A 551,804-nucleotide genomic window follows, 5' to 3' on the forward strand; every position below is an offset into this window, starting at 1 on the left:
GATCACCTGAGCCAGGAGTTCAAAACCAGCCTGGCCAACATGGCGAAATTCCATCTCTGCTAAAAATACAAAAATTAGCTGGGTGTGGTGGCACACACCTGTAATCCCAGCTACTCAGGTGGCTGAAGCAGGAGAATCACTTGAACCTGGGAGGCAGAGATTGCAGTGAGCTGAGATCATGCCACCGCACTCCAGCCTGGGCAACAGAGTGAGACTCCATCTCAATTAAAAAAATAATAATAAAATAAAAGAAAGGTGAGGGGAGATTCTTGCCTTGGAAAGATAAAGGAGCAGGTAAAGGGAGGGCAGAAGAAGGTCAGAGAGAGAGAGTCTGGTTTCTGGGCCTATTTCTGAGGTCTATAGCACCCCAACATTATAATAAAACTATGGGAATTATGAGCCAGGAACCATGGACGAAAACCTATACACACACACATGCACATACACACACACCATGCATGTACACATACATATCATACCACACCCTCCCTAATGTGTATGGGCCTCATTCAATGAATTGAAAGCCTTAATAGAGCAAAAAGGCTAAGTAAGAAAGAACTCTAGTCTCACTGCTTGAGTTGGGACATTGGTCTTTTCTTGCCTCTGAAGTCAGACTGAAACCACTTAACACTGCAGGCTCTCCTGGTTCTCAGGCCTTCAAATTCAGACTGGAGCTACACCATCAGCTGTCCCACATCTCCAGCTCACTGACTGCTGATCTTGAGACTTCTCCGCCTTTATAATTGGATAAGCCAATTCATTACAATAAATCTCTTTACACACACACACACACACACACACACACACACATTCTATTTTTTTGGAGAACCCTGACTAATATAAGCTTCTACAGCAAAACACAGCAGACTTGGTGGCTTTAACAACAGAAATTTATTTCTCACAGTTCTGGAGTGTGGGAAGTCCAAGATCAAGGTGCCAGCCAATTTAGTTCCCAATGAGGGCTCCCTTCCTGGCATGGCAATTGCTATCTTCTTGCTCTGTCCTCAAGAGGTGGGGAGGAGAAGGCGAGAGACAGAGAACTCTTTAGTGTCTCTTCTTATAAAGACACTAATCCCAGGAGATCAGGGCCCCACCCTTAAAGACCCCTTTTAACCTTAATTACATCCTTACTCCAATACAGTCACATTGGGAATTAGAGATTCAAAATATGAATTTGGAGGGGACACATACTTTCAACCCACAGCCAATATTAACTCAGAAAAACTGCTTTTTTTTTTGAGACAAAGTCTTGCTCTGTCACCCAGGCTGGAGTATAACGGCACGATCTCAGCTAACTGCAACCTCCGCCTCCTGGGTTCAAGTTATTCTCCTGCCTCAGCCTTCTGAGTAGCTGGGATTACAGGTGCCTGCCACCACACCCAGCTAATTTTTGTGTTTTTAGTAGAGATGGGGTTTCACCATGTTGGTCAGGCTGGTCTCAAACTCCTGACCTCGTGATCCACCCTCCTCAGCCTCCCAAAGTGCTGGGATTACAGGTGTGAGCCACTGCGCCTGGCCAGGAAAAGTGTTTTTTAAAAGTGTTCTTATTCTACAGAATGTTTTTATTCCATTTTTACATGGGTCTTTAGCATCCAAGTCACTGGGGCCACTTTTTAAGCCACCAACCTAATTTGTCCTTGCCATCTGAATTGTTTCTATAGCTCTCCTTGAATCACTTATGATTCCATTACAAGAAATGTCATTGCAAGACCAAGTACTCATTTGCAAACGTTAAGGTCATCTTTTTTATACAAAAAAATAACAGATGGCTAGGATGCGGAAAAAAGAGAACTCTTACACACTGTTGGTGGGAATGAAAATTAGAATAGCCACTATGGAAAACAGTATGGAGGTGTCTCAAAAAACTAAAAATAGAACTTCCATATGATCCAGCAATCCCACTACTGGGTATCTACCCACAAGAAAAGAAATCAATATATCAACGGGATACCTGTCCTCACATGTTTATCACAGAGCTATTCGCAATAGCAAAGATATGGAATCAACCTAAATGTCCATCAACAGATGACTGGATTTTAAAATGTGTTATATACGCACAATAGGAAACTATTAGACCATAAAAAAGAATAAAGTCATGTCATTTGCAGCAACATGGATGGAATTGGAAGCCATTATCTTAAGTGAAATAAGCCAGGCACAAAAAGACAAATACCACACATTCTGGCTCATATGTGGGAGCTAAAATATTTGCTCACATGGAGGTAAGAGTGAAAATATAGATAACAGAGACTGGGAAGGGTGAGCTGTGGGGAGAGGAGGGGATGAATAGAAGTGGATTAAAGGGTACAACATATAGTAAGATAGAAGGAATAAATTTAAAGTGAACTTTAAAAATCTTGCTGACACCAACACTCACAATTGTGAAGTCACATCCTCAGAAATTATAACTAAATCTGTGTTAGATTTTTCATCTCCATTTTTACCAATTTTATAAGCCTTTCAGATGAACATTGATCGAGGTGGTTTCAGACAAATAACTCTTCCCCAAACAGAACTTTGTTGCAAAAAATAAAGTAATTGCAAGAGTGTGGCAGTGTATAAGTCTGTTTTCTCACTGCTATAAAGAACTACCTGAGACTGGGTAATTTATGAAGAAAAGAGGTTTAATTGACTCACAGTTCTGCAGGCTTAACAGGAAGCATGACTGGGAGGCCTTTGGAAACTTACAATCATGATGGGGAAGCAAGCACTTTCTTCACAGGGAGGCAGAAGACAAGTGGTGGGGGGAGATGTCACACTTTTAAACCATCAGATCTCGTGAGAACTCACTCACTATCATGAGAACAGCATGGGGGAAATCTGTCCCCATGATGCAATCACTTTCCACCAGGTCCTTCCCTGACACATGGGGATTACAGTTTGACATCAGATTTGGATGGGGACAGAGAGCCAAACTATATCAGTCATAATATAAATTTTTCTAAGGATTCAAAAGTAGGGAGACTCTTAAGTCTCCTATTCAAAGTCTCCTTTGAATGAAACATCTTATAAACTTCCAAACTTCTTTTTTTTTTTTTTATTGAGAGACAATGTATTTGGGGAAATTACATTTTGAGTCCTTAAAGATCTACTAGTTGAACTCGAAGCTTGTCTCTTCTCTGGACACTGGTACTCCCCAGGGACTTGTTGAGACACCCACCCTCCCTTGCCCACTTTGGAAAACCCAGTTTGATTGTTTGTTTAGAAGGGGACCTTATGTTACTCTTCTGAGCATCCACATGGCATCGATGCAGCAGGGAACATTTGTTGAGCCCTTATTATGTGCCAGGAACTCTGCTAAGGGCTTTTAAATCTTATCTTACTAAATCCACTCAACAACCCAGTGGTGGTACCAACAGGTATCTTGGAAGGTCTACACAAAGTCCACCAAATCTCCATCAGGGCCTCAAAATAAACAATCTAAATAAAGAGCCAAACCAGCTCTAAACAAATCTCCTCACATCTCTTTCCAACCACACTGCTGCTCCTAAGCCCTTGCTACATAGGAATTCTGGATCTAGTATGCAATAATTATCATCCACACAGATGAAGAAAGTGAGACTCTGAAAGGTTATGATTTGTGTAAGGGGTCACAGTGAAGAAGGGGCAGAGCTGGGGTACAAGCCCAGGCTGACTGACAATAGAGACCCTGATCTAACTAACATGCTTACTGAACAAAGTTGGTGAAGTCAGTGGACCGGGAAGGAAATTTCATTTGCTACTCTTATGCAGGAGCATTTCTTCTCTATGGACTGTTCAGGTTTTCAAGCCCAAACTGCATCATCATATGCAAGTCCTCACTTAACATCATTGACAAGTTCTTGGAAACGGTGACTTTAGGCTAAATGACATATAAAGAAACCAATTTGACCATAGGCTAATTTATATAAACAAGAGCTAAGTTCTTATGGCATATTTCTGGTCACAAAAACATCACCAAATTTCTTTTTTTTTGTTTTTTTTTGAGATGGAGTTTTGCTCTTGTTTCCCAGGCTGGAGTGCAATGGCACAATCTTGGCTTACCACAACCTCCACCTCCCGGGTTCAAGCGCTTCTCCTGCCTCAGCCTCCCAAGTAGCTGGGATTACAGTCATGTGCCACCACGCCTCACTAATTTTGTTTGTTTGTTTGTTTGTTTTTGTATTTTTAGTAGAGACGGGATTTCTGCATGTTGGTCAGGCTGGTCTCGAACTCCCGACCTCAGGTGATCCACCTGCCTCGGCCCCCCAAAGTGCTGGGATTACAGGTGTGAGCCACCACACCCAGCCAACATCACCAAATTTCTAAATAAAGATCAAAACACTTCTCATGTTAAACATTGAAACGAATGTAAGCTATACCTATGTTTAAGAAGAATTAATAAAAACAGGTAAGATAATGATTTACCCAATTATTTCAGTTCAGGGTCTCAGGAGGCTGGAGCCTGACTGAGGCACTCAAGGCACAAGGCAGGTACCATCCCTGAACAGGACACCATTTCACTGCAGGGCACACTCACAACCACACCCATACCCACTCCCACACCCACGCTTACTCACCCTGGGACCACTCAGTCGTGCCAGTTAACCTAACATGCACACATCTTTGGAATGTGGGAGGAAACCGAAGAACCTGAAGAACATCTATGCAGACATGGAGGGAACATGCAAATTTCAGACTGCAGCCCCAGCTAGGAAGCATTTTTTTTCCTCATCAACGTTATAAGGAAACGATGTTGAAAGAAAGGACATTTTGTGAGGACCTGGTGTACTGAGATTCTTCTATACGTCATACAGTCACACTCTCCTACTCTAGGGTCAAGAAAGAAACCATTCAGCCAGGCTGGGCATGGTAGCCCACGCCTGTAATCCCAGCACTTTGGGAGGCTGAGGCGGGTGGATTGCTTAAGGTTCGGAGTTTGACACCAGCTTGGCCAACATGGAGAAACCCCGCCTCTACTGAAAATACAAAAACTAGCCAGGTGTGGCAGTGTGTGCCTTTAGTCCCAGCTGCTTGGGAGGCTGAAGCAGGAGAATAGCTTGAACCCGGGAGGTGGAGGTTGCAGTGAGTCAAGACTGTGCTACGGCACTCCATCCAGGGTGACACAGCAAAATTCCAGCTCAAAAAAAAGAAAAAGAAAAAAAAAAAAGAAAAAGAAAGAGAAAAAAGGGAAAGAAAAGAAAAACCATTCAGCCTCTCACAGTGTGTGTGGGATGCTTAATTTTGTTAAAGACCTCCCCCCATACTCCTGCACTAATATTATATTAATAATTGGCACCAACAGAATTTCAATGAAACATTCCATAAACTGCCAAAAGAGATGAGGTCTCAGCATATTGCCCAGGTTGGTCTCGAACTCCTGACCTCAAGCAATCCTCCAGCCTCAGCCTTCCCAACGTGCTGGGATTACAGGTGTCACCCACCACAGCGGGCCCAAACTTCTTTATTAATTTAAATGAAAATTGCCCATTCATTTATTCAGCCAACATTTATTGAACCCCACTGAGCATTGCGAGGAACACAGGACAGATGAGGTCCCCGCTTTCATGGATCTCATTTTCTAGAATGGAAAGACAGATCATGACCAAATAAGTAGTTAAACAAAAATGTCCTAAGTGCCCTTCAGAGAATTCAAAGTGGAACATGGAATCAAGATGGTGGAGGGGGTCCATGTTACATCAGGTAGGCAGGGAAGGCCTCCCTAAAGAGATGATCTCTGCATTGAGACCTGAAGAATGAGCCAGTCATGTGAGAAGCTGGGGGCAGCATGCATGTGATGAGAGAAAGAATGAGATGAGACGAGCTGGAGGGCAGGCCTTGGAGGTCAGGGCTGGAGTGTGATTTGATCCTAAGGGCCATAAGAAGGATTTTAAGAACTTTGAAGGAAGCTAACAGGGGGAATAACATGGTCTCAATACTGAGGTCAGTTGCCTCCCCTGCCTGGTTATTTATTTTGTGTATTTTGCTATTATGTCTTTTCCCCTCCTGCCACCCTGAGTATCAATCCACTGATACCTGCCACTACTCAGGGATGCTTACGGCTTTTCATGTTAAATGATGATTTTCTTCTTTTGGAGAAAACTCAGCAAGCACAAATTCCTCCTTAAATTTTTCATGGTACTTTTTTTTTTTTTTTTGGACAGAGTCTTGCTGTGTTGCCAGGCTGGAGTGCAGTGGCTCAATCTTGGCTCACTGCAACCTCTGCCTCCCGGGTTCAAGTGATTCTCCTGCCTCAGCCTCCCAAGTAGCTGAGACTACAGGTGCACACCACCATGCCCAGCTAATTTTTGTATTTTTCATAGAGACGGGGTTTCACCATGTTGGCCAGTATGGTCATGGTCTCAATCTCTTGACCTCGTGATCCACCCACCTCAGCCTCCCAAAGTGCTGGGATTACAGGCTTGAGCCACTGCGCCCGGCTGGTACTTTTAATAATTGATCTAGCATCCTTTCTGCTATTAATGGGTAACAAAGTCTGCATCCTCAGCAAAGGTTTGGTTTGCTAGGAATAAATGACTTTACCATTTGTGACATCCTTCTAAGGATTTAGGTGGAGAATTGTTTCTGGGGAACCCAGATTTAGAAAGAGAACATGGAGACAATTTGTGGCTCTACTTGACCTTGGTCAAGCCCTTTACTTATGAGCTTTGGGGATGTCGCCCATAAATGAGGAAAACATGATAAGTCACCTTCAATACTTCTTGGTAGAATTAAACACACAAATATCATTAGAATATATTGCATTCTGTGTTAGTTTACTGAAGCAAAGTGTTGCAAACTGAGTGGCTTAATGACAATAATATATTATGTCACAGTTCTGGAGGCTAGAAGTTCAAAATCAAGGTGCCAGCAGGGTTGGCTCCTCCTGAGGGCAATGAGGGGAGGATCTGCTCCAGACCTCTCTCCTTGGCCTGCAGGTGATCACCTTCTCTCTGTGGATCTTCATGCATGGCAACACTCATGTGGATCTTCTCTCTGTGTCTTCCTTCTATGCATGTCTGTCTCTCTGTCCAGATTTCCCCTTTTTATAAGGATACCAGTCATATTTAATTAGGACTCACGCTATTCTAGTATGACCTCTTCTTAACTAATTACATCCCTATCGACTATGTTTCCAAATAAGGCCACATTCTGGCAGGGCATGGTGGCTCACGCCTGTAATCCCAGCACTCTGGGAGGCCGAGGTGGGTGGATTACCTGAGGTCAAGAGTTCGAGACCAGCCTGGCCAACATGGTGAAATCCCATCTCTACTAAAAATACAAAAATTAGCTGGGTGTGGTGGTGGGTGCCTGTAATCCCAGCTACAGGGAGGGTGGGGCAAGAGAATCACTTGAACCTAGTAGGCAGAGGTTGCAGTGAGCCGAGATCATGCCACTTCGCTCCAGCCTGGGCAACAAGAGCAAAACTCCATCTCAAAAAATTTTTTAAAAATAAAAATACAAAAATTAGCCGGGCGTGGTGGCGGGTGCCTGTAATCCCAGCTACTGGATTGCTAAGGCAGGAGAATTGCTTGAACTTGGGAGGTGGAAGTTGCAGTGAACCAAGATTGCTCCACTGCCCTCCAGCACAGGCGACAAGAGCAAAACTCTGTCTAAAAAGAAAAAAAAAAGAAAAGGAAAAGTCCACACTCTGAGATATTAGGGGTTAAGACTTCAATATATGAATTTTGCAGAAACATAATTCAATCCATAACACACCCACATAGAACTTTGTGCTCTGTATCATAATTGCATCATATTTAATATATTTCATATCTTCCAAACTGTTAATGAAAATGACAACACCTCTTTTAGGTTAAATATTTACTCAAAATATTATGCCATTTAAATGAATCAAGGTTTAGGAGAATATCTACTCAAGAAGAAAATTGAGAGTGAAAACCGTCTCTCTAAATTGGAGAGCTGAAGACTGAAGAGGACAGGTGAGTTCTGCGCTGTCACATGGTGAGGTGAACTTTCTATTTCCCCTATTCAATGTGTTCTTTTTCAACTCTCATAGTCACAGTGCTGGAAGCTCTTTGATGTCCTGCCTTGCAGACTTCATCTCTCCTCTCCCAGGGCTCTCTGCCTTTAGTAGATGTCTGTTAGCCCTACATAAATAGTTGTCTTGGCTCTGGCCAAAGCATTCAACGTTAATTAGTCCCTGTGCACTGACTGTAAACTTTTGGACATGATGCCTGATTAATTTTTACAGCTTCTTTTTACCTTCATTGACTTTTTAGATGTTGTTTGAATACAAATCTATACATCTAATCTGCAAATCACATCAAATCAACATTATATAAACAAATTGAGGACAATTTTAGAAACAGAACACTTTGTTTTATGAGAATAGCAGAAACAAAGCTTGAGCTAAGGATGTGGGTGCTTTCTTACCCAAACCTCACCCTAGAGGATTTCCCTTAATCGCTTGTCTTGGATCCCTTGATCACCGTATCTTTTCCTTAAAAATGGAAATTGCTTCATCTTTTATTTTCTGGTTATATCCACATAATCTATATTTATAAAAAGTTCATAGGCCAGACGCAGTGGCTCTTGCCTGTAATCCCAGCACTTTGGGAGGCCGAGGTAGGTGGATCACTTGAGACCAGTAGTTCAAGACCAGCCTAGTCAACATGATGAAACTCCATCTCTACTAAAAATACAAAAATTAGTTGGGCATGGTGGCACACGCCTGTAATCCCAGCTACTTGGGTGGCTGAGGCACGAGAATCGCTTGAACTCTGGAGGTGGAGGCTGCAGTGAGCCAAGATCGCACCACTGCACTCCAGCCTGTGTGACAGAGTGAGACTCAGTTTCAAAAAAAAGAAAAAAAAGTTTATCGACTAAATATAAAGACTCAATAACCACCATTTTAGGTCTCCTTTTTCTATACACATAAACACATGCAAATACTTTATAAAATGATGCCATAACTTACACTGTTTTGTAACCGTCTTTTTGCATGGAAAAATTTCATATGAATGTATTTCCTTGTTGACAAGCAACACTTCGTATCATCATTTTATAGCTGCATGGTGTTCATTTGTGTAGCCGTCTTATGATGGACTCAACAGATTGAATCTCCAGTCTTTATCTGTGACATTTGCCAGTAAGGTTTTCAAATTTCATATTAACTTTTACCTCTTTCCTAGGGGGCCGGCCCTTTTAGAGTTCAAATTGCAAGTTTAGCAATAAAAATAGAAACCCAGAGCACTGACACCTGAGCTGTAACTCATGTCAGGTCACATCCTGCTGCAGAGTGCCACCACTTTTCCACTGTGAAACATCGCTTGACCAGATTCTCAAAATAGCACTCCCTCTTTTTAGCATGCCGGCGTCTGGCTTGTGTTATCTGGCTCTCTTGAGCCACCAGCAAGAGTTCTCAGCTCCTAGGCCTTGGAGTCCCTCTGCCCCTGTGCCAGACCAGACTTAGCAATCAAGGCACGACGTCGGGGAACTGCAAGCGATTGGGCCTTTGGGACAGCGAGTGGGAATGCAGACACACAGAGCCGGCCAGCTCCCTGTCTCCACCCGTGGCAAGATATCCTGGTGTCAGGCATAGGAGTATTCTGAGTTGGGGATAAAAGGTCAGGGGTACAGGCTTATGGTGTGATCTAAACCCAGCCTAACCAGCTCCCATTTTGTACATGCCGTTATCTGTAAATTATGGAGCAGGTTTGGCAAGGTTATACATTTTTCTTTTCTTTTCTTCTCTCTCTCTCTCTCTTTTTTTTTTTTTAGAGGTGGGGGGTCTTGCTATGTTGCCCAGGCTGGTCTCAAACACCTGGGCTCAAGTGATCCTCTCGCCTCAGCCTCTGGCATACCTGGAACTACAGGTATCTGCCACCAGGCCCAGCAGAATTTTCAATTCTTTAATTATTACTAGAGGTAGTAAACCTAGTGAAAGTGCATGAGCTTCAAAATCAGACTGTCCTGGATTCAAAACTAGCTCTACCACTTATTATTCGTGGAACCCTGCACATAAGACACTGGATACACACTTACAGAGTAAGTGTATTGAGTATATATGTTTGTGAATTTGTTTTCCCAGCTGTAAAATGGGGATGATAATAGTACCCATTTCATAGGGTTGTTGTGAGGACAAATTGATGAATGTATAATTGGCTTACAAAAGGTACTCCGTAAATTAGAGCTGCCAGAAGAGAAGAGATCTTAGCACTCTTCTTACTGAGTCCATTTTAGAGTCCTCATGCTGGATTTATTTGTTCAACAAATAGTTATTAAATAGGCACTGTATTAAGTACTGAGGAGACATGTTGACTAAGACACTGTCCAGGGGTGGGATCTAGAACTATCTCATTCATTGAGTACATAGTTATTCACTGACCACCCCTCCTTTTTTTTGAGACAGGGTATTACTCTGTTGCCCAGGCTAGAGTGCAGGATGTGATCATAGCTCACTACAGCCTCAAACTCCTGGGCTCAAGCAATCCTCCTGCTTCAGCCTCTCTAATAGCTGGGACCCCAAGTGTGCACCACCACATCTGTCTCCACCGTCTATTAATCAGGTACTGAGTACACTATCATCTTCCTCCAAAATGTCTCTTGTGTTTATTTACTTACCTCCATCTCCATTGCCATCATCCAGTCAGCCTCCTAACTGATCTCCCTACTTCCACCCTTGACTCTTTTGTTGTCGTTGTTGGGGGGACAGGGTCTTGTTCTGTCACCCAGGCTGGAGTGCAGTGGCATGATTATAGCTCACTGCAGCCTCAACCCCCTGAGCTCAAGTGATCCTCCTGCCTCAGCCTCCCGAGTAACTGGGACCACAGGCACACACCACCATGCCTGGCTAATTTTTAATTTTTTCTAGACAAGGGGTGTCACTATGTTGCCCAGGCTCATCTTGAACTCCTGGAATCAAGTGATCCTCCTGCCTCAGCCTCCCAAAGTGGTGGGATTACGGGCATGAGCCACCGTGCTTAGCATCACTCTAGACTCAAACCATTTCACAGCCAGAGTGATCTTTCAAAACTGTAAAAGATTGTGATCAGATCGTGCTGCTCCTTTATTAAAGCACAAACCCTCATTCACAATAAAATGCAAATATTTTACCTTGGCCATGGGGCCTTGCATGACCTGGCCTCTGCCTACCTCTCCAGAATCAGTTCAGCCCACCTGTATCCATTGTCCTCTATGTCCCACAGCCTGTCAGCTCCTAGAACTGGCCAAGTTCTTTCCCACCTCAGGGCCTTTGTAAATGCCATTGTCCCTGTCTGAAATGCCATCTCCTAGGCTCTTCAGAAGACAGGCATCTTCTCATCCTTTATACATCAGCCTAAACATCACCTCTGCAGAGTGGTCTTCCCTAATGATCATCATTTACTCCCTAAGACAGCAGCCTTCTTACTGTGTTATACAATCTGCATTTATTGTTTTTACGTATTTGCTTATGTATTGTGTGTCTCTCCCACAAACAATATAAGAATATAGTTTCTTATAAGACACTAAGAATATAAGCCCTGTGAGGGGAGGAGCCTTGTCTTTTATTCATTGCTGCTTCTTTGTTGCCTAGGATTGTGTGTGTCACATAGTAGGTATTCGATAAAGATCTGTTACATGGAAGAATAAATGGAGGGATGTCTGCTGTTTGAAAACCTCCAGAAAGTATATGGCCATATCACCCAGAATGGGCCTGATCTTATCTGAAATCCTCCAATGATAGAAATTCTGAATCTTGGCCGGGCACAATGGCTCACACCTGTAATTCCAGCACTTTGGGAGGCCGAGGCGGGCCAATAACTTGAGGTCAGGAGTTCGAGAGCAGCCTGGCTAAGCCTGGTGAAGCCTCGTCTCTACTAAACATACAAAAATTAAACAGGCATGGTGGTGGTGGGCGCCTGTAATCCCAGCTACTTGGAAGGCTGAGGCAGGAGAACCACTTGAACCTGGGAGGCGGAGGTTGCAATGAGCTGAGATTGCGCCACTATACTCCAGCCTGGGCAGCAGAATGAGTGAGATTCTGCCTCAAAAGAAAGAAAAAAAAAAATTCTGAATCTCAGGTTGGCATGCTCCAGGATAGAAATCTTTTGAGGTGAAAAGTTATTATTCTGTTGGGCTAGTTATTTTTTAAAAATCGATAGAATGTTACCTGGAGGGGAAAAAGGGAGAGTCTGTTTCCTTTAGGAGAATAGAAGTGAGGACACTCCAAGCAGTAGATTAAAAAAGGAATTTGTATTTAGGGACAGGACGTGTTACTTCTTACTCAACAGGTCCACCAAATACTGTCCACTGTCCTGGTGGGGAAGAGGAGGGCCGGTGGAGTCTGGGTCCTGGCTTCCCATTCCTTAGCCCACCACATAGGAGCCGGGTGACCACGGGCAAATTAGATAATGGCTCTGAGTCTACTTCAGTGAAAAATGGACCCCCAACTCTTCTGTAGGGCAAGTGCTCAGTGCATGTTAATTAATAATTATTCTTTTTATTCTGTTAAAAAGATTCCTTGGACACATTATTTCCTGTTTAAAAGACTCCAATAGTCAAGGCTTAGCATTGCACTGGGCATGTCAGAGACGCTTAAAAAGTGGGATGCAACATAGAAAAGTGCCGTGGTCAAACCTGAGCTTGCATCAGTGTCGGCTGGGGGTGAGGGGGCTGGTTAAAACCTATGGCTGGACACCCCCACCATGAGTTTCTGATTCAGCAGTCTGGTGGGGCCTGATCATTTGAATTTCAAACAAGTTTCCAGGTGCTGCTACTGCTGCCTGGGGCACCACACTTGGAGAATGACTGACACAGTGGTTAAGTCACCCACTCTGGTGCTAGACTAACTGAATTCAAATCCCAACTATACCTCCTCACTAGACACGTGATCTTGAGCAAGTTGCTTAATCCTTCTGGCCTCAGTTCTTTCGTCTGAAAATGGAGATAATAATACAGCCTTCCTCGTGAGGTTGTTACGAAGTTTAAATGAAGTCTCACGTTAATAAGCATTGATTGTTATTTGTTAATACATGCCAATTAAAATGAATTAGTAGTAGTGCTAGCTTATAGAATTTTCTGGAATTATGGAAATGTTCTATTCTGTGCTGTTCAATCTGGTAGCCACTAGCTACAAGTGGCTATTGAGAATTTAAAATGTCGCTGGCACCACTGAAAACCTGAATATTTAATATTTTTTAATTAATTTCAATTTAAATATCCATATGTGGCTAGTGGCTGTCATTGGAGAGCACAGATGTCTGCTTGGAGTTCCTTCTCAATATGTGTGCAGAGCCTTCTTGTGGTAGTGCTTTGAAAAGCTGATAATGCTGGGTAAAGGCCGGCTAATGTGTGGGTCTACCACTTTCTTTCTTTTTTTTTTTTTTTTTTTTTTGAGGCGGAGTCTTGCTCTGTAGCCCTGGCTGGAGTGCAGTGGTGCGATCTCAGCTCACTGCAAATTCCGCCTCCCGGGTTCAAGCAATTCTCTACCTCAGCCTCTTGAGTAGCTGGGATTATAGGCACGCACCACCACGTCTGGCTAATTTTCGTATTTTTAGTAGAGACAGGTTCACCCTCTTGACCAGGCTGGTCTTGAACTCCTGACTTCGTGATCCACCCGTCTTGGCCATCCAAAGTGCTGGGATTACAGACGTGAGCCACCGCGCGTCTGGCCCGGATCTACCACTTTCTAACCATATGATCTTGAGCAAGTACCTCAGTTTCTTAGCAGCATAGCCTCATCTGTAAAATGGGAATAATAGCACTTGCCTGACTGACTTCTTCAAAAATGCTCTATGTATTTTAATGTGATGACTAAAGTAATATGGTAAACCCAATACAATTGCAAGGATTTTTTTAAAGCAATATTTCACTTCTTCAGATTTTCTTTTCCGTGATCTTCTTCAAGGACGAGAACTTTATCATTCAGCCTTCTATGTCCGTAGTGCTCATCTGCTCATCACACGGTAGGTCCTCATAAATGTTTGCTCAGTTAAAATGCAGCTTCCAGGTCAGGCGCAGTGGCTCACCCCTGTAATCCCAGCACTTTGGGAGGCCAAGGCAGGTGGATCACTTGAGGTCAGGAGTTCAAGACCAGCCTGGCCAACATGGTGAAACCCCCTCTCTACTAAAACTATAAAAATTAGCTGGGCATGGTGGTGGGTGCCTGTAATCCCATCTGCTCTGGAGGTTGAGGCAGGATAACCCGGATGCTTGAACCCAGGAGACGGAGGTTGCAGTTAGCCGAGATGGTGCCATTGCACTCCAGCCTGGGTGAGAGAAAAAGGCTCTGTCTCAAAAAAAAAAAAAAAAAAAAAAAAAAAAAAAAAAAAAAGTAGCTTCCATACCAAACGTCTTTTAATTTGGCCTGTTATATAAAGATGTTCTAAAATATGTGGTCAAAAGGAGGAACTATGTATGTTAATTAAACACACCAATATACTTTAAGAAGTTATTGTCTAAATGCCTTTCTAAAGTGATATCTATTTTGTCCCAATTACAAATTATTCATGGTTATTCCTAAAACTGGTAAATGCAGAATATTATAAAGAAAAAATACAATTCACTAACAATCATAACCCTCTTTGACATTTTGAGACATTTCTTTCTAATTATATGAGTGGGACTGGGCGTTCACTCATTATTTATTCAACAAACATCTTTTTAGTAGGTGCTACGGGCCAGACACTTTTCCAGGTGATGGTGATACAGCAGTGACCAAAACAAACAAATAACCTTTGCCATCATGGTGTTTACATTCTAGTAGATGATATTTAAAGACTCAGGAAAATATACAAATTTAACAACTAAATCAGGCTAATGATTTTGTTATTGTTCAGTAAGGTGTTTATTGTTTCTTCCCTTTCCTATATGCTGGGAGCATTTTCCTTTTCTTTTTGTTTTTTTTTAAGCAAGATTGTCATTACATTGCTTTGTGAGCCAACATAAAGGCCTTGCTGGGGTAAAAGGAAAACTCAATGTTTAAATTATGACTTCAGGAAGTTTATCCCACGGTGTGATGTTCTTAGCAGACCAATGACTGCCCAGTGGAGGCCTCAGAGTGAATTCTGGAGTATCCTGTCCTGAGAGCCAGACAATCCGAGTCCAGGACTCAATGTTCATGTCTCAGGTTTTACCAAGTTGTCAGGCATCACCGTTTCTTCTTATGACTCTGAAACATTTATTTTGGTCTTAAAAAGAAAGTTTCCTGGAGTTAACAGAACGCATATTGTTTGTAGTGCATCATCTTCTATTCCTGCAAGACTAACCTGGCTAATTACCCTGCCCCTTTGGTGGTTCTGATGAAAACAACTAAAACTTAAATCTTGAAAGAAGCTTCAGAGTAGTGAGAATCATGGAGGTGGTTGGAGGGTGGGGATGGAGCAAAGCTCATCCTGTGATGGGTATTGTCGCCCCTGGACAAAGAGCGAAAGGACAGTGGGTCCCCTTCTATGTCTGGGCCACGACCATCGTGGCCTCCTCCTTTTCACACTGAGTCTCTCACTTCTAATTCCTCCCATTTCTCCTCTCTCCCACAGCCCCACATCCTTTGTCCCATAGAATCTGCAAAAAGGAAGAGAAGACTGTATTCCTCAAAATATCAAGGACGAGGATACTGTCTGACTTGGGAATAAACCAATGGCATATACGAAGGTGCTTAACATCACTAATCACTGGGGAAATGCAAGTCAAAACCATAATGACATAGCTCCTCACACCTGTTAAAATGACTATTATCAGAAAGTCAAATGATAAGTGTTCATTGAGGGTGTGGAGAAAATGGAACTCTTGTACACTGTTGGTGGGATTGTAAATTGGTGTGGCCATTATGAAAAACAATGTGGAGGTTGCCCATAAAACTAAAAATAGAATTCCCATATGATCAGCAATTCTACTTCTGAGTGTTTATCCAAATAAATTGAAATCAGTATTTCGAATTGATATCCACACTCCCTGTTCATTAAGGCATTATTCACAATAGCCAAGACATGAAAACAACCTAAGTGTCCACTGATGAATGAAGAAATAAAGAAAAGGTGGAATGTATACATATACAATGGAATACTGTTCAGCCGTAAAAAATAAGAAAATCCTGTTATTTGAAGCAACATAGAAGAAACTGGAGGACATTTGCTAAGTGAAATAAGCCAGACACAGAAAGTCAAATACTGCATGATCTCACTTATATGTGGAAACTAAAGAGGTTGAACTCATAAAATCAGGAAGTACCAAAGGAGGTTCCCAAGGGCTGGGGGTGTTGGAGAAATGTGGGATTTTGGTCAAAGGATACAAATTTTCATTTATAGGATGAATAAGTTCTGGAGATCTAATGTACAGCATGGTAACTATAGTTCATAACAATGTATTGTATCCTTGAAATGTTCTGAGAGAGTAGATCTTAAGTGTTCTCATCACACATTAAAAAAGGTAGGTATATGAGGTAATGGATAGGTTACTTAGCTTCACTGTGATAATCACTTCACAATGTATATGTGTATCAAAGTATCTCATTGTACACTGTAAGTATACACAAGTTTTATCTGTTAATTCTACCTCAATAAAACTGGCAGGGAGAGAATAAATCCATGAATGAATACAACTGCTGGGTAGAGGGAGGTGTTATATTAATAGACACAAAGGTAAGTCATCAAGAGGCATGGTTTTTCTTCTGTTGTCTAGAAGGGAACAAAGAAGGTGTTGATTTGTTGTTGGTATCTGCCTATCAAAGCCCTAGCCAGGACAGAGTCTAGACATGAGGAGGCATTGCATACAATGAATAGCTCCACGGAGCTGTAGGTGATGAAGACAATAGCTAACTTGTCTCCCTGCTTTAGGATTTTAATGCTGATACTTTTGGATGACATCTCTGCTTCTCTTCTTGTTTTTCATTCCACATTCTTCAATGCATTATTCACCTTACCGACAGCCTTATGCAAAATGCAGCCATTAGCCACAAAGGGCTTTGCTACCAGATGGAGAGACAGTATAATGTAGTGTGAGATTGTGGATCGGCACTGTCCAACAGAAACAGAATGAAAGCCATGAATATCATTGCAAATTTTCTAGTAGCCATATTAAAAAAAGAAAAAGAATAGATTAAATTAATTTTAGTAATGTTGGTTGGGCATGGTGGCTCACACCTGTAATCCCAGCACTTTGGGAGGCCGAGGCCGGCAGCTTGCTTGAGCTCTAGAGTTCGAGACCTGCCTGGGCAACATAGCAAAATTTGTTCTCTACTAAAAACATAAACAAAAAAAAAAAAACAAAAATTAACAAGGCGTGGTGTTGCATGCCTGTGGTCCCAGGTACTGGGAAAGCTGAGGTGGAAGGATTGCTTGAGCCTAGGAGGTTGAGGCTGCAGTGAGCCCAGATCGCACCACTGTACTCCAGCCTGGGTGACAAAGTGAAACCCTGTCTCAAAAAAAAAAAAAAAAAAGGAAAGAAAGAAAGAAAAATTAATTTTAATAATGTCTTACCTAACCCTGTGTATTCAAAATATTATCATTTCAACACACAATCAATAGAAAAAATTATTGAGATTTTTATATAGCATTTCATACTAAGTCTTCAAAATCTAGTATGTATTTTATACTCAGAGCACATCTTAATTCTGGCTGGGCCACATTTCAAGTGCCCAACAGCCCCATGGGCTAGTATACACATAGAAGACCTAAGTGTATAATCTTGGGAAAATTACATAATCTCTCTGTGCTTCAGTTTCCTTGTCTATAAACTGGGAGAAGTTATAGTACAAACCTCATTTAGAATTGTTATGGAGATTAAAAGAGCACTTAAAACATTGCCTGGCACAGAGTTGGTGTCCAATAAATGTTAGCTCTTACTGTAATCAGATATAAGTTTAACCACCTCCTAATGATCAAAGCAATCTCTCAGTAAGGTCTGACTTTGGGGTTTCTAAATTAGAACCGTATGTCTGATATCTTAAGATGATGAAAATCATATGCCATTTCAAAACTCCTACCTCACTTCAAAGCTTAACACGGAAAGTTTGGTCTTGAGCTGTACTTTCACAGCTGGGCAACCTGTAATCTGACAAACTTCTTTACACCATTAAGTCTGCAAATAGACTCTTACTGAATTTTGAAAATAAGCAGTATCATATTTTTATTAGGATGTAAAATTAGGTTCACAGCTATAGAATTTTCCCAGCTTGTTTTTTGGTGATCTCTCAAGAGATTTAAACCCTACTTTACCAGGGTAAGAAGATAGTACTTGTCTTCTCAAAACTATGGCTTCCAGCCACAAATCCATATTAATATCACAGGATAACTTTGAGAGGCTGAGGTGAGTGGGTCACTTGAGGCCAGGAGTTCAAGACCAGCCTGACCAACATGGTGAAACCCTGTCTTTACAAAAAGTACAAAAATTAGCCGTGCTGGTGGCACGCGCCTCCCAGCTACTCAGGAGGTTGAGGTGGGAGAATCACTTGAACCTGGGAGGTGGAGGTTGCAGTGAGCCAAGATCGCGCCACTACACTCTAGCCTGGGTGAAAGAGTGGGACCCTGTCTCAAAAAATAAATAAGTGAATAAAAATAAAAATCACAGGATATATTTGAGGGCCTAAGCACCGTGATATGTAAATTGTGAGCTTACTGTCCAGTCGAGGAGAAAGACGTTAATTGAATAATCACACAAATAAACTTGCCAACTGGTATCATTGCTATTAAGAAGAGGAAAGGTTGCTCAGATTGTCTATGAGGAGGAAATTTGATTTGGTCAGTGATGTTTTCCCCTAAAGAAGTGCTGATGAGGCTGACAGCTGAAGGATAGGCAGAGTTAACCGGGTGGAGAGGGAGGGAAATGCATCCTAGGTGAGGAAACAGCATGAACAGAAATCCTGGTGTGGCAGGAGTGTGGTGAGATGGAAAGAGGGCAGTGGGCCTTACACAGAGAGTAAGGACAGAGCTGAGGTTTGACTGGAGAAACAGTAGGACCAGAGATAGCAGGCTCTTGACAGCTATTAAAGAATTTATATTTACATGGAGAACACTGGGAAGCTGTTACTGGGTCTCCAACACTTCAGGATGCTTTTCTTTGCTGGGTTAAACCACACTTTGATTCCTTATAATGGTGATTAAATAAAAATGTCAGTGCATCAAGAGATAGAGAGACTAGGCAAAGGGCTTCACGTGCCTTTTATTCCCTATCAAGTGCAACCTGACACTATAGCCATGTAACCCCTGTCTCTGGTCTTCCCTTCGGCTACCCTTCTCCAGTTATCCAACCAATTCTGAGCCTCTGTCTCAGGATTTCTGTCTTGACGTTTGGGAGGGCAGACAACAGATAAGTTGGACCGCAGCTTAGAGGTGAACTTCAGAAGAGACCAACTCTTCCAGACAAGGAAGTGAAGCTCTTACATGTTTAAGGCCGTGAGTCTCAGTTCTAGGTAGGAGGCAAAGGCAAAATACATAATTAGATTTGCCTTAGAAAAGACAACTGGCTGGGCACAGTGGCCCATACCTGTAATCCCAGCACTTTGGGAGGCCAAGGCAGGTGGATCACCTGAGGTTGGGAGTTCGAGACCAGCCTGGCCAATATGGCAAAATGCCCCCTCTACTGAAAATACAAAAATTAGCTGGGTGTGGTGGCACCCACCTGTAATCCCAGCTACTCAGGAGGCTGAGGCAGGAGAATTGCTTGAACCCAGGAGGCGGAAGTTGCAGTGAGCCGAGATTGCGTCACTGTGCTCCAGCCTGGTGATAGAGCAAGAGTCCGTCTAAAAAAAAAAAAAAAAAAAGACAACTAAATATAATGTGAAAAAAAATTGTTAGAGGAGCTAAAGAGAACATGCAGGGAGACAAGAATCCTATTTGCTATAGTCCAGGCAAGAGGTGATATTAAATATGAGGACAAGTAGACAAATTTGAAAGATACTTAGAAGGTCAGAACTGGACTTGGTAATGACTGGATATAGAAGGTAAGGGAGAGGGAGATGTCGAGAATAATTCCCAGAGTTTTCAGCTGTATAGCTGGATGGATGCCTGTGCCCTTCTTCAAGACACAGAGCACAGAGAAAACAAGATTTGAGAGAAAAGACTATGTGTTCAATTTTCGGCTTGTGGAATTTGAGATGCCTCAAAGATATCCAAGAAAAAATGTGGTGTAAGCAGTGATGTTAAGGTTCAGACCAGAGACACATATTCTCCACTAATACATGCACAATGTGACATCAACGATTTCTCTTTAGCTTTTGAATCACGTACAATATCTAGTTCAAACCCTTAAAGGTCTTGCTCAAAACGGCAACATGTGTGAAATCTCACTGGTTCATACTCATTCTAAGTGTAACAAAGGTCATATCAGAGACTCAAATCTAATCCAGATCAAGATTCTACCATGTGTCAGACGTGAGGGTTACAGACACGAGTCAACCATGGGCTTTGTCCTTGAGATCGCTGCTGAGAAAGAACATTCAGCCTCAAACTATAGGAGGCTCAATTGTGTCTACTTCTTGGCTCCTCCATTGTAATTCTTGCTACTGTCTTTTCCTTTCAGAGGAAGAGATCATAAACATTTTGAGAACAGAACTATGCCATTTTCAGTGATGTGCCCCTTAGGGCCAGCACAGTGCCTGGCCCATGGTATTTATTTAATAAGTATTTGAATGAATGAAGGGCATGCTTCCATCTTCCTTTTGGAATACAGTATTTCCCTATGAATATCAATCTGTTCTAGATAAAGATAGCAGATGAAATATATGCAATATTCTCCACGGTCTCCTAAATACCCCATTAAAAAGCCAGTAAAAGGGTTAAAGAACAGTTACAAACCCAAACAAGGACAAAGAGAACGGATGATAAGACTTCACCCACAACACTTTGGAAGTTTGAATGTACATTGGTAATTACTAACCGGCTTTAGCAGATCTGAGAAAACAGAAGCCCATGCCAGAAGCAGGGAAAGCCAAGAAGAATTGCATAACACTATCAGTTATCTGGGGAAGCATGAGGAGATGAGGCTGAAAATTGGAAGATCATTTAAAAGGCTGTTTTTAAGAAAGATTTTAATTCCTAGTGTTAATACCTGGAATGGTGCTTGGTACATAATAGAGGCTTGATAAATATTGTTATGTGGATGAAGAGGTAAATGAAATTCAGCTACACAAAACCTTGCATACTTAAAAACATTTTTATTTATTTATATTTTTTATTTTTGTAGAGACAGGGTTTCATTCTGTCACCCAGGCTACACTAGAATGGTGCTATCATAACTCACTGCAGCCTTAAACTCCTGGGCACAAGTGACCTTCCTGCCTCCCAAATAGCTAAGATTACAGGCTTCTGCCACCTCACCTGGCAATTTTTTTTTTTTTTTTTTTTTTTTTAGAAATAGGGCCTCACAATGTTGCCCAGCATGGTCTCAAACACCTGGCCTCAAGTGATCCTCCTGCCTCAGCCTCCCAAAGTGTTGGGATTACAGGTATGAGCCACCATGCCTGGCCCTAAACATTTTTATTCTGCTGGTGCACTTAATTGCTGATTTGGCTGGTGTATCAGTTATCTACTGCTGCATAACAAACTACCCCAAAACTTGGTAGCTTAAAACAGCAACCATTTATTTAGCACACATTTCTATGGGATGCCAATTTTGGCTGTTCTCTACTGAGTTCATTCACTAGTGTGTCTGAGGCCAGCTGCTAATCACCTAGGTTGTTTTGCTTCTTGGGATCAGCTATTTGTTGGCTAGGGTGACAAGGTTTACTGGGCCATACGTCTCTCATTATCCACCATCCTGGCCCAGGCTAGTTCACTTAGTAGTTGCAGTTTCTAAGAGCAGCAAGAGAAGAAGCTTCAAGGCTTCTTGAGGTCTTGGAACTTGCAGAACATCACTTACGCCACATTCTATTGTTCAAGCCCAGATTCAAGGGGCGGGATGGGGTTGGGGTGGGTGGTGACTCTACCTCTTTATGGGAAGAACTGCAAGTCTTGAGGTTATTTTTCCACACTTACACAGCTGGGCATAGAATTCTTGGATGGAGCTAATTTTCTTTCAGAATTTTGAAAACATGGCTTTTTGTTTGTTTGTTTTGCTTCCTAGTTCCTGGCATTGCTACTGAAAACTCTGATACAATCCTGTCTTATTATTATTTATATATAATCTGTTTTTGATTTTGTTTTTACCATCTCTGAAAGCTTTGTGGATTTTTTTTTAATTGAAAGAATGCTAAGATTTTATAATAATGTGACTTGGTATAGGTCCATTCTTATCCTTTGAGCAAGATGCCTGATGGATGCTTTCTATCTGGAAGCTCAGGTACTTCAAGCTGAAATATTTAATTGATGCTTTTCTTCCCTTCATTTCCTCTGTTCTTTCTATAACTCTTGTTATTCAGGTGTTGGAGCTCCTATGCTGGCCCTGTAATTTTATCTTTCTCTCTCCTTTTTTTTTTTTTTGAAACAGGGTCTCACTCTATTGCCCAGGCTGGAGTGCAGTGGCGCAATCTCGGCTCACTGCAGCCTCTGCCTCCTGGGTTTAAACGATTCTTGTGCCTCAGCCTCCCGAGTAGCTGGGACTATAGGCATGTGACACCATGCCCGGCTAATTTTTTGTATTTTTAATAGAGATGGGGTTTTGCCTGTTGTCCAGGCTTGTCTCTAACTCCTGAGCTCAGGCAATCCACCAGCTTCAGCCTCCCAAAGTGCTAGGATTACAAGCGTGAGCCACCATACCCAGTATCTCTCCTTATTTTCTTTTTCTTTTTCTTTCTTCTTTCAGCATCTCACTCTGTCACCCGGGCCAGAGTGCAGTGGCACAACCATGGCTCACTGGAGCCTTGACCTCTTGGGCTCAAGTGATCCTCCCACCTCAGCCTGCCAAGTAGTTGGGACTATAGGCATGTGCTACCATGCCCAGCTAATTTTTCTGTTTTTTTGTAGAGACAGGTTCTTACTGTGTTGCCCAGGCTGGTCTCGAACTCCTGGGCTCAAGCGATCCTCCTGCTTCAACCTCCTTAAGTGCTAGGATTACAGGTATGAGCTACCACTCTCCTATTTTTCTTTTTTTGAGACAGAGTCTTGCTCTGTCACCCAGGCTTGAGTGCAGTGGCGAGATCTCAGCTCACTGCAACCTCTGCCTCCTGGGTTCAAGTGATTCTCCTGTCTTAGCCTCCTGAGTAGCTGGGATTGCAGGCACATGCCCACCACACCCGGCTAATTTTTGTCTTTTTAATAGAGATGGGGTTTTGCCATGTTGGCCAGGCTGGTCTCAAACTCCAGACCTCAGACGATCTACTTGCCTCGGCCTCCCAAAATACTAAGATTGCAGGTTTGAGCCACCGTTGCCTAGGCAACTTCAGGTCCTATTTTTCATATCTTTCTTTTTGCCAGGTTTTCTGGATGATTTCCTCAAATTTGTCATACAGCATTTATATCAAGTGTCAGAGAAAAACTAATAAATGTAGGCCTGGCCTTACAGGGTGTTTTCTGAAAATCATCACACACCTGATTGGTGATCAACGTTCTTTAAAGTTTGGGAATTGTTGCCTTTCCTAATATGGTGAAGACCTTCAGTTTTTTTTTTCTTTTTTTAAATTATAGATTCGGGGGGTACAAGTGCAGGTTTGTTACATGAGTGTATTGTATATAATGCTGAGGTTTGAGCTTCTAGCAAACGCATCACTCCAACAGTGAACATGGCACCCAATAGGTCATTTTCAGACCTTGCCTCACTCCAATTCTCCCCACTTTTGGAATCCCCAGTGTGTATTATTTTCTTTCTTTTTTTTTTTTTTTGAGACAAGTTTTGCTCTGTCTCCCAGGCTGGAGTGCAGTTGTGCTATCTCAGCTCACTGCAAATTCCACCTTCCAGGTTCAAGTGATTTTCATGCCTCCGTCTCTTGAGTAGCTTGGATTACAGGTGTGCACCACCATGCCTGGCTAATTATTGTGTTTTTAGTAGAGATGGGTTTTTTCCATGGTGGCCAGGCTGGTCTTGAACTCCTGACCTCAACTGATCCCCCTGCCTCGGCCTCCCAAAGTGCTAGGATTACAGGTGTGAGCCACCGCGCCAAGCCTATTGTTTTCATCTTTATGACAAGGTGTACCTATTGTTTATCTCCCACTTATAAGTGAGAACATGTGGTATTTGATTTTCTGCTTCTGAGTTATTTCACTTAGAATAATGGCATCCAGCTCCCATCCATGTTGCTGCAAAGGACATGATTTCATTCGTGTTTATGGCTGTGTTGTATTCCATGGTATGAATTCCCTATATATGCCACATTTTCTTTATCCAGCCATCTCTTGATGGACACAGGTTGATTCTACACCTCTGCTATTGTGAACAGTGCTGCAATACACATGCAAGTGGAGGTTTCCTTTTGATATTAGGTTTGTACAAAAGTAGTTATGGCTTTTGCCATTAAAAGTAATGGCAAAAATTACTTTTAATGGCAAAAGCCGCCAATTACTTTTGCACCAACATAATATATTGATTTATTTTGCTTTGAGTAGATATGCAGTAGTGGGATTGCTGGATCGAATGGTAATTCTATGTTTAGTTTTTTGAGAAGTTTCCATACTGTTTTCTGCAGTGGCTGTACTAGCTTACATTCCCACCAGCTGTGTATAAGAGTTTCCTTTTCTCCTCATCCTTGCCAACATCTTTTATTTTTGTCTTTTTAATAAAAGGCATTCTGACTGGTATAAGATTCTTATCTTGTTGTTTTGATTTACATTTCTGATGATTAATGATGCTGAGCATCTTTTACAGATGTTTGTTGGCCACTTGTATCTTCTTTTGAGAAGTGTCTGTTCATATCTTTTGCCTACTTTCCTCCCCTCCCCTCCCCTCCTCTCTTTTCCTTTCCTTTCCTTTTTTGAGATGGAGTTTTGCTCTTGTTGTCCAGGCTGGAGTGCAATGGCACGATCTTGGCTCACTGCAACCTCTGCCTCCTGGGTTCAAGTGATTCTCCTGCCTCAGCCTCCTGAGTGGCTGGGATTACAGGTGCCTGCCACCATACCTGGCTAACTTTTTGTATTTTTAGTAGAGACAGGGTTTCACCATGTTGGCCAGGCTGGTCTCGAACTCCCAACCTCAGGTGATTCACCTGCCTTGGCCTCCCAAAGTGCTGGGACTACAGACATGAGCCACTGTGCCTGGCCCCATTTTTTTTTTTTTTAAATAGAGATGGTGTCTCCCTGTGTTGCCCAGGCTGGTCTCGAACTCCTGGGTTCAAGGGTTCCTCCCACCTTGGCCACCCAAAGTGCTAGGATAACAGGCATAAGCTTTCATGCCTGGCCATTTGCCTTTTTTTTTTTTTTTTCTTTTTGAGACAGAGTCTCGCTCTGTCACCCAGGCTGGAGTGCAATGGCACAATCTTGGCTCACTGCAAGCTCTGCCTCCCGGGTTCATGCCATTCTCCTGCCTCAGCCTCCTGAGTAGCTAGTACTACAGGCGCCTGCCACCACGCCCACCTAAATTTTTGTATTTCTAGTAGTGACGGGGTTTCACCGTGTTAGCCAGGATGGTCTCGATCTCCTGACCTCGTGATCCTCCCGCCTCAGCCTTCCAAAGTTCTGGGACTACAGGTGTGAGCTACTGCACCTGGTCCCATTTGCCCATTTTTTAATGGGATTATTTGTTTTTTTCTTGTTGATTTATTTAAGTTCCTTATAGATTCTCGATACTAACTAGTCTTTTGTTGGATGCATAGTTTGCAAATAAATTACTCCCACTCTGAAGATTGTCTGATTACTGTGCTGATTATTTCTTTTGCTGAGCAGAAGCTCTTTTCTATTCCTACACACTCATCTGGAAGGTTTTTTTCTACTCCTGCAAACTTATCCTGAAGGTTGAGTTTTGCTATGGGTCTAAGCAGTACCCATGGGTGCTACTGGAAAATCTTATGCTTGAGAAAGAAAGAGGCCAGGCATGGTGGCTCACACCTGTAATCCCAGCACTTTGGGAGGCCAAGGCGGATGGATGGCTTGAGCTCAGGAGTTCAAGACCAGCCTGAGCAACATATCGAAACCCCGTCTCTACAAAATAAACAAAAATCAGCCAGGCATGGTGGTGCGTGCCTGTAATCCCAGATACTTGGGAAACTGAGGCATAAGAATCTCTTGAACTCAGAAGGTGAAGGTTGCAGTGAGCTGAGTTCACGCCACTGCACTCCAGCCTGGGCAACAAAGCGAGATTCTGTCTCAAAAAAAAAAAAAAGTAAAAAAGAAAAGAAAGAAAGAAAGAATCTAACATAGATTCAGAAAATGGGAAGAAGGGGTGAAAAGGAGAGTAGGTTTAAAAAAAAAGATGAGTGCATGGGTCAAAACACTTTGGGTCTAAAATGACAGAAATTGTACTCACTGAGAGAAACAGAATTTTTTGCTTTTGTAATTGACAAATTCATCTATCCATTTATTTACCTGCTTAACAATACTTATCAAGTACCTAATCTTTTCCAGGCCCTGTTTTAGGCCCTTGAGGTACATTAGTGTACAAAACAAAACAAGATCCCTTCCTGTTGGAGCTAATAGTAGAAATACATTCTTTTATTTTACTTTTATGTTTCCTGAATATACATAGTGCAGTAATTGTAGATGCTTCTCCAACATCTACTCTCCATCTGTGTTTATAGTTTGAAATGTGAATTTGAAAATCTGCTAATTACCTCTGCATACCTTTGGTTATTTTTTCCAAAAAAAAATATTAATTATTCTGGAAGCTTGATTTGCATCCCATTGGAGGGAGAAAAGGGAGATTAATTCCATCTAAAACTCATGACTCTACTATCCTAAGGAAAAAGAGCAAAACTGGAGGAATCACATTACCTGGTTTCAAATGATACTACAGAGCTGTAGTAAACAAAACGGCGTGGTACTGGCATAAAAACAGACACATAGTCCAGTGGAACAGAATAGAGAACCCAGAAATAAATTCAAACATTTACAGTGGACTAGTTTTCAGCAAAGGTGCCAAGAACATACACAGGGAAAAGGACAGTCTCTTCAATAAATGGTGCTGGGAAAACTGCATAGCCATATGTAGAAGAATGAACCTAGACCCCATCTCTTGCCATATACAAAAATCAAATCAAAATGGATTAAAGACTTAAATCTATGACCTGAAACAATGAAACTACTAAAAGAAGATGTTGGAGAAACTCCCCAGGACATTGGAGTGGGCAAAGACTCCTCAAGCAATATCCCACAGGAATAGAAAACCAAAAGAAAAATGGACAAATGAGATCACATCAAATTAAAAAAAACTTTTGCACAGCAAAGGAAACAATTAAAAAAGTGAAGAGACAACCCACAGATTGGGAGAAAATATTTGCAAACTACTCATCTGACAAGGAATTAATAACCAGAATATACAAGGAGCTCAAATAACTCTATAGGAAGAAAATCTAATAATCCAATTAAAAATGGGCAAAAGATCTGAACTGATATTTCTCAAAAGAAGACATACAAATGGAAAACAGGTATATAAAAAGGTGTGCAACATCACTGATTATCAGAGAAATGCAAGTCAAAACTATAATAAGATACCATCTCACCCCAGTTAAAATGACTTTTATCCAAAAGACATGGAATTACAAATGCTAGCAATAACGTGGAGAAAAAAGAACCATTATACACTGTTGGTGGAAATGTAAATTAGTAAAACCATTACGGGGAACAGTTTGGAGGTTCTTCAAAAAACTAAAATATAGAGCTACCATATGATCTAGCACTCCCACTAATAGCTATATACCCAAAAGAAAGGAAATCAGTATACAGAAGAGATAGCTGCACTCCCATGTTTATTGTAGCACTATTCACAATAGCCAAGATTTGGAAGCAACCTAACTGTCCAACATCAGATGAATGGATAAAAAAAATGTGGTACTTATACACCATGAAGTACTATTCAGCCATAAAAAAAGAATGAGATCCTGTCATTGGCAACAACATGGATGGAACTGGAAGTCACTATGTTAAGTGAAATAAGCCAGGCACAGAAAGACAAACATCACATTGTTCTCACTTATCTATGGGAGCTAAAATGAAAACAATTCAACTTATGGAGACAGAGTAGAAGGATGGTTACCAGAAGCTGGGAAGTGTAGTTGGAGAGGATGGGGGAAGGGGGTTGGTTCATGGGTACAAAAATAATAGTTAAAACAACAAAGACATAGTATTTGCTAGCACAACAGAGTAACTATAGTAAAACATAATTGTTCTTTTTTTTTGTTTGTTTGACAGAGTCTTGCTCTGTCACCCAGGCTAGCAGGTAGTGGCATGATCTCCACTCACTGCAACCTCCATCTCGTGGGTTCAATCAATTCTTGTGCTTCAGCCTCCCGAGTATGTGGGATTACAGGCATGTACCACTACGCCTGGCTAAGTTTTGTATTTTTAATAGAGACGGGGTTAGGCCATGTTGGCCAGGCTGGTGTTAAACTCCTGACCTCAGGTGATCCACCTGCCTTGGCATCCCAAAGTGCTGGGATTACAGGCATGAACCACCATGCCCAGCCTTAACTGTACATTTAAAAATAACTAAAAGAGTAGAATTGGATTGTTTGAAACACAAAGGATAAAAGCTCGAAGTGACAGATACCCTGTTTACCCTGATGTGATTATTACTCATTGCATGCCTATATAAAAATATCTCATGTAACCCATAAATATATTCACCTACTATGTACCCACAAAATCAAAAGTTAAAAAATAAAAAATAAAAGTTTATGACTTTAAAGCAGCTCAGGCCAACAAAACTCAAAAAATGAGTATGAAGAAAGTGATTTCATGACTAAAAATTTGCAGCTATTTCTTCAATGTGAGATTCCAAGAGGGGCAATGTTAGATTGTGCCTTAGTTTGTGCTTTTTGAAAGAGAGGCTTGAGTTGACATTTGACACGTGCTTAGATTGATCTGAACCCTAATATGGAAAAGAATCCCTACCGAGAGCATCAACAATGCCAGGTGAGAAGTTTTGTTAACTTACTTCAGTATAATTTCCCCAAATCAGCCCTATGCTTTGAGTGGACTTTTTTTCAATATTTACTGTGTTAGTCCGTTTTCACCTGCTGATAAAGACATACCTGAGACTGGGCAATTTATAAAAGAAAGAGGTTTAATGGACTCACAGTTCCACATGACTGGGGAGGCCTCACAGTCATGGCTGAAGACGAAAGGCAGGTCTGACAAGACAAAATCATGAAATCACTTTCTTCAGACTCATTTTTTGAGTTTGATTGGCCTGAGCTGCCTTAAAGTCATAAACTATTATTATTATTTTTAAAATTTTTGTGGGTACATAGTAGGTGTATATATTTATGTGTTACCTGAGATTTTTTTTTTTTTTTTTTTTTTTTTGAGATAGAGTCTTGCTCTGTCACCAGGCTGGAGTGCAGTGGTGCCATCTCGGCTCACTTCAACCTCCGCCTCCTGGGTTCAAGCAATTCTCCTGCCTCAGCCTCCTGAGTAGCTGGGACTACAGGTGTGAACCACCACTCCCAGCTAATTTTTTTTTTTTGTATTTTTACTAGAGACGGGGTTTCACCATGTTGGCCAGGATGGTCTCGATCTCTTGACCTCATGATCTGCCTGCCTCGGCCTCCCAAAGTGCTGGGATTACAGATGTGAGCCACCATACCTGGCCAAGATATTTTTACATAGGCATGCAATGCATAGTAATGACACCAGGGTAAATAGGGTATCTACCACCTCAAGCATTTATCCTTTGTGTTTCAAACAATCCAACTCTAGTCTTTTAGTTATTTTTAAAAGTGCAATTAAGGCCAGGCTTGGTGGCTCATGCCTGTAATCCCATCACTTTGGGAGGCTGAGGCAGGTGGATCACCTGAGGTCAGGAGTTCGAGACCTGCCTGGCCAATATGGCCTAACCTCGTCTCTACTAAAAATACAAAAATTAGCCAGGCATGGTGGCACATGCCCATAATCCTAGATACTCGGGAGGCAGACAAGAGAAGAGAGCTTGTACAGGGAAACTTCCCTTTATAAAACTGTCAGATCTCATGAGACTTACTCACTATCACAAGACTAGCATGGGAAAGAACCACCCCCATGTTTCAATTACCTCCCAAAACACATGGGAATTATGGGAGCTACAATTCAGGATGAGATTTGGGTGGGGACACAGCCAAACTATATCTTTCTGCCCCGGCCCCTCCCAAATCTCATGTCCTCACATTTCAAAAGCAATCATGCCTTCCCAACAGTCCCCAAAGTCTTAACTCATTTCAGCATTAACTCAAAAGTCCACAGTCCAAAGTCTGATCTGAGATGAGGAAAGACCTTTCCACCTATGAGACAGTAAAATCAAAAGCAAGTTAGTTACTTCCTAGATAAAATGGGGGTGCAGATATTAGATAAATACACCCATTCCAAATGGGAGAAATTGGCCAAAATGAAGGGGCTAAAGGCCCCATGCAAGTTTGAACTCCAGCAGGGCAGTCAAATATTAAAGCTCCAAAATGATATCCTTTGACTCCATGTCTCATATCTAGATCACACTGATGCACGAGTTGAGTTCCCATGGTATTGGGCAGCTCTGCCCCTGTGGCTTTGCAGGGTACGGCCTCCCTCCCAGCTGTTTTCATGGGCTGGTGTTGAGTGTCTGCTGCTTTTCCAGGCACACAGTGCAAGCTGTAGGTGGATCTACCATTCTGGGGTCTGGAAGACAGTGGACTTCTTCTCACAGCTTCGCTAGGCAGTGCCCCAGTAGGGACTCTGTGTGGGGGCACCCACCCCACATTTCCCTTCTGCACTGCCTTAGCAGAGGTTCTGCATGAGAGCCCCGCCCCTGCAGCAAACTTCTGCCTGGACATCCAGGTGTTTCCGTATATCTTCTGAAATCTAGGTAGGGGTTCCCAAACCTCAATTCTTGACTTCTATGCACCTGCAGGCTCAACACCAGGTGGAAGCTGCCAAGGATTGGGACTTGCACCCTCTGAAGCCACAGCCTGAGCAGCACCTTGGCCCCTTTTAGTCATGGTTGGAGTGGCTGGGATGCAGGGAACAAAGTCCCTAGACTGTACATAGCATGAGAACCCTGGGCCCAACCCACAAAACCATTTTTTCTTGCTAGGCTTCTGGGCCTGTGATGGGAGGAGCTGCCCCAAAGGTCTCTGACATGCCTTGGAGACATTTACCCCATTGACTTGGTGATTAACATTTGGGTCCTCCTTACTTATGCAAATTTCTGCAGCCAGCTTGCATTTCTCCTCAGAAAATGGGATTTTCTTTTCTATTGCATTGTCAGGTTGCAAATTTCCCAAACTTTTATGCTCTGTTTCCCTTTTAAAACTGAACGTTTTTAACAGCACCCAAGTCACCCCTTGAATGCTTTGCTGCTTAGAAATTTCTTCCACCAGATACCCTAAATCATCTCTCTCAAGTTCAACATTCCACAAATCTCTACGGTAGGGGCAAAATGCCACCAGTCTCTTTGCTAAAACATAACGAGAGTCACCTTTGCTCCAGTTCACAAAAAGTTTCTCATCTCCATTTGAGACCACCTCAGCCTGGATGTCATTGTCCATATCATTATCAGCATTTTGGTCAAAGCCATTCAACAAGTCTCTAGGGAGTTCCAAACTTTTCCACACTTTTCTATCTTCTTCTGGGCCCTCCAAACTGTTCCAACCTCTGCCTGTTACTCAGTTCCAAAGCTACTTCCACATTTTCAGGTATCTGCAACAACACCTCACTGCTGGTATCAATTTACTGTATTAGTCTGTTTTCACGCTGCTGATAAAAACATACCCAAGACAGAGCAATTTAAAAAAGAAGAGGTTTAATGGACTCACATTTCCACGTGGCTGGGGAGGCCTCATAATCATGGCTGAAGGTAAAAGGCACATCTCACATGGCGGCAGACAAGAGATGAGAGCTCTTGCAGGGAAATTTCCTTTTATAAATCTATCAGATCTCATGAGACTTGTTCACTATCACAAGAATAGCATGGGAAAGACCTGCCCCCATAATTCAATTACGTCCCACCAGGTCTCTCCCACAACATGTGGGAACTGCAGGAGCTACAATTCAAGATGTGATTTGGGTGGGGACACAGCCCAACCATATCAGTGTATGTCCTTTTTAGATTTTTTAAACACTGTATTGATTTATTTCCTTCTATTATTTAAACCCCCATCCTTTAAGATCTCAGCATTTTCAGATCTCTTAAAAATATTTCTCAAGTCGTCTTTGCAAAATTCTACAACATAAACTCTTTAAAATGTCCTTAGGATAACCACTGTAGTCCCTTATCAAGATAGAGTGACCTTATATAACTCTCTGTACCTCAGTTTCCTCATCTGTCAAAGGGCAGTAACAATGGTACCTATATCAGAGGGTTGTCATAGGGAGAATATCAGTTAATGCATGTAAAGCGTTTGGAATAGTTTCTATCTATAGTAATCATTCAAAAAGTAATAGTGACTACTCTATTATGAAGTTCAGTACTATTAGTATACATGAGAGCTGAGTGATTGGAAGGAGATATTTCTGGCCCAGTGTTATCTTAGGATGATATCAGAGAGTGAATCGGTATTTGATCTTTTCAGGATGAATAAATATAACACAGTGTTTGTTCTTTTTTATTTTTTATTTTTGTCATTTGAGACAGAATCTCACTGTGTCACCCAGGCTGGAGTGCAGTGGCATGATCACAGCTCACTGCAGCCTCACCTCCCAAGCTCAAACAATCCTCCCACCTCCACCTCCCAGGTAGCTGGGACTATAGGTGTACCATCACGCCCAGCTAATTTTTATTTTTACTTCAGTAGAGACAGGGTCTTGTTATGTTGTGGAGACTACTCCTGAACTCCTGGCCTCAATTGATCCTCCCACCTTGGCCTCCCAAAGTGTTGTGATTATAGGTGTCAGCCACTGCACCCAGCTAATTTTTTGTATTTTTTGTAGAGGTGGGGTTTTGCCATGTTTCCCAGGCTGGTCTCAAACTCCTGAACTCAAGAAATCCACCTGCCTCAGCCTCCCAAAGTGCTGGGATTATAGGCATGAGCCACCACACCCAGCTATCACAGTGTTCTTTCTGTATCCATCAAAGACTTGAAGGGACATTAAACTCTGCCCTTGAGACCTTTCTAGGATACACAGAGTCACCAGGCAGACAGAGATTCCTTGCGATTCTAACCACGTGACATTTAAACCTGTAGATCCAAAACTACTGCCTTGCACCTTTATAAGGAACTGAAAACAGACAGGATTTGTTATTCACCCTGCCTCCTCATACTAAGAGTACAAACTAAAGCAGGGGTGGAGTGGTCATGATTGGGAAAGTGACATGGTTGATGTGGCACAGCATAATCTCACGAAGCAGTCCCTGCATCCCTGCCCAGCTTCTTATTTAAAGAATGATAGGCCATGCCAGTCTGAGGGCTGACCCATTTGCATAGCAACCCCTGCCCCTCGCCCCTCACCCTGGCTGTGATTTATGCATGGCCAAAAGCACATCAGCTAATTCTCTTGCAGCCTAAGTGTCTCCCCAGCATGCCATTTGAAGATGGCTTATGGGCAAAGAGCTCATGTCTGGAATGCTGAAAGAGCTAAATATTTGCTCAGTGGGCGCTGCACCAAAGGCAGCCCTAGCTTTTTCACTTTGATTGTTGCTTCAAGGTAGGATTTTACACCTCTATCTGCTGTATACTTAACCATCGAGACAGACTTGTCAGCCTCAGAAAAGCAGACCAATGTACACATTCCCTTTACCTAATCAGAATCAATTTTCCATTTCTGATTCCCAAGCCTAATCCTTTCATACTACTTCTCTAAGTTCAATATGACTGGAGAAGGCTCAAAGAGCTTCAGATAAAATTTAAATTAATATTAAAGTAAGGGATTATCTCAGCTGAATTTGAGGAGGTCCATTTTTTTTCAGCAGCTGGTGCTGTGTTTTCACATGCATGTGAAAGTATTCTGTAGAAAATGTCAATCCTACAAATCTGGGGGCAGGGCATAAGGTAGATTTAACCAATTGGGAGATATTTTTCATGCCTTCTTGAAGTAACTCGCAGATGCCTGACAGCAGCAGCTGTTTGGGCTCTTGCAACGGCATTGCTCTATGACTCAGAGGGATGTTTACGCCAGAGAATGTTGCCACTGCAATACTACCCTCAGATGCCCCAGGAGAAAATAATTTGGAGCAATGAGTGGGGAAGGCAGGTCCCTGGGAAGATTTAGTCAAACTCAGATCCATATCTGAATGTAATTAATTAGCGGAATATGGAGAGGTGGAAAATACATGGGCTTTGGAGTCAGACAGACCCATCCATGATTCTTTGCTCTGAGCACTTTATATTTAGTTAGTCCAGCATTTATCTACTCTCTCTCATTCAACTAATATTCATTAAGGATCTATGTGCCAGACACTGTGCTAGGTGCTTGAGATATAATGATAAGCAGGACCGGCTGTATAATTTGTGGGACCAGTGCAAAAGAAAAATGCAGGACCTCTTGTTCAAATATCATTACCAATTTCAAGATGGCAATGGCAGACCATGAAACCAAGCACGTGGCCCTTCTGAGTATAGGGCCCTGTGGGACTGCACTGTATGTCCATGAAGCTGGCCCTGATGATAAGCCTCAGGAAAGAAGAGACTTTGTCTTCATGGAGCTGAGTTTCTGTGAAGAAATTTATTAATCACACTAATTAATCTAAAATTGTGGCTGGGCGTGGTGGCTCACGCCTGTAATCCCAGCACTTTGGGATGCCAAGGCGGGCGGATCACGAGGTCAGGAGATCGAGACCATCCTGGCTAACACAGTGAAACCCCACCTCTACTAAAAATACGACAAATTAGCCAGGCATGGTGGCACGCACCTGTAGCCCCAGCTATTCGGGAGGCTGAGGCAGGAGAATCGCTTGAAACTGGGAGGCAGAGGTTGCAGAGAGCCGAGATTGCACCACTGCCCTCCAGTGTGGGCAACATAGTGAGACTCTGTCTCAAAAAAAAAAAAAAAAATGACCATGACAGGGGCTGTGAAGGAAAGGAGCCTGTGCTATGCATGCTTATGAGAGAGGTTTGACTAGTCAAGGAGACCAGGAAAGGCTTCCCCATAAGAGTAATGCTTGGGATGAGATTTGGAGGCTGGATAGGAGTTAACCAGGCAGAAATGAGAGCTGATCTTTGAGGGTCTTCATCACTCCAAAGCCCATGGACAGGGGTGAGCCTGCAAAGGAGAAAGAGGAGAAAATGTTTGCGTAGGAAGAAAACTAGGAGAGGGTCATGGAAGCCAAGAGAGGGTAGTGCTTCGAGAAGCAGAGGAGATCCACTCAGGTGACCCTGGCAAGTGAATCTCACATGCAACACAGAGATACACTCCCAAAGGCTTAGTGGAATTCCTGACACATAGGTCATTTTTGTTTTTATTTTCATTTATTTATTTTATTTTATATATTTTTTGACACAGGGTCTCACTCTGTCACCCAGACTGGAGTGCAGTGGCACAATCTTGGCTCACTGCAACCTCTGCCTCCTGGGCTCAAGTGGTCCTCCCACCTCAGCCTCCCAAGTAGCTGGGACTACAGGCATGCGTTATCGCACCCAGCTAATTTTTGTATTTTAAGTAGAGACGGGGTTTCACCGTGTTGCCCAGGCTGGTCTTGAACTCCTGATCTCAAGCAATCTGTCCCCCTTGGCCTCCGAAAATGCTGGGATTACAGGCGTGAGCCACCATGCCTGGCCCACATAGGTCATTTTTATTCCTTTGTAGTAACTGTCCTTACTTGAAAGCAAGTTCATCTTTTCCCAATCAGATGATCCAATTCTCAACCTTGGTGCATATTTCAGAGAGGGAAGTTGAGGCACAGAGAAGCCAAGTCGAAGGTGAAAAAGCCAGGGCTGCCTTTGATGCAGCACACACTGGGCATTCCCGAGATGAGCTTCCTAGGAGGTGGATAATGATCTTCAACAGGCATGTGAAGCCACCCAACTCGTGCCCATCACCACACTCTCTCTCATTCACTGCATATCCACCTCTCTATTCTTTCAGTCCCAGGATGTTGCAGTCTTTTCCACCCTGTGGCCTTGGCGTGCTGTTTCCTCTTCCTGGAGCATTCTTCTTCATGCCAACCCCACATGCTTGACCTTTCTTGATGTTTCCTCATTCTTCTGATTTACTTTAATACTTCCTTGCCCCGTCCAGCTCAAACCAAAGTAGATGCTCTGTTTTTCTCTTCAAGTTATCACAAATATAATACGTAAATAAATAACAAATATAAAATGTCATTATTCTTGGCCAGGCATGGTGGCTCACACCTGTAATCCCAGACTTTGGAAGGCCAAGGCGGGCAGATCACTTGAGGCCAGGAGTTTGAGACCAGCCTGGCCAACATGGTGAAATCCCATCTCTACTAAAAATACAAAAATTAGCCAGGCATGGTGGCACACGCCTGCAGTCCCAGCTACTTGGAAGGCTGAGGCATAAGAATCTTTTGAACCTGGGAGGTGGAGGTTGTAGTGAGTCAAGCTCATGCCACTGCACTCCAACCTGGGCAATAGAACCAGACTCTGTCGAAAAAAAAAGTTATTATTCTTACAGGTCCTTCCTTTTTCTTGATACCATTTATCCTCCTTATGCATCTACTTGCTAATAAAGGTGCATCGTTTCACTGTGGACTCCCGGCAGGCAGGTACTGTGTCTGTTTGTATTCCCACTGCACACCAATCATCTGGCACATTGAAATTACAAAATGAGTGAACACAGAGACATGTTCACCACAAAGTCAAGGAAGCCCCAACAATGTTCCAGTCTAAGCTTGACTCAGAGAGGAAAATGGTCGTGAAGATTAATTAAGCCTCTATTTATGATAACGTCTGCAGGTGCATGTCAATTCCACAGATCTCCTAGCAGCATAGCAACCCACATATCAAAAGGGAAGTTTTCTGTATCTTGTACGCAGTCTCTTCATTGAGGTAATGGGGTGCGGGGGTGAATGGGTGGATGCGGAGGGGTGTGTGTGTGTGTAGGAAGAAGTACTTACAATCTATCAAACAGGACACAGTGTCAAGACTAACATTGGGCTCTGAGATCCCCTGTGACTTAACAATTTACCTATCATTCAGGATGGATGCCTGATGAGAGGTGGGGATGGTGTAGCACTGGCATAGGGAATGTAAACACCTGAGACTTAGAAACATGTGGTTGTTCAAGAGTGGTCAGCTTACAGAAATTCATATCAAATTCCTTTTCTTTATTTTAAATGAATCAGGGTTTTGCTCTGTTGCCTAAGCTGGAGTGCAGTGGTACAATCGTAGCTCACTGCAGCCTCAAACTCCTGGGCTCAAGCAATCCTCCTGCCTCAGCTCCCAAGTAGCTGAGACTACAGATGCGCACCACCATGCCTGGCCAAGTTTTTAATTTTTTTATAGAGATAGGGTCTTGCCATGTTGCTCAGGCTGGTCTCGAATTCCTGGCCTTAAGCAGTCCTCCCATCTCAGCCTCTCAAAGCACTGGGATTACAGGTGTGAGCCACCACGCCCAGCCCATATCAGATTTCTAACAAAGAATAGGAAAAGGAGCAGATTCCGAGTTTTCCACCCCTCTGAATTCATGCTGATACTGTTTGAATGTTAGGCCTCTTTATGAATAATATTGGGTCTCTGCAGAAGCTGTTTTCCGCAACCTGCACTTGTTGATGCTCTTCAACAAATTTGGAAGGACAGGAATTGGAAATCATGTGGCTAAGATCATATGGTCAAGGACCTTGGGCATCTTCTTCATTGGTGTGGATTCAGCAGTTCACAAAGTGCCTGGCTAAAAGTAGAGGTTCAGTAATATTCCTGAGGAAGCATGAACAAGGAGATGGTGAAGTAATACAGAAAAAGGGGGGAAGCCAATACAGGGTGCGTTTCTGAGCAATTGAGACAATTTTACTGGGGGTTCTGGGAGGCCATATCACACACATCTCAAAACTATCTCTCTCCCCCAGCAGGGAGGAAGCTAGGGCATTTATACTTCATCTCCCATCCACCTGGCCTGTCCCTCAAGGGTCAAGAAATGACCATTGGGTGGAGAGTCAGTAAGATCCTGGAGGCACATACTGGCATGGTTGGTGCCAGGGGACAAGGGTAGGGCACCAACAGGGTCTGCTATAGAGGAAGAGAGAAGCAGAGCAAAGGGCAAGAACAAAGGAGAAGCTAGAGATGAGCTGAGTGTGTGTGTATGTGTGTTTGCTCATGTGTGTTCGTGTGTGTAGAGTAGTGAGATCCATTAACAAAACATTTTAAACAATAAATAGAAAATCTCCACGATTAACTCTATACAACTCTTATCTCCATCTGAAACACGCACTTTTAAATTTATAAATTTATAAAAATTGTTGTTTCTCTTACATGAATTTTCAAACAGAGCAACACATTATAAAGTGTTTATGAATAAAAATAGCTTCATAATAGAGAATGTTCTCCAAAGGGCTAACAAACATATTCAACCTCCTTGGTGATCAGGGAAGTCCCTATCAAAACAATGAGATATTGACTCTTGGGCGGGCGCGGTGGCTCACACTTCTAATCCCAGCATTTTGGGATGCCAAGGTGGGTGGATCATTTTAGGCCAGGAGTTTGAGACCAGCCTGGCCAAAATGGTGAAACCTGCATCTCTACTAAAAATTAAAAAATTAGCTGGGCAGAGTGGCATGCGCCTGTAATCCCAGCTACTCAGGATGCTGAGGCACAAAAATTACTTGAACCCAGGAGATGGAGGTTGCAGTCAGCCGAGATTGTGCCACTGCACTTCAGCCTGGGCAACAGAGCGAGACTCCATCTCAAAAAATAATAATAATAAGATACCATTTTGGGGGGAAAATATTGGGGGAAATATTTAAAATATTGGTAGCATTCAGTGCTGACAAAGATATTGTGCAATAGACATTGCGATATGTTGCTGTTAAGACTTTGAGTTACTACAAGTTTTGGGGAAGGAAACGTAGCAGTATGCACCAAAATAAAAAATATGATACCCCTTTACCCAGGAATTGTTCTTCCTGAAGTCTCTCCTAAATAAATGAAAGTACCAGAATATAAAGCTATTCATATAAGGATGTTTACTGAAGCATTATTTGGGCAAAAATTTTGGAAGCAACTCGAATGACCAATAAGATGGAAAAAATGAAAAATTTTTATATATTCACACTAATAAAAATAGTGAATTAGTGCTATATGTATTGCCTTAGTAATATTCGAGATATATTGAGGGAAATCAAAAATTTGTACTATAATGTGCATAGTTCAATCTATTCAACATTTTTTTTTCCCTCAGAGATGGGGTCTTGCTCTGTTGCCTGGGCTGGTGTGTTGTGGCATGATCAGAGCTCACTGCAGCCTTAAACTTCTGGGCTCAAGTCATCCTCCTGCCTCAGTCTCCCAAGTAGCTGAAATTATAGGTACAAGCCATGGCACCCAGCACATTCAAATATTTAAAAAGGAAAAAGGAAAAGGCTTACATATGCACAAATGTATTTGTCCAAAATAGAAAAATGTGTGGAAGGATACACATCAACTGTTACCATTAGTTACCTTGAGGTTGGAGGTATAAACTGTTGAGAAAAAGAATCCTCCGTGTTGGCGGTCCGTTGAGAAACTGGTATGTGGACAGATATTTGGGGACCTTGAAAATCAGTGGAATCATTATGGGGAGGATTAAATGAATTATACTCTCTTTGGGATATAGCCAAAGAAATAGCTACATCTCTTCTCTTTATGACTTCTTTCCTTAAAAAAAAAAATGGTATGACCATTCAGGACATAGGCATGGGCAAGGACTTCATGACTAAAACACCAAAAGCAATGGCAATAAAAGCCAAAATTGACAAATGGGATCTAATTAAACTAAAGAGCTTCTGCACAGCAAAAGAAACTACCATCAGAGTGAACAGACAACCTACAGAATGGGAGAAAATTTTTACAATCTACCCATCTGACAAAGGGCTAATATCCAGAATCTACAAAGGACTTAAACAAATTTACAAGAAAAAAACAAACAACCCCAACAAAAAGTGGGCAAAGGATATGAACAGACACTTCTCAAAAGAAGACATTTATGCAGCCAAAAGACACATGGAAAAAATGCTCATCATCACTGGTCATCAGAGAAATGCAAATCAAAACCACAATGAGATACCATCTCACACCAGTTAGAATGGCAATCATTAAAAAGTCAGGAAACAACAGGTGCTGGAGAGGGTGTGGAGAAATAGGAACACTTTTACACTGTTGGTGGGACGTAAACTAGTTCAGCCATTGTGGAAGACAGTGCGGCAATTCCTCAAGGATCTAGAACTAGAAATACCATTTGACCCAGTGATCCCATTACTGGGTATATACCCAAAGGATTATAAATCGTGCTGCTATAAAGACACATGCACATGTATGTTTACTGCAGCACTATTCACAGTAGCAAAGATTTGGAACCAACCCAAATGTCCATCAATGTATAGACTGGATTAAGAAAATGTGGCACATATACACCATGGAATACTATGCAGCCATAAAAATGGATGAGTTCATGTCCTTTTTAGGGACATGGATGAAGCTGGAAATCATCATTCTGAGCAAACTATCGCAAGGACAGAAAACCAAACATCGCATGTTCTTACTCATAGATGCGAATTGAACAATGAGAACACTTGGACTCAGGGTGGGGAACATCACACACCGGGGCCTGTCGTGGGGTGGGGGGAGCGGGGAGTGATAGCATTAGGAGATATACGTAATGTAAATGATGAGTTAATGGGTGCAGCACACCAACATGGCACATTTATACATGTGTAACAAATCTGCACGTTGTGCACATGTACCTTAGAACTTAAAGTATAATAAAAAATAAATAAATAAAAAAGGGTATGAATGTTTCTACGGCAGTGCTATAGAAAACCCACATGGCTGAAAAGCAGGCAGTAGTTAAGCAAACCACAAGGTACTAAGTCATAGAGCAATAGAATAGTAGAGGCCAGAAGTATGGTATCTGTTGGGCATGTGTTTGAGTTCTGGCTCTACTAGTTGCTGGCTGTGTGACCATAGGCACGTTGCTTATCTGTGAGCTTTGATGTCTTTATTTAGAAATGGCAATAGCAATAGTGTCTAGCTCATAGATTTGCTCTGAGGATTAAATGAGATATGCATATCATTATGATTACTACCACTTTATAACTTATGAAATGAATAAGTAAATGAATATGTGAATGGAAAACTCTGTAAGTTACTGTTACTTGAAAAGGCAGATTAGGATATGTTGCTCGATCTTAATTTTACAAAAATTACTTACACAATGATTAAAAGCAAAAGGTCTTAAAATTTTGTAAATGTCAGTAGTTGGTATTTTAACATTGAATTATTTGTCTCTTTAATTTTATTGATACTTTATTTTATTTATTTATTCTTTTAATTTAATTTTATTTTAAGTTCCAGGATACGTGTGCAGGACGTGCAGGTTTGTTACATAGGTAAACGTGTGCCATGGTGGTTTGCTGCATCTATCAACCCATCACCTAGGTATTAAGCCCTGCATGCACTGGTGATTTATTCTGATGCTCTCCCCACCTCCACTCCACCATCCCTACAGGCACTGGTGTGTGTTATTTGCCTTCCTGTGTCCATGTGTTCTCATTGTTCAGCTCCCACTTATGAGTGAGAACATGTGGTGTTTGGTTTTCTGTTCCTGTGTTAGTTTGCTGAGGACGATGGCTTCCAGCTTCATCCATGTCCCTGCAAAGGACATGATCTCATTCCTTTTCATGGCTGCATAGTATTCCATGGTGTATATGTACCATATATCCTTCCTTTTTTTTTCTTTTTTCTTTTCCTTTCCTTTCTTTTCTTTTTTTCTCCTTCCTTCCTTCCTTTCTTTCTCTCTCTCTCTTTCCTTCCTTCCTTCCTTCCTTTCTTTTTCTCTTTCTTTCTTTCTCTTTCTTTCTTTCTTTCTTTCTTTCTTTCTTTCTTTCTTTCTTTCTTTCTTTCTTTCTTTCTTTCTTTCTTTCTTTCCTTCTTGAGACGGAGTTTCGATCTTGTTGCCCAGGCTGGTGTGCAATGGCACGATCTCAGCTCACTGCAACCTCCGCTTCCCAGGTTCAAGTGATTGTCCTGCCTCAGCCTCCCAAGTAGCCGGGATTACAGGCACCTGCCACCATACCCGGCTAATTTTTTTTTTTTTTTGTATTTTTAGTAGAGATGGGGGTTTCACCATGTAGGCCAGGCTGGTCTCGATCTCCTGACCTCAGGTGATCCACCCGCCTCTGCCTCCCAAAATGTTAGGATTATAGGCGTGAACCACCGTGCCCGGCCCATTTTCTTCATCCAGTCTATAATTGATGGGCATTTGGGTTGATTCCATGTCTTTGCTATTGTGAATAGTGTTGCAATAAACATACATGTGCATGTATCTTTATAATAGAATGATTTATATTTCTTTGGGTACATACTCAGTAATGGGATTCCTGGGTCAAATGGTATTTCTGGTTCCAGATCCTTGAGGAATCACCACACTGTCTTCCACAGTGGTTGAACTAATTTGCATTCCCACCAACAGTGTAACAGCATTCCTATTTCCTCAAAGCCTCACCAGTATCTGTTGTTTCTTGACTTTTTAATAATTGCCATTTTAACTGGAGTGAGATGGTATCTCATTGTGATTTTGATTTGCATTTCTCTAATGATTAATGATGTTGATCTTTTTTTCATGTATTTGTTGGCCACATAAATGTCTTATTTTGAGAAGTGTCTGTCCATGTCCTTTGCCCACTTTTTGATGGGTTGTTTGTTTTTTTCTTGTAAATTTCTTTAAGATCCTTGTTAATTCTGAATATTAGACCTTTGTCAGTTGGGTAGATTGCAAAATTTTTCTCCCATTCTGTAGGTTGCCTGTTCACTCTGGTGATAGTTTCTTTTGCTGTGCAGAAGCTCTTTTTTTTTATTTTAAAATTTTTATTTAAACAAGACAGGGTCTCGCTATGTTGACCAGGCTGGTCTTGAACTTCTGGCCTCAAAAAATCCTCCCACCTCTGCCTTCCAGAGGGTTGGGATTACAGGTGGGATCCAGTGCACCCACCTGATACTTTACTTTAAAGGTGGTTAATTATTTAATTACATAATAGCTTAAGTAACTATATCATATTGAAAGCAAATCCAAGAAACAAAATTGTTTAGCCTACTCTTTGACAATAAAAAGTAATGATTTGTGGTAGGCTTTATACAAGTGTTTATTATGTCTCCCCCACATTCCCTACACACACACACACACACACACACACACACACACACACACACACACACCCTCCTCCCAGAATAGTACCACATTCCCTAGGCTGCTCATCAAGCTTGTGGCTGGCAGTTGCAGTCTTAGCAAAATACAGTCTTCTAGGATGTCTTGCCAGAAAGACCAAGGCCAGGGCTGGCTGAGGCAGTTGGAGCAGATTCACTCAAGTCAGAGATCCAAGAGCAGGGAACACACAGACACTGTGTACCTATGCAGGAAAACTATATCAGCCTGGTGACAAACAAACAAAAACCCTAGAAGCCCCTGGTCCTTAGTAGAGCAGACGAGTCCCCTCAGAACTGGCTCAGCTTCTTTGTTAGTCACCCAGGCCCCTACCCTTTGCTCTGGCCAAACCAGCCCTCTCACCAGTCCCTGCACACACCATGACATACACACCTGCTTGCCTTTGCCCTGGCTGCTTTCTCTCCTCCACATCCCTCCAGCCTCACCTGAAAAACTTGCTTGATCATTCTCTTCTCTCCTTCCCACAGAATGTGGAATCACTGTCCATTCTGCATGGGTACATTCTTCCTCCAGAGCACCTACCACCCTGTACTGGAACTATTGGGTTTTCTATGATGACCCTAACTAGACTATCACCCCTACTCATTTTTGTTTTTCTTTCACCCAGCACAATCATGGATAAATAGCAGGCATCCAACACCTATTCATTGGCAAGAACTGCAAAATACATGGAGAATGAAAACACAGGGGAAAAAAATCACTTAGTGACATCCAAGGATAATTGAATCCAGTATCTCAGTAGTGCACAACCAATTATAACACAGAATTAAGTATAAACCTAGGTCATGCTCAAATGTCACCCAGAGGGTTCTAGTTACAAGAAACATAAAAATAACTATGATAATAACTTCACCTAATTTAATCTCTGCTTTCCATGAGCTCAAACATAGTAATATATGCTACTCTGATATTTTCTTTTTTCTTCCCTTTTTATGCTTTCCTTTTTCTCCATGTTATTCATAAGTGAATTGACTGCATATTTAACTATACATTTTTTATTAAGCCCCTATTGTTTGATTAGCCCTGTTAATTACAGAAATTACATTGTAATTATAATAACTCTGCTGGTAAGTGATGGAGCCAAGATTCTAAATCTGAGCATTATAGAAATTGCATTGTAATTTGTAATTTATTTATTTCTTTTCTTTTTTGAGATGGAGTCTCGCTCTGCCCCCCCAGGCTGGAGTGCAGTGGCGCAATCTTGGCTCACTGCAACCTCCGCCTCCTGGGTTCAAGCAATTCTCCTCCTCAGCCTCCTGAGTAGCTGGGATTACAGGCACCTGCCACCATGCCCCGCTAATTTTTGGCCAGGCTGGTCTTGAACTCCTGATCTCAGATGATCTGCCCGCCTCGGCCTCCCAAAGTGCTGAGATTACAGGCATGAGCCATCATGCCCGGCTGACATTGCTATTTCTGTAATGCTCAGATTTAGAATCTTGGCTCCACCACTTAACAGCTGAACCAACTTTCAGGAAAATGCTTGACCTCTCTGGCCTACAGTTTCCTCATCTATAAAATGAGCATGCATTTAATAATACCTTCATCAGGAGTTTATTGTGAGGATTAAATAAAGCTGTTGATCATTGCCATCAGCATGAAAACATTCTCTAGAATCTTTCATGTAAAAGCAAAACAAAGCCTGTCTTGAGCATTGTCTTTGAGCTGCCTCTCCTTCACACATGACAGTGTCTTGAGTCATTGGAAGCTGATGCTTCCACTTCCTCACCTCCGTCTCAAGTCACTTCAATTTGGTTTCCTTTCCTCCTATCCACTAGGACTCACCAAAGTCACTGGTGACTTCCATCATGCCAAATTCAGCAGTCATTTCTCTAGTGTTATTTTCATCCCTCAACAGCATTTGGTACCTTTGGCTTTCTTTCTTTTAAAACTTTTCTTCTTTTCAGCTTCCCTGCTATCATACTCTACTTGTTTTCTTTTTAGCTCTCAAGCCTCTACTCCTCAGTCCCCTTTACTAACTCTGGTCTGCCTGTAAATTTGGAGTCTCAGAGTTTGTTCCTGGGCCCGCTGTCTTCTGTAGCAGCAGAATTTTAGGACATCTCATCTGGACCTGTGGTTCAATTGATATGCCAATGACTCTCAAATCAATACCTCCAGCCCTGAACTCTTCCCTGAATGAACTCTAGATTCAAACAGTCAACTGCCTACTTAATCTCTCCACGTGGATGTCTGTACCAGGCATCCCAAACAGCATGTCCAAAACAGAACTTTTTACTTTTTTTCCCCAAATCTGCTCCCTCTTCTGTCTCCCCCATCTCAATAAATGGCAATATCACACATCCAGAGACTCATGCTAAAAATTTATGAGGTCCTTGATTTCTTCTTTTTCCCCCACCTCCCTACATTAATTCATCAGCAAACCCTGTAAACTCTAATCTCCAAAGCATATCCCAAATATTACACATCTGTCCATCCCCTTGCCACCAGTATCATCCAAGCCAGCTAGACAGATGTAAAAACCTGTTAGCTGATCTCCCTGATTCTGCTGCCACCTGCCCCATAAATCCAATCTCATCACAGCAACAGCAACCAGAAAGTCTTTTTTTTTTTTTTTTTTTGAGACGGAGTTTTGCTCTTGATGCCCAGGTTGGAGTGCAATGGTGCGATCTTGGCTCACCGCAACCTTCACCTCCTGGGTTCAAGTGATTCTCCCACCTCAGCCTCTTTGTTAGTTAGGATTACAGGCATGTTATCTGGGATGTTTGTTATAGGCATGTTTGTTAGCTGGGATTACAGGCATGCACCACCACGTCCGGCTAATTTTTGTATTTTTAGTAGAGATGGGGTTACTCCATGTTGGTGAGGCTGGTCTTGAACTCCGGGCCTCAGGTGATCTGCCCACCTCGGCCTCCCAAAGTGCTGGTATTACAGGCGTGAGCTACCGTGCCCAAACCAAGTCTTATTTATTTACTTATTTTTTTAAAAGTCTTGCTCTTGCCTAGGCTGGAGTGCAGTGGCATAATCATGGCTCACTGCAGCCTCAACCTCCCAGGCTCAAGCAACACTTCCACCTCAGCCTCCCCAGTAGCTGGGGCCACAGGTGTGTGCCACCACGGCTGGCTAGTTTTTGTATTTTTTTTTTTTTGTAGAGACGGGGTTTCACCATGTTGCCCAGGCTGGTCTCAAACTCTTGAGCTCAAGCAGTGTTCCTACCTTGGCCTCCCAAAGTGCTGGAATTACAGACCTGAACTACTGCACCTGGCCCAGAAACTCTTAAAAAATAAAATAAATCATTCCATTTGTCTCAGTTTGTGCTGTTATGACAAATTTCCATAAACTGGTGGCTTACAAACAACATAAATTTATTTCTCACAGTTCTGAAGGCTGAGAAGTTCAAGATCAAGGTGCTTGGCCAATCCAGTATTTGGTGAGGATCCACTTCCTGGTTTTACAGATGGCCATCTTCTTGAATCTTCACATGCTGGAGTGCGGAAGGACGGCAAGCTCTCCTGTCTCTTGTCATAAGGGCACTAATCCCATTCATGAGGCTCTACCCTCATGACCTAATCACCCCTGAAAGACCCACCTCCTAACACCATCACATTGGAGGTTAGGATTTCAACATATGAATTTTGGGGAGACATACACATTTGGTTCATAACACTACTCCTCTTCTTAAAACCTTCCAATGGAAGGTTTTAAGTCATTTATTTTCCCCTACACTTAGAATAGACTCTGAAATCTTTCCTGAACTTCAGAGTGCTGCAGGATCTAACCTCTGCCCATCACTCCAACCTCATTTTGTAACTCCCTGCCTTCCCCTAAACTCCACTCACACCGACTTCCTCCAATAACTCAAACTTGTTCCCATTTAGGGACTTCGCGTTGTCTGTTCCCTCTGCCTCTTCCAGAAACAGTCTTCTCCTTGATCTTTGCCTAGGGATGTGAAGTGTGGACAAAGATGTAACAATAATAAATCTAGAAGGGGGAAGTTCCGTACATACCCATCTCTGCACAGAGTTGCATTTAAAGAAGCTAAAGTTGGCCGGGCGCGGTGGCTCACGCCTGTAATTCCAGCACTTTGGGAGGCTGAGGCGGACAGATCATTTGAGGCCAGGAGTTTGAGACTAGCCTGGCCAACATGGCGAAACCGCATGCCTACTGAAAATACAAAAAGTAGCCGGGTGTGGTGGTGCACACCTGCAGTCCCAGCTGCTTGGTAGGCTGGGGCAAGAATCGCTTGAACCTGGGAGGCGGAGGCTACAGGGAGCTGAGATTGCACCACTACACACCAGCCTGGGTGACAGAGTGAGACTCTGTCTCAAACACAAAACAAAACAAAAAAACAAGAAGCAAAAGTCAACAGAAAAAAAATTATAAAAGTCTTCCACTTTTGCTTGCATCTCTCAAAGAAATTTCAAAAAAAAAAACCCAAATGCATATTTCACTGCAGCACTTATTAAAATCCTCTCTCCTGTCTCATCTACCTCCTTTGCACTCTGCAGTTGCAAACCTTTCTCCAGCATCTCCAAACGTCTAACATCCATTCCCAGAATGTTTTCCTTTCACTCTAACTCCTACTACCTCCATCCCCAACTTTTTCTTTAGGCTCACCTAGCTTTCCTTCCATAAGCAAGAATCCTTCCTCTTTAGGAGTCTGGGTGCGGGGAGAATGCCCTTTGACAGGCCAGAGAGGAAAGGAAAGCTTTCTTTCCTTTTACGTGGCTTTTTCTTGAGTCCCATAACAAGGATGTTTGGCAACCTGTAGGAAAGAATGTGTCATAGTCAAATTAAGGGGAGACAACCAAATTAGGAGTGGAAAGGCACATGAAAGGAATAGCAGCAGGGGGGTTTGCCAGGGTGGAGGGGAGGAAGGGATGACTCAACAACCTGATTGTAACTTAAAATACCACCTCTACTCTATTGATATGTCTGTTGGATGTTACGCATGTGGTAGAATTTTCACAGTTGCAAAATTAATTCTATCCGTGAATATAAGGTGATTTGACATCTTTGGAGTAGATGTTATTGCTTAAATTTTTAAGGGTCACATGTGAAAGTGAGTTACTGAATAATCAAATTGAGAAGAAACACATTACCAGATTTTGCTCGAAATGCATGAACAAGCTTATTGTTGTGAGGAGCAGAGAAGATGAAAGACCAGGGTGTTAGCGAACTTATTTTCTCTGAGGTTTGGAATATAGGTTTGCAGCCTGACAATCTAGAGTCAAATCTCACCTCCACCTTACTTCCCAGCTCTGTGACCTTGGGCAAACTACTTAAACGTTTATTCCTGAATTTCCTCATCCGTAAAATGAGGACATTAATACCTACCACATAGGACTGCTGTACTTGATAAATCATTGTACCAGTGACATTATCACATTCACCTTGAGTTGGAGAGTTAAGAATGGTTTCTTTCTTCTATTAAACCTTCTGATGATATAGAGCTTGAGCATTGTAACTAAATCTAAAGGGAGTGAGAAAAAAAACAACAACAAAGGGGCTGGGAGAAATTTTCATTTGACTGAGCTGTTACTAGCTGGGATAATAGAATCATAATATATGACGAGCAAAGACAGCACTGCAGATTTTTGGCCAGGTATTCACTGAAACCATTAGCACTTCGTATGTCAGAAGTTAAAACCTAACCCCATGAGTGAGGCAGTTTGAGCCTATATTTATAACTGCTCTGGAAGTCTGGTGCTGAGATGAAAGATCCTTATTCATTTGGGATCTTAGTCAAGTTCATGTAAATGGAAGGAAAGGGAGGAAGACTCCAGTTAACTGGTGCTAATCTAAGACAGGACTTGGGATCGATGTCTTAACTTGCCACAGAGATATTTTCCAGAGTGGCTACCAAGTAATGTTGAACTTGGAGGGATGTAAATATTGTCCAACAAAGTATAGTGTGGCTTGTTTATTATTTTTTAAGGAGTGGCTTTCTCTTTATTAGTATTTTAAATTTATTCTACTGTCTCTGTCATAGGAAAGGCTTGAAGGCTTGAATATTCCTGAATTGCTTATCTGCAAGGAAAGCTGGCTTTGGGCATGTGTTCTTGGTAATGCTAGTTTTCCTTTTGCTCTGAGGACAAAGTTGGCTAAAACCAAGTGTAACTGGAGTTATTAAGATTTTCTTACTGTACCTGTCACCAGCTAATTCAGACGCCCACTCTGAACATGTCACCAGTCCTGTCTAATGTCTCCTTAGGCAGACCATTATAAATGCCGCAGAAAAACAGGGCGAAACATGAGTTTTGGAACAAAGAGGCTTTTAAAGAGGAAAGCAAAGCAAGAGAATGGAAGACCCCCCATTCACTTGCCTTTTGGTTGGGGTTTTGCAGTTGCATCAGACTCCGGGCACTTAAAACACTTCACTGTCATCTGTAATAGGATAAGGCAAGAGAGGTTCTTTGTTCAGGGTTCAAGTGCTCTCTCGTGACCATCTCAAAATAACCCTGAAGTGTAATACAGTAGGGCCTCACGTAACTAAACCCACAAGTCTCGGACCTGTCATCATTGTCAACCCAATTGTTCTCTCCTCCCCTCTTAGGCAAGCAAAGCACTTGGATAAATTTTTCTGTCAACACTCAAAGTTGCATAAACTCCTTATTTTTACTTTTCCAAATCCAGTAGGAGTTTCTCTGCCAGTTATAGGGAAATATATAGAAGGCGGACATATCAGGTGCTTCTCTTCCAAATAAGCTTTCCTTGTGGCTTACGCTGTTCTTCACTTGGATTTGAACCCGATCAGCGGCTTTCCTTTCACCAAAGGATCTTATTTTTGTAATTTGTCGGACTTTGCAAGAATTGTGATATTCTCAGCCAGCCCTTTCTTCATAAGGCAAGTGTGCCACTGTTCAGCGTGTATTTATTCCATTAGCCAAGTTATTGCACTGAGTTGAGCATTAAAGAAATCTGATCGTTTCCTTGGTCTCTATTTTGGAAGATGCTGGAGATTTATCCTTGGCGACATGTAAACAATATTTAAACAAGGCTAACAAAGAGAAAGTGTTGAGATAGGAAGGTAAAACTGCAAATGTTTTGTTTCAAGTGACATCAAGATGCAATAGAGGAGATGAAAGAGAGGACATTATAAAACGGGTCAGTCTCTAGAGTTAAAACAACACAGAAAACAGCACATGAAATACATGTGTATAGAACGGTGTGAGATTGACAGAAAGGAAGGAAATACACCAATGACATTGAATGCATGGGTAATGGAATTTCAGATGATTTATTTTTTCTTTTCTATATTGCATGGGATTTTAAAATTTCTATAGCTTTTCTATATCTTGTCTACATCTACGTGATTTTACATAATCTTTGCCATCTTTTGCAAGTGCTTTTTGTAGAATAAATTCCTAGAAGAGGAAGTGTTTGTACAAACTAAAGTTTTTAGAAGAGTATAGGCCATTTTTACTTTAGAAATACAGCAAATTTAAATAATAAAATGTTATATAGATAAAACTTCTAAAACTTTTCATTTTCTTTTTAAAATTACTTTTGTCAGTTTCTTTTTTATCCTGGTTACAAGTGGTACACGGTATAAAAAATAAAAACTGTTACCAAGTTAATAAGTAATCCTCCATATTATTATTAACTATAGTAATAACTTTATGGGTTCTATTATAATCCTGGACTCTATCATAATACTGTTATATTACAGGATGTTATTATAATGCTGTTTTGCAATTTGCTTGTTTCCCTCAATGTATCTCAAACACATTACTCCATGTCAATATGTATAATTCTTATCATTTTGATGGTTATATGCTCCTTTGTTTGGGAGAGGGAAGTTTTTTTTCTTTTTTTTAATTTAATTTAATTTTTTATTTTATTTATTTATTTATTTATTTATTTATTTTGAGAAAGGGGCTCACTTTGTTGCCCAGGCTGGAGTGCAGTGGTGCTATTGCAGCTCACTGCAGCCTCAAGCTTCCAGGCTCAAATGATCATCCTACCTCAACCTCCCAAGTAGCTGGGGCGACAGACACATGCCACCTCACCTGGCTAATTTTTTTTTTGTTGTTGTTGTTGTTGAAATGGGGTATCACCATGTTGCCCAGGCTGGTCTTAAATTCCTGAGCTCAAGCAGTCCTCCTGCTTTGGCCTCTCAAAGTGCTGGGATTACAGGCGTGAGCCACCATGCCCAGTGCATATGTTCCTTTGTATGTACCATTTTAATGTACAGCAAATATGTATAATATATTTAATCAAACTCTCATTACTGGACTTTGGGCTTTTTTTAGCAATTGCAAACAGTGCCACAGTGAACATCCTTTTACATAACTTTACCACTTTGTGCACAGAGATTTGTAAAGTAAATTTTTAGAAATGGAAAAATAAGTTTCCAAATCAGGCTGGCGAATGGGTTAAGCAGCCTTTCCAACTTATCATGACCACAGGATGATCATTTGCATATCCTATAAATATCCATATATCTTGCAGACTGCATTGTCTGAAGAGACTGAATTTTGTTGGAAAAATGCAAAGTATGTTTTATTTTCAGTTTCCTCACCAGTAGATGGCACCTAGTCTTCCTTTATGATGGACTAAAATCCCCTCTAACTTCATTGCATTCCCAACATGTCAGTGAGCCTGCACTAACACGGCAATGACCACATCACATACAAATGCTCCTCTCTCATTCCCCTTATCCCATGTTTGTATTGTTCTAGTTCCAGGATGCTGATACTTTAAGCCCGAGGCTCTAACTTGAGCAGGAAGAGTTTATTTTGGGATGAAGAATCTTCCCCCATAGGAGGGCCTCTCAACCAGTGTCTCTCTTTCTCTGTCTTTAGAAACCAGGAAATTCTAGAGGAGAAAATTGGTTTTCTGCATCTGCAGAATGACTTCTTTCTCTTAAAAATATCAGACTCATATTTTGGCTGAATTTACTCCGTTTATAGAGGGGACTGCAGAGTTGCAAGGACTTTAAGGTTTTGTGTTGAGAGTGGTTTTAGTCAATTATATTAAGAAAATTACTCTTGAATATGTGAAGTTGATGGGATGAATATATACATAATGTCCATTTCATTAAAACTATAAATATGTGCATTAAAATGGCCATGGAGGAAGGCAGGAACTGCAGACTCTAAGTGGGAAAAACGTGATAACACATCAGTTTGTTTTGTGTTGTTCTCTATGTGCAGGTGTTAGTTTTCTTTAAAAAAGAAAGGCTGAGTGTAAGAGTTTAATATTCTTTATTTTTTATTTTACTTGTGGATTAATTTTTGAGACAGGGTCTAGCTCTGTCACCCAGGCTGGATTGCAGTGGTTCAATCATAGCTCACTGCAGCCTCAACCTCCTGGGCTCAAGCAATCCCCCTGCCTCAGCTTCCCAAGAAGCTGGGACTGTAGGCACATGCCACCATGGCCAGCTAATTTTTTTTTTTTTTTAATGTAGAGATGTTACACGCTATGTTGCCCAGGCTGGTCTTGAATTCCCAGGCTCAAGTGATCCTCCCACCTTAGCCTCCCAAAGGGCTGGGATTACAGGCATGAGCCGTCACACCCAGCCTGCCCTTTCTATAAATATGGATATGTCCTGACAGAGTTCTTGTCTCAAAGAACATTTCAAGCATGTGAGGCTTTCTCGGAGTAGATAAGAAAGACGAGCTTTTGGGTATGTTTGGAAAGGAAAAAATAACAAATTTATTATACATTTGGCCAACTATGCCATGTGTGAAAATTCTTTGAGTCCTCTGGGGAAGATTTTGTACCACCACATATGGGATTTGCTTATCATCACCATAGCCTGCAAAAGTATAGTTCTTTTAAAAAAATCCAGATCTGGTCGGGTGCAGTGGCTCATGCCTGTAATCCCAGCACTTTGGGAGGCCAAGGAGGGGGGATTACTTGAGGTTAGGAGTTCGAGACCAGCTTGGCCAATGTGGTGAAACCCTGACTCTACAAAAATTATCCGGGCATGGTGGTGTGCACCTGTAATCCCAGCCACTAGGGAGGCTGAGGCAGGAGAATCTCTTGAACCCGGGAGGCGGAGGTTGCAGTGAGCTGAGATTGCCCCACTCCAGCCTGGGCAACAGAGAGAGACTCCATCTCAAAAAAAAAAAAAATCCAGATCTTCTTCCCCTCCTCTTCTTTCCCTTTCAACCCCAGATAGAGCATTTAAGGTTAGAGTCCATTATAGAAGAATATTTCATAAACAATTAGGTGATATGGCCCAATAAAACAACAAATATCTTTGTTTTTGTTCTCATTTAGGTTGACCCCTGTGCTCCAAGAACATCATGATATTGTTATTGGGAAAAAAATAAGTGGTGAATTTTCCATTTAAGAAATTAAATAATGTAGAATTATTTGCTCCCTTATTTATGCAAACACATTTTCTTTTTTTTTTATTTTATTGTTTTACAGGTGTTTTTCACATTTTCTTTTTTAGCTACAACTTTGGGTTTTAAAAAAATCTGCTTGTTCATTCTCTGTCTGATATAACACTAAAATTTCACCTTACTGTACCTTGAGATTTTAAACGAAAGATATATGGTAACTTTGGTAGGAAATGGGAGAGAAAACTGATTTTTAGTATGACTTATAAACAGAATATGATACAATGCTCAGCTTGGTATTAGGCTGTTAAAAGTAACCATAAAACTGTTCAGTGCAGAATTCCTTTTATATCAGCTTTCTTAGTGTATTTAATGTTGATGGTTTTAGATCATTAGCAACTTGACAAAAAAGCTGACGTGTCAATGAGCAGCCACAAATGAAGAATAGGCCTTTTGAAATTATAAAGTTATTGGGTTTGATGGTGTTATATTTACAGTGGCCTTTTCGAAATACCCCTATTGCATAAAGCGAGCTACATCTGTGGGAATCATTCCTCTGGACCAATCAGCTACAGCTATTCAGCCCTTAAAAGTCTAAAATGGGTAAAGGATTTAATAGACATTTCTCCAAAAGAGACATAAAAATGGGCGACAGGTATATGAAAATGTGCTCAACATCACTAATCGAAACCACTGTGTCGCCTCACACCAGCTAGGATGGGCTATCATAAAAAAGATAAGAGATAACAAATGTTGGTGAGGGTGTGTAGGAGAGGGAACCCTTTTACACTGCTGGTGGGAATACAGATTGGTGTAGCCATATAAAAAAAGCAGAATGAAGGTTCCTAAAGAAACTAAAAATAGTACTACCACATGACCTAGAAATCCTCCTTCTGGGTATATACCCCCCAAAAATGAAATCACCGCTTTGTAAAGATATGTGCACTACCATGTTCATTGTAGCATTAGTCACAATAGCAAGATATGGAAACAACCTAAGAGTCCATTGACAAATGAATAGATAAAGACACTGTGATAAATCTATACAGTGGAACATCATTCAGCCTTAAATAAAGAAGGATATCCTGCCATTTGCCATAACATGGATGAATCTGGAGAACGTTATGCTAAGCGAAATAAGCCAGACACAGGAAAAAAAATTTTTTAAAGAATATATGATGATAGAGAATAAAGCACTGGTTATCAGGTGGAAGGGGAGTGGTTACTGAGGGAGTAGGGGAAGAAATAGGGAGATGTAGGTCAAGGGGAAAAAGTTGCCAATGTGTAGGCTGAATAAGTCTAGAGATCTAATGTGCAATATGTGGAATAGAGTTAGTAATACTGTATTTAGGATTTTTGCTAAATGAGCAGATGTTAGCTGCTCTTGCCACACACACCAAAGGGGGTAATTATGTGAGATGATGGGTATGGTAATTTGCTCCCTATAGTAACCATTTTATTGTCTATATGTATCTCATGACGTCATGTTGTTTACCTTAAATATTTAGAATAAAATTTATTTTTTAAAAAAGTCTGACTGTTGAGAGCTGTGGTTGCAACTCTGGGCTGCACGTTTTCTCCCCTTTAGGAGAATATTAATTTAAAAATAGTTGTGCCAGAGCCCCGCCCCACTCCATGCCAATTAAATCAGAATATGGGCTTGGGCAAGGCAGTGAAGCTTCAACATGGGTGTTTAGTAAAAGTTGCCCTGGAGATTCTGACATGTAACAGGGTTGCAAATGACCTGTCTAATTTTCTAAAGAAATTTCCCATTTTATATTCCATGAGCAAATTCAAAGCATCTGGTTAAGATCTGAGGTATGTTTTCCTCTCTTCCTCAGAAGAGGGCAACTGGACTGTATTAATGATATAACCAAGACAGTTGAGGATAAAAGAGTCTGACATGTAAAAGTCTGAAGATACCCACACAAATTCATTAAAGAAAGTAAATTTTCTTGCTGAGAGTGCCTCACTGCTATTATTTATGACATCATCCTTGCAAGTGTTTTTTTCTCCTTCCAGAGTCAGTTTCCTAAGAAAAGATGAAGCAGGGGATTTGGCTTTCTCCAGTCTCTAGCCCCATCACCCATTTCATAAGCTCTAATGATGATCTGAGCCATTGAAACTTACACCTGGAGGACATTTGCCGTCAAATGGAGTTCTCCTAGTTTAGGTACTGGGCAGGCATCTTATTTCTTCCCAGCTTTCGTGGCTGAGCATAGGAAATGGTACAGCACAGGGGTAAGGAGTGGGCATTGGAAACAGACAACCCAGGTTCAAATTCTGGTTCCTCTACGTCTGAAACATGTACATATTTGGGCAAATTACCCAATTTCTCTGAAACGTGTTTTTACCATCTATGAAAAGATGATGTTAATTTTTCAAGGATATGGTAAGGATGAAATGGAATTATGCATGCAGAATATAAGCATTAAATAATATATGCAAAATGCTCAGGAGAGCACTCGACTCACAGTAAGTAGTCAAGAAATAATAGAAATAAACTACTATTTTAACTATCTTTAGCCTCCTCCACTTAACTGAATGACAAAATTAACCACCTCCCTTTACTCTCTCTAAAAAAACATAGTGACTGACTGACGCCACTAGCATTCTGGGCTACTCTTAAGTGTACTGGCTTTCTTCTCCTACCAGTTGAGTCAGTTATAGGCTTATCAAGAGTATTATTTGTTCCCAAACCTGTTTATGCCAGTTATTTTTGTTGTTGGAATTTAATTAAATATTAAGTAAACAGATGAAATATAAATGTGGAGAGTTATTTCTATAAAAACTAGGTTGAGGCCAAGAGCAGTGGCTCATGCCTGTAATCCCAGCAGTTTGGGAGGCCAAGGCGGGTGGATCACCTGAGGTCAGGAGTTTGAGACCAGCCTGGCCAACATGGTGAAACCCCATCTCTGCTAAAAATACAAGAATTAGCCAAGCGTGGTGGCGGGCACCTGTAATCCCAGCTACTCAGGAGGCTGAGACAGGAGAATTGCTTGAACCGGTGAGGTGGGATTTGCAGTGAGCCAAGATCACACCACTGCACTCCAGCCTGGGTGACAGGAGTGAAACTCTGTCTAAAAAAAACTCTAGGTCGGATGCATAAATACATTCAAATTGCAAAAATAAATGTCAAAGTAGGTGTGGTAAAACAATCAGGGTAACAGATGTTTTTGATTAGGGACTATCTTATATTGGATAAAAGGACATTTACTAAATTATGCTTTTCCAAAGGTTCACACTAAGAGAAAGAGGGAAAAGGTGATTTTCTTTCCTCAGGACGATCTCTTTCCAGTCATAATTAGCATGGGATGGAAAAGAAGGTTTTTCCCTTGCTTTGGTATTTTTAGTACCAAAAGTTTTAATATAAGAATAGTATAATGACACTTTTTTCTGTGAGTATAATGACCCATCATCCAGCTTTAATAACTGTCAACTCATAGCCAATATTGTTTAATTTATAGTCTGCCAAGTTCCCAGCTTCCCATATTATTTTGAAGAAAATATTATATTTTGAAAATTGCTTTTTTATATCTAAAATAGTTTGTTGTTCCAATTTAAAATGTTAGTAGAGAGTAACATACATGTGGAAAAGTGTGAGTATATAATACGCGTACAGTTCAATTAATTTTTACAAACACAATAATTGATATAACCAGCCTCTAGAGAGAGAAACAGAATATTATGACTTAAAATAGCTAAAGTTAACTTTTCCTGTTTTGTTCTTCATAAGATGGAATCATATAGTATGTTCCTTCTGTGTCTGGCAACTTTTGCTTAGCATTAGTTTTGTGAGATTCATCCATATCATTCATTCTCATTGCTATTTAATATTCTCTTACATGAATACACCATAGTTATCCACTATACATTGTGATAAAATTGAATTATTTTCAGTTTTTGATGTCGTGAGTAATGCTGTTATTTGTCTTCTCATGAGCATAAGAATGCATTTCTGTTGGGTATAAACCTGGAAGTAGAATTGCTGGGTCACACTGAGCTTTTTGTAAATGCTGTCAAGCATTTTTTCAAGTTGGTTGTCCTAGCTTCAGCTTAAAAATATTTGCTCTGTGTTGTTAGCCTGGAAGGTTCAGACAGCCGATCCACATAGCCCTTAGGATTAGAAGGATCTTTGTGGAAAAGTTCTTAATCCCATATAGGAAGGTATAAGAGGTATCATGATATCTTTGATACCATCTCTCAAACTTCTCCATCTTCAGGAGCTTTCTGGAAAAAAATTAGAATTCTCTTATTGAGATTATAGAGCAGACCCAAACTTCATGGGACATGGCCAAGGTCCTGTGTGGAGGGCTCAAGATGACATGCAAACTGTAGAATTTTTAACATGCTGTTGGAGATTTAGGACATTTACATAAAATTCATTTGGATGTGACTCTCTAGATCTTCTACTTGAGAAAGTATGCTTGGAAATATGTCCCAGGATGCAAATTGCATACAAGCAAAGATCTATGAATGTAACTGGAGACTTGATCTATATGTTGAATTATGATAATCTCCATTTGTCTCTGACAGGAAATGACCATGGTGTAATGGTGGAAATAGACTTAGTAGAGCTTGGAGGATGGTGGAGTTAATGAGGAGTCAAATCTCCTAATCTGCATGATTGGGGTGAAGGTGGGACTATTCACCTGATGAGAAAAATGGGAGAAACAACAGCCATTCTGTGTAGCGAATGCAACTTTGACCCTAAGAAATCCTTTATGCAGGTGGAGACACAGCTTCTTCAACCAATGAAAGAAATAATATCTGGCTTCTTGAATAGTTTCATGGTGCCACCAACAAAAACTATCATAGACCAACAATGGCAAGATGGCATCGGCAAGAATGAGCTGGTATGAAGAGGTGCTCAACCCATCCCACCACCATGGGAAATAATGTGGTAAACCGCCACTAGCATAACTGTTTACTTGCCTGTCTTCCCCGAAACTATAGGTTCTATGCAGGCAACACTCTGGATCTTCTTCTTTGTTGAATAGCCAGTGCTAACACTGTGCTGGGCCCAGAAAAGGTGCTCAATAAAGGGGTGTTGAGATGAATTGAATTGAAATCCCCTAAAGATTGGCCACAGAGTCTTAGTTATCTCAGGATGCTGGTGGAATCAAATCAGAAGCAAGAGATGCTCCCTATGCGTGGAAGGTTTAGGGTGCTGTGGAGGCTTTTGTATGCGGAAAACGTTGTTCAGAGGTTTACTTTGGAATACACAATAGGTATTAAATTTATTATAATTATACATTCATAAGCATAATTTTTAAAACTTTTAAATTCAGCTTAAACATCTAATTATTATTATTTTTTCTGGCAAAGTTTATCCATCACTTTTTTTTTTTTTTGAGACAGAGTTTCACTCTCGTTGCCCAGGCTGGAGTGCAATGGTGCAATCTCAGCTCACCGCAACCTCTGCCTCCTGGGTTCAAGCGATTCTCCTGCCTCAGCCTCCCGAGTAGCTGGGATTACAGACATGCGCCACCACGCCCCAGCTAATTTTGTATTTTTAGTAGAGATGGGGTTTCTCCGTGTTGGTCAGGCTGGTCTTGAACTCCCAACCTCAGGTGATCCGTCCTCCTTGACCTCCCAAAGCGCTGGGATTACAGATGTGAGCCACCATGCCCAGTCTATCCATCACTTTTGAGAAGATATAATAATATTGTTTCATTTACAAATCTAGTTAGCTAAAGCTAAATAATCTTTCTAAAACATCACATCACTTTAATAGGCTAGATTTTATAAGTTTAATATATTTGTTTTCTTTTTAAATATTTTGCTTTTATGAACTAAATGAGTTCTTAAATGCTTAACTGCTGTGCATGTACATGTGCATAAATGAAAACGCTCTGAAATATGTTAATGCTGCCCATAAATTTAGTGAGATTTCAACTTAAAATCAAAAGTATAAATTTTTTTTAATTTTTTATTTTTTGGAGGCAGGGTCTCACTCTGTCTCCCAGGCTGGAGTGCAGTGGCACAATCTCTGCTCATTGCAACCTCTGCCTCCCAGTTTCAAGAGATTCTAATGCCTCAGGCTCCTGAACACCTAGGATCACAGGTGTGCGACACCATGTCTGGCAATTTTTTTTTTAATTTTTAGTAGAGATGGGGTTTTGCTTCGTTGGCCGGGCTGGTTTCAAACTCCTGACCTCAAATGATCCGCCCACCTTGGCCTCGGAAAGTGCTGGGATTGCAGGTGATAGCCACCGTGCCTGGCCAAAAGTATAAATTATTTACACAATTACACATTTTAAATTAGAATTACAAGACTGTCTCTTAACTAGCACAGTACAAATGTCTAATATTAATGCATTAGTTTTGATTCTCTGAAAATTTTCTACACATAGTTCTAAATCTTTCTGGGGTTTTAAAAAATGAATATTCAATGAAGATGATTACTGTACTAGTTAACTGAGGTTGCCCTCTCACCCCAATTAATGAAAGTCATTTAGAACTAGAAATTTTGTCCAGACTTGAGACCTACAGCTCCGGAGATGCTTAGTGATTCTTCTCTCTACTCCACTGTCATCCTGAGCTTCTTTTTATAAACAGTGTGTTTTGGGCTTTGACACTTGAAAGAAGGTTGTCCTTTAATCTGTATCACCCAATTCTCTGTCTATTCTCAAGTAGCTGTAATTCGAAGCCAACTTCAAACCAGTTTGCTCATTTGCTTGCATTTTGTGTTTCTTCAGCTCTTAATATATGTGCATAGGTTTGTCATTTACAGCAAAGACTTTTAAACTTGACAGGATTTGTGTATACATAAATTATTTTCCATTAAACTTGAAATACCTTAAACTCAGTGGGGTCCTAAGATATGAAAATGCTTTTCTATTTTGCTTGATGAACACTAAGGACAATATAACTTTCAGGAATATCTTAAATGACACCTATGACTTCTTCATACTTGTGGTCCTAACTCATAAAATCATTCTATTGATACATCTTTGAAAATTAAAATTCTAAGACTCTTACTTGTGGTCCCTTCCCCTCCGTAATCAATAGATTTATACTCCGAAAGCCCACTGCAGCCTTTGCTAATTGATCACTACGTTTTCCTTAGCCCAAATATGATTCAGAATCCTTAAAGTATTGTTGCAGGCAGCCGCTACGGAGATCTAGGGGGAAACCTTTGTCACATTTTTCGTCGTGCTAAGAGAGCAATAAACAACTCAGGTGGGAAGAAATATGTTTTCAAAGGAAAGATGTTCACCTAGGTTTATTTGAGGAAGTATAGTTTAATTGTTAAGGCCATGGATTCAGGAAAACATACCTGTTTTCAAATACTGGCTCTATCTCTTACTGACTGTGTGAGCTTTGGAAAATTATTTAACCTCCTTGGACCTCAGTTTCCTCATCTTAAAATGAGGATAACAATGGTATCCATCTCACAGTGTTTTATGAATATTAAATAACGTAATACATGAAAAATGCTTAGCAGAATGTCGGGGACACTGTAAATGTTTACTAAATGATGGTGATCAGCCAAACATGGTGGCTAATGGCTGTAATCCCAGCACTTTGGGAGGCCGAGGCAGAGAGATCACTTGAGCCCAGGAGTTCAAAACCAGTCTGGGCAACATAGTGAGACCCCCCCCATCTCTATAAATAAATAAATAAAGTTATTTTTATTCTGTTAAAATCAATTTTATTTTATTTATTTATTTTTTTTGAGACAGAGTCTCACTCTGTTGCCCAGGCTGGAGTGCAATGGCGTGATCTTGGCTCCCCACAACCTCTGCCTCCCAGGTTCAAGCGATTTTCTTGCCTCAACTCCCAAGTAGCTGGAACTACAGGCATGTGCCACCACGCCAAGCTAATATTTTCGTATTTTTAGTAGAGACGGGGTTTCACTATGTTGGCCAGGCTCGTCTCGAACTCCTGACCTTGTGATCCGCCCGCCTTGGCCTCCTAAAGTGCTGCGATTACAGGCGTAAGCTACCGCGCCTGGCTAAAATCAATTTTTTTTTTAAATTTAAACTTTTATCTTAGGTTCAGCAGTACATGTGAAGGTTTGTTACATAGGTAAACTTGTGTCACAGGGGTTTGTTGTATACAGATTATTTCATCACCCAGGTATTAAGCCTGGTATCCAATAGTTATCTTTTTTACTCCTCTCCCTCCTCCCACCCCTACCCACAAGTCCACCCCAGTGTCTGTTGTTCACTTCTTTTTTTTTTTTTTTTTTTGAGATAGAGTCTTGCTCTGTTGCCCAGGGTGGGGTACAATGGTGTGATCTCAGCTCATTGCAACCCCTGCCTCCCAGGTTCAAGTGATTCTCTTGCCTCAGCCTCCCAGGTAGCCGGGATTACAGGCACCCACCACCACACCCAGCTAATTTTTTTGTATTTTCAGTAGAGACGGGCTTCACCATGTTGACCAGGCTGGTCTCAAACTCCTGACCTCAGGTGATCCTCCCACTTTGGCCTTCCAAAGTGCTGGGATTACAGGCATGAGCCACCATGCCTGGCCTGTTGTTCCCTTCTTTGTGTTCATAAGTTCTCATCATTTAGCTCTCACTTATAAGTGAGAACATGAGTATTTGGTTTTCTGTTTCTGTGTTAGTGTGCTAAGGATAATGGCCTTCAGCTCTATCCATGTTGCTGCAAAAGACATGATCTCTTCTTCTTTATGGCTGCATAGTATTCTATTCTATGGTATATATGTACCACATTTTCTTTATCCAGTTCATCACTGAATGGCATTTAGGTTGATTCCATGTTTTTGCTATTGTGAATAGTGCTGCAACAAACACTCATGTGTATGTGTCTTTATGGTAGAATGATTTATATTCCTCTGTGTATATACCCACTAATGGGATTGCTGGGTTGAATGGTAGTTCTGCTTTTAGCTCTTTGAGGAATCACCATACTGCTTTCCACAATAGCTGAATGAATTTACACTCCTAACAACAGTATGTAAGTGTTCTCTTTTCTCTACAACCTCGCCAGCATCTGTTATTTTTTGACTTTTTAGTGATAGCTCCTTTGACTGGTGTGAGATGGTATCTCACTGTGATATTAATTTGCATTTCTCTGATGATCAGTGATGCTAAGCTTTTTTCATATGCTTGTTGGCTGCATGTATGTCTTCTTTTGAAAAGTATCTGTTCATGTCCTTTGCCTACTTTTTAATGGGGATGTTTTTCTCTTGTAAATTTGTTTTAAGTTTCTTATAGATGCTGGATATTAGACCTTTGTCAGATGCACAGTTTGCAAATAATACATAAATAAAGATGATGATTTCCCTGAATATTCTGGAAGAGAGCTGAGGAGGAAGCACATCTTCAACTATGAGGCAAAATAAGAGCACTGTGGGACAGCAGCAACAGCCAGGGCAGCTGGGCAGGCCTAGGGTCTTTCAAACAAAGGCACAGGGCAGAAAATAAATCAGAGCCCCAGAATCTCATCGTGCAGGCTACAAATAGCAGCTGCAGCTGCAGACCAAGGGCTGGCCTTTACATGTCCATGGTGCAAAAGGACTCCTGGTGAGAAGCTGATCTTTTCCCTCACACCCACACAGAGCCAGCAATCACACATAGAGTAAACTCTGAATATTAAGGAGCCATTTTTAGTAGAGAATAGCAAACTGCTTGATAATACAGACTGGATGGAAGATGGAGCATGGTGAATTTTGTATACTGATTAGATGTTTCTGTATGTACCATACATAATTCTGGATCATTAGACTGCCAACAATATCTCCCCACATCTGTAGAACACTTACCATGTTCAGACACTGTACCAAGGACTTCACATATATAGTTCATTTAATCCTCCTATGCTTCTGTGGAGCAGATATGATTATTGTCCTAACCTAGATCTTAGAGGAGGACTAGCAAAAGTTGGAGAAACTAAGGCTCAGAGAGATTAAATAATTTACCCAACATCACAAGATTCTGGGTTTAGGGCTGCATTATAAACCAAGTCTGTCTGAATCCAGCATCTCATCTCTTAAAACTCTTTGCTGGGCTGCCTTGCAATTACAATGATATCTTGCTCACAAATTATTTTATGTGCTTATTTCTTATGGCCTCAAATAGTCCCCTGTGAGGAGGGGCAGGGTGCTGCACTTGCTTATTTTGTACCTCCAAACTTTCAACACATAGCAGAAGGTGAGCAGATACTTACTGATACATTTTGAACAAAGTTATGATGGAATAGGAGAGAGGGAGGAATTGGTCAGCTCCCAACGACACAACGTCAAGGCCACTTAAAAAACTCTCAACCCATTTACATTTTTTCAGCTACAAATTATGTTTACTATAAACTATGAACCATAAAGATGATTAAGACAAGATCCTGGCTCAAGAACATAATAGTTTAGATTAGGTATTGCAAATTCAACTGTTCACCTGGCTAGGCAGTTAACATGAACAAGTGAAGGGGCCCAAGAAGCAAACTAGGGTGTTCCCTATTGAGTTCCAGCTTATTGTTTCTATCCAAATTCATTATTGCCAGGAGAAACCAGAAGTTTATATTTTATATAATTTTCATATCTTTATGTGAAACAAGTGTGTGGTTCAGATAAAACTTATTTGCAAACTGGATTTAGCTCATAGGCTACCAAGTAGAGACCTCTGTTTTAAACAATAATATGTACACATAAAGACAATAGAAGGTAGACAAGACTAATTAATGTACAAGGAGGGTACATAAAGTTTTCAGGGAAGTCAGAGATTATTTTCAGCTAGAGCATCAGAGAAGACTTTGTGAAGAAAGTCACCTTTGAGTTTCTTCTACTAAAGTGAATCAGCTTTGCAATCACTATGATGCGAGGGAATGCTATTCAGCTGTAAGCAATGATAGGAGCAAAGACCCATAGGTGGAAAATCATGAGTCAAACTCAGGGACCTCTGAATTACACTGTACTTTGATTTTTGTGTTTTGTTTTGTTTTGCTTTTTGGTTTCTTACTGGAGACAAATGTGTTGTAATGTGATTTACATTCATCAGAATTAGGAAAATTTTTGTGTTTTTCCAGTAAGCACTATAAGCAAAGAGTAGAAGATGATGAAGGTCAAAACTTGTTAGGGTCTATCAATTAAAGGAGATTTTAAAGCAAAGGAAATGTCACTCCTTGTAGCCTACTGCATGGTGTGTGGTAGGACATAAAGCTTAAAAGAACATCCGAGTCTTGGAAGGGATCCAGCAAAGGCACCAGGACTAATTTGGGAGATGAAGGGTATGTCTTATGAGGAGAGGCTTAGAGGGCTTAGCATGCTTTAGCTTTAAAATAAGGGGGGTGAGCAGAGTTCTATTGATAGCCTGCAAGTCTTCCAGTATGAACTTGTACTTGATGTGAGATGAAACTCTAAGTTACACAAAGGAATTTCAAGAAGGCAGTTTTCTTTCTTTTTCATTTCAAGAATGATGAGCCCTAGAACTTTTCATGCAAAAAAGTTTTAAAGACAAAATGGCTTTTCATAAAGGATTTGGGGGAACAATTTCAGTTTTATTACCATGCATTCACTGAAGTGCTGAATTTAAGGATCAATTATCCATAATATCAATTTATATCACAGTAGATAGAAATACCATTGTCCTGGTAGCTCCAAATGAACATAAAACAACAAACAAACATGCACACTCCTGCACAGAGAGAGGGAGAGAACTCACTTAGCCATTACTTAGCACAAACATGCTGAAATTCACAAATTCACCAAATCTTTATTTCTGTTTTTTGTTTTGTTTTGTTTTTGAGATGGAGTCTCGCTCTGTCACCCAGGCCAGAGTGCAGTGGCACAATCTCGGCTCACTGCAATCTCCACCTCCTGGGTTCAAGTAATTCTTGTGCCTCAGCTTCCCAAGTAGCTGGGATTACAGGCGTGCACCACCATGCCTGGCTAATTTTTATATTTTTAGTGGAGACGGTGTTTCGCCTATGTTGGCCAGGCTGGTCTCCAACTCCTGACCTCAGGTGATCCGTCCACCTCAGCCTCCCAAAGTGCTGGGATTGTAAGCATGAGCCACCGTGCCCAGCCAAATTCACCAAATCTTTACCACCTGCACCACTTGATATTTCTTGTGTCATGAACAATGAGGCAATTCATGGGAGGGAGAACTGGTAGACCTAAGAACATGAGTAATAATCCTATGGAGTCATCCTTCAAATTTTAAATTACTTGACAATCTGCTTTGTTTTGGATTTTGACAAATTTTATTTTGGCTCCTAGATCTCTGCTTTTCATGACTTAGTTTAAACTCAAAAAGCCCCACAAAATATGCATAGGATAAAACTGAAAGGACATATAACAATTTTAGTGATTGTTAGTATTTCTAACTGATTAAGCTTTTAATATTTAATATATAGACTATTCAGGTTCAGAAGTTGAGGTTCAGGATCAAGGTCAGAGTTGGGTCCCAAGAGTCATTCACACAGTAATAGCTGAGAATGTGAGAGGGGATTAGCTCACTGAGGGAGAGGATGTACACAGACAGCAGAGAGCCAGGAGCTGAATCTTGGGGAAAGTCTCCTGCAAGGGCCCAGGCAAATGAAGAGAGGGACAGCAGGGGACAGGCAGGATCTGTTCACTGTTATTTAGATCCAGGAGCCCCTTCCTCCTGATCACCATCTTCTTCCAAATGGTCATTGGATTAGTCTCTTCTCATGCTGCTAAAGACATGCCCAAGACTGGGTAACTTATAAAGGAAAGAGATTTAATGCACTCACAGTTCCACATGGTTGGGGAGGCCTCACAATCATAGCTGAAAGAAAAGGAGAAACAAAGTCACATTTTACATGGCAGCAGGCATAGAGAGGGTTTGTAAGGGAACTCCCCTTTATAAAACCATCAGATCTCGTTAGACTTATTCACTGTCACGAGAACAGCACGGTAAGGATCCGTCCCCATGATTCAATTGCCTCCTACTGGGTCCCTCCCACAACATGTGGGGACTATGGGAACTACAATTCAGCTGAGATTGGAGTGGGACACAGCCATATCATATCAGTCATCTAAACAGAAGTCTTAAGCTATTTTGTTCACATATTTCCTGCTATGAACTGAACTATGTTCCCTCCCCAAATTAGTATGTTGAAGCCCTACCTTCCAATGTGATGGTATTTGGAGATGGGGCCTTTGGGAGGTAATTAGGTTTAAGAAGTTATGAGGGTCTGGCCCTCATGATGGGATTAATGCCCTTTTAGGAAGATACACCAGAGAGCTTGCTCCCTGTCTCCACTGTTGTGAGGACTTAGTGAGAAGGCAGTGGTCTACAAGCCAGGAAGTGGACCTTCACCAGAACCCGAACATGCTGGCACCCTGATCTCAGACTTCCAGCCTCCAGAACTATGAAAAATAAATTTGTGTTGTTTGAGCCTCCCAGTCTATGGTATTTTGTTATGGCATCCCAAACTGAATAATAACACCTTCTAAAATTTTGGGGGTAATTTTTCACACATTTCCAAATTAATATTCAAAATTTTCTATCATAAGTTTAAATAGTTGCAAAGACTGTAATTTCCAACATTCTGTAAGAGTTGATATTAAAAATCAAAATAAAACTGTATATATTTTAAATATCTCTTATGCAATAAAAATGTCATAGTGATATGACATTTTTAATGTCCCATCTTAATGTATTAAAGACATATAAATAAGCTCTTTGGCCACTGGAGATTTTGACATTATTTCCTTCTTTCCCTGAGCAAATATTTTCATTCCACTTAACTCACAGGATTCTACTTCTATTTAATATAATTTTTTGCCTTAAAAGTTAAAAAAGTTTTTCACCTTATATTTGTCTGTCTCAAAAGATAAATAAATTAAAATTTTAAAAAACTTTGTTCTGTGACTACAAGGATTTAAAGTAATTTTTAAATGTATTTGAAATTAAGTTATTGATATGAGTATTATTTGTACACAATTCATTAAAGCAACTTAAAAGATGAAACTGACCGATAAGTCATTATTAAGCACAAAATAATATTTTATTAGAAATGTATCCTTGAATTTTGTATAAGGTGTAAGGAAGGGATCCAGTTTCAGCTTTCTACATATGGCTAGCCAGTTTTCCCAGCACCATTTACTAAATAGGGAATCCTTTCCCCATTGCTTGTTTTTCTCAGGTTTGTCAAAGATCAGATAGTTGTAGGTATGCGGCGTTATTTCTGAGGGCTCTGTTCTGTTCCATTGATCTATATCTCTGTTAATCAATTCAAGATGGATTAAAGATTTAAACGTTAGACCTAAAACCATAAAAACCCTAGAAGAAAACCTAGGCATTACCATTCAGGACATAGGCGTGGGCAAGGACTTCATGTCCAAAACACCAAAAGCAATGGCAACCAAAGCCAAAATTGACAAATGGGATCTAATTAAACTAAAGAGCTTCTTCACAGCAAAAGAAACTACCATCAGAGTGAACAGGCAACCTACAGAATGGGAGAAAATTTTCGCAACCTACTCATCTGACAAAGGGCTAATATCCAGAATCTACAATGAACTCAAACAAATTTACAAGAAAAAAACAAACAACCCCATCAAAAAGTGGGCGAGGGACATGAACAGACACTTCTCAAAAGAAGACATTTATGCAGCCAAAAAACACATGAAAAAATGCTCATCATCACTGGCCATCAGAGAAATGCAAATCAAAACCACTATGAGATATCATCTCACACCAGTTAGAATGGCAATCATTAAAAAGTCAGGAAACAACAGGTGCTGGAGAGGATGTGGAGAAATAGGAACACTTTTACACTGTTGGTGGGACTGTAAACTAGTTCAACCATTGTGGAAGTCAGTGTGGCGATTTCTCAGGGATCTAGAACTAGAAATACCATTTGACCCAGCCATCCCATTACTGGGCATATACCCAAATGACTATAAATCATGCTGCTATAAAGACACATGCACACATATGTTTATTGCGGCATTATTCACAATAGCAAAGACTTGGAACCAACCCAAATGTCCAACAATGATAGACTGGATTAAGAAAATGTGGCACATATACACCATGGAATACTATGCAGCCATAAAAAATGATGAGTTCATGTCCTTTGTAGGGACATGGATGAAATTGGAAACCATCATTCTCAGTAAACTATCGCAAGAACAAAAAACCAAACACCGCATATTCTCACTCATAGGTGGGAATTGAACAATGAGATCACATGGACACAGGAAGGGGAATATCACACTCTGGGGACTGTGGTGGGGAGGGGGGAGGGGGGAGGGATAGCATTGGGAGATATACCTAATGCTAGATGACGAGTTAGTGGGTGCAGTGCACCAGCATGGCACATGTATACATATGTAACTAACCTGCACAATGTGCACATGTACCCTAAAACTTAAAGTATAATTTAAAAAATAAATTAATTAATTAATTAAAAAAAATAAAAATAAAATAAAATAAAATAAAAAATGTATCCTTGAGGCAGAAAATAATTTTTTCCAGTTTATTCATTCATGGTCGAATATTATTTATTGTCAGAAAGGTACAGCATTCACACCAATATCAGACAAAATAGATTTTAACTAAAAAATTATTTCGAGACAAAAATAACAATATATGTTAATAAAAGGCTCAATTAAAAATGTATAACAATTATAAACACATACACATCAAACAACAGTTCCCCAAAATACGTAAAGCAAACATTGACAGGATTGAAGGGAGAAATAGACCACTCTACAATAGTAGTTGGGGTCTTCAACACCCCACTTTCAATAATGTATAAAACATCTAGACAGAAGATCAGGAAGAAAACAGAGAACTTGAACAACATGATAAACCAACTAGACCTAACAGACATATATAGAATTCTCTACTCAACAACAGCAGAATACACATTCTTCTCAGTGCACATTGAACACTCTTCAGGGTAGATGATATGTTAGGTGAGAAAACAAGTCTCAGTAAATTTCTAAAAATGTAAATCATACATATCTTCTCTGACTACAATGGAATAAAGCTAGAAATGAATAACAGGAGGAAAACTAGAAAATTCACAAATATGTGGAAATCAAACCACATGCTTTCAAACAACCAAAAGGTCAAAGAAGAAATCATCAGGAAAATCAGAAAATACTAAGAAATAAATGAAAGCAAAAATACAACATACCAAAACTAAAAAACATACTATATGAGATGTGGTGAAGGCAGTGCTAAGGGGGAAATGTACAGCAATGAACACCTACATTAAAAAAGAATGATCTCAAATTAATAACTGTACATCTTAAGAAACTAAAAAAAAAAGCAAAATCAATCCAAATCTCACAGAAATAAATAATAAAGTTTAGTGCAGAGATAAATTAAATAGAGAATAGAAGAACAATAGTCAATAAAACTAAAAGTTGGTTCTTTGAAAAGATCAGCAAAATTGACAAACCTTTAGCTAAAATAACAAAGAATAAGACAGAAGATGAAAATAAGTAAAATCAGAAATGAAAGTGGGGACATTACTGACCTTATAGAAATAAAAAGGATTATAAGAGAATATTATGAACAAAAATATAACAAATAGGATACCCTAGAGGAAAGGTAAAAATTCCCAGAAATATTCAAATTACCAAAACAGACTCAAGAAGAAATAGAAATTTGAACAGCTATAACAAGTAAAGAGGTGGTATCAATAATCAAACACTTCCCAACAACAACAAAAAAATCAGAGAGCTTCACTGGTGAATTCTACTAAACACTTAAAGAAAAATTAACAGCAATCCTTCTCAAGCTTTTCCAAAAAATAGAAGAGGAGGGAATACTTCCTGATTAGTTTTATGAAGCCAGTATTATCCTGATACCAAAGCCAAACAAAGACATTACAAGAAAAAAAATTAGAGACCAATATCCCTTGTGAGTATCGATGCAAAAATCCTCAAGAAAATGCTAGAGAAGTGAATACAATAGCATATTAAAAGGATTATACCCCGTGATCAAGTAAGATTTATCCTAGAAACACAAGAGTATCTCAACATAAGAAAATCAAGCAATGTTACACCAAATTCATAGAATGAACGGGAAATTCATTCTATGTAGAAACGCATAATTGCAGAAAATGCATTTGACAAAATCTGACACCTTTTCATGATTTTTTAAAAAACCCCTCTGAAAACTAGGAATAGAAAATAACTTCCTCAACATGATAAAGGGCATTTATTAAAAAACTCATGGCTAACATCATACTCAATGATGAAAGGTGGAAATCCTTTTCCTTAAAATCTGGGAAATGAGAAGATACTTTCTTTCACAATTGCTATTCAACATTACACTGTGGGTCTTACCCAGAGCAGTTAGGCAAGAAAACAAAATAAAGGCATCCAAGCTGAAAATTATCTCTATTTGCAGACAACATAATCATGCACATAGAAAATTCCAAAGAACACACACACACTCAAGCATACACACACACACACTCATGCATACACACACACAACCCTGAGCCAAAAAGCAAATTCAGGAAAGTTTGGGGGTGCAAGGTAAACACACAAAAATCAGTTGCATTTTAATACAACAGCAAGGAACAACTCAATGAGGAAATTAAGAGAACAATTCCATTTACTATAGCATCCAAGAGAATACAAAGCCTAGGAATAAATTTAACCAAGGAGGTAAAAGACTTGGACGCTGAAAACTACAAAACATTGCTGAAAGGTATTAATAATCTTTGAAAAACTCAATAGAAAACTAATTTAAAAAAGAAAACAACGACAAGAAAATCTTAATTTCTTTTTTTAAATTTTTTTTTCAGGGCAGTTCCCTTAACCAGCATATGTTCGGAGTGACTCCCAAAAATCTTAATTCCTTAGCAATTAAGAAATGATCTTTTATTTTTTTAATTTTAATTTTTTTTTTTGAGACAGGGTCTCACTCTATCACCCAGCCTGGAATGCAATGGTGCCATCAAGGCTCACTGCAGCCTCCACCTCCCAGGCTTAAGCAATCCTCCCACCTCAGCCTCCTAAGTAACTGGGATCACAGGTGCTCACCACCATGCTCAGCTAATTTTTTTATTTTTTGCGGAGATGGGATTTCACTATATTGCCCAGGCTAGTCTTGAACTCCTGTTCTCAAGTGATCCACTTGTCTCTGTGTCCAAAAATGGGAATTGCAGGTGTGAGCCACTGCACCCAGCCAAAAAATGCCCTTTTAAATAACTCCTAGATCAATAAGAAAATGACAACCAAATTGCAGATTATTCAGAAATTATAAATATGATAACATTAAATCAAAATCTATGTGGTATAGCTAAAGCCCTAGGCTGAAAATAAGGTCTAATCTAAATCCTTAATATAGAAAAAAAAAAAACTTGACCAAAAGAAATCAGGAAGAGAAAACATAATTAAACCATAAACTAGTTCTTTCAAAGCACCAATAAAATTAGTTATACCTTGGAAAAACTTACCAACGGAAAGGGAGAAAATACAAATATTTATTAGGAATAAAAAGGAACCATAATCTTATATATGGATACTTTTAAATTAGTAGGATTGATTTTAAAAGTGAGAATCGATCCTACTAATTGGCTGGTGCATATACATAGTTTAAATTTTAATCAATTTTTGCTAGACCACTTTCCCAAAAGGTTACCTAGCCAACAGTTTGATCAGCAATGTATAAGATTGCCGGGTTTCTCATACCCTGAATGTTATCATTAAAAAAACAAAAAGTTGCCAACTTAATGGGTGAGAACTGATTACTCATTGTTTGTTTCCATTTTCCTGAAAGTTTAAGCAATATATCGTATGTATTCATGGTTTCTATTTCTTCTGTAAATTGCTTTTTGAAATCTTCTACTCTACTTTTAAATTAATAATATTAACTCTATGATGGGTTTAAAATAACTTTTTCTCCTTTCCTTTTTTACTTTTTGATTTTATGGTGTCTTTGCTAGAGATAAAGAATTTTAATATTTTATTTACTCAAATCTGTTACCTTCTCTATAGCTTCTAGATTTTCTTACTTTAACACGTGTCTCCACTTATGAGAGTATTATTCAAACACTGTCATAATTGTTCTTCAAATATTTTTATTGTTTAATTTTTTAACTTAAAACTTTATTTCTTCTATAATTTGCTCTTCTTTATTGTGTGAATTAGAGGTTTAAAGTTGTTTATTCCCCACCCATCCACACCCGCCATGTGCCTCCAACTTACCAGAGAGACATACCACCACCAGTTTCTGTTATTTTACCATGATGCTGATTGCAGTATTAGTTATGGTGGTCAAACACTGAAAACAACCTGAATGCCCATCAAAAGGTATGTGATTGAGAAAATATGGCATACTACAGCACATCCATACCATGAACAATTATTTAGCTATTAAAAAAGATTGAGTTAGGTCTATGTATATTAACATGAATGAATGTCTGTGAGAGGAGGTTACATGGAAAAAGAAAGTGGAAAATAATGTAAATAGTATAATCCCATTCATTAAAAAATAGATGAAGAACTCTCTACATATGAATATATACATTTATACACGTATGTATGAGCACAAAGGAAAATTAGACCCTAATTCACACACTGGAATGAGGATGAGGTTGGGGAGAGAGTGAAATTCTTGAGATTGCTTATTTACTATTTATACTTCTCCATATTCTTTGGTTAACGCGGAGAACACTATTGCTTTTATTTTGAAAGGTGAGAGATTGATACTTGCCTATCTGACATCCATTCTCCTTGGTCTCTTTAATAACAGAATTCCAATTTTACCTGAGAATAAGACTACATTTCCCAGCTCCTTTTGTAGTCAGATATAGCCATGTAACCAAGTTCTGGCCTGTGGGATGTAGTAGATGTGTGTGGGACTTCAAACAAGTCTCTTTAAAATGAAGAAAGTGACTTCTTCCTCTTCCTCTTCTCCTTCTCCTTCTCCTTCTCCTTCTCCTTCTCCTTCTCCTTCTCCTTCTCCTTCTCCTTCTCCTTCTCCTTCTTCTTCTTCTTCTTCTTCTTCTTCTTCTTCTTCTTCTTCTTCTTCTTCTTCTTTTCAGCTGCCTGGAATAGGAATGTAGTGTCTAGAAGATACACAGCTATTTTGGACCATGAGGTTACCAGGAGGATGGTAGAGCAAGAAGGAGGAGTCTGGTTTCCTGGATACACTGTGAAGCCACTGTATGACTCTAAGCCATTTGCTTTTAGACTTGCTTTATATGAGGGAGAAATACTTCTATCTTGATTCAACTGTTGGTATTTTGTAGTTTTGTGTTGTATTTGAACAAACTTCATCCTCAATAATACAAAAGGAAAAATCTAATACAGCATTTAGCAAAAGAAACAAAAGCCTGTTGACCATCCCCCTGTCTTTCCTGAGAGTACAGCTAAGGCATCTGCAACCTTCTAGATGAATGCATAAGATCTGAAATAGGAGTTATGTATTCCTAAAACAATATAGCCCTAGGAAAATTACACAAGTCTACTTGTTATCCTAATTTAAAATTTTACCTTAACCACCTGATACACTGTACAATAATTTGTCCTAGAATTTGTCCATACTTCCAATTCCTATAATAATGCTTTGCCTTTTTATAATTAATTCCTTTATTACCAAAAAGTTCCCCAGGTCATAAAATACTTTCTCTGTGGATTGCAATATTTCCTGGCATATGTTCACTTCAGTAAGACGATCAGTGTATTAAAAACCCAATGGGGTTTCTGCAGAAGCCAATGATGGCATGGCACCTCTTTTGTGGCATGTGTGAAATCTGCCCTTCGCTGTAAACATTCTTATGCAACATGACACTCTGCCCTATGTCCATTTCATATGTGGTGTTCAGTGTGCTGGGAATGCTGAAAAAAACAATTCTCTCTTAGAGATTTCCCAAGTAGAATCACAGTGTTAAACCTATCAGCAGCCTCCAAGATCATTTTTTTTAAGCCCCTCATTTTACACAAAAAGAAACTGAGGCCCAGAAAGCCCCCTGACTTTCTCAGAGTAACTAAGCTGGTTAATGATAGATCCAGAAATAGAACCCAAGGGACCAACTTCAGATTCTAGGTTCTTTCATATGTTTCATCTATTAATTGATATCCCCAGAGCGGACTCAGCAAAGGAACGTTTTTTTTTTTTAAAGTACAAAAATGTGTTCAGTAGTATAATGTGGTTAAGGAGGGGCTGTCTTTATAAAAGATGTTCATTACCATCTTGACTGGCTTCCTCCCCCTCCCCGCCACATAACTAAAGCATGATGCTATTGAGTTCTAAGTCTAGTTTCCACCCTTATATGAAAAGTCAGCTTGGCACAGAGTTTGGTAGAGCTAAGTCTGACCAGCTGCACTCTCAGCCACAAGGGAAATTAGACGAGACAGTGTGGCTGCTTCAGTACCAATCAATCAAAGTTTTTGAAAATTATCTTGAAAACACACACCAATAAAGGCATGTGTGTAGTTGTCTTTTCATATAAACTCAGGTTAGTCCTAGTGCATGTGAACAAAGAAAGTAAGGTGTCTTCTTCAGGTTGACTACTTGGTAGTTCCTATTTCTCTATCAGTTCCATGAGCGTTTTGGGAGAAAGTGACCACATCTACTACAGTCTTTCAACATCTTAAGTTAGATTTGTGTACCCTCCAATTGAATCACTTGAATCAAAACAATAGCTACTAGTCTATTTGACTTTCTTTGCCCAGGCCCCATATATATCTTTTTATTTTATTTTTATTTTTTGTAGAGACAGGGTCTTGGTTTGTTACCCAGGCTGGTCTCCAACTCCTGGCTTCAAGTGATCTTCCCACCTTGGCCTCCCAAAATGCTGGGATTATAGGCCCCAGCACTGCACCCAGCCTCCATATATATTTTTAAGTGTATAATCCAGTGGTTTTTAATATATTCACAAAGTTGTACAACCATCACCACTATCTAATGCCAGAACATTTTCATCATGACCAAAAGAAACCCCATATGCACTGGCAGTCACTCCCAATTCCACCTCCCTTAGGCCACTGGCAAACACTGATATACTTTCTCACCATATGGATTTGCCTGTCCTAGATATTTCATATAAGTGGAATTGTACAATGTGTGTTCTATTATTTTTTATTATTATTATTATTAATTTGAGATGGAGTTTCGCTCTTGTTGCATAGGCTGGAGTGCAATGGTACAATCTCGGCTCACCACAACCTCCGCCTCCTGGGTTCAAGTGATTCTCCTGTCTCAGCCTCCCGAGTAGCTGGGATTACAGGCATGCACCACCATGCCCAGCTAATTTTGTATTTTTAGTAGAGACGGGGTTTCTTTATGTTGTTCAGGCTGGTCTCGAACTCCTGACCTCAGGAGATCCACCCCCCTCAGCCTCCCAAAGTGCTGGGATTGCAGGCATGAGCCCAGCAGTGATCTATTATTTTATAGTCTACGTTTGTATGTCTGACTGACTTCTTTCACTTAGTGTAATGTTCTCAAGCTTCATCCACGTTGTAGCATGTGTCATTGCCTCATTCTTTTATATGTCCTATAATTTTGAAAAATGATGTTTTTGGAAAAAAATGCAAACGCAGAGTATCCCCTAATAGAAATCTTTGCTATTCTTAGAGAAGAACATGAGACAAGTTATTTAACCTAGAGATTTGGCTTGAAAAATTAATATTGACATATCAATGAGGAATAAGAAAAAATATAAATGCAATAATTAAGGACTGATGAAAATGAAAAGCTAATTGGAGCATAAAAGTGATCATCTGAATACAAAGACTTTTCTGCCTAATCTTAGTGAAAATTAAGGTATAGGTTGGATTGGCATATTATGATTTTTAATTTGTTTTTTTAATCATCCAGCAAACTTTTTGCACTCCTGAGTCAGCACATGCATCTGTCAGAGAGAGAAGAGCAAGACGGAGCACGAGGCTGCAGCTGAATTTAGAAAGTTAGAGGTGTTCTCATCAGCCACATGAGATGGGCAGGAGATTCCTTCCAGTAGGCGAGAGAGCAGAGTGCAGACAACAGATGTGAGAAAGGTCCCCATAGCTGTCAAGTTCCTGCATCCTTGTGCTGAAGAAAGGGAGGTGCCATCATGATTGATGTTCAGAGGCAGTATAAAAGCACTGGGTTTCTCCCCAACTGCTTGTCACACCGACCTGCACCATCTCTCGCCTGCCTGTGGGGTTTCTGTCAACTAGTCGTGGAGGGAAGGAGACTCTTTAAAGAATAACATCTTATTGTGGCCATGCCAGAACCCACTAAGAAAGAGGGTAAGACTTATCTAGAAATCTTTTTGTTGTACTCCTGAATAAAGTGTTTATTTTGGTATTTATCTTCAAACAAATAACAAATATCTTAACTAGATGAGAAAATAAAATCACTATGATTTAAGGAAACGATCTTTTAGATTAAACAGACCAGAGGAAAAATACAGCGAGAGTATATTGAATTGAAAAATTTCTGATAACGATAGTTTCTAAAGGGATATTGACTAAAATTATCAAATGATAATTCTATCATTCAATTGTAAAGAATCCTTAAAGTGTAATTTAAGGATGTTAATTGCTGATGGTAAACAGATTACGTTTTCAAGCATATTTTCTTAGATTTAATCACAAATTTTTTACCATGTATTTGCAATTTGCAGAGAGTAGGAGACTTAAAATATTTTCTCAAATGGTTAATACATTGGATCAAGATTTCAAAAAAGAATTTGTGACATTATTTCCATATTTGCTACTTTTTTTAATGGAAACATATTTAAAATATACAGACGAAGGGTTTTTTTTGTTCTTATCAGTGCCTTTGGAGGTTCGTTATTAAATTCTTGCATGGAAAGAAAACCAAACACCTGATAAAAAAGGATGTCCCTGAATATCATGAATAGATTGTTCTTTCATGAGTTTTATTGTAGAGAATTTCATAATATGTAGTAGGCTTTAAGAATAGTTAAGCTGAAAGTATAAAAATATTCTTCCTTAGAAGAAATGTTTTCCCTAACAAAGTTTCTCCTTTCTATAAAAAAATTAGTGTATTAAAGCTACCAATTGGTAACAGAAGTAAATTGGAATTAGTAGTTATGAAAATAAATAATAATAAGCACAAATTAATACTATGCATGCATTGAATTTAATTTTTAATTAAAATATCTTTTAAAAATATTATTTCATTTATATTCATCTTCATTAATGCTTACTGAATCTTTATTTTTCCCTTCTGCAAATAAAAGAAAAAGAAAGATTAGCAGGAAACATAAAAATAGTCATAGTTTTCAGTTTTTAATTCTTAAAAATGCTTTAGCTATTATTTTAAGGAACCTTGAAAAAGATGTTGAAATACTAACCAAATTATCAAAAGTCTTTTAAACATATTTTCTTTATATAATTAAGTAACCAGTGTTGACAGGCTGTGGTGATCAGTTTACAGGTTGGCCTTACTTAGTGGCAGAGGGCATTGATGGATGAAGTCTTTCACCCAAAATAACCACACCAAATGCATGTATTAATATGGGAACTTAATCCTGACTGTCAGGCAGGGAGTCCAACCCCTGCTAAAGTATCTTATTTGTAATGCAAATGATTTACGTGTGTACTAAGTGTCCTTTTTATCTGCTCTGTCACTTTAACCTCTCCGAAGTGTACCCAGAAGCAATACATTCTACCATGTTTCCAAACTGGAAACACAATATTGTTTTAATTATTCTGAATTTAGTGAATGATTTTGCATTTGTTTTTTTAAAGCCTAATTGAAAATGAGAAGAAAGCTGAAAAACCAATAAATAAGGTGACAGCCTGTAAGAGCCAATAAAGCTAATTAAATTATTCTGATCGCAAAGGCGATGAAGTTTACTTTTCATTTGACAACTCAGTCTGATTCACTCTTTTATGGGGAATGAAATTATAGAGCTGCAAAGAGGAAAATATATCTTTAACTTCAGCCCCCACCCCCCCAATATATATTTTTTTCTTTCTGAATAAAACAGCATGGATGCTAAAGACTCCATCATCTTCTTTTGCTATAAAAGCATGTTGCTATTCTGTGTAGGAGTTCCTCCACCCAGGACAGTAATTTTATACCCATAAATTCTTTGGTTAGTGTAAATTTGGATGATGGGGATTGGGGCAAGAAGAGTTACTGATATATTTAAAATCCATTGAGGAAGTACAGAGATTTTTTTGGTTCCCTTACCAGCAGAACTGATTCTTAAAGGAACTGTACCTTGAAAAGCTTTCCTTAGTGAAATAATTGCATTTTAATATTGTTTACATTAGAAGAGTAAGGAGTACGGCAATTCATGAACTATTCTGGTCCTTTCTTCTTCTCCTAACTGTGATTTCATTTTCACTGGGGTTAGTTTGATTGCATATAAGCCTCCCTCTGAAAAATAAAACATGGCCTAGAGCCAGTTCTTCAGAATCATTTCAAAATACCTGCAGAAACCCTCCCAAAGAACAGGCTCCTCCAGCCCATATGGGTCTTCTGAACTCTTCCCCACAGCTCGTAAAGCCATGCCCAGGAAGGCCATGACCACTTGCTGTGAATCTTAATAGGACACATGAGCTGGTTTGGCCCTCCTAGGATCCAGGAGGATCTGGCAACTCCTCAAAAGAGGCTGAGTTTTCAGCACCTGAAGGTACAAAAAATGTCTCACTCAACTACTTCCCAGCCTACCGTGGCCTAATTCTGGGAGTTTTCTTCTTAGATCTTGGGAGAGCTGGTTCTTCTAAGGAGAAGGAGGAAGGACAGATGTAACTTTGGATCTCGAAGAGGAAGTCTAATGGAAGTAATTAGTCAACGGTCCTTGTTTAGACTCTTGGAATATGCTGGGTGGCTCAGTGAGCCCTTTTGGAGAAAGCAAGTATTATTCTTAAGGAGTAACCACTTCCCATTGTTCTACTTTCTACCATCATCAATTGTATATTATGTATTCTTTGGAGAACTATGTTATTTGTACTGTCTATTCCAGATAAAACTTACCTTACACCACTTTGGATTCTTACAGAACCTAAGGCCTAGTACAATTAAGTTATTCCGATCAAATTGGGAGGATGTTGTAGGCAGTTTCAGATTTGTGGGGATCTCCCAGGATGCCTTTGATACATTCATTTATATATCAATTATTAATTGAGTACAAGTAAGTGCCCGAAAGTTAATTGCCCCCGGTTCCTACTGTGTAAAGAAATCACCTTTCTTTTTTTTTTTTTTTTTTTTTAAGACAGTATCTCACTCTGTGGCCCAGGCTGGAGTGCAGTGCCACAGTCTCCGCTCACTGCAGCCTTTGCCTCCCAGGTTCAAGTGATTCTTGTGCCTCAGTATCTCAAGTAGCTGGGATTACAGGTGCCCACCAACACGCCCAGCTAATTTTTGTATTTTTAGTAGAGACGAGGTTTCGCCATGTTGGCCAGGCTGGTCTCGAACCGCTGACCTCAGGTGGTCCACCTGCCTCTGCCTCCCAGAGTGCTGGGATTACAGGCATGAGCCACTGTGCCCGGCCAAGAAATCACCTTTCACTGGAAATTTCTCTTTTCCAGTCAAAAAGAAATTTTATCAACCTCAAACTAGACAATTGCAATAGCCTTTCTTCCGTGGCAGAATCTCTGTTCATTAAAGAATAGTATGAATGGCTGTTAAACCCATAAAAATGATTTCCTCAGAATTTTACCTCTGGAATATGTAATGATTAAAACCATAAAGCCTGATTCTTTAACATCCTGCGACAACTGTTAACTGGATTCCTTTAATTTTTTATTTATTTTTTATCTTTTTGAGAAAAGGTCTCATTCTGTCACCCAGGCTGGAATGCAGTGGTGCAATCATGGCTCACTGCAAACTCTGCCTCCCAGGCTCAAGCAATCCTCCCACCTCAGCCTCCCCGGTAGCTAGGACCACAGATGCATGCCATCATGCCCAGCTAATAGCTGATTTTGTTATTTTTAGTAGAGATGGGGGCCTCACAATATTGCCCAGGCTGTTCTCGAACTCCTGGGCTCAAGAGATCCACTTGTCTCTGTCTTCTAAAGTGCTGAGACTACAGGTGTGAGCCACTGTGCCTGGCCTATTAACTGTCAGATACTATAAAACCCAGAAAAATTCTCTTCTAAAACACTGAGTTGAGGCCTTAACATGAATTTCACTTTTTGTTTCTGATTTATCAGACCTTATTATATTTAATGTACTTAACTTGTCCGAAAAGGCAAAAGTTCCTCTTTGGTGCTTGTGTGTCATTCGAAAAATCTCAAGAGAGTCACTGTAGTTTTCTCATGTTCCGTGTAAGATCTCTTCTTGAAAACTCAAACGTATGGCCAATCACAGGTTCCTTTATGACCATAATTTTAAGGTGCCATTCTGATAACTTTAGGAAGCAAAGGCATGGCTTTGTTACTGCAGATTATTTTGCTGTGTCAACATACAATATTCATCTTATCCATCTTGGTCTACATTTCAATAGGAATAGATGGGACCATGGTAATAGAGAACAGTTTTGTTGTTGTTGTTGTTGTTGGGGTCCATAAGGGTTTTTCCATTTCTGTATCTTTTTTTTCTTGCTCTCTAGAGATTTCATCACATTTTAAAGTTTTGCCAAGCCAAAAAGCTACCTGAATGTAGAGCAGCATTCATCCCCTCTTGCCTATTTCTAAGCATTTCTCAGGGCTTAGTCATCCATCAGAAAAGGACCTCCCTTGATGGGAAAACTCCTTCTCATATCTCTTCTTTGACCTTCAGTTTCTACCTGCAAGAGAGTGAATGGCCTATTTCAAACACCGAAATCAATTTGTCTTTGGAAAGTCATCTTATATACAAATATTATCCTTACCTCAAATTGGGGAAAGGTTAATAATTTATGCAGAAAACTAAGAGAAAGGAATAGGGGAGGAGGAAAGATAGTTTATCAAGGGCAATTGTTTCCCTTTTGACTTCAAATGGTTCATCGAGGCCAAGCTGATGATTTCAATTGAAAATAAAGAAGTTGTATGAACGAATGCCATCATATTTTTTCCTCCTGAGAAAAACCACCATGCTGTGCTGGAGATTCATGGCATATATTTGAGCTCTGTGTTGTAAGAAGGAATACCCTAGGGCAAATGCGTGCTAGAGGGGCTTAATACTTGGCAGAATCCTTCTTTTTCAGTAGCCTGCTTTTATGACTGCTCCGACTGCACCTGTTAGGAAGATAAATAAAGGACTGGCCAATTCTTTCCTCTGAAGCGCCCTAAATATATCACTTTAAAAAGACTTTGGAAAAACAAGTTGTATCCTTACTTCTCACCCAGTAAATCTAAAGAAATTCCCTCTTGTTCCCAGGCCTTTCAAACAGTGAAGTCAGGAGTAAGGGAGACTGTGGACTGGTCAAAGGTGGAAGTTAGACTCACTAGCTGGTCTAAGGAATCCAGGAGGGTGGAAAACATGAAGAACTTACAATCCTTTATGCTCTCAATGACTCACTTTATTTTGGCCATGAGACACAGCCTTGAAACTTTTTTTTTTTTTTAGGCTCTGTATACACACACAATTCATAGAGTTTCCTTTTTAACAGCAATTTCAAAGTATCCCCGAATCAAACATGAATGTTGAAGTCAACTACCCAGACTGAAGTTGCTTTTAAAAAATGCTTGGACACAAAAACAAATAAATAAGTGGTCTCTTTAAAAACTTGAATAAATACAAAATGACATTTTTGCAATACTTTTGTAAACAAATACATTCTTCTTTTCAATTTTGTATGGTTGTGAGAGGAGATTGCTGTGTAATTATTGCTATTGTTTTTACAGTCCAAGGAAGCATTTTTGTTACTTTTATTTAAAATTATTGCAATTGTTTTATTTAAAAATTATTTTTAGGCTGTTTGTGGACACAGAGAAGAATTTTGATTATAATTAATAATGACTATTTTTATCTTCACTGCTCCTTAATTAGTCTATGAAAACTATATTAAGAGACACAAAATACTCTTGGCTGCCAGTATGTTCTGTGGTAATTCTAAACTTCATCTCTAGACATACTTAAGTGTGTTAGATGATAAAGAACAGGATTAAAGTTCTAGCAATCAAACATAAGTATGGAAATTTTAATTTCATGTGTGTACCTGAGAGCATGTGGCCACATCTTCTTTGTTATTATTCCATGTTAGTTCTTGATGGAAACAGATGTCTTTTCTGGAATCCATGGTTTGTTCAAAGTACTGCATCCTGGGGAAACTGAATAAATACACAGAAAGGTAGTAGCTGAATTAGTGTTCTGAGTTAGGTTAATCATGAAGTAGCTACTGTTTATTCATGAGGGGTTTCCTAAAATTTGAGAGCATACCAGTTAAGGAAAGCCAAACTGTGAAAAAGAAGAAAAGACTTTGTCACTTAATTTTCTACATGTATGCAAATTATCTCATAACTGGATAAGAAGAGGGCTTCTGTCCTTGCAGCTTTTTACAAAGACAGCCCCCCCAAAGTCAAAGTGATCATACTGTCTTGTCGTAATTCTGCTCTGTGTGGATAGGCTCAGTTTTAATTTACAAAGAGTATGTTTGTTTTAGACAGCCCAAAGATGGACCACAGGCCAAATTTCAAGATGTTCCCATTCATGGGACAGAGTATTTATGGGCTTTAACGTACATTTTCAGAGTAAACTTTTAGGTCCCATCAGATTGGGGCATGAATTGATTGATTTGGCAGAGGCGGAGACCAGAATCATTCAATCTCACACTTATTTCTCTTTCTATAATGAGTTCACAAAAAGCTAACTGTAATCTGACTTTCATTATGCCTTTCAAGTCTAAATCCACTTTGATAAGACTTGCCCTTTTATACTCCCTTAGGAATCCTTTTTAGGCCAATTTGGCACATCAGGGCAGCGTCTAAAATTACATTTAATAATATGTCAAATGTTAGATCTTATGATTTTGTTCTATTCTTTTTTTTTGATGTGTATTTAGCTATTTTGGTAAGTATTCTTCTTCTCTAAAATTGTCCAAATCTTTCCTAAATACTCTTTATAAATTGCTTTGCTTGCATCTGGTGATATCGTTTGCCTTCTAAAAATTTTAATGAATCTTGGAACAGAATGCTCTACTTAAAACTCAAAATGTGTCCTTTTTAATTCTACATTTTGTCATGTTTAGAGTTAGATGTCTTTAGGGTTGTTATGCACACAGTATGTGTCTTGGCTTTTTCTTTATGCATCTTAAATATTATGCATTATTAAACATGGTGACATAAAAAAAATTATACTATTTGTAGAACATTCTAGACAGCTCAAATTCCAGCTGCACCATAGACTGAATTACTTACACTTTGTATGCCTCTGTTTCCTCATCTGTATGTGAATAAAACAGTATCAACTCTTTGGGTCTCAGTAAGAATTAACTGAAATACACCAGGTAAAGTGCTTATTTTATCTTATTTTATTTTTTATTTGAGATGGAGTCTTGCTCTGTCGCCCAGGTCAGAGTGCAGTGGCATGATCTCGGCTCACTGCAACCTTCACCTCCCTGGTTCAAGCAATTCTCCTACCTCAGCCTCCTGAGTAGCTGGGGTTACAGGCATGCGCCACCACGCCCAGCTAATTTTTGTATTTTTTTGGTAGAGATAGGGTTTCAACATATTGGCCAGGCTGGTCTCAAACTCCTGACCTCAAGTGATCCACCTGCCTCGGCCTCCCAAAGTGCTGGGATTACAGGCATGAGCCACCATGCCCGGACAGGTAAAGTGCTTAGAACAGGGCCTAACATATGGAAAGATTTCAAGCATTTTCCTCCTAAAGCAGTAAACTCAGAAATCTTGTCTGGCACAAGGTATTAAATGCCTCATATTTCACATAAACTGATGGCATTTCCCTCAACATAAGGGATGTAACAACCACTGCTCACCTCCTCACTAGTGTAATATTTATAATACACGCCAAGAAAGCTGCTATGATAGTCATAACCATCATTCCCACCACTATATTTCCTTCTTTTACTTGTGGTGATACATCTTCGCTTTCACCCATAGAAGCTCAGATCAAATAAAAGGTCTATACTCCATGACCTCTGTTGTGTTCTTACTGAAATGAGCCATGTCCAATTCGGGGGTCTGTAGTTGTCAGCATAAGGTGATAACGGTTGGGTTGTTTCTTCACTGTTCTTGTGGGGACATGGCCTTTCCCACTTAGATGAAAGAGTTACCCTACAGAGTTGAACAATATCTATGTCTGTCTCCAAGGGTTATAAGTCTTGGGTTTGTGGGACTTTACAATTTCTCTCCCTGGCCAGGCGTGGTGGCTCATGCCTATAATCCCAGCACTTTGGGAGGCTGAGGTGGGAGGATCACCTGAGGTCGGGAGTTTGAGACCAGCCTGACCAACATGGAAAAACCCCATCTCTACTAAAAATACAAAATTAGCAGGGCATGGTGGCGCATGCCTGTAATCCCAGCTACTCAGGAGGCTGAGGCAGGAGAATCACTTGAACCTGGGAGAACGGAGGTTGTGGTGAGCCAAGATCGCGCCATTGCACTCCAACCTGGGCAACAAGAGTGAAACTCCGTCTCAAAAAAAAAAAAAAGAAGATTTCTCTCTCTTATCAGGGGTGCTTTTTGGTGGATAGGGTCTTCCTCAGTCTGCGCTTTCCTGAGATGACCACATAAAGAACTCTCCATGACCACATATGGATGTGGTGGGTGATTGATTGAGTGTCACTGTGTTTATTGCGGTGGAATTTTATTTTTATGACCCCACCTGGCGTCAGGACTCTTCTTCCTCTATTTTTAAAAAGTCACCCAATGTGAGGTCCAGCAACAGTTTGGAGCAAGGCCTTTAAGAAATTTATCCTATAACCCTATAGCCACATAAATAAGTGATACAAGATCAGGTACAATGGCTCATGCCTGTAATCCCAGCATTTTGGGAGGCCAAGGCCAGAGAATTGCTTAAGCCCAGGGGTTTGAGACCAGCCCAAGCAACATGGTGAAACAGCATGAAAAAATACAAAAATTATCTGGATGTGGTGGTGTACACCTGTAGTCCCAGCTACTTGGGAGGCTGAAGCAGGAGATTCACTTGAGCCCAGGAGGCTGCAATGAGCCATGATCATGCCACTGCACTCCTGCCTGGGTGGCAGAGTGAGACTCTGTCTCAAAATAATAATAACAATAATAACTGATTCAAGATCCCCAAAAAAGACACAGTAAAGGAGGAAACTGTTAACAATTCAAATTGCTTTTGCAATAATTTCTTTTTGACCTATGCTAAAATTTTAAGCTCCTTCAATCTGAGTAAATCTTCCCCTGCAAAACACACCCCATTTGATTCTTTAAAACATGGTAAGAGTAGTGAGGAAGGCAAGTCCTCAGATCTTAGCAATTTTCCCCCAGCCCCATGTTAACAATGAGAAGCTATTTGTTGCTATGTAATAAGGACCATATTTTAATCCTCTTCCTGTGTGAAATGACATCCTGAGATGAAACTTGCATAATTAGAAGGACAAAAGAATGAATTGACTAGGGGAGGAAAAAAAACCCTGTAGATTCAGGGAAATTCCAAAGGTTGAATAATGAGTCATTGAATATTTACATGATCAAGGTACAATTAGACTTCATCTATTCAGAACATTAGAGTACAGTACAGTCTTTGGCAACATTCGACCATAGTAAATAAATATGGATTAAATTGATTGAATCATTCTGAATAGCTGGATTCTCTGCACAGCTAAAGGTTAATTTTGTTATATAACCTCAGAGCCTTATTTTTTCCACCAGTTTGAATAGAAACATTCTTAAAATGTAATATATTACTCCTTGCTTTAAAAAATAAAGTACAGTGGATATAATTTGTCTTAAATTATAGATATCAGTTATTAGTAGCATGTGACACCCTGAGGGCCCAAATTATTTGCTCTTTTGAAAAATGGACTCATATTGATTTGTATTTTGAATTTCTTTCCAATTTTTCTTAGCTTTCCTACTTTATCCCTCCTAGAAGTGTGCTGTCTTCTTTAGTACTCTTGTCAGTCAGCATATGAAACTGTTCCCCTCACTCCCCTTTGTCCTTTATTATAGACGCCATTCCAGGTAATTAATCTGGCTGAGTAGAGTTTAGCACCACCTAAGGCACAACATTTAAGAAGGCACTGACTTTCTGGGTCACCAAAATGCAGGTTCAGCCCCTTAAGTGACCTCCTTAAATTTTGCTCCTCAGGCACCCTGCTTACCTTTCCCAAGTCCCAGGCCCTGGGTTTACTGAGGAGCTAGGGCCTTCTTCCATGAGGAAAACACAGAAACTCTTAGTGCCTGGAACGTAGGAGCTTGAGATAAATGCAGAGGCCCTTCAGAGGCCCTTTTATTTGGGTGGTCAGAAGCTGTTAGGTAAGTTGCTAGATAGCTGAATTCTGCATAGGGTAGGTGTTACTAGACACTATTGCCCTTTTGTCTCTATTATGGTGCACTTAGGAAAATGAGTTATTGCTTCAAAATCAATGTAAGGTTTTTATTTTGACTGATTCATTCATTTTATCAAAGCTGCAGATGTATATGATATATATGACCTGAGTTTGTTTTAAAAATAACATGCACAAAATCTTTTTCCAAAGAGATTTGCAATAAATTCAAAACCAGTGGTTCAAACCTTTTGGTCTCAGATCCCTTTGCACCCTTAACAATTATTGAATAAACTAAAGATCATTTGTTTATGTGCATAACTAGTGTATTATACACACTAACTTTAATTTGGAATACAGTAAATATTGTATTAGTGTGTCATATATTTACTGAATTAAAAATTAAAATTGGTTGGGCATGGTGGCTCATGCCTATAAACTCAGCACTCAGGGAAGCAGAGGCAGGTGGATCACCTGAGGTCAGGAGTTTGAGACCAGCCTGGCCAACATGGTGAAACCTTGTCTCTACTAAAAATACAAAAAATTAGCTGAGCGTGGTGGTGGACCCGTGTAATTCCAGCTACTCAGGAGGCTGAGGCAGGAGAATCTCTTGAACCTGGGAGGCAGAGGTTGTACTGAGCCGAGATCATGCCATTGCCCTCCAGCCTGGGCAACAAGAGCAAAACTGTGTCTCAAAATAAATAAATAAAAGTAAAATTGATAACGTTTAAAATACAAGAATACAGCCAAGTGTGGTGACTTATGCCTGTAATCCAAGCACTTTGGAAGGCTGAGGCGGGCAGATCACTTGAGCCCAGGAGTTCGAGACCAGCCTGAGAAACATGGCGAAACTTCGTCTCTACTAAAAATACAAAAATTAGTCAGGCATGGTACATGCCTGTAGACCCAGCTACTCAGGAGGCTGAGCTGGGAAGATCATCTGAGCCTGGGGAGATCGAGGCTGCAGTAAGCCGAGATCACGCCACTGCACTCCAGCCTGGGTGACAGAATGAGACCTTTCTTCTCAAAAAAGAAACACACACACACACACACACACACACACACACAAGAATGCACAAACAATTCTATTAGCTGTCAGAACATTGATATCATTACACATTATGTATCCTCTGGAAAACTTCACTGTCTATTTGTTAGAGAATATGAGTGAAAAAGGCAAATAATGTCTTAGCATTACTATTAGGAAAATCATTTTGACCTGGTAAACTCCCTACCTAGGCAGCTCCTGAAGATCCCAGACTGTACTTTGAGAACCACTAATATAAATCAATTTAGTATTTTTTTTTTTTTTTGGTATAGAGACAGGGTCTCACTACATTGCCCGGCCTGGTCTTGAACTCCTGAGCTCAAGCAAGCCACCCACCCCAGTCTCCTAAAGTGATGGGATTACAGGCTTGAGCCACCATGCCCAGCCTACTTCTTTTAAAAGTATGTAATTCTGTTAAATCCCAAAGTATAAAATATCCAGACCCATAATGCCTATAATGAATAGAGTGGGGAACAAAATAAGCAAGTAACTGTGAAAATGTTGAATTAAACATTGATTTTTGTCCAAATTCTTCATCTCTGCTACATAAGCAATTTGGCCAATAAAATACACTGTCATTTATATTTGCTGATTTTGGGGGGGTACACTGTTTTTTGTTTCTTTGTTTTGTTTTGTTTGAGTCTGTCACTCAGGCTGGAGTGCAGTGGTGCAATCTTGACTCACTGCAACCTTCGCCTACCCAGCTCAAGCAATCTTCCCACCTCAGCCTCCAAAGTAGCTGGGACCACAGGCACACATCACCATGCCCGACTAATTTCTTGTATTTTTGGTAGAGATGTGGTTTTGCCATGTTGCACAGGCTACTCGTGAACTCCTGAGCTCAAGCGATTCGATCTGCCCCCCAAAGTGCTGAGATCATAGGCGAGAGCCACTGCGCCCGGCCATGGGGTACACTTATGATTAACAGAATCAAACATCTCTAAGCATTATGAATGTCCCCATGAAAGCAATATTTTATGCTATGGGAGCTTCCATTGTGCTCGTGTCTGGGCATATGAGGTCCAGGTTGGAGTATGCATATTGTGTCAGACCCCACCATCAAGAGGGGAGACACCTGATAGTGTTTATTACATATTTAATCTAAAAAGAAAGATAATTTGCTATACCACCAAAAATGACAGTACAAGAGTTGGCCAGGTAGACCCTTCCTTATTCATCATGATGTTTACTAAACACAAAGCCTTCACATGTTCTATTTCAAAGCTAGAATTTTACTTTGAGAATAAGAAACGATAATCAGGAATAGCATACAATTTTCTCTTATGCCTCAAATTTCTAAAGAATATTTTTATTTTTAAAAAATTTTCCCCTAGAAAGTGACAGAAAGCCACAAAAACAGAACTAGAATCATAACATTTAATGATAACTGTTATTGTGTCTTCTTCTGTCTTTTTTATGCCTATATAATATATTCATATGATATAATTTTGCTCTCCATGCTATAAAAAAGCTAAATTAAATGGTATATAAGGGCCCATAAGATAGTTAAGTAGGTCAAATAATGTAATATTTGAGACAGCCCACGGGAAGAAGAGAACTGGGTGTTTTGTTGTGTTTTGTTTTGTTTTATGTGTATAGACGCAGACATATAAAAAGAGACAGGTTAATTAATTTTAAGACGTAAGATTTCTTTTTTTCCCCTTTAAGTTACTGGCCATGAAACCCTTGATCATTGAAAATAGAAATGGACTCCATTGGAGAGGGCCAAGCCATTTATGGAGTTACTGGGTCCCTAGTGTTTCTGCAGCAGCACAAAGGCCACATATGGGGCTGTCTATTTCATAGCTGCCACCAGTGCCCGTCAATTAGAATGCCTTGGCACAGGCTGTGCAGGCATGCCATTGGTGGCATACCTGTGCTTTTTACAGTAGGTGACCATAGGAAAAATCCACCATAAATAGATCTACCCCTTTGAAAGCATTTCAGTGCTGCAGAGGGAGAGAAAGTCTGTATATGTTCATTAGAAAGGATCAAAGAACAGCCGCCCTTGCCCAGGAAAGAGGGGGCTAGCTTTAGTTGTTGGTTCACAAACTAGTTCATTTTTAGGTTGTCCCTTAAAATATCCCCTTGGGCTTATTTTTTTCAAAAAGTATCCTTGTTTTTCCTTTTTATTCAAAAAGTTTTAAAATATGCTTCTTTAGTCCTGTTAGCATGTTTTCTAAAAAAGATATTGTGTGAGAGGACAAAGAAAGGAGAACAAAAAACCAACTGTATTTACCTAGCAAGAATGTTCCACAGAACTTTGCCCTTTGGCTTTTGAATAAGCAGAAGTACAGCAGGACCTCACCTCAATAAATATCGGTTTGCTTGTTTATGATTTAGAGAGCTTGCCAAAGGTGGGTGCCTCCCGACCATTGCAACACAGCTAACCTTGTTGACAACAGTTGGTGTGATTGACTGAGTGTTATTTGCTAAGAAACTGGTGGGACAGGTTCCTCGACACAAGTTGCTTTGCCGTTTTGGGGAGCCCCGATTTTAAAAGCGGGGGATTCCTTAGAAAGGTGAGGGGTGTAATATTCCTGAGAGTCAAAACTCTAGCCCTAATTGCTCTCCTGCCCTTGTTAAGAAATGGAAGACATGTGTTGACAGTAAGAAGAAATGTAAATGATGGAGCTGGGTGAATGCCCCTGGAGCCTTGGCCAGCGGGAGGGGAACCAATGAAAGACATAGTGTTCCTTGTGGGTAACACAGATGAAGAAAGCTGCCCACGGAATGCCAGGGGACGGTTATGGATTTCTTGGCAGCAAGGAGAAGCGGCTTTTGTGCAGGGAGGAACAGCCTGCCAGTCAACTATATTTATGGAGCACCTGCTGTGTGGAATCTGAAAAGGAGAAGGAGAAGGGCCTTGTCCTCAAGAAGCTTGTGATCAAAGGGAGAAGAAAAGTCCCCATCTACTGTAAACCCTTTAGGGTTCCCACTCACATTTGAAAAGGGAGTGGAACGGGTGATATTTAGGGGGTGTGCTGAGCCTTGTTACTCAAAGTGTGGGTTGTGGACCAGCAGCATCACCTGGGAGCCTTGTAAAAATGCAGAATCTTTTTAGTTTTAAAATTAAAAAAAAATTTTTTTCTGGAGATGGGGTCTTGCTCTGTCACCCCAGCTGGAGTATAGTGGTGCAATCTTGACTCACTGCAGCCTCCACCTCCTGGGCTTAAGTGATCCTCCCACCTCAGCCTCCCAAGTCGCTGGGACTTGGGAAGCACCAGCTAATGTAAAATGTTTTTTTATGAAGACAGGATTTCATTACGTTGCCCAGGTAGGTCTCAAACACCTGGGCTCAAGCGATCCTCCCACCTTGACCTCCCGAGCCACCATGCAGCCTTGAAATTCAGAATCATGAACCCTACTGCTGCAGACTCCAAGAGTCAGAATCTGCAGTTTGATCAGATCCCTAAGTGATTAATACGCATACTGCAGTTTGAGAAGTTCTAGAGGATTTCTGGAAGTAGTGAGTCTTGAATGTTTTAAGAGTGCAGAGTGAGTTGGTTCAATGACTCAATTGATACTAAAAGGCAATTCATTTACCTGTGAATTTCTTAAACACAAGTATCTTATCATATTGTAACCACTTTTATAACCTCTTTGACCTTGTTAAATTCATAATGGGAGTTCAATGAATTTAGGTTGCAAGGATGCTCCTGCCTATGGTCCCTATTCAGTGAGGTACAGTGGAAATTGCTGTTAATGAATGAATGTTACAGAGGCAGCCAATGAATTTTAGGAACATGTAAATTATTTTTAGAGAAGCGGGCAAAGCTAGCCATGACAGGACCTGTCAGAGACAAACATATGAATTAGAGCGAGAGAGATGCATGAGCAGTTCCTTCAAGGTAAATGGGGACACCTTGGGGGCTCTGAGACTTACCTGCAACACTTCATTTTCCATTTAAGTCATGTGCTGCTTGGCCTTTACCACTCCTTGGTTTCCCAGTTTCCAGGTTTAAGACAACTGGAATTCTCTGTTTCAAATGCTCTGAAAAGGACTAAGGTCCTATTTTCTCTGATCATTTCTGTCTCACCATGATTGATTAATTGAATCGTTGATTGATCTACTTATCTGCAGTGTAAAAACTATAATGCATAAAAATTGCATCGAGCTCAACTACTATTCCCACTTTACAGTAGGGGTATGAGGGACTCACCTCTTCTGTCCAGTCCCCAGATGCTTCCTCAGTCCCCATCCCAAATGCAAACACGTTTTAACACATGCAGCTCACAGACCTAGAAATAAGGCATATCCTTAGCAGGCAGCATGTGGAGGAAGACATAAGTGTCTTTTCGTAGGTGTGTCCGAGTAAAAATGATGATCATAATGATAAAAGCCATGAAAAGTTAAAGTCTATGTGACACTTGCCATGTTCTCTACCCCTGTTAATGCATTCATTCCTGCCAATAACCCCTGAGTTAGGCTGTGCTATTATTTCTCTCATACTTGAGGAAATCGATGTGCACCCCACTCCTACAAATAGGGAGGGCAACATCCATATGAGGTTATGTGGTCTTGAGAATAAGACCAAGCAATTCAGTGGGGAAAATGGTGTAATTGCGCTGAGAAGTCCACCAGTCCTCCTCTGCCTTGTCCAACATAGGTAGCAGGGAAAGGAAGTGCAGGCCCGGGCTGCAGAGCCCAGGCTCTGAGTCAAGCAAGCCTGGATCACAGCCTGGTTCCACACTCCCTAGGCTGTGGGATCTCAAAGAGTCTCAGTTCCCACTTGCAAAATGGAGATAATCATAGTACTGATTTCACAGAGTTGTAAGGATTATAAGGATTAATATGCACTAGGTCCTACATGCAGTGGGTTCTAATAAGGGGTTGCAATGTATTTACTCCTTCACTGGCTATAAAGTAAAGAGGTTTCTGTAATTTTGAGAAGAAAAAGTTCTGGATCTGCCTATTTACAGGCCGGTATACATTTTCCTATTTCTACTCCCTGCAACCATCCCACAACGGTCCTAGCAGTCCTAATATCCTATAATGTTTCTGCCATTCTCTCTGATAGAGTTGGCTATTCATGACCAATATTTTGTGGATTCAGTGGAAGTTGAATTAAGCCCTTTAAATTATCATTTTGATTTTTGGTCTGTTACATAGCCCATGGGGGCTACAGACAAAATGGAAATGGAGAATGTACATTTAGGGAACATTTACAGATTTAGTGCCCAAGATGATTCTCTTTTACGTATTTGATTAGAATTCACCATTGGCCTTAGTTGGATTTTAAGCAACTACAGTTACCCTTAAAAAATGGGAATTGGTCACATAGATGCTAAACAAGTATGATCAATTTAATAGATGTCCAACCACCAAAAGAAGCCCTCCTTAATTCTTTTGTATCAATTCTCTATGCATTTAATGTGTTTTCAGCAATAAAATGAGATACCAGGGAGATAAGAAAGGAAGGAAAGATCCCTGGCTTTGTTTAGATGGGGAGAAACAGAAACATAAATATACAGAGACTATTAGAAAATAATTAAGTCATAGTGAAAAGAGAATGTGTTATGATGTAGTCCAGAATGCAAAAGAATAAGGAAGAAGAACAGAATAGAATAATCAGCTCTGGCCGGGCACAGTGGCTCACGCCTGTAATCCCAGCATTTTGGGAGGCTGAGGCAGGTGGATCACAAGGTCAAGAGATCGAGACCATCCTGGCCAACATGGTGAAACCCTGTCTCTACTAAAAATACAAAAATTAGCTGGACATGGTGGCATGCACCTATAGTCCCAGCTACTCGGGAGGCTGAGGCAGGAGAATTGCTTGAACCCAGGAGGTGGACGTTGCAGTGAGCCAAGGTCACGCCACTGCACTCCAGCCTGGCGACAGAGCGAGACTCCATCTCAAAAAAAAAAGAAAAAAAAAAAAGAATAATCAGCTCTGAGAGCCTTGAGAAAAATATTGGCAATAAGGATAAAGATTGCCAAATGATAGTAATGGTAACAGTTCAATTATAGAGCTCTTTCTACATAGCAGGAACTACCCTATGCATCTTACATAGAATTGGCACCCTAAGAGGTTATTTATCTTGTTATTCTTATTTCACAGATGAAGAGCCCAAGGCTGTTAGAGATTAAGGAATTGCCCATGATTGCACAATGAATAAGGCAGAGTCAGGATTCAGACCTAAGTCTGACTCCATCACATGTTCAGAAAAAGCAGGAGGTCTGCTGGGAAGAACAGTGGCAGAAAGGTCAGAAGGGGAACAGAAATGGCTCTAGAACAGAGAGGCCACTGAGACGTAGTAAGAGAAGGGAGAGAAAGAAGTGCCCATGAACAACGGCTTTGAATGCGAACCTGGGGAGTGTAGACCTAACCAAATAATAATAGAAATACTTTCAAGTAGAATAATGGGATGAAACACAGTTGTAGGATAAATAACTTCTGCAGCTGTGGAGAAAGGAGACTGGAGGGATGAGAAACTTGTCTGTAGACAGAGCCAGGAAGAAGTCCTTGGGCATGGCATGGCAATGGCCCAGTCTGAAAGATAGCGTGTCAAAGAAATTGGCATCTCGCTCTCAGTATTCTGATATCCGTGTGCTGCAACAACTTATTCAAAGCCAAGAGGACAATATTAGATTTCCATTTCTGCACTCAGATCTCTGAAAATAAAATGCTTTGACTGACAGTTTCATGTTTTGGTTGACGATAACCCTAGTGATTCTTTCCATGATGTAGTGAAGAAACAAAAACATTTCTGACAATGCCATCCAAGGGACATTTGTGTTTTCACTGTATCTGCAAATTACATCACATCCTGCCACGTTTTCTTCTGTCCATCTATAAGTTTATGTTTTTTGTCTTTTGGTTATATATATCCTTCTCCCTCACTAGTAAATAGTAATAAACTTATTTATGGCCATCTGAATAAAAGTTTTTAAAAAACAATAAATTGGAGTTTATACTAGCCCCAAAATCAGTGATGGAAAAAGACATGATTGCATCCTGGCAGGCCTGCATTACTGTTTTCTTGATTTCTGTTACGGTGCAATCCATTCATTTTTCTATGCTCATTCCAGCCTTCCTAGACTAGAACGGGGCATTTGGCCTACACATAGTGGTGACTGTTCAGCCAAACTGCTTGTTATGGGGCATCGTCCGCCCTGCTTAACAAGAGTCACTTGTGGAAAAAAATGTGGAAAATCCCATATGCTGACAAAGGCTCCCAGGATTCCACAATGTGCCTATAATACAAAAACTTTGTTATCTTTATATTTTATTTAGTAATCAAGTAGAAGATAATTTTAGAAGCGATCACCTTCATTAACTGCCTCTTCTTGTCCTGGAGATGAAGCAGGTGGTTCATGAGTGAGTGATACTCACATGTCACTAATTCCCAATTCTGGGCATCCACAGGGATTTGGCACGGGAAATGCTATGCTCTTTGTTCATGTGGATGCCTTTACCTACTTGGAAATAGTATGTTCTTTAACAGAAGTTTCTTTGTCAGACTTCATAGCCAGACTGCTCTGTAATAACCAGACATCGAAAGCCAGGTAAACCAAAACCAAACCTCAAAACCAGAGCCTGGAAAATTTTGGATAGGTGTAGGTGGGAATCTACTCCAAGCACGTATGCTTCCAGAAACAACTCTGAGAGGGCTTAATTCTGTTTCCCAGTGAATTGCACCGTCCTTGTAAAACAACAACAACAAAGCACTGCAAAGCCAGAGGACTTTCATGTCATCTGCTTTCAGAAAGTGTCTCTCATGCAGGCAGAACAATGTTGGCGATGCAGTGGTGCTCTTGCTTTCTGGGAAAAAGGGGTCTCATTTCTGCACCGACCTTACCTTAGACTCTACGGGATATGCTCACCATATGCTTGCTACCCATTGTGTTTCACTTCATCCTAACAGCAGTCCTGCCCATATAAGATGCGGCCATTTCTCTAGAGGCAGGAAAACAGGCTCAGCACAAGTAAATGCCCGGCCTGCCTCTGGAGGGGATAACTAAGTGGCAAGGACACTCGGATCCCCATTCTACCTTTATCTTTCCATCACTACACCATGCCACCTCCTGGAAATCTATATACCACACATAAATGGCAGCATGTATGTCTTGGGCCTCTTGATGCAGTAGGGTGTGTGTGTGTGTGTGAGAGAGAGAGAGAGAGAGAGAAGAGAGAATGTGTTTCCCTCCTCCATCCCTCTTGTGAGTACACACAGGTGAGATGGCTGCCTGCAGCAGAAGCTGCCTGGGGCTGTAGAAAGCAGTTCTTCTCTGTGATAAATGAGCCTGACATTTCCATGACTCTTTCCATTTCTAGAAAATGAAGTGCCAGCCCCAGCCCCACCCCCGGAAGGTGAGTAAAAACACTCACTCACACACGTTTGGGCTGCAAATACAGAGGGTCCATCCCAGCATGATTTGGCCTCCACGGGTGCTGTGAGCTGTGAGCTTTAACCTAACTCCTACTGAGAAGTTGGATGGTGACCATTGTGATAAGTTGAGAATAATAAAAATAATACACTGTGTTTATATAATCCTCTTGTGTTAATCTAATTTGGATGGCACTTCATATATATTAGGGGGACAATTCTTATGAAACCTTTCAAATTATGTAAAAGTTATTATGTCCGCATTTTACAGTGTGGAGGCTGAGCCTCCATCCAAGGGGCTGAAGAATTTGTGAGGCTTTTTCCTATATAGTGAAGGTCAAACAAACCCACATCTTCTTTATGAGAGTGGGGAGTGGATCCATCTCTACCCTGGAAGATCAGCTGTCCCTTCTCAACTTGACATATGTCACTATTGAGCACCTCCAGAAACTCCCTAGCAGCTATCCAGAAAGGTTTGGTGACCTCTGAGGTTCAACGTGAGGACCAACTTCTTGAGTTCTTAGCACCATATTGTCCACCAGCTGGCAACAGGAAATGAGTACAGAGATCCAGTGAGACCCTTGGCAGGTAGGGCAGTCCCCTATGACACACAATATATGAAGCTTGTTTTTATGTCCACATACACCTAAAGAAGAAAAGAAAATTAAAAGATTAAAAGATTGAAAGCTCAATGTGGCTTAAACTCCCAACATGGCTCTTCAGAGTCATTTATCAGCCAAATAGCCCCAAGATGGAAGCAACCAAAATCATGTGCATTTTCCCATAAAGACTCCAAAGTGGCCTTCCTCATCCCTCTTCCTCCTTGAAAAGGATGAGAAACTGGCATCCCACTCAATAATTATTCACTAGGTATTTACCCTGTGCACAACTCTGACCTAACCCTTCAGAGGGATTCAGACATACCTATCATGTACGTATTGATAGCTAGGTGCAAGCATATTGTACCAGATGTAGTGGGGAACTCTACATAGAAAACATCTCCCTGTATTCAGTTTGTTTGCAGCCAAGTAGAAAATAGAATACAGCCTGGGAAACAATTAAATAAAATGCAGCCAAAACATTAAAACATTAGGCAATATTATAAGAACCCCCCGCCCCCCCCCCGCCCCCCCACACCAAGCAGTATGTGATTACTTGTGAGTTGCTTAAACTGGCAATGTGTTATGAAGCCAGCAGGTGACTGTAGACCTGGTCCAGCTTAGGTGAAAGCAGGAGTTTGGAGAAGGTCTCAGTTTCTAATCATCTTTTCACACAAAAACTTATGAGGCAATTATAAAGCTCTTCCTCTTCCTCCCTGGAGATCGTTTTTCTTTTTTCTTTGTTTTCTTTTTTCTTTTCTTTCTCTTTCTTGAGACAGGGTCTTGCTCTGTTATCCAAGCTGGAGCGCAGTGGCACCATCACAGCTCACCGCAGCCTCAAACTCTTGGGCGCAAGCAGAGATTGTTTTTCAGGAGGGCAGTTTGAGAAATCTAGCTGCTCACAAGAGGCCCTTTGTCCAGCTAAGAATACTAGATTCACACACTCAAACCCTAAACAGTATAGAGAAGTATTACTATGTGTCGAAATGAACGAAAACTGGCTCAGTGCCATATGAGTTCAAACGGGAAAGCTCAGATTTATTTTCTTTAGATCTTGATCTTGAAACTAGTGTAGATGTGTGACATTCTTCTTAGGATCTTCCTGTTCCTTGGTATGTTTTCTCCTTGCCCATAACAAATGTACTTTGACCAACATTGAGTACACTGAGAACCTACTGGCCATTATAAACAAACCTTTCCCTTCTGTTTTTCAGATCAGTTACTGCCACTGAGCCACTATCGTTTCCTTTGTATGTCATATTTCATATTCATTGCACAATATTGACTTCCTGTTGCTCAAATGTCTCCTCCCAAATTCTGCTAAAATTGTCCTTCTTAGTTAACTGAGATTTGAATCTCCATTCATCAGTCCGAAAAAAGAGAATGCATTCTTGAAACAATTCTTTTCTTACTGATTCCATAAGTCAGATACCATTTGCAGGTCTAAACTAATATGATCCCAAACACAGAGAAATGCAAACTAGATGGTCTCAACTGGTAGAATCTGATGTTACTGCTCTTGTTTTGCATTTATTGCCACTAAACCCAATCCAGAAGATTCACATGGACACTGAAACATTTTCTTTGAAGCAACATACACTGCACACAATTACATATTTTGTACTTTACTAGAAAATCTAGAAGTCCAAACTCTTGGAATCATTACATGGGGCAAACTGACTTTTCTTTAAAAAGTCAGTCCCTTGCTGAGGTCTAAAATAAAGTGGCTCACATTTGTTTTGCCTAATTCTACTCCAGCATGTTATATAACATGATCCAAGTATAGTTGAGTGCATTTTAACAAAATCTGTATTGAGTGTTCTTATGTGTACTTTTCCAAAAATGATCAGATTAATTGCTTTTCACTAAAAGTTTAGTGTGGCTCTAAGTTATAATTTCTAAATTCATAATTCATGTACAGCACGAGTATTCAGTATCATTTATGACCTGTTCTGCTGTCATTTATTTCTTCCCTCCCCCTCTCCACCCCGTTGCTCATCACACAATAAAATGCTTTAAGGCACTTTAAAAAATATGCTTGTACTTTCTACACAGAACCAAGTAAAGAGAAGGAGGCCGGAACTACACCAGCAAAAGGTGAGTTGGAGGGAGGGAGAGTGAGGCTGAAGTCAACAAAATTAGAAGCAGAAAGAAGTCAGTAATGATTGTCATGGTGGCTCCATAGAATTTCTCTGCATTATCTTTCGTTCTGCCTTTGCATCTTATCTGCAAGTCCCAATCAGTATAATGACAAATGGTGCATTGCTAAGTTTCCATTACATGTATTTCTAAAAGAAAAACAACAATGATAAAAATATCACAAGCACTTGTTGAGATGCCAGCAAATTAATTGGTAGTTTCCAAGTTTCGACATGCATGCTAAGAAAGAGAGGTGTTTGGTCTTCTTAGGATTATATCAATTGGGAAAATTATCTGAATTACCCGGTTTTTTTTTAAATTAAATGTTTTCATGTTATTGTGTGAACTGTTCCAGGGTTCACTAATAATTTTGAAGGCTAGCATCTCACTTTGTAACACTGACTATGTATTCATGTAGATTTATATAATGATTTCTACAGATACACAATATAACATTAAGAAGACATGTTGCCCCTTCTTGAACTGGAAACTATTCCTGTAATATTATCCTATTTTTACTTTATATGGAGATAGTCTCATTTTAGAAAATAATCTTAATCATATACTTCTGTTACTCCATGAAATGCTAATTCCTTTGTCTCACCATGGAAGAAATGATTATCATTACTGACCATCTGTCTTAAGCTAAGGAGCATTAGTCTTTCATAGAGGGAAGTTTCATGAAGGTGGATTAGACAGCTTTGCTGTATATGTTTGTATTGTCATTTTAAAAGTGAACCTTTTATTTGCATAATGAATAAAAAAGTTTAAATTTTGGAATAACTATTTCCTGACTGCAACAAGAAGTTTCTCTTTTTCCTGGACACTGCTCAAAACCATGTTAAGTATCTCTTTGTTCTTGATGTGTCATATTTCATTATCTAATTTCTATGATATTCTTGTGTCCTATACATTAGTAAAATACTTTTTTCTTTCTTTCAGTAGATTGGATTACTTTCCTTCAGCTAACTTGAACTTATGCTCTCATAATGAACGCATAACGTTAGTATACTCACTTTGTCCTTGACCTTCAGTGGCTCCCATGGAGAGTAACATGAATACTAATCCTGGCCACGTGGGCGCAGTTTGAAGGTTATTTGCTTATGGAATGCAGACAGTGCAAACTCCTAGAACTCCTTCCATGGGATGGTTTCAAGGAGGTTTGGGCATCCTGGCTGAAATTATTGTAATATTATTCTCTACAAGGCCAATGGGCATACACCTCTGTTTCCAAATTTGGAAAGGTGTTTGGGCCAGGCTGCAAGGCTCAACCAACAGAGCAGATGATGTAATCCCAGAGGGCAAGCTGTCAAAGTTTAAACAAAGCCTGTGCCTGACCCTTAATTTGAAAAGTCACCATATTATACTTGTATGCTTAAATGAGAAAATGTCTTTCCTTAAAGTCAACCAACCAACAAAAACTCTTTTATTTATGGAGAACACAGCGTGATGAAAGAGCAAGGCTAGATGACTAGGGCATTTTGAAATTAGTAGCATTTTTCTGACGTTTGCAGAAGATAAGCAAAACCATGACCACATGCAGTTGCATGCCCAGGTACAAAAACTGCCGTGTGTGTGTGTGTGTGTGTGTGTGTGTGTGTGTGTGTGTCTGTATATATATTATATAATGGCAAATACATGTATATATATATGTATTTGCCTTACATACCTAGGAAGCAAATCAATTTGGGATAGAAAGTGACATCCCTAAATAAAGAAGGTAAGTGAATGGAAGTTTATAATAAATATACAGTCCTCTTCATCAAGGACAGAGAAAATACCTATGCAAAAAGTAGACACAATAATTACTGCTACTTGGATATCCCCAGTTGAGAAAGGAGCCCTGCACGAGCATAAACAGGATTGATGGGTGCAACCTACCTTTTCTCCAGCATGAGCTAGAACTCTCCTGCTCTCCCTCCCTCCTCCAACTGTCAGTCTATTTTTTTTTTTTAACCATCCAACTCAGGTTTCACTTCTTTGAACAGCTTTCTCCTGACCATCCTGGCTTACTTTTATCTCCCCTTCTTTCTCCTGATTTCTCTTGGACCTGTTGCCTCCATCATTCAATCACTCTTGTCTCCACATAATCGCACATTAATGGTTGACTCCTTTTCCTAACAGGTTGTAAGCTTTTTGACATTGGCCCCCTCATCTTATTCCCTCCAGCATCTGGCAGAGAGCTGCACATAGCAATCATCTAATGAATACTTGCAAAATGAATGAGCAGTTGAATTTCCATGCTGGCTTAGCTGCTGACCATTCAATGGTAATCTGGATAGATTTTTATTTCCATTCAACATGTGTGCTGGGTAGGAGGATGAACATCCTATGTATGTTCTTAGTCACTGAGGGTTAGAATGAGACACTGCTGCAGAACAGAAGGATGATTTCCACTGTAAGACCAACTTGCCTAAAGCTACTGAAAATGGTCTTGCCTGGATTTTGGTACATTTTCAGCACTTTAACTGGTCTTCTATTTAATTGGTTGACATATATTCAATTAATTGCTCCAAATCTGTCACTATTAAGAATATTATTCATCGCAATCCAGCCTTAACATCATTCCCAGATTGATTGAATCATTCTGCAACAGCTCAGAAATGTTCTGAAAATGCTTTTTGAAGCCACAGAGAGTAGATTCTAGAAGATTTAATCTTAGAAGTAGTATTTGTGATTAGATTTGCCAACTTTTTCATATTTGCTAAAAGTCTCTGTCTGGAAAGCAGCCAATTTCCCAGCACGGGGTTTTATGATTGTTTGCTTGCTTGCTTGCTTGCATCTGGCTATCCATCCAGCTATCCTGTTCCTTAATACTGACCACTTTGTCCTGGGACCTGGGCAAAGTCTTCTGGAATTGAAACAAGAGAGATGACAATAAAGAAATGTGTTTAGCCCAACAGCAATAGCAGAAATTAGATGTGCAAATCTCCTTTAGAGGAATCATACCAGGAGGCAATGCCTTTATACAAATAACGCTGTCCTGGCTTAGAATTCTTTCATAATAATTATAGGTAGCAAATTGATGGAACACTAAATATAGATTCTTTTCTGTATGCTCAGTGGGGCCAAAGATTCGCCTTTTATTCTAGCACGTATTTATTCAGCAAGATTTGCTGAGTGTTGGCTACATGCCAGGCACAGATCTGGGCACTGGGTCCTGCCCTCCTGGAGCCAAGTTACACTTTATGGGGAAGAACAACCATCAACAGAGGAAGGTGGATTTCAGTTTTGAAAGCAGACAAGAGTCACAGAGGGCCATGTGTAGGGAATAACGTGGGTGATCAAGTGGGATCATACTTTTTTTTTGTCAACTAAGATCCAACATCCTATGTCTGAACATAGGGTAATTGGAGTAGGTTTCTGCTGTGCCTCAACAGCTGGCCCTGTGGAAAGTTCCGAAAATGGTTCTGTGGCTGGTCCAAAAAGTGACAGCAGCATTAGAATCAGAGGCCACTTTGAAGACCTGTACTCATTTCCATGCCTAAGTGCTGATATTTTATTTTTACATCTTATTAGCTTAGAGTCTGTATCTTTTCAATTGGTAAAGTTACTTCCTTTTTTTATTACTGCTTTTGGTAATCGTGAAAAGGGAAATAAAACCTTATTTTCTTTTCCCAGGCATTCACCACATAAACTATCGTGAATGAACCCTGTGTGTATTAAATATCTCACATAACCTGAGATGAAGTCTTTCTTTTTCATGAATGTGACTGGCAGATGAGGAAGTGAGTCAGCAGAAGTTCCAACCTGAATTATGTGATTTTGTTTTAAATTTAAAAAAATGATTTTTAAAAAAATTTAGGTTCTTTTACATCTGCAATAACATTACCCTGGTGCTTTTTACTAGCATGCTAAAATATTTTTGTACGATTTACCTTTAGGTGTCAATCAGCCATCTACTAAAATTTCTCCATGCTTAATCTATGTATTCTAATTACATTACTTCTTTGTAATGAACTTTGTTAAAAATTAATGTCACCACACTTTTCAATTCAAAGACACAGCCACTATTAGGCAAGATTGATTTAATAGATTTGAGGAAGAAAAATTCATTAAATGTACATACTTATTGTAGGATAAATCATGGTTTTATAAGCATCAAAGTGTGAAGGCATGTATCGTCTCATTAAGAAAATGCAATAAATTAACCGAATGCCTCAAAACATGATGAATTAATGTTAGCTATTGTTATTGTCTCCCATATTTTATTGCTGTTGTTATTTTGGTCACAAACACCAGTATGTACTACAACTGATTACTCTGCTTGAGGAATTCATGAATTTGTCTCAGTCAAACAAGGTATTGTATCAGTATTTCACTGTTTGTTTACAAGTCACATATATTTTAATTTTATAAGCTTTTGGTCTTTATTATTAAATCTCAACAATTGTCTCAAGTTTATATTGCTTAATTAATTTTAAAAGGCAATTTAAAATCAACCATAGGTAGGAGTTGCTTTATGCCCAAGAGAGTTTGGATAATTATAAGAATGTACACATTCTACTATCTCTGGAGCTTTTTATTCAGTTACAAGTCTCTCACTCATATTACGAAGTATTTATGTGTACTCCCCTAAAACCCCAGGCTTGTAATATAAGACTGGGTTCTTTCCCTACTTTCTAGAATTTCTTCTCTGGGAACTTCAGTTGTTTAAAGAATCATTTTTACAGTCTTACAAATGCTATTTTCCCATGACTTACAGATGAATAAAATTCTGCTTTAGTAAACTGCCCTTCTATGTAGCTAGGGGGAAGATAGCCCTGCTACGCTGAGTGTGTGGTTTCCCTGTATGTCATATTCCAACAAGCTAAAATCTGATGTTTATGTATTCATCATCACCACGTTTAGATAGAAAAAAATGAAATATGACTTACATATATTTTTTGTTTTGTTTGAAAATGTTGTAAGATGCTACGTCATTCATATATATGTTGTTGAACTGGACACAACCAGAAAGATTTGGATATTCAAATTACCTCCTAGCAATAGAACCTGGTTTCTATGAAAAATAAGAACCATTAAACATTTCAGTCTCATCGAACTCAACCAAATCAAGCCAGGCAATTTTTTGAGAATTTAAGGTCAGAATCCCAATATCTTAACTACATTTCCCAATCTAAAAAAAAGTGCCAGGACTGAAGCAACTTTTAAAAGAAAGGAAACTGGCTGGGTGAGATGGCTTGTGCCTGTAATCCTAGCACTTTGGGAGGCTGAGGCAGGAGGATCACTTGAGCTCAAGAGTTTGAGACCAGCCTAGCCAACATGGTGAAACCCCATCTCCAATAAAAATACAAAAATTAGCCAGGCATGGTGACAAACACCTGTATTTCCAGCTACTCAGGAGACCGAGGCAGAAGAATTGCTTGAACCTGGAAGGCGGAGGTTGCAGTGAGCTGAGATGGTGCCACTGCACTCCAGCCTGGGCGACAGAGTGAGACTCTGTCTAAAAAAAAATTAATTAATAAATAAAAATAAAAGAAAGGAAACAGTAAGCTTTGCTCATGTTGATTATGTTTTCTAGCACTTTCATAAATTTGAAAATTTATGTGCAATGAATCCAAGATTGCCAATTGAGAAGTAATTGCTATTTGACACTACTGTTGGGTGATCTAGACGAAGACTATTTCATGATACTCTGAAGCGCTGCATTCATATGTATTCCTTCATGGTCTAAAACAACTGTGCATGTCCTCCAAATAGTCTTAACATTTAGTAGACTTTGAAACTACTCACCTATCAAATTTTTGCTTAAAAAACAGATTGCCGGCCAGGTGCTGTGCCTCCTCATGCCTGTAATCCCAGCACTTTGGGAGGCCAAGGCAGGAGGATTGCCTGAGCCCAGGAGTTCAAGACCAGCCTGGCCAATATGGTGAAACCCTGTCTCTACTAAAAATACAAAAATTAGCTGGGTGTGGTGGCAGACGTCTGTAGTCTCAGCTACTCAGGAGGTTGAGGCACAAGAATTGCTTGAAACTGGGAGGTAGAGGTTGCAGTGAGCCGAGATTGTGCCACTGCACTCCAGCCTGGGCGATAGAGGGAGACTCTGTCTCAAAAAACAAACAAAAAAACCCAGACTGCCATCATTACATATTCTATGCATGTAACAAACCATCACATGTACCCCATAAATATGTGCAAATATTATGATGTATCAATCAATTTTTTAAAGACAAGATTATTTTTCTTCATTTTAGTTTCATGAAAGTAAGTGAATACTCTTCTCATTTTGTGTTCTAGGTAATTAACTCAATGTTTCATTATGCTCTGTGCACAAACAAAAAGTAAACCACCACAAAACCTTTATAAAGTATTCATTTGAATCAAAATGGTTCAAGCGTCCAGTTTATATTTAATAAAGAAAGCTCCTTTCTAGGACTTGATTGAATTTTAACTTCATTTCTGTTAATTTTTACAGGACTTTAAATCAACAATCTTATATATTTCAGTAAATAAAAACCTCTGAATAGGTAACAAGAATAAAGTACTAAATACTGAATTAAATCTATGGCAAGTAATATTATGGGAAAATTGTGAGTTATTTTCGTTTTGAACATGTAAAATTTTAATTATTTCACAGTCTTCTGAATAACGGAATTCTTCTAATAGCTCAGAAATACCTATACCGGGCAAATGCACAATGTTGTGGAATGTGAATGCATGCATATTAGTTCAGGAGAAAAAATTCAAAATGAACTAAGTTTGGGAGGTGCTAACGACCATATCATTTCTTGTCACCCCCACTTCCAGTACACATTATTTGCACACTGAGAGCTTTGAGATATCCTGCAGTAAACACATAAACACAAAACAATAAAATACAAGCATTTAATTCCAGCCTAGCATTTTTCAAGCTTCTTTGACCACAGAGAGCTTCCTGTTAAGAATCTCAAATCCCACATGACCCAGTAAATCACCTCTTGGATTCTGAAGTAATGATATTAATATATTATATTAGTAATTTTATTAAAAAGTAATAACACATATCCCTGTTTGACAGTTTGGGAAAAGAAATTTCAGGCCAGTGGGTAATACTTGTAGTAAATATTCTAATAGATTATATAAAAACATACTATTTTATGTCTTTTTGTCAGGAATTTTTAAAGCACTTTTTAATTAACATTCCTGGGCATGTATTTCCTGTATCCTGCTTGTACAGTCATATACATTTACATTTTGAAATCCACAGTTATTCTAGTTTGCTTTTGTTTTTGTTTTTAGAGTCAGGGTCTTGCTGTGTCATCCACGCTAGAGTACAGTGGCGTGATGATGGCTCACTACAGCCTCCAATTCCTGGACTCAAGTAACTCTCTAGCCTCAGCCTCCCAAGTGGTTAAGACTACAGCACACACTACCAAGTGCTCAGTGTGCAAATAATATACAAGCCCGGCTAATTAATTTTTTTTTTTTTTTTTTTTTTTTTTACGGAGAGAGTCTTGTTATGTTGCCCAGGCAAATTCACAAATATTCTAGTATTTTAAGTACGAAGATTTTATTATTCATAAAAACACTAGTTTATGCTTTGGGAAGAGCAGAGCAGAGGTTCAGATAACAACAAATGCTCTTTAAGGATGTAAAATATGAACTTTGTTCACAGACCTCAGTGATGTGAGCACTGTTGCTTAGGAGTAACAAGTTGCTAAAATGCAGAAGGGATGGGTAGTGTTTCTTGCTTCTCATGATGAATGTTTCTGTATGTTAGTGACTTGCTGGGTAACTAGTAAGGTACTAAATTGATAAATGTGTACAGGGTCCTTTGCAATAAAACTGGTTATGACTTGATCCAGGTGTTTAAAAATCGGGGCTGTTAAGTCTGACCATACATCACTGTGATAGAATGTGGGCTTTTTCAAGGATGAAGACACAAGTCTTAACCACACTGTAACTTATAGTTCCCTTAAAAAAAAAATAAATAAATAAACCTGGCAGCTATAGAATATACCAGGTGCATTCATAATAGCTGTTTTATGTATTGGAGTGTTAACATTTTTAAATTAAATGTTTTACATTCACAAGTGATGGGGAGTCTTATCATTAAGGTGTGTGTAATTTAGAGTTCAGTTGGTTTTATTCTAACTGGACTGCACTTGTTTTCATAGTGGTGAAATGCTATGCGCATTTATACCTTGCGTAAGTCCTCATTCTACCACACGATAAATAACCCGCTGGCTGATAATATAAACACTAACTGGAGAGATTTTATTTATAAGGGCTCTAGAATAAAATACAAGTTTTTCACACCAGCATCATCTGTTACTAATACTCTTAATTAGTTAGTGCAGCTTTTCATTTTGTTGTGGTTGGTCTCCTGACTAGGTTGAGTTTTCCTCCTCTGCTAACAGGAAACAATACCGACGTTCTTTTTCTTATAGCATTTGTATTATAAAAAGCACAAAGCTCCAGCCCACTGAACCTCTGCCAATTAAGATGGTGTTGGGTTAGGCTGCATCTGGTTACTGTCCTGGGAAAATCACTTTAATAGAGATGGTCTTCCAAGCAGTTTTAAAATTTATCCTTCTGCCAGGCGCGGTGGCTCACGCCTGTAATCCCAGCACTTTGGGAGGCCGAGGCGGGTGGATCACAAGGTCGAGAGATCGAGACCACCCTGGCCAACATGGTGAAACCCCGTCTCTACCAAAAATGCAAAAAAAAATTAGCCAGGCATGGTGGCAGGTGCCTGTAATCCCAGCTACTTGGGAGGCTGAGGCAGGAGAATCGCTTGAACCCGGGAGGCGGAGGTTGCGGTGAGCCAAGATCACGCCATTGCACTCCAGCCTGGGCAAAAAGAGTGAAACTCTGTCTCAAAAAAAAAAAAAAAAAAAAAAAATTTATCCTTCTACTGAAGTTTTTAGGTCAATTAGGTAGGCTGACTAAATTTACAAATGAACTTGTTTATCCAAAACAAATAAATAAAATGTGAACTTTGAAGTTCAGATGTTTTTTAAAAGGGAAATATTCTGCACATAAACACTAAAAGACATATTTTGAATTTCACAAATACATATGGGTAAATATTCAGAAATGATACAGCATTTTCCAACACCAATATAATGTTGGAAAAAATGCTTATAAAGTTTATATTAACTTATCTTGACTTTTGTTTCTTAAATACTGAGAGCAATTAATCATGAGGTTTTCTGGGTAGAAATGAGTTCTCAGATAGTACATATATAGGCTTTTATGTCTGTGTCCAAACGAATGTGATATATGAATAAGGTCTGCCATTCACTTTAGTTACAAAATCAGGACTTGAAAACCACTTCCATTATTGATTTCATCAAGGTTTGATTTTTAGCATTCATTTTTTCCTAACCTACAGTCACATAAAAAATTTGCAGTGTTCCATTTTTAAATCTGTGCTTCCATTTGGATTACCCTACTCTGTCAACTTTTTATTTATTATTTTTTCTTTCTTTGCCTGAAAAACTCAGGTTTCACTTTTCAGGTACCAAGTTTTCTAAGGCTTGCTCAGCAGTTGAAAGTGTATTGTGTGGTTTCTCATCTTCTTTTTCAGATTTCTCTTTTCTCAGGTTACTTGGGATGAAGTCTTTTCTCCTTGACTTTTTACTCCTATTTCTTGTTTCAGATGAAGAGGAAGTCTCCCCGCCTAGCGCCTTGCCTCCAGGTTGGGATAATTTCTACCCTTTTCCCTGCTTTTAAATATATTATTCATTGACGGTAGAGGAAAAGAAAAGGCAGTGAGCCTCCTTGCTGAGTCAGTGCACAGAGCAGGGGCAACAGTTTTCGCCTGTGCTGGCACCAAGAAGGAAATGTTGGCTTTAATGACAATTTTTTGTTTTACGTGAGAAACTTCTTAGAAAGAGGCATTCTTTGAGAAATAAATAAGATTGGTAAATCTTGGGTATAAATGTTAGGGGTCAACATATCTGTCTTCCATTTCTCACTATATATCCACCCTTTTCCCTGTTCTTTAAATTTAGATATTTGGATTTTAAAATTTTTCTTTTCTTTTTTGAGACTGAGTCTCTCTCTATTGCCCAGGCTGGAGTGCAGTGGTGCTATCTCGGCTCACTGCAACCTGTGCCTCCCAGGTTCAAGTGATTCTCGTGCCTCAGCCTCCTGAGTAGCTGGGATTACAGGTGTGTGCCACCAAGCTGGGCTAATTTTTGTATTTTTAGTAGAGACGGAGTTTCACCATGTTGGCCAGACTGGTCTCGAACACCTGACCTCAAGTGATCCACCCACTTTGGCCTCCCAAAGTGCTGGGATTACAGGCATGAACCACCGCCCCCAGCTGGGATTTTTTAATTTTTCTATCATTTTAAAATAAGACACACACTTTTATAGATGCTTTCATACTTGGAGCTCTACTGATTTTCCATCCAAGCCAACTTGTAGGGTTTTTTCCTTCCTATCACCAGAGGAGACAGGGTTTAGGGGAATCCAAGAAGGTTGAAGTCAGCACTCCATTTTCATCCCCTTTCCACCCCTCTGCATCACCCAAATCACACTTTCCTTTCAGGTTTGGGTAGTCGGGCCCTGGAGAGAAAAGATTCAGGTGAGCGCAAGCCCAGAGAAGGCATCCTGACCTCATCCTAATACAATCACTAATGAGCTCATTTCTTGAAGCTGTATTGATTCTAATCCTTGTCTTATTCAGATTGTAGTTTTTACGGCAATCTTTCATTACGTTTCCTCTTACAAGAAAACTAATGTATTGAGAAACAATTAATTTTGCATGATACACACGCATTCAAGGATCTAGCCAAAAATACCACAGGTTTGTTCTATCATTTTTAATATTTAGCAAATACACAGAGATCAATCTTCATTTTGGGGATGTACTAAAGTTAGATAATAATTCACATTTTTATAGAACTTTACATACAGATAATAAAACATTTTCAAATGCATCCTATCAGCTGTAGCTCCTGTTCTGTGAAGTCATTCATTCATTCATTCATTCGACAAATTTGTACTGAGGACCTAATATGATCCTATTATGGGCCTCTTATGGGCCAGCCACTCCTATAGGCACTGCAGGTATAGAAGTGAACAAAACAAGAGAAACACTTATCCTCATGTTCTAAATGTGCTCCTATTAATATCATAAACACAAACAACAAAATTTTAACATTAGCTTGGGTGTTTAAAAATATGTAATCACATGACTATGATTGTCACATAATTGTGAAAATGTTTAACCTCATTGTGAAAATGATGGCCTACTACTACAGATAGAAATATCAAGCATGATTGATACATGAAAACTAAAATAATTAAATGTGCATTTTCCTTCTTTTCAAGAAACATCAACAAGCAGAGAGTTGGCAACCTATGCATTTTTTTCCAGTTACTAAATGGCTGAACCTGAACTCTGCATTCGGCTCAGAGACAGGGGAAATATCTACAGTTCTCTCTACTATCCTAGAATTGGAATTGACTGCAGATTAACACTTATCACCAGAGTGCAAATGAGAAGATGCAAAAGAAACTCTATTTCCAGCTTGTCTCTCTTTATGGGAAAGCCTCAGTTTTTTTCTTTCCAGTTCTCTGTTTCGTTTTGCTTTTCCCCCTTGCAGCACAATCTCAGTATCCTTGTAATTTGTACCACAGGTCATGATCTGTTACTTCCTTGTCAAACTATGGCCACATCTGTACAACCCTAATAAAACTCTCTTACAAAAGCAAGGAATCTAGAAATACCAGGCCAGGCTTGGCTTTCTGACCCTTGTCAGACAGTTTACCCTCCAAATGACCTATCCGTTTAGTCTTTTTCAATGTAGTTGTATCGATGTGGCCTTATAGTCCATCACCTAGAAAAACACCAAGAGTACTGCTTGAATACACTGGCCACCATTGTTTACCTGTTAGGGGACAGGCAAGATGGGGAAGCAAAGGAATTATTGCCATCAAAGAGAGAATAACAGCTTACCTGGAAAGTTCCACTATTTCTAAGAATTACATAATGTTCATTTGCCCCATCATGGAAGAGATACCCCTGTAAGAATGGGAATCTGTTCCCCTCTACTGATGGCTGCTGGGGGCAGAAAGAATGATGTTGTATTTATCTAGGTTTATTAGACAAAGAAAAGCTACAGCGTTGGTGAGAACAACAAATCCAGGTAAGACTGCCTAAGAAGAGCCTGGCCCTGAAATAATCCTTTTCCTCCTTTCTGCTCATCAGACTGGACCCTTGTCGAAACTCCTCCTGGGGAGGAACAAGCCAAGCAGAATGCCAACTCCCAGCTGTCCATCTTGTTCATTGAAAAACCTCAAGGAGGAACAGTGAAAGTTGGTGAGTGCCTAGCATTCAATCCTTCCTTTTTTAAAAAATTAAGGTGAGCCGAGCACGGTGCCTCACGCCTGTAATCCCAGCACTCTGGGAGGTCCAGACAGGCAGATCATTTGAGCTCAGGAGTTCGAGACCAGCCTGGCCAACATGGTGAAACCCAGTCCCTACTAAAAATACAAAAATTAGCAGGGCATGGTGGCAGACACCTGTAATCTCAGCTACTCAGGAGGCAGAGGCAGGAGAATCGCTTGAACCCACGAGGCGGAGGTTGCAGTGAACCGAGATCGCGCCACTGCATTCCAGGTTGGGCAACAGAGCAAGCCTCTGTCTCCAAAAAAAAAAAAATTTTGAGGTGAAATTCACTTATAACATTAACCATTTTAAAGTGAACAATTCAGTGGCTATTAGTACGTTCGCAATGTTGTACAGCCACTACTTCTATCTATTTCTAAAACATTTTCATCACCCCAAAAAGACCCTATATTCCACTAAGCAGTTACTACTCATTGACCTCTCCTCCTAGGCCCTGGCAACCATTAATCTGCTTTGTCTCTCTGGATTTACCTATTTTGGATATTTCATATTAATGGGATCAGACAATGCAGGACCTTTTGTGTCTGGCTTCTTTCACTTAGCATAATGTTTCCAAAGTTCATCCACATTGTTGCATGTATCAGAACTTCATTCCTTTTTACGGCTGGATAATATTCCACTGTGTGTATACACTAAATCCTGCTTTTTACAACCTGAAAAGATGAGTGACAGCTATGATTTCAGTAACCTTCAGCACATAGGAGTCCAGTGCCTGGACCCTGGAACCTTGGGTTCTGATCTTGATTCTGCTTCCTGCTAGCTATTACCCTTGGAAAGACAGTTTAACTTCTTTATGCCTCAGTTTCCCCATCTGTAAAATGGTGACAAGAATAGGACCTAGCTGTGAAGTATTTTGAACAGTGCCTGACACACCATAATGCTGAGCCAGTGTCTGCTGACATTACCATAACTCACTCCATAAGATGATTCCAAATCTACACATGCGCTAGGTCATAATTCATAATATCTGAGACAGCTGATTGGGCAAATGGTTCAACTCTTCAAATATTCAAATTCAAAAATATTGATTATATACCTCCTGTTTTAGGCACTGAGTATAACATGTGAGCACTCAGAATTTATAGTCTGAGAGGAGCAGAGAAAAAAATAAACAAATAATCACAAATGCCAAGTGCTATGAAGGGATGGTGAGCTGGAGGAGGACCTGAGGGTTGAAGAATTTTAACCAAATAAATCTTTATAAGGGATATATTATGATCTGAACTAGTCTTTGACACTTATCAATATTATGCAAATGAGTACATAGCCAACTGTATTCCAGAATTACTTCTTTCCAGGCTAGAATGTCAAAATACACTGCATGTGAACAGAAATGTTGGTTCCCCTTATGTTCCTGTACGACATTGAAATGCTGGGCTGGAAGCTGGACTACAATGTCACGTCCTCAGGGTCTAAATCACTCAATACAAACAGATTGCAGGTTTACTTCAAGCAGATCAGTTTGATTTAGTCACATTCCTATAATTCCAGGCTTCTCATCACCTTGCCTAATAAAAAGAGTGAAAAAAATTCAATTTTTTCATTTTTATTTCATACATATCCATATATATGAAATAAAATTTTATACATATCCATATATGCAATAAAAGTTCACATATATCATACATATCCATATATGTCCATATATATGAAATAAAAAATTACCCAAATGTAAAATTATCCATATATAAAAATTACTTCCACTGGTTTCCCTATTACTTTTTCTGCTTCATAAACCCCCACAGCAGAACAAGCTGGGACAGCCTAAGGACCTCTAGAGCATTCATAAAAAAATCAGGACGAATTCATTTCACAATTCCGAGGGCACCAATCACACCATATTCTGTAGTGCAGTCCCATGTCAACTCCTTCCAGTTGAAAGCAAAACAAATGACGCTTGTTAAAGAGCAAGCTGAATCCCTTATGCTTCTTCTAGGTGAAGATATCACCTTCATAGCCAAAGTCAAGGCTGAAGATCTTCTGAGAAAACCCACTATCAAATGGTTCAAAGGAAAATGGATGGACCTGGCCAGCAAAGCCGGGAAGCACCTTCAGCTGAAGGAAACCTTTGAGAGGCACAGTCGGGTAAGGCCCTGAACTCCCAGGACAGGCGCTCAGCTAGCGCATTCCTTCTATGTGAATAAATGATTATTTTCAGGTTCAGCTTTGAGAGACTTCAGTTCCAGAAAATCCTCTGAAGTTACCATTGCAGTGTCTACACTCTATTGCGATTGCCCGGCTGTGTCCGGGGGCTACAGGACACATTTGCCCTCCTATAGTGAGAACATTGTACTGGAATTCCCACAGACAGACACAGCTTTAAGCCAATGCTGAGAAATTTGGAAAATAAACTGAAATGTGTGTGTCTGGATGCATTTCATTGCAGGTGTACACATTTGAGATGCAGATCATCAAGGCCAAAGATAACTTTGCAGGAAATTACAGATGCGAGGTCACCTATAAGGATAAGTTTGACAGCTGTTCATTTGATCTTGAAGTGCACGGTAAGAGAGCCTTCTTGCCTAGATAAATGTAATTTTTTAATGGGGTGTGAGGGGATGGAGAAGAAGTAGTTCATTTAATACTATGAGATTTCAGAGAAAGTTTTCCTTTAAAACTGTTTCTGATTGTGGTAGTCTCAGCAAGCTTGCTGAATTGAATTGTAATGAAATAATTTATAATAAAAGTAGAATTGGGGGGATTTTATCGCTAAATATCTCTTGTCCATGCTATCTATATTCTTTCAATCTCCCAGATAAAAGATGATGTCAGTTTTTGCTGCTACAGAATGTATGTTTCAAGGGGTCCACTTTCCCACTTAGGTTTGGGGATAGGGTAATATGCTATGAGAGTTCAGGATACCCAGATGGAAGGGAGAATTTCTCTTATAACGACTAATGTCAGGCATGGCAGTTCTTCATCCATATGTTCTGTGCACTACCCAGAGTAAACATAGAAGGCCTAAATGCATACGATGAGGTTGGAAAAAAACTCGCTTTTACAAGTATACAAAGGAAAAGTTGACTTGGCAGCAAATATTATAAACTTAAGGTGAATGTAAAGTGTGATGTAGTTGCAAAAGACAAAAAAGTGAATGTAATTTTATTTTATTTGAGACAGAGTCTCACTCTGTTGCCCAGGCTAGAATCTAGTGGCACTGTCTTGGTTCACCACAACTTCCAACTCCTGGGTTCAAGCAGTTCTCATGCCTCAGCCTCCCAAATAGCTGGGATTACAGGCGTGTGCCACCACACCTGGCTAATTTTGCTGGGGTATTTTTAGAAGAGACGGGATTTCGCCATATTAGCCAGCCTAGTCTCAAACTCCAGGCCTCAAGTGATCCACCTGCCTTGGCCTCCCAAAGGGCTGGGATTACAGGTGTGAGCCACTGTGCCCGGCCATGAATGTAATTTTAAACTGGGCTATTCCAAGTGCTATAGGATCTAAGTTTAGGAAGTGATACTTCTCTCTACAACATGCTACTTATTCTACATTTGGAGTGATGTCTTTAGCCGTGGTCACTATACCTCTGCCTGGACCTCTTCTCGAGTAGAGTAACCAGGAAGATGAAGAATCCAAAAACCACACCCTATCCAGCTTGAGTGTGTGGGTGAAGGAAGTCAGGCATACATGGCTTGTTGCAAAGAGGGGAAGGGGCTGTCACACAGAAAATGGAAAACAAATTTCCATGCATGAGAAGCATTTAGGCAGTTTAGAATCAAAAGGTGGAAATGATGAGGAGGTGAATTTTGTCTTAACGTTAGGATGAGCTGGCCAGGCACGGTGGTTCACGCCTGTAACCCTAGCACTTTGGGAGGCCGGGGCGGGCAGATCACGAGGACAGCAGTCCGAGACCAGCCTGGCCAACATGGTGAAACCCCGTCTCTACTAGAAATACAAAAATTAGCCAGGCGTGGTGGTGGGCACCTATAATCCCAGCTGCTTGGGAGGCTGAGGCAGGAGAATCGCTTGAACCGGGGAGGCGGAGGTTGCAGTGAGACAAGACCGCGCCATTGCACTCCAGCCTGGGCAACAGAGTGAGACTCCGTCTCAACAAAAAAAAAAAAGGACGAGCTCTTCGGTTAAAGCTATATAGACAGCCCAGGAAGGTTGTGAGAGTCCCACTGAGAGTGATGTCAAGCAGAGGCTGGATGGCCATGGGTCGGGTGCTGTCGATATTTCTGTATTAGGTGGGATCTGGGATCCTGGGCAGCACTGCTTCAACCTGGCTGGGCATCTCTGAGAAGATCACCTGGAGGGCTTTTTTTTTTTTTTTAGACGGAGTCTCGCTCCTCTCTGTCACCCAGGCTGGAGTGCAGTGGCGCGATCTCGGCTCACTGCGAGCTCCGCCTCCCGGGTTCACGCCATTCTCCTGCCTCAGCCTCCCGAGTAGCTGGGACTACAGGCGCCCGCCACCACGGCCGGCTAATTTTGTTCTTGTATTTTTAGTAGAGACGGGGTTTCACCGTGTTAGCCAGGCTGGTCGCGATCTCCTGATCTCGTGATCCGCCCGCCTCGGCCTCCCAAAGTGCTGGGATTACAGGCGTGAGCCACCGCGCCCGGCCCCTGGAGGGCTATTTAAGAATATTGATTTCTGGGTGCCCCTCCCTGATCTGGTGGATCAACATCTTTGGCAGAGAGGATCAAGAAACTGATATATTTCTAAGTCCCTCAGTGATTCTAGTGGGCAGACAAGTTGAATGACACCTGAACAAGGTGACCCCAAGGTCCCTTCATTGGTTCTTCATGAGGGAGGAGGAGGTATGATGAGGCCTTGGCAGCACAGCCATTCAGGAGAAAAGCCTCCCCCCTTCACCTGACATTCTTCCATCTAAAGAATCCCCACAGCCTATAAAGGAACTGAACACAAACTACCTCCTTAATGGGTATTTATGTTATTGTTTTCTTTCCTTTCAAAGAATCTACTGGGACTACTCCAAACATTGACATCAGATCTGCTTTCAAGAGAAGGTAACTCCAAAAGAAAAATCTAGATAGCTTTTGTATAACACAGAAGTGGAGGATTTTCAAACACATTTCCTTTCCCCTGTATTCCGTATTCCAAATACGAACAACACTTTTCACCGCAAAAACACCATATATTTAAACATTGGTGTTCTAGAAAAACCATGGGTTTAAGGCCCAGTCAAGCATATACTGACCATTTTTTAGAATGTTCTTGTTATAAAGAAGTTCCTGTTTTGGAGGTTTCACAGTTGCCTTAGAAAGACACTTTCAATTTATTCATATGTAGCTTCCTCCTTAAAGCATTACTTTCCACCAAATGGCCAAAAGAAATACGCAAAGAGACTCATTTCATTGGTTAAGTCACGGCAGAAAACTTTTATTTATATTGCCTTTCATCTAGAAATCACTCAGGGAGCTACTGAACCATGTGCCCAAGAAAACCACAACCAAGTAGCTACTTACTGAAGTTAGTGCCATATAATATTGGATTATCCTAAATGAAACTGGCATTAAGAATACTACAGAAAGGCAAAATTTAGATACCTATTTCATATATTTTTGCAATTACCAAGGCTGAAAAATGGAGGGGGGGCGGTCAAGGAAGAAATGTAAAAGATTTTTGGTCTCTGAGAAATATAACCAGCCCCTTCCTGTCATTATGTTATTCTCTGTACTTAATTATTCCATAATATAAATTCTTTAATGAGACCAAATGTTTTGTTCTTCCGAAGACTGAATCCACATACAGAATCCACATACAGTTTTGCTGAATAAGGAAAGTCACTCCAAACTATTATAAAACAATAATTTAGCCTGTTAATGAGGCATATTTTCCTCTGATATTATAAATAAATCAAAACTTTAATTACTTTGAAAAGTTATTTAATATTACTGGTATTAGGTATTTTTTAATTTTAAAAAATGTCATAACTTTCAAATTTTATTACTTTCCTTCCACTTTCCCTTCATCCCATGCTCAGCAAATGCACAGGTCTAAAACTATGCTCATACTGTATACAAGTATATCTTAGGAGAGGGAAACATGATCTACTAAGTTTTGAGCTTTAAAAGAACAGAAATGTATTTACTTCAAAAGGCCTGCAAACACCTGAAGAAATTTTGAAAACACATTACTGAGTTTAATTCTTATGACTTACATGTTATACACACTGTTTTTAAACCCACAGACTCTTTTCTTAGAAACCATAACTAACATTTGTAAAGAGCAGGAAACAAAACTTCCTTAAAAAATTAAACATGTAAGTAACTATGTAGTGCCATTTAAATGTTAGCTCTGTAGCTTCTGGTTAGAGTTTATATGAAATCACAGTGGTGGCTGCATGCCTAATTTAAGATGCATTTCTCTACAAGAAAGCACTTTTTTAAACTGCTAGTAAAAGTTTCATTAACAATTCAAGACAAATTTTTTTAAAACATATTTAAGAAGGTATAAATATTAATAAGAAAATTAGAATAATTATCACCCTTTAAGACAGAAAGGAATGCATCTTTTAAAAATTTCTGTGTTAGCTCCTTTTTTATTTTTGCCATGTTAGTATCACATTATCTGATTCATCTGTTCATGGACACAAAGAGGTTACCATTGAATATAAGGCTTTGTACTTATATATCTGACATTGGTACACTTCGTCCTCCAAGCCAATCTCTGTCTTACATGAATAACAGAGATCAGCAAAAGTTCTTTGCTTTTTACATAGGTATGTTTCTACAGCCCCCAACTTGCAAAAACAAAGTACTTTGTGTTGCTTGGCTTAAGTGCATTTGTGTTACCTGGTTTTAACACAAATCCAAGCAGTTTTATATATGCAATCTACAAAAATGTGTCTTCTGAAATCATAGCGTAACACAAGCTCCTCATATGTTTACTTTTCCACAAGTACATACTCCAAAAACTTAACATGTCACTTGTGTGAAAAGAAATAGTTTGTGTTGATTTAGTCCTTGTGTGGCACAAAATTGCATATACGTTACATGTAGAGTGTTTGGGGGAAATTGTTGTGTATGTCTCTGCATTAAACCCAGATTTGCTTTTCTTTTGTTAACGACAGTGGAGAAGGTCAAGAGGATGCAGGAGAACTTGACTTTAGTGGTCTCCTGAAACGTAGGTGAGAACAAAGTGATGGAGTGAGACATTGTGGCCTGGAAGTCTTTCAGACACCCACTCAGAGAAGTCAAGTTTAAAGTGGATGTTCTTCAGAGAATTTTTCATTTCTGAAAATGTGTTTTGCTTATAGAATATAACAGAGTTGACTAGAAAGAGAGAAACAACTGCATACTAATCTTTTAAAGCCTTTAACAGTTGCTTTTAAACTTTCTTTTTAAATGTTTCATGACTCTTCACCTATTTTTTTTTAAATGGGGACGAAGAGATATGAAAACTGAGACATAAGACAAATACCTAGAAACCTCTAAGACTGCACATATGATTTGGTAGAAGTCTGAAGGTATACACATTGTAAGAGGCAGACCTACTTTAATGTATTATTTATGATGTACTGTATTTCTGCAAGTCTAAGACACCACTGCTATTAAGATACACCAGCACTTTATAAATCACTAAGCAATGAAAAAATTGTTCCAAATGGTTTGACACACCATTGATTATAAGATGCATTGTCATTTCAGAGGTCTTTAAAATGCCTCAAAAATGTGTTTTAGAAGTGACAAAATGGAAATAAAAGTTTAGTATCATCACACACTGACACTTTTCATTGTTCTCTCCTGCAATAAAATTTATAGGATTTCATTATGGATACTTAGAACATAACCATTTTATAAGATTTCTCTCCATATATATTTCTATAACTGCTATACTCTTCACTAGGATTCCCTATATATATACTATATTATATGCCTGTTATAGATATCTAGATATTTACTATAGTGCAGAAGCAACAAAAAGAAACACTTTTTTTCTGAGATTATGTTTTATCTAGCAAATTTGTAAATAAACAGAGTAAAACTATAATTTTAAATTAATTGTATATAATATCAGTTTTCATTTAACTTTCCAGGCTTTTAAAATTACTTTTAGTGCTTTCTATGGTTATTAAAAGACTACAAGTACAAATATGCTTCATAACAAATTACAAACACTTGAAATATACTGGGATTGTGTTTATTCTCTGTTTAGTTAGATAGCTGTATTGAAGTCTCTGTAAATGAAAAATTTACCCCTATCCCTCAACATGTAGGTTGAGAACAGAAATATTAATGGGTGTGATTTATTAATTCCTGAGGGCTATTAGCCCATCAATAGACTACTTCAAATAACCATTAGTCTCAATAGTATTGATTAATTCCCCAAATGCATTTAAAGCAATAGTATATGAAGTGCCCTTAAGTGAGCCTCACGTTTCCTCATTCTACAGATAAGAAACCAAGGTACAGAGACAACAAGTGACTTATCCCAAGTCACACAGGAGTTAGAGGCAGGGCCAGGACCCAAACCCAAGTTTCCCTTTTATGAGTCAGCTCATTTCCTGTGACTCCATATTAAAGATACCACTCTGAATTTGCCTTGGAAGCTGGCGCTTCAGTTTATAACACAAATTGACACTTTAGGAAGACAAGAGAGCTTTGTATTCTCCCTGCAATCATTTACTCAGTCAGGAAAATACTAAACACTGTCTTTGCGTAGAATATAATGCTACTGATGTGAGGAAAAGAAATCCAGTGCCTGGCACATAGAAAAGGATAGATACACTTTTGTGGGAGGAAAAATAGTGGTAAAAACATGGACTGGAGTCTCAGCTCTACCATTTACTAATTATGTGACTTTGGTCAAATATTTGACCCCTCTGAGACTTGGATTTCACATCTGGAAATGTGAAGAATAAACACTACTTAATAGAATTATTGTGCAAATTAAATTAAGTGTAAAAAGCTTGGTTCACAGTAGGTGGCAAATAAATATGTACTTCCTCTAAGGAAATGTGTCATTTTCTCTAACATAGTTTATATTCATAAGGAGACAACACACAAACACATACACAATCAATCAACAAAAATGTGATACAGTAGATTATTAAGCACCTTGCTCTGATTAAAAAGGAAAAAAAGAAAGAAAAAAGAACAGACTTTTTCAACCAGTAATTCCAGAATAAAATAAATCTAATTACATAGTCAAAATGACAAAATTTAAAAATCACTTAATGGGCAGCCAACATGTCTCCAGTTCTCATTTTCTTTTATCCCCTGCTTAAGATTTGCATTCATAATTAGATTGTTGTTAATATAAGGCTATGTTATGTTCATTTAGTATACTATACTAATCCACTAATATAACTTTAGAAATCATTGTGTTTTCCTACTAGTGAGTTGCATGCGTTTTCATTGCGGTAATGACATATGGTTACCATTTCTACTCCTCCAAGTGTGTGTGCCAAAATCCCCACAAGAAAAAAAAATATGATTAAAACCAACATCTCTGTACAACGAAAGATCTTCCTGCTCTGAACAAAGCCAGCTTACTTCAAATAGACATTAGCTAAATCAGATTAAATCTTTTGGGCAGCATCCTGTTATAGGAATTGACCTGTATAAATACTTGTAAGTTGTACTCTACATAAAATTTCTATAACTGTTATACTCTTCACTAGGATCACCAAGTTATTGAAATTTTGATGTAGATGAAAATACAGTGAGTATTATACAGGTCTATCCCGAGGCTTGGAAAAGAATCAGAAGTGCCTACAGAAATTTGGCTTTTTCTCCTCACTGTAACTTAACATAGCCATGCAGACAGGGTCATGTGCAGCCACCATGGTAAGTAACTAAAGATATGTTCCAGGTGCATTAAGGAAATGCTGGAGGTGAGAGCCTTGACCTCACATTTCAGTACAAGATAGATGCTTCTCTTTACGATTTGAGATACAATTAAGTAATGGAGAGAAAAGGAAGGAATAGGCAAGAGGTCATTGGTGTTCTTATATGAAATTTGATATGACTAAGTATGTGATAAGAGTGGAGAGTATCTTGGCATTTTAATGAAAACTGGTGAGGATGATTGGTTTTATAAATCTACCAACAAAACTGACTCAGGAAATCACACTCAAAATTATCATCTTTATTACTGGTTTCCTTCATATAAATATTCACCTCATGGATCTATGTAGGACTCAGTGACTTGTGCCTCTTGTTAGCTATTTTAATTATATCTAGCTTGATAGCTTTAAATCCTCCGCCAATGTCAGGAGGATAGCTGAAATATGTAATGTATGTGTGCAATTCTTCATGGTTCAAATACAAATTTAACATAATCCAGTATGGCATAATTTTATAGTCTGGGGACTATATTTAGGCTGGAATGTGACAAAAATAGAGCACTAATAATCTAGATTGAGGGAACACCCCGCAGAAAATATATACATATGAACATACATATACATCTTTTTTGGGTTTTTCTTTGAGACAGGGCCTCACTTTGTCACCCAGGCTGGAGTACAATGGCGCAATCTTGGCTCATTGCAGCCTCGACCTCCTGGGCTCAAGCAATCCTTCCACTTCAGCCCAAGTAGCTGGGATGACAGGCATGCGCCACCATGCCCAGCTAATTTTTGTATTTTTTGTAGAGACGGGGTTTCACCATGTTGCCCAGGCTGGTCTCGAACTCCTGAGCCCAAGTAATCTTCCCACCTCAGCCTCCTAAAGTGCTGGGATTACAAGACTGAGCCACTTCACCCGGCCTATACATATACATCATAATTGTGACTCTCCTAGACTTCCTACTAAAATATTTAAAGGATGTATTTGAAGTGTTTACTGTTTCCAGGAAGTAGATTTAGTGGATCTGGCAAATTATTACCAATATTCCAATTTCAGGACAATTTTCTTAAGCTTTTCGATTTTCTCATGTTAATAAAGGATGTAGCTGTTATTTCAGTGAGATGAAGATAATGCTTGTGTCTTGAGTTTTTAAGAGGCACATTTTGCTAATGGTGTTGTCTAGTCCTTCCCATCAAGATTATTGGAGAGACCAGTGACCTTTCACTTCCTTCTATTTTCCAGGAGTTCTGCCTCAATGTCCCCCAAACCCACTGGGCAAAAAGACTTACATGGCAATGTAAAATGGAAGTTAGATATTCAGATGTCATCCTTGCCTAATGCCACCCTAAACTCTATATTAATATCTATAATCTCCTCCCCTCCCCTGCATATTTTATCCATGATTACAACCCAGTATTTCCTTCTCAAAGTACACATGAGTGTAAAGATGACACTCCAGGCTGGTGTGGTGGCCAGCACTTTGGGATGCCGAGGTGGACGGATCACTTGAGGTCAGGAGTTCAAGACCAGCCTGGCCAACATGGTGAAATCCCATCTCTACTAAAAATACAAAAATTAGCTGGGTGTGGCACACACCTGTAATCCCAGCTACTTGGGAGACTGAGGCAGGAGAATCGTTAGAACCCAAGAGGCAGAGATTGCAGTGAGCTGAGATCACACCACTTCACTCCAACCTGGGCAACAGAGTGAGACTCTGTCTCAAAGAAAAAAAAAAAAAAAAAAAGAAGGCACTCTGAAACAGGTGTAATGAATATGACAATGCAAACAGATGTAACCCATCATTCCCTAACATGATAGCATGAATTCATTTTCACACTGATATATAAGATGTTTGACCAGTTTTCCAGAAAATCATATCCAAATCAGCATTACGGTAAGCAGTCGTTGTAACATTTCTAAATTAACCTGATAAAAATAGTCATGTAAATGTAAACAAAATCAGGATTATTTATTCAATGAAGGAAACCAATTTGTTTATACTAAGCCTGTTTTCCAAAAGAGTGTTTATTTCTGAATTTTATTTTTATTTTATGCTTTTAAAAGAAAGGAAGACAAGTGTAAATCTTAAATCTTACTTAAATCTTAAATCTTATTTTTAACACATATATGTTCTTTATGTGTTCTGTAGTCAATGATCAAAAGTTGGGGTCATAATTTTGGTATGCACCCTAAGAAGTTACTTTCCCTTGTTCATGGTGCCCTAAACCATTTGCTTCACAGTTTAACATTTGTATTTTTATAACTCATACCCAATTTGCTTCCAAAAAACATTCAAGACAGTACTTTAAGATGAAATGTAAGAAAATTTTTAAAACCTAGTCTCCTTTCCCCCTGCCGATTTAGAAAAAAAATTTTAAAACCATCAGTATCCATAAAAACCATGTGAAAAACAAACAAAAAACTCATGGCAGTTTCAATTTTTTTTTTTTATTTTAAGAAAGGTAAAAAATGGTTCATGTACTTAGTTACTAATATGGTAGGGAAAATGCTATTTGCAAAATCCAAATGTTTGAAATAATGTATTTGTACTGTCTCCATATTTAGCTAGGGTGTGTACATCAAAGAAAATAGAGATCATTTTTATTTCATAGGCCAAATCTAAACCTTTTAGTTCTAGTCCAATTTTCAATAATTCAATATCCATATCCTAGATGAAAACTGTTAAGTTTCTCAAAATCCCATCTTCTAATTAGACTTTAAATTTGAAAATAAGTAAAATATATTTTTAGGCTATTTCCTGATGTCCTCTACTCCCCCTAAAATTGTTTTTATTAACTAGGAAAACGAAAGGTGTTACTATAAGGGCACACATTTGATCTTCTACTACCTGCAAGTTTCCCTAAGACTTCCATTCCAGCAAGCAAGACTTGACTTCTGGGCTTCAAGTACTCAGGCTTTAAACAGAGCTTTTTTACACTGAACTGAAAAAGCAGAATTATACCTCGACCTTCGTGGTCTCTAAGGGTCAGTGCAGCTACTAAACTAGACCATGGTTCTCCCCGGTTAGGGAGGTGAAGCAGCAGGAGGAAGAACCCCAGGTGGACGTATGGGAGTTGCTGAAGAACGCGAAACCCAGTGAGTACGAGAAGATCGCCTTCCAGTATGGAATCACCGACCTGCGCGGCATGCTCAAGCGACTCAAGCGCATGCGCAGAGAGGAGAAGAAGAGCGCAGGTGAGCGCTCCCGGGGGCGAGGCAGCGGCCGAGGGGCGTGGCAGCGTTCGAAAGCCTTGACCGTGAACCCCATCCCGAGCTCCTTCCAGTCTCCCGCGGGGTTGGGAGTGGGGCTGGGTAGGAGTGCAGGGGTTACGCTTGTCTAGACGGACAGCTCCTGAAGGTTCAAGGTAACAGGAGATTCATGGTCCACATACAACGTAGAATGGAATAGTACATTACCCCCGCGGTTACTGGGAATTTCTCAGCCGCCCCCTTTCTCCAGCCTCCACATCCCCACTCACTGTCAAATTATTGATTTTTACTTAAGCAGAGTGGACTCTTTCACCATCCTTTTCTTTCACCCACTTGATGGCGTGTGGAGAGTTCACTTTCTCACACCCAATATGGTTAGCAAAATGTTTTGTAAAACCAATAAGCAGCTCCGTGGGGGTCTGAAATGGGTCCAGTTTATTGTGGTCTGAAATACCTTTTTAAAGTGGAAAGAAAAAAAGGAGAGAAAGGAATACATTTTACGCTGACCATTAGCTCTTCGAAGCTTCCTATACTCGGTCATTATTGGTTATGGGTTTTATGACACATCAGGTTAGTAATATATCAATCCTATTATTGTTTATTATTTTGTTAATGTTCCAATAGAATTTAAAGATTTTTACCACCCTTTAAAAAAAATCTGACCTTTATTTCTGAACTTCCTGGAAACTGGTTGAGAAATGGCCCCAGAGAAATGTAGTAGGGTTTTTTTTAGTTTATGTAGTTCAGCCATTCCCACTATCCCAGAACTCCTGAAGTTATATTTTTGAGAGGTGTATTAATACTACAGGGGAGAGCCAGCTGACATCTCTTTTCCCCAAGCTGAACTTTGTTATTGTTATCACTTAGCTCTGAATTCATCTCCTAAGGTGTGTGGTAGATGGCTTTTTTAAAAGCTAGGGTTTATTTTATCTTGTTAAAATATGAGACAGTGAGCTTACCTAAACAATAGTATAATAAGGTTGGAATGATGGAAATACAAGCATGACAACATGAAGCATTTCACATTTGTATTTTCCAAACTGCTAAATGAGAATTATTATCTTTTAAAAAGCAGGAAAAAAACTTATTAAATTAAAAAAAGAAGTTAACTATCTTTATTTAGGACCCTTCAAAGACAACTTTTTTTTTAATTGCTGTGTTCTATGTTATTTAAAATATTTGGAAATCCTGAATTCCTAAACGTATGTGCAAGGGGTGTTTTTAAAATGCCACTGTTTGGGCAAGTTACCACAGTATAAAAACTTTAGTAAGCCTACTGTTTCAATTAGTCAAAGGCATTCGATTTAATATGAATCACTGAATTTATCTTATAAATTCTGTGGTTAAAAAACCATCTGTGACTTAGAAGGAGTGCAGAAATAAGGCCAATGACACTAACAGTAATTCTGCTGGAAGAATAAGCATGTTCTTTTATTTTTATTTTTATTTTTTGAAACAGGGTCCCATTCTGTCACCCAGGCTGGAGTGTGCAGTGGCATGATCTCAGCTCACTGCAACCTCTGCCTCCCAGGTTCAAGTGACTCTCATGCCTCAGCCTCCCGAGTAGCTGGGATTACAGGCATGCACCACCACACCCCACTAATTTTTGTATTTTTAGAAGAGACAGGGTTTCCCCATGTTGGCCAGGCCGGTTTCGATCTCCTGGCCTCAAGTGATCTGCCTGCCTCAGCCTCCCAAAGTGCTGGGATTACAGGAGTGAGCCACCGTGCCCAGCCCCAGCGTGTTTTTAAAGTTCACTTTCATCTGAACGCTTTATAGTGTACATTCCCTGAAGAATTAGGTCATTTTTAAAGCTTCTTCAATGATTCTTTTCTTACCTTTCTTCTAGAAACATGTGGATTCTCTTTTCAATTTAAACCATCTTATTGTATATAAGTCAACACAGTGTTCGAAATATAAAGGATAATTTGGAAGGTTTCTGATTTTTTTCTTGAGATTCATTTTTTCATTTGCTTTTAGGTTCTCCTACATGTATTGACTATTTAAATTCATAGCATATGTATACATATATTAACATACTTTTGCTTCTTCTATTCTATCAGCTTTTGCAAAAATTCTTGATCCTGCATATCAGGTTGACAAAGGAGGCAGAGTGAGGTTTGTTGTGGAGCTGGCAGATCCAAAGTTGGAGGTGAAATGGTATAAAAATGGTCAAGAAATTCGACCCAGTACCAAGTAAGTGGGCTTTGCAAAAATCAGTGATAGCTCTACAGTAAATTAATCAAATAGTAGTTCGACTGACTTTTCTGAGAATAAAAGGATATTTATATTTTCATAATACAAAATCATATGGAGAGAGAGTAAACATTTAAGTCACATTTTATTTATTAGGGAAACATGATAGTTCTATATAAACTAAACCTTTTTTTATGTTTAATTCTAAAAAACTATTTAAAGTGTTTTCCAATTATGGTTTTGTGTCGCTATAGGTTATATGTGATTATTTCAGAGTATTGCCAAATTTCTCCCAATTTTAAAAAATAAAATTGAAAAATAACTTGCAATCCATATTTGATATGCCACCTGGGAATCCCATCTTATAATTAGATGACTTTTGCTTTTCCAAAATAACGACTATATTTCATAATGGGTGAATACCTTCTATTTTCAATTCAGGTACTGTTTTGAGCACTTGCAATATTGCATATAAAAGGAACTCTTTAATGTTGAGATAAAACAAAATGTGGGTCAAAGCCTGTGTTTTATTATTTATTGGCCTTCTCACAGATGGAGACGGACTAAAGACAGACTAATCCCTGACGTCTGATGGTATCTCCAGTCTATTATAAAACTACTTTACAGAGATCCTCCTCAGCCTGAGAGATTTTCAACTCCAATATATTTTTTTAGGTTAACAGGAGCCATGTGTACATTTATAAAAGATGTTAATCCTGGAAAGCTGTTACTTGTGGAGTACAATTAGGTGGTTTCCAATTTCTTAATGTGGTCATGCCACTAGAGTGACTTTGTGATGATAACATTAATATCTGGTGTAAAAATCTCTTGAAGATGGCCTGAATTTACCAAAAACATAATTTTAATTGGTTATCTTTATGTAGAAAATATTTTTAAATATCTTGTTCTTGAAGGCTTCAATCTGAGAAATTCCCAAAACAGTGTTTTTAGTCTATTTTAATCCCATCATGTGCTCCTCCATAATACAGATCACAGATAATTATATTTTACAATCTTCTTGGCTTCTAGTTTTTCGTTTCTAAATACTCACATTCTTTCTTAGTACATGTAACTGTATGATAGCACCAGTTCTTGAGCTCATTTAAGAGAACATCACATTCTATAGAACTGCTGCGTGTGTTTGTGGTTATATCACATTATTTCTTAAATTGTATAATCATTTATTCACCCAAGGAAATCTACTATACCACTGGGATAGGTAATGAATAGATCTTATTCATACATCAATGGATAAGATCAAGTCTCTACCCACCTATAAAGTACATGAATTGGTTAGTTAAAGAATGTACAGAGTTAAAAATCTGACACCCTCAGCCAACTCTATCTTCCAACAGTGGGTTAAAAAAATTAAATAGCAAATATGTGAGTACTGATTTTTATTTGAAATAAAAACCTTATGTAAAAGAAAATTATAATGGAAATTAAATAGTATATATAAATATGCTTATACATTAAGTATTATAAAGATAAAAATTGGTTTTTTTTTTTGGTTTGACGTTAAACTGTGTAAGATATGATACCTAAAGAGCAGATCAAAATTATATCCCTGCTGGGCACGATGGCTCACGCCTGTAATCCCAACACTTTGGGAGGCTGAGGCAGGAACGCTTGAACCGAGGAGTCTGAGACAAACCTGGGCAAGATGGTGAGACTCAGTCTTACAAAAAATAAATTAGCTGGGCCTGATGCCCCACACCTGTGGTCCCGGCCACACGGGAGGCTGAGGCAGGAGGATCACTTGAGCCCAGGAGGTCGAGGCTCCAATTAGCTATGTTTGCACCACTGCACTCCTGCCTGTGCAACAGAGCAAGACCCTGTCTCAAAAAAAAACAACAGATCCTTGACTTTCAAACACTACCAAATTATAAGCCAAATTTGCTGGCAATAAAGAAAAGAATAAAATCACATTCACAGACTCTGTTTATTTTCATCCTATTCAAAACAGATACATCTTTGAACACAAAGGATGCCAGAGAATCCTGTTTATCAATAACTGTCAGATGACAGATGATTCAGAGTATTATGTGACAGCCGGTGATGAGAAATGTTCCACTGAGCTCTTCGTAAGAGGTAAAAATGAAATCTCTTATTGTGGTCACCAGGAGCTGTTGGCTTCTTCTCCCAGGGATAATGATCAAAGTGAAAGTAACTGAGGCTCCTCTACACTGGCAGCTATTATGGATCCTAATGAGTCTTCTGGTTTGTTGAAGACTAGAACAGCAGAGGGGAGAAAGAGAACCTGTTGAGTACAAATGCCTCATGTTTTGACTCAAGCCAAGCACTATCTTGCAAAAATAATTATTCTAGTTATAGCTTTGAAACCCAACAGATTTTACTGGATAATCCTTGTTTCACACACTCAATTGATCACAAATAGGTTTCTCTTGAAACCAGCTTCATTAATAAGTGGTTGGTACCAAGCACACTGAAAATTATCATTTACTAAGACATTGTGAAAAGAGCTGGAGGGTGTGAATACAGCCATGTCTTCCTTATTTTCTTTATGAGGGCTTCTGATGACAGACAACCCTGAGATCTCTGTCATCCATCTGGAACTAGGATCAAAGATTTGAGTTTTATATATTCTCCTTCATCAGAAATGTCTAGCATTTAGTATCTTCTTTGCTAAAAGAATAATATTTGATATATGTTTTGTTTGTTCTTGAGAACAATAATTGATTTGACTTGGAGAACTGTGAAAAAATTGGGAGAATTTACCCAGGGTTGCCTGCTATTTATTTTGCCAAGAACAGACATAGAAAACAAAACAAAACAAAACAAAACTCACAGACAGCCACAGTGGCTCATGTCTATAATACCAGCACTTTGGGAGGCCAAGGCACGTGATCACTTGAGATCAGGAGTTCAAGACCAGCCTGGCCAATGTGGTAAAATCTCGTCTCTACTGCAAATGCAAAAATTAGTTGGGTGTAGTGGCATGCACCTGTAATCCCAGCTACTCAGGAGGCTGAGGCAGGAGAATTGCTTGAACCTAGGGGGTGGAGGTTACATTAAGCCAAGATCACGCCACTACACCTCAGCCTGGACAGCAGAGTGAGACTCTGTCTCAAAACAAGAACAAAAACAAAAACCTCACTTACTGTTATCACCATGTCAACCATAGATGTTGCTTTCTCACTGTTGGTTTTTCATCTGTGAAGAAATCAGGGCTCATGGGATAGGCTTTGGATATTTAATGATTCTGATTTCCCCTTTTTGTATACTAGAGCCTCCAATTATGGTGACCAAACAGCTGGAAGATACAACTGCTTATTGTGGGGAGAGAGTGGAATTAGAATGTGAGGTGTCTGAAGATGATGCCAATGTAAAATGGTAAATAGCCTTAATGAAGTCTGTCCATGTTTAATAGACAAAAAAATTGGACCTTCATAGTTGATAGAACAGGAAGTACAAATAGCTTTTAAACCTTTGAAAACAATCTCCACCTCATTTGTGTTAGTAGAGATGATAAATAAAAGTATACTAATATACTGGGGTTTTTCCACTCATGAGACTGAAAAAAGAACCAGAGATCTATGTGGGTAAGCACGTAGGGAAGTGGGTACTTAATACTAAGTGGATGACTCAAGTTTACCCAAGTCTATTTGACCCCAAAGCCTATGGATGCTCTTAACCTTTATAGCAGGCTTCCTCTCACTATGCCATATTGGCAACTTACATGAAAAAACATATTTAGTGTTTAGTAAGTTTAGTAAGACTTCTTTAGATGTCTTCTAAGTGGGCTTACTAATGATAGTTGTGTTAATTCGGTTTTAGAAAAGTTTCTATTTGATTTCTATTTGCAATGATTTTTAAGTACATATTTACATGTGTTTTTCATGTAACCCCTAGTCACTTTATTTTCATAGTACCTCAGGGGAAAAAAATTTAGACTGAGAATCACCAATTGCTTTTAGAAATAAGAGTTTATTTGTTTTGCTCAGGTGGGGAATGTTTTCTCAGGTTCCTTGTGAGTAATCTTAAAATTAAAAACTAGAAATTTTAAATCTTAAAATGAAATGTTATGTTGAAAGGTACAGTAAATTACACAGCAGGATTTGTAGTAATTGGTACAGTGTAGATTGTTCATTCTAATAGAGAATCATAGTTATCTTTAAAATGCATTAAATGATATTCTTACTAATGTGCTTCAAGAGCCTACATGGGGGTAATATCCACTCTTAGCAGTTGCACCTGATTCATCTTGAGTGCGAGCAGGTGGCTCGTGTTCTTTTAACACAATTTTGTAGACAATATTTGTTACATTATGAATCTACTGATGGATACAGAGATTGATTCGTACATTTTTTAATTCAACAAATAGTTCTTGTGTGTCTCATATCCTCCAGAAATTCTTCAGGATATTGCAATAAGCAAGATGGACAAGGTATTTTTCCTGAAGGATCTTTTACAAACCTTTTTAATATTTTATCTTAATTCAGGTTTAAGAATGGTGAAGAGATTATCCCTGGTCCAAAATCAAGATACCGAATTAGAGTTGAGGGTAAAAAACACATCTTGATCATAGAGGGAGCAACAAAGGCTGATGCTGCAGAATATTCAGTAATGACAACAGGAGGACAATCATCTGCTAAACTTAGTGTTGACTGTAAGTGAGACTTCTTTAGATGTCTTCTCAGTGGGCTTATTAATGATGGTTGTGTTAATTCGGTTTCAGAAAAGTTTCTATTTGATTTCTATTTGCGATGATTTTTAAGTATGTAAAATGGATTTCATTCCAGCTAAGTGTCTATGTCAGATCAATCAGGATATTTAAGGAAGGAACCACGACTCAATTTAATAGTAGAGCGCCAATATTAGGAAGGAAGTATAAAAATCACCTGCCAGAAGAGTTATAATTCCAAGACCGTAAAAATAGGGGATAAATACTTAGATACGATGTCATATCCTGATAATGTTAGCTAGCTATTCATCAAATAACCATTCAACACTCTGCAATTACATTTGGCATGAGAAGAAAGTAATTCAAACCAAAAGGGCTCAATTGAGAAGATTGTAAGAGCTAATTTGCTAGTAGGCTTCAGAGGCATGAGAGAATTAATGTACTTCCCTCAATGCCCTCTACTTCTAGTCAGTTAGCAATGGCAGAATCTCTCCCAATTTGCCATAAAAATTAAAACAGCAAATATCTCAAGATGATGTCACAAAAAGAGCAGAAATCTTACTTCCACATTTATTGCTTAGTCCAGTTGCAGTTCATATAATCATTGAATTATTCAGGATCAATCCCAATACATTCCTTATGCTTTATGGATCTGTGGCCATTTTAGTTTAACATCAAGAAGTCTTTCAGCCATAGACAGATCCTTATCTGATATTTGTATCCATTTAAAGCAATTATAATCCATTCTGCTATGATGTAACATGTGCATTTCTAAAAATAATTATGCTATGCAAAGTCATGCAGTAAAAACCATAGGGTTTGTAGGGGAAATGGGATTATGGGTATGACACTCAAGAATTTTGCTGGTTTATTAGTCCGTTCTCATGCTGCTAATAAAGACATACCCAAGACTGGGTAATCTATAAAGGAAAAAGCTTCAGTTGACTCACAGTTCCGCATGGCTGGGGAGACCTCAGGAAACTTACAATCATGGCAGAAGGGAAAGCAAATATGTCCTTCTTCACATGGTGGCAGCAAGGAGAAGTACCAAGCAAAATGGCAAAAGTCCCTTATAAAACTGTCAGATCTCATGAGAACTCAGTCACTATCATGAGAACAGCAGCAGGGGGGTAACCGCCCCCATGATTCAATTACCTCCCACCACGTCCCTCCCATGACATGTGAGGATTATAGGAACTACAATTCAAGATGAGATTTAGGTGAGGGCACAGCCAAACCACATCAGTCAGCGACATATTTTTTAAAATATAAGAACCCAGTAAAAAGTAGTAGCACAGTTTTACACATGCTAAATGGTTAATAAATATAATAAATATGGCACTTAATGTTGAAAAAGACCTGAGATTTGCTTACAGAATTAATGCTGGAAGTGTTGTGGCTTGTGAACTGTTGTGAAGCAGTAGAAAGAGGATTATTCAAAATCTGATGAGTAGTTGTGACCTCAGATGTAAATGGGTGTGGCTTATATCACATGGATGAACTGAGGTAGCTGATAGATGTTTGAGGTGTGAGTCTGCAGATTTTGTGCATTCCTTGCTGGGTCATTTCAGCTGGATGCAATTTTCTGCATTCACCTAGTTTTTCTAAGGAATGAAATTGTACAGAATCAAATGTGAAATTATCCTCTAATATATTAATTGCATTGGTACAGCTTCTCACTTTCAAAACAAACATTGTAGTAGAGCTCACTATACCATTGTGAAATGCCACCATCTTGGCCTGTTGGGAGTTTGGGCTTGGCATTTGTGATGGTCTATCATTTCTACAGTGAAACCTCTGAAGATTTTGACACCTCTGACTGATCAGACTGTAAATCTTGGAAAAGAAATCTGCCTGAAGTGTGAAATCTCTGAAAACATACCAGGAAAATGGACTAAAAATGGCCTACCTGTTCAGGAGAGTGACCGTCTAAAGGTGGTTCACAAGGGAAGGTAAGCGAGCCAGGTGACCCGCAAGTGAGGTTTGGTCCCATTTCTACTTTCTCCATTTTCTAAATTACATATTTGGTGAGGATATTTGAAGGGTAGCCATAGGGAGATCATCTATTCCTGATTCTTCGCTTCCAACTAGCAAGAAGGTGTGATTTCTCTGTTGTATAGCATGTCCTACTCATAATCCTGTATCTGTACCTCACACTATGGTACTTTGTCTATTCAAAATCCATTGACTCTTTTTCCATTTAAACATGAAGTTAGAGGCCAGGCACCATGGCTCATGCCTGTAATCCCAACACTTTGGGACGCCAAGGCAGACGGATCAATTGAGCTCAGGAGTTCAAGAGCTCCTGGGCTACATGGCAAAACCTCATCTCTACAAAAAACACAAAAATTAGCCAGGCGTGGTGGCATGCACCTGTAATCCCAACTACTTGGGAGGTGGGAGGATGGCTTGAACCCAGTAGGGGGAGGTTGAAGTGAGCTGAGATCACACCACTGCATTTCAGCCTGGGAAACAGAATGAGAGACCTTGTCTCTAAAATAAATAATAAACATGAAGTTAGAGGAAAAATACTGAATTCTAATTGAGGACCTGATCAAATGGATTAACCGTCTCTAACCAATAAGTGTCACAATGCCTTCCCACAAATCTTTATTTGCGTAGGGGACATAATATCCTAGAATCTGGCAAAGATCTAAGGCAAGAGTTTAACTTTGAATTCATGGGCTTTTAGGGTATCATAAATGAACTTTAGGAAGCCCCATAACTCCTGTGAAATTGTGAGAAAATTCTATGTGTACAAAAATACATACTGTTTACACAGAAAGGATTCATAGTGTCCATCAGATATTCACTAGTTTGTGACCCCAATAAAGTTAAGAGCTATTGTTCTTAGGGTTTGGGATGTAAAGCCAAAATCAAGATTATTCTTGGCATCTCTTGAATCTTAAAGTATAGCATTATTGATATGTTCTATTTTAGCCTTTTTAAAGCTATGAGATGAAAAAAAAGAATAATAGACTCTGCATATACAATAAGCAGATTCTATTTGTGGAGATAATTCCATATAGTCCAAAATAAAGATTTAATTTGAATCAATAAGTAGGATAATTAAGGCTTCTCATCCTCTCTCTCTCTCTCTCTCTTTCTCTCTCTCTCTCCCTCTCTTTCCTGCACTAAAGAAGTTAATCAGATAAAGGTCAAGTGTCTTTTCAGCTTGGGTCATATATAAACTAGATCTTTGGAGTCTTAGAAATACATTTTCCTTGTTTCCTTAGGATCCACAAGTTAGTGATAGCCAATGCCCTCACTGAAGATGAAGGTGATTATGTATTTGCACCTGATGCCTACAATGTTACTCTGCCTGCCAAAGTTCATGTTATTGGTGAGTAGATAAAATAATTCATTGCATAGTTGTGTTCTTTTTTGTTTGCTTTTGCTTACCATGGAATTATAATATATTCAAAACTAAGTGACATTTAAGGAAAAATACATCAATTGGTATTAATCACCAATCAGAAAGATTGGTGACTTATACCAACACCTTACAATAAAATGGTTTTGCAAGGTGCCAGGCACCAACTATCTTGACTCCTCTTATATTCTTTTTGATTAGATAAAATATTGGTTACTACCATCATACTAGCCAAACATTAGTGCAGATATTTACACAGAAATGACTGTCTGATAACAAAGACTATGCTTAATATTCTAGATCCTCCTAAGATCATCCTGGATGGTCTTGATGCTGACAACACAGTGACAGTGATTGCAGGAAACAAGCTTCGTCTTGAGATCCCCATCAGCGGAGAACCACCTCCTAAAGCCATGTGGAGCCGGGGAGATAAGGTTTGTTTTATGCTTGCACACACTCACATGCACACACACATATGCAGACACACTGCCTACCCCACCCCTTGCCCTCCATTATTCAGATGAAGGTAGAAAACAAATAAATGTACAGCAGTACAGTAAAGATGTAATTCCTTTGAAAAAGAAAGATGACTGATTTTCAGGCAAATCTGATCATCATTAATTTACTTCTCATATTTCTGACTATTATGTAGCAAAGCATGTTTTGATGCACAGTGAAAAAGCCTCATTTTTATTCTAATGAAATTGGGGGGATGAAAAAGAAAATGAATTATTAAATAAATAAATGAACAAAGTCACTTTGGATAGTAATAAGTACAAGAAGATAATAAAAGAGAATGATACAATAGCAAGTAACTGCATAGTCAATGGCAGCCTCTGTGAAGAACAAGGAACCCATTATGTGAAGATCAAACGGAAGACATTTCCATACGGAGGCAATTACAAGTGCAAAGGCCAAGGGGAGAGAATAAGCCTGATGTGTTGGAGGAACAGAAGGAAAGCCAGCATGGCTGGGGCAAAGTGAATGATTGGGAGAAATGCAAGTGAGGGTGAAATGGTAGAGTAGTGCCAGCTCAAGTGTGACTCCGTGGCTTTCTACAAAAATAAAAGCAAAAAAAGAAAAATTACATTTAAAAAGAAGACATGAGGCTGGGCATGGTGGCTCATGCCTGTAATCCCAGCACTTTGGGAGCTGGGGCAGGCAGAACACCTGAAGCCAGGAGTTCCAGACCAGCCTGAGCCTGCATGGAGAAACCCCATCTCTACTAAAAATACAAAAAAATTAGCCAAATATGGTGGCAGCATGCCTCTAATTCCAGCTACTCAGGAGGCTGAGGCACAAGAATTGCTGGAACCCGGGAGGCAGAGGTTGCAGTGAGCCGAGATCACGCCACTGCACTCCAGCTGGGTGACAGAGTGAGACTCTATCTCAAAACAAATTTTTTTAATGTTAAAAATAAAATTAAATAATAAAAAGCAGAATGAGACTTCTACTTTCAACCAGAATTGAATAACAGGAACCAGATTTACCTACTCACTTGAAATAACCCCCAAAATAGACAAAATATGTGAACAATGGGTTTCAAGACATTGGACATCAGATCGTGAAAGACAATGACTATGAAATATGATAAACAAATGAAATAAGCCCTATAATTGCCTCAAGCTTATTGCCATAAAAGAGTATCCAGGCAGTGGCACAAGGAAGAAAAACCTGGACAGAACCCAGTGGACTCCCTAAGTTTAGGACTCCCATTGTACAAGGAGACCAAGGCAGCTAGAGTTCATAGGATACATACTATACATACTGGAGGAGAGAGCTGCACAGAGAGTCCCCCTGGAGCTCTGCAGAGGAACACGCTCAAGTATTCAGCAAAGATCAGTGCACATTTATGAGGAAACTACCCAAGATTCAAGAAAGGAACATATGAAAGGATTAAAGAGAAGTGGACTGGCACTCACACAAGGCCAATAGTAGTGCCTGTTCCCCCTAGCTAGACATGAAAACCTCATCATTCACAGTGCATTGAGTAGAGTACTCAGGAAAGCCTTGCCTTGGTTGCAGGAATAATTAACCCTAGACTGAGCACTGTCATGGACCCACCTAATAAGTCATAAAAACAAGTCTAAAAGATTCAATCAATTTCCAAATAATTTAATTGCATTTCAAAACAAAGCTCAAGATTTATATAGGAATACAAAAATATCAAGCACCCAACATGACAAAATTAGCAATATCCTGCCATCCAGTCAAACATTATGGTAGAGAAATAAGCAGGAAAACACAGCTCAAAATGAGGAGAAAAGTCAGTTACAGCCAATTCAGATCTCACATGTAAATTAGAATAGCAGTCGAGCATATGAAAATAGTTATTTTAAGTGTATTCCATATGTTCAAAAAGTTAGGTGGAGAAATGTTAAGCTCTCCATTTAAATTAAATTTAAGAGAAATTTAATAAAATAAAATAAAAATTAAGAGAAAGTTAAGTGAAAAAAGTGAACTGAAATGGAAAATATAAAAAGATCCAAATCTAATCACCTACAGATGAAAGCAATAAAATGTCTCAGATAAAAAATATGTAGATGGAATTAATAGCTAATTAGACATTGAAGGCAAATTTGAAGACATAGCAATAGAAATGATCCAAAATGAAACACAAGAGAAAAAGTCCAAAAAAATTTAAAGAATCAGTTAGACTTCAAATTTTCATTCGGGCATGTAATCAGCTTAGAAGTTGCCACTCTATCCTAACAAGTAAAAAGCTGGACAAACGGAAAAACTAGCAACTCCTCTTACATATGTCAGAGAAGTGAGGATACAGGGCAAACTGCCAAAATGTGAGAGTGGAGTGACACATTGAAAGTGTTCAGGGTGAAAACCCACCAACCTAGAATTCTGTACCCTCTGAAATTATCTTTCAAAAGTGAAGGAGAAATAAAGACTTTCTCAGACAAACAAAACTTTAGGGAATTTGTTGCCAATGGATCTGTCTTGCAAAAAAATATTAAAAGTTGTTCTTCAGAAAAAGGAAAATAATATAGGTCAGAAACTCAGATCTACATAAAGAAAGAAAGAGTATAAAATAAAGAATAAGTGAAGGTAAAATAAACTTTTTCATTTTTTCCTATTCTCAGTTGATCTAACAAATAATACTTTGTTCAAAATGATAAAAGCAACAATGTATTCAATTAGGTATGCTTATATAGTTATATTTATGTATTTTATATATAAGTGAAATGAATGACAGCAATAATACAAAAAATGGGAGAAAGGAATTAGGGACATTTCATTATTTTAAAGTACATGCACTACTTGTGAACCACTGTAGTGTTGTTTGAAAGTGGAGTTGGGTTAATTGTAAATATATATTGTAAACTAGGGAAACCACTTTAAAAAGTTTAAAAAAGAGGAAGTAAAATTAATATGCTAATAAAGGAGAGAAAATGAAATCACATAGAATGCTTAATTAAAACCACAAAAGGCAGAAAAAAATGTAGAAGACAATAATAGGAACAAAGAAGAAGGGCAACCAATAGAAAATAATAACAAATATGACAGATATTGATCGAGCTATACCAATATTTACTTTAAATGTCAATGGTCCAAATATACAAATTAGAAGCCCAAAATTGTCAGAGTAGAGCAAAAACATGACCCAAAGATATGTTGACTATAAGAAACCCAGTTTAAATATAAAGTTGCATCCATTAAAGTATAGGGAGAGAGAGAGACATGCTGTGCTAAGACTAAACAAAAGAAAGTATGAGTAACCATATTAGCTTCAGACAATGCAGACTACAAAGCGAAGAAATTTATCTGGAATAGAAATGAGCGTTACATAATGATGAATGGGTCAATACTCCAAGAAAGCCTAATAATCCTTAACATGTATACACCTAACAACAGAGCCTCAAAATATATGAGACAAAAACTGATAGAACGGCAATGAAAAATAGATGCATTCACTATTATAGTTGGAGATTTTGACATCCCTCTATCAGAAATGGGCAGATTCAGCAGACAGAAAATCAGTAAGGACACAGCTGAACTCAACAGCACTATCAATCAATTGTATATAAATAACATCTATAGATTACTTCATCCAATAGCAGCAGATTACACATTCTTTTCAAGCACACATAGCATATTCACCAAAATAGAACACATTCTAGGCCATAAAAACACCTTAACAAATTTTTAAAAATAGAAGTCATATAATATCTGCTCTCAGGGACAATGGAATTAAACTAAAAATAAATAAATTACAGAAGTGAAACTAAAAATCAATACATAACAGAAAAATAGCTGAAAATCCCTCAAATTCCTGAAGATTAAACAACACACTTCAAAGATGAAATCTTAAAAGAAAATTTAAAATATATTGAATTAAATGAAAATACAACATATCAAAATGTTTAAGTTGCAGCAAAAGCAGTGCTTAAAGGGAAATTAATGGCAATGATTGCATATATTTAAAAATAAGAAAGACCTAAAACCAGTAATCAAAGTTTACGTGTTAGAAAACAAGAGAAAGAAGAGTAAATTAAATTCAAAGTAAGCAGATAAAAGACATGATACAAATTAGTGCAGAAATAAATGAAATTGAAAACTGGAAATTAATAGAGAAATTAACAAAAGCTGGTTCTTTGTAAATATCAATAAAACGTATAACCCTCTAGCCGGGCTAAGTAGGATAAGAAGAGTCAAGGCTAATTAACAGAAATGAAAGAGGGACATTACTACAAATCCCATGGACATTAAAAGGATAGTTAAGGAATATTATGAACAACTCTATGCCCATAAATTTCACAACCTAGTTGAAATGGACCAACTCCTTGAAAGATACAATCTTCTAAAACTCACACAAGAAGAAATAGGCAATCAGAAAAGGATTATCTCTATTAAACAAATTGAATCAATAATTAATAACCTTACAAAACAGAAAGCAACAGGCCCCAATGGGTTTGTTGGTAAATTCTACCAAACATTTAAGAAAGAAATTGTGCCTTAATCTCTTTCAGAATGCTTCCTAATTCAATCTATGAGGTCAGTTTTATCCTAATATCAAAACCAGAAAATTTCAGACCAATATCTCTCATAAATGTAGATGCAAAAATTCTAATGAAACATTAGCCACGAGGTCAGGAGATCGAGACCATCCTGGCTAATACGGTGAAACCCCGTCTCTACTAAAAATACAAAAAAAATTAGCCGGGCGTGGTGGCTGCGCCTGTAGTCCCAGCTAGTCGGGAGGCTGAGGCAGGAGAATGGCGTGAACCCGGGAGGCGGAGCTTGCAGTGAGCCGAGATCGCGCCAACACACTCCAGCCTGGGCGACAGAGCGAGACTCCGTCTCAAAAAAAAAAAAAAAAAAAGAGCAAATCAAACCCAACAATGTATGAAAAGAATTATACACCAAGACCAAGTGAAACTCACTCTAGGTATGCAATGCTGGCTCAAAATTTGAAAATCAATTAATGTAATCCACTACATCAACAGGCTAAAGGAGAAAAGTAACATGATTATATCAACCGATGCAGAAAGAATCTTTGACAAAATGCATGAAGAAAACTCTCAGCAAAATAGAAATAGAGGGAAATGTATTCAATCTGATAAAAAAAAAAAAATCTACCGTAAAAAGAAAAACCCAACAGCTAAAGTTATACTTAACAGTGAGAAACTTGACGCTTTCCTACCAAGATCAGAAATAATGCAAGAGTATCCTCCTGTCACCACTGCTTTTTAACATTTTACTGGAAGGCTTAGCTAATGCAATAAAAGAAAAAAAGGGTATACAAATTGGGAAAGAAGAAATAAAATGGTCTTTGTTCACAGATGACATGGTTGTGTAGAAAATCTAAAAGAATTGATACAAAGGAGATGGATTAGCTTTGGGAGGGAGAAAAATAAAAAATAAATAAAAACAAAAGAGAACATCTATTAAAATCTTACATTAGAATTTGGCTGATATGAGGAAATTTTGTTCTATTACAAAATGGAAGAATTAGAGAATTATTTCAGGTATTCTTACTGTGATCACAATCTCAGGTTATTGAAGACTTATGAGTCCTGATACAGACACAAAAGAGTAGAGAGTTTACCTAGTATTTAGTGGCAAATAACCAGTTTCTAAATTACTTTGACCTTCTCTGTTTTTCCTCTTTGTATATTGGCTATTGATTGTCTTATAGAAGATACAACCTGGGAATCAGAAAAATGTAATCCTGCTTTAAATTTCAGGTTTAAGAAAGAAGAAAAAAAGTGAAAAAAAAGAAGAAGAAAATAAAAGAAAGAAAATATAATAGGAGGCTCAACCTCGCTCTGTCTTTACTTTGGGAATTAGATGTGCATTCTTTTATGTTTTTACTAGAAAAAGAAAATGGAAAATTGGCCTTGCAGCCTTCTTCAATCCTTTTCGGTATTTTAAAATTTTCCAAACATCTAAGAAAATGAACAAATCATTATTTAGTTTCTGATAGGAGTTTGAGGGTTTCTAATTTCATACACAGGGATTCCTCTCCTAGAATGACATGTCTGCACTTGTATTTTTAGTCCTCCAATTTTCTCTTGGGAAAGTTGGTGGCTAGTGGGCTTTGGGATCAAATCCCATTTCTGCTACTTCCTACCTGTGTGACCTTGAGCAAGATGAGTCTCAGTTTCTTTATGTGTAAGATGGTATAATAATACCTTGTCATTAGAGTTGGGGGAGAATTAAACTGAGAAAACATATAATAGGCATGAACACTATATAGTTACACTATATAGTCCACCAAATACACTATATAATCTATACACTATACACTCTATAGTCTGCTGAATTGCTCAATTTATAGGAGACTCTGAAGTAGCCCTGTTTATTGTGTAAATCATGCCACATTTTGTTTCTCCACTTCTTAGGCTATTATGGAAGGCAGTGGCCGGATAAGAACAGAATCTTACCCTGATAGCAGCACTCTGGTCATTGATATAGCTGAAAGAGATGACTCTGGTGTTTACCACATCAATCTGAAAAACGAAGCTGGAGAGGCACATGCAAGCATCAAGGTTAAAGTTGTGGGTAAGTCCTCCAGGTAAACGCACTTCTAGAATCAAGCTGACATGTCAAGATTCAGAGTAGACTTTCCTTCTTTGTCCTTTCCTTCCATTTCCTTCCTTTGTCTTTCCCTTATCTTCTTTTTTTTTCTTGCCTAGAGGACTTATCATTGGAGAAAGAAGAGCTAAGGTCAGCCATTTGGGGTTGCTGGTCATTAGCTCTCCAAAGTCATATTCCCTTTTGGTGCCCTTTAAACATCACTGAAACACAATTGCTAAATAACTTCCCACATCACAATCATTACAGAGGGATTAGATCTGCCTTGTCCTTAGACAACTATCGAAGTGCATTTTTCCTAAGCCCAAAGCTGAATAAAATGAGTCTAGCAGATTACTACTGTTCCAAGGTCTGATGCTCTCCTCTTCTTACTTTAGTTTCTCCTTAAATGACATATTTCAAATTGACCAAAAACTGAGGTCATTTTTATCAGACACTGAACTATACTTACAAGATATTGTGACTCGCCATTTTTGACTTGGATTTCTACCAGCCAACATCTTGAGTCTTGTAAAACTCTTTGATTCAGTTCTGCGGAAGTTCACTTTGTAGTTAAAAACAACAACCACAACAACCATATTCAACATTTAGACAATAATTTCTTGGTTAACATTTTCAAGGTAAGGAATGAGAGTCTTGGGTTTCATATGGGGCTTATTCTGTAATGTTGGGACACGGGTTTAAGGGATTTGGAGACATCATTATTTTTATTTCGGGCAAGGGGTGGGCTCATCTTCCCTTATCCCATATTGAGCACAAATTTTTGCCCAAATTAATTACTAACTTGTATGAGTCTGTTTTCACGTTGCTGATAAAGGCCTACTAGAGACTGGGTAATTTATAAAGAAAAAGAGGTTTAATGGACTCACAGTTCCTTGTAGCTGGGGAGGCCTCACAATCATGGTGGAAGGTGAAAGCCATGTCTTCCATGGCAGCAGACAAGAGAGAGAGAATGAGAACCAAGCCAGAGGGGTTTCCCCTTACAAAACCATCAGATCCCTTGAGACTTACTCACTACCACGAGAACAGTATGTGGGAAACTGCCCCTGTGATTCAATTCTCTCCCACCAGGTCCCTCCCACAACATGTGGGAATTATGGGAGCTACAGTTCAAGATGAGATTTGGATGGGGACACAGCCAAACCATATCATAAGCATAATTCAGTAAACATGGGAAAGTACTCAGAAATAACAGTTTCAATGATTATCACCAAGAAACATATTTTCCTATTAACTTTTTTTTTCTACTCCCTCTTCCTTATTTTACTTTATCCTATTTTTTGTCTGCCACAGACTTCCCTGATCCTCCAGTGGCACCGACTGTGACAGAGGTGGGAGATGACTGGTGTATCATGAACTGGGAGCCTCCTGCCTACGACGGAGGCTCTCCAATCCTAGGTAACTGCATGTTGGTTAGTCTGTGTAACTGCCAGTACAGTTGTGTCCTCTTTACGCATCTTAGTACAGAGCACATTTTAAAGTATTGCATTTAGAAGAAAACCTATTTTACTGTGACTTTATGCATTCAAAATGAAATATATATGTTGAGATGCTCTGTAATTACTCGAGATTTAAATAGCTCTGATGAATATCATCTGATTGCTGGTTTCTTTTTTTGTTTGACATTTATACACACTAATTTTGAAGCAACTATAAGCCCAACTTCCACCATCCTAGCCAGTGAACGTCTGATTCTACATGATTTTGTCTATGAAGAAATTTATTTTAGAATTAAATAATTAGGCTGAGCATTGTGGCTCATACCTGTAATCCCAGCACTTTGGGAGGCCTAGGTGGGTGGATCACTTGAAGCTAGGAATTCGAGACCAGTCTGGCCAACATGGTAAAACCCCACCTCTATTAAAAATACAAAAATTAGCCGGGCATGGTGGTGCGCACCTGTGGTCCCAGCTACTCGCTACTCAGGAGGCTGAGGTGGGAGGATCACTTGGGCCCTGGGGCGTGGAGGTTGCAGTGAGCCAAGATCACACCACTGCACTCCAGCCTGGGCAACAGAGTGAGACTCTGTCTCAAAAAAAAAAAAAAAAAAAGAAAGAAAAAATATTTAAATGCTTAGAAGCATTTGCTTCCCCTATGCCATGAGAATTTTTTCTCTTTGCTAATAATGAGACTCACAAAACTGGTCATTTCCCTCTTCTTATCTTCCTTGCTGGGACTCAGAGTCAACTACATTGCCTCTGATTATATTGTTCACCTACAGTGACTAAGTTGCTATGGCTGACTTAACTGTGATCCATTTTTCTTCTCTTTGTAGTATAATTTTAATTTCTTAGTCCCATTATTTTCATCTATATTTTATATTAATATTTCTATTCTCTTGGAATAAGATAGGTTAAAAATATTTACATACATATATGACTATTTCACATAGATTGATGACAAAATGCAAAATTTTAAGGACTTCTATTATCTGACAATGTTTAATTTCAGAGACCAAGGAAAAACCTTAGTTTTCATTTTGCATACCTGCAGGATATTTTATTGAGAGGAAGAAGAAACAAAGCTCCAGGTGGATGAGGCTGAATTTTGATCTCTGCAAAGAAACAACTTTTGAGCCCAAGAAGATGATTGAAGGTGTGGCCTATGAGGTCCGCATCTTTGCAGTCAATGCCATTGGCATCTCCAAGCCCAGTATGCCCTCCAGGCCTTTTGTTCCTTTGGGTAAGTCAAGAGAGATGAGTCTTTGTCATCAGAATCATTGCCCCAGAGTATGACTGCTTTCTCTCTGATCCCTAACTGGAACAGGCCTGGACACTTCTTAGAGTTGTAGGTGGGCAGGAGCTTGAAACAGTTAGGTACAATTTTATGTCTAAGAAATTAAAAAGTAGGTTTGGTCAAGTTGAATAACTTCATAACATAGGCCCTGGAATTCGTTACCATAATTCCAGTGCCAACTGTGGGTGGCTCTGATTGCCATTCCCCACTGAAAACATATTGCTGAGTCCATGGACATGTGAGTACTTTCCATTTGCCCTTCTGAAGGTATTAACCTGTTAATATAACCCAGCTTAGTGTAAACAACTATCACTGAAACAAATTGAGATCGGTTCAACAGGCTACACTTGGAAACTGGTTTCTTTGCTTTATGGTCACACCTTAAATGTTATCTATTAAATCAAAAAAGTTAGTTCAGTGAAGGCAAAAAAAAAAGATATCTCCATTATTTTATGGCAATGAGGTATTTTTTTCAATGGAAAAAAATGTAATACAAGTTTGCACTTGGAAATTAGAGAGCAATGGGAAAATTACTCTAGATCATTAGATCCCAAACCTTGCCTTCTTCAACTTCTTTGGGCCTCCCAGCTTCCCACACCGGCTTCTCAATTTGGAAAAAAATCCATGACAGCATTTCCAAAATTCTCACATTGATCAGCTCTTTGCCTTACACACATCCATGCTCAAGGTGTCTTAACTGAATTTCATTAAGATGTAGGGCTTTTGTGTCTATTTTTATTTGTATCCCCATTGGTTTTATCACAGTTCCTGCACTATAGCTGTGTAGTAAATAGTTTATTCTTTTCTGTCTCTTTTATCTTTAAGCTGTAACAAGCCCTCCTACTCTTCTGACTGTGGACTCTGTCACTGACACGACTGTCACGATGAGGTGGCGCCCCCCAGACCACATTGGTGCAGCAGGTTTAGATGGCTATGTGCTAGAGTATTGCTTTGAAGGAAGTAAGTACAACCAGTAGATAAAATGAATACTGTCATCAATAGGTGAGATATGTCCCTCCCCTTTCTTTTGTCTCTCTTTCTTGAGAACGCATCACCTTCCTACGAAAATAAGATCAAGCCAAACGTCATCCTTCTGAGATGTATATAAACTAAGCCCTTTTTTAGTACTTGGTGCTTATAAATTGATATCTCAAAAGTATCTTGGCTAGGCTGCCAGATTGGACACTATAATTGAACTAAGAGATGGGAGGAAGAGATTGTAACAAAACTTTGGGGACTTCCACTTCTTAAACTGGTGGAATTGAATTGCACCACAGCAATATAAAAGTCTAGTTATGATGAAGCCAGTTGGAAATTCTAAAACCTATAATGAGCTGAAGTTAACTATCAAAAGAGTGACCTATTTTGGGTAATAAAGGGAGACTACATATTTGGCTAGTAATCATCACCTGCCTTCATCTAAAAATAAGATGAATTAAGAACTGCTCTTAGTTTTAAAGGAAGCAGCATTAAATCCTCGAGTGTATAAGAAATAAGTTCAATATGTAGCAGTAACTTATCTCAGGAGTTGGGGATATAAAACTGTAATCAGTTTAATTTAGGAGGGGAAGAGAAACAAGGCCATAAATTTTTAAAATCACTGATAGAAATAATAGAAAAAGAAAAAATGACAGAAGAAAATATGGGCCAGAATTACCTGAAAACCAAAAGAATGTGAAACTTACCAAAATCCTGTTGTGTTTCTTGGTTTCTTATTTGCCATAACTAGAAAGGGATGACATTTGAAAATGGCTCTGGACTTGGGTTCCATTCTAGATGCTGGTAGGTAAACAATCTCCCAGGAAACTTGTTCAAATTCCACAAACAGTGGCCCAAGACTTCACCTCCAGGAAAACTCTTTGGACACCAAACTTTAACACAGATCCTCGAAGTGAAGGAAGGAGGTTACGAAGCACATTTGGGAAATCAGGAATGTGAACGCAAATGCACCTCCCCTGGAGGAAACTCACTATGGAGATGAAACTTCCTATGAAGAGAAAACTGCTGAAAAAGAAATCCCAGGTGCCTGGATTGGGGCACCTGTGGAAATGCTCACCTCTGTTCTGGAGGGAGGAAGAGGAGAGGGACAATGAAGTATCCTGATACCCCTCAATCCCTCTTGCACCTACTCCACACACAGAGTCCTATAATTGGTTTCTCCAGGATTTAAAAAGCCACTAACCAAAAGCAGTGGAAACGTCAGAAATTTCCCAGGGTTAACCCAGTAAGGGAAGGGGATAGTGTCACTAATGCAACAAGTAAATTCTTGAGCACTTCAGTTTATTCCTCTTCCATCCTCCTGCCCCCATTTAAAAAAGTCATGAGCACTCCATTCTGTTTTTTTGTATTGTCCAGCCAGCAGAATATCCCAGTCTTATGTGTGATGTGGCCTTTGAGCATAAACCTTTTGTGTATGTATGAATCGAGCAAATTCTTTACTCTTTTCTTTCTGATAGGTTTAAAAAGTAAGAAGATACAGCAAAATGATAGATGGCTGTCATTTTGATGTTACCCACCTTAGATAAAATACAATGAAGTGTATTTTACAAAATTTTGCGTGTGGTCTGTGTAGATACATATGTATATCCGTATATACATATGTATATGTACACAGTCATTATTATGTATATATTTTGCCGAGTAACGTTCTGGAATTAGCTTTCTATGGGAGTTCTCTCACAACGTGTATCTCTTTCTTCTTGCAGTCTTTTCTTATTTTCTTTATGTGGCTGCCGACTCTTCATTCTCTTTTAATGGCTGTTGTCCTCCAGACTAATTTTCTATAGTGTTTAATGCTTTTAGAGACATCAGGTTTTATTCTGTAAGAGAATTCTTTGTTTTGTAAGATCGTGTGTTGTTTTGGACTCTGCCTTTCTCTCGTTTTTGTTTTGTTATTATTTTTTTAATGCCTGCAGCATTTTACTCTTCTTTGTTTTCTTTCTGCACTCTAGTTTTTTCTTTCCTTTCTTAAAAATTCTCCTCACATGTTAAATAACTTACATGTTCCTTCCTCATCCCCTGGGACACCATCTTCTTTGTCTGTGTTTCCCCAATTAAAGTGGTTCCAATGTGAAGAGATGGGCTATTTTTGTTCCCCCTCTGGTCTTGTTTCGTCCTGTTTTCTCTTGAAATTGTCTCTTTTACTAGTTCTTCACTCTTTTGTACATGTTTTCTGAGTCTCTTATTTTCACTTTCTCATCCACTGTCTCTTGACTATGAAAATACCAACACAGAAGCTCCCAAGCAGACCATTTGTTTAAAGATGTATCTCTTTTTCAAAGACATAAGGAATTTTTATTCTCCACATGCCTTACTAGCTGCCAGGATATTCTAGTTGCCTGTCCCTTCTCCTTGATACTCCTGTTAGGGTTAGAACAAGAGAGAGGCAAAAGTTCCAAGGGACAGCCAGTCCAGTCCCCAATGCCTCCACTCCTCTCCTGATACTGAGAAAGTCATCATCCCAAACCAGTGGGTATGCCCAAGACCACCCTGTGAGCCACCCATGCGGAACCCTGAGCAGGCTCAATTTGTTTTCTTGACAGAGTTCATTGTCATGGGAACCAGAACTGCCTCCTGAGCTGCTGGGGCAGCCTCCAATTCTATTCAGAACTTGGACCCTGGTAAAACAGGGCTGGCCTTATCCCAAGGGCCTGCACTCCCAGTCTTGAATGAGGGAGCCCCACTGTGGGAGCACCGTGTTCCCTGGGGACCCAAGAGAATCCTCCCCTGCTGGGGTGGCAGAGACAGGCACAAGGATAGACTGTCTCACTGTGCGCTGCTCCCCCGCAGATTCCAGGACCTGCTCCTCTGTTTTCTTCAGGGTCTTGCTTTGTTCTTCTCTATCTCTTCTTCCCACCACTGGAGGTGTCCCAGCCTCCTTTCTCCTCTTCTCTATTCTTTTCTTTTTTCTCCTCTTCTCTGTGGCAGGTGCCTCAGGTCAGAAGCCACAGTCTGCACAGAGCAGGCTGTGCTCTCCTGAGGAACCCCCCTAACACCGTTTGGTCTCTTCCGTCACTGCTCTGAGGACAAATCTCTTTGCACACTTTGCATACTTTACTAACAGAGAATGCTGACTGCTGATACGATATTATTCTGGTGTGAAAGTGGGTGTCTTTAATTAATTTTAATGACGGATTCTCAAAGGTACATCAGCAAAACAGTCTGATGAAAATGGGGAGGCTGCCTATGATCTGCCAGGTAAAGTATTCCGTGAAGCTCTCAAATTTTCTTACTATATTATAATGTTTCTGGGAATATTGAATGACCAAGCATGAAGAATACTCATCACATACATACACACACACACACACACACACACACACACACACATACACACACACACATCCTTAGAGATGGGGGAGAGGGAGCAGTGAGTTAATAATGTGGGATCAAAGTCTTCTTTCTTTCTGTGGGCAAAATGCATACTAACTTTTAGATGCTGAAACATTTGTAAGCCCTGAATGCTGGGTTAAAATTCTCTCGATGTGATACACAAGCTGCCAAAAACTTTTTAAAATTAGATTTTGGTTGCAAGGATAGAATTCTACCAACTCCTTATGAGGAATCAGCCCATGAACTGTTTTCTCTTTGTGAAATAAGCTTTTTCTCTTCATCAATGTGAATAAATATGATCAAGTTCCCTCTACCCATGTTAGTGTCTTACAATAGTAAATCAGCCAAGATAAAAACATATATATGACTATAAAGGTCAATGTCTCATTCATAAAGATAGCCTTTTCCTGTTTTTCTGAACTTTAATGTGTATAGATGACTAGCTATCATGATTGCATGAATCATTATAAAACCAAATTGGAATAAAACTGCTACAGAATTCTTGTGGACAGTTACTATTATTCAGGATGCTTTCATGCTGAATAAAGATTTTTCAGAAACAGCAGAATCTTATAGTTTATTTTTCCTGTTATTTATGTTAGCTATTTTAGGCTGTTTTTTATTTAATATATGAAAAATGTCCACCCATGTAGTCGGAGTCCAGACCAAAGTCATAATGTCTCTAAATGATGTATTATTATGAGTAAAATACTAATTTGGAGTTGACTGTAATGGTTAAGATGATTTTTTTCACTAAACAGCATTCCTCCTTCTTTTCCTTTTCTTTTACGGACTTCAGCTGAGGACTGGATAGTTGCAAACAAAGATCTGATTGACAAGACGAAGTTCACCATCACAGGTCTGCCAACAGATGCAAAGATCTTTGTGCGTGTGAAGGCTGTTAATGCAGCTGGTGCCAGCGAGCCCAAGTACTATTCTCAGCCCATTCTCGTGAAGGAAATCATAGGTAGGAGACAAGGCTTTCAAAAGTTAGACTCCATTTTACATGGTTCACTTTTTTTTTCTTCAAACTACTTTCTTTCTCAAAACCTCCTATTTTGTTGTTACTCCTTTGATATTTTGTTAATGCTTTAATGCTTCCTAAGAGTTAGAACTTAATAAAGCAGCTCTCTTCAGGCAATGTGGGAGATCACCTTCAGGTTTATCTTGGTACTCTGAGGACCAGTTAGTTAACCTCTCCTGGTTCCAGGAGCCAACTCTGGCTGGGCTGCCTATTTACAGTGGAGAGAGAGTATGTTCATACAACCATGCAAACAATCCCTACGACAACCATATGCCTCCAATGAATCTGCAGGGTCAGAACTATTTTCATAATATTATGAAAATATTATGTGTACCTTTCAGTGTTTTGACATCTTCACTGATAGTATAAAAATGAAGGTGAGTAAAACTGTTGATACCTTAGTATGAAATCAAGTCAGTGCCACGGAGCCATACTAGCCAGCCTTGCCTTCCTCACCACCATGCACTCAACAGATGAAATAAAAGGGCCAGTTTTGCCTTAGAGTCTCTTTTTTTTATTTTTGAGATGGAGTTTTGCTCTTGTTGCCCAGGCTGGAGTGCAATGGCACAATCTTGGCCACTGCAACCTCTGCCTCCCGGGTTCAAGCAATTCTTCTGCCTCAGCCTCCCAAGTAGTTGGGATTATAGACATGCACCACTACGCCTGGCTAATTTTTTTGGTATTTTTTAGTAGAGACAGGGTTTCACCATGTTGGTCAGGCTGGTCTCGAACTCCTGACCTCAAGTGATCCACCTGCCTCAGCCTCCCAAAGTGCTGGGATTACAGGCGTGAGCCACCACGCCTGGCCCTTAGAGTGTTCTTAATGAAGCATAAAAATAATTAATTTTGGCTGAGCACAATGCCTCATGCCTGTAATTCCAGTATTTTGGGAGGCTGAGGCGGGCAGATCACTTAAGCCCAGGAGTTTGAGACCAGCCTGGGGAACATGGCAAAACCACGTCTTTACTAAAAATACAAAAATTTGCTGGGTGTGGTGGCACACGCCTGTGGTCCCAGCTACTCAGGAGGCTGAGGTGGGAGAATCACTTGAACCCAGGAGGCGGAGGCTGCAGTGAGCCAAGATCACGCCACTGCACTTCAGCCTGGGTGACAGAGCAAGACCTTGTCTCAAATAAAACAAAACAAGAATAAGAATAATAACTTTCATCAAATCTTGGCTCTTGAGTATGTTTTTTTTCTAGACTTGTGTGACAATGAAATGCAAAGTATGTCTGAAGTACTTAGGCTGCACACTGCAGTACAATGGTTGTCCCCAGGAAAAGCACCGTACAACTGAGTTGGAGGATGAATAGGTGACTTTTTTGCACAGAAGCTCCACTTTTACTTGGGGAAATAAGTAAGAAGAACTGCTTCATCCCTGTGAGCCTATGAGCCTTTGACTCCCTGCTCCTGATGGATTTGCAGTGACATGCTCTAGTATCTTCATGATGTTTAATTAATGAATATTAATACACAGTGGGCCAGGGTTGCCTATTATGTACTTCACCACAGTCACACAGGGAGAAAGTTACTGTCGAACTCCAACAGAGTCACCTAAATAGCAAGTGCTGGGTGCTAACATTTTGTTTTTTTCTGGTAAGGAAGAATGGACAGTCCTCCCAGCTAATGTGGTGCCTATAGATCTTTCGTGGAATGTTCCCTTGCAAATATACTCACTGTTAGAAACTATGAATAACTGGCCAGACGCGGTGGCTCATGCCGGTAATCCCAGCACTTTGGGAGACTAAGGCAGGTGGATCACCTGAGGTCACAAGTTTGAGACTAGCCTGGCCAACATGGCAAAATCCCATCTCTACTAAAAATACAAAAATTAGCCAGGCGTGGTGGCATGTGCCTGTAGTCTCAGCTACTTGGGAGGCTGAGACATGAGAATCGCTTGAACCCAGGAGGCGGAGGTTGCAGTGAGCAATGCCACTGCACTCCAGCCTGGGCGACAGAGAGAGACTCTCTGAAAAAAAAAAAGAAAAAAAAAAAGAAACTATGAAAAGTATGCATAGTATGTATAAGGCCCTAAGAGAAAATGTATTTTTCTATAAAGTTGCTTTAGGCTTATTACAACAATAAAAATACAAAGTTGCAATAAAGCCAAGGATGTCAGGGATAAATTTTGCTGAGTCAAACTGTTAAAACATCTCTGTGTGGAAACCACACACACACACACACACACACACACACACATTTTGAACCAGTTACTATATATCGTCTGTTAGTGGCACATCTCAGAGTTTATTGCAGAGATATGCCACAAGGGTACGCTGGTGAGCATCATGCCATTTTGCTTTTGTAAGGCTATTTTCAGACACCAGACTGATTGCAAAATTGTGCTATTTTACCCTCTCTCAGAACCTCCAAAGATTCGCATTCCAAGACACCTGAAGCAAACCTATATCCGCAGAGTTGGAGAAGCTGTCAATCTGGTTATACCTTTCCAGGTAAGAGTTCAAGGGTCGCTCTTTTTCTCTTTAGAGGGCTGGATTAGTTTAGGAAGTGGGAAGAGGTACTCTAGCATTTAAGTTCATCATGATTCAGGATTTCCTCAGAGGGAGAGGAGGTAAATAAAGAATGAAAGAGTATTGGAGAATGATTAAGCAATCTCCTGCTGTCAAAATAGAGAAATCTATAGAAACCATCACAGATTTTCTTTCTGCATGAGACAAATGAGATATAGTCTTGCCTGAAGCTCAGCGACTATGGTGGGCAGGGAAGAAACATCAAGGAGATACCAAATGAAGAAATGCTTGAAGACTCTTTTGGTCCTATACGTTTGTAAAACCCATCATTTTAAGTGAAGCTCTCAGTGTAACATTCAGGAAAACAGTGTGTGCTTAGTTCCCACAATGACCCCAAACCAAAATAATTTCAATAAGGGGGACAACTGAAATTTGAAATAACGATGACACTAACTGAAATATATGAACAATATTAAATCATTGTTCCAGCAAAAGAATCTGTTCTTCACAAAATTCACTAGTCTTTACTTACAATAGTCAATTTTGGTCTTATACAAATACACACACACACCCTGCACCTCCCAACCCTTACTCTCCAACTCCCTATTCATATGACACCTCCAGACAGTGCTGTTCAATAGAACTTTCTTCAATGTTAGAAATGTTCTATATCAATGCTGTCCAATATGGTAGCCACTAGCCACATGTGGCTGTTGAGCACTTGAAACGTGTAACTAGGAACTAGTGTGACTGGAGAAATAAATTTTTAATTTTCTTCAATTTTAATTAATTTTAATTTAAATAGCCACGTGTACCTTGTGGCTATCGTATCAGCCAGCCTGGCCTTAGAATGTAGGTCTCTACACACATTTGACACTCATATACACACACACACACACACACACACACACTCACACACACACACTCACACATGCACACATGCACACACAGAGAGAACTCTGTTCAAACCCAGGCTCCCATGAAACCAAACTAAAGGGATGGCCAATTCAGGCCATCCTCATTGCACTCCGGGTGCAAACCTAAGGAGAGACATTGTGTACTACATACCCCCGGCATGAAATCAGAATGAAAGCCAAGGAGGAAGTGAAGCAGAACACAGCCCAGGAGGAAGTGGGTGGCTTGGCAAGGTTCTTCTCACTTTCCTTCTCTTGCAGCATCAAATAAAACCAGAAGTGGCAACAAGGCAGGTATTGGGGACCCAGCCCCAACCCTGCACTGGGGCTGCTGAGTCAGCCCTCAAGCCTCCACATCGTTCCTGCCACCACAACTAATCCCAGTTCCCAGATCTGGGGGTCTGCGTGTTCAGCTTCTGTCACTGAGTCTGAGAGAGAAAAAATCATGAGAACAGGGACCGCATAGATCTGGCATCCCAGAGACTGTTCAGCCCCCAGGAAGGGAGATGAGACCAAAGTGTGATGTTTGTATATTTGTGTAATCTCTAGAGTTCGCAAACATTTTCTCATTTGATCCTCAGAAACACCCTGTGAGGCAGGAAGGCCAGATTTCCTTACCTTGCTTGAGAAGGGAAGAAACTGAAAGGGAAGTTAAGTGACTTGCCCAATGTCACACAGAAAGTCAATGGTAGGGCCAAGAACAGAGTCCATGGCCCGGTCACTTAATTCAGTGGTTTTTTCCACTCTGTATATTATTAGAGAACCCACATTTTTCCCTAGTGGCTAACAGCAAGTTGTACATTTAAGGAAATAAGCTTGAACTGTTTTTCCCTATCTTCAACAACGTCGTTCTCTGCTTCCCATGTGTGAGTCTGAGCATCCCCAACCACTCTTCAGGCTCTGAAGCAGGGGTTTGGTGTGTAGCTCTACATCTCTTATTATAACCTAGCCATGTTCAGAGCCCACAGGAAAGCTGTGCCTTACCTGACAGAATTCATGCTTGGTTCCTGTCTGCCAGGGTACGCCTGGATGCTTGGGGATTCTAGGAAATTCCTTTGTAATAGAAATGGAAACTCAGGTTCATGAATGGGATTATGATTTCTTAAATTCTGCTCTTAAAGAATAGTTTCAACAGCGAGAGGGAACAGAGAGAGAATTCTAGACAAGTCTAAAATGAGCAGCACAGGACAGTAGAATAGTAATCATTAACATTTAGATGATATTGGCCGGGCACGGTGGCTCACACCCATAATCCCAGCACTTTGGAAGGCTGAGGCGTGTGAATCACATGAGGTCAGGAGTTCAAGACCAGCCTGGCCAACTTGGTGAAACCCTGTTTCTACTAACAACTAAAAAAATTAGCCAAGCATGGTGGTGCGTGCCTGTAAACCCAAGTACTTGGGAGGGTGAGCAGGAGAATCCCTTGAACCCAGGAGGTGGAGGTTGCAGTGAGCCAAGATTGTGCCACTGCACTCCAGCCTGGGCGACAAGAGCCAAACTCTGTCAAAAAAAAAAATTTAGATGATATTAACTACAAAAACTTATGTATTGGGCAGAAGCTTTCTCAGCACTTTAATCTTTATAACCACTCTTTGAGATAGGTACTACCATTATTCCCGTTGAGGCACAGAAAGCTTAGTAACTTGCCCAGGGTCACACAGACGTTAAGTGGTCAGGAGCTAGACATAGATTCCAGGGCCCCAGAGCCCATGCTCTTAACAATTATCCTGTGTTGTGCAGGCTTTTGGAGACTAGGAGACCCAGCTGGGAGACCTGGTTCCAGTGCTTACCTAACTGCAGGACCTTGGACAAATTATTTAACTTCTCTATCCAAAAAATGAGGATAATGATAAGCTTGATGTGAAGATTAAGGAAAATAATCAATGTTATGTACCTAAGGTAGTGCCTTGCACATAAAATACAGATTACAGCTTTGCTGCTGTAATTGCTCACCACCAGACTAGAAGGGTGGTATTTTCCAGCCCTGCCTAGAATGGGTTAAGCCACTGTCCTTCTCATAATGCTGAAGAAACATCTTGAGACAATATGATTTACCCTCTCTACTTTTGCTGTCTTTCTTTTTAGGGAAAACCAAGACCAGAATTAACTTGGAAGAAGGATGGTGCAGAAATTGATAAGAATCAAATAAACATTCGCAACTCTGAGACTGATACAATCATATTTATTAGAAAAGCAGAGAGGAGCCACTCTGGGAAATATGATCTGCAAGTCAAAGTGGACAAATTCGTGGAGACCGCATCAATTGACATCCAGATCATTGGTAGGTTTAGATGAAGGAGCCAGAAAGTTCTGTCAAAGCAGTACAGGGATGAATTGTCCTTGTCCCTAAGGCAAGAGCAGGAGTTTTGTTAGGCTGGCTCTACATAAAACTCTTTTTTTAGATTTATTTTTTAAAAATAGATAAATTAGGCTGGGCGTGGTAGCTTACACCTGTAATCCCAGTACTTTGGGAGGCCAACGTAGGCGGATCACTTGGGGTCAGGAGTTCAAGACCAGCCTGGCCAACATTGTGAAGCCCCGTCTCTACTAAAAATACAAAAAGTAGCTGGGCATGGTGGCGTGCACCTGTAATCCCAGCTACTCAGGAAACTGAGGCAGGAGAATCGCTTGAACCTGGGAGGTGGAAGTTGCAGTGAGCTGAGATCATGCCACTGCACTCTAGCCTGGGTGACAGAGTGAGACTCTGTCTCCAAAAAAAGGACAGTAAGATTTGTTACCATTTCAAAATGAATTCTCACCAACTCAAAGGACTAATCACAGGAGATTTAAGGCATATATGTTCAAGAAAATTAATGGATGTGCTTTTTAGTGAAATCCTTCTGCACTATTCTATAACCCAGCTGTCTCTTTCTCTTAGTTTCTCATCTCCCTGATGATAAAATTATTTCTTATGTTGAATTCTTACATTCTAGACAGTATAGATTCTAGCTATAGTTTAACATGTTTCTTACTACACCTAAAATTTGCTAATGAAGTTTTCATGGAGAATGAAGAATTTTTTTTAATATTAATATAAGGAAGATGTACCTAAGCAAAATTGAACAGTTAAATACTGAATTCTTTGATCCTGCCAGAGTAGTTAGATACGTACCTGCCCAAAAAATAAATAAGGTTAGTTCTTACTTCTGTCCAGAGTCAGGGGAATAGAGGAAGGACCCCTTGTGGATAGACTCCTCTCACTTAAATTATACTGTAATTTTTGCAACGTCAAGAAATAAATTTAAGGCCGGGTGTGGTGGCTCACACCTGTAATACCAGCACTTTGGGAGGTGGGCAGATCACTTGGGGCCAGGAGTTTGAGACAAGCCTGGACAATATGGTAAAAACCTGTCTGTACTAAAAATGCAAAAATTAGCCAGACATTGTGGCACACACTTGTGGTCCCAGCTACTTGGGAGGCTGAGGCATGAAAATCGCTTGAACCTGGGAGGAGGAGACTGCTGTGAGCCAAGATTTCACCACTGCACTCAGCCTGGGTGACAGACCATGACTCTGTCTCCAAAAAAAAAAAAAAAAAAAAAAGGAAAGAAAGAAATTTAAGAGCAGAGCTAGAAAAACGTTGTTTCCAATCATTGTTATCATTGTATTTCAGTAAATTTGCTGAAAGTTGCTCTAACCAAAGGGGCAACTTCCTGTAACAGCCTCCCTTAAAGGGTCATTCCCTTTAAACTAAGCACTCTTTCCCCACTGGCTAATCCGTTTTGAGTTTTGTTAAGTTGCAGGGAGTGTTGAGGCTGCTCTGTGCCCTTTGATCTGGCCTGGCTCCATACTACTGGAAGGCAAAGGGTCTCAGAAGCCCCCATGGTAGGGTCTAGAAGAGTGATGCCTCCTGTAACAGAGGAAAGGGTCTTTTAAAATATCCTCATGAAACAAAATGTAGACTGGGAAAGAAAGTGACCTTGCAGTGACACCATGAATTCATCCTGTAGACCGTCCAGGTCCACCCCAAATTGTGAAGATTGAGGATGTCTGGGGAGAAAATGTCGCTCTCACATGGACTCCACCAAAGGATGATGGAAATGCTGCTATCACAGGCTATACCATTCAGAAGGCTGACAAGAAGAGCATGGTAAGGTCTGGCTTTCTCTGGTTCATCAGTAGCAAAAGGCACATTTCATCAGAGGTAAAGGAGATGGCACAAGGGCCTCACTGGTAAGGAGCCAACTGGGGCTATGGAGAAGTGATGTGGCAGAGCAGAAAGGAAAAGACCTGTGGAGCCACAGAGCTGGTCTTAAACCCCAGCATTGCTACTTAAGACCACATGTATAAGGACCACACGTGACCACAATCACTTGAGCTCTTTGATCTCTATTTTCCTCATCTATGTAATGGGGGCACAAATATCCCTTGCTTGATTATTACAAAGCTAAAATGATATAAAGCAACTGGTTCAATGTTCAGTAGAATTCAATAAACTCATTCATTCAACAAATATTTGCTCAAGACTTTGACTCAGATTTACACCCATGCAACTCTTTCTCCTTGTGAAATAAATGTTGGATACTGTGCACTTATGTCTACAAAAAAGTAAAAAGACAGACACCAGTTAGAACAGAAAGATTCTACAAGGTTACAGCATGTGCAAATGCGGAAAGGTCTGGAGAAAAAGAGCTTAATGCAAACTTGTCCAACCCGTGGCCCACAGGCCTCATGCAACCCAGGATGGCTTTGAATGCAGCCCAACACATATTTGTAAACTTTCTTAAAACGTTATGAGTTTTTTTATGATTTTTTTTCAGCTCATCAGCTATCGTTAGCGTTAGTCTATTTTATGTGTGGCCCAAGACAATTCTTTTTCCAGGGAAGCCAAAAGATTGAAAACCCCTGGCTTAATGTGTTTAAAAAGCAACCTAGTTGGAGTATGACTTATTATAAACTTATTTTATAGATGAGGAAACTGAGGCTTGCAGAGGATAAATGACTTGCTAAAGATCACCAGATTTTCTCACGCCTGAAATCCCAGCTACTTGGGAGGCTGAGGCAGGAGAATTGCTTGAACTCGGAAGGTGGAGGTTGTAGTGAGCTGAGATTGTGCCACTGTACTGTAGCCAGGATGACAGAACAAGACTCCATCTCAAAAAGAAAAAACAGAACCAAAGTTAATAATATCAGCTGGGAGCAGTGGCTCATACCTGTAGTCCCAGCACTTTGGAAGGCTGAGGCAGGAGGATTGCTTGAGCCCAGGAGTTTGAGACCAGCCTGGACAACATAGGGAGACCTCCTCTCTCTAAAAAATAAATTAGCTGGGTGTGGTAGCACGTGCCTGTAGTCCCAGTTACTCGGGAGGCTGAGGTGAAAGGGTCTATTGAGCCCGGGAGGTCAAGACTATAGTAAGCCAAGATTGCATCACTGCACTCCAGCCTGGGTGACAGAGTGAGATCCTGTCTCAAAAAGAAAAAAAAAATAATAATGTTAAATAAATGTACTGGATATTACTAATGTTTCTCTAGTGATTTAGCTTCAGGTCTTTCTCATAATAAGTTGGCACTAAAATTCTGTAGTTATACTTTATTCTACAAAAGATAGCTAGGAAGACAAATAGGTAGGTAGACAGGTAGATAAATAGATGACAGACACCTAAAGGTTATGAAAAAATATAAAGATAGTAGATGGCAACTAGGGTATATGAATCTAATGTGTAAATGAAGATTAAATTACATAGTCAATTGCAAATAAGTTGTGAAATATTAAACAAAATATACATTGTTTCAACACATTTTAACAACATATATTATTACTCTCCATATAAAAATGAGTGGTCTTTTTTTCTTTTTGTTAATAAAGCATCCTTGTTATTTATCCCAATCTACAGTTAGAAAAATTGTATACTTTTAGGTGATTTTCCTCCAGTTATTATTTTTTTTTCTTTTAGGAATGGTTTACTGTCATTGAGCATTATCATCGAACCAGTGCCACCATTACTGAATTGGTCATAGGGAATGAATATTACTTCCGGGTCTTTTCTGAAAACATGTGTGGCCTCAGTGAGGATGCCACCATGACTAAAGAGAGTGCAGTGATCGCCAGGGATGGTGAGTTGGGAATGGACTGACATTTGAAAACCTTGGTTGACAGTGACCAGACAGAGAAGACTGGAAAAAGAGATGTGGTGAAAGGGAACAAAAAAATGGTAAATGTACATTGTAAAATTATGATAATGGTGTTCAAGTAAAATTTTAATTTTACAGGTAAAATTTAAGTGAAATTGTATTATTATTGCATTTTTTACAAATATAGGCTTTAATTAATTCCAGGTTCTAGGCAGTGGATCTATAAATGGCTAATACCCCAGAGGCTGGAAGAAGTAGACATTTTCTTCTAGAGTTTCTACTTTTATTCTTGGACACCTTTATTGTAGCTACACATGGGACCCACTCTGTGATAAAAGGAGAAACTAAATTCTATCCTTATCTTTTCTTTTCATCATAAACCACTCTTCTTAAAACCTTCCTTGTGTATTTTCACATTAGAACAAATTTCTATTCAAAATACTCAGAAAGACACCAAAGTCTTCTCAATATCTGGTTCAGTTTCAGATGACCCCTCTGGCTTTCTATCCCACGTGTGATTGGCTATACGTTTATACCCCTCAGAATGTTTGCCACATGGCATTTGCTCATCTTTGTCCATGTTTTTCTAAGTTCAGGGAAGTTTTAATCATGTGTAAAGTATGCCACCAATAATATATTCTCAGGCCAATTTACATAATTTTAACATATTTGTAATGCTTGTTTTTAAGGTAAAATCTACAAAAATCCAGTGTATGAAGACTTTGATTTCTCAGAGGCACCCATGTTTACTCAGCCTTTGGTTAACACCTATGCCATAGCTGGTTACAATGCCACCCTAAACTGCAGTGTGAGAGGAAATCCTAAGGTACCATGTTCTTCTATCACATCAGTTAAAGTCCCTGTCTTGTATTTGTTGTGTTATAATGTAAGTAACAATGTAAACAAATCCAGCTGCTACTTGTGTCTTCCCAGGATGGGGGATTAGAAGGTGGTAGTGGTGGTAGATTATTAGGCACACTATTCAGATGTAGTAGTAAAAAATGCTTACATTTCTTTGCTAAGGGATTCCTTCTAAAGAAAAAGCAAACCACCTATTTAAAAAAGAACATCTCCTGTGTAAGGAGATGGAAGTATAATAATATTGTTTCACTTGGAAAATTAGGTGGTAATGTCAAGAATTCTGTGATAGGTTAAAGTAAACAACAATCACACTACACTGTCTGCGATAGGTTAAAGTAAACAACAATTACACTACACTGTAAGACAGAATATGAATGTGCTTTGATAAGGGTACAGTGTGCTAAGAAGGGAGCTATCATATCCAGTTGAAGAGATTAGAAAGGTTTCAAGGTTTCATGTTTGCATTTGAAAAGAACAACGAATTAATGAATATCGCCCATAGAGATGTACATATCCCTGGGTGCAAGACAGAAAGTACCCTAGAATTGGGAAAATTTATGAACTTCTTTTTTTCCTGTATATACCTTGATCAGAAATAGGGAAGTCGTCCGGGCGCAGTGGCTCATGCCTGTAATCCGAACACTTTGGAGGCTGAGGCAGGCGGATCACTTGGTCAGGAGTTCGAGACCAGCCTGGGCAACATGGTCTCTACTAAAAATAGAAAAATTAGCTGGGCATGGTGGCACATGCCTGTGATCCCAGCTACTTGGGAGGCTGAGGCAGGAGAATTGCATGAACCTGGGAGGTGGAGGTTGCAGTGAGCTGAGATAGCACCACTGCACTCTAGTCTGGGTAACAGAAGAAGACTCCGTCTCAAAAAAAAAAAAAAAAGGAAAATCAAAGGAAGAAGTCAGACTAAGGATGAGAGAAAGGTGCTGAACTAATGTTTACTTGGAAATGATGTTGGTACATCCAAATGGGAATGATGAGGAAGCAGATGGAGAGGTTCACCCGGAGCCTAGGAGAAAGGCCAGGGCTGTTGCTCTTGGTTTGGGAGTCCCATACATAAAGATGCTACATTCTACCCCTTGCCAAAGCTTTAGAAAGGTGTGAGGCTCAGTGATCGCTCCCATTTGACGGGTGGAAGGAAGAAGAAGACTGTGTGAAGGAGACAGAAAAGGTGCCATCTCTAGGTTCTGAGCAAGACAAAATAATAGAAGAGGTGGAAGAGAGAATGCAGAGGGTGCATATTTACAAAAGAAAGGAGAAGACAATATGAGAGTGAGGAGTCACTGATATCAAATGCAGTTCAGAAGTCAAGGAGAATGAAGTCATCTTCCTGGGCAATTGGGTCATTACTGATCTTGCATTATCTGATTGGAGTAGATCCATTGCCATGGGATGATGAATATAGACATCAGAGGACAGATTAAGTAATGAGGAGGCAGATGCAGTTCATAAAGAATTAAAAAACAGTATCAGGAAAAGGAAGTGAAGAAAATCAAATGATCGTGACACTTTATGGGGTTTCTCTGAAAAAAATGCTCAGCAAATATGCACTCTCTACAATGAGTTAACAACATGGACCTATGGATGACATTGTTTTTTAATTTGAAAGTATTTAATTGGCAAATAAAGGTCATATACATTCAAGCTGAACAATATGATGATTTGATATATGTACACATTGTGTAATGATTATCACAATCAAATTAATACATTCATCAGTACCGATGCTGTACATTCGATGCCCAGAACTTGTTCATCCTGTAACTGAAAGTTTGCACCCATGTAGATCAAATTGAAATGCAACTGAATCCATTTGAGAAGATTGCCCTAGAGTTACCTCTGAACACATCTGGCTTTCTTTGTTAGAACTGTTAGTTTGCTTATTTGCCAAGCACTAAGTAGAGTTTAATGTGAGAAATAGTGTCAAGTAAAAGTCTATCCTTCTCAGATGCACTTTCTTTTTAAGCCATGCTTTAAAATTCTGTCACTGGCTTTGATGGTCTATTAATATGCCAATTACAGATATGTTTTGACCTAAGTTTCTTCAATTTGAACTTCAGCCTAAAATAACCTGGATGAAAAACAAAGTTGCTATTGTGGATGATCCAAGATACAGGATGTTCAGCAACCAGGGAGTCTGTACCCTGGAAATTCGCAAGCCCAGCCCCTATGATGGAGGCACTTACTGCTGCAAAGCAGTCAATGACCTTGGGACAGTGGAGATTGAATGCAAACTGGAGGTGAAAGGTATGACATCCAATATCTCACGTATAGACTAAAGTTAAAGAAAATCATTGAATTATTGTTCTTAATGCTTATTGTTCTTAATCCAAATTGCTTGCCAAAATGCTGCAGCGAGGGTGGGAGAGGGTGGTGAGGGCAAGGGAAGCAGGGAGGGAATTAAGGGAGAGAAGACATTTTTACATCCTGCATTCACTTCACTTTATTTGTGGAAGGCTACTTGTTATTTAAGTCAACTTATTTTTATCTTATGTGATTTGTGCTAAGGGACTGTTAATTTCAGTGGAATGTTAGTGTGTGTACAGCATGGTAAGAATGAAAGGGGCTATCACTTTGGTGACATAACCCATCTATAAATAGAAGCCTAGTGTAAAAATCCATCTATTGAAATGACAGTTGAGTAATCTGCACTATTTTTAATTAGTTTACTATTTTGTAAAGTTTGTTATTTTCTGATATTTATAGAAATAGTTTTGCTAATTAAGTGTTTGATATTACACATATAGAATATAGCATATACATATTATAACAGGCTGCTTTTCAAATCTCTAACTGGAGAACTTCCATTTATAGGTATACATTTCATTTATACTAGTTTTCAAAGTGTAGCAACTAATGTAAACCAAGAAAACACATAAGGATTTATGCGGTTGAAAAGCATAACCTGCCATCTTAATCAATTTTCAAATTAATCAACTACCATTTTTATGCTGATATTTTTCTTTACAAGCAGAACCTACTTTGGGACACCATGAAAACCCCTTCAAAGAGTCACCATTATGAGATAATAGGTGACATGATCCTAATGTGTTTTCTCTCATTCTTAACTGTATTATATTGCCATTCTGTAATAACCAAAATCTTTCTTTTTCCAACCTCTCTATAATGAAGAAATTATAATCAAAAACTAGTAAATATCTATTTTAGAAAATCATAGTAAATGCTTGGGTATTTATGTTTTTTAAAAAGAGTCTTTTAGTCCTAAATCTAGTATAAATATGAGAGGGAAACTTCTTGAACAAAATAACTTTCATATATATATATATATATATATATATATATATATATATTTTTTTTTTTTTTTTTTTTTTTTTTTTTTTTTTGAGACAAGGTCTTGCTCTGTCACCCAGGCTGGAGTGGAAGGGTGCGATCTCAGCTCACTGCGACCTCTGCCTCCTGGGTTCAAGCAATTCTCGTGCCTCAGCCTCTTGAGTAGCTGGGATTACAGGCATGCAGCACCACACCCAGCTTATTTTTGTATCTTCAGTAAAGACGGGTTTTTGCCGTGTTGGCCAGGCTGGTCTCAAACTCCTGGCCTCAAGCAATCCATCTGCCTTGGCCTCTCAAAGTGCTGGGATTATAGGCGTGAGCCACTGCACCCAGCTGCTTTCCTCTTACAACTTTTTAAAGCTGTATTCTTTCTTTCACAATTCATAATTGAGTGAAAGGAAAAAGATTTGATTTTTTTTTCCTCACAAATATAAGGCATATAATATTCTTAGAAAATTTCAAGCCTTACTATTGAGATAACCCTTACAAATTTAAACATTTTTAGCTGCTTTATTGGCTTTAAATGATTAAGTTCATAATTGCAAGTCATCTGGTTTCTAAACTGCTAGCCTTATTAGTTCCAAAGTATTGTTGATGCTTTTGTTTCAATATCCCCCCAAAAAACAAAAACTAAAAAAAAAAGTACCACTTATTTATGCTTTGAAACTAGCTGAATGTTGTTAATGATATAAAATGATGCTTTAACAAATGGAACAATATTTGGGGCCCTCCTTAAAAGCGAATAGTATTATACATATACATGATATATTCTTTTTAGTGAAAATGTAGTAAATGGTACAGTAATTAAATTTGATAAAAAGAATAATGTATTCTAGTACATAAGTTCGTAATAAAGTATCAATTGTGATATATTGATAAAAGCTTTTGGTCCTAAAAGTAAAGCTGAAATTGTTTATCATCAGACTGTTACTCTGATAATAGGTAACTTGAATCAAGTTGAGTTGTGAAAAAAGGTAAGAATGTCAACTGAGAATAAATAAATACTGGTACAAATATTCTGATTCTGCAGTGATATATCAAGGAGTAAATACCCCTGGACAACCAGTCTTCCTGGAGGGGCAGCAACAGGTTTAAAAAGTTTATATCCCACTGGATATTCTACTTTCCGTTCCATTCCTCTTACATGAAAATGCACCTTGCATGTAAAGCTTGACTTTCTCATTTGCTTTTAATTGTACCCCTTAGCAGCTCATGGCATACAGTGCTTATGCCATGAACAAGGAAGGCCAAATTATTCAAGGATATTAAGTAATGTAGAAACTAAGTTTTGTCAGAAAGCTACATACCATACCACAAGTCTCCATGAATAAAGCCAGAAAGCTACATTTGAAGATGATCTCGTTTTATATAATAAGACTATCAAAACTTGGGTATCAATATTTCTTTAATATTTTCATTTTTTAAATGTAGAGAGACTTTTTTAAAGATAGTTGACAGCATAGTTTCCTTACATTCATGATGCAATTCAGAGAACTGAACATTTCAAACATTTTTTTTGATGTTCTGAGCATTTTTTATGGAAAGAGGATACAAAAATAGATCCAATATTTAGAGGCTGGGCGTGATGGTTCTCGCCTATAATCCCAGCACTTTGGGAGGCTGAGGTAGGTGGATCGCTTGATCCCAGGAGTCCAAGATCAGATTGGGCAACATGGCAAACTCCCATCTCTACAAAAAGTACAAAACTTAGCCAGGTGTGGTGGCACATGCCTATAGTCCTAGCTACTTGGAGAGCTGAGGCAGGAGGATCACTTGAATCTGGAAGGTCGAGGAGGCTTCAGTGAGCCAAGATCTCCAGCTTAGGTGACAAAGTGAGACTTTGTCTCAAAAAAATAAAAAATAAAAAAAATAAATTGGGAAACTTACATATTTAAAATATTCCCATTACAAATTCACAAGTAGAATATCTGTAACCCATCTATCTGTTGAAGATTTTGGACATTTTCATGGGGACTCAAATTATTTCACGTTTATGAACTTAAAAGGAAAGAAAATTCCAGGCTCTATTACAAAATGTATCAAGCAATAAATGAGTACTATCATATATATGTGATTCACCCCCATTTGGAATTGCAAATTAAGAGTTTTTTGCAGCTGGGTATGCAACCTGATAAAAACCCTGATAATGTAGATCTATGCCTGAGTTTACAATATTTGTTTTGTGAGTTTCCAGAGATAATAACAGCTTTCAAAAGAGGAAAAAAGTAAGGTTCTTTTTTGAAAGCTTTGTAGATTGTATATAGAATAGCTTTGTAACATAAGGTTTTGTGTCTATTTAGATCAGTCATATATATTCCATGCAGAATACAATATTATAGAATACACTAGTCTAATATTTGTACTTGATAATTTTGCCTTTTAGAATTTCAACATATATATATGTACACTAACACTTTGTCTATTGTCTATGTTTTTCTTTTGTTGAAAAACACGATATATATATGTTGTAGGGTTTTGGTTTTTGTATTTGTTTTAAGCTAATGGTTTGGAAGCTCTTACCATAGATATTCACTATACAATCAGAATGACTTTGCCACCTATTCAGGCAAAGTAGTTGTGCATATTAATAAATGTTTTACATATTAATGATCCTTTTGACGTGACTGGATCCCCACCCTTCATTTCATGTGCTTCTATTTTCCTACATCTTTTACATGACTAAGGATTAATGAAATCACCTCTTCATAATCATGACCATAATTTCATCCAACAAGTACTCAAGTTTGGTGTTAGCACTTTATTAATGCTTACGACTTCTCTCTCTCTCCCTCTTTCTCTTTTCCTTAGTCATTGCACAATAAGGATTTTTGAATGTATAATATCATCTAAGGTAAGCTTTCATATGGTTTTGGCATATGAAGCTTATGACTGTCATAAGCCATACCAAGCCTGTGGAGTATGGCATGATTTTCATTACATAATCCAATGAAAATAGACTTATTTTAAATCCCTAACTTTGTAGTTTTAATTTGTATTTCACTATCTTGAAATTAACAGCTAGTACTTATCCATCACAGCAGTCTCCTACTGACATGAAGCAAGTTGTTGAATGCAGTAGAGCATGAATGAAAGCATTTAATGTAGACAAAAATGGGTGATACCCAAGCATTCTGAATTATTTGCATCAAGGAATGGACATGTACATAAGTGGCATCATTTCTACCAATATGTGACTTGAGTTGTTTTTTTAAAAAAAGGAGAATGACTTTCTCAAATTTGCATTAAAGAAGTTTTTAAGAATGTTCAAATGGCATGCTGCTTTGTCTGGACGTGAATTTATTAGCAAGTAGTAAAGCACTTCACTAAAGGACCATGAATTTTTGTGGTTTCATGGATTCTCTCTTGAAGGGTACTTTTATTTTTTTAATATAATTCAGAAACTCAGAAGGTAGGTATGAAATATTGGTAGGTGTTTCTCGCACCTTCAGAAAGTATTGGACCGGTCTTATTATTATAATTTTAACAAAATATTTCCAATTTTTGTGCTTTTGACATGCATAAATGACCAAAGTTAAAGGGAGTAGTTTTTATCTTTTCTAATGTGCTTGAATCGAAACTCTCTGTGCCTAATTAAAAAGAACATTAACAAACTGGAAGCAGATCTTCCCACTGATCCATAATGTGGTATGCATTTATTCTGCTGTTCAGTCAGAACATTTAAATCATCTATGAGGAATCACAAAACCTCTCAAAGAGCAATAAATACTTTCCAACCACTTGGGAATTTAAATGAAGATTGAACAATAGTAGGGGAAAAACTGCTGTGGTTCTACTGGGAACTTGCTTTTCCTTCTAGATGCCAAGTGCTTTAAATTCTAAATGTACTAAATCCAGGAGAAGATTTTCCAAGTAGAGACTGAATGAATCTTTGTAACTAATGGGAACATGATTAGTCACATTTCCAGGCAGCTAGTCAAGAAGTATTGTTTCAGCGATTTTTCAGGTAGATGGTTTTGATTTGTCTGTTTTCCTTTTGGTCCTCTCTAGGTGGGCTCTCCTTCTGCAGACTCCTCTTGCAAGGCGTACCTCCAAACATAATTGATTCGTATCTGCGAGACTTACACTCAAGCAATCCTGAGGAATACTGAGGGAGGGCCTGGCTACTGTCTCTCTGCACTCTGCTGCTTTGAAATCTGGTTGAAATGAGAAAAAGCATTTTCTGTTTTCCCACCAGGCCCCCAAGTGTGGTCTTTTTCTTTCCTCCTAATGTTGAAGAGAAAAAAAAAAAAAAAAGTTTGCCCAGATTGCTTAATTAAAAATTGCAAACAAAATCTCATTTGAAGTCAGCACTTTGGTCATTATTATCTCTGCTCACTGTATTATACTTTACAAAAATGCAAGTCATAGAATAAGCAAAAGCAGTTATTTTTGTTTACATAGTAGGCTATAAATGCTTTTTTTTTCCTCTCAGAGTAAAAAACATAACACAATGCACCACGACTGGATCTTGAAAACCCATCTTTCTCTTGATCTAGTAGATTTTTCTAACCAAAGCGGAGTTGTTGATGTCATACAGGCCTGCTTCACACCAGGATCTGTGCCTTTTTCTTCTTATTTGAATGCAATAAAACATTTTTAAAAGTCTAACTTTCAAACAAATTTTCTCAGTAGAAGGGATGGTACAACAAATCTGAAGTGTTTGTGATGAAATGATACAATATGCATTCATGCATTTAGGGTTGTATGCCGAGACACAAAACTGAGGCTAAAGGCTGGGAGCCAGCATGCCCCTGAACCCAGGTCTGCCCTCCCTGTGTCTCTAGCAAGGCATCTTGGCCAAATCTGCCAGAGCTTCTGCCAAAACAGCTAGTCATAGTGACAGAGGGCTGTTACAGACAACAGACCTATTACAGAGTTAGGGTTTGCTGATGGTATCCATTCAATTTGATGGAAACCTTTATTAAAAAATCTAGCAGCTGAGAAACATTTATACTAACCCATAATATTTTCAGCAACTTCCTTTACTCTTCCTGATATAAAGTTTCAGTTAAGGGAGTAGAATCGAACTGTAAGGTACCACAGCATTACTGTTTATTCCCTCGCCTCCCCTCTGTTTTTCTTTTTGGTCTTTTGTTGCAGGAGCTAAATATATTGTGACTTGTTGGTGGGCCCATGGCTTCTTTGGATGACATTTTAAACATATCTGCTCTTTTTTCTTTCCAGATTTTAGCTGGGAAGTTCTATGGTGGTCATGGATCTGGGTTGATGTTGGGCTCGTAAAGGGAAGGGTGAATGATTCAGGTCGTTGCAGTACATTTGAGAACAAAAGAAAGTCTAGTTTATGTCCAAACTATGTTGGCTCTATATATCTCTGTTGAAATTGGTTGGTGATGTTGCCTTACTGGTTGTTAAGAACATTGGCTATCACCCCTGCTCCTATGCTCCCAAAAACTCCAGAATAATATTGTGTGCAATCCCTGTGTAAACACCAATTTTATTTTATTTTATTTTTATTGCTATAACCCATTGTTTTTATATATATATATATTTTTATTATACTCTAAGTTCTAGGGTACATGTGCGCAACGTGCAGGTTTGTTGCATACGTATACATGTGCCATGTTGGTGTGCTGCACCCATTAACTCATCATTTACATTAGGTATATCGCCTAATGCTATCCCTCCCCGCTCCCCCCACCCCACAACAGGCCCTGGTGTGTGATGTTCCCCTTCCTGTGTCCAAGTGTTCTCATTGTTCAGCTCCCACCTATGAGTGAGAACATGCGGTGTTTGTTTTTTTGTCCTTGCAATAGTTTGCTGAGAATGATGGTTTCCAGCTTCATCCATGTCCCTACAAATGACATGAACTCATCATTTTTTATGGCTGCATAGTATTCCATGGTGTATATGTGCCACATTTTCTTAATCCAGTCTATCATTGTTGGGCGTTCCAAGTCTTTGCTATTGTGAGTAGTGCCGCAATAAACATACGTGGTAAACTCCAATTTTAATCAAGAAAGCTACGTGCACAGTATTGGTTAAGGTATTTTAACATAAAGGAAGTCTGGCTCATCTATAAAGACATGAAAACCTTATGTCTATGTACAAACCAAAGAAATGACAATGTGGCAAACCCAGTCAACGTGGTCCCTGCAGCCCAGCTGCTGGGTCTTAGCCATAGTGCAGCAGCCGAGCTGGCTGCTTAACTCAAATACTCTGAGCACTTTGGCCAAGACATTGGCCAAGCTAGTTAGGCTGCTTATACGTGTATGGTTTTACATAGCCTAAAAGAGACTGTAAAACCTCCCTGCTGAATTTTGGTTCCCCACTTATGACTTAGGCTCTTTAATTATATTTTGTACTAGATAATGTTACTTTTCTACATATAATCTTTCCTTATATTAAGGGTACACATACACTGCAAAGTTCTAATAAGGAAGAAAAAGTCTATTGTGAAACTGCAAAGAGCAAAAAATATCAGAAGCTATCATTACTATTGGTTTTTCTATAATTTTGTTTAAATTTCACTCTATTAAAAAATTACGTATCACAGGAATTTACCAAAAATTCTTTTGGGGAACTAAACATTCATTAAAAATTTTAGGCTGGGCACGGTGGCTCATGCCTGTAATCCCAGCACTTTTAGAGGCCGAGGCGGGCAGATCACTTGAGGCCGGGAGTTCGAGAGCAGCTATGCAGCATGGTGAAGCCTTGTCTCTACTAAAAATATAAAAATTAGTTGGGCGTGGTGGCACACAACTGTAGTCTCAGCTACTTGGGAAGCTGAGGCACAAGAATAGCTTGAACCCGGGAGGTGGAGGTTGCAGTGAGCAAAGATTGCACCACTGTACTCCAGCCTGGGCAACAAAGTGAGACCCTGTCTCAAAAAAAAATTTTTTTTAAGGTTCACGTTTCTTTATTTACCTTAAAAGAAGGCTTAATGAATGTTCTCATCTAAATTAATATCAAAGTAGAAAAAAATTAATTCTAAGAGACATTGGAACAAGGTAATATGCCCTTAACCATTCATTTTTAGAATAATTCTGAAGCACTATTCAGCTCAACAAATGAGTTATTGAATGTCTGATATCTGCATGGCACTGTAATGGATTTAGCTTGCAACTTGATAAATAAAGGTACTTGAGGCTGGGTGTGGTGGCTGACGTCTGTAATCCCGGCACTTTGGGAGACCAAGGCAGGCAGATCACTTGAGTGCAGGAGTTCAAGGCTAGCCTGGGCAAGATAACAAAACCCCATCTCTACAAAAAATTATCCAGGTGTGGTAGCACGCACCTGTAGTCCCAGCTACTCAGAAGGCTGATATATGAGAATAGCTTAAACCCAGGAGGTGGAGATTGCAATGAGCTGAGATCGCACCACTGCACTCCCAGCCTGGACAACAGAGCCAGACCGTATCTCAAAAAAAAAAAAAAAGAAAAAGAAAAAAAAAGAGGTACTTCGTGCCTTCAAGTAATTTATAATGTATAAGACTAGTATACAGAGGGAACATATAAACAAGGCAGGATGCAGGTATAAGAGAGCACTATAACAATGCAGAAGCTGGATAGTGTGGTTTATGTATTCGTTATTGTCAATGTGTGTATCATGCTAGGATGGAGAACAGGACTTACCATATTACTTCACTTTTCTAAATCAGATTAAATGTAACTCTGAGCTCTCCACTAGCTAGGGAGATTGAGAAATTCTCTGTTCTGTTTGGGGATTCAGATTCCAGAGTCAACAGGAATCTTTCTTGGTGCCCAGAAAATGGAGAGAAGGAAAGGCCTCTGGTCTTCAATCTACACTGGTGACTGCAGAGATGCCTGTCATTGTATTACACTTTATAAAAAAGTCACCCATAGAACAAGCAAAAGCAGTTCTTTTAGTTTAATGGTCAAACCCAGTATGGTTCACTCAAGGACAGGTGACTCTGAAACATCCCTGACAAGCGTGGACCTGGGGTCTTTCAGTCTTCAAGGCTGTAACTTGACTGTTATATTAGGGTTCTTCAGAGGAACAGCGAGTAGGAGAGGAAGCAAAGAAGAGAGACGGAAGGAAGGAAAGGGGAGGGAATGGAAAGGGAAAAGAGGAAAGAAAAAGAACAAAAAATCTAGAAAGAGATTAATTATAAGGTATTCATCATGGAATTATGGAAGCTGAGACATCCCATGATTTGCTGCCCACAAAACCTAGGAAGGCTGGAGGTGTAGTTGAAGGCCTGAGAGCCAGAGAGCTCAGAGTGGTTCCTCCACCCAAGCCTCCTAAGACTGTGTGCAAGTCCCTCCTTACTCAGCTGACCACCTGGGACTCAGCTTACTCAGCTGACCACCTGGGAGCTTCTGAGAAATGAAAACTCTCTGCCGGGCGCGGTGGCTCACGCCTGTAATCCCAGCACTTTGGGAGGCCGAGGCAGGTGGATCACCTGAGGTCAGAAGTTGGAGACCAGCCTGGCCAACATGGCGAAAACCCGTCTCTACTAAAATTACAAAAATTAGCCAGGCGTGGTGGCGCGTGCCTGTAATCCCAGCTACTCGGGAGGCTGAGGCAGAAGAATCACTTGAACCCGGGAGGCGGAGTTTGCAGTGAGCCAAGATCGTGCCATTGCACTCCAGCTTGAGCAGCAAGAGTGAGACTCCATCTAAAAAAAAAAAGAAATGAAAACTTTCTAGCCCTGCCCCAGATCCTTAAGTTCGGAATCTGCATTTTAACAGGATCCCCAGTGATTTGTGTGCTCATTCATGTTGGAGAGGCCATGCTCCAGACTCTCTCTGTCTTGTTCCTTGCTTAGCTATTATTTGGAGGCATTCTCTCTTAGCTGTCCCAGAGGAAAAACATCCTGATAAATGTATCCCCTCCCAGATATTGCTGATAATGACCTAGCCTAATGTCTAAATATAACTTAACCTGTTACTCCTAAAAGCCCTAACTCAAAGACTAACTCAATGTGGGATGTCTGGGTTCCTGAAAAAGGAATTTTTGAGAAAGGATGTTCCCTCTAATGCTTCTCAAACAATACCATAGAAAGCATTTTAGAGCAGTAGAAGATAAACTCAGAAAAAGATTATAAATAAAAAATGATTAAAGGGTATAAACAAGACCCAATGCTAAGAACCGTGTCTCTGAAGGAAATCAGTTCTCTTAACCCTAAATTGCTTTTGCAATTTCAGATAAAGGGCACAATTATAACATCTTAGGGACTGTATTGCGAAATTTTGTTTTCTGATCTTGTCCAGGAAATTAAGCATTTTTAGAGAGGAGAGCAAAGGTTTTAGTCAATCTATTACTGAACACTGACTACCTACCCATGTATTTTGTAAAGTACCATAGTTCCATAAAATTTAGACTTTAGAGTCTCAAAGTACGAAACTATAAAAGTATAAAACCCAAGCAAGTAAAGCAAGTATTATACCATAAAACTATGCTTATCACAAATACCCCAGCCTGTGTAGCTAAAGCTCAGAATTCTCACACAGATAGCTTGACACCCTGATGATAAAACTCTACTGCAATGCAAGCCTAGCCAGGTGATTTATTTACTTATTTATTTATTTATTTTAGACAGGGTCTCACTCTGTTGCCCATGCTGGAGTGCAGTGGCATGATCTGGGCTCACTGTATCTTCCGCCTCCTGGGTTCAAGCAATTCTCCTGCCTCAGCCTCCTGAGTAGCTGGGATTGCAGGTGCATGCCACCATGCATGGCTAATTTTTGTATTTTTAGTAGCGACTGGGCTTCACCGTTTTGGCCAGGCTAGTCTCAAACTCCTGGCCTCAAGTGATCTGCCTGCCTCAGCCTCCGAAAGTGCTGGGATTACAGGTGTGAGCCACTGCACCCGGCCTCTAGCCAGGTGATTTCTTATTGCAACCCACTCTTTCTTCCAAACCAATGAAAGTCCATGGGCTTCCAACTGGTTATTTCACACACAACAGTGCCTAATCTGCCTATATGACATGATTTAATATTTTGTGGAAGGTTGGCCTAGAGATTGAGGATGTTAAGGAAGATTTGAAATATGAGTGAAAGTTACACAAAAGAACTAGTAGTAAAACTGAGAGCCTAAATCAAGATGTTCTTTCTCCTTTGGGAAAGGAATACAATTTAGTTAAACCATCAGATAAACATTTATGCATCCCTATTGTGCTATGGAAATGTAAGATGTTACCATAGGAGGAGGCTGTGTGAAGGGCATACAAGGGATTCTTTGTACTATTTTTGCAACTTCCTGTGTGTCTGTAATCATTTTAAAATACATATTTTTTAAATGATGGATGTCTACTGGATGCCAGGCATTGAGGAGCACACTCAGTGCAGGCTTGGTCTGACACTCTATGACCTGGGCAAGGAGGCTGATCAATACACAAATAACTGAACAAAGATAGTCTGCATTACAAGGTACAAAGTGCTCTGGTTGTGTGGGAGTAAGAGGGATCAAACTGGAAGAATCTGAGAGGTCATTTTAGAGAAGGCAGAATTTAAGTGTGGAATCTGAGTGATGGGCAGTGTGCTAGGAATAATAAGGGATCGAGGGTACTCCCCAACAGGGAACAAATGAGAGTGGGTTTGGGGACAGCCAATGGGCCCACACAGCTGGAGCATGAGACTTAGGGAGGAGAATTGGGGAAGAGATATTAGGGAGGTAAGACTAGGAAGGTAGACCGGGCCCTCAAATGCCAAGTGAGGGAAGTTGGACTTTATCAAAGGCTTCTGAACAAGGGAATATTTTATTAGTTTTAGTAAATTTAGTACAATAATTTTTTTCATAATATTTAGAATGGACTGGAATGGCACAAAACCAACATGATATATAGAAACTGGACTGTTCCATATTGACAAAAGTACCCACTAAAGTCCTATATTTAATACATGTAAGTTATTAGGTGGCATTTTGCAGTCGTTGGGAACATAAGCTCTGAAATCAGACTACACGGGCTTGAATCCTGGCTTTACCACTATACTAGCTGTGCAGCCATGGGTAAGTTTTTGAACCTCACTGTGCTTCAATTTCCTTATCCATAAAATGGGGATAACAATGGTCTACTTCATAGAGTGTTTGTGAGGAGTAAGTGAAATAACTCCTGATGTTTAGAACAGTGCTTGGCATAGGATAGAAACTCATAAATGTGAGCTACTATGTTAAGATAAGGGGGAAACATTGTATATATCAATCACTATGTAACAAACCATGAAAATGGAGGGGAGCCATGATTCAAGAAATAAAATAATAGGAAATCTCTAATATACTTTTTTGACATTAGAGTATGTTAGAGTGGGGTAAGGTAGAAGAAATAAACATGGCTTTAGTATGTCTTGAATTAATTTGAAATTTCCAAAAATTCAGCAAAGAAGCACATGGGAAAATCAATTTAGAGCATGATGAGTAGTTTAAAAATGGTTTCTATATTTATTACCTTCACTTTTTTTTTTTTTTTTTGAGACGGAGTCTTGCTCTGTCGCCCAGGCTAGAGTGCAGTGGCGCGATCTCAGCTCACTGCCACCTCCGCCTCCCAGGTTCACTCCATTCTCCTGCCTCAGCCTCCCGAGTAGCTGGGACTACAGGTGCCCACCACCACGCGCGGCTAATTTTTTGTATTTTTAGTAGAGACAGGGCTTCACCGTGTTAGCCAGGATGGTCTCGATCTCCTGACCTCGTGATCCACCCGCCTTGGCCTCCCAAGGTGCTGGGATTACAGGCGTGAGCCACCGCGCCCAGCCTACTTTCACTATTTTTAAATTATGACATTTCATATTTGCAAAATATACAAATATGCCATCTATATCTATGTAGATATATAGTTACATAGATTGCATAAATAATAGTAAAATGAACATGTTACTACTACTCAGTTAAAAAACTGTGATTGAGACAGCTTGATGGCCCCCCACAATACCCACTCTCTCACTTTTCAATAATAATAGAAATGTTTTGGCCGATTGTGGTGGCTCACACCTGTAGTCCCAGCATTTTAGGAGGTCAAAGCGGGAGGATCATTTGGGGTCAGGCATTTGAGACCAGCCTGGCCAACATGGCGAAACCCCATCTCTACTAAAAATACAAAAATTAGCTGGGTGTGGTGGCACATGCCTATAGTCTCAGCTACTCAGGATGCTGAGGCAGGTGAATCACTTGAACCTGGGAAGAGGTTGCAGTGAGTTCAGATTGCGCCACTGCACTCCAGCCTGGGTGACAGAGCAAGAATCTGTCTCTAAATAAATAAATAAATAAATAAACAAGTAAAAGAAATTTTAGCTGGGCAGGTGGCTGTCTGGCTAAAGATTGCATTTGCAGGCTCTTTTACAGTTAGGCATAGCAGCCATGTGGCCAGGCTCTGGCCAATGGGATGAGAGCAGAAGTGATGTGTGCAACCTTTGATCATGGCCTTCAGAAGAAAGGAGCATAGCAGCCCCTTCTCTTTTTCCCCTTCCTATTGGTTGGGAGTCATGGCCAGCCATTTTTGATCACAAGGACAAGGGCAACATCTGAAAGGCGGCAGACTAATAAAATGGAAGAAGTCTGTGTCTCTGACACCATCGAGCTGCCATGTAGCCCTACCATGCCTACCCAGACATCAATGTGGGAAAAATAAACCTCTATTCCATTTAGGTTGCTGTAGTTTGCCCAGCTGTAGTCTAAAAAATTACCAATACCTTTGAAACTTGCCATGTGCCCCTCTATAATTGCATTTACCTTCCTTTCTATCAGGAGTAACCACTATCAGGATTGTACTTATAATTCTTTTCCTTTTCTTCATAGCTTTGCCACATGGGAGCTGCAAAGTGCAGTCACATGTTTTTGAAGTTTATATAAGTAAAATAATACTGTGTGTATTTTGCCTATGGCCTGCTGTTATGGACAGAATGGTATCCTGCCCCTGCTCCACCCCCAATTCATATGTTGAAGCCGTAATCCTCCACAATGTGATGGTATTTGGAGATGGAGCCTTTAGGATATTGGATATCATGAGGGTGGGGCCTTCATGATGGGATTAGTGCCTTTATAAGGACTTTATAAGGAGACACCAGAGAGCTTCCTCTCTTTCTCTCTCTGTCTGTCATGTGAAGACATAGAAGGTGGCCATCTGCAAGCCAGGAAGAGAGTTCTCACTAAGAAACACACTTTGACTTTGGACTTCCCAGCCTCCAGAACTGTGAGAAATAAATTCCTGTTGTTTAAACTATTCAGTCTACGGTATTTTATTATGACAATCCAAGCTGACTAATACATCTGCTTTTTTTTTTCACTCAACATATGCTTGTGCAATTCATTCATGTTCATAAGTGTACCTATAGTTCATTAATTTTTTACTGCCATATTAAACTTGCTATATAATATTAAATTACTTGAAAATACCAGTTTATTTACCCATTCAATATTAGTGGACATATAAGTTATTTACAGCTTTTAGTTATTGTACAGACAAAGGTGTCATGAGTATTCTTATACTTATCTCCTAGGATACATGTGCAAGAATTTCTTTAGGATCTGTTTCTGGATCAGAATTGTGGTGTCAGAGTACACACATCTTCAACTTCACCAGATCATGCCAGGTTGTTTTTCAAGTGGTTGTAACCATCTACTCTTCCTAGCAAACACTTCCACTTGGGTACGCCACATAATTAAGTTCTGGCCAATGAGATACATAATACAACAGTCCCCTTATCTCCAGAGACATATTCCAAGACCCACAACTGTTGCCTGAAACTATGGATAATGCCGAACCCTATATGTACTATGTTGTTTCTAATAACCAAGATGGCTAATAAATGAATAAAGGACAGGTGGCTTATATAGCAGGGATACACTGGACAAAGAGATGATGTAAGTCCTGAGTGGAGAAGAGTGGGACTGGGTGAGATTTCATCACGCTACTCAGAATGGCATGCAATTTAAAACTCACACTTTATTTCTGGAATTTTCTATTTAATATTTTTGGACTGTGGTTGACTGTGGGTATCTAAAACTGCAGAAAAGTAAAACCAGGGACAAAGGGAGACTACTGTATGGAGAAGTGTTGTTTGGGAGTTTTGGAGAGGCACCCCAGTTTGCTCACCAGCCAGTGATATCTACTTTTTGTTTTTCCTGTCCTCTTACTCCTTCCTGCTGCTTGAAACACAAATAAGATGACTGGAGCTTCACCAGCCATTCTGAATCATGAGATGGCCTTATAGATACAAGTCAGAGAGGATATTGGAGCAGAGAGACAGAAAAGCCTGAGTTCCTGATGACCATGGAAACATCGTACCAGTCTTGGAGTGCCAATTCTGTACTTCTTTTATGTGAGAGAGAAATAAATTCCTGTTGTCTAAGCTATTCAGTCTGTGGTATTTTGTTATGACAATCCAAGCTGACTAATACACCTGCTTCTTTTTTTTTTTCAGTCAACATATGCTTGTGCAATTCACTCATGTTCATAAGTGCACCCTGGAACATTACCATGTTCCAGGGCTTCTCCTATAGAAACAGAACATAGCCCAGTTGATTATTTTTTATTCTGATTGATTTTTAGGAGTTCTTTACATAATCTGGGTTCTACTCATTGTGGGTTTTGAGGGAAATACCTTTTCCCAGTTTATGGCTTGTCTTTTCATTCTCTTGATGACGTCTTTTGATGTACATTAAAAATTATCTTTAATACAGTGAAATCGGCTAATCTAGAAAAGGATTTTTTCCTTGGACTGTTCATGGCATCGGTAAATTAAAAAGTAGTTACTGTCAAGTTCACTGCACATAAACCAGCATTGTTAAAAGTGGATCTCCATCATTCCATTTCCTTTCCTGCATTTGTCAGCATCGTTTTTCACACTAAAGATGAGGAGATCCATATTCCTAAGACATATACGCTTGGTCTGTAGAGACCCTCATTGCTCTAAGGCAGTGGTTGCCAGTTTTTTCCTTAAAGGGCCTAGTAGGACATAGTCCAGGCTTTGCCAGCCATACGGTCTGTCACAACTGAATTCTGCTGCCCTTGTAGCATGAAGGCAGCCAAACAATAGGTAAGGAATAAACATGGCTTTATTCGTGGCACTGAACTTTGAATTTCATATAATTTCACAACACAAAATTGTATTCTTTTGATTTTTTCCAATCATTTAAAAATGTCAAAACCATACTTAGCTGGAGGGCTGTAGGAAAACAGGTGGTGGGCTGGGTCTGGCACACAGGCAGCAGTTCGTGGACCCCTGTGCCAAGTGTTTGACGAAGCCCGTGAGGCAAACTGCACTTGCCGATAGAGGTTGCGCCACACAAGTGTCTTGGAAGCAATTTCTGGCTTGTCCTAGGCCTTAGAAAGTGCGTGCAGATCAGAGCCATGAAGTGAAGAGCAAAGCAAGTGACAGGCCTGTCTCAGGTTGTGCAACAGAACGTGTTTATGACAGATGTCCCCTGTCCAAGTGAGTGCACTGTGAGATAAGGGGCCGGTGACCTACCAATGCGTGTGGCAAGCCAGCCTGTTCCCCCTTGCAGGGGGAGGACACTCCTGCCCTTTATTCCAGGGAAGAGTATGTGTAAAAATATTCACCCTTGTTGGTATCAAATGCGCTGAAGAAAATAGGTATCGGGGTTTCAGCCATTCGGTCTCCTTGTTAGTGTTTCTAAGCCCTGATTTTCAGTTTCAAAACCTTGGTCTCTGAATCCGCAGTGATGGGTCTCTAGAGCGAATACATGGCAGGGCCGCCTTCCTCCGTACAGAAAGGGAGAATTGTGCTTGTGTGTTTTACCAAGCAGGACAGATGGGGCCGTCACCCCCGTGACCCGAGCCCTGCAAAACTGTGTTCTCACACGAAAACCCCCAGGCTCTGCGGGCAGCGTGGTCCTGCAGTGGCTAACACTGGGCGACCGGAGTCGTGTTCCGACCCCTAGGAGAGGAACCGGCTCGGTCGTGGTGCAGCCCGCGAGGAGACGACCTCAGGGCGTAATCCGACGCCGTGGGTTAAGACATCAGACCTCAGGCGCAGTGCAGCCGGCCCCTGGGGAGTCAAGGACCTTGATCGCCGATAACAAGTTGCCGTTGGCGGGCGCCGAGGGTGACCCGCGAGCGCGGCACCCGCCTCCCCGCCCCTAGCAGGACCCCCTCCGCCCCGCCCCCAGCCGGACCCCTCCCCGAGGCCCCGCCCCACCCGCGAGCCGCAGCCGCGGCCCCACAGCTTCTGGGGCTGGGGCCCCGGCAGCCGGGCAGGCCGGCCTGACCTCGACCTCCGCCGTGCGGGCCCGACCGGTGAGTCCAGCCCGGCAGTCGCAGGACCCGGCCGCCAGCCTCTCCCTCCACCTCTCCCTGCCCCCAGCGCCAGGCGCGGGCTGCGCTCGGTGGCGGCGGCGGGGCCCTCAGGCGGCCATGGCGGCAGGCGCCGGGGCCGGGTCCGCGCCGCGCTGGCTGAGGGCGCTGAGCGAGCCGCTGAGCGCGGCGCAGCTGCGGCGACTGGAGGAGCACCGCTACAGCGCGGCGGGCGTCTCGCTGCTCGAGCCGCCGCTGCAGCTCTACTGGACCTGGCTGCTCCAGTGGATCCCGCTCTGGATGGCCCCCAACTCCATCACCCTGCTGGGGCTCGCCGTCAACGTGGTCACCACGCTCGTGCTCATCTCCTACTGTCCCACGGCCACCGAAGAGGTAGGGCTGGCCGATCGCCCGAGCCGGGCCCCAGATGCGCTGCGGGCGGGTCGCTGGAGGCGCCGGGGGAAGGGCGGACCCACGCGCGGCTGAGCCTCTCCCGGGCCCCGGAGGGGCGGACTGGCCACTGCCCCGGGCGGTGTCCGCCCTGGGCCGCCTGGAGACTGTCACGCCACTATCCCAATCCCGTGACCATCCCAAGCCTCCCCTGGGCAGCGGAGGGGCTGTTAAGGTCACTGCCCCAGGTCCTATGTCCGCGCAGATCCTCCCCACGGCCGCGGACGGGCCGGAGGGCGCCTGCCCAGCCGCTATCCCATGCGGCGCCAACCTGTGAGACGGACCCGCGGTCGGGTGCTTTGCACACTGGGGACTGAACACCCCCATCTCCGTCCTGCCTGGCACAGGGACTTGTGCCAAGCCCGAGACGCCCTTTGAATACTTTCGTAACCGTTCGTTTCTGGAAGGTTGAGCTAGTGATCTTGAAATGACCGGTAGCACTGATCAAAGATGAGTTAAGAGGTAACTTCCTCTTTGCTTCATCGACTTTTTCAAGAAAAACAAACTGGAATGTTATCAAGGCAATAATTTTTTTGTCATCACAACCTAGGGATTAAAAAAACCCCAACATTTTATTAGCAATAATTACATTTGACCTTTGTACAAAATAAGGAGTAAATATAGGCTTTGGATAGCTGTTCATCAGAAGCACCCTTTGGGCTGAGTGTGGAGGGATAGGGGGCAGAGTGGAGTTCACTCCCATCTATAGTTTATACTACGTGGGATAAATATTACATTGCACATTCTGTGACATTACTTTCTATTCTCTGCTCCAAATAGTGAAGTCCCTTTATAATCATTTGAGTGTAGGCCTTGTGGAGGACTCATGGAGGTTGAGGTTGGATTAACAGAAATACAGTGGAAATATTTCATGCCCTCCATGCATGCATCCATTTTGTTGTTGTTTTTGAGACAGGGGTTTACTCTGTCACCCAGGCTGGAGTGCCGTGCCGTGGCTCGATCTCGGCTCACTGCAACCTCCGCCTTCAGGGTTCAAGCGATTCTTCTGCCTCAGCCTTCCAAGTAGCTGGGATTACAGGCGCGTGCCACCACGGCCGACTCACTTTTGTGTTTTTAGTAGATACAAGGTTTCACCATGTTGGCCAGGCTCATGCATCCTTTAAAAACAAAAATTTGATCGAGCCTACATTTTAAAATATCTTGTCAATGGATTGGTATGCTTATTATGTATTTCTTTTCTTTTTTTTTTTTTTGAGACAGAGTCTCGCTCTGTCACCCAGGCTGGAGGGCAATGTGGTGATCTCGGCTCACTGCAACCTCTGCCTCCTGGGTTCAAGCGATTCCCTTGCCTCAGCCTCCTGAATAGCTGGGACTACACGTGCCTGCCACCACGCCCGGCTAATTTTTGTATTTTTAGTAGAGACGGGGTTTCACCATATTGGCCAGGCTGGTCTCGAACTCCTGACCTCAAGTGATCCGCCTGCCTCGGCCTCCCAAAGTGCTGGTATTTACAGGAGTGAGCCACTGCGCCAGGCTTATTATATATTTCTTAATAGACATTCCCATTGTCATTTGCCATTGCTATTCATTTACATATTACATATGAAAAAGTAAGCTGCTTTAGTTTTTGGCTGTTTTGCTGCCTGTTTCTAGAATTTACCAGAGGGAGTGTGTTAGAATGAAAGGATAGCTGGGTTGGAAGTGGAGGTCTTGGTTTCTAACTGGCTCTTCCACCACAGACCTGCTGGGTCTGTGTTCCCACAGATACAATAGAAAATAATGCCTGCCAAAACAACTTGACAAGGATGCAGTGAGGACCAAATGATATATATGCAGATAAATGTAAAAGATTGCGATGTGCCTAACAAATTAAAAATATCACTCAACACATTAAAAATATTACTGTTATCAGACAACATCCTGAAAACACATAATAAAATTTAGTTTTGATTGGGTCCAGATTTAGCTAACAGCATTTGAATGTTTCTGATATTGGCCAGTTAAGTTGTGGACTCTTCAATGTTATTATTAATTTAAGAAGCATTTGTTGAACACTTAGAAAGAGCAGGGCTTACCAAAAAAGTCAAGAGCTTCTGCCTAGGGAAGTAAAGGGAGGCCTGATGGAAGAGGTACGTTTATGATTAATTAGTTTTTAGGATCAGCCTCATGTGAAAAAAAAAAAAAAAAGGGTGGAGGGTGGGGATTGGAGGCATTTAAAAATAAAGTGCAAAATCAAATGGCCCAAGAAGGGTAAATGAGAGTTAAAAACAAGAGTTTCTGAAATGTATGTCACTAGAACCTTCATATGCTTCTGAGTGACTGATGCAGGGAGGGGAAACGCCATTACAGGATCCACATTGCTTGTTTGGTGAAAGCCCAGCAACAGTGTGAAGAGTGTAGCAGTTTCTGGCTATTTTCTCTTAAGTTCATAGAACTAGCAAATGACTGGATCAGGTAGGATTCAGATCTAAGTTGGTATGACTTCAAAAATAAAAAGATCCTATGTTTTACATAATACAAATATGTAAAGTGCTTTCACATCCATGGTTGCATTTGTGTCTTGTTATCAGCCAAAGAGGTTAGCAAGTTTTCCGCTTCCTACAATGGCCCTCCTACCACCTCAGTATTTCTTCTATCCATCTATCCTGAAGTAACAGTAGTATATGTTTTCATAAGAGGAAATTGAAGCCCAGAGATGTCAAGTGACTTTCAACTGGCTTGGGACTTGTTTTCTGATTCTCAGACTTAAGAATTCTTAGTGTTTTTTTCAGACTTGACAGATTGCTTCCAGAAAGAGTCAGCAAAAACACATAAGGTTTTTCGATTTAGATGCTTGGGCTTATCTACTCATATAGGCTTTAATACTGAGTGCATGAATAATAACATTTGATACGTTTTTAAGCATGATGCTAATTTCTAGAACATGACTGGGGATAAAGGGAAACTAATAGAAAAAAGTTGTGATTTATATTTAGCTTCTGCAAACTGCTTTTCAAGCCATCATTTCCAATAAGGAACTTTGTACTCCAGCCAAATTGAACTTCTTACTATAACAAGGATTTCTCTCCTTCTTATCCCTCTCTTTTCCCCTTCCTCTTCCTTTCTTCTGTACCAGTTATCCAACTATGTACCCATCTTTCAATACCCAATTCTAACACTATATCCTTATGAAAGTTATCTTCCTTTTCCTAAGTCAAATCAACCACTCTGAATTCCCATGATAATGACAATAACTAACTTTTACTGGATTTTTACTGTGTATCAGGGATGATTTTAAGTCACTTTTATTCTTTCATTGACTCCTCTCAACAACCTTATGAATAAGGTACTATTAGTATCATCATTTTATAGATGAGGAAACTGAAGGAAAATTAACCTCTTCTAGAGTGACATACCTTTAAGTGGGGGCCAGGATTCCAAGCCAGAAGCTATGCTTCCTTTGTAGGGCTTTGTAGCTCTCCTGTGGATCTTTACCGTTTTATTTTGGTTGTCTGTGTCCTTATTGAGCAGGACAACTTACCAGATTTTAAGTTCAGACAGCAATTGCTCGTTCATTTGTATAATCTCTATAGCACAGTGCTTTACATCAAACAGATGCTTATAATTTTGCATCAAACAGATGCAATTATTTAGAAAACAAACATTTGTTTGTTTTCTAAATTATTGGCTGCAGGAATGAAATAACACAATGTGATGTCAAGAGATGATGTTTTTCAACCCTTATTCAGTTTTAGCTGTTCTTGGGTTAAATACCTAGCAATTGTTTGGCCTTGGTAGTTTTAAGTAGAGTAAGCAAGTGTTAGGGCAAATGGAGAAAACAAGAACTTTGTCTCCTCACTTTGATGAAGCAGTTCTATCTGAACATCACCCTAAGTAGGTAGTCCCTGGCCCCCATTCCTTGGCTACCTAATCTTAAAATAGAATCACAGATTCTTAGAGTTTGGAAGGACCTTAGAGATTATTTAATGTAACTCCTACATTTATATATGTGATAACCCAGTGATTTGAATCTAGTTCTTCTAACTCCAGCCTAGTAGCAGTCTCTCCTACTAACTCCATGCACTTGTGTTTGACTGGTATAAACTGTTACTCCATTCTCTATTACATATCTGATTAAATGTTTCTGCCCTGTCTTCGTGATCTGTGCATATAAATCCATGTCAGTGTCTTTATTAAGAATATGTTTATGGCAGGGACAAGTGCCTAGCTTAAGGTCAGGTCAAAGGGCATTAATTAATGCATTTCTTGTGTTTATGATGATAAAGAGTTGAACTGAAAAGTAAGTATACCTGAGCATGCCAGAAACACCTTAAGAAATGGTTTATTCTCTGTTTAAATAACTTATTTAAATAACTCATATTTTAAACACAGAATAAACCATTTCTTAAGGTTATCTTTGTACTACATATTGCCTTTGTATTACATATTATAGAGTTATTTTGGGGGGAATAATAGAAAGAAAAGGAAATAACCTTTAGATTCCTACTCAGACTTTTTTTTATAGGTTTGATTTCTTTGAGATCTAGTATATTTCCTTTTTAAGCACTCTTTTACTCCCACTTTTTTTAAACCAGCTCAGTAACTTTTCAAGCATCATTTATTAAGGCAGGACTCTTGTAAGGGCGTGACCTCTCTCATTAAAACAAAATGTGAACTCCAGATTTCCAGGAGATAGAAGCAGGGAGGGACTTAGGGTGAGGCAAGCCAGGACTCAAAATTTAAGGAGGCCTTTGCAGGACTGTGAGAATGAATGTCTCCTTAACTTCTGCAGCCATGGTGCCTCCCTGCCTCACCCTTAGTCCCCGGCCATCTAGAAGGAGACTCTTCAGATAATGTGGAGGTAGCTTCCCTTGATTCCTATGGCTTCACTATACTTAATTCCTAACGAATAAAACTGTTTCTCCTTTCAAATTCTGGTTCAAGTGTGGATAAAACGTGGCATCGTGGTATTTAGAAGAAGCTTTGAATTTTCCTCCTGGTGCATTTGATTGGGGTAGAAGGCTACAACCAGACCACTTGGGTTTTGCGAAGTTGAAGAACAGAACAGAAGCAACCCAGTACAGTTGATGTGGATGATAGATTTGGCCTCAGGGGAATTCTCTTCACACCCCTCTCTCTTTTTGTTCCCCTTAGCACAGTGACAGGCTGGCATTTTCAACAAGAACCCTAATAAGTATTAAAGAAGAAAGAAAACCAAAATGATTCACACTGAATATAAAAATAAAGGCCAGCTTTCAAAGTACAGATTTATCAGGTCATGAGAAAACCCCATTGGCCCTGAAGTGCTGGTTTAACTGCATTTATGTGCGATGTCTGTCTGGTTTCCTTTGCCGCAGCTTATAACCTGCCTAATTTCCTAAAAATGGATGTGCTCTTCTCAAATGCTGGTTCCTAAACTGAGCCAAGACCAAAGGTCTGGGTCGAAAGCAGTGAGCCCCTAGGGCCTTCCTCATTGGCTTGGCAGAGAGTGGTTTTACCTTTTCTGACCACCAAGGCTCCTCTGGAGCCTCCCCAGGCCTCAGGTGGGAACCCTCCCTCCGTAAACAAAGAAGCACCCTCCCCATCACAGGCTCCCAGTAAACAATGTCATAAGCACATCTTAGGCACTTATTGGGTTAGAGCAGTTGCAGGAATGGAGCAATCAGTCATTTCTACTTCTTATGTCTTCCAGAGTCAGGTTAGCAGTCTATTAGAAACTCCATAAATTCTCTTTTAAAAATCGTAGAATCTCTTGTGATCCCTGGAATAATGAAATGAAAAAAAAAATCTTAAGAGTCACCTGTCTGGGTAGAAAGTCTACCTTTAACAGCATACTCGCATTACATGTTTTTCACATATGCACAATATGTCTTCTAATGTCCTTTCTTCCTATGTCTTAGAAATGCAGTTTCTATTTTTATGAAGAAAGAAGTCAATGTTTGGATAATTGAAATCTTCTTGTTACCAGCTGACCTAATGGTTATTGGTTATCTAATTCCCTTCTGCATAGATGTCAATTCATCCAAGGCCATTTCAAGCAAAGAGGTTTTTTTGTTTTGTTTTTGTTTTTTTTCAGTATAAAAATTTACGTAATGAACATTGTATAGTTCTAGTATTTCCTAGTTTGGGAAGATTTTTTCTTTTATATATTATCTATACTTGCTTTTATTTACTATTTTTCTTTATGTCAACTTTAAATCAACTCTTTTAAAAACTTAGACTCTTACTCTGACTTAATATTTATAAAATCATAGATATGATATGCTATTTTTCTTTTTTTTTTTTTTGAGATGGAGTTTCGCTCTTGTTGCCCAGGCTGGAGTGCAGTGGTGCAACCTTGGCTCACTGCTACCTCCGCCTCCTGGGTTCAAGTGATTCTCCTGCCTCAGCCTCCCAAGCAGCTGGGATTACAGGTGTGCACCACCATGCCTGGCTAATTTTGTGTTTTTAGTAGAGATGGGGTTTCACTATGTTGGTCAGGCTGGGCTCGAACTCCTGACCTCGGGTGATCCACCCACCTCAGCCTCCCAAAGTGCTGGGATTACAGGCATGAGCCACCGCACCTGGCCCTGTTTTTCAAAATACATTAAATTTTTTCAAAATATATTAAAATAAACATAAACATTCAATTGAAAAGTTTACCTACAGATCACCTAAAATTATCTGATGGAGTATCAGTAATAACAGTAACAGTAACAAATACTGAGCTCCTTCCATATGCCCAGCACTTTTATAAACATTTTACATGTGATAAGTCATTTAATTTTCACAATGAGAGAGGAGCAATGATTATTACCATTTTCAAATGGAGAGACTAAGGCACTGTAAAGTGATTCATCCAACTCATTTAGCCAGTAAGTAGCAGAGCAAATGTGGGTGCAAGTAGAGTCTAGAGTCTATGCCCCTAACCACTCTGCAAGAAAAACCTGGGGCATGTATTCTTCCCATTGCTTTTTTGTTTTGTTTGTTTGTTTGTTTGTTTTTGAGATAGGGTCTCACTTGGCTCACTGCAACCTTGGCCTACTGTCCTCAAGTGATCCTCCCCCCTCAGCCTCCCAAGCAGCTGGGATTACAGGTGTGCACCACCATGCCTGGCTAATTTTGTGTTTTTAGTAGAGATGGGGTTTCACTATGTTGGTCAGGCTGGGCTCGAACTCCTGACCTCGGGTGATCCACCCACCTCAGCCTCCCAAAGTGCTGGGATTACAGGCATGAGCCACCGCACCTGGCCCTGTTTTTCAAAATACATTAAATTTTTTCAAAATATATTAAAATAAACATAAACATTCAATTGAAAAGTTTACCTACAGATCACCTAAAATTATCTGATGGAGTATCAGTAATAACAGTAACAGTAACAAATACTGAGCTCCTTCCATATGCCCAGCACTTTTATAAACATTTTACATGTGATAAGTCATTTAATTTTCACAATGAGAGAGGAGCAATGATTATTACCATTTTCAAATGGAGAGACTAAGGCACTGTAAAGTGATTCATCCAACTCATTTAGCCAGTAAGTAGCAGAGCAAATGTGGGTGCAAGTAGAGTCTAGAGTCTATGCCCCTAACCACTCTGCAAGAAAAACCTGGGGCATGTATTCTTCCCATTGCTTTTTTGTTTTGTTTGTTTGTTTGTTTGTTTTTGAGATAGGGTCTCACTTGGCTCACTGCAACCTTGGCCTACTGTCCTCAAGTGATCCTCCCCCCTCAGCCTCCCAAGTAGCTGGGATTACAGGCATGCACCCCCACGCCCGGCTAATTTTTGTATTTTTAGTAGAGACGGGGTTTCACTATGTTGGCCAGGCTGGTCTTGAACTCCTGGCCTCAAGTGATCTGCCCGCCTCAGCCTTCCAAAGTGGTGAGCTACCACACCCAGCCTGATTTTCATCATCTACGTATTTAGCTCCTACAGAAGATTTTTAAAAATAGAATACGTGGCTGGGTGCGGTGACTCATGCCTGTAATCCCAGGACTTTGGGAGGCCTAGGTGGGTGGATCTCAAGGTCAGGAGTTTGAGACCAGCCTGACCAACATGGTGAAACCCCATCTCTACTAAAAATACAAAAACTAGCCAGGTGTGGTGGTGCACATCTGTAATCCCAGCTACTCAGGAGGCTGAGGCAGGAGAATCACTTGAACCTGGGAGGCGGAGGTTGCAGTGAGCGAAGATTACACCACTGCACTCCAGCCTGGGCGACAGAGTGAGACTCTGTCTCAAGAAAAAAAAAAAAGAAAGAAAAATAGAATACGTGTCTCATGCCCATGAGAGGATCACATTCTAATATGAAAGATAGGGCCACATACAAATGACATCACATCGATCTAGAGCTGAAACATACCTCAGAAACTATCTAGTCTACCATTTTCATTTAGAGAAGACCTAAGAACATGTTCCAGAAAAATCAGTATTTTGAGGCTGTAAGTGAAATTTGTCCAGTGAGTTCAGTGGATCTCAGCATGCAGCTTTCACCTGATGCCAGTGCCATGCTCTTGGGCTTCCCAGGCTCCAGAACCATGAGCCAAATAAGTCTTTTCTTTATAAATTACCCAGTGTCTAGTATTCTGTTATAGCAACAGAAAATGGAATTACACAACTCTTATTTGAAAAAATGGGAGGCTATAATTATGAAACAATTAATGACTTATGTGGAATTACTTCCCTTGGTTAAATTAGATCTTTACTTTCATTAACTAAAGATGATAATTTCAAAGCTTTGCTTTTTAAATTTGTTCTGCTACCTGTGAAATCATTTAAAATCAAGGAAACTAGACAACAGAAACAGTGCATTGTTATAAAGTCATGAACATCATTGTCATGTAGTTCCTTATATTTGTATACCTGAGGTACTAACCATCTAATGAGCATATTTTGTACAACAGAAGGCCTATATATTTGCAAAGACTGCTTTAACCCTGAAAAATATTTGTAGAAGGTGTATTTTTAAGGGAGTAGGTAGGAATGGAATGACTGGAGATAGGTAGGTTTGTGTCCTTTGATTTCTCCCTAGATGAAGTTGTAGGTGGAGTAAGAGGTGTATCAGGCAGTCCTTGAAGGAGGGGGCATATGAGTGCTTTGCTGAATTGGGTGAGAAGAGTGTTTAGAAAGGAAAAAGCCATGAGACAGTATTAAGTCATAAATAAACAAGAGGACTTTGTGGGTGGAATGGAGCTGGAGTATGAAGGTGGGTGATTGAGAGTTATGCTGCAAAGAGACTCTTATCAGTGAGTAAAGAGCTTGTGGTAAGATTAGTTTAGGAGTGGCCAGAAGAGCTGTTCCTAAACTCATGTGCTCCTTGGTGTGCTCCTAAACTAAGCCCATGAAGGCTCTCCCCTAAATCTCCTGTAATACAAATAGAAAATTATTTTTGCACAAACACCTTTATTGTCACACTTGGTCCATTAATTGAGGGATATTGGTTAAACATATACTGTGTGCCAGAGTAATGTTCTAGAGTACTGGGAATGTAGGGGTGAGTGAGAAAGACACAATCCTTGCCCTCTCTGTGCTTTAATCAGTTCAGCCTTAGAAAATGAAATATTTAAGGTGAGAAGGCAAGGAAAAGGGAAGACTTAATTTTGGAGTTTTGGATTGGGTATGTGGGGGGCAGGTGGCTTTGATTAGGGAGACCAAGATGAAGGTACTAGTGCTGTTTCTCAGTGAGTTACAGGGTTGTGGGCAAGGAAGAAGAGAAGTAGATGCCTCCTCTCTCACCTCAATCTTTCTCCTTCAGTCACTGCGTAGTTCCGTCTCTTAATATGGAAACGTTAAGATTCTTATACTTATGGGCCTTTTTCCAGAGAATGCAGAGAGCATACAGGATTTTGTCAGAGGTGCAGTTCACCTCTGGATGTTTTCTGGAAGAGTAAATCATGTGTGAAAATTGAATAAATTAATGGACTATCAGACTTGCTGTTTGCTTTTTTCCAGTATAAGCTTTGTGTCTTTGAGACTATGGTAGGAGTGTATGACTTCCTGGCTAGGATGTCAGTTTAATTTGTTTGTGCTTCTATACGATAGTTACAGTGTTGTCAGAAAGCATTGAGGAAGTTTTAAAATCATAATTTAGTTTTATCTAATCCTGTAATGAATAGAATCCTATGAATAATTCAAATAACTAGAAAAGCTAAAATTTCCCAAATATGTATTTTATACAGCTCTTTTTCAGTGTATAATTGAAAAACAATTTAAATTTTAATCAGTGGGTTTTTTTTTAATGACAAGGGGTTATGATTGATTTTTAGTAGTTATTTTGTTTTCTAGAATAAATTTATATGAAATTTAATATATCAAGTAAAATTCATTGTTAGGGAAGCTATTACTTAAATTATGATATAGCCACATAATTGAATACCATGCAGTCATTAAAAAGAATGATGTGGATCTCTGTGTTTGACCTGGAAAGAGTTCTGTAACATTGTTAAATTTGGATACAGTAGATATTATGAAAACTATATAATTAAAAACGTATTTATTCATTTATTTAATTATTTAGAGACAGGGTCTCACTCTGTTGCCCCAGCTGGAGTGCAGTGGCTCACTTCAACCTCTGCCTCCTGGGTTCAAGCAATTCTCGTGCCTCAGCCTCCTGAGTAGCTGGGATTACAGGAGTATGCCACCACAGCTGGCTAATTTTTGGATTTTTAATAGAGACAGATTTTTACCATGCTGGCCAGGCTTGTCTCAAACTACTGACCTCAAGTGATCAGCCCACCTTGGCTTCCCAAAGTGCTGGGATTACAGGTGTGAACCACCACATCCAGCCATAAAAACTTTAAATGTTAGAATGGAATATTACCTAGAGAAGTTCTACTACTTGGAATAGATCTCTTCTAACAAACATTGCTTATGGCTTTATAATTCATAATCCAAGGGTGGCTTTTTCATCCTTACATTTAACTTTTTTGAAAATAAGTTAACATGAAAACTAGAATTGAGTTAGGGAGGCTCTGTAGCTCCCGTTTCCATGAAGAGTCTCTTCTGGCTAGGCACGGTGGCACTCGCCTATAATCCCAGCATTTTGGGAGGCTGAGGCAGAAGGATAGTTTGAGGCCAGGAGTTTGAGACCAGCCTGGGTAGCATAGCCAGATGCTGTCTCTACAAAAAATTTAAAAAATTAACCAGGCATGGTGGTGCACACCTGTAGTGTCCTAGCTACTGAGGAGGCTGAGGTGGGAGGATTGCATGAACCCAGGAGTCTGAGGTTACAACATGTGCCTCTGCACTCCAGCCTGGGCAACAGAGTGAGACCTGTGTCAAAAAAAAAAAAAAAAAAAAAAGTCTAATCTATAATTGTACCATTTTTGGAAAGGGATACCTGGAAGGAAGTTGTTCTGCTGTGCCTGGCCAAATAAATCCCAGCCTGTTTGCAGGGATAACAAGTTAGAAAAAAAGTGAGAAAATGCAACCTATTTAATCGCTTTCACCTAGGAATGGAGGTGGTGACCAAAGGAAAAAGAGAAGATAGGTCTGGCTCCTGAGGCCTTGGGAAGACTGGGAAAACTTGGAAGGATTTGGGAAGAATTGGAAAAGGAGTGAACCAAATATTGGCAGATCATTGTGCCTTTCTGGGTTTAAAGGAAAGACTCTTGTGGCTGGCACCATTTCCTGTGGCTCACTGCTACTTGAAAGTGTATTGTGTGAGGGGGAAAGTGCTTATCAGCAGGTTTGATGGAATAGGGAGTTTGTGAAGATTTCAGGTGAAAAGTTCCATTCAGTCTGTGTGGCCTGTGGTAGGATAAATCTCATCGAAGGGCAAGTCGGAAGACCCGATCTAGTTCCTGGACCCAGCCTAAGTGCTTGCCTTGATGTAAATTATCACTCCTCCGTATGTTTCACTTTCATCTTTAATAAAAAGAATATGATAATAACTGCCCTATCTCTGTGGATTTCTGTATTAATTGAAATAATACATTAGAAATGCTGTTTATCAGCTGGGTGTGGTGGCTCACGCCTGTAATCCCAGCACTTTGGGAGGCTGAGGCAGGTGGATCATTTAAGGTCAGGAGTTGGAGACCGGCCTGGGCAACATGGCAAAACCCTGTCTCTACCAAAAATACAAAAATTTAGCTGGGTGTGGTGGCGTGCGCCTGTAATCTCAGCTACTTTGGGAGGTTGAGGGGGAGGATCACTTGGGCCTGGGAGGCGGATGTTGCAGTGAGCCAAGATCCTTTACTGCACTCCAGCCTGGGCGACAGAGCGAGACCCTGTCTCAAGAACAAAAAAAGGAAAGAAAAGAAGTGCCCTTTGTTGTACTGTTGAAGATCACATTACCTTTGCAATATTATCTCTTGTAAATTACCTGTTCCAGGAACATGGATCTAGTCACTGACTCCAGTAAACCTTTCACTTTCAGTCAGAAACTTTGGTTTCTGCCTAGACTTCCTCTCTTCTCTGTTTACATTCCCAGTCTCTCCCTATTTAAACGCCTCTAGTATCCTAATGAAGCACTTTTAAACTGGTGAACAGTCTTCATTTCCCTTTTCTAAATTAAGAGCGGGATATAATTTGGGGTAGAGTCACCACCAGTTGTGGTGTAAGGGTTAATCAAATTTATTTCAGTATGAATTTCTGTTAATACCTGACCATGAGACCTGCCTGTAGCTAGTTTCTCAGATCAGAGGTCAGAATTAAGCTTTCAATGTTGACTTTTAGAGTTCTCCTTGAGAAGATCCAGATTTTCAGTATAAAGAGTTACATAGAGAAATGGAAGATCCCTCTGACATTTTGTCATTACAGAAATTTTAATAACTTCAATGTCCAATTTTACATATGTTTGACGTGTAACTTTGCTTTCCTTCAATCATCAAAATTAAAAACAATTTTTCATAGTAGAAAAAATGGGTAAGAATTTGCTAGTTTGATATGGTCAACTAATTTTTGATAAGGGCCCCAAGAGGACACAATGGGGAAAGGATAGTCTCTTCAATAAATAATGCTGGGAAAATGATTTCCATAGGCCAAAAGAATGAAATTGGACCTTATATTACACTGTATACAAAAATAAACTCAAAATGGATAAAATACCTAAATATAAGAACAAAAACTGTAAAACTATACCCAAAGGAAATGAAATCATCGCCGTAAAAAGATACTTGCACTCCCATGATCATTGTAGCATTATTCACAATAGCCAAAATACAGAAACAGCCTAAGTGTCTGTTAACATATGAATGGATAAAGAAACTGTAGTATGCACAATGGAATATTACTGAGCCCTAAAGAACAAAATCTTGCCATTTACCACAACATGGATGAGCCTGGGAGACATTATGCTAAGTGAAATAAGCCAGACACAGAAAGAGAAATATGGTATGATCTTGATCTCGCGTATACACAGAATCTGAAAAAAAAATTCAGAGATAGAGAATGAAACTGGTTATCAGGAGCAGAGGGGCATAAAGGGGAGGAAATGGGAAGAGGCAGGTCAAAGGATACATTACAGCTTTGCAAGATGAGCAGGTCTAGAGATCTTATGTACAACCTGAGGGGTATAGGTTAAAAAAATTGAACTGTAAAATGAATAGATTTTAGCTGCTCTTGCCACAAAAACAAAAAAATGGGTAACTATGTGAGATGATGGATATGTTAATTTGCTTCAGTTTAGTACCGTTTCCATCTATCTACATATCCCATAACATCATGTTGTATACATAATAAAATTTATCTTTAAAAAAGAATTTACTAGTTTGAAAAGAATTTACTAGGTTAACAGAATTGTTCTCTGTAAGACACTTTGGGATTCTTTCAAAAGATTCTGGGTGGGATGTGTTGTTTTTCATTTTTGTACTGTCGTGATGACTGCTTAGTTTTGTTTGCCCTTTCTTAAATTGTTTCACAGTTTCCAAGATAAACTTTTAAGAACGTGCTCACTGGAACTGAATATGATATTTTATTTATTTTATTTTTCAAGACAGGGTCTCGCTCTGTCACCCAGGCTGGAGTACAGTGGCACTCACTGCTCACTGCACCCTCGACTTCCCCAGGCTTGGGTGATCCTCCCACCTCAGCCTCCTGAGTAGCTGGGACTACAAGTGTACACCGCCGCACCAGGCTAATTTTTATATCTTTTGTAGAGATGGGGTTCACCATGTTGCCCAGGCTGGTCTTGAACCCCTGGGCTTAAGCAATCTGCCCACCTTGGCCTCCCAAAGTGCTAGGATTATAGGTGTGAGCCGCCGAACCTGGACTGTGATTTTCTGCTTACTACTAGTTTTCATTGATTTAATTACGATGTGCCTTGATGGGTGTTTAAAAAATATTTATTCTGTTTGGGGTTTGTTGAGCTTCTTGGACATGTAGGTTTATAGATTTCATCAACTTTGGACATTTTTCATCATTTATTTCTTCTTATATTTTTCGTGCCCCATCCGCTCTTTTCTCTTTCTAAGACTCTAGTTACATATGTGCTAGACTGCTTTCTGTTGTCCCACCACTCGCCGATGCACAGTTCAATTATTTTTAGTCGTTTTTCTTTCGTCATTTTGGATAGTTTCCATTGGTACATGCTTATTGATCTTTTCTTCTGTGGTGTTTAATATGCTGTTAATCTCACCCAGTTTATTTTACAATTCAAATATTGTAATTTTCATTTCTGGAGATTTCACTTGAGTCTTTTCTTCCATTTCTGTTTATAATTTTCCTGTTTTCCTCTACTTTCTTGAACATGTGGAGCATATTTATAATAACTATTTTGATATCCTCATCTGCTAATTCTATTACTTCTGTTCATATTGATTCTGATTGTATTCTGATTATATGGATTTTACTTCTAGTTGTCAATTATATTCTCCTGCTTCTTTGCATGACTGGTAATTTTTTACTGAATGCCAAACCTTGTGAATTTTACCTTTGGGATACTAGATTTTTTTCCCCTAAGATGTACTTTATGATGGCTGTAGTTAAGTTGCCAGGAATTACTTGGATCCTTTTGAGGCTGGATTTTAAGTTTTGTTAGGGCTGTCCAGAGAAGCCTTCAGTCTAGGGTTAATTTATGCCTGCTGGTAAGGCAGTACACTTCTGAGAACTTTACCCAATGCCCCAAGTATTAATGAGGCTTTCTGCTTTGCCTGGTGGGAACATGAATGTCCCAGCCATGTATGAGCTTTGAGAATTGTCTGACCTTCAACATTGCAGTGCTTCTCTCCCTGGCCTTTGTTAGTTTCATCTCATTCAGGCACAGATGAGTTCTCAGCCGAAGACGGAAAGATACCCTTCCGTAAGACGTCCACAACTTATGCTCCTCTCTCTGTGCAGCTCTGTCCTCTCAGGCACTCTGCCTCACAAATCCTAATTGCCTTGACCTTCCTGAACTTTGTGTTTCTCTTAAACACAGCATGATTGCTGGACTCTGTTCTGGTCATGGGACCTGCACTGTGGCCTGGAAACTGACTCTGGGAAGTTAGCTGGAGCAGTCGCAGGGCTCATCTCATTTGTTTCCCTTCTGTGAGGGATCACAAGCCTGCACTGCCTGTAATGTTTGAAAACTGTTTTTTGTTTTTTGTTTTTTTAAAAATATATTTTATTGCCTTTCTAGTTATATAAGGTGGGAGAGCAAATCTAGTCCCTGATACTCCATTGTGAATGGAAGCAGAGGTTGGCAGTTGGCCCCTAAGGTCTTTTTTCACAGCAAAAATTTAACTGAGTAATTTCAAATCTGTGGCATAATGCATAGTATTATATTAAAAGAGCCATGGATGTAAGAATCAAGATCAGGATCCTAATCCTTACTCAGTTGTTTAACTTTGTGTTTCTTACATTGTGGACTTCTGTGACCCTCTACCTAGATGACTTAAAGCAGTTAATTTGATTTCTCAATTTAATTCGCATCTGTAGAATGAGGGTTAGAAATGTTCTTTATAACACACGGGGTGCTACAAAGTGTGAAGCCTTAGGTTGAGCTATTTTCAGAAAGCTTATTATCACTTAACAATCTTTATTTTATTTACATTTTTTATAGGCACCATACTGGACATACCTTTTATGTGCACTGGGACTTTTTATTTACCAGTCACTGGATGCTATTGATGGGAAACAAGCCAGAAGAACAAACTCTTGTTCCCCTTTAGGGGAGCTCTTTGACCATGGCTGTGACTCTCTTTCCACAGGTAAATTAGTGGAGTTTTTTATTTTTTTATGATACCTTAAAAATAAAATGAACTGAGCTGTTTGGTCAGTTTTTTGGATGGATATACATTTGGGAGCAAATGTATGGAGTTGTTTAAAAAGTATGTCAAGAATTCATTTTGATAAGTGTACTTTATTTTAATGCCATGATTATTTCCTTAGAGCTCTGTATTTCTAAACAGCATAGGGCAATTATTTCATAAATTATTTTTAATTCTTAATGATTCTTAAACTTTGTTTCTTTCAGTATTTATGGCAGTGGGAGCTTCAATTGCCGCTCGCTTAGGAACTTATCCTGACTGGTTTTTTTTCTGCTCTTTTATTGGGATGTTTGTGTTTTATTGCGCTCATTGGCAGACTTATGTTTCAGGCATGTTGAGATTTGGAAAGTAAGTATGCTTTTTAAGTTGTACATTAAAAAATATAATTGAATTCATTTGCACAATCTGTTATGTCATTCATCGATAATAAGGAGAACAAATCTTCAATCAGTAACTTAAATTAATTCGTCGGAGTACTCATAAATGCTACACCTTAAGTCTTTTAGGTACTCTGCATGTTATAAATAGTTACATTATTTGATAATAATTTTATTTTTCTTCTCCTCTTCTCCAACTTAATCATTAGCCCAAGTTTACAATAGAGAGGATTAAAAGAAAATTAAGGGACCTGAATAATATAGAAAAGGGATATGCAGTACTTAAATAAGCATTTGATTCATATAATAAAATAATGCAGTGTGGAGTCTAAGGTCCTTTTTTGGTCGAATCTTCATGTGCACAGAAAGGGGACCCGCCTTGACAACAGTCACCAGCATCAGGTAATTGTGAGACTCTCAACTGTGGTAGGCAATTGGTGAGATAATGTAAAAGCACCTTGTAAATGCTAGTGCTAAACATTAGATAGTATTATCTGCCTCTGTTGCCTCTTTCTTAGAGACCAGGAAATAGTGCACAAAGCAGGAATACTATTCTCTGTTCCTCTTTTTCATATAGTTCCCTCTCGGTCTGATCCTTTTAAGAACTTTGTCATTTGCTCATTTTGGCTTTGGCTTCCCATGCCTACTGATTCTTTTTAGCCCCACTTTATTGCTGAAAAGGAGAAACAGTAGCTCTGAAAAAACTCTCTAATGATAAATGATAGGAGAAGCTTAAAACTATGGATCATTTAGCAGAGGGCAGGCTTCAGGCAGTTGATTCTCAATTATGGAATAATTGTATTTACCACCTATCGAGCACTTACATGTTTCAGGCATTGTACTAAGAGCTTCACAGGCATTATCTTATTTATTCCTTACATTTATCCCGTAAGGTGGGTATTACCTCCATCTAAAGACATTGGGGCATCCAGGCAGAGATGTAAAGTATGTAGACAGATATAAAAATCTACAGCTCAGGAAAAAATGTAGATTGGAGATAAGGATTTAGAAGTCATTAGCATATAGATGGTAGTTTTAAGTATAGATAAAATTGTTCATAGACTATAAGAATTCCAGATGGAATTCTGAAAGCATCATTTAAGATATGAATGAAGAGGCAGTCTAGGAAGGAGCGTGAGAAGAGCTCCAGCAAGGTAGGAAAATCAGGAGAGAACATGGAATAGATAAAAACACAGCAGAGCTTTTCAAGAAAGAGGGTATGATCAGCATCTTAAATATTGTAAAGAAGTTATGCAAGATAATTAATGAAATGTATCCCTTAGATTTGTATCCTTTAATTGGAATTGAAAATTGAAGGTCAATTTACCTTAAACAATTTTAGTAGAATAATGGGGCCAAAAGCCAGACTAGAGTGTGTTAAGCAACAAACGTGAAGAGAGGAGAAAATTACAAATGTTGACTAATTTTCAGTGAGCCTATTCGTGGAGCATAGGAGAGAGAGTGACAGCTTCAGGGGAATGCAGACTAGAGGGACTGATGCTGATTGGTTAGTGGTTTTTTGAGAAATTTAAGCATATTTACTAGGGGAAAAATGTCTATGGAAACTAAAAAAACTACAGTGACTATTAGTACCTCAATAAAGAAGACTATTGGAATTTTCCCTGCTTTTTAAGTGAAATTGACCTGGGAGTATTTAAATTTGCCTTAAATCATATGGTTGTTTTTATTATAATTTTTCCTTATGTACACAAGTAGTGGGTAATTATTGTGAAAAAACTTCAGACTTTACAGGAGTTCATAAATTAGAAAATAAAAGTCTTTATAACATCAGTGATAACTATTAGCAATTTGATATATGGTATATATTTTTTTCCCTCTGCATATACCGTTACCTATGTGTGAGCACATGTTGTTCTGTAACTTTTTTAACTTAACAGTGTAGTCAACTGATAATTCAATAATGGAAGTAAAGGTAAAAATAAACTAAGCCTACAGAGATTTTTACATCTTTGCTATTTAATATGTGATGAACCTCCATATTCAGGAATTTTATTTACAAACACCTTATCTATTCTTTGTCCTTCCTCTTTAGAGTGGATGTAACTGAAATTCAGATAGCTTTAGTGATTGTCTTTGTGTTGTCTGCATTTGGAGGAGCAACAATGTGGGACTATACGGTAAATCTGAATATTTAAATTTATATTTAAGTACTTTTCAAATATTTAGGAAAAAGTATTGCATTGTTAATTTTCTTCAAAAATCCTTGGCATTGTATTTAATTTTTTTTTTTTAATTGGTGTATTTAATATTTGTTCCATTTCTTAACATTTTTTTCTTCATTTTATAATGTGTATTATCCTATATACCTTATGGCATTTCCTCCTATGCTTGAGTATATTGCCACATAGAAGAAGACAACCTCATTTCCCTAATACTAAATAAAACAAAAACAACAACAAAAAACACACATTGGAATAACTTTTTCCAGGGTGAAATAAAATAAATATTTTAAAAATAAATCCAGTAAAATGTTTTACATTTAAAACTTGTCACTCAATATTAGGAAAGTAGTTAATTTGCATTTTTATAATCTACTTTGAGGTGAAGATTCCCATATTAAGGAATGTTTTTATTTTCTGCCTGCTTGGTGACCTCAGTAGTTTCATAAAAGTTGGCTCTTAGGAGGCCACTGTCATAAATTCAAGCTTTTTTGCAAAAGAAGAACATTTCTGAAGAAACAGTTGTCCTGTTACCACAACGTAAGTCCACCATACTGGCTAACTGACTCACACTTTCTGCTCATAGTGTTAAGAATAATAATAATAAGGATATCAATAGTCAACAACTAACAGTCATTCAATACTTATGTTCCTAAACATTCACCATCTGCCCCTCAGTTTTATCTGCCCCTCAGAACAATCCTATAAAATAGATATTATTAGTATTATGCTTTATAAATAAGTCTTAGGGTGATTAAGTAATTTGTCCAAGGACACATGAGAAGTGCTGGAGCTAGGAATTAAACAGACTGATTCCAGACTGTATGTAATCACTAAGCTATATATCTAGTAAAAATAGTAAGTGATACAAAACTAAACATAGTTTTGTGGTAAACATGATCAGCAGTCACACTCCTTGTTATTTACCTAAATGATTTGAAAACTTATGTCCACACAAAAACCTGTACACAAATGTTTACAGCAGCTTTATTCATAATTGCCAAAATTTGAAAGCAACTAAGATGTCCTTCATCTTAGCTGGATAAACTAATGCTAAAAAGAAATGAGCTATCAAGCCATGAAAAGAAGTTATGCGAGGAACTTATGGAGTTCCAAGAAGTTATGGAGGAACCTTAAATGTTTGTTACTAAGAGAAAGAAGCCAATCTGAAAAGTCTGCATATTGTGTGATTCCAACTATATGACATTCTTTAAAAAGGCAAAATTATGGAGACAGTAAAAGGATCAGAAGTTACCATGGGTTGGAGGAAGAAGGGATGAATAGGTGAAGCACAGAGAATTTTTAGGGCAGTAAAACTATTTTGTATGATACTAAATGGTGGCTACATGTCATTATACATTCGTCATAGCACACAGAATGTGTAACACCAAGATTGAACTCTAATGTAAACTATGAACTTTGGGTGATAATGACGTGTCAATGTAGGTTCACCAGTTGTAACAAACGTACCACGCTGGTGTAGGATGTTGTTGGCAGAGGGAGGGGTGGCTATATACTTTTCCACTCAAATTTTGTTGCAAACCTAAAACCACTCTAAAAAATTAAGTCCATTAAAAACACAGTATGAGGCCAGGAGTTCAAGACCAGCCTGGGTAACTTAGCAAGACCTTGCCTCTACAAAAATTCTGTAAAACTTTAGCCAGGCATGGTGGCATGCACCTGTAGTCCCAGCTACTCAGGAGGCTGAGGCAGGAGGGTCAACTGAACCCAGGAGTTCAAGGCTGCAATGAGCCATTATCATGCCACTGACTACACTCCTGCCTGAGTGACACAGCAAGACCCCATCTTTAAAAAAAAAAAAAAAAAAGATTTCCCTGTAGCATTTAGTATCAGAATTGCCAATTATCATTTGTCAGTAGGCTCCGAAATAGACTTTGGGCATGTTTTTAAGTAGTAGTGATAGATTCTTCAATACATTCATATTCCCTCTCATCATGTAAGAGTAAATAGAATCAAGGATATGCTACTATAGGCCCATACAAGATAACAGAGGGATGCTATGCGTTTTTTGTAGTAACTGTTCAGGTTGTGCCCGTAAGAAGGTAAATGTACGGGCAGATCACCTGAGGTCAAGAGTTAAAGACCAGCCTGGCCAACATGGCAAAACCCTGTCTCTGCTAAAAATACACAAATTAGCCGGGTGTGGTGATGGGCACCTGTAATCCCAGCTACTCGGGAGGCTGAGGCAGGAGAATCACTTGAACCTGGGAGGCAGAGGTTGCAGTGAGCCAAGATTGGGCCACTGCACTCCAGCCCTGGGCGACAAGAGACTCGTCTCAAGAAAAAAAAAAAAAAAAAAAAAGAAGGTAAATGTAGACCTAGAAGCAGTTAGACAACTCTAGTTATTAAGTCAGGTGTGGTTGTCTTAAATTTGGAATTGAATCTTAAAATTGTTTCACTCAATGTTTTGGCAATATCGTAGGAAGAAAACATACCTGCTTATTCTTACCAACAAGAATGCTTACTTTTGATTCAGGTTTTCTAAATTTAATTATTAACCTGTAGTTTCCACAAATTTTGGTACATTATTTCAGTCTATTTTCTAAACATAGTAGCCTCTAGCTTCTGGCAATTCATTGTTACTGTTTTTTAAATCCTTTGCTGCCTTTGGAAGTTTTCTTGAACAGCAGTTGACCAACAGGTAAATATATTGCTAGAGATTTAATCCTGGATATTAACTACACAGATGTTTTGCTTGCATACACATCATGATATTTGTTACATTTATGATGCAAATCATGGTGTCTCCCTTTCCTGTGATGCTACTTTTTAGAAGCTACTAAATTCAAATGAACTATCCTTTTTCATGTTTAAGTCAGATGAAATCTTATGAGATTAAACATTTAGTCATAGTTATATAAACAGACTAAGCTGGTTTGGTGGATTCATCTTTCACTTATGAAGAAAGCAGTTTCAAAAAAAAGTCACTTTAGGCTGGTCCAATGGTAGTCAGTTATCTCAATTGATTGCTCACAGTCAGTTACAGGTCAAACTCCTTGTTCTTCTCTTTTCCCCCCTCACTACTGTACTTGGCTAGTCTACAAAAAATAATAAAAATTTAAAAACTAAAAAAAAAAGTTAAAAAAAAGTTTTTAAGTTATCACTTTGGATTATATTCCAGAAGTTAAGGTTTGATCACAAGAAAAAGGATAGCTTATTGTACAGGGCTTATCATTATGTTTCTTTATTATTTAATAAAAAACCAAAATTCTGTTGTCTTAATTGTTTCTTTCTTCTACCCCTAAAGATTCCTATTCTAGAAATAAAATTGAAGATCCTTCCAGTTCTTGGATTTCTAGGTGGAGTAATATTTTCCTGTTCAAATTATTTCCATGTTATCCTCCATGGTGGTGTTGGCAAGAATGGATCCACTATAGCAGTAAGGCAATAATTTCATCATTCAGTGTCAATTTTATGATACATTTTCTTATCACCAGTTATAAAAAGATTAAAATATGCCAAAGTTCAAGAATGGGGAAGGAAACTAAGTATCTTAAAGAATTCATTTTAGGCACATAGTACAAAAGCATTTTAAAAACAGTTTAAACTGATATTTTCCTCTTTCTACAAGCTTGCTCTGCATAGACTTTTCTGACATCTAGTTTCATTACTGCACATAATTAAGAGTTGCCATTTGTTTTCCTGCATTTTGTGCCTTGAACTAATAGCAGAGAGGAGAAAGGGTAGGGAATGTATGAGTTCCTGATTGAAAGCAGGAAAGTGGCCAGAGGTCAATGGTTTCACATATGGGGGGATTTATTACTCATCAAGTAAATTTTATTGAAATTTCACTGAAATATATTTAAAAGAACTATTCTAATATTTCAAAAGGTAAAATTTTAACTTTAATTCTTAAGTGGGTATACTTTGTGCTTGTGTTCTTTACACCTTGCTCATGCAAGTATTAAATATAATGCTTTTGTATTTTTTCACATTTGTTTTTTAAAACTTCAGTACTTTTAAGTGGGCAAGAGTTGGGATTCCTGCAAACTTTTTAAACAAATATAACACCTATGTTTTTAAAAAGCCTATTGTCATTTTCAAGGTAGTTGAACAGAAGAAGACAAGTACTTATTCCAGTGATACCATCTTATACCAAACCATTGTTATAATGCCTTTTTCAGGGCCGGGCACAGTGGCTCATGCTTGTAATCCTAGCAATTTTGGAGGCCGAGGCAGGTGGATCACTTGAGGTCAAGAGTTCGAGACCAGCCTGGCCAACATGGTGAAACCCTGTCGCTACCAAAAATACAAAAAAATTAGCTGGGCATGGTGGCCATGCTTTTGTAAATCCAGCTAGCTACTTGGGAGGCTGAGGCAGGACAATTGCTTGAACCAGGAGGCGGCGGTTGCAGTAAGCTGAGACGGTGCCACTGCACTCCAGCCTGGGTGACAGAGCGAGACTCTGTTTCAAAAAAAAAAAGAATGCCTTTTTAGGATTGCTTTAAACTATAGCATATTCACTTTAATTTCTTTTGTTGTATAGTTCAAAATTTCTATCCTTTAAAGTCATTTGGAGCAAGGTCTAATAAGATATTAAACATTAGATATAGCATTTTTAGTAAAAAAAAGTCTCATTCTTTTAAAAGACGTGTAAGTAGACTTTCGAGACAATTTCAAAGGGATCCTCATAATTGACAAATTGTCAATATTTATGAATACACTTTATATACATAATTCAAAAGCAAAGTATACAATTCATCTAGAAATATAAGTTCTGATATATTTGGAAAAGTTGTCATTTTTTGAGGTGTTTTGTCAGTTGATCTCAGTATAGTACTGTGCTTAGGAATACATGTTGCTTGACTGTGGATGATAACATAGAACAATAGTTGGAACGTTAAGTTCCATTGAAGAAAACAAGATGTAGTAATGATCATTGTCTACTCTAAAGAATATTTTTGACCAGATGCGGTGGCTCACGCTTGTAATCCCAGCACTTTGGGAGGCCGAGGCGGGCAGATCATTAGGTCAGGAGTTCAAGACCAGTCTGGCCAACACAATGAAACCCTGTCTCTACTAAAAATACAAAAATTAGCTGGGCTTAGTGGCGGGCACCTGTAATCCCAGCTACTCAGGAGGCTGAGGCAGGAAAATCGATTGAACCTGGGAGGCGGAGGTTGCAGTAAGGCAAGATCATGCCACTGCACTTAAGCCTGGGTGACAGAGCTAGATTCCATCTCAAAAAAAAAAAAGAATATTTTCATTAAAAAAACTGTTAGATGTTTGAAGGATGACTTAAACACAAGTTAGGAAGTGGTTGGTTTCAAACTCTTAAACTGGTATTTTTCCAACTTTTTTAGGAGCAGATTTTTTTTCTTGAATGAGATTTAAGAATCATAATATAAAGCACTATTAGATTTTTATAATTTATTACTATACAGTGTCATGTATATAATTTTATAATATGGTATTACTGTAATTTTATAGTAAGTTCTAACTTAAAACATGTAAACTTAATAAACAAGAGTAAAGCTGTTCTTGTGAACCCATTTAAATTGGTTATAGATTTAATAACCTCAATACCAAATTTATTTCAATATTTTATTTAGGATAAGCAGTGCCGAGAGGATACTAATTCACATAGATAAAAATGTAATGGTCTGGATTTTACAATTTTACATAAAAGAACATTTGCAGTCTGAATGCAAAAAGAAAGGAGGTGGGGATGTTGGTGTAGAAAGAAACTAGGATAAGCTGGGTGTGGTGGCTCTCGCCTGTAATCCCAGCACTTTGAGAAGCTGAGGCTGGGAGGATCGCTTGAGCCCGGGAGTTTGAGACTGGCCTGGGCAACATGGGGAAACCCTGTCTCTACTAAAAACACAAAAAATTAAAAAAAAAAAAAAAAAAAGAAAATAGGAAAAAAGAAGGAAACCTGAATAGAACTAAACTATTCTTACTCTTCTTCATCAGTGATATTTTGTAGAATTGGCAGAATAAGCTCTATTTCAGTATCTCCACAAAATTATGTTAATTTGGCAATCCACATGTGGACTGCCTTCGATGTAGTAAAAGTTGATATAGAATAAACTGCATTAATTTTTAGCCAGTTTAAAACGTGTGTGAATATCAAACTGGAATCAGACATCTGTGGCACTGTATTATGTCTCTGTCACCCTCAGGTTCTATGAAACCTTGGAAAGCACAACTCAGGTTTGTATACTCCTGTAGGCCATACACTACATCACACTGTTCTTTAGGCCTCTTGCACAAAATAGATGGTCAGAAAATGTCTACATTGTAATAAATGCAGTGTTAAAATGTGATACTGATTTTCTGCTTTATCCCTTAGGGCACCAGTGTCTTGTCACCTGGACTCCACATAGGACTAATTATTATACTGGCAATAATGATCTATAAAAAGTCAGCAACTGATGTGTTTGAAAAGCATCCTTGTCTTTATATCCTAATGTTTGGATGTGTCTTTGCTAAAGTCTCACAAAAATTAGTGGTAAGAAATTTTTATTATTCATGATATAAATAATATACTTAGTCGTCAAACACAAAGCTGGAAATTATTTCATAAAATGTATAGGTTTTCTTTTGTAGTGTAAAATCATAATAATTAGCTATTTGTGCTCCAAGCAAAACTGTGATAAGAGTTATATTCAGTTAAATTGTTTAGCTGTAGTTATCATTTACAACTTTCTGATATCAAGAAATTTAAACACTGGAAACTTTAATAAGCTACCCAGTTGTGAATTTGAGAAGGTGTAGAAAAGTATTCTTAAATGTGAGATTAAATGGTCTGTTTTAATACTGAATTAAAGTTATAATTAATTCTGTCGTAAAAGCTAACACATTTAAAACTTAATAGTAAAATTATTTTGTTTAATTTTTTTATAGGTAGCTCACATGACCAAAAGTGAACTATATCTTCAAGACACTGTCTTTTTGGGGCCAGGTCTTTTGTTTTTAGACCAGTACTTTAATAACTTTATAGACGAATATGTTGTTCTATGGATGGCAATGGTAAGTATTTTTCTCCATTTTATTTATTTTTTAACAATGCTTAAGAGCTATTTCAGTGAGCTATCAGTAGCCTCAAGATCTAGTCTAGGCCAGGCGTGGTGACTCACGCCTGTAATCCCAGCACTTTGGGAGGCCAAGGTGGACGGATCATTTGAGGTCAAGAGTTTGAGACCAACCTGGCCAACATGGTAAAACTCTGTCTGTACCAAAAAATACAAAAAATTAGCCAGGCGTGGTGGTGCATCCCTGTAATCCCAGCTACTCAGGAGGCTGAGGCAGGCAAATCACTTGAACCTGGGAGGCAGAGGTTGCGGTGAGCCGAGATCATGCCACTGCACTCCAGCCTGGGTGACACAGCGAGACTGTGTCTCAAAAAAAAAAAAAAAAGATCTAGTCTATACAATATATACAATAAATGTTTCTGAGTATTTAAAATTACTTCTTCTAAGCTGTGAATAATATTATATTGTGTGTAGAAATGGCCACATATCTATAGGCCAGGTTTCCAACAACCTGGATTCTTGGAAACACAACTGTGTACCTAAAAATAGCTATATTTTTCTCCCCCAAAATACCAGTACAAAGATGCCAAAAACCACTTTACTCTGCCCAAAGACTTTATTCCCAGTTTACAGCAAGTAACAGGAAAATTAGATGGGGTTAGTACTAGCAAAGGTGGGCACTTTATTGCATCGAGAATTGTCAGCTAATATTGAGGAAACAAAACAGAATAGACAGTGCTACTAAATACAGGATTCTCAGACCATTTTATGCTAGATGTAAGGAACCCTTTTTATGTGTATGGCCCTTGAGGATAGTGTATAATTTGTATTAATGATGACTCAGTCATCAATTAAATTAAATTCGCTTTGATTATATCCTGCTTAAGGAAACGACGTGGATGACATAATTTCTATTCAAAATGATTATAAAATACAGAATATAGTGCTTGAGAGAGACACGTTAGCCATCTAAGGAAAAGAAAATCAATATTGGTAACACTTCAATTACAAAGTTGGATAAATGGAGCATTATTACATTTTTTTTCTATTGAGACATATCTTTATGGTTGGTCTCCAATTAATGGTGGCTTTGAATAGTTTTCTTGTATTTCTATCTCTGGACCCACTGGTTGTCACCAAATTCATAGTGATATATAAATATACCGAAGTACACCAAAACAAAACCCCCCAAAACCCTGCAGTGAATCTTTTGATAATTCAAATAATCTCACCGTATTTGTTAGAGTTGGATATTTAAAAAAATCTGTATCTATTCTGTGCATGGATTACAGGAGTACATCTAATGGTCCCTTACTAGGTTGTGTAGTATGCTTTTTCTGGAGTAACTTAATAACGTAATATTCATTCATAGTCCATTCAGAAGTCTTCATTCTTCCTATGGTGGCAGTGAGATATACTTAATTCTTTGAGGTGGACAATGAACGTTTTCAGGCAAAATTAAAAAAAAAAATGTTTAAAAATCAGAATAATGTCCTTTAATTTGGTATCCACTATAAATATTTTTAGGGCTCCCAAACAATCCAGTTTAAAAAATAGGGGATAATTAATCAAAATATCTAAAAACTCAATGTAAGTTTTCTTTTAGTGAACTTAGGTATGTATTACCAAGTGGAATTGCTGAATTAAAATACCAGGTGTTAAAAAAATCAATCATCTGTCGTAACGAGTAATTGGCCTGGTTTACACCTGTGATGGAGACTGGTAAACTGAGGAAGTCAAATTCAATTTTTATTTAAAACACTATGTGGATGACAAAAAAAAAAAAAAAAAGCCACACACACAATGTGGTACTTTTCAAGTAAGCTTTTAACATAAATGATAGAGATTTTCCCCTCATGGGTGAGAATTCCCTCTCCAAGGGCAGAGCTATGAGTCTCCTTTTTCTCCTGGGTTTCATTTTCTGAAGAGAAGCATTTGACTGTAGACTCTGGGCAAAGTTTCTAAATAGAGGCCATCTTTAAATTTGTAAACACAATTCTGTATATGCTTCAAGTATGGTATCTTTTCTAGACCTTTTACCTTCTTACAACTAACCTCAAAGAAACAGAAATGTATATGATGGAATTAATTCATTATAAGATGACTGATAACTTCTTCTAGAAGGAAATTTGCAGCTTCGTGGCACAGCAGGAAGTTGAAACAATGTGGAGTCAGGAGAGTTGGGTTCTGTTACTTTCTAGTTTCTGTATTTTAGTCGTCTTTTTTACCTCTGAGCCTCAGTGTCTATAACTGTGAAATAACCTGCATTTTCCAGAGGACTACAGTGAGGTCCAAATTTGAAATGTATTAAAGTGCTTTAAAATGTAGTATTTTTGGTGAAGAATTTTAGGTTAAGGTTTGATATTTGGGGGAGAAACAGAATAGTGCTACTTGAGAAAAGATAGATCATAATCGATTTTATATTTTCTTTTTTGCTTCTAAAGGTGATTTCTTCATTTGATATGGTGATATACTTTAGTGCTTTGTGCCTGCAAATTTCAAGACACCTTCATCTAAATATATTCAAGACTGCATGTCATCAAGCACCTGAACAGGTTCACAAGCATATTGACTGACTAATAGCCCAAGGAAAAGAGGAGATGAAGTTAGGGGAATCTATGAGTGAAGGAAATCCCCCTGTGCAGGAGGCTAGTATACCATCAATAAGGTTATATTTGAATATAAAACATAAACCCTGTAGATTTCATTGTGTCTTATTTCAGTTATGAAGCCCCCATTGTATCATCATTTTTTATCACAGATGTTCTCAGAATTGTCTACATATTAATTAGAAACAAGACTAAAGAAATGTCAATCCTGAGGACAACAGTGAACCCCTGTAATTCTAAGTAGCAGTTTGTCTCTGAGACTTATCAGACACAGGGTTTTCACTGCCAAAGGATTACATAAATATTCAGAACATAAAGGATTTTAGCCATCTTGAGGGTGCTTACTTTGACTGCTAAAAACTGAAAAGTGATTCAATACTGCTTAAGTGCATGGCTTATAATGTAATTATTGAATCAAGTTATGTTCTAAGAAATTTTTTATACTAATCATTTTTCAAGAGGCATATTAGTATGTTATAAAATACTTGCTTTTAGTATACTAGAATTTAAAAGGGCTACAGGAATTTTTTAAATAAAATTTGTATTTAATAAAAGGAATTTGTTGTACCAGTTCAGAAAAACATACGAATCTTTATACTGAAGGTAACTTGTTCCTTGATATTTTGAGTTAAAATTTCACTGTCACTGAAAAGTGGATGTTAAATATTCCCTTTCATGAAAAATGAAAACAGTAGCTAAGAGTCAGTTGACATGTAAGAAAATTAGTAACTTAGAAAAACTTACTTGGTAAAAAAAATCTTCCTTTTAGAATACAAAAGTTTACTTTAAGTACACACTGACTCATTTGAGGTGATAAGGGATAAAATAAGTAAAAGTTATTCAACCACTAAGTACATTAGGTACTGATACTTATCTTTCCACTCTAATTGAAATGTATTTAGATTACTCATTATGAATACTACTAGAACTATCACAAAGATCTCTGGGGATCCAAATCTTCAGATTCCCATCTGACCCTATTTATTTTTAATTTTATATAATAGTTCAACAGACCATATGTCATATGATGAAGTAATCAAAAAAAAAAAAAAGGAGTAATTTGTGTACTACATCTGTTTTAGGCAAGAAAAAGGTATATTGAAGAAAACAGTGAAAGATGATATTCCTTAAAAGCAAAAAAACATACTTATGGGAATTAAGTACACAGAAAACACTGGAGTACTTATTTTGCCTCTAACTAACTATTGGTAAAACTTCCCAAATAAGGACTTTCTTACAAGGATGAATAGTACTTATGATTTATATTCTAATAATATATACTTTGGCTTAAAAGGAAAATCCTTTACAAAGTTCAAAAATTTAGGAAATAATGTCAAATATTCGTTAATGGTGGAAGACTAATTTCTTCCTGTACAAGTAGGTTGTCACAATTAGAAAAAGTTTATCTGTAGGCACCTGTTTTTTTAAAACTTGGAAAACCTTATTATAACTAAGATAAGGGTGAGTTATACAGGCAAAAATTAGAATTTAAAACATAGAAAAGCAGGAGGCCAGGCATGGTGGCTCACACCTGTAATCCCAGCACTTTGGGAGGCCGAGGCGGGCAGATCATTTGAAGTCAGGAGTTCGAGACCAGCCTGGCCAACATGGCGAAACCCCGTCTCTACTAAAAATACAAAAATAAGCTGGGCGTGGTGGCAAGTGCCTGTAGTCCCAGCTACTTGGGAAGCTGAGGCAGGAAAATCGCTTGAACCTGGGAGGCGGAGGTTGCAGTGAGCTGAGATTACTCCACTGCACTCCAGCTGGGGTGACAGAGTGAGACTCCATCTCAAAAAATAAATAAACGCAGATGTGATATATATAAACCATAAGAAATTAGGTATGTTAATGATGTGCTCTTAATTTAATTGCAGACCAAGCCCAATGAAGTGACATTATGTCTTTGTGGCAATGACATATTCACAAATCCATGTCTTAAAACTGTTATTTATATATTGTTCTATTGCTAGTGATTTAATGTTCAGAGGTTAATGATTTTAGCAATTTATTCCAGAACACAAATTTAAATGCATCTTATTGTCATTAGAATCGGTTGTACAACTTAAGTATATAGAAAAGGATGTACATGTAAAATAGATTTTGTATTCCGTTTTTTCCTTAAAGAACATAACCTTCTATACTTGGTTTTCTACCTTTTGGGATTGATAGAGATACAATGAAGCCAAACCTAAAATTAAATCGTCTTTATTTAATTGACAGTGTTAGAGAGAAAAATTCACTATCATTACTAAAGAGCTGAAAGCTTAATACATATTCTTTAGGAATAGTTGCTAACTAACTCATAACTATTTAGATTTGACTTAACAGAAAGGGAGGTCTTACAATGAAACAGGTTTATGATTAAAGATGTTACAATTAAACTATTCTAAAGACTTACAATATGCTTCTTAGCTAACGTTATAATTGTATCATATTACTTAGGTTCAAGTTCTTTCTTCAAAGAGTCATCAGAATAACATGGATTGAAGAGACTTCCGAACACTTGCTATCTCTTGCTGCTGCTGTTTCATGGAAGGAGATATTAAACATTTGTTTAATTTTTATTTAAGTGTTATACCTATTTCAGCAAATAAAATATTTCATTGCTTATATTAATCCTTATTTTTTCAATTTCAATATGATCACTTACAGTTTCCATCATAATTTTTTTTTGCAACATAGCCATTTCTTTTTTAAATTCATTTTGTGCACCAGTAAGTAGATTATCATGATTCTTCTCCAACTCTTCCATACTCTAAAAACACAAAAGACAAGTTAAGTTACAAAGGACCACTTTTCATCTCAGGTTCTAAACTTGTACAATTAATTTTCAAAAGTAGTAATTTTTGAATATTCAAATGCTCATCTATTTGAAATAAAAATATTCTAAGTAATACATGAATACCAAAATACCTACTAAAAAAGAAAAAATATAAGACATGAATAAAATGTTATAGGAAGTACAATGTAGTATACTTTGCCCACAATGGGTTTCCTGAACTGTTAAGGTCAAGATAAAAAAGACTGGAAGTCCCACATCAGTAAAAACCATTTCTATTAAGCTTTCCAAATATCAAGCAATAATCTACTTATGACTAATAGTGTGCCATGAATTCACTAGAGGGAATAAAATAATCTATAGTACAACCTCTTTCACATTATGAAAAATAAAAATTATGTCTTACGTCTTTATTATTCATTCAACAAACAGTTAATCTGGTGCCTACTATGTAAAAGGTGTGTATTAAGTGCTGTAGAGAAATTAAAAAACAATAATACATGATTGCTTCCTGATGGCAATGAGAAAAAAACATAGGAACAAAACAAAAATTTTATAATAGGAATGGAAGCACAACTTGCTGTGGTGATATAGTGGAAAATGGGGATTAATTCCAATTTAGTGGGCAAAATACTAAGATTTCAATAGATAAAGAAAAAGGAGTTAAATATATTCTAGGGGAAGGGCATAAGCAGAAGCATGGAAGTACATAGTGAGCTGAGAGAAAGCAGTTATGTGGAGGGGTGGGGTAATGAACAAATGTAGTAAATGAAGCTTAAAAAGAGGGTCATGTCATAGGGGGATCTTCAATACCTAAGAATTTAGAACAGGAGGCTACTGACAGTTTTTCAAGAGGGAAGAGATATATTTTTAAAAGATAATATGGCAGATCTAGGAGGGATAGATTGGAGAACAGAGACATCAGTTAAGAATTTTAATGGTACAAGCAAATAATAATGAGGTCCTAAACTAGGGTAGTAGCAGTGGGCATTAAAAGAAAGAACCACTGCAGAAGTAAAAATTACAGGGCCTAGTAATAACTGGATGTGACAGAGAAAGGAGATGGAAGAGTCAAAGGTTATACTATAGTTCCTATCCTAAATAGTAACATTTAGTGATAACATTTAGAAGAAATCTTTATCTAGTACTTTATCAAAACTTCACACCAACTACCAAATGGTTCTCAGAGCATTGGAACAAGACAACAAGTTTTCCACTTGGAAATACTTTTTAAAATAACATGTGTGTGTATAATTTTTTTTTTTTTTTTTTTTTTGAGGCAGGGTCTCGCTGTCGCCCAGGCTGGAGTACAGTAGTACGATTTCAGCTCACTGCAACCTTTGCCTCCAGGGCTCAAGTGATCCTCCCACCTCAGCCTTCCCAGTAGCTGGGACTACAGGTGAGTGCCACCATGCCCAGCTATTTTTGTTTGTTTGTTTGTTCTTAATAGAGATGGGGTTTTGTCATGTTGCTCAGGCTGGTCTTGAAACCCTGGGCTCGAGTGATCTCGCCTTGGCATCCCAAAGTGTCAGCCACTGTGCTCGGCCATATATATTAAAGTTATTCTGAAATATTTATTTTAAAACAATTTTGCTAGTTTACTTAGAGCATCCCAATTCCTTTAATGTTATTTTAACATGTATTTGCACAAGACTATCTAAAGGAACCACCACTGAAAAAAAGTATATGCAAGATTCCATTGAGCTTCTATGAATAGTTACTAAAAAGTATATTTCTGCCTGAACAAGAGGGGTACAGACTACAATTTGCTAATATGTATGTGTCAGTAGATAATTATCAATCCACAGACTTTTAATCCTCAGATGTCTATTATATCTGTTATTTTATGTTGGATATAAATTCATTTTTGGTCACTGTAATAATTCTAAAAGCAAATGTGCCATAAAATACTTCTATAATACATTTGAAAACAAGAGAATTCAATAATTTGGGTACTTTCTATTTAACAAACACTGGGGATAAAAAAACAAGTAAAATACAACCTAAAAATGATTATTATAGAGTCTATTTTCACTTAAACAGAGAACTATGACTGAAGTGTTATTAAAGTATGGATTTTATGCATGATAAGTATATTTCTAAGTAAAATTCCCAATTTACCATTTCCTGTCTTGAATAATCCCAACAAAACCATTTGAATCCTCAAGTAAAAATATATTTATCACTTAAATCAGAAACAATGAATTCAAAATGGAAAAGTAGTTAAAGTCTAAAATGTTTTTTCCCATAAACTTAGAAAGAATTATCTTCTACTTCCATAAATATATTATGTTTTATAACGATGTATTGTGTTACCACATACAACAAACCTTTATGAACTGCTCATATAACTGTTTAATTGTTTTCAATCTCTGGCTCTGAACAATTCTAGATTGTTGAAGAATCTTTTGTTGCTGTCGAAACATATTCTACAAATATAAAAGAAAAAAAACTGTGTAATAACAATTTGGGTAAAATTTTAAATTTAGAAAAAATAATTCTACATTAAACTTAAAAGAAAGTGTTAAAAATCAATGCTTTTAAAATTTTAACAACTATTATGACCACATTTAGATAATTTATGTTCACCACTAATATGTAACAATATATTAATTCTACCAGTTGCTGAATGGGAAATTTTAACAATAATCAAGTCATGTCTTAATTCTTGGTGATTTCAATGTCCACACAGATGATCCTTCCAATAATAATGGTTTTCCGTTTCGTGACCTGTTTCTCAATGATTTTGGCCTCTACCCTACTTTAGCCATTGACTTACATACTCCCACCCTAGATTTTGTCATTACTAATAATTCTAACCACTACACAGTATTAGTAATGGTAAACTTTCTAAGAGATAGATACTCAGCATTCCCCTTTCATAGATGAGTAAACTGAGGCATAATCTGTCCATGGTTTCACAGCTACAATTGCTCAAACAAGAATTTGATCCAAAACAGTATTGTTGCTGGCATCCAGGCTCTAACCATTATACATACTGTTTCTCTGTCTATCCTAGTATTTAACCACTACTTCTTTACCATTCTAACTTACTCTTTTTAGTACTACAGCTCAATAATCTATCAGTGCCACAAATCCATCCTATCTATTTTACACTGTCATCCCTACCCCCAATATCCTCACTTGCAGGTAACACAAGTCTGGCCATTAAAAGTCAACAATGTTCTGACTACAGACATCCTTAGGTATCCTGGGGGGACCAGTTCCAGGACACCCAACCCCTCAGGAGACCAAAATGTGCAGATGCTCGAGTTCCTGTTACAAAATGGCATCATATTTGCATATAACCAATGCACATCCTTCCACATACTTTAAATCATTTCTAGATCTCTTATAATACCTAACACAATGTAAATGCTGTATAGTTGTAACACTGGATTATTTTTCCAATTTGCATTTTTTCTTTTTTCTTTTTTTTTTTTTTTCAAGAAAGGGTCTCCCTCTGTCACCCAGGCTGGAGTGCAGTGGCACAATCTCGGCTCACTGCAGCCTCCGCCTCCCAGGTTCAAGTGATTCTCCCGCCTCAGCCTCCTGAGTAACTTGGATTATAGGCACACGCCATCACAGCCCGGCTAATTTTTGTATTTCTAGTAGAGATGGGTTTTCACCATATTGGTCAGGCTGGTCTCAAACTCCCAACCTCAGGTGATCCACCCGCCTCGGCCTCCCAAAGTGCTGGGATTACAGGCATGAACCACCACCACGCCCAGCCTTTTCCAAATATTTTTCATCCACGATTGGTTGAATACACAGATGCGGAACCCTTATATACAGAGGGCTAACTATACAATGATTGGTTCAAGAATGGGCAAATGATCCAAACTCCCATCAGTCATATTTTCCCAGAGGAATTTTTTGCCAGAGCTATTGAGAAAGATTTTCTCAGTCCACTGGGGTTACTAAACTTGTAATAAGCCTAGGACTGTAAAAACTATCTTGCTTACTACATCAAGACACCTTACTAAGTACTGATGACAGAACCCAGATGACACTACATGAGCAACCCCCTCCCTGTTCCCATCTGGCTATGCCTGAAGCTAAACTGCCCCGACTTCTTTTACATAAACCAATGATCCTTCTTTTGTACTTTGACAAATTTCTGTCACTTGGAAATGCAGGAACCCCAAACAATATAAATGCCTTTTATGAGTATGGTATGTGCCTATACGTCTGTGGTTTACAGTTCAGTAGGTTTAAAACACATGGCCAGCAATGGTTAATGAAACCTGGCTCAGTTCCACTGGTCACAATAAAAGGCTAGGTTGTCCATTCCTACTTGAGACTTGGTTGATTATAAACCTAATCATGATACCAACAAGTATTTTTTCTTCTTGTTCCTCAGCTTTCTGCATATCTAAATCCCACTGCTGAAACAAAGTCAGAAACTGCTGAGAATATTCTTGGTTAAGCTTCTGCCTGTAAAACATAATGATGAATTATTGTCATATTTCATACCAATATAAAAAGAATTTAAAACAAAACTGAGTTGACACAGTTATACTATATAAGAAAAGGAAATACCTGCAGCTTAAGTCTTCTGATGGGAAACCAAAAAGTAAAATTATGATTTACACTGATTCCAGAAGTATTTTTTTTCTAACAAACTAATAGAAGAAAAGCCCTGTCACAAGCTTTAGCTCTTGAAAACTAAGGAAGTTTTATTGTATATATAAATTTTCAAAAAGAAATTCATCTGATCTCTAAGCAGTTTATTTTTCATTTTTTTCCTATTGAATATAGATTCTGATATAACAAATACATTAAATAAGGTGATTGTATTTATCCTATAAGATTTCTAAATAGAAATAGTTCGCTTAATTTTTTTCCCTATTTTGGCTTAACAAAAGATTTTATACAAAAGAAGAGTTAAGTCAGCTAAAACATACAAATTATATACGATACAAGATTGGTGTTCTTCTACATTGTTGAACATAATTCACCATCATAAGACTAACGGTTTTTATGACATTTACCTTTTATTCAACTAGTGTATTTCTAGAATGAACATAAATTACTTTTAGGCTGGGCATGGTGGTTCATGCCTATAATCCCAGCACTTGGGAGGCTGAGGTGAGAGGATCGCTTGAGCCTAGGAGTTCAAGACCAGCCTGGGCAACATAATGAGACCCCCATCTCATAAAACAACAACAAAAAACGAAATTACTTTTATAACCTCACTTGTTACCTAAAAGGAAAAAAGTGATCTTTATTGATTTTTTAGGAAATAATGTCAATTCTATGAAGGAGTGAGGTTATAGGGCTACAGGACTATCATACTTAGAGAAAAATCAAGCCAAATACATTTTCACTAGAAACCCCAGTAACTAGAATAGTATTTTTCTTTTCTTGTTTTTTTTGACAGAGTCTCACTCTGTTGCCCAGGCTAGAGTGCAGTGTCACGACCTTGGCTCACTGTAACCTCTGCCTCCTAGGTTCAAGCGAGCACGCCTGGTTAATTTTTGTATTTTTAGTAGAGATGGAGTTTCACCATGTTGGCCAGGCTGGTCTCTAACTCCTGACCTCAAGTGATCTGCCTGCCTTGGCCTCCCAAAGTGCTGGGATTACTGGCATGAGCCACCGTGCCGATCCTAGAATAGTATTTTTCATAAGTAATTTATACCAGTAAATACTAAGAAATGTGGCTCTAAAAAAAAAGCAACCACCTTACCTTTGATCTTGTTGTGTTTTCCAAACATGTTCAATTTTCTGGTTACTAGTTTTGAGAGAAGCCTTGGTATACATTTCTAGTCTCTTTCTCTTGGCAAGAAGAGCCTTGTTAATGTCAACTAGATTGAAAATAAAAATTCATTAAAATTTAATGTTGAAAAAAGTATTTTGTTCCCACATATTCAAGTAAATATGGGTAAGGTTGGTTCAACAATATTGGAAAGACATTTAAACTTAAATTTAGAAATAGGCATAATTTCAAAATGCAGAATTGTTTGCTTACTTTTTTTTTCTGAGAAAACTCTCAGCTACTAGCACCCAAATTCTGATTTTCCTAACTGGAGATAATTTTTTAACTTAGGAACAATAAAAAAGAGCTAATAAACAAAACAATGTGTCAAGGACAGACTTTAAATTTCCCCATGAGAAAACACTGTTAATAAAGGCTAAATGTAGGCCAGACGCGGTGGCTCACACCTGTAATCCCAGCACTTTGGGAGTCTGAGGCAGGCAGATCACAAGGTCAAAAGATCGAGACCATCCTGACCAACGTGGTGAAAGCCTGTCTCTACTAAAAATACAAAAATTAGCTGGGCGTGGTGGCGCACACCTGTAGTCACAACTACTTGGCAGACTGAGGCAGGAGAATCGCTTGAACCCGGGAGGCAGAGGTTGCAGTGAGCTGAGATTGCACCACTGCACTCCAGCCTGGGGACAGAGTGAGACTCCGTCTCAAAAATAAAAAAAAATTTTTAAAAAGGCTAAATTTATCTAAATTTATAAAATACACCCCAATTAAAAGGACACATTTCAATGAATTATTGTTAGAACTCATTATAGAAAATATGTAAAAGTACTCTATTAGAAAGAATCCAAAAAGGATAAAAATAGTTAAAGAAGAAAACTATTTTTAATATAATCAATTTTATATATATATATATATATATTTTTTTTTTTTTAAAGACACGGGGGTCTCACTATGTTGACCAAGCTGGTCTTGAACTCCTGGCCTCAAGCAATCCTCCTGCCTTGGCCTTCCAAAGTGCTGGAATTACAGGTGTGAGCCCCTGTGCCTGGCCATCAATGATACTTTTAAATACATTTTTTACTAAGAGACAAAGACCAAGGACAGAAAAAAATCTTAGTTTAAGTAAATTTCTAGATAAATTAAGATCACTTTATTTTTCAATGAGAAATAGGTGAATAAGATCAGTTTTAAATGCTTTTGTGGAGCTCTTTATTGGGCATTTTTACCCATAAGAACTGCATTTCATAAAATGTTTACTACTTCAAATAATGCTTTGCTAAACATAAGCCTTTATCTTATGGATCTACCATAAATAGGTATCTTTCAGTAATCATGCTGTAGCTGCACTATTACATAAATATTTTATACTTTCAGTATTATCTATAATAAATTTATAAAACAAGCACTGTTTCACCACCGGACAGAGCAAAGGTTTCAAAAAAGAGTTGACTGTATGAACAATCCATTTAGAGGAGCTAAATATTAACTCTTTTTTAAGATAACTAATCTCTAACAAAGCTCATATTATTGATACTTAATATATTATTTAAAACTTGAGAATTTTTGAACCTAATTATAAAACTCTATCTAGCAAAATTGTCTTTAGTATCAACTACATAGTTTATTAATGTAAAAAGAGTTATTTTAGAGGCTTAATTTACACTGTCCTCCCTAAAGAAAATAGCATAGGAAGTCAGAAAATAACTAAACTGAAAAAATGAAAAACTTATATACAAATATATGTATGTATGTATATGTGTGTGTGTGTGTGTGTGTGTGTGTGTGTGTATCACTTAGTCTGTGAATACAAAGAAGGGTAAAGACTTTTCCTGTGCATTTTTCTTCTAAAATTCCATAGTCCATTAAATTCACATATGTATAAAATACCATTCACTCTTAACATCATGGAAAAGATTAACTATGAAAATCTGTGATGCTAAATCACAAATACTTATGCAGAATCTTCTATGTGAGAACAAGGCATTAAATAACAGTCTTATAGTCCATTATTAACATTTGTTATTATACAAATTATATGGCTTAAAACAATTTTCTTTAAATACAAGTATCTCCTAAAACCTACCTCCAACTCCTTCCAGCATATTCTGCACTTCACCCCTGGAAAGAAATTACATTTTAAACACTTTAGAAGATCCACAACATACCATGCTTGTTTTGGAAGAAATACCAGATGCCAAGTATTTTACATATATTATTTGTTAGCAACTTTTCTTGAAGTGCTTTATCTAAGAAACAAAAATTATTTTGAACACGTTACCCCATATCTTCAACTACTCCTGCAGAAGACCTTTTCTTCCTACGTTTCTCAATGACTGCAGTCTTCCCTGTATTGACAATTAAAAAAAAAAAAAAAAAGCTTTTGAAACTGAATAGGTTATTTTGGTAAATTTTAATGAAACATCTTCATTTGGGGATTTTTAGGCTTTTTGCCAACATACAGTTTCAAAGCAGACATAAAAATGCAATATTCTCTGCAGGTTAGGTGAAATTAAATCAGGATTCAGGACCATTTTATAGGAATAATTTTTCAAGTCTCCCTGGGTTAATGTCACAGTAAGCCACATACTATATATCAGATATTTTGGAAATAACTGCAAAAGCAAGAGTTGCCGAATAAGCTTCTGTAACTCCGATACTGCAATATAAGGATCAAATGAGAAACACAAGTACAGCTGGCCATCCGTGTCAGCAGGTTCTGTAACCACAAATACCGGGGGAGGGAAGACCATACCTGAAAATGCTTTACAAACTAAGTTGTACGATAGTCTCAATGGGTTCAAAACAAATGAACTGAAGGACATCACTGCCCAACATGAGATGTACTGCACCTTCAATAACATCTTCCTCTGATCCACTCAGATCTTTCTTATCTTCAGTCTCAAAGTCATAGGCTCTCGTAAACTGATCTTCCACAGACGGCTTCCCAGATTTCCTGGAATACTTTTTTCCGGAGGACACCATATTTAGATGCTTCCTGACTTTAAAAAACAAATTTCTTTAACCTTCTGAATGCAAAGACATCATTTTAATACACTGGTAAAAGTTTAAATATCAAAGGAGATATCGAACAAGGATTGTTGAATACAATTTTAACAGTTTCCTCATTTATTTGGGGGGCCAAAAGTTAAGAAGATAATGACATTTGTTAAAAAATAATAAAATAAATAGGCCAAGCACGGTAGCTCACGCCTGAAATCCCAGCACTTTGGAAGGTTGAGGCAGGCAGATCACCTGAGGTCAGGAGTTCAAGACCAGCCTGGCCAACATGATGAAACCCCGTCTCTACTGAAAAAAAAAAACAAAATTAACCGGGCGTGGTGGCACGTGCCTGTAGTCCCAGCTGCTCAGGAGGCTGAGGCAGGAGAATCGCTTGAACCCGGGAGACAGAGGTCACAGTGAGCCAAGATCGCAGCCACTGCACTCCAGCCTGGGTGACAAGAGTGAAACTTCGTCTCAAAAAAAAAAAACAACAACAGAAATGGCCGGGCGCTGTGGCTCATGCCTGTAATCCCATCACTTTGGGAGGCCGAGGTGGGTGGATCACCTGAGGTCAGGAGTTTGAGACCAGCCTGGCCAACATGGTGAAACCCCGTCTCTACTAAAAATACAAAATTAGCCGGGCGCGGTGGCGGGTGCCTATGATCTCAGTTACTCAGGAGGCTGAGGCAGAAGAATCGCTTCAACCCGGGAGGCGGAGGTTGCAGTGAGCTGAGATGGCCCCACTGCACTCCAGCCTGGGCGACAGAGTGAGACTTCGTCTCAATCAATCAATCGATGAGAGAGAATGACAGTGTCCACCCCGACTCCAAGCGCGCAGTGCTGGAGAGGTGGCCCCTGAGGCCTGGGAGTTCCAAATTTTGGGGCCGCCTCTGCCAGATTCTGGCTAAATCTGGGCAACTCTAGCAGGGCGCTCAGTCACGCGGGGAAATTATAGTTGCTGGCGGGACACGACATGAGGATGCCAGAAATAAGCTCATAATAATCAAGACAAATAATAAAAACGTCCCGCAATTTAGGTCTCGGAAAATGAACACAGGCAGAAGATTTCGACAACAAATACATCGAGGAACCACGAAAGGCGCCCTCGGCGTGGAGCGGGCAGGAGGGAGACGCGCGGAGCGAGGTAGGGCCCTGCCCGGCCCCGCCGCGTCCCTCCTGTAAGTGGTCCCAGGGTGTAGCGATGGGGCCCAGCCCCAGCCCAGCCCGCCCGCTTTCCACTAGGCCCTATCCTGCTCAAGGCCCTGTCCTCAGGTTCGCGGCCTCCGTTTTCTCGTCAGAGGCCCCAGGCGACGCCAGGAGGTAAGATTTACCTCACTGGTCAAGGGCAGCCTCTGGCCTGGACACCTGCGATAGACAGACGCCTCCCCTGCTCACACCTGAAACACACCGCAATGGCCGAGGACCAGTTACTGGTCGTCGACAGGCGTCCTCCACAACTCCTCCACAAGCGCGCTTCACCTGAGGTGGCCCCTTCTCCGCGACGCTTCTGAGGCAAGCTGGGATTCGCACAGGAGAAAAGCCAGTCCCGCCTCATCCGGACACGTCGCTGATTGGCTGGACGCAGAGCGCAGGCGTGAACTGGGTGGCGAGGCTCCGCCCCCATGGGGCGATTGCGCGCCCAAATAGCTGGCCCAGGGTGCTTTGGCCGCCGGAGCGGGTTGCGAGTACACTTGAGGCCTGGTGCCTTCCAGTTTTTAAGTTTTAAATGTTTATAATCGAAAATTGCAGCTAGGCGCAGTGGCTCACACCTGTAATCCCAGCACTTTGGGAGGCCGAGGCAGACGGATCACTTGAGGTCAGGAGTTCCAGACCAGCCTGTCCAACATGGCGAAACCCATCTCTACTAAAAATACAAAAATTAGCCGGACGTGGTGGCGGGCGCCTGTAATCCCAGCTACTTGGGAAGCTGAGGCAGGAGAATCGCTTGAACCCGGGAGGCAGAGGTTGCAGTGAGCAAGACCATGCCATTGTACTCCAGCCTGGGCAACAGAGTGAGACTCCATGTCAAGAAAAAAAAAAAGAAAATTGCGGAATAATATGTAAATTATGAAACATGATGAACATACCACCTAATTTATGAAGTAGGGCTTTACCAACATTCACTGAATCTCCTCAGGCAGGCCTTTCCATCCGATCCTCACCAGGACCCCACCCTTCCCCATTCAGGGATATAAGAAAATTATCCTAAATTTATGTAAATCATTCACCCTTCCTTATTTTCTAAGTTTTATTACCACATGAAAATGTGTCGTTAAACAACACGGCTTAGTTTCGTTCGCGTTTGGCATTACAAAAAATTGTCCCATAGTCTATGTAGTGTTCTGACAGTCCACTAGAATGGCAAAACTACAAAATATGACTACACGGAGTGATGATGAATCTATGTAACAAAGGGAACCCATTCAGTGGGTGGGAGTATAATTGTAAAACAATTATTTGGTGTAACTGGAAATCACCTATCAATTGCAAAACAATTTTTGAAGATACAATTTATGAAGGAAATGAAACTCACCTATAATCCCACTACCCAGAAATAATATACAGTTTAAAATTGGGGGTATTATTGCCTTTCATCCTTTTTTCTGTGCTTATATGTATTTTCCCCCAAATAATTTTAAAATATATTTCAACCTTTGTACCTGCCTTAGTTTGCTCACAGCTCTGCAATCCTTTTTCTATTTGAAATCATACATTTTACTTTTTTTTTTTTTTTTTTTTTGAGACAGGGTTTTGCTCTCTTGCCAAGGCTGAAGTGCAGTGGCATGGCATGATCACGGCTCACTGCAGCCTTGATTTCCTGGGCCCAAATGATCCCCCTGTCTCTGCCTCCTGCGTAGCTGGGACTCATGCACGTGCCACCATGCCTGGCTAATTAAGAAAAAAAAAAAAAAAAAGTTTGCCGAGATGGGGTCTCACTATGTTGCCCAGGCTGTTCTCAAACTCCTAGGCTCAAATGATCCTCTCACCTCGGCCTTCCAAAGTGCTGGGATTACAGGCATGAGCCAACTTGCCTGGCCTATATTTTACTTCTTTAATATTTGGCAAAGGCTTCAGGATCTTATTGACGCCAATCACTTTTCAACTGCCTAGTTCAAGTAAGAGATTCAAAGGAACCCTCCTGTTTACTGTTTTGCTTTGAATCCTCTTCCTTATGATGCTCAGCATTCCACTGGCTCGTTTAAATACACCAGTGTATTGGGTAAGGAATGACGGATGACGACTCCCAGACTTGTTCCTGTAATTCCATTCACTACATCAAACCTGTTGATACAGGATACAGTGAACCTTGTAAATTTTTCATTACTGAAAGGATTCAAAAAAGTTTGTAAAGCGTTAGTACAGTACCTGCCACATAATAAATGTGCCATAAATGGTGGCTTTTATGATTGACAATTGGTCCCAATTGGAATCCTGCTTTTCCTCTCTTGCCAGCCTCATTCTTGGCCTCATACTGCATCAGCCACATTGCGTTTTCCCAAATGTGCTGTGCACTCTTATGCCTCCATACCCTTATAGATGCTGTTCTTATTAAGTAGTTCCATTCACTACATCATCATATTCAGTTGTTTTTCCTACAGTGACCCTTACAGAAGAGCATCTGTCATTTTTCTTCTTTATTCGTAATAAAAATTTCCCAAGATTATCTCCAGCACCTTGGCATTTCACTGCTGTAAAGAGCATGTCTGGAGATTTCACCATGTGCTTCAGCAGGTAATTTATAGATGATTTTTAACCCACACACCAATATTTCATGACCTGTCTCAGCATTCATTCTTAGATGACCACATTGTTAATACTTCCCCATATAGATCATCACCCATTTATTCCAATCATCTGGATTCCTAACAAAACATTTTCCCATTTTCTTTAGTAACCAATGGTGTAGAATCTTGTCATTATTGTTTGAAAACCTAAATATTACATCCCTTGTTTCCTTACTCAGTCTCAAAGAACTCAGGTAATATAGTCGAAATCTTAGAGGCCAGGAGCAGTGGCTCATGCCTGTAATCTCGGCACTTTTGGAGGCTGAGGTAGGAGGATCGTTTGAGCCCAGGAGTTTGAGACCAGTCTGGACAAAATGGTGAGACCCCATCTCTATTTATAATAATTTTTAAAAACTCATAGAAATGTCTCCATAGATAAACTACTCAGTAGGTAATAAGAACAGCATCTTTAAGGGTATGGAGGCATAAAAGTGCACAGCACATTTGGGAAAATGCAACGTGGCTGACACAATGAGGCCAAGAATGAGGCTGGCAAGAGAGGAAAATCAGGATTCCAACTGGCACCAATTGTGAATCATAAAAGCCACCATTTATGGCGCATTTATTATGTGGCAGGTACTGTACTAATGCTTTACATTTTTTTAAATCCTTTCAGTAATGAAAAATTTACAAGGTTCACTGTACTCTCTATCAACAGATTTGATTTTTCCAATTGCTTTCAAGTATGGCAGCTTGCCTTCACCTTGAGTACCTAATCCAGGAACTTGGTCTTCCACCTGCACCATCTCTAATCTGTGAAGCTGGAAGGTGATGTTTTGTAAGCCCAGCATCCCTCCCCTCCTTCCTTGGGTAAAAATCTCCATCCCTCTGGCTACAGAGGTGGGCACAGAGCCCAGAATGAGCCAATCACAGTAACTCATCTCCCACCAGGATTTTCTATATTGAAGCCAGAGAGGAAACTTCCTGCCTCTCTGGAGTATGTGAGCCAGGAACTGCCATGTCCTCACCAAGGAGAGAAAAGCTGATGTGCATAGAGAAGCACAGATAGACAGTGCTGAGCAATGGTTCAGGAAGAGTATCTTCCTCCTGTACCCCTCTTTGTTTTTCCTTAAGAAGCTTGAGTTAGATTTGTCCCTTGCAATCCAAGTTTATTTAGTGGCTAAAAATTAATTTTGTAGAGACTTGGGTGGAAAAGCTGTCTCTTAACTTAATAGACCTGAGGTGAGGCACTAAACCTAGTTAGGCCCCAGTTCCCTCACTGATAAGTGGGGATATGGTGTGGATGAAATGAGATTATGAACATAAAGCATTTAGCACATAGATTGTGTACAGTAAGATATAGCTGTTATTAGGGCAAGTGAGAGGAGAAAAGCAATTAGACTGACAAGAAGCCCCCTTCACATCCCTTTAACCACCATGGCTCTGTACTCCTGTCACAAGGAAGCCTGGGATTTCCCTTAAAACATATCACAAAGAAAAACGGAGCATGAATAAATGTGGCAAAGTCTTGATAACTGTTGAGCAGATGAGAATTCATCTATTGGTCTTTTTAAAATTTTTTATGATCTTTTTTAAAGAAAGATCTGTTGAGATTATCATCCAGTTTCTTTTGGTCCTGCTGATGTGGTGAATTGATTTTCAAGTGTTGGGCCAAATTTGCATTCCTGGAGTAGGCCCCACTTGACTGTGAAGTGTTGTTCTTCTGGGAATAACTGAATTTGGCCTGTTAGTATTTTGTTTGGGATTCTTTTGCAGTAGACTGCCCATGGTTTTTGTCTTGTGGTATCTGAGCCAAGTTTTACTGTTGGGGTTGTGTTTCAAGGGATGAGTTGGATGATACTGTATTTTGCTTTTTTCTGCTCTCTGGAAGAATTTGTGTGGGACTGGTGCTGTTTCTTCCTTAGATGTTTTGACGTAAGTAGTGATTACCCTTTAGTTTAAATGCTTAATCTGTTATTATTTGTATACTTCTTGGTATATGTAGAAATAATTTTCAAAATGAACACTTTTGCCAGGCACAGTGGCTCACACCTGTAATCCCAGCACCGTGGAAGGTCGAAGCAGGAGTATTGCTTGAGCCCAGGAGTTCAAGACAGCCTGGATAACAGTAAGACCCTGTCTCTACAAAAATATAAACAAAATTAGTCAGGTGTGGTGGAGCACATCTGTGGTCACAGCTGCTCAGGAAGCTGAGGTGAGAGGACTGCTTGAGCCTGTGAGGTTGACGCTGCAGTCAGCTGAGATCACGCCACTGCTCTCCAGCCTGGGGCAACAGAGTGAGATCGTCTCAAAAGAAACAAACAAACAAAAAACACTTTTGAAGACATAAGGTAGGTTAAAAAAATCCTTTGTAATTAGAAAATGTGTCACTTTTTTAGCTAAGAGCAATATAATCATCTCACCCTAATGACTAGACTAGGAGCCTCACCTCTGGCCTGGACAACAGTCTTTAACACGAATTTTCATCATTACCATCATCACCACTGACATTTAGCAGGCAGGACTATTTGCCAGGCACTGGGCTGCGTGTGTTGCACATGTCATTTCCTCTAATTATCACCATAAGCCTCTGTGGTAGCTACCAGTATTGCCTCCCACATTTTGGCAGAGAAAGCTAAATCACGGCAAGCAGTGTCCAGGATCCAGGACTTGAACTCCCGTAGTCTGACTGCAGAGTGTGCTCTTCACCCACATGTGCCACAGTCCTGGGGAGGCAGCATGGGCTGGTGGGGACAGGAAAGAGGGACAACCCGGGTTCCCACCCTACCTCTTCCTCTAACTGGTTGTAAGACCTTGAGCAAGTCATGTCATCCCCGTGGCCTTGGTGTCCTTGCCGATAAAAAGCAAGGGTTCGTCCAGACAGTTGTTTTGAAACTCTGCCCGAAGGGCCTGGGAGCTGGAGGGAACACCTTGAGAATCAGGCAGGAGAAGCAGCCTTCCTTCTTTTGTATCACAGAATTTTTATCTGTCCAAAATTCATGTTGAAACTTAACTGGCAATTTAAAAGTATTATGAGGTGGGGCTTTCAGAGGGTGATAAGTCATGGGAACAGAGCCCTCATCAATTCAATTAGATGTCTTTATTAAAGGGCTTGACAGAGGCAGTTTGTGCCTTCTTGCCCTTCTGCTCTGTGAGGACACGGCATTCAAGAAGCCATCTTAAAAGCAGAAAGCAGCCCTCACCAGACAACTAAACCTGCTAGCCCCTTGATCTTGGACTCTCGGCCTCCAGAACTGTAAGAAAATGAATTTCTGTTCTTTGTAAATTACCCAGTCTGAGGTATTTTGTTACAGCAGCACAAAAAAACTAAAACACAGAGTGACCTTTTCTATAGGATTTGAACAAATGGTTCTGACCATCTGACTGCTCATCAACTTCTGAGGTTCCTCTGTTCTAATGATTCTACTGAATCACAGAATCATTAGAATGAGTCTATGAATAGCCTATGATTGTATTATCCATCCCATTATCAAGCTCCTAATTAGGTATGGACTATATTCATCTAACCACAGAAATCGTCATTACAGACAAATGTTCATTTCTCTAACTTTTCTAGAATAAATCTCAGCTTTTATAATGATACCCAGATATCCTAAATTTTACCATATGATAAATTCCATTTAGAAACTATTTTCCCCCCATAAAGCAACATTCTTCTGTATAATACTAATCTTTCCTTACTTTCCACTTAATTTTAGTAATGTTCAGCACAGAACCTGATACACAGTAAAGGCACTCAAGTGACTGCTGAATCTGAGTAACAGTAAACTCAATCCTCAAAGATTTAAAAATCAAAGTGTCAGACAAAAATTTAACTTTTTATGAGATTTCAGTTTTTGAAATACACAACTCTTACAGCACAAACACAGTATTTACATTTCAAGTTCTTTGTACAAAAGATGTATGCCATTTTGGAAGAATATTGTTGAGATCATGATCTAAAATACCTGTCAGAGTTACTCATGGAATCTGCTCTTCACAAATCCATTGTATTATGACATAAAATATGGCTAGACGCCAAGGTTTAACCATACATAAAAATACTAATTCTCGGCTGGGTGCACTGGCTTATGCCTGTAATCTCAGCACTTTGGGAGGCAGAGGCAGGTGGATCACCTGAGGTCAGGAGTTCAAGATAAGCCTGACCAATATGGTGGAACCCCCGTCTCTACTAAAAATACAAAAATTAGCAGGGTGTGGTGGCATGCACCTGTAGTCCCAGCTACTCAGAAGGCTGAGACAGAACTGCTTGAACCCGGGAGGCGGAGGTTGCAGTGAGCTGAGATTGCGCCACTGCACTCCAGCCTGGGCAACAGAGAGAGACTCTGTCTCAAAAACAACAACAACAACAACAACAAAAACTAATTCTCAGTGATTGGCAAATGATGGCCTGAGGGTCACATCTGGCTGGTGGGCAGTTTTTGTACAGCTGCAAGCTAAACATGGTTTTTACATTTTTAGAGGGTTGTTTGAAAAAAAACAAACTAAACAACAGCAAGAAGAATGTATGACAAAGACACAGGTGGCCTGCAATAATTTACTAACCAGCCTTTTACAAAGAAAGTTTGCTGGCCTCTGTTCTATCAAAAACCAACTGAGAGAGATAGCTACTGGAATATACCAATGAGTATTAAACAAGACACCACTGTAATGTGCCAGTGCCATCAGCACTACTCATTTCTAAAATGAGGCACTTCTGTTTGAATATGTACATTTCCAAAACATAATTACATCTGGTAAGTAGTACTAACTCTAGCCCTTTGAAATTAGACCTGCACGTGAAATCATAGCATTCTTAGGGGCTGAAGTCAATAATTACAAAGCATTTCAGATGTCAATCATTGAGCTCTTCAGTAGTTAGTGGTTTAAGACCATTTACAGTCTTAAATATTAATAAAACTCATAATTTAGGTATTGTCAATAAGAGGTGATATTGCTGCATTATTTAAATAACATCTATAAAAATAGGTTTAGACATCCCAATTCGTTATACTCAGAAGCAAGAATAACTAGTTAACTTAGTAACTACTTAAAAATGGGAAATGAAAAAAAAAAAGTGCAAAACTTTAGCAAAAGGCTTTGGAATGCAAAGACTGGAGCCTCTTAGCAATCACTCCCAGCTGGCATAGGCTTCTCCTAATAAAGTTAGTCTGCAATGATTGCTGTGGGAAATTAACAGCTGTCTCTTGTCAGTGAGCCTTTTTATAAAAAGGATGACAGGTCCATGAGCAAATTCTTTAAAAGTAAAATCAGTTCAGAGCTGCTCAACACACAAGTTTTCAGTGGGTTGGTTAAATAATTCCTGGTCAGTGGGCTATATTCATGCCACAAAACAGCATGGTACTGGATATTTTCCTTCTTCGGGCCAAACTGCTAAGCATCACATCACAAAGACATCTCTGTGAAGCTGAGTTTTAAAATGCTCAGTAAATGCTGAGGTAGATGGTTTTCAAATGAAGATCTTCTATACTCTGATTCGATTGGGACTAGCTTCTTTGTGTATCCTCCTTCTGGGAAATATCTTCCGCTTAAGTGCAATTAACTAAATGATGAAAGACAGAAAATACATTTTAATTCTCACGTTGATGAAAGAATATAAGTGCATCAAACTTTCTAAGAGCCATATGACCTTAATCATTTCCACAATCTTATACATTAAAAAGACAACAAACAAATCTCCATCATTCCTCTTCCAAAACAAAAACAAATATTAGTTTTGTTTAGCTTTGTAGGGACAGTATGCCTAGATATGTGCCCACAAAGAGACCCAAGAGGATTAAAATTATTTCGGCCCATGCTTCATTTTTCTAAGACCTACAACTACAGATTTTTACACAGCTATTACCAAAGCATATTTATTTTCAAGATGTCCATTTGTCAAGTCTTTCTATTGAAGGAAACTGGCTCTATTTAGCCATAAGACACTGTCTCTGGGTTGATATGATGGCTTATTCCTTCATCTGTAGGAGGAGGCAGGGCTTTGCCCAAACATAAGACACCACGGTTTGAATGATGAGCTGGAATTTGGGAGGGGAGGAAGAGGCAGCATTGGCTGCTTTGTTTGTGAAGGTGGCAGGTATGGCAGGAGGAAGGAGTTTGACTCCAGTAGAGAGCAGAGTGTTGGGATTTAACCTGCCCTTCCCTTCCCTCTTCCTGCCTCTCTAGTTCCCTATTCTCTACTGGTATAGATAGACTGGTATAGATAGAGGAAAGACTGCCTCTCTAGTTCCCTATTCTCTACTGGTATAGATAGAGGAAAGACTGACACTCCTCTTCCTTTCCATTAATGGCTGCTCCTTTGAGTCAGGGCTCCTTTCCTTCCCCATCCTAGGTCAGCACAGCAGACTCAAAGGTTTCTCACTGGACCCTGTTCTAAAAGCAGGTACAGCCTTTCTGAGATTTTTCATAAGACTTTTACCTGCCAGGAACAATGGTAACAGACATCAAGAACAAGATGTACAATCCCTGGAAAGCAGATGAAGGTTAAGTTGCTGTCCTGTTCACCTGCCCAGTCTCTGTTTCCTGAATTTCCTTCCATTTACAGCAAGAAGCCCATTCATTTATCCTGAAGCTCTCAGTACTTAGGTGCTTGTCCTTCTTGGTATAAGTCAACTTGGTGTACGTTTCATTTGAGTGACAGCTAGAAAAGCTCCACTCAATAGTCACCTTGATTGGAGGCAGAGGCCAAGTCACTTGCCACACCCAAGTCAGGTTGGTAAAGATGCCCATTCCCCTCCTTCAATCCTTTTTCTTCAGAGTATTTGATATGTGAATAGCCTAATGAGGACTCTCTTATCCCTTTCTCTTTACCTCACAAATCTCCCTCCGACTTCTGGACACTCACCTCAAGGAGGCTGCGTGTGTACATGCATGCAGAGGAAAGCCCAGGTGTAGAGGGGCTGACAAGGAGAGGAGGAAGGAGGAGAGAGGAGGGAGAACTCCTAGCGATTGAAAGAAAGATAAATGGGAGCTACTGGTGTGAGTGGGACAACACAACGGAACCGTGGGATGTCTGAAGACACTGTGCTCACTCAAGGAAGCGTGAAAGAGAGGAAGAAAATTGGAGACCCATAGAAAATTAACATTAGATAAGGATTCTAGATGGTTTTTTGGTTATAAATACTTAGAGCTACTTGGTTTTAGCCTGATATCTACAAGTTAATCTGTTGAGTTCCAGATAAAAAGAATACTGGTAATGGATTTAGAAGAGAAATGAATAAAAGACTGTTATATTTGCTGCCTGAATATTGTGAAACATATTTAACATATTCACATATGAGCTATAAGACAATAAGAGAAGTTAAAATTTTGATTGTAAATGTGTATCATTTTCTAAAACATTCAGATGCTAGTATACCAAGAAATACCATTTAATACCCACATAAAATATATAAAACTTACCTGCTCAGCAAAAAATGAGAATATAGTAAACATAATCAATGTTGCTAGTACACAATGGGTCCAAAACTTCAATTTGTCTCGATAAGCCCTCCTGTGCAGAGAGAAGAAAGCAACTATGTACTTCTGTATATGGTTTCACTACCATTAGTTAAGCATTATTTATATACTAGTTCTATAAAAACAATGTTGGGAAACACAAAAACATTGTCTTGCAATTCTAAAATGCTCACACAATATACATTTCCAACACGAGTTCAGATTTTTTATTATGTCATAGTAAATATTATACTTGAATTAGTGAAGTTATCCAGGCAGGAGAGAGGACTTCAAAAGAAAATTACTTCTGGCACTTAAACAAAACCACTCTTTCATTCATTTTTATTCACTCATACTTATTTATTCACTCAGTTTCTTGATAAATACTTCCTGCGTATATGGAGAGATGAACAAGATGAAGTCCCTGCTTTTAAGTGTTTAGAAAACTGAGGCGTTGCTGACATGCTGACTGATGACTTGCCATCACATAAGACACAGAAATATGCATTATCAAAAGCAAAGTCATGTGAAAAACTTAGAGAAATGAGGACAGTGCCACAGAGATGGTGGCATTTCCTGTAAGCCTTGAAGGGGACAGGAAGCATATGGATGAGAAAGAGAAGGAGCAGTAGAGTGGCACGGTGGCCAGCTGGGCCCTACAGGACTGAGTGGAGTGAATCCATGCGGCAGCATGGGGGGAACTAAGCCAGGTGAAGGCGAGAGGGTATGAACTGCAGCTGCTTTGCAAAACCACACCGTGGGGTCTGGACAGAACACTCTAGTGGGAAAGTGGATGAAACAGACAGGTGGGGGTATGTGTGACATAATCAGGGTAAACATGTTGGCCATTTGAAGGATGGACAAACAAGGAAGGCAGGCAGTTTAGTTTTAGTCCAGGCATGAAAGGAAGCAGTGACAATGAAAAGAAATAAGCAACAGAAGAGACATTCCTGAGGTAGAATCAACTGGACCTGGAGCCAAGAGAATACTGAGGATAAAAAGAGGCAGTACAGCCATTTCCTCATCTGTAATTTGGAAATAATGAACAATTGGTTACGAAGATTAAATAAAAATGCTTACCATAGGTTTGGAAGATATGCTAGTAACTACCAAACTCTGGCCTCTGTGCTGAGTTACAGATTCTCATTTTCCACTGTTTGGGCGTCTCTACCTCAAGTCACACATCCAAAACGGCACTCGCCCACACACAGCTCTTCCCCCTGTATTTCCCACTTCTGTTAATAGGATCATAACCAGCTCTGTCAACTAATGTCTAGTGTCAGTGCAGTGAGAGACAATGCAGAACTAAGCAGGATGAGGAGCAAGCAACCTCCAGGGCAGGGGAATGACTGCAAGAGCACCCACACCTGATTCACACCATTTGTACAGCACAGAAATCAAGGTCCTCTCAAATTACTTTTAAGCCCACTTCTTTCTTATTCAAATGGACCCTTGAGGGTAAATTTAGTCACAAATTGAATTTGGGGAGTTAACACTTAGAACCACCTAAAGATCTTTTTCCTCTGAGTTAAGGGAAAGTGAAAACGGTGAGAAGCCATTCCTTGCCATTTCTGGGAGACAAGACCCATGATTCAGTAATAACTTCTCCTTATGAAAATAAAAACATAAAGATAGCAGCAATATTCATCCTAATTGTCTCATTTGCCCAACTCCAAGATACCGAGGAGTTCTAGTGCCAGGGTCTGCCAATTTCCCTTTTAAAGTGTCTCCCAGTTCGTCTATTGCTTTTTCTTTATTGCCTAGGCTGTATCCTTGGTTCACACCTGACTGACTGTTTCTAGGACTAGTGAAATGCTTATATACTTGTCTCCCTGCCTCCAGTTCCCAGGCAACCCTGCCCCACTCTAAGTAACTTCTTCACCACTCCAACCTCCCCACTAATACTAGTTATCATCTCAAATCATGAAGTCTGATCATGACAAACATCTAAAAAAAAAATCTCTCCTGGGGGTCCATTCTCAAAAGAAAAAAGTCTAATTCAAATACAGCCTTTCACAATCTTTTTTCTCGACACAGGACTCTCTTACACCTCTGTGCCTTTGCACATGCCATTTCTTCTACCAGGAATGCTCTTTCTTACATGGAAGTGTCATTTTCATAATTCAAAATCAAGTCCAAATGTCACCTTCCTGTAACAGAATCAGCTGGTCCTTCCTACGTACACCAGCTGCACTGAACTCTTATTGCCGCCCTCAATATACTGTATCACAATTTGCCTGGTATCTGTCTCCCTGGATAGACTGTGAGCATCTCAAGGCCTGGTACCACATGCCTTTCATCTTAGTATTCCTAGCACCTGGCACAGAGAGGCAAGCAAAGGGTCAAAAATCTTCCTAAACTGAAAGATAAAATTATCTTTATAATTAAATGTTGGCAATGGCAGTAGAATGAAAGATGAAGAAAACTTATAAAGCAGCTTTGGAATATAGTGGAATGTGCAGAGGACTGGGAGTCAGGCTGGATCAGCCACTTGCCAGCTACTTCAGCTGGAGCAAGTTACTCAACTCACATTACTATGTTCTCATCTGCAACATGGCAATAACAATACTTTTAATTGTAGAGAGTAAATATCTTGCCCAGTACAGTGTTTGGCGTACAACAGGTTCTCAAGAAAAAGGGTAGCTACTCTGACGGCAGTGATGATGATGAAGCACACTTAGTAGGTGTTGTAGGCCAGAATCTGGGGAATGGGCTGTCCAGGTTCATACGCGGGCTCCCCCATTCAGGAGCTGAGATGCCTTATGCAAGTTACTTCCTGTTGCTGTGCTGAGGATAAAATGGACCTACTACAGAGTTGTTAGAATAGTTAAATGAGAATGTGCATGAAAAGCTCTTAGTCAAGTACCATGTTACAGTTAAGTTAAAAAAAAAAAAAAGGCCTTAGTAAGGTATTGTTACTTAAACACGCAATATTGCTAGTGATTATTCCCACAGTAGATACTCAATAAATTAGCTGATTTAACAAATATAAGAATGAAAATTAGGGCCGGATACGGTGGCTCAGGCCTGTAATCCCAGTACTTTGGGAGCCTGAGGCGGGAGGATCGCTTGAGCCAAGGAGTTTGAGACCAGCCTGGCCAACCTGGCAAAACCCTGTCTCTACTAAAAATAACAAAAATTAGCTGGGCATGGTGGCATATGCCTGTAATTCCAGCTACTCGGGAGGCTGAGGCATGAGAATCGCTTGAACCCAGGAGGTGGAGGTTGCAGTGAGTAGACATCATGCCACTGCACTCCAGCCTGGGTGACAGAGCAAGACTGTCTCAAAACAAAACAAAACAAAACAAACTGCTTAACCTAATCCTTTACTCATTATAAAGTTTCCTGGTTGGTTATAAAGGCTAACCAGATAGTCTGGTTGTTGAAGTACTGAATGAAATGGCTCCTAATACCTTTCCAGGTTTACACTCCACTATTTCAGTATGAATTCTCCAACTAAGCTGGGCTAGCCCCCAAATTGCCCTGATCATTCCCACCTCCAAGCTTTTGCTCATTGTTCCCTTCTCACCACTTCTGAGATTCTGCCTTCAGGACTTAGTTTAATTCATTTTCCCCAAAGTCTTTCACTATCAGCTCAGCACATACCGACCTCATGTACCTCTCATTTTATACTAAACAATCCCTTCACTTACACATTGGTCAACAAACAGTTGAATAAATGAAGTTCCAACTAGACTGAAAGAACCCAGTTACACATTTTTTCAAATCCCTTAAAATGCAAATAAATGTCTTTCAAATATTAAACGCAATAAAAATTATAACTATACATTTTACAAAGAAATTAAAGAGCAAATAACACGTTAAAGAAATTTTGGCCGAGCATGGTGGCTCACACCTGTAATCCCAGCACTTTGGGAGGCTGAGGCGGGCGGATCACCTGAGGTCAGGAGTTCTAGACCAGCCTGGCTAACATGGTGAAACTCTGTTTCTACTAAAAATACAAAAAATTAGCTGGGCTTCGTGGCATATGCCTGTAATCCCAGCTACTCAGGAGGCTGAGGCAGAAGAATCATTGTACCCAGGAGGCGGAGGTTGCAGTGAGCTGAGGTTGCGCCATTGCACTCCAGCTTGGGCAACAAGAACAAAACTCCGTCTCAAAAAAAAAAAATAAAAAGAGAAATTTCATAAAAAAAACATTTCATCACTAACATATAGATACATATGCATGTATACACTCACCCACACACATGCATATATAAAACATGAGAATTTACCATTCCTGCAGCTCATGCATATGAAGGAAACGGTTTCGATACTCTCTTGGCAGTTCAAATTGGGAAGGTATGGGGAACATGGATTCATAGAAGTCCCTGAGAACAGCCTTCACTGTCTGAGCATCTTTATGATTGTGGTCAATGTTGTCATTCAGGCAAACAAACTTCCTGAAATAACAGAGAGCCAGGGTTATTAGTTACATATGGATAATCCTGACCTAACAAAACAAGGATGTGGATTCCAAATATATTTTAAATGGACTTATGTCCCAAGTTGGTATATTTGCTGATATGATTCTCTGGGGGAATGATATTCTATAAAATTTTTCTTTAGATATTCCTCACGTATAAAACAAGAGAACTAGGGTAGATGGCCTTTTAGCTATGGGAGTAAATTAATTTAATGACTTCCTTTTAGAGTGTCCTGAATTAATTGTTCAATAAATGTAGTTAACTGACTAGAATATTTTGTTGGCAGCTAGCAAAGACAATCAGTGGCCAGGCATGGCGGCTCACACCTGTAATCCCAGCACTTTGGGAGGCAGAGGTGGGCAGATCACCTGAGGTCAGGAGTTTGAGACCAGCTTGACCAACATGGCGAAACCTATCTCTACTACAAATATGAAAATTAGCCAGATGTGGTGGCACGTGCCTGTGGTCCCAGCTCTTCAGGAAGCTGAGGTAGGAGAATCGCTTGAACCTGGGAGGGAGAGGCTGCAGTGAGGAAAAAAAAGAAAGACAATCCGTAAGTACCTAAAACCAAGTTCTCTGAAGGCCATGCATGGTGGCTCATGCCTGTAATCCCAGCACTTTGGGAGATCAAGGTAGGCTGATTACTTGAGGTCAAAAATTTGAGACCAGCCTAGCCAACATGGTGAAACCCTGTCTTTACTAAAAATACAAAAAAATTAGCCGGGTGTGGTGGCATGCCTGTAATCCCAGCTACTCGAGAGGCTGAGGCACTAGAATTGCTGAACTCGGGAGGCAGAGGTTGCAGTCAGCAATCTTTAGATTGCACCACTGCACTCCAGCCTGGGTGATAAAGCGAGACTCTGTCTCAAAAAGATTAAAAAAAAAAAATCAAAACCAAGTTCTCTGAAATGATAGTTATATTACAAAGAAAAATCATGTAAATAATTGAGAGAGAGAGACAGTGCCTTATAGCTACAGATTATATGAATTTGATAATTTCTGCTTACTATGTCTCTAACCAAGCTGTAAGATGCTACAGTTCTGGCAAAAAAGCAGATTACAGTGGTGCTTCCTTGCTTGTTTCAAGTTCCTTTCAAGGCAAAGGTCACTAAACTAAGGGCCCATTAAAGTGGCTTGTAGGTAGGCCAATACTTTTGAAGTAGATTCGCCAAAATTAAAAAAAAAAAAAATCAAACAAACCTGATAAAGCCTTCAGATCCAACTACCAATTTATGGGAAATACAAGAGACATAGAAACTTGTTAACTAGGATTCAATCAGAGAGGGACAAAGTGTAAGATAGCTATAGAATCTATAATCAGATTTATTCATATACACATGCAAAAAATTATACGGTTAAAAAAAGAGAGATGGAGGGAAAACCCATAGATTTAACTTCAAACCAACAAACTTAAAAACCAAAAAAACACATAAGTCTTTATGAAAGTTAAGAGGAGTGAAAGGTGTACATTGACAAAGTAGTTGGTCATATTAAGGAATCATTATTGATTTTTTTAGGGTGATAATGGTATTGTGGTTATATTTTTAAGAATCTTTATATTTTGGAGATACATACAAAAAACGTGGAGCTAAAATGATACAATGTTTGAGATTCACTTAATATTAATCAGGTAGCAGTGGTGGAGTGGGTGTGTTTAGATGAAACAAGGTCAAATAGAAATGGAAGTAAATAAATATAAATCACTTGTCTTCCTTCTGAAGAAGGAAGTTTTAGTTGTAGCCTACACTTCTGAAGAAGACAAGTGAGGGGTATGTGAAAGCTCATTCATCTTTCTCTAAACCTGGAGACTGCTTTAAATTAAAGGATACTAAAGAGCTATGTCAACCTAATATATGAGCCTTGAGTGTATCTTGGATTAAAAACAAACAGAGGCAGAGAACAGCTATGAAGGGCATTTGGAGGCAACTGGGGAAATGCTGAAGACAGGCTATTAGATGGTATTATTTAACCAATGTTAAAGTTCTAGAATGTGTTAATGGTCTGTGGCCTGATGATGAAGCCATCACAAGCAGAGCTAAGAAATTCAGAGAAAAACAAAGCCTGGAGATTGTCTATCCCAGACTCCCTGTTAACGGGATAAACATGTCCTTAAAGCTGAAGTCAGTCTGAAGTCTAGTTTTCCATGCCTGACTTAAAATAAGCCTTCGTCGAAATAAAACAAAACAACATAAACAAGGGTTAATGATAAAATCTGTTCAGGTACACAAGAGGCAGCTGGGCCTGGCAAACTGTGGAAAAAGCCTGGCTTGCCATGTGTCTTTTTACTAAACCCCTGTCCCTTTAAGTACCATGAAAATGTCTATGAATACTCTAACCCAATAACTTTCAAATTGGCACAAAGACCTAAAAGTATAGGCTACAACTAAAAACTGCAAATTCTCACATTATTACTACACATGACGGAGAGAACTCATCAAGAAAATGGGGGAAGTCTGTACTCCCATCAAAATTGGTTCTTAAAAGCTAAAGTTATTTTAAGAAATTAAACAGTACACTTCAAGTGGAGGGAACAGCATATGCAAAGAGGGCTGTACGCTAGGTAATTATTATTGTAGCTTATGGTTTGCTTGGCTTGTGGGAAACATTTTGTAAAAAATCAAGTATTTTACTGGATTACTAAAGACACTAAATAGGTGTTAAAGGTATTTTTATTTTTTTTGAAAATTCCAATTTCTTTCTCCTCCAAACGAGAACAGGGTTTATAGAAAAAATATAATGGCTTTAAAATGTCTGTAAGGTTCACATCTTTGATTATTTATAATTAAAATCCTAATTTCAGTGAGGTAAAACTAAAGACCTCCAAATGCATTTAAAAGACCCAGAAATTAAAAATACTCCATTTTAGCTGGGTGCAGCAGCTCATGTCTGTGGTTCCACTAGTCAGGAGGCTGAGGTGGGAGGATTGCTTGAGCCCACGAGGTCGAGGCTACAGTGAGCCATGTTTGCATTACTGCATTCCAGCTTGGACAACAGAGTGAGATCCTGTCTCAAAAAAATATAGTTTATATGCCAGTGTCTTTATTTTCCAAAGAAGTTGATGAAACATCTACTTCCCACTAAAGTTAAAAACTCAAAAATGCATATTTTTAGCACATTTTATCAAACCTGCTAAAGTAACAGTTAAGGGGCTAGTAAAGAAATTGTTAAGACTTAGGTAAACCTGAAAATTTATTCATCCCCAAAGGATGGCTGGAGTATACTGGATTAAGGTTCACATTTACGGTAGCATTCCTTTTTCCTCAAAAGCTAATCTGAACTTTACTTTGAATTCCATCTAAACAACTGTTCTGGAAGTACCTTTTTAGAAATGCCATAATTCTAAAAAGGCATTTCTAGAATGTCCCAGCTGCCTGGCCTCACCTCCCCACAATGCGATCTGTCCCTGGGTCTCTCTGAACAGCTTGTTATTAATAGAACCCAGTTCTTCGAAGTTCAGGCTCATCCCTCTGCATGGGGGACCCTATCTCAACTTGCAACTCCTATCTCTCACTCAACCACCAGCTCCAACACTGCCTGCACTGTTAGGCCTTTTGGTCTGTTCCATACAGAAATAAGCTACTCCCTTCTTTCCAGTCCTTTTATTCAGGTTTATTTGCATAATTAAAAATTATATATAAAAATCAGTACCTAGGGTTTTTTCTTATGTCATCCAACTGGCCAACCACATGAGAAACGTTGGTACGAATCATTTTAAAAGCGATTTCTTCTTCTCCCATGATTTCAAACCTAATTATCAAAACATATTTGAAGAGTTTAAATAATTACATGGATATAAAAAATAAAACTTCAATAGAAAATACATTTTTTAAAACCGTAGTGGACTCAACATCCACAAAATAACTTAAACTTTTAATACTACTACAGCAAACAATCTCATATAAATTTTAGAACAGTGCTTAATAGACAAAATATTGTAGAATTATAAAAAAGCCAGACCTTTGTGATTACTCTTATACTAAACAAAGGGAGTATGCGTGTACTACTTACCTATATTTGTTTTTGTCCTTATATGCTTTGTGGATTTTGTCAGTTACTGGTTTACAGTTTGTTACTAGACTTTTAGTGACCGGTGGCTATGAGAAAATATAAGTAGATCAGATATCACATCAGAGCTGAAACTAGGGCAATTTAGTCCTAATCTTAGTTCTGATTTTTAACTTTGATTCTATGCTCTCTGGAGGTAAGAAAAACACCAACTGTGACTACATATACATCTTTTTCATCTTTAAGAACATACTGGCAAACAATTACTACCATTTATATAATAGAGTTTATAATGCATTTTTCACAAACCAAACCTGAAGTACTTTATCCTATTGGATCATGGCAAAAACCCCAAATAAACTGCTGAAGTACACAGACGAGCTGCTCTTCTGTTATCAGCCTGACTGCGTACCAGCTCTGTGTGAGGCGTCTGGTGAATTCCCGACCCACAAATAGTCTCATAGTCTCATTTTTTTTTTTTTTTTTTTGAGACGGAGTCTCACTCTATCGCCCAGGCTGGAGTGCAGTGGCGCGATCTCAGCTTACTGCAACTTCCACCTCTCGGGTTCAAGTGATTCTCCTGTCTCAGTTTCCCGAGTAGCTGGGATTACAGGAACCCGCCACCACACCCAACTCATTTTTGTATTTTTAGTAGATACAGGGTTTCACCATGTTAGCTAGGCTGGTCTCGAACTCCTGACCTCAAGTGATCCGCCCGCCTTGGCCTCCCAAAGTGCTGGGATTAAAGGCATGAGCCATCGCACCCGGCCAATTTTTGTATTTTTTAGTATAGAAGGGGTTTCACCATGTTGGCCAGGCTGGTCTTGAATTCCTGACCTCAGGTGATCCGCCCACCTTGGCCTCCCAAAGTGTTGAGACTATAGGCACGTGCCACCGTGCCCAGCCCTAGTCTCATTCTTGACCTGCTGATTCCTATCTGCTAATCCCACTAGAGCAAGTTCCTTTAAGGCTGATACCAGGTCTTACTCCTCTATTTATCTCAACTTTATTAATTTGGTAATGTTAAGTCTTAGCACATTTAGAGAATTGGCTTTTAAGTGGCACATATCCATATACTAACCCATGCCATATGCTAAACTAATCTACACGTGATAGGCAACACTCATACTATGTGCTCTGATGGCTGCTATGCTGACCTCTTTCACCAATGGCTGCCACTTGTCACACTGTGTCTCCTCATGAGGGAGGAGGTGTCCTATCTGCAGTCATTATTTATACATGGCTTGAAGATTTGCAAGATCGTAATTTTTTAAAAATACCACTTCATTCTGATTATGAAAGCAAAATCTACTCATTGTAGAAAATATGAAAAACTCTAGTGTACAAAAAGGATATTAAAAACTACCTGTGATTTAACCTACTGTCATTTCTGTTGTCTTTTGGGGTATGTGTGTTGTATATGTACTTGGAGGATTTTTATAGTTCAACTCATACTGTCTATATGGTAGTACCCATTATTTTCTCCACCTAATTTTATTATATAAGAATTTTTCGCTGGGTGCAGTGGCTCACGCCTGTAATCCCGGCACTTTGGGATGCTAAGGCAGGCGTATCACAAGGTCAGGAGATTGAGACCATCCTGGCTAACACGGTGAAACCCCGTCTCTACTAAAAATACAAAAAATTAGCCGGGCGTGGTGGCGGGCGCCTGTAGTCCCAGCTACTCAGGAGGCTGAGGCAGGAGAATGGCGTGAACCCGGAAGGCGGAGCTTGCAGTGAGCCAAGATAGCGCCACTGCACTCCGGCCTGGGTGAAAGAGCGAGACTCCGTCTCAAAAAAAAAAAAAAAAAAAAGATTACTTTGTGAAAAAGAGCCCTGAAAATAAAGCTTAAAAAAAAAAAAAAAGAATTTTTCCATTTATCAGTAAAAAATTAACAGAAAATAGCAGATTAATGGCTGTATTATATTCATTTCATCAATTCTATGATTTTCTTCACATTATAACCTCTCTGAAACTAAAATGTCTCTTATAATCTATACTCTTTCAATTATTTCAGCCAAATGACATTCCAATGCAGTCGTGTGTTAATCACCCACTGCCCCTACTGGTAAAATGGAGTAAGTGCCAGCATTAAAGCAATTCAGCTTTGATGAACGATGATATTCCATGTGATGAATATTTCCTTGATGGTTAAACCTCAGGATTGTTCTCTCTGGCCAATGAGAATACTCTGGGGCTATTTTCTGTCACCCTTAGTAAACAGGACATCCGCTTATGGAATATAAGCAACAAATCCAAATTACGCATCTATGGGGTGAACAGTAAGATTCCAAAGCAAGCTATGAATGATTCGGATTACCTGTGCTACTGTTTTGCAACAAAGACATATAAAACCATAGAGCCTGCTGCTAGTTCTGAAGTGCTATACAGAAATGCTGTAAGTAACACTTGATAAGGATGTACTTTCTGTTGTACATAAAAGTAACCCATTCCACTTACCAGGTTGGGATCATAGTAGGATTCCTGAGTTGGTGGAATATTATTTAGCTGCGTGATATCAGCAGGAAGCATTTTTGAGCAATTTATTAGCATGTGTTCCAGACCTGTCAAATCCTAACAAAGAAAAAGATGATAAATCTGTTATGCGCATTGTAAGTAATGACTGTGGTTTTAAAAATAAAAATTAAGTGAAAGCTTCCAAAAATGGTTTAAATGCTATCTTCAAAGAGAGTCTGACTATATGATTCTTAAGATAAAGGCACTCTAAGAAGAGCAGAATGAGACAATGCCAACAAAAATATTTCATCTTCATCTCAAAGAACATTCTGGCCTCTGAGATACCCATTTACACAAGGTGGTCCAGGGCTCAGGAGAAATCATGCCCTGCAGCTAGATTCATCTGGGCACCTCCATTAGTGAGTTTCCTACTCCTGGGACTAGAGGATGCCATGAAGGAGGGGCTAGCTGAGATCTCCAGCTAGCCACACCTGAAGTCCTAGAATGAATATACCACAAGAATCTCATATGCAGGTATGGTCTGGCTCTTTTCCAGACAATACAAGATCAATCCCTACTGAAAACCTGCAAAAAGTAATTTCATAAAATACAAACCCCAAATTTGGTTATAATTCTAGCACTAAAACAGACTAGCTATGAATACCCACAGTAAATATTAAGAATTATTTTTACTTGCAATAAATTAAAATACGTAGGGGAAAAAGAGACATGGTCAGAATTAAAATTTTCTTTTCTTTTTTTTTTTTTTTTGAGACAGAGTCTCACTCTGTTGCCCAGGCTGGAGTGCAGTGGCGCAATCTTGGCTCACTGCAACCTCCACCTCCCAGGGTGAAGCGTTTCTCCTGTCTCAGCCTCCCAAGTAGCTGGAATGACAGGCGCATGCCACCACATCCGGCTAATTTTTTGTATTTTTAGTAGAGACGGGGTTTCACCGTGTTGCCCAGGTTGGTCTCGAACTCCTGAGCTCAGCTGCCTCAGCATCCCAAAGTGCTGGGATTACAGGTGTGAGCCACTGCGCCTGACCAGAATTAAATTCTCATTTAAAACATCAAAAAGTTTAGAATAAGACAATACAACACCTGCAAACTTAACGGCAGTTCGTGAATTCTGGTAGCCAGTGTTCGGATTTCTCTGTCAGACAAGACACCAGATTGATCTGTATCAACTTCATCAAAGACTTGAGATATATTCAGTGGCTGCACTGCACTCATGAGATAATAAAAATAAGAGAAGGCAAACTGCATATCCTCAGAATGGCGCACTTTGTGAAATGACGTCTTGTCAAATTCTTCAGGGAACCTGTCCAAATATAACATATTACAAACTCTGGATATTCAAAGTATGTACCGTATCTAACATTTGCAGAGATGGACTTTTTTCTTTCTCACTTAGATAATACCTTTAACATATTAGTCATCAAATATTAGAGCTATAAATTTAGCATGGTAAATATGCACATTTCAAGTAGCCTTAGTTCTGAACACAAGCAAACAACTCAAACACGAGCAAGACTTACATATCTTGCAGTTCTTGCATAACAATCCGGTCAATCATGTGAGGCATGTGAGCAGGGACTTTCCGCGATGTGAATCCAAACTTGCTATTTAGAATTTTATTTACATATCTGAGGGAATCTGCAAATGTATCTTTTAGTTGCCTCCCAGTATTTTTGCTATCAGTGAAGTATGCCAATTGTGTCTTCAATGACTCTTCTTCCTGAAAAGAGAATTCTACATGTAACTCAGCATTATGTTTAGTGCACAAGTGTACTTTGTTACAAGACATTTTATATAATGTGGTAATAACTAGTCACGAACTCTTCATTAGGAGCAAATGAAATACATGTTAACGGGTCACTTTAAGGATCTAAACTGGACTTAGCAGGACTCAACTGGATTTCAGTGCAAGTATCACCAATGTTGGTTTGAGAACAACAGCTGTACGATGGAGATCTACATAACAACAGTCACATATGGAGGGTATTCTTCAAGGACTGGTCACTGACTGTGAGATGTCAAAGCTAATTCAATGCAACATTTAGAAAATTTATGTACATATACATTTGATAGTACTTTCAATATCAAGCTATTTCTGCAGGTGATATCAAATGTGCAAGTCCTTGAGTTTTAAGCGCAAGGACTAGAAACAAATTTGGTTTCATCTTATAATAGTTTTAATATTATAAAATCAAAACCAGTCAGTGGCAGAACTAAATAGGCAAAGAAAATTGGCAAAGCATTCAAACACTTTACAGAAATATTTTTGCTTCTCAAACTGATAAAAATAAAAATGTAAGGAGACTGATATTAACTGGTGTTGGTTAGACTGCAGTGAAACAAGCACTGTTGTATACTGTTTGTGGAAATATGAAGTGGTGCAACATTTCAGAAAGACATATTTAAAGTTTATACCTGCTAAGCTAGTAATTCTACCTGCAGAACTAAAACTCACTGAAATGTAAGATATATGTACAAGAGAATTCACTGCAACACTATTTGTAATCACAAAACATTGGAAATAACTAACCTGCAGCCATTAAAAAGAATAATGGCACTGGCATGGGTATAAATAAATAAATAAATAATGGCATTTGCCCACATCCTACTACATCAAAAGGCAACTGCAGGGAAATATATGTAAATTTACACTATACATATATTTCTCTATATATAACTATACATACATATAGGTATGTTTGCATAGCTATAGAAAAATACTGGAAGAATACCCATCAAACTATTAACAGCAATTATCTCCGGGAAGGAGACTGAAGAAGGAAGAACTTTCCTTTATTTACTGTATATTTTTGAATTGTTTGCAATTTTTACTACTAGCCTATAATGCTTTTGTAAATTTAAAAAAAAAAAAAAAAAAAAAGGAAAGAGGCCAGAGGCCAGGCACAGTGGCTCACGCCTGTAATCCCAGCACTTTGGGAGGCCGAGGCGGGCGGATCACCTTAAGTCAGGAGTTCGAGACCAGCCTGGCTAACATGGTGAAACCCCGTCTCCACTAAAAATACAAAAAATTGGCCAGGCATGCTGGCACATGCCTGTAATCCCAGCCACTCAGGAGGCTGAGACAGGAGAATCTCTTGAACCTGGGAGGCAAAGACTGCAGTGAGCCGAGATCACGCCATTGCACTCCAGCTTGGGAAAAAGAGCGAAACTCCATCTCAAAAAAAAAAAAAAAAGAAAGGAAAGGAAAGAAAATGGGGGAAACTGAGGAAATAAACATAGTCAAGAACACTGCAGTCCTTCACTAGACAATCTGTAAATGCCTCATGTGCAAGGCACAAGATACTTCCTAAAATGCTGAGGACATAGTTCCTCCTTCACTCTCTTTTCTCCCAGCCTAACACCCACTCGTGGCTGTGTGCCTTCACTATTCAGCCCAGACTGTATGATTTTTTTTTTTGGTCTGTCAACTCCCACCCCTTCGAAGGTCAGTCCACAGGGCACTTCCTTCTGTATGCCTTCCCTAGTACTTCTAGGCAGAGCTAAGGAGTCCTCCCTCTGAACTTCTTGCCCATATCTCAACACAGACACATCTCTTTGCTACAGTTTTCTCCCCACAAATTTGTCTTCTCTACTGGTCCCTGAGTTTCCACATGAGCAGTGGCTATGTTCCCGTCATCTTGCATTCCCCAGTGGTTAGCACCGTGAGAGCACTGAGGAGAGGTACAGATGACACCACAGCACAGTGAAGCCATGGTACAGGGCAACGAGCAGTCCAACTTTGAGGCTTGGCTCACACTGATTTGCTGTTATAATGTTGGGGAAGCGAATGAACTTAATTGAACTTCAGGGTTTTTCATCAGTAAAGCTGGAAAAATACCATATCTGAAATGTCAAGACAAGACAACATGCCACTTCCCACTCTCCTTCCTCCAAGTACGCCCCTGGCTAAATCCCTTACTCATTCACACTTGGGCTGTTTCCTAAACTACAAAATGGGGACAGCAATAATAAATACCTTCATATGACATTTTTTATTATTAGGGTTATTGGGTAAATTAAATGAAACCATGTAAGAAAAGCATTTAGTTCCATGGCCGGCACAGGGAAGTGCTGAATAAATGGTAGCTATAATGATATTATCATGAGATTATTTACTCTTCCTGAGCATGAGAAAGAATGAGGCTGGATGTTACTTACGTCGAGAAGATCTTGGAAATACTTTTTTTTCTCCCATGGCAAAAAGCCCAAGTAACTATCTGTGTAATGCTGCAGCTTTCTTCCAAGTAACACTTCAGTAACGCCTATGTGATTTTCAGCATTTTCCTCCATTCTACTGTTCTCTTTTTCTTTCCCTGTGATTTTCTTTTCTTTTGTCATCTGGCTTTCCAGTGGAACAATCAGAGATGGGGGCTTTTCTTTTGTCACATTTCCGCCTATGGTTTTTTGGGTGTGAGTTTCCACTCTAAATCTTGCTGTGGTCTCCAAGTCCAGGGGTGGATTCTGACCCTGGTCATGACCATTCACTTTTACACTCACTGCAGGAAAAGTCAACCTCTGCAATCTTTCAGACACTCCTAAGCTGTTTGGCAAGATGCTTTTATGAACCTGTTTTTCCTGTGGAGCCACCAAACTGTCATTTGTTTCATCTGTTATTATAGCTTGATTTTTTATTTTAGCATGCTGTGAGTTCATCAGAAATGATCTCAGCAAGGCTGACTTGGACAAATTGTATCCTTTCAAAGTGATGTCTCCATGTTCCAGTTGCAAATCCAAGGTATTGAGACTCAACTGGGCGTCTTTTGGAAGGAGTGAAATATTTACCAGGGGAATTTTCACCTCTTCCTGGGCTCTCCTTGTTGAGTTAACATCATGTCTCTTAAACTTCGGGAAGCGTTTTTCTTTGGGAATATCCTCAAAAAGGATTTCCGCCTCTGGAAGAAGTGTTATGGGACTAACTAAATTTTCGTAACCCTTCTGGGCTGTAGAATTCAGTTTTGGTCCCTCCCTTGTGTCCACCTCCACTGTTATCTGCATTTTGAACTCTTCATCGTTTGTATTTTGAAACGTGAGATTAAAATGTATTGTGGTGGCATTCATTCCACTGTGCATTATGAGGTGGATGGTTTTCCACTTGTTGGCAATAGAAGCATGTCGAATTATTGGATTGTCACTATAGGCACCTTCAACTCCTCTTTTGGCTACTTCTGCAAAGCTGAAATAAGGCAGGCATTCACCTTTTGGAATAATATAGTGAGTCTGGTTTGGGAGAAGGATCACTTTATACAATTCATGAAAATGATCTAGAGGAAAAAACAGAAACATGATTTTTTTTTTAACTGGGCATTTTTCCTCTGTTTTCCTTTAATTCTTTGAGTCTGAGTTTTCACTTTCTTTTAAAAAAAATAATAGGGAATGCATCATGAATTTGCATGTCGTCCTTGTGCAGGGGCCATGCTAATGCCTAAACTGTTCTAATTTTAGTATATGTGCTGCTGAAGTAGGCACTGAGTTTTCACTTTCTAAGAGTGACTTTAATTTCAAAATAATCAGATATCCTAATACAACAGTTACTGGTATAGGGCTTATTTCACTATCTGAGGCAGTCACAATAATTACCATGAAATAGTGATCCTGACTCACTATAGAGATATGGCATGGTTCTTAACAATAAATTACAATAATCAATTTCCATCTTTTTATCCATTTGAAAAAAACTTTCTGCCAAAACAAACTCCATTAATACGCTATCAACAAAATCCAGTGTTTGAACCATCTTTATTTAATGAATTATTGATATCCTTTTTTGTTTCCAAATTAAAACTTCACCACATATTTTCAGCTAAGGTAAATCTGCTTGGTCCAAACAAAACAAAACAAAACAAAACACCAGACTGCAACAATAACAGGAAAAGATCCTCTTCAGTGATTTATGTTGTTCTCTTACTTTCATAACTAGTTTGAATGCAAGGCTGGTAAAGGGATACACAGAGAATCATTATTTTAAATAACAAAAGCCATTCAAAACTCTCTCTACCTGTCAAGGATGTTTTATGCTCCCATTCTTATTTGTTTGGCAGTAAACATACCTTGCCCACAGTCGCCAGCATCAAACCCACAGGACAAGACATTGCATGCTTGGTCACAGAACTTATCAGCGAGCCAGGAATTCGCACATCCCTGATTACAGTAAGAGACACTGTTTATTCCTCCACCAAACTGCCAGGGCTGTCCAACTCCAATACTCCCAGTACCTCCACCTCCTGCAATATAGCGACTCCCTCCACTGTTTCCTGTAGATCGGAGGAAGAAGAGGGATTCTTGCTGTAATTACAATTTTGAAAGACAGTTCTGGACTGGGTGTGGTGGCTGACGCCTGTAATCTCAACACTTTGGGAGGCAGAGGAGGCTGGATCACCTGAGGTCAGGAGTTTGAGACCAGCCTGGCCAACATGGTAAAACCCCATCTCTGCTAAAAACACAAAAATTAGCTGGGCGTGGTGGTGGGCGCCTGTAATCCCAACTACTTGGGAGGCTGAGGCAGGAGAATTGCTTGAACCCGGGAGGCGGAGGTTGCACTGAGCCAAGATTACACCACTGCACTCCAGCCTGGGCAACAAGAGTGAAACTCCGTCTCAAAAAACAAAAAACGAAAAAGACAGTTCCTTATTTCATATTGATGTTTTCAAGGTTGATGTGTAAGTTTTAGTCAGAAAAGGTTCACCTCATTCTTTAGTAGAAGATCTCATATACCTTAAGAAGAAAATAAACGTAAAAGGGAGTCACTTGACAGAAGCGTGATGAACAGGCCCTGGCATTTTGTAGCTGTGCAACCTACAAGTACAGGGCTTACATTTGCTCAAGGGGCACGTGCTGACAGAAATGGAGGAGCACGAAAACAAGAAGAGATTATTCCAAAGACTGTGACTATCAGAACTGCCAAAAACATGTCCAAACGTGGGTAACATGTTTGATACCCCTTGTTATCAAATGCTAATGTTCCAGTAGAGACTGACTTCTCTGGTCTACACAGATCTACTTTGCACATCTGTATTCTCTCTCCTCAGCTAAAGCGCATCTGACATATCTGACTGAAATACAACTTGAAGCTTTGTTTTCTCCAATATTCAAACATTTCCAAATCCATTTCTTCATATGGAAATGGGGATGATAACATTTGTGTACATACTTACTCTCTCTCTCTCTCAGGTAACAAACACAATTCAAGTGAATATAATGAATAATGCTCTATAAATTTAATGCTTTATAAATTGAAAGGTAGTAAGTAAATGTAACAAATTGCTATTATCAACAAGTCAAAATATAACTATGTGAGGGAGAGGGAAGAGCTGCTGAGGAGAGAAAATACTTATTTCTTTTGCAACTCTTTAGTAATTCTGTGACCTATCACAATCTGCTGCTGAAAGCTACCAGCAGTGAGCTCCTATAAGAACCAGTTAGAGTGATTCTTGCTCTTGGATTTATATAAGTGTATTCCAGATTTTCATATTTTAAATAAGAAGACATTTTCAAGTGTATTTTCTCTTGTTCAATGCCCTCAACAATGAATAAACTGGGCCACATGAGGGCACTAATTACCACCTCCAAAGAGTCCATTGATTACTGATTTGTTTGTTTTGAGAGAGGCTGTCACTCTGCCGCCCAGGTTAGAGTACAATGGTGCAATCACAGCTCACAGCAGCCTCTAACTCCTAGGCTCAAATGATCCTCTTGCCTTAGCCTCCCAAGTAGCTAGGACTACAGGTTTGCACCACCACACTTGGCTAATTTTTTTTGATAGAGATGGGGTCTTACTATGTTGCCCAAGCTGGTCTTGAACTCCTGGCCTCAAGCACTCCTCCCAGCTCAGCTTTGCAAAGCACTGGATTATAAGCATGAGCCACCATGCCCAGCATTACTGATTCTTTATTAATACATAAAGAATGTTTGGTTAAGTCTATAGCACATGTTCAATAATGATTAAGAAGAAAATATTCCATAAAAATGAACGAATTACAGTTTAACACATCCTTACCAGAGCAATCCCCACCATCCCAATCGCAGGCTGAATTATTACAAGCCTTGTCACAATAGCCATCCTTAATCCAGGAACCTGGGCAGCCCTCGGCACAGTTTGGCACAGGCCATGTCAAATAAACCTACGATAAAACCAAAGAGAAAATAAAATGACTTCTGGCTTCTGATACATTTTATTCTTGAGTTAAGATTCCCTTTATAAAAAGAAATTAAGTCTCTAGAAAGATTAAAATTTTCAAAGGGCTCAGCGTTCACACTCACAAGTGCTTTAAGTTTGCCTGTACCTACAGTCATTGTTTAGATCCTGCTGCGTTGACCGTTCTTACTGAGCGTATTTACTTTTTTTCCATTACTCAAGGAAAGCAGACAAGGATTCAACTCATGGATTAGTCTCTCATAACATGCTTTGATAATCTACTATGAAATAAAGTAGCACCATGCCAGACTTGACTGCAAGTACCAAAGCATGTCAAAGCTGGTGGGAAGTATGCACAGTCACTGCTTTTCTGTAACTATCAGTAGCTCATTAGTGTATTTGTGCATAATCTTGTCTCAAGGCTGAGAGACAATATCCTCTCTCTTCAAGCTTAAGGCCCTGTGATAAATTAACTGGCATAGCATTCTGAGCTGTGCATTCACCTGCTCTCAGAATTAGTGATGGGGTACATGGTTTTTCAAATTTAAAATCATTGAAAAAAAATACACTCCTCTTTAAAAATCTCTGTGCCTTTGCATATTCTAATTGGAATGTCTTTTTTAACCTAAACTAATTCTTACTTGTTCTTCTCAGTACATGTCAATTCAGATGGGCTTTCTTCCCTATCCTATCTGATTTAAGCCTCCTTTGCTCACACTCCTCAGCACCAAGGCACACCTGTCAGCAGGAAAAGCACCACACAGTCATTGATCTTGTTTGTCCCCTTGTTAAGCCACAAGCTCAACTTTGAGCCCTACAGTCTGATACAGAGGAGACAACTCAATAGGGGAACAGGAGAATGGGCCTGGTTGGGTAGCATAAACAATTACAGACAAAGTAGTTTTGTGTTATTAGCACTTACAGTTGCAGAGTTTTATAACTTCTAAGTTTACGGTGATAAGTCTCTAACTTATCACTGAACCCTTCTAACAACGCTACAAGGGTATTTGTACTTTCCTCACTATGCCAGAAAACACAGAGGTAGAGCCACTGCCCAAGGTCATCCTGAAGAGTTGGCCCCTAAGTCTGTACTCTTAACCACTTCTCCATCCCACCTCTCACAAAGTTAGAGTGCAACAGGCTACCTTAAATGAAATTACATCTATAGCTTTAAGCACTAACTTGAGTTAACTTTCTATTTTGGCCATTTTGCTGATATTCTAACCATGATTGTCTGTTTCACAGTGATTTTGCTTTTTCTGCTATCGTAGTAGAAAATTGAGATGGTTGGGAAAAAGTGTGGGTCCTGGGTGTCTAAGAATGCAGGAAAGCAAATTTCTAACTGTAGTGTTCTTACTTCTTAATTGCTGATTTCTGAGCTTAGCACTCAAAAATGATTATTTGATCTCATATATCTATATATATTTTTTTATTTTTCAAGATCCGGTTCTCACTCTGTCACCCAAGCTGGGGTGCAGTGGCACAATCACAGCTCACTGCAGCCTCAACATTCAGGCTAAAGCAATCTTCCCATCTTGGCCAGTGACCCCCTACTCCCCCCACGGCCCCCCAACACCCAAGCAGCTGGGACTACATGAGTATTCCACCGGGCCCAGATAATTATTTTACTTTTTGTAAAGACAGGGGTCTCACTATGCTTCCCAAGCTGGTCTCAAACCCCTAGGTGGTCAAGTGATCCACCCACCTCCGCCTCCCAAAGTACTGGGATTACAGGTGTGAGCCACCATGTCTGGCCTGATATTTGACTACAGTAGTATGTGCACTCATTTTCTGATTTGCTAAGTGACTTCCACGCTAGACAACCCCCCTCCTCTTAGGCACTCACCTTCTGGCCTTTGGAGTGACTGTAAAAATCATCTGGCCAGACATCCTTCCCAAACATGACATCATCATTTAGGTAAATAAACTTCTGGGACAGCCCTTCGATGCGATGAATGTGACTTTCAATAGCAGGTGAACTAAAGGTAGGCAAGTGGCTCAAATTTCGAAAAACATCCTTTTAACAACAACAAACAAAAAAAGAGAGTGAATGAGAGCTGTTTGGGTTTGGTTTAGTTTTTGAAAGGAAGGAAGGGAAGGCAATGAAGAGCTAGAGAAAGGAAGAAATGGAGGTAGAAGGGTAAAGGGAATGAAATTATGGAAATCCCTGTACCACACTAAAAGAGCAGAATTAGAAATCACAGTCTTGTAATTTTTAGAAAGTCCTGTACCTGGTGTGTTACTATTGTCACTCGAGGATTGTCAAGGTTCAGCCAGGATGGAATCTGCCCGTTGGTGACAATGAAAATATTCCGAACCCATGGTGCATGCCTCTCGATAGATCGCAATGAGTACCTCAGTTCTTCGTTATCTTCAAAACGACTGGCAGAGATGTCTTCATCCTGCTTAGACTGAGAAAAACACTTGGCATATGAAGATGTGAAATACCCCTTAAGTCATACCTCCTCCTCTTTGTCCTTTCCTTCTGCCCGTCTGCTCTCAAGGTGCTCTGGCAGACTTTTAAAGATGGAGTCCTAATTTTAAACATTACAAAAAATGCAAAAGATTCAGTATATATATTTTTAAACCCAAAATTCAAAGAGACAGCATTTCTATAACACACTTTATGAAGAAGGTTCTTGGATCTGATTCTAGGTGACTTCAGTTAATACCAAACCAATGGCAGTGACTGAAAAATTAGAAAAATTCCAATCAACTCACCTCTCTGTAAGTCCCCTTCCCTCTTCTAATATAGTAACTTACACATTTTTAACATCTTAACCTTTGATTTGGGCTGTAAAAGCTTCTGTGCATCCCTTACCTGGCTGATGGCGCTCAGATCCCATAATAAATATGCAGGACTTATGGTCAGTTCTTTTCCATCAATGGTCATGTTCTTCTTAGTTTGCTTATTCAATTCTTGAAAATCCTTGGGGTTATTCAGTTTTAGAAGCGCTACACTGGCCTCTGAATACAACTGCAACTATCAAATAACAAGAGGATTACACATGAAAAGACTGAATCTCAAGGATGAAGCACCTTTAAATTCCCACTCTGCTCTTTAATCTTTCCTTTTTTTTTTTTTTTTGAGACACAGTCTCGCTCTGTCGCCAGGCTGGAGCGCAGTGGCACGATCTCTGCTCACCTCAACCTCCGCCTCCCGGGTTCAAGCGATTCTCCTGCCTCAGCCTCCTGAGTAGCTGGGACTACAGGACTGCATCATCACGCCCGGCAAACTTTTGTACTTTTAGTAGAGACAGGGTTTCACCATGTTGGCCACGCTGGTCTCCAACTCCTGACCTCAGGTGATCCACCTGCCTTGGCCTCCCAAAGTGCTGGGATTACAGGCGTGAGCCACTGCAACTGGCCTGATCTTTAATCTTGAAATGGTAAGACAATATCAAAACACAACAAAAAGACCTACACAGACCAGATGCATTTCCCAAATGAATGTTAAAAAAATAGGCGTCTAAAAACAAGAAGGAATGGTAAAGGCAGTGGCAAACTGGACACCTCAGAGCCATCTGAGAGCTGCAACCACTCAATGGCACCAAGTGCTGCCAGATCTCCTGAGAGGCAAGAATCCCCAACTGTTGTATGAAATCTCCCCAATTTTTCAATGTTGGCTCAAATGATTTTTGACTTCTTTGCAAGTACACCTGCTGGCCAACAGTTCTGTGACTTTTCTTCTAGAATATTACCAATCTGCTTATATTGGGCAAAAAATCTGCAATGTAATTAACCTTGCTGGAATTGGTGACAAGTACATCTGCTAGTGGGGTGTCTGAACAGCTTTTGTGCCACGTGCCTGGGAGGAGCACCTTCGGCAGGACTGCCTGAAGTGCTTCCATGGGAAAACTACCTTTTGGGGCAAAGCTTTTGGGGCAATCATAAATCTAAGCGTGAACATCACAAACATCAAGTTCCACAAACAGGCTTTGCCACCCCTACGAAAGTCCACACCACTCTTTATCTGTTTTCTGTTCTGACTCTGTATCACACAACTTCCTATGAAGAGGCTTTCATCACTCAGGAAAAGGGGAGAGGCCTGAAAACCACAAATGTAGGACAGTAAAATCCTTCTGCTGAACTAGTGCTTCTAAAAGAGCTTACGGTCTTCTTTCTCAATCTATAAAACAAAGCAAACACAAATTTTATTATGAGCTTATTCTGAGCTCTTCTATTTGCTGCATGACTATTCTTAGCTCATTTTCTAAGCAGTTTCCTGAGCGTATGTAGTCCAGAACACCAGAGGTGAGAGTTAGAAATTTCATTTATATCTTTTCCCCTTATGATGTAGGCCATTAACTCTTCTCACAGATTAGGTGCAGGTGCATGTGTGAGCACCTGCAGATGCATGTAACTGTCTTCCTGACTCACCACTTTCACCTCTTTTACTTAGTGAGTGCCTGGCACATATTTAGTACTCACTAAGTTGGTTCTCACTGAGTCACCAACTTGCCTCAGCATATGTGCCGGGTGCTGGGAGGCAGGCCACACAGGGGGATTAGTAGTCTGCCTGGGTCCCTGTCTACCCTCTGGCCTTTCCTGTCCCTTTCCTCCCTCTCACAGCACCCCCAAAGCATTTCTGAGGGCTCCCTGGAGAGAAAAAGTCACTATTCTAGAACAATTTATTTACTTATTTTTATTTCTATTTTTTGAGACGGAGTCTGACTCTGTCGTGCAGGCTGGAGTGCAGTGATGTGATCTCGGCTCACTGCAACCTCCATCTCCCGGGTTCAAGTGATTCTCCTGCCTCAGACTCCCGAGTAGCTGGGATTACAGGCAAGCACCACCATGCCCAGCTAATATTTTTTGTATTTTTAGTAGAGGCAGGATTTCATCACATTGGCCAGGCTGGTCTCCTGACATACAATCTGCCCGCCTCGGCCTCCCAAAGTGCTGGGATTACAGGCGTAAGCCACCAGGCCTGACCTCCATCTCCCATTTCTTGAGGGGAATCAGTGTCTGGTTCAATCACAGCTTCGTTATCAATTTCTAGATCACTTTCCTCACTTGATAGTTCGTCTGTGCTTATGTTTTCCTCCACCTTCTTACTACCTGTTTTTAATTCCTTGATATTTTCTTCTGATTTATAATAGCTTTCTGAGTAGCACATGGTACTTCACCCCCCATGCTCTCCACCTGCTCCCTCAGAAAGCACATTTCCTTGGTATGCAGAATGCTCGGATCCTGCTTATACATTTTCACGAAGTCCCGAAGCTCGTTCACTTTGCGAAGGTCCAGGGTCGGAAGGCAGTGGGCGAAGCTGAGGGGCTGCAGGCCAGTTTCAGGCCCAGGCACTGGCTTGGCGTAACCTCGAAGAAGGGGTGTGTCTAGTTTAATTTCATAACTTGTGTTGGCTCTTTGTTTGATAAGAAGGTATATCACTAAAACTATTCTTTTTAGTGCCTAGGGTTGGTTTCTAATTATATATGCATAAAAGAGCAAGAAGAGGTTTGTCTATAGTAACTATACAATAATTCGGAAAGAGATGAAGATTAATGAGGTTAAGGTAATATTTATATGTATGAGAAAGATTTTCTGCCACTGTAAAAAGGGTGGGGAAGTACCCTCTGACAGCCACTAGGTGGCACCCCAATCCTGGACATCATCATTACTTTTGTCAGAAGAGAGAAGGTAGTGTGGGAAGAGCAGCTGTAGTTTGTGCCTAAGGCTGGAGTTTGTGGCTTGGGCAATTGTGGGCAACTGCCTCCATATATGGCATCTTATTTTAAATTTTAAATTTACATAAATTATAAGTTTCTGCAAAAGGGAACAACTTCTATACCCACTCCCTACAGACCCACAGTGAACAACACGTAGCATGACTAAGAAATAAAGCTTTGTTGTTTTTAGCCATTGAGATTCCAGAATGTTTGTTCTAGCAGCATCATCTAGAACAACATGACTGATACACCTGGTACTTGTAGGAGTATGAGGCAAGGGAAGACAGACAGAGGGAGAACTAAATGGTGGCTGAGGCCAGGGCCTGGGTAGGCTACAACGACTGAGCAACTGGTGGATCAATTTGAGTCAAGGAAAGACAATATAGATGATGGTCAGGAGAAGCAGTGTTGTAGAACCCAAGAAAAAAATGTTAATTCAGAAAAATATGTTAATTCTGGTATATTTCTAAAGACAACAAGCATCAAAATTAAGGGACAAGAAACAAAATTAAGTGGAATGTGTAATTAGTAGGTCAATGGAGACCAATTTCAATGGCATGACAGATATGGAAACCAGATTTCAAGTGCTTGATACTTCACAAACTTCTAGATATAATATGAACATATGTAAGTATATATTGGAAGCAAATCTAACATTTTACATTTTGTACAGTGTATCACATAGGACAGGGATGATAAAACAATCCCAGGAGTATTAAATTCAGTATAATTCAGTATAACTGACCAAGTCACAAGATATAAGAATTGAAAAAGCAGTGTAAATAATCTTCACTTTTAAATTCTATAAATGATTATCAAGGCAAGATTAGAGCATATTAATATAAAATACATAGAGCCACTTTAAGATATTGCTTATTATAAGTGAGAATATTCAACAGTTCGTTCTACTGTTCTCAGCATTGTAGCCTATATTTAAAAATTGGCTTTAAAAACAATAGTAGCCAACAAATACAGGTAAGTTTGAATGCATGTTTTTAAGTCAAGCAAAAATAATGAGTGCAAAAGAGAAGGTATCCTTTTGAGGCAGACAAAATAGTATTTTAAGATAAGCCTTAGTTAAAAATCATGATATCAAACTGGTCATTTTTCAATGCCAAAAAGAAAGGCTGCGTCAAGTTGTCTAAACAATCACATATCTGCAAATACTCCCGAAGGACAGAGACCTGGGATGCTGCTAAACATCCTACAATACATAGGACAGTCCCCCAAGGATAGCGGCAACAGGTCTAAACTGTGAATGGTGCAAAGGTGGAGAAAATTTGGTCTAGAAGAACATGCAAATCCAAAATAACAAGGCTTTCCTATTAGAAGTTATTTTCCCAACAACTTTAAAGTGCTTACAAATTCAGAAGGTGTAATCTACTTTCATTTTGGATTCATTTGATTTAAAATCATTAAAAATCTGTTAGGAAAAAAACCCCACGTCTGCTAAGACCAACTGAAAACCAAATTAGTGCCTTTAAGTGATTCAACAATTCAAAGCTATTAGATCTTTTTTTTCTTTTTTTTTTTTTGAGACGGAGTCTCACTCTGTCGCCAGGCTGGAGTGCAGTAGCACCATCTCGGCTTGCTGCAACCTCTGCCTGCTGGGTTCAAGTGATTCTCGTGCCTTAGCCTCCCGAGTAGCTGGGATTACAGGCACACGCCACCACATCCAGCTAATTTTTGTATTTTTAGTAGAGATGGAGTTTCATTTCACCATGTTGGCCAGGATGGTCTCAATCTCCTGACCTCATGATCTGCCCGCCTCGGCCTCTCAAAGTGCTGGGATTACAGGCGTGAGCCACTATGCCCGGCCGCTACTAGATCTTAATACGTCCTGGTGGTTTTCTAAAACTTAATCAGTTTCAGAGTTGGTTGTTTCATCTTTATTTTAGAAATAAAACAAAAAAAGAAAAAGGTACCGTGCTTTAAAAGAACAAGTGCACATAGTGGTTTCAGAGAATTATCTAAAAGAAAGGGCATTAGTAGAAAATTATGACAATTTACTGTGACCTTAGGCCCTGACCAGAGCTTTGAGGGGGGCAGAGTCCATGCAGGACAATATGCTGTTCCCATCCTGCCTGCACAAACCACCTGTTCAGTCTTCAAGAACCCAGTGCAGCCTCTTTCTCTTTGAAAACTTCCCCCATGTCTCTGACCCACACAGACTTTTCCTGTTTCCAACTGCCAACTCTATACACACACGCTGCTTCCAAAATGTGACTATAAATGCTTGAGGGCAGGGTCTACATCTCCTCCACGTTTTGCACACTCACTCAACAACTACTATAATTGAAGGAAACTTAGCATGAGAATTCACTTGACAGCTTTGGGAAGATTTCCCACTTGCTCTAAAATATGTTTAAAAAAGAAGTGAACAAAAGCAAAAATCAAAAAATAAATGCAAAAACCCACCATGAATGAAAATGTTCTATGGATACAAAATGATTTAGAGGGATCTGAAAATAAGGACTGATGATCTGATTTATCAAAAGCTGAATTCTGTGTCCGTCATACACAAAAATTATACAGATAAATTAGAGAGTAATTAATCAGATTATTAAAGGACCCACCTCAAGGTATTTCAAATTAGAAAGTCTCTTACAGAAAAGACTGATTTATAAGACTACAGTCAAAAGATTTTATGAATTCAAATCCATTATCTTACAAATGAAACTATTTTCAAGTCCTACACTCCTGCCTCAGTTAATAAAACAAAAACAAAAAACTTCAGGTTTTGTTCTAAACAGGATGACAAAGGCCTAGTTGTGTATATACAACAATGTGCAAAGACACATTTCTGTGCCTAGAGTGACTCCTGTGAATAATCATACTGCTGAAAATGTTTCCCTATATATCCCAAGATATTGCCTCATATGGCTCATTCCTTAAGCAGCCCCCTAAGTGCCAAGTAATCACTAAGGGTAAAAAGGTGAATAGGGCAGTACCTGTCCTGAGATACCCGTGGCCTAGTGAGAATCTGTAGGGCAGAGCTGAGCTGAGCCCTAGGTGGCTCCAGGGCCACAGGCCATGGCAAAGGCCTCCTGGGGGAACCTGCGAGGGCAAAGTGGTTCAACAGTTCAAGTCTTGAAGTCCAATGTCTAACAGCCCTCTCCTCTGACATGCGACGTACACCCCTAATGCAACACATCCGAAACTGAGCTCTGGGTCTCCTTCCAAAAGACACTTGCTTCTGCCACTGAAGCTCTGAGTGTGGTTAATTCCATCACTTCTATCTTCACCAGAAAGGTCCACCTCCCCTTTCATTCTCCTCTTCCTCCTCCTGAATAGCTTGTAAGTCACCAAGTGATGTTGAGTGTTTCTCTCAGATGCTTCTGGAACCATTTCCATCGTTGGCATCCCACTGCCAAGCAACTTTTGCATGGGAACGTCTTACTGGGCTATGGCAGCAGCAGCTGAACTGGTTTTCCTACCACACCTTTCCCTAGTATGTTCCTTAGAAGCAGATCAGACTGTGTCCTTCCACGGCCTACAGGAAAAAATCTAGTATTCTTAACAGAGACGTTTCTCAACCTGGCCTCAACCTGTCTTTACAATCTCATCCTCACCAAAATCCCTGCCTGTGCTAGAAACCATTGCCTTGGTTCCCTGAAAACACCATTTATGTTCAGGCCTCCAGCCCTCTTGCTCAGGCTGTTCCCTCTACATAGAATGGTCTCTTCTGCTCCCTTCTCTGCTGGGAGAATGGCTGCTCTGTTTAGGGCCCAGCTAAAATGCTTCTATTATGCAAAGCCTGCCTTGACCCCAAGTACACCTAAAGCCCAGATGTTCTCATGGCACTCTGTATAAACTCTTATTTGGAGCTCATCATACACACAAAAGGTGTTTTGTTTGGTTGGGAACGCAGTGATAGGAAACTTCATTCTCAGAGTACTCATAATGTAATCAGGAAGCAAAGCCTAAGGAAAGCAAGTCACTCGAGGCCTGGACTCAAATGCTGACACTGCGTCTGTTCTTCCTCTTTCTCATTTTCTCTCTAGTCTCTAAAAATCTTAAGTCCTAGTCCCTGAAGTTGATCACAGGTGTTGGAATTATGAAAACAACCTTCAAAGAACATTATGTGTGATTAGCTTGATGCTCTGAGAGGTGTTGGCCTCCACAAAGACAACTCTGAAAATCCAAATAAATCTCTGACTGGGAGACTGAACTGTGGAAAGGAGTCTCACCACACCTGGAGCCTGCTGGTTTTCCTTGTTCAATTCAAATTGCTACCCCACTCCACCTCGACCTGCTTATACCACACATGCCACCCAAAAATAGTTTGCTGAATTGTCAACCATGACTCGGGACTGGCATTCTCTGGCAGCACACACCCATCCACCAGTAGACGCATGAGAGCAGTCCGCACTGGTGGGCAGCTGCAGCAGGCCAAGTGATGTGGGATATTCAAACAGAGTGGAGTATGGAGAAGTGGAATGAACCTTCTTTCTTTTCAGCATTTATTTTATTGAAATTATATAAATAGAATCAAGAATGCCATTCTGTCTACATAAGCAAGTTGAACTGGTGGTCAAAAGTACAGATATACATGTGTCTATAATTCTAGAACTAATAACCAGGAAGCCAAGAAGTCAAATAAACATTGGCTGAAATGAAAGTTAATCTATGGTTTTATCTGTCCAAATCAGTACTAAAAATAACTCAGAGGAAGGAGAGATGTATTATCTATTCTAAAATAACTGCATTTAAGAACAAATTCAACTCTAATATAGCCAGGCATTACAGTATTTCAAAGTACAATAAAGAAAGTCATGAAGGGCAAGGAGCAGTGGCTCACGCCTGTAATCCCAGCACTTTGGGAGGCCAAGGTGAGGGGATCACCTGAGGTCAGGAGTTGGAGACCAGCCTGGTCAACACGGCGAAACCCCCTCTCTACTTAAAATACAAAAATTAGCCAGGCATGGTGGCGCATGCCTGTAATCCCAGCTATTTGGAGGCTGAGGCAGGAGAATCATTTGAACCCGGGAGGCAGAGGTTGCAGTGTGCCCAGATCGCACCACTGCACTCCAGCCTGGGTGACAGAGCAAGACTCTCTCCAAAAAAAAAAAGCTATGAAGAAAAATATGAAAAAAGTAAAAAATTCATAAGTGGTTATTCACATTACCATTGTATTACAAGGATAATACAATGTATCATAAAACAGTAAAACACTTGGTCTGGGGTAGGGAGAAACAAGTTAAAAGGAATTTGGTTGGGGGGTGCATATAAAAACATGGTTAAGACAGGAACTAAGTAAAAACTGCTCTCTAGTCACCTCTAATCACAGCTCCCCCACCACTACTCCATCTTCATCCTTTCACCCTCAAAATTGTTAAATGACATACAACAGGAGGAAGTAAGAATCAGGTAAGCTAAACCCAGTGGCAGAACTCAAAGAACATTTCTTTATAAAATCAGGAAAACTAGAGCCTCACAAATTCTGAGACAAGGACTTTATGCTCTCTACTCTAAGAGATGGGACATTCACGATTTACAACCTGAAACACCTCTGACAGAATAGCAGGCATCTTGACGTAAGGTCAAATAGAGAGAACACCCACATGGACTATGTCCTAAGTCAATCAGATAAAGGATCTGAAAACAATACATGTTAAGGAAAAGGCACGTCCCAGGCCAGCCTCCAGAGTCCACCTTAACAAGTGGCATCAATGGTCAAGCCTGAAGAGCTAATAAGTATAAATTTTAAATACATTTGTCCCTCAATTAGTTACTAATGAATGGTTCTCATTAGCAGATGTTCCATGTATCTGAAGCACACTACCTTTATGAGTGAAAGCTTTGGGTAAACAACAGGCTGTGTGCATTGATGACATTTATGACTTCCCCTCATCTCCTCCTCCCATGCTTCCATTGTTCACACCCTAAGTTCCATCCGGGCCTTTGTCTGTTTTGTCCACTGCTGCATCCCCAGCAGCTGTAATGTCACCTAAGACATTGTAGGAGCTCGTCTACGGCCATACCACCCTGAACGCACCCGATCTTGTCTGATCTCGGAAGCTAAGCAGGGTTGGGCCTGGTTACTACTTGGATGGGAGACATTGTAGGAGCTCATCTGTTAAACAAATGAGTCCTTCTCTATCCAGGAAACAAGCAAACCAAATAAGACTCTTAGATTTTTGCCCAAATTAAAAGTAAGGAGTGAGGCTCTTCTGGCAGAACAGAATCCCTCTTTGCTTCTTATGTTTATCAGCTAAACTTTGGGGGAAAAAAATGGACCACAAGAAAAGAATCACACATTAAATGAGAATGTGCCAGGCTAATTGCTCTATTTTCTATGTTCTTACCAGTTTGACTTTAGAGGAAAGATTTTCTGGCAATTTTGTTTTTAGTTGATTTGTTTCCTTGAATGTTGGTGGAAATCCACTCAGGAAAGCCAAATCTTGCATTAGCACTAATCCAGGGACTTCTTTATCTGTTGTCTAAAATAAGGGGAAAAACATAACTCATTTTCCACATCATGAGGCTGGTGAAAACCTACAGCTGAGAAAACTGGTAAAGATCTATTGCATCACAACACAAGCTTCAAAATATGATTTTTAGGATTACTTGAATCAACAGTCATTAATATTAGTAAGCTACCCTTAGATAAAAAATAAACATTAAAAAGATTCTCAAAGAAAAACAGCTTTATTATTCATATTTTTATTCTAGTCTATTGTAAAAATGCAATTAAATTTAAAATAACATACCAAGTAGCCCCTCCATACTGTCTGTCTGCTATTTCCTTTAAGCAGTCCAGAGTGGGCATCTTCAACTACAACCAAGAATACAATAAACAAGCACATTTTTAATGAATACTCAACTATGGTGTCTGGCAGAACACTGTGAAAACATTCTGAGAGCTATTAAAGCAGCATAATATATGGTCCAAAAAAAGGAAGCTGAAGGAGACAAAATTAGCCCATTCAACAAAAGGGGAACAATGTAAATCAGTGTACGTTGAAATGTTAAATTTCACAATACCAAAGGTGATTGACATAAAGGGAATTCTTCATGGGAGCAGTCAAATTTAAGCTAGAATGCGAAGACAGAAATGATAGGATGATAGAAATCACAGATGTATATGCAAAGACAGGGGGAAAAAGAAAGAATTGTTTGACTAGAGTAAAATATTTGGGAGTGGTGAGTACTAGGAAACAAGGGTAACCAAAGGGGCCCTTGAACACCAGGCAGTGGCATGTATGTTAACAGCAGGGGGCTACTATGGATCTTGTGGTTCCTTAAGAGGCACAGTTTTCTCATAATGAATCCCCAGTTCATTGGGTGCTGCTGAATGGAGCATCATAAGTCACAGTAGGGATTGGGGGTGACACAGCCCAACTGGGAGAGAGTTAGTGATGGGGACAAGTGAGATCAACAAACTCACTGCTGACATTCAGGGATTGTGGAAAACAAAAGAGAGGTCAGAAAGCTCCAATTCTGATCTTCAAGATAAACAAAGAAGGCAGGTTCTCCAAATTATAGCCTGATGAGATGAGATGTCAATCCTGGGCATGAGTCTCAAGTGTACTATAGTTACAGGGCACAGTAGCTCATGCCTGTAATCCCAGCACTTTGGGAGGCTGAGGCAGGAGTATCACTTGAGCCCAGAAGTTCTATATCAGCCTGGGCAACATGGCAAAACCCTGTCTCTACAAAAAACAAACAAACAAACAAAAAACACAAAAACTAGCCGAGTGTGGTGGTGTGCACCTATAGTCCCAGCTACTCAGGAGGCTGAGATGGGAGGATCATCTGAGCCCCGGAGTTGGGGCTGTGGTGAGCCATGATCATGCCACTGCACTCTAGCCTGGGTGACAGAGTGAGGCCTGGTCTCAAAAACTGAAAAAAAACAATATAGTTGGTGAGCACTGAGAAAAGAAAGCCTTCATAATACACTGTTTATCTTTAAAGGAAGCACTGGCTGTTAAGAGTATGAATTCATTACAACTTTATCAGATAAACTTTTCTCTCTCTCTTTCCATTGATATGATGAATTCTACCTAACAGACCTGGTATATGTATTTGTAATCTCAGCAAAGTAGCTAAGGGCATCTCATGTCATCTTCATGGATATAACAAAGACATACAGGCTCGATGCTCAGGTGGGCTAGAACTTAACCAATTCTACCAAAGAGGTGTAGGTAACAAAGCCGCAATCAACCTAGAGGGAGGTTTAGGAGATTAGTCATAGGTCCGGTCTTGCTGAACCCTCTATCAATGTTTTGGAAGTTACAGAAGGCATGCTTGTGAAATGTGTAGATTCATAGGAAGATGGCAGAGAAGCTATTGTCCTGGATAAGAGACTATGGATTTCCCAAATTTGTGACTATTTGGAGCAATGAGTCAAATCTGGCAAAATAAAATCTCCTATGAAGTAAAACCTTTATATATGGTACCAAAACCAACTACACAAGCATACACTAAAATAGGTATTTGAGCATTAGAATATATAAGTTTTTTTTTTAAAAAGATAAGTTTTACTCAACAGTGAGTTCAGTATGAGTCAACAATGTGCTGTGGCCACACTGAATTTCCATCACATTTTTGTGCTTTTAAACAGAAGTAAAGTACGTCGAATAAAAAAGGTGATGATGTTCTCTAACACCGAGTCATTAGGAAACCCTGTTGGGTTGACCTTCAAAATGTCCAGAATCCAACCACTTCTTATCTTCACTGCACCTCCCTGGTCTAAGCAACCTTCCCTCTTGTCTGAATTATCACAACTTTTGCCCCTCCTCAGTCTATTTCCACCAAAGAAGCCAGATTGACTGCCTGGAATGTAAGTCAGATCACATTACATTTCTACTCAAAACCCTCTGGTGATTCCTCATCCTACTCCAAGTTAAAGCCAGGTCCTTGTTATGGTTACTAGGGCCTACACTATTTGGTCCCCTGCTTACTTCTTCAGGTTCATCTACTGCCTGCCTCTGTCTTGTTCACTCCATTCCAGCCACACTAGCCTCCTGGCTTTTCTTCAAACATGCCAGATACACTCCTGCCTCAGGGCCTTTGCAATGGCTATTCTACTTACCCAGATCAGTCTTTCCCCAGATATTCGCATTGCTGGCTACCTCACCTTCTTCACATTTCCACTCAAAAGTCACCTTCTGAGTGAGCAATGTCCCTACCATCCAAATTAGAATTGCAACCCCCTGCCCTGGCCGACACTTCCTCTGCTGCTGCCCCTGCTTGGTTTTTTTCTAAAGCATTATCTTCTATAAACTATGTAATCTACTTATTTATCGTGTTTACCGTCTGACTCTCTGACTCCCTCCACCAAGATGTAAACACAAGGTAAGGGTAGAGATTTTTGCCCATCTGTTCCCTGCTGTATCTTCAGTACAGGGAACAGTACCTGGCACACAGCAGGCACTTAATAAGCACTCATTAAACAGACAGTCCTGCTCTCCCTGCCAAGACAGAACCACACTAAAATAGAATGTTCACTTCCCATTGACACATTTTAAAAGTAATCTGAGAAGAGCAAACTGGGACACTGACAAGTCCCTGAGAGACAGCCAAAGAAAGGAAAATAAAATGTCCCAAGGGAGAGGGATTACGTGAGTTCTGTGTGACCATAGGAGGCACAGCTTTAACCTACGTGAGAAAGTTATAAGGAAGCAGTTTGTGGTTCCTTTTAAAAGTCAGTTTAGTCTAGAGGTAAAATGAATTGCCACTGGAGGAAATTTGTTTGCTATAAATCAAAAAGTATAAGCTTGACTGGAAAAACTACTTTGCTGAGTAGACCCAGCTCCAGGCTGCAGTTCGAATATGTGAGTGCTGAGGTACAAATCAGTTCAGGATCTATAGAGTGAAGGGGCAGACATTTATACTTGGAAAGGTTAACATTTCCTTTCATACTAAAAATAACTTTTTTTTTTTTTTCAGACAGGGTCTCACTCTTGCCCAGGCTGGAGATCAGTGGTGCAATCTCAGCTCACTGCAGCCTCAACCTCCCAGGCTCAAGCGATCCTACCATCTCAGCCTCCCAAGTAGCTGGGATTACAGGTGCATGCCATCATGCCAGACTAATTTTTGTTTTTTTTTTTGTAGAGACAGGGTTTTGCCATGTTACCAAGTCTGGTTTTGAACTCCTGAGCTCAAGCAATCTGCCCACCTTGGCCTCCCAAAGTGCTGGGATTATAGGCGTGAGCCACCACACCCAACCTCAAACTAAAAATAACTTGTTAAGTATCAGGGAGCGAGCACTGTTAGACACTGATCAGGATATAAACTGGTGAGTGGTAAGTTTTCTGTTCAATAAAAAAATTCCATGAGAAAAACCATAAACTCCTGTGCAATCAAAACCTAAAGTCATGAGTTAGATTATAAGTATTACAGAAATACAGAAAAGTAAAAATAAAATCATTGTGAATATATTAGTCCAGGAGCTTCATGAAGGAGAGAGGACTTGAAGTGGGGCTGGACGAAGCAGGGGATGTACTGAGAGGGAAGGGGAAGGGGACAGGCAGTGGGACACAAGGCCTAGCACCACATGTGTGAAGACACTGACAGCTGCAATGTGATGCAGGGAGGGCAGGGATGTGGGGATCAACTGACAAAATCAAGGCAATTAGAGCTGAATCCCAAACACCAGGAAGAGAAGTTTGTATCCATGTGAAAAGCAAACATGAACTGCTATATTATTCTTTTCATAAAGGCAGTGAACCCATAAAATCAGGGTTTTCAGATTTATGTGAGACCTGTGTGCCAGACAGACTGAGATGGACTTTACATAGACAGAGCAGGAGTCCGATTATTGGAGTCTGTGTGAGGGAATTCAGTCTGGTGTGGAGGAAATAAGTAAGGTAAGAACCTAAGAATCATGTGGAAAAAAAAAAAAAGCAAGTCATAGGATGAAGTTAATTATTAGTTATAGATGTAAAAAGTAAGGAGTCAAAGATGGTTCCAAAGATTTAAGCTGGGAGGTATGACACTGATAGAATGGGAGCTAGAGAACTAGACTTGGTGTTGGAAAGGGAACACGGCAGCTTTCATTTTACACATAAAAACCACGGACCTTCCAAATAGAGACAATCCATGCAGAGGAGGAATGAGACAGACAAGAGGCTAGAGCAGAAGACGCAGGTTATGGGCTCAGCAGTACACTGGTCAAGTGGGAGAATGGGATCTCTAAGGATGTGGGTGCAGTTTTATGCCAGGAATTACCATTTTAATTCCATTATCTGCCCAAATCATCTGTTGTCTTATAAATAACAGAAATCTGTTTTTCACAGTTCTGGTGGCCAAAGTCTGAGATCAGAGTGCCAGCACGCTTGGGTTTTGGTGAGGGTACTCTTCTAGGTTGCAGATGGCATCTTCTCATAACGTCACATGGTGGAGAGCAGAGGGAGCTCTCTGGAGTCTCTTTTGCTATTATTTATTATTTTGAGGCAAGGCCTCGTTCTACTGTCCAGGCTGGAGTACTGCTCAGCCTTGAATTCCTGGGCTCAAGTGATCCTCCTGCCTTAGCCTCCCAAGTAGCTAGGACTACAGGCACATACCACCATGTCCAGCTGTGTGTTTTTTTGGTTGCTGTTGTTGTTTTTTGGTAGAGACAGGTTCCCACTATGTTGCCCAGGCTGGTCTTGAACTCCTTAGGCTCAAGCAATCCTTCTTAGTCTCCCAAAATTGCTAGGATTACAGGCATGAGCCACTATGCCCAGCCTGGGATCTCTTTTATAAGGGTACTAATCCCATCAAAGGCTCCACCTCCCAATACCATCATGCTGGGTGTTATGATTTCAACATACAAATTTTGGAGGAAACACATTCAGTTCATATATTTCAGAATGTAAAGAATCAATACTCCAGGTATGTTCTGCCCAAACTGCAGAACGCTACCTAGTAGAGGAGTTATATAGTAGAAAAATTGCCTCTAGAATAATTCAGAGCCAAGAGAACAAGGTAATTGTGATATCAGATTGAAAGTCCTCATCACAGCACAGAAAGGTATGTGTATTACACAGAGTAAAATATATGCAGCAATCCCTTTTTGAGGTTAAGGCCAAAATACAATAGCAGCTGTTTTGCTTCTCTTTGTGCATTTTTAGAAAAGTTTATCAGACATTTAAGAATGAATCATTTCTATTCCACTCAGAATTTTGTTATTCAAACATCCAATGATAACATGATTTTAAAATATCCATAAAAAGATCTTACCATCCTTAGTACTGTCAAAAACAACAACTGAGACATTGGTAGAAGGGTTTTTTGGTTTTGCAACATTGAAAATGTCACTGGCAGAATGAAAAGAAGGATAAAGAGATGGCAGGTCCTTCAGGGTGATGTTGGCTGGCAGGGCTGGGTCCAGGACAAGCATTGGCACCTTAATGCAGTGTGTTAGCAAACACTCTAACTGCTTCTCACTGGAAAGAAACACCAACATGCTTACAATTACATTCTTGAAATTTAATCAGCAATGAGAAGCTTGTCATACTACTAAATTTTTCAGATTTTTTTATAGCCCATAAAAAATGATAATATTTTAACAAATGAAGACTTTTATCTCATGGATACAAAAATTAAGTTAGCAAGTATGATATAAAATTGTTAAACCCAACTCCAAAGATAGAGCTTTCAAACTCCCATTAATAAGATCCCCACCAATATTTACTAATTCCAAAATGCACATGAAATTAAGCACTTCATTACTATCATTTTTTAAAGATTATTCATAATTCCAATAAAGCCCATTATTGGACAGATTAGGAAGGAGGCAGATTCTGGTTAATAGAGTGTCATGTTACCAGATACAAGTTACCAATTCCAGTTAGAAAACAACTAAATACATTGGATGTGACACTACACTGATGTAAACAAAAGCAACTGTGACATGGTTCTAAAATAAATTTATATGAGATATTTCTATCTGATTATAAGAAATATCTACAATAAACATATTACCTGAATAAACAAATGGATGGGCAAAGGACACGGCTAGAAAATTCACAAAGTAGGACCTATAACCAGTTAAACAGTATAAAAAATTGTTCAACTTCCTTAATAAAGACATGTAAAAGAAAACAATGAGCTATCACCTTTACTAAATTAGCACCCCTCAAAAAATGATGACTCAATATTAGCACAAGTGCAGTAAATCTCCTTCTCTTAAATACTGCTGGTGTCACTCCAAACGACACCAAATCTTTTGGGAAAGCAAGTTGGTAATATATACATGTATGCTTGTCTAATACACATATGTATACATATATACTTATTCAGAACCATAAAAACATACATAAGCTTCGTCCTCAGTAATCTTACTTTTAGGAATCTAGTCCAGTCCAAGTAGGGAAGAGAAACAAAACAGGAAAAACAAACCCACACACAGAAAATGCCACAGACCTAAATATAAGTATCATGAAATATTGACAATAGTGAAATACAGAAATGCCCAACATTTAGTAAATTACAGTAGTCACTTTATGGAATATTATACAACTATTAAAACTGAAAGATATGAAGCATGAAGATAATGCATCAACATGATACATACATATAATTACATAAAGTTTAAAAAGGATACAAAACTGCCCACAGATTATAAACTACAACTATTCAAATATGCATGAAAAGGGAATAAAAATAACAGTTGTTAAATAAGATTTATAAAATTTTGTGAGTTTTTGCTTTTCACTTTCCTCTCAATCTTTCTTCATGTTGCACCATTGCTTTTATTTAAATAATTTAAAAACCATTTAAAAAACAGTATTAATGTTAATATAATTTATAAATAAAGCTATATAATTAACATAAAAGATAGCTTAGAAGGCACTTCTGAGGCCGGATGCGGTGACTCACGCCTGTAATCCAGTACTTTGGGAGGCCGAGGCGGGCGGATCACCTGAGGTCGGGAGTTTGAGACCAGCCTGATCAACATGGAGAAACCCCGTCTCTACTAAAAATACAAAATTAGTCAGGCGTGGTGGTGCATGCCTATAATCCTAGCTACTCGGGAGGCTGAGGCAGGAGAATTGCTTGAACCTGGGAGGCGGAGGTTGCGGTGAGCCGAGATCGCGCCACTGCACTCCAGCCTGGACAACAAGAGCAAAACTCCGTCTCAAAAAAAAAAAAAAAAAGGCACTTCTGGATCTTGAAATTCTCAGGATCTTCTCTATCAATAAGTGTTTTTAAAAGTCTGATGGTTAAGTGGGGAGGTGACAATTAACAGAGATTGCTTGTCAGTGAGACAGTCTTGTTTTAAGGACCTATCAGAGTCAGGAATGACTCAAGTCGAGATAGGTGTATTTGGTTCTTGTTGTTGGGCTAAATCTCCTTCCCAGGTTCTTAAACATAAAATATACAGCTTCACAGCTTTTAAAGATAAGGATGTATATATTGAACCTATAAGTAAATGATGGACATAAATTTTATAAATGAAAATACTGGGTAGAAGATACAGTGTAAGTGGACCAAGATAACAATGCACCAAGAGGGAACTAAAGAGAAGGAAATCTTGGGACTCTAACCCTCCCCAGTGCAGTGAAGCTTTGGTTAGCAAAATAACCAGAATTCTCAGTCAACTATGCACTCAGCACTGCAAAATTTCCTGTCTAATAGATGTACCTAATTTGGGGTCAAAAACTATATGGATAATAAACACAAAATCCTGTGTACCCAATAAAAACAAATGATAATCTGAAATTTCACTTCAATCCTTCACTTTTTACTCTTGAGAGGAAATCAAAATGCTTACCTCTTCTTAGTAGGTTCCGTTGTGTTTTTCCCAAGGATTTCTCTAATAAAAAGCAAATACAGTTTATTACATACATATGGGCTACTATACCTCCCACTGTAACCAAGACGGTTTGCTTAGAGCATAAACTTTCATATTTTATTAGTAAAACATGGTACCAGGCTGTCAGCCATTTTCATGCACTGGGAAAGTCATATAACCTCTAACAAAGAGAAAATGAATTTGCTCCAATATAAGGTGGCCAAAGACCTGCACTGGGGTGCACTCTTGACATTCACAAAGAAGTCAACAAGTAGGTACTAAGAAATACTCCTAACGAATCAAAGGGGAATTACATCAGCCAGGTTCCTACCTCTTATGGCTATCCAGAAGTCCGCTGTAACTTTCCCAGATAAAGTAAATAAAATGACCAATCTCATATATTAAATAAAAAGTACCAAAGTTTCTAATTCCATAGTCTGTAATTTATTCCTAAAAGGCATAAAGGGAGTATACTTTTTACTGCCGTTTTCAAATGGAAACAAGTCTGTGGGCCTATTATATTTTTCAAGGGAAGAATCTGTCTTACTGTGGAGATATTTTTCATAATAAACACTTATTTCAAGAAGATACCACACCTGGGGCTCAAAATGAGTGAGTAGGCAGCCAGCGGGTTGGGGGAGGGGGTCCTCTGTCTTTAGGTCCCTTGAAGAGCAAGCCGTTACTAGAGCACCATATTCATAAAATCATCATCTAACAAAGTGAGGCCAGTATCTGGCAAAAGTGGCTGAGTTCTCCTTGGGCACCAAGAAACACAGGCCAGATGGATGACTGCCAAGATCTCGTAATGGCATGAACTGAGGGGCAAGTTTGTTTGGATGGCACTGTGAAAATCAACTTACCCTTCTCTAATGCATGCTTACTTGTACCCACAGGACTATGTGTTTTGTTTTGTTCTCTTTTCTTTTTCTTTTTTGAGACAGGGTCTCACTCTGTCACCCAAGTTGGAGGGCAGTGATACAATCACGGCTCACTGCAGCCTCAACCTCCTGAGCTCAAATGATTCTCCCGCCTTAGCCTCCCAATTAGCTGGGATTGCAGGCGTGCACCATCACGCCCAACAAACTTTTTATTTTTTGTAGAGATGAAGTCTCACTATGTTGCCCAGGCTGGTCTTGAACTCCTGGCCTCAAGTGATCCTCCCACCTCCACCTCCCAAAGTTCTGGGATTACAGGTGTGAGCCACCATGCCTGGCCTGTTTTGTTTTTTAAAAATCAGTTTTACCAGATCCTTTTGTAGTTCATTAGCATGATGACTGGGTTTTCATGCTCATATGTGAGATGTGCCACCCTCAGACCTTATTACATCGCCACATTACCCATCTGATGTGAAAAAAAAAATCAGTTTTACCTCATTGCTTTCTGCTCCTCCTCCATCTGTTCTCTGACCTGCTGTAGTTCCTTCAGTAGTTCAAGATCTGTGCCATTCACCCAGGTGTAAACAACGTCAATCGGCATGGGCAGACAAAGCCTAGGGCAAACCAACAAATCCTCCAGCTTAAATGCATTTTTCCAATATATTTGGTAATAAGAATATCACAGGGTTTAAACCCAGAGATTATGAAAAAAATCTCTGAAGAAGTAATCCAACCATGACATATTATCACAGAACTGCATGTTTTCAAACTGTAGCTGGGGGGCTAATATTTGTCAAGTACCTCCTCTGTGAGTTGTATTATGCTAGACACTTAGGTAATTTGCATCACCTGATGCACACAGCCACTCTGTAAGAAGGCTAATATTAGATTTAAAGATTGTTCGTGGGTGAAGTAGAGTAGTCTTGGAAGTTCAGTTTACATTAAACTGCCTGTTCTCATAATTTAGCAAAGAAGGGAGCTGGGATGCAAATGCCGTCAAACATAGAAAATAAATTAGAAGTTTAAAGAACAAAATTACAGGCTCTGCACAGTGGCTCACGCCTATAACCACAGCACTTTGGGAGGCCAAGGTGGGAGGATCACTTGAGCCCAGGAGTTTGAGACCAGCCTGGGCAACATAGTGAGAACCTGTCTCTACAAAAAATTTTTAAAATTAGCTGGGTATGGTGGTGTGCATCTGTAGTCCCAGCTACTCAAAAGGCTGAGGTGGGACTACAGTGAGCTATGATCGTACCACTGCACTCCAGCCTGGGAGACAGATCAAGGCCTTGTCTCTAAAAAAAAAAAAAAAAGAACAAATTACAAAAAAAGTTATCAAAACCCACAATGAAGACCTAACCCTACTTAATGCTGTAGCCTTCTTGTGCCTTGCTCCCCCGCAAGCCTGCACCCTCCCCAGCCTCACCTCTGCTTTTCCTTTTTTTTTTCACAGCACTTACTACTTTTGTAACATATTAAATAATTAACTTGTAACCTATTCCGTTAATTATGTGTGGCCCTCTCCTAGAATGTAAGCTCCAAGAAAGCAGAAAACTTTCATGCTTTGTTCTCTAAAGTATCTGTGCAATGAGAAGAGTGCCTGGCACACAGGTGACCAATAAGTATATGCTGACATATGAGACACTAGTACAGAAGACCTTCCTGAACTTGCACCATTTCTTCCTGATCATCTTGTCCTCATAATAAAGAGTCAGGCAGGCTTTTAATTCTTGAGTATGTTGTTTAAGCCTCACCTTAGTGATTTTACCCAGATTTTATCCCTGCCAAAAGCACTCTTCCCTTTTCTCTCACTACCAAAAACCTACCCATCTTTCAGGGGCCTGCCCAGATGCATGCCACTTTGACTTATGACACAGGAGTTCATGTGTACATCTGGGTACTGATACTACTTTAGATCAGCAGTGTCCAATCTTTTGGCTTCCCTGGGCCACAGTGGGAGAAGAATTGTCTTGGGCCACACATAAAATACACTAACACTAAAGATAGTTGATGAGCCAAAAAAAAAAAAATAATAAACCACGCAAAAAAAAAAAAAATCTCATCATGTTTTAAGGAAGTTTACAAATTTGTGTTGGGCCGCATTCAAAGCCGTCCTTGGCCACATACGGCCCACAGGTTGGGCAAATTTTCTTTAGATAGTGCTATTTCAAGTTTAGTACTTTCCAAGAAACTGTATGGGTTTTGCAGTTTTATTTTTAGGCCAAGGACCAAAGCATACCCTCCTTTTGTCCTCCTCACAGCCCAGGCACAGCCTAGACTTTCAGTTGCTACCATATTATCTCGTGGGAAAATAAATGCTATTTGGTAGCTAAATCTTTTGAATTATGGAAAGAAAAAAATTAACAGAAATGAAACAACCTTTAGCTTACAAGAAGTAGGGGAGATAACTGGATGAGTTTCTCCATTCACTGAATAATTCTTATTGAGCGCTTAATATGTGCTAGGTACTGTTCTAGGTGCTAGGGTTTCAGCAGTAAATAAAACAAAGCCCAAATCTGTGCCTTCACGGAGCTTACATTCCAGAAGGGAGAAGACAGGAAGTAAATCAAATAAATAAAGTCAGATGATGTTAAATGTTGTGGAGAAAGTAAAGCAGCAAATGGGGATAGAAAGAGTGTCTATGGGGAGGCGGGGCGGTCAGTTTTAAATAGGGAGATCAGAGATGGCCTCAGTAAGAAGGTGACATTTCAGCAAAGATATGAAGGAAGTGAGGAAGCCAGCCAGGTGGGTAACTGAGAGAAGAATGTGCCAGAGAAAGGGAACACCAAAGGCAAATGCCCTGAGGCAGGCGCCTATCTTGCTTGTTCAAGGACCCAGAGGCGAGTTCCCTGAGCAGAGGGGAGAGAGGAAATGGAAGAGAATAGTTGAGATGAAGGTCAAAGAGATAACAGAGTTCCAGAGCTTCATCTGGAAAATAAGGAATCACCTTATTCTCTGGCATATGTGATAGCTGAGTACTTACCAAATGTCTTGTCAAGTTTCACCACTGCCTGCAGAATAAGGTCTAAAGTCTTTCATAATCTGCACCTTATGTTCTGGATGATCCAATTGTATACCCTTGTCCAAAGATGAAACGAACTTGCAGGACTTTGTACCTTTGAATATGCTTTTCCTTCTGCCTAGAACATTCTTTCTTTCATGCTTCCTTTAACCACCTCCTCCTTCCTCAATTCCCTCCCTTCCCTCACCTCTCACAAAGAGAATCTATAGCTTCATATGCAGCTTCCACACTACTTTGAACTGTAAGGAATCCTGATTGTACTGTGCTGTGCTATTTTCCATGCAGCCCTATCTTCCACTAGATGGAGTATCTCTAGGGCAGAAATGTTATCATGCATTCTGTGCCCTGCTTCATTAATTATTTCCTCTCTTTCCTACACCTTCGGGCTCTCTCTCCCTACTGTAATGATTTGCAAAGGTTTCCCTATCTAGGGTTTTTCTGAATTTATCAATAAATAAATTCTAATGTTTGTAGAATTTCCTTTTCTCACAAGCTCTCAGGTAATGCTGATGTTGCTGGTCCAGAAATTGCACTTTGGGAACCACTGATTTATATGTAGGTTACACACTTCGCTTTTTTTCCCCACTAAAATGCCAATTCTATATAAGGCCAATGAGTTCATTTTGTTCACCACTATATACCTAGGGCCTAGAATAGTTCCTCCTACATGGGTGGGGTTTAATACATATTTATTGCCTAACTATTAGTTCATTCCTTTATCATATATATCAGTCTTTCTCATTTAAAAAAAAATCCATCTGCCTCACACTGCCCACATGTAAATTATCCAAGGTCATCTCATTCCCAACCTCCCAGGTGATTTATGCTCAGTCTAAAAATAAATTTTAAAAAACTGCTTCAGTGATGTGTTTTTAAAAGAAAAGGTTAAAGGAGAGGAGAATTACATCTTAAGCTTTCCTGTAACTAAATATTTCCTGCTACTAAATATTTTTAATATATCATTTATATTATATTATTTAGCTGATTAAAACATAATATACTGCATGTATTACATGATCAATTTAACTTTGGCAAAACTGACAAATGGAAGGAGACTGTGTGATCTGCACGAGGTCAATGAGTCAGTTGTTTTCCTATTAGACATGGTCACACTCTGAATCTTTCATTCTAACCACTAGACCACTATCTTGGTTCACAGATGAGAAGGAATGCATTATCTTGGAGCTGAAAACTAAGACTAAGTCACTCATAACTCAGAACCAAAGCAGCAATGACACTGACATAACTTTCATTTTAATCACTGTTTAGTTTAAGTGAATATTAAAGCCACTTAACAGTCCCTTGGTTCTACATTCTATAAAGTAGGTGAGAAAACAGAGAACTTAAATAGTATTTTGTCTTACTTATTTATTTATTTATTTATTTACTTATTTAGAGATAGAGTCTTGCTCTGTCGCCCAGGCTGGAGTGCAGTGGTGCCATCTCAGCTCACTGCAACCTATGCCTCCCAGGTTCAACCAATTCTCCCTGCCTCAGCCTCCCAAGTAGCTGGGATTATAGGCAACCACCACCGCCCTGGCTAATTTTTGTATTTTTGGTAGAGACGGGGTTTCACTATGTTGGCCAGGCTGGTCTTGAACTCCTGACCTCATGTGATGTGCCCACCTTGGCCTCCCAAAATGCTAGGATTACAGGCGTGAGCCACCGTGCCTGGCCTTCAATAGTATTTTAGAACCAAAGAGTTGGAAGAGATTGTAGTCTTAATCTAATACAATAGCTCTTAATCTAATATCCACATTTTACAGATGACAAAATTGAGCCTCGGATTGACTTAATGCCTCACAATTAGTAGCAGTGAATAGTTTATATATTCACTTTTACTGACATATGGAATGGGATTTTTTTCATTCAGAGCAAACAACCTTAAAAAGATTTATACTGGCCAGGTATGGTGGCTCACACCTGTAATCTTAACACTTTGGGAGGCTGAGGTAAGAGGATCGCTTGAAGTCAGGAGTTCGAGACCAGCCTGGGCAATACAGCAAGACCCCATCTCTATTAAAATAAATAAATTTTAAAAATAAAAAATCTGTACAGAAACTAGCAAAATAATGAAAATATATCAATGTTATGGTATCTTAAAATATATTAGACCATGTGAAATGTTATATATGATCCATTTATTTGTCATCATCAAAATGAGGAAATTTTGAATATATGCCTACATAAAAATCAAACTATATTTTAATGCAACCTTCTAAACTTCTTTAGAAAGAGAACAAGAGTGTTTGATTAAAACTGCTGACCTCAAAATCTGCATTTTCTAATAAGCTAGTTTTCTTTCTAAAAGTTTAAAGCAGCTGGGCATGGTGACTCATCCCTTTAATCTCAGCACTTTGGGAGGTCAAGATGGGAGGATTGCTTGAGTCCAGGAGTTTGAGACCAGCCTGGGCAACACAGTAAGACCTCATCTCTAAAAATAAATAATTAATTAATTTTTAAAATCAATTTAAAAATTTTTAAAAACGTTTGAAGCTTCTTCGGGGCAGGGATCTATGCATCTGTGCACCATCTGCACGTGGCACAGCATAAGGCACAAATCAATAAATATCTGATTTTAAAATGTTAATCAATTTAGAACTTTCCTTAGGGAAATTAACTTGTTAAAGTGAAAATTATATTTCATTAAAAATCCTTTAATGCAGTAGTTTTCACAGTGGGGGCACCAGACCAGCAACTTTGGTATTACCAGGAAGTTTGGTAGAAGTGCAAATTCTCAGAACCCCTCTGAAACCTATACGCAGAAACTCTGGGCTGGGAAGTAACTGTTATTTTCTTAAGCCCTCCACTGCAAGCTAAAGTTTCAGAACTGCTATATTAAGGAATGGTCCTCAAACTTTTACTGTTTGGTCCCTTAAAATTAAAAAATTAGTATGGACCCCAAAGTGCTTTAGTTTATAAGGTTATAATTATCCACATTTGCCATATTTGAAAATAAAACTGAAACATTTTAAAAATACTTAATTCATTTTAAAATGAGAATAGGCCGAGAGCGGTGATTCATGCCTGTAACCTCAGCACTTTGGAAGGCCGAGGCGGGTGGATCACCTGAGGTCAGGAGTTTGAGACCAGCCTGGACAACATGACGAAATTCCGTCTCTACTAAAAATACAAAAATTAGCTGTGCGTGGTGGTGCATGCCTGTAATCCCAGCTACTTGGGAGGCTGAGGCAGGAGAATCGCTTGAATCCAGGAGGCAGAGGTTGCAGTGAGCCGAAATCGTGCCACTGCGCTCCAGCCTGGGCAAGAGTGCAACTCTGTCTCCAAAAAAAAATAAAAATAAAAATAAAATAAAATAAAATAAACACCTTTTATAATGAAATTACTACATTTTCTAAAATAAACCAAAAAAATAGTGAGAAGACAGAAACAAAAACCAGAAAGGACTTGTGTGATTCATTTTATCTGCAAAAAGGGAAGGAGGGTGTTGAAAAAAATTGTTTCCATTCTGAGGTCTGTCTTGTGAAGAGGAAAAAAAAAATCCCCAAAGACAAGAAATGGTGAAGACTGCGTTCCAGAATGGCGGCACTAAGAAGCTTGGCCTTCCAAGGGAAAGACCCACACTAATGAGGTATGAGGCTATTTGCTCCTCCCTCATAGGTAAGCAGCAAGAGTGACCAATGGAGTGGGGTTCAGCCCCAGTGGTTTACTGGGGAGTGGTCCCATTTCACAGGACGCTGTCAACAGAATTCCGGCCAGGGCTCAGAAACCGCTGTGTAGTAGCCACCTGGTTTCCTCATCCTACAGGGGGATGAAATTCCCTTTACCTCACAGACCTGGGGAGACAGAAAATGCAATCATGCAATTTAAGGTACCCAATAAACTACAAGGTGGGATTACTCTCTGTGAATCAGATTTTTCACCCACAAAATGTGGTGAACACACTTTTCTTCAGATGGACATATTTTCTTTCCTTATTTTAAAAAAATATCTTACGGAATACTTCATGAATTGGTGTGTCACCCTTGCACAGGGGCCACACTAATCTTCTCTGTATCGTTCCAGTTTTTTTTTCCTTTTTTTTAGTATATGTGCTGCTAAAGTGAACACATCAGATGGGCATACTCCTGAGTAAATTAAACCATATCTATAACTCAGAAAGACCCCTTAAACTGTCATATTTACAGGATGGCTATTTCATGACTTACGATTTAGGTCCAAATAATAGATTTCTCCAAAATAGATCTTACCGATTCTGAAAGGACTTTCCAGCAATATTGTCTCTATAGGAATCAAACAAAACATGGTATTGATCTCGGCTCCATTCCAGAACCACCTAGAACAAAGAAAAAGAAACGTTTTCTTCGCATCAAAGACTAAGAGTATATAACTTTCATTTCATTTTAATTTCATTAGAATTGCTAGAGAAATGGGTAAAGAAATCAAAATTCATGTATTCACTTACTGCCTACCACATACATCGTGTTAGATCCAGGTGAATAAGCTACAGTTCCTGAAAAGGACAAACTAAAAGACTTAGTGTCTCACCATGCTTGGAATGGGGTAGCGGAATCAAAGAGGTTTAAAAGGATGTGGTATTTGAAATGGGTCTTGAAGAATGAGTTCACCAGGTAGGGAAAAAAGGACAGGGCCAGCCAGTTGGAAGAGCATGCTTGTAGGCTGAGAAGCAGCAAGGGCAAATTGTTTCAGGGCAACTGTGTGGCTGGCTTTGTCCAGAAGACAGGTAGATAACTGTTGAGAAATGGGTCTAGGAAAGAAAGCTGGGCCCTAAGCGTGACGTGCCTTCTGTGCCTTGGAAGCACTGAAGGATTTTAAGGCAGTTACAGAATCCGTCTAAAGTTTAGGAAAGACTCTTCTCAGAGCATTTACAGACACAAGCAGAAACAGAAGGGACAGGCCGGGCACGGTGGCTCACGCCTGTAATCCTAGCACTTTGGGAGGCTGAGGAGGGTGGATTCCCTGAGCTCAGGAGTTCGAGACCAGCCTGGGCAACACGGTGAAACCCCGTCTCTACTAAAATACAAAAAATTAGCTGGGCATGGCGGCATGCGCCTGCAGTCCCAGCTACTCGGGAAGTGAGACAGGAGAATTGCTTGAACCTGGGAGGCATAGGTTGCAGTGAGCCAAGATCGCGCCACTGCACTCCAGCCTGGGCAACAGAGCGAGACTTCATCTCAAAAAACCAAAAAACCAAGAAACATAAGGGACTGACAAGATATGGGAGGATAAGGACCTTATTACCTGTGAGGTTTCAGCTAACGACCTTGTTAAACATTTCAGGAGAAAATGGAAAGCTTTAGATAGAAGTTCCCTCATGTTTGCACCCTAAATCTATAAACCTACCCACACATACATCCCATTTTCTTTTTCATTCCTCTTACCACAGAGGAAGTGTCCCCCCACCTTGCAGACATCCAATCTCTATTTGCTCTGGATCTCATCAACTTGTGTGTTCTCAAGACCTTGCCTCTCTTTTCCTTTCAGTAGGATTATTCCCATTGGCACGCAAACATGTTCCCGTACCTTGGGAACACCTTCCCTTCACTCCATATCCATTCCAGTGAGTCCCTCTACCCCACATTTTCTGTCCCTTTCAAGGTCATCTCCTGCTTTCCCACTCACCCTTCAGCTCACTCCAGTATCACTTATGTTTTCACCACTTTAGTGGCCTTACCAAGGCCCCCACATTGTCAAACTCAACGGCATTTTCCTCATCTCTTACTCAAGTATTCATAGCAGTTGCCCAGTTCCTCTTTGTGGAAATGTTTTCTTGGTTTTCCCTCCTGTCGCCCTGGTGGCTCCTTTTCCATCTCCTTTGCCAGCTCATTCCCTTCTATCTAATCTTTCTGTGTGTCCTTTCCTTCTACTCTACATGCCCTCCTTCCTGACCAGGCTTCCTCCAGCATCCTATTCCACTGCCCCTAAGAAGTGGCCCTGCTACATTCAGATGGGCTGTGGGGCCCAGGCATTTAGAATTCATTCCAACTGCAGAAAGGAAAGGGAAAGACATGCCCCACCTTTAAGGAGACATCATGGAAGCTGCACCTACCACTTCTGTTTTCATTATCCAGAACTTACACAAATCTATTATATTATAAAAAGTTAAAATGTATCAAAACTTATACAAACACAGACTGTACATGGTACCGTTTGCAATTGAGAGAGGTAAACAAACATAAAAATGCAGCAATAAATCATAACCGAATAAAATCAACTGTAGTATATACTGTACTAAAATAATTTTGTACCCATCTCCTGTTACTATTGCAGCGAGCTCACATGTTGCGAGTATCTGTAGTGACACTAATTATCTCCACGTGAGCAGTTTGTCTCTCTAGTAAACTGCATGTTGCGGTAAAAAGTGATCTCTCATGTTTCTTACGTATTTTTCATATTTAGTGCAATACCGTAAACTGCGAAGAACATCATGGGACTCTTAGAAAGTGCCACTAGTGCCGATGGAAGTGCTCCCAAGAAGCAGAGGAAAGTCATGTCATTACAAGAAAAAGTTGAATGGTTTGACACGTACCATAGATTGAGGTCTGCAGTGGTGGTTGCTGGCCATTTCAAGACAAAAGAATTTAGCTAAGAATCATTGTTTTTTAAAAAAAAAGGCAATGAAAAATTATGAAGCTGTCACTCCCAGCTAGAAAACTGCATTTTTTGCTAAATGCCTCTTTATCTTGTATTGAAAATGCGCTTTAACGTGGGTCCAGAATTGCTATAAGAAACACATACCTACAGACTAACATAATGCAAGAAAAAGCAAAGTTGTTAGATAACAACTTAAAGCAAAAGGACAATAAGGGTCTAAAGCAGGAGAATGTAATGCCAGCAAAGACTGGTTTGATCATTTTAAAAAGAGATTTGGCTTAAAAATGTCAAGATAACAGGAGATGCACCTGCAGACCAAAAGGCAGAAGATCAGTTCCCAAAGAAAATCATCGATGAGAAAGGATATCTGCCTGAACATGTTTTTAATACAGATGAAATTTAATCATGGGAAAAATGTGACAAAGAACATTTATTAGTAAGGAAGAGAAGCAAGCATCAGGATTTAAAGCAGGAAGGGAAGGGACAGGCTGACTCTACTGTTTTGTGCAAATGCTGTTGGGCTTTCCTTACCTGTAATGCTGCTAACCCCCAAGGCTTGATGGAAAAAAATTAACACCAACAGTCAGTGTTTTGGTTGTACAACAAGAAAACCTGAACAAGAGTTCTTTTACTGGACTGGTTCCTTGGATGCATTGTCTCTGAAGTCAGGAAGTACCTTGCCAGTAAGTACTTCTATTAAAGTTCTTTTGATTGGACAATGCCCATGGCCACCCAGAACCCCATGAGTTCAACACTGAAGGCACTGAAGTGGTCTACCTGCCGCAAAACACAGCATCTCTAATCAGCCTCTAGATTTGGGGTGGGGGTGGGAGGGAAGAGGAGGGGCATAAAGATCTTTAATGCTCATTACACATGGTACTCTATGGAAAGAATTGCCAACGTTGTAGAAGAGAACCCCAATAGAGAGAACTTTTGGTTTTGGTTTTGTTCTGACTTGTTTCCATACACTTGTACGTGTACTTGAGTTTGTTGGACACTGGTCCAAACCCCAAACATTCCCTGACAGGGCTTATAAGGTTCTTATTTTGCTCTTGGGAGATTAATGAGAAGCAGAATGGGATCCTAAAATGCTAAAGCATGCAATCATAGTCCCTCTCCTGGGACCTCTGCCAGCTAGCTACATGTTCAAAAATTATCTTTGGCCAGGTGTGGTGGCTCACACCTGTAGTCCTAGCACTTTGGGAGGATGAATTGGGAGGATCGCCTGAGCCCAGGAGCTCAAGACCAGCCTGAGCAACACAGTGAGACCTCGTCTCTATTTTTTCCCTATTATAAAAAATTTTTTAATTAAAAAAAAATTATGGTCTTCTCTTGCGAACAATTTTAAATCAATGGATAGAGAACATCAAAACTAATTTGGATGGCCATCCTGGAGATCTTTTGGGTCCGCAAACTTGTCTTAGAACAAAATTAGGGCTAGGTGCAATGGCTCATGCCTGTAATCCCAGCACTTTGGGAGGTCGTGGAGGGAGGATCACTTGAGGTCAGGAGTTCAAGATCAGCCTAGCCAACATGGTGAAACCCCATCACTACTAAAAATACAAAAAAAAAAAAAAAAAAAAAAAATCAGCCAGGCGTGGTGGCAGTTGCCCATAATCCCAGCTACTAGGGAGGCTAAGGCAGGAGAATCGCTTGAACCTGGGAGGCAGAAGTTGCAGTGAGCTGAGATCGCGCCACTGCACTCTAACCTGGGTGACAGAGTGAGACTCCATCTCAAAATAAAAAGAAAACAAAAAACAAATAGAAGACAGCAGCCCTATAATTAAAAATCTGAGTGGGAGGCATACTTTAATTGGTACCTTGAAGCTTCTAAGCACACTCAGGATCCTAAAATTGCCTCTCTACAAGACACGATCTCAAAATTAATTAAGATAAACAGTTAAGAAAAAACAAGGGCCAGGTGGCTGACGCCTGTAAAGCCAGCACTTTCGGAGGCTGAGGTGGGAGAATCACTTGAGGCCAGGAGTTCAAGACCAGCCTAGGTAACATAGTGAGACCTCATCTCTACAAAAAATAAAAAATTGGCCAGGCATGGTGGCACACACCTGTAGACCCAGCTACTCAGAGGCTGAGTCTGGAGTATTGTTTGAGCCCAAGAGGTGGAGGCTGCAGTGAGCCATGATTGCATCACTGCACTCCAGCCTAGGTGACAGAACGAGACCCTGTCTCAAAAAAAAAAAAAAAAAAAAAAAAAAAAGGCCAGGCATAGTTGCTCATACCTTTAATCCTAGCACTTTGGGAGGCAGAGGTGGGTGGATCACTTGAGCCCAGGAGTTCGAGACCAGCATAGGCAACACGGCAAAACCCTGTCTCTACAACTCCAAAAAATTAGCCGGGTGTGGTGGGATGTGCCTGTAGTCTCAGCTACCTGGGAGGCTGAAGCGGCAGAATCGCTTGAGCCTAGGAGGTGGAAGTTGCAGTGAGCATTTACTGTGCCACTGCACTCTAGCCTGGGTGACAGAAAGAGACCCTGTCTCAAAAAAAAAAAAAAAAAAAAAAAAAAAACTGGAAAAAAATTTAAAAAAGAGCAAGGCCTTAAGGACCCAAACTCCTTCCTCTCTGGAACAGATGAGACTTCCCCTTCCTTCTTTCTTCTCTATTCTCCTCTCTTTCTCTGGCCCGCCAAAATCTGTCCCTTTAAAGTTAAAGGAGGCTGTATGAAGGAAAAAAATAAAAATAAAACAATTTGGTTAAACTAGCCTGAGTGTGGTGGCTCATGTCTGTAATTCCAGCACTTTGCAAGGCCAAGAAGGGAGGATCGATTGAAGTCGGGCATTCGAGACCAGCTGGGGCAACATAGTAAGACCTTGTCTCTTCAAAAAAAAGAAAAAATTTTTTTTAATTAGCCAGGCATGGTGGCGCACACCTGGAGTCCAGCTACTCAGGAGGCCAAGGCTGGAGGATGGCTTGAAGTCAGGAGTTCATGGCCAGCCTGGGCAACAAACTGAGATCCTGTCTCAGAACAACCAAACAAACAAAAACAAATCAATTCGCCGGGCATGGTGCATGCCTGTAGTCCCAGCTACTTGAGAGGGTAAGGTGGGAGGATCACTTTAGCCCAAGAGTTGGAGGCTGAAGTGAGCCATGATTGTACCAGTACACTCAAGCCTGGATGACAGAGCAAGACCCTGTCTCTTAAAAAAAAAAAAAAAAAAGAAAAGAAAAGAAAAAAAGAAAAAGGAAAGAAGAAAGAAAGAAATGAAAATTAAACTTATTGACAATTCCTCTAGACCCCAAATTTCTTTTGTTCTTTGGAGCAAGGCTGAACTTCGTGCCATTGCCAGGGAACTTCCAGAGGTTACTGGGGACCCTCACCAATTTGCTGATTAATTGGACATAGTAACTTAGGGTTATCAGCCAGGTTTTTCTGACCCACAGTAGGTGGTTCACATTCTTGTCAGTGAAGGTCAGGCACAACACTGGATGGTCAAGGCTCACTGCCATGATCCTGAGGGGGATTTAGACAAAAACACCCCTAAAGACTATGGATAGAGTCAAAGGCATAGAAGGAAAAAAAAACACTCCACAAGTCTGTTCTCGAGGCTCTTCCTAAAGCCTTAGACTGGAAAAACCTCCAGGCCTGTGCCCAAGAAAGAACCTAATGTACAACTATTACAGTAGGCTCCAGGCTGTATTTAAAGAAAATGTTGAATCTACTCAAGTAGCCTTTTATTCCATGTTAGTGAACAGCCTTTCTCAAGAACTCTCCCAGCTGGTCAAAAGGGCCCGAACAGAATGGGAAACTGTGCCTACCTCTGATCTAGTTAATTTGGCAAATCAGCTTGCCAGCACCCTTGAGGACAATACTAAAAAGAAAACCACTAAAATCCTTAATCTCCAGTTACGGCAGATGGAGACTCCCGGACATAACACCATGAGGAGACCTCCTGGGCTATGCCACTTCTGTAAGAAGCCAGGACTCGAAAAGAGTGCTGAAAAAGATGGAATCTCTCATCAACTTTAATGAATCTCCAGGGAATTAGGCTGAGTTTAAAAAAAAAAGTCTCAAAAGTCCAGAAAGTAGACTCAGAAAGTGATACCCCAAAGACTGGCACTTTAACATGCCAAGAGGCCTTAGAAGCTGCCTCAGAATCAAGGTCCCTCTAACCTTGTCTTCCCTCCAACAAGGGAAAAAGAAAAGATAAATGTACCATGTTCCTAGATTACAAAAAGTCTTCTTAGTTTCTGAAAACAAAATTTGTTTTGCATGGAGGCACTAAAAGAAAGACTAAGATATATTAAAGATATTTTAAGCTTTATCTTTTCTACTAAACCTCCTCCTCCTATGATATTAACCAGGAAGTAAAATCTGCTGATTGCCAGCAGCATTTCTAATCACATTCGATTAAAGACACCCATTTTCCTGATGCAAAGTGGCTTAATGCAATAAAGCACAACTTTAAAAAATTAGGAGTTCAATGGTTATTAACACAGGAATGATTTCTTCTCTTCACATAAATTAAAGGAAATGATTCAAACCGAAGATGGATGACCACTATTTAGTCAAACACTAATTAAACTCAGACATTTTTCTAGACCATGGCTACCCTCTTTGGATTCTCTACCGCAATAGACACACAACATAACAGATTTTTTAAGGAAGACAAAATGGAAATCAGGGCTCTGTCCTCAAGGAGCTGACATTCCTGTTAAGGATTAAACATTTATTTGCATGAAATGATGTAGGACTACTGTGTAGCTTTTAAATGAGTACAGATTAAAATATAATAAACACTGTTAGACAAAAGGAATAATCATGACATATTTTTCCACGGAGAGAGAGCTGAGATTTTTATGGAAATAAAGGAGTAGAGAAAAAAGAAAGATTTGTTTGCCAGTTGGGGAGTAGGGAAGAAAATTGTATTAGAAGTCAGAATTAAGAATACTGTCTAGGCATGGTGGCTCGTGCCTGTAATCCCAGTACTTTGGGAGGCCGAGGTGGGAGGATCGCTTGAGCCTGGAAGTTCAAGACCAGTCTGGGCAATATAGTAAGACCTTGTCTCTATTTAAAAAAAAAAAATTTTTAAAGTTAGCCAAGCCTGGTAGCACTCACTGGCAGGAGAATTGCTTGAGCCCAGGAGCCGGAGGTTGCGGTGAACCAAGATCAGCATCACTGCACTACAGCCTGGGTGACAGAGTGAGACTGTCTCAAAAAAACAAAACAAAAAAAGTATTGCTTTGTGCTTTGACAATGCACTCTACTATATAAAAGTCATATCTAAAAGAAAACAAAAAGAACCCTTAGCAATCACACTTGGCTAAAAGGAAAAGAGAGAAAGAGAAAAAAAAAAAGAACCAACGAACTACCAAAAATACTTTCAAAAAGTATTCAAACCGACTTTCTGAATATATCTATGTTGTTTGTTTTATTGCTCAGAGTTTTCAGAATCACCGAATTCTACAGGAAGAACTTTGAATCCAGTGCCCTACTCTGCAGCCAATGTTTGAGTTCTTGTTATAATGTCCTGGCAAATAGTTATTCTACCTATGAGGGTAGACCTGCACTGTCCAATATGGTATGTGGCCACAAGTCATTATTTAAAACGTAAACTAAGTAATATAAGAAATTCACTACCTTAATCACCTAGCCACATTTCAAGCACTCAGTAGCCACATGCAGTTAGTGGTCACCATAATGGGCCAAATAGAAATACAGATTTTGGTCACGGCACTAAGTTTGTTTAGTGCTGCAGCTATTCAAACCTTAAAGACTGTCACAAAAATACACAAGGTGGCAAGTCAGAACAACTGGACCTAAGCTCCAGTTTTGTGATTTTAGACAAGTCAACTTAACCCTAAATTTCAACTGTAAAATTTAAATAATACTATCTTATCCCCTAAGGGGTTGTTAGAAAATTCAAGTGAGCTGATAAAATATTCTGACAACTACAAAGTACTATAGGATGTATAAGGTATTAAAATTATGATACAACACTGAACTTATTACAACCCACAAGGGGCTCACAGACTACTGGGGAGACAAATATGATGCAAATAATTAAAATATATCATGTGAAAAAAAAATTACCAACATATGAACAAAAAATGGTTTAACTTGGTATATACTTTTAGTATAATTAGTAAACCAGAAGCCAAACTAGTCAAATTAAGATTTTCAAATTTTATTTTTGCAAAATTGTCATAAAAAAGTTTACTGAAATGAAGTTTTGCACAATATCTGTTTGTGAAACTTAATGTATTTACCTCCACTAACAAGTGAATTTTATTTCACACTGTTACCTAAAAATATTTTTAAAATACACCAAGAAGAGGACTTTTAAAAAATGAATTTGAAATGCTAAAAAGTCATAAAAGGTGAAAAGAATGTTTTTGTTTTTGTTTTGAGACAGGGTCTTGCTTTGTCACCCAGGCTGGAGTGCAGTGGCGTCATCAAGGTTCACTGCAGCCTTGATGTACTGAGCCTAGGGCTCAGGCAATCCTCCCATCTCAGCCTCCTGCGTAGCTGCGACTACAGGTGCACATCACTACGTCTGGCTAATTTTTGGATTTTTTTGTCAAGATGGGGTTTCACCACATTGCCCAGGTTAGTCTCAAACTCCTGGGCTCATGCGATCTGCCTGCTTCTGCCTCCCAAAATGCTGGGATTCAGGCCTGAGCCAGGTCAAGAATGTTATTTTTTTAAAAAATAGCTGCTAGGCCATTTAAAAAAATTGCTCCTTTCTTGAGGAGCAATTGGCAGTGTGTACCAAAGAAACAAACAAATAAATGTTCATGCCTTTTGATCTGGTTAATTCCACTACAAGAAACATATGCCGAGGAAATTATCATAGATCCACCCAAAGGCTTCTGTACGATAATCACCATTATTACCGATAAAAACGAAATATCTAATGTTTAGATCATTAAACATGATTTAAAAATTAAACAGGAAATTGAGTAATTATGGTACATTCATATAAATATGATAAAGCTATTAAAAAATCACATTTTCAAACAATCGTTTAAAACATAGTAACTTAATTTTCTCAGTCAATAAATATTATGTGGCATCATTCTAGATTCTGAGGACATAGCAATGACCAAAACAAAGTTTCTTCCTTTGTGGAGCATTACAAAGTAGTCAAGGGATAAAGTGTTTGATAAAACATTATATAAAAAAAGCAACAATCAAAACTATTAGTCTGGAGCTAGACATCAGCAAAATGGTGGAACAGGCTGCTACAATTTTTCTTTCCCCATGTAAACACAGACAAACAAGCCAAAACTGCCAAAATAACAACAAGAAACAAAAACACAAATATTGTATGATTCCATTATATAAAATATCTAGAACAGGCAAATCCATAGAAACAGAAAGTAGATTAGAGGCAACCAGGAGCTAAAGGAAGAGATGACTGAGGAATTTAATGGTTACAAAGTTCCTGTTTGGGGCGATGAAAAAGTTTGGGAAATAGTCAGTGGTGATGATTGCACAACTTTGTATATGTAACTAATGCCACTGAGTTATATAATTAAAAATAGCTAAAATGGCAAATTTTATGTTATATATGTTTAACCACAATAATTTAAAAGAAAAGTAAATCACTACAATACCTTCCCCCCTAAAAAATTAAGGAGCATTATGAACAACTCTGTCTCCACAGACTTTATAATTTGGATGAAATGGACCAACTCCTTGAAACACATGATCCAAAAACTCAAAAAACGAGAGAGGTCATCTGAATAGGGCTATATCTATAAAAAAATTTGAATCAATAATTAATAACCTTCCAAAATAGAAAGCCCCAGACCCAGATGGCTTCACTGGTGAATTTTACCAAACACTTAAGGAAAAAAAAAATGATACCACTTCTCTACAATCTCTTTCAGAAAATGGAAGCAGAGAGAACATTTCCTAATTCATTCTATGAGGCCAAAACTACCCTAATACCAAAACAAGGCAAAGACATTACAAGAAAGGAAACTTATAAACCACTATCTCTCATGAACACAGATGCGAAAACCCTCAGTAAAATATTATCAAATCAAATCCAACAATATATAAAAAGAATTATTTACCACAACCAACTGGGATTCATCCCAGGTATACAAGCCTGGTTTAACAACCAAAAATCAATTCATAAAATCCTTCACATCAACAAGCTAAAGAAGAAAAATTGTATGACGATACCAATAGATGCAGAAAAAGCATTTGACAATCCAACATTAATTTATGATAAAAATGTTCAGCAAACTAGGAATACAGGAGAACTTCCTCAGTTTGATAGAGCATCCACAAAAACAGTTTCACCTAATATCATACTTAGTGATGAGAAACTACATGCTTTCCTCCTAAAACCAGGAACAAGACAAGTGTGGACTCCTCCTCCCATCACCATTCTTATTCAAAATTGTACCTGAAGTCCTAGCTGATGCAGTAAGACAAAAAAAGGAAATAAAAGGTAAACAGATTGAGAAGGATGAAATAAAACTATCTTGGTTTGAATAGAAGAAAAAAAAAACTGTCTTTGTTCACCGATGACATGACTGTCTATGTAGAAAATCCCAAAGAATCAACAACAACAACAAAATCTGAAACAAATAAGCAAATATAGTAAGACTGCAGGATACAAAGTTAACATACAAGGCCAGCACAGTGGCTCACACCTGTAATCCCAGCACTTCTGGAGGCCCAGACTGGTGGATCACCTGAGGACAAGAGTTCGAGACCAGCCTGGCCAACACGGTGAAACTCCACCTCTACCAAAAATACAAAAATTAGCCAGGTGTGGCGGCGCACACTTGTAGTCCCAGCTACTCAGTGGACTGAGGCACAATAGCACCACTGTACTCCAGCCTGTGCAACGGTAAGACTCTCTCAAAAAACAAACAAATAAAAACAAAGTTAACATACAAAAGTCAAAAGTCAAGTGCTCTCCTATATAACAACAATGAACAATTGGAATTTGAAACTAAAATACACAATACAATTTAGGTTAGCACCCCCTGCTAAAAAAGAAAAATAAGAAATGCGTAGGCATAACTCTAACAAAATATGTATGAATATGTATGAAATCTTTGTGAAGAAAACTACAGAAAGCCAATGGAAACAATCAAAGAAGATCCAAATGAAATTCCATGTTCACAGACAGGAAGGCTCAATATTGTTAAGATGTCAGTTCTTCCCAACTTCATCTACAGATTCAATGCAAACTCAACTAAAATTTCAGCAAGTTATTTTGGGGATATAGACAAACTGACTCTAAAGTTACATGGCTGGGCATGGTGGCTTATGCCTGTAATCCCATCACTTTAGGAGGCCAAGGTGGGAGGACTGCTCGAGCCCAGGAGTTCAAGACCAGCCCGGGCAATTAAAAAAAAAAAAAAAAAAAAGCTGGGCATAGCGGCATGCACCTGTGGACCCAGCTACTCAGGAAGCTGAGGTGAGAGGATCACTTGAACTCAGGAGGTGGAGGCTATAGTGAGTCGTGTTCACGCCACTGCACTCCAGCCTGGATGACAGAGCAAGACTCCGTCTCCAAAAAAAAAGAAAGAAAATCTAGGTGACCTTGGATTTGATGGTAACTTTTTGGATACAACACCAAAAGTAACAATCCATAGGTGAGAAAAAGACTGATCAGTTGTACTAATTAAAAACTTCTGGCCAGGTGTGGTGGCTCATGCCTGTAATCCCAGCACTTTGGGAGGCTGAGGCGAGTGGATCACCTGAGGTCGGGAGTTCGAGACCAGCCTGGCCAACATGGAGAAACCCCATCTTTCTACTAAAAATACAAAATTAGCTGGGCGTGGTGGTGCATGCCTGTAATCCCAGCTACTTGGGAGGCCAAGGCAGGAGAATTGCCTGAACCCGGGAGGCGGAGGCTACGGTAAGCCAAGATTGCATCATTGCACTTCAGCCTGGGCAACAAAAGCGAAACTCGGTCTCAAAAAAACTTCTGCTCTGCTCTGGGAGACACTGTTAAAAGAATAAAAAGATAACTATTGACTGAGAAAAAATATTTGTAAGACACATATCTGATAAGGAACTGGTATCCAAAATATACAAAGAACTCTTAAAATTCAACAATAAGGAAACAAACAACCCAATTAAAAACTGGGTAAAAAAATCTGAAGATACCCAACCAAAGAAAACATACAGATGGTAAACAAGTATATAAAATGATGCTCAACATCACATGTCATTAGGGAATAACAAATTAAAACAGCAATAAGATACCACTGCACACCTAATGGAATGGCTAAAATCCAAAACACTGACAACACCAAGCCGGGAAAGATGTGAAGCAACAGGAATTCTCATTGATTGCTGGTGGGAATTCAAATGGTGCAGCCACTTTGGAAGACAGTTTGTCAGTGTCTCACACAGCTAAACATAGGCTTATCACAGTCATGCTCCTAAGTATTTACCTGAGTTGAAAAATTGTGTCCATATAAAAACCTGCACATAAACGTATATAGCAGCTTTATTCATAATTGCCCCAAACTGGAAGCAATCAAGATGTCTTTCAAAAGGTGAATGGCACCAGACAATGGAATATTATTCAGTGCTACAAAGAAAAGAGCCATCAAGTCATGAAGAGACATAGAGGAAACTTAAATGAATATTACTAAAGGAAAGAAGCAAACTGAAAAGGTTACATATTATGTGATTCCAAGAAATGACATTCTGGAAAAGGCCCAACTACAGACACAGCAAAAAGATCAGTGGTTGCCAGTGGGGAGGAAGGAGAAGATGGGAATGAATAGGTGAAGCACAGAGCAAGAACAACTGCAGGGCAGTGAAACTATTCTGTACAATACTGTAGTGGTAGACACAGGACATTATGCGTTTGTCAAAACCCACAGAACTGTATAAAACAAAGAATGAATCCTAGTGTAATCTATGTACATTAGTTAATAAAAAATCTATCAATATTGATTTGCCAACTATAACAAATGTACCACACTGACCCAAGGTGTTTTTAGGGGAAACAGGCCAGGTATGGTGATTCACACCTGTAATCCCACTGCTTTGGGAGGCCAATGCAGGAGAATCCCTTCAGACCAGGAGTTCAATATAGTGAGACCCAGTCTCTACAAAAAAAGGTGTAGTGTGTGCCTGTACACCCAGCTACTTGGGAGGCTGAGGGAAGGAAGATCTCTTCAGGCCACGAGTTCAAGGCTGCAGTGAGCTGACTGTACAACTACACTCCAGCCTGGGCAACAGAGCAAGACCCGGTCTCTAAAAATAATAATAAGTAAATAAAACAAGCCTATTAAAAATGTATGGAGAACTATTTAGGGGAGAGGGAGTATACAGGAATTTCCTGTACCTTCCATATAATTTTTCTGTAAACCTAAACTGCTCTAAAATATAAAGTCTACTCCAATTTCATATATATATATATATATATATATATACACACACATACACACACACACACACACACACACACACACACACACATATATATAAACTAAATCCACATTCTTTCTTTTAAGGTCAAATTTAGCAACTGCTCACCATGGGTGACCTTTCCATATTTAGACAGTAGAAAAAAATATTTCTGTGCTCAGCTTACTTCCAGGTGCCAGGCTTCCAGGGGCCGAAAATACAGTGGTGAATAAGACAGAAAGGCCCCTGCTCCCACAGAGCCTACATTTTAAAGGAGAGAGGTAAGAAATCATATATATCAACATACAATTTCAGACTGACACTAAAAGTATTATTTAAAAAAAAAAAAGGAAAAATAGGGGAATGTGATAAAGAAGGACTTGGGGAAAGAGGCTGCTTTGGGACAGGTGGTGGGGAAGGCCCAAGTGAAGTGTTACAGCTGAGACCTATGTTGACAAGAAAGCCTGTCACCAGATGATCTGGGGGGAGTGCTCTCCTGCTCATGGAACAGCCAGTACAAAGCTCCTAAGGCAAGAAAAGTTGAATGCCTTCAAAGAACAAAAAGACGGTGACTGCAGCAGTTCTGAGCCTACACCTCAGAAGGGTTTGCGAGTATCTAGAGGATCTCTCAGCCTCTACCTTTGCCTTGAGAAGAACACAACCAGGTTCGCTGGCTGGTCCCTGGAGGATGAGAGACCCGTGGAGCAGAGCCAACCAAGTCCAACCCCAATCAGTTAACCAATGACCTGCACATCCAGAGAGCAAGTAATTGCCACTGTAAATCAAGGACTGGAAATCTTTCTCCGTAAAAGACGAAATAGTAACATCTTAGACTTTGCAGGCCATATAGTTTCTGTCTCAGCTATTTAATTCTGCCACTGTAATGTGAAAATAGCCACGGACAGCATGTAAATAAATGGACATGGCTGTGTTCCAATGAAACTCAAATTACAGAAACTGACATTTAAATTTCACATAATTTTTTCTTTTTTTTTTTTTCTTTTTTACTCTATCTCTGTGGATTAGTCTGTTCTCGCATTGCTATAAAGAACTACCTAAGACTGAGTAATTTATAAATAAAAGAGGTTTAACTGACTCACAGTTCTGCAGGATGTACAGGAAGCGTTTCTGGGAGACCTCAGAAAACTTACAATCATGGCAGAAGGCGAAGGTGAAATTGGCACATCCTCTTACGTGGCCGGAGAAGGAGGAAGAGAGCAAAGGAGGAGGGTGCTACACACTTTTTTTTTTTTTTTTTTGAGATGGAGTCTCACTGTGTCACCCAGGCTGGAGTGCAGTGGTGAGATCTCAGCTCACTGCAACCTCTGCCTCCCGGGTTCAAGTGATTCTCTTGCCTCAGCTTCCCAAGGAGCTGGGATTACAGGTGCCTGCCACCACACCCAACTAATTTTTGTATTTTTAGTAGAGATGGGGTTTCACCATGTTGGCCAGGCTGGCCTCGAACTCCCGACCTCAGGTGATCTAACTGCCTCGGCCTCCCAAAGTGCTGGGATTACAGGCTGAGCCGCTGCGTCCGGCCGGTGCTACACACTTTTAAACAACCAGATCTCAGGCAGGGCGTGGTGGCTCACACCTGTAATCCCAGCACTTTGGGAGGCCGAGGTGGGCAGATCACTTGAGGCCAGGAGTTCGAGACCAGCCTGGCCAACATGATGAAACCCCATCTCTACTAAAAAAAATGCTGGGCGTGGTGGCATGTGCCTGTAATTCTAGCTACTTGGGAGGCTGAGGCAGAAGAACTATTTGAACCCAGAAGGCAGAGAGAGGTTGCAGTGATCTGACATTACACCATTGCCCTCTGGCCTGGGCGACAGAGTGAGACCCTGTCTCAAAACAAAATTAAATTAAAATAAACAACCAGATCTGAGAACTCACTCACTAACACGAGAAGAGCAAGGGGGAAGTCCCCCACTATGATCCAATCACTTCCCACCATGCCTCTTCTCCAACACGGAGGATGACAATTCAACATGAGATTTGGTCAGGGACACAAATCCAAACCATATCACCTTGCCAAAGCAAGGCCTCAAAAAATTAGCAAAAACCTCAAAGTTGGGCTGGGCACAGTGGCTCATACATGTAATCCCAGCACTTTCGGAAGCTGAGGTGGGAGGACTGCTTGAGTCCACGAGTTCAAGACCAGCTTGGGCAACATGGTGAGAACCCCCCCATCTCTACAAAAAAATGTAAAAATCAGCTGGGCTTGGTGGCACACACCTGTGGTCTCAGCTACTAAGGAGGCTGAGGCAGGAGGATCTTGAGACCAGGAGGCTGAGGCTGCAGTGAGCTGTGTTCATGCCACTGAACTCCAACCTGGGTGACAGAGTAAGACCCTGTCTCAAAAATAAAACAAAAAGTCAGAGTTGTTCCTCTCCATGAAAATATTTATTTATTTTTGATTGTAGAGATGGGGTCTTACTATGTTGCTCAGGCAGGAGCACAGTAGCACAATCTTGGCTTACTGCAGTGTCAACCTCCCAGACTTAAGCAATCCTCCCACCTCAGCCTCTGAGTAGCTGGGACTACAAACATGTGCCACCATGCCCAGCTAAGTGTTTTTTGTGTGTGTTTTTTTTTTTTTTGGTTTCTTTTTTGGTAGAGATGGGGTTTCACTATGTTGCCCAGGCTGGTCTTGAACTCCTGGACTCAAGTGATCCTCCCGCCTCAGCCTCCCAAATTGCTGGGATTACAGGCATGAGCCACCACACCCAGCCCCATGGAAATCTTAGTAAAAGGCAAAAGATTTATGCAATCCGAAGGGAAACTAGAGTATGAATTTCATATAATTTTCATGTTGTTGTGAAACATTAATTTTTAAAAACCACTTGAAAACGTAAAAGCCATTATTAAATTACAGCCCACACAAAAAACAGGTGGAGTTTGCTGCTCCATTTTAAGCCAGCAAATTTGGGGATAGTTTGTTACAAGACATTTTTGTAGAAATAGTTACATGATACACACTGGTAACCTGATACAGGCTCTTCAGAGAAGTGGGTAGGGTGCTACATTTAGGGACATATATAAAACATTGAAAGGAGTCCAGATTTTCTATTATGTGCAATGAACATGATATAATCTGATTCACATTTTTAAAAATGTACTCTGGTTGCAGTCTGGAGAATGGATTATAATGGAGCAAGAGTGTTAAGAGATGACAGTGGCTTATATTTGTATTTGCGTGATAGAGATACAATATATTTCTTTTTTCTAACGTATGTTTCTTGTTAAATACTAGGAACAGCAGTTCTCAAACTTTTTGGTCTCAGGACCCCCTTAACCTCTAAAAATTATTGAGGACTGGCTGGGTATGGTAGCTAACACCTGTAAACTCAGCACTTTGGGAGGCCAAGGCAGGAGGATCACTTGAGCTCAAGAGTTCAGGCCGGGCATGGTGGCTCACGCCTGTAATCCCAGCACTTTGGGAGGTTGAGACGGGCAGATCACAAGGTCAGGAGTTTGAGACCAGCCTGGCCAATATGGTGAAACCCCGTCTCTACTAAAAACACAAAAATTAGCCAGGTGTGGTGGCATGCACCTGTAGTCCCAGCTACTTGGGAGGCTGAGGCAGAAGAATCGCTTGAACCCGGGAGGCGGAGGTTGCAGTGAGCCGAGATCGCACCACTGCACTCCAGTCTGGGCAACAGAGCGAGACTCCATCTCAAAAAAAAAAAAAGAGTTCAAGACCAGCTGGGCAACATGATGAAACACCATCTCTACAAAAACTACAAAAATTAGCCAGGTATGGTGGCATGAGCCTGTAGTCCCAGCTACCGGTGAGGCTCGGGCAGGAGAATCACTTGAACACAGGAGGCAGAGGCTGCAGTGAGCTGACATTGAGCCATTGCACTCCAGCCTGGGCAACGAGACTAAAACCCTGTCTTGAAAAAAAAAAATTATTGAGAACTCCAAACAGCTTTGAAAAATGTATGTGGATTATGTTTATTCATATCTACTGTATTAAAATTAAAACTGAGGAAAAATTTAGGTGCTCATTTAGGCTGGACGCAGTGGCTCACGTCTGTTAATTCCCGCACTTTGGAAGCCGAGGCAGGCAGATCACTTGAGGTCAGAGGTTCGAGACCAGCCTGGCCAACATGGTGAAACCCTGTCTCTACTGAAAATACAAAAATTAGCCGGGTGTGGTGGCAGGTGCCTGTAATCCCAGCTACTCGTGAGGCTGAGCCAGGAGAATTGCTTGAACCTGGGAGGCGGAGGTTCTAGTGAGCCGGGACCATGTCACTGCACTCCAGCCTGGGCAACAGAGCAAGACTCCATCTCATAAATAAATAAATACTCATTTAAAAATAAATAAAGCCATTACAGATTAACATATTTCTCATAAATAATAACTATATTTTCAAAAATAAAAAAAGTGAGAAACGGTACTTTGTAATTTTTAAAAATCTCTTTAATGTCTATTTAATAGAAGACAATATCTGTTCTACATCAGTCTGTTGCAATGTCACATGTCCTGTAGGCCTCGAGAAAACTCCACTGTGCTCTCATGAGAGAATGTGAGTAAAAGGCAAATAATGTCCTAATATTATTACGAAACTAGGTTTGAACTTAAGGATAACTGAAAAATATCTTGGGGTCCCAGGAGTCCCCAAACTATACTTTGAAAACTGCTGGCAGCATCATAGCTTACTTATTTTTATTTTTTATTGAGACAGGGTCTCATTTCATTGACCAGGCTGGAATGCAGTGGCATGATCTCAGGCTCACTGCAACTTTTGCCTCCCAGGCTCAAGCAGTCCTCCCACCTCAGCCTCCCAAGTAGTTGTGACTACAGGGGCATGCCACTATGCTGGCTAATTTTGGATTTTGTAGAGATGGGGTTTCACCATGTTGCCTAGGCTGGTCTCCCACCTTGGCCTCCCAAAGTGCTGGGATTACAGGCATGAGCCACCATGCCCGGCCCATAACAGCTCACTGTTAAATGCTAGACTGTAAGTGATTTTGAAGAATTCTGATGTACCTTCTATATTATAAAGAAATAAAGAGACTTGTCCAAAGCCAAACAATAAGGCAGCAATAAACAATGTTAGCTGGGCATGGTGGTGTACACCCATAGTCCCAGCTACTCAGGGGGCTGATGTCAGAGCATTGCTTATGCCCAGGAATTTGAGGCTGCAGTCTGCTATGATCATGTCTGTGAATAGCCATTGCACTCCAGCCTGGACAACATAGCAAGACCCTGTTCCAAAAAAAAAAAAAAAGCCTCTCTCTAAAAACAAAGACACTTTACTTTCAGGTCTTTGTACAATTATAAAAATCAATATTCAGTGCTCACTGATTCTGCTCCCAAATAGGCAAAGCAATCCTGAAAGACTGCAAAAAGAACTAAGCTTGAGGCATCACACTACCTGACTTCAAAATATACCACAGAGCTATAGAAACTAAAACGGCATGGTGCTGGTATAAAACAGTCACAAAGATCAATGGAAGAGAATAGAGAATTCAGAAATAAATCCACAGATTTACAGCCAACTAATTTCTGACAAAAGTGCCAAGAACATACGATGGGGAAAGGACAGTCTCTTTAATACATGGTGCTGGGAAAAAGGATTTCCATATGCAGAAGAATGAAACTGGACCCCTACCTCTCACCACATACAAAACTCAATCAAAATGGATTAAAGACTTAAATCTAAGACCTGAAACTTGAAACTACTAGAAGAAAATAACTGGGGAAATTCAGGAAAATCATCTGGGCAGAGACTTACGGAGTAAGACCTAAAGAGAATACACAGCCAAAGATAAATGGACAAATGGGATTACATCAATCTAAAAAGCTTCTGCACAGCAAAGGAAACAATCAACAAAATGAAGAGACTACCTACAGAATGAGAAAAATTATTTGTAAACTATTCATTTGACAAGGGTTTAATAATCAGAATATATAAGGAACTCAAACAACTCAATGGCATAAAAAAACCCAAATAATCTGATTTTAATATTGGCAAAATATCAGAATAGACATTTCTCAAAAGAAGACACATGTAAGTGGCCATAGGTATATTTAAAAATGCTCAACATTACAAGTTATCAGGGAAATGTAATTAAAACCACAGTGAGACATCTCACCTTAGTCAAAGTGGCTATTATCAAAAAGACAGAAAATAAGAAATGCTAGCAAGGACTTGGCAAAAAGGCAATGCTTGTACTCTGTTAGTGGGAATGTAAATTAGTATAGCCACTATGGAAAACACTTTGAAGATTCCTCAAAAAACTAAAAATAGAACGACTATATGATCTAGCAATCCCACTACTGGGTATAAACCCAAAAGAAAGGAAATCCGTATAATGAAGAGCTATCTACACTCCCATGTTTATTTCAGCACTATTCACAATGGCCAAGATTTGGAGGCAAGCTAAGTGTCCATCAATGGATGAATGGATAAAGAAAATGGTTTATACACACAATGGGATATTATTCAGCCATAAATAAGAATAAAATCCTGTAATTTGCAGCGCATGGATGGAACCAGAGGACATGATGTGAAGTAAAATAAGCCAGGCACAGAAAAACAAATTGCATTCACATTTCTCACTCATATGTGGGAGCTAAAAAACTGATCTCATGGAGGTAGAGAATAGAATGGTGGTTGCCAGAGGATGGAAAGGGTAGTGGGGGCAGTGGGGATGAAGAGTGATTGGCTAATAGGTACAAAAATAGTTAGATAGTCCTGGTGTTCGACAGCACAAGAGGGCAACTGTAATTAACAATAATTTATTGTATATTTCAAAATAGCTAAAAGTGAAGATCTAGAATGTTCCCAACACAAAGAAATGATACATGGTTGAGATGATGGATATCCCCATTACCCAGATTTTATCATTCCACTTTTTTTTTTTTTTTTTTTTTTGAGACAGGGTCTCACTCTGTCACCCAGGGTGGAGCAGTGGCACAATCATGGCTCAATGTAGCCTCAATCTCCTGGGCTCCAGTGATCCTCCTACCTCAGCCTCCAGAGTAGCTGGGACTACAGGCACGTGCTACCACACCTAGCTAAGTTTTGTATTTTTTTGTAGAGATGGGGTTTTGTCATGTTGCCCAGGCTGGTCTTGAACACCTGAGTTCAAGCAACCCACCCACCTAAGCCTCTCAAAGTGCTGGGATTCAGGTGTGAGCCATTGCACCCAGCCTGATCATTACAGATTGTATGCATGTATAAAAATATCACATGTACTCCATAAATGTGCATAACTATTATATAGCCATAATAATTAAAAATTAAAGTAATTAATTTTTTAAATAGCTAGCCAAGGTGACACATGCCTACAATCCCAGCTATGGGGAGGCTGAGGTGGGAGGATCACTTGAGCCCAGGAGTTCAAGACCAGTCTGGGGAACATAGCGAGATCCTGTCTCAAAAAATAAAAATATCAAAAAAGCTTGTGGATTCTGAAGCATTATACTTGATGTGGGATTTTCACCCCGTCTCCTGTTGCCCGTTTTCCCCCACCTGCAATTCATCTTCCACATTACCTCCAGAGCAACTGTTCTAAGCACAGATTTTATTTCATCACTCTCTTCCTTAAAATCCTTTGATGGTCCCCATTTTCTTCAGGATGAATTCACATTCCTTAGTACCACCCAGCAGGCAAGTCCTAAACTGGCCCCTGCCTGCCTCTTCGGCTTCATTCCCCTGTCACTCCAAAGATGCTGCAGCCCTTTAGAACTACTTTTGTTCTTAGAAGTTAATAATGTCTCATATCCATACCTTTACACCAATGGCATCTTTTCCTTAAGAAACAAAACAAACAAAAACACTCCCCTTCCTTTACTCAGCCATCTCCTTCCAGACCAAGCTCAGGTATCACACCATCTGAGAAAGTGTGCTTGGCACTGCATTCATCACAACACATTTCAAGTTTGCCTACTTGCCTGTCCACCTCCCTGCCTGGACTATGAGTTCCTCCAGAGCAGAAAGCAACTTAAATATATTTGTGTCTTTTTTTTTTTTTTTTTTGGAGACAGAGTCTTACTCTGTTGCCCAGGCTGGAGTCCAGTAGCACGATCTCGGCTCACCACAACCTCCATCTCCCAGATTCAAGTGATTCTCCTGCCTCAGCCTCCCAAGTAGCTGGGATTACGGGCACCTGACACCACACCCGACTAATTTTTGTATTTTTAGTAGAGATGAGGTTTCACCATGTTGCCAGGCTGGTCTCAAACTCCTGACTTCAGGTGATCCACCCACCTCAGACTCCCAAAGTGTTGGGATTATAGGCCTGAGCCACCGTGCCCAGCCCTTTGTGTCTTTAGTCAACAGTAGACAACCTGGCTAATATAGTTTGCCTGTGTCCCCACCCAAATCTCATTTTGAATTGTAGCTCCCATAATCCCCATGTGTCATGGGAGGGACCTGATGGGAGGTAACCGAATCATGGGAGTAGGCTTTTCCCATGCTGTTCCTGTGATAGTGAGTAAGTCTCACAAGATCTGATGGTTTTATAAAGGGCAGTTCCTCTGCACATGCTCTCTTGCCTGCTGCCATGTAAGATGTGCCTTTGCTCCTCTTTCCCCTTTCACCATGATTGTAAGGCATCCCCAGCCATGTGGAACTGCAAGTACATTAAAACTCTTTTTCCTTTTTTTTTTTTGAGACAGAGTCTCGCTCTTGTCGCCCAGGCTGGAGTGCAATGACACGATCTTGGCTTACTGCAACCTCCACCTCCCAGGTTCAAGCAATTCTCCTGCCTCAGCCTCCCAAGTATCTGGGATTACAGGTGCCCGCCACCACACTTGGCAAATTTTTGTATTTTTGGTAGAGACAGGGTTTCACCATGTTCGCCAGGCTCGTCTTGAACTCCTGACCTGAGGTGATCCACCTGCCCCGGCCTCCCAAAGTGCTGGGATTACAGGCATGAGCCACCATGTCTGGCCTAAACCTCTTTTTCTTTATAAACTACCCAGTCTCGCGTATGTCTTCACAGCAGTATGAAAATGGACTAATACACTGGCCCAAAGTGAACACCTCCATAAGCCTGTCACATGAACAACTTCTGAAAATTTGCTTTAGAAGCTTTATCTAATTGGGAATTAATGAGAGACAGAAATGAAGTGAGAAAATGAAGGGGGGGAAAAAGGTTTATCAAAGGAAAAAGAAAAACTAGAATCCTAAAAAAATGAAGCAATTTTGAGAAGTAATCTTAAAGTGGGCAATATGGTTTTTAGTCTGATCATAGAATGAGTTTCACTCCCTGAATGAGTGTGACCTGACCTGGTCTTTCTGAAAGATCACTTTTTCCTGTGTAATTTAGTATGCATACGAATCACACATAGGCTGACTAATCAACTGCTGAAGATTCTGCATCTGTATCGCAAGATGAGAACAATCTAAAGAACAGCAGAAATTTTAAAAAGATATATCATGAATATATATAATCTATTATAGTTACACCTGTTATATTTTAGAAGGAACTATAGGAAGCCTACATATATTAGTATACAGTACAAGCTATATTAAATAAAGGACTTGCTCCCTCTGATTTCATAGCAATCATAACACAGCACACCAAGGTCAAGAAATCACTGTGAGTTCTCCTGTTCTGTATTTAAGGAAAGATTAAGAGGCATAAGCTCACAGGGTGGTCTCCTGTCCTTTCTTCATGAGCACTCTGGCCACATGGAAAACAATCCTGAGATGGGACAGTTGGCACTTAATTAGCTGAACGCCTAGGACCAGCCTCTACGCAAGATGTCTTACATACATTAGGCACCTCACTTAAACTACTCTTCCTAAGTTCAGTCACAATCAGCAACAAAAATAAATTTTGATGCTTATAAGTATTCATTCAACAAATATTCACTTAAGAACTACAAGTAGGGTCTGCGAGAGCAAATGAACTTGTCTATCTCGCTTACTTTTGTATCCCAAGATGTTGGTGGAGTGCCTAGCACATAATGGAACATAAGGACTGGAGGATTTTGCCTCTTAAGCCTCTTGAATCTGTCCATTTCTCTTCCTATGTCCTTCCACTGACCTAGTCCCAGGCCAGTCCTGTAGACTAACTGCCCTGCAGCCATTCTTGCCCCTTCTAATTCCGGATTTCTCAACTTCAGCACTATCGACATTTTGGGCTGGATGATTCTTTGTTGTAGGGGCTGTCCTGTGCACTATAGGATGTTTGGCAGGATCCCTGGCTTCTACCCACTAAATGCCAGTAGCATCAACCCCATGCCATGCCCCAGCTGTATCAACCAAAAATGTTTCTAGACATTTGGCAAAATCACACCTAGCTAAGAACCACTGTCCTAGAGCTGACTTGACCTCCTCTGTCCTCAGCCTCAGCAATTCTTACCCTCTACGGTTGAACTCAAACAGCATCAAGCAAGAAAGCATCTCCCAGCTGGGCACAGTGGCTCACACCTGTAATCCCAGCACTTTGGGAGGCCGAGGTGGGTGGATCACCTGAGGTCAGGAGTTCAAGACCAGCCTGGCCAACCAGTGAAACCCCATCTCTATTAAAAATTTAAAAAGTTGCTGGGCGTGGCAGTGCAAGCCTGTAATCCCAGCTACTCAGGAGGCCGAGGCAGGAGAATCACTTGAACCCAGGAGGTGGAGGTTGCAGTGAGCCAAGATAGTGGCCACTGCACTCCAGACTGGGCGGCAGAGTGAGACTCCGTCTCAAAAAAAAAAAAAAAAAAAAAAGCAAGCATCTCCTGATCCCCTGCCACCAGACCAAACTGATTCTCACTGCTGGTCTCTTCCACAACGATGCTCTATTTCTTTACAGCATTTCTCACAATAGTAATGAAGTGGCAGTTAATGTCTGACTGCACCACCAGAATATAAGCTCCTTGTCAGCAGGAGCCAAGTCTGCTTTGTTCACTGCTGGATCCCCAGGGGCCTGGTACAGTGCTCAAAAATTAAGTAGTCACTGAATGAATGAGGCAGGCACTCTGCCAGGGCACAGGGATTTGAAGATAAGGAAGATTCCATCTTTGTGACCAGGATGCTGAGCACAGAAATAGCAAATAAGTTTCATCTCCCAGGCAAGCTCAATTAACTGGTAACCAAATTGAGAAGCTGTGCATGTAAAAATAAGTTTCTTCTGAGGCAGCAAAATACAAGATACCACATTCCAAAGTGAAGTGTTGGGCCAAGATGCAAAGTTTCTTAAGGAACAGTTGCAGACTCATCCAAATCATGGTAGAAAGGTCCAGGAGGTGGCGATCAGAGGAGGTTTTCAGAGGTAGCTGGCATTCTGTGACGCCTGCTCCACCTCATTCAAGGGGGAGCAGTGGAAGTCTGTTTCCCACTTCCTTACGCCCAAGAAAAGGGCTCAACAAAATTACCAAGAGAACTCACTATGGGTCCATGAAGTTGGGTGGGTACCATGTCTGTGTAACACCTGAAAAATATAAAGTGCTGGCTGGCTAATTGCTCTGAGGACAAGAGAGAAGTTGTCACTCCGCTGGAATCAGCCCACCCTCCCCTAGTCTGAGCAAAGGACGTGGGCCACATACAACAAAGAACCAGCAGAAGGTCACCCTGGGCCTACTCACTGGGCAAAAGAGGCTGAAATGAGAAGCTCCCATTATTATCAGATTCTTAGGATCTATGGAAGGAATAAGCAACCAAACGGAATGAAGAGGCATTTGGTCTCATCAGGGGAAAAGCAGGTGACCACTCCTGAGCACGGCGGTGGCTGTGGTCTCTGAAGGATGCCCCTTGAAAACACTCAAGAAAGAATAAGCTCTGGCCGGGCGCGGTGGCTCACGCCTGTAATCCCAGCACTTTGGGAGGCCGAGGCGGGCGGATCACGAGGTCAGGAGATCAAGACCATCCTGGCTAACACGGTGAAACCCCGTCTCTACTAAAAATACAAAAAATTAGCCGGGTGAGGTGGCGGGAGCCTGTAGTCCCAGCTACTCGGGAGGCTGAGGCAGGAGAATGGCGTGAACCCCGGGGGGCGGAGCCTGCAGTGAGCCGAGATCGCGCCACTGCACTCCAACCTGGGCGACAGCGAGACTCCGTCTCAAAAAAAAGAAAGAAAGAAAGAAAGAATAAGCTCTAACACCTGCACAACATCCCAGAGAGCTCCTGCACTCATTCAGGAAGAAGTTTCCTGTCCTCATTTCCTTCCTTTCTTTCATGTGCTCCAACACAGGAGGGATCAGAAACAGGTTACAGAGCAGAAAGAGAATCATCAAGTGATGAAAAGTGAGAAGATGCCCACTGTGGCCACCCTCCCTTCCTCCACTGCAGGCTTTCTCCCTGCAGCAGGCCTGTACTGGGAGAAGGAACTTAGGCTTTAAGTTCTGTTATGCTTTAGGACTGAAGACTCTAATTGCTGAATTCACATTCTGTTCTGTAGTGTGAAGTGACCACAGAAATATCAGGCCCACCTGAATTTTCATCCAGGGGCAGGGGTGCAAGACAATACAAAGAGCCAGTGGAAGATAAAGAATAAAGGGATTGGCTACACATCCCACAAGGTGTGCTTATTCAACATGACAATTACAGCCAGCTGCCTACCCAGCATCACTTATCTATTCTTCTTCCATAAAGGAACCTACCCCTACATAACAAATATTTGGGAGACCAGTCCCGAGATTCAGAGGTAGGTCAGATTGGTCTAAAAGTAACCCCTTTCTCCTTTCAAGAGATTTGCTTAAGAATGGCTCTATAAGCATAACTGGGACCAATGCCAGGAAAGGACTGCTGAGGTCCTGGGTCAAGTTCTTCCTCCATCTTCTGACAGTCCTCTCAAAAGTTGGAGGAACACCAAACTGTTAGAGAAATTATTCTGAAACTATATCTGGGCTTAGGAACGGAAAAGTGCCATGATGAACAAGGCCGAGTCTTAGGAAGGCAGGGTGCCAGGTATGCGGTGTAGGCAGCTGGTAGGAAGTGTGGATCTAGAGCTTGTTGGAGAGGCAGCAGGCATGGTTAAGGCCAGGCGCAGTGGCTTATGTCTGTAATCCCAGCACTTTGGGAGGCCAAGACAGGCAAATTGCTTGAGGTCAGGAGTTTGAGACCAGCCTGGCTAACATGGTGTAACCCCGTCTCTACTAAAAATACAAAAATTAGCCAGGTGTTGTGGTGGGTGCCTGTAATCCCAGCTACTCGGGAGGCTGACACAAGAGAATCGCTTGAACCCAGGAGGTGCAGGTTGCAGTGAGCTGAGATTGCGCCACTGCACTCCAGCCTGGGAGACAGAACGAGACTCCGTCTCAAAAAAAAAAAAAAAAAAAAAGTCAGGTTAAGTTTTTCTCTCACAATGTGATAACATTCATTAACAAAATGAACAATATTTAGATCTCAAGAGAAAGACCAAATGCAATTATCAAATCACCATATAAGTTAAAGGTATATATTTGATCATCACTGAAAGATTTATAACGGCACACTTGAGCTGTGTTTAACAAAGCTCCATATTAATATATCCATGCAAGAAAACAAGTTTCCCAGATAGATTAATTAACCAGATATTAAAAATAGAAACAATCTACTTTACAACTTCTAGAGCAAGGTAAAGGGCTAACAGCTATCACAGACACAATGTCACCAGTAAAGCCAGGGAGAGGAAATGGGTTTTGACTGAAGCCAGTGTCTTCAAGACATCTGTTGTTCCGGCCCTTCTTTGGGTAACAGCCTTGTGATTATCTTCTGAAGCTCTCCTCTCAGTTCACGTGGTTCAGTTGAGACTGACAGCCCCACCCACTCCCCTATTTCTGGAGACGATCCCAGTGGTTAACAAGGGTATAACAAGGGCACTCATTCCTCTGGCTAGGCAGGCAGCCCTGGGTCTAGTTGGCACTAATGAGAAAGAAAAGCTATCTTTCTGCTGCAGTTACTGAACTGGTAGAACAGAAGGTGGGGTTGCCAGCAGCAATCCTTGTTCTCATATGAGGAGAGCTTGCTGAGAAGTAAACTAAAGAGGGGAAGGCAGAGGTGAGAAACAGGGACAAAAAGAGATTCCTGATGACATCATTTGAGCACCTCGATCCACTCCTGCCAGAAATTTCACCATATATATATATATATATATATATATATTTTCTTTTTTTTTTTTTTTTTTTTGGTTAACCTTTTTGTTTTGTTTTGTTTGAGACAGAGCCTCACTCTGTCGCCCAAGCTGGAGTGCAGTGGCACAATCTTGGCTCACTGCAACATCTGCCTCCAGGGTTCAAGCGATTCTCCTGCCTCAGCCTACCAAGTAGCTGGGACTACAGGCATGCACCACCACGCCCAGTTAATTTTTGTATTTTTTGTAGAGACAGGGTTTCACCATGTTGGCCAGGCTGCTTTCGAACTCGCCTTGGCCTCCCAAAGTGCTGGGATTACACACATGAGCCACCACACCTGGCCTCATCCTATATTTTTCAATTATCCCAGTTAACAAACTGGTTAATAATAAACTAGTTAATAAGCTAGGTCTGAGTTGGGAGTCTGTCACTTGCAACCTAGTGCTGTTAACTAATTCTAGCTGCAATGTTAAACCACTAGTAATTCAAAAAGAAAAAGCGATCACAAACTTCTCTGACATTACCAACTTTATGCTAAAATTACTCCCACCACTTCCTAAAATAATCTTTCCTTGTCTCTCTTCTGTTTAAACTCCTACTTGTCCATGAAGCCTCCCTAAAGCTCATGCCTCCTTGAAAAGGTGTCAGAACTGCCTCGAGGATGTTTCAACCCACAACATTCTTCTGTCTTCTGACTTTCTAAGCAATTGTTGTGTACTAACTCAGGCATTCAATTGCTTATTCCCCTGTGTTGTTATTCAGTCCTCATACATACATCTTGGCCTCATCTCAACTAAACAATAGCCAAAGGCATGAGCTATAATTATTTGTATCTCTGACAGCATTTTCCACTGTATATTCTGACGACAGCATCTTCCACTGTACAGTCTAACAACAGGTCTCAGATTTTTAGAGAAAGTTACCAGAGCAGGAATGACTCTCAGAGCATGAAAATGTTCAAGTTATATCAGATCAATCACATTTGAGAAATAAAAGGGAACTATAAACGCTACATCAGAGCAAAAAATTTACCTTTACTTGAAATAAATTTGAAAGGATGTCAGTTAAGATCAACCCAATTAATCAATCCATTCATTCATGCATCCATCAAGTATTTATTCAGCATCTACTGGGTACCAATCACTTTCTAGTGGCTAAGAATACAGCAGAGAATAAGACAAGGTCCCTACTTTGATAGTTAGCTGGACTATGTACCTCTCACAAACCCCCCAAAACAAAGAGACCCTTTAAAAAGGCTCTGTGTGGCCATTGGCATCTCTAGTATAAAATCCATTACAAGTCATGCTTCTCATGTGAAGTATCCAATAAATGTATATTCACAAAACATTAAAGCTAAAATGAGGCTCTTAGAAATATAGTCTCATAGTTTGTAAACATTTTTTAAACAATGAAACCTTTCCCAGAAAACAAGTCCACACGAAATAGATAAGAGGGGCTACTCCCAACCCACAAGGCAGCTGGGAGTAACTCAGTTTGGGAACCACTGAGGATCACAATTTGTGCTGCACCTAGGAGCAGGCCAGACGGTCCCCACTCTCAGGCCAGGCCTCTTTCTAACTCATCTGTTTGTTGCCTTTGGCCAAGAACACACTCAAATATATCTGTTTAATGAGTGAACTAATCAAATACAAAAATGATAACTAATTTCTTGAAATAAGGCCAGTATAAGACACTGGTCACCACTGAGGCTGAACATAACTTGAGCTAGACCCAGTTTTCAATTCTCCTTTTCACAGAAAATAACTCATTGATTCAAAATGGCAACAGAAAAGCAGGAAAGCAAAAGGGAGCAGAGAGGTCACGGAAAAATTACCATTCATTACGAGTAGATTCTATGTGAACCTATTTTGCTTCCTTATGCAAGTTAATTCTTGGATATTTGTTTCCATACTTAGTGCACAAAGGAAGTGATACGTTATACATACACCATACCCCCACACACAGATACACATACACATATACACACTGATCTACAACCCTCTATTAGTAATCCTGAAATCCAAAATGCTCTGAATACTGGAGGGGCTTTCAACTTTTTGTTTCTAATTTTTAATTTTTTTAATTTTATTTTTCTGATTTTTAATTTTTTTTTTTTTTCAAAACAGACCAGCCCTACCTAGAGATCTTTTTGTACCTTATTTGGCAACTAAACTTGACCTGCCCTGTACTTATTTGGTGGCAAAATGACTAAACTGACTTGAGGCTAGGTATAGTCTGTATTTTCCTGAGTGTGAAGAATTGTGGACTTGTATATAAATGGTTCGATTAAATAATGATGGCCCTGAAATAATAAATTTTAACTCAAAAACACGTTTTAAAATCTATACAGTAGCAACTAACAGAGAACAAATTATTTAAAAACCAGAAGTTTCTAAGCTAAAAAGGATCTTAAGAGCAGTCAATCTAGTAACACCATTTGTGGAGCTAACTAATTTACAATAGACTGATTACCTGCTACCTACAGTCCAAGGCAATGCATTTTTGTGACCACTAGTCCCCATTCTGAAGGCTCTCCCTGTGGGAGTTGTTTTTTTTTTTTTTTTTTTTTTTTTTTTGAGACCAGGTCTACCAGGCTGGAGTGCATGGCACAATCACAGGCACTGCACCTCAAACTCCTGGGCTCAAGCAACACTCCTGCCACAGCCTCCTGCCTCCTGAGCAGCTGGGACTACAGGCATGTGCCACCACACCTAGCTAACTTTTTTTATTTATGTATTTATTTTTGAGACAAGGTTTCACTCTGTCACCCAGGCTTAAGTGCAGTGGTGCAATCACGGCTCATGCAGCCTCAACCACCAGGGCTCAAGTGATCCTCCCACCCCAGTCTCCCAAGCAACTGGGACTACTCTACTTTTTTTGCAGAGATAGGGTTTCGCCATGTTGCCCAGGCTGGTCTCAAACTCCTGAGCTCAAGCAATTCTCCTGCCTCGGCCTGCCAAAGTGCTGGGATTACAGGTGTGAGCCACCACGCCCAGCCTTTATTTTTATTTTTTTTTGTAGAGACAGGGTCTCCTTTGTTTCCCAGGCTTGTCCAACTCCTGACTTCAAGCAATCCTCCAGCCTTAGTCTCCCAAAGTCCTGGGATTACAGGCATGAGCCACCTCACCCAGCTTGTTTTGTTTGATACTTCCTTCCCTCAATTCTACTTCTCGAAGTTTGGATGAATATAGAAAAGGCTTATCAAAATACAGCATCAAATACCTGTTATATTGAGAGGAGGAGACGATAACAAATTTACAGTTAACAATGATCTTCTGAGGGCCAGGCACAGTGGCTCGCACCTATAATCCCAGCATTTTGGGAGGCCAAGGCAGGCGGATCACCTAAGGTCCAGAGTTTGAGACCAGCCTGGCCAACATGGTGAAACCCTGTCTCTACTAAAAATACAAAAACTTAGTCTAGCGTGATGGCGGGTGCCTATAATCCCAGCTACTCCGGAGGGTGGGGCAGGGAAAATTACTTGAACCTGGAAGGTGGAGGTTGCAGTGAGCTGAGATCACCCCACTGCACTCCAGCGTGGGCAAGAGTGAGACTCTATCTCAAAACAAAACAAAAAAAACAATGATCTTCTTAGTCCAAAAGGACTTACAATTAGTGAGCTTACAATCCATTACAATTAGTGAGATTATTAACAAGTTGGTAATATTAACTATATGATCAAAGTATTCTGATTCAAGGATATATTTCAAAATAAGGTTTAAGGACATAAAAGAGTTGATAATATAATAGCAGCAGTAGCCATGACCATTTAATGAGGGTCTGTTATGTAGTAGGAACTGTGTGAGGTGCTTTACATACCCATCTTATTTAATCCTCATCAACCCTGCAAGGAAGGTAATCTGGCCTCCATTTCAAAGATAAGGAAGCTCAGAGAGGTTAAATATCCTTCCCAAGATCAGACAAGGAACAGCCTGGGCTGTTTGAGAAACCATAAAAAGGGGTGCTCAAGAGCACAGCTTAGGCTGGTCGTGGTGGCTCACGCCTGTAATCCCATGGGAGACCAAAGCAAGCGAATCATGAGGTCAGGAGTTCGAGACCAGTCTGGCCAACATAGTGAAACCCCATCTCTACTAAAAATACAAAAAATTAGCCAGGTGTGGTGGCACGCACCTGTAATCCCAGCTACTTGGGAGGCTGAGACATGAGAATCACGTGAACCCAGGAGGCGAGACATGAGAATCACGTGAACCCAGGAGGCAGAGGTTGCAGTGAGCCGAGATTGCGCCATTGCACTCCAGCTTGGGTGACAGTGTGAGACTCCATCTCAAAAAACAAACAAAAAAAAAAGCACAGCTCTGAGCCAGCCTGGCTTGGTTTGAAGCCCAGCTCTGCCACAAATTAGCTGGATTCTAATGCAAATGCATCCATTTCATCACCTATAAAATGGTTATAATAATAGCACCTATCCCACAGGGGTGATGTTGTGAGGATTAAATCAGTTAACATATGTAAAGCAATTAAGAGAGTGCCTGATACCTGTTAAGACCAATATAAGTATTAGCTATTATTATGATCATTATCAACTGGAGTCAGCAATCAAGGCCAAATCTGCCTAATCATGCAGCTCCTCTTTTCCATTATGCCTTACAAGTTAACCACAGGCCAGCTGCCTTCACCTCTCATGACACCTGTTGGCACTGTCTGCCTCTCATTTCTCTTGTCTGTTCCAAACCTTATGATCTGTGGCCATTTCAGGACTGCAACAAAATGTCTCTCTTTTGGTAAACAGCCAAGCATGGAATGAAAGCAAAAAGAAAAGGATATAAAATGAAAAATTCGGGCCAGGTGCGGTGGCTTACACCTGTAATCCCAACACTTTGGGAGGCCAAGGCAGGCAGATCACTTGAGGTCAGAAGTTTGAGACCAGCCTGGCCAACATAGTGAAACTCCATCTCTACTAAAAATACAAAAATTAGCTGTGCATGGTGGTACGCGCCTGTAGTCCCAGCTACTCAGGAGGCTGAGGTAGGAGAATTTCTTGAACCTGAGAGGTAGAGGTTGCAATGAGCCGAGATGGAGCCACTGCATTCCAGCCTGGGCAACAGAGCAAGACTCTGTCTCAAAAAAATAAAATAAAATGAAGAATTCTAACACCTGATGCCTTTAAGTCATCTTCACACTGCATGGGACTTAATAAACAGTTAACTCAAAATTAATCAAGGCCAAAAAAATCACACAAAAGCAATAAGGCACCTAACTACACACAGATACATTAAGTTGCAACACATGAAACAAAGACGAGCAAGTACTATAATATTAAGTACATATTTCACACTTACAAATCTGGAGCTTTCTCACCCTTATGGTAAGACATTTTTTCCCAGCCTCTAGAACCAAGAACTACTAAAAAAGTACATGCTCAGAATTCATGCCATATAATTTAGCCATTAAACAAACACTTGCACTGCATTCTCTGGCAGTACCTGGCACTGTGCTTGGGCCAGGGTTACAGTATTTACAGACAGCACCTTCTCTTACGGAGCTTACAATCCAGCATGGGTAAAGACTTCAAGCAAATGTATACTGTGGCATTTCTAAAAACTACTCTGTTAAATTTTAAAACCTTTTGTAACCTCCTACCAAAAAAAAAAAAAAAAAAGAAAAAGAAAAAAACTAAAACTAAGGAACAGATTTCAAACCACTTAAAAATACAGCTTTCCTCCCCGTTGCTAAAAGTGGCTTTCTTGGGCCAGGTGCGGTAGCTCATGCCTGTAACCCCAGCACTTTAGAAAGCCAAGAAGGGAGGATCACTTGAGCCCAGGACTTCCAGACCAACCTGGGCAACATAGGGAGACCTCCGTCTCTATTTTTAAAAAACGGTGGGCGAGGGAGCAATATCTAAAATCACATACATGCCTTTTTCCAGTTCTGACTTGCTCATAGTCTCTGCACACGTTTATGATAAAGAATACTGTATTTGGCCGGGAGCGGTGGCTCACGCCTGTAATCCCAGCACTCGGGGACGCCGAGACAGGGCGATCGCCTGAGCTCAGGAGTTCGAGACCAGCCTGGGCAACATGGCAAAACCCCGTCTCTAATAATGAAAAAATACATACTGTATCGGGGCATCGCGGGGCACGGCGAGGGCAGTGCAGGGTCGAGGCGCCCGGTCCAGGCTGCGGCGCCGCTACTCACCTCTCCGAACTGGAAGGCGGAGACGATGGTGACAACGACGCCCAAGAAGCACACGTAGAGCCCATACCTGTGGGACAGGCAGGTATAGGTCTGTCTCTGCAGGAGCTTGAACAGCATCACCCCTTCACCGCCACGCCACGCCCCGAGGAGCCTGAGCCGCCGCCGCCGCCGCCGCCGCCTCAGCGAGCCGCCATTCAGGGGCCCCGGTCGGGCCGCCGCGCGCAGGTCACAGCCTCCGGGCGCCGCTCATTGCAGCTCCGGCGACGGACGCCCGCTCGGCTCCGCGCCGCGGCCGCCGCTTCCGGGAGCCGGGAGCCCACGCCCTCGGCGCGGCGGAGGCGGACCTGCGGCCGGCGAGGCGGCCGGCGCCGCCCGGGTCTGGCCGGGCGAGAGGCGGCTGCGGCGGCGGCGGGGTCTCCAGCGCCACCTGGAGGACGGAGGGGCATAGGGAAGGTGCGCGCCCTCCCCACCTGCGCTTGCGCAGCGGGCCCTGAGGGCTGGGCTGGGAGGGGCGGAGCTGAGCTGGGATCCACTTACCCGGTTGGGCAGGCGACCAAGAGAAAACTGCCCCCTGCGTCGAGACTGTGCCATAGACGGTACTATAATGCCATGAATATTTTTGTGCATAAAACCTTCTCTGCACTTAGCATTCTCTGCAGAGTGCTAAAAGGAGATGCTGTATGTGGCTCCTTTCCTCCAACCCCCAACTATATTGTTTGAAAGAGGAAACCTTTGGGTTAAATCTGCCAAAACCGAATTTCGTTCATTCATTTAGTCGTTAAATATGTAATTTGTGCCTGTTAGGTGGCATAGTGCTTGGTGTCAGGTATTCAAAAATGAACTAGACCTGGCTACTGTTCTCAGAGAGTCTAGTGGGGGAGATAAACATGTAAACCACTAAATACAAGAGTTGTTATGATAGAAATCATGCGATGAACTGGAGGGGAACCAGCTCAGGGGTGGCCAGGTAATCCGACTTTGACAGCAGGTTTTTCCCACGAGATCCTTTCCTTGGTGCCTCTGATTTACGAAAGGGAGATCTTTTTCTTAATCCCAATGCACCCTAGTCAATAAGATTTTTTTCCTAGTCACCCTGGGAAACAATACACTTATCTAATGTTGCCATCATTCAAAGCATTTTTAAAAATATCTTGGGAACCAGCTTCAGGAAATACTCAAATTCGCACCCTCAGTTTGATGGTCAGGTGGAATTAACAGACTTGCAAAAGGGGTTAGCTTCACTCCAATCCAAGGCAAGATTTTTTACACTTTGCAGTCACTTCTTTTAATCCTTCTTTTAAAAAAGATGATTGATATATGCTATATGTACATGGCAAAAGATTATTGCAGTTGTACAAGACACATATAGTTCTGAGGTCTTTTCAAGCATGATAACAGATCTGAGGACTTAATCAGAAGGGGTAAAAAAGCATGGTAACAGATATAAAAACATCTGCCACTCAACAGGACTCTCAGGATAATGGCCAACATTTATGTAGCATCTGCCATGTGCCCAGCTCATCTAATCCTCACAATAATCTTATAATGGAGATACCATTATTATCCCCATTCTACAGATCAAGAAACTGTGATGAAAAAAAGTAACTATCTAACATCACACAAATAGTAAATGACAGAATTGAGATTTGAACCAGGTACTTAGGCTGTAGAACAGGGCCAAGATTAGGGGAAGGTACTGTGAAATGAGTCATGCAAGTTTGGAGTGAGATTCTGTCTTTGTTTATAGTTTTGATATCGGGGCTGGGTGTGGTGGCTCATGCATGTAATCCCAATACTTTGGGAGGTCAATGTGGGAGGATAGCTTGAGCCCAGGAGTCTGGGAGCCCAGAAGTTTGAGACCAGCCTGGGTAACAGACCCTGTTCCTATTAAAATAAAAAAAAAATTTAAAACGTAAAATAAAACATAAAGTTTGGGTGTTTTGCTTTTCATGGATATTCTTCAGTAATGTTTTTTGTTTTTTTTGTTTTTTGGGTTTTTTTTTTTTTTTTGAGACAGAGTCTTGCTCTGTTGCCCAGGCTGGGTTGCAGTGGCGTGATCTCAGCTCACTGCAACATCCGCCTCCTGGCTTCAAGCAATTCTCCTGACTCAGCCTCCTGAGTAGCTGGGATTACAGGCACATGCCACCACCCCCGGCTAATTTTTGCATTTTTAGTAGAGATGGGGTTTCAGCATCTTGGTCAGGCTGGTCTTGAACTCCTGACCTCAAGTGATTCACCTGCCTTGACCTCCCAAAGTGCTAGGATTACAAGCATGAGCCACTGCGCCCAACCATTAATTTTGATTTTTTAAAAATATTGCATTAGGCTGGGCACGGTGGCTCACGCCTATAATCCCAGCACTTTGGGAGGCTGAGGCGAGTGGATCACCTGAGGTCAGGAGTCTGAGACCAGCCTGACCAACATGGAGAAACCCCATCTCTACTAAAAATACAAAATTAGCAGGGCATGGTGGCACATGCCTGTAATCCCAGCTACTCAGGAAGCTGAGGCAGGAGAATCACTTGAACCCGGGAGGCAGAGGTTGCGGTCAGCCGAGATCGTGCCATTGCACTCCAGCCTGGGCAACAAGAGTGAAACTCCATCTAATAAAAAAAAAAAAAAAAATATATATATATAGCATTAAAATATTATTCCTCTTGATTAGTGAGTTTTTTGGAGTTCCCTCGGATTTTCCACCCAAGACAAGTGCTTCACTGTCCTCACTTTAGTCCTAGCCTTGCCTAGAACCTGTCCTTCTTAAAAAGTATGCTTTGTTGTAGTATGAATTACCCTTAAATTTTTCCTTTATCTTTAGGCTCCAACTAGACAGCCTCAAGGGAGGTCAGGAGCATTGTCTAAGTCCTTTCTTCTAGAGAACTTGCTCTTGTTCACTCCCTTTTCCCCCTCCTCAGGCAGTATGGTTGAACTTAAATAAAATAAATGTGGGTGCAATATGATATACCTGTAGTAGCTACCTTATACAGTTAGGAGGGTTATGTAAAATAACACATGAAAATGCTCAAGTGCCTGCGACATTTTTAGTGTTGGAAAAATTTAAGAAAATTAACATTTAGCCTTGTTCTGAAAGCAATGAGGTTTTCAGCAGGAGAATTAACTGATTAAATATGCACTTCAAGAACATTAGTAGTATGTAAATGCATAAGTTGTGGAAATTATTTTTTTAAATTTTTTGTAGAGACAGGGTCTCACTATGTTGCCCAGGCTGGTGTTGAACTTCTGGGCTCAAGCAATCCTCCCACTTTGGCCTCCCAACATGCTGGGAGCCACCTCACCTGGCCTGGAAATGATTTTAAACTCTCCACATCTGAACAGTGGAAAAAATATGCAGTAGCATCCCATTTATCTGGAAATATTTTATCTGGCAACCTAAAAGAGCCAGAAAAGCCAAAAGATCAAAAAGGATTCCCAGGAACCCAGTGAAACCCCTGAGTTTTGCTTTTAGAAGAACCCCACAGTCCCTCTCAAAATCTGATAAATATAATTCCGAGAAACTGTCATCTGGGTTCTCAGTCTATAGCAGATAAATAAATAAATAAAGAGGTCCCTTTCCTGCCTTTCTCCCAAACATGAAGTAACTAGAGAAAAAAATGATGTAGAAAATATTTTTTAAAAAAGTCAAATGAATTCCAAAAATGTAATCATCTTCACATCAATGATGTAGATATCTGTAAGAGCAGAGAGATAGAGTGAAGGCAACAGTACCTCCAAGTACAGTCAGTAGGCTAATATGGCATATAGTGGTGAGCTCAATCTATGAGAAAAGTTTAAGTAATGGTTAGTGTTTATTCAGCATTTGTGAATGAATGCTTTGTGCTGGGCATTTTATTGGACATTGAGTCTATCTCGTAATGACTTAGGTACCCCAATACTTGGGTACCAAGAAAGACATGGTCCCTGCTTTTGTGGGATTTACACTCTGGAGGGGCATATATATATTGGATTAGTATTGTGAGGGGCACTAACCTAGCCTGGGAGGTCAGGGATGGCTTCCTGGAGGAGGTGATACTAAAGATTGAGCTGGAGGACTCAAGATGTGGGGTGGGAAGGGAACTATGTTCCAGGCAAGGCTGGCCACATGGAAGGCCTAATCTAAGGCAAGAAGGGCTGGAGATGCAATGAAATGGAACTAGAGAGTCTGGCAGGATCTTAAAGGCCATAGCAAGAATGAAAGACCTTATCCTAAAGACAATGAAGAATTTTAATAAAGTCTAACAAATGACACAATCAGATAATGAATTTCAAGAGTTATCATAACTGTGGCGTGGAAAATGTATTGGAGGGGGCCTGAGGAGTTGAAATGAGACCAGTGATAGTAGAGTTGCCAGATAAAATACCCAGTTAAATGTGAATTTCAGATAAGCAGCCACATACATTTAGCATAAGCAAATCCCATGCAATACTTAAAAAGCTTTATTTACTTGAAATTCACATATAACTGTGTGTCCTGTATTTTTTATTTTATTTTATTTTTTTGAGATGGAGTTTCGCTCTTACTGCCCAGGCCAGATTGCAATGACGTGATCTTGGCTCACTGTAACCTCTGCCTTTTGGGTTCAAGTGATTCTCATGCCTCAGCCTCCTGAGTAGCTCGTATTACAGGTGCCCACCACCACACTCAGCTAATTTTTTGTATTTTTAGTAGAGACAGGGTTTCACCATGTTGGCCAGGCTGGTCTTGAACTCCTGACCTCAGGTGATCCACCCGCCTCAGCCTCCTAAAGTGTTGGGATTACAGACGTGAGCCACCGTGCCCAGCTGTGTCCTGTATTTTTATTTGCTGCAGATGTTCTGAGCCACTCTTGACCAGGCATGGGAATTCCTGTCCCTTGGCCCAAGCCAGTGCCTAGAAAGTGTATCTGAGTCAGGGATGAAGTATTAGCCTATATATCCCCTTGTCCATAGATGTAAAACAACATTCTGCAGTTAATTTCATTAATATTAAAGCTGATCCTCATCTGCCTGTATCTTGCATGATCTTCTCAATTGGTTCAAAACTCAGGAGACAATGAGAATGTTTTTATGTATTGGACCCTAAAACATTTACCATCTTTGAGTCTCCCTTTGCTTAGCCAGGGTGAAAACTGAACATCCAAAGAAAACAATCTTGCTCAATCAGGGACCTCTTGTCCCAGGCCTACACATATTTTGTGTATAGAAATAGTGTGCTTCAAAAGCCTCACTGTGAGGTCATAAGAAAATTAAAGAGCTTTCAGTAGCTGATTAAAGTTAAAATACCTCCTGTTAAGTGTATATTTAATTAAGTCCTTCCTTTATTAATGATAAGAAGATAAAATGTTCATGTTGTAAATGCTTTCCTTTTAAGCTCTAGGCTTGAAAATCTTGCTTGTTCCCAGGAAACACATTTTGATTTTATTCCCTCCCTTAGTGTATATTCATAGACATGTAAGTTGTAAGTCATCCTATTCCTTTCTTTAGTCTAAGAAAGCCAGACAGCCATAAAAAAGAATGAAATTATGTCCTTTGCAGCAACATGAATGGAGCTGGGTGCTATTATCCTAAGTGAACTAACTCAGAAACAGAAAATCAAATGCTGCATGTTCTCATTTATAAGTGGGAGCTAAACAACGGGTACACATGGGCATAAAAATGGCAATATTAATAATTAAAACCAGGGACTCCAAAAAAGGTGACAGTTGGGGGGTGATGAGATTTGAAAAATTACCTGTCAGGTACAGTGTTCACTATTTGGGTAATGGGTACACTAGAAGCTCAATCTTTACTAGTATTCAGTATACCCATTTAACAAACATGCATGTGTATCCCTTCAATCTGGAATAAAATTAAATACATTTTAAAAAGAAAGTGAGGATGGCTTTTAATTTTTGCAAACTAGTGCAAACAAAATTATTAAGTAATTTAACTGTTTCTGATAGAATTTCCTTTTCTTTTTTTTTTTTTTCTTTTTTTTTTTGAGATGGAGTCTCACTCTGATGCCCAGGCAGGAGTGCTTTGGCATGGTCTCTGCTCATTGCAACCTCCGCCTCCTTGGTTCAAGTGACTCTCCTGCCTCAGCTTCCCAAGTGTCTGGGATTACAAGCACCTGCCACCATGCCTGGCTAATTTTTGTATTTTTAGTAGAAATGGGGTTTCACCATGTTGGCCAGGCTGGTCTCAAACTTCTGGCTTCAGGTAATCCGCCTGCCTCGGCCTCCCAAAGTGCTGGGATTACAGGCATGAGCCACCGCAGCCAGCCTCTGACAGAATTTCAAGAGCCAAATCTATGGCCATACCACCCTGAAGGCGCCCAATTTCATCTGATCTCCTTAAAGCTAAGCAGGTTTGGGCCTGGTTAGTACTTGGATGGAAGAATTTCAAGAGCCAAAACATAACATGGCTCACTGTTAACTTTTTTGTGAGTTCAAACACATCACATATATATAAAATACCTAATTTTCACATAAATGTAACCATACTTTGTCCTTTTTTTTTTTTTTTTTTTTTTTTTGAGATGAAGCCTCGCCCTGTTACCCAGGCTGGAGTGCAATGGCACAATCTTGGCTCACTGCAACCTCTACCTCCCACGTTCAAGCAATTCTCCTGCCTCAGCCTCCCAAGTAGCTGAGATTACAGGAATGTGCCACCACGCCCAGTTAATTTAGTATTTTTAGTAGAAATGGGGTTTTACCATGTTAGCCAGGCTGGTCTCAAACTCTCGACCTCAGATGATCCGCCCACCTTGGCCTCCCAAAATCCTAGGATTACAGGCATAAGCCACCGCACCAGGCCCAACCATACTTTATTCTGTTTATGTGATATTTACTTGTGGGTTTTTTTGTACATTTCATCCACTGGAATATAAGCAACATAAAGGCAAGAGACTTACCCATCTTATCCAGAAATGTATCCCTAATCTTAGCATTGTGTCTTGCCAATAGAAACTAATTGATAAAAATTTATTACATGAATTAATATATTTTGCACTGATAAAAGTACCAACCATTGGCTGAGGTGGCTCACACCTGTAATGCCTGCACTTTGGTAGGCCAAGGAGGGTGGATCACTTGAGCCCAGGAGTTCGAAACCAGCCTGGCCAACATGGCGAAACCACATTTCTACTAAAAATACAAAAATTAGCCAGGTGTGATGGTGTATGCTTGTAATCTCAGCTATGTGGGAGACTGAAGCAGGAGAATTGCTTGAGCCTGGGAGGCAGAGATTGCAGCGAGCCGAGATTGCGCCACTGCACTCCAGCCTGGGCGACAGAGAGGGACTCTGTTTCAAAAAAAAAAAAGTTCCAATCACAGAGTTGTATAAAGTTTTGATGAATTGAATTACAGTGTGTTATTAAAGGATATAGAGAATAACCCTATGTTTTGAGGTAGAGCTCATTTGGAAAACTTTCTAGCTTGGGATCATTTTTATATAGTGGAATATACTAATGTCAACTTGGTTTTAAAACCTCTGTTATTTCTATCATTATTGACTCTGGTTGTTTGTTTGCTTCATTTTGTCTACTACTTCTTTGTATCTTTTCTCCCTTTGCCTAAATAACCTTTTCTTTTTTTAGAGACAGGGTCTCTCTGTCACCCTGGCTGGAGTGCAGTGATACCATCTTGGCTTACTGCAGCCTCGACCTCCTGGGCTCAAGCGATCCTCCCACTGCAGCCCCTGGAGTAGCTGGGATTACAGGTGTGCACCAATATGCCTGGCTAATTTTTGTATTTTTTGTAGAGATGGGTTTTCGCCATGTTGTCCAGGCTGGTCTTGAACTCCTGAGCTCAGGCAATCCACCCATCTCGGCCTCCCAGAGTGCTGGGATTACAGGCATGAGCCATTGTGCCCAGCCTAAATAATCTTTTCAAAAACCAGCTTCTGCCAGGCACGGTGGCTCACAATGGAATCTGGAAAAGAAGGCTGGCCCAGTAGTCCCAGAACCTTGGGACACCAAGGCAGGAGGATTGCTTGAGGTCATGAGTTCAAGACCAGCCTGGGAAATATATCGAGATGCCCTGTCTCTACTAAAAATACAAAAAATGTGCTGGGCATGGTGGTGTGCGCCTGTAGTCCCAGCTACTCAGGAGGCTGAGGCGGAAGAATCACCTGAACCTGGGAGGCAGAGGTTGCAGTGAGCTGAGATTGCACCACTGCATTCCAGCCTGGGCAACAGAGTGAGACTCCGTCTCCAAAAAAAAAAAAAAAAAAGACAAAAAAAAAAAAAAAACACACCAAACAGACAAAAAAAAAACCCAGCTTCCTGTTTGGGTCATTCTCTCTAATGTTCTGTGGTTTTCTATTCATTGATTTGTGTCTCTGTCTTGGTAATTTTCCCCCCTTATTCTGTTTGCTCTGTTGCTCTGTTGCTCTTGAACTCATTTTTCAAATTTAATATTTAGCTCAATTTTTTCAATTTTATGGTTTTTTAATAAATGTTTTCCAAAGCATAAATGTCCCTCTAATTACTAATTTTATTGCATCCCATCAATATTGGCACAGAATGCAGGTGCACAATTGGGAGTTGGGGCACTGCAGTGGGTGTCAGGCCTGGGCACACAATGTACCCATCAGGAGGACCAAGGCAAGGAGGTCACCAGGCCTAGGCCAGGGTGGCAAGGTTCTGAGATACTGTGATCTCTGGATACGCATGGCTGCTGCAGAGCACAGCTGATGTCCTCCCATACTGGTACCCTAACCCACCATGTGGCAGGAAGAAGAAAACACAAAAACCAAACAATGAAATCTAGAAAAGAAGAGTGGCCCAGTGGCTCATGCCAGTAGTCCCAGAACCTTGGAACACCAAGGCAGGAGGATTGCTTGAGGTCATGAGTTCAAGACCAGCCTGGGAAACATATTGAGATCCCCATCTCTACAAAAACTTTTTAAAGAAAGAAATTAGCCAGGCATTGTGGCCCGTGCCTGTAGTACCAGCTACTCAGTACTCAGGAGGCTGAGGCAGGAGAGTTTCCTGAGCCCAAGAGTTTGAGGCTGCAGTGAGCTGTGATTGTACCACTGCTCTCCAGCCTGGGTGACAGAGCAAGATCCTGTGGAAAAAAAAAACAAACAAACAAACAATAACAACAACAAAACAAACAAACAAAAAACCCAGGAACAATGCCTCATGCCTGTAATCCCAGCACACTTTGGGAGGCCAAGGTGGGAGGATCACTTGAGCCCAGGAGTTTGAGATCAGCCTGGGCAGCATAGTGAGACCCTGTCTCTAAAAAAATAAATAAATAAAAAATAAATGGGCACACCATGGGGTAGCCCTGCTCCACAAAGAGCAGTAAAAAAATTTTATGCCAAATAAATAAATATTTTTAAAAGGACGGAGGAAGGGAGGGGAGCAAATATGGAAAGAGTTGGGGCGGGGGGTGATGCCACCTTCTTCCTGCAACATTCCTTCATCGCCCTCTACTGGCAAAGCTTCACATCACACTCACTGCAAAAGAAACGCTTCAAAAGAAGTCCAATTCATTAATACACAGCAAGTTCTGAAGGAGTGAATTTGGAACTGAGAGGCAACAATTGATTATTGGCATATCCTTGAAGCCAGGGTTCTAGGTGTGGTTGAAGTTCTCCTAATCAGGTGAATTCACAGAAGATTTCAACCTGGAAGTAAGCTACATGGAGAGAGAGAGGCAGTGCAAAGGGCGCCTGTTTTGGCTGGAGTGAGTGAGTCAAGGCAGGTGTGGTGCAGTTGGAAGCAGCTTCCTGCCTCTGTAGAAAGCATCCTGATCCTGCTCTTTCTGATCCCGGCAGCGTCAGTAGCTCCCTTGACAGCTTAGTTCAGTGGAGTATTAGGACCTGATCTTACAAATTCAACCTAGTAGTCTCTATCTAGAATACTGTCATAGGTAAAGGCTCTTTGTTCAGACCTCCTGAGGGCTTATGGGTAGGCCAACTTAATCCCTTTCTGTTTAAATCAGTGAATAGATTCCTTAATCTACAAATAATTACCCTGACCAAAATAAGGTAAGAGAACATAGCTTGTATAATAGTAAAACTCCTTGGAATTCATTGACTCTTCCTTCGTTGCCTAGCACATTGTCCATTTTTGTAAAGTTTCAGGTTTGCTCAAAAAGAAAATATTCTCACCAATGGCTTTGGCTCATGCCTGTAATCCCAGTGCTTTGGGAGGCCAAGGTTGGAGGGTCGCTTGAGCCCAGGAGTTTAAGACTGGCCTGGGCACATCGTGAGACCCATCTCTATGAAAAGAAAAAAAATTAGCCGCGTGCAGTGGCTCACGCCTGTAATCCCAGCACTTTGGGAGGCCAAGGCGGGTGGATCACCTGAGATCAGGAGTTCAAGACGGACCAGCCTGGCCAACATGGCGAAACCTCGTCTCTACTAAAAATAAAAAAATTAGCCAGGCCTGGTGGCGCATGCCTGTAATCCGAGCTACTCAGGAGGCTGAGGCTTGAGAATCGCTTGAACCCGGGAGGGGGAGGTTGCAGTGAGTCGAGATTGTGCCATTGTACTCTAGCCTGGGTGATAAGAGTGAGACTCCATCTCAAAAAAAAAAAAAATTAAATTAGCTAGGTGTGGTGGTACAGACTTGTAGTTCTAGCTACTTGGGAGGCTGAGGAGGGAGGATCACTTGAGCTGAGAAGTTTGAGGTTACAATGAGTTGTGATAGCACCACTGCACTCCATCCTGGGCAAAAGAGTAAGACAAAAGAAAAGAAAAGAAGGAAAGGAGGAAGAAAGGAAGGAAGGGAGAGAGAGGGGGAAAGAAAGAAAAAGAAAGAAAGAAAGAAAAGAAAGAAAGAAGAAAGAAAGAAAGAAAAAGAAAAAGAGAGAGCGAGAGAGAGAGAAAGAAAGAAAGAGAGAGAGAAAGAAACAAAGAGGCTGGGCTCAGTGTTTCACGCCTATAATCCCAGCACTTTGGGAGGCCAAGGTGGGCGGATCACGAGGTCAGGAGATGGAGACCATCCTGGCTAACATGGTGAAACCCCGTCTCTACTAAAAATACAAAAAATTAGCCGGGTGTGGTGGCAGGCGCCTGTAGTCCCAGCTACTCGGGAGGCTGAGGCAGGAGAATGGCGTGAACCCCAGGAGGCAGAGCTTGCAGTGAGCCGAGATCAGGCCACTGCACTCCAGCCTGGGCAACAGAGTGAGACTTTGTCTCAAAAAAAAAGAAAGAAAGAGAGAAAGAAAGAAAGAAAGAAAATTCCCTCTGTGTATTTTTCTGTCTGTCTTGTCTCTCCTGTCTCCCCCTTAGTTCCTAATTTCTTCCCTGTTTAAGTTCTCACAAACCTCAGGATCAATATGAAGTCCACTGTGATGTACTTTGCAGAATCTACCTATTTGCAAAAGCTAACTCCTACCCTCATCTTTGTACCTGGTGTTTGAAAACTGGATCAATTTTCTGATCTCCAAGCATTTGGAACTTTCTTTAGTTTTCATCTCCTTAAAACCAAAGCTTCCAACCCCACCGGAAACAAACAAACAAGCAAACAAAACACCCAAAGCAGTGAGCACTCAATATATATATTTGATTATCCATAAATGCTGATTCTCTAATTCATTGCAATGTCAAGTTCATAATTAAATAGGGAGACTTTTGCATTTTGCATAGTCTGCTTTCCAGAATACTGTCAGGGATACTCTGATATTTTGCTATAATGCTTTGGCAGTGCTCTAGATGTATTAAACTCACTGTAACCAATCCCAGGAGCACAGTAAAAGTCCAAGTGATGCCAACCAACAAGGAAATTTCAGAGTTAATTTATCCAAAGTATAAATATCACAGTGAAAGAGTAATAACTGGTGCTTCTGACATTTTAGGCTAAAGGAACGAATAAATGAATGTGGCAAGAACCCCTAGATTATACCAAAAGAAGGGTGAATAATTATTAGGGTTAGTGTGAATAGAGAGAAGCTTATGAAAAGGAAAAAGATTTTCTGTTGTCTTTTCTTCTGTCATCAAGTTCGAACCAGCTGCAGGTTTATCTCAATTGCTCTGCTATGAGGTGCACGTAAAACAAAAAGATTCTAAAAGCTACATTATAAGTCCCTTCCAATGTGGACAGCCCTATTCCTTTCCAAGGCCTATATATTCTTTGGATTCTTAGTTTAAAGCAGCAACATTAAAATTGTAAATGAGATAAGGCAGGACTGGTTTTACCATTTTCACATCTTACATCATATTAACCTAGATTCAAAGTAAAGTCATTCTTGTTGGATTTATTTTCGTGTCACACAATATGCAGATTCACCACTAATTAATTTTGAGAATTCTCCTCTAGAAACGTGCTTTTTTATTAAGATAAATTTCTCTCAAATAAGGTTAAATAAACAAAAAATCATGGGTCAAAGCCTCATTGTCTGCTGAGCAATCATGTATATTGCTTTAATTATTCTTCCTCAATTTCCTTGAAAATTCTCTATTTAACTTTATTGAGATTATAATTAAGATCCTATAAAATTAGGCCAGGCGCGGTGGCTCATGCCTGTAATCCCAGCACTTTGGGAGGCCAAGGCGGGTGGATCACAAAGTCATGAGTTTGAGACCTAGGCCAACATGGTGAAACCCCATCTCTGTAAAAAAAAATACAAAAAATTAGCCAGGCATTGTGGCGTGGGCCTGTAATTCCAGCTTCTCAGAAGGCTGAGGCAGGAGAATAGCTTAAACCCAAGAGGCAGAGTTTGCAGTGAGCCAAGATCGTGCCACCGTACTCCAGCCTGGGCTACAGAGCAAGACTTTGTCTCAAAAAACAAACAAAGAAACACACACACACACACACATATACACACACAAAACAAGATTCTATAAAATTGACCCATTAGCTGGGTACAGTAACTCACATCTGTAATCCCAGTATTTTGGGAGGCCAAGGAGAGAGGATCATTTGAGCTCAGGAGTTCCAGACTAGCCTGGGCAACATAGTGAGACCCATTTCTACAAAAAAAAAATTTTTTTTAATTAGCTAGGCATGTTGGCACACACCTGTAGTCCCAGCTACTTGGGAGGCTGAGGTGGGAGGATTGCTTAAGCCCAGCAGGTCGAGGCTGCAGTGAGCTGTGATCATGACACTAGATTGTAATCCAGCCTGGGCAACAGAGTGAGACCCTGTCTCAAAATAAATAAAATAAAATAAACTCATTATAGGTGAACAGTGCCACTATATGTGCATGCCATTTGTGTGCTTTCTTTGCTGAAAAGTCTTCTTCAAACCCTCTGCCCACTTTTTAAATTTGGTTAACCTTCAACAACCTGGCATCTACTCCTGCTTCTATTAAAACTAACGTCTGAAATAATGAAATGCAGTGGATATAGTGAATCCTAACTAACAAGTCCAGTAGTATATTTTGGTTTATCTTCTCCTTGACCCTCCTGCAGTATTGGATGTCTTCAATAATCTTTTCTTGAAATGTTGTCTTACTTTGGTGTCCAGGACAGAATACGTTTCTGATTTTTCTGGAAGATCTTTGATGACTTCCTTTTCTGGGTTGTAGTCTACCTCCTGCCGTTTCTAGGTGGTGGTTCAGTTCACATAGACTAGACCTCTGCCCTCTGCTTTACTTCTACATTTTATTTCATGGCAACTATAATGTCTTCAAGAAAATTTCTAGATTAGCCAGGTGTGGTGGTGGGTGCTTGTAGTCCCAGCTACTCAGGAGGCTGAGGCATGAGAATCTACTGAACCTGGGAGGCACAGGCTGGAGTGAGCCAAGATTGCGCCACTGCACTCCAGCCTGGGGGACACAGTGAGACTCCATCTCTAAAAAAAAAAAAAAGAAGGAGGGAAAAAAAGAAATTTTATAGAAGGCAGTGAGATATCTGATGATGTCATCAAGAAACTGGTGTTATGTAAGCATGGTGAGAGCTGGAGCCGTGGGAAGGAAACTAAATGACAGGCCCTACCATAGTGGAGGGATGCAGCACTGTGAGAAGGGATGCAGCTAGGCAGGAGAGAAACACCCCTTTGATCTCTTCCTGGTGCCTCCCATTGGTTGAAACCAGAGGTTAGGAGAGTCTGTGTAAAACCGTCCATGTGGTCAGCAAAGGGTATGGGAATGAATCTGGGAGCAAATGAAAACTAGCCAATACATTCGGGGTCTAAAGCAAACATCTCACCATCTCACCGTGTTTTTTTTTTTTTGAGTCAGAGTCTTTCTCTGTCATCCAGGCTGGAGTTCAGTGGTGTGATCTCGGCTCACTGCAGCCTCCTGCCTCCCAGGTTGAAGCAATTCTCCTGCCTCAGCAACCCGAGTAGCTGGGATTACAGGCACACACCACCACACCCGACTAATTTTTGTATTTTTAGTAGAGATGGGGTTTCATCATGTTGGCTAGGCTGGTCTTGAACTCCTGACTGCAAGTGATCTGCCTGCCTCGGCCTCCCAGTGTTGGGATTATAGGCGTGAGCCACCACGTCCGGCCCTCACCATCTTTTGTGCCTAAATCATCTCCCTGTTTTAACTTCTGTGCCTCCATCAATGGCACCATTACTCTCCCAGCCTCTTAAGCTGGAACCTCAGAAATCACTCCAACTCCCTTCATGGATTTTTTTTTTTCCTGTTAGTAAATTCTTATCCCTTATTTGGCATTACCCATCTCATAGGATTGGACTGTTGAATCCTCTATAAATGTGAGACTTCACAATTTCATGGTACTTAACATCACGGTTTAATTAAAATCCTCATGTGTGTACTTATCTCTTGAATGAGCATTTTCAGGGCAGGGTCTGTGCTTCATACTTCAAATCCTCATTGTGCCCCTCAGCATTCTGTCAGGGTAGGGACTCAGCAACGCTTGTAAAATAAATAAATGAATGATCTGTTCACGGTGGACATGGGCCTACAACTTGCCTGAATTCCTTGTCCAAATGACAGAATATGGCAACAGAGTCAACACATTTCACTAGTAAGTGGCAGCATCCACAATGATAACTTCCAAAGATGTTCAACACCAGCAAGCACATCACTGCGACTTCAGTAACCATAGTAACAAGACTACAATAAGATCATAACCAGCTAGTCAGACTAATCTCTTTCTAGTGGAAATGACCAGTGAATTACTTTCTGTGTGGACTGGGTTACTCTAAAGAAGATTCTTTCTTTCTTGCTTGCTTTCTCTCTCTCTCTCTCTTTCTTTCTTTTCAGGATCTCACTCTGTCACTCGGGCTGGAGTGCAGTGGTGTAATCATAGCTCACTGCAGCCTTGAGGTCTGGGCTCAAGTGATCCTCCCACCTCAGCCTCCTGAGTAGCTGGGATGACAGGCAAGCACAACCATGCCCAGCTAATTAAATTTATTTATTTTTTTTGAGAGATGGGATCTCAGTATGTTGCCCAGGCTGGTCTCAAATCCTGGCCTCAAGTGATCCCCCATCTCAGCTTCCCAAAGTGCTGGGAATACAGGTGTGAGCCACTGCACTTAATAATTTCTTTTTTTTTTTTAATTTTAGGGTAAATAGAGATGGGGTTTTGCTGTGTTGCCCAGGTTGGTCTCAAACCCCTGAGTTCACCTCAGCCTCCCAAAACACTGGGATTACAAGTGTGAACTGCTGCACCCAGCCCAGCCGCAGGGTCTCACTCACTCTGTCACCTAGGCTGGAGTGCAGTGGCACGATCTCGGCTCACGGCAACCTCTGCCTCCCGGGCTCAAGTGATTCTCCTGCCTCAGCCTCCTGAGTAGCTGGGATTACAGGCACATGCCACCATGCCCAGCTAATTTTTGTATTTTTAGTAGAGACAGGGTTTCATCATGCTGGTCAGGTTGGTCTTGAACTCCTGACCTCAAGTGATCCACCTGCCTCGGACTCCCAAAGTGTTGAGATTACAGGCGTGAGCCGCAGAACCTGGCTAAAAATTTTACATAAATATAGTTGAGAATCAAAAAAACCTACTGCTAATAGTAAATATTTGCTTTCATGTATGATTGAAATGCATTTTAATATTCTTTTTGTTTTTAAAGTTTAGTTTTATTTTCTTAAACTATTATATTCTTAGTACAAAACATGTAAAAGAAGACAAAATCTCCTATAGCTCTCCCTGCTGCTTGTTTTCTCTGTAAATGTTTCACCTTTGTTTTGTCTTTTGTAAACTGACCTCAATGTTATATTGTTCTGGCTGGGCATGGTGGCTCATGTCTGTAATCCTAGTACTTTGAGGCCGGGCGCGGTGGCTCACGCCTGTAATCCTAGCACTTTGGGAGGCCAAGGCGGGTGGATCACAAGGTCAGGAGATTGAGACCATCCTGGCTAACACAGTGAAACCCCATCTCTACTAAAAATACAAAAAATTAACCGGGCGTGGTGGCAGGTGCCTGTAGTCCCAGCTACTTGGGAGGCTGAGGCAGGAGAATGGCGTGAACCCAGGAGGCGGAGCTTGCAGTGAGCCGAGATGGTGCCACTGCACTCCAGCCTGGGCCACAGAGCGTGACTCCGTCTCAAAAAGAAAACAAAAAAAAACCCTAGTACTTTGGGAGTGCTAGGCTGAGGTGGGAGGATTGCTTGAGGCCAGGAGTTTGAGACCACCCTAGCCAACATAGCGAGACCCCATCCCTAGAAAAAAAAATTATATTATTCTAAAACAATTCATACTCATAAAAATAAAAGCAATTAAAAGTGCATAGAGTAAAAAGTTAAAGACTTCCTTCTCTCCAAGGCCTTGTTCTCCCTCCTAAGGAGTTAGCTATTGTATTGTTCCAGACAATTATTTTCTGTAATGTAGTTGCTTTTTTAAAAAAAGTGTAAGCATTTGTTTTATTACAAGTACAACACGAGTAATATTCTCTTTTTCTACTTCCTTCCCTTACCCCTAGATCCCTCAAATGAAACTGCATAGAAGTAATCATAGTCACCAGTTTCATGTGGATTATGGTTCTTAACACTTGGGCATTTGGAAATGTGGAAGAGCATTTTTGGTTGTCACAGTGAGTAGCTCTACTACTCGTTGAGGGCATAGTGCTCAGGGATGTTAACAACTGTGGTATGTCCAGTAGGCTCCCAAGCAACAGAGCAATGTTCCAGAACGTGGAATGCTGCTAGCACCCCCTGCTGAGAAACCCTGTACGATCAATCTCTTCCATGCTAACTAAACGTATGCACGTGCAGGTGAACACACACACACACACATACACATACCACACACACACACAGTCTCATACACAAAAGTTGAAAGCCTTGTACACTGAAACTCTCATGTACCCACCACTTAGATTCTACTATTAACATTTTGTCTTATTTGCTTTATCACATATCTATCCAGCCATCTATGCGAATTCCCATTCATCAATAATTCATCTTTTGAAAAATGTATTTCGGAGTAAGTTGCAGAGGTGAATATACTTCATCTCTAAACACTTTAGCATTAAATTACTCTTTTTCGGCTGGGCGCAGTGGCTCACGCCTGTACTCCCAGCACTTTGGGAGGCCAAGGTGGGTGGATCACCTGAGGTCAGGAGTTTGAGACCAGCCTGACTAACACGGAGAAACCCCACTTCTACTAAAAATACAAAATTAGCTGGGTGTGGTGGTGCATGCCTGTAATCCCAGCTACTCAGGAAGGCTGAGGCAGAAGAATCACTTGAACCCGGCGGAGGGGTTGAAGCGGAGGAGTTGAGGCGGAGGTTGGAGGTTGTGGTGAGCCGAGATCACACCATTGCCCTCCAGCCTGGGCAACAAGAGTGAAACTCTGTCTCAAAAAATAAAAATAAGTTACTCTTTTTTTTTTTTGAGACGGAGTCTTGCTCTGTTGCCCAGGCTGGAGTACAGTGGCACAATCTTAGCTCACTGCAACCTGTGCCTCCTGGGTACAAGTGATTCTCCTGCCTCAGCCTTCCGATTAGCTGGGATTACAGGCATGCACCACCACACTCAGCTAGTGTTTTGTATTTTTGGTAGAGATGGGATTTCGCCATGTTGGCCAGGCTGGTTTCAAACTCCTGATCTCAAACGATCTGCTTGCCGTGGCCTCCCAAAGTGATGGAATTACAGGCGTGAGCCACTGTACCCTGCCAAATTACCTTTTAAAGGGCATATTATACATATTGTTCTACAGCTTGTGGTATAAATATATTATCATTCAATAAGTCAATATTTATTAACGGTTTACTATGTGCCAAATACTTGGCTAGGCTCTGGGGTTACAATGACAAGCAAAACAAACACACTTCGTAACTCATCCTAGAAAAGCTTACTCTAATGCAGCGTTTGAAACTATTTCTATAATAGTAGTAATAATAACAATTAGTAGTAAAACATATAAAAATTATTATTATAACAGCATAATAATAAAGTTATTTATTGTGTGCCTACCATATTCCTGACACTGTTCTAAGTACTTTCAATTATTAATAAATTTAACTCTATAAGGTGAGAACAACTGCAGTCCTTGTGTGGCAGAAGATGAGACTGAGACACAGAGAAATTAAGTAACTTGCCCAAGAACACAGTGCTAGTAAATGGCAAAGCTGGGGTATAAACCCAGACAGCTCAGCTCCAGAGCCCAAAAACTGCACTATTACTCTGTACGGTCCTCTAGTGCATTGTCTCCGTGTTAATAACATGTAATCTACCCTATTCTTTCTTTACAGGTGCAAAATATTCCACTGAATTAGCTTAAATGTAATAATAATTCCTTTACTTTTTTTTTTTTTTTTCCAAGCTGGTGTCATGCTCTGTCACCCAGGCTGGAGTGCAGTGGTACGATCTCGGCTCACTGCAACCTCCGCCTCCCAAGTTCAAGTGATTCTCCTGCCTCAGCCTCCCAAGTAGCTGGGATTTCAGGAACCCAACACCATGCCCGGCTAATATTTATATTTTTAGTAGAGACAGGGTTTTGCCACGTTGTCCGGGCTGGTCTCGAACTCCTGACCTCAGGTGATCCACCAGCCTCGGCCTCCCGAAATGCTGAGATTACAGGCGTAAGCCACCACACCTGGCCTAATTCCCTTACTTTTTAACTAATTCTTCACTGTTACATTTAATGATACAGTGAAGATCCTTGTTTGTATATCTCTGTACATATTTCTAAATATTTCTGTCAAATAGACTCTAGAAATAGACTTACTGAATCAAAAAAGTACACACATTTTAATGTTGATAGATATCGGTTAACTGCCCTCCAAAAACACTGTGCCAGTCTCCGTTCCTCTATGGAATATAATAGTACTAAATTTCTGGCAAGGCATGATGGCTCAGGCACATAATCCCAGCACTTTGGGAGGCCAATGGGGGCAGATCGCTTGAGCTCAGGAGTTCAAGACCAGCCTGGACAATGTGGTGAAATTCCATCTCTACAAAAAATGCAAAAATTAGCTGGGCCTGGTGACATGCGTCTGTAGTCTCAGCTACTCAAGAGGCTGAGATGGAAGGATTGCTTGAACCCCAGAGGCTGAGACCGCAGTGAGCTGTGATCTCATCACTGTAGTCCAGGCTGGGTAACAGAATGAGACCATGTCCCAAAAAAAAAAAAAAAAAAAAAAAAGGACCCAATTTTTTGTATCTCCCAGAACATTCTAAGTTTTACACATCCAGTGAAAGAAAACTACCTATATAAAATCATTTCTCATTCATACATTTATTCATTTAATTATTTAACAAATATTCATTGAGTACCAATTATGTTACAAGCATTGTGCTAGGCCAAAGACACAATTGATGAACAATAAAAAAAATTCCTTCCCCTGTAGATATTGTATACAATCTGCTAAGTGTATAATCTACTAAGGATAGACAGTCAATAAAGAAATCGGTAAATTACTATACAATATAGTGTTAGGTGATGATGAGTGTGATGAAGAAAAATAAAGCAGAATAAGGAAGTAGAGAGTGATGAAATGAAGGGTTAGATAGTGTCATCAGGAAGGGTCTCAGAGGAAGTGACTTTTTAGCACATGTGAATGAAGTGAGGGAGAGCCATGTGAAACTCTGGGGAATGATCATTTCAGGCAGGATATGCAAAGGCCCTGAGATGGAGACTTGATGAAACTGAGAAACCTCCATTTGTGTTCTAAGTTGTCTTTCCCTAATTACTACTGAGATGAAACAGCTTTTTTTTCCCTCCACCTTTTCATCTATTAAATGTATGAGCATAGCAGTTTCATAGACTTCCAACCCCTTCCATCACTAAATGTTAATCAGTCTGTGATTTCAATACATTTAATGATTTTGAGTTAGGCCAATAGTAAGGATATATTTTCATACTTGTTTAAAAGTCAGATTTATTGAGGTATTATTTACATGCAGTAAAATTCATCCTTTTAAAATGCAATGACTTCTGACAAAGGTGTACAGTTGTGTAACCACCCCCACAATCAAGATAAGAAAACTATTCTACCAGCAACCTCCCCCAAAAAACATCACTTGTGCCCTTTGAGATCAATCTCCTTTTTTCACTCTGAGTCTCTGGAAATCGATTTCTTGTACCTGTAGTCTTATATTCTCTAGAATGTCACATAAATGGAATCATACAGTGAATAGCGTTTGTGCCTGGCTTAGCGTAATGCTTTTATGATACATCCATGTTGTTTCATGTATCGGTAGTTATTTAATCTTTACTGCTGAGTAGTTTCCAGGGTCTGTTTGTACTGATGCAGGGCAGGCGAGCCCAAAAATTGGGTCATAGCCTGGGAGGATTCTTGGCCTCACCCAGGAAAGAATTCAAGGGTGAGCTGGTGGTGTTAAATAGCAACTTTTCTTGAACTGGCAGTGTACAGCAGCAGCAAAGGGACTGCTTGTCGTAGAGCAGGGCCACCCCATAGGCAGTGTGCCCAGAGTAGCAGCTCAGAGGCAGTTCCACAGTCATATTTATATCCACCTTTAATTACTTGCAAATTAAGGGGCAGATTACACAGAAACTTCTCTTTTTTTTCTTCCTCGAGACTGAGTCTAGCTCTGTTGCCCAGGCTGAAGTGCAGTGGCGCTGGCTGGTCCCAGCTACTCAGGAGACTGAGGCAGGAGAATGGCATGAACCCGGGAGGCGGAGCTTGCAGTGAGCGGAGATCCTACCACTGCACTCCAGCCTGGGTGACAGAGCCAGACTCCGTCTCAAAAAAAAAAAAAAAAGAGATTATTCTGAACTTTGGATTGATCTTTTATACATTTCTGAAAATGCAAACAAATAATTAGTTATGTGAAAAAAATTTCCAATTAAGATGTCAGTATTTTATGAAAAACCAGAAGTTATTAGATAAAGGCAGTAAGTGAATCTTTACAACATACTGGATCATGCACAATGTCTTTTTGTCTTAAACTGGAAATAAATCTATATCTGCTAGAAATAATGTAGCCTAAAAAATGCAAATTTGGCCAGGCATGGAGGCTCACACCTGTAATCCCAGCACTTTGTGAGGCCAAGGCAGGTGGATCACCTGAGGTCAGGCGTTCGAGACTAGCCTGGCCAACGCAGTGAAACCCCGTTTCTACTAAAAATACAAAAATTAGCTGGGCGTGGTGGCGTGCTCCTGTAATCCCAGCTACTAGGGAGGCTGAGGCAGGAGAATTGCTTGAACATGGGAGGCAGAGGTTGCAGTGAGCTGAGATCGTACCACTGCACTGCAACCTGGGTTACAGAGCAAGACTCCATCTCAAAAAACAAAAAAAAAGAAAAAAAAGAAAATCTAAAACCAATTAAAACCTTATTTTGAAGAATGACAAATCTAGATCTATTTTTAAAATTTGTGTTTTTGTTTTTGTGGCTTGTTTTGAGACAGGGTCTCACTCTGTCCCCCAGGCTGGGGTGCAGTGGTGTGATCTCAGCTCACTGGAACCTCCGCCTCATAAGCTCCAGTGATCCTCCCATCTCAGCCTCCTAAATAGCTCCTAAATAGCCGTGCTTGGCTAATTTCTTGGTTTGTGTGTGTGTGTGTGTGTGTGTGTGTGTTTGTTTGTTTGTTTTTCTAGAGATGGGGTCTCACCATGTCACCCAGGCTGGTCTGGAACTCTTGGGCTCAAGTGATCTGCCCACCTGGACTTCCCAAAGTGCTGGGTTTATAGGCATGAGCCACCACACCCAGCCCTGAAAAAATGTTTGAAACTCATATATGTTAAGTGTGTGATGTACCTATTATTAACTTAAACACTAAAAGACAAAGACAAACAACACATGATAATGCTTCAGGACTCCAAATCTCAGTGTCAGCTCAGTCCGTGTTGAATAGTCCTTGAATGCCTCTGGGTATTCCTCTTTCCCCAGTGCACAGCTACCTCAGTAAATGACCACTGGTCTTTTTGATAAAGGACTGAAAATCATTACAGAATATACTCAAGATGATGTTTCAGGGTTCTTTATTCTGGGGACCTGGCCACCTCTTCAGTCCACCAGTACCAGGTCTGAAAACTGACTTAGGTTCAACATCAGGGCAAGAGATCCTGATTTCCTTTTGGGTGACCACCCCGATTTTGTCAAATGCAGTTTATTAACCATTATACACCTATTGCTAAGCCCAGGGACTGACACATAGTAAGTACTCAAAAATATTTGTTGAATGAATGAATGACACTTGGAATTTCAGAGACATAAAAGTTTAGGGTGGTATATAAAACCTCAATCAATCAGTGATGATTGAAGTGTTTATTCTTTCATTAAGTATCCTACTTGACCTACAGGGAAAACATAGAGACCTACAGGGAAACATCAAAAACATAGCCTCTGGAATCAATCAGTGTGACTTGATACCAGGTCTCCTCTTATCATTTCTAAGTCTCAGTTTCCTCATGTGTAAAATGGGTATAATAATAACTTACAAGGCTGCTGTGTGGATCAAATGAGATAATGCACATAAAGATCTCAGCATGGTGCCTGATACATAGCAAGTGTTATAAGGTTAAAATTTTATTTATTCATTTTGTTATTTTATTATTATTAGTTTTTGAGACAGTGTTCCTCTGTCACCCAGGCTGAAGTGCAGTGGCGTGATCTCAGCTCACTGCAACCTCTGCCTCCCAGGTTCAAGTGATTCTCCTGCCTCAGCCTCCTGAGTAGCTGGGATCACAGGCCTGCACCCCTACGCCCAGCTCATTTTTTTTTTTTTTTTTTGTTTAGACAGAGTTTCGCTCTTTGTTGCCCAGGCTGGAGTGCAGTGGTGCGATCTCTGCTCACTGCAACCTCTGTCTCCCGGGTTCAGGCAATTCTCCTCTCTCAGCCTCCCAAGTAGCTGGGATTACAGGCTCCCCACCACCACGCCCAGCTCATTTTTGTATTTTTAGTAGAGGCGGGGTTTCGCCATGCTGGCCAGGCTGGTCTCGAACTCCTGACCTCAGGTGATCCGCCCGCCTTGGCCTCCCAAAGTGCTAGGATTACAGGTAGGAGCCATCACGTCCAGCCAATTTTTTTTGTATTTTTAGTAGAGACAGGTTTTGCCATGTTGGCCCAGCTGGTCTCGAACTCCTGGCCTCAAGTGATCCACCTGCCTCAGCTTCCCAAAATACTGGGATTATAGGTGTGAGCCACCATGCTCAGCATAAGGTTAAAAATTTAAATACCGCAACTCCCATAGGCCACAACTGTTACTCCTTTGTCTCTGTTTATAATTGATCTAAACATTCTCAGTAAACTCCATTTGGTTTGAGGGAGGAGGAAGGCAGAGAAGTAGGATGCCGCAGGAGTTAAACTTGTCAAATAAAGGTCCGTTAGTCTCTGCAAGATGGTTAAGATTATCTCTTGCTGAGTAAATATTAAATAATCTAATATTTAACTCCACATCAGAGCCATTTCATCCTTCTTTCTCTTACTTTTCAAGGTGTCAGGGTTCCATGGGCAAGCCATGTGCACTCTTGGCACATTTACCCATAAATGAGTCTCTCCATAGGCTTTGGAATCCTTGTAGGCTTCAAGGTTTTTGCTCAACTTAGTATTGATACCCTGGTTATGCTCAGCCACTGGGACACTGGGGACATTTGCTGCTAGAGTGTGCAGTATGACTATTGGTCTGTCCTCTTGGTTGGCGTATATTAGTCTGTTCTCGCACTGCTAGTAAAGACATACCTGAGACTGGGTAATTTATAAAGAAAAGAGGTTTAGTTGACTCAGTTCCGCATGGCTGGGAGGCCTCACTATCATGGCGGTAGACGAGTGAGGAGCAAAGGCATGTCTTTCACAGTGGCAGGCAAGAGAGCTTGTGCAGGGAAACTGCCCTTTATAAAACCATCAGATCTTGAGAGACTTATTCACTACCACAGGAATAGTATGGGTGAAAATGCCCTATGATTCAATTATCTCCACCTGTCCCTGCCCTTGACACCTGGGGATTATTACAATTCAAGGTGAGATTTGGGTGAGGACACAGCCAAACCATATCAGTTGTGGTAGGGCCCATTGATCTACAAATGTGACTTGACCTCACTTTTGCATCCCTTCAAGGCTCAGCCACTGCCTCCCTCAGACATGTGGTAGAGGTTATCAGGTCCCTGTCTACCCACTTCCTCATGGTGACCCAATGGCAGGTCACACTCAATTACCTTTCACTTCCCCAAAAAGGATGCTGAAAAGGGGTCTTTTGACTCTCTTCCAAGTCATCAAGGGAGGTCTGCACTGTTGAATTAGGCTAATTAGGCTACCATTACATCACCGTAAGCCTAGGTGCACTCTGCAGTGGTGTTCTCTCCATTTCAAAACAAGAAGTCAGGTTAAATCTGTCTTTACATATATTTTCTCTCTTCAACATAAACTGGGTTTTCACTTTTCTAATCAGCTACTGATGCAGGATTTTTTATTCCTTACCACCACTAGGTCTGGGTTCTCATCTCACAACCAGGAAGAATTAGGCATGCAGACACTTGAAGAGTGAGTGGAGCAGAATTTATTAAGTGAAAGGAAAGCTCTCAGCAAAAAGAGGGGACCTGAAAGCAGTTTACTGGTTGCCCCCTTCACAGTTGAATACCAGGGCTTAAGGCATGAATTTCTGGTGGCTCCACCCTGTCCTTCCAGTGCTGATGCAGGCCCTTGGACTGAGCAGCTCCATATTGATTTATTTCCCTTACTGTGTATGTGTTAAGGAATGGAATTTTCCACTGCAGGCATGTTTAGGCAAGCTCCCCGTGCAAGTTCCCTTATCTGCACAAAACATCTGGTGTAAGCACTTGTAGGGTGGGTGGGAGGTTCTCCGGGGACCCTTCCCTTACTGTCTGCCTAAAGCAAGCTGGCTAACACTTATCACTACAACCCCTTGAGTTTCAACAGGGAGAAGGAGCTATGTGTAAAGCAAGGGTCTTGGTGTCTAATCTCTTCCTGCACATCTTCTACACCCTGCACCACTAGACCAGAGGAAGGCTTCCCTCTGGGTAGACGTCCCTTTTAGAATTTTTGTTTTTCTTCCTTGACCTAAAGCTAGTTCTTCTCTTTCTTTTCCCTGAGGCAATAAACATCTCCTAGTCCCAAAGTGAGGAATGTTTGCAAGAACGGGAAAAAGTTTATAGAGAAAAAACTATTTGGGGAGGTACAACATTTATATCACCCTTTAACTATCAAATTTGAGTGTCTTCTGCTCCTCTTCTCTTTTTAGATTAATTATACAAAATCAAGAGTACATGTTTTTACATAGCTAAGATATATGATATGGTCTGGCTGTGTCCCCACTCAAATCTCATTTTGAACTAGAGTTCCCATAATCCCCACGTGTCATGGGAGAGACCTAGTAGAAGGTAATTGAATCATGGAGGCAGTTACCCCCATGCTGTTCTCGTGATAGTGAGTGAGTTTCCCCAGATCTGATGGTTTTAAAGAGCGTCCCCCCTACACCACCTTCACTCTGCACTTCCTGCTGCCACCATGTGAAGAAGGACATGTTTACTTCCCCTTCTGCCATGATTATAAGTTTCCTGAGGCCTCCCAAGCCCTGTGGAACTGTGATCCAGTTAAACCTCTTTCCTTTATAAATTACACAGGCTCAGATATGTCCTTACAGCAGCATGAGAACAGGCTAACACATAATATTTAAATTTTGATATTGAAACATTGGAGCTCAATACATATTAATGATGACATAATAACGACAGAATTGAGCAAAAGCACTGAAAACTGCACTTGATAGGAATTGGAATGCATTCTGCCACAAAGACCTGTTTATAAAAAATAAACATAAAAAAGTAATCAGAATACTTAATGCTTCAGATTTTGGTCTGCTGATGAGTAATTTGAGCCAATCTTAAATAAGACTTTTCTTATTTTAATTCTTTTTTTTTTTTCAAAGATGATGTCTTGCTCTGTCACCCAGGCTAGAGTGTAGTAGCGTGATCTCAGCTCACTGCAACCTCCACCTCCCGGGCTCAAGTGATTCTCCTGCCACAGCCTCCTGAAAGCTGGGACTACAGGTGCACAACACCACGCATGGCTAATTTGTGTATTTTTAGTAGAGATGGGGTTTCACCCTGTTGGCCAGGCTGGTCTCGAACTCCTGACCTCAAGTGATACTGCCTCTTCAGTCTCCCAAAGTGCTGGGATTACAGGTGTGAGCCACTGCCCCCGGCCTCTTATTTTAATTCTTTAACCAAAGAAATGTGAGGACAAAGGTCCTGGATGAGACCATAAAACCTGGATTATGATCATTATGAAGGAGACTGCCACTAAATAATATGTGAGTATGCACACATTACCTCTCTGGTTTTACAGTTTCCTCTTGCACAAATCCAAGGCATTAGACTAGATGACCTCTAAGGAACCTTTCTGTAGATCTATAATTTTTTCTGAAATGCTCAGATGGCTCATTGTCCATAAATGTGTCAGCAAGCTGAGTTATTCATTGAGTCACATGTTAACCTCTCACTGGAACTGCAATGCATTACAGTGCTATTATGTAACTCTCCAGCCCCTTAGGATTTGGGGTCATTATAATTAGCCAGAATGGAAAGAACTCCTGAATGATATATCCGGTCTAAGCACAGGCACATGAATTACATGGCTGAGATGGGTAAACCTGAAAATTTTCTGAGAAGTAAACACATTTTTGTTACTATTAATTCCTTCCTCCTCCTCCTGCTCTTGCTTCATCACTTACTTCTGCTATGTCTTCATATTCTCTCTCAGAAAGCATTCTGTTCTAACCCCCAAATGTATCTCTCCATTTTGTCTTCTTGTGCTTCTCCACCTATCTTCTTGGAATAGAAGTCTGAACCTACTGCTTTACTTTTCAGTTCCATGCAATCCAGCTTCTATCTGTACCACTCTCCTGAAATTCCTACAAAGATTGCCAGTGACTGCTTATCTGCCCAAACCGACCTCTTCTTTTCCCCTTTGTGCTGATTCCACTGCAGCATTTGCTCTTTGGTAATCTCATATATACCAACCCCTTTCCACTGATGTTTCCCAAGTCAATTTCCAACTATCTAGCAGTTGTCTTCACCTAGGTGTCCTACAGACATCTCAAACTGTTGGATGTCTAAAACCAAATTCATAATCCTCCAGACTTCTTCTATTCCCTGGCTCAATTAATGATTAATATTCACTGATCCTTTTTTTTTTTTTTTTTGAGACAGTCTCACTCTGTCACCTAGGCTGGAGTGCAGTGTCACCATCTTGGCCCACTGCAACCTCCACCTCCCAAATTCAAGCAATTCTCATGTCTCAGCCTCCCAAGTATCTGGGATTACAGATGTGCACCACCATGCTGGCCTACATGTTGTATTATTTTTAGTAGAGATGGGGTTTCACAACGTTAGCCAGGCTGGTCTGGAACTCTTGGCCTCAAGTGATCTGCCCGCCTCAGACTCCCAGAGTGTTGGGCATACAGGCACTAGACACCATGCCCAGTTCATTGAGCCTTTCAAACTAGAACCAACTTCTCCTCTTCTTCAACTCTTCTATCTCTTACTCTGCTCATCCAATTGGCCAGCAAATCCTTTTTCTCCATCCACAATCTACTGCCTTAAATTAGGTTTTTAGCATTTCTTAAAACGACCCTCCTGATGTTAATCGCTAATGCTATCTCTAGTCCAATCTATCTAAGGGTTGCCGGAGTTATCACCACAAAAAATAAACTTGGTGATGACACCACCCTACTCATGAGCTCTCCTTGTTGCTCTCAGGGCAAAATCCAATCTCCTTAGCATGTTACACAAGGTCCTTTATAATGTCATCACCACCAGTCTCCCCAGCCTTATCCTCATGTGTTCCAGTCACACTGGACCACTTATCCCCTAGATGAATCAAGTTCATTTGAACACCATGACCTTGAATTCAGGCACTGAGTGTTTCCTTTCCATATTCTTGATCACAAAGCACAATGACAAATTGTACATCCTCAATCAACTTTTGAATGAATTAATCATGGATCCTGGATAGTGGTTTCTGAATAAGACATTAATTAATATTATTATTATTACATATTTTTTGAGACAAAGTCTCTTTCTGTCTCCCAGGCTGGAGTGCAGTGGCTTGATCTGGGCTCACCGCAACCTCTGCCTCCAGGGTTCAAGTGATTCTTTTCCCTCAGCCTCCTGAGTAGCTGGGACTGCAGGTGCATGCCACCACGCCCGACTTATTTTTGTATTTTTAGTAGAGATGGGGTTTCACCATTTTGGCCAGGCTGGTCTCAAACTCCTAACCTCAAGTGATCCTCCTGCCTTGGTCTCCCAAAGTGCTGGGATTACAGGCATGAGCCACTGTGCCCAGCAAGATATTAATTTTTAAGTAAAAGAATTATGAAAGAAACCCCTCTCTCAAAAGAATCCTCCTCTCTTTGTCCTTGAGCAGGGAAGCAAACAATTACCTTCTGAACTTTTTGTCATTATCATAGCCACTTTCAATTCTTGTCCAATTCATATCAGATATAAAAAGAAAAACAACTGTGGCCAGGAGTGGTGGCTCATGCCTGTAATTGCAGCACTTTGGGAGGCCGAGGCGGGTGGATCATCTGAGGTCAGGATTTTGAGACCAGCCCAGGCAACACAGAGAAACCCCGATTCTACTGAAAATACAAAAATTAGCCAGGCATGGTGGTGGGCGCCTATAGTCCCAGCTACTCGGGAAGCTGAAGGGGGAGAATCGCTTGAACCTGGGAGGCAGAGTTTGCAGTGAGCCAAGATCACGCCACTGCACTCCAACCTGGACAACAGAAGGAGACTCTGTATCAAAAAACAAACAAACAAACAAAAAAACAAACAAAAAAACCTGACAAAATCTTTTCCTCCTTTTGTAATGTATTCACTGTGTGGAGAGATAAATCAATGAGATCTTTGTGAATGGGAGTATCATACTCAGTTTGTCTGCAGATAATGACAACTAAAACATGAACTGCACCTTGTAGGAATACCCTATGTAGAATTGTTGAAGTAAATAGAGATTTATGATTAGCTAAACTGAGAAAGTCAGATCATATGAGTTCCTATATTCATGAGGTAATTTAGAAACTATTCATAAGGGGAAGGGAGAAAAAAAACCTGACCTCTTAAAACTTACAAGAATTTCTCACATTGTCATAATGGAAATTCCCAAATTTCTCAAATGTGCTTTTTTTCTTCATCTCTGGTAGCATGAAAGCATCTGCCAAAAAATATGAAACTTAAGATGTATTTAATGCCATTGCCCAAACTTGTAATAACTTGTAATAATCAGATTATCCTTAAAACAGTCAAGTGTCATTCCCACAAAGGGCACTGGTGCTCTCTCCCTTTGAGTAATGAAAAATTTTAAACCTTTGCTTCTTCCTTCTGATGTCTGTACTCACAGGGTTTACAGTACCTTTTATGAGGTGCTACTATGCTGCTGGTATGTACAAATGTATAGCATCAGATTCTATAGGTAATAGTGTCAAACTACTATCAAGCATGCATCTATCTGTACACATGTTTTCAATAAACATGTATTAACCACTTATTTTGTGCTGGTGCTTGGCACTGGAAATAGAAATATGTAAGATTCAATTCCTGCTCACAACATTTAGAGTCTAGAGTCTATCCACTAGGTTGACAAGTTAACATTGTGAAATCTGTAATATAAAGAGCCTGAGGATACAGAGAAGTGACACAGAGGTCACACTTTGGGGCTGTTAGGAAGGGCTTCCTGAAGAAGGCCATTGCTGAGGAGAATACAATCCACAAGCATTTATTAAGTGCCTATGTCAAGCCCAGCTCCAAGCCTGGGTATACAGTAGTGAATAAAGGAGAAAGATATTCCTACCTGCATGAAGCTTACATTCTAGGAGAATAACGTGAAGAAAGAACAGAAGCTTGCCAGATGAATGATCCACAAAGAAATGAACAGTGTATCTTTGGAGGTTAGTTATATATAAGTAAGTATAGCTCAGAAAAGTCTCCAGCTCGCTGTGTAATCTCTGTCTTATCCAAAACTCACTGAGAACATGTTGAAGTGTCCCCAGTTTCTATAAAGGAGTGCTTCCCTCCACACCAGCGAACAGGGCCTAGAATCCATTCACAGGTGAGGGGCCTCTGCCATGAAAAAGACATGTGCAGGCGCATATGTGCACTCAATCACAGAGACACACATGCACATGCACACACACAGGGTGAGCCATTCACATGGTGACCACTGACACTGCACTGGCTAGTCCCAGTCTTGACATCCCCATTGTAACAATGCTCAATGCCAGAAGCAGGAATAGAAGGAAGAGATTCTACCTGGTCCCTACCCACAAGAGCTCGTTTTAAGTTTCTTCCTGATCACAAAAGGGAGAGTAGATGTTGTAATATTCATGGTGCTTTTTAAAGAGAGAGTACACACTAGTATGTGTGCCCCTTTTGTTCAGAGCAATGGTTATGCACTCTCACTCAAATAAACTTAAGTGTTTCAAAGGACTCTTGGATGGAGGATGTAACATCTACTTGGGTGTAATGATCCCTATGATCTTGCAATGTAAAAATACAGTATCTTGATTTTTTTCAAAAGATATAAAGATGTGGGCGGGCTGTGGTGGTTCACACCCATAATCCCACAAGTTTGAGAGGACAAGGTAAGAGGATTGCTTGAGCTCATAAGGTCAAGGCCAGCCTGAGAAACACAGTGAGATGCTGTCTCTATTTAAAAAAAAAAAATATATATATATAAAGGTGTGGGTGTGAATGCATTCCCTCCCTCCCTCCCTCCCTCCTTCCCTCCCTCCCCCCCTTTCTTCCTTCCTATTTCTTTATTGAACACATGCTATATATCCAGTGTAAAAAAATTAGACATACAGATATTTTTATAAATGAAAATAAAAGGAGAATCATATGGTTCCAGATGACATTGCTAATAATTTGGTATATCATTTTACAGATTCATTCTTCATGCTTATTTTTCATAAATTAATACACATGCATTTTATTTTACAAAGTAAGAATAATACTATACATTGGGGTCCCCAACCCCTGAACCATGGACCAGTACCACCTGTGGCCCATTAGGAACCAGGCTGCACAGCAGGAGGTGAGCAGCAGGTGAGCAAGCAAAGCTTCATCTGCATTTACAGCCACTCCCCATTGCTCATATTACCACCTGAGCCACGCCTCCTGTCAGATCAGTGGCAGCATTAGATTCTCATAGGAGCATGAACCCTATTGTGAACTGTGCATACCAGGGATCTAGGTTGTGGGCTCCTTATGAGAATCTAATGTCTGATGATCTGTCACTATCTCCCATCGCCTCCAGATGGGACTGTCTAGTTGCAGGTGACCAAGCTCAGGGTTCCCACTGATTTTACATTATGGTGAGTTATATAATCATTTTATTATATATTACAATATAATAATAATAGAAATAAAGTACACAATAACTAATGTGCTTGTCTCATCCCAAAACTACCCCCCAGCCCCCAGCCAAGTAGGTTTTTAAGAAAAAGAAAAGGTAATTCCTAACTTGCTTCCCAAGAATTTATATTCAAATAACATAAGCTATTGATTGGCCGTACATTGTTCTTTGCATCACAAATTCCAGGAATTCAATGATAATGGGTAAGGCAGCTAGTCAGGAACAAAATATCTTTAAACAATTGTCCTCAGGCATGGGCATGGCAGGGCATGGCTGAAGTCCTCTACTCATGTCTTTCTGGCCTGCTGAATTTTACATACTTCCCATACCACAGGGTGCTCTGAGTTATTTTTCTTTTCTCAGAGGCCTAGGAAATGAAGTCCCTGCCTGAGAAGCCTCTTCCCAGCAAGAACTACACAGTAGAAAAGTAGCATAAATCTCTTATCCCAGGTGAACATCTCATCATTTCTGCCTCGACATATGTTTTCTGCTTCTACAATACAACTTAGAAAAGTAGTATGGTTGTCAGACCGGGCACAGTGGCTCATGCCTGTAATCCCAGCATTTTGGGAGGCCGAGATGGTCGAATCACCAGGTCAGGAGTTTCAGACCAGCCTGACCAACATGGTGAAACTCGGTCTCTACTAAAAATACAAAAATTAGCCAGGCATGGTGGCATATGACTGTAATCCCAGCTACTCAGGAGGCTGAGGCGGCATAATCGCTTGAACCCAGGAGGCAGAGGTTGCAGTGAGCCGAGATCACACCATTGCACTCCAGCCTGGGCGACAGAGCCAGACTCCATCTCAAAAAAAAAAAAAAAAAAGGAGTATGGTTGTCATAGTGAAATGGGATTGTTCCCTTGACCTTGACCCCCGTCATGAGTGGGAACAGGAATGGCTCTTTTTACTCAGCCCACCGCTGGCCACTCCTCACGAGAGGTAGCATGTGAGCAAGTGAATGTGGGAACCGGAGGGAATGAATGCTGGAACCACCCAGTCACTCCTCTCTGGTGGGAGCAGGCTCTGTGCAGTGTTCAAGAACCCAGGTTCTTGTTCGGCATCCAGGAAGAATCAGGTCACATGAATAGATTGAAGGGTAGTGTATGCAGAGGATTTTATTGGGTGATGGATGTGGCTCTCAGTGGGATGGGAGTTGGAAAGGGGATGGTGTGGGAAGAAGGGATCTTTCCTTGAAGCCGCACCATCTGAAGTTAGCTGTGTCTATCCGTAGTTTCCAATGCTCAGTTGCTGCTTCTCTGCTTGCCATTCAGCCGCTTGTATCCCCCACGCTTAGCTATTTTTTTTTTTTTTTTTTTTTTTTTGCTTTGCCGGCTGATGTTCTTTGTGGGCACAGCATAGGGGCAGGGCAGACCAAAAAGGCAGCGTTTGGGTGGAAAAATGGAGTCAGCTGTTTTCACTTAGGGCCAGGCTTAGAGTGGGTTTAGCTGGGACCCCAGGCATTCTGTATCAATAAGGTGACTCAGTGTTATGAGCTACATATTTGTGTCCCCTTCAAAGTCATTTGTTGAAAGCTTAAACCCCAACAGGGTCAGTTGCAGTGGCTCATGCCTGTAATCCCAGCACTTTGGGAGGCCGAGGCAGGTGGATCACTTGATGTCAGGAGTTTGAGACCAGCCTGGCCAACATAGTGAAACCCCATCTATACTAAAAACACAAAAATTAGCTGGGCTTCGTGGCATGCACCTGCAGTCTCAGTTACTTGGGAGGCTGAGGCAGGAGAATTGCTTGAACCCAGGAGGCAGAGATTGCAATGAGCTGAGATCACTCCATTGCACTCCAGCCTGGGTGACAGAGAAAGACTCCATCTCAAAAAAAAAAAAAAAAAGAAAGAAAAAAGAAAAAAAAAAAAAGAAAAGAGAAAAAGAAAACCACAATGGGATGCTAATAGAATGTGGAGGCTTTGGGAGGTAATTAGATCATAAGGGTGGAGCCCTCATGATGGGATTGATGCCCTTATTAGAAGTCATGAAATGTGCTGGCTTCCTCTCTCTTTATACTCTCCACCCTGGGAGGACACAGCAAGATGATGCAAATCAGGAAGCTGGGGTTCACCAGACATGGGATCTGCAAGCACCTTGATCTTGGACTTCCCAGCATCCACAACTGTGAGAAATATATGATTGTAATTGGAGCCACTCTATCTATGGTAATTTGTTATAGCTGCCCAAACTAAGACACTAATGAAGTGTGAAATTATATGAGATTGTATTTTTGGTTTTTGAGACAAGGTCTTACTCTGTTGCCCAGGCTGCAGTGCAGTTGGCGAGATCATGGCTAACTGCAGCTTCATCCCCCTGGGTTCAAGCAATCCTCCTACCTCAGGTCCAGCTATTACACTTGGCTAAATTTTTAAATTTTTTTGTAGATACAGGGGTCTCCCTATGTTGCCCAGGATGGGCTTGAACTTCTGAGCTCCAGTGATGCTCCCACCTTAGCCTTCCAAATTGTGAGAATTAGCCAGGCGCAGTGGCTCATGTCTGTAATCCTAGCACTTTGGGAAGCTGAGGTGGGCAGATGACTTGAGGTTGGGAGTTCGAGAACAGCCTGGCTAACATGGCAAAACCCTGAGGTCAGGAGTTGAAGACCAGCCTGACTAGCATGACGAAACCCCATCTCTAATAAAAATACAAAAATTAGCCAGGTGTGGTGGCACATGCCTGTAGCTTCAGCTACTCGAGAGGCTGAGGATTGCTTAAACCCAGGCAGCAGGGGTTGTTGTTAGCTGAGATCATGCCACTGCACTCCAGCCTGGGTGACAGAGTGAGACCCTGTGTGACACACACACACACACACACACACACACACACACACACACACACACACATTATGAGAATTACACCCCGAGACAGGCCTATTGAACTTTCTTCAGGGCTCACCAAATGTCACCGGACAAATAAGAAGGGTTCTCTGAGTTAGGCATGCTGGACTTCCATCAGCAATTCCTTCTGAGATCCCTTCCACATATACAAACACACACAAAGATATGACAGACAGAAGGCCTTCCAAATCAGATCCCTAACCAAGAATTCCAAGAGTATCCCTTCCAAACTATCCTATTCTCCATCTGAGAAATCTCCCTGAAATCTTCCTCATCAAGGAGAAGTCTCCAGAATCAGGAATCTTCCTATTAGTTAGGGAGAGCCAAGTGAGACCTCCCAGGAGCCAAACAAAACAGACAACCTATGATGGAGCTACAAACAGACACCCTGCCAAATTCATCTCTTTGGGTCAACCGTGTCCCACCAGTAGAGAGTACCAGAGTCAGCCCCCAGTCCAAGAGAACTAGGTGGCTGCTTGGGCTGGCCTCTGGATCCATTGCTGGAGGGGGGCTACTGAACCACAGGCAGGTAATTACAGGGCAATCCCAGACGAGCCCCAAATTTGTAACCGCCCAATGGGTTTGCCTTGTCCACTGCCTAGACAGAGCCAATTTATCAAGACAGGGGAATTGCAATAGAGAAAGAGTAATTCATGCAGAGCCAGCTGTGTGGGAGATGGAGTTGTATTATTACTCAGATCAGTCTCCCTGAGCATTCAGGGATCAGAGTTGTTTGTTGGTTTTTTTCTTTTTTTTGAGACAGAGTTTCGCTCTTATTGCCCAGGCTAGAGTGCAATGGTGCGATCTCAGCTTCCTCCAACCTCCGCCTCCCCGGTTGAAGCGATTCTCCTGCCTCAGCCTCCCAAGTAGCTGGGATTACAGGTGCCTGCCACCACACCCAGCTAATTTTTGTATTTTTAATAGAGACGGGGTTTCACCATGTTGGTCAGGCTGGTCTAGAGTTCCTGACCTTGTGATCCACCCGCCTTGGCCTCCCAAAGTGCTGGGATTACAGGCATGAGCCTCTGCGCCTGGCAAGGGATCAGAGTTTTTAAGAATAATTTGGTGAGTGGGGAAGGTCAGTGAGTCAAGAGTGCTGATTGGTTGGGTCAGAGATAAAATCACGGGAAGTTGAAATTGTCATCTTGTGCTGAGTCAGTTCCTGGATGGGGGCCGCGAGATCAGATGAGCCAATTTATCCATCTAGGGTGGTTCCAGCTGATCCATCAAGTGCAGGGTCTGCAAAATATCTCAAGCACTGATCTTAGTGATACAATGAAAGAGGCAGGAGGCAGAGAAATTCTAGGCAGACAGGGGCAGGTCTCTGGTGAAGCCCCACCCTCAAGCTGAAAAGCCTGAGACCACGGCTCAAAGTCAGAACTCATATCCCCGTTTTCCCGCTTGAATGTTGCCTTTTCCTGAATCACCTATGACCCCGCCCTACCCTAGCCTGTGCCTATAAATACCCCAGACTCACCTTCAGAAAGGAGAAGCAGCTGGACACTGGGGACTATGGCTGGACGTTGGAGAGAAGTGACTTGACTTCAGAGGGACAGTTTGATGGCATAACTTCAGAGAACAATCCGGCCAGAGACAGCTGACTTCAGGGGAAGATTACCTACCCACTCTATCTTTTTTTTCAGCTCCCCTTCCCGCTATAAGCCACTTTAATCCGTCATAAAATCCCCTGCATGACCATCCTTCAATTCGTTTATGTGACCTCGTTTCTCCTGGACTCTGGACAAGAGCTCAGGAGCCACAAGTGCGGATTCAAAAGGCTGTCTATTGGCCCTTAGCCTTTGCTGGCAGAGGGCAGCTGCCTACACGAAAGGGCAGCGGGCCCACTGAGCTGTTAACAAAGTTGCTGATGGATGGCAGAGCTAAAAGAGCACTGTAACACGCCCCCTGGGGCTTTGGAAGTTGCAGGTACCTCTGCCTGGACACTGCTGAGGGGCCTGCACAAACTTCACTGCTGCTGGTGCCCAAAAGCACTCACTCTGGCTCCTGCACCCATTCACCTGTGTGCTCCCTCCCGCAAGGGGTGGAACACAATGGGCCTGCGTGAGTGGAGTTTGATCCCACTGGTGCTGAAGCAGCCAGCCAATTCCAGCGCTTGTGCACTCCAATTCCTGCCTTGCTTGCTTGCGTGCTTCCTCCTGCAAGGAGTTGAGAGTGGTGGGCTAAGTAAACAAGGCACCCCTGTTGCAAGTCCCGTGAAGGGGTCAGGGAAATATCCTGCTTCATTAGGAACAGTGTAGGTAGGGTCAGAATCTTGGAGCCTCCAGCTGCATGATTCCTAAACCATAATTTCTAATCTTGTGGCTAATTTGTTAGTCCTACAAAGGCAGTCTAGTCCCCAGGCAAGAAGGGGGTTTGTTTTGGGAAAGGGCTGTTATCATTGTTATCATCTTTGTTTTTTTTTGTGATTGTTTTGTTTTTTGTTTGTTTGTTTGTTTTGAGACAGAGTCTCTCTCTGTCACCCAGGCTGGAGTGCAATGGCACAATCTCAGCTCACTGCAACCTCCACCTCCCGGGTTCAAGCAATTCTTCTGCCTCAGCCTCCTGAGTAGTTGGGATTACAGGCATCCATCACCATGCCTGACTAATTTTTGTATTTTTAGTAGAGACAGGGTTTTGCCATGTTGGTCAGGCTGGTCTCAAACTCCTGACCTCAGGTGATCCGCCTGCCTTGGCCTCCCAAAGTGCTAGGATTATAGGCGTGAGCCACCATGCCTGGCTTATCTTTGTTTTAAACCATAACTATAAGTAAGTTCCTCCCAAAGGTAGTTCAGCCTATGCCCAGGAATGAACAAGGACAGTTCGGAGGTTGGAAGCAAAATGGAGTTGGTTAGGTCAGCTCAGTTATAATTTTGCAATGGTGGTTTCAATGTTAACTTTAATCAGCTTGTTAAATTGGTGTCTACCATATTTCTCCTGCAAAGATCTTTTTTTCTCTTTCCATACTCAAGTCTTCAGAAGCAAATCACTTAGTCCACACTCCTTTTTATTATTTTTTTACATTTTATTTATTTATTTCAGACAGAGTTTCACTCTGTCACTTAGGCTGGAGTGCAGTGGTGTGAGCACAGCTCATTGCAACCTCTGCCTCTGGGCTCAGGTAATCCTCCCAGCTCAGCCTCCTGAGTAGCTGGAACTACAGGTGTGTATCACCATGCCTAGCCAATTTGTTGTATTTTTTGTAGAGGTGGGTTTTCACTATATTGTCCAGGTTGGTCTTGAACTCCTGGCATGAGCCACCATCTCCAGCTTTAGTCCACACTCTAAGAGAGGGGATTGGCCAGGCATGGTGGCTCACGGCTGTAATCCCAGCACTTTGGGAGGCTGAGGCAGGCGGGTCACCTGAGGTCAGGAGTTTGAGACTAGCCTGGCCAACATGGTAAAACTCCATCTCTACTAAAAATACAAACATTAGCCGAGTGTGATGGCAGGCGACTGTAACCCCAGCTACTCGGGAGGCTGAGGCAGGAGAATCTCTTGAACCTGGGAGGCGGAGGTTGCAGTGAGGTGAGATCATGCCACTGCACCCCAGCCTGGGCGACAGAGTGAGACTCCGTCTCAAAAAAAAAAAAAAAAAAAGAGAGAGAGAGGAGATATTCCAACTTTTTGAATGGAGAGATAATTGAGGTTTTTACTGCCTGTGAATAAAAACATATAGAAGTAAAGACATGAGGCTGGGCATGGTGGCTTATGCCTGTAATCCCAGTACTTTGGGAGGTCGAGGCCAGCGGATCACCTGCGGTCAGGAGTTCAAGACCAGCCTGGCTAACATGGCGAAACCCAGTCTCTACTAAAAATAAAAATTAGATGGGTGTAGTGGTGTGTGCCTGTAATCCCAGCTACTCAGGAGACTGAGGCCGGAGAATCACTTGAACCTGGGAGGCAAAGTTTGCAGTGAGCCGAGATCATGCCAGTGCACTCTAGTTTGGGCAATAGAGCGAGACTCTGTCTCAAATTAAAAAAAAAAAAAAAGGCCAGGCATGGTGGCTCATGCCTGTAATACCAGCACTTTGGGAGGCCGAGGTAGGGGGGATCACGAGGTCAGGAGTTCAAGACCAGCCTGGCCAACATGGTGAAACCCCGTCCCCACTAAAAATACAAAATTAGCTGGGCGTGGTGGCGCGTGCCTGTAATCCCAGCTACTTGGGAGGCTGAGGCAGGAGAATTGCTTGAACCCAGGAGGCGGAGGTTGCAGTGAGCCGAGGTCCCATCACTGCACTCCAGCCTGGGTGACAGAGTGAGACTCCGTCTCAAAAAAAAAAAAAAGAATTACATTAAATCTGCACTGTCTGTGTTCTATAAACGAATAACAACATGTGGATGACAGCACATCTGTTTACAGCATGATTTACTGAATATTTTAAGCCCACGTTTGAGACCTACTGCTCAGAAGATTTATTTCAAAATATTACTGCTCATTGACAATGCACCTAGTCACACAAGAGCTCTGGTGGAGATGTACAAGGAGATTAATGTTTTTATGCCTGCCAACACAACCATTCTGCAGCCCATGGATCAAGGAGTAATTTCAACTTTCTTTTTTTTTTTTTTTTTAAGAAAGGGTCTTGTTCTGACACTCAGGCTGGAGTGCAGTGGTGTGATTGTGGCTCACTGCAACTTCTGCCTACCAGGCTCAAGCTATCCTCCCAACTCAGCTTCCTAAGTAGCTAGGACTACAGGCACATGCCACCATGCCCAACTAATTTTTAAAAATTTTTTGTAGATATGGGGTTTCTCCATGTTGCCCAGGCTGGCCTTGAACTCCTGAGCTCAAGCAATCTTCCTGCCTCAAAGTGCTGGGATTACACGTGTGATCCACCATGCCCAGCCCCTAACTTTCAAGTCGTATTGTAGAAATACATTTCATGAGGCTATACCTTCCATAGATAGTGATTCCTCTGATGGATCTGGGCAAAGGATTCACCTTCTGGAAAGGATTCATCATTCTAGACTCCATTAAGAACATTCATGATTCATGGGAGGAGGTCAAAATATTAACATTAATGGGTGTTTAAAAGAACTTGATTCCAACCCTCATGGATGGCTTTTAGGGGTTCAAGACTTCAGTGGAGGAAGTAACTCCTCCATTGTGGAAATAGCAAAATAACTAAAATTAAAAGTAGAGCCTGAAGATGTGACTGAATTGCAGCAATCTCACGATAAAAGGTAAACAGACAAGGAGTTACTTTTTTTTTTTTTTTTTTGAGATGGAGTCTCACTCTGTCACCCAGGCTGGAGTGCAGTAGTGTGATCTCAGCTCACCACAATCTCTGCCTCCCTGGTTCAAGCAATTCTCCTGCCTCAGCCTCCCGAACAGCTGGGATTACAGGCGCACGCCACTGCACCCAGCTAATTTTTGTGTTTTTAGTAGAGATGGGGTTTCTCCATGTTGGCCAGGCTAGTCTTGAACTCCTGACCTCAGGTGATCTGCTTGCCCCGGCCTCCCAAAATGCTGGGATTACAGGTGTGAGCCACTGCACCCAGCCATACTTACTTCTTAAGGATGAACAGAGAAAATGATTTCTTGAGGTGGAGTCTACTCCTTTTGAAGATGTTGTTAACATTGTTGAAATGACAACAAAGGATTTAGAATATTCCATAAACTTGGCCGGGCGCAGTGGCTCACGCCTGTAATCCCAGCACTTTGGGAGGCCGAGGCGGGCGGATCACGACGTCAGGAGATCGAGACCATCCTGGTTAACATGATGAAACCCAGTCTCTACTAAAAATACAAAAAATTAGCCGGGCGTGGTGGCGGGCACCTGTAGTCCCAGCTACTTGGGAGACTGAGGCAGGAGAATGGCGTGAACCCGGGAGGCGGAGCTTGCAGTGAGCCGAGATGGGGTCACTGCACTCCAGCCTGGGCGACAGAGCGAGACTCTGTCTCAAAAAAAAAAAAAAAAAGAATATTCCATAAACTTAATTGATAAAGAAACAGTAGAGCTTGAGAGAATTAACTCCAATTTTTAAAGAAGTTGTGCTGTGGGTAAAATGCTGTCAGAGTTGCATGCTACAGAGAAATCTTTTGTAAAAGGAAGAGTCAATTTTCCCTGTCTTATTTTAAGAAATTGCCACAGCCACCCCACCCTTCAGCAACCACCACCCTAAGTCAGCAGCTATCAACATCAAGGAAAACACTCCAACAGCAAAAAGGTTATGACTTGCTGAAGGCTCAGATGATGATTAGCAATGTTTTGCAATAAAGTATTTTTAAAAATACATATTTATCTTTTTTTTTTTTTCCCCGTAGAGATGAAGACCTCACTATGTTGCCCAGGCTGGTCTTGAACTCCTGGCCTCAAGCCATACTTCTGCCTCAGCCTCCCAAAGTGCTGGGATTACAGGCATGAGCCACCATGCCCTGCCACCAATAAAAGTTTTTTTTTTTTTTTTTTTTGAGACAGAGTCTTGCTCTGTCGCCCAGGCTAGAGTGCAGTGGTGCAATCTTGGCTTACTGCAACCTCTGCCTCCTGGGTTCAAGCAATTCTCCTGCCTCAGCCTCCTGAGTAGCTGGGACTATAGGCGCCCGCCACCATGCCTGGCTAATTTTTGTATTTTTAGTAGAGACAGGGTTTTATCATATTGGCCAGGCTGGTCTCGAACTCCTGACCTTGTGATCTGCCCGCCTTGGGCTCCCAAAGTGCTAGGATTACAGGTGTTAGCCACTGAGCCCAGTCAATAAAGTTTTTTAAAAAATTATTTTGTAATATATTTTTAAAGCAGCCATGCTAATCTTCTCTGTATTGTTCCAATTTTAGTTTATGTGCTGCCAAAGCAAGCACTATTTTGTTTTTTTGTTTGTTTGTTTTTTTTTTTTTTTTTTGAGTCAGGGTCTCTCTGTCACCCAGGCTGGAATGCAGTGGTACAACTATGGCTCCCTACAGCCTTGACCTCATGGGCTCAAGCAGTCCTCCCACCTCAGCCTCCCAAGTAGCTGGGACCACAGGTGTGCATGACCACACCTAGCTAATTTTTTGATTTTTTTGTAGAGATGAGGTTTCACTATGTTGTCCAAGCTGGTCTCAAACTCCTGAGTTCAAGTGATCCTTCTTCCTTGGCCTCCCAAAGTGCTGGAATTACAGCCATGAGCCACTGTGCCTGGCCATATTTTTAAATTAAGGTCTGTACATGGTTTTTAAATACATAATGCTATTGTGCACGTAATAGATTATAGTATAATGTAAATATAAATTCTATATGCACTGGAGAACAAAAAAAAAATCGTGTGACTCTGAAACTGCCATTGCAAAATTATAACAGACAGTGAAAGAGATCTGACCTTACCAATTCCATCTTGCTTCTAACCTCCAAGCTGTCCTTGTTCATTCCTGGGCATAGGCCGAACTAACTTTGGGAGGAACTTAGTTTATAGACTATAGTTTGAAACAAAGACAATAACAGCCCTTTCCTGAAATAAACCCCCTTCTTGCCTGGGGCCTAGACTGCCTTTGTAGGACTAACAAATTACTCAAAAGATTAAAAATTATGGTTTAGGAGTCATGCCGCTGGAGGCTACAAGATTGACCATCCCTAAACTACTCCTAAGATCAATGGCTTGGCTGGGCACGGGTGGCTCAAGCCTGTAATCCCAGCACTTTGGGAGGCGGAGGCGGGTGGATCACCTGAGGTCAGGAGTTCAAGACCAGCCTGACCGATATGGCGAAAACCCTATCTCTACTAAAAATCCAAAATTAACTGGGGGTGGTGGCACATGCCTGTAATCACAGCTGCTTGGGAGGCTGAGGCAGGAAAATCGCTTGGACCCAGGAGGTGGAGGTTGCAGCGAGCAGAGATCGTGCCACTGCACTCCAGCCTGCATGATGGGAGCGAGACTCCACCTCAAAACAACAACAACAACAACAACAATAACAACAAATTAGCTGGGCATGGTGGTGCATGCCTGTAGTCCCAGCTACTTGGCAGGCTGAGGAACAAGAATTGCTTGAACCCGGGAGGCAGAGGTTGCAGTGAGCCAAGATCGCACTACTGCACTCCAGCATGGGTGACACAGTGAGACTCTCTAAAAAAAAAAAAAAAGTAAAAAAGAAGCCAGAACTTTTACATTTATAGTGTATTTATTTTAAATATATATGTATACATACTCTTTTTTTTACACTCATTTACATATTTTTATTTGGAAATGTTTATATCAGTACAAGGAAACAATTTTGGAGACACTGGATGTCATTAGTTTATTATAAAAGAAAAATATGGAAATTATTTACATGATGAAAGATTTCAGAACTTCAGTAGAATGGGCAGCTTCACGTTGATGCCATTTCAATAGTGACTTATTTCAGTCTACGTACTTTCTAAGAATGTCACCATCTCTAAATAGGAAATAATCCTTGTCATCTAGAACTACTTTGGTGCCTCCATATTCTGGGAGAAGAACTTTATCTCCAACTTTCACGCTAACTGGTTGAATCTCTCTACCCTTTCCATAGAACCCCATCCAACAGCGACTACTCTTGCTTGCAATAATTTTCCTTGAGATTTTTCTGGAAGCATAATGCCTCCTTTGGTTACAGTTTCAGCAGCACGCCTTTCAACCAAAACTCGGTCAAGGAGTGGAAGAAACTTTCTAAACGCTTGGCTTGCCATGATTCCCTCCACCTCAGACTCGTACTCTGCTCGCGTGTATACATACTCATCTTAAGTGACAAATTCTTGTTAGCTCTATAGTCAGACAACTCTTTTTTTATTTGAGACTGAGTTTTGCTCTTTGTTGCCCAGGCTGGAGTGCAGTGGTATGATCTCGGCTCACTGCAACCTCCGCCTCCCGGGCTCAAGCGATTCTCCTGCCTCAGCCTCCCGAGTAGCTGGGATTACAGGGGCCCACCACTACACCCGGCTGATTTTTGTATTTTTAGTAGAGATGAGGTTTCACCATGTTGGCTGGGCTGGTCTCGAACTCCTGACCTCAGGTGATCCGCCCGCCTTGGCCTCCCAAAGTGCTGGGATTACAGGCGTGAGCCACCATGCCCGGCCTCAGATTTTTTTTTTTTTTTTTTTTTTTTTTTTTTTTTTTTTGAGACAGAGTCTTGCTCTGTCGTCCAGTCTGGAGTGCAGTTGCGCGATCTCGGCTCACTGCAAGCTCCGCCTCCCGGGTTCACGCCATTTTCCTGCCTCAGCCTCCTGAGTAGCTGGGACTATATGCGCCCGCCACCACGCCCGGCCAATTTTGTTTTTGTATTTTTAGTAGAGACGCGGTTTCACCGTGTTAGCCAGGATGGTCTTGATCTCCAGACCTCGTGATCCGCCAGCCTCGGCCTTCCAAAGTGCTGGGATTAGAGGTGTGAGCCACCGCGCCAGGCCAGACAATTCTTATATCTGTGTTAAAAGTGATTAGCCAATTGAATTGCTTAATTAAGGAAATTACATAAGCAGCAGAAGGGTAAGATGATCAGGTGAATTCCCTTTGATATTATAATTTCTTTGCTTAGGGAGAGTTTTTTTTTTTAGTCTGATGAATCAGTAGTAGGGCACGAAAGGAAAAAAGGGAAGGAATAGAGTGATTTTCAGAACACAGAAACCTAGGTAGAGATTACAATGAAACCATGGTTGCTAACTTTTGTGATTTTTATTTTTTATTTTTAAAATTTATTTATTTATTTAGAGACATAGTCTCTATCTGTTGACCAGGCTGGAGTGCAATGTCACCGTCTCTGCTCACTGCAACCTCTGCCTCCTGGGTTCAAGCAGTTCTCCTGCCTCAGCCTCCTGAGTAGCTGGGATTACAGGTGCCCGCCACCATGCCTGGCTAATTTTTGTATTTTTTAGCATTGACGGGGTTTCACCATGTTGGCCAGGCTGGTCTTAAACTCCTGACCTCATGGTCCACTGGCCTCCACCTCTCAAAGTGCTGGAATTACAGGCGTGAGCCACTGTGCCTGGCCATTTTTTTTTTTTTAAGACAGGGTCTCGCTCTATTACCCAGGCTGGAGTGCAGTGGCTGCAATCTCAGCTCAACTGCAATCTCTGCCTCCCAGGTTCAAGCGATTCTCATGCCTTAGCTTCACGAGTAGCTGGGATTACAGGCGCGCACCACCATGCCCAGCTAATTTTTGTATTTTCAGTAGAGACAGGGCTTCATCATATTGGCCAGGCTGGTCTCGAACTCCTGACCTCAGGTCATGTGCCTGCCTCAACCTCCTAAAGTGCTGGGATTACATTGCACCTGACCATTTTTAAATTTTTATTTGTTTTTGAAATAGAGTCTCGATCTGTGATCCAGGCTGGAGTTCAGTGGTGTGATCATAGCTCACTGCAGCCTCAAACTCCGGGCTCAAGTGAGCCTCCCACGTAAGCCTCTCATGTAGCTGGAACCACAGGTTATGCAACACCACACCCAGCTAATTTTTAAATTTTTTGTAGATATGGTTGCGGGTCTCACTATATTGTCCAGGCTTCGGCCTCCCAAAGCGCCGGGATTACAGAACTGTGAGCTACCATGCCTGGCCAGCTTTTGTGGTTTTTAAAAAGCCTTATTTTAAATTTTCTATTTTGTTTTGTATGGCGGGCACTCACTCCACGGCCACAGTGATCTCTTGAAATACTAGTCTGCCCATGTTCTTACTTTCTCCTTAATACCAAAAATAATCCAAGATTCTCAGCAGGACTCTGGTGACTTTGCCTCTTTGTTTCTCTCTCCATTTGCTGCCTCACACTTATTTAAGTGCTTTCATAGTCCCAGGGAAGCAAGCTCTGTGTATGCATTTCCTCCAGTTGTTTTCTGGGCCTGGAATGCTAATCTTATTTTTCTTTGCCTGGTTAGTAATTACTTCCTTTTGAAAACTCTGATGTCATCTGTCAGAAAACCTCCGTGGTCCTTCCTCTGAGCCCAGGCCCCTGGCCCTCAGCTCTGGGCATGTCTCTACTTTTTAAAATCCTCTCCTTTCCATTTAATAAACCACATAACATAATTTTGTTTTTATTTATTTATATTTTTGAGACAGAGTCTCGTTCTCTCACCCAGGCTGAAATGCAGTGGTGTGATCTCAGCTCACTGAGAAAACCTCCATTTCCCAGGTTCAAGCGATTCTCCTGCCTCAGCCTCCTGAGTAGCTGGGATTACAGGCGTGAGCCATGATGCCTGACTAATTTTTTGTATTTTTAGTAGAGATGGGGTTTCACCATGTTGGCCAGGCTGGTCTCGAACTCCTGACCTCAGGTGATCCACCCACCTTGGCCTCCCAAAGTGCTAGGATTACAGGCATGAGCCACCACGCCTGGCCTAATTTTGTTATTTTGATCTATGAGTGTCCTCGTCCTGAGGGTACTATTACTATTTCATCTTTGTAGCCTAGCATGGCGCCCATGAAATGTGTTTGTGGCTGAAAGGAACCTATCTTTGGTCACCAATGACCCAACAATTTTGGCCACATATGTTGGGCTCAGACTCCCTAAACTATCAAAATCATGTGCTTATATTATAAGTGCCTCCAGAACACAAATCCCTTTCACAGGGCTTGAAATGTATCAAGTCACTATTAATCATCTTAGGCCAAGGCTCCGAGTCTGGGCTACTCCAGAACCTGGAGGGGAGTTTTTTTTGTTTTTTTTTTGTTTGTTTGTTTTTTGAGACAAGGTCTTGCTCTGTCACCCAGGCCGAGTGAAGTGGTGTGATAAAGGCTCACTGCAGCCTCGACCCCCAAGGCTCAAGTGATCATCCCAACTCAGTCTCCCGAGTAACTGGAACCGGCTTTTTTTCTTTTTCATTTTTTTTTTTTTTTTTTGTAGAAGAGGGGTTTCGCTATGTTACCCAGGCTGATCTCTAGTTCTTGGGTTCAAGCGATCCTCCCAACTCGGCCTCCCAAAGTGGTGGCATTCCAGGGGTGATGGCTTTTGGATGCCTCCCAAAGTGATGGCTATTCACGGCGCCCGGCCTGGGAAATCTTATTTCCAGGAAATATTCTCCAGTTGCGCTCTCCTGGAAAGCAGCACAATGGGCCTCCCGGCTCCGTGGGCGCGCAGTCCCACCCGCCTGCCCCGCACCCCACCCGCGTACTCTCCACCCCACCCGTTCCCACCCTGTCTGGGTTTTCGGGTGTTCACCATTGAGGTGGGAGCCACATCTGCGCCCCGTGACCTGGCGAACCTCATTGAACACTTCTGCCCGACCCCCGCAGCAGCAGCGCGACCGGATGGCATGGGTGTCACCACGCGGTGGCCACTCTCACTGCTGCGAAGCGCCGGCGGCGGGACCTCGGAGGGGGCGCCCTCGGGGTGCGAGGCCCGGCACTCCGGAAATCCCCCGGGAGGGAGGGGTTGGGAGAAATAAATCCTTTTCTCCAGAGTTGCGCAAGAGCCAGCGCGGTAGGGCCAGAGTGGGAAGGCCAGAGCGGGCGTCCCCGCCAGTGACCCCACGCCGCCCGTCCGCGCCCAACCCGGCCTCCGCCGAGTGTCCAAACCAAAAGCGAAAGGAACCCGACCCCGCGTCCCCTCCGGCGGCTCCGTAGTCGCGTCCGCTTGGAGCTCGCCGGGCGCCTCCGACCCTGCCGGGCCGCTTTGTGACTTCACTCGTTTCGCAACAAGCCCGGGCAGCCCGCGCCCCACCCACTCTGGCCCGGCAGCCTCGCCGCCCGCAGCCTCGCTCCGCTCCTCGCGCTTCCCCTCCCTCCGGGGCTGGGCCTGCCCCGGCCGTCGCGGAGCCTCCCCTCCCACCGTCCGTGAGTGTACGCGCCCGGCCGCCGCCTCCAGGCAGCCCGGAGCAACCCGGCGCCCGGCCCCGCTGGGCGCAGCACTCCGTCGGCGGCGGCGGCGGCGCGATGCTGTGCTTCCTGAGGGGAATGGCTTTCGTCCCCTTCCTCTTGGTGACCTGGTCGTCAGCCGCCTTCATTATCTCCTACGTGGTCGCCGTGCTCTCCGGGCACGTCAACCCCTTCCTCCCGTATATCAGGTGAGTGGCAGGGTGGGCGTCAGGGCCCCAGGAGCAGGCACAGGGACCACAGGGAGCGCTGCCGACGGGGAGGGAAGGCGTCCGGACCCAGCTTGGGGCGTCGTGTGGTCAGGCAGAGGTGGGAGCAGGAGGAGAGGTGCTCCCGATAGCCTGGGATGTTTAGGGAGGCAGCGGGTGCGGCGCTGAGCACTTCTGCCTGTACCCGGAGCATGGAACAGGGTGGCAGCAAGGAGAGGTTCAGGATAGATGGTAGAGCTTTCATTCTGGGTATGGGACAGAATCTCAGCAGGACGTTCTTAGGCGATATTGAAACAAGATGGGTTCTGATAGATGACATATATTATACAAGAGGTAGATCCAGGTATATGCTAAACAGCCACTATTTTCACTTCTGCATCCCAACATCCCTTGAAGTGGATGTTTGGGCTTATTATTCCCGCAAGCGAGCGGTGGTGTAAAGTTGATGAAATATCATCAACGTGACACTGATGTCACACTAGTTAATGGTAGGAGCAGAATTCACACCCGGCCATGCAGAAAGCAACACTGTGCTGCCCCCAGGTCTCTGGGAGTCTGGCTTAAATTCTCTGGAGCTGCACCAGACACCTCTGGGCACTGTGACCCCAAAGTCCTCAACTTGTCAACAACTTGTGACATCTTTTGTGTTATTTTACCCATTCACTTTTCCTGTGCTTTGGCCTCTACCTTCCTGAGGGGCACTTCAGTGCCAGGGACAGTGGTCTGATCCTCCTATGTGGGTTCCAGCTCAGTGCCTTTCTCATAGTGGCAGGATTCTTTAAACGTTAGAACCATCCATCCTTATCTAAGTAGTGTGACCCCTCTGGACAGGCATTGGTTGGTGAACGGATGATAAGGTTGGTGACACCCAAGGTTTGTTACTGCTATGATAGAAAATGTAGGGCGTCTTCTTCCCTGCAGCCATTCTGTCTGGTGAGCAATGTTCTGTGTTTTTTTGTTTGTTTGTTTGTTTTTTTCCTTTTTTTGGGGGTGGGGGTGAGGAGTGTGGAGAAAGGGGAAACAAAGATCGAGCAAGAGGGGACTAGCATTTTTTAAAATTTTTTTTATTTTTTTGAGACAGAGTCTTGTTCTGTCGCCCAGGCTGGAGTGCAGTGACACAATCTCGGCTCACCGCAACCTCTGCCTCCCGGGTTCAAGCGATTCTCCTGCCTCAGCCTCCCAAGTAGCTGAGATTACAGGCGTGCACCACCACACCTGGCTTAATTTTTTTGTATTTTTAGTAGAGACAGGGTTTCACTATGTTGGTCAGGCTGGTCTCAAATTCCTGACCTCAAGTGATCCTCTTGCCTTGGCCTCCCAAAATGCTAGGATTACAGGTGTGAGCCAGTGTTCCCAGGGAACCAGCATTTACAAGATGCAGGGAATACAGCAATAGGTAGAATAGTGCAAATTTGCAGTAATGATGGTGGTTTTTGCCTATGAAAGGAGATGTTATGTATATCAAGATGTTCTCATCTGGCCTTTCGGTTTTTTCCATTTATTGTTATTATTTTTTATTTTCAGTAGAGACAAAGTCTCACTATATTGCCCAGGCTGGTCTTAAACTCCTGGGCTCAAGCATTCCCCTTGCTTTGGCCTCCCAGAGTGTTGGGATTACAGGCGTGAGCCACCACGCCTGGCCCTCCCATCTGGTATTATGCTTGGAAGAAACCTAGGCTTGGTTTCTCATGGCACATCTCAGGCCCAAGTGCCATCATCTTGCTTCTGAAGCAGGATAGATCCTTCTAGACTTGTGTAAAAGTAAAGACCTGCTCAGCTGGGCACAGTGGCTCACGCCTGTAATCCCAGCACTTTGGGAGGCCGAGGCTGGCGGATCATGAGGTCAAGAGATCGAGACCATCCTGGCCAACATGGTAAAACCTCATCTCTACTAAAAATACAGAAATTAGCTGGGCGTGGTGGTGCACGCCTGTAGTCCCAGCTACTCGGGAGGCTGAGGCAGAATTGCTTGAACCCGGGAGGCAGAGGTTGCAGTGAGCCGAGACAGAGCTACTGCACTCCAGCCTGGTGACAGAGCGAGACTCCATCTCAGAAAAAAAAAAAAAAGGTAAAGAGCTGCTCTACCTGCAGTGCTGCTTCTTTTGTTTGTTTGTTTGTTTGTTTTTTCAGACAAAGTCTCGCTCTGTTGCCCAGTCTGTGGTGTGGTGGTGGGATCACAGCTCACTGCAGCCTCGACCTCCTGGGCTCCATTGATCCTCCCACCTCAGCCTCCTGAATAGCTGGGGACTGTAGATAGGCATGCACAACCATGCCCAGCTAATTTTTAATTTTTTTTTGTATTTGTAGAGATGGCATCTTGCTGTGTCCTGCAATGCTTCCTTTTTTTTTTTTTTTTTTTTTTTTTTTAAGACAGAGTCTTGCTCTGTCGCCCAGGCTGGAGTGCAATGGTGCAATCTCGGCTCAGTGCAACCTCCACCTCCTGGTTCAAGCAATTCTCCTGACTCAGCCTCCCAAGTAGCTGGGATTACAGGCACCTGCCACCACGCCCAGCTAATATTTTTGTATTTTTAGTAGAGACGGGGTTTCACCATGTTGGCCAGGCTGGTCTCAAGCTCCTGACCTCAGATGATCCACCTGCCTCAGCCTCCTAAAGTGTTGGGATTACAGGCGTGAGCCACCACACCCAGCCTGCAGTGCTTCTTATTGAGAAAACAGTAGTCATGTTTGTCCCAGATCTGAAGGTTGAGGACAGATAATACGTGATATTCATTGGCCAGGCTGTCAAAGGCAGGTTTTGAATGTTCATAGAGGTGTCTGATGTAGTTGTGATTAATATCACTCTAAGGTGAACTTGAAATGGGAGACATTCAGAAATGGGAAAATAAGCTGACAAGGTGAACCACTTATGAGATGCTCAAATCACAGACCCTACAAGGAAGGGGTTTAAAATTTAACAAGGAAGCCTTCAGGAAAAGCAGAATTACAGGAGAAAAAGGCATGCCCCCTTGTTGCCAGGAGTTCTCAGCCAACACACAACAAACATTTGTACTGATTGCCCATGTGTGCCTGGGTCTTTTAGGTTGTTTGCTCTCTGCTTACCTGAGCAGCCGGAGCACTGGATTGCCCCTGCCCGCTCCTAGAAAACAAGTCCTTGGTGCAGCAACAAGATGTGGATAAGAACCACACATAGAGAAGAAGGCTGGGTGCAGTCTCTACTAAAAATATATAAAATTAGCTGAGCGTGGTGGCACATTCCTGTGATCCCAGCTACTCAGGAGGCTGAGGCATGAGAATCGCTTGAACCAGGGAGGCAGAGGTTGCCGTGAACCGAGACTGTGCCACTGCACTCCAGTCTGGGTGACTGAGTGAGACTCTTTCTCAAAAAAATGAAAGAACCAGACATAGAGAAGTGATAACTCTACATTTATCTACTGGCCTTGAAATATTCAACCTTATCCCTTTTTGTTGTGTTTTTTTTGGAGGTGGGGTCTTGCTATGTTGCCCAGGCTGGTCTCGAACTCCATGGCTCAAGCAATCCCCTGACCTCAGCCTACTGAGTACTTGAGATTAAAAGTGTGCACCCCCATGCCAGGCTGAAGGTATCTCTTAGCTCATCACCTCCTCCTCTCCTCTACCCCTACTCTTTGTACTTCCCTTCAACCACGCTGGCCTTGTGTCTTAAACACATCAAGCACCCGTCCTTCTCAAGACCTTTGCAGTGGCTGTTCCCTCTGCCAGGTGTTCTCCCTGCAGCTATTTTTCACTTACCTCTTTTGTTCAAACGTTACCTTCCTGCAGAGTTTTTCACTTACCTCCTTTGTTCAAATGTTATCATCTTGATGAGACCTGCCCTGATCACCCTTTTTAAAAATTGCACCTGACCACTACTGGTCTCCATATCCAGTCTTATTATTCACCACAGCACGTATCACCTTCTAACAAATCATGTGATTTAACTTATTTATTATGTTTATTTTCTGTCTCCCTTCACTGGATTGTAAGGTCCATGAAAGCTCTCAATATTTGCTGAATGAATATTTCTGAATGACTATTTCTTGGGTACTCACTCTTTACCCCAGGACAGGGCAGATCCCTTAAGGAAAAGCTTGACATGGCCATTCTGTTTGGTGGCTAGTCAGTGATTTGAAAGTCCTTAGGATGAGTTTCCTTTTACATTCTAACATTGTTCAGTCATTCTGATGGTCTAATTTTTTTTTTTTTTTTTTTTTTTTTTTTTGAGACGGAGTTTCCCAGGCTGGAGTGCAGTGGCGCGATCTCGGCTCACTGCAAGCTCCGCCTCCCGGGTTCACGCCATTTTCCTGCCTCAGCCTCCCGAGTAGCTGGGACTACAGGCGCCCGCCACCCCTCCCGGCTAATTTTTTGTATTTTTTTAGTAGAGACGGGGTTTCACCATGTTAGTCAGGATGGTCTCGATCTCCTGACCTTGTGATCCGCCCGCCTCAGCCTCCCAAAGTGCTGGGATTACAGGCGTGAGCCACCGCGCCCGGCCCCTGATGGTCTAATGTTTTTAGCACAGTTGAACACTTTAAATAAGAGCCACAACCATAAGGAGGACCTCTCCCCAGTATGGCATTTAGAATCAGCTTCCTTATCAGATACTTTCTCCTTGTAACATTGTTATTCTTCAGCATATTGGATAAATTGGCAAATGGCTCTTATACACATGAAAAGATACTCAACTTTATGAATAGGAATAAATATTCAAATTAAAACTCACTGATGCCAGTTGTGATCTAGTGGGTTAGCAGAAACCCAAATGTTTGATACTAGTACTGGTGAGAATATGGGGAAACAGTCTCTCTCATACATTGCTTACAGGAACGTGAATTGATTTCAGTCTCCATGGTGGGACTTGGGCAATATCTATGGAAATGACAGATACACACACACCCCCCCATCATTTGATGCAACAGCCTTTTTTTTTTTTTTTTTTTTTGAAATTTATCCTATAGGTGTACATGCCCATGTGAAGAATGGCATTTCTGCAGAGTTACTCAGGGCATTGCTTTGAATAACAAAAGATTGGAAACTACAAATGACTATCAGTAGAGAATTGCCTAAATAAATATGGTTTATTTATTAAAGGATACTTCAAGTGAAAGCTCTCTGTACCTAGCAGATTTTTACGTCAATACACTTATATGGAAAAATCTCCAAGATACATTGTTACATGGGAAAAAGCAAGATGCAGAACAACCTATGCTCTCGTTAGTTAAGAAAAAAGAGGAGAAAAATAATATATATTTGCATTAGCTTGCATAAAGAAACTAATGAAAGTGGTTTATCTGTGTGTGATGGAGGGAGGAGTAGGTCAAGGTCAGTGAGACATTGGCAGATGGGGAAAAAGGATAATTATAAGGCATACTTTTTTGTTTTATTTTTTACCCAAATAGGTTTTTTTTTTTTTTTTTGAGATGGAGTTTCACTCTTGTTGCCCAGGCTGGAGTACAATGGCACGATCTCGGCTCACCACAACCTCCGCCTCCCGGGTTCAAGCGATTCTCCTGCCTCAGCCTCCTGATAGCTGGGATTACAGGCACGTGCCACCACACCTGGCTAATTTTTTTGTATTTTTAGTAGAGACGGGGTTTCACCATGTTAGCCAGGGTGGTCTCGATCTCCTGACTTCATGATCCGCCCACCTCGGCCTCCCAAAGTGCTGGGATTACAGGCGTGAGCCACTGCGCCCCGCATGAATGTTTCCTATCAGAAAATTAAATTAAAAACATGAGGCCGGGCGCAGTGGCTCACTCACGCCTGTAATCCCAGCACTTTGGGAGGCCAAAGCAGGCGGATCACGAGGTCAAGAGATCGCAACCATTCTGGCCAACATTGTGAAACCCTATCTCTACTAAAAATACAAAAATTAGCTGGGCATGGTGGCATGTGCCTGTAGTCCCAGCTACTCAGGAGGCTGAGGCAGAAGAATCGCTTGAACCCGGAGGTGGAGGTTGCAGTGGACCGAGATTGTGCCACTGCACTCCAGCCTGGTGATAGAGCGAGACTCTTTCTCAAAAAAAAAAAAAATAAATAAATACAAAATAAAAACATGGGACCAACCACCGTGAGATATAACAAGTTAGAATAGCATAAAGTGATATTTCTTATTCTGAAACCATTAACAAAAGCATATCAAAAGGAAGGACAAATAAAAGCTAATCTCAAAAAATTAGTTTAGATTTGCACTCGGGTGTGGTGCCTTATGCCTGTAATCCCAGCACTTTGGGAGGCTGAAGTGGGCTGATCACTTGAGTCCGGGTGTTTGAGACCAGCCATGGGCAATATGGTGCAACCCTGTCTCTACAATACATACAAAAAATTAGCTGAGCGTGGTAGGATGCACCTACAGTCCCACTTACTCAGGAGCCTGAGTGGGAGGATCACTTGAGCCTGCAGTCTGAGGCTGCAGTGATCACTCCAGCTTGGGTGACAGAGTGATACCCTGTCTCAAAAAAAAAAAAAAAAAAAAAAGATTTGCACACGGCCACACCCACATTCTCAAGCCAAATCATGCTTAACTTGTTATAGTTTCTTATCAAATTATTAACTTTTTCCAGCTGATAGATCACTGTCTTCCATCTTCTTTTTGGCATGTGTCTCCTGCCATGATATCTTGCTCATGATATTCTGTGATCCTTTACTCTTCAGTGTTGCCGATTCTAGATCCTGGCTTTTCTCTTTATTAGCACGTCTCACTTTCCATGTGAATACAGTTTTGTGGGATAGATTGTGGCCTTTGGCCACCCATATTGTCCTACCTCATGACCCCATAATCTCTGCTCAGTAGTTGATGACAGAAAACTGGGTCACCTAGAATCAAGCCACTTTAAAAGGAGGAACAAAATTGCAGAGTAAATGAAGTAAAAGAAGTTTGGTCAGGTCTTTAACTTCAAAAATGATACTAAAAATTAGGAAAATAACGATTTTAACTTGCATTTATGTAACAATCACAAATTTTGGGTTATGACAAGTGTGTGTTAAATCTTCAGATGCTGATCTTTATAGAGAAAATGTTTTTTTTTTTTTTTTTGAGATGGAGTTTCACTTTTGTTGCCCAGGCTGGAGTGCAATGGCGCAATCTTGGCCCACTGCAACCTCCTGCCACCTGGTTCAAGCGATTCTCCCACCTCATCCTCCCGAGTAGCTGTGATTAGAGGCATGTGCCACCACGCCCGGCTAATTTTGTATTTTTAGTAGACACGGGGTTTCTCTATGTTGGTCAGGCTGGTCTTGAACTCCCGCCTTGGCCTCCCAAAGTGCTGGGATAACAGGCGTGAGCCACCACACCCAGCCTTGCATTCTTTTTCCAATACAATTTTATGATTATATTATAGTAAGTCTTTCATTTCACATTTAACTTTAAAGAAAGTTTCCTTCTTCTCTTTTTGTTTGTTTTTGATAAACCCTTGTGTCAAGCGCTGACTTTCAGTAGCTCAAATCGAGGGAGGGAGCTGCTCTGCTACTACGAAACCCTGCCCCAGAAGCAGGTTGTCTGTGAATGGTTTAACACCAGGTTTCCCATGAACCACATTAAGCTTTTGAAGGGGGATAGGAAGAGGTTCATTTTTGCAAAAATGTCTGAAGACTCCAATTTTCCCACTGGACTTTTTTTTTTTTTTTTTTTTTTGACAGAGTTTTGCTCTGTCACCCAGGCTGGAGAGCAGTGGCATGATCTCAGCTCACTGCAGCCTCTGCCTCCCAGTTCAAGTGATTCTCCTGTCTCAGCCTCCTGAGTAGCCAGGACTACAGGTGCCCGCCACCATGCCCACCTAATTTTTTTTATTTTTAGTAGAGACAGGGTTTCACTATGTTGGCCAGGCTGGTCTCGAACTCCTGGCCTCAAGTGATCTGCCCACCTCGGCCTCAAAAAGTGCTGGGATTACAGGTGTGAGCCACCGCGTCCGGCCTCCCAGTGGCCATTCTTAATCTATATGTAAGGATATTGATCTTGTTTATTACCTGTCTCACACAAAATATATGCTCCATGAGGATAGAGATTTGGGGTTTGTCCACAGCATTTGTGATAGAGCCTGACACATTGCAGGCACTTGGTAAATATTGGTTGAATGTTGAACAAGATAATTTGTGTCATATGGTCCTGTTTCATTAACCTTGTTAGTTTCCTCCTCTTTAATTGTTAACTGATTCTGCCAGCACCTCATTGTTCATTGACTTTGGTTGCAGTTCTGTTTTCCAGCACAGTTAGAGATGAAATCCTTGTGTTTCAGAAGATTTGCGGTCCCAGTTTGTGGTCGATTTGACTTGCATTGTTGACTATTTACAATATTTAATAATAATACTGAGAGGGAACATAGCATGATTAAGAGCAACAGCTTTGGAACAGACAGCCTGGATTAGGGTATGGCTCCATTATGTGTTCCAGCTGTAGAACTTTGGACAGGTTACTTGACTTCTCTCTGCTTCTCTATTGGTTAATAATTGCACGTACTTCATTATTAACATGAACTCACAGAAAACTCATTAACACCCTGGTGGAGGAACATAGTATGTAGAAGCACTTGCTATTAGTATTATCAAGGGGCCAGTCCACATTGGGCTGGATAGGAAAGGATGTTTGGTTGGGAGCTAATTTTAGAAGTGATCGCTTTATATGTGAATGTAATATCAGAAGCTCTTTTATTCAGTAGCCTCAACTTAATCAACTTGCTGGGTTAACTGATGAATTTGTTCTTTGAAAAATGCACTGACTGAAGCCAATGGCCTCTGAAAACTCCCTCCTGTGAGGGCCACTCTGTAGGTACTTGCTTCTCTTACCCATGTCTTTGTATTCTCATCAAATGCCAATTGTGTTTATTCCCAAATTGTATTTATGTTCATGCCAGTTGTATTTTGTATTGTAACTGTGTGACTTAATGCAATACATATTAACTGTTGATCTGTGTAGGCAAAAAGAGAATTGTAATTTCTAAAAAAATTTGGTTGGGCCGGATGCAGTGGCTCATGCCTGGAATCCCAGTGCTTTGGGAGGCTGAGGTGGGCGGATCACTTGAGGTCAGGAGTTCAATACCAGCCTGGCCAACATGGTGAAACCCCTTCTCTATTAAAAATACAAAATTAGCCGGGCATGGTGGCACACACTTGTAATCCCAGCTACTCGGGAGGCTGAGGCAGGAGAGTCACTCGAACCTGGGAGGCAGATGTTGCTGTGAGCTGAGATTGTGCCATTGCACTCCAGCCTGGGCGACAAGAGTGAAACTCCGTTTCAAAAAAAAAAAAAAAATTGGTTAAATGCTTTGGAAAGATTAAAAAGAGACAAATTGTCCGAAAAAAATTTGTAGCCTTTTTGGTAATTATCTGACAGCTGTAAAGATTTAGGAAACTGGTATAAGGAAAACTGGAAGGAGTCTGAATTCAAATTGCTTCAAAAGTGTTTTTAAGACTTCCCTCCACTTTAAAGAAACCAAAATTGGAAATGAGATGATTCAGAGTAGATGCGATTTATATGCCAAGAAGACATAGTGGACCCATACTCTTGTAACGGCTTTGGTCTACATCCACAGGTGGGCAAATGAATACACATTGATACACTTTAAGTTAAAATAAAATGTTTGTGGTATGTATTCATTCATACAAGTTCTGAAGACTTTTTTCTTTTTCTTTTTTTTTTGAGACGAAGTCTCACTCTGTCACCCAGGCTGGAGTGCAGTGTTGCAATCTCGGTTCGCTGCAACCTCTGCCTCCTGGGCTCAAGTGATTCTCTGGCCTCAACCCCCTGAGTAGCTGGGACTACAGGCACGTGCCACCATGCACAGCTAATTTTTTGTTTTTGTTTTTTTAGTAGAGACGGGGGTTTCACCATGTTGGCCAGGCTGGTCTCGAACTCCTGACCTCAAGTGATCTGCCTGCCTTGGCCTCCCAAAGTCCTGAGATTACAGGCATGAGCCACTGTGCCTGGCCCTAATTTTTGATGACTTTTGCTTAAACCAACTTTTTTGATTACTGAGACTACACAGAATTTCAGGCAGTGGTGATGTTGGCTTTCCTGTTCAGCCGTAACAATGAGTACCAGGATAAAAAATACTCAGTTAATGAGGGCTGTGTGCATAAAATCACGTATTCTGACATGATGTTAATGACATATCAGTTTTTACAGTGCAGTGATTATAACCTCGTAGTATTTCTAATCTACAGTGTCACAAAGATGAAAAGGTAGGCATGCCATTTAAAACCTTTAGCTAGAAAAGTATTATTATTATTATTGTTTTGAGACAGAGTTTTTGCTCTGTTGCCCAGGCTGGTGTGCAATGGTGTGATCTCAGCTCACTGCAGCCTCCTCCTCCTGGGTTCAAGTGATTCTCCTGACTCAGCCTCCCGAGTAGCTGGGATTACAGGCGTCCGCCACCATGCCTGGCTAATTTTTGTATTTTTTAGTAGAGACGGGGTTTTACCATGTTGGTTAGGCTGGTCTCGAACTCTTGACCTCAGGCGATCCACCCACCTCAGCCTCCCGAAGTGCTAGGATTACAGGCATGAGCCACTGTGCCTGGCCGAAAAGTATTATTTTTGAGATGATCATTTATAATTGAATATTGATTTCACAAACACATGAAATTAGTTAATTCTAAGAAAAGCATAGTAAGAAAAGTGAAGATCCCAAACTTTTGCAGCCCCAAAATTAACTGAGGGTGATGGATGGAGTGTTGTTCAGCCTGAGTCTACTGTAAATATATAATTTCTCCTCTGATTTGAATTTTCCCTGTCATTTGGGTACAACAAATTCTTTTGTTCTCAGTGAATTAAGTAAAATTATGAATATTTTTCTTCTATTTTTCCTTTTAAAAGGGCATTAGAGTATTGCTCAAAAGTCTTGACTGATGCAGGGCTGATGACTTTCAAACATCTCAATTTTTTTTTTTTTTTTTTTTTTTTTTTTTTGGTCAGGGGACAGGGTCTCACTCTGTTGCCCAGACTGGATTGCAGTGGCATGATCTCAGCTCACTGCAGCGTCTGCCTTCCGGGCTCAAGTGATCCTCCTACCTCAGCCTCCCAAGTAGCTAGGACTACAGGAACATGTCACCATGCTTGGCTAATTTTGTGTTTTTGTAGAGACGGGATCTCACTGTATTGCCTGGGCTGGTCTTGAACTCCTGGGCTCAAGAGATCCTCCCACCTCAGCCTCACATAATGCTGGGATTACAAGTGTGAGCCACTGTGCCTGGCCTCAATCTCAATTAAAAAAAAGTTTCATAGTCCTCTTTACGTCACAGTAATTGCCTTTCATTCCATCAAGAACATGCATTGAAGAGTTGTTGTGAGCCAAGGACACCATAGCTGGCTCCAGAAGAAATAGCTGATATACCCCTGATTGAAATGTACAACATGTAAACTCACATGAAAATGATAACAACTTTAAAGAAATGTAATATAGCACAGCAGAGAAGAGTTCCTAAATTGTTTCCATTGAAATTAGAGAGTTCTAGGGTTCTTTCCTCTTGGAAGTCCCCTCTCGTGAGAGAGCTGTTTTCCTTTCTCTTTCTTTTCCCTATTAAACCTCCACTCAGACAAGAAAAGAGACGAGATGAGACGAGATGAGAAGAGAAGAAGGAAGGAAGTAAGGAAGGAAAGGAAGGAAGGAAAGGAAGGAAGGAAGGAAGGAAAAGAAGGCAGGAAAAAAGGAAATTGGAGAGTTCTAGATGCACAGCTTGGCTTCCTTGTTTACTCTGTGATCAAGTTAGTTTTCTAAGACCGTTTCCTCATCTTTAAGATGGCAATAGTGAGCAGGACGTGGTGGCTTACGCCTGTAATCCCCACATTTTGGGAAGCCAAGGCAGGTGGATCACTTGAGGTCAGGAGTTTGAGACCAGCCTGGCCAACATGATGAAACCCCATCTCTACTAAAAATACAAAAATTAGCCATGCATGGTGGTGGGTGCCTGTAATCCCAGCTACTTGGGAGGCTGAGGCACGAGAATTGCTTAAACCTGTGAGGCAGAGGTTGCAGTGAGCCGAGATCGTGCCACTACACTCCAGCCTGGATGACAAGAGTTAGACTCTGTCTCAAAAAAAAAAAAAAAAAAAAAAGATGCCAGTAATGAGTACTTTCTAATGTTGTGAAGATCAAGTAAGATGTGCCTGGCGGAATGTAGTTGCCAAGGAAGTGTTCATTTCTAATTTTTTCTTTTTCTTTTTTCTTTTTTGATTTTTATTTATTTTTTGAGATGAAGCCTCACTCTGTCGGCCAGGCTGGAGTGCAGTGGCACGATCTTGGCTCACTGTAACCTCTGCCTCCTGGGTTCAAGCGATTCTCCTGCCTCAGCCACCCGAGTAGCTGGGATTACAGGTATGTGCCACCACGCCTGGCTAATTTTTGTATTTTTTAGTAGAGACAGGGTTTCACCATGTTGCCCAGGCTGCTATCAAACTCCTGACCTCAGGTGATCTGCCTGCCTTGGCCTCCCAAAGTGCTGGGATGACAGGTGAGAACCACCGAGCCCGGCCCTATTTTTTTTGGTCCTTGTAGCCACTGGAGTCCATGTGGGGATGGTTTCTAGAGATTCCCCTCAAATAACTTTCCAAATCAAACCACGTTCATCTCCCTCTTTATCACCATACTGGGCTAAGCACTCTGGACAAACTGCTAAAATAGCTTCCTTACGGTCTCCCTGGTCCACAATTGCCTCTCTACAGTCTTTTCAAAACATCCTTTAAAAACATGTTGTATGTGTGAACAAGAGGGAACTCTGATGGAGAGAGGGCAAAATTGCTTGTGGGTAGTGAGAAAAGAGCAAGGTATTTGTATTTGTCAGTAGGAAATTCTTTTTAAGTTTCAGAATAGTTGATATAGCTGAAGGGTGCCCCCGCCATTCTATTTTTTTTTTTTTTTTTTTGAGTCGGCGTCTTGCTCTGTCACCCAGGCTGGAGTGCAATGGCGTGATCTCAGCTCACTGCAACCTCCACTTCCCGGGTTCAAGCGATTCTCCTGCCTCAGCCTTCCGAGTAGCTGGGACTACAGGCGCCCGCCACCACGCCCAGCTAATTTTTATACTTTTAATAGAGACGGGGTTTCACCATGTTGGCCAGGATGGTCTCGATCTCTTGACCTTGTGATCCGCCCGCCTCGGCCTCCCAAAGTGCTGGGATTACAGGCGTGAGCCACCGCGCCCGGCCTGCCCCCCACATTCTAAAACAGTCATCACCAAGTGAAGCTGCCAGAAAGTTAGCTCTCGTAACTAAAAGTAGCTAATAAAATGTAGTATGACTTTTTATTCCGTACTTATCCCTTTTAAATAATATATTTAAATATTATAAAGATAAAGGAAATGATGTTCTCTTTATACTGGGGAATTATGTTTTTTTTAGATTCTAAGTCCCTATCAATCATCCAAGCAATTAGTGTATGAGTTTGGAACAATCTAATAAATTTCAGGCTGGAGACACACATGATGTTGCATTTTGTTAGCATCTAAGTTCCTCCAATAAACCATAATTCTAGGCTTTGGAATATTTAAATCCTGTGTATCCAGTAACTTAAAGAACAAAGTTTGACCAAGCTTCAGAAAGTCTTCTATTATCCAGCATGTTTTCTTTGTATCGTTTTCATTCCTTTCAGTATCAAGTGATTATTCACTAGCTTAACATCATAAATTAGTTTGAAGTAGGATGTTACACAAACGACTTGGAATTTTCCACAGTCTGCTTAACTTGCAGAAATGTAAATACAGGAAATGTGGACATAAACGGATTTCCTAGGCACAACCTACCCCTAAAATAACTGTGTATACATAACAGCCTCAACAGCTTCTGAACCACAGGCAAATGAACAATTTGCTGGCCTTGTCCTCTTTACAGTTTCCAGAAAGTGCCTTATTAGCAAGGAGGCAAATCAGGTGGTGGGTGGAGCTGGGCAGGGCCCACTGCACTGCAGAAACTGTGTGGTGCAGAATGATGTGGTAGGAGCTGGGTAGAGAGACTACTGCTGCCAGGCTGGGAAGCAACTGGTTTTGCCTCTCACTCATTCTCCAGTGTACTGAATCAGGCACCCAGGCACAGTTAGGCCACCCAAATACTACTACCTCTGCCCTTGCATGATGGAATCATTTAGCTTGAGCTTAAAAAAAATAAATAAATAAAAAGAGGTTACCCACAGGGTCTCTTGGTTACCTCTTAGTGTTTACTTATCTGGATTCCAGTATCACCAGAATATGTGACTTAATATTTACTTATGTATGCTGTCCAAAAAAGCAAAAAACAAACCAACAAAAGTAAAAAATATTTACTTAATATATAAAATCAGACGTGGAAAGACATAAGAACATTTTTCATTGAGAGGTAAGAGCTATTTCATTTTTATTTTATTTTTTATTTTTTTTTTTGAGACAGAGTCTTGCTGTGTCGCCCAGGCTGGTATGCAGTGGTGCGATCTCGGCTCACTGCAACCTCCACCTCCTGGGTTCAAGAGATTCTTATGCCTCAGCCTCCTGAGTAGCTGGGATTACAGGCACCCACCACCATGCCAGGCTAATTTTTTTTTTTTTTTTTTTTTTTGTATTTTTAGTAGAGATAGGGTTTCACCATGTTGGCCAGGCTGGTCTCGAGCCCCTAACCTCAAGTGATCCACCTGCCTCGGCCTCTCAGAGTGCTGGGATTACTACAGGTGTGAGCTAATGTGCGCCCAGCCTTCTTTCATCTTTAAAATGGTAATGGGCAAACACTATTGTTCTTAAAAGTTTTGAAACGTTCACATTTTCATTTGCCTCTTGGAAAGTTTTCATGAACTATTCTTGAGCAAAATTTCAGCTAATGTAAATTGGTACTGCTTTGTCACTTAGTGGAATTTTTTTAAAATTATTTTTATGTATTTTTTATTTCCTCACCTCTTTGAATTCTACACTTAGTGTAAATAAATCACAAATTGATAATTGTTATCTGATAGATTTGGGAATTTGTGACTCAGATTGTATCTAACAAATATTTTGCTGATGAATGAGTAAATTCTATAGCTATCTGTGGAGTTAAAAGAAAAAAACTTTGAAAAGATGGGTGTTTAATCAAACAACTGGTTATGAATTTTTGTTGTGTCAACACTGTTGTATTGTACTGTTGCAGTGCAAAGGTGTAGGAATGTGGGCCATTGATATTCAGGCATTGATGGTGGGTGTTATAGCCTCAGTCATCCTGAAAAATAATCAGATTTACCATGGCAGTATTTGGCAGAAAGGTTTTACAATTATAGCATTTGAGGAGTTTCTAAGATCTTGCCTAGTTTACATCTTTCTGGTCTACAACAAAGGCATAATGATGTCTTCTCATCACCATGCTGGTTCATTCCCGTGGTGTGCTGGAGCTAGCTGGTGTCTGCTCCTGAGCAGGGACTGTGTGCCTCTCTTCCAACTCCACGTTCAGTGACCTGCCGTTTGGTAGCCCAAATTTTGTTTTTATTTATTTATTTCGTTTTTTTGTTTTGGTTCTTTTGGTAGCCTGAATTTTAACGTGTTGAGAGTATTTTCACCATGGAAGTTGGCAAATGCCACAAACCAGGCACCCTCCAGAGCTGGCTGTTAAACACTGACCAGCATCTATATTAGTGTTTGCTCCCCGCCCCCAATCATTCTCCTAATGGCTTAGTTCCTTGTCTGCTGTTAAAGCAGAGGAGAGGCTGGGAAGTCAGGGAGTTAAACATCTGTATTGGGATAGGGAATCCTCTGTGTAGCTCTGTGATCTTGAACAAGTTATATAGCCTCTCTAATACCCAATTTCCTACTTTGTAAAATGGGGTTGATATAGACCCCCCTCAGGGTTGTAAAGATGAAATGAACTGATATATGGTAAGCACCTAATGGTGCCTGGTGGGTACATAGTCAATGCTCAGTAAGTGGTGTTGATTAGGTCAATTTTTTTTTTTTTTTGGCCAGTACTGATATTCATTCAATGGCTATTTGCAAAGTGCTTTTGGTTCCACCTGTATAGTTTTATTTATTTACTTATTTATTTTAATCTTAGTCCCAAATATTCTGAGCTTCCCTTCACCTGTATGTTTTTTTTTAAAATTAATTAATTAATTTATTTTTGAGACAAGGTCTCACTCTGTCACCCAGGCTGGAGGGCAGTGGCATGATCTTGGCTCACTGCAACCTCTGCCTACTGGGCTCAAGTGATCTTTCCACCTTAGCCTCCCAAGTAGCTGGGACTACAGGTAGGTGCCGCCATGCCTGGCTTTTTGTATTTATTTTATTTTTTATTTATTTTTTAATTTTTGAGACAGAGTCTCATGCTATTGCCTAGGCTGGAGTGCAATGGCATGATCTCGGCTCACTGCAACCTCCACCTCCCAGGTTCAAATGATTCTCCTGCCTCAGCCTCCTGAGTAGCTGGGATTACAGGCATGCACCACTATGCCTGGCTAATTTTTATATTTTAGTAGAGATGGGGTTTCACCATGTTGGCCAGGCTGGTCTTGAACTCCTAACCCGAAGTGATCCACCCGTCTCAGCCTCCCAAAGTGCTGGGATTACAGGCATGAGCTACCACACCCGGCCAATTTTTGTATTTTTTGTAGAGACAGGGTTTCACCATGTTGCCCAGACTGGTTTCGAACTCCTGAGCTCAAGTGATCCATCCTCCTCGGCCTCCCAAAATGCTGGGATTACAGGTGTGAGCTACCGTGCCTGGCCTCCACCTGTATGGTTTTAAATGTACAGATAAGCAAGAATAGAACACGACCCTGGAATTCCAAGTTTTCAGATCACGTGTTTGATGTCATGTGGACTCCACACCTGGGCCTTTGACATAGTCTCAATTTGCCATCAATAGACAGAGTCCCCAGGTCTGGTCTTCTCTTCAGTCAGAGCACCTAGAGCACCTTCATATCGCCACCTCCCTATCTTCCTAAATATCCTCCTCATTCTTTCATTGCCTTCCCTTTCTCCACAGACAGGCAAACAACCTTCTTCCCAGCGCTTCTCCTCTGTGTTTGCTCCGATGCCTGGCATGTGGCTGTCTGAGGTTCAGAATTATTCTCAGACCTGTGTAACAAGAACTCTAGGATGAGTCACCTGGTGCCTGCTTTTTTATACCCTCAGGCCAAGGCAGGGAGGCCTGATTTCCCTGGCAGAGTTAATTGTGTGGCAAAAGTGCTGCCCAAGGTTATGAGCTGTCTCTGCTTTTTTCCCCATTACTGGTTCCCATTCCTGTCTCTCTGCCCATTCAGCATTGTGCTCAGAAGGGCATCCTCCACCTCAACATTCCTGTAGTGTGAAAAATGGTTATTGTAGGAAAAGTGGTAATGCTAAATTCGAAACCCTTCAGGTTTTTTTTTTTTTTTTTTTTTTTTTTTTTTACCCAGGCTGGAGTGCAGTGGCGTGATCTCAGCTCACTGCAAACTCTACCTCCTGGGTTCAAGTGATTCTCCTGCCTCAGTCTCCCGAGTAGCTTGGATTACAGGCACGCTGTACCATGCCCAGTTAATTTTTGTATTTTTAGTAGAAACAGGGTTTCACCATGTTGGCCAGGCTGGTCTCGAACTCCTGAGCTCAAGTGATCTTCCCGCCTCGGCCCACAGAAGTCCTGGAATTACAGGCATGAGCCACTATACCCAGCCTAAATCCTAAACCCTTCAGGTTCTTGCAATACCAGTGACATTGAAATTGAATTAATTTGGAATAAAGGCATTTGCTGTAAGGGAGGCTATTTTTTTTTTTTTTTTTTTTTTGAGAAGGAGTCTCACTCTGTCACCCAGACTGGAGTACAGTGGCACGATCTCGGCTCACTGCAACCTCCGCCCTCTGAGTTCAAGCGATTCTCCTGCCTCAGCCTCCGGATTAGCTGGGATTACCGGCGTCTGCCACCGCGCCTGGCTAATTTTTTATATGTTTAGTAGAGACAGGGTTTCACCATGTTGGCCAGGCTGGTCTTGAACTCCTGACCTCGTGATCCACCTGCCTCGGGCTCCCGTAGTGCTGGGATTACAGGTGTGAACCACCGCGCCTGGTCGTAAGGGAGGCTATTAACTTCTTTTTCTTTTTTTTGAGACGGAGTCTTGCTCTGTTGCCCAGGCTGGAGTGCAATGGCGCAATCTTGGCTCACTGCAACCTCTGCCTCCTGGGTTCAAGCGATTCTCCTGCCTCAGCCTCCTGAGTAGCTGGGATTACAGGCACCCACCACCATGCTTAGCTAATTTTTGTATTTTTTAGTAGAGATGGGATTTCATCATGTTGGTCAGGCTGGTCTCGAACTCCTGACCACAGGTGATCCACCTGCCTCGACCTCCGAAAGTGCTGGGATTACAGGCGTGGGCCACTGTGCCCGGCCCTATTAACTTCTTTATACTCCAGTTTAAATACTAAGTGTTCGCAAAACTTAAAAAATTCCTGTTTTCTGCACACACAGGCTCCTTGTGGAATTCTTCAAACACTTACAAGTGCATCATTTTCAACGTGATCGGTTTTTTAATACTTAAATTTCAGAGCTGTTTACAAATGTAGAAACACTCAAAATGAGTTCAAGTTGTTTCATGTTGGGAGCTCTTTTGCCATCAGTTTTAAAGTGAGCAGCCTGAAAATGAAAAAAATTAAAGCTTGGCACTAATAGAAAATAGAACATGTTGGCCAGACATGGTGGCTTACACCTGTAATCCCAGCACTTTCGGAGGTTGAGGCAAGAGGATTGCTTGAGCTCAGGACTTCAAAACCAGCCTGGGTAACATAGCAAAACCCTGTCTCTAAAAAATAAAAAAAAAGAACATGTCAAACAGTATTTTCCAACTCATTTAATTAATTGAAAGACTGTACCTGAAAAATGTTTTACAGAAACCCTTTTTTGTTAAAATAATTTACCACAATTAATATACCCTAGATACCCTATTATTTCCATAAAGTATTCCTAGAGATCAATAATATTGTTCAGTTTTCTTTTTCTTTTTTTTTTTTGAGACAGAGTTTCACTGTTGTTGCTTAGGCTGGAGTGCAATGGTGTGATCTCGGCTCACCGCAACCTCCGCCTCCTGGGTTCAAGTGATTCTCCTGCCTCAGCCTCCTGAGTAGCTGGGGTTACAGGCATGTGCCACCATGGCCGGCTAATTTTGTATTTTTAGTAGAGATGAGGCTTCTCCATGTTGGTCAGGCTGGTCTCGAACTTCTGACCTCAGGTGATCCGCCCGCCTCAGCCTCCCAAAGTGCTGGGATTACAGGCGTGAGCCACCGTGACCGGCCTCAGATTTTTATCATAATATTTTCAGCAGATAATAAAATCTCAATTATTAGAAAATAAAGTGATGTGTTTATGTGTATTTAACATGCCAATATTAGAATTTTCAAACGCGATTTATTTTTATTTTTTTTTTGAGACCGAGTCTTGCTCTGTTGCCCAGGCTCGAATGCAGTGGCATGATCTCGGCTCACCATAACCTCCGCCTCCCTGGTTCAAGAGATTTTCCTGCTTCAGCCTCCCAAGTAGTTGGGACTACAGGCACCTGCCACCATGCTAGGCTAATTTTTGTATTTTTAGTAGAGATGGGGGTTTTACCATGTTGGCCAGGCTGGTCTTGAACTCCTGACCTCAGGTGATCCTCCCACCTCCACCTCCCAAAGTGCTGGGATTACAGGTGTGAGCCGCTGCACCCGGCCTCAAACATGATTTTAGATCTTTTTTTTTTGTTTTTGTTTTTCTTTTTCAAAGTAGTCATTCTTCACTGAGAAGGAACACATACCAAGGTTAGTGGGTTCGATCATTTGAAAAATGGCAGCACCATTCATTTTAAACATTTTCTGGCTTTTTACTATGGAATCTCTCATGGTATAAAAATAAATTTTAGATTTTTCAGAGCCAAAATGAAAATACTTTAGAACAAAATCAGGCCAAATCTTTGGAATTCAAAGTGGCTGAACACCTAAAAGAAACAGAATATAAAACTCGCCAATTACGTGTCTTCCCAGAGGTCTGGACAGAATTTCTTTCTAATAATTTGGACATTTCTTCCCTTTGCCAGTGATACGGGAACAACACCTCCAGAGAGTGGTATTTTTGGATTTATGATAAACTTCTCTGCATTTCTTGGTAAGTACACAATAATTATTATAAATAATTGAAAAGCTCACAATTCCAAGTGAAGTTGATGTGTCATTTGTAGTTTTCATATAATTTTTATTTTATTTTATTTATTTTTTCTGAGACAGGGTCTCTGTCATCCAGGCTGGAGTGCAGTGGCGTGATCACGGCTCACTGCAGCCTCAACCTGCCAGGCTCAAGCAGTCCTCCCACCTCAGCCTCCGGAGTAGCTGGTACTACAGGTGCACACCACCACGCCCAGCTAATTTTTTGTAGTTTTTTGTAGAGATGGGGTTTCACCATGTTGCCAGGCTGGCCTTGAGCTCCCGGGCTTCAGTGATCCACCTGCCTTGGCCTCTCAAAGTGCTGAACTTATAGGTGTGAGCCACTGCACACGGCCTTGTGTATAATTTTTTTAAAAGCACAATCTTTGCAGCTAGATTTTTGTCCTATTTTGAGAAACTGAAGTTAAAAGATATAAAAAATTATGGCTTTATTAGAGAACTATACTTTAATTAGTAATTTGTAACAGGATTTGCTGTAGGTGGTTTTAAATACCAAACTTCTGGAACGGATTTTAAGTGCAATTTAGTTTTTAAAAGTGTTGATTTATGGTCAAGACACTTATGTAAGCCAAAGACACCCAATGCGTAAGCTAAGTTTCTCAAAGTGTATTCTGAAGGCAAGCTGATGAAAAGTCACCTGGAGTTCTCGTAAAATGCAGGTTCCTGGGCCATGCTACTCAACCAGAACCTTTGGGAGTGTGGGTTCCTGAAGATGTGTTGTAAACAAGCACTCTAGGGGACTTGGTTTCTCACTAAAGTTTGAGGACCATTGACAAAGGCATTATCTTACCTGTTAGAGAAAGGGGACAGGTGGAGCAAGGAATAGTATGATTTTTCTTTTCAGTTCCTCAGATGTACCTAAGATGCAGATGATAGGGTGCAACCTTGTCATAAGCCAATTAATGTAATGCATATTAATTACAACTATTGTATAATTAATGTAAAGCTCAGTCTTCTATAAGGTGATTCAAGTATATAGATATCAGATGTGGGGCATTTTCTCTTAGTCCTTCTATAATCTCCCCCCAAACAATCAAGTGTTTGCCAAGGGCCTATCTTGTAACCAACGCTTTCTGTTCCTCTCTACTGGTACAGTGTGAGAAGGGACAGTGATGCTGACCCTACTTAGTGACTTGGCATTTTGGAATTTGTTCATCCTACTTGGTAGCAGGAAAGTTTCACCGCATCACCATTTGTAGTCCTCCTAAAGTTTTGGAGGTGAGCAAGGGGAAGTAGCAATATGGAGTCAGTCAATCCCAGTGCCCTCTTACACCATCCTTGCCAAGAATCCAGACTTGGAAAACAGAGAGATTATTTTATCACAGCAAGTGATAAATACGGCTTTTGCTTCTGAATAAAGCAGAAACTGACAAATATATTCATTTGAAATAGTCTATGTGAGCTCATGCCTGTAATTCTAGCATTTTGGGAGGCTGAAGCAGGAGGATCTGTTGAGCCCAGGAGTTCAAGACCAGCCTGGGCAATGTAGTGAGATCTCATCTCTACAAAAAGTTAAAAAAGAAAGAAAGAAAGAAAAAAGAAGTTAGCTGGGTGTGGTGATGTGTGCCTGTAGTTCCAGCTACTTGGAAGGATAAAGTGGAAGAATTGCCTGAGCCCAGGAGGTCAAGGCTGCAGTGAACCATGACTGTGCCGCTGCACTCCCACCCAGGTGACAGAGCAAGTCCCTGTCTCCACAAAAAAAAAAAAAAAAAAAGATTTATGATAAGTTATTAGTTTTTAGCCTGCTTTTTAAAAATTCAGGAATAGATTATGGCCGTCATACTATGTAAATATATACACATCTACTTTATCCTTTCCACACATGCATGATATCTTTCACAAGGATGTATTATCATTTATTTAATCAGTTCCCTATTGTCCAACATTTAGGCTATTTCTGGTATTTTGTAATTCTAATGTTGAAGTGAACATCTTTTAAATATATCTTTGCATATTTGTGTGAGTTTTTCTATAAGATAAATTTGCTGAGTTAAAGGGAATATGTATCTAAAATTATGGTAGCTATTTATTTATTCAACATTTACTAAGTATGTACTATATGATAGGGTTTGTGCTTGTTTATGACTTAGTGTTGAGTTTACAACAGCCAACAAAACAGACAAGAGCCCTGCTCTCATGGAGGCTACATTTTATTGCCAAATTACAACAAATGGTATTTGGTTAATTGACTAGCTATTTGGAAAAACATACCTTTACTATCCTCCTCACATCATACACAAAAACCAATTGCAATTTAATAGACATGAAAAGCAAAACTATGCAATAATTAAATTACAGGAGAATATTTTTTAAACCTTGGAATAGAAACACAAAACGCAGAAGAATTGATAGATATGAGTAGATTAAAAATTAAAACTTTCAAATGATGTAAGATACAAGATACAATGTTAAAAGACAAATAGCAGAGCAGAAGAAAATTTGTAATATTTATAGCAGATAATAGACTAATGGACATAATGTGTAAAAAGTAACTACAAATTAGATATCGACAAGCCCAAGAGAAGAATAAAAAGAAAATTGTAAACATGCATTTCTCAGAAGAAGAAATGCAAATGACCAGTAGATATACTGAAAGTTGCTAAATCTTGCTAATGATCAGAGAAATGCAAACTAACCCAACAGGTTGAATTTTCATTTATTAGACTGACAGAATTAAAAAGGCAAGGGCATACACAATTGCTCGCAAATTCTGCTGGTGGGAGTCTAAATCGTCAACGGGCTGGAGCAATTTGGAGGTGTTTCTAATTGTGCATGGTTTTTTGACCCAGTAATATTACTTCTAGGAACTGGTCTTTCAGAAACCCAAAGATTTATATACAAGGATATTCATGGCGTGTTGTTTGTAGCAGGAAAAACATGGAAACAATGTAGAAATTCATTCTTAGGAGAATGAGGAATAAATATAGTATCTCATACCACAGACCATGATAAGATCCCTGAAAACAATGAAGTAGATCTGTTTGTACTTGCTTGAAAAGATCTCCATGGTACACTGTTAAATGGAAAAAGCAAGTCACAGAGTAATACATGTACTATAATAGCATTTACATGAAAAGGACAACAGCCAAGGGGTGTGTGTGTGTGTGTGTGTGTGTGTGTGTGTGTGTGTGTGTGTGTCTGTACATGCTGGGGAGAGAGTAAGATGGAGTCAGGAGGGACAGGGGTGGGAAAGTGGGGAGACTTGCAATCAGTACATTTTTAAAAAGTGATACAAAGCTGCTCCTGTTTTTCATCCTAAAGACATCAAATTATGAACATTCATCAAAGTTCTCTTCTTTTTCAGGTGCAGCCACGATGTATACAAGATACAAAATAGTACAGAAGCAAAATCAAACCTGCTATTTCAGCACTCCTGTTTTTAACTTGGTGTCTTTAGTGCTTGGATTGGTGGGATGTTTCGGAATGGGCATTGTCGCCAATTTTCAGGTATAATCTGGAGCTTTTTCAGTTATGAGGAGTGGTGGAGTGTATGTGTCTGAAGAGAGCAGCAGAAATGCAAGAGGCACACTTATGCCATTATAGCCATTAAATGCTTGATGAGTTTACAATAAGTGGGTTAGTTTGCTTTTTAGAAACCTTTAACATTTGGAAATCAGGGCCAGGTGTGGTGGCTCACACCTGTAATCCCAGCACTTTGGGAAACTGAGGTGGATCATGAGACCAGGAGTTCAAGACCAGTCTGGCCAACATGGTGAAGCCTCATTTCTACTAAAAATACAAAATTAGCCAGGTGTGGCGTCACATGCCTGTAATCCCAGCTACTCAGGAAGCTGAGGCAGGAGAATTGTTTGAACCTGGAAGGTGGAGGTTGCAGTGAGCCGAGATTGTGCCACTGCACTTGACAGAGCGAGACTCTATCTCAAAAAAAAAAAAAAAAAGCATTTGAAAGTGAGTTCTGATACTTGGGAGAAATGGGGTGCACATTTGCATGATTATGAGAGTGTGTGATTCAGAGGAGGCCTTGGGCTTTGCATTGCTCCATGTTGTCATTGATGTGGTTTGATGTGTTGGGAGAGCTACTTCAGCTACTGTGATGATTTTGTTAAGAGTGTGAAAATATTTGTATGTGTTTACCAATTCTACCATTTAAACCTCTGGTATTCAAAGAGGAGGCTCCCGGTGACATTTCTTTATATTTTTATGACAGTATGCATTTTGTTTTTCATAACAACAAACATTTATTGAAATTTTCCTGTGACACATGTTTAAGAAAATATTCCATATTTTAACCATACAATTATAATAAAAGCCTTGTAAGATAGGCACTATTATTTTCCCCATTTATCAATGGTAAAATGGAGGCCTAGAGAGGTTAATACTTGCCTAAGATCAGTTGAATAATGCATGGCAGAGGCGAGCTTTGAATTGAAGTCATCTTCCTAGAGCCTGTGAGAGCTATCCTCAATGCTAACATGAAGATATATCTGTGACAAAAAAACCAAGTACACGATGCATAGTTCTACCATCAGGATGCACACACACACAAAATTTAAAAAGGAAGACCTAGAGTGGTATAATTTGTCTAGTACAGTGTGGTTATGGTTTAATGGGGGCTAGTATAGATATATCACTTTATCCTCTGACTAACCACATCATGAGAGATACAGATGTCAGTTTTTAAACCATTTAAGGGCTGACTTTAAGAAGAAAACTTAGATGGTTAAATAATTTCAACTTTTGGTTCCCCTTAAGTCTTCAATGATGTGATTAAATCCACAAAAACCAGAAATAGAATCTTAACTTCCCAAGGAGCAAAGTGTTTGACTTGTCATTGTTCCGATAACTGTATCTTTACAACTTCCTTGTTTGGTATCCTGTAATTCATTTTCGTCATATCAGGAGCAAACCAACTTGAGCTAACTCAAGATGATTTTGAGATGTGTGGGCAAGAGAGAGTGTGACTGCCTCTTTTTTTTTTTTCTTTTTTTGTAGAGACAGAGTCTTGCTCTGTCGCCCAGGCTAGAGTGTAGTGGCGCGATCTCGGTTCACTGCAACCTCCGCCCCGGGTTCAAGTGATTCTCATGCCTCAGCCTCCCGAGTAGCTGGGATTACAAGCACCCACCACCATGTCCAGCTAATTTTTGTATTTTTAGTAGAGATAGGGTTTCCCCATGTTGGCCAGGCTGGTCTTGAACTCAAGTGATCTGCCTGCCTTGGCCTCCCAAAGTGCTGGGATTACAGGCATGAGCCACCGTGCCCAGCCATGGTGATTTTTCTTGAGTTGCAATAAATCACATTTTTGAGAATTTCACAGATAATCTTTTTCCCAAATGGGTGGGTGAGATGGCTACTTTTTGGTGTGTCCTCACTAACTTCTGTCAATACTTTATTTTCCCTCAGAAAGTTTTCTTTTTGAAATTCTGTCATTTGTGGCAACATGGATGAACCTGGAGGACCTTATGCTAAGTGAAATAAGCCAGTCACAGAGGGACAAATACCGAATGCTGTCACTTATATGTGGAATCTAAGAAAATCAAACTTACAGGAGAGAGTAGAATGGTGTTACAGGAGTGAAGAGGAAGATGAGGAGCGGGGAGGTATTGGTCAAAGGGTACCAAGTTTCAGTTAGACTGAATTAATAATTCTGGAGATCTATTACTGCACAGTATGGTGACTATAGTTAATAATAGTGTATTGTATATTTCAAAATTGCTAAAACAGTAGATTTTAAATGTTCTCATCACAAAAAAAATGAATAAGTATGTGAGGTGATTGATATGTTAATTACCTTGATTTAATCATTCCACAGTGTAAACATACATCAAAACATCTACAGCCAGGTGTGGTGGCTCATACCTGTAATCCCAGCACTTAGGGAAGCCAAGGCAGGAGGAATGCTTTAGCCCAGGAGTTTGAGACTAGTCTGGGCAACATAGGGCAACACAGGGAGACCGTGCCTCTGGAAACACACACACACATACACACACACACACACACACACACACACACACACACCCCTATAAGCCTCATAAATATGAACAATTATTATTATTTTTTGAGACAGAGTCTCTCTCTGTTGCCCAGGCTGCAGTGCAGTGGCGCGATCTTGGCTCACTGCAACCTCCGCCTCTCAGGTTCAAGCAATTATCCCTGCTTCAGCCTCCCGAGCAGATGGTATTACAGGCACCTGGCACCATGCCCAGCTGATTTTTGTATTTTTTTTTAGTAGAGATGGCGTTTCGCCATGTTGGCCAGGCATGTCTTGAACTCCTGACCTCAGGTGATCCTCCCACCTCGGCCTCCTGAAGTGCTGAGAGGTGTGAGCCATCGTGCCCAGCCTATAAACAATTATTATTTGTCAATTAAAAATAAAAACTTTTAAAGTTTCCTTTTTAGAAAAGAAACTTTCCAAGGTTTAACTCTGTCAGTATTCACATATTCTTTTTTTTTTTTTGAAGCTGAGTGATAGAGCTTTAGGGGTTTTTTTTTTTTTTTTTTTTTTTTTTTTTTTTGAGACAGAGTCTTGCTCTGTCACCCAGGCTGGAGTGCAGTGGCGCAATCTCGGCTCACTACAAGCTCTGCCTCCCGAGTTCACGCCATTCTCCTGCCTCAGCCTCCCAAGTAGCTGGGACTACAGGCGCCCGCCACCACGCCCGGCTAATTTTTTGTATTTTTAGTAGAGATGGGGTTTCACCACATTAGCCAGGATGGTCTTGATCTCCTGACCTCGTGATCCACCTGCCTCGGCCTCCCAAAGTGCTGGGATTACAGGCGTGAGCCACCGCGCCTGGCTGATAGAGCTTTATTAAACTATTCTCTCTCTCTCTCCCTCTCTGTTGTTATTACCTTTTAAATTACCAAGAGAGTTTCTAAAAAGCAATCCAGAAAGAGTGCCGGGTTTTAACTTTATCGAAAATTCATGTCTGATCTAAACATCATTTCCCTGCTTTTTTGATTGATTGGTTGAGAAAGGGTCTCGCTCCTTCACCTAAGCTGGAATGCAATAGCACAATCATAGCTCACTGTAACCTTGAACGCTTAGACTAAGCCTTGAACTCCTCCTGTCTCAGTCTCTTGAGTAGCTGAGACTATGGGTGCATCACCATGCCCAGCTAATTCTTATTTTCACTTTTGTAGAGATGGGGTCTTGCTATGTTTCTGAGGCTGTTCTTCAACTCCTGGCCTCATGTGATCCTCCCATCTCCACCTCCCAAAATGTTGGGATTACAAACACAAGCCACCATACCCTGTCGTATTTTATTTTTCATATATAACTTCCCTGAATCTATATGCCTATGTTAGGAATCTTATTTATTTATTTATTTGTATTTGTATTTTTACCTTTATTTTTTGAGACAGGGTCTTGATCTGTTGCTCAGGCTGGAGTGCAGTGGTGTGATCATGGCTCACTGCAATCTCTGCCTTGTGAGCTCAAGCAGTCCTCCCACCTCAGCCTCCTGAGTAGCTAAAACTACAGGTTCATGCCATCATGCCCAGCAAATTTTTGTAGTTTTTGCAGAGACAGTGTTTCACCACATTGCCCAGGTTGGTCTTGAACTCCTGAGCTCAAGTGATACACCTGCCTTGGCCTCCCAAAGTGATGAGTTTACAGACATAAGCCACTGTGCCCAGTCTTTTATTTATTTTTATTTTATTTTTTGAGACAAGGTCTCACTCTGTTGCCCAGACTAGAGTGCAGTGGTGCTATCATAGCTCACTGCAGCCTTGGTCTCCCAAGCTCAAGTGATTCTCCCACCTCAGCCTCCGAAGTAGCTGGGACTACAGGCACACACCATCATGCCCATCTGATTTTATTTATTTATTTATTTATTTATTTATGTATTTATTTATTTTTTGAGATGGAGTCTCGCTCTGTCTCCCAGACTGTATGTAGTTCAGTGGCACAATCTCGGCTTACTGCAGTCTCCACCTCCTGGGGTCCAGTAATTCTCCTGCCTCAGTCTCCCTGGTAGCTGGGATTACAGGCACGCGCCACCACGCCTGGCTAGTTTTTGTATTTTTAGTAGATACGCGGTTTCACCACGTTGGCGAGGCTGGTCTCAAAGTCCTGACCTTGTAATCCACCTGCCTCAGCCTCCCAAAGTGCTGGGATTACAGGCGTGAGCCACAGTACCTGGCCCATGCAAGGTATCTTAGGTATACAGAAACTATATGATGTATTGCAGAGTCAGTGCAGTCATATTTGAATATAACACCAATCATGTAATCAATTTCTCCCCTTATTTCTAGGTTTGATACTAGGAAATACATTTCCTTAGAAATAAGTTAAAAGGTCTTTTTTTTTTTCTGCACCTCCCTTTCTTATGTGGTGAATGAAAATTTAATATCAATTCATTTGTGCTCCAGCTTGAGGTTGAACTGTCTGGATGGCAAATATTGTGGTGCTGGGGAAGCCCAGGTCAGAGGGAAGCTGGGGGAAGAGTGTGTTCACCGTGAGCTGAGGCCAAGGGGTGGCCTGTGGCCAAAACCAGGCTCTCCTGGACAACACTTTAACTTGCCCTTTGCAAAGCTTGCATGTTCAAGCTTAAGTCAAGACCCAGTGGTTCCATCTAAATGTTCCTCGACTGGAAGGTTGTGCCCAGTGCACATTTGAAAGGAGCTGAGGCTGGGTGTGGTGGCTCATGCCTATAATCTGAGCACTTTGGAAGGCTGAGGTGGGTGGATCACCTGAGGTCATAAGTTCGAGACCAGCCTGGCCAACATGGAGAAACCCCCGTCTCTACTGAAAACAGAAAAATTAGCTCAGCGTGGTGGTGCATGCCTGTAATCCCAACTACTCGGGAGGCTGGGGCATGAGAATCGCTTGAACCCGGCAGGTGGAGGTTGCAATGAGCTGAGATCTCATCACTGCACTCCAGCCTGGGTGACAGAGCAAGACTCTGCCTCAAAAAAAAAAAAAAAAAAAGAAAAGAAAAGAAAAGAAGGGAGCCAAAGGTGAGGTGCATTTTGAGTGTGTAGTATGTACAGGGTCTGCACCAACTTTCTGCCTAGACTGGCACAGGGGCTGCCTTCTGGTTGAAATGGCTGGTTACAGGATGGCAGGGACAGGGAACTTGTTTAGAAGCTGCCTTTCAAAAAAAATTAGCCAGAACTGGGTGTGGTGGCATGTGCCTGTAGTCCCAGCTACTTGCTGGGCTGGGAGGATCTCTTGAGCCTGGGAATTCAAGGCTGCAGTGAGCTATGATCATGCCACTGCACTCCCACCTAAGCGACGGAGTGAGACCCTGTCTCAAAAAAAAAAAAAAAAAAAGAAGAAAAAAGAAGCTGCATTTGCATAACAAAAGCAGTGGTTTTACTTAGATGGTGTGTTCATTTGAGGTGCCTTGGGAGGGATGAGTAGAGATTATCAGGGAGCAGGGAGCCTAAAAACCCCAAACCACCCTTGGCACCATCATGGAACGAGTCACGTACTTTGGTTTTTTTTTTCAATCATATCATACCGAAGTTTATTGATGACATCAAACAAAAATTTCTGTAACAAAAAAGGCAGGGTTGGGTGCGGTGGCTCACGCCTGTAATCCCAGCACTTTGGGAGGCCGAGGTGGACGGATCACGAGATCAGGAGTTCGAGACCAGCCTGGCCAACATGGCGAAACCCCGTCTCTACTAAAAATACAAAAATTAGCCGGGCGTGGTGGCACGTGCCTGTAATCCCAACTACTTGGGAAGCTGAGACAGGAGAATTGCTTGAACCTGGGTGGCGGAGGTTGCAGTGAGCCGAGTTCATGTCACTGCACTCCAGCCTGGGCAGCAAGAGTGAAACTCTGTCTCAAAAACAACAACAACAAAAAAAGAAAATTGTATATGATATGTATCCTATAATCTTCACTGCAAACATGCAAGACTGAGATGATTATGCCCATTTTTAGATACAGAAATCGAGGCTTTGCAGTAAGGTCACAGAGCCTCATGGTGGAGTCAGGACTTTTAATCCAGGTGTACCAGACTCTGAAGCCCACCATACTCAACCCTCCCACCTGTAAGGCAGACCTCCTTTCCTTGTCCCATGAGCCCAGGTTCGCTGTGGAACAACCAACTTTTTGGCATTAATTTCAGCACCTGGAGGGCTTTTCTTTTGGTAGTCAAACAGCCACATTTTCCAAGAAGTGGTGCATCTGTGATGACCAATGGCTCAAAGCAGCCCAGAGTGAGAGTGCTTGCGGTTCGATGTTGACAAACCCACCCAGAGTAACACACATTTATGACTTTTTCTCCAGGAGTTAGCTGTGCCAGTGGTTCATGACGGGGGCGCTCTTTTGGCCTTTGTCTGTGGTGTCGTGTACACGCTCCTACAGTCCATCATCTCTTACAAATCATGTCCCCAGTGGAACAGTCTCTCGACATGCCACATACGGATGGTCATCTCTGCCGTTTCTTGCGCAGCTGTCATCCCCAGTATCCTTTTTCACATTTGTGCCTTGTTAAAGGAATAAAACATTCAGTGACACTTGTTAAAGAAGGGTAATGAAGACTTTATAGGGACCGCTGCAATGAGTTCTGACAGCAGGGCGGAGAGATTGGGCTCAACTCTGAATACAGCATTGGCAAGTGCGAATCTATAGCCAAGGAGTAGGATGAGGTCAGTGAATGGAAAAGTACTAAAAGGAAACCTCAAGGATGAGGGGGAATTCTGGCCAAACCAACCTAACAGGATTCTTATTGAGTACTGGCCATGTGATCAGACATCACCTGGGAAGGGTGGAGGAGGAGGAGGAACCCAATCAGATATTGAGTGTGATCAGATATGAGGGTGGGGGGTCCTTGCTAAACTGACTTAGCCAGGGTTCTTTGCTAAAACTGGATCTTACAAGGAAGTGCACAGATGGACCTAGGAGAAGTTTCAGGGGCTTGACTAAAGTTCAGCCAAGCAAAGGATCTTTGTCACCGTGTCTTAGCAAAGCTTGACACTTCCCTTCCCCACAACCAAAAAAAAAAAAAAAAAAAAAGCAAAGGATAACAACCAAGTTTCCACATTTTTTCAGAAAAACAATTCGGATAAAAGTGTAGATCAAGCTGGGCGTAGTGGCTCACGCCTGTAATCCCAGCACTTTGGGAGGCTCAGGTGGGTGGATCACCTGAGGTTGAGAGTTCAAGACCAGCCTGACCAACATGGAGAAACCCTGTCTTTACTAAAAATACAAAATTAGTCAGGCATAGTGGCACATGCCTGTAATCCCAGCTACTTGGGAGGCTGAGGCAGGAGAATCGCTTGAACCCGGGAGATGGAGGTTGCAGTGAGCCGAGATCACACCATTGCACTCCAGCCTGGGCAACAAGAGTGAAACTCCGTCTCAAAAAAAAAAGTGTAGATCATTAAGAAAATGTCTCAACATTGTCTAATTAGATCAAAAGTCTCTTTGCGGGGAAGAATGGTATGAAAGAAGGGTGGAAAATGTAGGAACACTTTAGTCTCTGTTTACTTTCCTTCTCACAGGGCCAGTTTCATGAGCCATATGAAAATATTTATTTTTCTTTGTAGTGCTTGGCTAAAGACACCAAATATTGATATTGTACTCAAAGTAATAGCCCCACGAAGTCCCTCAAGGCTAAACTCTCCCCCTCCCTGCACGTCGTAGGTGGCAAGACAGTTTGATTTACTCATTCATGTGAAGAAATTTCTAAAAAGCTCTAGATCACTTATTACTGAGTAAATTAAAATATGTTTAGCCTTTTCTTTTTATAGTCACTGATTTCATTTTCAAAATGAAATCCATTTTATTTTCTAACTCAGCAATCTGAAAGGAAATGAAAATATAAATTTAGCGTGCTTGTAGATTCTGATTTAGAGGAAACGAAAGCTTTTTCTTTCCCTTTTTCTTTTCTTTAATGAAGTATTTAACAAAGAAAAAAAGCCGTGGTCTTAAAGAGTTGCAGAGTTCCCCATCTTTCAAAATACCATCTGTAGTCATATCAGAGAAAGCTTCAGGGTCATTAAACATTGATGACTAATGTCAGATTGTAGGAAAATCGGAACTATGTTATCGGCGGCAATTTTGTTAGTCTGGGTTGAGTTACGGTATAAAGTGGGCAAGATGGAGTGAAAACACATCACTTGCTTCTAAATATTAAGCTTTGTGTTTCTTTTCTAAAATAGAAACTACAAAATGTGAAGTCTAAGTATGATTTTGGGTTTTCTTCCATCTTGGGGAAGGACATTTTTAATTACAAAATTTCCAGGCACAGAGTAGCCAAATCCTAGTACCGAGAAATTTACCAACAAAATATATACCCTTGTTCCTAAGATAGTTGCTTCTCAAATCCCTTGTCTTACTTATAGGTTAAAGGAACACTTTCTCTTTGAATATATCTCCTTCAACATTTTATCTTGTGTTAGTTGTAAAATTCATAATAGTGGTTGTAGTGTTACAAGCAAAGTTTCTTGATGCAGGAAACCTTCCCTTGCTTCCAACTTCGGAAACAGATCCCTAGATATCAAAGTCAGAGAGTTTTCACAAAATAAGCATTTCAGGCCTCAGAGTTTCACTTACTAATAATTCTCATTTCTAGAAAGTTTTTTTTTTTTTTTTGAGACAGAGTCTCACTCTGTCACCCAGGCTGGAGTGCAATGGTGCGATCTCCGCTCACTGCAACCTCCGCCTCCCGGGTTCAAGCAATTCTCCTGCCTCAGCCTCCCTAGTAGCTGGTATTACAGGTGCCCACCACCACGCCCGGCTACTTTTCATATTTTTAGTAGAGACGGGGGTTTCACCATGTTGGCCAGGCTGGTGTCAAACTCCTGAACTCAGGTGATCCACCCGCCTCAGCCTCCCAAAGTGCTGGGATTACAGGTGTGAGCCACTGTGCCTGGCCTCTAGGAAGTTCTTATTATAAGTCATGCCAACAGGAAGCAGCCCCATACAGAAAGGGGTTATAACCCTATGTCAGATTAACTTGAATGAATTCATCCACACGAAAAGATCTTCTGTCTTAAACATTAGTGTGGTATTTATATTTCCTTACAAAGAATTGACAGCATCTTTAAATAGGCTAGGTGCGGTGACTCACACCTGTAATCCCAGCACGTTGGGAGGCCGAGGCAGGTGGATCACTTGAGGTCAGGAGTTCGGGACCAACCTGGCCAACATGGTGAAATCTCATCTCTACTAAAGTTACAAAAATTAGCCAAGCGTGGTGGCGTATGCCTTTAGTCCCAGCTACTTGGGAGGCTGAAGGAGGAGAATCGCTTGAACCAGGAGTGGGAGGTTACAGTGAGCCAAGATTGTGCCACTGCACTCCAGCCCAGATGACAGAGTGAGACTCCGTCTCAAAAAAAAGAGTTGAAAGCATCTTTAAAATGCCCTGGTTTCTTCTTACTGCAGTATTTCTGTATAATAGCCTCATTTGACTACCGAAGAAACCGAGGCACCTAGTGAGGCAGACGTTAGAATCCTGCTTCTAAACCTTTCCTGATGAATTATCTGTCTTGCACCGGGCTTCTAAAGCTTCTGAAAGCCTTCGCAGAACTCACCAACAGCATAAAGTCCAGGTTCCTCTGCATCAGACCCATGATCTGAGACCTCCTAGTTCTTCATCCTTGTTTTTAGGGCTTCTCCCTCAGGCTTGGTTGTTTGTTGTCCTCTGTTTTTAACTGATCTCTACTTGGCTGGATTATCCTCCTCCACTTTGTCTTGCTAGAGCTGTTGGTTCAACATGGTACCCACATGTGGCTTTTGCATACTTGAAATGTGGCTAGTCCAGATTGAGATGTGTCCTAAATGTAAAACATATACCTGATTTCAAGGATTTGATAAGAAACAGAAGTAAAATATCTCAATAATTTTTTATATTATTACACATTGAAATGATATCATCAGCAATATTATTTGATATATTGAGTTAAATAAGATGTATGTTGTTTATCAATACATAAGATATGTTTTGCATATTATGTATATCTTATATTGACAATATTTTTATGTGTTGGGTTAGATAAGATATATTATTAAAATTAAGTTAGGGGTCAGGCACGCCTGTAATCCCAGCATTTTGGGAGGCCGAGGTGGGCAGATCATTTGAGGTCAGGAGTTCGAGACCAGCCTGGCTAACGTGGTGAAACCCCATCTCTACTAAAAATAGAAAAACTAGCCAGGTGTGGTGGTGGGCACCTGTAATCCCAGCTGCTGAGGAGGCTGAGGCAGGAGAATCGCTTGAACCCAGGAGGTGGAGGTTGCAGGTGAGCTGAGATCACACCACTGCACTCCAGCCTGAGTGAAAGAGCGAGACTCCATCTCAAATACATAAATAAATAAATAAATTTGGATATTAGAAAATTAAAAATTACACATATTTCTGTGGGATGGTGCTGCTCTAGAGAGCTCCTTAAACTTCACAACTTACATTAAGTTTCACTGAATGAAGCTTTCTCCCATTCCATTCTGAATTAATAATTTTCCCTTACAGTCATTGCTGTACCCAGTTCTTTTCTGTCTACTATGGTACATTCTCTGGGTCTGGTCCAACAAAGTTGTGATATTTCTGAGAGCTGAGACCAAGTTTTCCCTTCTCCCACCCCCAGACCAGAATGGTACCTGGTGCACTGAAGATGGAGCTAAGAATAAATAAACGAAATAATTAAGAGGCTTTTAAACTATTAGAAACAGATGTGAGGTGATGAAATGATCAGAGAATCTTCTGTGCTCTCTACTTCTTTTATTTTGAGAATCAGAAGCATTAAACTCTGCACAATTTGCGGGGGGTTGGAGTTAAGAGAGATGACGCTGACTCTGAATTCAGAGGAGGCTCTAAACTTTCCTTGGCTCAACATTTTTTTTTTTTTTTTTTTTGAGACAGAGTCTCACCCTGTTGCCCAGGTTGGAGTGCAGTGGTGCAAATTCAGCTCACTGCCACCTCCCAGGTTCAAGCGATTCTCCTGCTTCAGCCTCCCAGGTAGCTGGGATTACAGGTGCACGCCACCATGCCCAGCTAATTTTTGTGTTTTTAGTAGAGACTGGGTTTCACCATGTTGGTCAGACTAGTCTCGAACTCCTGACCTCAGGTGATTCGCCTGCCTCAGCCTCCCAAAGTGCTGGGATTACAGGTGTGAGCCACTGCGCCCGGCCTAACATTTTGAATTTCTAATATTTTGCAGACTTTTTAGAGCATCCCATTTCTCTCTAGCTTTCTTTTTTGCATTCTAAGTTCAATCAAAATGGTTATCACTGCCTTCATGCAGAAAGTATTGCTGGTGGAAGATAGGAGCCTCAGCCCCTGGCATTATTAGGCTGGACTGTAGGCATGTGTCAGTCATCCCTGAAGTCTGATATGGGGCGAATCTCTTTGATTTGCCAGATCTTTGGTCCAGGAAGGAAGGGCTCACCTTATACCCAATTACCCAACAGAAGTCTGTTTTTTAAAGATAATAGTTTGAGTTTCTGTAGCTTGTTTTTGTATATGAGCCTTGGCACTTTGGAATTTAAAATTTTCCTTAAAGCTGTTACCTTGGAAATAGTATTTTAGGCCGGGCACGGTGGCTCATGCCTGTAATCCCAGCACTTTGGGAGGCCGAGGTGGGCAGATCACCTGAGGTCAGGAGTTCAAGACCAGCCTGACCAACATGGAGAAACACCGTCTCTACTAAAAATACAAAAAATTAGCCAGGCATGGTGGTGGGTGCTTGTAATCCCAACTATTCAGGAGGCTGAGGCAGGAGAATGCTTGAACCCAGGAGGTGGAGGTTGCAGTGAGCTGAGATCGCGCCATTGCACTCCAGCCTGGGTGACAGAGCGAGAGTACGTCTCAAAAAAAAAAAAAAAAAAAAAAAGGAAAGGAAAATAGTATTTTAGGGAAAAAGTATTTTTATTCAGTGGGAAGTATTCAAAAAGAACCATCCTGGACTGCTGCGTCAGTCATTTTGACCGAATTTAAACAGCTAGTTTAAATGGGAAGATCCAGAAACATGTAGGGTTGTGCAAAATGTAGTGACAAGTTTTAATAAATTTTACTATACACACTGGAAAACTATTGCGAAGGTATTTCCGTGTTGTGATTTAACTCTCATCATTGAATTTGAAGTTTGAGTTTATAAGAAGCTAATATAACTGGTTTGATTGTAGAAATGTTGGTATTAACATTTTAATTGATGATAGAAATGTTGGTATTAACATTTTAACACCTTATAATGATTATGTTATTAGGAGAATAATGTAGTCTTAACATTAAAGGAACTGTTGTGTGCTGTAGTTTCCTTAACTGTTTACTTCTTTCAGTGATTGTCTGTGCTTCACTAATTTCCATAACCAAGCTGGAGTGGAATCCAAGAGAAAAGGTAACATTTAAGTTGTTGTGAATGTGGTTGTCGGACGTGGTTATGTGAGCTTGTGGCCAGGCTAGGCATAGGGAAGATCACTGCCGTTCCTTAGAACAAGTTGCAAAATGTCAAATAAACATGGCATGTAATCAATTTACTGTCCAATCATTTGGCAGTATGTAGTAATTAGCTATCAGGGTAATTCCAAATGCTTCCTGGAAGTATTTTCAAAATTTTGAGTTCCTAATTTCTTTCTTTCTTCTTCTTCTTCTTTTTTTTTTTTTTTGAGACAGAGTCTTGCTGTGTTGCCCAGGCTGGAATGCAGTGGTGCAATCTCAGCTTACTGCAACCTCTGTGTCCCAGGCTCAAGCGATTCTCCTGCCTCAGTCTCCCAAGTAGCTGGGACTACAGGCACCTGCCACAAGGCCCAGCTAATTTTTGATTTTGTTTTGTTCTTTTCTGAGACAGAGTCTCGCTCTGTCACCCAGGCTGGAGTGAAGTGGCGTGATCTCAGCTCACTGCAACCTTTGCCTCCTGGGTTCAAGTGATTCTTGTGCCTCAGCCTCCCGAGTAGCTGGGACCACAGGCGTGCGCCACATGCCTGGCTAATTTTTGTATTTTTAGTAGAGACAGGGTTTTTCCCATGTTGACCAGGCTGGTTTGGAGCTCCTGGCCTCAAGTGATCCCCCCGTCTCGGCCTCCCAAAGTGCTGGGATTATAGGCGTGACCCACCGCACCCGTCCCTCTAATTTCTTCCTTTTCTTTCTTTCTTTTTTTTTTTTTGAGACAGAGTCTCGTTCTGCCGCCCAGGCTGGAGTGCAGTGGCACAATCTTGACTCAGTGCAAGCTCTGCCTCCCGGGTTCATGCCATTCTCCTGCCTCAGCCTCCTGAGTAGCTGGGACTATAGGCGCCTGCCACCACCCCCGGCTACTTTTTTGTATTTTTAGTAGAGATGGGGTTTCACCGTATTAGCCAGGATGGTCTCGATCTCCTGACCTCGTGATCTGCCCACCTCGGCCTCCCAAAATGCTGGGATTACAGGTGTGAGCCACCGCACCTGGCCTTTAATTTCTTTCTTAAACACTTCAACTATCTATCTTTAGTAAAAGAGGGTAGAGGGACAGTGTGAATGAAGGTGTTTGGTGGTGAAAGGGAGCGTGGAATGTTAAGTAGAGAGGATGATACCAGCTCCAGTGTGGTGGATAGTTCATTTCAGGATAGAGTGAGAAATCACTGCAGCCGGGGATAACTGTGCAAGGGTGTAGTGGCTGTAAGAGGCAGGCAGAGAGGCTTGTACTTGGCCTAGGTGACCAGAGTAAGACTTTGAAGACTTTTTTTTTTTTTGAGACGGAGTTTCGCCCTTGTTGCCTAGGCTGGAGTGCAATGGCGCGATCTCGGCTCACTGCAACCTCTGCCTCTCAGGTTCAAGCAGTTCTCCTGTCTCAGCCTCCCAAATAGCTGGGATTACAGGCACTAGCTGGGATTACAGGCGTGCACCACCATGCCCAGCTAGTTTTTGTATTTTTAGTAGAGACGGGATTTCACCGTGTTAGCCAGGATGGTCTTGATCTCTGCACCTCGTGATCTGCCCTCCTTGGCCTCCTAAAGTGCTGGGATTACAGGCGTGAACCACCACGCCCAACCTGCAGACTTTCGAACGGTAAAGCAAATAGAAAGAGTATTATTAGATGAGTGTTAGACAGAAGCAATGCCTGGGATGGCTTGGAGAGCTTGGCATTAGGAGGGCAAGGAGAAGGCAGTTCTACTAGTTCACGTTTCAAATAGGGGAAATCTGATGGGTGTTGGCAAATGATTAACACAAGAATGAAGTGGCATGATGAATCAAAGATGACTTCTAAGTTTTTATCTTAGGTGAACCAAAGAATTTATTCCCTTGACCAGAAATAAGGCCCCTAACAGGGATAAATAATTTAGTAGGTGGAAGTGGATGAGTTTGGTTAGAGTTGATGATTCTGAGGATATGATGAGATATCGAGGTTAGAAACATGGGCCTAGGCCAGGTGCTGTGGTTCATGCCTGTAATCCCAGCACTTTGGGAGGCTGAGGCAGGAGGATTGCTTGAGTCCAGGAGATGAAGACCAGTCAGGGTAACACAGTAAGATCCTGCCTCTACAAAAATTAGCCAGACGTTGTGGCATGCGCCTGTAGTCCCAGCTACTTGGGAAGCTGAGGTGGAAGGATCACTTGCACTCCGGTGGGCCTAGACTTCTGGTGGGACTGGGAGTCGTCAGAGTGTAGGGTAGAGTTGTTAGAGTATGGGGTAGACCAGGACATTTTGGACCAAGCATCAGAACACATGGAACCAAATGTTTGACATTGAGATCAACCCATCCTGTTAGATACCTGTAGTAGTGGTTCATCTAGACGCCTTATAGGAGAATCAAGGATGCCCCAGGAAAGAAGAGAGTTAGTGAGAGACAGAGGATTCTTTCCCCCAAGGATCAGGTGGAAGAATACCTCCAGCAAAGGAGAAGTAAAGGGATCATGGACCAGAGAGAAGAACTAGACTTGTGCTGTATGGTAGACCTCATTGATGAGTCCCTACCACATGCAAGACTGTGAAAGATTATAGAGGGCAGGGTGGCCATGGGATAGAGGATCCTGAGGGATTTTATAGTTCAGAGGGGCAAACAGCCAGTTGTCAATGGCTAAATGTAATACTTTGAAGAATAAAAAAATGCTGAACTGGACTTCAGACAACACATTGTGGAAATGCAGAAGCAATAGCAATTAATCCTAACGATGGAATGAGAGGAGATACGATCCCAGAGACTAAAGGACATTTTTCAAAGGCAAGGGAAATGGCTAACTATGGCATATGCAGCTGAATAGCCTTTAGGAATGAAGTCCCTCAATTTGGGCAATAAGGGAGTCAGTGATGTTTGTCAAAAAGTAGTTTCAGTAAAACGCCGAGGTTAGAAGCCAATGGCAAGAAGTTAAATAGTGAGAGGGATGGTTCTTTCATTCAGCTATCAACCAAATGTTTATTGAGTCCTGTTCTGGACTGGAGGTAAGAGGTAAAGGAGGAACACCAGGGTGGCTAGAGGAGACAGCAGGATTTCCCAATATGGAGAACTCTGGCAGGTAATGGAAGCCTGCCAAGACAAGAGAGAGACAGAAGATGGTGAGGAAGAGAATGATCCAGACAGGAGATCAAAAAGTGCTTCTTGGCCGGGTGCGGTGGCTCAGGCCTGTAATTCCAACACTTTGGGAGGCCAAGGCGGGTGGATCACTTGAGGCTAGAGTTCAAAACTAGCCTGGCCAATATGGCGAAACCCTGTCTGTACTAAAAAAAAAAAAAATTTTTGGTGTAGTGGCACACACCTGTAGTCCCAGCTACTTGGGAGGCTGAGGCAGGAGAATTGCTTGTACCCAGGAGTTGGAGAGCTGGAGGCTGCAATGAGCCGAGATCATGCCAATGCACTCCAGCCTGTGCAACAAGAGTGAGACTCCATCTCAAAAAAAAAAAAAAAAGCCTTCTTTAAAATCTAACCTTAAAATGGTCAAATTCGTCAATAGGTTAGACCTAGGCAAAAGGCAGGTTTTTTTCTTTCTTATATATGGGGAATTAGCCCCATCATGCGAAGGGGGTTCAGTTCCTCTTTCCGTTGGAGAGAACCTCTTTCTGAAAGTGAGACCGCATAGCGGAGCAGTTCAGGTGTACTTTACTTTTCAGCCACTCGGGGGAGACCTTCTATCACAAACCCGCTGCTGGGAAGGGCTTATCGAAGTATATTCCCAGGCAGTTAAAAATCTGTTATATTCCACTTTCTATCTTAAAAATGTGAAAAGCACATGGTTTTCTATTCACTCCATAAATGACTGCGCCACTCTTGCATTTCCTTCTGTTCCTAATATCAAAGGATGTAAAAAAATTTCCCTTTACATTAATTCACTGAATAATCATTTAGGTACTGCCTCAAACTTCTGTGTAGTGCTTTACAGCTTTCACAGCACATTTATATGCAGTGACTTACTTGGTAGGGGGAGGTGAGAATTATAATGTCACTGTCTCATTTCACATAGCAAGGATATTAGGGCTTTGCCTGCATTCAGGACTCTTGGTTCCATGTACTTTCACTAATATCATGCTTAAGAAATTCCCCCCAAAGTTCTGCCTTTATTTTTAGAAGCCATCTTCCTTGTTCAGGGATGATACGGGATGTGGCAGGTCCCCTGGTACTGGTACCAGAAGGAGGAAGCCTCTGTTCTGTATCTCCTACTGTAGGCTGGTCAGGTCCTCCTCGGTGTGACCTAGCATGAAAACAGTGGGTGAGTGTGACCATGACAAGGAGAGTGAAGAGTGACGCTCGGAGGGCTTGGTGTGCCTCCACTCGATCTGTCTGGATGAAAACAGGATCAAAGAAAACAACTGTCACCATGGAGCTGCCCTGTGATCCAGCACATTTACTTACCCTTGTAGCCTACAGCAGTTTGGGGTAGAAGAGCAGTGGGCTCAGCCCTCAACAGCACATGCCAAGGGCAGAGCAGCCCATGTATGCAGCTTCAGAAGGCATGGGGGTGTAGGGAGTTAGGGGTAGTTGCTCATTTCAGCAGAGCAGAAAGTGACGTAGGAAATCAGAGGGGGCACACTGACAGTCCCCAGGCCTCATTTGGCATGTGAGCTAACATCAGAATGCAGACATGCATATTTGACTCAGAGTTTTATTTATTTTTATTTTATTATTATTATTATTATTTTTGAGACAGAGTCTTGCTCTGTCACCCAGGTTGGAGTAGAGTGACGCAATCATGGTTCACTGCAACCTCTATCCCCCAGGCTCAAGTGATCCTCCCAGTTCAGCCTCCCAAGTAGCTGGGACTGCAGGCGCAGGCCACCCCACCCAGCTAATTTTTTTTTGTCTCGTTATGTTGCCCAGGCTGGTCTCAAACTCCTGGGCTCAAGTGATCCTCCTGCCTCAGCCTTCCAAAGTGCTGAGATTACAGGTGTGAGCCATTGCAACAGAGTTTTAAAATTAGTTTCCAGCACTGAAAAATCAGGAGATATCACACACAGACACATCCACAGACACACAGACACACACACGCACACACACACACACACACACGGTTTTGTTTTTTTAAACCCCTTTGAAAGCAACACTAGTGTATTATTTTCCCATGGAATTGAGCTGATGAGGCGTGGGCTCCCTAACTTCCCTCTCTTTTCACAACCATCAGTTTTATTTATTATTGTTAATTTTCTGGCCTCCATAGGCAACTGAGTTTGGAACATCTGATTGAAGCCATTCTCCTTGGCTTCCATTCTCCCATTCTTGCCTCCAAGAAGATATACAGTTAACATGTGGATGTCCATTATTAGCATTTTCTTTGTAGCTGTATTTACCTTGGGATGTTAAGCAGAACTATTTCCTGAATGATCATTTCTATATAAACAGGGAAACACGAAACCTAGGGGACTAGTTGGCCAAGTTCATCTAGATGTGTACACACTTTCTTTGGAACAACTGCGAGAGTGCTTGTTAAGCATAGCCTTACACTTAGGGATTCTCAGCAGAGCGAGACCAAGTCATGCCTTGTATGGAAATTTCTTTCTTCTGTTGAGTCCAAATTTGCTTCCCAGTCTCAGCCATTTTGCAGTCCTTAGTCTACCTTTTGAAGTGACAAACTAAATCTTAAAACAAGAGTTTGTGCGAGCCAGAAAGAACTTTGGAATACCTGCCTTCGCATTCTCAGTGGGCAGGTGCCCTGACACTTAGTAACGTGGTTGTGCTTACCGTATATCCTCAAAGTTCTGACTTATGCTCACTGGACAGCTTTTTCCTTTGGTTGAAACTCCTCATTGTATTTCAGTATGTACATTAAAGTGAGTCTTTTTCGGCTAAATTCTGTTTCTTTATTATTGCATTAGGATTATGTATATCACGTAGTGAGTGCGATCTGTGAATGGACAGTGGCCTTTGGTTTTATTTTCTACTTCCTAACTTTCATCCAAGATTTCCAGGTAGGTGTTTATCAATTCAAATGTTTTAAATTGCGGACAATTAGGATTAGTAAAAATTTGCAGAAGACATTTTGCATTTTTAAAAAGAGCACTTTCTTTTTTTTTTTTTTTTTTTGAGACGGAGTCTCGCTCTGTCGCCCAGGCCGGACTGCGGACTGCAGTGGCGCAATCTCGGCTCACTGCAAAAAGAGCACTTTCTTTTTATCCTTAATGTGTTTGAGAAAAATCTGTAAGGATTGTGCAACTTCATGTGTTAGCTTATTCCCAATGGGAGGCATCTTTAATAGCTCTCCCACCAATGAGATTTTCATATGTCCTCTGCTGTTTGATGTTAATAGTCATGTATCCTGGTTGTTTTCTTTTAGGAGGTCTCACTTACTAGTTCCAAATAATACAAAGTAAATATATCTTTTTTAAAAATAAAAGTATGCCAGGTGTGGTGGTTCACATCTGTAATCCCAGCACTTTGGGAGGCCGAGGCGGGCAGATCACCTGAGGTCAGGAGTTCGAGACCAGCCTGACCAACATGGAGAAACCCCGTCTCTACTAAAAATACAAAATTAGCTGGGGGTGGTGGCACATGCCTGTATTCCCAGCTACTCAGGAGGCTGAGGCAGGAGAATCACTTGAACCCGGGAGGCGGAGGTTGTCGTGAGCTGAGATCATGCCATTGCACTCCAGCTTGGGCAACAAGAGCGAGACTCTATCTCAAAATAAATAAATAAATGAATAAATAAAAAATAAAAGTGTGTTGTTCAAAAAACATTCCCAAAGCAGATAGAAGATGGGACTATATCAGATTTGTCCACAGGAAAAATCTTACATTTTGAAACAAGTGAATTATTAGCTCAAAGGATATAGAAAGCCAAGAAAATTCTTTAGGACCTGACTCAAGCATAGCACAAACCATAGTGAGATCATTCCTTAGGTGGTGCAGAGCTGTTGGAAATGTCATTGTCAACGCTGGGATTGTTTAACTTCTTTTAAACCTTTCTCTTTCATTTTTAAAAATAGAGTGTCACCCTAAGGATATCCACAGAAATCAATGGTGATATTTGAAGAAAGAAGAATTCAGTCTCACTCAGTGAATGTCGCAGGCCATTTCTAAAAGTGCTACAGAGGACAGACAGGGTTTTGAGGCCACCCTGATTATTGGGATGCATCTGCAGCACATCCAGGACTTGAATTTCATTACGAGTTCCTAATAGTTGTATTTCTAAAGATGTGTTTCCTAGAGAATGTACAGCCTTATGACACTGTAGTGATGTTTTTATAATTTTCTAAGTAGATTTTTTTATATTAACAAATTCATATACAGAAAAAATAAGGTGTTACAAAAAATGGAGAGCTCTTATTTTTGTACAGATTCTGTCGTTTTTGTTTTATTTGTGTGAGATTTATGGAAATACACTAAATGAGTAATTCAGGTTCAGTACATTTATTACAAAGTGAAATCAGGGGATATTCATTTGTAAATTTTATTCTTAGTGAATGAACTGTATAATTTTTTTTATCAGGAGAGCACTTATAAAATTCAATTTATAAAGATCATATACCCAAATCATAAAGATTTAGTTGATACATTAACACTAAGATACTCTGATTTTTAGCCGAACTAAACAAAGTGCTTCTACTGAGAGGCCTTTATACCACCATGTACAGTAACTCTAAGTGAATACGGAAGACCTTGGTTTTGAAATTCTGCCACCTTGTTTCTCCCTGCTCATGAGGTCGCACCTTTTGCTCTTGCTGCTAATTGCCCATTCGTAGTGGGTGTAATGCCAGGTGGAATGGTTTCAACAAGTCAGGTGAAAACCATCCTTTATTGTTGCTGGCACAACTTGATATATAGTCTGACTCAGAACTGAAGCTCACATCTCAAATTCATTTCATGCCAGTAAATGTGGCAAAGAGAAGAAAGGCCCAAGAGCGAGACAAGAAGAATGGAGAAGGGGGCAGCCAAGAAGAACTTCTGGGTTCAGGGTACTGTTTATTTGCTCCTTCTCTTCATGCCTGTGGCTGGATGTCCCACAACACTATAAGAAATATAAGTCAAGCCCTTTGTGTTAAGCAAGAACTACAGACTCCATCTTTTCACCCAAATCATGAATGACCAATAAAAAGCAAGTTATTCCAGAGGAAGAAGCAGCCCTTGAAATGTTAAGGCTTAGGCTTGAAAGGTGAAGAGCAGGAATTCTCTCTTTCAAATCCTAGAGCATAAACCCATGTGTGGCCAAGTGAGATCAGCCCTCAAGGGCACATGCCAAGGGCAGAGCAGCCCATGTAGACAGCTTCGGAGGGCATGGGGGTGTAGGGAGTTCGGGGTAGCTCCTCATTAACTATTTGTTGGGTGAGTAAAGGGGTGAGGCTCAGTGGCAGGTACCTCTGCAATGACAAGCTGCCTCCCCTCTATGTGTTTAGCATATGTTATTAGAACATGTCCGACACCCCTACCGCTGCCATTTGGGCCCTTTAATAAAGCCAAGTAGAGAAATCTGGCAATAAAAGGCAAATGTAAGCATGCTTTCTTTAAGACGCATCATAAATGGTTTTCTTTAAGTGAATGGAAGAGTTTGACAGAGATACACCTTTGTAAGAAAACATTAAGAATGCTGGCTGGCTGTGGTGGCTCACACCTGTATTCCCAGCACTTTGGGAGGCCTAGGCAGGAGGATTGCTTGAGCCTGGGACTTCGAGACCAGACTGGGAAACATGGCAAAATCCCATCTCTACAACAAAAATACAAAAATTAGCCAAGTGCGGTGGTGTGCCTGTAGTCCTAGTTACTTGGGAGGCTGAGGTGGGAGAATCACCTGAGCCCAGGAGGTGGAGGCTGCAGTGAGCCATGCCAATGCACTCCAGTCTGGGCAACAGAGTGAGACCCTGTCTCAAAAATAAATAAATAAATAAATGAATAAAGAGAATGCTAATCATTTCTGGGTTCACTGCGACTCACTGTAGTGCTGGGGATCCCCCTTGTAACACTGGAACTGAAAGACAGTGATGAAAGCTATGTCAAGCATTCATTATTCTGAAGAGGAGGAGAAATGCCACATACCTTTCCCATGGGACCTGTGGTGGAATGAATCCATACTTCTGCCTCACTTCGAGCAGACTTTTGTTCTCGGCGCTCCTCACGATGGAGTTTCATGCTTCATTTTCACATCTCTCTGCACAATTAGATTGGGAGCTCCTTGAGGGCAGAGTACGTGCCTTAATCTTTATCTTTGTAATGCCACAATGAACAGAGTGCCTCCTGGTACACTGTAGGAGCTTAAGAAATACTCACTGAATGCATGAATGAATGAATGAACAAATGAAGGAATGACTAAGGATGTTTGTAGTGCTATAATATAGAATGGGATTTACTCTGCTTTACCAGTTAGTTTCATAATAAACAAATAGTCTGTATCGCCTGGTAATGTTGACTGTTTTTCTTTGTGTACTGTAAACATTTCAGTTGTTTCGGCATCACCATTCTATGACAACAATCTTCAACCTGGACAGTTACCACAGAAAATTGTTACACGGGCTAGACCAAATGGTACACCTACCTGTCTTGGCAAACTGAGAAGGCCAAAAAAATCACTCCAGACAACCATATTCAGCAGATTCCATGCGACCTCTAAACCCGGTCTTATTCGGATTTTGGTATTATTTCTAATATCCATGAACTTGCATTTCCTTGTACCTTATGGCTGAAATAGTTAAATGAAATGAAATATTTATTTTAAAATTTGTTTTTCTGTTTTTGAGATGGAGTCTCTTTCTGTTGCCCAGGCTGGAGTGCAGTGGCGCGATCTCGGCTCACTGCAACCTCTGCCTCCTGGGTTCAAGGGATTCTCCTGCCTCAGCCTCCCGAGTAGCTGGGACTACAGGCGCCCACCACCACGCCCAGCTAATTTTTTGTATTTTAGTAGAGATGGGGTTTCACTGTGTTAGCCAGGATGGTCTCAATCTCCTGACCTCATGATCTGCCTGCCTCGACCTCCCAAAGTGCTGGGACTACAGGCGTGAGCCACTGCGCCTGGCCCAGTAATTTGTTTTGCTGTTAAATTAGAAAATATCACTTGGCTACTACTATGAAGTAGATTTATCTGGGAGATGATTCCAGATCCATTTGGACTTTATAAAGGTATGATTACGATTTAAACCTTATGCTTTCTTAATTCATGTAGTTTTCCACGTGGGCACGATTGGTTCATCTTCGTAGATTCTCAAACGTTAGCATCAGAAGTTTATGTCACTCAAGATTCAGAGATGAAGAGATCAGAAATCCAACAAGAAGGAGAAAAGGGAATCAGAAATCCAACAAGAAGGAGAAAAGGGAATCAGAAATCCAACAAGAAGGGGAAAAGGGAATCTATATTGCCTCAAGTAACTGAGACATTTAGGAGTGGAACTGGCTTTATGGGGGCTGGATCTAAAAGTGCCATTAGGACTCCAACTTCTCTTTCCTCCTCTCAGCTGGCTTCATTCTCAGGCAGGCTTTCCCCTGATAGAAGTGACAGGGCATCTAGAACCCCCAGACCCACAACCTATCCACAAAAAGAGGTGGAAAGAAAGGACTTCTCAACAGTTCCAACCACAAGCCCATGAATTGTCTCCCATTGGCTGGCTTGGATCACATGCCATTGGGAGGTCTGAGGCTCTGATTGGTCAGACGTGAGTCACATGTTCACCTCTGGAGCAGGGAGGGGTCAACACCGCCGAAACTAGTGGGCTGATGGTGGCTGAAGGTTGTTTCTCAGAAGAAAAGGGTGGAAATGGGTCTCTAACAGACAAAAAGCAGCAGATTCCACTGTAGAATTAAAACCCCCTTTCCCTTCATACCCTCCCCGCCCAAAAGGCAACCTAACTCGCTTCACAGTAAACCAAAATATACTTGCTAATAACCTTTTCGAATTTGAAAGTAAATAAGCCATTTAGATAATACAAAAACCTTGTGTTAACTCCAAAGTTATGTTTATATTTTTAAAAAGTTCTTGTTTTCTTATTTAGTGTCTCTTATTTAGAATCAGTTTTCCTGATTTCTAATCAAGTGGGTCTTTTTTTTTTTCTTTTTTAACATTAACACTGAGGATTCCACAGAAATTGCATTTTATAAACCAAATTAAGTGCATCAGTGTTGTGCTGTGTTTGGGTTTCCTAACATTCCTTACATGTGGCATTGTCCCATGTTCCCATTTTTACTCAGTTGGAGACACACTAGTCTGGTGTTTGAGCCTGGAATGAGGAAAGGGGAGTGGGAGGAAGATAAGTGGTATCCCATTCTCTCCCACTGCCTGATTCTGGCAAGCCAGTAAGCCCAGCCGTCTCCCCACACACATACTCTTGGTCTGGCTCTGAATGCCCCACATTCTCCAGTCCAGAATGTCATGCATCTGCATCATGTCTGTTGCACAAGAGAGCAACCACAGCCTCAAGCCCTGGAGGAGAAGCCTCTGACTCTCCTTGGTCACTCCCAGCAGATTCATCTTCATTTTTTTTTTTTTTTTTTTTTTTTTTTTTAGACAGAGTCTCGCTCTTGTCGCCCAGGCTGGAGTGCAATGGCGTGATCTCGGCTCACAGCAACCTCTGCCTCCCGGGTTCAAGCGATTCTCCTGCCTCAGCCTCCCAAGTAGCTGGAATTACAGGCGCATGCCACCACGCCCAGCTAATTTTTGTATTTGTAGTAGAGACAGGGTTTCACCATGTTGGCCAGGCTGGTCTCAAACTCCTGACCCCAGGTGATGCACCCATCTTGGCTCCCCAAAGTGCTGGGATTACAGGCGTGAGCCACTGCGCCCGGCCCCAGATTCATCTTCTAAAATGAAGGGTAGCAGTTTTCCAGACCCATGTTGGAGGTGGCAGTGACCTCCAGAGTCCATGCTTGGAAAATGCTGAGGAAGATGTCAACAATCTGCCTTGTGGTTTAAGACGGGGTGGCGTGGGGTGCCTGGAAAGCCTGTGGTTTAGGTAGTTCCTCAGCAAGGAGCACTGCTCTGTGCCCCACCATCCTCAAGGCCAGTTCCACCTCTGGACGACTCAGTTACATGAGCTGATAAAGTCTCTAACTTCAATAAACTGGAGTTAGACTTCAGATGATTTTACCTGTAAGAGTCCTGACTGATAATGGATACACAAGAGTTCCCCTAATATGAAAATACAGTAAACAACTATCATCTAGAGTCATTTTTATTTCATTTTTTTCTTTTGCATTTTTTTTTCAGTACAGACTTGCCTTCACAGGAAAGATCATTTTTATATAAGTGGATTCAGCTGCCCCCACTCACAACCCTCACCCCCTGAACCATTTATTTCAAAAAATTTGAGTAATATTTTCACAATTCAAAACTCAAAACAATATGAAAAGGTATACTGTGAAAAGCCTTTTTGCTTTTCCCTACCTGCATTTACTCAATTCACTCTCTCCTTGCAGATATCCACTTTTTTTTTTTTTTTTTTTTTTTTAACGACAGAGCCTTGCTCTGTCGCCCAGGCTGAAGTGGAGTAGCATGATCTCAGCTCACTGCAACCTATGCCTCCTGGGTTCAAGCAGTTCTCCCTGCCTCAGCTTCCCAAGTAGCTGGTATTACAGGTGCCCACCACCACACCCAGCTAACTTTTGTATTTTAGTTGAGACAGGGTTTCACCATGTTGGTCAACTCCTGACCTCAAGTGATCCGCCTGCCTTGGCCTCCCAAAGTGCTGAGATTACAGGTGTGAGCCACTGTGCTCAGCCTAGGTATCCACTTTTTATCAGATTTTTATGAAAATACAAGCCAAAACAAATATTTTAACGTTTTCCTTTTCATTTTCACCCCAAATTAGTATACTGTAAGAACAGTTTTGAGCCTTACTTTTTTGACATAGCAATGTATCTTGGAGATGTTTCCTTTATCAATACATAGAGATCTCCCTCATTTTTAAGGTTAATTTGCTTTGTTTTATACCTTACAGTATTCCATTGTATGGCTGTGCCATCATTTATTTAGCAAGTTCCCTATCTGATGAGCAATTATGTGGTTTCCAAATTTTTGCAATTACAAGTAGATGACCTTGTACATACATCATATCACACATGTGCAAGGAAATCTCTAGGACAAATTCCAGTGAGTGGGATGTTGGAAACTTCATCTGTTATTTTGCAAATGTTATCTTGCCTTTAGAACTTTTTTACTTGAATATTTTTGTTAGGAACCTCTTTTTCTTTTTTGTTTCTTTCTTTTTTTTTTTTTTTAAAGGCTGGTCAAGTGCAGCAGTGAGAGTGGAGAAGGAAGAAAAAAATCTGTAACTGGGCTGGGCATGGTGGCTCACGCGTGTGATCCCAACATTTTGGGAGGCTGAGGCGGGTAGATCATTTGAGTCTAGGAGTTCAAGACCAGCCTAAGTAACATAGCAAGACCCCATCTCTACAAAAAAATTTAAAAAATTAGCCAAGAATGGTGGTGCAAGCTGTGGTCTCAGCTACTCAGGAGGCAAGAGGGGGGTATCGCTTGAGCCTGGGGAGGCAGAGGTTGCAGTGAGCAGAGATCGTGCCACTGCACTCCAATCTAGGCTATAGAACGAGACTTTGTCTCAAAGAAAACTAAACTAAAATAAATAAATCTGTAACTGGTTGCGATCAATTAGTTGTAAACACCACTGCACTCGGACAAGCCAGGAATCTTTGTGATTACACACATTTTCTTCTAACCTGAGGATGCTGAATATAAGTTCATGTTTCCTTGGTGACTCAGTCATCCATGACTGTAGATCAGGTGCAAATGTGGATTTTGCAGTAGATGGTGTGGGACAGAGGCCTGCCAACTTGGTCACGGGTCTTCTACACACACCTCTTCTGTTCCCTCTTTTATGTAACCACCTACTGCAGGGAATGCAAGGCTGTGTGCTCCTCTTTCTGCTGACAGCAGAACTCACCTATCTTCTGCCTCCTACCCCAACCCGGACATGTCTTCTTTTTATGGGCAAGAGTGTCTCCAGTTCACTTGGGTTTTTCATTATGATCTTGCAAACTTTTGCAATTAGTTGCAAAAGTTTTGTCAATGCCTCTTCCAGTTTGTACTCACTTCCTTTTTGGTATCTCGCTGAAGTCCTGTTACTTGTCTTACACTTCTTCCCTATCTTTTGAGAGGATGTATTTTTGTTGTTGTTGTTGTTGTTTTGTTTGTTTGTTTTAAATTTTGAGATGGAGTCTCGCTCTGTCACCAGGCTAAAGTGCAGTGGTGCGAGCTTGGCTCACTGCAACTTCGCCTCTCGGGTTCAAGTGATTCTCCTGCCTGAGCCTCCCGAGTAGCTGGGACGACAGGCGTGTGCCACCACGCCCAGCTAAGCTTTATATTTTTAGTAGAGACGGGGTTTCATCATGTTGGCTAGGATGGTCTTGATCTCTTGACCTCATGGTCCGCCCACTTCGGCCTCCCAAAGTGCTAGGATTACAGGCGTGAGCGACCATGCCCAGCTGGAGACGATTGTATTTTTACAGACATCAACAATCAAGCACAATATTCTCTCCTCTCTGGCAAAGTGATCCAGGACAGAACACCAGGGGCAACCCACAGACCTTTTGATCCTCCCTGACCTTGTAGCTTGGTGGTTACTGCAGAATGACTCAATGAGTGGGGGACACCAGCAATTCAGTAGTCAGAGAGAGAGAGAGAGAGAGAGAGGAAAGAAACTTTACCTTTGAGAAACTTAAAAATTGACTTGGAAATAATCAGCTTTATGTTTGCCTAAATGTATCCTTTATGTCATTTGGAAAAAGAAAATATTATTTGGAATTACCTATGGGGAGGCATCATAATTTTTTCAGTACCAGGTATTCAGGGACTTTCACCTAAAAACTAAGGATATTTCTTCATCTGCTTACATGATCACTTATGTTCTGTTAATACTGATTATTTCCTATATCACAGACACTGTAAGGAGGGCGTTTCCTCATAGTTAACCCTATTTTATTCATGAGGAAATTAAGATGTAGCGAGGTTGTCACCAGATACCAAATGATGGGGCTAGAACCAAACCCAGGACTGTGACTCCTACGGTTAACCTTTGCCATGCTGACAGTGTGATTCCCAGTCACTGCCTTAGGAGTATGAATTAATTTGTCAGCTTTTCTAGGGTTATATAATATAAGGCCTTGAGAAATGAAACCCTTAAGCTGGCAAGTTTAGAAAAATGGGTGAAATGTTTGGATTGCCACTTCAAAACGGCAGGTCCTGGTTGAAGTCTGGGCATCTAAGAATTGTGGGGGTGGGAGCAGGTGATAGGAATCAGGAGTAGAAACAGTAAGAGAGGGTTTGTATGATACACCTGGTCTTTGGTGGGAATGGGGATCAGTTCTTGTATGAGTCAGTTCTCACGCTGCTAATAAAGACGTACCAGAGACTGGGTAATTTATAAAGAAAAGAGCTTTAATTGGCTTACAGTTTCACATGGCTAGGGAGGCCTCAGGAAACTTATAATCACGGCGAAAGGGGAAGCAAACACATCCTTCTTCACATGGTGGCAGGAGAGAGAATGAGAGCCGAGCAAAGGGGGGGATGCCCCTTATAAAACCCCCACATCTCGTGTGAACTCAGTATCACAAGAACAGTATGGGGGAAACCGCCCTCATGATTCAATTATCTCCACCTGGGCCCCCCTTGACACGTGGGGATTATTACAATTCAAGATGAGATTTTAGGTGGGGACATAGCCAAGCCATATCAGTTCTCCTGCAACCACCACAGCCTGAGGAGGAGCACTGAAGAGGCCAAGGATTCCACTGCGCAGTGAGACAGGGTGCAGCAGGCTTTCAGTACGATTCAGGCTCTGGTGGCTGTGAGGTGTGGGTTCTTATGACTCTCAACTCCTGGTATCTTTTGCTTCTGGATGGTGCGGTAAGAGGGACTGGGGGTTGTCGTCCGTCTGTCTGGACTTCCCAAAGGAGAAGTCATGGTGAGGCCCAGGGAAAGGACCATCTAGGCTATCACAGGGCTGGGTAAAAGAAGTCCTCAGTGCTCACTTTTTAAAAAAGTTATTTTAATTTATTACTATTATCATTTTATTATTATGTTTGAACACTCTTGGTGACCATTATTATTACTTTACTGTGGTAAAATATAACATAAATTTTATCATCTTGGTGATTTTTTTTTTTTGAGACAGATCTCACTCTGCCACCCAGACTGGAGTGCAGTGGTGTGATCTTGGCTCACTGCAGCCTCAACCTCTGGGCTCAAGTGATCCTCCCACCTCAGCCTCCCAAGTAGCTGGGACTACAGGTGTGCACCACCGTGCTTGGCTAATTTTTGTATTTTTTGTAGCGATAGGGTCTCACTATGTTGCCTAGGCTGGCCTCAAACTCCTGGACTCAAGAGATCCTTTTGTCTGGGCCTCCCAAAGTGTTAGGATTATAGGCGTGAGCCACCACCACGCACGCCTGGCCGTCGTAGCCATTTTTAAGTGTGCAGTTCAGTGGTTTTGAATACATTCATAATGTTGTGCAACCATCACCACCATCCATCTCCAGAACCCTCTTCATCTTGTAAAACTGAAACTCTGTGCCCATTGAACAATAACTCCTGATTCCCTCTTGCCCCAGCCCCTGGCAACCATTATTCTACTTTCTGGCTCTATGATTTTGACTATTCTAGATACCTCATATAAGTGGAATCATACAGCATTTCTCTTTTTGTGACTGGCTTATTTCATTTAGCGTAATGTCTCAGCACCATCCATGTTGTAGCATGTGTTGGAATTTTTTCCATATTAAGGCTTAGTAAGATTCCATTGTACATTTATACCCACTTTGTTTACCAATCATCTGTTGATGGACACTTCAGTTGCTTCCACATTGTGAATAATGCTGCTACAAACATGTGTGTACAAATATTTCTTTGAGACCCTGCTTTAAATTCTTCTGGGTATATACCAAGAAGTGGGATTGCTGGATCATATGGAAATTCTATTTTTAATTTTTTGAGGAACCACCATACTGTTTTCCATAGCAGCTGTACCATTTTACAGTCCCACCAACAGTGCACAAGGATTCTAATTTCTTCACATCCTCGCCAACATTTGTTTTTTCCTATTTATTTATTTATTTGAGATTTGAGGGTCTTGGTATGTTACCCACGCTGGCCTCCAATTCCTTGGCTCAAGAGATCCTCATGCCTCAGCCTCTAAAGTAGCTGGGATTACAGGCACAAACCATAGCACCTGACATATTTTCCATTTTTTTGGTTAGTAGCCTTCCTAATGGGTGTGAGGTGATATCTCATAGTATTTTGGTTTGCATTTCCCTAAGAATTAATGATGTTGGTCATTTTTTCATGTGCTTATTGGTCACCTATATATCTTCTTTGGAGAAACATCTGTTCAGTTCGTTTTTGAATTGGGTTGTTTTCCTCAGTCCTCAGTCTTGTCACATGTATGGATGTGATATCAGATCAGCAGCATGTAAGTTAGTCTTCTTGGAGCTGAAGCAGCAGCAGGAAGTGGTGAGGACTCTGGCTCCTGGGTTCCAGCTCTCTTGCTCTCCCTTGCTCATCAGGCTAATATCAGCATGAGTGACAGGAAAGCCTGGAAGACTAACTTCACCTTCTTTAACAATCCTTTTACTCAGGGTCAGCCCAGAGTAGCAGGTTCTGGGTGCCACCTAAGACATCTGATTTAAGGTGAAGAGTGATGTATTTAGAATTGGCCAGTGCTTTGACAGCTGCAAACATAACCTTTAACACGCATATTAAAATGAATACTGAGCTTAGTTCAGTCTTTCATTTCCTTTTAATACTTGAAAAGCTACAGTTTTGTTTTAAAGTTCTCTTAAAAGGCTCTAGCAGGTGAATTTATTCTTCTGCTTGATTGCATTTGGACCCTTAAATAACAGCCACCTTGAAACTGAAACCGGGAAAACCCCAGGTCTCTGGCCAGAAGAAGCAAAGGTATGTTCTGAGATTTATTAAATAATTACCTACTTGTTGAAATGTTGTAGGCAGGAGAAAAAAGCTGAGATGTTGGCAAATATGAGTAGAGATTAGGAAGGATCTTGAGTCATGAGGCTTTTAAATGTGGTGGAACATTTTGGTGTTACTGACCTTTGACTCAGGACAGTTGAACCAAGCGATGTGGTCTTCAGACTCAACCTGGCCGTGGCTTGGTATATCTTTATATTGACTGTCTCAATGACCGCAGTCAACTGTGATCCAGTTGTTTGGAGCATTCACAGCAATGACTTGAAGGGAAGAGAATAAGGAGTGAGAAACAAAACTCGGAATTCGTTGGCCTTTGTGACAGCCCGTCTGCAGTTGGTCTGAATAGCACATAGGGAAGGTTTCCTAATGTAGTACATTGCTCTGAAACTAATTTGATTCAGAGCGCCAGGGAGGGAGGATGTTTTCACTTGGTGATACCTTCCATCAGTGTTCCAAACTTCAGCCATCTGTGCTTCTTTTGAAATTTCTTGTCATGCTGTGTACCAAAATTTACTTAATACTTTGCAATGGCTCCTTAACTTAAATATTTTTATTTTAAAGAGAAACTTCTCCTACTGCTTTGTCTCCTGGATTGCCTAGGTTGGTCAATGATATTACCATCTGTTGGGTCACCCAGGGCAGAAACATGAGCATTATCCTAGACATCTCACTTTGCTCAAAGCCCACACCCCATGTTCTATTAACATTGTCTCCTGGCCGGGTGTGGTGGCTCACACTTGTAATCCCAGCACTTTTGGAGGCCCACTCCGGTGGATCATTTGAGGTCAGGAGTTCAAGACCAGCCTGGCCAACATAGTGAAACCCTGTCTCTACTAAAAATACAAAAATTAGCCGTCGTGGTGGCACACACCTCTAATCCCAACTACTCGGGAGGCTGAGGCAGGAAAATCACTTGAACCCTGGAGGCGGAGGTTGCATTGAGCGGAGATTGCACCACTGCACTCCAGCCTGGGCGACAGAGTGAGGGAGACTCCGTCTCAAAGAAAAAAAAGAAAAGGCTCCTATGTACAGTATGAATAGATAATTATCATCCAAATTAGGGCATTTTGGGGGGCAAATGGGACACTACTAATAATCATACCCAGGGTAAACTGTCTGAAGCAAATGGGGATGTATGGTCAACCCGTCCATATGGTCTTGAATCCTCTTCCCATTACATTCTCCCTGCTATTACTGCCTTAGTTCAGGCCTTCAAAATTATTTGCTTAGACTAGTGTAGTAGCTTGCTACGGTTTCCTTGACTTCAATCTTGGTCCTTTCCAACGTATCTTACACACTGCACATAAACATTTGATCTATCACCCTTTTCAGACCTTTCAGTATCTGCCTGTAATGTCATGATACATTTCAAATTTCTTAGTGTGGCTTATGAGGTTCCTCACAGATCTGGTTCCTTCTAGCCTTCCAGGCTGTTTGCTCGTTTATCTATTGCTCTATTCACATTTATTGTCACTGTGGGTAGTACAATGTTAGGCTCCAGGAATATAATAATAAGATGAGTTTTTGCCCTCAAGATATTTATAGTGCAGTAGAGAAACAGTCAAGGGGATGCTGTAGCAATATGTACCATGGCAAAGCACCACAACCTATGGCTTCACTATTCAGGGTGTTGTTCAGGGACCAGCAGCATGACTATCACTTGGGAGCTCTGTAGAAATGCAGAATCTAAGTCCTAGGGCAGTAGCTCAAATCTCTAATCTCAGCTTTGGGAGGCTGAGGTGGGAGTATCACTTCAGGCCAAGAAATTGAGGACTGCCTGGGCAACACACCAAGACCCCATCTCTCAAAAAAAAAAAAAAAATTAGCTGGTGCGGTGGCACACATCTGTAGTCCTAGTTACTTGAGAGTTAAGGCAGCAGAATGGATGGCTTGAGCCCAGGAGTTTGAGGCTTCAGTGAGCTATGATTGCACCACTGTGCTCCAGCCTGGGCAACAAAGTGAGACGCTGTGTCTGAAGAAAGAAAGAAATGCAGAATCTTAGTGCCCCGAGCCAGACTCAGTAAATGCGAATCTGCATTTTAACAAGATCCCTAGGTGATTGGAATGAATGTCAGCTTTTGAAGTCCTGGTCTATGGGACCACACTAGTTGAAGCACTTGATTCAGATCCCCAGGAGAGGTCATGCCTGGCAAGAGACTTAGAGAAGAAGATGGAGTTTGCTAAATGAAGGCGAGGAGGGAAGAGGCACATGTCCTGGACAAATTGGCATGTGCTTTGGCACACAGGCAAAAGAGGATGTGCTGTTTGGGGGAAGTTACAAGTTGTTCCATATTTTGGGAACAAATTGCTGATGGTGGCCTCACTTAGCTCAGACATGCCATCAATTCAAGGAAAAAGTTTGATCAAATTTGATACCTCCATCTCATATTTGAGCCAATCCTGAAACATAGTGATTAAGAATGAGTACTTTGATTCATAAAGAAAAAGCAGAATAGAAGTTACTAGGGGCTGGGGACAGGGGGAGATGGGGAATTATTGCTTAATGGACAAGAGTTTCTGTTTGGGATGGTGAAAAATTCCTGGAAATGGATAGTTGTACAACATTGTGAATACCATGAAATTGTAAATACTTTAAAATGATTAAAGTGGTACATTTTATGTTATGTATATTTTATCATAATTTTTTTAAAGAATAAGTACTTTGGAATCAAGACCTAATTTTCAAGACCTACCATTTCCTTTCTGTCACGCCTCAGTCAAGTCAGATAACGTCTTGGTGTCTCAGTACCCTTATCTGTAAAGTGGGAATAATGCTAGCACCTGCCTTGTAGGCTTGTCACGAGGATTCCTTGAAGCAATGCCTGTAAAGCACCTGGGAACTTGTTGGTGATCCTTATGCCTGCCCATTGAAGCTTGAAATGCCCAGCCTTAGCAGTTTGCCTGGCACAGCCAGAGCTGTGCATGGCAGATGCTGTTATAGCCCTTCCACCTCCCTCTCGACTGCATACCCTCAACTGTCTTCTCCCTGTACAGCAGCAGTTTTCAACTCTGGCTGCACATGAGAATCACCTGGAGAGTTTTTTTTTAAAACCCTGTTGCCTGGAGCAATTAAATCAGAATTTCAGGAAGTCAGATGGAAGCATTATTATTTCAGGTGATTTCAGTGTGCAGCCAAGGCTGAGAAACACGGTTCTGCTGTAGCGGTTTGCTAACTTTAGTGTGCATCAGAATCACCTGGAGGGTTTGTTAAAACACAGTTTCTGGGACCTGCCCCAGAGTTTTCCATTTAGTGGATACAAAACAACTCACCTGCTTTATTCCACCATCTATGTGGCTGCTCTTTGCTTTTGTTTGCCATCTATATCGTTTTACCCTCTTCCTAATAACCTCTTCCAGACCCATTACTGAAATCTTTGTTGAAAAGATTTGCCAATAGGCATCTTCATGCCAATGGTGTCTATATTCTCAAACCTGTTCCAGCTTTAGACGCAGTTGACTATGTCTCAAAATTCTCCTCCTTTGAATTCAGAGCTGCCACTCTTGGAGTTTTCCTCATTTCTCTTTCCTTCTCCCTCCTCTGCTTGGAACTCGGGACTCCCATGACCATTCTTTAGGTCCCTATTTTATCCCTTAAAAAGAGCACAGTCTTAAGTGTGAGAAAGATGTGGGTTTATGTCTTGTACCTGGGCAATTCAATCAAACTCTGAGCCTCATTTTTCTCACTGGTAAGTCATGGGTGATGATAATAGCACCCCTATAAATAATACATCCCTGACACATAACACTCAACTGTAGCTATTACACTGTTTCACCTTTAAAAACATTGCAAAATCTTGACCTCAGAGAGAATTCCAGGGGTGGTGGGACTAGCCCAAGGGATGCAAAGGGGAGAGCTGGGAATACAGAAAACACAGCGTGGAGGAATGAAGCCAGGATTTACCAAAAGCAAGGAGATAGTCCCAGGAATTTTCCAGGAGACCTAGGCAGACAGGGAAGTGACTAATGGGATCAGATAATAGGAACTGACCAAGAGACTCCCTATGACGGCATTAAAAGGTGGGCCTGACGAACACAGGGAGGGTGTTATTAACGGCACTAGGATGGGCTATGGAATGGCCCCAGAGGAAACCCACAAGGGGATTTCAACCCCATCAGTGTGGAACTCAGTCACTTTGGCAGGAAACAAAGTGAGAAGGAACCTGTTACAGTTTGCACCATCTATTATAGTCGATGCAAAACATGACTGTGGGGTGTTACACAGAGCTCTCATTACAAGATAAGGTCTCTGCGTGTCATTTCCCGTCAATGATGTTATTCAGCAGGATGGCTCACATGTTGAAACTTGAAACTCCTTGGGTGAAAAAAAAAATCCCTCTGCAGGCTATACCAGATGTTGCTTGTTGTAGCTCCTCAGGCCCAAAAAGATGAGTTAATCCTTGAAGGAAATTATTTTGAACTTGCATCAAACTCAGAGGCTTTGATCCAACAGGCCATGGCAATTGAAAACAAGGCTATCAGAAGAGCTGTGGGTGGTAGTCCTGTCTCTGAGAAAGGAACAGGGCCACTGGCTGACGGCTGCATTCCAGAACGCCTCCAGATGCAGAGGGCCTCACTTAGTGTGATGTTGTGAAAATACTGCACTTTAAACACATGTAGTCATAAACAAAGCTTCCTCACCCTTTAAAGACCTCACAGAAGTATCTCTCCAAGACGCTTCTCCTCTCCTGAATGCTCCAGGCCTTGCTGACCTCAGTTACCTTGAAGTTTCTCTTACCCTCATCACCCATGGCACACAGTTTAACACTTATTATTCTCCAAATACATAGTCTCCTTTCTCCAGTTATATGGTGAGTTCCTAGACATCCTAAACCCATAATATTTGATATTCCTCTGTCTCTCTGAATGCCTAGCATTCTAAGAGGAACATAACTTAAAAAGCGTCATGTTCCCCTTTGCATCCCTGAAATCTAGCACAGCACCTGGCATGTAACAGACACTCAATAAGCAAATAGGTGCTTATTAAATGAGTGGAATTGTTGATTGATAGCTAAGTTGAGTTGGCATGAAAAGGTAGATAAGGGAAGTTTTAGCAGGCATCTCTTATATTGTTTACCAAGTACCTCCCTCCTCTCCTTCCAGAAGTTTCCCTTACCCAATCCCATCTTTGTAGCTGCCACAGGAGTTGATGCAACCTGCTTCAGTGAGTTATTTTTTGAGACGTTTTGACTTGGAACCAGAGACAATGTTAAGATAGTGTCTTCCTAGGGACCAGATCTATGTGGATGTACTGGTAAATTTAGGTGCTATTGGCGCCCTTGTTTTTCACTGCACAGAGAAGGCTCATCTCTAGCTGGAGTGAAGAATGAAGCTAATGAAGAGATTAAGTGGAACCACAGAAACAAGAAGAATCAAACAGAACCTTGCTAGTGTTCACGGCAGTCACATTATCTCTTAATACCCTTCCCACTCCTTTTGCCTAAATGAATTAGAATTAGGTCTCTGTCACTTGTAACCACACAAGTCCTAACTACTATAGAAGACTGTCTACTATTATTGCATGGTAGATAATAAAAAAGACGGGATGAATAAAATCTCATGATACCAAGCAATGAAGTCTTGCAAACAGGAATTTTTCAAAACTTCTCATGCTCATTTGTGGCTTTAATAAGCACCTTTTCACCACCCCTCCCAGAGCTGGTGTAGTACCAGATATAGAGGAAGCACACAGCATACCTGATGCTACAGTTTCTGGTAGCTTGGGTCTTCACTTTTCATTTTCAACAACTTTTTTCCTTGTGTGCATTTGTTGAGACGTTCAGATGCCTGGGGCTGCAATACCATCTATGCATAATGAAAAACATTCATAAAGACTTTCTAAAGTACACAAAGGGTGATGGGCTTTCTGAACAGCAGCCATGGACTTACACCAAAATATAGTCTCCATGAGCAAAGGCAGTGGGAAAGAGCCTTTGCACAGTTCCATGGTAGAGAAGATGGTTATAAAGACTGAGTGGTGTTCACATTATCTGAACCTCAAACTCAGGCACATAGCATATGAGGGAACTTATGGAAACAACGGGACAGCTTGTCTGATGTTGGGAAACCATCTTGGCATCGCTGGTTACCATATTTATAGAGCTAATCTTTAGCATCAAGACCTACTCTAGACAGGCTAATTTACTTACTGCCACCCAAGTGGCCCATGTTGGTTTTATCCTTGGCATATGCCACAAGTTCTGAGTGTCAAATATTTCTTCCTCCCTTTATCTGTTTTCCATTCACATCCTACCCATTCTCCAGGTCCAACTTTCTTACCTCCTCCAGAAACCACTGTTCTGTCTAATCTGCCACACCTGGCATTTCGTTATTCATTCTAAGAATGGCAAATACATGTCATATAAGCACGTACCCACTCTCCACACATCCGTGACAGACATCACTAATTGATGGTGGTGCTTTTTCCTTGTGTAGCTGGCAAAACCCTCAGAATTCTTCCCAACACAGCACTGGAGGCAGCCACTAAAGGCTGATTGGAGTTCTGTGAAGCCTAGTTGCTGTCTCTGATCTATCTATTCCCTTATATCGCTATTTAAAGTTTCTGAGCGTGCTTGTCTTCTTTCTCCAGCTGAGCTAAGTCCCTGAGGGCAGGGACCATGCCTCAATAATCCTAACAATAACAATCCTAACAACAATAACAGCAGTGGCAAATATTCATTGAGTACTTATATGTGCTGGCACTGTGCTGGCCATTTAACATGTATTATCTAATGGAATCCTCAACAATTCCTCTGGAGGGGGTATTATTACCCCCACTTTATAGATGGGGAGTCTGGGTCTTAGAAGATGATAAGCAACTTGTCCAATTATACAGTCAGGATGTAGCAGAACCAGAACTTGACCCCCAAATATTTTCTTTTATCCAAAGTAGTGCATTATCTTGACCTCCTCTGTATCTGTGCATAGTAGGTGCTTAATGCAAATTTGTTGAATAGGAGCTTTTTAGAAAGCAATGAAGTTCTTCACAAGAGACAGAAAGAAATTGAATTGAAAATACCGGAAGCAAATTCTCTTCCCCAAGAAGTTAGAACATTCTTGAAAAAAGGTTTACTAAACTTTTCCAACATCCTTGGCTAAAGGCAACACCATTCCCCATTCCACAAGTAAACACGCTTTATGGATACAGAAATACTAAAGGCCAACTCCAATGAATGGGAGGGATCCTGGTGAGGAAGTGGCCTGGGAGCCTCCTGACAGGGGCCTTGCAGTGTCTACTACCACCCAGTCACTGGCACCTCCCTGGGCCTCAGTTTCCAGACTTCTAGAACGATTCATTTGGACTTGATTAGCACTTCCCAAGTGTGTTCCCTGGAATATTGGCCCTGCAAGAAATTCATATAAAAAGCGGTTCTGTTGTCAAAAGCACGATTGGGAAATTGCCTTTCCCTTGGGAGAGACACAGTCCATATTAAATGCTCTGAGAAGGCCAGCAGGAAAGAAGCTCCTTATTTAATGTTACTTAATTCTTATTTAACCCAGCATTTCCTAACCCTCTTTGGTTTCACATAATAACAGCAAATATCTCTCATAACTAATCCCATACTTGGTAAAACAAAACAAAACAGAACAGAACAAAACACACAATTGGCTGAATAGATTCTAAGGACCTTCCCTCACATTCTGTAAGTTTATGAAATAATAATATAAGTTGACTATAAACTTCCCCTCAGTGAATTAAAGGTGGAGTCACAATTTTGGATTTTTGAGATGCATCCAAAAGGTTTAAAGCGTTTTAAGATAAGGAACCAAAAGTTTAGTAGTTCATGCTGCCTGGTTATTTTCGCAATATGAACAACAGGGGGCACCAGGGGACTGTAGTATGGCCACCCCTCCACAAACTCAGCAAGAAAGGGCAAACCAAAGTTGTAGCAAACGGAGGGAGGGATTTCAGCAATTCCTTTTCTAGCTGAATGGAAAGCTACTGAGAGCAATTTGGGTTTCTCTCTGGCTTTCTGTTGGAGGAATACAATGAGATAGAATCAGGATAGGTTAACATCTTTCTTTTGCTCATTCCCTTTATAGATAGAAAATCACATAAAGCAACTCTTTTCAACAACTGCTTGTCAATGGTTTGTTTCCACCTTGGGGCAACTACATTCCACTGTGGAAGTTCTTATTGAAGAAACATAGCGCCTATGAGTTGAGAAATGAGTGGTTCTTTCCTTCACCAGCTTTCTCATTTTAAAGGGGGAATAAATTGCACATGTGAGGAAAAGAACAAACTTCTTTAGGACATAAGTTCTTTGTAATTTAAATTTTTTCTCTAGACTTTGGGCTCAAGACTTATACAATAAGACTCTTTTTAATGATGTGGCAGGCTATAAAAGGATTGGAGGCAATTGAGAGAGAAGAGGAGAGGAGGGAAGGGGAGAGGAGGGGAAGGGAGGGGAGAGGAGGGAAGGGAAAGGGAGGGAAAGGGAGGGGAAGGGAGGGGAGGGGAGAGGAGGGGAGAGGAGGTTATTACCAGCGAATACTGCCCCTACACAGAGCCTCCCACGTATGTGGATATATCACATAGCTTTTTCTCACTTATCATGTCTTTATTGTTCTCTTGTGAAGTAGAACAAGACAGACAGGTCTCCCTATCCAAGCCAAACACAAGAGACTTACAGAGCCAAACACAAGAGACTTAAGGTAATTGTCAGCAGCAAATGCTCAGGTTGGTTATTTTTTTCTCTGTATCTTCCCTTATTACCCGCCAACACAGCCCCTACGCAGAGCCTCCCACGTAGGAGAAGACTTTACATATACTTTTAAAATGTTTTCCTCAAGAGAAAGAGAAAACAAGATCCAGGAATATAGCCCACAGAAACCAGCAAAGGACAGAGGAATCACTCTCCACCCATAGCAATCACCAGCTCAGAGAAACTCTGAGTTTGGAGAGTCTTTTGCATTCACCTAATTTCATCCTTGCATTATGTACAGGAGAGGACCAGGGAGTCATGCAGAGAGGTACCAGCCCGGCCAGTCCGGGAGCTTCTAGACAATTGTTCCCCAAAGCAATGCCCTTCCCACCGCCCTGTGCTGGACCCCAGTCTCAAGCCCTTAAGAGACTTCAGGTGCTTATCTCTGCAGGCAGCAAAGTGCAGGAGCAATAGCCACATCCCATCCTAATTCTACACACTGCAGTGTGCGACTTGTTTTTGACAATCCCATTCTTGTCCCAGTGAGAACAATGGAGAAAATAGCATGTAAGGGGATATTGCTAGACCAGCAAACAAAATGCATTTGTCTGTCTGATTTGTGATCCATTTCTACTATTCACCTCTCAAAGAAATGCTGGGAAGAGCTTGGAAGCTAGCAATTAAGCAGTTCAAACTCTTTGGAAAGTTTCTAGTGCCTTAGAATTCCAGGAAGTGCTGAATCATAGAGTCGCAGAATAGGAAAAGATTTGTAAGACAAGAATAAAATGAATATTTATTGAACACCTCCCATATTATTGGATATATTTTGTCTCAACCTCACAGTCACTCTCAGAGGCGGGTGTACTGTGATCTCCTGTTAGAGGAGGAAACTGAGGGTCAGAGTGGTTAATTGGAACTGGTAAGCTAGGATTTGAACTTAGGTCTATTTGGACTGAAGAAACAACTACTCAGAAGTATTATGCTATTACTTTCTTTGTTCTCACTTCCTCTTTCTTACTGGAGGATGCTCAGTTCATAACCTCTATCTGTGAAAGATACTTCCCCCTCTACTATCTTCAGATTATCTTCTTAGAGATAGAAACATTCTACAACCACATTTGTATCTGCCTTTCACAACTATTATAGTAAACAAGTTCTTCCTAGCATCTAACTTAAATCCCCCCAATACACTGAGAGCCACCAGCTCTGCCCTCAGGGAACATGAAACATGGCTAGAACATTCCAGTTAGCAGCAGCTTCCCAGTCTTGGTTCCAAACTGCTTCTGTTAAAAGAATCACCAATTCAAAACACATGCACTGTCATGAACCCTCGCCCCAATCCAGATGCTCCACTCCTTGGGCCCCTTTAAGGGTGAACATGAATATCACTCAGGCTCAGGCCCTGTTATCCAGATGCCATCAAGAGGGATCAAGGCTTTCCTTCTATCTCCATTTCCGAGCTAAGCCTAGATTGGACCTCCTTTTTCAAAGTACATTCTAGGACTACCATTTTATGTGATCAAATAAAGGGCCTATTTATATCTGAGCTGTGTCAGGGATGAGTAAACAAAATTCTTCCACTGGGAATTTGGGCACCTTCTATATTCTATGACTCTTTTTTTGTTTTTTGAAACAGAGTCCTGCTTTGTCACCCAGCTTGGAGTGCAGTGGTGTGATCTTAGCTTACTGCAACCTCCGCCTCCCAGGTTCAAATGATTCTCATGCTTCAGCTGCCCAAGTAGCTTGGATTACAGGAATGTGCCAACACACCCAGCTAATTGTTTTGTATTTTTAGTAGAGATGGGGTTTCACCATGTTGGCCAAGCTGGTCTTGAACTCCTGGCCTCAAGTGATCCGCCTGTCTCAGCCTCCCAATAAGATTACAGGTATGAGCCACACTGCCCAGCCCACCTTCTGTGTTTCTTTACTAACAGAAAAATGTAGCCCTTTGCAAAAGTGCATGCATGCAGCATGATAGAGAATATCTTTCAGTCTTGCTCCTTTAGGGGTATATCTTTATTCTTTATGTATTTAATAGCTGATTTCAATAATAGCTCATGTTCAATGAGTGCGTACTATGTGCTGGGCTTTCCATGTTTTAAGCTTTACATGTTTTAGCTCATTCTTAGCAATTCCAGGAAGTAGATGCTGTCTTTAGCATTTTGGTTTTTTTTTTTTTTTTTGGGAAGCAGGGTCTCACTCTGTCTTCCAGGCTGGAGTGCAGTGGCGCAATCTTGGCTCATTGCAACCTCCATCTCCCAGGTTCAAGCTGCTCACCTCAGCCTCCCAAGTACCTGGGACTGTAGGTGTGTGCCACCATGCCTGCCTAATTTTTGTGCTTTTTTGGTAGAGATGGGGTTTCACCATGTTGGCCAGGCTGGAGCATTTTGATTTTACAATTGAGGCAAAGAAGGGAAGCAAATTGCGTAAGGCTGCCAGGTAATAAGTGACTGAACCTGGCCAATCTAATTCCAGAATACATGCTCCTGAGCACTCTGTTAGTTAGTATTCATTTTGGCTGTGATAGCAGAACCCAAAACAACAGTGGTTTAAATTAAATGGAAGTTTATTTCTCTTAGGTAGAAGTCCAGAGGTTAGTCCAAACTAGATAGTCCAAAACTAGACTAGAAGCTCAACTCCACACAGTGCTCAGGGCTCCAGGCTCCTTCTCTATTCCAGTACTCCTAATGTGTAGTTTCATCCCCAACATCCAAAATAGATGCTAGAACTTCAGCCATCTCATCAGTATTCCAAGCAGCAGGATGAAAGAAGAGACAGGATAGAAAAGGGATGAAACACATGCCAGTTGTTTACTATGGACTGTTCCTGGATGCAGCCATGTGACATTTCTGCTTACATCCCACTGATCATAGTAGCAAGAGGGCTGGGGGTAGTTGTTATTCTAGGTGGCTTTGTGACTGGTTATAAAGTAGAGGATTTTATTACTGAAAGAAGGAGAGGAGTAATCAGAGGCTAGATGGGTATATGGAGGGGTAGAGGGAGATGTAGCTGGAGAAAGGGGCAGGGCCTGGGTGATGAGAACTTACCAAGACCCTACATTTCCCCACTCTAATCTTTGGGTTCATTTTCCATTCCAGCAGGTACCAAGGGAAGGCAGGGCCATCCCTTGAAAACCATCAGTTTTGACTGCTGCCTGACCCCCTGAAGCTCTGTAATCAGCACTCCTAGAACACAACTCAGGTGTCCACCTTGGTGGTAAACTTTAGGCAGGTTCCAGCCTGGGACCATCAGTTCATTGGGTTCAAATGGAGGTGGGTGGCTTCTGATTGGTGTCTCCAGAAAGCCCCAAAAGGGAAGGTGGTGTGGGGGAGGAGGACACTGTGATGGGCCACAGCCTCAGAGTGGCTTTTGCCTCTGAACCTCCAGAGCGAGCCTGGAAACCAGCCACGAGAGAGTAACTTCATGGTTTCCAAAGCTCCTTTGCATATGCTATTTCCCTTGAAACATACAAGATTGTGATAGGGCTTGCTCTGCTCCCTGTTTTGCCAGTGAGGAAAAAGGAGTCAGAATCCTCCTGTAATTTTCAGTAGGATAAGGTGAGGTCTCAGAATCTGTCTTTTCACAGGGGTGCCAGGAGATTCTTATGTTTAAAAAACTTTGGGAAACACCAAGCTCAGGGTGGCAAGTGATATAGGAGGGCCACATCTTAGGGGACAGATAAATCACAAGACTGTAGACTCTGTGATGAATAAATGCCCTAATTTATTTTTGTTCTGTTTTGTTTTGTTTTGCGACAGTCTCACACTGTCGCCCAGGCTGGAGTGCAATGGCGTGATCTCGGCTCACTGCAACCTCTGCCTCCTGGGTTCGAACAATTCTCCTGTCTCAGCCTCCCGAGTAGCTGGGATTACAGGCACCCACCACCATGCCCAGCTAATTTTTATATTTTTTAGTAGAGACGGAGTTTCACCGTGTTGGCCAGGCTGGTCTCGAACTCCTGACTTCGTGATCTGCCCGCCTCGGCCTCCCAAACTGCTGGGATTACAAGTGTGAGCCACCATGCCCAGCCAAAATGCTCTAATTTATAACCAGTCACAAAGCCATCTAGAATAACAGCTAACCCAGCCCTCTTGCTACTATGATCAGTGGGATGTAAGCAGAAATGCCACATGGCTGCATCCAGGAACAGTCCACAGTAAACAACAGGGACGTGTTTCATCCCTTTTCTATCCTGTCCCTTTGAGTTATACCTGTCGTCGTCACTGCTCTGTCTCTGTACCTGGCACACTGTAGATACTCAATACATATTTGTTGAAAGGATGAATAAAGACAAGCTTAGATATTCAGACTTTTAGATCCTACTTCCTCTAGTGCCATGGAAGAATCCTAGAAGGAGCTCACATTTTATTATGCTTGCCACCGCAAGATGAGAGATAAGTACTACTAAAACTCATTTTACAGATGTTAAACACTGGGGTTAAATGACTTGCCCAGGGTCACACAAACCCTAAGTGGTAGAACCAGGATTTAAACTCATGTTCTTCAACATGATGCTCTTTTGTTTCTTTAATATGGATCAACTATTTATTCCATTGCAATAGATTTACCATAGCTCAAATCATTCCCTGGGAAACAGAAAGTCTATTCTATAGCTTTTTCATATAACAAGTAACCTAATACACAGATGTGAGCCCTGTCACTTGACACCGCCCATGTTATAGAAAAGTTCCACTCTGCCTCACAGACTATTTGCTCGCATTGAGGTGCCAAACTGGATTGGCGGAGAGGAGCGTATATTGAACTTGAATGTTTACTTTACTCGTGAGCACACACATCTGTTTTTGTTTATGGGGATGGCGGCAATCAGAGCGAGCTCTCCTCAGCAGACATTCTTGACAGTGGATTTCTCTCCCAGTCTGAGAAGTTTTATTATCTCTGAGGCTGGCAAGCAGGCTGTCAGTTTAGACCGTGCCCTTTTGAACCCAGAGGCTTCTGGGCTCTTCTGTTCTTTCCAAAGAGGCATTATTACTTCAGGGCTGAACTGAATCTTAAGGAGATGTGAGATTTTGTGGTGGAGTAACTACATCCACGGGACCTCACATAGACCTGGAAGAGTGAAACAGTTCTAAAAGCCCCTCTCTTATCCATTGACAAATTCAAAGTACAAGAGCTGAGCCCTTATCTGTTCTACTTTCTTAGGGGCCCTCATTCCTCTGCCCTCTTTTGCATCCATTGCCCCAGCTCTTGCACGTGCGGCAGAGGGGAGGTTGCCCGCATGGGGAATAGTTTCTGTTTCCTTCCTTTGTTGACATACCTTTAGGGAAGGCATAATGCACACAGATTGCACTGGCACGTGTTGTCTCGTAACGTGTTTGGTATTAGTAGCCTTCAGGTGGTTTCTGGCTAGTTCTTCCTCTGTCTTAGATGCAGACTGGCCCCTGCACTGTCTTAACACAGAGGCAGGTTTGGATAGTTGGTGGTGGGTTGCATGAGGACTTGGCTTTTTCACTCAGCTACTTTCCTTGAAAGAAGAGTTAAAAGCAGCACTTTATGTTCCTTGGATACAAGCAACTATGACTGGGTTTTTCCATCTGTCCTGTCACCCCAAGTGATGAGACCAGTAGTCAATTCATTGGCTGGCAGAAGGTACATCCTGTGGCACTTTATGTAAGTGAAGCTTTTTCAAAGAGCAGGATATGAAAAATTAGTGGCTATGGGAGGCGTGAATACAGAGGGCCTTGGTAGTAAGTGTGTCCATGAAGTGCTGTTCAGTCTGACTTTGTATTTATAGTCTAGCTCAATAAAAATGATGTGATTTTTTTTCTTGGTTACAAAGGAAATAGGATGGCTCATAGGTCAATAATTCCATATCTGATTTCTTAGACCTGTGACATTTATATCACACTTCCAACAGTTAAAACTTTTGTCTTCTGAAATATCTGCTCATTCCACTGGGAAAAGCATTTTGGAATACACATAACCTTCTGTGACCCCAGCCATTCGTTTCCCTTAACCTCCCCACACCCTGCATGCCATACTTACTTATTTAATTTTTTTTTTTCTTTGAGCCAGAGTTTCACTCTTGTTGCCCAGGCTGGAGTACAACGGTATGATCTCGGCTCACTGCAACCTCCACCTCCTGGGTTCAAGCGACTGTCCTGCCTCTCAGCCTCCCAAGTAGCCAAGATTACAGGCACCCACCACCATGCCCGGCTATTTATTTATTTTTGTCTTTTTAGTAGACACGGGGTTTCACCATGTTGGCCAGGCTGGTCTCGAACTCCTGACCTCAGGTGATCCACCCGCCTTGGCCTCCCAAAGTGCTGGGATTACAGGCGTGAGCCACCGGACCCAGACTATTTGTTTAATTTTACAACCAGCAACAAGCCTAGCATGCCACACTTAAGTGTTCCCAAATTATAACTCTTCCAAGTAACGGGAACTAGAGGTTTCTTCCTGTGGTGCTGACAGAGGTGACAGTGGGTAAGCAACAGGTGGTTAAAGGTTTGAGCAGGAAGGGGCCCTGTACCCACTCCAGTGTCTTTAAGGTAGATATAAGGCATGTGGAAGTGTGAGAACCGGACACTGCCTTCAGTGCTGTGGGAACCCAGGTGAAGTTTCCCCTTTATAAAGTTTTCCCTATGCCTCCCTTAGAGGGATGAGGCAGCAGAACAGAGCTCCCTGCCTTTACACAGCCATGCAGGGTCCAGGATCCCCACCATCTAAGAGAGACAAAGAAAACTGGGAAAGAGATCTGTTATTGAGCTTCCTGCCAATTTTGTCCTGTGGGACACTCAAACTGGATTTAATTTGATATAGCAAAATAAAGAAATACTCACCATACACTCTATGAGTGTTGTGTAAAAATTCTTAACTGTTAACAATATATAAAAAATCAATCTCAATTTGCAAGGATATTAATATTTAAATCAGAAAATTTTCTCCATTAGATTAACACATATATGCCTGGGTACAGTGGCTCACGCCTGTAATCCCAGCACTTTGGGAGGCCGAGGCAGGCCGATCATTTAAGGTCAGGAGTTCGAGATCAGCCTGGCCAACATGGCGAAATCCTGTCTCTACTAAAAATACAAAAATTAGATGGAGGTTGCAGTGAGCCGAGATCTTGCCACTGCACTCCAGCCCCAGCAACAGAGTGAGACTTCATCTCAAAAAAAAAAAAATATATATATATATATATAATATTTCAGTCTCAGGGGCAACAAAGATATTTTTAAAAGCTCACAGCCAATGATGGTGAGTGAGGGTATGGAGAAATGGTCATGCTTACACACTTTCATTAGATACATAAATTGGTACAATCCTTCTGGCACATAATTTGATAAATAATAACAGCCTTAAATTTCGACCTAGTAATTCTTTTTCCACCAGTCTATTATTTAGTGGAAGTTGTTATTATTATGAAATAATCAGAAACTTGGATAAAAATTTATAAACAAAGCTGTTTATGGGAGCATTATTTATAGTTCTAATAAATGTGATGTTAAAAGTATGATTTGAATAATGAAAAATGGTTAAATAAATGATGGCACATCCATAAAATTTAATATTGAGGTAGACGTTAAGGTCCTTCAAAACTATTATGGCTTCCTCCCAGATTAAGTTAGAAATAAACACATGTATAAGCCAGCTCTTGCCGCATAACAAACCACCCCAAAATTCAGTGGCTTAAGACACTGTCAAAATTCATGGACTGGCTGGATGAATCTTTTGGTCTGAGCTGGCTCAGCTGGAACTGGTTGCATGTATGGGACAGCTGGGATGGCTCATCCTCTCTCTCCATGTGGTCTTTCATCCCCTAGGTCAATCTTAGGCTATTCTAAAAGCATGAAGAGAGAAAAGCCCCAATGCACAAGCATGTGTCAAGCTTCTGCGCATGTTACATTTGCTAATGTCCCATCAGCCAAAGTAAGTCACATGGCCAAGCCCAGAGTCAACAAGTGGAGAAATAGACTCAATCTCTTGATTGGAGGATCCGCAAAATATTGTAGCCATTATACACACACACACACACACACACACACACACACACACACACACATTGGCTGGGCTGACGCCTGTAATCCCAGCACTTGGCAGATCACTTGAGGCCAGGAGTTTGAGAGCAGCCTGGCCAACATGGTGAAACCCTGTCTCTACTAAAAATACAAAAATTAGCTGGGTGTGTGTGCATGCCTGTGATCCCAGCTACTTGGGAGGCTGAGGCATGAGAATTATTTTAACCTGGGAAGTGAAGGTTGCAGTGAGCCAAGATTGCACCACTGCACTCTAGCCTGGGCGACAGAGAAAGACTCTGTATCAAAAAAAAAAGAAAAAAATTAAAATTAAATATATATATTTATTTCACACCATGTAACTTGCTTTGGCTAATAAAATATGTATACTTTTCTATATTCTCCTTTCCTCTTGCTCGATGATCAGATACATTTGAAATAGCAGCTGCTCAGTCGGGCTCTGTTTCAAAGTGATCAAAATGCTGTCCTGCACCAGACATGAGGCTTGAATCAGAAACAAACCTTTGCTGTATTAAGTCACATAGAGAATTTTTGTTATTGCTACATAACCTACTTTGTCTAAAGTAATACAAAAATTATGGAGGGACTGAAATGATGTTTTTAGAAAATAATTATGTGAGAAAGAATTCAATAATAAAACTCTTTGTAAATGAGCAGCCTATGAAGCAGATGCATACTTGTATATGTTGTATAATCCCAAATTTGCATTTGTATTTGCAAACACATACACACATATATACTGAAAGGAAATATATCAAAATTTTAACAGTGGGTTACAGGTAATTATTACTTTTTTCTTCTCCGTATTTTCTGAATTTTTGATAATGAGTTTGTATTATCATGGGTAAATGATATATATATTTTTTCAATTTCTCCCTAGCCCGTCCCTATAAGAGTATTACTCAGCTGAGCGTGGTGGCTTACGCCTGTAATCCCAGCAGTTTGGAAGGCCGAGGCAGGTAGATCACTTGAGGTCAGGAGTTCGAGACCAGCCTGGCCAACATGGTAAAACCCCATCTCTACTAAAAGTACAAAAATTAGCCAGGCATGATGGTGCATGCCCGTAATCCCAGCTACTCAAGAGGCTGAGACAGGAGAATTGCTTGAACCCGGGAGGCAGCAATTGCACTGAGCTGAGATTGCGCCACTGCACTCCAGCCTGGGTGACAGAGTGAGACTCTGTCTCAAGAAAAAAAAAAAAGAGTATTACTCATCCCTGTCCATCAGCAGGTGGTTTACTATCCTTCTTGTGGGGGAATTTTATGTCTCCATCTCACTGGACTTGGGCTTGGCCACGTGACACACTTTGGCCAATGAAATGTGAGTAAATATGGTGTCTGCTATGTTGGGTGTTTAAGATGCATTGTGAGTTTTGGCCAGTTTTCTTGCTCTTTCCCAGGTACGTCTCATGAAGGAGTTACTCTCTTAGCCTGGTTCCTGGAATGAGACAGAAATACAGAGAGCGAGAAAAAAATGTTTGTTCTGAGTTGTTGAGATTTGGAGGGGTTTTGTTAACACAGCTAACCTCACTAAGAAAATGTATTTTTTACTTTAAAAAACACACCTAAGAATATGACCATCAGTGACTCATAAGCCACCAAATTCTAAGTCCTGTCTGTAAAGGACACTGCTTCCTTCTTTATCCCACACCATTTTCTCTCTCTCTCCCTTTCAACTTCAAGGTGGTATACTACAAAATCAGGTTGTCCTGAAATAAACCAGTTCACAGATACAAGGTCTACTCTCGTCCTCTTGTAAAGTAGTAGGTCACATTCCCGTTTTCTGGAGATGTACCAGGAGCTGTCACTTCTTTGGACCTCAGGACAGGTTAAAAAAAAAAAAGGAGCTCATCTCTTTTTCTACTGAATATTACAGAGCAGGGGTGTCCAATCTTTTGTCTTCCCTGGGTCACATTGGAAGAAGAAGAATTGGTGGTCTTGGGCCACCAATTTTTTTATGTGTAGTCTTGGGCCACACATAAAATATACTAACACTAACGATAGCTGATGAGCTAAAAAAAAAAAAAATCTCATAATGTTTTAGGAAAGTTTACAAATTTGTGTTGGGCCGCATTCAAAGCCATCCTGGGCCGCATGCAGCCCATGGGCCGCGGGTTGGACAGGCTTATTCTAGAGAATATTTTAACACTGGCAGGGAGTATGGCATCATTCAGAAGTCATTAACCAGCATAGAACCCTTATTCTGAATTAAAGTGGACTTGTTTCTTTCAAAACCTCGCCAGGGATTTCTTAAAATGTACAGAAGATTGATCATTTATACACAAAATGCTCATTTATTCAAAGAAAATGAAACTTCTTATCTTTCTACAAATTACCTAATCCTCCTATAAGCTCCACCCTGCTGAGTAACAAGGAAACTTAGATTTAAGTATTTCAGTGTCCCCTCTGTCTTCTGCTCCAAGTGGCTTGTTAGGGTTTGCTGATTGTGTCGCTGTGGTGGTGGGTGGGTGGAACTCCAATCTTTGTGTTGGTCTCATGCCAGATCTTCACCCGTTTTGAAGAAATGATTTCCCTGTCTACCCTGTCACTCCTCACTCTACCGGCACCTTCTGCAAACATCTGTGGCTACAGTAATACTCTTGGTCTGCTGTCTCTCAGCTCAGCCAGGGTTTGGGGGCCTCCTGGTTAACTTGCATCATCTCAGCTCTCTGAGATTGTGTATTTCTTTAAAGGTGTGGGGATTCCCATTCGATCACCAGCCCAGGTGGTCTGCCCGCAAGCTCCCACTTTGGTAACCCTCTGCTGAGCTTGCCAGCACACCATCTACTTTCTTTATCTTTCAATGGGCCCTTGAAGGACTTCAGGGCACTCTTCACACCACATGAGAGCCAAGGACAGCTGGGCTTAGCAGCCCAGATTGGTAGAGGGTGCACTCTGTTTTGTTCCAATTGCTGCCCTTATACAGGAGAAGAATTTTCTGCCTTGCTGGAAAGATGTGAGCTAGACTTCCTGTCCTTGGCTTTGGGTGAAGGTCACAGAAGGAAGTTGGGCCCTATTATCCCAGTGGTTGCAGTGAGGTCTCTGCAGGCTCTTCAGATCTGAATGAGATTCTCTTCTGCTTCTCTGAGAGTCATTCTCTAGTCATGTTTGGGAGCATAATTCCCATCTGCTTATCATTTCCCCGGCATAGAACATAGGAGGTCAGGATCGCACAACATTCCCTTGTTGTTCTCAGGATGCCTCTGAACTCCGATCCTTGAATGTTTTGCTCCAATTCATGCTGAATTTCTTGAATGGCCCCCAGCACACCGGTGCCATGTTACTTCCTACTTCTGAGCCTTGGCCCATGCTGTTTTCTCTGCCCAGACTGCCCTTCCAACATCCACTGCTCTTGGAAAACTTCTGCTCATCCCCTAAGACACTGCGCAGGACTCTTTCTCTGAGATGTTCACTTCACTCTGGGCACTTTGCATGATGAACTTCATCAAAAAACCTTCTGTGTCTGTCTTCATCATGAGAATGAAGGTCCTAAGGGGCCAGGGTTTCATCTAAAACATTTTTGTTTTCCTAATGTCTGGTACAGAAAAATGCTCAACAAATGTTGGTTTGCAAAAATAAACCTTGGGCTAGTCGCGGTGGCTCAAGTCTGTAATCCCAGCACTTTGGGAAGCCAAGATGGGCAGATCACGAGGTCAGGAGATCAAGACCATCCTGGCTAATACGGTGAAACCCTGTCTGTACTGAAAATACAAAAAATTAGCTGAGCGTGGTGGCATGCACCTGTGGTCCCAGCTACTCAGGAGACTGAGGCAGGAGAATCGCCTGAACCCGGGAGGCAGAGGTTGCACTGAGCTGAGATCATGCCACTGCACCCCAGCCTGGGCAACAGAGCGAGACTCTGTCTCAAAAAATAAATGAATAAATAAATAAATAAATAAATAAAATAAATCTTGGGTAAAGTATGCATGGGATCTCACTGTATTACTTCTTACAACTGCAAATGAATTTACAGTGATGTGACAATAAAAAGTTTAATAATAATTTTTTTTAAATCCCTAAATGAACAGAGCCCATCATTTTTGAAAGCTCCCTGGTTACCCCCTGGTAGAAGACCAGAGTCCAAAGTAAGTCTGAGGCCTTGAAGAAGATGCCATTTTCAAGTGAAGGGTGGATGCTTCAAATTATTAATAGTTGGATCCCCCACTTGCCCTCAGAACCATCAAGTTCAGAAAGCTTTGAAGGAAGTTGGAGCACCTGTTAGCACATACAAATTACAGCAATTATAAAAAGGAAAGCCTCTGGGCAGATGAATTAGAAAAAAATGGGCTTCTCTAGGCTTGGTGGGTGGTAGTGTCTTTGTGTGAAATAAAAGCATGGTATTCCTTCCACTGGATGCTTCAGCCACACAAGCTAAGAGAGGAGTCAATTGCAGCCTCTTTCTTCCCCTCAGTCCGTCTCTGTTGTGTAAGGCATAACCTGAACGCAGCAGCCCAGGCCTGAGTATTTTCCTAGGTTTGCCATCTCATTTCAAAGGGCCAACTACCATGTTTTCATCCCCACTGGAGTGTCTGCTCATGTGGAAACATTATCTTTGGTTTGTAGCAAAAACTTAGTATTTTCTGTTAAATTTCTTAAATGGGTCAGTGTAAATAAAGAGTTAAGGTCGTGCACAGTGGCTCACGCCTGTAATCCCAGCACTTTGGGAGGCCGAGGCAGGCAGATCACTTGAGGTCAGGAGTTTGAGACCAGCCTGCCCAATATGGCAAAACCCCATCTCTACTAAAAATACGAAAATTAGCCAGGCGTGGGGGCACGTGCCTGTAATCCTAGCTACTTGGGAGGCTGAGGCAGGAGAATTGCTTGAACCCAGGAGGCAGAGGTTGCAGTGAGCCAAGATCGCGCCACTGCACTCCAGCCTGGACAATAGAGCGAGACTCCATCTCAAAAAAAAAAAAAAAAAAAAGAGTTAGTATACTTGAGTTAGTGGTCCATTCTCCATCAAAATTGGTTCCCTTTTAGTGAAGATCCCCTCTGTCTTAGTCCATTCAAGCTCTAATGATAGTATACCATAAGCTGGGTGGCTTAGAAACAGCATAAACTTATTTCCTACAGTTCTAGAGGCTGGGAAGTTCAAGAGCAAGTCTGGCAGATTTGGTGTCTAGTGAAAGCCTACTTCCTGATTCACAAGTGGTGCCTTCTGCTGTAATTCACATGTTGGAAAGGACAAGGGAACTCTTTCAGTTCTCTTTTATGAAGGCACTAATCCCATCCCTGTGACTTCATCGCCTCCCAGAGGCCCCACCACCATCACCTTGGGGGTTAGGATTTCAATATATGAATTCAGGGGGGACATAAACATTCAGACCATAGCGTCCTCCTTTGGAGTTTCTTCCTAGTGGAAGTTCTTGTTAGGATAAAGTTTTCTGTAGCGGATCTTTTGTTTGCTTGTTTGTTTTAATACCTGGAGAGTGAAAGTGAGGATCCAGGAACCAATTCTGGTCTCTTTATGTTTCTCAAAGGAGTGGTCCTACAGGACTTTGCTAAGCAGGCAGAAATATGCATCTTAGTTAAGATTACAATCACTGCACATAGTATATTTGTTGCATGGAGTGAGGGTGGAGTAACAGCTTGTTAAAGTCATTTTTTAAATTAAGAAATGTCTATAAATGTATTTGCATCTATTATTGTCTTTGATTTCTTTTCCACAAGACTATGAATTCTTTATGCATGAGGACCTTGAGTTCACACTTGTATGGCTAATCTGCTGGGGTCTGATGTTGTCCTGCCAAGGTGGCACAGATACACACCTGACAAGTGACATGTAGCAGAGAGTGAAATATGGCTTACTGGGGATGCTTCGATGTGGAGTGGCAGCAGAATGCATAGTACCCTGGCTGTAATCATTGACAAAAACTGTGTGCTTGATCAGCCAGAGCTGGATGCTAGCTTCCCGGGAGTGGCTCCTGGGAAAGGACCCTGCCCCTTACTGCTCTATGTATTTTGGGGAAATGATGGCAGAGGACATCTAGCACACTGCAGATATTGGGAACTTCTTGGTTGAAGAAGCAGCCTTGTTAGAAGAGAGACCTTTTAGAATTTAGCCTCAGGCATCAGCCTGCTTTTCCTTTGAACTAACACAGACCTGCTCAGCCAGCTTCTTGCTAAACTACCAGGAAGGCTGCTGGGATTTATCTGTCCTCTAGCACTGAGTAGGTAATTGGGAACTCAGTAAGTGTTGAATGAATGGAACTATTATTGTTAGGAGGAAATTCATATTTATTTCATTTAAATTTGCTCTCCTCTTGCAATCTGGCTATGGGAAGGTCCCTTAGGAATGGATGGGCTAGGCAGGGCCAGGGGGATTTTCTCTGCCTGCCCATTTCATAGAGAAGGGAGGGGGCAGATTAGCTACCATGAGGTTTTTTGTTTGTTTGTTTGTTTATTTGTTTTCTGAACCTGGATCCTAAGAATAAAAACCAAGAGAGCTTCTCTGTCCTGCTGAGTAGAAGAGGTAGCCACTGGAGAGACCTTGGTACAGAGGAACCAGAGAAGGCATAGCTATATGCCCCAAATCACAGTTTGGGCAGAGTAGCCCAAGGAGAGTACACAGATTGGGCAGAGTAGCCCATCGTACCCCACTGTGCGAAGGAGAACCTAGAGACCATTCTTGGGAGGACTCTGGGAAGGTATGACGGTCATGTTGTTTCAGCCCAAACCTCAGGGCAGCCACGTGGCAGCTGTTAAGTGCTCTTTTGGAGGTAAATGTGTGAAACCAGGACTGTTCCAAGGGCAAAGAAAGTCCAGGATTCATCATTAAGATGGGTTTCCTGTGGTCCCTGAAGGCCTCAGCATCACAGGAGATTCCAGATCTGCTGCTCTGGGGATCCACATGAGGCGGGATGATGTGCCTGCTGAAATTAAAGGGACAGGGTGGTGGGAAAAGTCTCCATCCCAGGATGGCAGGCTTCCACAGCCACAGCAACTCATGACAGGCCTCACTGGGGGATGAGCAGAGCTGCGTCCTTTGGAGCCAGAGACATCAGGTCTCAGGTAGTGTGAAGGATCCTAGCCATGGAGTGGCCAGCCAGTAAACTGTGTTGGGCAGCAGAGGAGTAAGAAGCTGCATGTCCTTCCATGGGCAAGAAGAGGCACTGCAAGAGAAGGCAGAAAATGTGTTTCTGGGCATTGGGCAAGCCTTTTTTTATCTCTCCCTCAAATGGAACAGAATCCCAGGGTAGGATGGATCTGTGACCTCATGGTAACAGGTGGACCTAATAACTTGAAATACCAAGGATAAGGAAAGAGCCTGTTCTACTGAAGGTTCATATGGCCCAGTGGTCCCCAAGCATTTTGGCGCCCAGGGCCCAGTTTCATGGAAGACAATTTTTCCATGGACCAATGTGGGGGGAGGGGTGATTTCAGGATGATTCAAGCACGTTATATTTATTGTGCACTTTATTTCCATTATTATTACATTGCAATATATAATGAAATAATTATACAACTTACCATAATGTAGAATCAGTTGGAGCCCTGAGCTTGTTTTCCTACAACTAGATGGTCACCTCTGGGGCTGATGGGAGACAGTGACAGATCATCAAGCATTAGATTCTCATAAGGAGTTCGCAACCTAGAACCCTCACACGTACAGTTTGCAATAGGGTTTGCGGTCCTATGAGAATGTAATGCTGCTGCTAGTCTGACAGGAGGCAGAGCTCAGGCGGTAATGTGAGTGATGGAGAGTGGCTACAAACACAGATGAAGCCTCTGTCACTCACCTGCCACTCACCTTCTGCTGTGTGGCACAGTTCCTAACAGGCCACGGACCAGTACTGGTCCGTGACCTGGGGCTTGGGGACCCCAGATATGGCCCATCTCATACTATTACTATTACTAGTGCTACTACTATTACTGGCTAACGAGGCACTTTGCTAAAAGCTGTACAAGCATTTTTCCACTTAATCCTAGAAATAACCTTATGAAGTAAGTACCGCAATTTAGGAATCTGAAGCTGAGCAAGGCTGCAAAATTGTTCAAAATAAAATAGCTTGGAGTGGTCTAGCCTGGAACAGAACACAGTTACATTGGACTCCAGAGTCCACAAGCCTCAGCATTACTCTGTGTGCGTCTCAAATGTCTTAAGTAATTGATGCGGCCAAGATAGCTTCCCTCTGTGAGTGCCATGTGGCAGGAATTGTGTTTATTCTCTTCACCACTGTGGTCCCAATGCCGAGTACGGTGCTTTGTTCCCAATAGGTATTAGATATGTATTTGTGGAATAAAAACAGGGATGTGTGTGTAGCAGAAAACCATCAGTTTATACTGAGCTTCTTTCCTGAAGACAGTTATGAATCATATTCCCATACCAGGTCAAGGGATGGAAAACGTGATCATCAGGCTGTTTGTGCTTTTAACATTTCAGATTCAAAACAAGCATTGTTTTATGATGAAAATGAATTATCCTGACATTCTATCACATCTTATCAGACTCTTTTTTATTCAAAATGCTGTTGGTACTCTTACTTAATAAACTGGAGCAAGCAATAAATTCCACTGGTCTACAGAGACTGTGGTTGGGTTCCCAGTACCAAAATGATTTTGATTATTGAGTTGGCATATACCTCTAAACATTCCTAAATCAGTGGTTGGCAGCAGCAATATTCTGAAAGAAAGAGAAAAAGAAAAAACAGCGCGTGCGCATGCATACACATACACACACGCGCACACACACACGTGATAGCTTCAAAGCCTCTTACACATTAATGGATTCCTTATGGATTACATGGCTGTAATTGTGAAAGAGCACAAAGAACTAAAGGGAACCTTATTTCTTTAAACAAAAACATTTTTTAAAAGATGTTCCTTTTGAAAAGTCATTTGTTTTTTCTGAAGAGAGTAGGAAAAAAAAAGCTCCAACATAATGGAACTCTTAAAAATGTGTCAGGAACACAATAGAAAACCAGAATAAATGTAGGCAAGGCAACCACAGGAAGCCAGTCGCAGACTGAGTTCATTTGTACTCTAACAGCAGACATGGATGAAGAAAACAACCAGCAGGAGAGAGAGTAGTGAGAAGTGCCAGCTCATAGTAAGGGGGCCAGTAGGAAGGGAGACGGTGTGTGGTAGGGGGAGGGACATTCTAGAATTCAAAACAACAGACTATTCATATCATATTCTTAAAATCGGTGTAATGAAACCTGTTTATATTATCCTCAAATTAATTGTTCAATGTTCGAATGTCAGTGTCCCAGCCAATGACCCACCAACAATTTCCTTGGTCATTGCATTTTCTTTCCTTGGTCTTTCGAAAAAATAACGAATGAGTTTCTCTATTTATAAAGTTTCTCTGAAATGTCTTCTTATGTCATGGAGGCTGGGAGTTCATCTTGGGACACTGGATGTGATGGGGGGCCCTTGGCTGGGATCAGGAGGTTTTTGTGATTGTGAGGCAACTTCTGATCCCATTAGCTGACGGTTGACTGACATTTTGGAACAAGATTTTGCAAGATACGGGAAAGGAAAAAAAGGAGCATGGGAAGGAGGCACTTAAAAGATTGAGAAGGCAGGAATAAGCTGAGTGCTCCCAGATTTGAGGAGGATTTTATTGTTGGACACAGATCTCTGGTGAGCTTGCAGCCAGGATGTCGGAGGCCTGGTATGGGGGACCTAGTTTGGGTTTTCTTGTCAGCTTTGTACTGACCTTACCAAGCAAACTGGCTCTATGAGAAATGGGAGCCAGTTAATTTACCTTCCCATTTATAAGTTAGGTAGCAATGTATACACACATGAGGGGGCAGCCTTTCCTGGAGGGTTTAAGGTAATATTTGAGAGAAAATAAAAGGAAATACCACTTTAGATGCCTGGAAATTGCTTCCCAGAGAAGTGGCATAGGCTGAAAGTAACCATGAAAAGTTCCATGAAAGATTTATCTAGATTCTTTGTTACTAGATTTGCAAATACTTTTCTTAGTGGGAGTGAAATGCTTTAGGGAATGTTTTTAAGTTTTCCTTAATATTCATGTCAGAAGCAGAATATTGGTTGGGTTGCATAGGATCTGACTGATTATGTAATTTCTCACTGAAAATATTTATTACACTCTGGAAGATTTCAGGAAGGCCCTCTATCCAAAGTGTGTGGAAAGGTAGAAAAAAGGAATGGGCTTTGCAGTCAGACAGCCAGGGGTTTGAAGCCTACTTGCACTACCTGCTAGCTGTAAGATCTTGGGGAAACCACTTCACCTCTTTGAATCTCAGCTCAATGCTAAGGACAAAAATATATGCCTAACAAGGTTTTCGTGAAGAGCAAGAGAGATCATGTGTGTGAAAATGTAGCATAGGACCTGGCACATAGTAGTAGTACTAGTAGGATTAGGTTGGTGCAAAGGTAACTGTGGTTTTTGCCATTTGAAAGTAATGATAGGTCAGGCCTGGTGGCTCATGCCTGTAATCCCAGCACTTTGGGAGGCCGAGGCAGGTGGATCACATAAGGTCAGGAGTTCAAGACCAGCCTGGCCAACATGGTGAAACCCTGTCTTTACTAAAAATACAAAAATTTGCTGGGCTCAGTGGCAGGTGCTTGTAATCTCTGCTACTCGGGAGCCAGAGGCAGGAGAATCACTTGAACCCAGGAGGTCGAGGTTGCGGTGAGCCAAGATTGTACCACTGCACTCTAGCTTGGGCTACAGAGTGAGACTCTGTCTCAAAAAAAAAAAAAAAGATTAAAAAAAAAAGTAACGGCAAAAACTACAATTACTTTTGCACCAACCTACTTGCTGTCCAATAAATGTTAGCTCCACTCATTTTCTCCCTTATATAAATAAGTAACATACTAGCCCTAAGCACTTACCATACATATAACTTCATTTATCCTCAAAACAATTCTATGAGAGAGGTACCATTATTGACCCAATTTTACAAATCTTAGTGAGTTTAAATACTGTTTAAGATGGAAATTATCTATTCTGCATAACAACCCCCAGAACATAGTGGCTTGAAACAACCACCATTTTAATGTATCTCATGATTCTGTGAGTTGACTGGGCTCGGCTGGGTGGTTCTTCTGCCCCACATGCTGTTGTCTGGGGCTGCATTTATCTGAAGGCTCAACTGGGCTGGAACATGCAAGATGGCTCCCTTGTATGGCTGGCAGTTGATGCTGGTTTTCAGCTGGGAGCACAGCTGTGACCGTCCATAAGGGCACAAACCCATGCTTCTCCATGTACCTCTCATAGGATGGCAGCTGTGTTCCAAAAGGGGGCATTCCAAGAGAGAAGACATGTAAGCTTCTAGTTCTCTTAACGCTTGGGCTCAGAAATCTCAGAATGTCACTTCTGCCACTATCTAGTGATCAAAGCAGTCACAGGCCCACCAAGATTTAAGAGAAGGGGATAGAAATTTTACCTTTCAGTGGAGAAGTGGTGTGAATATATAGGAGGGAAGGAGTTGATGACAGCCATGATTGGAGACTATCTACCACAAATGCTTTGCCAAAATCACAGAACAAGTCAGGTGTCAGAGTTAAGATTCAAACCACACAAATCAAACTTCAGAATACATATTCTCAGCCACTAGGCCATACACATACACAAGACAATATACAATTACATGCCCATATGTATGGAAAACACAACAAGTAAAATATAATTTCAGAGAAAAGATCAGAACAAAATTAAGAGCTCTAAAAGCCAGAAACTAAAAAACATACACTTTTTGTGTGCTTTCTCCCCATATAATGCAGAATAAATGTTACTTCTTGAACACATACTTATTCACCCTATTGAGTAACCCATGCTTGTATGGAAGATGTCAGAGAGACCTATAATTGTTAAAGAAAGCTTCCAGGGAGAAGCAGAATTTAGCCTGACTCTGAAGTCTGATTAGGATTTGAATAAGACAGAGAGACAAAGAAAGGGGAGGAAGATAAAATATGAACAAGAATGAGCAGGAAGTAGTAGCTAGGGGATGGAAGAAGGACAAGGCTGAAGTGATTTGGAAACAGTAGGACTGATTAATAACTCAATTGGTTTCCCATCTTTTTTTTTTTTTTTTTTTTTGAGACGGCGTCTCACTCTGTCACTCAGGCTGGAGTATAGTGACTCGATCTCGGCTCACTGCAACCTCTGCCTCCTTGGCTCAAGCAATTCTCTTATCTCCTACTTCTGCCTCCCGAGTAGCTGGGACCACAGATGCATGCCACTGCACCCAGCTGTTTTTTGTATTTTTTGTAGAGACGGTGTTTCACCATGTTTCCCAGATTGGTCTCAAACTCCTGAGCTCAAGTGATCCACCCACCTGGGCCTCCCAAAGTTTTGGGATTACAAGTGTGAGCCATGGCACCCCGCTGGTTCCCCATCTTTATAAATATCCCATTGTAGCACTGGGAACCTGATTACAAAGAATGAAGATCCTCATGACACCAGCCCATCTATGCAAACTCTGTTTCAAGACTTGGCCTTGCTGAAGGTGGATGTTGGAGAGCCTTTTCAGGGGCTGGGTGGGGAGGATGCTGCTTGAAGTTCACCCTGATGGCAGGTCTAGGAAGGGCCAGGTTCACACCACTGTCTTTCTAGTTTAATTTGGAAATGGATTGCTAAGCATATGACAAACCCAGTCATTATAACTCTTATTGTAGAATGCTCTAGAGAGTTCATTAACCTAAATCTCTCTTATATTACCACTCTACCAGTACTGCCTGATGAAGGCAAGGACTTGAGCCATTCTGAGCAAACACCATCTTCAGAATATTTTCCCATGAAGGTGGCTTCTATCATTCTCATTTGAAAAATCTTTGCTCTTTCTTCACATTTGAAAGAAACCCAGTATGACTGTTGTAATTTTTTTCACGTAAATTACAAATATTTAGAATCCTTGTCAAAGCAGTGAAAAAAAAGCAGATGTTTTCCTTTATGTTGGCCCCAAGTAATACCACATTAGAAAATAGAGAGTATTTTCAAGAGTTGTTAAAAGATATTTCAAGAAAATAAACATTTGTTGAATGCAAACAAGAACAGAGTATGGCATTTAAAAATACTAATTTAGAGCTAAGGAGTCTGAGGCTCAGAGATGATGAGTGATGTGTATAAGGTCACAGAGTGAGTTTTTGCAGCCATGTCAGAATCTGACCTCAGTTCTCTCAAGTCCCAGTCTGGTGTACTTTTTGTACTCCAGAATGCACTACTCCAGATAAATGCAAAGATGGCCATCCCCATATCCTTTGGGCCTCCCCATATCCACGTCCTTTGCAATATGACTTTGCAATTCCTTTCATCTCAAGGTAGACTATTTCCCCACTTCTTGAATCTGGGATGGCCTTGTGATTTGCTTTGGCCAGTGAAATGTGGTAGAAATGATGGTACACTTCTGAGCACAGGCACCAAGAGACCTGTGAGCTTCTGCTTGCAGTAAACTTACTACCACTGTATGGTCAAGTCTAGGTGTCTTAGTCTGTTCCTCCTGCTATGGAAAATGGCTGACACTGGATAAGTTATAAATAATAGAAACTTATTTCTCACAGTTCTGGGGGTTGGGAAGTCTAAGACCAAGGTGCCAGCTGGTTTGGTGCCTGGTGATGGCCCAGTCTCTGCTTCCAGGATGGTGCCTTGAACACTGCTTCCTCCAAATGGGATGAATGCTGTGTCCCTACATGGTGAAATAGAGACACAGAGGGGAAAAGGGACAAACAGCTCCCTTGCACTTCTTTTATAAGGTAATTAATCCCATTCATGAGGGCTCTGCCTTTATGACTTAATCACCTCCTAAAGGCTCCACCTCTTAATATTATCACAGTGGTGATTAAGTTTCAACATATGGGTTGTTGGAGGACACATTCAGGACATAGCACTAGGCTATACTTAGAAGATAAAAAGTCATGGAGAAGATCCCAGTGATTCCAGTCAAAGCCATACTAAGCTATCCAACAACCAGTCAACCACCACAGATGAGAGAGCTTACCCCACATTGCCAGAGCTTACAGCTGATCATGAGTGAGGCTTGAGTGAGCACAGCTGAGACCAGAAAAACTGCCCAGCTGACTCATGAGCAGTCACAAATACTCATTGTTTTAAGCAGAATTCAGCAAACCTTTACTTTTAAAGGACCCTATAGTACATAATATAGGTTCGTGCAGCATACCCTGTGTTGTAACTCTCCTCTGCTACTGTAGTGCAAAAAAATAGCCATAGATCATGTGTAAATGAACAGACATGGTGGTGTCTAAATAAACTGTGTTCACAAAAACTGGCATCTGGACCACAGGCTATGGTTTTCTGACCCCTGATTTTAAGGCGTTGAGTTTTGGGTGATTTGTTATACAACAAGAACTAACTGATACACTACATGATTCTGAATTGATATCCCAAATAAAGAAAAACATCAAAGTTAATACCAAGCAATGTATTTGCAAAGATAAAAGGAAGTAGCAAGAGGAAAATATCTCCATTTGCTTGAAGTTTACACCTTAGCTGCCTTTAAAGTTTACACCTTAGCTGCCTTTACAACACTTTGTTTGCAGACTGGGTATATTGTCATAGAACTGCTATTTCAGTCTTTACAAATAAGATTTTAATGAGGCTAGCCACACTTCTAGTGGAAAAAAACTTATTTTGGTTGCAAATTCAGTTTGCAAGCTTCTGAATTCAGATTTCAACCCCATTGAAACAGATTTCAAAGATTTCTGGAGAGCTTTTAAAGCCAAATTCATCAGCCTTTGCTTAGTTCTCCTCATCCTCACTGTCTCCATCATAGTTAGTGCTTCTGACCTCAGCCTCCTTGAAATTCTCTTCTCCTTTGGCTTGCATACTGCTTCTAGTTCATTTCTTTCCTCTCTGGTCTACAGTAGGAGCTCCATATTCAAAGCTGCTCCCCTCCTTACACATGTCAGTCCTGAGCCACTTTTTCTAGTGGGTCTTGGTCAGGCATATGTGTCAGAAGCCTCTATGTAATTTATTTAAAACTTGGAAGCATAATTGCTATAATTTGCAAAAGCTCCTCAGGTGACTTTGGTGAACACTTCTATGACAGACAGTATTTTACAAATATGGCTCCAAAATATCTCCTATCCCACATGTCCTTCTGCAATGTGTGCCACTCCCACATCAAGAGAATCAAGAGAGAGATAAAGTCTAGGCTGGCCAGGCTGCCTTTGCTCTGCACCACGTGTTCACTGTGGTGGGCCCCATGCCAGGGCAGTGGCTGCAGCAGCTGGCAGTGCTAGTCCTGATTCTGGTGCTAGCCTGGGGGGCTGGTCTACTATGGCAGGAGAAGGATCAGCCCATCTATTTGGCAGTGAAGGGAGTGGGGCTTGATGTCACCTCTGGAAAGGGGTTTTATGGACAAAGAGCCCCCTACAATGCCTTGACCAGGAAGGACTCTGCTAGAGGGGTAGCCAAGGTGTCCTTGGATCATGTAGACCTTACCTGTGACACACCACAGGTCTCATAGCCAAGAAGTTGTAGTCCATGGATGATGTCTTCACCAGTGTGTACAAAGCCAAACACCCAATTGTCAGCTACAGGGCTCAGACAATTCTCAATGAGTTTGGCAGCCCCAACCTGGACTTCAAGGCTGAAGACCAGCCCCTTTTTGACAAGAAGGAGGGGTTCTGAGGTTTCATCTGCAGGAGCAGGTTCTTGGGAGAGTGAGGTAGGAAGACATTCCAGCACTAAATTTCCTGCAAAACAGGCTGCCTAAAGCTTCTGACTTACCCAGGTTTGAATAAAACAGATGCTTAACCTGGAAAAAAAAAAAAAAGAGATAAAGTCTATTTATCAACCTCTTGAATATAGTGGGGCCCTGTGATATCTTTGGCCAATAGAATGTGATAGCAGTAATTGTGCTAGTTCTAGACATAGCCCTTTATTGGTCTGGTAGCTTTCACCTCCTACCTCTTGTAAGAAGTGTGATTATCTTGAGACAACCATGGTATGAGAAAGCTAGGCCATGTGAAGCAGCTGCAAAGGATGAGATCCCATGTGTGAGTGGAGAATCCATCTGGGAAGTGGATCCTTCAGGCCCAGCCAATATCATGTGGAACAAAACTACCTAGCTATACCCTTTCCAAATGCCTGACCCACAAAATCATAAACAAAATAAATGGTTGTGTTATGTCATTAAGCTCTAGGGTAGTTTGTTACTCAACAATAGGTGAACTAGACCAACCCTCTTTACCTATACACACATACCATCCTGTTAAGAATCACTGATGAAGCTGGCCAGGTGCAGTGGCTCAGGCCTATAATCCCAGCACTTTGGGAGGCTGAGGAGGGCAGATCACCTGAGGTCAGGAGTTCGAGACCACCCTGGTCAACATGGTGAAACCCCATCTCTACTAAAAATACAAATTTAGCTAGGCGTGGTGGCATGTGCCTGTAATCCCAGCTACTCTGGAGGTTGATGCAGGAGAATCTCTTGAACCTGGGAGGCAGAGGTTGCAGTGAGCCAAGATTGTGCCACTGCACTCCAGCCTGGGCAACAGAGCAAGACTCCATCTAAAAAAAAAAAAATAGAACCACTGAAGAACCTATATTGTCTCCCTGGCCTTAACCCTGTTAAGAACCAGTAACATCCTATACTGCTGCCCACCTGGCCTATATGGATTAAGCCACCCTCCATGAGCTGATACTTCAGAAATCTTAATCTTAACTCTTTTCTGAGCTCTACACCAGTTAGTTATGTAGACGTCCTGCTGGTACCTCAAATGCAATACATTTGTTGCTAAACTGAACGCATCAGCTCCCTTTTTAAAAGTCCTGTGCCCTTTTGCAATTAATTGTACCATTGTTTACCAAGTCACCCGTGGAATAATTTTTTATTCCTCTCTTTCACCTGGAGCAGCCATTAAGTCACAACATTCTTTTTGTCTTCTTCTTTCTATCCTTTTTGTCATTAACCTAATAATAACTTTATCATCTCTCAGCTGCATTACCGCAATGGTCTCTCTGCCTTTTATTCTTTAGTCCATCTTCCACAAAATGGCCAGAGTGAGCTTTCTAAAACATGAGTAGGTTCACATTATTTCTCTCCTTCAAAAGCAGCAATAGTTCCTGAATGCTCACCAGGAAAATCTCACTCTTAGTATAGCAGGCAATGTCCGCCACTATTGAGTGGCAAAGTAACTTCTCTACCTGTCATCCATTACCTCCTTATCACAACATAACTCTCAGCTACCTGGTCTACTAGCTGCCTTTCCCTGACTCTGAGCTTCTGTACAGACTTTTTCCTCAGTATGGAATGACTCTGCACTCTTTCTCCACATGTAGAATTTTTTTGAGTATCTCAAAGCCCAGTTCAATTTTCATGTTTTCCTGGATGTGTTTTCTGATTGCTCTTTTCCCTAGGGCTGCCACATATACCTGTGCAGTGTGTACCACACAACTCTAAGGAGAGCCATTCATAATTACAATGTAAGTTGCACTTCCTAGAGTTGTACAATGTACAACTTATAACAAGCTCCAGTCATAAGTAATTATTTTGTTCTCTGTACTCCTTCAATACAGTTCTTTATTTTGTTCCCTAAGCATACGTTTATAACACTGACTATATGCCAGGCACTGATAAAAGATCACAGACACAAATATGAATATTATTAGGTCTTGGCCTCAAGAAGGTTAAAGTTAGAGCAGATAGACATATAATCTGTATGTTACATATATACATACACATGTATGTTACATATATACACACATATAATGTATATTACAAAAATCTTTCACCTTTATTTTGTCCTTACTTTCATCTTCTCTATATCAGTATTGGTTGAGAGCTCTATTTTAGTGCAAAATTCTTAAAGGCAGAAGTAATGTTTTATTTATCATAGCCCACAACTAACACTAGAATGTGCACCATACAGGGCTGAGATAATGGTTATTGGATTTAGTCAGATGTACAAATAGTAACAAGAGTAATCATTTGTTGACTTTTTACATAGAACATTGTGAACTCTGACATGCTGGGTGAGAAGTACACATTTAGAGCTGTGGCAGAGGCTGCTGTATGTTCACCTAACCCCATTCGATTTTCTTACTGGCCATTCAGCTAGACTATATTTCCCAGCCTTCCTTGCTGTTAGGTGTGATCATGTAACTAAGTTCTGGCCAATGGAATGTGGACAGGAAGTGATTATATATATAAATATATAATATATAATATATATAATGTAATACATATTATATATTATGACATATATTATACATTATATATATATATATATATATATATCTGGCCTATAAAAACCTTCTGCTTAATCTATATTTTTTTCTACATCCGATAGCTTAATGGAGAGGACCCTGAAGATCTATAAGAGGTAGAATTACAAGACAGAAGGAGCCTAGGCCCCTGAGTTGCTATTAGGGGGATTAATAGCTGACTGAGAACACCTGCATGATACTAATGCATGAGTTAGAAATAAACTTTTATTGTGTACAGTCTCTGAATTTGGGACTGCTTGTTACAAATGTTAGCTTATCTTGACTAATCTAAGTACTAAGTTTAATATAACCTTCCTAGATTGATCATAATTACCTACTTTTCAAAAAAGTACCCCATAAAAAAGATTCCAAAACTGTATTTATTAATCCATTTAAGTATAAACTCTCTCATTTCTGTGATTAGAAATAATAGCTTTGTTCAATCGCTTACATTTATAGTCTTCAAAATATGTGAGTGGTAATAATACCCCAAAAATATCAATTTCTCTTAAGAGATACTTTAATGAACCTAGAGAAAACTATTAGGCATAGGGTATGAAAAGATCTCAGGGATCCCCGTCACTGGTAAGGACAGTGCTCGAGCCTTCCACAGCAGGCTGCTGTTTACAGAGGCTGTCATAAGATGGGGATACTGAGGTTCAGGCCTGCTGAATGTTGCAAAAGAGGGACCAAGCTTTGAGTTCCTTGATGCCTTAGAAGCAGTATGGCACTTGTCACTACTCTGTGATTTGTATTTATGTCACAACCTTACCACTTCCTGTTTTCATCCCCAAAAAGAGCTTTTGGGAGAAAAACAAGACCACAAAGTGTAGAAGGCCGACTGTGCCCCTTTCTTCTTGTACTTTCTCAACGTACATTCACTAGGCACCCACTACGTATACTTCTCTGTGTGTGCATGGTGTGTGTGGTGGAATAGTTCAAATAAACATGATAAGCAGAGCTGCTTCCAGGGAAGTTTTTAGGCTGTTGAGATTTGACAATGCAAACAGCTGTTTAAAACACAGTACGGTGTAGAAAGGACATTGACTTTCGTGAGACAGACCTGGGTTCAAATTCTGGCTCCATTAATGACTATGGTTTAAACATGGGCACCTACTTAAGCACTTAAATTCAGTTTTCCTAACTGCAATTTTTCAGGATGGTTATAAGAATTAGAAAATTTTCCAGCATGGTGCCTGGAAAATAGTGGCTGCTTAATTAGTGATAGCTATTCTTATATAGGGAGACAGCACACACATATGCACACATGCATGCACACACACACGATCAGTTAAATATATGAGAAATGGCAATAGACAAGTCTGGAGGAGGGGAATAACATTGGGCTGATATAGATGAAAAAAGAACAAGGCTTCCTTTTAGAACATTTATCATTTCTAATATAATAAGGAAGCCAGATCTAAATGGGCGACTCTCCTGCAGGTATCACCAACAAAGAATAAAAGGAGAAAGGAATTCACTGTTTCAGAAGAAACATTTTTATATCATATGAAAAAATTTTGAGCAGGCACTGTTGACTCATACAGACACATTTGTGTGTGTGTATGCATGTGTGTGTGTGTATGAAGGATAGATCATAAAAATTGTTCATATGTTCGGGAACAAAATTAGGACATATTTTCTAAAATTGTAGAGATCCAGAGTTAGAAGAGGATCTTTCAACCCAAATAAATCATTTCACAATCAAAGTGACAGACTCAAAGAGGTGAAATGACTTGTCTAAGGCAAACAACTAGGAAATAGTTGAGCCAGGACTTGAATCTTGATCTGGATTTCCAGTCCAATGCTTTCTAGTCAAGAAAGGAGTTATTCCATGATGCCACTGAATAGACCTTTTTGGAGGGTCTTAGTTCCATTTTATAGGTGATAAAAATGAGGCCAACAGAATGATAATGATGGTTACCATCTATCAACCACCTACCTTGTGCCAGGCACTGTTCCAAGCACTCTCTTTGATAATCTTCACCACAACCCTATGAGATTGGAAATGAGGCACAGGAAGCTAAGTGACTCACATAAGTAGTAAGCAGTAGAGCAAGAATTGACACCAAGGCTGTCTGGCACCAATGCACATGATCTTAACCACTACTTTATACTAACAGATTGGATTCCTGCTCTTAATCTTTTTGATAAAATATGATGCACATTGGCTGGGCACAGTGGCTCATGCCTGTAATCCCAGCACTTCGGGAGGCCAAGGTAGATGGATCACTTGATGTCAGGAGTTGGAGACCAGCCTGGCCAACATGATGAAACCCCATCTCTACTAAAAATACAAAAATTAACCGGGCGTGTTGGCACATGCTTGTAATTCCAGCTACTTGGGAGGCTGAGGCAGGAGAATAGCTTGAACTCAGGAGGCAGAGGTTTCAGTGAGCTGAGATCGTGCCACTGCACCCCAGCCTGGGTGACAGAGTGAAACTCTGTCTCAAAAAAAAAAAAAAAAAATAGATGATGCACATTATGTCAAAACTCTGCTGGTAAGAAGCATAAATTACTTTGTCTACAGGCACATCTGCTGAGAGTACAAGTATTATTTTATAGATAAGAACATTTGCTTGAGTGCTTACCATGTGTCAGAGTTCTGCACCTGTACATATGATCTCAGGTAAAGCATGCAGCATAATGCTGGCCCACAAAAGATCAATGAAACAAAAGTTGGTCATTTGAAAAGATAAAGTTGACAAACCTTCAGTCAGACTAAGAAAAAAAGGGAAAAGACCCAAATAAACAAAATCAGCGATGAAAAATAGACATTATAACTGATACCACAGAAATTCAAAGGATCATTAGAGACTATTATGAGCAACTATATGCCAATAAATTGGAAAACCTAGAATAAGTGAATAAATCCCTGGATACATACAACCTACCAATATTGAACCATGAAGAAATGGAAGACCTGAAAAAAGCAATAACATGTAATGAGATAAAAGCAGTAATAAAAATTATCCTATCAAAGAAATGCCCAGGACCTCATGGTTTCACTGCTGAATTCCATCAAACATTTTAAGAACTAATACTAATCCTACTCAAACTATTCCAAAAAATTAAGGATGAAGGAATACTTCCAAACTCGTTCTACAAGGCCAGTATTGCCCTGATACCAAAACCAAACAAAGACACAACAAAAGAGAGAAAAACTACAGGTCAATATCTCTGATAAACATAGAGGCAAAAATCCTCAACAGAATATTAGAAAACTAATTTCAACAACACATTTAAAAGATCATTCATCATGATCAAGTGGGATTCATCCCAGGAATCCAAGGGTGGTTCAACATATACAAATCAGTTAATGTGATACATCATATCAACAGAATAAAGGACAAAAACCAGATAATCATTTCAATTGATGCCAAAAACACATTCAATAAAATCCAACATCTCTTTATGATAAAAACTCTGTCAAAAAATAGAAAGAGCATACCTCAACATGATAAAAGACATATGCAAAAAACCGATAGCTAGTATCATACTGAATGGGCAAAAGCTGAAAAAGCCTTTCCTCTACGATCTAGAACAAGACAAGGATACCCACTTTTACCACTGTTATTCAACATAGTACTGGAAGTCCTAGTGGGAGCAATTAGACAAAATAAAGAAATAAAGGACATTTAAATTGAAAAGGAAAAAGTTAAATTATCATTGTTTGCAGATGACATAATCTTAGATTTAGAAAAACCTAAAGACTCCACTAAATAAATCTATTAGAAATGATAAACAGTTTCAGTGAAGTTGCAGGATACAAAATCAACATACAAAAATCAGTAGCATTTCAATATGCCAAAAGGTAACAATCTGAACAAGAAACAAAGAAAGTAATCTCATTTACAATAGCTACAAATAAAGTAAAATACCTAGTATTAGGCCTGGGGCAGTGGCTCATGCCTGTAATCCCATACTCTGGAAGGCTGAGGCAGGCAGATCACCTGAGGTCAGGAGTTCAAGGCCAACCTGGCCAACATGGTGAAACCCCATCTCTACTAAAAAGTATAAAAATTAGTTGGGCATGGTGGTGTGTGCCTGTAGTCCCTGTAGTCTCAGCTAGGGAGACTAAGGCAGGAGAGTCACTTGAACTTGGGAGGTGGATGTTGCAGTGAGCCAAGATCACACCACTGCACTCCAGCCTGGACAACAGAGAGAGACTCCATCTCAAACAACAGCAGCAACAACAACAACAACAACAACAGAACAAAACCAAAAAACTAGTATTAAATACCTAGTAGTAAAATATCTTTTTAATCAAACAAGTTAAAAATCTCTACAATAAAAACAATAAAATATTGACAAAAGAAATTGAAGAGGACACAGACAAATGGAAAAGATATTCCATGTTCATGATTTGGAAGAATCAATATTGTTAAAATGTCCATACTACCCAAAGCAATCTATAGATTCAATGCAATCCCTATCAAAATACCAAGGACATACATCACAGAAACAACAACAAAAAAATCCTAAAATTTATATGGAACAACAAAAGACCCAGAATAGCCAAAGCCATCCTGAGCAAAAAGAAGAAAATTGGAGGAATCACATTACCTGACTGTAAATTATAATACAAAGCTATAGTAACCAAAAGAGTGTGGTATTGGCATAAAAACAGACAAATAGACCAATGGAGCTGAATAGAGAACACAGAAAGAAATCCATACATCTACAGTGAACTCATTTGCAATGAAAGTGTCAAGAACATACACTGGGGAAAGTACGGCCTCTTCAAAAAATGGTGCTTGAAAAACTGGATATCCATATGCAGAAGAATGAAACTAGACTCCTATTTCTTACCATGTACAAAAATCAAATCACATGGATTAAAGCCTTAAATCTAAGACCTGAAACTATGAAAATACTAGAAGAAAACATTGGGAAAACACTTTAGGACATTGGTCTGGGCAAAGATTTATTGAGTAAGACCTTAAAAGCACAGTTAACCAAAGCAAGAAAAAAAAAAAAAAAAGGACAAATGGAATCACATCACACTAAAAAGCTTGTGCACATCAAGGGAAACAATCAACAAAGTGAAGAGATAACCCACAGAATGTGAGAAAATAGTTGCACACTATCTGTCTGACTAGGGATTAATAACCAGAATATATGAAGAGCTCAAACAACTCAATAGGAAAAAAAAAACAACCAATAATTCTTTTTTTTTTTCCCAAGACGGAGTTTCGCTCTTTTACCTGGGCTGGAGTGAAGTGGTACCATCTCGGCTCACTGCAACCTCCACCTCCTGAGTTCAACCGATTCTCCTGCGTCAGGCTCCTGAGTAGCTGGGACTATAGGTCCATGCCACCACACCTGGCTAAATTTTGTATTTTTAGTAGAGACAGGGTTTTACCATGTTGGCCAGGTTGGTCTCGAACTCCTGACCTCAGGTGATCCACCCGCCTCAGCCTCCTAAAGTGCTAGGATTATGGGCATGAGCCACTGTACCTGGCCATAATTGATTTTTAAAAAGGCGAAAGATCTGAATAAACATTTCTCAAGACATACGCATGGCCAATAGGTAAATAAAAAATGCTCAACATCACTAGTTATCAGAGAAATCCAAATCAAAACTATAATGTGATATCATCTCTCCATAAATGGCTTTTATCCAAAAGACAAACTATAAAAAATGCTGGTGAAGTTGTGGAGAAAGGCGAACTCTTGTATACTGTTGGTGTAAATGTAAATTAGTACAGCTACTATGGAGAACAGTATAACATTAAAAAAAATAAAAATAGTACTACCATATGACCCAGAAATCCCACTACTCTGTATATATCCAAAAGAAAGAAAATCAGTATATCAAAGAGATATCTGTACTCTCAGCAATATTCACAACAGCCAAGATATGGAATCAACCTAAGTGTACATCAGTGAATGAAAGGATAAAGAAAATGTGATCCTTATACACAATGGAATATTACTCAACCATAAAAAGTAAGATCCTGTCATTTGCAACAACATGGATGGAACTAGAGGACATTACGTTAAGTGAAATAAGCCAGGCACAGAAAAATAAATATTGCATTTCCTCACTCATGTGGGAGCTAAAAAAAAAAGACAACTCACGGAGACAGAGAGTAGAAGGATGGTTACCAGAGGCTGGGAAAGGTAACAGGCAGGGGTGGATAAAATGGGACTTGTTAATAAATACAAAAATACACTTAGATAAAGTGAATAAGAGCTAGTATTCAGTAGCATAATAGGGTGACTATAGTTAACAATAATTTATTGTATATTTAAAAATAACTAAAAAAAGTGGAACTAGAATGTTCCTAACACAAATAAGTGATAAATAGCTGAGGTGATGGATGCCCTAATTACCTGATTTGATCATTACACATTATATGCTGGTATCAAAACATCTCATGTATCCCATAAATATATATAACAATTATGAACTCATGAAAATAAATAAGTTAGCTTAAAAATGCTAGCTTTTTATAGGTCCTCAATATAGTGGAAAAAATGGTAAGCAGTAGGAATAAATATGTAATGCTAGAAAGAACCGAGAAATTTTTAAGGAGTGGGGCTGCTGGTAGCAATATTCCTTGTCTGTATTTGGACAAAAATGTTTGTGTTTTTGCAAGGCTGGGTTTGCTTTATTTAAATATAAACAAAAACAAAACAAAACAATTAAAAAAATAATAAATAAATATAAACAGCAACTATCTACATAAACTTTCACATACCTGTTGGAAAGAGGACAATTTCTCTAGAATTATACATCAGTCAAAAAAATTATTGTGTAATATAATTTACCTGTCTGTTTAAGCCATCCCATTGCAAAGCAGGGACACAGTCCTTGTGAATAAAAAGCAGACTAAAACAATTTTCACTTTCAAGTCAGTTCTTTCATAAAGGAATAAAACAGTGAAATCACAAAATTTCTTCATTCTCTTCCACCATATGGGTTTCTTTGAGGTTTAATAATATTATAAATAAAGCAGCACTGAGATGAAATACAAAACAGTGAACAACAATTTAGAAACATTTTGAAGGAGCAAGTATTATATTCTAGCGTTGCCAGGCTTTCAGCATAAGTAAGATAGAAAACAGAGCGCGAACTCTCATTTGTTCTATCAAGAAAGCATAAATATTGGGTTCTTATTAAGACATCCTCTTGCAGCTGTACACCAGCTCTCAACTATTAAAAAAGATTCTTAAATTCCCAGGGAAACAAAAGTCAATTTCAGTCATATAAGTTTGCATATAAACTTTGCTTTATTCCAAACATTTTTTCATCAAGGAATTTGGAACAACAATTTTTTGAAAGAGAGTCTTCAGTTCACCTATTACACCATTATAAATATTTGAATGACCTCCAGCAACTTTGCTTAGAAAATTTCAATGTCTGTATAACATGCCAATGACAGCGCAGCACTAGGGTCAATACATTTCATTATTTGGCAAGATAACCACTCATAGCAATAGATTGAAATTCAGATTGTCATTTTCATGTGTTTCACTTTCATCACAGCACACTGGATGGTTGCTCTTGACTTTTCTTGCCCTCTTGGCAAGATACTCATTTGTCAGATTATATTAAAATTTTGTTTTATCTGTTAAAGCTTAGAGAGTGAGCTAAGTGATACTGTTTTAATCCCAAATCAATATGTGTAGTCAGGTCTTGAAAGAATTCCAATCATTGTAGCCCTTGTTCATATTTTAGGTGGTTAATAATGCTATCGTGTCATTTTCCTTGGAGCTCATTTTATATATTCTGTTTGTAGGAATTATAGTGACAATTGATCACATAGCCTAAACAAGGAAATGGATGTGATATGCATTTTCTGGGTTTTGTAAGAATCTTCACTGGCAAAGTGAAATATTATATATATTTTCTTAAGCTTGGAGAAATAGAGTAGAGGTGTACTTCTCACACTTTAGTGAGCTTTAGAATCTCCTGGAGAGGTGGTTAAAACAAACTTGTAGGTCTCATAGCCAGAGATTCTGATTCAGTAGACCTGGGTAGAATTTGAGACTTTGGGATAGATTCTCAGTTGTTGCTGATGTTGCCAATTCAACTACCATCCTTTGAGAAACAATAAAATAATATGGAGTGGTCAATAGCAAAGGCTTTGCCATTAAACAATCTTGGGCTTAAATCCTGCTTTCTTGTTTAAAGATTTGTTGATTTGAGGTAATTTATTTCCACTATTTTTAAGCCTTTGTTTCTCATCTGCTCATTAGGGGTTTTGTATGTATTAAATAAAATGATGACTGTCCAGCACTTGATATAGTGCTGATAATAAATGACAGCCACAGTTATTAGAAATGTGGTCATCTCTTTTGCTGGGATCTGTCTGGTTAACCACGCAGTGCTTCTGCTTCATATCTTGGTGTATTTGGCAAATTATTTGTCAGTTATGTCTAGATTAGGAGTTATCTGATTAGTGAGCTAGCAGCTATTCAAGACTTGAATTGCTCAGGTGGGCCCCAAAACACTTAAATATCTTTATCTTTGGGCTCTCCTTAAACAGGAACTCCAACTAAACACTGTACTAACATTTTGTTTGGTTCTGTCCTTTAAATTATTTTCCATGTAAATAACTTTATAGTTCCACAGTTATGTCTTCTTATGAATGATTTTTAAAAAATGAACATCAGCTTATTTTCAAAATCAAACTCAAGTCTTTGGAGACTAATATCCTTTCTCTCCATATTTTGCTATTAAGAGGGCTGGTGTTCTGCCAAGGCAACGTATTAATAAATTTAAGCTTGAGATTTTCATTGTCATGCGAACGTTGAAATTGGCCCTCAATTACACAAAGCAGCCAATTCAGCAGGATACGTGAATTGGATTTATAACGAACACGTTTGTGAAGAATTACTTTTAAATCCCTGATTTTGTGGTTTATTTCTAATTCGTTCAAAAAGCATGATCCAGCAGTCACAAAAGTCTCAGCCAATTCAGACCAAGTTTATTTTGAGAAATACATGATTTTACTTTAGTCAAGTGTTAACAAATAAATTGGTTTTACATTTAATCATTTTTTCAGTTGTTCACGTAATACTAAATCCCATCTTGCTGGTAGGCACTGGGCTAGACACTAGGGAAAACACTTCATCCTCCCACAGCCTATAGTCTAGTGAAAAAGGTAAAAGTACAGCTGTTAGAACCTCATTTTAACAGGCTGATAAGTCTCCAGTCCTTATTAGTTGATAAGTGTTAGAAAAATATTTGTGTTCATACCCAATTACCCATGAATCTATTAACCATCACCCAAAACTTCACACACTTCACTAGGTGGTGTCTTCTAGATGTGGTATCCTCCAGGGTGTCTAGCCAAAGGAGAACTTTACATTTCCTATGGTTGTATTCGTAAAATGAACATAGAGACGGCAAATCAAGGCAGCTCTGTAGTTTGCAATTAGCTGTCACTTAAACTCTCTAGCAAAATGATGTGATTGAAGACAATAACAGTCTATACATTAAACTTGATTGGGGGGATTTTCATACAATGCAGAAATTTACATTCACATGATCTGTTATGAAATGAATGTTTGTGTTCTCTAAAAATGCATATGTTGAGGCCCTAATCCCTAATGTGATGCTATTTGGCAATGGGGCCTTTGCTAGGTAATTAGGGCTAGACAAAATCATGAGGGTTGGGGCCCTTATGATGGGATTAGTGCCTTTATAAGAAGAAACACCAGAGAGCTTGCTCTGTCTCTCTCAACCATGTGAGGACATAGTGAGAAGGCTGCCATCTGCAAACCAGGAATAGAGATCTCACCAGAAGCTGAATTGGTTGGCATCTTGATCTTGGACTTCCCAGCCTCCAGAATGGTGAGAAATAAATGTCTGTGGTTTAAGCCACCAAGTCTATGGATTTTGTTATGGCAGCCCTAGCCAACTAAGACATGATCTTAGAAAGATCACAGGGATTTGTACAAAATTACGGAAACGCTCTAAACTTATCTCTTATTATATCCAAATGGGGCCCCTCAACCCCAGTCTGCCAGGCCGGCTCTTTACCATTGCCTGAACACAATTTGCTCTTTCTTGCCTCTACTACATACTCCTCCTTGTGCTGTTTTCTTTACCCAAAATGCCCTCCCCCAATCTTCCACTTCTAGCTGAGAGGCTCATCTTTAAGAAATCTTGCCTGATTAGCCCTAGTCCTTTCCTAAATGATCCTTCATTACAAACTTCATGTTTCACCATGCACTCACATCTATCTCACTCTATTGTGTCCTTATGTTGGTTCAAGGCTGTAGGTCTTATCTCTTCAACTAGACCCTGAGCATTCCCAAGACAAGCCTAGGGTCTAGATGTTAAAAATCTTTTGTGTCCTCCACTGGCTCTCTTAGAGTATTGTGCACATCAAATGGGAATAAAACTTACTGAATGAAAATTGGACTGGATGCCAAGAGCCAACAAATGTTCTAAGGCAAATGAATCAAGTAGTACGGGGAAGCACAATAAAACCCTGAATCCAGAGGCTGTGGGTGCAGGGTGGGGTGAGAGTTGTTCTGGATAAGTGAGTTTAATGGATGGCTGAGGATTTATCTTTTTGAACATCAAAAGTTTTACTTTTAATTATCTTGGATGGAAACATTTCCAGTATAGCAAACTTAACTGCGTTCTCAAATAGTGCATTATGAACATGATCCAGCCAGAGGACTCGGGGTTGTCATTAAAGCCTATAACGCTGAGAAGCCCTCAGGCCCCTCTGAGGTTTGCAGAACTGTTTGTCCCTATTCTAAATGGCTGCAGATTTCTGTGTTTTTATTGTTGTTTTGTTTTTTTGGCTCTTCTGAGTCCTCCCTTGCCGCTGTCCATCTCACTGATGTCCATGTGAGTGTGCCATTTCTATTCCCTGATCCTAATTTGCTGCTTCTCATCTAAAATGAGTTGGAAATCAGATGCCCAAGCTCACTGTGGTTGTTGTCATGATTATTATTGTTAGAAATGTGTGTAAACGAAGAGAAAAGGGCTCTCTGTGTGAGGGCTTGCCGGAGTCTCCATGGCCAAACTGGGCAAGAGTCAAACACATCTATGTTGTGAACGCCGAGTTTGGCTGCTCCGAAGACTTTTAAATTTATCCTCTATTCTTACTTTTCTGTTCTGAAAATAAAACTTTCTGGATATATATGTTTCAGATAAATTCAGTCGGGTATTCAACAAATAACATTGTTTGCAAAGTGCAAGATGCATGCTAGGCACTGTATGATGACCCTCTAAAATGAACATTCTATATCTGTCTGGCTCACCATTTTCTATATTGCATTAGCACAGCACAAATACTCAATAAAAATATTAGTTGAACAAATGAAATGAATCTTATAATTTGGGCAGTGATGAGATACTCACATACTACACACACAAACAAGCTTACAATGTAAACTACAGAGCAAGTCATCATAGAGATACAACTAAAGTCTACACAAAGACCAAAAGATTATTTTCTGCTGAAAAAAATCCAGAAGGACTGCCTGGAAGAGATAGTAGCTTTGACTGGGACTTGAAGGATGGTGTCATATTTCAATCAGCGAGAAGTTAGGGAAGTAAGAAAGGACAAGAACACTGCAGACAAGACCCAGATGCTAGAATGGGTAGGGTGTATTTGGGAGTTGATGAGTACATTTTGGCTGGAGAGCCTGTAGGGGAGTAGGAGGAGATCACATTATAATGTTATATTGGGGTCAGAGCATGGGTGGGCCTTGACTATCAGGCTAAAGAATTTGGACTGTGTTTATTAGGTGAAGGGAAGGAGCTGAGGGTTTTTGAGCTGGGAGGCAACATGCTTAGACCTGGGCCTTAGAAACATCACCTTGATAGAAGTTGAAATTTAGGAGTTGAAGGGAAACAGGGCTAGAGGTGATTCCAAGGGTATAGGTGAGAAGTGATGTGGGCCTGAACTAGAATGTTGGCAATGGAAACAGCAAGGCGGAATAATTGCCAACGATGCTGCAGAGGTAGAATAAGAAAACTTGGCAATGTATTTGTTGTCAGGAGTGACACAGAGGGACACATTGAGTGTAATTCCAAGTAATGTCCTTTTGATAACTTAGAGAGTCCACAAGAACAGGTTTTAGAGAGATGGTGATGAGTTTGATCTGGAATATGCTTAGGTATGAGAGTGAACTGTTGATACCTCTGCTGTAAAAACATGAATAAATGCTGGGCCTGGTGGCACATGCCTGTAATCCCAGCTACTCAGGAGGCTGAGGCACGAGAATCACTTGAACCCGGGAGGTGGAGGTTGCAGTTAGCTGAGATCACACCATTGCACTCCAGCCTGGGTGACAAGAGTGAGACTCTGTCTTAAAAAATAAAATAAAATAAAATAGGCCAGGTGCGGTGGGCCACGCCTGGAATCCCAGCACTTTGGGAGGCCAAGGCGGGTGGATCCAGAGGGCAGGAGACTGAGACCATCCTGGCTAACACAGTGAAACCCCGTCTCTACTAAAAATACAAAAAATTAGCTGGGCGTGGTGGTAGACGCCTGTAGTCCCAGCTAATTGGGAGGCTGAGGCAGGAGAATGGCATGAACCCGGGAGGCAGAGCTTGCAGTGAGCCGAGATTGCGCCACTGCACTCCAGTCTGGGTGACAGAGCGAGACTCCGTCTCAAAAAAAAAAAAAAATAAATAAATAAAAATAAAATAAATGAAATAGGCCAGGCCTGGTGGCTCACACCTGTAATCCCAGCACTTTGGGAGGCCAACGCAGGTGGATCATTTAAGTTCAGGAGTTCGAGACCCGCCTGGCCAACATGGTGAAACCCCATCTCTACTAAAATTACAAAAATTAGCTGGGCTGGTGGTGGGCACCTATAATCCCAGTTACAAAGAAGGCTGAGGCAGGAGAATTGCTTGAGCCCAGGAGGTGGAGGTTGCAGTGAGTCGAGATTGTGCCATTGCACTCCAGCCTGGGTGACAGAGTGAGACTCCATCTCAAAAATAAAATAAATAAAAATAAAATAATAAAAACATGAACGGAAACGACACTGAAAAATACTAAAGAGAGAATTAATACTCACAAAATGAGTGCTTATGTGGATTCAGGCCACAAAAAGGCATTAGAAGGTCCATGTCTCATTTTTAGTCCCTTCTTGATAGGACTATGGTAAAAAGTATTAATTCTTCTTTTCAAATGCTTCCAAGTGAACCTTTAAAATAAAGCTTTTACTTCTTTTTCTAAGAGACTAGTCTTGATAAGACGGAAGCATTAATGCTCTTCAAAGTGTGAGCATTTTTGGACTAGCTCATGGAAGTAGCTGTAGATCCTCTCATCAGAAACAAAGGTGTTTTTGGATTAGCAGGGCAACTCACCAGGAATAAGTAGGGAAGCTAAGACACTGCACTGGATTTCATAGAATGGATGTGTAGGATTTTGACCTGTAAATAAGAGGGAAAAGTTCATTCTAGACAAAGGAAACTGCGTATATAAACCTGGTGTGATAAGAATGATAAGGCATGGTCAAGAACTGGCAAGAAGCGATTTCCATGTGGCTGGAGCACCTGCAGAGAGAGCATGGGGAGATGCTGTACAATTAGGGAACTAGATGGACACTACGCTACTGATGTGCTGCTGGAAGCAAATGAGGATCTGAGCAAATGAGGTTATGAATGAAGCTACTGACCAGCCTACAGTGGCACTCAATGTGTGCTCGCTAATAGGCTGTTCATGTTGACAACAGCTTTTGGCCCATCAGAATTGGATGAGCCTCCTCTTAGGTTCAAATCAGCTTCAGCAGTAGGTTGTGGGAACAGAGGCCTTGAAGTGGGAAAGATTCCAGAAGATTAATATTACAGCCAGCAACCAAGATTCACTTTTGGCTTGGGGCACAATTTTAATATAGAAGACAAAGGGAAGCAAAATGCCATCTTGTAACATGCATAGCACCCTAATCATTCTGGACAGGAACATATCAGGTCCTTGGGGGTCAGTGAGGGGGATAATATAGTTTCTAAACAAGTCCAAGGGGAAAACTGCAAGGGCTATACACCAAAGAGACTCTATTCCTTTTTTAAATGCAGTAGATATGTCAAGCAATTCTATCCTGTAGAATTGCTCTCTCCAACATGGTAGCACTAGCCACATGTGGCTATTGAGCATTTGAATGTGACTAGTCTGAATTCAGATTTGCCGTTGAGTGTCAAATACAGTTTACCATATTTCAAAGACTTAATATGAGAAAAAAGTATAAAATGTTTCATTACTGCTTTTTGTACCAGCTACGTGTTGAATACAATTTCAGATATATTGGGTTAAATAACATATATTATAAAAATAAATGTTTCTTTTTACTTTGAAAAATATAGCTTTTAGACAAAATTAAAATAACTTCTATGGCCTATTATACTATTGGTCAGAACTTCTATAGAAAGTTCATATTGCAATCATAAAATTGCTCTATTTCCTCTGATTTTTCTGAACTTTTTTCCTCTTAGGGAACTTGCCAATATGTGTACTAGGAAGAAATTCAAACTGTAATAAACAGGTTAATGCATTCTTATCTATTGTCTAGGATTGTTTATCTGCATTTTAATGTTTCCATGGAGATCAGTGCAACTGCAGGCTCGTTTTGATAGCCATGGTGTTCAGTACAGTTTGCATATTATAAAAATTATTTAAACAAGAAATTTGAGATGGTTTATTATTTGGGGACATTAAAAAGCAAAAAAGTCAAGGAGGGGAAAAGGTCTCATAATAATAACTTTCATGTCAGGCAAGTTGTAGTCTGACATGTTCACATCGAGTCAACCTTTTTAAAGAAGAGGTTATTGCAAAATACTCTTGCAAAGAGCTTGGAGCCAATATCTCTATTAGAAGATCACATAACAATAGCAAATTCTCAAGAAACAGTACTTGAAGGATCATTTTGCTTTCACATTGGTAAACAGCAAGCAACTTCAGAAAGGGCATTCCTGGATTCAACTGCAGGGCTTCCAATTATTATTACTTTCCTGTGGACTAGTGGAAATTGTCATGTTTGGTCATAACACTGACATTCAGCTTAATTTGTCTTAATTTTGCAAACCTTCCTGCTTCATACCAACAATCTCCCATGATTCTACAAATTTGGTACGTGTTAGCATTGAACAGAATGTGAAATAGCCCCAAGGAGTCTCCACCAATGAAAATAAACTTAAGCAAGGGTCTGAGACATCCTGTAAAGTATTTAACTACATTTTGCAAGGCTCTTTGCATTTAGGAAGTAAGTTTGCTTTTAAATAGAAGTGGTCTCTTTAAAAAAGCAAAGCATTATTCACTGTTTCTGAAGTGTAAGCAAGCAAAAAAAAAATTCAAAAGTTAAATAATGACTATCCAATTCAAAGGGAAGAGTTACAACCTGAGGCGTGCCTACCACATGGAAGGTCTGCGGTGCTTTAAAAAAGTTGGGAGCAGTTTAACTATGTATATGGACAGTCTGATAGTACTTGGTAGACAGTGAACATTTTGGAAGAACGGGCAGTTCCTAAATACCTGTCACCAGGGTTATATTGCAGAGCGAGATGGGACTGAAAGATTCTCATGTCAAGCCTTTAATATCAGCACAACAAAAATGACTTCATCTGTGCAATTAATGAACAAGCTGTTCCCACTCGTGTAATAGTTCCAGGAGAAACTTATTTTGACTTTGATTTGTCCCGGTTTTCCTCTGCACTGAATGTTGTAACCTTGTCGACTAAAATCTCTTGGCCTAATAATTACAGTCAACATTGAAAAGCTCTGCCCTCAAATTATTAGTACAAATAAAAGGAGGGAAAAATAAATTAAACTTGGCCCTTCCACCCCCATGTGATGGATGACATCCACCTGCACCTTGGAAGTTTTGTGCTCGAAATGTTTCAGCACTTTTTCATCTGGAAAATCAAACTAAGTTTCTGCTAATAAATTAAATTTACAGAGTTGTGTTTTGCTACTACTATCATTGCTTTACTAGCCTGTTTGGGCAGTGTAGTTCCTAAAGTTGAAAAATAATTGCATTCTTTTACTTAAACATAAGAAACTCTAAGAGATCCTTTTCATTTCCATTCGGTTTCAACTGTTTAAAGTGAGATCGCTTCCAGAAATGTATGGTTACTGTGAGGGCAATGTATAATAAGAGCTAAATTGTGACTTGAGCATCTCACCTAGAAGAAAACTTTCAGTTATTAACATGCTATGTCTCAGAAAAAAAAAAAAAAAAAGGCTGTGTGTTTTAACTTTGACTCAACAGTAAGCCCAAATAAGCAAACTTATTGCTCTTCTTCATTGAAAACTGAAAAGAAATATCCAAAAACCTCTCTAAACAAATCATACTTCCAGTCCTGATCTATCTTGCTAGTGATAAGCCCTCGGAGTCTAGGGACTACAATTCAAGTTGTTAAGTGAAGCCAATTCCTTCTAGGACTTAAGGATCTAGATTTATTATTCTAAAGTAAAAAATAAATGTAGAGCAAAAGCAATACATCAGGAAATGCTCCCTTTAAAAGCAGCGGTGATAAGTCGTTTATGCTGTGGCTGTCTGCTGGTACTCTCACTAAATTCCACTTTAAGTTGAGGAGAATATGTTAAGAGAATATATTTAAGTGAAATTATTTTCACTTAAAATTCATTTTCATTTAATTCACATCTGATTCTTTTAATCCAAATAAAGTGTTATTTTTTCTTTTAATGCTGGAATGATGTATGCAATTCAACTCTTGTCATTTCAAATTACAAACATGCCAGTAGGGATAAAAGAAGACCAGCTGTAGTGAGGATGGAGGGAGCCTAAATGCCTACTATGTGCTAACACAGTTAATAACTTTGAACTGAATTTACTTTATTCTTCTGATTTAAGAGACAATTTTACCCAAGACATTTTTTTTTTAAGCAGGTAGCCTGGTAGCGTGTAAGAGACAGAGGCAATATGCCAATACTAGCCATTCTCTAGCACTTTCTAGTGTTCAGAGCATAAATTATAATGTGAGACCAGGGCCACGCTAAATTATTTTGGCAGATCAGATGTACGAATCATTTCCTCTGAGGAAAATTTAGGCCACTGGATTAGACTACTGTTTGATGGGTACACAACTGATGAGAGATTCTGCTCACAAAGATATCAGCAGATTAAGTCAAACAGAGGAATCTACAGTTTATTTAGGTCCTCTCTTGGAAATTTTTTTCTAAACATTTTAAAAGTTCTATGGAAGGCCGGTTGCATTGGCTCATGCCTGTAATCCCAAAACATCGGAAGGCCAACGTGGGAGGATCACTTGAGCCCAGGAGTTCAAGACCAGCCTGGGCAACATAATGAGACCCGTTTCTGAAAAAAAAATTAAAAAAATAAATTTTATGGAAGTATGTTAACCACACCAAGATGGATATAGGAGAGTCAATATTTCAGGAGAGTAAATGGAACTGATAATGTTTACTTCCTAAATGCAAATGGTTAGAGAAATGGTTAGAAGTAAAAGAAAAAAAGTTTATTGAGGACAATACTGAAGGAAGCAGACCTCATTCATTCAAAAAATATTTAATGAATGTCTACTATGTGCCAAGTTCTATTCTAGGTGCTAGCTTAATTTCAATAAGCTCACATTCTAACTAAATTTAAGACTCTAATTGAAGTTAAAACATTGAAGTTTCACTTATGGCCATAATAGAGTAGCCAGAACAAAATTTGCCCTCCTTTCTTAAAAAATTAAAAATTGGTCAAAAATCTATGAGACAATGATTTTCAGACATTAGAAAAAAGGCATTCCCCCGAAAGGGAAAAAAAAGCCAGGATGAACCTGAAGAATGACCCAGATTACTGGCTAAAGAATTTCCAGGTCACTGCACAGGAATGGGAACTAGCCTAGTTTGGTGATCTCCCTGAGCTGAAGAGACAGAATTCAGAGTTCAGAGAGGCCAAGGCAGCTAGACTTCATAGAGGGGCGAAGTACAGGATAGAAGGAAGCTGCAATGAGAGAGAGAGAGAGAGAGAGAGAGCTCCAGATATCTGCAGAGGGTCCCTTTGAGTCTTTAGGTGAGTAATAATTAGTGCATAAATTTGAGGAAATTATCAAGCTCGAGAAGAAACCACTGAAAAGGAGCAGGTAGAGCAATACTTGGAGCACACACAGGGCTGGGAATATTTTACGTTCCCATGAGCTACAGTAGAAAGACTTCTTAACACAAAAGAAACTGAGTGGAGCCTTCCAAAGGATATTGCCTCAATAGTAGTGTCAAATTATCCCGAGACTAAAGGCTGTTCTGCACCCACCAAACAAAGCTAAAGAGCAAGCCTTGAAAACATCACACCGTTTTCAAGTAATTTTTTTTTTTTTTCAGATGGAGTCTCACTCTGTTGCCCAGGCTGGAATGCAGTGGTGTGATCTCAGCTTACTGCAACCTCTGCCTCCTGGGTTCAAGTGATTCTCGTGCCTCAGCCTCCTGAGTAGCTGGGATTACAGGCATGTGCCACCATGCCCAGTGGCTAATTTTTGTATTTTTAATAGAGAAAGGGTTTCGCCATGTTGGCCAGGCTGGTCTCAAACTTCTGACTTCAAGTGATCCACCTGCCTCAGCCTCCCAAAGTGCTGGGGTTACCCGCTAAATTACTTGCCTGTTTGCAAGTAATTTAACTGCATTCTTGTGCAAAGACCAAAAATATTGAAAGGATTACAAACATATCCAGCATCTCTCAAAAAATAAGTTTACAATATCTGACATTAAATAAAAAATTACCAGACATGCATGGAAGCAGGAACATAAGATCCATGATGGGAAGAAAATCAATAGGAGCAGACTCAGTGACATAGGTGATGGAATTAGTAGACAACAACATTAAAACAGCTAGTATAAATTTATCCCATATGTTTAAAGTGTATGAGGAAAGCATGAGCGTGACAAGAAGAGAAATGGAAGCTATGAAAAGAGACCCAAGTCAAACCTCTAGAGTTGAAAAGTGCACTGAATGTAGCTGAAATTAACAGCAGATCAGACATCACAAGAAGAAAAGAGCAACGGACTAGAAGTTCATAATAGAAACTACCTAAAATGAAGTCTGGGTGTGGTGGCTCATGCCTGGAATCCCAGTACTTTGGGAGGTTGAGTCAGGCGGATCATCTGAGGTCAGGAGTTCGAGACTAGCCTGGCCAACATGGTGAAAGCCTGTCTCTACTAAAAATACAAAAATTAGCCAGATGTGGTGGTGCATGCCTATAATCCCAGCTACTTGGGAGGCTGAGGCAGGAGAATTGCTTGACCCTGGGAGGCAGAGGCAACAGCGAGCCAAGATCACAGCCACTGCACTCCAGCCTGAGTGACAGAGTGAGACTATCTAAAAAAAAAAAAAAGAAAGAAAAGAAACTACCTAAAACGAAACACAGAGACTAAAACATTGGGGGAAAGCCTGTGCAACATTGCCAAACCCTGTCTGTACAAAAAATAAAAATGTTGGCTGGGCATGGTGGTGTGTACCTGTAGTCCCAGCTACTTGGGAGGCTGATGTGGGAGGATTGCTTAAGCCCTGGAGCTGAGGCTCCGGTGAGCTACGATCATGCCACTGTACTCCAGCCTGGGTGACACACTGAGATCCTATCTTAAAAACAAAGAAAGAAGCAAAACCAACCAAACAATAAAACAGTTGGGGGAAAAAATGAATAGACCATCAGTGAGCAAGCTATGGGCAACATCAAGTAGCATAACAAGTATAATTGGAGTTCCAAAGGGTGAAGAAAGGAAGATGGGGACAGAAAAAAATATTTAAAGAAACAATGGCTGAAATTTTCCACATTTGATAAATTCGGAGCATGGCTTAAAAGATACAGGGCCTTTTTCTCATCATAAACCACTACTTCTGTTGTCCTTTCACCTCGAATGCTCTTGCTCTGTTTCTTCACCTTCACCTAACACACTTTCAGAGTAATCCTCTAAAAGAACATTCCTAGACCCGTCCAAATGATTTAGTCTTTTTCTGAACACTGAAACTTTTTGGCCAGATGCAATGAATACTTGTTTCAATGAATACCTGAATTCTTGTTTGCAATGAATACTTGTTTCTATAGTTGACTTTTTAATTTGTATGCATTTTTAAATTTGCCATGTTTGTATCTTTCCTCCACTCAAGCTTTGGATTCTGTCTTCTTCCCAATTCACAAGATACTTTCTCCCTCAATTCTCTTCTTTTCCTGTTCAGATCTCTACGAGCTTTTGAAGTATAAAAGGTTTAATGGTCAAAAAGCCTACCATGACCCTTCTACCCCACTTGACTTCTGGCTGTTTTATCTTTTCCCCTCACACCAAGGCACTGAAAAGATTTCTGTATTTTTTTCATACCCCATTTATACCACAACATGCTACCATATGGCTTCCATCTTCATCATTGCCCCGAAATTTTTCTCATCAAGGTTACCAGTGACCTATTTGCTACCAAATCCAGTGTATTCTTTTAGCTTAATCTTTGTATTTTTTCTCCTCTTTTTTATTTTTAATTTTTGTCAGTACAAAGTAGGTGTATATATTTATAGACTACATGAGATATTTTGATACAGGCATGCAATGCATAATAATCACATCAGGGTGAATGGGGTATCCATCCCCTCAAGCATTTATCCTCTGTGTTATAAACAATCCAAGTATACTTTTAGTTAGTTTAAAATGTACAATTAAATTACTTCAGACTTACCCTGTGGTGCTATCAAATACTAGGTCTTATTCTTTCTAACTATTTTTTGGTACCCTTTAACCATCCCCACTCCCATCCCCTGACCCCTACTACCCTTCCCGTCTTTTGGTAATCATCATTCGACTCTCAACCTCCATGAGTTCAATTATTTTAATTTTTAGCTTCTACAAATAAGTAAGAACAGGTAAAGTTTGTCTTTTTGTCCTTGGCTTATTTCACTTAACATAGTGACCGCCAGTTCCATCCATGTTGTTGCAAATGACAGGATCTCATTTCTTTTTTAATGAGAATGTAAGTACCCCATTTTCTTTATCCATTCACCTATTAATGGACACTGAGGTTGCTTCCAAATCTTGGCTATTGTGAATAGTGCTGCAACGAACATGAGAGTGCAGATACCTCTTTGATATACTGATTTCCTTTCTTTTTGGTATATATTACACCTAGCAATGAGGATTGCTGGATCACATGATACCTCTATTTTTCTTTTTTCAGGAACTTCCAAACTGTTCTCCATAGTGGTTGCACTAATTTACATTCCCACCAAAAGTGTATGAGCGTTTCTTTTTCTCCATGTCCTCACCAGCATTTGTTATTGCCTGTCTTTGGACAAAAGTCATTTTAACTCGGGTGAGATGATATCTCATTGTAGTTTTGATTTGCATTTCTCTGATCATCAATGATGTTGAGCACTTTTTCACACACCTGTTTGCCATTTGTTTGCCTTCTTCTGAGAAATATCTACTCAGGTCATTTGTCCATTTTAAAATCAGATTATTAGATGTTTTCCTATAGAGTTGTTTGAGCTCTTTATATATTCTGGTTATTAATCTCTTGTCAGATGGGCATTTTGCAAATATTTTTTCCCATTCTTTCCATTCTGTGAGTTGTCTCTTCACTTTGTTGATTGTTTCCTTTGCTGTGCAAAAGGTTCTTTGTTTGTTTGTGCTTTATTTTTTGAGACAGGGTCTCACTCTGTCGCCCAGGCTGGGGTGCAAAAGCTTTTTAACTCGATGTTATCACATTTATCCATTTTCAATTTGGTTGCCTATGCTCGTAGGGTATTATTCAAGAATTCTTTGCCCAGTCCAATGTCCTGGAGTTTCCCCAATGTTTTCTTACAGTAGTTTCATAGTTTCAGGTATCAGATTCTAAGTCTTTAATGTATTTATATTTGATTTTTGTATGTGGTGAGAGATAAGGGTTTAGTTTCATTTTTTTTTTTTTTTTTGGCGTATATATCCACTTTCCCCAGTACCACTTATTGAAGAGATTATCCTTCTCTAATATGTGTTCTTGGCACTTTTGTCAAAAATAAATTCACTGTAGATTTATGGATTTATTTCTGGGTTCTCTATTATGTTCCATTGATTTTTGTGTTTCTTTTTATGCCAGTACCATGCCATTTCGTTTACTATAGGTAGCTCTGTAGTATAATTTAAAATCAGGTAATGGTGATTCCTCCAGTTTTGTTCTTTTTGCTTGGAATAGCTTTGGATATTCTGAGTCTTTTGTGTTTCCATATAAATTTTAGGATTGTTATTTCTATTTTTTGTAGAATGTCATTGGTATTTTGACAGGAATTGATTGCATTAAATCTGTAGATTGATTTGGATAATACAGACATTTTAACAATATTGATTTCTTTCAATCCATGAACATGGAATATCATTCCATTTTTTGTGTCTTCTTCAATTTCTTGCATCAATTATAGTTTTCATTGTAAAGATTTTTCACTTCTTTGGCTAAGTTAAAACCCTGGTATTTTATTTTATTTTATTTTATTTTAGCTATTGCAAATGGGATTACAATGCTTTTTCAGATTGTTCATTGTTGGCATATAGAAATGTTACTCTTTTTTGTATGTTGATTTGTATCCTGAAACTTCACTGTATTTGTTTATCAGTTCTAATAGAGATTTGGTGGAGTCTTTAGGTTTTTCTAAATATAAGATCATATTATCTGCAAATGTTAATAATTTTACTTCTTTCTTTCAAATTTGGATGCCCTTTATTTCTATTCTTTCTTTTGTCTAATTGCTCCTGCTAGGACTTCTAGTACTAAGCTGAATAACTGGTAAAAGTGGGCATCCTTGTCTTGTTCCAGATTTTAGAGGAAAGGCTTTCAGGTTTGCCCCATTCAGTATGATACTAGCTGTGGGTTTGTTGCTTATGTCGTTTATCATGTTGAGATATGTTCTTTCTATTTCTTTGAGAGTTATCATGAAGAGATGTTGAATTTTATCAAATGTTTTTTCAGCATCAATTGAAATGATCATATGGTTTTTGTTCTTTATTCTGTTGCTTAATGTATCATATCAACATCCTTGTATCCCTGGGATATATTACACTTGGTCATAATTACTGATATTTTTAATATATTGTTGAATTTGATTTGCTAGTATTTTGTTGAGGGTTTTGCATTAATATTCATCAGTGATATTGGCCTATATATTTTTTTTGATATGTCTTTGTCTGATTTTGGTATCAGAGTGAGACTGGCCTCATAGAAGGAGTTTGGAAGTATTGCCTCCTCTATTTTTCAGAATAGTTTTAAGTAGGATTGGTATCTTTCTTTACATGTTTGGCAGAGATCAGCAGTGAAACCATCAAGTCTTGAGCTTTTCTTTGCTGGGAGACTTTTTATTATGGCTTTGATCTTATCAGTTGTTATTGGTCTGTTCAGGTTTTGGATTTCTTCATGGTTCAATCTTGGTAGGTTGCATGTGTCTAGGAATTTATCCATTTCTTCTAGGTATTCTAATTTATTGACATATAGTTGCCCGGCCGGGCGCGGTGGCTCACGCCTGTAATCCCAGCACTTTGGGAGGCTTAGGCGGGCGGATCACGAGGTCAGGAGATCGAGATCATCCTGGCTAACACAGTGAAACCCCGTCTCTACTAAAAATACAAAAAATTAGCCGGGTGTGGTGGCAGACGCCTGTAGTCGCAGCTACTCGGGAGGCTGAGGCAGGAGAATGGCGTGAACCCGGGAGGCGGAGCTCGCAGTGAGCCGAAATCACGCCACTGCACTCCAGCCTGGGCGACAGAGCGAGACTCCCTCTCAAAATAAATAAATAAATAAAATAAATAAGACATATAGTTGCTCATAATAGACACTAAAGATCCTTTGAATTTCTGTGGTATCAGTTGTAATGTCTCCTTTTTCATCTCTGATTTTATTTGCTTGGGTCTTCTTTCTTTTTTTCTTAGTTTGGCTAAAGTCTTGTCAATTTTGTTTATCTTTTGAAAAAACCCACGTTTTTGTTTCATTGATCTTTTGTATTGTTTTCTTCATTTCAAATACATTTATTTCTGTTCTTATCTTTATTATTTCTTTTCTTCTACTAATTTTGGGTTTGGTTTGCTTTTGTCTAGTTTAATTATGTTTAAGATGCATCATTAAGTTGTTTATTTAAAGTTTTTCTTCTTTTTTCATATAAGCACTTATAGCTATAAAATTCCCACTTAGTACTGCTTTCACTGTTTCCTATAGGTTTTGTTCTACTGTATTTCCATTATCATTTGTTTAAAGAAGTTTTTGATTCCCTTTTTAATTTCTTCATTGATTCATTGGTCATTCAGGATTATATTGTTTAATTTCCACGTGTATACTTTCCAAAATTCCTCTTGATGTTGATTTCTAGTTTTATTCCGCTGTGGTCAGAGAAGATGCTTGATATTATTTCAATTTTATGAATGTTTTAAGACTTGTTTTGTGGTAACATATGGCCTATCCTTGAGACTGATTCATGTACTGAAGAAAAGAATGTATATTCTGCAGCAGTTGGATGGAATGTTCTGTAAATATCTATTAGATCCACTTGGTTTATGGTGCAGACAAAGTCTGATGTTTCTTTGTTGATTTTCTGTCTCAAAGATCTGTCCAGTGCTAAAAGTGGGATCATGAAATCTCCAGCTATTATTGTATTGGGATTTGTCTCTTTCTTTAGCTCTAGTAATAGTTGCTTTATATATCTGGGTGCTCCAGTATTGGGTGCATATATATTTAAAATTGTTGTATCCTCCTACTGAATTGACCCCTTTATTATTATACAGTGACCTTTTTTTGTCTCTTCTTATAGTTTTTGTCTTGAAATCTATTTTGTCTGATATAAATGTAGTGACTCTGGCACTTTTTTGGCTTGCATTGGCATGGAATATCTTTTTCCATCACTTAATTGTCAGTCTCTATGTGTCTTTACAGGTGAAGTATGTTTTCTATAGGCAACAGATCACTGGGTTTTGTTTTTTTAATCCATTCAGCCACTCTATGTCTTTTGATTGGAGAGTTAGTCCATTTACATTCAATGTTATTATTGATAAGTAGGGACTTACTCTTGCCATTTTGTGATTTGTTTTCGAGTTGTTTTGTGGTCTTTTTTCCTGTCTTCCTTTTAGTAAAGTGATTTTCTCTGGTGGTATTATTTAATTTCTTGCTGTTTACTTTTTTGTGTATCTGTTCTATGTTTTTTGATTTGAGATTACCATGAGGCTTGCAAATACTATCTTATAACTCATCATTTTAAGCTGATAACATTGTATGTTATTTGCTTCTTTTCTCTTGCTGTTTTTAGGAGCCTTTCCTTATCCTTGACCTATGGGAGTTTGATTATTAAATGCCTTGAGGTGGTCTTATTTGGTTTAAATCTGCTTGGTGTTGAAAAAAGAAAAATTTCAGCCGAATTAAATTTAAAGGAGTTTAATTGAGCAATAAATGATTCACGAATCAGGCAGCCTTCCCAGCCAGAGTTGGCTTGGAGATTCCAGAACAGCCACATGGTGGATGAAAAAGGAAAGTGATGTACAGAAAATGTAAGTGAGGCACAGAAACAGCTGGATTGGTTACAGCTTGGCTTTTGCCTTATTTGAACACAGTTCAAACAGTTGGTTACATTTGATTGACCAAAACTCAGTGACTGGCACAAGTGTAGGCTACAGTCTGGTTACACCTCCACTTATAGCTCATGATGTACAGAAAAACCTTTAGGTCCAACTTAAAAAACGTTGGACCTAATTCTATAACCTTCTTGTACTTGGATATTAATATCTTTCTCAAGGTTTGGGAAGATCTCTGATATTACCTCTTTGAATAAACTTTCTACCCCTATCTCTGTCTCTACCTCCTCTTTAGAGCCAATAACTCTTAGATTTGCCCTTCTGAGGCTACTTTCTAATCTTGTAGGCATGCTTCATTCTTTTATCTTTTGTCTTGACTGTGTATTTTCAAATAGCCTGTCTTGAAGCTCACTAATTCTTTCTTCTGTTTGATCAATTCTGCTATTAAAAGACTCTGATGCATTCTTCAGTATGTCAATAGCATTTTTCAACTGCAGAATTTCTGCTTGATTCTTTTTAATTATTTCAATCTCTTTATTAAATTTATCTGATAGAATTCTGAATTCCTTCTCTGTGTTATCTTGGATTTGTTTGAGTTTCCTCAAAACAGCTATTTGAATTATCTGTCTGAAAGGTCACATATCTCTGTTTCTCCAGGATTGGTTCCTGGTGGCTTGTTTAGTTCATTTGGTAAGGTCATGTTTCCCTTGATGGTCTTGATGCTTGTGGATGTTTTTCTGTGTCTGGGCATTAAAGAGTTAGGTATTGGCCAGGCACGGTGGCTCACGCCTGTAATCCCAGGAGGATCACGATGTCAGGAGATCGAGACCATCCTGGCTAACATGGTGAAACCCCATCTCCACTAAAAATACAAAAAAATTAGCCAGGCACAGTGACGGGCGCCTGTAGTCCCAGCTACTCGGGAGCCTGAGGCAGGAGAATGGCATGAACCTGGGAGGCGGAGCTTGCAGTGAGCCGAGATCGCGCCACTGCACTCCAGCCTGGGTGACAGAGCGAGACTCCGTCTCAAAAAAAAAAAAGAAAAAAAAAAAAAGTTAGATACTTATTATAGTCTTCACAGTCTGGGCTTGTACCCATCCTTCTTGGGTACAGCTATTTTCAGGTATTTGAAAGGACTTGGGAATATTTTTATCTAAGCCTTATCTGCATTAGGGGACACCCCCAGCCCAGTAATGCTGTGGTTCTTGCAGACTCATGAAGGGACCATTAGTGGTCTTGGATAAGATCTGGAAGAATTATCTGGATTACCAGACAGATATTCTTGTTCTCTTCTTTTACTTTCTCCCAAACAGAGTCTCTCTCTCTCTCTCTCTCTCTCTCTCTCTCTGTTCTAAGGTTCCTGGAGCTGGGTGTAGGGCAACAAAAGCACCCCTGTGGGCACCACCACTGGCATTGTGCTTGGTCAGGCCTGAAGCCAGCACATCACTGAGACTTGCCCAAGGCCTGCTGTAACCATTACCTGGCTATCACCTTTGTTGGCTCAAGGCCCTGGGGCTCTACAATTAGCAGGTGGTGAAGCCAGTCAGGTTTGTGTCCTTCCCTTCAGGGTAGCAAGCTCCCCCGGTCCCTGGGCAGGTCCAGAGGTACAGTCTGCGAGCCAGGGACTGGAGTCAAAAACCTTAGAAGTGTACCTGGTGTTCTATTGTAGTGCAGCTGAACTGGCACTCAAACAACAAGACACAGTCCTTCCCATTTTCCCCTCCCATTTCTACAGGCAGAGGAGCCTCACTCCATGACCACCACCACCATAGGCCCACAGGGTATACTGCCAGGCTACCACTGATGTTCCCTTAAGACCCAAGGGGTTTTCAGTCAGCTTGTGGCAAATGCAGCCTGGCCTGGAACTCACCCTTCAGAACAGTGAGCTCCCTCTGGCCCACAGCAGGTCCAGAAATGCCATCCAAGAGCCAAGTCTTAGAAGTGGGGACCTCAAAAACCTGCTTGGTGCTCTACCCCCAAATGGCTGAGCTGATACTTAAGGGCAAAACAAATCTCCTTTACTTTTCTCTCCACTTTTCTCAAGCAGAAGGAGTCTATCCCCATAACTACAACAGATGGGAATGTACTGAGTCTCACCTGAAGCCATCAGTCTTAGAGTCTCACCCAAGGCTCATGGCTCACTACTTGGGTGTCTCTGCTGGTTATTCCTGGCAGGTCCATCCTTTCTCCTCTTCCCACTTTATATCTTACGTTTTCCTTCATGATTTCATCCATGTCCATGGTTTTATCTGTCCATTTTAGGCTGATACTTCCAAATATATATGCCAGGTTGAGATTTTTCTCCTAAGTTCCAGAATTGCTATATCTCCTGGACAGCTTCACTGGGATATCCACAAGTGCTCCAAAGTAAACAAGTCTCAAATGGAATTATTCTTTCCCTTAAATTTGTTCACCTCTGAGCTCTTTAATCTAGTAAATGGGACCTACTCACCATAGCCTTAAGTCTTGGCATTATCCTTGATTTCTCTCTCCTTCAAACCCCACATACCATTGGCCACCAAATCTTGTTTATTTGCTTTTAAGCATTTCTCAAATGGGTCTCCTTTCTACCCCTACAGCCAGTGACTTACTTCAGACCTTATCATTTCTTTAGGACTTATTAGTCTTATCTCCCTGCTTCTGACCTTGGTTTCTTTCAATTAGTCCCATAGAGCAAACAAACAAACAAACAAACAAAAAATGACCTTTCTGAAATATTAGGTCGATGCAAAAGTAATTGTGATTTTTGTGTGTGCCATTTTTAAGGCAAAAAACACAATTACTTTTGTACCACCAACCTAATACAATCTAATTATTATTGTTTCCACACAATTTAAAAATAAATAATTCTCTGTAGGCTTCCAGATAAAACTTATGTTCGCCACCATGGCCCATAGTACCCTAACCTGCCACCTTCATCTCTTACCACATTCTGAATTACTCAGTTCCCTAGATGCCCCATGCTATCTCATAGATCCCAGTATTTCCACATGCTGTTCCTTCTGCTGGGTCTTGCTCCCTGCTACTAATACCTCTTCATGGCATTCTTCAAGACTCAGGTCAGACACTTCCACGTCTGAAGTTTCCCTGACGTTCCCCTTTTCCAAGCTGAGATTGGGCGCCCCTCCTGGTATATGTAGAAAATAGTCCATATATATTATCTGTGAAGACTTGACTTTGATTTTTAAAAAGTATCTGTTCATGGTTTTCCCATCACTAGATTGTGAGTCCCTCCCTGCCCTCTCTACTATCTATCCTCTGCCCTGGCTTAGTTTTTCTTCAAGTACTTATCACCATCTGGCATGCTAGGTTTGTCTCTATCCCTCAAAAAGAATATGAGATACATGGAGGTGGAGATGTTTTACCTGTTATGTTCACTGCAATATCCTTGACATCTAGACTAGAACAGTATCTGGCACGTAGTAAGCACTCAGTAGTCATTTGTGAAGTAAACAAATAAATCTTCGCCCTGAGCACTTACTGCAGTATCTAACACATAATATGGGTTGTTACACTCTACTGCAACCTCGTTTACTCATCTGTCACCACTACAAGACTGTAACTCCTCAAGGTGACTGTATTTTGTTTATCTCAGTATCTCCAGTGCTTAGCATATTTTTTTTGGCATATACTATACCGAATAAATAAATCTCTTCAATACTGCAAATTCATCAGGGCAGGTGTAAGGTCCCACAACACCTGGAATATTGCCTTCCACATAAAAGATATTTGATGAATGTGTGTTTATTGCCAGCTGAACATAAGCCACAAACAAAATGCTTTATAAAAGTGAGGCATAATACCAGGGTGTGTGAATAGCATTACACATACTCAAAATCATTTTTTGAAACTCAACCTTGGGGGTCTTATCATTTCAAGTTAAGAATTAGATGTTTACACTGTTAAAAAATAAAATTTATGAGAGGAGTGTAATAAATTGGGATTATTTCATAAATTGTTTTCTTTATCTGAATAATGCAAAGATTTACTAATTTATTAGAGGTAACAAAATGGTGATATTTTATTTTGATTATTTTTTCTAAGCTGGAATGTTTCTAAAAAGACACATTTTCGCTCACTGACTATTTGATTACCCTAAAGAACAATTTGTATAGAAAATATAACATTCTTTTTTTGTTTGTTTCAAAGTAATGAGTTAGTTCACTTGCATTCTTCAAAGAAAAATAGTATATTTTTATTTTTAACTTTTTGTACCTTTGTGATCTAATGGATTTAAACATACTTAAAGTGTTTTCAAGTCATTGCAGTTATTATCTTTATTGATCCTCAATTATCTTATTTGGCCAGTGGAAATCTATGCAAGCCAGTTCTTGGATAGTTGTTTTATTTTGAGACAGGGTCTCCCTCTGTCGCCAAGGCTGGAGTGCATGGTGCAATCTTGGCTCACTGCAGCCTCTGCCTCCTGAGTTCAAACGATTCTCATCTTCAGCCTCCCAAGTAGCCTTCCAAGTATTCTCTTGCTTCAGCCTCCCAAGTAGCTGGGATTACAGGCATGCACCACCATGCCTGGCTAATTTTTGTATTTTTTTTGAGACGGAGTTTCACTCTTGTTGCCCAGGCTGGAGTGCAATGGTGCAATCTCGGCTCACCGTAATCTCCACCACCCAGGTTCAAGCAATTCTCCTGCCTCAGCCTCCCAAGTAGCTGGGATTACAGGCATGTGCCACCACACCCGGCTTATTTTGTATTTTCAGTAGAGACAGGGTTTCTTCATGTTGGTCAGGCTGTTCTCAAACTCCTCACCTCAGGTGATCCACACGCCTCAGCCTCCCAAAGTGCTGGGATTACAGGCACGAGCCACTGTGCCTGTCCTATTTTTGTATTTTTAGTAGAGACGGTGTTTCACCATGTTGGCCTGACTGGTCTCGAATTCCTGACCTCAACTGATCTACCCACCTCAGCCTCCCAAAGTGCTAGGATTACATGCATGACCCACCACACCCAGCCAAGCCTGGCTTCTAATAGCTTTCACGCTTGCTGAGGATGACAACATCTTGTCCAGGTTCATTTTGTATATTTTCTACCCTGGGCTTAGAATCAACTATTTTTCCCAGGAGACTTGATTCCTCTTATGAGAAATGGTAAAAAGTCAAAAGTCATAACCTAAGGATGCTCACTGATATTAAATTGATCATGATTTTTAGGTCTTTCAGCACAAAGGGCAACAGTTCTTTCTTTTTTAAACTTTTAAAAAGTTTATATGGAGACACAGTCTCGCCATGTTGTCCAGGCTGGTCTTAAACTCCTGGCAGGGCACAAATGATACTACATTTTGGCTTCATAAAGTATTGGGATTACAGGCGTGAGCCACCATACCCGGCCAGGGCAACTTCTTTGTGTCATGTTTCTCCAGTTATTTTGGTGGCCTGAAGCTCATTCTCTATTGGATTCCTAAGAAAAATCTTACGGGAAAAATATTCTGTAATTAGGTTCTTGCATGCTCTTATAAGTATTTTATTGTGGTAAAATATACATAAAATAAAAGTTAACATCTTAATTTCTTTTTGTTATTGTTGTGGTTGTTTTGTTTTGGTTTTGGTTTTTCTCTTTTTTTTGAGATGAGGTCCACTATGTTGCCCAGGCTGGTCTCAAACTCCTGAGCTCAAGCAGTCCTCCTGCTTCAGCCTCCCAAGTAGCTAGGATCATAGGTGCACACCACCCTACCTAGATCATTAATCATTATTAAGTCTGCTGTTCAGTGGCATTAGCTACATTCACATTGTTGTGCACCATTGCCACCATCCATCTCTAGAATTTTTTCATCTTCTTTAACTGAAATGCTGTACCCATTAAACTCTAATGCCCTACTCCTCTCTTTCCTCAGTCCCCGGCAGCCACCATTCTACTTTCTGTCCGCATGAATTTGGCTACTCTAGGTACCCCAGACAAGTCGAGTAATAAAACATTTGTCCTTGACTGGGCGCAGTGGCTCACGTCTGTAATCCTAGCACTTTGGGAAGCTGAGGCGGGTGGATCACTTGAGGTCAAGAGTTCAAGATCAGCCTAACCAACATGGTGAAACCCCATCTCTACTAAAAACACAAAAAATTAGCCAGGCGTGGTGGTGCACACCTGCAATCCCAGCTACTTGGGAGGCTGAGGCATGAGAATCACTTGAACCCGGGAGGTGGAGGTTGCAGTAAGCTGAGATCATGCCACTGCACTTCAGCCTAGGCAATAGAGCAAGACTCTGTGTCAAAAAAAAAATTGTCCTTTTTGAGTCTGGCTGACTTTATTTTTCACAATGTCTTAGGGTTCACTCATGTTGTAGCATATACCAGAAAGCCTTCCTTTTGAAGACTGAACAATATTCCAATGTGTGTATATACCAGATTTTGTTTATCCACTCATCCATCAATGGGCATTTAGGATGGCTCCAATTAGAGCTATTGTGAATATTGCTGCTATGAACATGGGTAGATGAATATTTGTTTAGGCCTTTGCTTTCACTCCTTTTGGGTATATACCCAGAAGTGAAATTGCTGGATCATATAGTAACTCTATGTTTATTTTTTTGAGGCACTGATCTACTGCTTTCCACAGTGGCAGCACAATTTTACATTCCCACCTACAATGCACAAAGGTTTTAATTTATCTGCATCCTTGCCAGCTTTTGCTGTCTTTTGTTTTATTTTTTGATAATAGTCATCCTAATGGGTGGGTGGTGGTATCTCATTGTGGTTTTGATTTGTATTTTCATAATGGTTAATGATACTGAGCATCCTTTCATGTGCTTCTTGGCCATTTGTATATATATACATCTTTGATTTTTTTTTTTTTTGAGAGATGGCTATTCAAGTGCTTTGTCCATTTTTAAATTGGGTTGTTTGTTTGTTTTTGCTGAGTTGGAGTGTTGTTTGTATGTTTATATTTGAAGTTCCATTTGGTTGGATATGAAATATTTAGCTCATTTTTTTTTCCTTGGGGTGTCTTAAATATGTTACTCCATTATCTTTCAGCATAAACTATTACTACCAAAAAGTTTGATGATGATCTAATGTTATTTCAATTAGAAATGACTTGGTCTTTTTGCCTGGATGCCTATAAGATTTTTTTTTCTTACTGTTTAATAGGTTTAGTAAAATATGTCTTGATGTTAGCTGTTCTGGGTCTACTTTCCCAGATACATAGTGTGCCTTCTCAATATGTAATCATTTTTGTTTTAGAAAAGTTTTATTGAATTGTACTTTTTAACATTGTGTTACATCGTATGGCTTTCTTTTTCTTCTTCATGAACTCCTATAACATGTATGTAGAATCTTCTTTGATATATACATATATATAATAAATATATATCTAAAGTTTGTATATATATAAACTTTATCTCAAATTCTCCACATTCTTGCCAAGAGTTGGTATGTTCAGTCATTTAAATTTTAGCCATTCCAATAGGTGTACATTAACATCTCATTATAGTTTTAATCTGCATTTTCCTCATGACTAATGATGTTGAGCATCTTTTCATATGTTTGTCATCTGTATATCTTCTTTGGTAAAGTATCTGTTGAAATCTTTTGTCCTTTTGTTTGAGACAGAGTCCTGCTCTATCACCCAGGCCATAGTGCAGTGGCACAAGCTTGGCTGACTGCAGCCGAAACCTCCTGGGCTCAAGTGATCTTCCCACTTCAGCCTCCTGAGTAGCTGGGACCACAGGGGCATGCCACCATGCCCAGCTAATTTTTGTATTTTTTGTAGAGACGGGGTCCCACTATGTTGCCCAAGCTGGTCTCAAACTCCTGGGCTCAAGCGATCCACTCACATTGGCCTCCCAAAGTGCTGGGATTACAGGTGTCACCCACCACACCTGGCCCTTTGCCCATTTTTTAAATGGTGTCTTCCAAAGAGAAGTTTTTAATTTTTGTGTTCCAATTTACCAACTTGGTTTTTATGGATCATGTTTCTGGTCAAGATCAATACATAAAAATATATCTAAACTTACCTATTAGTTCTAGTAGCTTTTTAATAGATTACAATAGATTTTAGATATAGATGACAATGTCATCTATGAGTAGTTTTATTTCCTCCTCTGTCTGTATGCTGTTTATTTCACTTCTTGCTTATTTTACTAGCTAGAATCTCCAATGTAGTGTCGAACAGAAGTAGTAGGCGCAGACATTGTTGTCTTGTTCCTGATCTTAGGGGAAAAGCATTTGGCCTTTCACTATTAAGTATGATGTCAAGTCTACGATTTTTGTAGACACTCTTTATCAGGTTGAGGGAGTTCATTTCTGTTTTCAGTTTGTTGTGAATTAAAAAAAAATCGGCAGTGGATGTTGGATTTTGTCAGATGTATTTTCTGTGCCTATTGAGACTGCCATATGTTTTTTTGTTGTTGTTGTTAGTTTGTTAATATAACAAATTACATTGATTGATTTTCAAGTGCCAATCCATTCTTGCATTGCTGGGATAAACCCCACTGGGACATGATGTATTATTTTTTAAAAAATTATAGATTCTCTTTTTAGTACAGTTGTAAATTTACAGAATAATTAAGCAGATAGTATATGTAGTTTCATAAATCTACCTCAGGCTATTCCTCCCCAGTTTCTCCTACTATTAAAATCTTGCTTTCATGATACATTTGTTACAAATAATGAACAACTGATACATTATTATGAATTAGTCTGTAGTTTACATTAAGAGTCATTCTTTGTGTTTTACAGTTCTACTGGTTTCAACAACTGTATAATGGGGTGTGTCCATAATTATAATTTCATACAGGATAGTTTCACTTTCCTAAGAATCTTCTATGCTTCACCTATTCAATCCTCTTTTTCCTCCTTTCACATCCACTTATCTTTTACTGCCTCTATAGTTTTGTCTTTTCCAAAATGTCATATAGTTGGAATCATAAAATATGTAACTTTTTCAGACTGGCTTCTTTCAGTTAGCAATATTCATTTAAGGTTTTTCTGTGTCTATTGCTTGATAATTCATTTCTTCTTATTGCTGAGTAATATTCCATTGTGTAAATCTATCAGTTTGTTTATCCATTTACCTATTAAAAGACATCTTGGACTGGGTGCGGTGGCTCACGCCTGTAATCCAAGCACTTTGGGAGGCCAAGGTGGGCGGATCACCTGAGCTCAGGAGTTCGAGACCACCCTGGGCAACATAGTGAAACCCTGTCTCTACTAAAATACAAAAAATTAGTGGGGCATGGTGGCGCATGTCTGTAGTCCCAGCTACTCAGGAGGTTGAGGCACAAGAATTGCTTGAGCCCAGGAGGTGGAGGTTACGGTAAGCGGAGATCACACCACTGCACTTCAGCTTGGGCTACAGAGTGAGACTCCATCTCAAAATAAATCAATCAATAAAAAATAAAATAAAATGAAAGACATTTTGGTTGCCCCAAGGTTTGGCAAAGCTATAAGCAAATAAAGTTTATAAAACTTATAAATAATGCTGCTGTAAACATTCATGTGCAGGTTCTTATGAAGACAAAAGTTTTGGTCAAATATCTAGAAGTGTGATTGCAACATGGCAAAATTATGCTTAGATTTGTAAAAAAAACTGCCAAAATATTTTTCCAAGTAGTTGTACTATTTTTCATTTCTACCACAATGATTGAGGGTTCCTATTTCTCTGCACACTCATCAGCATTTGGTGGTGTCAGTGTTTTGGATTTTAACCTTTCTAGTAGATATGTAATGGTATCTCATTGTTGTTTTACTTTATAATTCCCTAATGCTATATGACAATGAGCCTTTTTTCATATGTTTGTTGATATCTATATATCTTCTATAATATTGGATTTGATTTACTAAAATGTTTTAAAGAATATTTACCCCGTTTTCATGAGGAATATTAGTTTGTAATTTTCTTTTCTTGTAATGTCTTTGTCTGCTTTCATATGTTGGCCTCATAAAATGTCTTAGGAAGTAGTTTCCTTTTTTCAATTTTTTGCAAGAGGTTATGTGGAAGTGGCTTTATTTATTTCTTAAATGTTTGGTAGGATTCACTCCTGAAACCATGTGCGTTTCTAGTTTTCTTTATGGGAATGTTTTAAACTCTGCATTCAATTTCTTTTGTAGACATAAGGCTGTTCAAATTATTTAATCTTGAGTAATTTTTGATAGTTTGTGTTCTTTAAGAAATTTTTTCATAGATTTTAGCCATGGAGTTGTTTTTTATTTTTCTATCTAGGTATTCTGTGTTTATTCTGGCCATTTTAAGCATCCTCACTACACACATACACACAAAAGAAGGGCGATGATGGATGTGTTAATTAATTTGACTGTAGTAATCAGTACACAATGTATACTCATACCAAATCATCACACTGTTCACCTTGAATATACACAATTTTGTCAATGAAATATTTTAAAATACAAAATAAAAATTATTCTTCCAGCTTCTCAGAATTTTCTAAGGTTTTATTTCTAAAACTAGAATGACAGTATAGCAAAGTATAAACCAATATAATTAAGAGGTCCCTAAGAAAATGTAGAAGTAGCTTTACTGGATTGCCACAGTGTCACATCCTTTAATGCAGGTGAAAAATTGAGAGATCAATATTAAAATGTACTTAAGAGACACATAAAAAACATTTCACAACTTCACTTTGCAGATTACAATGTGAAATTTTAATAAGATTACCAAAATTTTAAGTATTTGGTCTTGTATAGATAACTAAAATTATTAATATTTATTATAAGAATATTACTGGTATATTAAACATTTTTGTTTATATAATAAAACTCTTTTCTTTCTCACATTTCTTGGGGGAATCATTCAACTTCTCTGGGCCTCAATTTATTCATTGGTAAAAATGGGTCAATTAGATTAGATTTTTGCTAAGACTTCTTCTAGACCTCAACTTTAAAAAAAAGTTTCCAGTGTTAACTGTAAAACAAAGTGTTTACCTCTAAATTGTTTTAAAATAATTATATCAATTGGAACATAAGTATATACAGATGCCTAGCAAATAATTTATAGATACTGTAAAATGAGTTTTTTCCACATTTATTTACTTGTAAGCTGCTAATCTAAAGTAATATTGTTTTGGGAAGAGAGGAAATGGAGTCACAAATTAATCTTTATACTTCATGTTCCAAAGGAAGAGAGATGTCTCTTGTTTAAGTAATCTGCCCAAAATCCAAGTCAGAGTGAGACTTGCTTTGGTGTCAGTCCTCTCATTTATTAATCTTACCAACAAAAAAGGTAAAAGCGAGTGTTTTTGAAAAGACACCTTGGCACTGTTGCAGCAGCTATTAAAGTAGAGGATTAAATTGTGTGAATCTAAGCTCCTCATAAGCCCTGGAAATCAAGATTGTTTTTGTGAGGAACTTGTTCAGAAACAAAAGAGTTTTACTGAACATTATGCTGTCTGGACAGTCTTCAAGAGCACATGGACACAATTTATTCTTTAACAGGAGCCATGTTCTGGTTCAGATATAAAAGTTTCACAGAAAAACACTGTGGGGTATGTGTAAAAGGAAACATTTAAAAATTGTATTATAATTACAGCAGACTATAAAGATACAGATTTAGTCATTGTTTATATTTTGCTCATTCTTGGAAGATTTTTAAAATTAAAAATTTTTAATAAAAAGTTCTGGAAATCTTGAATGTGGCTTACTATCCAACTTGTCTTTATATCCAACAAGAAAAGTGTGCATTTTAAATAAAGGTAATCTCAGGCCCATTTGGTGTTTTGGAAGCAGAACTGTCTGTAGCTGATACTTCTGGTGGTATTCTGAAATATATCCCCAGGCCCACCTTGGATTTCAGCCACAGCTATAGTGGAGAGTTCCACTCAATTTTTGATTCACTTTTTGGTGACAGCAACCAACCTTAAATGATTGCCCCATTTCTCTAGTTTCTGATCTTGTATCCTTTCCAAGGTCATGGGAGCACCCTAGGCCTATGTAAACCAATAATAAAATTCCAAGGCCCCCCAGCCACCTGAATGGACATCTCCTCTCAGTCAAGGGCATTCCAACATTATCCTGAGAAACTAGTTTAGGGGATGATGGAAAGGGGAAGCCAGACATGCCCTTCTCCTTTTTGGAATTACTGATAGACCAGACTCTTTAAGTCTGATAAGAAACATTTACAATCTAGTCTCTCTGAAGTCTGCTACCTGGAGGCTTCATCTGCATGATAAAACTTCACTACCCCTTATCATAACCCAGACATTCCTTTCTATTGATTCCAGGTCTTTAGATAATAACTCTTTCAACCAATTGCCAATCAGAAAAGCTTTGAATCCACCTGTGACTTGAAAGCACCTGCTTCCAGTTGTCCTACCTTTCCAGCCTGAACCAATGTACATCTTACATTGGTTGATGTCTTCTGTCACCGTAAAATGTATAAAACCAAGTTGTGGCCCAACCGTGATGGGTACATGGTCTCAGGATCTCCTGAAGTCTGTGTCACAGGACACTGGTCACTTGTATTTGGTTCATAATAAATCTTTTCAAATATTTTATAGATTTTGACTCTTTTCCTTGATACCTGTGTGCAGGTAATCCCATGAGTATAGAGGAGTAATGCCCCCCACCAGTGGGTCCAGGTTAGTGGACAAATGCTGCAGCCATCAGGCCTTCCAGTGGACAATTCTAAAAGCACTGCTCATTTCTAAGGAGCTGCTGGTCCTGGAATCAAATCCCACATGCCCATAATGGCAATCACAGTAATATACATCTTATTAGGTTGTCTTCTCTCTCATTCTTCCTGCTCTCTCACTCTTCCTGCTCTCTCACTCTTCCTGCTCTCTCACTCTTGCTTCCTGGGATTACCAAATAAATTCCTTGCACCCAAGTGTTTGTCCCAGGTTCTGCTTTAGGAGAAATGTAAAACTTTGATATGAGGCATGACCCTTGAGGGCAAATCTTAGGATGGGATTCTGGAACTGGATCACTTACCCTTTTTGCTGGGATAAGTGAGATGGTGATAACCCCTGGTGCGCATCCTAATTTGTATGAATCTTACCTGTGGTAGATTGGCGTGAGAAGAAGTGGGTTATCTGGTAGCTCTGTCACTACAATGGTATGGAGACAAAGGATTGTGGAATTGGCTCACATTTGTCAACTGCCTTGGAAGCCTTGAAAAAAACCTGGCAGGCCCGGATCAGCCAATTATCAACTTAGGGCACTCTGTGAAAGCCAGAAGTCCTCCTTGGCAGTGTTTAAAAAGGCTATTATCCCTTCAGCCATAGGGAAGCTGTGCTGAAAGTCAGATATACAATGTAACTGTAAGGAAGGCCGAGTGGCAAAGAGATAAAAGATGCCGCCTCAACAAGCCTCCTTTGCTAAAGTCAGGGCCCTCATGTCAAAGGAGTGAGACTCTGAGACCTGGGATGAGACAATTCGAGTGCATGTGCTTGAGGATCTTGAGTCACTGATTTCTTCTGAACCCTCCATGCCAACCAAAGGAGCTATTTCTCCCACCCTAGAGGAGAGCAACCTCCCCTTACCTGGAGACCATGTGAAGTGTTTGTCTGAGGTGGATGGCTTGTAAAATGACTCCTGTCTCTTCAAGATCTAATTCTGCCTTCCCCGACTGCTTTTAGATTAACTAATCTCAGAATTCAGCTGAGAAGAAAAATATAGTCCTTGAGCTGGGAAGAAATAGCTTATTTACTGAAAGAATTTTAGGTACTGGCTAATAAGTACTGGCAGTAAGTTGGAGAATATGAGTGAAGATAAGTCTTGTGTGGGCTGGACCAGAGAGGCAGAATATAAGGCTGGATAGAGGAGAGTTTACTGACACAGGAGCACTCTCTTATGACTAAAGATATAGTATCTCATCTTTATGACACATGAGCTGGTCTTAACAGGCTGTTGGGGTGGCTTCTTGAGACTTCGTCATGATGGCCTACACTAAATGAGGCAGGAATGCTGGAAATGCCTTATCAAAGTGAAGAAGAGGTCAGAGGCAGAGAGAGGTGGATATGTTGATTGCATTTATTTAATGACAAGAGAGCAAATGTACCATTTTTCCCAGGAAGGGCCCAGAGAACACTCTCTTGATTAAGATAATAAAGGATGTCACTGAGGGTGACATCAACATCTTTGATAAAATCATCAGAAGCTGTACCCAACAGGCCAGGATTCACAGTAGGATATGATGCTGTAGAACTGGGCTCTTTAGTACTAATTGAGATGATAGGATTCCTTAATGGCAGGAGGCAGGTAGTGGCATTCAACCATCGGCAGCAAAGTGACAGCAAGCCTGAAGTAAATGCTACCTATGTTACCAGGAGTATATATGGTGAACGTTCACCCAATCTTTCTTCAAAGGACTTTAAACCACTTAGCAAAGTGAAACAAGTGGAATACCCAATCCTCTCAAAGGTTGTTGTATAAGGGCTCAGTTAACTTGATATCAAGTGATCTAAAATGTCCTCATTGTCCCTCAAATAGAGTGGAGGCTATGGATACCAGGTAATAGATGGAGTTTGGGCTCCAGTCCATTTCACAGTATTTTCAATTGCTCCAGTGGGGTCCCTCTGATTGTTTCCCTGGTCTCTAGTGCATACCTGGGATAAATATTCTTAAAAGCTTCTCGTGAGCTTCCTGACCTATGGGAAAAAAAAAATCCATTGTGGTAGGGAGGATCAAGTGAAAAATCCCTAAAATTGTACCTTCCTTATCCCAGCCAAGATAGCAAACCAGAAACAATATTGCATTCTGAGTGGAATTTTTGAGATTAGCACCACTTCCAAAGACTTAAAGGATGCAGAGGTAGCATCCTCTGCATTTACCAGTATGGCATCTGCCATGGTGGAAGACAAGGGAATATTATCAACTTAATAAAGTGATAGTGCCAATCATGTCTACCATGTCAAGCATGGTACCTTTCCTGGAACATATCAACACAGCCTCTGCATGATATGTGGCTGTTGTTCTGACAAACATTTTTTCAATCATTAGGAATATCAAGTGTTTATATGGAAAGGATAGCAATACGTATTAACTTGATTGCCCCAGAACTATGTTAGCTCTCCTGCTCTCTCTCATAGTGTAGTCTTTTTTTTTTTTAATTTTTATTTATTTATTTTTTTTTTGAGACAGAGTCCTTGTCACCCAGGCTGGAGTGCAGTGGTGCCATCTCGGCTCACTGCAACCTCCACCTCCCGGGTTCATGCGATTCTCCTGCCTTAGCCTCCTGAGTAGCTGGGACTACAGGCACACATCACCATGCCTGGCTAATTTTTGTATTTATAGTACAGACAGGTTTTCACCATGTTGCCCAGGGTGGTCTCGAACTCCTAACCTCAAGTGATCCACCTGCCTTGGCCTCCCAAAGTGCTGGGATTACAGGTGTGAGTCACCGTGCCTGGCCCACGGTGTAGTCTTCAGGGATTTTGTTCATTCTCACATTACACAGAACCTTGTGTTGATCCTCTATACTGATAACATCAGCTGCATCTATCTGGTAAACAGAAAGCAGAAAGAACTCTTGGTGTTCTATAAGATGCACACCAGCCAGAGGATGGAAGATTCAGATCCCTACAGCTTTTAGAGATCCAGTAGTCTGGAAGGTGCTGGGACATCCCTTCCAAAGTAAAGGACAGATTAGTGAACTTTCACCCTTTACCGGTAAGAAAGAGACACAGCATGTTGGGGACTTCTGCTTTTGAAAGCATCATACACTTTCTCAGGAATACAGCTCTGAATTGGAAGACTACATGCTTTATGTGGGGCCCAGAACAAGAGAGGGCTCTGCTGCAGGATCAGGCTATGATATAAGTTGCCCTCCTCCTTGAACTATATGGCTCAGATTACCCATTGATGATAGAGATGTCTATGGTAGATATGAAGATTGTGTGGCATGTCTAGTCAGCCCTAATAGAAGATTAATAGCACAGACCCTTTGCTTCTGGAGCAAAGGTCTTGCCTTCTTGTTGTTTGAAAAGCAACACCTAGCATGTGCCCAGTAGAAGCTGAGAATCTGACTATATATGATATCAAGTGATTAACTGAGCTGCCCATCATAAGCTGGGTTTTATCAGATACACCATAAAGCCACCTAGTCACAGTAGCAATCCATTATTCAATGGAATTATATGTTTGGGATGAAGCCTATAAAAGTCAATAAGGCACATGTAAGTTACATGGACAAGTGACCTATCATTTATTTCCCATATCATTTACATCTCTTAACACTAATGCCTATTCTTCAACCTACTTGTATGATCTCATGCAGAATCTTCAATGGTCAACTGTATCAGTTATTTATTGCTACAATTATGTGGTAACAACCAAGAACAATAAAAAACTGTAAGATAATCAACAGTGAGCATTTATTATTCACATCCACAGCCAGCTGAGAATTGGCTAGGTAGGTCTTCCAATCTTGGCTGGTCTTGCTCATGTCTTGGGTTGGCTGATATATGAATGGAACAACTCATCTCTGCTCCATGCATCTTTCATCGTCATTAGACTATCCAAGTCAAGTTCTTATGTCAATAACAGAGCCACAAGAGAAGGCAAGACCAACCAAGTATTTGTCAAGCCTCTGCTTGGATCACATTTGTTAATATTCCATTGGCTAAGTTCAGAATCCAAAGTTAAGGCCAAATGCTCTACTCAGAGGGGGAGGGCAATGCAAATATATAGCAAAAGGCATGCAATAGGGAGAAAGTGAATAATTGAAGCTACTTTTGCAATATTATCTCACTAGCTGACAGCAAACAGTGGACCTTGTTGATGCATGGACAAGCTTGATATATATTGGTGTAGGCAAAAATGGCTTGCTGCCACACTGCTGCCTCTGACAGAGGTGGCTCTAACAATTAGTGGTGAGGAAAATAATCTTCCTGATGGACAGAGCTTCAAACAGTACACTTTGTCATGATGTTGCTGAAGAAGCACATGGCCTGAGTTAAATACTACAGACTTTTGATCTTGGTAACTGGTTTGGCTGGTCAGGGATAAGAAGGGAGCAATATTGGAAGATTAGAGAAAGTGAGATTTAAGGATGAAGAATGTGGACAAAACTATGGGAATGTGTCCAAAGTGTGGAGATTTTTGTAGGATGAAATGCCAGAAAGAAAACACTCACCTGAGGAGGCAAAAATTAGGTGGACAAGATGATTTCTCCAGTAGATGTCAGCCAGCCTTGTCCTTGATTGCCCCAGGTTATACAATGAGCCCACAAATGGAGTAATCGTGGCAGCAGAGATGCCGGCTATGCTTGGGCCCAACAGCTTGGGCTTCCACACTAATGCTCATCTAGTGATGAGCTAGATGAGCTAGGATTCAGCTACTGCTGAATACCCTATTTGTCGGCAGCAGAGACCAATGATTTGGTACTATTCCTTGAAGAGGTTAACCAGTCACTTGGGAGCAATTTATTTGCATTAAATTCCTTCCACCCTGGAAGAGGAGTAATTCTTTCTTATTGTAATTAATTACTACTCTTAATAGGGGCTTTCCTTTCCTTCCAGCAGCACCTCTGCCAGCATTACCCTCTGATAGCCTACAGGATGTCTATTACCAACATGGTATCTCGCATTACACTGCCTCAGATCTTGGGATTATTTTGTAGTAAATGACTAACAACAGGCGCATGAATTGTTGGATCCACTTGTCTTACCGCATACAGCATCATCCAGAAGAAATCAATCAAATAGAACAATGAAATGGTCTATTATAGGCTCATTGTAGTCACCATCTCAGAGATGACATTCTGCAAGGTTGAAGTGCTAATCTCTAGGATGTGGTAAAAGCACTACAAAAATGGCTAGCATATGATGCCATGTCCTCAGCTGCCAGGATTCACAGATCCAGGAACCAAGAGAAAAGAAATAGGAATGATCCTTCTCCACCATTCTCAGTGACATTCTTTTGTAATTGTGCTTCCCATCCCTGCCGCCTCAGACTTTCCTGGAAGTCCCAGTTCCCAGATGGGGTAGGGGGAAGGAACTAGCACACTTCCATGGGGGAGCACAGTAAGGATTCCACTAAGCTGAATCTACTGCTGCCAATCGGTCCCTTGGGACTGCTCATGTCTGTGGGACAAAAATAGGAAGTAATATGTTAACATGAGGAGCTAGGGTTGTGATTACAAAATGAAACAGGAAGAATGTGTCTAGAACGCAGGTGGTTCACTGGGGCATGTCGTGGTGCTTCAGTGCCTGGTAAGAAACAGCAAACAGATGACTGTGATAATCATAGCCTAAACAGGGCAAAGCAATCAAAGCCCTAGAAAACTTAAAGGATGAAGGTCTGGGTCACTATGCTTGACAACCAGCCTAGACCAGCGGAATTTCTGATATAGAGCAGGAGAAATGTAAAATGGGTGGTGGAAGAAGATGATAAGTACCAGTTTTGGCCTTGCGTTCAGTCATAGTGACAGTAATTGTGGCTTGTCTCACTAATCTTCATGTGTAGATTTTAGAAAGACTGTGGCTGGCCATCACCTTGTGTTATCCCACAGACAAAAGACAAAGTAGACTTAACATGGGACTCAATCAGTTCTGAATTGACTGCATTTGGGTAGACTGCAGCAAATATCTCTTTTGCACATTCCCTCGTCCACTTCCGGTATCAGTCACAGCTACATGGATAGTTCTAGGTGAGTAAGCTTGGACTTGTCCTTTCTGCTTGTGAAATCCCACTGCAAGCCGAAGCCATGTATCTTTCTGCTTCCTGTTCCAAGTCTTTCTTCAACACTGGGGTGCTGCTTTTCCACACAGAAGCACAGCCCAGAAGTGCAGGGATAATTAATGCCCCTGGAGGCAACTCAACTAACGGGGGATGGAAATTGCTTAATTAATGTTCCCAGTTTTATTAGGTGGAAAATTTTGGGAGGCATTCTGAAAGCTTCTCAGAGGGTCTTGGAGCACTCAAACCCCAACTGGCAATCTTGATAACATACTTCTTAAATTTTTTATTATTTTTGAGAGAGTCTCACTCTATCACCCAGGCTGGAGTGCAGTGGTTCCATCTGGGCTCACTGCAATCTCCACCTCCTGGGTTCAAGTGAGTCTCCTGCCTCAGCCTCCCAGTAGCTGGGAGTACAGGTGCATGCCACCACGCCCGGCTAAATTTTGTATTTTTAGTAGACACAGGGTTTCACCATGTTGGCCAGGCTGGTCTCAAACTCCTGACCTCAAGTGATCCACCTACCTCAGCATCCCGAAGTGCTGGGATTACAGGTATGAGCTACCTCACCTGGCCGATAATAAACTTTTAAGTGGTTTTCTCCCTTTTCCTCTCCCTGTTTTTTTACTTCTGTTTTCTGGGATCACCTTGTGAATGACCTGTATACACCCAAGTCCTTTTCTCAGGCTCTACTTGCAGGTGAACTAAACTAAAATGGGCACAATTAGTTAAATGCATTTATATATTTTTCACATAAGTACTTTAGGAATTTTCTAGACTGTGTGTAAATAACTATGAATAATAATTATTTATTTGCAAGGTGAGGTGAGAACATTTTAATCCTGCACACATTTTTTTTTGTTTAGGTAATACAGGAGTTGATGGCAACGATGGTTACTCATTATGAACCACACTGAAACGACCTTCAATTCAATTTCCATCTGCTAATAAATATAGTCAAGTGCTGCATAATGTTTTGGTCAACATCCCCTAAGATTATAAAACCATATTTGACTGCACCTTTTCTACATTTAGATACACAAATACCACTGTGTTACAACTGCCTACAGTATTCAGTACAGTGACATGCTGTGCAGGTTTGTAGCCTAGAAGCAATAGGTTTGTGTAAGTACACTTGTTATGAAATCCACAATGTTTGTACAATAAAACCGCCTAATGACGCATTTCTCAGAACATATCCCTGTTGTTAATCAATGCATGACTGCATAAGAATATCTGACTTAAAAAACACATGAACTAATGGCCAAGTGGTGAAAGGCTGCATATGCTAAAAAATACTACCAAAAAGTTCCATACCCATAACATATGTGATATGTAAGTTTTAAGTTGTCAAAGAAATTTCAACCCAGTATTACTTTCTACCAGAAATGTCTTTAACAACTCATGATATGAATCCATATACTTTTCATGCTAAAATATTCACAAAAATTGAATAATTCACTTAGCCAAATTCACTGTTTTTTTTTTTTTTTTGCATTGGGTCTACTATTGATCACTAAACTCACACTGACTTCATTTAAAATTGCTCATTGCATCTCTTTTTATTTTTAAGACAGAGTTTCACTCTTGTCGCCATGGCTGGAGTGCAATGACGCAATCTCAGCTCACTGAAACCTTTACCTTCTGGGTTCAAGTGATTCTCCTGCCTCAGCTTCCCGAGTAGCTGGGATTACAGGCACCTGCCACTACGCCCAGCTAATTTTTGTCACCACGCCCAGCTACTTTTTGTATTTTTAGTAGAGATGGAGGTTTCACCATGTTGGCCAGGCTGGTCTTGAACTCCTGACCTCAGGTTATCCACTCGCCTCGGCCTCCCAAAGTGCTGGGATTACAGGCGTGAGCCACCGTGCCTGACTGTAATTGCTCATTGCATCTCTAAAATATTCTATCTTAGTATTTGTAGCACTAATTGTACTTTATTTAGGTTATCCTATTTTTCATTTTGAGGCCCTTTATTTTAGCAACAAGACATACTGGCAGGTTAAAACTGCTTTATTATTATTTTTTTAACATAGAAGAAGCTTGGTAGTGGACATGTGGCCATTTGATGTTTTTATGACTAAGAGAGTTCAGGCTCAATCTCTTACAGAATGTAAATGTACCCCTATGCATGCATATGTAATTCTTATCAAAATTAAGCTTAATCACTAAAAGAAGATTCGCTATCTGAACTTTCTTCTACAGTTTTCTCACTTTCGCCATCAGGCACTGGAGCATCTGGCCTCCTAAAAGAAAAGAAAAAAAAATTTCAAAGGTCTTTTCCAATTGAAAAGAGCACTTACAAACTCTTAAATTTGGTTCATCTTAGAATATTGCTGCTAATAAATCTGCCAAGTCCGTGTCCTCAGTCTCCTGCTCTACACCACAGCGTGCTTCTCTCGGGCTTCTTGGGCACCATGGGGATTCAATGCTATGCCTGTAGAGGCCGCGACAGTATTTTCTCTTGCCAGTCCTTACATAGTGCGCTACTTCAGCACTTTCTGCTTCTCATTACCATGGAGACCCAATTATAGACAGAGATGTGATCTGTAGAGGCTGGCATGACCAGTGCTAAGTCCCTGAAGCTTCCAAGTGTACATGAGGTACAGAGAAAGGAAAGCTAGAAATGAAAAGAAAAGGAAATGCTTCATGTTCAGGAAAGCTGCAGGGAGAAACTTAGAAATGGAAGAGAGTTCAAAAATGGCTAATAAAAAAATAGGTAATGTGGAAATTTTGTAGCGAAGGAGAGTGCCTGGTCGAAGAAGGTTCTTAATGTTTGTTAAACGTTTTCACTTACATGTTTTATCTTTACAGAATGAAAATAGAAAGTATGAGTTGGCAAAAATACTGTTTCAAAGATCCCCTAGGCATTATAAGGAGACATGAGAATGGTTAGATTCCAACTTTGCATGGATGTGCTCTAATAAACCAAAATGAAATTTTAATGATGTTATTAAAACAGTCAACTAGTTAAGCCTCAATAGTTTTGTGCCAGTAAGTCATTTAATCAGTGTAGTGGCATTATCACTTAGCCTCTATTCACTCTTACCAAGAAAGTAAATTAAGCAAGAAAAGTATTTTTGGGGGGGAAACCAAGAGGAAAAGGAGTAACAATATAACTGCTACATCTTTTTTTTTTTTTTTTTTTTTTTTTGAGATGGAGTCTCGCTCTTGTCACCAGGCTGAAGTGCAATGGTGTGATCTCGGCTCACTGCAACCTCTGTCTCCCAGGTTCAAGCCATCCTCTTGCCTCAGCCTCCCGAGTAGAGGTGTGTGCCACCACGCCCAGCTAATTTTTGTATTTTCAGTAGAGACGGGATTTCACCATGTTGGCCAGGATGGTCTTGATCTCCTGACCCTGTGATCCACCCGCTCTGGCCTCCCAAAGTGCTGGGATTATAGATGCGAGCCCGTGCCTGGCCTATAACTGCTGTATCTTAATAATTACAAACTACCAGACTGATTTCTCCCTCAGGCTTGACTCTTATTAAACATTTAGGACACTTAAAAATAAAACTCATATTCACCACAAACAGAAATTACTATTACTAAAATAAGAAAATGCACAGTCTAACAGTTACTTTAGGTATTAAAATTATGGCTTATATTTTTAAATATATTTGGCATACTACAAAAGAGAAAATAATGCTGGCATTGCTCCCTAGTTGTCAAATATAAACCCATTTGCTCTGCTGAACAATTTTAGATTATATCTACAAGGAAGCATTATGTAGTCAATACAGTGAAACTTTAAAGCTGGGTACAGCAGTTCCAGGATTTGACTGATGCTCCATCTGCCTAAAATACTAACATGGGACCATCATCTTCCTCCCTTTTCATTAGAAGCAACAACTCTAGAATTAGTGGGTATGAATACTAGGCACATTTTACCCAGTAAATTTCTCTTTGCTATATATTTGATTTCTTACTGTCTATACTTTGTTAAGTAGGAAAACATTACCAGTGGGAATTATTTTAATACCACATCAAAATTGTATTAGTACCTATGACAACTCAAACAAATACAACAATGTACATAACTTCCTAAAATAAATGCTACTTTAGAAAAGGGTAGGCCAGGGATGTCGATTCATGCCTGTAATCCCAGCACTTTGGGAGGCCGAAGAGGGCGTTTTGCTTGAGCCCAGCAGTTCAAGACCAGCCTGGGCAACAGGGCAAAACACCATCCTTTGCAAAAAAATAGAGAAATTAGCCAGTAGTGGCCTACTGTGCCAGCTACTTTGGAGGCTGAGGTGTATCACTTGAGCCTGGGGGCAGAGGCTGCAGTAAGCTGTGACCATGCCTGGGCACTCCAATCTGGGCAACAGAGTGAAACCCTGTCTCAAAAAAAAAAGGAAAAGGGTAAAAGCAGCTTAGGACCAGAAGAAACTGAAACTATAAAATTCATTAATTTATGTGTGTAACCATTTATTGATACATGTGATGCTATATTACATAGTAACTAAGAATATAGGCTCTGGGTACAGACTGTGCTAAAATCCCATCCTTGTTTCTTACTTGTTGGCCAACTTTGGGGAAGCTATTTAACTACTTTGTGTCTGACTGATTGATTGGATTTTGTGATGATTAAATTAATTAATAAATGTAAAGTGTGTTCGATAATATCTGGCACATAGTATCAGATAAATATTATCTGCTGTTATTATGATGATTTATTTTCATCATCATGCATCTACTATTTGCTAGAAAATGTGTTAGGTACTGGAGATACAGAGATGAATAACAAGTAGTTCCTTCCCTGAAGCAGCTAAAATTTTTGTGAGGGAGACAGAAATGCAAACAAATTGTTACAGAATGTGAGACAGCCATGTGCCACATAATGATGTTTCAATCAGTGATGAACTGCATAGGACGGTGGTCCCATTAGATTATAATGGAGCTGAGAAACCTCTATCGCCTAGTATTTACTATACTGTACTTTCTGTTATTTTATTTTATTTGACCAGAAGTCTCATTCTGTTGCCCAGTCTGGAGAGTAGTAGTGTGATCTCGGCTCACTGAAACCTCTGCCTTCTGGGTTCAAGAGATTCTCCTGTCTCAGTCTCCTGAGTAGCTGAGACTACAGGCATGCGCCACCACCCCTGGCTAATTTTTTTACTTTTGGTAGAGAGCGGGTTTCACCATGTTGGCCAGGCTGGTCTTGAACTCCTGACCTCAAGTGATCCATCTGCCTCAGCCTCCCAAAGTGCTGGGATTACAGGCGTGAGCCACAGCGTCCAGCCTCTGTTGTTATTTCATTTTATTTTATATTTTTTTCAACAGAGTCTTGCTCTGTCACCCAGGCTAGGGTGCAGTGGTGCAATCTTGGCTCACTGCAATCTCTACCTCCAGGGTTCAAGCCATCCTCCTGCCTCAGCCTCCTGAGTAGCTGGGATTACAGGCATGCACCACCATGCCCAGCTAATTTTTGTATTTTTAGTAGTGATGGGGTTTCTCCATGTTGGCCAGGCTGGTCTCGAACTCCTGACCTCAGGTGATGCACCTGCCTCAGCCTCCTAAAGTGTTGGGATTACAGGTGTAAGCCACTGTGCCTGGCCTCTGTTGTTATTTTAGAGGGTACTCCTACTTACTTTTTGAAAAAAAAGTTAACGTTAAACAGCCTCAGGGAGGTCCTTCAGGAGATATTCCAGAAGAAGGCATTGTTACAATAGAAAATAGCAGATTCATGCCTGTTATTGCCCCTGAAGACCTTTTAGTCAGACAGGATATGGAGAACAGTCATATTGATGATCCTGACATGACTAGGCCTTGTATGTGTTTTAGTTTTTGGCAAAGAAGTTTAAGAAGTCAAAATAAAAAGTTCATAGAATAAAGATATAAAGAAAGAAAATATTTTTGTATAGCTGTAAAATTTATGACTTGTCTTTTAAGCTAAGTAGTATTACAAAATAGTTAAAAAGGTAAAAAGTTGATAAAGTTATAGTAAGCTAAGGTTAATTTATTATTGAAAAAATTTTTAAAAATAAATTTAGTGTAGTCTAAGTGTACAGTGTTTATGAAATTTACAGTGGTGTATAATAACATCCTAGGCCTTCATATTCACTCCCTATTCACTCACTAGGTGACCAGAGCAACTCCAGTCCTGAAAGCTCCATTCATGGTAACTGCCCTATGCAGGTACCATTTTTCACTTTTTATACAGCATTTTTACTGTACTTTTTCTATGTTTAGATATGCTTAGATACACAAATACTTGTCATTGTGTTACAATTGCCTACAGTATTTGGTATAGTAATATGCTGTACAGGTTTATAGCCTAAGTGTGTAGTACGCTATACCATTTAGGCTTGTGTAAGTACACTCTATGACGTTTGCACAATGACAAAATCACCTACAATGCATTTCTTGTAACATATCCCTGTCCTTAAGCGATGCACGGCTGTATATATACAAATAAGGCTGAACTGTTTGTGTGAAAAGAAAAAATAGTCTGCTGAAGTCGGTCAGAGAAGACTCCAAATAGTTGGAAACACTTGCGAAGAGTTTTGTGATTCGAGTAAGACTTTGCCAGAAACAGAGAAGGCGGAAATAAAAGAGAATGACAGCATTCTGGGTAAAGAATAAAATGGGATGGTGTAGCAGGCTGCATTCAGAAACTGTAAGTCATTTGTTAGTTAGAGTGTAAAGTACACTGGGGTGCAACAGTAGATGAGATTAGAACATCTAGCAGGAGCAATAGGTGGAAACTCTCTTTAACCTTCCGAGGAACTGCCAAACTTTTCCACAGCAGCTGTACCATTTTACATTTGTACCTGCAATGTATGAGGGTTCCAATTTCTCCACACCGTCAGCAACACTTGTTATTGTCTGTCTTCATTTTTTTCTTTTTTTAATTTTTCTTATTGTAAAATACAGATAACATAAAATTTAATATTGTAACCATTTTTAAGTATACGGTAGTGTTTAGTACATTCACATTGTTGTACAACCATCATCACCATCCATCTCCTGAACTCTCTTCATCTTGCAAAACTGAATCTCTGTACTCATTTAATAACATTCCCTTATCCGTCCAGCTGCTGACAACCACTATTCTTTCTGTCTCTATGAATTTGACTACTCTAGATGCCTCATACAAGTGGAATCATAAAATATTTGTCCTTCTGTGATAGGCTTATTTCATTTAGTACAATGTCCTAAAAGTCCATCTATGTTGTAGCATGTGTCAGAATTTCCTTCCTTTTTAAGGCTGAGTAATATTCCACCGTATGTATATACCATAATTGTTCCTATTCATCCACTGATGGATACTTACTTCCATTGCTTCTATCTTTTGGCTATTGTGAAAAATGCTGCTATGAACATGCGTATACAAATATCTCTTTGAGACTCTGCTTTCAATTCTTTTGGGTACATCCCCAAAAGTGGAAGTGCTGAATAATTCTATTTTTAATTTTTTAAGGGATCACAATACTCTTTTCTGTAGCAGCTGCATCATTTTATATTCCCACCAACAATGCACAGGGGCTCCAATTTCTTCATATCCTTACCAGTACTTATTGTCTTTGTTTGTTTATTTATTGGAGACAAGGTCTCATTCTGTTGCCCAGGCTGGAGTGCAGTGGCACGGTCAGAGCTCACTATAGCCTCAGCCTCCTGGGCTCAAGTGATCCTCCTGCCTTAGCCTCCCAAGTACTTGGGACTGCAGATACACTCTATCGCGCCTGGCTAATTTAACTTTTTGTAAAGATGAGGTCTCACTTTGTTGCCCAATCTGGTTTAGAACTCCTGGCTTCAAGTGATTCTCCACCCTTGGCCTCCCAAAGTGTTGAGATTACAGGCACGAGCCACTGCACCTGGCTCCTCATTCATTTTATTATTTATTTATTTATTTAGAGATGAAGTCTTATTTATTTATTTATTTATTTAGTGAGGCTGGAGTGCAGTGGCACCATCTTGGCTCACTCCAACCTCCACCTCCCAGGTTCAAGCAATTCTCCCTGCCTTAGCCTCCTGAGTAGCTGGTATTACAGGCGAGTGCCACCACACCCAGATAATTTTTGTATTTTTTAGTAGAGACAGGGTTTCGCCATGTTGGCCAGGCTGGTCTCGAATTCCTGACCTCAGGTGATCTGCTCGCCTCAGCCTCCCAAAGTGCTGGGATTACAGGCATGAGCCACCGCGGCTGGCCCCCTCATTCATGTTCAAAAAATTGGAATTGCCAGGAGAACAAAAGAAAAAGTGCATACTAGTTCTCTTTGGGTACAAAAAAGAAAAGCAAGCCACAAGAATCAAATGAGGTAATTTATAGGAAAGCATTTTATAAGTTGTAAAGCCTTATAAATATTACTAGTAATAATAAAACTCACAGCAATACCATCATTTCCAGGCGGGATATTCATATTTTCAAGGGGAACAGAAATTTGGCTCTGCATATTATGATCATAAATGTTCTTACTTCACCCTACAAGTTGTTTTTCATGGAAAGAAATTTTAAGACATATTTGAAAAAGTTGCTACCTTAAACTACTAAAGTTTAGCTTCTCCCAATTCAAAGAAAACACACTTTACTACTAAAATTTGGAAATTAGGACTTTATAATAGTCTCTTGTTATTTTAAATACATAAGTGAATTTCCAAAAAAGATTACATCAACAAAATACAGAAAAATATACATCATGAATATCATGTATATTTTTTAAAAATTTCAATCTTTGGTGGTTACAATAAAAACACTAGCTTGGTGGCTACATTTTAATAAGCATATTTATATTTGTGACACCAAAATTATCAGTAAAATTCTTAACAAAAGCAAATTTTTAAAAAGTTTAAGTTTAAGCTAATTACTAAGTCTAAACTATCTTAAAAATATATATCTTTTCAAAGAAGTTACTAGGTTGACCTCAACTAAAAATGAGCCAAAATATACAAAGGCGCAGCAGGAAGGACGAAGTATATACAAATCTGCCCTTTTTAGCATACCAGATGCTGTGCACATTCTAATTTTGACACCCGTTCTTCTCCCATTGATGTGAATCAATGAAGGTTGTCAACTAGAATCCTTGCTGTCCTCATCTTTTCCCTATCCACTTCCTTGTTTCAGTCACACAGTCTAGGCCTGGCCAATCACAGGAATCTATTCCCTTGGAGAGAGAGAGAGATGGATTCGAGGAAAGGCACACAATTCAAGCAGGGCTAGTCAGAATGTTTCCTTTTAAATGAACTATGGGTTATGGAGAAGAGGGAACTCTCTCTCTGTTCAACTGGAAAAACAGCAATATTAAAGCCTTGCTGGGGAGCTATGTTCCCAGGCTTCAGAGAGGAAACCCATTAGCACTAGGAGAGACACGGTTTATTACACCAAGGAAGTAAAGGTAGAATGAGGTGGGGAGAGGAGAATGCCAGTCAGCCAGCCCTGATGACACTGAGTCCCTAGATCCTGTCCTTACCTAGATTTTTCAGCTATGAGAGTCCATAACTTCCCTTCTTATATAAGCTAGTTTGAGTTGGTTTCTGCCATCCTAAATATGAAGAGAGTCCTAAAATACCATTATTGTTGGTTTAATTTGTTTTCATTAGAGGAAGATTTATATTTGTGTTTAAAACTAGCTACTTTAAGGACAGAAAAACCAAACATTCTTTGGAAAAACATGTATGATAAAGAGTTTAAAAACATTTTTCATTTTCTAGACACTTAAAGACACTGAATTTAAAGCAGATTAAGTAGCAAAAACATTGTCAGTAAAAATATTGCTGAATAGGAGATGATGAGGTAGTTATTATTCAAATCACTGATGGAAACTACACACACATAAAGTTATAAAGTCACATGGTACTGTTGTCAATTAATGGTCTGTCAGAGCTATGCGATGGCAATAGGTGGTCTTAAGAGAGTCAGGCGTGGTGGCTCACACCTGTAATCCCAGCACTTTGGGAGGCCGAGGTGGGTGGATCACCTGAGGTGAGGAGTTCGAGACCAGTCTGGCCAACATGGTGAAACCCTGTCTCTACTAAAAATATAAAAATTAGCCAGGCATGGTGGCATGTGCCTGTAATCCCAGCTACTTGGGAGGCTGAGGCAGGAGAATCGCTTGAACCCGGGAGGCAGAGGTTGCAGTGAGGTGAGATTGCACCACTGCACTCCAGCCTGGGCGACAAGAGCAAAATTCCATCTCAAAAAACAAAAACAAAAACAAAAACAAAAAACAAACAAAACACCAAAACACTAAGATTCTTGAACTGAGATTGTATTGACTTAATAAGAACCTCTGGGTAATTAAAAATGTAACAATTTTGATTTTGAATTATAGCAGCTAGTGAGATCAATTTGGTCTTTTCTCTTTTGAATTCTCATCAAGACAGGTATATTCTGTTCTTTGTCTTAGTAGGTAGACTCCTGCAACCAGGAAAACAATTTAATGCCTAATATCATGAAGAAAAAGAAAAGCAGCTGTTCTAGGTAGGATGGACTTTTGCTCTTGATCTTGGGATCCTTTATTTCCCAGCAGCAACTCTGTCACTTGCTTGCTAGCCACTCACAGACCACAACTGCTTTTTAACATCTCCTCTTTGATATATCTATTATCTCTCTCATTCTTATGATCAAGTTCTCTAAAAGCAGACCAATTACAATTTTTTGATATGGTTTTTATTTGTCCTATACTTTCTAGCTAGTGTCTGCCAGCTAATGAATGAGGACTGGTAATTACATTAAATGGAGAACCTAGCTCAGCAAAAACTAACAAAACGGAAACAGTAAAAACCCTATTTTTGGATGTCCAGTTGTGCAACTGAGATCTAATCTATCCTCAACCGGCCAAAACTCAACCTTTAATCCACTATGTTGTTGTATAGCAGGAGGTAAAGATCCTCCTGGCAGATAAGGAATGATCTTAGAGGGCAGGAAAATCTGCTGGGCATGCCATGTAAAAAAAGTTTTTTGCTTTCCAGTATCCTTTTGTTTAACAATAATAAATCCCCTCTTGTCTCAGTGATAAGTAGGCTAAGGTGGCTACTTTTATTTCTGGCAACTATAAGAGTGGTCATTCCACCATCTGGGAGGATGGTATAAATGTCTTTTGGATAGATATATCCAGGAGAAATGCCAACTGAGCTGGTTCTGTTCAAAGTCTGCAGAGTAACTTGAACTCAATTATATGCTTTCTTTAGCCAAATCAATAAGCTGCACACTGCACCCTCCCACTAAGGTTAGGAGTATGTTCAATTGAATTTCAATTTCAGAAATCTGTTCTTTACAGGAAAGTTAACAATATAGGTTCTCAGTTTGAGAAAACAATATAATTTAAAAAGATAACTACTCTGTATATGTTAAATATGTCTTTGTTGAGAACATAATAGTATATAGGCAACTACAGGATTATAAACAAGTTATGATCCAAAAGCCTGATAAATCCATTGCCTAGAATTTGCTACATATTCCTCCATTAAAACATTCATAAATCACAACTAATATTTATTAAACATTTACTGCTTATCCAGAGCTGTGCTGAGTGCTTACAACATTGTTTATCTTAGTCTGAACAACTCTGTAAGGGAGTGAACTCTTCTATTTCCCATTTTACTGATGAGAAAACTGATGCACAGAGAGGTTAGGTAATCAAACCAGGGTTACACAACTAGAAAGTGGCAAGTAATACAAGTAGGTAGACCATCTGAATACAAGTAAGTAGACCATCTCTAAAGCCGGCCTTATCCTGAGCCTTAACTATCATGAATTTCATGGCTTGCTGATGGGCAAGTCCAGAAGCTAGTCTGTTTATCCTAGAATTGTAAAAGTAGCAATTACTAGGTAACAACAGTAATGTTAGTTCAGGGACATAAATGTAAGTGTACAGACCAGGATGGGGTGAAACTTTTTTCTTTTTTTCTAAGCAAGAAAACCTAGGCAATGATTGAAAGAATATTTAAGGCGCGATATACCCATTCTATATTTCTGAATGTATTAACCTTTGGCCAAAGACCAATTAAAATTTTCCATTTTCCCCTTAACTCTTTTGAGTATTTTGGTGACAAATATTCTTTCACATATCTTTTTATCTCGGTGGTACTGAAATTAATTTTTAGAAGCTAAACAGGACTAATTCTTGGTTATATATAAATGATTATTTTCAAAAACTTGAATTTTTAAAAACAAACAATCACTTAGAAGAATCAAATCCAATATTTATTTAGTAATTATCAGGCATTTTCTACAGTTTTATAGAATTCCTAAAATTCTGTAATAGTCATTTTTCTAGGAAAATTGCCAGGATCTCTTCTCCCTTATCATGTAAATATTTTTGATTTAAAATTATGTACTCTCAGCTTCCAATTTTATACACATAAGCCAATCAACTATAAATATTTTTCTGATCAGTATTTATTTCTATATTAACCTCAGTTTTGCCCTTTGCTCAGTGCAGATAGAGGTAGGCCATTTCTTCCAACAGTTATATGAGTTTGTCTTACTACCTAAAGCTAATAAAAAATAAAGTGTATGTTTATACTTTAAAAGAAAAAAGAACACAGAACAATCTTTACTGAAAGTTCTTGGCTGAGGCTTAAAATGTACCTAAGATTCTAAATAAAAGTGTACTCTTCCCTTGGATGGCACATTTTCTTCTCTTTCATCATCTCATACTTTTCTCCTGAAGTGAGGCTCCGTAACTTTTATGTAAACATGATTCCAAAAGCATCATAATTCCTCTGTTAACACGGTAGTTGACTGCACTTATCACATCTAGCTAAATGCAGTTGAAACTGGGTTGCTAGTAGTGGTGATAGGTTACATTGAGTCACCCCCACTCCAACCAGTGCCCCTGGTGACCAATGGCATGTGCATATGAGGTAATGGGGCAGAATTCAGGCTCTAGGCTGTGGTTGAGGAGCAGCTTTTCTGTAAGACAATGTTAATTGTTACTGGAATTCTACCCTTAAACTTGGCACTACCTCACAACTGAATGTTTCTCAACATTCATAGACAACGAAATACCCTCAAACTGGCCAAGTGAGACACAAGGAAATGTTGAAGGGCCTGGGATCTTCCTCCGTGGTAGTTACCTATGGACTCTATCAGGTGGTGATACCTGATGGAGTCTTAAAGAATAATAGGTTAGCCAGGCCAGTAAGATGAGGGAAGGGAGTTCCACAGAGAGAAAGGAAAACATTTAACGACACCAAAAGGGAATAGGAAAATGTTACATTCAGGGAACTGCAAGTAGTTTGCTATGGCTATATGAAATAGGCATATGTGAAAGAATCACAAGAGAGGAAGCTAGTGAGAGAATCTGAATCTTGATGATAAAACCATTTCTATGCAATACTAAGATGTTAGACTACACGTTGAAGGCAGTGGAGAGTCACAGGAAGATGTGAAGCAAGAATGAAGTATGAAGAGATCCACTCAGGCTTTAGTGGATGGCTTGAAAGAGAACAGGAAAACCAATCAGTAGCTACTATAGTAATTCAGATTACAAACGATGAGGGCGTGAACTAAACGGCAATGGATATGGAGGCATATGGTGAGATGTGAGAGATATTAAAAATGAGAACATCATAGTGATTGACACTGTAGTGGGTAAGGAAGAAGACAGAATCAAGGATGATTATCAAGTTGCTAGTGCAGGTAGCTGGCTGAAGTAAAGGATTATGAAGTAGGTTTAGGCTGGACAGGGGATGAAATGAAGCCAGTAGCAGGTAAAAGGCTTGGATATCCAGCATATGCTGATGCTTATAGGGTGCTAGTTTTCCATTTATTATATTTTCTCTAGAAAAAGATAATCATTTTAAAGGTAATTTTAGCTCTCTGTTATTATAGGAGGTCTAACTGTGTATTTCCAGAAGCAAAAGGAGGTCACAGTTAATGTTAAATATATTTACAACCTATATATTGCAATGAATACCAAAATGGATTGAACCTATATGTCTGATTCACATTAAAATACATATCACAAGCCGTCTGGCTTTTAAAGTCTGTGTCAGGAACAATTTCCACAACAAATGCCAAATATCTCGGAGATGCTTCAGTTCAAGCTGCCAAGCTATGCCATTGTACTTGAACTGTTTGCTACTTGGATGTATGCCAAATGTAGATATATGTTTGAAATTTGTTCTTGTAGACTTTAAAAGAATTCATAAATTTCATATTTTGGCAGATAAAATATGAGAAAAAGACTACTTCATAATGTTTTACCTCCAAAGTGTACACATTTTCTTGGAGGACTGAGAGCCAAGAAAAATTCCAAAGTATACTGCTAGTACAGTAATGAATGCTTAGAGTGCACAGCTAAATACATTGGGGTGAACTACAGCCCCAAATTGGAAAGATTCTTTACAAGTACCTAGATACTTGCAAAACAGAATTCTTCTGAAGAATGCATTACGATATATTTTATCCAAGATGAACTATACAGCCAGATTTGCTTGGATGAAATAAACTGTTGTCAAATTTCTGAGCCACAATTTTTTTTTATCATTTCTCAAAAATATTTTATAAAATTCACACAATAAGGGATTAAATACTTTAAGGTTAAAAAAAACTCACATAAATTAGTATCTAGTTTCTTAATAACCATTAACATAGACCCAGAACAGCTTTAGCCTATTTATTTCTCAATCTGGCTTAACCTAGATTATAGCAGACTAAATTTCCTACAAACTAAGATCTTACATGAAATCATCTACCCCCTGGTACATAATAATCACCCCCCCACCAAAAAAGCACAAACCAACAAATAAACAAAAAAACAATCAAGCCAAGAAAGAGGTAGCACAAAAAGGAAAAAAAAAAAAAAAGCAAAAAAAATTGTCATTAAATTCCAGCTCCTTTGGATATCTAGAATAATTACTAATCTATTGAAACTGTTCCTAAAATGTGTAAAGGCTGGTCTTAGTAGAATATGATATTTTTCTGTTTGGTAACATAACAGACACACTATTTACAAAGATGATATCCTCAACCATAAAACACTGTAGGAATAAAAATACAGAGAATTTGAAATATTTTTATTATAACTGACAAATTCAATGTCCTGGCAATAATATCATTATATTAGAAGAATTACTTACTCAAGAAGATCTGGGTCTAGTCCTTCTGATATCATTTTGTTTCTTATTGCCATCACTGGTACACCCTAAGCAAAGGATATAAGATAATTTCATCATTAAAAATGTCTCCTTTATATGTCGACACATACCATCTAAAACAAGACCTTCAGATGCCTCATTATTTAAAAGTTCTTATTCTACTTTAAAATTAGCATGTGCCTAGCACTAGAATAATCTAGTAAAGTACCCATTTTACATTGACCTAACAGAATTAGTCTTATCCAATACCACATAAGCCCAAATTACATCATTTGAGCTTATTCATTACTAATTCTGCTGTATACAGAACAGAGATCATATTCTCACTCTTCTTATATCACCAAAAGAAAGAAAACATTACTCAAATGACTAAAATACCAGTGGAAGCCATACAATGAATAGTTAACAATATGAATAGGTATCTTTTCAAAGATTTCAGAGAGTTCCATTCTTAAGTATAGCTATATTAATGTTCTTTTAATAAGCAAAGAGTCCAATTCCATTTGAACACTTTAGACACAAAAATCAAATCTAATTCAAGAACCTCCCTGGGACTATATTACACATCTTCCCAACACTGGTACAAACACTAATGACAATTTTAGAAGTGTATACGTTGCAAAAATAGTAAAAACACGTGAATCTCAGAGTTCAGGTTAAGAATATGAAAACACTAAGAAAAGAATATGACAGAAATAAAGACACATTTACTTGAAAAGGAAAGAGACTTGATGTATAACTAAACATTTATTCCAAGTTCACTTGGTGAAGCTCTAAGGGGAGAAGATGTAATCAAATCTCTGTCAACTCCCCTCTCTTCACACCATCCCCAAGGATAAGAAACACTAAACTGATGTGTTCAATTTGAGGGCCTTGATTCTATCTCCTTAAAGGAGGCAGGGTCATGGCATGGGACCCTCCCTCTCACCCCGTGTGGCATAAGAAGGAAAGTACACCCAGATACACTCAGGAAAAAGCCCAATCACCTCTCTATTGCTGTTGCACACACTTCTTTTATCATTAGCCAGTTGTGATGTTCATTTTTTAACTTTTATTTTTAATTGACAAATAATAATTGCACATGTTTATGTGTATAATGTGCTGTTTTGAAACATGTACACATTGAGGAATAATCAAATTAGGCTATTTAGCATATCTGTCACCTCAATTATTTATTATTTGCGGTAAGAACTTTTAAAATTCTCTCCCATAGCTATTTTGAAATATACATCTTGAAGATGGGATAAGAGTTTGTCTAAAATGAAAAGTACAAATACTTAGAAATATACACAAATCTTTATATAACCTATCATATGTACACTTGTCTCAAACTTTTAAGTATATGCTTGTCCAGATATACTCCTCCCCCTCCAAAATGCTGATTTTGTATTTCCCAGTAAAATCTGAGTTTAAGTCCAGGCATGCATATGTACAAACGTGACAGCTAAATTTATTACAAATTTAATATGAAAAGTCTTCAAAGTTAAGGACACTATATATAACAGAGTATCTTGCATCTCACAGATCTTGCCAAATTAAGTTAAATCATTAAATTTAATCCTCATTTTTTTAATAAGAAAATTTTATGTAAAAAAATTTAATTTTTATTTACTTCAAAAAAACTGTCCAGAAAAGATAGCTATGGAAAGAGTCATAATCACTTATTTTGGCTATGGCGGAGAAAATACCCACATCCCCTTTCACAGCCTGCTAGGTTAAATAAGGTTAGGAATGCAAAGGCTTTCTTTTGAGTTTACAGGTTACTTAGAAGACTCTCATGAGAGGTAGCAAAGGCAATGTGGTCATTTGCAGGCCCATTTATATACTTATCTTGGTAACTGTTGTTTTGTCTTATAAATTAGTAAAATTTAGCTTATTAAGACTCAGGTAAAAATGAATACTTAAATGCATTCTAAATAATACATGAATCAATATAAATAGTACCATCTTTGAATTCTCTTCAAAACCATACCTCTGAAAGCAATATTGTTCCATGAGGCAATTTTAAAGATATTCTGAAAAGTGCATTATAATAGGTTTGGAAGTCAAAGAAGGTAGAAGATAAGTTTAATGACCAAAAAGAGAAAAACAGAAAAAAGCCCACTTGCTAGGGGCATCCGATGTGAACAGATTCAAGTTTGGAATAAAGAAAGCAAGAAATTAAAACTAACACCACTTTTGAAATATATATCTAAAACTAAGACTTGAATGAAATATATTTAAAAGCAAAACATACTTAATAACAAAATTAATTTTAATAATAGAGGAGAAAGCTGATTACTTGAATGACACAGCTGGGAATTTAACTTGATAATTAAATCTCATTCAATTATTTAGGATAACAGGGGGTAAGTTAGGAGTTTGAAACATTCCACAAAAAAATATGAGTGCCAGGAAAAAAGAGAAGAAGAGCAGAGTTAATGTCATAGTTCTTTAAAAAGACCTCTTGGCTTCTACTAACTATGGTTTGATGGTATAAGGTCTTTCTATAAACTCAAGCATGTGATTTATTTATTATACTTTAGCATAATCCACAGGACGTCATTGGAAAGGTTACACAAATAAGTTACAAAGCCAAGAAAAGAGAAGCAAGGAGAATGAGGTTGAAAAAAAAATTTCCTAAAATATAGCAAAGAAAGTGTATGTTGGGTGGAGGTGAGGGGAAGCAATGCGTGGGAAGGGAGGAATGGGGAACAAGGAAGTTGGTAGAATTAGATAAGCCCTCTATTTGAACATCAGCTTCATGGAATTGATTATAAGAATAATAAGAATTATAAGAATAATAAGAATTATATAATAAGAATAATAAGAATTATATCACAATAAGAATTATAAGAATAATAAGAATAAGTATAAGAATAATAGAAACCTAAACCTGTAAGCTCCAAATTTGAACCTTAGTTTCTGGGGCCTGCTTACAGCAGAACAGCACAGATACACATACAATTTGGCATTTTTAGTCATTTCTGTATATGCATATGGGTAAAGAAAAATATATACAATTGCTAATATCTTAACTGATTCTGAGACTTACTATCACTACCTTAATACGAATCTCATAAAGCTTGATAAAAAAGAATAATTTGGCCTGTGTTCCAAAGAATGCATTCCCAAGGGATTTGCTGTTGTTTCCAGTGATGTTGCTTAGAAAATTCGTTGTTTTGCTATATTCTTCCTTAGAAGTCAAGTAACAGAGTCTGGTTTGTTAAACACCAAAAAGAAGTGTCCAATTTCTGATCGCCAACAGACAAAGCTACTGGTGGTCTAAGAAGGACAAGAAAGACCTCAAAACTGAAGTCTACTGAACTGTGGGATTTTTTTTGGCAAGTGAAAATGACAGTGTGTCCAACATAAGTAATGAAGAAGACAGAAGGCAGCCATAAGTCTGATGTTCCAAAAAATCACGTCTGTATTTGCGTCACTGGAGAAAGTGTGTAAAGAAGCCACACTAATGAAATTATGATGGCAGCACTAATAGTTAAATACTAGTTTCTTATATCACAAAAAACTGTTTGGAGGTTTATAGTCCTGCCAATATTTACATTTATTTCTTATTGTGTTAAAGAAAGTCAAACTACAAAATCCTTTTATAAACCATGTTGAAATTTTCCTAAAGTTTTAGATTAGAAGGGGGAAAAACAACTTCATTGTCAATTTAAGAGAGATAAATGACTTTCCTTGTTTAAAAATAACTAAAAATGCTCCTTATATTTTAGAGTTTTTCCTCTTAATTTAAGAGTGTGAATTGTAACAATTCAATTATGAAAGATGAAAAACATGAAGTTTTCTTCCCTACCTAAGGCAACAATAAAAAATAGATCTATTGAATACGTTGGTGGAAAAAACTTTTTCTTTGCAGAGCACGGGAACTAGTAGAATTTGAAAAAACGCTACGGGTTGTTAAAAGGCAGCTAGTCCCCCAATCAGGCTCCTTTTACTTAAAATTTAACTTAATAAAATGGACTCAATCATATCTTTGCCTTCTGAATTTCAACAGTCCTATTTAAAAAATACTTTACTGAGGCCGGGCGCAGTGGTTCATGCCTGTAATCCCAGCACTTTGGGAGGCTGAGGTGGGCGGATCACCTGAGGTCGGGAGTTCGAGACCAGCCTGACCAACATGGAGAAACCGTGTCTCTACTAAAAACACAAAATTAGCCAGGAGTGGTGGCACATGCCTGTAATCCCAGCTACTCAGGAGGCTGAGGTAGGAGAATCACTTGAACCCAGGAGGCGGAGGTTGCGGTGAGCCAAGATTGCACCATTGCACTCCAGCCTGGGCAACAAGAGGGAAACTCCATCTCAAAAAAAAAAAAAAAAAATTATTGTATTTTATGAAATAAATTAGTAGGATGTACATTTAGGATGAAATTTTCAGATTAAATATTATATATAATGGGTTATTGTTCACTGAACAAATCATAACACAAAAGAAAACAAATGCTCAATGACCTTTTCTCCTCGAAGCTTTCAGTGAAGAAATATCAATTAATTTAAATAAATTTTTTAATCACTGTAAAATGAATACGGCTACCTAAAAAAAATGGAAACTTTATTTCTAATGACCTATACAGATCTAGAAAATATTTGGTAAACAACTAGTTCCTGGAAACAAATTATTCAAAAATGAACATTTTCACAGCAATTAAATGTCACTAAGGATGGCTATAATAAAAAATGTGATATTAGTATTAAAATATTCTCAGCTATATGATTATGACAACAGTGGTATCAGTGAAGAATAAATAGATGAGAATTGAGGGAGGCATATATAGTATTACCAAGTAGGTACTGACATGACAACCATATAACTATTTAGTATCTGCCCACTACATGGCCAGTACTTCCTTCACTCTTCTAGCTTTATCACACACCAGAAAAAGCAAGAAATTTAAAACCTGAACTTTTAGCAGTATCATTGCTTACTGCCCTCTAACAAACATTTATAACAAGAAAATTTAAAAATATGCAAAAGGGCAAATACATAATAGGCAGATTTAATGTCGTTTCAACATTAAATCTGTACACAGTATGACTGGTTCTAAGCTCCCTAACTTTCAAGGCAACATGGAGGGTTCAAAAGGCAGCTAAAATGATGGAAAAATCCTAATCTGTAAAACTGGCATAATCATTCTTCACACATGATTTCTTTAGAGGCCAGTTCACTGACTTTAGCAGAGAGTAATTTTTGAAATTTCTTGTCAAAAGTATGACAAAAGTTATCTTTCTCTAGGTCCTCTGTATACTGGGGCCATGGCAAAGCATAGGTAATATGGCAGGGGCTTCCAGTTGGTGGCTGTCACAGTTTTCTGCTTAAGGGAAAACTCTATCCAAACCTTGATGCATTTGATATAAGCTAGAAAGTAGAAGGAGGAGGACAAATGTCAGAGGTCACTTGAATCCCAATTATCCCAACTCAAAGTTACTATTCATATAGTTTACTATTTTGCTAAGCTTTGCTTCTTTCTTTTAGTTGTAGTCAGACCTGCCTAACTTACTTAGTTCATGGGAAGAATAAAATATTTTTACTTAAAATTTTCAAAGTTGGCTAAATTATACAATTAATTAAACAGATAAATGTTCATTTGTATCTTTTCTTTATATTCATAAGTGTGGCAAATCAAAGTCATTGGTCATGAAGCTTTTATTTTTCAATAAACAGAATGAGGCTAAAACAACACAAAAGTTATTCCCCCATCCCACAAACCTTCATGTACTCAAAAAATACTGATCTTGATATTGATTAGTAAACCTTAGGTATTATAAAAGAAATGAAATACATATTAATATTATACCTATAGTTAAAAAACAATGAAAAAAGAAATCACATCGTTATTAAGCTAAATCTGTAACAGTGTTTTTCACAGCTATGATTATGTATGAACCAGTAGCTCCTCCTTTTTGACTATACTTTGACTATACTGTTGATCACTGATGAGGAAACTACCTGGAGTTCTCTAAACCATGGAAAGCCACATTGGGGTCATATCCAAAAAATGTTTTAAAGACTTTAATTACTCTTACAATAACTGTATCTTGTTTGTCATCTAAAGAACATGCTACTTCATGCTTGACTGGTTTCACAAGGTCCAAGGTGCATACCTTCTTGATGGACATCTTTAATAATCATTTAGAAGCTCCTCATCCTTAGGTAATGGAAGTCACATTTCCTCAGGCCAACATCCACCACTGGCAATGGATGCATCAGAACCACCAGAACCAAAGAGATTATTCAATTCACATTTTAAGCCAGCCAAAGAAAATAGAGCTTTAAAAAAATCTAAGTGTCTAAGAGACTGTTTTGGCAAATATGGTTTCAAAAAATACAAGTCATTAGCTTCTTAATGTGGAAGTCGGACTTGCCCAATGCACAATTTATTACTGGCAGAGGATTCACCATGATCTGCCAGTAAAAAGGGGAGAATTGTTGGAAAAGTGATCTATGTACACAATTCCAGTTAAGTTATAAAAGCAATATGTAATTTAGTAAAGGCTTGTGCTGCACTATTATGACAAACATTAAATCAAAATCAATTATCTGCCACATTTGGAACACAACAGTATTACTCACTGAAAAATCTTGTATAAAACTTGGTTAAAAAGGAAAAAAAAGTCAGAAAATGCCAGCAGGTGTTCCAGGAACATTCATTAGTAATGAGATCCAAATTTGGGGATCAATTAATAGATCATAAATCTAAAAGGAACTTCAGATCTCATTTTATGTATGAGGGAACTGAAGTCTTGAGAGGTGACATGACTTGATGTGATGGCAAAGCTAAGAAACTATACCATGTTGTATTCCAGAAGTACTGGGAAAAGATCTGGGTGTATTCCTAGGCAATGAAATTTTCTCCCAGAGAAAGAACAACTTTTCTTTCATTGTTTTAATCTAATCATTGTTTTATCTCTCAGAGGGTAGTAATCCAGCAGTGACAGAAAAAGGCATGGAGACCAAAAAACAAGGTATTACTTATTACTCTGTCAACTGGTACTTGTGATTAGTGAAGGACTGTGTTGGTTTTTGTACAAAGGAGTTTATATTGATTAAATAGTTTTCATTATCTAGACTGTAAAATAGATTTACAGGTATGTGGCAAGTGAAGCAAGGCACATATAAAAGCAAGGCATTCCAGGCGATAGTTAGTACCCAGGAAGAGGGAGTTTTCATGGCAGTTTAGAGAGGAAGCCAAAGGGGTCTGTAGTTCATCCTGATATCCAGGAAGTCTTAAAATCAGGAAAAATCTGTTTTTGTAACCCGCAAGACTTTCATTCATATCTGAAGTGAATGATCACATCAGAAGTCTGCAAATTAAAGCTTTCTATGCTACAGAAGAAGCTGAAAGGTCTTGAAAAACACAATTCTATCCTATTACAGAAGACAAAAATCGTTCTAAACAATAATTAAAATAGTAGGAGAAATGATTAAAAGATTGTTGAGGAGCTATGTATCAAGATGATACTGAGTGAAAGTATATTACACTTTGGAAAAAGAAACTCAGTATAATTGTAATAGAGGTATTAAGACTCTTCTTATGGGGCAGTAACTAATATTTTTAAATGACAAGAATATAAAGGCAACTGAAAAGAGACAAATCCTATTATTTCCCTTTCACAAGGTGAAAGACCTTGTGGCACTGTTAATTCCCTTTTGAATGCATAGAGATGGTTATTCTTAAGATCTTAGGATTAGATATTGTTGGTATAAAGGATTAGATATTGTTGGTATAAATACAGTTTTTTTTTTCAGAAAGAGTTTTTTTTTTTGAGACTATGTCATCTTCCTTTGTGTTAATATAAACAATTCCCTAAAAGCTGACATGTAGGCTTCTAAAACTGTTTCTATAAGCTGTAGTCATATGTACAATGGATGGTAAACTACTCAAGGTCATACTAATGGACAAATTAGAACTCATTTAAAGAATTATGTTGTTATCGGTCTTTCTCTGCATTAAGAACTAAAACTGAATTTTGAGTGGTGGGTAAGCAAATGTTAGTCACCCCTAAAGTTGAGAAAAATTAGGTATTTTAATACATATCTAAAATCTTGTTGGGAAAGTGAAACACTTTTCAGTATGATAAGGTAGTCTGTAATGAAGTCACCCTCTAGAATTAGCTGGGGTTAGGCTCCTCCTTATAGCCAGTGGTCAAATTTGCTTTTTTATCTATATCCCCCTGAACCCTGTTTGTTCTCAGTTATACTCAAAGAATTGAACCACATTTTCAGAGTGAACAACTGATTAGAAGACAAACACAGAAAATAGGAAGGCATATCACCATCCTGAGGTATAGAGATACAAAGCTATCTGTATTCTTTCCATGTCAATGACAGAAAATGAATGGTTCAATGGTACAAATTATAATAGGTCTCTCGTGATTGTTCTTCACTCCACTTCTCTGAGGCATTTTCTAAAGCAAAGTGGTACTGTTATCTGCTCTTCCAGTTAAAAGTTATAATTTGGTAATGGAATGGATATAGGAAACACAACTAGCTATGCAGATACTGCTGAAGAATAATATTTTAGGTGATAACTTATGACATTAGAATGACTGTACTCTTGGAAAAGTGCTAAGTGGTTTGGAAGAACCAAAAGATTATGTTGACATAATACCCACAGGTATGTTCAAGAAGCTTTACGCTGAAATCAAAAGATTAAAACATCCTCAGTTAAAATTTTAAGACTAGACCTACGAATAACAATAATATAATAGGGAAAAAACAGTGGAATAACTGCCAGGAAATTATTAGGAGGAAAATGTAAACAGCAAACAAATCCAATAGCCTAAAAAAAAGTGTGTGTGTGTGTGTGTGTGTGTGTGTGTGTGTGAGTATGTAAATACAGCAAATCTGAAATTTCAAAATAAGTAAATCTTGGGGACTGCTAACACTTAATGGGAAGAAACTTGTGTATGAGAACTGGCATTTCAAAGAAATGTCTTACAATGTTTCCCAGCAGAAAGAGGACAATAACCGTAAATCAAAATATATACACATATATGGAAATTCTTGAACATGAGATAAAGAAACCCCTAAGTGAGGCTAAAAGAAGGCAGAAATTTTATCAGATGGGGCATACTTTTTAGCTACCTAGCCGGATGGAAGATTTAGATAAGGCTTTCTTAAAACACTGTAAACAAGCAGAAAGATACAGACATGACGGGGGATATTATCCATCTACAGGTACTAGCAGCTTAATTTTGCCTATATTAGAATACCTGATAAATTCCTAAGTTGCCCCACTGAAAATTTAATTCCTCAATAAAGGGAGCAATGAGGCAAACATGCAACTATTTGCGCCTAAGTTTGAACACAAAGGCCAAAATAAATGATAATGAAGAAGGGACAGGAATTCTGGTAGTGATTATGCCAAGGAAAGAAAATTCCTGGGCATTGTCAAATGTGTAGCCTACATCTGTTGTTGGAAATTTTGACAGTCACTCATGATATGCTTAGAAAACAGAAGAAGAAGGAGTGAATTTATAGATGGTTCAATAATCATAATCCAAAAAATAATGATTGGCAGATTCATGTCAACCTTGAGGAAGACCTCTGCTGGGTCTATTCTTGTTTTAGTCCTGAAAAATATTTTAAATTGATAACTTGAAGAAATGAGAGCATATTTATACATATCCAGGTAGCACAAAGTGAAGAAGGAGAGATCATATGCAGGATTACATATAGAGTCCATTAACAAATATTGATTGAGCACCTTTATGGGTAAGGTGTTAAAATGAATACACGGATTAATCAAGATACCATTCTCCCTCTCATGGTTCCATTTTCAACTGGAGATACAAAAATATGTACAGATAATCATAAAACAGAGTATTAAGTGACAAACTCCAGGAAGAATACCGGTAAAGTCATTGGATAGGTCAACAAAAGGAGCTATTACTTCTAGCTTTACGTGTGTTGGTGGGTTTAGAATCTGGAATGATTTAGTGGACGCAATCGTAGGAGCATGTTAGATAACAGAATTTGGACATGCAATAATAAAGAGAAAGAGAATCTGGATTCAGAGAAGGAAAAGCATGGAGCTTATATAGGGAATGGTTTGTGGTTTTGTCTGATTAAAGAATGGAGTTCAGGGCTGGGTGTGGTGGCTCACGCCTGTAATCCCAGCACTTTGGGAGGCTGAGGCAGGTGGATCACCTGAGGTCAGGAGTTCAACACCAGCCTGGCCAACAGGGCGAAACCCCGTCTCTACTAAAAGTACACAAATTAGCTGGGTGTGGTGGCGGGCACCACCTTAATCCCAGCTACTCAGGAGGCTGAGGCAGGAGAATCGCTTGAATCTGGGAGGCAGAGGTTGCAGTGAGCCGTGACTGTGCCCCTTTGCTCCAGCCTGGGTGACAAGAGAGAGACTCCGTCTCAAAAAAAAAAAAAAAAAAAAATCCAATTCAGGACAGGGAGCAATAGGAAATAAAAGTTGGGTAATAAGGTTCTGGGATGCAGGTTGGCACAATAAACTAAAAACAATAAAATTAAATTTAACTTGGATGAACTTCTAGTTTTAGGATGGCAGTTTGATGTAGCTCCCCACTTTCTTCTTGAAAATCACCCCTAAACAATTCGAAACAGAATATGACCTCCAACTTTAATGACTAAGAGGCATATATGAACCAATTACATAAAAATTAAGAGCAGATAGAAGAATGATTGATGACTTAGCAGAGCAAAAGAAGGTCAAGTCCATGTGCCTGAAGGAGGAGATGCCAGGAAGAAGCAGCCCTTCCAGAATGCTGAAAATGCTTAGGAAATAGATATACCCTCACCGAAGGCAGAAAGGAGACAAAGGGCTAACAACAGAAAAATTTGTCTTAAATCAGAAACAGTCTGAGGCAGAAGAAATTGAACCCCTAATCATACTCAGTGACATCAAGCAAAAAGGATGGGCTAGAGTTAAGTGCTAAGTACTGCTAGAAAAAAGTTAAGGCTTTTTAAAAATAAAACAACTATTTATTTTCTTAAATGCTTTTAAATTTAAAAAATGTAAATGATATTAAGATATAGTTTAAAAATATTTTTAAGCAATTCTTAATCAGGAGTTTTTTTCCAAAATACATATGCTGTATGTACCAAGTACCAACTCTAGAGATTCTAATTTTGTAGGGTAGGGCCCAGGAACTTATATTTTGGAAGTTTCTCAAACCACTGAGTTAGTGTGAAAAAGGAGTCCATCACCTAAACCTATCAAAAGGTGAAATAGTATAGACAAATTATAAGCATTTTCATTCACAGGACTATGTACAAGGTATTATTGCAGGAATGAGGAATACTGTAGTACACAAAAAAATCCCCTTTGCTTGTGGAGTTTATAACTTTGTAGGGAAGAGAGAGAGTAAATACATAAAATATGTAGAATGCTGGAAGTTGATAAGAAGAAAAATACAGCAGAGAAGGCGTAAAGGGAATTGGGTAGGAGGACACTGCAATTTAAAATAGGGTGGCCAAGGAAGGCTGTACTTAGAAGGTAATATTTTTGAATACAGACTTGAAGGAAGTGAGGGAGCAAACCATGAAGATATCTGGGGAAAAGTGTTTCAGGCAGACAGAACAGCTGAAGCAAAGGCCCTGAGACAGGGGCTGCCAATGTATTTATTCAAGGGACATAAAGGAGGCCAGTAGAGCTGGAGAAGAGTGAGTGAGGATATGAGATCATAAAGGTAACAGGGGAGCTAAACTGTATAGGATTTCTTGGGCCTGTGAAGGATCTTGGCTCTTATTCCTAGTGAGGTGATAAGACATATGAATAAAAAGTAAATATTTAAAGGGTCATTTATTTTATTCAGTTTTTTTTTTGTTTTTTGTTTTTTGTTTTTTTGAGACAGAGTTTCACTCTTGTTGCCCAGGCTGGAGTACAATGCGTGATCTTGGCTCATTGCAACCTCCGCCTCCTGGGTTCAAGCGATTCTCCTGCCTCAGCCTCCCGAGTAGCTGGGATTACAGGCATGTGCCACCATGACCAGCTAATTTTGTATTTTTAGTAGAGACAAGGTTTCTCCATGTTGGTCAGGTTGGTCTCAAACTCCCGACCTCAAGTGATCCGCCCGCCTCGGCCTCCCAAAGTGCTGGGATTACAGGAGTGAGCCACCATGCCCGGCCCGGGTCATTTATTTTATATGTATATTTATGACTGAAAAGCAATTGAACTTGTTGACGTAATTAGTAACAAAAATAAAAATTGCAAGTGGTATCTGGAAACCTTAGTTGGCTAAATAAATCTAGATAATACCTAATACAGTAGCTTAGCTTCAAGTAAGTGTTTGATAAATATTTGTGAAATAAACAGATGGTGGATTTAAAAAGAAAAAGATTTTTTGAAGTTCTTATAAAATTGAAGACAATTATCAAGAATTTAACAGTTATCCTAAGATGCAGCCTTCATAAAGATTTCAGGGCATTTTTACAGAGTATCACCTAGTAGATTTTCCTGTTTGTTATTTTATATAGGTTTGGCAAGAAGGGGCTAACATAAAAAATCTTTCTGAGTCATTTAGAAGCATCTCCCTTTTGTTTAAAAGAGTGAAATAGTTTTTGTTGTTGTTGTTGTTGTTGTTGTTTTTTAACAAGTCTATCTTTTAAGCTTAGGCTTTCCTGGGTTCTAGCTTTAAAAACGTGTTCATCATGATTCATACTTAAACTGGCTTTGTTTTATTCTTGTTAATTAAAAAAACTTCATCTATTTTCATCCCAAAGTCTGGTTTATTTTTTTCTAAATTGACCGCCAATATCCTGAGCTCTAGGCTTCAGAAAAAAAGAACTGTGGAAGTGAAAAATCCACTTCTGATAGCTAGGAAAAGTGCAGCTTCCAAATGAGCCAATCTACTCTTTCTGGTTGTCAGAATTTGCTTTTAAATTACTAGGTGATAAACTATCCCATGGACAGCAAAACAAAACTGTCCTTTAGTATTAGTATTGTGCTTCTTTTGCTTGATAATATAATTTTACAAAAGCATTATTATTATTATTATTATTTTTTGAGACAGGGTCTTGCTCTGTCACCTACGCTGAAGTACAGTGGCACAATCAGTGAGGTGAGCCACTGCACCCTTGAACTCTTGGGCTCAAGCAATCCTCCCACCTCAGCCTCTTGAGTAGCTGGCACTACCAGGTGCATGCCATCATATGGAGTTAGGTTTTTTTTTTTTTTTTTTTTTTTAATGTAGAAGTAGGTGGTCTTGCTTTGTTGCCCAGGCTGGTCTCAAACTCCTGTCTTCAAGTCATCCTCCCACCTCAGCCTCCCAAAGTGCTAGGATTAGAGGTGTGTGTCACTGCGCCAGGCTTTAACTGTTTGATTAACAGAAAAATGATGGACAACTACCTCTTTCAACTACTGAAATACTTTCTAAAGGAATAAAAAAATGTTAGCTTCTGCTATCACAGACAACTGCAGATATTTTTGGTACCACAGCATGTTATGATTTCTCAGGAAAAATATGAATTCTGAAGTCATATAATATTAAAAGCATTACACATGGCCAAGAGATCATTGATAAACATAAAAATTTTTAAAAAATATTATTTGTGCTAATAATATGGGGATTAAGCTAGAGTCAACTGATTTACCAAATGAATAGTCTACTTTCATTACTTTCTGTATCTAAGATTTGCATTGATAACTTTGTGTAATGCAAAAAAATGTACATAAATCTATATTAAACTATGTTAATTTAAAGTGTGGGATCAATTCTAAAGATTTGACTTCCTTTTTTTTTTTTAATCAGAGAATTAAAATAGAAAGGAAGTAAGAGAATAGAAAACTTGGTTACTTGGTTTAGCAGTTTTCTCAGATTGAAAAAAATAACAGTAAAACCTCCAGGGTTAAGAATTTCAAGTGAGGCTGCTACACAAAGAAGACAGACCAAGTTAGCTTACCACTTGAACCATTTTGAGATATCTGGCATATCTTGGATCCTTGGCTACAGTTAAGATATTTTCTGCTGATACTTCACTTTCCTGTAGTCCAGAGTCTTGTGTACTGTTCTGCTGTAGAGAGTATTTGGTGTAAATCTTTAGACAATTTACAAAAGGGGTCTATCATGTTACTTAAAAGGAATGTTTCTTTCCATAATTCTAAGGCAGTAAATTGCAGAAAAAAATCATCTCCCCCAATTTAAATACCAATAATTTAATATGAGATATGTTTCCAAATATCTACAAATATTTAAATATCATTTCAGAGAAGGTTACATTTCAACACTATATTGGTTCCTTAAAATGCAAGTATATTCATGCATTAAAATAAAAATTCTGCTTTACTTGTCCCCAGAGTGCTGATACAAAGCATGAATTATATATAGGTGGTGATACTATTTTAACAAAACTTTTAAGAAAGCTAATAAAACTATCAACTGTTTACAAATTAATAATAAATTTATTGAGATAATGATGAATTGATTTCCTAGGTATCTAGAATCTACCTAATTGAGCCCTTTATTTATTAAATCATTTTATTCTAAGTGGACATGGCTCTTCTAACTTTTAGAAAGCAATTTTTGGAGAAGTTGTAAAAGAGAAGCCAGTTTGTCAGACAAAATTATCTGGTTTTATACATTTCAGATACTGATGGAACTATTAATGGTAACATTGTCTACAGAGTGGTTAAAAGTCATAATGTCATACTAAATATGACTTACAATAAAGAATACTGGGGAATGGTCTTTTTAGATAAAAATGCTATTGTTATACAGGCAGTCTTCATTTTGCATGGTACCATGTTACTGAAACTTGTGCATATGAGAACCATATCCTTGCTTAAATGCAAAACTAGATAGAACTGCCTGTATACAGTACTTGATTTTTCTATCAAACCAAACATTTAGAAAAAGCTTACTTTGGTGAATCTCTCTCATTATCTGTATATAAGCATTAAAAGAATTTCCTTAGAAGAAATCAATTTTATGTCTATTGTTCATTCTGAAATGTAGATAAATCAATATCTTTATATCTTCATAGTCTTTAGACTATGAATGTGAATTACATATTGAAGTTTTTCCTCAGATAATTCAAATATAAATTAAATCTGTCAAAAACTACAAAGCAAATAAACATCCAAAAATCCTTTAGGTTTCTTCTGTTACATGATATTGCTAAGTTTTACCAAAGTGAGTATATATATATACATATATATACACACACACACACACATATTCATCTATAATACAAATACAAAAATTCCAAAACACTGTTAATTAAATAAAAAATTAAAACAATAACCAAGTATGTTTTTTAACAATTTATGGAAATTAAACTCATATAATAGCAAAATGGTGCAAATGAACTACATCCTGGCCAGATATCAATTCTCAGTCGTTAACTTTTGCCTAATAACCAAGACCTCAACAAGGTTTAATTATGAAATGTATTACACCTTTGCTATTTGAATGACCCATTAAATCCTCTATCATATCTCTCAACTGTCCTTCATTTATTCTCAAATCAATCTCACTCTGCACAATTGGATATTCTATTGTGAATAATGATGAAATCTGAACCATGAAATTAAAGTTGCAGAAAAATCAGTACACAAACCTTGGGTCTTTGACTCATGTATAGATTAGAGAGAGTGATAAACAGATGATTTTTTTAAAAAGTGCATTATTCTCCTTTGTCTGATAAGTGAGTTGACTATAATGTCAATGAAAACTCTGGATTAAGCAATACTTAAGCCCACTTCAAAATATTTTGTATAAAATATACCAATTAATAACAATGAATAAATGAGAAGTTGATGTGAATATTAAGAACATGCTGAGCAGTTATTTTATTAAGCTAATCAACACACAATTTTATCACAGTATTTCAAACTTTGGAAGCCAACAGAACTTCATAAACCCTCTAAATAAATACATATACAATTTTTAAATAAAATTGCCAGAGATATACCAGGTTATTCTGAATTTGCAAAGCAAATTAAGAAATTCAGCTGTGATTACTGGTAATCAATTTTTGGGACATTAAATATGTGAGGACAAACACAACTGCATAAGAATTTTAAAGGGCATATTATAGATGGCATTCATAATAGCACCTGGAAAAATTAATAATCAAAGTTAGACAGGTATACTTAAAAATCTTACAGAAATATATGACAGCTCTATCTACCACATAATAACTACTAGGTAGTGTGGAAATATTTTCTTAATATTCTTTATAGACGCTTTATTTTAGAAAGAGGATAGTCATATTTAATTGAGAGAATGTAAAGTTAAACTCCTCTACAACATCTGGATATCCTCTTGCACATTTTATATATTTGAGTGGCCATAATGAAATTTGCTATATTAAATAAATGGATGTTAAATTTTATAATATCTAATTAAGTAAATGATCATCTAATTTATTACCCAAATATATACTATATTCTAAATATATGGCTCTTTCTACAGGGCCTCATACCACGCATCCTCAATATGTTTAAATAAATTGAATACAGGTACTGAAAACAGTGTAGTGTAGTGTAGTATAGTGTAGTGAAGCAGGTAAGTGCTAGGGCTCTTGGCACCAGACTGTCTGGGTTAAAATTCTAGCTCTTACGTTACTTTTCGACCTTCAGCAAGTTACTTAACCTCTATATACCTCATTTGACCCATCTATAAACTAAGATTGATAATATGGTGCTTACATTATAGGGCTGTTGTAAAGATTAAATTAGTTTATGAAAGGCACTTAGAAACGTGCATGCCTTGGTACACAGAAAGCACTCTTGAAGTGTTAGCTGTTATCATCACTGTCAACATCATCGTGATCTAAAAAATATCCTGTGAAAAGTGCCTCCAGGTACAAAGGCAGAATTCCATTTATAAATCTGTTTGTTTTATTTGTTTATTATTATTACTTTGGTAGGCCACCATTTTGATGATTACTTTGTTTTAGATTTTAATACCTCGCTGAGATACACTAGAGATTGTTCTCAAACAACAAAGAATTTTTATTTTTTGAAATAAAAAGTAATAGAAAATTTAAATTCATACAGAAGCATAAGTAAATGTTAAGATCTAAGAGCCAAATGTAAAGTATAGCTTTTACTGGGATGCTGATTCAAACGAATCATCTTCAAAAACACACTGGTATTTCTAAGATCAGTAGCTCTCAAATTTTAAGAGCCTACAGATCACCTAGGGGTCTTGTTAAAATGTAGATTCTCATCAGCAGTTTTGGGGTGGAGCCTGAGATGCTTCATTCTAACAAGCTGCCAGGTGATGCCCATGTGGTTGGTCCATGGCGTGTACTTGAGTAACAAGGGGTTAGACAATACCAGAGAATGTTTTATTTATTTATTTATTTTTTATTTTTGAGGCAGGGACTTGCGCTGTCACCTAGGCTGGAGTGCAGTAGTGTAATCTCGGTTCACTGCAACCTCTGCCTCGTGGGCTCAAGTGATCCTCCCACCTCAGCCTCCCGAGTAGTGAGACCACAGGTGCGTGCCACCACACCTGGCTAATTTTTGTATTTTTAGTGGAGATAGGGTTTTACCATGTTGCCCAGGCTGATCTCGAACTCCTGAGCTCAAGCAATCCACCTGCCTCAGCCTCCCAAAGTGTTGGGATTACAGGCCTGAGTGACTGCACCTGGCCAATTATTGTTAATTACACTGTATATGATAAAGGCATTTATATAAGCAAATGTTACAAAAGAAAATGTCAAAACTTTTCAGAGATGCTCAAAAATTTATGCAGGGTGAGATGACAAGATGTCTGGAATTAATTTCAGCAAGTGACCAAAAAAATAGATGAAGCAATTGTGAAAACTGGTGAATCCAGGTCTATTTTTGTGTATGTTTAAAAATTTTACAATAAAATATTTTAAAAGTACATTTCTTCTAAGAACCTAGAAAAATTTCTAATTATTTTGAAGAAAATAATTATTTGAAGCTTTTTCCTAGTCCTATATAGACTGATTTTCTTTTTTACAGGCAAAGAAAGTATTAACTTCAGGAAGCCCTTCAAAATAACACAGCTAATTTGTTTTTCCCAAACTTCATTTTCTATGTTAAGGTTTTAAAATTTTACTATTAGAAGTTTTACATGTTTATTTTTCTTCCTTCCAACCTGCTGCTTAACACTATCAGTTTCAACCAAGAACATCTGCTCGTTTCTTAGAACTCACTTACCTGTGGTTGCTCTGAAGTGGCTTCAGGATGTGCTCCATTTGTGACACTGGTGACATTTAAAGGAGATACTTCAACTGTGACATCATCTAGGCCTGGGATAGATGACAACTGAGAAAAGAAAATTAGTATTGGAATATGAAGATAGTACTTGCATAAATAAACACTATTTTTAATAGCTGTCTTAAGTTTTAAGGCTATACAAATAGGTTCACAATATCTTGTCTTTAATTTTCCATGTCATAAACTAAAAGTGAAAGACGGTCACAAATTCTTTTGAAGAACTTCTCAAAAATCTAATTTAGTTTACATAACCATCATTTTCAAAATATAGACAATCCTAGTGTAAGGACTGAGAGCCTGGTCTTTGAAGTCAGACTGTCAGGTTTAACTTTTAGCTCTACCACTCACAAGCTGTGTGATCTTGTGTAAAACTCCCTGTGTCTCAATTATCTCACCTGTAAAGTGGAGATAAGAACATGTACCTAGAAAAGTTGTTGTAAAAATATTTCTATTGATAATACTTCGAAAAAAAAGGGCTTTGTGCAAATTTTGAGTTTCAATTATCTAGGATATGACAAAACTCTTGTCTTTACACTTTAATGTGTGACACAGCTCATTCTTTTTTCTTTCTTTGAACATTCACCACTGAATGTTATTAAAATATGTTTCTTCTATGCAAAAAAATGGGCATATTGTTGGTATTTCAACCTGAAATGGTTTAGCTTTCACTATGAAATAGTTAAGCATTTCAGGTTAGATCTGCGAGACCCATACAAACCTTCTTTTCTGAGTTCATCCTGATATCAATGACACGCATTTGTCGATGTTTGGCTAACTTTGGGGATGACTCTATGGCCATGGAAATAACTAAGGTTAACTTGTCCATATGGTCATTTAATGTGCGACCTTGGACTCTAACTCCCAGGAATTCCTTAAACATTAAAATAAGACACATATTCACATTAAAATAAGACACATATTCATTATAAAGAATAATAATTAAAAAAAAAACCAATGGTAATAAGATCTCAAGCAGCAATACTCATTGAGAACTGTTGACTGATAACCATAGTTAGCACAGTGGCTATGGCCCAAATAGTTTCAAGTGGGTATGGCTGCTAGAGGACTATCTTGAACATGTTCAAGACCGGGTTTCCAAACTAGAGAAATGTTCTAAGAGAAACACAGTTGCTGAAGTCCATAAAGAGACGTAGAAAGTACAAACTAGACATTCTGGTCATATTAAAAAGGGATATCATTTTTTTCTTCCTCATAAATATTTACAGAATATTTCTTAGTTTTATTTTGGTAAATGGACAAAGAAAATATTAACTTCAGGAAAGTTAGTCATGAAAATACACTAGTGTCTCCATAACTTTATAAACAGAAAAAACACATGTAAAAAAATATTAAAAATGAAACCAAAGACATCACTGTTATCAAAATCTTTAAGCTTGCAATCTAAAACAGTCTTCTATTTTTCTTAGTTATTATTTGCAATTTCTGACATCAAAACTGGTATTCCTCATTAGCATTTAAGGTATCTGCAAATAGAAACAGCTGATATTGTCTCTAAAATTTGCTCTGAGACATCTAAAGATTTATATTAGTATTGTATTATCAAATAATAACTAGTAAAATAAATCTGGAATTTTCTATCAAATGAAGTGAACTAGATAACAGCTCAGCTTGTTAACATGTTACTCGCATTATGCGTTTGCCTAGCACAATGAAAGAAATCGCAAACCATGTGTACATTTGAATTAATGGTTCATAATGAACACCATTTTCTTTGCAACTGCAGTAAAATTAAAAACACAACCAGTATCACTTCACAGATACAGAAGTTAAATGGAATCACTCCCAAATGCAATGAAAATTAAGTATGATTAAGAAAGCTGGTATATGCACAGCAAAGTTTATACTACAAATTATTGAGAAATACCAACCTTTGCATCTAAAATATTGAGAGTTGTTTCAATTTGTTGGATACGAAGTGAAAGGTCTGCCAGTTTCTGTAAAAGAAAAATTAGAGACATAAAGACTTTAATTAAAATAAACTGTTAACAATAACTAAGGGCAGATATGAAAATATTAAAAACCATTAAATATTTGTCATATTCTAATACAGTACTGTCTTATTTACATGAGTAGGAATGAGAACTCTTCTATTACGTGTATTATAATGCTTCTCAGTTTCTTTTTTTTTTGGGACGGAGTCTTGCTCTGTCGCCAGGCTGGAGCGCAGTGGTGCGATCTCGGCTCCCTGCAACCCCTGCCCCCTGGGTTCAAGTGATTCTCCTGCCTCAGCCTCCCGAGTGCTGGGACTACAGGCACGTGCCACCACGCCCAGCTAATTTTTGCATTTTTAGTAGAGATAGTGTTTCACCATGTTGGTCAGGATGGTCTTGATCTCTTGACCTCGTGATCTGCCTGCTTGGCCTCCCAAAGTGCTGTGATTACAGGCGTGAGCCACCGCACCCAGTCGCTTCTCAGTTATTTTATAAAATTATATTCACTTATAACAAAGTTGACATTTTCTGCAAACTCATTATCAGAGCAGTAAACAATTGTTGAGACCAGAATATAAACAAACCAGGACAGAGCCTTTTGTTTACTACTGTACCTTTAGTGCCCAGAATAGTACCCTGACACTTAATAGGAGCTTAATAATTATTTGTTGATGAATGAAGAAATTTTTTCATAGAAAATAAAAGAATAAAAATTATTCAAAGACACGCTGCAACAAGGTCTGCCTTTATAAATTACTTAAATGCATCAGCATATACAATTCGTCCCAGATTTAAACATCTGTAGTTTGAAAAATAAAGGGGAATGGAATTGGAAGATGAGTAATTCATTTTGGAAAGAGAAGAGAAAAAACTAGAGTATTAAAATCTACTATCAAAATGCAAGATAAACCAGATAGAAGAGCTTATCATGCTTGTTACTCTGTATAATTAAATTGTCAATGTACCTCTGTGTAAATATACACCTATACAAAGAAAGGTAGCATCATAAAATATGACCATTCAAGTAAAGAACATTTACTTGAAACCTCCTAATCTTAAACATTATATTCAGTCACATAATCCAAGAGCAGTTGCCCAGTTTACAAGCTGGCAGATACACAGCATCCTGATTGTATTCTGGGATATTATTAAGATCCTGACTATTAAGTAGAACTTTACCATCCTGTGAAATGGTCACTTTGCCCACAATTAGAGGGGGCAAAAAACTGAAAGTGGCCACAAAGCAGATAGTGCTTCTTTACAGATCACTTATTTTTAGTTTAGCATCTTGATATCGACAAAGACATAATCTACAAATAAAGTATTAGGATCTAGTTTTCATGGTATCAAAGCTAAGTTTACCCTTGACTTCTAGAATTCATTCACATAAGGCTTTTAGGTAAACACCAATACAGGTTTATAACATGTATTATGAATGAATCCCTCTCCAAATTATAAGTGTATTCCTTAAAATCATAGAAATTTAATTTTGGCAAATCTAATCAGTCTCAATTCACTAGAGAAAAAATTCCACAGCAAATTAATATGTAAAGTGAATGAGAATTTCCAACTTATTTAAAAATGGACATATTGGTTTGATTGAAGGAAACACAAAAGGAAACAAAAAAATGGAATTAAAAATTTTTCTGTTTTAATATACCTATATATTTACTTTTAAGCAATAATCATCAATACTGTAAATATCTGAGTATTTACCTTGCTACATATGGTACAGTGTATATGCAACATATCAATTGAAATCTTACACCAAATCTATAAAGTAGGAACTATTATGCCAATTTTAAAGATGAGAAAATTGAGTCTCATACAAGTAAAATATCCTGAACTCAAACCCTCCAACTCCAGAGGCAATACACTTCACGAGATTTTTTTGAGATAATTTTACACTGTTAAAACATAATGGTAAATTCTTGGGTATTGCACAGAATTTTTGTTATCCAAAGCTAACAAATGATCAATTCGTTTCTCACTAAGATGATTCTGTGCCAAGAGGAAAAGCCTTTTGCTCTTCTGATTCTGAGATGATCATTTACAAAGTGGTTCTGAACTACAGTACATGAACTAGGATGAGAGAAAAAATTCTACCTTTATTTTTATCTACTTCTAGCTTAAATTCAGCATTGTTTAAAAACATAGTTAAAAAAAAAATCACCATAGGCTGGGCACAATGGCTCATGCCTGTAATCCCAGCACTTTGGGAGGCCGAGGCAGGTGTATCATCTGAGGTCAGGATGGTCAACATGGTGAAACCCCAACTCTACTAAAAATACAAAAAAAATTAGCCAAGTGTGGTGGTGTGCGTCTGCAGTCCCAGCTACTCAGGAGGCTGAGGCAGGAGAATCGCTTGAACCTGGAAAGCGGACGTTGCAGTGAGCTGAGATCACGCCACTGCATTCCAGCTTGGGCGACGAGTGAGACTCCGTCTCAAAAGAAAAAAAAAAGAAAAAGAAAAAAAATCACAGTGGTTTTAGGATCTAAGACTGTCACCAATAGAAATCATAGTTTTTTTTTTAAATCACATCACAATTGCTGCAGATTTCCTTATACTTCAAAATTAAGGTTATTAGACATATGAAAGGATTATATAATTTAATGCTTTAATAAAGAACCTACTAGTATGTCATAGTTTTAAATTTTTTTAAGTATATAACTGGTTTCTTTTGTAATCCTATGCATTTTATTCTATCCACCTGAAAACATTAATTTGGTTTCACTAGACTGTCAAAGGGTCCATGGCATGATTAAGAAAGAACTACTTTTCAAAGATAATTCAGTATAATAAATGGTTTTGTATGTTCCAGTGTAATTATTGGTATAACATACCTGAATGTATACTTTTTAAAGAGCCATTGTCAGGTGAAAAGGTATACCTGGGTTCATTTATGGGCTGCTGAAGTTCATTTCTAAGATGTGTATGCTTGTGGCATTTTCCTTATACAATCCCCAGACCACTATAAAACAAGTTTTTCAATGCTAGCTATATTGACATTTGTGGGTGAAATATTCTTTGCTGCAGGGGACTGTCCTGAGCACTACAAGATGGGTAGCAGAATCTCTGGTCTCTATCCACTAAATGCTAGTAGCACTCCCCAGTTATTACAATCAAAGACACCTCTAGACATAGCCATATGTCCCCTGGTTGAGAGCCACTGCTCTAAATTATGGATGACTGTGGATATAACATAAGTAACATAATCGGTGACAGTAGCTGTTCTCACCTCTGAAAGTTTTAGCAAGAGGAAATGGAAAGGTAACAGTCTTTCCCATCCATTTAACCATCGTCTTCATGAAGACTGAAAACAAACTTGAAATGCTATGGTTTGGGATAACAGGGGAATTTACAAAGTCCCTGATATTTGTCAGATAAGCTGAAAGCTTGATTTACTACCCATGTATTTCCAAGGCAGTACATTTTATAAAGTTAAAAAAAAAAGGACAAAAGAAAGAAGGAAATATGGAGTTACTAGTTGAATATGGAAACAAAATAAAATGCTGGTTTTTCATGGTTGTAAAATATCTTGTTTATATATCCATTTCTCTAAAAGAGAAACAGTATTTTAAGATAATGGATCTCTTGGTATACCCCACTGTGTTGCGTGTGCCCCAGAAGCCAGAAAAGGAAGCAATGAATGGTTTTATTAGGTTGTGTCTGATACTTAAGCCCAGCAGTGGTTAAAGATATAAGAGCAAATAAGGATTTAAGCAAAATATTATCTGATTAAAGGTTAAGTCCAATGGCAGGCTAAAAAAATGAATGTAGAAGATAAGCACTAAAGAAACTTTCAGGTTATGTGACAATTCTCAGCACTTTTGCTTGTACCTAAAGATTTTAGAAAAAAGAAAAATTTCAGAATTTAAAAAAATTATTTAAAAATCCAGTATCTTAGGCATGTAATAAGTCTGAGTTTGGCTGAGGGTGCTTGTAATCCTAGTACTTTGGGAGGCCGAAGCAGGCAGATGAGCTCAGGAGTTCAAGACCAGCTTGGGCAACATAGGGAAACCCTGTCTCTACAAAAAATACAAAAAATTAGCCAGGTGTGGTGGCACGCACCTGTAGTTCCAGCTACTTGGGGCGCTGAGGCAGGAGGTCTAGGCTGCAGTGAGCTAAGTTCACTCCACTACACTCCAGCATGGGTGACAAAGTGAGACCCTGTCTGACAAAAAAACAACAAAAAAAGTTTGAATTAAAATAACATTCTGGCCAGGTACAGTGGCTCACGCCTATAATTCCAGCACTTGGGAGGCCGAGGCCGAGGGATCACTTAAGCCCAAGAGTTGGAGACCAGCCTAGATAATGTAGTAAGATGCCATCTCTAACACACACACACACACACACACACACACACACACACACAATTAGCCGGGTGTGGTGACACATGCCTATAGTCCAAGCTTCTAGGGAGGCTGAGGTGGGAGGATCACTTGAGCCCAGGAAGTTGAGGTTGCCCTGAGCTGTGATCACGCCACTGCACTCCAGCCTCGGTGATACAGCAAGACCCCGTCTCGGGGGGAAAAGAAAAGAAAAAAAAATTATTAAACAAACAAACAAAAAACCAAAGTAACACATTTGGCACTCCTGTTTATAAAGTACCTTTGACTTTAAAATTCACTATAAGGTTAAATGCTCAGGTTTCACCTGCAATATGCATAGAGCTTATGTTGCTTCCTGCCAACCCCTCAAAATTTGCAGTCCCAATGGATGACCATAAGATTTTGCTGACTAAAGCAAGAATAAAAATGCTCACTGGGGATTTGTGATGGAAGAGGAGATGACCCTAAGTACCTCTGTAATGTGGGTCTGATTCTACTACTTTCTCTGTCATCTAATCTCTCTTCTACTCTGGTGCCAATCACTGGAAGAGTTACAAAAGTAGCCTAATATGCAGAAAGTTTTTGCAAAGTTGAGTTCTTCACAGAATGCAGTTTTATACTCTTCTCTTTAATGAAGAACTCTAGAAACAGTGCCACTGATGAAGAAAGAACCCTAGCAATTTGTTTCAAACTTAATTCTGGCTTGAGGGTTTATCTGTGACTGAAGTTGTTTAAGGTTGGGTTTGGTTCAAACCAGATCCTGTCGGGGGGTGGGAAAAGTTTTCTTTTTCCTCCCAGTTCACTCTCAGTTCAAAAACTAACAGTTGAGGTTCCTCTTTTGTTGAGAGAAACAGTCAGTTGGTTCTTGTTTGAGGCTTTAAATAAATAAGGACTAGAGGCCTATTAGGCACTATTAACAAAAACATTTCAAAACACCAAAGTGACTTTACCTTGGGAGAAAATGGCACCTTACATTTGAATACATGTATCTTTGGAATTGACATAAAAATATATTACATCAAACAGACATAGCATAGCAAAGAAGTGAATGAGTCTAAAAATAGATTTTAATATAGCTATAAGAAGGTACTTGTACTGCACTCTCTCACTTGAAGTTGACATAAGCATGCTTCTTAATCAGATAAAGCAGTGCAATGTAAGAAAGCAATGAGATATTGACTTTTCCAGTTAAAAAATCAGTGGGAATCCAGTTCTGCTACTTTCTATCTGTGTATGTGCAGCTAATGCAGCTACAACTACTGGGGGCATGCAAAGATATGTTGAATGAATGAATGACTAAGCAAATGATTTAAACTTCTCTACATCTTAGTTTCTGTATCTGTATGAGTGGGATAACTAAACCTCTCTCAAAGGACTGACTGCGATAATTAAATACACATAAAGCACTTAGTATGATGCCCAGCACAGAGGAAGTACACAATAAATATTAGTTGTTATCTCATTGAGCAGTCTCCAGCTGACATGAATATCCAAATTGCTAAAATATATATTGTAGACAATCAGTTACAGTCAACCCTAGATTATCATACATAAAGGAGAAAAAGGTGGGACAACAGCAAGATGGGGGAATAGGACTTTCCAGCACTGATCCTCCCACAGAAACATCCATTTGAAAAACTATTCACGCACGAAAATACATTCTCAAGAGCTAAGGAGACCAGGTGAGAAATTACAGCACTGGGTTTAGCACAAAAGTAAGAAAAAACACACTGAAGAGGGTAAGAAGGACAGTTTTACAGAACTCATGTCACCCTTCCCCCAACTCCAGGCAGCACAGCATGGAGAGAGATACCCTCCAGGTGGGCGAAGGAGAGGCAGTGAGCACAGGACTTTGCCTTGGACCACAACACCAGGCCCACCCCAGCAGAACTCAGTGCTGAGCAAGCCCCCTCAGCCCAGACTCCAGGCTGACACCTGCAGGCGAAGCCTTTAGGCCCATCCTGGCACTAGGCTGGATCACCCAGTCCTGAGTTCTAGGCTTGTCCCACTGGGACCGTAGGTTCCAGACCAGCTCAAGGCTCAGGACAGTCCCAGCACCAGGCAAGACTGCATAGATTGTCTCCAGGTCTGCTCTAGGGACAGGCCAGCCCCAGTGGCCCTAGGTTCTGGACCAATCCCAGCACAGGGCTAGCCTCCATGGGCCCAAGGTTCAGGCCCACCCCAGCACCAGGTCAGCTCCTGCAGATATAGGTTCCAGGCCTGACCAGTGCCAAGTCAGCTCCTGTGGCCCCAGTCTGGCTCCTGCAGCCCATACCCTAGTGGAAGTAGGGTTTAGGCCCATCCCAGTAGGCCCTTCTGTTGGGCTGACACCCATAAACACAGGCTCCAGGACCATCCCTGTGGACTCAAGTTCCAGGCTAGCCACTATTGCCGTAGGACCCAGGCCAGCCCCATGTAGCCCAAGTTACCAGGCCAGCACCTATAATCTCAGGCTCCAGTCTGGCCCCTGTGACCCCAGGCTGCACACTTGCCCCAGCACCAAGCTGGCCCCAGACAAATCCCTGTGGTGAGTCAGGGTCTAGGTATGTTCCAGCAGACCCAGAGTCTGGGACCACCCCAGTAGATTGCATTGCCAGATTGGCCCCCATGGACGGAGGCTGCAGGACCACTCCTGCAGACTCAGGCTCCAGGCTAGTCACAGTACAACCAGGACCCAGGCCCACCCCCACATACTCTGGCTCCAGGTCCACCCCAGGGGTTCCAAGCACCAGGCCCACCTTGGAACCTGGCCAGACACTGCAGACTCAGGCTCAAGGCTCACCCCAGTGCCAGACCAACCCCTGCAGACTTAGGCTTCAAGTTGGAACCCTAAGGATCCAGGCCCACCCCTATAGAGCTAATCAGCAGGTCCACCCCAGTGGATCAGGCTCCAGGAACAACCCTACGAACCTAGGCACCAGGCCAGCCTACCCAAGGACTCCAGCAGCAAGCCTGCCATGCACCACAACAGATGGCCTGTCTAGAACCTCTGGATGAGCTTACTGGTGAAGGGCTTTCCCAGACAAAGCCAGTCTGCAAAGACTGGAGTAAGTCCTTACTTCTTCAAACACACACATACCAACACATGGCCACAAAGACCAAGAATAATCAGAGAAACACGTCACTACTAAAGAAACAAATCACCAGTAACTGACCCTTCTTCACAACGAATCCAAAATTATTGTTTTAGGGAAACTCAGTGGACTTCAGGAAAATTCAGAGAAACAATTCAATGAAATCAAGAAAATAATAAATGACCAAAATGAGAAATGTAACAGAAAGATTGGAATTATTATTTAAAAAATCAAACAGAAATTTTAGAGCTGAAAAAAAAATGTATACAGTCAAATTCAGAATATTCTAATACTGTCATGGTGATTAAATCACTTATATCTTTAGTATGAAAGTTAACAGACAAAACTATTAAAAATAATAATAGCTACAATAACTTGTTAAGGGATATGCAGTATAAAAAGATATACGTTGCAAAATCAAAAGCAAAATGTGGAGAGGTGGAGTAAAAGTGCAGAGGTTTTTTATGTTATCAATTATGTTATTATCAGTTTAAAATAGCCTGTTATAACATGTTTTATGTCAGCCTCATGGGAACAACAAAGCAAAAACCTAATAGTAAATACACAAAAGATGAAAAGTAAGGAATCAAAGTATATCACTAGAGACAATCATCTAATCACAAAAGACAGCAAGAGTGGAAGAAAGGAACAAAAGATCTATAAAGCAACTAGAAAACAATGAACAAAATCGCAGCAGTAAGTCCTTATCTATCAATAATTACCCTGAATGTAAATGGACTAAATTCTCTGATCAAAAGACACAGATTGACTGAATAGATACAAAAATAAGACCCAACTACCTGCTGTGTACAAGAGACTCACTTCACCTTTAAAAAATGGACACACATAGATTGAAGTGAAAGAATGGAAAAGAGCTCAGCACAGTGGCTCACATTTGTAATCCCAGCACTTTGGGATGCCAAGGCGGGAGGATCCCCTGAACTCAGGAGTTTGAGACTAGCCTGGGCAACATGGTGAGACGCCGTCTCTACAAACACCATGGACATATCATCCAGGCAGAAAATCAATAATGAAACACTGGCCCTAACAGACATATGTAGAAAATTCAATAAAACAGCAACAGAATACACATTCTTCTCAAGGGCACACAAAACATTCTCCAGGTTATATGATATGCCACAAAACAAATTTTAATACATTTAAGGAGACTGAAATCGTATCAAGTATCTTTTCTGACCATATTGGTTTGAAACCAGAAATCAATAATAGAAGGAATCTTGAAAAAAATCATAAATAACTGGAAATTAAATAACATGCTCCTAAACAACCAATAGGTCAAGTAAATTAAAAACGAAATTAAAAGTATTTTGAGACAAATGAAAATGGACATACAACACATCAATACTTATGGGAGGTGGCAAAAGCAGTTTTAAGAGGAAAGGAAGCTTCGGCAGTAAAGACCTATAACAAAAAAGATGAAAGATCCAAAGTGTAACATCCTAGTGTTACAACTGAAGGAATAGAAGAACAAATAAAACCCAAAGTTAGTAGAAGGAAAAAAATAATAATGATCGGAACAGAAAAAAATGAAAGAGACTAGAAAAACAATAGAAAAGATCAATGAAACTAAGAGCTGGATTTTTGAAAAGAAAAACAAAATCCACAAACTTTTAGCTAGATTAAGAAAAGGAGAAGATTCAAATAATATCAGAAACGAAAGAGATGTTACAACTGATACCACAGAAATACAAAGAATTGGCTTTTTCAGCCACAGAGCTCAATGCAGCTCAGTGACGTTATAAATGCTAATGAACTTAAGGTCTGATGTGTGTTTGAAAGAATCAGCGAAGCTTTTCTTTTTTCTTTTGTTTTGTTTTTTTGAGATGGAGTCTTGCTCTGTCACCCAGGCTGGAGTGCAATGGCGCAATCTTGGCTCACTGCAACCTCCACCTCCCAGGTTCAAGTGATTCTCCTGCCTCAGCCTCCCAAGTAGGTGGGAATACAGGTGTGCACCACCACGCCCAGTTAATTTTTGTATTTTTAGTAGAGACAGCATTCCACCATGTTGGCCAGGCTGGTCTCGAACTCTTAGCCTCAGGTGATCTGCCCACCTGGGCCCAAAGTGCTGGGATTACAGGTGTGGGCCACCGTGCCCCACCCATCAAAGCTTTTCAAGTAGATAAGAAGTATCTGAATATGGGACCACTGATATATTCAGAACAGAAGTTTTTGCTTTCTTTGTTTCTTTCATGGTGGTAGCTGGGGTGAATTTTTAGATGGTCCCAATTTTCTACAGGAATGTTTAGATGAGAATTTTTTGTTTCTGTCCTGTGGTTGAGTTGGTGCCACAGAGAATTTCCATAAAATTCAATTCCATTATTTAAAATAGTTTTTTTTAACTAGTTTTTCTATCAACCAGCCCCAGTCTGAAACTTGACACAGTGTTAACACAAAAGAGCAAGTACTTAATCTTCGTTCACATACTCTACCTACAAAGACATGACCTACAGTAGTTCTTCAAGCAGGTCAGTTTTAGGAGACGTTAATTCTATCTAACTAGACTAGCTATTTCACAACTATGTAAGACAACTTTATAAACTTTGCTTTAACTTACAAAGGTCATTTAATAATCCCATTGTTTTGACGATTCTAAAGATTGTAAGTTTATTTTTACAGTCTACTCTTAAATATTACTGTTGAGGCATATATATGGCAATGGTGGACTTAATTCTGCCTAAGATATCTGAGCATCTGTAGTAAAATATGAAGCTACCTTCATTTGGTTGATATGCTAAAGACATTTTTAAAAGTATCTCATTTTTTAAAAACTTGGTTTGTGTGTTTTGTATGCTCAGGAATTTTTCCACAGTACTGGAGACCATTGCAGTGATTAAATTTGGCCCTTTTGACAGAAAACAGAACAATGCATTCCTAGGGATAAAAAAGGGGTGACTGCAAAGGAGCATGAGGGAATTTTTGGAGTGATTCTATATCTTGTTCTACAACTATTCTACATCTTGATTATGGTATGATTATGCATTTGTCCAATCTCATACTTAATGGTAAATTTTACTGCATATAAGTTCATACTCCAATAAACATGACTTTACAATTAAAACAAAAGAAATATGAAGGCTCATAAGAGATTGCTATGACCAATTATATGCCAACAGATTGGATAACCTAGAATGGATAAGTTCCTAGACACATACAACCTATCAAGACTAAATCATAAAGAAATAGGTAATCTGAACAGACCAATAATAAGTAGAGAGATCAAATCAGTAGTTAAGTCTCCCACTAAACAAAACCCCCAGGACTTGATGCCTTCACTACTGAATTCTACCAAACATTTAAAGAAGAACTAATACAAATCCTTCTCAAACTCTTCCAAAATACTGAAGAGGAGGGGAAACTTTCGAACTCAATTTAGGAGGCCAGCATTATCCTGATTCCAAAGCCAGACAAATCCACTACAAGAAAAGAAAATCAAAGGTCAATATCCCCAGTGAACATAGAAGCAAAAATCCTCTACAAAATACTGGCAAGCTGAATACAACAGCGCATTAAAAAGGTCATTCACCAGGATCAAGTCAGATTTATCCCTGGGATACAAGGATGGTTCAACATATGCAAATCAGTAAAGGTGATACATCACATTAACAGAATGAAAGACAAAAACCGTATGATCATCTCAATAGATGGAACAAAGGCATTTGACAAAATTCAACATCCTTTGATGATAAAAACTCTCAACAAATTAGGTATAGAAAGAATCTAGCTCAACACAATGAAGGCCATTTATGACAAGCCCACAGCTAGCATCATACGCAATGGTGAAAACTGAAAGTTTTTCCTCTAAGATGAGGGACAAGACAAGGATATTCACTCTTACCCCTTCTATTCAACATAGTACTAGAAGTCCTAGCTATAGTAATTAGACAAGAGGGAAAAATAAAAGGCATTGAAATTGGAAAAAAGGAAATGAAATTGTTTCTGTTCGCAGATGGCATGCTCTTATATATTGAAAATCTTATAAAAAATTCCACCAAAAAATTGTTAGAACTAACAAACTACTTTGGTAAAGCTGCAGGATATAAAATCAACATACAAAAATCAGTAGCATTTCTATACACTAAAAGTAAACTATCTGAAAAAAAAGAAAAAAAATCTCATTTACAATAGCTACAAAAAAAATACATAGGGGTAAATTTAACCAGTGAGGTGAAAGATCTGTACACTGAAAACTATAACACATTGATGAAAAAAATTGAAGAAGACACAAATAAATGGAAAGATAACGTGTGTTCATGGATTGGAAACATGAATGTTGTTACAAGGTTGACACCACTCAAAGCAATCTACAGACTCAATGCAATCCCTATCAATTTTCCAATAATATTTTCACAGTAATAGAAAAAAAAATCCTAAAATTCATACTGAACCACAAAAGACCCTGAACAGGCAATGCAATATTAAGCCAAAAAAACAAAGCCAGAGAGATCACACTCTCTGATTTGAAAATCTACCACAAAGCTACAGTAATCAAAACAGCCATAGACCAAGGAAACAGAATAAAGAGCCCAGAAATAAATCCATGCATTTAAAGTCAATTGATTTTTGAGAAAGATGTTAAGAACACAGAAAAGACAGTTACAGAAACATACTTTTCACAGATGTTAAGAATAACAGTCTCAATAAATCATTTTGGGACAACTGGATATCCACATGCAGAATGAAATTAGACCCTCATCCTTTACCATATAAAAAAATTTAACACGAAAAGGATTCAAGATTTAAATGTAAGACCTGAAACTGTAAAACTACTAGAAGAAAACATAAGGGGAAAGTTGCACGACATTGGTCTGGGCAATGACTTTTTTTGGATATAAACCCCAAAGCACTGGTAACAAAACCAAAAATAAATAAATGGGATTACATCACACTAAGAAGTTTGTAGAATCTGGATTTTAAATTATTTTTTAAAAATTATTTTAAAAGACTACGAAGCTTTTGCACAGCCAACGAAACCATCAATAGAGTGAAGAGAACCTATGGAATGGGAGACTATATTTGGAAACCATATATGTGATGAAGGGAACCTCTGTACACTGTTGGTGGGAATGTAAATTAGTACAGCTATTATAGAAAATAGTACAGAGGTTCCACAAAAAATTAAAAATAGAACTACTATATGATCCAGCAATCCCACTTCTGGGTATATATCCAAAGGATGTAAAATTAGTACATTCAAGAGACATCTGTACTTGAAAGTTCACTGCAACATTATTCACAATAGCCAAGATACGGAATCAAAAGTGTCCATCAATGGATGAATGGATTAAAAAAAGTGGTATATATACACAATGGAATACTATTTAGCCTTAAAAAAGAATGAAATCCTGTCATTTGTGACAACATAAATGAACTGGAAGACATTGTGTTAAATGAAATAAGCCAGTCAAACAGAGACAGATACTGAATGATCTCACTTATATATGGAGGATAAAAAAGTACAACTCATAGAAATATTGAGTAGAATGGTGGTTAGCAGGGGCTTGGGGTTAAGAGGATTGGGGAGATGCGGTTAAAGGATACAAAATTTCAGTTAGGCAGGAGGAATAAGTTCAAGAGATCTCCTACATGTCATGGTGACTGCTGTTAATAACAATATATTGTATTGAAAATTGCTAAGAGAGGCGATTTTAAGTGTGCTCACCACAAAAAAAAGTAAGTACGTGAGGCATTGCTTATGTTAAATAGCTTGGTTTGGCCATTCCACAATGTATTCATATATCAAAACATCATGTTGTACATCATAAAAATACAATTTTTACCTGTCAATTTAAATAAAGAAATAAGATTTTTGAAAAAGGACAAAAGGCAATAGACTACCTTTAAACTTCATGAGGTTTTGATGAACAAACTTTTCTCTAGAGTTCAAAGAAGTACTAGAATACAGATACAGCCAGAACAGCTGCAGAGAAGTTGAGACAGGAACAGGAGGAGGTTAAAGAGTGACTCATGAGGCTTTGATCATAATCTATCAATAAATGAGATGACTATTGTTTTCTTTGATCTAGTTGTCAGTAAACAGCTCTCATTCAAGAACCATTAGGCACTACAAAGGTGAAGGGCTATCCCTGTTTCAGGACAGCTCAAACAAGTTGCTTTCATAGGTGTGTTTACTTGTTGCTTTGTTCTTTATTTTTCAGCTTGATGATAAGGGCTATGGGGATAAGAGTATTTGCTTCTTTCTGCTAGTAATCCTGGGACAGTCCCTTTCCAGATACTTCTCCATCTTGCCCTGGTATAAAAATCGAAGGGTGAAAACCTTGGCTTACTGGTTTTTATTCAGTCAATTTTATATCCTAAATTATTTAGAGAGATAGTAGGAACGAAATAAAACTGACTGGAAGCAAGCACCTAGTTTCTGGCCATTAACATATAAAACTAAATTGAATTAAGCCCCTTACTCTACCAATTACTATATTTTACTTTGTCTTAGAAGGCAGAAGAAATGTTGATAATTAGACAAAACAATAACTGGAATTTCATACAAGTAAAAAATAGTTTTCCCATCTCCATGCAATTTTTATTAATAGTAGTAACACACTTAACAAAAACTCTAATTGCTAAGGCTATACCTTACATAAGACAGAATGTTCAACAGACTTACTTGTGAATATCTAAGTCCCATAATTTACTTTGCTCTTTCCTTAAATGCAATTTCAACCCATGGTTCCCATTGTCTTCCCCATCCTCTTTTGGCTTTTTAAAAGACAGGGATTCCCTGGATCCTGGATCTAGTACCTAATCCTCTTTTTTAAAACAAAAACAAAAACAAAACACTGAGTTTCTCTGTTGTCCAGTCTTGTCTCAAATTCCCGGGCGCAAGTGATCCTCCTGCCTCTGCCTCCCGAGTAGCTGGGATTACAGGTGCGCACTGCTGTGCCAGTTCTGGTACCTAATCCCTAGTTGGGTACTTAATCCTTACATCACAAGTCATTTGCAGAAAATATTTTCATTTCTATAATCATATTTGATGCCAAAGTTATGTTTCTAGGCTATCTCCTCTAGCCATCTTTTAGATCCAGAATGTAAAATAAATTTAAACAATGTGGTTTTGGGGTACGGGAACGAATGACAAATTGCAAAATAAAAACTGTTTTCAACTGTGAAATTTTAGAAGCCGGGCGCGGTGGCTCACGCCTGTAATCCCAGCACTTTGGGAGGCCGAGGCTAGTGGATCGCCCAAGGTCAGGAATTCGAGACCAGCTTGATCAACATGTTGGAACCCCGTTTCTACTAAATATAAAAAATTAGCCAGGCATGGTGGCGCATGCCTGTAATCCCAGCTACTCAGGAGGCTGAGGCAGGAGAATCGCTTGAACCCGGGAGGTGGAGGTTGCAGTGAGCCGAGATCGCGCCACTGCACTGTAGCTTGGGTGACAGAGTGAGACCCTGTCTCACAAAAAAAAAAAAAAAAAAAAAAAAAATTAGATTTCCTATTGTTCCCTTTAATCGCAATAAGCCTGACTGACCTATCTCACAGGGACCTCTAGAACACTAACTCAGTAGAGGAGGGGTGCAGGATTGATTTTAACAGAGTAAAAGAGAACCTAAGATGTGTTAACACAATTGGGTGATGAGAGGTCACGGTACATGAATAAAGACTGTAATTCTTGTTTTACTCCATTTGTCAGTCTCAGCAGTGAAAGGTGATTTCCAGGCGACTCTATAAACCAGTATCACCGGACCTACCTCCTCACAAACTGTAGAAAAGCGGTTGAGGAACTGTACAGTGTGCACCACAAATTGGTTTAGAAAAGCCACCGTTCTTTTCTGTTGAATAGCTGGCACCTGTGTTACGTAAAAACAAACATGGTTCATACAGGAGGAACGTACACAGTGCAAATCTTTTCATATTTGGACATAATCACGAGGCACTTTGCTGTGTGATATGAATTTCTTGAAGGACTGGGAATAGTCATTAACTTGTTTCCTAAGCTGTGGGTGGGGTGTCCGAAGATGACAGAGGTGCACAAAAGTTTGAGAACAGGCTCTAGACTCACTGGTACGAATTTTGGCAGGCAAAAAGCACCACACATAAACACACACAAAATCTTGGGGGCTGAATAAGAGGTAGGGCTAGCTATCGCAACCGGCGTGTGTCGCCGGCGGCAGAGAGACAAGCGAGATGGGAAGCGACAGTTGGGAGATGCACACCGTCTCCTTAATCAGCTCAGGAGGGACCCCATTTCAAGGTGGACTGTGGGGCTCTCCCTCCTGAGGCCCCACAGGCCTGTCACAAGGGCCCGAGGCCGTGACAGGGTGGGGACTCGGAAGGTGGGTGTCTCCCCGGAAAGCTGCGTCTTCCCCATCCTCCTCCCGGCTCGTCGGGAGTCTAGCACCGTCTTTTACAAACCTTGGTCAGGTCTATGCCTGACCCCATGAGAGGAAGCCCGTCCTCATCCATCTCCTCAGCGGGCGGTGGACCCCGAGTTCACCCACAAACCCCTCCCAGATGGGGCCCGCCCAACCCGGTAATCACGTCTCAACTTTCCCCCCAAGTGCCCGCCTCCGGGGCCCTTCCCGCCGGAAGAAAGCTTCTCCGCTCACTAATCACTCGGCGGCTTCCGGAGAGCCCGCCTCCTCGCTCGGCATTCTGGGATTGGTAGTTTTAGTCCAGATTGTGACGTCAATTTCGGGGTGGCGCGCGGTGGTGCAAGGATGCAGTTAGAGCACTGAAATCTTAGAAAGGAGGCAACAAAACAAAACAAAAAAACAAAGCCAGAAGTTGCGTCCTTTTGAGGTTATCCCTACTTAGTCCTGTCTGTTATATAATAACTCCGTCATTCCTTGAGCAACAATTTTTTTTTTGTTGTTGTTAATCCTAAGTGCCATATACTCTGCTAGGCTTTTACTGGGAAAACAAAGATTGAGTTTGATTGCTGCACGGGAGAGGTTTATGCCCTGAAGAATGAGAAATAAGACCTACTTCCAAAGCGTGTGTGTGTGTATACACACAAGTTCTCGCTATTTCCCCAGGCTGGTCTCGAACTCCTGGCCTCAAGCGATTCTCCTGCCTCAGCCTCACACGATTCTCCTGCCTCAGCCTCACAGAGTGCTGGGATTACAGGCGTGAGCCAACGCGCCTGGTCTTCCAAAGGTTTTTAAAACATGAAATAAAATGTCAACTACTAGATGTGAGGCACAAACCTACGGAAGTGACTGCCACTTACAGGGAGCATCAAAAAGATGAAGACCAAGACTGCAGTGGGCAGTTTTGTTTTAAAGATGGGGGGTCTCGCTTTGTTACCCAGTCTGGCGTGCAGTGAGGATCATAGCTCACCTTAGTCTCAAACCCTTTGGCTCAAATGATCCTCATGCCTTGGCCTCCCTAAGTGCTGGGATTATAGGTGTGAGCCACTGGCACCTGGCCTGTTGGTTTGGTTGAAGCAAATAATCCCATAAATGGAGAATGGTAGGAAATGAGGTAAGAGTGTTACTGGTGGAGGGTGTCCAGGTTCTTTTGAACAAAGAATTGGACAAAACGCACAAATCAAGGAGAGAATGAACCAACAAAAGCAAAGATTCATTGAAAACCAAAGTACGCTCCACAGTGTACTGGATACAGAATCTTCTTAGGTCCAAATACCCACTAGAGATTTCCCATTGGACACTGGTGTTCTCCTCATGCAAATGAAGTGGTGGCCCACAATCAGTCTGATTGGTTATGGAAAGCAACCAATCAGAGGCTGAAGTAAAATGACAAAGGTCATACTCCTATACAAACATCTGATTGGTTGTGGAAAGCAACCAATCATTGGCTAAAGTGATGTTACTTAGTTGCACTTCTATGCAAAGGAAGATTTGGCCCGCAATCAGTCTGATTGGTTGAGGTACTTTCAATTTCCATCTGCCTGTCAGAAAAGGTGGGGATTTGCAAAGGGAGTAGCCGCTGGTCCTTTTGTTACTTAGGTGTGGAAATTTGGGGTTTACCTTTTGATTTAGTTCTAGGAAGTCAGCGTGAATCGGCGTTAGGTTCCCTGCCTCCAGACCCTATTCTGCCTCAGGAGACGTAGCCAGAAAATTTTCGTTTAAGGGCCTTTTATGCCAGATTTGATACTATAGTCCATGTTTATCTAATGTGATTCATAGGCCATCTGTAGCAATTATTTGGGTGTGGGTGGTGTTTCTTAAAGTTGCACGTTGCCCAGCTTAACCTTAGCGTGATCACCTTCTCCTGATTGAACTTTCTTAATTTTTCTTTCAGGAAGGCAGATCTTCTCTGGTTTTCTTTGTATCACTATGGTCATTTCCTTTCAGTTTCTTTTGCTGGTTGCTTCTTATGTCCCCAATCTCTAGAGTTTCTCACATTTATATATCTAACCCAGACCTTACATTGGAAGCCAGTATAGCTGAAGCAGAGTGAGCAAGGTGGGGAACTGAAGGACATGATGGCTAAAAGTTATGTGGAGACCTGATCATGCAGAGCTTTATGGGACATCATAAGGACTTTGGCTTTCACTCTGGGTATGATGGGAAGTCATGGAAAGATCTAGAGCAGAGAAATGATGGGAGCTACAGAAGAGCTTTTAAGCAGGGGGTGGCATGATCAGAATTGCATTTCGGGACATTCTGTTTGGTACAAGGTAATGAATGTGACTTGAGGGTAGGTGGCTGAACCTGGAAATGTTGCATAGGTCTAACAGTCACTCTTTACTCCATCCTCCTTTACATCTAGTCATTCATCAAATCTTACCTCTTCTACTTCCTAAGTAGTTCTTGAATCAGTCTGTAACTCTCCATCCTTACTGCCATATCTCAAGTTCTGTACAACACACTTTTGTGCCTGGGTTACTGCAATAGCCTCTTCCTGCCTCCATTTTGTGTCTCTCCAAGCTACTCCACACATTGTAGCCATAGTGATTTTTAAAAAGACAAATCTGATTATATTACTCAGGATATAATTTTGTTCCCCATCTCCCTCAGATACTATGCTCACAGGTCCTCTCTGTGGCTCTTGGCCACTTCTTTAACCTTACCTCTCACTGTTATAACTTTCTCCTTAGCCCCAAATAACTTCTTTCAATTCCTGGAATTGCTTGCTGTGTGTGGGTCTTTCAAGATGTTGTCTTCCCTCTGCCTGGAACAATCTCCCCTGCTTCCCAACAACCCCTGCCTGGCTAACTCCTACTCATTCTTCACATATCTTCTCTCCTTTATCCTTGGTTTTCAAGTTTGAATATAATGTGCGTGGGGTATGGGTATGGTTTTCTTTGTATTTATCCTGCTTGTAGTTTGCTGAGCTGCTCAGATCTGTGGGTTGGTGTTCTAAATCAAATTTGGAAGAAAGATTTTTGGCCATTAATTCTTCAAAAAATGTTTTTGTCATTTTTCTCTTTTTCTGGGACTTCAAAAATACTTGTATGTTAGACTGCTTGATTTTGCCCATAGATCACGGTGCTCTGCTCATTTCCCCCCAATCATTTTCTTTTCTCCCTGTGTTTCAGTGTGGATAATTCTTACAAACCTATCTTCAAGTATTTTCTAGTTTCCAATTTAACTATTTTCTAGTTTCCAATTTAGTTCCAGAACTCATCTAATAAGTTGATTTCAGATGTATTTTTTTCTAAAAATCTGTTTTTTAGAGTTTGTTTTTCTCTTGAAATTCCCTTCATTCATCTTTTCCTCTATATTAAAAAAACCAAATTTATAAGTTTTTAAAAAGTCCTTATCTAATAATGCCAATTTCTGGTTCATCTATGTGCCTGGTTCTATTGACAACTTTTTCCTAATTATGGGTTATGTTTCCTGCTTTTTAGCATGTCTTATAATTTTTAATTTTATTATGGACATTGTGAAAAAAAGAACAAAGTTCAGTGAGAAATGGAACATTCAGATTCATTCACAATTTGAATTGAGCTGATGCTGGGCTGCAGCTTTAGATTAAGTTTACCTGCAGTTAATTCAATTCAACCTCCTGCAAAGGACTGAGCTCTTGGATCTTGTCTGTGTTAGAGAGGGATGGGCCATAGTTTCAGATCATTTGGTTCACCTTCGGATTCAGCTTCAGCAGGGCTCAGGAATCCAAGCACCATAAGAATGTGCAAGATTTAGTGAATTCTACTTACCGAAAACATTTCCTCCATTACTGCTTTCTTAGCAATCTTAGGGGTAGGGTGTAGGCCCAAGTGATTTATTTTCGTGATTGAGGTCCTTCCAGACCCAAGTCTGTCTCACCAGCTTGTAGCAAAGTCTTAGCCACTTTCTCCTTAACTCTGCAAAGTCTCCTAGAGTGTTGCAGGCTTGTTCTTCCATCTACTTGTATCCAGACCACGCCCTTCTCCCTGGGCATGGCAATGCCACAGCTCTCTGCTCAACTATGTTCCTCCAAACATAGGCATGACTATAGAATTTATTTCATTAAGGTCTTACATACATGGCTTTTCAACAGCCCCATAAAAAGTATGATTTTTATCTGGTTATTTCTTATTACCACTAAATAAAAGGCTTTCATGCATCTTTCTGTATTCGAACTAGTAGCAGAAGTCTTAACATTCCATCCTTAGAGCTTTCCCAAAGCCACACAGATTAGATTAACTGTTCTTACATGCTTCCATAGCATTCTCTGCTTAACTCTATCTTAGCACATATAATTGCCTGTTTGCTTGAAAGCCTACTATATTACCAATTTAGGGCAGAGTCTCTGTTAGTTCACCATTAAGGTCCTAGCCCAATGTTTGTCCTATAGTAAACACTAAGTATCTTCTGAGTGACATTTGGGCTTAATGAATCTTGTACTTCCACATCTTACTTGATATTTCATTAACCTTTGATTTAGGTGGGACTCATAACTCTGGGTACTCAATCAGTCTCCCTGAGCAGAATTCCCCACTGGTCAGCCTAGCCTTCTTCTCTAGAGCCAAGACAGGCTCCCAGCCAGGAGAAAAATTAAGACAAACCAACACAGCAACTTCATGGTTATAGTTATGTATAAGTAGCAGGCATTTATATATGTGTATGTGTGTATATACATGTATATGATATGGTTCTATACACAGTTATGGGCCACAAACCATTTCATCAGTGATGGACTACATATTAGAGGATGGACCTATTATAGTAAAAGGTATAAGTGTTTTTCATACATCTTTTCCATGTTTAGATACACAAATACCATGGTGTTACAATTGCCTATAGGATTTAGTACAGTAACATGCTATACAGGTTTGTGGCCTAGGAGCAATAGACTATCAAAAAAAATTTGTAAAATGGTTTAGTTTTTAGAGTGGCAGTTTCTTTGCCTCCTAGGATCTTTGATGATTACTGTTCCATCCTTAGCTCCTGAGAGCAGGGCCATTCACATTTTAATAACTGATTTCCAGGACTATTAAAAAGAATCTATACCTAGAAGTCTTGGCCAACCGCCAGATGAAATAGGTACTCTTTCCTTCAGGCTTTCTTGCACTGGTAAAAATGAAAAATATTACCAGATTTCATTTACTGTAGTGAATTTTGGGGGCAAAATAGATTGTAATGAATACTGATTTCAAAGACTATATGTGCCACCTCCATATATTCATTTAATAAAAAACTAAGAATTTTTCAATTTCTTGAAATGTTCTGGTAATAAGATTACCAGAAAATTGCTGTTATTTACTTTTATCACAGGTATGGTCTTGGGTGGGGAAACAATAAAAAATCGTCCCCATTTTTTTTTTTTGTTGTTGTATTTCTCCGTGCTTTGCTTCAGGATGGAACAGTTAGAGAGGTGTGGTGTTGATTCATAATAGTGGGAAAATAAAATTAAATGTTTCCTATTCTTATTCCCTCCTCAATCCCATCTCTCAGGAGTGATACCAATAATCTGTTGAGACTTGGTTAAGTGAAGGAATTCTAGCCTTGTTACTTCAATTGTGTTAAGAATTGTTTCCCGTTATTCCTTTAAATTGTTCTGGCTTTCTTAACTTTGTACAGAAAATTGAGTTGTAACCTTATATCCTCTAGGCAGGAGACTTGATTCCACTTTGGAAAGCTAACTACCTCAAGAGAAGAGACCTAAAGATACTTATAGTCAGCTATTCCCCAGTAAAAGAGCAAACAATCTAAATTATCCTGCCTTCTTTGAGGGGATTGGGAAAAGGTCTCAGTGTACTCATTTGTACTCATGGGACTTTTACTTATGGAGACAACTAAGTGATACACAGGGCAATGCTATTGAAAGAATTTAGTACTTACAGTTCCCAAGAGGGCACACCATGCCATGCCAGGCCACAGGGGAAACACGAGTTTGGTCAGGAGAAAGAGGCAGAAGCAAGGGGACTTCTTAGGAGCAACCATTACCATTTTTATAGAGCTATGGTACTTTATCTTGAATTCACTGAGTGATATTTTTCCCCCTTTGGTGCAGTAGTAATTAGGTAAACCTCAGTCCTGAGTCTTTGCTTAGTTTTGTACATTTCGTTAGCACTCCGTCCTCTTCATAGAATCACCATCTCCGTTTATTTTTTTTTAAAGCAGCAAATGATGCCACTATCAGCTGCTTCTAATTAACCTCCCCTGGCTGTGTCTGTAAATGACTCAGCACCTGGACTTCTTAAAGTGGTCAGGTTATTTTGAATCACAACCATATAAAATCACTTAAAACTACTCAGAAGTTCAACACCAACATTTCTTCCCGAAGCTTTGTTTCTAGAGTTTAAAAGGATCATGCTAGAGCCTTTGCTATCAACTTTAAAAAAATAACTGGGTCACAAGTTAAAAGCCAGTCAATCCAGGAAAATGGTTCATGGTGTTTTCCAGCATGAGAAGCCCTTTTAATAATATTAAAAACATTTTGAAGAACATCGATGATGATTGTGGTTGGACATCTAATGTTCACTGAACAAACACATATACATTATTGTGGGAAATTTAAAATAGGAATATAGGTGAGCTCTATTGGGAAATTAATCTTAAAATCCCAAATTTTCATTCAAAGATAGTATTTCTCTCCATTTCATTTTCCAGGCTAGGTTTTATTAGTTTTCCTGTAATATATCCTGCCTTAGAAAGTCTTGCCTCCTGTATATCACATAGGAAGGAATGGTTAAAGTACACTGGCTTATTTCCAAACACCAGAGCTAAATCTGAAGATATGTAGTAATCAGGTTGACAGACACATCTCCACATATCTGGGAACGCTTTTTTGCCCTCTCAAGATTGCTGAGTGAAATCTACAAAAGCCACTATCTCTGAATGTGAATGGAGAGTTCCTTGGCTGGGTCATTCCCCTCCTTCCTGTTATGGTGTTTTGGGGAGGAAGTGGAAGATGGCAAGACACCTTAAGTCAAAGTCTTTTAGGAACATGTAAGTAAGTTTGATTTTGGGGCTGTCTATATTATCTCAGGACCCCAGGAGGTCACGGCTTCTAAGAAAAAAGAGAATTTTGCTAATGGTAGCATGAATATAATTTTGAGAAACCCCTGCAATAGTTCCATATTCTCCCAGGTACTTACCACCAAGGTTGGGGAGCAATGACCCAGGGTTACATGAAAATTATGTATTCATAAAATATATCTTAGTTATTGTGTTAGGTGGGTATAATGATGGGAAAAGAAAGAGGTCAAAAAACAGTGACAGAGTTCCAGAATTGTTCCATTGTCTTGGGGTTTAACGTATTTGTGGGTTAAGTCTAGGATGAGGTGAGACCTCTGAAGCAGCTGTCTATATAACCACATTCTGTACTTGCTCAAAATCAAGGGCCAGGAAAATCTTATTAGACCAATCCAATATTAGAGCTCTACAGATTTCAGGTGAGGGGTACTCCCACAGACGTTCCCTTGGAATAGGCAATTTGGAGAGAAATGCATTATTAGCTGTTCACAACACAGCTTGAGGTGCTAGTGTCCAAATCTCAGGAGAATCAGCCCTACAAAACATTTGGCAAAGTATTTAAAATTCCAGAAAGTCTAATACTTAATGAAAAAAAATTTTTTTTTTGTAGGCTGGAAACCAAAACGAGCTATTACACAATTACAATAAAATAAATCAAGTTATTCTATTTGTAATAAACACCTAGTTTTAGTATTAGTGAAAGAAAGTACTAGCAATTAACCAAAGATACATTAAGATGGTAGAAAGAAGTTCATTAAAAAGTAACTTATATTGGTCTGATTTAAACTTAATGTTAACTAAGACTATTACAGTTAAGAAGTGACTTTCTAAGTAAAAATGAACCAAATGAACTTATTTGGTTAGACGGTTTCCACCTTTCCATCTTCTTTATCACTATGGTATAATTTATCATTAGTTGCGTCTGGCTTACTTTAGAGGTCAGTTGTCTGGAACTTCCTTCCTTTTACGCTGTCTCAAAAACAAAGATTTCCTAAAACAGTATTAGCAAGCTCTTACTTGAGATGGTTGCAAAGATTAACCTTAGTTTTGGCCAGGGTTTAATCCTGTCTGAATTTGGCTCAATTATAGGACAACAGCTGTGTTTGTAAGATCAAAGTTTTATGTTCAACCACCATTAGAAGCACAGATACCAGCAGCATTTATTGTCTTTTACTACATAGAAATAGAAACTTAACTCATTACAGCATTATAAATGCAGTTGGTAGAAATCAGTATTTCATAAATCTTTAAATCAAATTGTTTGTAAAGGCTGAGAAACCTGGTAGTCTCCCCATTACTTACTATTGTTCATGTGGATTTTATAAGCTTACATTAAGTGTTACAAGTCCCAAGGTAAAGTATCCTGTTAAAAATCAGTTAAAAAGGCAAATAGCTGTATAACAAAGACATAAGTTACACAGAAATAAGCTGATCCAAGGAAATTTTCAGACAGACAAACGTCACTTGACCCTACATA

At 40.2% G+C, this 551,804-nt stretch overlaps 6 protein-coding genes, 6 long non-coding RNA genes, 1 other non-coding gene and 10 pseudogenes across 69 annotated transcripts, besides 38 other annotated features; 11 read left to right on the forward strand and 12 right to left on the reverse strand.

Annotated features, from left to right (window-relative positions):
- The first annotated feature begins 7,829 nt into the window (after nucleotides 1-7,829).
- Nucleotides 7,830-15,740, forward strand: LOC105369935 (uncharacterized). Of its 2 annotated transcripts, none has more exons than XR_945261.2 (3): nucleotides 7,830-7,901; nucleotides 13,784-13,868; nucleotides 15,441-15,740. It is a non-coding gene; the product is annotated as an uncharacterized LOC105369935 (long non-coding RNA). The 2 variants fall into 2 exon arrangements; XR_945260.2 differs by lacking the exon at nucleotides 7,830-7,901 and adding an exon at nucleotides 10,403-10,490.
- Nucleotides 47,811-48,105: an enhancer, noted in NCBI's record as "tiled region #598; HepG2 Activating DNase unmatched - State 9:DNaseU". NCBI's record gives its function as "activates a minimal TATA promoter and a strong SV40 promoter by Sharpr-MPRA in HepG2 cells {active_cell/tissue: HepG2}" and the evidence as "EXISTENCE:reporter gene assay evidence [ECO:0000049][PMID:27701403]".
- Nucleotides 62,633-63,160: an enhancer, noted in NCBI's record as "OCT4-NANOG hESC enhancer chr12:101974951-101975478 (GRCh37/hg19 assembly coordinates)". NCBI's record gives its function as "activates a minimal SCP1, AML or CMV promoter by ChIP-STARR-seq in primed H9 embryonic stem cells {active_cell/tissue: H9 hESC(primed)}" and the evidence as "EXISTENCE:reporter gene assay evidence [ECO:0000049][PMID:30033119]".
- Nucleotides 76,431-177,301, forward strand: MYBPC1 (myosin binding protein C1). 31 transcript variants are annotated; one of them, XM_006719406.5, is made up of 33 exons: nucleotides 76,431-76,555; nucleotides 95,956-95,991; nucleotides 98,662-98,703; nucleotides 108,332-108,370; nucleotides 109,229-109,264; nucleotides 110,894-111,004; nucleotides 113,031-113,179; nucleotides 113,481-113,598; nucleotides 116,014-116,065; nucleotides 118,132-118,188; nucleotides 123,879-124,045; nucleotides 126,124-126,256; nucleotides 128,223-128,347; nucleotides 129,505-129,610; nucleotides 130,720-130,886; nucleotides 132,691-132,853; nucleotides 134,138-134,244; nucleotides 134,575-134,708; nucleotides 141,132-141,291; nucleotides 142,618-142,722; nucleotides 143,818-144,006; nucleotides 144,886-145,020; nucleotides 148,204-148,257; nucleotides 149,192-149,359; nucleotides 151,781-151,869; nucleotides 154,887-155,082; nucleotides 156,752-156,891; nucleotides 158,695-158,854; nucleotides 159,562-159,698; nucleotides 161,803-161,989; nucleotides 164,064-164,122; nucleotides 165,842-165,884; nucleotides 167,042-167,488. In XM_006719406.5, the coding sequence occupies exons 1-32, from the start codon at nucleotides 76,531-76,533 to the stop codon at nucleotides 165,863-165,865; spliced, it is 3,570 nt and encodes a 1,189-aa protein (XP_006719469.1). In that variant the 5' UTR covers nucleotides 76,431-76,530; the 3' UTR covers nucleotides 165,866-165,884; nucleotides 167,042-167,488. The 31 variants fall into 31 exon arrangements, with proteins under 31 accessions (XP_006719469.1, XP_006719473.1, NP_002456.2 ...); XM_006719410.5 differs by lacking the exon at nucleotides 164,064-164,122; NM_002465.4 differs by lacking the exon at nucleotides 148,204-148,257.
- On the reverse strand, nucleotides 80,014-97,244 carry LOC105369938 (uncharacterized). Of its 2 annotated transcripts, XR_007063421.1 has the most exons (6): nucleotides 97,163-97,244; nucleotides 96,014-96,653; nucleotides 91,840-91,918; nucleotides 82,369-82,480; nucleotides 80,882-81,015; nucleotides 80,277-80,637 (listed from the first exon to the last, which is right to left on the reverse strand). It is a non-coding gene; the product is annotated as an uncharacterized LOC105369938 (long non-coding RNA). The 2 variants fall into 2 exon arrangements; XR_001749279.2 differs by having other exon boundaries at nucleotides 80,014-81,015.
- Nucleotides 116,432-116,521: a silencer, noted in NCBI's record as "silent region_4768". NCBI's record gives its function as "represses an Ori minimal core promoter by ATAC-STARR-seq in GM12878 lymphoblastoid cells {active_cell/tissue: GM12878}" and the evidence as "EXISTENCE:reporter gene assay evidence [ECO:0000049][PMID:35858748]".
- On the reverse strand, nucleotides 128,180-132,331 carry LOC105369937 (uncharacterized). Its single transcript, NR_188371.1, has 2 exons — nucleotides 132,276-132,331; nucleotides 128,180-128,488 (listed from the first exon to the last, which is right to left on the reverse strand). It is a non-coding gene; the product is annotated as an uncharacterized LOC105369937 (long non-coding RNA).
- LOC124902996 (uncharacterized) lies at nucleotides 141,174-145,829 on the reverse strand. Of its 2 annotated transcripts, none has more exons than XR_007063422.1 (3): nucleotides 145,746-145,829; nucleotides 141,776-141,855; nucleotides 141,174-141,429 (listed from the first exon to the last, which is right to left on the reverse strand). It is a non-coding gene; the product is annotated as an uncharacterized LOC124902996 (long non-coding RNA). The 2 variants fall into 2 exon arrangements; XR_007063423.1 differs by having other exon boundaries at nucleotides 141,280-141,429; nucleotides 141,776-141,868.
- Nucleotides 178,574-178,823: an enhancer, noted in NCBI's record as "active region_6864". NCBI's record gives its function as "activates an Ori minimal core promoter by ATAC-STARR-seq in GM12878 lymphoblastoid cells {active_cell/tissue: GM12878}" and the evidence as "EXISTENCE:reporter gene assay evidence [ECO:0000049][PMID:35858748]".
- Nucleotides 179,044-179,383: a silencer, noted in NCBI's record as "silent region_4769". NCBI's record gives its function as "represses an Ori minimal core promoter by ATAC-STARR-seq in GM12878 lymphoblastoid cells {active_cell/tissue: GM12878}" and the evidence as "EXISTENCE:reporter gene assay evidence [ECO:0000049][PMID:35858748]".
- Nucleotides 179,100-210,534, forward strand: CHPT1 (choline phosphotransferase 1). 5 transcript variants are annotated; one of them, XR_245946.3, is made up of 9 exons: nucleotides 179,100-179,594; nucleotides 195,550-195,697; nucleotides 195,964-196,105; nucleotides 198,188-198,272; nucleotides 201,583-201,714; nucleotides 204,628-204,786; nucleotides 205,182-205,307; nucleotides 207,754-207,957; nucleotides 210,361-210,534. XR_245946.3 is itself a non-coding variant. In NM_020244.3 (9 exons), the coding sequence occupies exons 1-9, from the start codon at nucleotides 179,322-179,324 to the stop codon at nucleotides 210,403-210,405; spliced, it is 1,221 nt and encodes a 406-aa protein (NP_064629.2). In that variant the 5' UTR covers nucleotides 179,100-179,321; the 3' UTR covers nucleotides 210,406-210,534. The 5 variants fall into 5 exon arrangements, 3 of the variants coding, with proteins under 3 accessions (NP_064629.2, XP_011536876.1, XP_011536877.1); NM_020244.3 differs by having other exon boundaries at nucleotides 207,754-207,864; XR_001748818.2 differs by lacking the exon at nucleotides 201,583-201,714.
- Nucleotides 179,644-179,833: a silencer, noted in NCBI's record as "silent region_4770". NCBI's record gives its function as "represses an Ori minimal core promoter by ATAC-STARR-seq in GM12878 lymphoblastoid cells {active_cell/tissue: GM12878}" and the evidence as "EXISTENCE:reporter gene assay evidence [ECO:0000049][PMID:35858748]".
- RNY1P16 (RNY1 pseudogene 16) lies at nucleotides 201,268-201,378 on the forward strand (annotated as a pseudogene).
- On the reverse strand, nucleotides 210,108-220,922 carry SYCP3 (synaptonemal complex protein 3). 9 transcript variants are annotated; one of them, NM_001177948.2, is made up of 9 exons: nucleotides 220,822-220,922; nucleotides 219,263-219,408; nucleotides 218,692-218,758; nucleotides 218,497-218,531; nucleotides 216,387-216,504; nucleotides 215,035-215,134; nucleotides 213,028-213,126; nucleotides 210,569-210,673; nucleotides 210,108-210,440 (listed from the first exon to the last, which is right to left on the reverse strand). In NM_001177948.2, the coding sequence occupies exons 2-9, from the start codon at nucleotides 219,393-219,395 to the stop codon at nucleotides 210,387-210,389; spliced, it is 711 nt and encodes a 236-aa protein (NP_001171419.1). In that variant the 5' UTR covers nucleotides 219,396-219,408; nucleotides 220,822-220,922; the 3' UTR covers nucleotides 210,108-210,386. The 9 variants fall into 9 exon arrangements, with proteins under 9 accessions (NP_001171419.1, NP_710161.1, NP_001171420.1 ...); NM_153694.5 differs by having other exon boundaries at nucleotides 220,811-220,922; NM_001177949.2 differs by having other exon boundaries at nucleotides 219,263-219,412; nucleotides 220,811-220,922.
- Nucleotides 225,218-225,307: an enhancer, noted in NCBI's record as "active region_6865". NCBI's record gives its function as "activates an Ori minimal core promoter by ATAC-STARR-seq in GM12878 lymphoblastoid cells {active_cell/tissue: GM12878}" and the evidence as "EXISTENCE:reporter gene assay evidence [ECO:0000049][PMID:35858748]".
- Nucleotides 225,428-225,537: an enhancer, noted in NCBI's record as "active region_6866". NCBI's record gives its function as "activates an Ori minimal core promoter by ATAC-STARR-seq in GM12878 lymphoblastoid cells {active_cell/tissue: GM12878}" and the evidence as "EXISTENCE:reporter gene assay evidence [ECO:0000049][PMID:35858748]".
- Nucleotides 225,450-226,427, forward strand: LOC124902997 (uncharacterized). Its single transcript, XR_007063424.1, has 2 exons — nucleotides 225,450-225,489; nucleotides 226,248-226,427. It is a non-coding gene; the product is annotated as an uncharacterized LOC124902997 (long non-coding RNA).
- Nucleotides 226,959-312,419, reverse strand: GNPTAB (N-acetylglucosamine-1-phosphate transferase subunits alpha and beta). Of its 3 annotated transcripts, none has more exons than NM_024312.5 (21): nucleotides 312,019-312,419; nucleotides 278,137-278,222; nucleotides 271,398-271,517; nucleotides 270,008-270,049; nucleotides 267,472-267,677; nucleotides 262,017-262,081; nucleotides 261,612-261,746; nucleotides 252,456-252,617; nucleotides 251,866-252,045; nucleotides 251,481-251,651; nucleotides 249,497-249,620; nucleotides 247,551-247,754; nucleotides 245,662-246,764; nucleotides 243,024-243,223; nucleotides 242,587-242,806; nucleotides 241,490-241,603; nucleotides 239,032-239,117; nucleotides 238,672-238,770; nucleotides 234,832-234,999; nucleotides 230,561-230,651; nucleotides 226,959-228,701 (listed from the first exon to the last, which is right to left on the reverse strand). In NM_024312.5, exons 1-21 carry the CDS (start codon nucleotides 312,133-312,135, stop codon nucleotides 228,624-228,626), a joined length of 3,771 nt encoding a protein of 1,256 aa, NP_077288.2. In that variant the 5' UTR covers nucleotides 312,136-312,419; the 3' UTR covers nucleotides 226,959-228,623. The 3 variants fall into 3 exon arrangements, with proteins under 3 accessions (NP_077288.2, XP_011537033.1, XP_006719656.1); XM_011538731.3 differs by lacking the exon at nucleotides 312,019-312,419 and adding an exon at nucleotides 280,437-280,488; XM_006719593.4 differs by lacking the exons at nucleotides 226,959-228,701; nucleotides 230,561-230,651; nucleotides 234,832-234,999 and adding an exon at nucleotides 237,675-238,026.
- On the reverse strand, nucleotides 246,866-246,969 carry RNU6-101P (RNA, U6 small nuclear 101, pseudogene; annotated as a pseudogene).
- Nucleotides 248,961-249,130: an enhancer, noted in NCBI's record as "experimental_22731 CRE fragment used in MPRA reporter constructs". NCBI's record gives its function as "activates a minimal promoter by MPRAs in K562 erythroleukemia cells, with activity observed for the non-introgressed 12:102161364 or rs11111012 variant allele {active_cell/tissue: K562}" and the evidence as "EXISTENCE:reporter gene assay evidence [ECO:0000049][PMID:34662402]".
- Nucleotide 249,046: a transcriptional cis regulatory region, noted in NCBI's record as "Neanderthal adaptively introgressed variant 12:102161364 (GRCh37/hg19 assembly coordinates) or rs11111012 in the experimental_22731 CRE". NCBI's record gives its function as "modulates activity of the experimental_22731 enhancer by MPRAs in K562 erythroleukemia cells {active_cell/tissue: K562}" and the evidence as "EXISTENCE:reporter gene assay evidence [ECO:0000049][PMID:34662402]".
- On the reverse strand, nucleotides 254,573-254,965 carry ST13P22 (ST13, Hsp70 interacting protein pseudogene 22; annotated as a pseudogene).
- RNA5SP368 (RNA, 5S ribosomal pseudogene 368) lies at nucleotides 261,274-261,389 on the forward strand (annotated as a pseudogene).
- Nucleotides 269,290-269,486: a silencer, noted in NCBI's record as "fragment chr12:102181608-102181804 (GRCh37/hg19 assembly coordinates)". NCBI's record gives its function as "represses an EF-1alpha promoter that drives an FKBP-Casp9 reporter gene in an ReSE screen in K562 erythroleukemia cells {active_cell/tissue: K562}" and the evidence as "EXISTENCE:reporter gene assay evidence [ECO:0000049][PMID:32094911]".
- On the forward strand, nucleotides 271,275-271,375 carry LOC124903105 (small nucleolar RNA U13). Its single transcript, XR_007063642.1, has one exon. It is a non-coding gene; the product is annotated as a small nucleolar RNA U13 (small nucleolar RNA).
- On the reverse strand, nucleotides 277,870-277,962 carry RNU6-172P (RNA, U6 small nuclear 172, pseudogene; annotated as a pseudogene).
- Nucleotides 311,551-311,845: a silencer, noted in NCBI's record as "tiled region #5955; HepG2 Repressive non-DNase unmatched - State 1:Tss". NCBI's record gives its function as "represses a minimal TATA promoter and a strong SV40 promoter by Sharpr-MPRA in HepG2 cells {active_cell/tissue: HepG2}" and the evidence as "EXISTENCE:reporter gene assay evidence [ECO:0000049][PMID:27701403]".
- Nucleotides 312,202-312,601: a silencer, noted in NCBI's record as "silent region_4771". NCBI's record gives its function as "represses an Ori minimal core promoter by ATAC-STARR-seq in GM12878 lymphoblastoid cells {active_cell/tissue: GM12878}" and the evidence as "EXISTENCE:reporter gene assay evidence [ECO:0000049][PMID:35858748]".
- On the forward strand, nucleotides 318,280-318,387 carry RNA5SP369 (RNA, 5S ribosomal pseudogene 369; annotated as a pseudogene).
- Nucleotides 336,243-336,742: an enhancer, noted in NCBI's record as "H3K27ac-H3K4me1 hESC enhancer chr12:102248561-102249060 (GRCh37/hg19 assembly coordinates)". NCBI's record gives its function as "activates a minimal SCP1, AML or CMV promoter by ChIP-STARR-seq in primed H9 embryonic stem cells {active_cell/tissue: H9 hESC(primed)}" and the evidence as "EXISTENCE:reporter gene assay evidence [ECO:0000049][PMID:30033119]".
- Nucleotides 336,252-336,469: a transcriptional cis regulatory region, noted in NCBI's record as "candidate enhancer chr12.3152 targeted for multiplex CRISPR interference". NCBI's record gives its function as "positively regulates DRAM1 gene expression with high confidence in K562 cells {active_cell/tissue: K562}" and the evidence as "EXISTENCE:mutant phenotype evidence [ECO:0000015][PMID:30612741]".
- Nucleotides 336,722-337,398: a transcriptional cis regulatory region, noted in NCBI's record as "candidate enhancer chr12.3153 targeted for multiplex CRISPR interference". NCBI's record gives its function as "positively regulates DRAM1 gene expression with high confidence in K562 cells {active_cell/tissue: K562}" and the evidence as "EXISTENCE:mutant phenotype evidence [ECO:0000015][PMID:30612741]".
- Nucleotides 341,289-341,458: an enhancer, noted in NCBI's record as "active region_6867". NCBI's record gives its function as "activates an Ori minimal core promoter by ATAC-STARR-seq in GM12878 lymphoblastoid cells {active_cell/tissue: GM12878}" and the evidence as "EXISTENCE:reporter gene assay evidence [ECO:0000049][PMID:35858748]".
- RNU6-1183P (RNA, U6 small nuclear 1183, pseudogene) lies at nucleotides 353,202-353,261 on the reverse strand (annotated as a pseudogene).
- On the reverse strand, nucleotides 354,596-355,122 carry HSPE1P4 (heat shock protein family E (Hsp10) member 1 pseudogene 4; annotated as a pseudogene).
- Nucleotides 358,444-359,226: an enhancer, noted in NCBI's record as "H3K27ac-H3K4me1 hESC enhancer chr12:102270762-102271544 (GRCh37/hg19 assembly coordinates)". NCBI's record gives its function as "activates a minimal SCP1, AML or CMV promoter by ChIP-STARR-seq in primed H9 embryonic stem cells {active_cell/tissue: H9 hESC(primed)}" and the evidence as "EXISTENCE:reporter gene assay evidence [ECO:0000049][PMID:30033119]".
- Nucleotides 358,444-360,008: a biological region, named in NCBI's record as "H3K27ac-H3K4me1 hESC enhancers GRCh37_chr12:102270762-102271544 and GRCh37_chr12:102271545-102272326".
- Nucleotides 358,677-358,836: a silencer, noted in NCBI's record as "silent region_4772". NCBI's record gives its function as "represses an Ori minimal core promoter by ATAC-STARR-seq in GM12878 lymphoblastoid cells {active_cell/tissue: GM12878}" and the evidence as "EXISTENCE:reporter gene assay evidence [ECO:0000049][PMID:35858748]".
- Nucleotides 359,017-359,066: an enhancer, noted in NCBI's record as "active region_6868". NCBI's record gives its function as "activates an Ori minimal core promoter by ATAC-STARR-seq in GM12878 lymphoblastoid cells {active_cell/tissue: GM12878}" and the evidence as "EXISTENCE:reporter gene assay evidence [ECO:0000049][PMID:35858748]".
- On the forward strand, nucleotides 359,040-405,072 carry DRAM1 (DNA damage regulated autophagy modulator 1). 4 transcript variants are annotated; one of them, NM_018370.3, is made up of 7 exons: nucleotides 359,040-359,380; nucleotides 379,323-379,390; nucleotides 382,751-382,893; nucleotides 389,646-389,823; nucleotides 395,634-395,692; nucleotides 401,569-401,661; nucleotides 402,676-405,072. In NM_018370.3, exons 1-7 carry the CDS (start codon nucleotides 359,250-359,252, stop codon nucleotides 402,718-402,720), a joined length of 717 nt encoding a protein of 238 aa, NP_060840.2. In that variant the 5' UTR covers nucleotides 359,040-359,249; the 3' UTR covers nucleotides 402,721-405,072. The 4 variants fall into 4 exon arrangements, with proteins under 4 accessions (NP_060840.2, XP_005269061.1, XP_005269062.1 ...); XM_047429098.1 differs by lacking the exon at nucleotides 359,040-359,380 and adding an exon at nucleotides 371,649-371,681; XM_005269004.3 differs by lacking the exon at nucleotides 401,569-401,661.
- Nucleotides 359,087-359,426: a silencer, noted in NCBI's record as "silent region_4773". NCBI's record gives its function as "represses an Ori minimal core promoter by ATAC-STARR-seq in GM12878 lymphoblastoid cells {active_cell/tissue: GM12878}" and the evidence as "EXISTENCE:reporter gene assay evidence [ECO:0000049][PMID:35858748]".
- Nucleotides 359,227-360,008: an enhancer, noted in NCBI's record as "H3K27ac-H3K4me1 hESC enhancer chr12:102271545-102272326 (GRCh37/hg19 assembly coordinates)". NCBI's record gives its function as "activates a minimal SCP1, AML or CMV promoter by ChIP-STARR-seq in primed H9 embryonic stem cells {active_cell/tissue: H9 hESC(primed)}" and the evidence as "EXISTENCE:reporter gene assay evidence [ECO:0000049][PMID:30033119]".
- Nucleotides 359,647-359,736: an enhancer, noted in NCBI's record as "active region_6869". NCBI's record gives its function as "activates an Ori minimal core promoter by ATAC-STARR-seq in GM12878 lymphoblastoid cells {active_cell/tissue: GM12878}" and the evidence as "EXISTENCE:reporter gene assay evidence [ECO:0000049][PMID:35858748]".
- Nucleotides 359,877-359,926: an enhancer, noted in NCBI's record as "active region_6870". NCBI's record gives its function as "activates an Ori minimal core promoter by ATAC-STARR-seq in GM12878 lymphoblastoid cells {active_cell/tissue: GM12878}" and the evidence as "EXISTENCE:reporter gene assay evidence [ECO:0000049][PMID:35858748]".
- Nucleotides 380,883-381,052: an enhancer, noted in NCBI's record as "experimental_22782 CRE fragment used in MPRA reporter constructs". NCBI's record gives its function as "activates a minimal promoter by MPRAs in K562 erythroleukemia cells, with activity observed for both the introgressed and non-introgressed 12:102293286 variant alleles {active_cell/tissue: K562}" and the evidence as "EXISTENCE:reporter gene assay evidence [ECO:0000049][PMID:34662402]".
- Nucleotides 404,804-406,003: an enhancer, noted in NCBI's record as "BRD4-independent group 4 enhancer chr12:102317122-102318321 (GRCh37/hg19 assembly coordinates)". NCBI's record gives its function as "activates an origin of replication core promoter dependent on BRD2, P300/CBP, MED14 and CDK7 cofactors, and independent of BRD4, by STARR-seq in HCT116 cells {active_cell/tissue: HCT116}" and the evidence as "EXISTENCE:reporter gene assay evidence [ECO:0000049][PMID:35650434]".
- Nucleotides 411,852-411,901: a silencer, noted in NCBI's record as "silent region_4774". NCBI's record gives its function as "represses an Ori minimal core promoter by ATAC-STARR-seq in GM12878 lymphoblastoid cells {active_cell/tissue: GM12878}" and the evidence as "EXISTENCE:reporter gene assay evidence [ECO:0000049][PMID:35858748]".
- Nucleotides 412,112-412,191: an enhancer, noted in NCBI's record as "active region_6871". NCBI's record gives its function as "activates an Ori minimal core promoter by ATAC-STARR-seq in GM12878 lymphoblastoid cells {active_cell/tissue: GM12878}" and the evidence as "EXISTENCE:reporter gene assay evidence [ECO:0000049][PMID:35858748]".
- Nucleotides 413,011-413,130: an enhancer, noted in NCBI's record as "active region_6872". NCBI's record gives its function as "activates an Ori minimal core promoter by ATAC-STARR-seq in GM12878 lymphoblastoid cells {active_cell/tissue: GM12878}" and the evidence as "EXISTENCE:reporter gene assay evidence [ECO:0000049][PMID:35858748]".
- Nucleotides 413,491-413,600: an enhancer, noted in NCBI's record as "active region_6873". NCBI's record gives its function as "activates an Ori minimal core promoter by ATAC-STARR-seq in GM12878 lymphoblastoid cells {active_cell/tissue: GM12878}" and the evidence as "EXISTENCE:reporter gene assay evidence [ECO:0000049][PMID:35858748]".
- RPL9P24 (ribosomal protein L9 pseudogene 24) lies at nucleotides 417,676-418,134 on the forward strand (annotated as a pseudogene).
- Nucleotides 417,766-418,025: an enhancer, noted in NCBI's record as "active region_6874". NCBI's record gives its function as "activates an Ori minimal core promoter by ATAC-STARR-seq in GM12878 lymphoblastoid cells {active_cell/tissue: GM12878}" and the evidence as "EXISTENCE:reporter gene assay evidence [ECO:0000049][PMID:35858748]".
- Nucleotides 421,291-421,585: an enhancer, noted in NCBI's record as "tiled region #5561; HepG2 Activating non-DNase unmatched - State 12:CtcfO". NCBI's record gives its function as "activates a minimal TATA promoter and a strong SV40 promoter by Sharpr-MPRA in HepG2 cells {active_cell/tissue: HepG2}" and the evidence as "EXISTENCE:reporter gene assay evidence [ECO:0000049][PMID:27701403]".
- Nucleotides 431,347-431,466: an enhancer, noted in NCBI's record as "active region_6875". NCBI's record gives its function as "activates an Ori minimal core promoter by ATAC-STARR-seq in GM12878 lymphoblastoid cells {active_cell/tissue: GM12878}" and the evidence as "EXISTENCE:reporter gene assay evidence [ECO:0000049][PMID:35858748]".
- Nucleotides 432,792-432,901: an enhancer, noted in NCBI's record as "active region_6876". NCBI's record gives its function as "activates an Ori minimal core promoter by ATAC-STARR-seq in GM12878 lymphoblastoid cells {active_cell/tissue: GM12878}" and the evidence as "EXISTENCE:reporter gene assay evidence [ECO:0000049][PMID:35858748]".
- DRAM1-AS1 (DRAM1 antisense RNA 1) lies at nucleotides 436,458-445,697 on the reverse strand. Of its 2 annotated transcripts, XR_001749284.2 has the most exons (3): nucleotides 445,612-445,697; nucleotides 443,710-443,836; nucleotides 436,896-437,350 (listed from the first exon to the last, which is right to left on the reverse strand). It is a non-coding gene; the product is annotated as a DRAM1 antisense RNA 1 (long non-coding RNA). The 2 variants fall into 2 exon arrangements; XR_007063425.1 differs by lacking the exon at nucleotides 445,612-445,697 and having other exon boundaries at nucleotides 436,458-437,350; nucleotides 443,710-443,920.
- On the forward strand, nucleotides 445,452-445,931 carry NENFP2 (neudesin neurotrophic factor pseudogene 2; annotated as a pseudogene).
- Nucleotides 456,006-456,175: an enhancer, noted in NCBI's record as "experimental_22809 CRE fragment used in MPRA reporter constructs". NCBI's record gives its function as "activates a minimal promoter by MPRAs in K562 erythroleukemia cells, with activity observed for both the introgressed and non-introgressed 12:102368409 variant alleles {active_cell/tissue: K562}" and the evidence as "EXISTENCE:reporter gene assay evidence [ECO:0000049][PMID:34662402]".
- On the reverse strand, nucleotides 494,300-543,584 carry WASHC3 (WASH complex subunit 3). 6 transcript variants are annotated; one of them, NM_001301107.1, is made up of 7 exons: nucleotides 543,372-543,584; nucleotides 542,708-542,806; nucleotides 527,514-527,579; nucleotides 525,565-525,672; nucleotides 521,328-521,435; nucleotides 507,434-507,498; nucleotides 494,300-494,652 (listed from the first exon to the last, which is right to left on the reverse strand). In NM_001301107.1, exons 1-7 carry the CDS (start codon nucleotides 543,420-543,422, stop codon nucleotides 494,568-494,570), a joined length of 582 nt encoding a protein of 193 aa, NP_001288036.1. In that variant the 5' UTR covers nucleotides 543,423-543,584; the 3' UTR covers nucleotides 494,300-494,567. The 6 variants fall into 6 exon arrangements, with proteins under 6 accessions (NP_001288036.1, NP_057137.1, XP_024304766.1 ...); NM_016053.4 differs by having other exon boundaries at nucleotides 521,328-521,438; nucleotides 543,372-543,451; XM_047428921.1 differs by lacking the exon at nucleotides 494,300-494,652 and adding an exon at nucleotides 500,737-500,831.
- Nucleotides 543,110-543,159: an enhancer, noted in NCBI's record as "active region_6877". NCBI's record gives its function as "activates an Ori minimal core promoter by ATAC-STARR-seq in GM12878 lymphoblastoid cells {active_cell/tissue: GM12878}" and the evidence as "EXISTENCE:reporter gene assay evidence [ECO:0000049][PMID:35858748]".
- Nucleotides 543,170-543,369: an enhancer, noted in NCBI's record as "active region_6878". NCBI's record gives its function as "activates an Ori minimal core promoter by ATAC-STARR-seq in GM12878 lymphoblastoid cells {active_cell/tissue: GM12878}" and the evidence as "EXISTENCE:reporter gene assay evidence [ECO:0000049][PMID:35858748]".
- Nucleotides 543,585-551,804: the final 8,220 nt, after the last annotated feature.

This window comes from Homo sapiens, chromosome 12 (assembly GCF_000001405.40).
Source record: "Homo sapiens chromosome 12, GRCh38.p14 Primary Assembly".
In the NCBI taxonomy this organism is placed as follows: Eukaryota; Metazoa; Chordata; class Mammalia; order Primates; family Hominidae; genus Homo; species Homo sapiens.

Excerpts from the sequence above, each read along its gene's own strand:
- MYBPC1 (XM_006719405.5), top strand. The coding sequence starts at position 76,531 with ATGCCAGAACCCACTAAGAAAGAGG. Across the intron at positions 98,704-108,331 it reads CGGAACTACACCAGCAAAAG|ATGAAGAGGAAGTCTCCCCG; the intron begins GTGAGTTGGAGG and ends TTCTTGTTTCAG. Across the intron at positions 126,257-128,222 it reads GAAATTCGACCCAGTACCAA|ATACATCTTTGAACACAAAG; the intron begins GTAAGTGGGCTT and ends TATTCAAAACAG.
- CHPT1 (NM_020244.3), top strand. The coding sequence starts at position 179,322 with ATGGCGGCAGGCGCCGGGGCCGGGTCCGCGCCGCGCTGGCTGAGGGCG. Across the intron at positions 198,273-201,582 it reads CAACAATGTGGGACTATACG|ATTCCTATTCTAGAAATAAA; the intron begins GTAAATCTGAAT and ends CTACCCCTAAAG. Across the intron at positions 205,308-207,753 it reads TTGTTCTATGGATGGCAATG|GTGATTTCTTCATTTGATAT; the intron begins GTAAGTATTTTT and ends TTGCTTCTAAAG.
- SYCP3 (XM_011538421.4), bottom strand. The coding sequence starts at position 219,395 with ATGGTGTCCTCCGGAAAAAAGTATTCCAGGAAATCTGGGAAGCCGTCT. Across the intron at positions 216,505-218,496 it reads TATGCTGGAAGGAGTTGGAG|TTGACATTAACAAGGCTCTT; the intron begins GTAGGTTTTAGG and ends TTTTCAATCTAG. Across the intron at positions 215,135-216,386 it reads AAAACACAACAAGATCAAAG|GCAGAAGCTTAACCAAGAAT; the intron begins GTAAGGTGGTTG and ends TATGTTTTACAG.
- GNPTAB (NM_024312.5), bottom strand. The coding sequence starts at position 312,135 with ATGCTGTTCAAGCTCCTGCAGAGACAGACCTATACCTGCCTGTCCCAC. Across the intron at positions 262,082-267,471 it reads TTTTGACAGTACTAAGGATG|TTGAAGATGCCCACTCTGGA; the intron begins GTAAGATCTTTT and ends TCTTGGTTGTAG. Across the intron at positions 246,765-247,550 it reads TGCTGGCGACTGTGGGCAAG|ATCATTTTCATGAATTGTAT; the intron begins GTATGTTTACTG and ends TTTTTCCTCTAG.
- DRAM1 (NM_018370.3), top strand. The coding sequence starts at position 359,250 with ATGCTGTGCTTCCTGAGGGGAATGGCTTTCGTCCCCTTCCTCTTGGTG. Across the intron at positions 359,381-379,322 it reads CCCTTCCTCCCGTATATCAG|TGATACGGGAACAACACCTC; the intron begins GTGAGTGGCAGG and ends TCCCTTTGCCAG. Across the intron at positions 379,391-382,750 it reads AAACTTCTCTGCATTTCTTG|GTGCAGCCACGATGTATACA; the intron begins GTAAGTACACAA and ends CTTCTTTTTCAG.
- WASHC3 (NM_016053.4), bottom strand. The coding sequence starts at position 543,422 with ATGGATGAGGACGGGCTTCCTCTCATGGGGTCAGGCATAGACCTGACC. Across the intron at positions 542,807-543,371 it reads CAGGCATAGACCTGACCAAG|GTGCCAGCTATTCAACAGAA; the intron begins GTTTGTAAAAGA and ends TACGTAACACAG. Across the intron at positions 525,673-527,513 it reads TCAATATTTTAGATGCAAAG|TTGTCATCTATCCCAGGCCT; the intron begins GTTGGTATTTCT and ends TTCTTTTCTCAG.